Here is a 530,773-nt window from a genome sequence, read left to right as displayed (position 1 = left end):
GAAACAGTAGTCGCTAGTAAAAAAAATATACTCTATGCTTAGAAAGAATAGTAGTGGACCACGAGTTAATAAAAAAAAAAAAAAAAAAAAATGTACTGTCTCAAATTAGCAGCAAGAGCAAGCACCATTCTTTTAAAACCTATTAACCGACCAAATAAAGAAGTCTCTATTATAATTATGAATAAATTCATATACCTACCTACAAATTATTTATTTTTTGCTAGAATTTTATTTTTATCAATTTTCGCACAATAATAGATTTGTTAAACATTTGAATATGTTGGCTGTCTGTGACATCGGGGTAAAACAACAGGAGAAAATTAGACAAATAATTTTAGGAAAACTGTATAAAGTGATTTATTGAGAAATATTAATTGTTAACATTGGTAACAATAAAGATTTTTTGAGTTTTAATTTATTCAAACATTTTTAAATGAAGTACTAGGTATTACATACAGGGATATTAACTGTTTAAATCTATTCTGATGTGAAACATCAGTGTTTAGACAACTGAGAATATAAGGTAGGTATACTTAAGTATAATAAAAAAGGAATATGTATATAAGTACATCTGTAATATCATTCCAATTATAAGCCAGTGCTTTAGCAAACTAGATACGCTAGATGACTACACGTACTAGATCGCCTAAGAAAATAGGAAACCTAGACTCGGCAATCTCTACATACATTTTGACAAGAGTGTCGCTGCAGGGAATATTAACATGCATGATACAAACAATACTTATATTATTCAAGTAACAAACCTACTCAATTGTTTCTATCCAAATCATTAAAAAAAACATTAGTTCTTAACTAATGAATTAAGGGTAGGTTGGTATATACTTATTTATGAGTTCTTAGGTACATTCTCTAACCCTCTACTTTTAACGAAATACTGAAAATTTAGCTATGCGAAATTAAGGATCAAAGAGTGGTATATGGAAGTAGACACAAAATAACTGATACCACTGTGGTTTAAAATTTATAAGCGACAAAGCACATACATTGTTTATAAGTTTATAATATTTGTTGGCATTGTATACCCATAGTCCTATATTTTTATATATTTCTAAATATAATTAGTTAGTTTCATATTGTAGATAAAAGTAAGGTTGAATTAATTGTACACAGGTAGATTATGAATTTTAAGAACCGTTTTAAGCAGGTAGGTACATAGATACACGGAATCAACAGCAAATGCTATAGGTACACTTTTCCACCATATTGTATGCACAACTTTTTATATACTTAGGTACATAATTAACCTTAAACTGATGAACCATATCATATATCTCATAAAAGACCATACTTAGAAGAAACTAAGATCTCTCTAAAATACTTTTTGGAAATCATCGGTCCCCGGTAACACGTAAAATTTATACATAAGTAACTAAGTAAGTACTTAAAATATTAAGATTTATGGATGCTATAAAAAAGAGCATAAGTACTGCTTAAACTTATGGATACGTAAAAATTAAATAAAAAATTCATACATATTAAATAGGTATGTGTTTAAACGCCGCCGTGGAAAGTCAATCGATAAAATAATTGGGTGTAAGTATAGGTATTATTTATGTAATTTCGTATCGGATCAGATGATGTACTATATAGGTGGTAACTTCAACCATAACAAGTCCGATTTAAAAACAATTTCAGCATTATGTAGTAAAAGTTACTTTTAACACTAAATGATTAAGTACCTAATACATAATTTAAAAAATTCTTTACTTTCGTATACTCAGGTCAGAAATTTTTTTTTTTTATCCTGAGTCCTATCATTGGAAATACCTATGTTTCGATAAAAAATTAGGGTAATAAATATTGTTAGTTTTAAATGTCTAGTTACAATATAAATTTGTTCTTTTTTGGTGCCGTCTATAGGTAGGTTCTATAGCTTTTCTATCCTTATTTCTCCCACAAAATTCATTTTTTTTTCATCTTGATATAAAGGGTAAAAATCTAATATAGCAATAAAATTTAAATATATATAAGTATTTGACCAAACGGAAGCATTTAACTATTTTTATATATGTACATACTTAATAAAGCTGAATGAATGAGATCTGAAATGTAAAAACTGTAATAAATTCATTAAATATATATTTAATATTTGATTTTACTAAGCTTTTAATGAACTACGTATGTATAAGGTTTATGTAAAACATTGTTCATGAAAAGTGTCAGTTTGTATTTAAAATGTATATATATATAGGTATAATGTATAATAAATATCCGCCTACGTCATAATCATAATCCTATCTCACATGTATTGTGCGCTCCAAGTCTTCATCTTCTTACAAGTACAAGTACAAATATTAATTTCCATTACAATAAAAAAGTTATCCACAACTCCCAAAAGCAAGTCACGGTTGCAAAACCTACAAAAAGTAATAGTAAATAGATATCCTTCTACTTCATTAAATATTATTTTACAATTCGAAACGAGACTTCAAACAGGCCTTTTGCCATGAAAATTAAAACATCAAACTCGAATAGATCAACCAATGTGCTGGACGCGCCAGAAGCGACGCGATGCATCAAACAACTTTACAACACACAATTTTGTGCAACTTCCACCTCCACGCAAGTGCGGATACGTATAAAAGTACCTACAGTGCGACACAGATCATAATTAATGCCGCCATAGCATATGTTTCATTGATAACTCTGACCCAAAGACAATCATTTTAATTAAGAACTAATAGCTGGAACCCACACATGAGTGCAGCAATTTATGTACCATTTGGGTACCGACATTTAGTCAACTCTTAATCATACCATTCGTGCCCGTTTTCATAAATATCATACATAATATCAGAACGATCCAACGAGATTCCACTGTTCCAAATCAAACATTAGCTTTACCCAACCATTAATTATGATCACAAAACCTTATCGCAACTCGTCGGATTGAAAGCGGGCTGCATCAGCAGAGTCCGCGAAGGCATTGACGCCGTCGTGCCGGGTGGCTGTCGAGGGTCGCCGGGCCGAGTGGGGGCGCTGGTCGCGCGGGGGCGCACAGTTCAGGCGGGGGCGGCGCCGCACCGCTATGTCTCTGACCGTCAGGAATCCAGCAAGACGTGCCAGCGCTGCACCTGTGGAGGGGACGGAAGGAAGTTAATATGCTGTTGCCCTGAGAATACGTATCTATCTACAGTCGTCGAAATATAATAGGCCCGTTTGGTCTGGTATACAAATTTGCTATTTACTCTTGATTTATTTGATAAAATAAATAAAAAGACACATAATCTGGCTTATTCAACGGCCGAGTTAAAAAATAACTTTTAAAGCACCAAAAGTTACTTATTGCTTAGATTTTTTTATGAATTAGATTTGACACCAGCTGCCATCCCATATATTTTGCAGCTGTCCAAACGGGCCTCTTATTTATATTTCGACGACTGTAATGTCTGGTAAGTTCATGTTACCTGTTCGCCCTGCCGCTCGCACACGTCGGCCCAGTGCCGTTGCTCGTCGCGGCCCGACGAGTTGAGGCCCAGCGAGAACCAGCCCACCATCTCATTGCGCTTGACGCTGCGGCGCCACCAGACTGACACCATCAGTGTTACCTCGCTCAGTTGGAATAATGCTACCTGGAAGTTGTAATGGGTGGTGAGAAGGAAGAGAGAAAGAAGTGAAAATTTATGGTGAGATCTTTTAAATAAAAATAAAGCATGATAGAGAAAGCCATGTCAAAATTGCAGCGAATTGAATAACCGACCAAATTAAGAAGTCATCTACATTCTGACATTCAGTAGCAAAATGTCCAATTCGCAGTGTCTAATTTGCCAATTAGTAAAAGGTCCAAATCGCATAATATGTAATTAGCACCTTTAATTCTCATTAAGTCTAATTGCAAAATTTCTAGATGATTAGTAGGTATCTAATTAGAAATCGTATCAAGATATAGCAGAGATCCGTACCATCCATTTGCCGTACCGATAACTGCTGGCTACGCCCTTGAAGGTACTACAGTGTCATCACATCAAACATAGATAGATAATTCTTTACACAGGGAAATGTATTGCCGCCATTTGTACCGTCTATGTTGAACATAGACAGTAGGTACAAATGGCGGCCTTATTACTAAGAGTAATTTCTTCCAGACTACCTCGGAGGAGAGAAATAGCCTGACTCTTCTCCTCCTACTTACCTGAAATATGAAGAGCTCCTTGTAGAGCGGGTTGGACATGTTCCTCCTGGTGGTGGACTTGCAGCGGCCCATCTCCAGCCCCAGCGAGCTGACCAGCGACAGCTTCACGTACGTGTCCGGCGACTTGTTGCCCGATAACTTGCGGAATTGCACGCCTTTTATTATCTGGGAAGGAGGGTGGATTGTTTAGTGGAGCTTCGAGAGGTTCTGCTTCGAATCGGTCGGTGAAAAACACGAAAAGGCAAGTGGTAGACTAGCGTTTGTAACCGTGATGAAAGCTAGTCGGATTAGGGTCATTCGTTTACTGCCCATATACAGGATGCGCAATTTGTAGGTGTTATTATACCTGAGTGACTGACAGGGTGCAGCTCTGAGTGAAATATGGCGTTCGGCCGTAGGTAGGTACGGTGGCCTGCGCCTAAAAGTATACAGGCGGAGTTTTTAAAATAACGATCTTAAGCTCACATGGTGTTCAAGCACATCCACATAAACACCACTGCTACACACATCACACACAACACGTCCCCGGATTTATAACAGATGAAGCTGGTCCCTTCATCATCAGGGATCGATTTTAAAAACTCCGCCTGTATACTTTTAGGCGCAGGCCACCGTACTTATAAATTCATTTGTGCAACTGAGTGGACTACTGTAAAATATAGGTAAACTTACGCAAAACTTAAAAAAAACTTAAAACTTAAACCTCCTAAACAATAACGGCCTTGCAAAAACAATAATTTAAAACTGACAGTGGTCCGCTGAATAAAATCCTCACCTCAACACTCAAATGCCCGGTCGTAGGGCTGTAACTCAGCCCCAGCAGCAGCTCGGGGGCTGACCTGGCGCTGCAGCAGGACGAGGCTGACTCGGAGCGAGCCAGGGAGCACGCCTCGCCGCTGGTCGGTGACGTCACCGTGGCCACGGACACCGGGCTCGCGAGGACCCCCGTCATCTGACGGTCCGGCTCCAGTTTTGGTAGCTGAGAAGATATATTATAGTGAGTGGTGTTAGTTGGCTATCTAGCAGAAATATGAAAGTGTCTACTTAGGTATGCAATATATAAAATTGATCGACTAGTCCCAACGAACTTTGGTGTGGTAAATCTGCAGAAAGATACATTATATTACCTACTGAAGAGCAGTTATGCCAACTATCGATTATTTTTTGCAACCTTACATACAGAGTGAAATTTGCAATAACAGAGTGAAAATTTATACAAATAACTAGGTAATTACATCGATGTCGAAGTAAGAACCTAATTCTAGATAAAGTCTGCTGCAAAACACCATAACCACCACAAAAAATTACGAAATTTCACCTTTCGTTCGTCCACAACTTTAATAACAGACAAGTTAATCAATCATGGGCCTCAAAGGCAAACATCATAACTATATCACGCAGCTTGTAAGCATCCCTACTATATATCGTTATCCTCTCACCTGCATCGCCGGGCGCGGCTGGCTAGCATGATGGTGCTGCCGCGGCGCCAGCTGCAGCCACAGGCTGTTCTCCAGCTCCAGGTTCAGAGCCGCGAAGCTGACGGCCGCCTCGCCCAGCAGGCGGTGGCGCCGCATGCGCTCGCAGCCGTACACGCGCACGCGCAGGCCTAGGCCGTGCACGTCCTCTGAGGGGGGAGGGGGGTAAGTATTGTTGGTGGAAACAGTTGCTGTGTACACAGACCATTCTCAAGGAGGAGGAAACAGAGAGGAGGGAAAAGGGAGCAGAAGTGTGTCCCACTGCGTTTTCTCGTTAGTGGTCTGTACTTGGTCTTGTTTATTGTTTATCATAGGTATTTTATTAAGGGATCTTTTATTAAGGGAGAAGTCGTTGAATTGGATTTGCTTCTCCTTGGAGACGAAAGGAGCGTCCGCAACAGCACTTTATAGACATCCGGCGAATCCTTATAAGATAGAAAGGATCTAGATTATGTACCCAATAGCCTGAATAGTACCTTCATTTTTCAAATTGTGCTTTCATTTTCATTGTTTGAGCAGGCGCGCTAGCCTTAATTACTTTAACTATAAAAATGAACTGACCTGGATTAATCTTATGAAACACGAAGCTCTCCATGTACTGAGGGTTCTCGCCATAGCGAATCTTTGTCTTGAACTTTTGCTTCTTCAACGGAAGCAAAACGATGCGAACCTGAGGAATTAAAATATGATTTTTATGACGAGTAACAATATAGGTACATAGATATAATAGGTAGGTATTATATAAAAGTATCAAGGTATAAAGTTTGTCTACCCCACACCACTTGATGATAGCGCCTCTAAGTATTCAAAAGTTGGATCTGTCTAATCTGGCTATCGCAGCTGACCGACCCTGGCCACTAACCTGGCTCTGCAGAGCTACGCTGGTGTTTTTGGAAGGAAGAGTTCTCGCTTGAAGGACATGCACCGTCATACTCCTGACGGGAGCGTCGTAGAGCAGCGTTAGTTCTAGAGACCCCCGCTCCTGCCCGCCGGCGCCACCGTCGCTGCAGAGGAGTGATGTATCCTGAGGAAGAAATAAGATTAATTGAGTCAATGAAAGCCGTCAACACGAGTGATAAAGTATGCAAATATAAATAATTACAGCCATTGAAAACCATTTTTATTTTATGTGTTTTACACAGCGACCAAGTGAAAACCACAAGTTCACGAGTCTAGACTGTGACTAATAAATAACCCAATAAAATATTACACCAAATAAATACTGTAGCAGTGGGTTGGTACTTAAGTACCTACACAAATACCGAAATTACAATTAGCCTTGAAATAACTTAGGCTACATAGTTACTGTATAGGCTAGTCAGTTGTGTGAACTCCGTCCAGAATACAATGACCTTTGTACAAAACCATGGACAAATCCCTAGAGCTAACACCAACATTAACCGTGTACATACATTATGAGCGATGACGTCACTGTCGACGCTGCTCTGTGCTTCCAGCGTGTGGATGTATGCGGCGCGGGGCGCGATGACGTCATCGATCCTGGTCTCTCTCAGAGACACCTCCCGGAGCGCCGTCTCCACCAGCTCCACGTCCAGCGGCTTGCTGGAGACAGCCGCGTTCTCGTTCTTCTCCTCGTAGTGGCATTCCACGTCCTCATTCGTCTGCAAGCGTTTTAAAAAAAGTTGACGGTGGCGACAAAATGGCGGGCGTTTTGTCTATGGTACGATTGATACGCATGCTACGATGATTAAAATTTAAATGATTGAAAACTAAGGTTAGATAGTCAAACGGTATAAATGAGCTCTATGTTAAAACTAATTGTACTTAATAACAGGTATTTTCAGAAGTTTAATAATTGTAGCTACACCCAATTTTCCAGGGAAAATTTGATAACAATACGCAATAAACGTAAATTTCGTTGGAAATTCAAAGAGGTCAAGGAACAAAGGCAGTTTTCGGAATTCTGAGTATTCTGACTGCTCCCAAGGTAGCCATTTATTGCCGTAGTTATAAGCTAGCTATGTTAATACAGCTACAGACTACCTTCCGTTTGTACTATTAAGTATTCATACGGATGTGCTTTCAGGAAAGAATGAAAAAGGAAATCACGAATTTTCTCGAATGATTAGATTAGTTTAGGTAGAAAAAGTCTTGATACTTGAAAAAAACTAGTTAACTAGTAATAAGTAAGTACGTATTTGTGATAGATTTTTCAAAATATTTAAATTTAATTTCAGGTTGCGAAATCAGCGAAAATTGTTCAACATTACTTTTTCAACGGTACTCACCCTCTACAAATGACTACAAGTGAAAAGAGGAGAAAGACTAGTGAAGAGAAAACAAAAAGTAGTTCTACTTAGATCTGTAGTTTAGGTGTAGTTTAGGAACTCTATGGTCAACTCTCACCTGTTGTATGCGCAACCGCAGCTCTTCGTCGGAATCGGAAGTCTCGAATGCGAAAATTCTTTCGGGATAATGGATCGGTTTCGACAAAGCATCTAAAACAACACGGAGTACGGACAACGTCAATCGATATAGTGGCATGACCTACTAACACTACACTAATGGCTAGCTAATTTCTAGAAATTATTTAACTGACTAGGTATAGATAAGAATCAAGCCCTTGGACTGAACCTTGGCGACAACTGCCGCCCTTCGTTCTATTTGCGTGGACAAATTGCTTCACTATGAAACATTAAGTACCTACCTACGTAGGTAACTTTAAAAGAAACCATCTAACTAGGTATTCTAGCAAGAAAATCGTCGATTAACTATATTGATTAGATTCGTAGGAGCTAGATTCCTATTAAATTATTCCTTATATCAAGGCAGGTACATTATAATATAGATAGGTAGGTAGGTAATATCACTATGGGAAAATTTGCAAGCAATTTCAAATCACAAAGAAGTCGTTCGCTATTGCGCCGCGGACTCACCAATCTGTGCATGGTCGAGTATGGGGGGTGCCCTCACGCTGACGGCGAGCACATCGTCGCAGCACTTGCGGCCAAGGAGCGCCGAGTAGCACCAGCGGCGGCTCAGGAACAGCAGCACTATCAGCACCAGCGCCGCGAACCCCGCCACCGCGCTTATGTACGCGGTCGCCTCCACTGCACACCAAACAATTGTTTTAGGACACTACACAACAATTACACGATCTAGACAGTAAGAAAAGGCTAGGGTGAAACATGCGCTCATAAATTTACAAAGGTTTAGTAGCTATTTATAGTCGTGGCACACCATAACCTCTTTACACTGACCAGTGACTAAAAACAATGCACAAAGGATAAGGAAGGCTGTTTACCATTAGCAGGGATGATGACGCCGATGTTGGCCACCATGGTGACTCAGTCGGGCTCCAGGGCACTCATCGCTGCGCTGCCCTCAATCCCTCACTGCACACGCACTAATCTTGAATTGGAACATGCAGATCTTGTTGCGAATTGAAAATAGAACGCAGCTAACTGCGTTTTTAGAGTGGAAAATATTGGAGACGTGTTGGCTCAGTGGAGCTGTCAAAGTAGTGAGCATGCGCGCGAGGGCGGGGGCACGGCGGGGTGTGTGAGAGCGCTGCGACGCCATAGGACGAGCAGGACTCGGTACAGGACCAGCTATAGCTACACATACAGCTGGACGGAGCTCAAGGCCGCGGGGGGTGGCGCGTGCGGGCCGCGGGGGGCAGGGGTTGTTTATTAGATTGCGCACAATTTAATGCCCCTACATGAATAAACTATTACCTAAATCGATGGCTTTGCATTGAAATGTGCCTCGATTACTCTTAATTTGCGCTGTTGACTCTAATGGATTTAAATGAAGCTCCAGGCTCAGACTAATGGAAATATTCCTAATGCTAAAAGCTAATTTGCATCATTCGTCGCAAGTGGATATAACTAGTACCTATAATTCATATTGATCAATAATTTATTTTTAAATACGAGTAATTTATACGTTGCCAGGTACTTTTTACACAAAATGCAAGGCGCTCGTGGTAGGTAAATCTGTATTGATCCGTGATAGCTTCGGATTAGCCATCTAGGTATTTATTAATGTGGGTAGGTTGTATTAATCACCTATGTAACTAATAACACCTAGTAAGTAAGTACCTTAGTAGCTTTAAAAAATAAAGGTACCTATTAGGTATCTATGCTTGATTGGTCCTAAAAACTTGTAACACGACGGGTTCGCAACTCATAATGTAGTTACCGAGTTATGATATGAACTTATATGTAGGTATAATGATTCAATGTCAAGGGTTTCGTTGAGGGCGGATCGTTATCATCGGTCTACAACAAAGCGCGAGGCTGTTATTGATTATATCTAAGTATATCTATGCCATATCCATACCTACAATCATAACGTTTTAAACAAGGAAGTATGGTTTTAAATTTAAAATGCATTAAATGCATGCATTTAAAACTGTACAACTTTCTTCCTTTAGAAAAAACTGTCGGATGTTTATTTTGAAGTGTTTTATGAAAGTTAGATATAGTTAAGTAAGCTTAGTTAAGTATTTTCTTATTGGAATTTTTTTTTTGCAATTTATGGAGTTGCTTAGGAGGTCTAATCAGAAGTTTCAGAAGTAAGTAACATTATTTCGAAAACCTGTGGATATTACCGACAGTGTATTCGGATTGCTTTCACTTAGGTTCACCATACCCTTTAAGGGTAGATAGGAGCATAGCTGAGATTATAAAAATAAAATACCGATTGATAATCTACATAAGTAGGTAGGTATATTTTATAGATTTGTACTTAAGAAAAGGTAATATAATAAAACAAAGTATATACTACTACTTCTAGGTACATAAAACATATTTAAAAAAGTGGTCAGCTAACGTGAATCGAACTTATTGCTTTGCTCCAGCTGTCTACGAGTGTCTCTGGGATATCTTTGTAGAGATGGCAGCGTTTGAGATGATTTTAATGAAAATACAGTTATCTTGTACCTATTGATTTGGGTATTCAATAGATGTTTGGGTCCGAACGAGAGCTACCTAAGGACTGAATAATCTAAATACTTATGGCAGTGACGGAAAGTCAACCAACGCATTATCATTCACTTCAACTCTAATGCCTCCACCTCTACAATAGAATTTTAAAGAAACTTGATATCTCTATCAGAATAAAACGCACCATAATATTTTGAAAATGTTTTTTATTAATAACACTTACATTTTTACAGCGCTCCTAGCCAACAGAGTAATACTAATAAAATAGCTTATAAATAAAATTAATTGGTGTAAACAACTGTCGAACGCAAAACAACGTTAGTTCTACGGTGTATTGTAAATAAATAGTTGACGATGAACAAACCATATCCTTTGATCAACGACTATTGTCAGTGAGGTGAACATCGGGTTATCGAACAAGCATAGAAGGTCCTTCTAAAGAAACAAACGTCATTTAAATCTATAAACATTTCATATAATTTAGTTTTATTAGTTGCTATAATGTTATATTTTACTTTTGTAACCATTATTATAATGTAATATGTATTCGTTACTGGAAAAGATCGCAAATAAGTGATCCGCTTGGTCCTGCGAGCGACACGCGGCGAGTCGAGCCGGGGCGAGCCGGGCGGGCCAGGGCGAGCCGGGCGGGCCCGGGCGGGCGTGGGCGGGCGACTCGGCCGCGGCCGCGCGCGCGGACCAGGCCGACACTAAAACAACATGACTCTATCATAACTGTATAATTTTAAAAATTTCTAATTACGCATTACTACGTTTTGTTTATTATCTTTTAATTAAGAAATAAAATCTTACATAATTACCATGAGCAGCCTATTTTAATAAATTTGACAAAATCCGCTAAGAATCAGATTATTTAGAAAAGAAAAGCGTAGTGTTGTTTCACTTAGCTGGGAGCGGCGGCGGCGGCGGCGCCCGCCCTACTGTAGTCGCACGAACCAAATATGACTTCAAAATTTCAACTACCTACCTAACAGTAAGCAGTAGTTCTAAGACTCAGGCACACACCGACCTCTCATACACCATATACTCGTTCGAATCGTAACTAAACATTATTCACTCGAAAAATTCAACTTAATCTAATTTCACTTAAAATATAATAATAATGGCTTCTTAACTGTAGATTACACAACAAATGCGTTTCGTTGGGCGCGGGAGGCGGCGGCCGCCCCCGCCAACGACCTACTACTGCTACACGACAATTTATTACTTATTACATAAGTATGTGAAAAACAATTTCATTAGTATTATTTTATGCTATCTTAATAATGTCATTAGTGTAGTGAGGACAGTAACGAACTACAGTGACAAGCAGTGGGCGGGGCGCTGGGCTGCCCCGCGCCCCGCGTGCCCGCCCCGAGTCCTCCACAAACAAACATAATACCGGCCAGAGATTCAACTAATATCCAGAGATTCACCAGCGGGCGTGCGCTGCAGAAGCGCGCGCCGCGCAAAATTATCATTTCCAAACAATTTCAATATAAAAATAACGCGTTTCACATCTTAAAAATAATGTTGTTTAAATATTATTCTTTTTTCATCATCATCACAAATCCCAAACATCATTCTCAACTGTGCATAATATATACATACATAGTTCACGAAAAACCGGTCGATATAAATAAAATAATAATAAAAAATAATCGTAATGATAAAATATTGAGAGTTAGAATACAAAATAAGTTAGGTGGTTTCCGATAGAGCGATGCAGTAAGAAGCGGTGAGAAGCACAGCGATGCCCCGCGTCCGTCGGAGGAACACAAAGTAACGGTCTTGTATCGCGAATGATGCGTGAGACAGGCGCCTAGTAGTAGGTCTCCTGCTCCAGCCAGCCGCCGGGGTTGCGGCGCAGGTAGAAGCGCCGGATCTCGTCGTAGATGAAGATGGACAGCATGAACGGAATGGCCGGCAGCCACCACACGAACCTGGAACGAGACATCAAGATAGTTTAGCAGGAGATAATGTAGTATGACAGCAAGTGATCATGTTTGAAAATTTTATGTAAACCAAATCGGACACCCTTTTGTGATTCAGATTGACAATGGACTGAAATTTATTAAGTACCTCAAATATCACAGAAAATTTATTAGGATATCATCGAAGCATGGGTATCATTGCAATCTTAATTCAGTACTTTCAATGTTTATCGATAATGTAGTATGACAGCAAGTGATCATGTTTGAAAATTTTATGTAAACCAAATCGGACACCCTTTTGTGATTCAGATTGACAATGGACTGAAATTTATTAAGTACCTCAAATATCACAGAAAATTTATTAGGATATCATCGAAGCATGGGTATCATTGCAATCTTAATTCAGTACTTTCAATGTTTATCCCTTTACTATTGGATTTATTTCTGATGACCTAGCTTCCAAGTTGTCGAGATACTCACTTGAGTGGGTACATCCTGAGACCCTTGTCCATGCCAGGAGTGTAGGACAGGAAGGCGGCCAATGCGGTCTCGAAGATGATTCCGAAGTTGAGCGCCCAGTTGCGCATGCCCTGGTGCACGATGGAGTTACGACGGGTCTTGCAGATGATCAAGTCGGCCCATTGCACGACCACGATCGACACGAAGAAAGCGGTGTGGCAGGTGAACTCCAGGGCTTTGCGGTCGCGGTAAGTCTGTAAAATAGGGATAGGGTTAGTCAATTTAGGGAAAAGTTGAGATATGTTCAAGTAATATGTAGGTTAATTTAGCTCTTTAGGATATGGGAAATCCCAGCATTATCGATATCGAAGACCTTTATCAAAGAACTACTACTTACTATTTAGTTAGAGTCACAACTAGAATACACAATAACATTCAGCAAATAGTAACATACCCATTCTTGTCCGTAGGAGTCGGTCAAGTCGTTGATGGCCTTCGAGTCCCATTGCTTCCTGATACCGAACAGGTATGTCGGCAGGAATCCGTTCTCAGCCATAATGACGAAGTACACGAAGAAGCCGGCCGCGGCTTGGATCATACCGATCTGCCCGTAGGCCATCGAGATCAGCCTGCCAACACACGCACATGTCAGAACATAGTCGAACAAGACGGGGCCAAGCAAGCTCAAGAGAACGCAGTCTATGCTCTAGTTGAAAGTTTTTAACGTGCGTTTGAAATTGAAATTGGCTTGAGATATTCAAAAAGTCTGAAATAGCTGTGGACTTTTACTGTAACGGAGAAAATTTGAATTCAAAGAGTACTTTTTTGTCAATAAGCATTTTAAGTTGGGCGTTTAACCTAAGATTTGTGTTATTATCTAAGCTGAATGGCAAACTGCAGGTATGTACTTCAGTCATAATTTATTTAGCATAAATGAGCATTATTTTTGTGTTATATTTGAGAACTCTAATATTTTTATGGAGTATGATTGTGGTTATATTGAATGTATCTACAATTTGCCATAAGAAGCAGTTAAATTGATGTTGTTGGAAAAAAATATTGGGTGTGTAATTTATAGAAACTATTTTAAAAGGTTTAGATTTGAAATTGCAAATTATGGAGCAGAAAATTATAATTTGAAATAATAACCCTGAACCTGACAAAAGATTAAGTAATGGTGCTGTGTTGTTAAAACAAGGCCCGGCTAAGGGTTAATGTTCGGAATTCTTCTTCCAACAACAGAATCAATTTAGGTTAATTTATTTAGCTTAATATTTAACATAAAGATTTCCAAAACACCGATCATGCGTATTTTAGAATCGTTAGGGAGGCGGGAAGCACAGGCCAATCTGAGTTAGAGTTAGTACTAGAAATAAAATTAAAGCTGGAAAAGCCAGAAAAATACAAGGTTTTATACTTAAATAAGATAGAAAATTGGAAATCATAAATAATACAGACTAATATGTGACGTGTTTGTGTGTTGCGAATAAAATAGCTTCAGATGCTTAAGTATTTGCGTTATAGCAAGTGCTAACTAAATATATGTACATATATAAAATATATCTACGAATATACATAAATATATACAGGAAAGAGTAGTTCTAAGATATACTAATGTTCTAATGTCACGAAGTTCATTCCGGAAAACAAAAAGACTGTAACAAAAATGTTTTTTTTTTAAATAATTGCACTACGAATAAACACAGATTAACACACAACCACTATGTGTTCTAGAACGTGACGCAGACTAAACAAACCCACTAAGTTCTAGAGTCGTGCACGACACATCGCCCGCCGTCACTAGGTAACGCTACTTGTAATATGGAAGAGTGAAAGGCAAGAGGGAAACATTCTAAGACTTCTCTAGATTGGACTTCTAGAAGGAAGCGATCAGAAAATAAATCAAGAGAAACCTATGACAGAGAAAGTCGGTATACTATGTTTAAAGTTATTTTAAAAGTTACAGTATGTATCTATGAGGAGTACACAGTGGTATGACGCCGCTCGCACAGTCGGCGGGACGGGCGGGGTGGGGGCGGTACATTATCACTCTTCCACATCCATTTACAAAGGGTCATGTTGATTCACAAGCAGCCACACTATTCTTGCCAATTTTAAACTCGAATGAACCGCGACAGAGATGAGAATAGTGGGCTGGGCGTCGTGTGAACCCATGATGTATGTAATCTAGAAGCATCGGGTCGTGGTCTAGGCGCGAGTGGGAGGGCCAACCTTCTGTTCACGAGGTTGTCCCGATATGGGTCCCGCGGCTGCCGCTTCATGATATCTGACTCGGGCGCCTCATACGCCAATGAGATAGCTGGCACCTTCGGTAACACCATGCAATCAGCACCAACGCACAAAGTCATACAGTTATTCATTAGAAACAGTCAGAACCCTGCATCAGTAATGTAACAGTACACAGGTACATACTCCCCTCCTCTAACTTAAAACTACAGCTAGCGACATATCAGTTAATGTTCACTATTACACTATTTACTTAGAGCTGTAACAAATTAGCTATAATAGAGAATACTAGGAAATAGCTTAAAATGTATAAAAGTAGAAAAATATCGGCGTGTTTTATTTATTATTATCGCAAAAATGTGAAGACTTCATACCGGCGTTACGAAGTAAGGATCTGAAAAACTAGTCTAGTGATAAGATATGTGACAATTAGGCCTAGCGTTTGATTGGATACTGTTCATATAATATGTACACAGATATAGATATGTGATATGTAAAACAGACGTATGATAGAGTCCTAGCGATGACAGATATACTGTGTATGAGGTGTGGCGCCGGCCGGCGGCGGCGGCGGTGGCAGCGGATGACAGCGATACCGAGTGTGAACAAAACTGTGTGTAATGGTGTGCATGGCAATATGAAGGTAAGAAATCAGATCAAAAGATTAATTAAATACGACAGAATAAATGAAAATTAACCACATCGTAGCAACACGTAGATCATGCATGATAGAGATTGATAAAATTCGATAGTAGGTAGGTACATAAGACGATAGATAGACATGTAGGACAATGGACACTTACCTTACGACATGAACACTCACACCATAGATACAAGTACACAGATACAAAACGAAGAAAACCACAAAACAAAATGGAACAATGTGTTTACGTCGCGACACAGACGGGATCTCCAAACACATGGTTCCATGCCACATCAAGCTAAGACAAAGGGAGGTAGAGAGTTGTTAGAAGAAAAGATATGTCACGGGTTGAAGCCGAAATACAATATTCGCACTACGGGGCCTGTCTCCACCGAGGAATCCTAAAGGGATCTGTGGTTGGGCGGGATTATTTACTCTATGATCATGGTACGATTTTTAATTGTAAACCAAATGGGGTATAAATAAATGAGATTTGGAGTGAGGGACCAGTGTGATAACTTTGGCGGCGGACCCGCGAACTGTGGACATCTGCTTCACCCGTAACATGAGACAAGTTAGACAACGCAAAGCAAACACTTCAAGCGTGCGCCCCCGGCCGAGCGCCCCACGGCGCCCGGCTACAGTACACGGTGTGGCAAGCGGTAGCGGAAACATATCTCGGAGAAAGTCAACGTTACTCGTGATGTTTTACCTCTCGTTAACGAGTTTATCAGTGAAAGGATTACGCGGCCGTCGCTTCATAATGTCAGATTCGGCCTCCTCGTATGCCAGGGAAATGGCGGGCACCTACACAAAGACTAGCTATGTGAGGGCGGGGAGGGGTCCCCCCGCGCCTCACGGCTCGCCGCGGCGGGCGGCACAAGCGTGGTGCATCATTATCACATGTGAACAACATCGAACACATCACCAAGACCGGCGCAATCTCATGTCGCTTCCCACACGCGCGCTCAATCATTTACAATTCCCTTTATAAGGCTTGAATCCAATTTAAACTATGCGTTTGCAACACATGAGATTGCACCGACTTGAGCCATTCTTAACACTATAACAGGAGAAAATTTTAATAACACATAAAACAATATAGATCATGGGATGACGTCTGTTGTGGGTTAACATCTCCTCCAATGTGAAACTCAAACTTAAACTCGAATAATGTGGAGTGAATGAAATGTAATGATGGATATGGAACAAATGGGGTCTCGTGGGGACACGGGGACATGATGACTTCATGACGTGGTGGATGGATGACTGTGGTTATAGTGTGTCGTGTCTCCTAGTGTCGCACCGACTGCTCGGCAGATACACAATTACACAGCTGCTTTCCCTAACCTACTGTCTGCACATTCACTTGGAGATAACCTAAATAAATGCAGGTCCTATGCTGGCTTCCTCAGAAACACATTATTGATGCAACTCTTATTTTAGTAGCACACCTCACATGTAACACATTATTTTATTTATATTGTGGCCGTAGCGTCGGTAATCTTTCAACACCCCATGCCATGCAGGATCACCTCACACTTCAGTACTTGGGAAACCGCATTTCACGAGTTACATAACCGCATGCAGTAGACTCGGTCGATACTCGAGCTATTTGTATCCGTCGATCAATCAAGATTGACACAAAGGCTTTGTGCCCGAGTTGGCGAGCGATTTCCGACACTACGGCCGAGGGTACACATGTTATATGACAGCGATCCACACTCTCACGAGACGAGTACAACAGCGATGTTATGTGTTAGCTCAACTCCAGTCAGGGTTATGGCATACATAGTAGTTGTATAGAGACCTCTCATTCACTAGCTTGTCGCAAAACGGATTCCTAGGCGGCCGTTTCATAATGTCCGACTCAGCCGTCTCGTACGCGAGAGCAATGGCGGGCACCTATTGTCATACACTAATCAAATACACATAGGCACTGGGCTTCTTCCCCGCTGCTGCTATGTACCATCATCCAGACAAATAAACCAGGGAGTATGTTTCTTTTACAAGAGCTTAATTGGTAAAAGTATTATTAAAAGTGTAATTATAAAAAGAGAGTATAATCATTGAGTAGCCTAACAAAGCTCTCGGTATATTTTGAAATGAATTGAAATAAGAGAAAACATCGTGATAGAAACTGTAGCGTTCACATAGCGACCGAAAACTTTGTTGGGCGTTCAGTTACAGAGTATTGATTTCCTGTGATACAGCGACCTTCGCCTCACCTTGACCCTGTCACCTTCAGGAAATAGACTCGTCCATTATATAACACAGTATTCCGCGTCCGTTCTCGATACACCACGAATTACTGGCCGGCGAAGGTCGAAAGTTCACACAAAATCGACATTTGATGTTACAATGCAAGAAATAACTGTTCGAAATGTTACTTTTCTATTTTAGGTTTTAAATGGATAGCACAGAAAATACCATCTGTCTATTGACGTCAGTGTATAGCTCTATAAACTGTTTCCCTTGATAATCTCTTAATCCGAGTTTTTAAAACCTCAGATTTTTCATTGTACTTCTCCCTTCTTGCATTGTACCATCTAGGGGGGCATAAAGGGCGAAAGACAATCCAAATTAAAAGTCGAACTTACCATGTCGGTTCCCAGATCGATACACAGGATGGTAACGGTACCAAGGGGAAGGGGGATATCGCACAGGATGAAAGCGAGGAAGGGGGAGATCTCGGGGATGTTGGAGGTGAGCGTGTAAGCGATGGACTTCTTGAGGTTGTCGAAGATCAGTCGGCCCTCCTCCACGCCGGTCACGATCGACGCGAAGTTGTCGTCCAGCAGAATCATGTCGGCAGCCTGCGCGGAAACTTCGGCTTAGATACAAAAACAGACAGCCTGTTTTGACGTGAAAATGGTAGCCGTCTTTTGTTATTTCACTGAGGCTAGAAAGTAGGAACTGTGATAATAATAATAATATGTAACGCTTGATCCCATATTTCCCTTTTCTCTTCGGCACCGTTCACTTGATCCTTCTTTGCGTGACAGACACTGGAGCTAGACTTGAGTTTGTAGCCATGGTGAAAGGATTAACCAGTCAAATTAAATCTACTTTCATGCACCCGTAGATAAGAAAAATTGGGACCATTCCACCAGTTTTACTCAACAGTCCTCACCTGCTTAGACACATCAGATCCAGCGATACCCATGGCGACTCCGATGTCGGCCTTCTTGAGCGCGGGCGAGTCGTTGACTCCGTCACCGGTCACGGCCACGATGGCTCCGAGGCGCTGGCAACCCTCCACAATGATCAGCTTCTGCTGGGGCGACGTACGGGCGAACACAATTTCGGTGTGGTACCTGAGGGTTTGAGGTGGGGTTAGTGATTTGGTTTATGTGAATTGAATGCGTAGATTTTAAATTTGGAAAAGATAAGATTTAAATATCAATTCGTATTTAACGTTTTTGTTATTTGAAAAGTGCTTGAAATCAGTTCAGCGTTTCAAAAGTGATTTTCTTGACTTTTTGGTCTACTCTAACTTTGGTTACGCTATTATACAATGCGATTAGCTTTTTGCTTCTGATTATAGCCCTATACTTTTTATAGCCCTATACTTTTTAGGAGCTACTTATATTTTTTTTATAAGAGATCATGCAAAAATCAGGGTATAATAGTTTTGCCCGAGCATCACATTAAATTCTCCTACCAAAACCAGAAGCTCCAATGTCCATGGTCCAAACTCACTTGAGAATCTCGTCGAGTTGGTCCGAGCCGATGTCCCTCAACTCGGTGCCGTGTACGACGGCGGCCTTCGCCTCGCGCGGGTTGACCTCGGACACGGGGATGTTGAGCCGCGCCGCGATGTCCTCCACCGTCTCGTTGCCCTCCGAGATGATGCCCACCGACTTGGCGATGGCCTTGGCAGTGATTGGGTGGTCACCGGTGACCATGATTACCTGGGGAGAGAAGCGAATTTGTAAACATGTAATTGCGCAACAAAAGAGAAAGGACTGGAGTGGCCAGCGTAGAACAGCTGATGCGCTTGGGGAAGAATAGAGTGGAGTATTCAGAGCTGACTGCCAACCTCCAGTAGTGGAGAGGCACTAGAAGAAGAATTGCGGTAGGTTTATATTCGATGCCGTCGATAAAGTTGGCTTTTTTCCACTCGTTCGCACGTGATTATGTCTATTTAAGATCATAATTGAGTCGTCACACGTGTTATTAGCACGTCAAAGTCAATTTGTAGCTGCGCGCTACAAATCATCGGCAAACGCTAATATAATAGACGCTAATCAATGGCGCTAACACACTGTATTTATCTCTCCGACGCCTGTGTTTACTCAATATTACAACTCTGATTGTGATAGTCATTCTTCCTTATTTAAATGTCTTGCTTTTTACGTTCAGTAGTCATCCTAAGTAGCTGTAAAAGAGTAGGATTTTTTTTGACACTTTAAATCGAATGGCTAGGACTACAATTCGTATAACCCGTCCAACTTGGTACGATGTACCCTCGGGAAGCGTCATAGCGATCTTTATTCATACCAAAAAGTCTGTAAATTTTAGCGGGGGGAAATTTTACCATTTACCATGATTATGTCTCATTATGTCAACTAACCTTAATACCAGCAGACCGGCACTTAGCAACGGCATCAGGCACGGCGGCCCTGGGCGGGTCGATCATACTCATGAGGCCGACGAAGCGGAGGTTCTCTTGCGGGAAGTTGGGGTCGTCCGTGTTGAACTTGTAGCCGATGGGGTACTTGTCCGACGGCAGCTGTAAGTCGCAGAACCCGAGCACTCGCTCGCCGAGACCTCCCAGTTCTAAGTACGCGTTGTTGAACGCCTCCTTCATTTCCTCGTCCAATACCTGGTGACAAAGAGTCATTTGTTATTGGCTATCGGGTGGTGAGACGTTGATATCTTTGAGGGAAGAAACAATAAGTTAAACTGTGATCGGCATTAAAGAGATGGCCTTGTAATGAACCTTACGTTAAAATAGTAAGAATCTGTAGGATAATATTACCTTCTCCTTGCCACCAATGAAGATGGTGCTGCACCTCTCCAGAATCCTCTCAGGGGCTCCCTTCATCACAAGCAGGTGGCGCGGGTCGCTAGGGTCATCGCTCTCGTGGATGGAAACCTGGTACTTGTTGGTCGAGTTGAAGGGAATCTCGCACACTTTCTTGTTCCTCTTCCTGATGGACAGCACGTCTCCGAGCGCCAGTTCCATGCACTTGAGCAGGGCTGCCTCCGAGGCGTCTCCGGCCACTTCCTTCTTCAGGATGGGCACTCCGTCCTGGCCTCCCTTGAACTCGGCGCGGTTGCAGAGGGTCGCGATCATGGCTAGAGCCTTGAATCCGGGGCTAGTGCGGTCTGTGGAGTACAGAAGATGGTTACTGGATGAAGTTTGTTCTAGTGACGTAAAGGTTTGTTTTGCGATGAATTTAGTAGGCATCTGATGATGATGAGTAACTAAGACCAATGACAAGAGTGTCGTTGCGCTCCTTGGTAGTGACCTATGTCCAGCAGTCCACTATTGGACAAATATTAGGTGATGATGGTCCAGCAGACCAAGGTAACTCACCGTATTGTACTCCAGACTGGTCCTCAGTGGTGTCGGCCTCAATGATCTGGTTGTCGAACCACATGTGGGCGACGGTCATCCGGTTCTGCGTGAGGGTTCCGGTCTTGTCAGAGCAGATGGTCGAGGTGGAGCCGAGGGTCTCCACGGCTTCCAGGTTCTTGACCAGGCAGTTCTTGGACGCCATCCGCTTGGCAGTGAGGGTCAGACATACGGTCACGGTGGCCAGTAAACCTTCGGGTACGTTCGCTACGATGATACCTGAAATGTTGGTGTGCGTGAGTGTTTTTGTTCTGTTTTGGAGTAGGCTCTAGACAAAGGTGGTAAGTTTTGTGATGTTGTTCTAGTTGATACAAAGATTTGTGAAATCACTGTTGATATATTGGAGATTTTGAATATATCGGAAAACTTGTTACATGATGTTTAAATACATAGCTTTTTAACCTGCAACCACTTACCAATAAGGAAGATGACAGCGTCCAGCCAGTGGTAGCCGAGGATGAAAGCGATGAGGAAGAAAGTGACTCCGAGGAACACGGCGACGCCGGTGATGAGGTGGATGAAGTGGTGGATCTCCTTGGCGATGGGCGTCTCTCCGGTGTCCAGACCCGACGCCAGACCGGCGATACGGCCCATCACCTGAAGGGGTTGGTTGTGTTAATTGGTTGGGTTTGGTTCTTGTTGTCATGAAGATTTTTGTGGACCAACAGGTCATCAATAGTGATCCATTGGTACAGATTTTAACTGATATGTTTGTATTTGACAGTTAGCATCATCATCATGTCTCAAGGGTGAAGACAATTTATGGGTTTTCCACCTATAATAACAAACTGTTAATGGATGGCAATATCTGAAACTCACGGTGTTGTCTCCACAGCAGATCACGATTCCCTTAGCGGTGCCCTCAACAGCGTTGGTAGAGAAGAAAGCCAGGTTCTTGGTCTCGAGCGGGTTCTCGTTGGTGAAGTCGGCGCCTCGGGATTGCGGCTCGGATTCTCCGGTCAAACTCGAGTTGTCCACCTTGAAGCCGCGGGATTCCACGATACGGATGTCAGCAGGGATACGGTCGCCAAATTTCACCTGGTGATGGTTGCGTTTGGTCAGTGACACTGTTATTTGTTGTGCGTATGTGGCGTAAAGTGATTGTTCGGTGAATGTAAGTTCTCTAAATTGGACTGGTTTTAAAGATGCTACGCATCCGCTGATTTATTTTGATGTAAAATGAAACAGGATATCCCATGATCATTGGTAAGATGGCGATTAATTGCGCTTTTTCAGTTTGAAGCTAGAGGAATCAATATAATCATATCAAACATATATTTTTACACTCGTAGTTAGACTAAACAGTACCCCTGCAACCTGCCTAAAACCTCACCTCAACAATGTCTCCAAGCACCAAGTCCTCGGCCCTGAGCGTCAGTTTCTCCCCCTCGCGGATGACGGTCGCAAACTGGGGCACCATGTTCTTGAAGGACTCCATGATCTTGGACGACTTGCTCTCCTGGTAGTACGAGAATATTCCGGTCACGATCACCACCGCCGCCAACACGATTCCGAGGTACAAGTTGTCGTCTGCTGGTTCTTCAACGGTACTCGCCTGGGGAGAGAAGGCTTTTGAAATGCGGACGTTGTTTGAAATTTGAATTTTAACTAGCGGCTTATTAGTTCATATTTTGATGGGTTTGGAGTATATTTTATATTGTTAAAGCTGATAGAGATGACTGGGAAAATAACAGAGTATGAAAAAGTTACAACTGTTAACAAAGCGATACAGCTTTAGGTCTTAACGAGGTAAGTTGGGAGTTAAGGTAGCACATAGATGGTCATGGAGATATCTCACCTGAATACCGTAGGCAATAAAGCAAAGTATAGCACCAATCCAAAGTAATAACGCGAATCCTCCAAACAGATTTTTACAAAACTTCACCCACTCGGGCGTCTGTTTGGGCGGCGTGAGCGCGTTTGGACCATCTCTTTCAAGGTTTTCTTTCGCTTTTGCGTGACTAAGGCCCTGGAAACAAATGTCAAATTAGCCTCAAATCTCTGGAGAATCACTGAAAGATATCAATAGATTATAGAGTACGCTATATTTAGGGTGCACTTACATTTTCTGGGTGTGTTTGAAATCTTTGGTAGAGTTCTTCGGGAGTTACTTTGTGGAAGTCAATGTCCAACTCTTGCTTGAGGTCATCTAAATCTCCTGGTTTCCGTTTTTTCGCGGGAGGCTTGCGGCGAGTCTGGAAACATTGCGAGTGCACACATTCATAGGTGGAAACGTAAAATTTCATAAGTAGTTTCACAGTAATCCAGGTTTTCTTGAGTTGATTATATTAACGTACTGCTGACGTATCGGGCCTTTAATGTCTTAGACATTTCTCTATAAATCTTATTTAAGGTAATCGGAAACCAAAAACTGGATGGGAATCACAAACATTTCATGCAGATTTCAAAAACGGCATCACCTCGTAACATAAAAAGTACATGCAGTATATGACAGTAATGATTGGCGATCCGTGCAATGTTGAATCACGCATCTGCCGCGCCGCTGTAGGTACAAATGAAATGAATGATGTAAATAAAAACCTTAAAGACTCCGTCTGCTGTTCGATTATCGTCCTTAACTGGCCCGATGGTGGCGACGCGATATGAGTCCGATCTGCCATGCTGGAAACACAACTAGGGGCTAGACACAGTCTACAGGCGACCCTAGGGGTCATGCAAAGGATATGGTGGTGAGGACAAACATATAGCATGAGGAAATGGAACCAGGAAACTGGAATTAATTTACACGAGCGGAATACGTCATGAAAGTCATGAGTAAAATAAGAGTGAACGGTAAAGTTATCATGCTGTATGCTTGTTTGAAACACGTAAGAATGAAAACACAGTAGCTGGATTTTGGATCAGTGCATTAATATGCAATATCACAGGAAGTTGCATGGTGTTGTACCAATAAATTGAATTTTATTCAAAATCCAGCTACAGTAAAAAACACAGAGATTTAAGAATCACACAAAATGCTTGAAAAAAATAAAGATCATAAAATGAGGAGCATTGCATAACAGGGATTGTGAATTTGTGACCATGAGATATTGCTTTCAAGTAACTACTGGATTAAATAATGCCAATAGGCATTGTTTGGGGCTAGCTTAATTATGGCTTCTATGCTCTAAACTTCTACAGTGATCACGCTAAAAAATAACTGTACACAGATACTGGTAGTGATTGGAGAATCGCCCCCCTCGCCTGCATTGTGTTCGCAATCAAACAGCGGTATAGTTACCGAGTAACCTTGCCAAAGAGCAAACAGTCCAGGGAGGGATCATCGGCTCAATGACATCAATTGATCTGAACTAGCGTGTGCGAACCTCAGACTGAACTAGTCCAGCGATGCATGACACCCGCACACATGTAGGTACGTGCCTATTGATCGACAAACATGCTTTTGTGCTACTTCAGATAATATGCTGTTGAATGATTTACGTGAATTTGGAGGTATCGATTTTCGTGACATTCAAGCGAATGCAGCACCAAAATGCAGGAGCTATAAGCCTCGGTTAACCTAGTAACCGACTGGCAGTGACGTCAGTGAAATATGTCGTGCATGCGTCGTGCAGCGGCGGTGGGAGTCCACACGAGCGCGTAAACACGGCAACAGTCGATAATTGACGAGCGGTCAACAACGGGCCTCATTAAACTCTGCACAGCTACTAAAATAGGATAAGGAAGAAGGCCGACCAATACGCGCTCCATTTCGCAAGGTCCATATTGACTGAAGGCCGTGTAATGGGTCGGTTCCTGTTGAATAAACGATTGGAAGGCCCTGCAAAGTTTTAATTGGCATTGCAATTAATTAAGGCGCGGACGGGACCCGTGAGAGGTGAAATATTCATAATGCGATGAGCACAAAGAGTGCAGGCGGCGCGGGCGGGCGGCGTTACGTAACCACGCGCATGCGCCGCGCCGCCTACCCCCGACCACAGCCTTCGATATAAATAGCTAACAGACAAGGTTGCCCCCCGCGTCCCAGCGACCGCATTTATAATCTCTATAAAGGTTAAACCGGAATAACTGATGGGAATCCAAGTGGAGTGGAATATAACAAGTGTCACTCGTAGGCCCGTGTCGAGGCGGGTTGTAATTGATGCGGTCGCGGGGCCTGACAGACAGACTTGTCGGATAAAATAAAAATGGCATTAGGACCGGGGGAAGTGGCCAATTGTGCCGTTAATAAAGCATTTATGAAGACACTTATCCACGATGAGCTCACGTCTAGGATGCTCTACTGTTCTTACATCTTCACTTCAAGAGGGGGATATTGTTTAAGAAATATACTGCGATATCAGTGCAAGCTATTTGATAGCGGGTACTCAAATATTATTTAGAATGAATACAGGTGAAGTGATCACTTGGGAACGATGTGAATATGAGTATGGAGTAGATAGCGTGAATTTCTAATAATAAAAGTGGTTGCGGTGTACTAATAATAGCCGTCCAAGGCGATTTTGCTGCCAAGCAATGTTTAGATTCAACTAAATGTGCTACACACTCCATAAACTAAGAGAACCAAGAATACTTTTTTTTTATTGAGAATTACAAATAGTAGTAAGTACTTTGTTACTGAGAAACTGGCTTAGAGGAAATCATTGGTCCCTCTGATCATTGGTTTCTCTGTAACGCTCTCAAAGTTGTAACTATATTAGGTAACCTGTAAGTCCTGTAACCTCATTATCTTATTGTAGGTTTTTATAATTCACCGAATTTCACGAAAACCGGACAGTTTTAGTAGTTGGACGTGCAAGCTATTTCCAAGCCGTCATAGGTCGTATGATGGTGGTGTGCATAGATACTGTATTTGGTTATCAACCAATTTTTCATCAATCAATCAACTTCGGATAATAGGCATACCATAGAAAAAGAATATTTTGCAAGAAATATCCAATAAGTTCGGCGGAAATGTGATATAGAATTTTCTATTGCTATGCACCCTAAAAAATTATAATGAATGGTAACGCAATGGTTACTAAGTATCATTTTTTTTTCTCCCAACTTACAAGGAAAAGTTATAAGTATAAATAAGTTACGAATTTTATATTTATGACAAGCTTTTGTTAAACTTGTGAAAGTTTCATATTACGGTCTTGCTATGAAATTCTAAGACGAATTTCATAGCATAGAAAAAACTCTATTCTGGAGTGGCAGTATAGGAGAAGAATCTAGTTTGAGAAATTAAGAAAGCTATTATTGCAACATTTTCAAAAGTATTATTACTTTTGAAAATTGTGCGATAAACGATAAATATTAAGTAAGATAATAATGGTAATGTCCTCCTAGCCGAATTTCGACCACGGCGGCCAATCTCAACTGAGATCAGCCATCTACGCAAGAGTAGATTATAGTGCCCAAGTGTGTGCGCAGTACACAGGAGCACTCTCTGTTCCATCACTCTCATAGCCCAATGGGACGGATTGACCGACACGACTGGAGAGAGCTAGGCGCAGGACCGACTGCTTTACATGCCCATCCGACAGCATGGATCGTTTCACTGTTTCGGACATCAGGTGATCAGCCTTCTATGTCCTAACCAAACTCAGAACCACAATTTAGAAACACAAATTGATGGTCCCACCCGGGAATCGAACCCGGGACCTCTGGGTCATGAAGCGAAGCTTCTACCACTAGACCACAGAGGCAGTTAAGTAAGATAAAGAGCGTACTTGAGAAAGTCAAAATGTGGGTAAAATTTGGAATTTGTGATATATCAGGGGCAAGCTGCGGGGGTGATTAACGGTGGTGATGTTCTATATACATTTTATTCAGGAAAAATGATCCATCAAATGTAACTCGATTTTCTCAAAATCACTTGATACCAACACGTATTCTTAGTTCAAATTATTTGAATAGAGCTACAGAAAAATCTTCAAAGGTAATTTTAGAGAGAAAATAAGTGGAAAAAGATATGACGCACTGTCATTGTTTATATGATCAGCTGGTGGCGTTCCGAATCCGAATGTCGTCAGGGTATCGACCCGTCGGGACCAGGGATTCACTGTCACGGCCGTTTTAACCGCTTTATACCGAAATTTAGTGGTTACTATCGTAGTACAACACATGAGTATGAATGAGACAAACCTATTTATAACTCTAATGAGGATCCGCCACTGTCTCACATGCTATGTGGCGTGAGACCGCACGTGATGCCAAAATTATTTCACACAGTGCTGTTTCATTTGCAACTGTATTAATTAAGATTTAGCGTTGAAAGTTTTGTGACAAAAACCATGCGCTTATGTTATGCGGTTGTGAACACTTTATTTCTAAAATAAAATTTTGCATGATGTAAACGTGAGATAGAGTTCATTAGTCTACTTCACTAAACGGGATGCACTCTAAAAATGTTTGCATTAATTAAAATGAACATTGACAAAATATGCACTCACACGATAAGCGCAAGAGTTATGCAATGATAACCTTGCGGTTTAATTGCGTTATAATTATGTCAAAATTTGAGATAAATTATCCAGTTAGTGATTAACGGTGCTTTTAAATTCGACATATATTTGCGTTTTATGAATTACAATGAAAGTCACCATTAGTCTTCTCTATTTCTCCTGTTATATCAGATTTAATTTATTTTATATCCTCCGACGGCTTTGAAATTTGTAAAGAGATCTTTAAAAAACTTCGGAATAGTGGATGCAGCTGTACGAAGATGCTTACTCCGACCATTAACGTTCTACGTCTTATTCCATAATCACCCAGCCATATTTTTTTAAGTCCCCAAAAATGAGGACCAGTACTACTTCTTTGCCCCAAATCTTTAGGAAAATTCCTCAAGGAGCGCGCTCACTATCCTAATTGGTCCAAACCGGCGCGGAGGACAAAGGAAATACGAGGTAACAGCAATAAAGTGCCAACGCTGTATGCGATTTAAATGACATAATGACTAGGCAATTTTCTAATAAACCTTCGGGGCTCTTAGTGCAGAGTTGCCGCGGGGGGCGAGCGTGGCCACTTCCTCTAGGGCACTCGGAGGAATCCCGCCCGATCTAGGCTATTGAGATTTATGATGGATGGACTTGAAGGTCTGCCCGAGCTCGCTGCGCGCTCTAAGCTGTAGAGCTGACATGCCTGGAATATACTTGGCTGGGATGCTGGTGGCGATTTTCCAAAATGATGTCTTGGCAGTACTTCTGAGATTGCCTGATTTAGAATAAATTTGTCTTAGCTGATGGAATCGTCGAAGGAAATTATGTAATTTGGGAAAAGAAAGGGCCGGATTTTTTATGCTCACGTTTAACGCAATCTATGGTAAATTAGAGAAAGGGTTGATGAGGGATATGTGGGATGGAGTCAGCGGCTCGGCGGAGCGGCGGACCGGGCCGCGGCGACCGCGCGGACAGATCGATACGAGCCAAGTTACGCAACCCGCCGGCGCCGCGCCGCCACCGCGCTCCGACCGCTCCGCCGACTAGAACAACATCCATCCTGTGCATTTCCACTGCGTTATCCAACTAACTACACACTAGACTCTTCACTAGGTGCCAAACTACTAGATTTGCGCCAAGAATGAATATGACCGCATGAGAGTGCAAGCGACGAGCACCTACTGATTCTTTGGAATGTGCAATTGTACAGGCTGCTCGAGTTATTGCGATCTACAGCGGATGAGTGAGGACAAAGAGAAAGGACGGCACAGGCACTGACACAGCCGGCGTTCACACTCACTGCACGGCACCGCACTCGCTCCGCTACGCACCCTAAGGGCAAGCACTACTCAAACTGCACCGCACTCACCTCGCCCATTGTGGCTAGTCTTTATTCAAAAGGCGGATAAAAGGAACGAGCCGCCTCTGTGTCTCGCCTGGGTCCCTCTAGCGTGCTCGGGTCGTCGCTAGTTCTGCAACAACGACGGGAACCTTTACGGCTTCCTTCCAACGAAAAACTTAAAAGGTGTGCGCTTCTTCCTCGTCGAGTCTGGTGTCGGCACTGGGGCTATGTCATCGTGGTACGGAACTGAACCCGGTATGAGGTGGTGAGCGCGGGGCGGACGCGACGACGCTTGCTGGCCTGGTCCGGGCGGCGACTGACGGCGGGGCCGGCGCGTATCGAGCCGGCGGCGCACTGACGTCACACTGCGTCACGACGCCAGCGCCGCCGCCGCCGCCGCGCGCAGCCGCGCCCCGCCCGCGCCCCCCGGCCCGCCCGCACCCTGCTCCACCACGCAGCCTACCGTCATGTCCCTCCTATCCCATTTTCCGACTTTTCTACATCTTTAAATTTAATACCACTCAGTAGCCTTCAATAAATGTCTGTCGCCTCGAGGAGGCTCTAAATACATTTTTATGAGGCACTTGTTCGAAGGGCGGCGGTGACGGGGCGGGCGGAAAGCCACGTAGTGATTTATCCGTCGCGATCTATCCTCATTACGCTAAGGCTTTTAGGATATAAAGCATATGGTGCTTTATGAAGTTCATTGTTTGTTTTACGTACATAATCTTAGACTGAGACGAATGGTCATTTACGCGGCGAAACTGACGGTTTTATTGCATTTTTGAGGAGAAATAAAGCAGTTTACGACCGAAGTTACTTTAAACAATCTAGTCTACGGGCGGTGACTTCCTTACTGCTGCCAACCTGTTAAATACCCTCGTATTATCTATTAAGGTAAAGTGCAAATCAGCGTCTTTGTTATTTCTTTATGTTTAAAGCGGCGGCGGCGGAACGCGAATAATTTACCGAATTCAGGGTCAGGGTCCGCCCACGGCTGCCTGCCGTCGGGGCGATCGACACCAAAATAACGATTATTTCATAAACACATCAGCCTTCATGAGGTTACTGGAGCAAGCGGTTTCTAAGCAAATAACCGAAGGAATAAATCTCTAGATTGAGTTTATAAACACAAGGTTAGAAGAGTTTACGCTGCTGAAACGCCTAGTACATTTGAACAGTATAAAATGTTAAAATTCAGATATACTCGTAGTATGTACCTAGGTATAGATCGATATACAAATCCACCCGGCGCGGCGGTATTCTAATAGCATAGTTTATGGTGAGTGAGCGGTATTCCCGCAGTTGTATTCGCATAAAAATGATTTTACGTGTCCTATATACCTACAGGGTGATTGGTAAGATGATGTATTCCTTTAAATGGGTTTGCACAACACATAGGAAAATCCTTCAAATTTGTACTTGCTGGGACGCTGAAAATTATTATTACATGTTATTTATAATCATAACTAATTAAATTATACATTGCGTGGCTCGCCACATAAAACATAATATCCGAACCACAACTCTGTCACAGTAATTACCCCTAATTGTTTTTGTTATTTTTCAGCTATCGTGATAAAAAATAACGTGTGAAATTGTGTTATAAAACTTATGATTGTGTAATACACATGTATAATGTATAAAGCCCACTTGTTGAGGAAAACATTTACTTGTCAAAGTAGTGGTAACGTATCGCGCTAACGTTACAGTTTTCTTGTTAGTTAACAAAACTAAAGTTGATTTCATTCCGTACACATGATCCATCACTCGCTACGCTATTCCATCCGAGAGTTTCTTGGATAAATAGAAGTAGGTAAACCTATCCCTTTTCGAAGGGTTACTGTTCCAACGATTAATCTTAACGTGTAAAATGGAATTAATCATAGTTTTCTTAGGACTGTTAGACATAAGACGACGAGTATTGTTTATTTGTAATTTGTGCACGACTCACAATAAGTTTTTTTCCCTACACATAGGATAAACTATGTCTATACTTCTATACATGATTTTAAAATAGAAGTGCGACAGCCATATTTGTTCGGTATTGATTTAGCAAACGCCATTCGACGAATAGTACAACACTCCTCGTAAAGTATGTAAACTCTTGAATCGCTCTCAAATTAGAATCGATTCCAATTTCGTAACGAATACGAGTACTACTCGGTAAACAACAATAATTACTATTTGAACGCTTGATTGACGAGCGAATGGGATTCTCGTTAATATTAGGGATCGGTTTATATTGGAACTAGAGTAGGAGTTTGTAATCCTGTACGTTGATGTACACGGAACCATTTGATTAAATAAACTCATCAATGTCAGTCACATACAAATCTGGTGTACAAGAGTATAGGTACATAGAGTTCTCCCAGAAAAAAATATGTAAGTAATATTAAACATGGGGATTTTATATATTTATGGATACGATTTTTAGAGACACCAGCCCGTCTAGTACAGGTTTGATAGTATATCGAAAACTATAAAAGTTTACGTTTTCTCGCATACAAAGTGGCTCCTCTAGTGGAAACTATCATCAACTGCTTGTGACAGATAATGTATACAGATGACAAAAGCAAACCTAAACTTTTTTCGTTTTAAAAAATTGCAAAACCCGTACTAGACGTTCGGATAATTTTAACCATCGGTAAATAAAATAGAACCATGTCTTTATTTCTAAGATTCTGAGTGATGTTGCTATTAAATAACAGAGATATACGAATGGGGCGTTAAACTTTTTTCACCCGTTGCAGAGGTTAAAATAAGTTGCTATTTAGGTTGCGGGAAAATAGGGCTAAATGGCTAAACTGTTGGAGAATTAAGTTTCGAGCGACAAATTCGCTCATGCATGTTTAACAAGAACACAGCGCCAAGACGATTAACCTTAAAATTTTCCATGAATAATCCAGGAGGCTAAATTTCTGTACTTTGTAGTCATTAAAAGTTCCTGCCTCTTTATTGTTGCATTTTGTAAACTCTCTGCCCCTAAAGGTTTCTTGCTAAAATCTGGAGGTAATTCAAAAGTACCGTCAAAGAAAAAAGCTGAATTATTTATTTGGGATATTTTTTTATCATGACCAAATATTTCAGTTGTATTTTATCTTAATACTTTAGATTTAGGGCTGATTTTTCAATAGTCAGATAAAAGTTATCTGTGGAATAATTCTGATGCTGTCACATCTGAATGTTTGTATTAGACAGTGACAGCAACAGTTTTATTCTTCAAATAACATTTATCTGACCATTGAAAAATCAGCCCTTATTCATATACATAGTTATTCTGGGGTGGGTATTTTCCAAATCGATTCGGCGGAGCCCTTCCAAACCTTTTTTGCTTGACTATTATAAGGTCAAAGGTCAGAGGCGATCCAGAGGGAGTAATCCAGCGATTATCAGCGAACGATCCTACTCAATCACTTCTTCTACAGGATGTTGCAAAAAGGGTATACTAAGCCGAAACCTACATGTGCAGCATGGTATATCTAAGCCCGAAACTGAAATCAGAATTTCAAAATTCGCGAAAAAAAATATCCTTAGATATACCATGCTGCACATGTAGGTTTCGGCTTAGTATACCTACCCTTTTTGCAACACCCTGTATAGTAATGGTAAGGATATAGTTTTACGTCAAGCATTCCTACATTTATATAGCAGAAATCAACAAAGAAAAACCATTCTTAAGATTCTATTCGCCTGAAGTTTCATAAACATTCGTAGGCACAGTTGAGAACAACTCCCCGTAGTTACATAACCGTTGTGTGTAATAGCAGGGTGAGGCCAACCGTTAGCTTTGCTACGTTTATGCAAAGTAAATGCATAATTACGAACATATACAAATACATTTAGATAAAGCCTTAAGGGACTGTCTGACTGACGTGTGTTACACATTTCACTCTTATTACAAAGAATGTAGGGTGCAATGTTAACAGTCAGGTGCCCGGTAATTTCCGGTACTTGACGTTGCCAACCCTCCTCGACACATCGTGATACCCACGTTTAGATATATCGAAGTGTTTCATTATTGCTTCTTTCGACGGTTCCAGGGAATTCGTCGAAGAGTGCCCTTCTAGTTTCATGCTCGAGCCTGCCCTCAAAAGCCTCGGTTAATAGTTTATGTAGCAGAAATTCGAATAGATATTTTCGAAACTAAATTCAAGAGCTTTTACAAACTCACGCTGACCTTTCAAGCGGGGCAATTTGAAGCGGACTGTAACTCAAACATTACAACTGCAATATTCGCTGAATTTTTACAGTCACTTCAAAGTTAGTCTGTTGAATTTGAAGCGGTTGAGCGTAGTGGTTGGTGGGCGATTCTGCAGTTCACCGGCCTGTTCCGCAGCCGCCCGGGGGTCTATTCAACCCCGTCCTATGTCCGAATAGTGGAATAAAAACTTGCTGACTTTTCAATTCCCACGTCTGTCGTGCCTCGATGACTCGCTCGCCTCAGTCCGTATATTTCAGAGTTCCCGTCAGCCCGGGCTAGGCAGAAACGTTAAACAAAAGATTTTTCTCTACATTGTTTGCTCCCCGCTCATTGTTTACGATTCTACATTTTCGTTCCGGCGTTGAAATTGCTGTTATTCGTCGCTTTTCCAGTTGGCTGAAAACGGAGGCAACTAAAAAATATTTTACTTTGCATTTACGGTTTTCATCATCACCCCTCTACAGCATAACGCCAGGAGTTAAACTGCAAGTAACGAACCGTGTACTCGCAGTTTGCGATATATGGGCTCCATGAGCAGAGGAGAGGAATCCTCTAGAGATTTTGAAAAAGAAAATGGAGTTTTCTATCTCTAGCAGTTTAAATACGACATGCAGCCTAGCATCGGGTAGTCAGCGACTGACGCTAATCCTGCCCTGATGGTTGTCAGAAATTAATAAGATGTACTAAGCACAGACAACGTGCTTTACTCACACGAACCACCCTCTGGTCCCAGCACATAAAGTACTTAAAGTAACAGCACAATCAATCTCTACGTGCCCATATCAGGCAGCCGCTATCAGCAAACGAGGTGCTCAATTAGAAAAAGATTTTAGTGAAATGAGGGCAATTAGAGGGATTGGCCAGAGCGTGACGGATGCGCGGGACGAGCGCGGGATTACGTAAAAAGCGATCCTCGCATCAACCAGCGGTCGATACGCCGCGTGTCACGTGTCGCGGGCTGCGGCCAGGACGCCCGGCATAGGTTAGTTACACAGATACCGCCACATCTATAACCAGCTGAGCGATCGCCCGCCACCCCTCCTTCCCGTTTTCGCTTTATAGCTCTCCCCCAAATTACTGAAAGCTGCTATAAATTAAAAGAATATAAAACTATATGGTGCAATACGAGGCTGGCTACTTTTTCCCCCGGCCCGTAAAACTTTGATGGCTCAATACCAACATTAACAGCGGTACGCAATTACGCACCTATTTCAGGCTTGTGTAAATTCACTAATGACATTTACAGCGAAGAAAAGTATTCCAAACAGTAGCCAGACAAAGAGATTTAAAGACGTGATAATTCAGCAGTTAGGGCCGGCCACAATGTATTATGTAAGGCATTAGTATCTAGAGTGGGGCCAGCGGGCCATTCCTTCGGTGGAGGAGCGCCTGATATGAAAATTGGCGGCGGGGTGGCGCGGGGGGCGGGCGGGGTGCACGAAGGCTCTATTTGGGTCACCCGGGGCGTCATCCGATCAATAGCCGGCGGCGCGCGCCGCTCCCCGTCCCGCTCGCTCGGTTACCTAACGTCTCACACTCTGCCGGCATTCATTATTACCATAATCATATCATACATGAGCTTTTTAACACTGCTAACAACCCTCTCATTGTTTGCGTACCCTTATCCCTTTCGGATTTGTTTAAACAAAGACGTATGCATAGAACTGCTGATTTCGGGTATCGAAATTTGCCGTCTCGCTGTTTTTCGTTACGTAACATTCAAGCAAAAGACATAACAGTAACTCGTGCAGAGCGCGGCGCCGTCGTTCACGACATAATATAAAGTCGATAGTTTCTATGCAATAGTCTCTACTACGGAATACTTATATCTGTGGTTCGTCGTAATACAAGCGCTCCCGTATATACGCTTAGCCTGTTCGTAGTCCGCTTACGCTCGCGCTCGACGACTCGGAGTGATGTATGAGGGTAATAAATTGCTAGTCAGCGCTATCCGAGAGGCTCGTATTTAAAAAGCGCTGAAAGATCATAATGAGGCTTCCCAGAGGAGCTCGAGTGGCGTACGTATATTACATGAGGCGCGTGTCGATGGGACGCCGACGGTGAATGCTAACAAGGTAGAATGTGGTAAGAGTGCCGTGCATGCAAGCGCCGCCGACTGAAGACTCCGAGACGTCACGTTTCAAGGCCACCACGTCACTAATATCCCCTGGGACCTTGTCTAATACGGCGCGTGCGGTTCAATTTTCCATTCATATACATAATACTGAAGTGCATAATTTAATGAAAGGAACGGCGACATGCCGCAACATTAGCATAGTCCTGGAAACTGGCCGAGTTACCAATCCCGGACATTTGCATCTTAACTGAATCGAGTTGGGCAAAGTTTTTACATTACGCTATGTGCTCACGTCTGCCGGCAAAAAAGTTTGCGTGCGAAAAGATATTCACGCATAATTTTATTCCTTGATGGTATTGTGAATAAAGGAATTTATTTATTACAAAATTCTGTGGACGAGAAATTGTGAAATTCTAACTAGACGCTGCCAGTTCTTGCTTGCGGATCTACAATTAAAATATCATAATTAAAGGGATCATTTTATCCGAGAGAAATAAAGGAGACTACCGAGAATTTGCATTTATAAAGCCATCTCTTTGAAAGACAAACTATAAAGTGGCGACGGCGAAGTTATGAAATATTCCCCTCGACAATGCAATCCGTCTTTGAAAGCTTCGGGCGGCGAGAGGGAACTCTTGCAAAACTGTTGTTGTAGCGGAGTGAGCTCCAGGTCCGTAAGAAACGCTGTGTGTGCTATAAATCATCTATTGTTAGATGAAGGCACCTAGACCGCAATCCACGCGTTAGAAATAACCGGAAAGTATATACCGCGTCGGAATAGAAGGTAACTGCCCACTGTGCCAAAACTTGTCCATAAAACTGCTCAACTTATTATTGTAAACAGCAACACTTTACAAACAATTTCCCGGGAAACTCTGCCAGTTATTCTGGCGTTCCGCGGACATTATTAAGTCGTAGTCATGCTTTTACTGTATCTCAATTGTACGTCCTACATTAATTAAATTGGAGCCGTGTAAGGAGACCTAACCTGTGCGCCATGCCAAGTTACCGAATTAATAGTTAGAAGAGGGTTTTAATACTAATTGCTTCAGTGGGGGCGAAGTTTTTTACTTCTCTTTCAGTGGTGTACTCTCAATAATGAGGAAGCGACGAAGTGGAATCTCGAGCACGTCTCGCGAGCTCGGACACAATGCAATAGCTTGCCTTGCGAAGTGCCCAATAAAAAGACTCGACAAACTACACTCAACTAGGGTGACACTGGGGTTTGCTACGAAATTGAAATTCCGCATCAGAATTACGCAGCATTCAATTTGTATCTGCATAATCGTCCCAATTACCTCCGACTGATCGCAGAGCATTTCGATTTTGTCTTTCAAACGAGGCGTACGGTTCGCAGCCGCGCGACAAATTTCCATATTTAAAGTCCCATTATTATTTCCTTGTCCTTTATTCACCCGCATCACCTGCGAGAGCGGACAGAGGTCACAAAGGGAGAGAATAAATGAGCTCCCCTAGAATACTAATATCTGACCTTATTAGTAAAACATTCTTTGTATAGACGTGCAGGTAGAACGAGAATAGATTCCAAATGTCAAAGGTGAAACCGCGTCCTTCGGAGTTTTCCTTTCGAGGAAGCGCGCAGGGATATTTTCATCACAAATGGAGTACTTTTAATAAAGACCTGAGCATCTTCTATAGAAATCCATTAGGTTCGTACATAATAGGGATTATTGTGTATAAGAAACATTTCCTTCATGTGCGAGGTCGGGCTCGCTGCTAGGAGGATCTGCGGCTTGCAATCGATATGTTACCAGTGAAGCTGCTATATCGGTGTCTCGGCGCCCGTGCCTCACATCCATGGCTTGCCCTAGGTATATGTGTAATAATCAATACTGGAATTTCTTACAAGTCAATGCAAGGCATGGATAAAATTGTGAGTTCTTATTTAAACCCGAGACTCTACATGTTAAAACCAGTAAAGTTTATATGCTTATAAGGTGTCAATTTTATGTCGCGAATTTCCTAAATTTGTATAACAAAGTAGTTCAGCATTCAAAATTACCCCTGTGAGTCACTCCCTTTCGTCTTACCATACCGATTTATGAGCACCTGTATATGTATATATTATTCGCGAGTGCCTATCGACTCCTGGCACGCTTATTGCTCCTGATTCGGGCACTAATACCTCTGCTCACCTCGGCGCCGCGAGGTCAGAGCAAATAAGCCGAGTCGACTCAATTTCCGATATTAGATTTGCCTGCAAGCGAAGTGGGACGACGGTATTCCGCCAGACCGTTTTATCTTCAGGAAGTTCAGTTAAAGCGGCATATTCCTAACCAATTCTTTCATTTAATTCAAATCACTTGAGCTACCGTCGCCGTGTGTAGGTTTATACAACCGCTCTATAAGGATATCAAGTGTTACAGATTCATGAAATCTTCAGGTTTTAGCGGTGAAATCCCGTAAGCAACATGGAGGAAAATAAAATAAGGTTTGAAGAGGATTACACATCCAGGGACATCTCCAGATTGTCCGCTGCGAAATTAGAGCAAATATAAGGAGGTTATACGACAAAAGGGACAATAGAGTTAGCCGGGATTTTCCTCGCACAGTTCGTTAGACCAGCGGCGTCCAACCAGGTAACATATTCGTAACTATATTATTACCGTTTCAGTATATGAAGTAGGCATATTTGAAGTAAACAGGTCGAGAGTGTATACATGTATACGTCATCTCTGTTCCTACCTGCCCTCGGTTGAATCACTACGCTTTTCGTAGACTCGAAGGTTATTAAAATATGTACTAGAAATAAGATTTATAGTTCGCCGAAAAACGAATGTGCGGACTACATTTACATGAGTAAAAGATTCAAACGAAACGGAAGAGCCATGGCTTCAGAAATAATGTAAATATAATAAAAAATACAAATATGCTTCTTACAAACATACCGTCTATCATCTACGATACATAATAAAAGTATTGGAAAACTTCATATGAAGCGTAATATACATTGCGAGAAAAGTAATTTCAGTAGCTGCCGCTTTTGCCGTCTTTTGCGTATTATCAAATAAGAACCTTTATTATATTATTCGGAATCAAACGAATTCAAAGAAGAGAAAGTCTGAAAGGGATGCGCAGCAAATCCAACATCCGGGTTCTTTGAGAAATACGTTTAATATAACGTATCGAGAAATAATATTTGGAAAACAGTTTTTTGTATTATTCTGCATAAACTAGCCAAGCCGTACAAGTGCAACGAAATAAACAGAAAGCCACGACGGGCCCCGGGCGCGGCGGCGCGACCGCCGACTATGACATTTGAGAACCGCCGCGGTCGCAATGTTACATTTAAAGCGGATTACGGAGGGGGACTCTCCAACAAAACACAAAGCTTTTAAGCACCCCAATGCCCAGCAAAAATAGTTGTTTGTTCATAAACAACAACATTAAATCCTTTGAGAGTCCTTACAAAAACGAAACATAATAAGCCGGTGACCTAAATCTTGCAACAGCGCAGTGGCTAAAAGAGACAAAACGACATCTAATACAAACGACCGGCAAAAAGGCGACCTGCCTAATCCAGCAGTAACTCAGCAAATCACATGAGCAAGTATACGACTTGGGAGAATTGTGTGTCGTGGGTAATCCCTGCTAAGTCTTGTAAGTATAGTTGGTGTATAAATCTACCCCCGAGACATCGGCGACCGAGGCCGAGCATCTCGCGCTAAACGGGCTCCAGGGCTCCGGGGGTGTTACGTAAATCCCGCAGAGAGCGCTAAATGGGCGCGAGAATTACCGACTCTCGCATAATTCAATTATGAGCCCCGCGCGATGGTCTCAACATGATCCCTCAAACATTAGTGACAAATGTTATGTAATGGATTCGAATAATTTAAAGGCCATGGAGGTACTTGGATTAACAAACCATTTCTCTATATATTCCAACTACCCAATCTATCCTTGTTGCGAGAAAAGAACCAGTGGACGGCAACATTGGCACTAGCAGCCCTAGCAGGCAATCAGAGCGTGAAATTGAACCGGCGGATTATGTGGTCTGTAGCGGGCGGCAGTTTCCAGCTAGAAGCGGTACGCACCGGCGACGACCGCCAGGTCTTCCGCTCCTGACACACAACACATACGACAGGACCACTAACTTACAAGCTAATTCACCACATTTAAGATGTGACGTGTAGCATTGTAGGCTTTAATCAGGATGTCGAAAAAGAAAATGTATAACAGCGGTTAACGTTATGGTTGATACGATTTGAGCTGACCAGCAACTGTTCGAAGCGAGGAGATTACAAGTAAAAACGTTGCGTTTGTAAAACTTTAGGATTATTACGATTAGTCGTACTACTATGACGAATCCTTACGAGAGGGTTACACTGAAATTGCCGCAAGAATCCGTATAAGCGCACCGGAACTGGTCAAAGTCGTGTACTCTTTCCTGATTATTCTGTAATCCGAGAGCGACAGACAATTGGACGTGGGTGTGCCGTATGAATGAAATTCGCGCACGGGCATGTTCATGGCCACTGGATGCTACTATTGAAGACATAATATCATTGTAGAGATGAATGAGAATGGGCTAGATAAAATTAAACGGCAGGTTACGTACCTAGAACCAGTACCTAAGTCTACCTAAGTTTGTAGATATGTGCATATTATTATGTCATGTTACAGCCAGGACTGTAGCACCTCTTTTCATCGTCAGGATCCATAATGAAGAGGGCATAATTATATTTCTTCGCTGTGTAGTTTTAAGTATGTCGCGGAGTGCCAAGAGCGTTGGGAAATGAGATTTGCGGCCACAGTCGCCGACAGGAATTATTTTTTCTACAAGCCTTGCCGAGCTCTCGGGGGCTTTAAAAGAAAAATAGTCACAATTCTGCTGAAAGCTCTTCATTATAATCTCACGAGACTGATGAAAGGTTTCATATTCATTACGTAGCTTAAACTGGACAAATTTTTAATGAATTTTAGCTAGAAAAAGCGTATTTAACTTGGCTCTAGAATATTCCGGAACGTTTTACATCCGTTTCATTATGCAAGCGTACATTAGATATGTAGTAAAAACGTAGTGATTTACAGGTTTGGCGCTGTACCTTGGTTAACTGAACTTGTTAGTAAAAGATCAACGATGTTGAACATGGCACATGTCACTGTTTAATAAAAAGATTTAAAAAAAAATAACACCGGTTTGCTCGGGTCTTGGGTGTTATACGTATGCATGTTGTGGGATATCTAACCTGCCCATGGAGATTATGGCAATAACCCTGCTGTATCGAAGCAGGCAGGCCATTTCCTGCAGTGGGCTATTACTGGCTCTGCGTTTCCGTTTTAATACCTACATATGATATCTATAATTATATCCTAACTAACTATCTTGTCATATCAACCAAATGGTTGGAAATTTTGAAATTGTGGGTAATCTAGTTTTGGGTAGAAGGTACTTGTATCTGTATGACTCACGAAGGAAAAGACCTGTTAAGATTCGTTGTGAAGCCAGGTCAAATTGCGCCTATTAATTTATGCAACGACAAACACTATTAAACATTATGGAGCGGGTTACTTCCAGGCTCGAAACACGAGACTAGATCTCATCCTATCACATAAAAAAAACTGCATGGAAAAGTACTACATATATGAAGATCTGGACATACCAAGGCTGTTCTAATATGATGACACAACCACAATAGGTACTAGTAATGTTATGTGAAATGAAAATTCAGATCATGAAAAAGAATATAGGCACTATCTTCAGGACAAGAAAATTGCTTCTTAAGCATTTACAGTGCCACAAACTCATCTGTTATTTTATCTTGTGTTCTAATAACTTAGCAAAAAATCAAATGTCATTTTACTTTTAACATTTCCAAGACTAAAGCCCTGTTTCACATTGTCTGGTTAGTGGCTACCTTTGAGATAAAATATATGCTGTCACTCTCTGTTATTATTTTTTTGATAGTGACAGCATGTATTTTTAACCGACTTCAAATAAAGGAGCCTCCTCCTTCTCAATTCGTCGGGATCTTAAGAAATAAAAGGGAAAATTATTAATTATTTCTTACTTTTTAGTAATTTTTGAAGTCTGTTTTTATTTTTTTTAAATTATATTCCACAAGTAGCCACTAACCAGACATTGTGAAACAGGGCTTTAGGGTGACTTGCATAACAAAGTTAAATAAAATTCAATAGTTTGTCTCTTGCTCTGACAGTATAATGTCAGAGCAAGAGGTCATAGATTTAATTTTGATTAACTTTGTTATGCAAGACGCCCTTAGTCTTGGAAATGTTAAAAGTAAAATGAAGTAGCAAAAGTCACACAAAAACCGTGTATAATTTGCGTTGCACACAGCGCTTTGTGCGGCCGAAGGAAGCAATAAGGCGCTGAATGGCCGCACTCAAAGGAGTCCGCATTGAATCTAAAGTGCAGTGTGCGGTGCACTTCCATCTAGATTCTAGACTGAACTAATCCTTTGAATGCTAGAGTTCACACAATTTTACTGGGAACTATATAAATTTAGGATAACTTGAAGATGAAGGTTCATATTGTTTGTGTGTGCGGTATAAGAACTGATAAGAAAAGTCTTTATTCGGTGTCCAGCACCACTCACCAAAAGCGCACAATTATTATAGGTAACTAATAAATCCTAACTAATATTATAAATGCGAAAGTAACTGTGTCTGTCTGTCTGTCTGTCTGTCTGTCTGTCTGTCTGTTACTCTTTCACGCCAAAACTACTGAACGGATTTGAATGAAATTTGGTATACATACGGTCTAGACCCTGGGAAAGAACATAGGCTACTTTTTATCCCGGAATTCCCACGGGAAAACTTTTTAAGGCGAAGCGAAGCGCGCGGGAACAGCTAGTTACTTATAAAATTAATTACTGTGTAGTGAGACGTGGCTCTTGCTACTTGCTTAAAGGTTCTTGTACCGTCCTTTTATAAAAGATAAGTCAAACTTTCTTGTCAAGAACCAACTGTATTTCAGGCGCCACCACCTTTCTCTTTCATCGACATGGAAAATTACAAGACTAAGGGTCTGTTCCACAATGTCTGGTTAGTGGCTACCTGACGGATAAAATACATGCTGTCACTTTCTGTTATTATTTTTTAGACAGTGACAGCATGTATTTTATCCGACAGGTAGCGACTAACCAGACATTGTGGAACAGGGGCTAAATGTTACAATCTACAAATAAAACTTTTTTAGTTTTGTAAAGATATAAGCTACACGCTTACGTAAGTAGCCTATCACAAAGAAAAAAAAACATAAATACACCATTAAAAGATTCCTATAAATATATACAACATATACTTTGTAGTCTTGAAGATGCTTTCATAATAATTTTCTTCCACAAGATGGGTTATAAAATTGCCCGTAGTGTAGTCACAAAGTTTATTGCGTAGTCTGCAGTCGTATCTAGGGCATACGACGACGTCAATTGGTACCAAATCGATACAACTCGATCTATACATTGTTAAACTCCAGACGTAGTTTACTAGCGCGCAAAGTTCACCTCGATCGTCATAAAAAGGTTTATTTTCGCATAGTTTTTATTAGAAACCTGACTCCATTTTGAATGATCATAAGAGAAACTCTTTATTCCAGCAGGTCGGCGTTAGGGCGGTTTCAGACTAGCGTATTTTTCGGCGGATATGCGGTCGTTTCAGCATGTATACGAGCTTTAACGCGCGTCAACGATACATGGGCTTTCAAATACGAGCGTATAACACCACTGTTAGGTGAGCTTTTGCTGTGGGTAGAAGCGATACTTTAACGTTATTAAATAGCCTAAACTTTAAACCAGCAGAATTATCAGTATTAAAGAGATAGCCGAGTAGAGGCAAGCATCATTTTAGCCCCATTGTCTCGGAGTGCTCGCTGACCCTCGTCACTCGACTCTATTAGCGTCCCGAAGCGTCCAGAAACTTCGATCCGCCTTCAGACAATGTTAAGATGATACTGATAACTAAGTTTGTTGGTGGAGAGAAATTAAATGATTATGTCACTGGGCTCCGCTGATTTCAGTCAGGGTTTAAGAAGCTGTTTTTTTATATACGTACGTGGTACGATATTTATATAATTACTGATTTCTATGCACTTAAAAAAAGGCGGTATTGTATTATGCAAAATAAATCGTGAAACTGAATTCAAATAGTAACACGCAAACTCGATATTCAAGAACTTTTGATTAAAATTGCGCCCTCCCGGTCTTTTTTAATTAAGGCAACTGTATTTAACAAAAACTTTGTAAAATACTTGAGAGACGTAACCGGGCGAGCTGTGTTTCTCAAGTTCCAATTACAGAAGCCAGAGATAAACTCGGTTAGGAGTTGCAACTACGGCACTAGTTAAATTGTTAAAACCTTAATTTGTTACTCTGTTACACAGTTGCGGCACTAAGTTGCGCGGATGTTTCTTTTAGAACCCTCTCGGGACGTTCAACTTAAACGATAGCTTTTTTAATTGCTGCTTAATTTGTATAAATTGTAATTAGGTTACAGACAATGGAAGCATTTTATAGTACAAACTGTCTCCAATTTGCGTAAAGGGCAACGACTACAAATCTAAATGATGCTTGTTTTAATTGTTGTAGATAATAAGTAATTAGAATTATTCTATAATTATAAGAATAATAGATATACAGTCATAAAACAAAAAATCATATTTAGAGTAGGTGAGTGGCATAAAATTAAATAGGTTAAAGTTTCATGTTTTACGGGTACCTTTGTTCCAATGAGTCTATTGTAACAATTCAAATACATCGTGAATATTATCAGAAATTATTGAAACGAAACATTTTCAGCGCATTAACAATAGTCAGATGCACCCTACCAGTTCAAGTAAAATGTTAGATAATTTTATATTCAGTTTATTTTGTTAAACATGATTTTTATGTGACATTGCAGGCGACGAGCATTTCAAGCAAGCTTTACATGGCCTTAAAAGATTTTCCTGTGGAAATGCGTTTCTTAAGGTATGAACCTTTTTTTTCAATTAAGAATTTTAATCAGTAAAATAACATAACTTGCTCTTACGGAGAAGGAAAACATCGTACTTCCAGATTCTAGAAGTTTACTCTTAAATTCGGGCCTCGGAAAAACGAAATTCGAAAAAACCTAAAAGCACAAAATTCATAATAGTCCATCGCCATGGCTACAAACTTCATACCGATAATTACATATTATCTTTTGCTGCCAAGTAAGCTGAACCCATCATCCTCACAAAATTTGCCTGAAATCTTTACTTGCTTGGGTTCGCAAATAATCGTCCCCTGTTGACTGACATCAAACACATCCGTAGAAGCATACGGGGTGAGTTTGAGCTTGCCCCTATGTAATATCGGGGAATCAGCCGTAGCCTAGCTTAGAGCTTAGAGTTGCTTAAAGCTACACTGGGCGGTTGTGGATATTGTTTAGAAATACCGACAGAATGGATGTCTCCGATAGTACGCGTAGCTACTACGTCGTTGTACGGTTACTAACATTGTAAGAGGATTTACCGTTCACGGCACGCCAAGCATACGCCACACAGCCATCTCTACCACGACCTCAACATAATATAATTAATTACGCTTCCTTGTGTGTGTAACGAGAAATTTGCATCTCTTGCTAACTACCTCTATACTCTATACAGTATAGACTATACTACTAATGGAATAGAAACGGTGATCTAAGCACATAGTTCACACGGCAGTAAATAGAACAGACTAACGGCAGGAATGTATCTATTAAAAGATACGTGAACAGATATTTTCAGAACATACCAATAAAAAGGAAGATATGAAATGCTGATCTATCGTCTATTAGACTAGCTTTTTCCTGCGGGCCGCGTTTGCTACTGCGCTGATGATTTGCTATGGCTACGCGATTTATAGATTTGCATACATTTTGCTACTTCCGACTGACGACGAAGTAAGCGCTGACCGTTTTAGCTGTCAGTAATTCTGGACATGAATTTTAAATGAAAAGACACATAGATAGCCCTATCTAAACCCTATTCACCCTATGTGTAACATTTTAATTAACCGTGCTAAAGCCTTAATATGGGGCATATTGAAGGGGCTGTCGGATGTCAAAGCCGGTTGCTAACATCCGGCCTGTAATAAGACGGCAAAGCCCCGATATTCGATTAACGGCGGCACACTGCGATCCGATCATGGATGTGAAGTTAGCTGCGGAATCCGGGAACTGGGGAATACGATGGAGGAATTCTTTTGACGACTAGATGATAAATTGCGAATTTATATTGGTTGACGTCACGATATCCCTACAAAAACATAAACTCTCACATCTAGTATTAATGTACTCCTTTTTGAGGGAGCTTCGCCTTCCCTTTTGGCAGTCGTGGCCGATCTTGGCGTAGCCTATTACATTACGGATGAATAAATCTCACGGGTTTCCTTGTCGAGCAAAGTGTAAAATAAATCTAGACCAGGATCAGGCGGCAGTAGGCGGGATCGTTCCTGTACACGTGTCGGGCTGGCCCGCAGGGGTCACCTTCAGGCTTACACGAATCAGGTCGCCTACTGTACCTACCATTTTATTTCGCACCGACCTAAATGAGGAGGAGTATGGAGAAGGGTGTATCTGTGGGTCTGGCGAGGTACGAAGCTAATATGTTTCGGGTTATACTTTGAACGTGATAATCATAGGGAAAAAAGTAGTTCTGACTGGTAATCATCTAAATCTTTTGAAAACAGTCAATTACAATATATTTAGTAAGCAACCACTCTAGATCTCAAAGTTTTCAGAAAATACAAGGTACATAATAAGCTGAAAGCATTCTTTTCTATCACGCAGACATTTCTATAGTTTCGGTAAAACCTTTTCGTATGCACCATTGAACTTTCAAACAATTATGTCCAACTGTTGTTTCAGCTATTTCCCCGGGCGAGAGAGCGGAATTCACTGAAAACCTATACTATTCGATTGTGATGCGATGAAAAACACAGAATAGGAATGGCCTGGATTTTTAGTGCCAATTCAATCCTGGAAATATATTTAAATTTAGCGCTGCCATTTCTAAAACTGTTGGTATATATGGGCGGTGCGGTAAACAGAGCCGTGTAACCGCAATAAGCTCCAGGAATCTAGGAAAGATCTTTACTGAGCTGGAATACTTTTCAATACAGTTTTCCTATTTCTAAACCTATTTTTATGTTGTACAATCTGCCTTTTATCACTTTGATTACAGATTACACAAATATCGTTAAGCATCCTGAATTTCATAGCCTTTCAACGACTGTACCGATTTCAACTAAATTAAGCTGAGTAAAATCTCTACCATGTTACCTTTCAATTCAACCATTACAGATACAAAGTCGTTGCGTAATAAAAATGAAGCTTGTCATCTAATCGATATGAGAACATTTCGGGAATCAGCAAGCGCCGCCGTACTCCGAATTCACAAATGTGCCATTTCCTATTCAGACTACCCGTACAAATACACCTACCGCCTTGTATTAGAGCTTGAGATGGCATAGCAGAGCTGAAACTTCATCTAGTGAGCTGGAAGTAGGTGCCCAGGCCAATGAACGGATAAAAGGCTCGATTGTTGGCGCATGCCTTGGCACCAACCCCCTGTGCTCCGTCCAAGCCTCGCTCCTCACCACTATGTAACTTTACGACGACTATGTACATGAAAATGACATATTAGACCGACGGGGGACGCTTTCATTGGCAGGAAAATTGAGATGCACTGAATAAATGACTATCCAAACAGGAGAACGCGCTTATTTGAAACTTACTCCGCAGGGGAGGAAGGAGAAAACAACTATATAAAAAAGCTTCTAAGCCTCATCTCATTTGGACAAATAAAGAAAAACAATCTTGGAAAGCACTTGTGTAGCGGCGCCGTGTGGATCCTCTGAATTATGTAACAAAACGCTTTTAAAGATCAATACTGGCCGCGAGTCTGAGCTAAATTTTAACGAAAACAACATGAAGTACCGATACGACTATAAATGAAAATGGCGACGCACCATTCTGCCGTTGAACAAAGAACAATTTAGGGCGGCTTCTCGAGCGCGCCTATGATAATAGAATAGATAAGAGGTCGCCTCTTGTGTCAATAAAAAGCTAATGTTCACAGAGGGGTGCTCAAAGTTTTCCGCTATTCAAGGGCAGGGTATAACCCGGCCAGGTGAAGTTGGTACGCCCTGCATCACGCAACTCCAGCCCTGGAGGTTTACTCTACACTGATGAAAAACGAACGATCGAGAGCTGTCGTGCAATCGGCACGTATATCACAACGAGATAGAGCTGTGGCTCGCGCAGCAGCGCTCCGAAACTTCATATTTCGTCTTATAGAGTGACCCCCCTGTGACCTTCGTAAAGTATTGACGGGCACGGCGGGGCGTGTCCTGAAGGAAATAAACACTAACATAATATCCTAATTGATTGGAGAGCTGTGCAGTACTTCACTATTTAGGTTATAATATTATGATTTATGACATTATCGGCCTAAAACAAGTAGAAGAATGAGAGTAGGTTATATCCGCGTAGGGAACGTGTAAACATTATTTGGACCAATCAACAGAGGTAGGCCAAAGTAATAGATTTTCACCATTATATCTTCCTTCTTTAACATCGATCTACCTAGGTACCGCACATAAATATGTTAACTTTTTTCTTGGTGCATGAAAATATAATAAATGTATCACTCAAGTCTCACTTGTTAGAAAAACGTTATTAGCATAATCACATAGCATAAAACAGTCACATCGGGACATGTGCACCTCCCAAAAGGGAAGATAACCGTTTATTTTGAATAATACCTACTGAATAATTCAACGCCTGTGCCTTCGTAGGGACATACAATCATACATACCCTGTCGTAACTTAAGATGGGCGTTTAAACGATAAGCACATAATAAAAACACGTATTTTTAAAATAATCGAACTTATACGCTTCTCACTACAAAAATAAACAATCATATTTTAAAATGTGATGATATTCAATTGATCGAAGGAAAATTTTGCGAGTTGGTATTATTTCATTTTTGTGTGTCGGCAAGCACTGAATACACATTTTGACTTACATACTTACTTGGAAATTCAAACCAGGGGTAGGTACTAGATCTAGCCCCACTCATCCATCACTATCACATTTTATCTGTCACGTCAATCCGTTACCTAACCAACAGTTTTAGCTGAAAACGAACGCTTTAGTCTTCACCGAAGAAATAAATGCGATCTCAAAAAGTGATCTGCACAACCCTGGACAGCAACGCGAAAATTATCTGTAAGTACAACCCTGGACAGCAACACGAGTTAATCTACAAAGTGAAGACTCGTGGCCGAGCCTAATTACTTCCATCGTCATTAGCACTCGATGATAACGATGTAGTGTCCTCGAGGTCAGAAAAAGAAAAGTTGGGCTTAAGAAAATAGTTTTGTTGGTAAGTTTCTCTTTGCACAACATTCAGGGCTATTCATTAAGTAATGTTTGGGAATACGAGTAATCACCGTTAGGGGACTATTCGAAGTATTCTAACTTGTACTTTAATGGAACAGGCGAATGGCAACAGAAAAACTCATGACTGGTATTCATGAACCCCCTTACTGGCTAGGCAAGAGTGCATTGCTGCACCCACTTTCACCATGGATATGGTAACCGCAATCTAATAGGGAGTGTCTCTGGTTCGAATTTACAGGTACATCTAAGAACCTTAAGACCCTATATGTATGCCTCCCTGTTTTTGTTCCCTGGCGGTACCGGCGAATCCTTGATTGGATATGAAATGAAATTATACGTATAGAAAGATGTTTTTTTTTTTTGTTTTCACTGATGTTTTATCCTTTTCCCATTAGTTAAAACCAAATTTAAATGGGCCAACCCCAGAGCCGTGTTGCTGAAAGCATAAATATGTAAAACTATTTTTTGGTGCGCTTCACGTAACATATTCATGAATCTGGGATTTAATACTGAGTCTGCAACACGTCCGCTGAATTAAAATGAATTAAGGTGCCAATTGGCAGCCGACGTCATGACGTTGCAGCAGACGACGTGTCGTTCTTAGGCCCGGGTCTCCTATTACGCGCCGTAGATCGCGTCCAGCGTTTCGCCGTAGGCCGCGTCACGATGCTCACTACATCTACGCGCCAACGTCGGCGTGTGAGGGAGACCGCATAAGTACATTTCTATAGTGAGCAAGAGCATCGTGACGCGGCCTACGGCGTGACGCTGGACGCGAACTACGGCGTAAATAGGAGACCCGGGCCTTATGCAATATTATGTATGCCTATGGACGTGGCGTCGGGCGTCGCGTCGTCTCGCTAGCCGCCAAATAACAACGTCTGCTGCAAATTCATGTCGTCAACCGCCAATTGTCAACCTTAATTGCTTTGTTGTCACTACCGTTGCATTGTGTTTGCATTGAATATTATAAAATAAATTACTTTACGAAAACATGACTGTGACAAATCGAATCTTTTGGCTTGTATAATCGAATATTGCATGTCAGAGCCTTTCAGGTATATATTTAACAAAACAAAAGCAGCATTCTTTGTAAGATAGATGGTTACAATAACCATCGAATACTCTAACCTGAGATTGAGCTAAATCTTAATGTAAGCCTTAATATATCAATATATTTTTGGACGAATAGGTATATTCAAAACAAAGAAATCCTAGGCCTTTTCGAACAAAACTCTTGAGCAATATCCAATAAGTTTGCTTTGAACACTTAAGCGACTTTTACAAAGCGGACAAAGTTTGGAGAATCGGTCCAGAGGGAGAAGTGTGCCGCTCTCAACTACAGAAATGATTTATATAAGTTCCGGACGGGCCGAGACAAGTTCCCACAATGGCGTCATAGACAATTTGCCTGAAAAAAGATTTAAGTACAGAAAGTTCAATCGAAGATTCAATTCAATTCACGCGAGCGGTTTTATTTATAGAGCGGTAATATTCTGATGCGCTGTTCATGTATTTCGTTTAAATATTGCAGATAGCGTCATTAAACTAACCTTTTCCATAAAGGAGTTACTTAGTTCAAGGTCACTGGAGCTTTTTCATTGCTCGTGGATGTATTAATAAATATATCAACGGGTTAGTTCATGGGGGGTTACAGTAGCTTACGAAAATGGTAAGCGAAAAAGAGTTTCACGCAACGGGTACGCAAAACTGAGAGATAGTCGTGGTTAGCACCGCACTCCGAAGCTTATGAATATGGTTGAACAATCCGGATTTATGTATTTATAAAATCTGGAGGAGAGCTAGTCTTAGACATAGATAATGGTTATAATTTGAATTTACCAAACATACATTTTGTACTAACTGACAGGCGACTAAATACGTTTAGCGTTTGGTGAAATTCCACCTTGTAATGGATATGAACGGTCGGTTCTATTCCGAAAGGTTTTCAGAAATGGAAAACGCGAAACTACGATGAAACCGTTCAATCGGCTTAATTCAAAACCATTAGGAGATAAAATGAGATATCTCTCTCTCTCTTTAATCCACTATTTAGTAGCGACACGGGAGCGGTTCAGAGGGATTAAACTTTTAAATCCACTATTTAGTCTTAATTGGACTTCATTTCTACATAACTAACTAGGTTTAAGGTTTTATGAAGAGAAGAAATACAAAATCAGAGGAAGTTATTACATCTTATTTCTATATTCTGTAGAGGACCTCAGAAATCCATAAAGGGTAAGAGGTAACTCATGTTTGATGTGATGATTGAAATCTATTTATTTAGTTACCTAATTCAGTTGCCATCGCAAAAATTTAACACAAGACGCCTGTGTGAAATCGTATACATATAAAATATCGGTAGGTACAAATTCCACTTCAAATCGGTCAATCCTAAAGGGTCGTTTTATAATAATCTACCCGAAATAAGCTCATGAATATTGTAAGTTGCACATAGCAACATAGCTAAGATCATAATAATGTTCATTTTTAATCACAACCATCCACCGTTACTTTGCTACAGACGATACCTCAAAGATCCACTTTTACACTTTTCACACCCCTCATTCCCTCAAAAAGACAGTCGAACGCTGCAGAATCGGGCCGTCGCAGGTCGCCGGTGCACCTCTCACTTATGCAATGGCGATCGATGCCGACCCCCTTAGAGCGCATTGCACCCGCCCGCCCCGGGAAAACCATGGCGTCACGTTACGTAACGGAACATTGCACGGGCGGGGACGTACGCGTTTTCATAATGACACTTATTACACTTAGGGCTGATTGTTTTCGATAGGCAGTAGAATAAAGATTATATCGCTGACTGGGACGAAATTTGCGTTGATTCATACGTGGCAACACGAAAAGTGTGTTGAATAAGGTTTTATCTCTATTCTAAACCTAATATTATTCGCCAGATATCTTTTAACGGATTATCAATATCGACCCTTACTATAAAGATAGTGTGAGTAGCAGGGAAGAAAATATTTTTAGTTTCGGTTATTGAACATGAAATGTAAATTTTTTGGTGTATTTATTACATACAATGAGATTTTAAACAGTGTGAAAGAAAATTGTACGTCTACTGTTAGCTTTGAATAAGTTATTTCTGTCCATAGCATCGTTGCTTAGAATACATAATGATATCGATTGTATGTAAGGCTTTTGTTTAAAACTTCAATTTCTAGTATCGTTTGAAGAATCATTTTCATGAATACCTAGGTAGGTACATATAAATAGTTTTTAATTGTTTAATGGCATTTTTTTATACTCAGGTTTCAGGTTTTTATCTATAAAGATTGTAGCTCCCTCTATCTACTACTGTCTATAAATATACGTTTAGATGGCCCATTGTCAACATTATTCCCTTATAAGCTTTATCCTGAAAATATCGCATAAAATAAAATAAATTTGCGGCGGGGTGTGGCGTCATTGCAATTGGCCATGCTAACTTTCTGAACAAGAATGGAATGCTTTAAACCGTTTCGAGGAATATGCTTTCTGTACAATTTCTAGTTATCACATTTTAAATAAAGTCTCAATTTTTTAAATTATTCAATAAAAACTAATAACCTTCATTTGACCTTACCATCAGATTTTTTTTGGGATTTATGCACATAATGCATTTGCCAATTCAATTTCTGTGGCATTTGTCTACAAAAAACTGTTAACGTCAAAAGCAAACCTCAAAATCGTTTGTTTATTTATCTTTGCCATTTGTTACAGAGAGTTAGAAGTAGAAAAATTGATTTAATTTATAAATGGGCAGAAGTAGAAGGAAAGAGAAGGCCTGGAAGGAGGAAATTGACGTGGCTGTGCAATATAAAAGAGTGGAACGGTGTAAAAACCGTGGAAGAAATATTTAAACTAGTAAAGAATAGAGAGCGCTGCAAAGAGAGTTCCAATGGTGGAAAGGCACTACAAGAAGAAGATTTATCTTTTCTACCTTGTTTTGAAACTCTACTACGAATAAATAATAAACGAGTGGATACTACGATGGCAACAAGAGAGGCTCATTTCGAAAATGCTGCCTCTCGAAATTTGCCTCGAGCTTAACCCCTCGGCTGTCGACCAACCTTTATAAGGTGGGCACAATAAATAGTCCACATATTATGTCCCGCCATCTCTAAAGATGTTACTGGTTTGCCGTATTTAAGTGAGCGATATTGCCTATGTGAACAACATTTATCTTGCTTTAACCTCAACTAAGTGTAAAAAAAACGACAAGGATGGCACCTATCGGCTGTTAAATCGGCTCCTAACCGACCTTTATATCCTTATAAAACCTGGTTCGCCTCATTGAGGCGCGTTATTGAAAAAATATTAAATAATGAAAATGTTCAATGAAGCGTATAGTTTTAATTTATTGGTGTAATATAATTAATATTTTGTACTAGTTTTCCTGTACCTCCTGTAGGTTGGCTGGTAGAAAATGCTCTTAGCATTAAGCCCTCATTTTGTACATTTATTTCTTATATTTGTGCAATGTATGGAAAAATCGCCGCGAGTACTAAACACAACTCTGGAAACAGCGTTAAAAAAATGTTGTGATGATTGGATAATTCTGTATAATGGCGTATGTGTATATTGTGTATCGTTTCTGAAGGAGCATACTTTGAAGGTGATAAAATAAATTTGGATAAATAACAAACATTTTTTGTTTTATTGACCCAGTCCCGATACTTTTAACACAGAGTAGTACTTAATCTTGTTTCTCGTAATATTATCTAAATAAATAATATATTCAGTAGGTATGAAGTAAATATACAAATTGTGGTATTTATGAAATAACGATATTGAATGATGAAATATGCAAAATGGCCGCCGACAGGTGAGGGGTTAACAATGTTATGATTTTAGAGTTAGATGACAATGACATTCTACCTCACTGACGTTAAGTAACACTTTTGCTTTTTTTTGTAGCGCAGGCAAGGATAAATCCTATAATGCATTTATGTGAAGTCACATACATTCAGCCGGCCAAATTTTAAATAAATATTAAAAATAGTTGTAATTAATAAAATACAAAAATAACGAAATTAGTTTCTTAAAATGGTCTATATTTTCAAAATAAATTATAAAAAATACATATCATAGATTGGTAGCATGGCCAATTAGACTAATTACTAGTTAGTTCATTAAATAACTGTAGCGTACCAACAAAGCCTGACGTAATCACTATAGCGTAGTATTAATGGTATTAAACAGTAACGAGAGCTTCTATCTGTATAACTTATCACAGTCTAATACTGAACATAGTGCTCACCTTAGGCTCTTAAGGATAATAATTATGATCCCTAATGATGGTGATAGGGTAGGGTAGGAAGAAAATGCTTTTAGCATTAAAAGTTCACCTGATTGTATTTACTTAATTACTTTTGTATACTGTGCCATAAAAATAATAAATAATAATAAAATGAAGTCGGTTAATGACTGTCGTAGCAAGTGCTACGCCCGCCGTAGCAACAAATTGTAAGACTACGGATAGGGTTTATTTTAAAAACGCAAAACGGCCGTTTTTTACTGGAAATTAAATTATTTTTTAGATTTTAAGTACTAGGTATTAAGATGTAGGCTCTAAAAAAAATAACGAAAACAGTTTTTTTTTGTTACTAAAAGTATTATAAAATGACTAAGTCGTGTTAGCGACCGGTGTTGAATAGGTCGTAGCAACATTGAGTCAATAAGTGACTAGGGGTATTCAATATGGGCAAAACTAGAACAACTTCCATCTTGAAATGAATCTAGGTTAATTCAGAAGTCAATATACAAGTCTAGATTAGTTTCATAGCGTTCCCTGACTAAGGGAATGACAGATATTGGATTCAGCACAGGTGCATGTGATTTATTTCATATTAATTAGAAGCGCTCATTCAACCGCGGATCTAGGAGCTTTTATTGGAAAGTCTACATTAGTAAACGATTATTGACTGATAATGATTATGAAAGAAACGAAGTCATTAATCTAAAATATTAGAGGAGTAATGTATTTACATTGGCATTAGGACACGTATGCACAAGGTGTTCTAATTGAATTTCACACAAAAACTAAACTAACTTACACTACTTTTATTCCAGAATTCCCAAAATAAAACTCACGGTTTAACTAGAAGAACACTGGGAAAGTCTAGTAAATGATTATGCGCCTCAAACCAAGTTATCTAAGTAAATTTTTTTATTCTTCCATCATTCATAATCCTCATATTTTACAGCTCGAGAAGCAAAGAGGATCGCTTACCGTCTAATAGAGAATTGTATATCCCCGTCAGTCTGTTTACTATCGCTCATCTTTGAAAACGAGCTCTGGTTACCAGCTTAGTACGCTATTCGAGATGGCACGAAAAAATCTAGTGGTTTATATTTGAGTATTTATAATATCATGGAAGATGTGCTATATTAGTATTTGTAATGAATTGCTTATTAAACCCAATACTATGGTTTCTAAATAAACTGCGGAAGAGTTGAATATTTAAACGGGGTTTGGCCCAAAAAGCTAAATCAGTATCGTTTTGAAACGTCTTTTGAACATTGAATAGGCAGCGGCACTGAAATCTTGGAGCAAAGAAGTATCGTAAAAGAAACCTTTTAGCTGACGCAAATATTTTATACCTAGATTTATCGCTTCACGAACTTTTGTAATTTAATGCAAGTCTTGGCATTCAATGCTGAAAAATGCAATTTTAGCGTTGCATTAAACATTTTATTTTCAAACTACTGTAAAATATAAAATAATAGAATTTTTCTTCAATATTACATTTTGTCAACCTGTAAACACAAATAAACGGAAGTACCTATTCTCGAATAATTATTCTGTCCAATCCAATCTATTCGGATAAACGGGAGGTGACGTAATCGCAGCTACATTAGCCTGAATCTTTCAGGCGTACGGCTTGGCTAATGAATATCGGCTTTACGGACGGCAACACCTAACTAGCTTTATTATCCACAAATATAGGTGCAGTACTAAAACCTTGACAATATTGATCTAGGCTGCCTCGTAGATTATCCTCGGGGTGGAGAGAGGTGAGTGAAGTGTTCGCCTGCGATTCTGAATGCGATATTCCATTTCGCAAAGGAATACATTTCAGGAGATCATTTATTCGTGAATAAAACCGTGCATATAAAGTTACCGTATGGGAAATTTCTCTTAACGACTCCCAAATACTTAGATAGATTCGCAACTGAACGCAATGTACGTCTACTAATCGCTCGCACTAAACATTAAAGCCTTTATATTTTAATGAGACACAGTGTGAATTCTGAGGGTCCTACAAATTCAGATTAGCAAGTTAGTAGTTTGGGTAGCATTTTGGTGAACATGAAATTTCCGAGTCAATACATTTAACGGTCTTGTTATTCAACATGACAATCAATACTACCGTTTTCTTGGACCCGGCAGGGTTGGTCACTAAAATAGCCTCTATAGTTAGCACATAGAATATTTATAATCCGTCGATTGATTGATTGTTACATGATTTGATTTTAAATTCACCTTCCATGTTGTGGGCTATCCCGGTCGGACCCGTGGCGTATATAGATAACTCCGACGGATAATTGAAAATCAATAATTTCATTTAATGTTAACAGGCTGGTGTCGGAAATTCACTGATAAATAGCATTTTAATATTTTACAGTTAATTAGGCTGAAGCATTGATTATTTATGTTTAAACTTATGTGATGTACGCAGTGTACCTACCCCTTTAACAATTAATATCTTAAAACAAAAGCTGCCAAGTCTTACGTAACTGCAGACTACCGACAACTCTTTTCTACCTATCGACATTTTCTAGATCTGCTACCGACTGCAACTTATTTTCGAATGAAACGAGCGCTGAGCGAGAAGTGCTAGAGTCTGTTTTCCTTTGCATCAAGCGAGGTAACCTTTACAGAATATAATAAAGTACGTCCTTGGGGAGCTTATCTTAGTACGGTTGGAGCACGCAAACATATTGTGCCGGCACCCTCAACAAATTCCAGCCATCCGCGAAATTTACAGGTTTTAGTAAGCGACGGTGAGCCGCCGACTTATGTAACCATCCGCTAGTATCAACACTACTTTCTTTTAGACTAGCTATTAGGTATACACATTCAGGCTTTACATGCAAGCCAAGAGTTAAGTTTTTGGAACTCATAACTTTGTATTTATAGCACTTGTACGCACACTGCTCCTTCAAAGTTTCCCCGTTTAATAAAGTAGAGATGATGGATACTCTCAATTATGTTACCATCATTTATGCACCAGCATGAATAGAATATAATGTCTTTATAAAACTTAAACAAGTCATAAAACAACAACTCTTCAGTCGGCAAAGTTGTAAGGCAGCGGTTGTCGCGAGGCAAGAGCGTTTAGCCTCTATGTAATATCCTCATTGGAGCAGGTTAGGTGCGCAAGTAGCGTCTGCCGCCCACGGCCACGTCTGTGTCCACGCTCTTATTCCCGACATCCTGCGGGAAGTGGTGACGTCAGCCGAGGACCAGAGCCCGCAGACTCAGAGGGGTCACTCTCTAAGATGAAAAGCAAAGATTCAGACCGCTGCTGCGCGAGCCACGACTCTATCTCGTTGTATTGCACGGCAGCTCGCGTTCGTTAGTTTTTCGTCAGTATAGAGTAACTCTCCAGACCCGCTGTCAGACGATTGCGCGCAAGATATATGCCGCGTCTCAAATTGCTCGCACATGACGGATGGCTAAGGCCGCAGCCCCCCGAGGTAACTCGCTTTGCCGCACCTAGCAACTAAGTAGCATCTGCAACTTCAGTGCTCCCGTAAATTAGCTCAATCTCATCCAAGTCTCGAGGGAGGCAATTAAAACTAATGAGCGTAGTGTAATCCCTAAAGCTCGCTTTGATGCCTTTGACGCGGATTCGTTTTGCGAAGAATTAGTCTTACGAAACCGAGCATATTCAGTAGCTGCTAGCTTATTTATCCGCTACGTTATTGCGCTCAAAAATATTCTGTAACATTGAATGAAAAATAACTTAAATAACACACCTAGATATGAAATAATTCAGCAAGTCACACGCAGCTTTTAGCTTCGTTTATGTTTTGAATGTAATTCAGCTTTGGCAATTAATGAACGTGTGCAAAAAATGTTATGAATAGGCTTTCGGCTGCCGTTGTATGAGCAGACTGAGCGGCATTCATTCGGTCCCATAAAGACGGGGCATAATGCTAGGATGGGCCAGTAAGGTCGCCTCTATTCATACTATGTCCATGGTGACCTCTTTGCATTCAGACATTTAGATTATGTGATGTTCAACGTTTATTACTTTTCGCGTAACATACAGTCGTAGGAAGTACAAACGGTAACACCAGGTTGTACTTAATGAAGTAACAAAATATAACTGCAGTCGTGATCTCGGTAACCCTTATTATGCCGTTATTCCAGAAATGTCCCCGGTCGCCTAGTCGTTGTCTATGACATGACGTCTTGGCCGCGGCCGGGGCGTCCTCTGGCACAAATGCGGATGCTCCCAATTGCCGCAGAGGCCGGCGCCGCTAACCACCGGGCAAGGCTGCATCTTCAGCACGAGTTTACTAGAGTTTGGTTTTGGGATAGACTAAGATGTCCTGTATGTGTTTGAGCGTTCTATATAGAGATTGCGAAACCGGATTAGTTTCAATACAGACGTGCGAGGATACGTATTCATCAAAAGATTGCCTAATACAATGTTTCGTAGGTACCTATATATTGATTTAAAAAATATATATTAAAATTAATGTGGAGTATAGATCATTTTAACAGAGGTAAATTACCAAGCAATTAGGTACTATTAATGACCAATGAAGTAATTTTACTGGATTTAGACTGCTACTCACTCAATATTGATATTTAGGTTTAGGCAATTAATGGCAAAGTTTCAAGTTAGTGAGTTCTTAGGTGCCAATTTCTCCATTGTTGGTTAGATAGAGCATATTGAGGGAGTAGTGGTTGACTTTTGACACGTCTGTCATGAATTAAAGGTAGGTAAGTACAAAAATGGTTGTTCATAAGAAAATTTTATATAATAATTTGAATTTCGCAACATTATTCAGAGGTGCTCATGCATAATGGCACATCTTAGTGGCAAATGCGGAAAATCAGCTTGCCACAATACATAGATTATGCAGAGGTGCATAGGTATGTGCTGATCAATATTCATTAATATGTGCTGCTCAATATGCATAATGGACAATCACATAGTTTAAAATAGTATACTCTGGGAGGGAGTAAAGTTGCTGGCTCTCTGGAGCGAAACCTTTGTAAGGAAGCCTAGCTCCTTTATACAATTACTACCAACAGGGACCAGAGTGTCATGATGATATGATTCATCAAAACTGTTCATAGAAAAACTCCTTTAGATTGTGGAAAATCCATGGAAAAGAACCTTTGAAGGTGAAGTGAACCTGAACACAAAGGAAATCATATGCAGCCAAAGAAATACACCTAAATTACTCAATATAGTCGGCTAACCTCTTTTTACTTGTAAAAAGGTATAGGACCAATATTTGTCAGATATCTGTTCTTGGGTCTTGAATGTTCAATGTTTGGTTTGAACGATCTGCCCGCCAGTTCTGGTAGAAACCTAGAGTTGTTGAGGAAGTATATTATGTGCAGCAATGTGTATATATTTTGATTAATATATCAAGTAAGATGTTAAACAAATCCATGTTTTCTCATAAGAAGAAAAAGACACATTAGGGATTCCGTGACCCATCGGTAGATTGTAACACCTTCTTTCCTATATTTTTATGCATATATTGGGTTCACATGTATTGTATTAATAAATATCATATATAAGCTATGGTTATAATGTAAATTATGGTAGCAAATAGGGCTGTTTTTCTAACTAGTGGGATTTACAAGAGATTTTATGAATAAAAAATATTTTAAATATGAACAGGCTAGTATTATATGATGGCACAACTAATTAATCTCAATTATTAAATTAGTATTTATGCTTGTTTGGACCCTAATTAATAGATAAAAACTACAAAATATTGTTTAGTGCTTTTGCCCACTTTGTAAGTTAATCGTATTTTAATGTCTGAAAACGAAACTTTCAAGTTTTGTTTAGAATAGTGGTTATCTAATAAACTGTAGACTCCCTATAGCTAATGAGACCGCTTCTTCCAATAAATCGTTATAAATCCAGTAGGAAAGCGAGGGCGTGGTCTTTTACGCACGAATATCTCATAAAGTACGAAGCGCATTCACAAAACTATGAAACCAATTTAAGTAAATCTTACAGGAAAAACACTGAAATGCCTCAGACATCAAAAATTGTAAGTAGTAAACAAAATAAATAAAAATACTCACATCCAGAGACTCCTTAGACGCCATCTTTCACAAACTATTTGACAAATTTGACATTCAGCGCAATCAATACAAAACACAATGACTAGGGTTCGAACGATACTTTCGATACCGAGTAAGTATCGATACTTTCGTTCGCGATACCCGATACTGAGTACTCGATACTTTTGGGCCGATACTTTTTCGGTATCGATACCCTCGTCTCGATACACAAATCGCTGGTATCGAGTACTTTTTCGTCACATTATAATATGATAGGCCTTCATAAAAGATCTTAAACCAAAATCAATCCGTTAAAACCTCAGAGTCTTGCATTTTTTTTGTGTTTATTTGCTATTATTACCAAAACTTTTTTTTTTAATGCAATGGAAAAGTAGATTTTTATGCTGGTGAAGGTACAAAAATTAACTATTTCACAAGTACTCGATACTGAGTAGTATCGATACTTTTGGACCGATACTTTTTCGGTATCGATACCCTCGTCTCGATACCACATGAGTACTCGGTATCGATACCGGACGCCGATACTTCGAACCCTAACAATGACGGAACGTTATTGCGTTTTGTTATTTCATATATTTTTACTGTCCAAGCGCGAAGCTATTATTATTCTGAGTATTATGATTAAAATAAACTTTTCTATTTCTGTAACAAAGTCAGCTCGTTAGAGATGATCGTTATGTTCCTTGATCAAAATAAATACAAGGTAGAATCGTTGTGAGCGTTATCGCCGCGTGTAAAAGCTGTCCATATATTTTCTTCCATAAAGAAAATCGTTAATACTTAGATGATAACTTGTTAACTAAGCCCACTCTGGAAAAAATCAGTGCTGCTGGAAGGTCTTATAGAATAGAGGTTTGAATCTTGCAGCTAGGTATAAATTTAAATTAAAATAACTACCTACTTATAGGTAGAAGAAACCATGAAGTACAAGGAACATGAGTCAATCAATCAATCTTTGGTTGTGGCACTATGCCGTGTGTGACTGACACAGCAAATTCCGCCAAATTCAATTGTAATAAGGAACACACATGTATATTATAACTGTCTTTACGGTAATTTAGATATATTTACAGGGTTAATACCTGGAACAAACAGACAAACACAATATATATACAGGACATCACAAATAGGGGTTAGTATAGTTTTAGTATATATAATGACAATATACAAATTTACAGTTTAATATTATTAGTCTTGAGAAATCTGTACAGAATGTTAGCAACTGGAGTATGTACAAGTGTTAGTAGATAATTAATATTTACAGGTTTAGGAATGGACGGGGGGAGGAAATCGTGGAGGGAGGTTTGAAGATTGGGACACTCAAAGAAAAGATGATCAACAGATCCTTCGCTGGTACCGCAGTCACATACAGAACTATCACGCACCCGAATCCTAGCCAGGTGCACAGGGGTGCACGCATGACCCAGACGGAGCCTGCAAATAGTGGAGGTAGCAGGTTTATCAAGAAATCTTGCTTTAAAAAACCATGGCCTTTTGGGGATATGGGGTTGAATGTCGGAGTAAAACTTACCTTTGAGATTCCTGGAAGTGTCCCAGGACACTTTCCAGGATCTATCTAGCCTCGGACCTGCGAGCGAGGCAAGGTCATGAGCGAAGTTTTGGTAATGAGTATCCAGGCCCAAGCTAACGGCTTCCTTAGCGAAGGAATCTGCACACTCATTACCAATGATGCCACTGTGTCCGGGAATCCAGGCAATAGCTACCTCAATACCCTGAGTCACACAGCGATGAAGAGTTTCTCTAATTTTGAGAATTATTGGAAATTTTGATTTAGATTTAAATGGATAAGCGATGATAGCTTGTAAACAGCTGGCCGAATCTGATAAAATGATAGTTTTATTTAATTTGTGGGACTCAGTGTAGAGAAGAGCTTCTAAGATAGCTGTTGCCTCGCCCGTGAAGACCGAGGTTTCAGGAGGACACTTGAAACTCAACACAACCCTGTATCTGGGCAGCCATACAGCCAAACCCACGTTGCCATCTTCAGATAATTTAGAGGCATCGGTGTAGATGGGGAGCCAGTCCGGCCACTCAGTATTGAGTTTCTCATTTAGGGCTCTATCAGCCCCAGGGGAGTCCTTTCTGATGCCCAAATCCAGGGCTATGTTGGGTTGAAAAACTAGGGTGTCATAGGGGACTTCGAAAAGGGGGTTAGTTTTAAATTTCACAGTGGGATGAGGGAGGTTAGTGCAAAAAATGAATGTTTTAAGGAGGAAAGAAAGACCATGGTTTTCTTGGGAGTTACATAACCGCCTAAGGGTATCAAGCTTGGCCAATAAGGGGTGAGAGTCGGATTGCCAAATTTTGAAGAAGAAACGATCACACAAATACTGCCTCCGGAGTGAAAGAGGGGGATCAACGCACTCCACCTGCAGGGCATTGGTGGGAGAAGATCTCATCGCACCCGATATAATACGAAGACACTTGTACTGTATTTTGTCGAGTTTTTCCAATGCAGCCTTGTTACAGGGGTCCAGTACAAAGGAAGCATAATCGAAATGGCTTCGAACAATAGCATTGTACAAGAGTTTCTGTGAGTAGGGATGAGACCCCCACCATACGCCCGACAGAGATCTAAGGACGTTGACGCCCCTCTCGCACTTCTGAGCCACATAATTCATGTGATGGGTTCCCGATAATCGTGAATCTAAAATAACGCCTAAAAATTTCACTTTGTTGGCTACAGCAATTGTATCTTCTCCAACAACGAGATCGACATCAGGGATGTGGCGTTTTCTGGTGAATACAACTGCTGTGCATTTTGGGGGGGAGAGAGATAACCCATGACCATCCAGCCAATCCGTGAGGTACCTAAGCGCCAGGTTCATGCTGTACATTTGTCTCTTCTAACGAAGGAGATGCATAGTAGAGAGCCAGGTCATCGGCGTACTGTAGAATGTCGCAAAAGCAGTCAACGGATTTATCAAGATCATAAGTATAAAGACTGTAAAGAAGGGGGCTTAAGACCGATCCCTGGGGAAGGCCTTTCCATACAAATTTTGGGGAGTCCAAGGTCGAGGGGGATTTTATGTAGATAGATCTCTCCATGAATAGGCTGCAAACCAAACGGGTAAGCTTCACTGGAATGCTCAGCTGGCGCATTTTCTGCCTGAGCACAGGAAGAAGGACGTTATCGTAGGCAGACGCTATGTCAAGAAAGACACCCACAAGGTATTCTTTCCTCTTAAATGCGATGTGAATATCTGTAGTAAGAATTGCAAGACTGTCTAGGGTGCTCATACCTTTCCTAAAACCAAACTGGGTTTTGGCGAGGATTCCCCTGTTTTCAACTAACCATTCCAGCCTGCATTTAATCATGTGTTCCAAGATTTTCGACAAAGCAGAGGAGAGGGCGATTGGACGTCGGGAGTTAGGGTCACGGGGGTCTTTTCCGGCCTTCAATATGGGAACGACTATTTGCTTACTCCAAGAGCATGGAGTAACTCCATACTCAAGAAAGTAGTTTATCAGCTCCAAGTAGAAGCACTTGACCTTGAGGCTTGATTTTGAAAGGAAAGAGTATGGAATGCCATCAATACCTGGAGAAGAATCGGTTAAGCCAGATAAAGCAGATTGAAGTTCATCCATAGAGAATGGAGAATCCAACCTGTCTGAAGATGGTAAGGGAGCTGGTGGAGGACGGAGAGCACTAGAGTGTGGGACATAAGGTGGAGCCAGTTTATCGCTGAACCCTTCTAGCCATAGAGAGGGATCGTTGCATAAGATATCTTCGACATTAAGGGAACCGCGATATCGCCGAATGTATCTCCACACCAGAGAGGAGGGAGACCTAGGAGAAAGATTTTCACAAAATCTGATCCAACCCTGTTTCTTTTTCTTTTTAAGAAGCCGTTTGGTTCGTGCGGCTATTCTTTTGTAACTTATGAAATTTTCCATGCTCATATTAGCTAGATAAACATCCTCTGCGTTTTTTAGATCTTCAATAGCCGAAGTGCAGTCAGAATCCCACCAAGGTGGTGAGACTCTTAGGCCCTTACGAGATTTTTTATTTTTAGCAGAGGATGTGAGAGCTTTTTCGAATAGTTCATAGTTACCAAGAAAGTTGTCACTGGAACAGGGTTGGATCAGATTAAGTTTATCTTCAACAGAGGTGATGAATGTGGACCAGTCATTCCTACCTATCATGTATCTTGGGAAGGCACATGAATCAGCAGGAACGCTAGTTCTGTTAGGTATAGTAATAGAAATTGGAAAATGATCACTCCCAAAAGTATTTGGAAGGACCCTCCAGAATATTGATGTTGAAAGAAGAGGAGAAGAAAAAGTGAGATCAACAGCACTTTTTGGGTTCTGACGTGGAAGGACTCGACGGGTAGGAGAGCCGTCATTTAAAATACAAACATCTAAGGTATCAAGCATGTCTAAGAGGGCGATTGCAAAAGCGTCAGTGTGATAAGAACCCCATGAGGTATGATGGGCGTTAAAGTCCCCCATGATCAGGAGAGGTTGGGGGAGGGAAGAAATGATGTTATAAAAAGATGGAAGCAGAGAGGGATGAGGATTAGGGAAATACACGGACACGAAAGTAATGTCTAAAGCCCTAAGAGCCACAACATTAAATTCCTGTCCGTGAGGGGGGGTAGGGATAGAGGAGAAGATAAGGGAACGCTTCACAAGTAAAGCGCACCCAGCAAACCCGTCATCCCTGTCATCCCGCAGACACGAGTAGCCCGGAACTCGGAAACGAGAACCTGGCGCTAGCCACGACTCCGAGATGGCAACGACAACGGGCTTGATATCGTCAATGAGAGTGAGTAATTCATGTGATTTATTTTTAAGGCTCTGAGCATTCCACTGGAGGACCCGGATCGGGTTCAGAGCCATTCTGGGTGAAGGATGTAAGTTCCTTGAGTTTTAGGGCAACGTGGGGCGGTATTGTGTCGCTGAATTTAGCCAGCAGACTAACAACTAAGGAAAGAAGATTGTCTAATAAGTTGTCATTAGGGGTGATAGAAGTGATAGAGTTGAGGGCACTTCCATTAGGAAGTGAGGAAGATGGGGAAGAGATAAGTGCCTGATGGGCAAGTCTGTCGTAACCAGGACTGAGGGGAGACCTAGGCCTACGCTGTGTGTATACAGTCTTTTTGTATGATTTGTTTGCAGGTGGGCCAATAGGTTGTGAAGCAGTAACTCAGCGAATGATTTTCTGCTCTTAGGAAGTCGAGCATCGGCTTCAGCGAAAGAGATGCTGTCCTGCGACATAATGACTTTAATGGATTTCTGTCTGGCTTGCTCAGGACAATTTTTACTAGTGGAGGCATGACTTCCGGAACATTAGATGCAAGTGGGAGGGTCGGCATCGCAAGTCTCACCCAAGTGTGGCTGGGCACACTTGTAGCAGCGAGGCTTGGACCGGCAACTAGCCTTCATATGGCCAAACCTGCAGCAAGCATGGCACTGAATTGTCGGGTAAGTATACCTTTCAATTTCTACCGCTGCGCGGTAGGAGAAAATTTTCTCTGGGAGAAGTTGACCTCTAAAGGTGATGACAATGGTCTGAGTGGGGACGTAGGAAGTATTTCCATTGTTAACTACTTTTCGGCTAATTCTCCGGGCTTTTAGGACAATACCACAGCCAGCCGGGAGGTCCAAGGAACCTACAAACTCATCCATGGAGAGATCAACTGGTACTCGCCTAGCAACACCCATCCGGGTGATGTGGTAGGTTGGAATTACAGCCTTAAATTTGTTTGCAGTCAGGGCAGGATGCTTGATAAATTCATTGGCTGCCTTCGCAGACCTAAATTCTACAGTGACCCTGTTGCGGCCTGTCATTTTGACACCATCCCTTGTGATGTCGGAAATTTTATTTTTGTACAAAAATTGACCGAACTTGATAGCCCTAAGCGGGGATGAAGCAGCTGGAGCTGTACTTCCCGACGAGCTTTCCTGGGTGACATGTACGATGAATGGGCCGGGGTCAGAGTCGTCGTACACCTTGGTGGCGTCGAGACTAGGGTGCGTGAATATGGTTTGGATGCTTGCGGATGCTAAGTCGGGGTCGACAATAACACGCTTACCTTTTGGTGTTGAACTTTGTTCATCATCCCTAGGGCGCTTTCGCGTCTCCTGGGAAGAGTCCGTAAGTATATCAGGTGAGGAAGACATCTGTTGATCATCTGGGGGATCAGGGTCTGGGGGGCGATCCGAGTGGTGCTCCATTATATTGAAATGGAGCTAAAATACGAGTTTACGGACGAACACAACACTTACCACTAACCACCACCACACTTACAACAACAAACAAGTATTAACACTGTAAATTGGCACAGAAAAGGCTCGAAATCGCGCTGATAATTAGGACCACGTGGGTACCCTAGTTACGCTCGAAACGGAATCCCAAGGAACATGAGTCTTCTCTAAATGAAGCATGACGGGTATGTATGACCAATAGAAGTACCCAAATAAACTCTATCGTTTACTTTAGTTTACTAGTGCGCCAAATGTACACAAATGAGGCGTTTGTTAAAAAAAAAAAAAAGTTCCTTTTTGGAGAAATAGATGGCGTTGTCTGGGGTTGTACCAACTTTCAAACCCTCAGAACACACTCAGATCACAATATGTTATTCTGTGAGGCTAACGAAATGTGAAAGTGACGTAGGTAGGTAGAATTGTAGTATTATTTTCTCTATGATGTCGATGTCACTGTTGCTTCAGCGTTCAGTGCGATTGTGCGTACAGCCGTTCTTTTCAAGTTTTCTCAGTTTCCTTGTGTTTCTCCTGTATTCATTGAGTTGTAGTTGAGCTATCTGCTCCTCCTCCCTTGATACTTAGCACTATCCCAAGCCACATGCAGTCTGAACCTCGGAAGGATGGCTCGCGCTACCACCCGACATTTAATCACAACTAGTGAGTTCTTATTCTGAGTTTAGTACTCTTTGCTCTCTATGTAATTTTTGACAGTTGGTATTCTGCGTTTTCACGCCATCTATCGGCTTACCCAAAAGCTCAACTGACAGCTGTCAAGGAAAACGGCTCATTCAAATATTTTAGTGATGAACCAAAAACTAATGAAGCTTCTAGTCTTTATTCTGACCTACAAGTGGCACAGATTAATAAATTAAAATAGTCTGACTGACGTGTAGAAGAATGTGAAGTGTCAAATTCTTATTGACAAAAAAATATTTTTTTCAGAATTCGAAAATTCTGAAAATTATTGTATAATTGTTTACGATTACGTTACGCAAACGTTGTAGGATTATCTGAATAATTTCCCAGAATGTTGAATTAATATAAAAGTTTCTCTGTAAACTCCTATGTGTTACCAATATTATTATTATTCTCATTCGGTGTTTCCTGTTTTTAATGATTTCTTGTCTTGTTTTGCCGCACGATAAATAACAAAATACACGTAAGTATTACTTTTCAGACTTTAAGATAGTTGACGCTTGCTTATAAATCCAGACTACTTACCTTTTAAACTAATAACATCTAAAATCAGTTAATGCGAAAGCATTCTACAGCACTAGCACTACAATTCGTGTGGTATTTATTTCATAGTCTGTAGACGCTCGACAACCGCCAATCTGCCTGTGAAATGGTTCTAAGCTTCTCTAATTTTATACACATACAATCCCACTTTAGAACCTTCCCTCCTTATTCTGATGTGCAGCTCAAACAACAACAACAAAACACTTTTAATTTGTGCTTAATATTTTGTAAGTACTCTTTATTTTAACACAATATGTATATAATATTGTTGCAGGATGAGGATTCGGAAGTTAGGTGCGATGTTCTGCGTCATGTGCATCCTGGCAGGCTGCTTCATCCTCTATGTGGTAATGGACTTAGGCTTCTCACAGGAAAAAACCAAGCCGGCCCCAGACCTTGAATATGTAACTACTTATTTAAACCATGATTATGATATCATTTCTTGGTTCATACATGTTAGGGAAATTATGCCTGATCTTGTGTTTTAATTAGTAGAACTTTAATGTGAGTTGGTAGACTGGTTTTAAAGCATGAATTCTTAATATCAAGGCCATAAAGTATTTAACAAAAAAAAAGTTAAATACTTCAGATGTTTCTTCATGAGTATAACAGGTTTGGTGTGAGTGCACAAATTTGCATGAATTTACTATTAAAGTGTCTGCACCCAGAATGTGTCATTATAATTTGCAAATCACCATGCATTTTTTCAGTACTGATGCACACCACTTGCTAGTCTTGAAAACCTGCTAGCCCAAATTCATGAATAGCTAATAATCTTAATATTATTAGGTAAGTAACTTAAATAACTAAATTCCATAAATTTTGATTCTAATAACACTCTAAATTCCTCAGAGTAAATGGGAATTTTTAAGTGAAAAAGTCCACCGCATGGAGGCTGAGCTGGACAAGAGCCACAAGGTAGTTAAAAATATAAGAGAAATGATAAAACAAATGGATGCTCATGAGGAGAGGGAAGAAGACAAGGCAGTACTCTCACCCCCTAAAGAGGACTCCAAGGAACGGCGGGAAAGGGAGTCTAAAGTAGTTGTTGATGAGCCACCAAGACAGAAGATATTCTCCAAGTTTGATCAAGCCACTTGTCCAGTGCAGAAAACAAGTGTTCCCAAAACTGACATTCAGGTAAAAATATTAATGATACAGTCTTAATATGTTTAGATATTGATGTAGTATTTTGATAGATACATTTTACCTGAAAATAAAATGTTTATTAAACATACTTACCTTATGCAAAGCCTAAATATATGAGAGTAGCGTTTGTTTCCGTTTCCGTATCAATTTACGTTCATTTCGGCCCAGTATCATGACATCCGTCGTCGGTCTCAAATAATACTGTCAACTTCCGTCTGGTTTTTTAGCATTTCCGGTTACCGCCACCACCGAAGGCAGTTGAGTTTTGAGGCTCAATATTTTAATCATTAGGCTCTGATTTTTCACCAGGCAGGTTATAAAAATGTTAGGCTTTGCATAAGGTAAGTATGTTTAATAAACATTTTATTTTCAGGTAAAATGTATCTATTAAACAGTACGTTACCGTTATGCAAAGCCTAAATATATGAGAGACGTGTTTATTATCGCCTGGTGGTGGCGGACAGCATTATGAGACATAATCAGGAAAACACATAGGTCAGGCAATCTGACTATATTGTAAGGGAAAATAGAAAATATAGTGTATTTTGTAATCAAAACTATTTATTGTGATATTAGTATCTTCTTACAAAACATTTATGTATCAGGCATACAAATAATTGTGTAATTAAAAATTATAATAAATTTTAACAAAATCAATTTGTTATTCATTAATTGGCGTAAATAATGAAGAGATAGAACTCGTATTGTTAGAAGGCGCACTAATTTCGCGCCTGTAGAATTTCTGGAATGTCTTCGCTGACCTCCAATTACCTCTAGCCAGGATGTCATCCATTTGATAATTCTCTATCCAATTTTTGGATGCCACAGCTGACGGAAAGCTGCCAGGTGTAGCATCAATGTTAGCTTCCTCAAGAAGCTTTTTTAACCAGCCTCCAATGATTGTACGTGATGCTGGTTTCGGAACGCCGACAGTAGTTATAAATAAATTATCAGATTTGGCAAGTTCTCTTCTTGGTTGTGATACCTGGATTAGGTGTTTTATCCAGTGGACGGGACACAATTGTTTATTGTTCTTATTATGCAGTAACCTCCAACCGGATTGACGATAGTCAGAGGTGTCCGTTTTAGATCCAAAAGCTGGCCAAAGTGTAATATGGTCATCAGATATAATGCAGTGTTTAGAGTTTATTTTGAGTAAGGTAAGATCATGTACTCTTCGACTTGAACAAAGCAGTAAAATAGCTGCAGTGTGACGAGCAACTTCGAAAAGCTTTGATGAGTCAATTGCGCTTTTAGTCATGTGTTGTATCAAGACTTCGACATCCCATATGGGTGGTTTTAATGGTTTTGATTTAGCTAATGAAATAGCCTTTAGGATCTGTTTAACTAATAAGTGTGAGCTTAGTTTATCGCGGTCACTAGGGTTACAGAATGTTGCCACGGCAGATTTATGAACCATTATTGTGCTGAGCGCCAGGTTATCCTTTTGAAAAAGATCAGTTAAGTATCTGGCTAGGTCTGACCCGGTAGGTTCTTCAGCATTTACATGATTTTCTGAAGTCCATGATACCCACTTCTTCCATGCAGATTTATAGGTCTTAAGCGTTGACTCGCGCCAGCTTGCTGAAAGCAGAGTCTTTTGTTCAGGTGTCCAGTTGGTTAAGTGTTTGTTCCAGCCCCACATCTCCACACTTCCAGGATCATTTCTGTCACGTTGGGTGGTGGTAGACCGGTTGTTACGTCTACCAGAACTTGTGGTAGGTTCCTGATCGTGAAAGGTGCAGCTGTTGCTCGGCTCTTCAGGTCTGGTCGCCAGAACGCTCGCTCCCACCGAGGCGCCACTATTAGGTACAGTCCCCTTGCTTTGTTCAGGTGTGACAGAACTTTCGGTATTAGGTGCGGTGGAGGAAACACCCATGCCAGTGAATAATCCCAAGTTACTCCTAGTGCGTCGTAGCATGCAGCTCCCATGTCCTGTCTGTCGAGAGTGCAATAAGTGGGCACTACGTGAGCGCGATGAGATGCGAATAGATCGATTCGTGACTCTCCCCATTTCTTGAAAATTATGCGAGTTATTTGAGGTAACAGATGCCATTCTGGTCGCAGTTTTAGTCGAGAAAGGTGATCTGCATGGCAATTGTATATACCTGGTATGTGATAAATGCTCATGTGTATTTTGTGTTGGTCCAAAATGAGAAAGATCTTCATTGCCAATTCTGTGAGTTTGAATGATTTTGTCCCTCCTTCGTTGCGAAGATAAGAGACAACAGTTTTGTTGTCGGACTGGACTAGGACACTTTTGCACGCCAGGAGCTGAGCGTGGCCTCGCAGGACGTTGAATATCGCAATCATTTCCTTTTGATTGGAATGTAAATTTTGTTGTGAATTTGTCCACGTTCCAAGGATGCTCTGATCGTCTAGCTTGGCTCCCCATCCCACGTCGCTGGCATCTGTTGTCAAGTAGTGATTTGGTATTGGCTCGTGCAACTGGGAGTAGATTGTGCAGTTCTTGTGCCACCAGTTCAATTCTCTCATCGCCTTCACCGTTAGTGATACAGATTTCGTCGGTTCGGACCTCAGAAGAGAGTTTAGTTGACGTTGCAGGAAACGATAGTGGAGTCTGCCTCTTGGGACTGTGAAGCTTGCAAAATTCATGACGCCAATAATCCGTTGCAGCTCTTTTAGTGTGACTTTGCTGGATTTGAGCATGGCTGATGTTTGAGAGAGTACTTTCGATGTTATTCGCTCTGGTAGATACTTCCTGTTTTTCCAGGGATCCCATACTACGCCGAGAAATTCGAGGCATCGCTGTGGTGTTGATATCGACTTCTCTGTGTTTATTGTCCAGCCCAGGTATGTAAGTGTTTCTATTACTATATTTATCTGGTGTTTTAGCGTGGCTGGGTTTTGGTGAACCAAAAGGAAGTCGTCCAAATATATTAATATACGTATTCCTTGGTCTCTCAGTATTTGGGCCACCCAGTTGGTCAATGTGGCGAAAGTTTTTGGTGCAGAACTCAGCCCGAAGGGTAAGCAAGTCATTTGTAGCAACTGGCCTTTGTAAATGAGGCGAAGAAAGCGTCTGTGACTCACCGAAAAATTTAGATGAAAATATGCCTGGTGGATATCGATTTTGGCCATCCAGTCCTGAGATTGCAGGAAGTCTGGAACTCGTTGAATGTTCACCAATCTGAATTTTCCCACTTCGACAAATTTGTTTAGTGCCTTGAGGTTGAAGATTGGTCGCCACGTGCCGTCTGGTTTTGGACGGAGAAACATAGTGGAAATGAAGCTTGGCGAAAGTGTTGCTTTTTCGAGTATTTTCTGCTTCAGCATTTTGTTTATGATATGATCCATCTCTTCTGTGTGTGCGGTTTCCTGAGAATTGATGTTTGGTAAGAACAGGATTGGCCTTTTCTTGAACGGTATTCGATAACCGGTGATCATTTTTAGTATATGGGGTGGGGCCCCCAGGTTGACCCAGTGGTCGTAGAACCGACTGAGTTTCCCTGCACTGAAGTTGCTGGTCGAGTCAATATTTGCGCCGGGTTTGTCCTCTCCTGTCCCGGTGGGACGAGGGAGAGCGCCGGTCTGCCGTGTTCCGGTATGAAACTTCTCGTGTTGGTGGTCTTCTCTTGGTGCCTCTACCACGAAAATTCGAATTCACATTATTTTTAGGGCCAGATCGGAGATCTTTGTAGCCAGACTTACCCGTATTTTTATTTTGTATTTGTACTGGGTTTTTTTGATCGTTCTGCGGTGCAGGGTAGCGATCTTTTTCATTGCACCAGAATACTTTTTTGACTCCACCAGATTTTTCTAGAACAGCGCTGAATTTATCTGCATCAAAGAGATGGCTGCAAGATGGCGGTATTTTTCTTAAAGCGCTTTTGTGGTAAGGGTCTTTTACAGCTGCCAGAATAGCTTCTCTTCTATGTTGCACTAATTCAGATCTGTGACCACATACCAACTGTAATGCATCAGCAGTTGTTTTGCAATAATTTCCATCTGAAAAGATACCTGAAATCTTCGCATGCAAGTCTTTGTACTCTAAGGGTTGGTTTTGGTGAGCATAATTCAAAAGTTCCTGCATATCCTTCTGTAGCGCGTCGCGCTGTTTCAGTAAGGCAAATGTTATGGATGCGAAAGCCTTTTCCATATTAGCTGTATTTTTTGAAACATCTAATCGTCGCACTTCATCATTTGCTTCAAGATTTACGAAACCAGGCGATTGACTGTACAGTTTTTGAATGTCAGCGTAGCGGACATTAACCCACTCAGGATTATCAAATCTTTGTAAATCTTTCAAAAGTTGCAGCATTTCGGGTGATGTTGGTGGAACAGATGGTTCTTTAGTTTTAGTGCTCATTGTAAAATTTAATTCTGCGGGTTCGTTACAATGTTCTGATAGAGATTCGTTTTCGAACAACTCGCCACTAACGTCTAAATCAATATGATCTCGAGATCCAGTGGTATTCGTGCATGCCATTTGATTTTTTAGAAAGCTAACCTCCTTAATCAATTTGTTCAATAACTTACGGCTGCGCTTCTTGCTTCGTTTGCGTTTCTTACTACGCTTGCGATTATCACTGGATGACGAGCTTGACTCCGAGGATGAGCTCGACGTCGAATCCGAGCTGGAAGACTCCCTCCTTCTCTTCCTCCTTGTATCCTTGTCTGGTTCCTGACATTCCACTATGCTCGCTGTACTTGTAGATGGGCCGGGATTATCCATAACTCCTGAAATTGATATCTAACGGCAGTTGATTACCGTTAGAAAATATTTAAAATATTTGCTTCGATATAAACAAATAATAACTTACGAACGGTAACACCGTTAATCCATTAAACATTATTAATACTTATACCTGTCGTTTTTTCTGTTTTCTATTCTAGAAAAGCTTTAAATGTTATTTGTACTATGCGATTAACATAGGGCGATGATTTGAAAAGAAATAGGTAGTATTTTTGACTAATAAACGAAGTATACTTACAGTTTTTGTCGTGGAAAAATAATCACTTTTCGAAAAAACTTACTTTTACCCTCAGGTATAAAACTGAAAACGATAGGTATATTTACTTCTTGGTACTATTGAGACAGTGCTCGTGCATAGGCTGCAGCCACAACCGTCTCGGTTGAAATCCAAACGCCTAATGATTAAAATATTGAGCCTCAAAACTCAACTGCCTTCGGTGGTGGCGGTAACCGGAAATGCTAAAAAACCAGACGGAAGTTGACAGTATTATTTGAGACCGACGACGGATGTCATGATACTGGGCCGAAATGAACGTAAATTGATACGGAAACGGAAACAAACGCTACTCTCATATATTTAGGCTTTGCATAACGGTAACGTACTGTTTAATGAATATTACACTCAAATGAAAATTTTATTAACACTAGATAAATTTACTGTAATCTATGATAAAGAAATAATCAAACTTTATGACTGATAAATGGTAATTACAGAGAAATGGAAGAAGGAATACAATTAATAAATGCATTAACTCAGAAGATGTGTGCATACTGCATGTTAAATATTGTACTAGTACCTATGTATATTTATATAAACTGATGTTTTTTTTATAGATGCTGTCGATGTACGACAGGATAATGTTTGATGACCTGGATGGCGGTGTGTGGAAACAGGGATGGGACATCAGATACGAGTCCAACCAATGGAACCAGAAACATAAATTAAAAGTATTCATTGTACCACATTCACATAATGACCCAGGTAAGGAGATGAATCACCTACCATTTACAATTAAGAGGGAGTGCAGCCAATGGAAATCCCCCATATTTGCCACCCCCTGCGGCCCCTGCAAGGGTTTTTTATTGACTTCAATAAAATTGTTTAATGCACATTCGAACAATCACAGCATAGTAATACAGATACAGATATAGTGACATTTATAATGAACCCGTGTAGCGGCAGCAGTAACCCAGTTTGATCCTTAAATTGGCAGGTGATAAATACTCTTCATCAAAAGAGCTTGTGTTCTGCCAGTGGTAACCAATTTGGAGCCAATTTGACTTGTTCTCTGTGTGAAAAACTTCATGAAATATTAAAACAAAATACATTTGCTCAGTTTTGCTTTACCTTTCTGTCAAATCCGGAACAGATATTAGCCAAAACAACTTTTAAAATTGTGTACACTAATAACTCGTAACATAAGGACTATTCATAGTTTTGTGATGCAAATTTAGTTGTGGCATTTTACGAGTAGTGTGACCTTCCATACTTTACTATGAAATTTTCAGAGAATCTACATTTCCATTTTAAAATGTTTAATTTTGTTGCTTCTTTAGGTGGCAGACTTGAACAACCTTGTCTTGGGTTGCATTTCATTACTTTTGAAAGATATCACTAAAATCAATTAATGTTTTTTTATGTGTGGGGACATCTCACACACGGCCATCCGACCCCAAGCTAGGCAGAGCCTGTGTTATGGGTATCGGACAGCTGATATATCTACACAAATACATAGATAGATAAATATTAAATATAAATATAAATATAAATTCTTACTAGATCTATGTATGACCTATTAGCAAGCGTTTCGGTACTTTGTTTTAAATTCACCAAAAAAGTAATCCAAGTCGTAGATCAAAAGTTGTTCAGGAGACCACCTTTGGGCTGAGTATTCCAATTTTGCAACATCCTGTATATCTATATCGTCCATGCAGGATGGCTGAAGAAGTTCGAGGAGTACTACAAGACCTCGACGCGCGCCATCTTCCAGAACATGGTGGCGAAGCTGCCCGAGGGAAGCGGCAGGAGGTTCGTGTGGGCGGAGACCAGCTACCTGGCGCTGTGGTGGGAGACCGATGCTACTGCTGAGGAGAAGAAGGCTTTTGAGAAGTAAGTACTTTTATATTGTACACTGTTATGTTTTTGTGGTGAACCAACAGCACTTTCTAATGTTTAGATAGATAGATTGAACATTTATTTACTTTTATAACCCAACCATACACTAATAACAGTATGGTAAGCACTTTACAACAAAAAAAATAAGATTATAAACAGTTATGTATACATTTTATGCTGTGGCAGTGAAAGGGCTCTGACTCAGCATAAAGCTACAGTTAGACTGCAATAGTGTGTGTTACAATTACTAAAATAATTATTTAGGGTATGACTTTGTTACCCCATCACCAAAAGGTATACAATTTAAAAAGCCCTGAAATTCTGATTAATATAAATTGTTTTATCTTTTCCAGCCTCCTAAAAGCGGGTAACATAGAGGTGGTGACGGGCGGCTGGGTGATGAACGACGAAGCCAACTCCCACTGGATGTCCGTGGCCCAACAACTCACTCAGGGTCACCAGTGGCTGCTCAAGAACCTCAATTATCTGCCGAAGAACGCGTGGTCTATTGATCCGTTTGGTTATTCGAGCTCGCAACCCTACTTGCTGAAGTTAGCAGGGTTCGAGAATTCGGTTATACAGAGGGTGCACTACAGGGTTAAGAAAGAGCTGGCTCAGCATAAGCAGTTGGAGTTCAAGTGGAGACAGACTTGGGGTAAGACAGATTTTCTTTTTACACAAGCTTCTGACATGGATTTTTATTAGTGTGAAATGTGCTATAATGAGATTGAATTTTTTTTTTTAAATGCGGGAATATCACATTACAAAATTATTTTATTCATAATAAAACCTAATCTTATTTCTTTCGATCTTATTTCTTTTTCGGGCGCAAACAGAAATTTTATTTGGCTAATTTCACAACGCGTCACCTGTGCAAATACATTATGTATAACATTGCACACAACTTGCAGACGGCGTCGGCAAGACGGATATGTTTACTCACATGATGCCGTTCTACTCGTACGATGTGCCACACACATGCGGACCCGATCCGAAGGTAATTTAAAATTAATAATTAGAATAAACTACTCTTTCATATAAAAATCGATCATAGGGATGCTGAAGTACAAACCTAAATGTGTGAACCCTAGGTGGGATATCCACAAAAGTTTTTCCGGTTTCTTGTCTAAGGTGTGGTCCAGCGCCCCAGAGGCGTACCACGCTAAGCTTCGTCTCCACTCAAGAACTTGTTTGCCCCACCTGTCATCGGTTCATCAGCATTTATATGGCCGAAGAATGTAGAATAGTTTAAAATGTTTCAAATATTTATGACTCAGTACGGGCATTTTTTTGTTGCAGGTGTGCTGTCAGTTTGATTTCATGAGGTTCCCGGGCAGCGGTGTGCGGTGCCCGTGGGGCGTGGCTCCTCTGAAGATTATCGAGAAGAATGTACGAGAAAGGTGCGTTAAATTACAAATTGTTAATTTTTTATGTTGTTCGTTAATTTTCTAATGGCCAGTCACTAACACTTTTGAAGTTATTTTGTGTAAATTGCCGGTAATAACCACACTAACTTACTGCCAGTTTCTATAACTCCCTACCAGTGACTAGTACTTACATTTACATGAGCTTTTGATAGCTAAAAAGTAACAGTCTGTGACTGCCAGTCCCCACATTCCTGGGTGCGATTCCTAGCCAGGGCATATTTTTAGGTTGCTCATTTTGCATTACTCCTAGTATGTCAGTAGTTATTTCAAAATTGACCTCCTATACCATTAACAATATAACCACATTCCCAGGTCCAACTTAATCCTCGACCAATGGCGCAAGAAGGCGCAACTGTACCGCAGTAATGTCGTCCTTGTCCCACTCGGTGACGACTTCCGGTACGACACCAGGATAGAGTGGGACAACCAGTACTCCAACTACGAGAAGCTGATCGACTACATCAATAATGAGGACTCTTGGAATGCTGAGGTAAGGGCGGAAGAAGTCAATGGTATCTTGTCATAGAGATACCATTGACATTGATAGATGTAAGTTTTTACGCATGGATTCATAGCCCCCCATATAGAATACAATATAATAGAATAGTTATAGGAGACCAATCATTTATTTTATGATTTGGGGAGCACAATACGAGCTTCTGGAGTGATTTATAATCGGTAATTCGGTACCTCATCTATGTTCGGAGCCGTCTCGCTAATCTGACTAGCCAATTTTTTCACCTTGTTGACAAACCTAGGCAAGCTCTTGTGTTTATCACCGACACGATATGAAGACATTTCTCATTAGATTGATCAATCAATGTATTTTCCCTTCCCAAAGGTCCAATTCGGCACCCTACAAGACTACTTCAAGGCGGTGCACGAGGAGACAAAGATGGCGGACATGCCGTCTCTGTCCGGCGACTTCTTTACGTATGCTGATCGCAACCAGCACTACTGGAGCGGGTACTACACGTCGCGGCCGGCCCACAAGAACATGGATCGGGTGCTGCTGGGCTATGTGAGGTGAGTGTGGATAAGGTATTGAGGTTTGCAGCGATATATAATTGTGGGGAAATGTAGGTGTAACGGCTGTGAATATAAATATTTTTATATTGGTTTTATTTTCACGAGCGTTAGGTATACAATTTTGTTTTTCTAAAATGTCCAATTTATGGATATGCCAAAGTTTTTCACATACACTTCCGTAAATGTGAATTAATGGCAAAAAACATACCCATTTTCGTGTAACGTACTTATATAGTACTCGCTAATTCGTTTTTGATTACAAGTGAAGGGGACAAAATATGAATAAGAACAAGAACACACCACTGATTTTTAATGTGTTATTTCCACGCACATGCTCACATTATGGCAACTTTCGTCATAAAACGATTTCCCACCTACCAGGGCAGCAGAGATCATAACCTCCCAAGCGCTATTCTCCGGGGTGGTAGACCGCGTCATCAGCCTGCAACTCCGAGACAAGCTGGAGTCAGAACGACACCTAAACTCACCATTATAACTTGTACAAGAGATTCCACAGCACAGATTTTCAATATGTCCTTTCCATGTACCTGCATACAATAATAATAACAATTTACCTAGAGGTACAACACATGCATACCCATCTTCCTAACTTTATATTTCCCACCTACCAGGGCAGCAGAGATCATAACCTCCCAAGCGTTATTCTCCGGGGTAGTAGACCGCGTCATCAGCCTGCAACTCCGAGACAAGATGGAGTCGGCACGACACTTAAGCTCACCATTATAACTTGTACAAGAGTTTCCACACAACTTATTTAAAATTTATTCTTTTCAAGTTCCCATATCACACAGTTTTACGATATTAAAATTGATAATACGATTTCCTATCTACCAGGGCAGCAGAGATCATAACCTCCCAAGCGTTATTCTCCGGAGTAGTAGACCGCGTCATCAGCCTGCAGCTCAGAGACAAGCTGGAGACGGCGCGGCGCGCGCTGGCGCTGTTCCAGCATCACGACGGCATTACTGGCACTGCCAGGGACGCTGTGAAGGAGGACTATGCGGAGAAGTGAGTGTTTTGTTTAGCTAGGTGCAGTACGATTTAATAAATATGTGCCCATCATATAATGAAAGAAGAATGAAATGGCGCCCATCTGCGTGTGCGTTAACATAAGTGCGTCCGTTCATAAGAACGAATGATGTGAGAGGATTTGGACGAATAATAACACCCAGGTCTTTTTGCGTCACCAATGCGCGGTTATAAAACATTACACCTGCAACTCTACCCCTCACCTCAAAATGGACCAAAAAGGGTCTTTATAATAATAATAGTTAGATGCTTTCAACCTTTGATCATTACCTTAATTTATTTGCATAAATATAATGTGGAGTTGAAAAAATGTAGAGTAAGCTATATTTATTTCAACATCCAAAACATCTCTCCCACAGAATGCTAGCAGCAATAGAAGCATGCCAAGCGACCATCCAGCAATCCGCGTACAACCTGCTCGGCCAACCCCAGATAGTAGAACAGACCCAGAAGGACATTTACTTCGAAGTGGACGACATCTGGTGGCACAACAACATCCCGACGCGAATCACTCTGGCGATTGATTACCTGTCGCCGGCCAAACGAGTGGTGTTGTACAATCCGCTCACGTTCCGCAGGCAGCAGGTCGTGTCGGTGTTTGTCACTAATCCTAATGTTGAGGTGAGTTAATAAGCTTCTTGCTGTTAGGTATCCTAAGGCTAAGTGCCAATTTCTCCATAGTCGGTTATCTAACCGACAGTGATTGATTGATAAATTAAACGTCATCTCCATATAAAATTCATGACAGATGTGTCAAAAGCAACCGCTACTCCCTGGTTATGCTCTAACCGACTATGGAGAAATTGGCACTTAGTCCTTCTTATTATACCTATTCTATGACCTTACCAAATCATCAGTCAACCTTTGTTACCACGTTACATGCTTTACAAGTTATTCCTTCTACAGTGTGCTATAGTAAGCCGAAACGGGGTTTTTCAGAATGACCCCCTGTGTCACCCCATTCCGCTTACTATATACCACTTTACGATACTGTATGTATGTATAATTATGAATGTACCATTGATTCAAACTTGAATAGCCAAAACTTTCAAAACCATGTCCTAACCCCTCATGTCCCCAACCATCCAGGTATTCGACCCGGAAGGCCAGCCGATGACAGCGCAAGTCTCCCCCGCGGTCTCCACGCTGCTCAAGGTGTCGCTGACGACGGGCAAGTTCGAGCTGTCGTTCCTCGCCACTGTGGACCCGCTGTCCATGGCGGTTTATACTGTGAAGCTGCGGGAGGAGAATAAGATTAATAAGTGAGTGATAAATCATGTTAAATCATAAATTTAAATATTTATAACTGAGTAGACATGTTCTATTCTATTCTTTGTGGCGTTTTTGGTGCTTGTACGTATACGCGAATATAAACTTTCATTTCCCACTCCGTCCAAACAGCTAAAAGGTGTAAATAAATAAACCATATGAAAATGGCGTATGGTTCATGCTATTTCGCTGTTATCATATAGGAGTATCACCATATGCATATCATTTTATTGAGGACTGATTTTTCAATGGTCCTTTCAAAAATCCGCCCAAAGTATTGTTTTAAACGCTAGCTAGAAACGTTATTACAATGGCCAATTCTATCAAACCGTTTTCGCTAACCTTAATACCACTTCCAGATACACGTCATTCGCAAAAGTGCGCGTAATCAACGCAGACTACTGGTCGGTGGACCTGCCGGAGATGTTCGCCGTGGAGACCACGCCTCGTCTCAACGAGAACATCACTATCCAGGCGGGGAACAGCACTAGAGTGGTGACGGATGCCAATGGCTTGATTAGAGCCATCGTCACTAGGGATGGGAAAGTCACGCCGGTTCATATGGAGTTTGTTCAGTGAGCATTCTTTTTATACAGGCTGTTGTAAAAAGGGTATACGAAGCCGAAAGGGGGTGACTCAGAGGGTCATTCTGAACAACTTTTGTTCTATGTAGTAATAGGATATTTTTTTCCGGAATTTTCCAAACTCGCGTTGCTGTTTATTTATACTACATTGTTATTTTAATAATAGACAGTGCTACAATTGTCATAACCAAAAGACTTAGGAGGCGGTAAAAATAAGAACTAACGCCGCCATCTTGTAATACGAATTTACGTTTGCACACTCACGCCTTCATGTCAAAAAGAGCCTTACCACTGTAAATTTTAATCTCTACCTTGATTTACACACGTTATACTGTAGTGTGACCACTAGTGCTGTGCTCTCCCTTATGCATGCGGGGCGAGGCCGCCACAAGCGTGACAAAGACAGACATAGACACGTGACAGAGCGCAGTAGCCGATTTCTCTCTCTGTCTCGCCGTTCGCATACCTCAGAGAGTGCACAGCATTAATGGTCACACTATAATGCATGTGTAACTGACTGTACATTATGCAAAGTAAAGGTTTATGTGCCTTGATGTACCTACCTATTTAATTAAGCTTACCGTACCAAATCTGTCCACAGCTACGGCAGCCAAAAGGGGCAAGACAACAACAGCGGCGCGTACCTCTTCCTGCCGGACGGGCCGGCGCGCGCGGTGCGGGCGAGCCCGTACCCGGAGGCCGTGCTCATATCCGGTCCGGTTAAAGCCACGCTGTCCGTCGCGTATGTCGCTGAGCACGTTGCTACTATTACACCTGCGGTATGTTGTTGGCTTTTGTTTTTAGAATGAGCGTTGATTGAGTTTGAACGATGCCAGACTGTAGCCCTACTCTTGGCACGCAATGTATTGGTTTCATCTTGCCTTCTCGCCATTTGGCACTCCCGAAATCGACGGTGGCGCCATCTTGTCTTATCTATTGAGCGGTTTTCCGTCGAAAACCATCAAAATCGAGTCCAAATTGTGAATTGGCACTCTTGACAACCTTTTTGACAGATGTTATTGTATTCATTCTTGTGTTTAGGCAAGTCATTTAGGCAAGAACAAATAAACAACTTTTGAGTGGAGATTTGTGAATAAAGTAGTTAAATTATAGCTCGTTTGGCGCTACAATGTACAGGAAATTTAAGTACAATGTGTACCATCGCTCTTACGATGAAGGAAAACATCGTGAGGCAACCTGCATGTCTAGATTTCGCACATCTAGATAATATGTGAAACCCATATGTAATGGCTCGTTTGGCACAACAATTTACATAGGATTTAAGTGAAATGTACCTATATTATCCCTCTTACGATAAAGAAAAACTTCGTGAGACAAGATATCTAGGCAAGAACAAATACATTAACTAACAATTTGTGAGTGGAGATTAGTGAATAAAGTAGCTGAATTATGTCTTGTTTGGCGCTACAGTGTACATGAAGTTTAAGTAACAATGTATACCATTGCACTTACGATGAAGGATAACATCGTGAGGCAACCTACATATCTAGATTTCGCACATCTAGATAATATGTGAATCCATCAACCCGCAGTGGACCAGTATGGTGGGAATAGCTCGTTTGGCGCTACAATTTACATGGTTTCTAAGTTAAATGTATACCATGACCATCCCGTTTACGATGAAGGAAAACATTGTGGCAACCTGCATATCTAGAGTTTTCATATCTAGATTATAATGTGAACCCACCAACCTGCAGTGGACCAGCATGGTGGGAAATGGTCCATGCATAGGAAAGCAGTTTAGACATTAGGGATATGTACAATTGTTCCATTCGAGATAGCCAGGTGCAGGTACGTACACCCCCGCAGAGAATATATGATAGAGCAGCCCGTTAAGCCACAACACCCGGATTGGTGGAAGGATCCACCATTTAATATGGAGATGAACCTCAACTTCCAGCACATCTACATGCCTAAATACTATAGTATCTTGTAAATATTTCAGTACTTCATGAAAAAGATTTAAAAATAAAAACATTATGTAAGTTTCAGAATTCTTTATCTTTATAATAATCATACAGACATACTTTTGTAGAATAATAATTTCACCACCACTGTTGAAATACTTGCAAACTTAATAATATAAGGAACATATTAACATAGGAACACTTTTTATAATATTATTTAACATTTCTTAAAACGAATGTTCATATACTTCGACATAGGATAAGTATTAATATAAAATAATATTTTTAGTCACAGGAAAAATAATATAAAATCTACTTAAATCATCACATCATCTACTACTGCACAACAGCATCTATACCCATAACTAGTAACGCTGGTTATGGGACTAGATGGACTTAACTTTGTTATTTCTTGATAACTATTGCACAATTTGTATGAGGATATTGACTCCATCACGGACAGCTGCTGCAAGGTCCCCTTTAGGCTTTAGGGCATTAGCCCATGCTGTCAGCAGTTCGGCCTATCCCTGCTTTTCCTCTATGGCCATCACTCTGTCTACTTCTACATCAACTTGGTAGCGGCGGCTGGATCTATGCTGTGAGGTGCTGTGAGGATGAGCTGAGCGGCTTGATAGTTTAGTATGGGCTTAGGATGCTGCACCTCGACTTTAAGTATGTTATGATCCTGCCATTTACCACGGCGGTCCTCAGTCTGAAAAAAATAATTACACATTAAACATTAACTAACATTTAAAATAAAATGTTTTTCTTTCCAATACTTAATATTTAAAAAAAGTAATGAAGTATGATTAGTGGGTCATCTTGGGGGATTTTAGCTTACGGGGATTTTAATTTGGTAGTCATAACAAAATGAAAAGTAAACTTAAGATTTTAACTTACTTTACGTTAAGTCCATCTTTTCAAGACCCTTCGACCGCATTTAAGGTCGAGGCCATTGATGTTATTTTCTCATAATTTTAACTTCCCTAGGTCGGTCTTAAGAAGATCCCTGGCCATTCCTGGGTAACTTTCTAGATATTCTACTAGTAATTTCGTCTGGCGGTACGACGGCCGAGTTGCGGAACTCTGTGGGGAAAAACTAGGTTCATTATAATGATCATAGTGGATATACAGATGATTCTAACACGTTTGGTAACTGAACAACTTACCATAATATTGGTTTTTAAACTTTTTACGTTGTTACTTATTATGAAAATCCACCGACCGGCCATGACAACAAGAATTTTAATGACAATTTGTTTTTTTTTTCGTTTTCATTCATTCTTTCACAGAGTAACTGTCAAAATTGACTCACAATCCAACACAAGTTAGAACCAATTCGAATTAGAACACGATCGTGAGCCAATTCATGTCGGGAGTGCCAAATCTAACTTGAAATTGCCATAAACTTGTGTTCGATCTTAACACAATATGAATTTACGTCTTGCGTGCCAAGAGTAGGCCTACTGGTGGTATGTGCGCGACTCTGCGTCGACGGTGCGGTGACGTTGCTACGAAGCCAGTATGGTTTGGCATGTCGTTCAGATTTAGATAGATAGAGTAGGTATTATTTATTTGTACTACGACAGAAAATAAATGGCGGTCTTATAGAATAGAATAGAATAGAATACTACTTTATTGACTAAAAATAACACAAATAACAATTTATACAGTGGAGTTAAAGCAATAGGCGGCCTTATCGCTAAAAGCGATCTCTTCCAGGCAACCTTTGGGTGGAGGAATGACTTAAAGAATAAGGTGGGAAGGTGTACAAATATAGTAGTAAACATTCACAATTTTTATAATAAATACTTAAATACATACATACAAGATATACAAAAAGGCAGAGGAAATAGTTATCTAGATGTATATTATATATCACTTAAGGCGATGATTTTTTCAAGACAACCTTGACCCGAAGGATATATTTTTTAATTTACTTATATGAAAAAAAAAACTGTTAGAGATTTAGGACCTTACCACAAAAACTAAGACAGTATTTAACAGATATTTAGCGCTGTCAAACGCCTTCAAAATCTGACAAATTGTTTTAAACACTTGTTAAACAATGTTTAAAGTTTTTCGTGGTAGTACAGTTAAAGTTTCAACGTTACGCACTGTACATCTTGTTCTTCTGTTACTGTTTCTTATTTCTGTTTCAACCCCCAGATAACCGTCTACAATAACCCGAGCCTCCCTCACGCTGAAGTGGAGATCACCAACACGTTCCTGCTGGACCCCGCGGCGGACAACCTCGAGCTCGCCATGCGTTTCTCCACCGTCATAGCCAATGGGGACGAGTTCTTCACTGACTCTAATGCTATGCAGGTATACAACTACACATCTTATCTATCACTATCATGTAGTGCTAATAACGATACCTCATACATCAAAATCTATCAAGCCGTTTAAGCTACAGGAGGGAACAAAGAAACAGACAAACATACATACATACAATCGAAAAACCTCCTTCGGCAGTCGGGTAAAAAATACTAGCTGTATTGGGAGCGGTGGAGACGAGTCTTCACTGACTCTAATGCTATGCAGGTATGTTTTGTGTTATGTAGTTAACTAAGAGCTGATTTTTTATTTTCAATGGCTAGATAAAAGTTATCTGAGGAATAAAATCGTTGCTGTCACTGTTTTGTACAAACATTCTAACGCGACAGCATCAGAATTATTCCTTAGGTAACTTTTATCTGACCAATGAAAAATCAGCCCTAAAAAGTTTAATATGCAGAATAAATGCTAGGTTTAATTATAGGTGTTATAATAAATATGGATGAACAAAATGGCGGCCGTTGCAGCTTTGAAAAGTTGACAAGGGTGGAGAGGAGAGCGCGTCTTTGCCGCAATATACGAATAGCGACAAGTTATATATTATGGACTTTAGTGTATTTTTAAACCTACCTATATATAATAACCTACCAATTAGTAATGATATTGATAATAAATTAAATTAGCAATAAATGATATTGACACCCCATCAAATTCGTTCATACGAAAGTCACAATCAGTGAAACAATAACTTCAATACCGTTATCTCCTATTTTACAGATGATAAAGCGCAAGCGTTTCTCCAAACTCCCTCTGCAAGCGAACTTCTACCCTCTGCCGAGCGCCGCGTATATACAGGATGACGCCGCCAGACTCACGCTGCTCACGTCCACGCCGCTCGGCGTGGCTGCGCTGAAACCTGGACAGATTGAGGTGGGTGTTGATAGGAAATAATTATCATAACATATAGGTACCTTGTATTGTACCCATAGCCTATGGGTACAATACAAGGTATTTCAAGGCTTTATACGTCAACGTAATAGATGCATCTATTACGTGTGACGTATAAAGCTTTGGTCTGTTAATGAACATAGTCCGTATGTGCATCGAACTGCCCTGTTGTCAGTGCTGTGTTGAAGGCAGCATATTGAGAAATAAAAAATCGCCACATCTCCACTACAAATGCTTATGTGAAGGCACCGTTACTAAACTTACATAGTATAATCAGTTTTATTTGCAGTTTTTCTCTATGGTTGATAACATTTAATAAAATTTGCACAGATAATGCACGACCGTCGTCTCAGCAAGGACGACAACCGCGGGCTGAACCAGGGCATCACGGACAACGTGCAGACCCGACACACCTTCCGCCTGCTGCTGGAGCCCGCCGCGCCCTGCCAGGTGAGTTAAGTAGAACCTCTAGAATACAGGGTATCGTTGGTGAAGTCAGCCGAAAGGATCCTCCTCTTCTTAGCGCACTAGCGCGCCTAGGGGTGAAAGGTCTAGCCAGGCAGAATAGCGTTAGTCGCTGACTGCCCAGCAAACGAACGTAATGATAATAATATGTGGAGACATCTCACACACGGCCATCCGACCCTAAACTAGGCAGAGCCTAGAGCATATGGGCATCGGAAAGCTGATTCTTTCGTCCATATCTTTGATCCAGGGGGTGTGACACAGACGACAGCATTTTGTTCTACGCAACTTTTGAAATTTATTTGTGTGTCTAGCCGAGCAGTCAAAGTCACTAACCACTACACCATTCTATAGTCCAATAAATACAAAAAAAATACTTCTACCCCCCAGGCCAAGACACCCCCCGAGCACCCATCAGGCCAGCTGACCCTCGGCGCGCACGTCTCACAGCAATCCCTCCTCCAGCCCGTCATAGTGATGCACTACGCGGACGCGGCCGCCACCGCCGCGCCAAGTTATAAACCATATAGTGATGTGGCCATGCCGGGGGCTGATGTGGTACTGGCGGCGTACAATGGATTTGTTAATGCTAAGGTGAGATTGTAGGAAAAAAGGGGCACTGGGACTAAACTGGCAAAAAATCGATCAACGAGCATCAATTCGAGCTGAATGGAGGAACACACTGCGAGCACTATGCAGGTATTACGGATAGGATGATTGAGGATGTAGGTATACTTGTAACTACAGATTCTGATAAAAAAAAACAATACTTATGTAAGTGGCAGGTGGACTTTATCTATCAATACTCCATCCAGCTACGAAAGAGCCGCCATTTTTATATTGTTTCAAGAATGTTTGTGTTGGTTTATGTGCATGGTATGTAATGTAAGCACATAAAAAATTAAATCTTTGCCTTCTCCTTCAACTGACCTATACCACTCTTCCCCAGGACAAGTCCGGGGCGGTGTCTCGCGGCGCGGGGCTCACCTTCCAGCGCGTGTTTCTGGAGACCTGCTACGGGGACGGCGGCGTCGCTGTCTACTACCCGCCCGGCAGTGGACAGGTGACTAACTACTCTTTCTGTTTTACTATAAAAAAAACTTTAAAAATTGTTTAACAATGGTTTTAAACTAAATTTGACAGATTTATTAGGTCTTTGACAGCTCTCTAAACATCTATAAAATACTATCCAAGTTTCTGTGGTCTTTATATAGAGATAACCAAGGCTGACCAAGGAAGACTTTACATTTTTGTTAGATCTAACGTTTGTATGGGGAAACGAAAAGGGTTGTTTTTAGGATTATCCCTATTATTATATCCAGGTTTTTTTTTCATATTTATGGCATTCAATTAGGGTGTATTATTTTTTTTGCCAATAAATAACTAATTTTATTTATTTCAGGTGTATCTGCCGCACTTAACTCCAGTTCTAAATCCGGACCAGATGTTTGAGAGCACCTTGACATTCAACCAGATCAAGGAACCGATCCCCGACGGAATTTTGAACCTTTGTCCAATGGAAATAAGGTCCGTTTTCCTAAAGAAAAGTGCCGACACAACGTAGGGTAGCGATGTGTATTGATAGGTAAACTAATGTTAATGTATTTTTATTTATTACGTCCCAGAATTGTTGATAACACTTATATAAACAGACTAGTATATAGAGTTTGAGAGTTAAATAGATGAATAAAACTTAAAAAAGTGTGCTGTGACATTATAATAAGCCAAAAGACGTAAAATTTACAAAGCCGTATAAATTTGTTTTACATAATATTAAAAGCAAATTATTAATTATAGTATCGACTCAACGCAAAATTTCTGTCTTTTTGAGCTAGATCTTTCAGGCTTTCAATTTCCTGTTAGGTCGTTACTGTACCCAACAACTGATAATATTAGTAAATAAAAGACAGGGACTGGCAAACTTTTGCGTAGATATGCCACGCGTTTGGATAAGCTAAGCTTACGAGTATTAATTGGTTGTGTTGAGGTAAGCTCAAAATTCCCTTAACGCATTTTGATAATGAATATAAAAATCTGCAAAAAATCTTATGACTGTTTTATAAAAGGTAAAAAAGTTAGGCTCTTGTTTAGGCGTTTTGTATGAAACATAGGATTTTAGATGTATGATAGATAGTCTTGCACAAAACGTGTAGTGTAGGTACTTAGATAAGTGCTGTGCAAAATCTAAGACGAAATTTGTTGACTGAAAATAAATAAATTCTTAATTAAACTTCGTACCAGTTTAAAAAGTATAAACAATAATGCGTCTGGTATAGTATTATACAATACTTAAAAATATTATTAATGCATTTCAAAAAAATATTTATTGACATTTACATTACTAACGCGGCGGTCCATATATGAATGAACTTTCGTGTTTTTGTTACTTACTTATGTTTTTCACAAGAAGTGTGGAATTTACGAAAGGCAATGATAATGCGATGCATGGATTGGTTTTTTCTAGTATTTTAGTAATCATCGTTATCTAGAAACTGAACGGTGTGGCGATCTCAACCATAGCTCGTAATAATTTGTCGTGGTCAGTTGGACTTGGACACGATTGTCTATGCCAATTGTTTATCTGGAAGTACCTATTATATTATCTACTAATAAAGACACATTTGTATTGTGAAAATTGGAACTCGTTAAGCTTGACACTTTTTAACTTGTACCGACCTCAATTTGTGCGTCACATACTAAATTAGAACTAGTTTTCATGTGGCAAACTTACTGGGTAAATTAATACATGAGAGTTTTAGCATGTCTTCCATGATGTAGGAAATAAATGATGTAGTGTCAAAGTGCAAAGTGTTATGCTCAATGCGTTCCCAAAGTCTCAATGGGGTCTTTAATATTTATTACTATTATTGCATTTTATTTTATTTATTTATTGGAAGTGTTATGTAGAACTGTGTTATGTATATAATTATGTGTGACTTTAACGAAAACATTGTGATGTAGATATTTGAGTTTTGTAAATAAATGATTAAAGATATTATGTATAAATTGACCCGCAATCTTTTATTTCATCTAAACAACCTGTGCTTTTAAATTATTTATTCCATTTAAATTATATGGGACACAGAAATTACAACGATATTAAAATAAATTCAAATACATAACAGTCATTGAAAAGGATAAAATACCATATATGTTAATCTTGAGCGTCATTAATTCATATTTTATACCACACAAAACGGTCAATGTTCAAATATACTGAAATGTCATACAATATTAAAATTATAACATGCACAGATAAAGAAACAATATATGAACGGCAGCCATCCATACATGGGAGTAAAGGGATAGCAACCTTCATATTGCTGTTTTATTTGCGCTCGCATATCTAACACACGTACACTTGTCATATTAATACTGAACTGAAAAATACCACGCTGATAAAACAATACAGGTATGAGTGTGCTAAATGTAGTTTTGAAAATTCACGCAAACGGGAATATTTGATTCTATTGGCTAGTACTCACTAACGTCATTACTCGATAGTTTTACTCGAAGTCGAGTATAAATCTACTTGTGGACTGCAAAACTCACAGCTCGATAAATTAAAGTAATTATGCCATGGGTTTTACTCGACAGTTTAGCTCGATCGAGTAATACCGTATGTGAGTACAGGCCATATCAGACAGAATAAACTTATTCTGTTAAAAAAAGGTGTTCACAAAAGCACAGAGAAAAACATTATGCACGGAAGGCGCTGTATTTTATGTTACAATAGTTTTCGCTAATTATCAAAAGTAAATGTCGGCACATTCTGCGTATAAGCTGCGCCATTAAATGGTAGACTAAAAATAGAAGCTGATGTGATGACTCGTAAAGTTTAGTTTAGTCTAGGTAGATAAACTACAGCCTATGACTAGCATGCCCTTAGACTTGAGACTGTCTTTTTTGCAAACGGTCAAAAGCCTTAATTGACATTCATTACATAGAAAGAGCCGCCATTTTAGATCTAGTTTATTTATTGGCGCAGCTTTTAGTATCTATAAAACCCAAGTAGGCCTTACAGTTTCACGTATCTGTGAAGGAAAATTATTTAATATACTTAAACGGCAAATATCCAACACATTGCTAGATATATTTCTGACTAGATATAATAAAAATCACCCGGGCTTAAACATAAATAACAAAAAATACGATAGTAATAATTCACACAATTCATAATAATTTGACGGAAAATCCAATACCGTACGTAAACTAAGGTACTAAGGTTTGTACTAAATATTCTAATGTCATCACAATCATGTTATTAAAACAGCCACATCAATCGACCAATCAAAGACTTCTAATAATAAGTAAGTATAATTATGACTAAAATAGGAAACCATTTCTGAAAAAAAATTACCACTCTAAATATGTTTTAGGTGATAGGAATGAGCATCCTAGTCAGCAAATTAATCGCTTATTCAAATAGCTTTATTAAATTTGATTACAATATACCTTATCAGAAGGAAATCATCCTGGTTTCATTGTTATTTATTTTAAAAAAAACTAAGTGCAATTATACACCCCTTTTGGGGAAGCGAAGCGGTTATTAGTTTAGCTTATGTAAAACCCCTTAAATTCAATGTCAAAAACGATCTACAAACCGCCAACACTAGATCGACGCAGGTGTGCGAAACTTGTCTCCCCGCCTAAGCGAAACTATAAAAACAGCTTACGCACTCGCCTGCCGGCCATTCTGTTCTCAACAGTCGTACCGAAAGGGTCTCCCGAAATTGTAACCTAGCATTATGAGAACAAGAGAAATAAAGGAAATTCCAAGGCCAAACTTGTTTTGAATTTTTATACTCCCACTGAAGAGTCCAATAACTTCAGAAGCGGGATTATCCAGCAAAAATATATTGTTTTTGTTTCCACGCCTGCATACCATAAAAGTCGATTTTCATGAGAATAAAATGGAAGAATCGTCCCCAACGAGACGAAGTACACAAAGGGTGACTTCTCGTAGCCCGATACTATGCCAAGCTGCACAAAGAACAAGGGCACGGGAAAGACCAAGCAGATCCATGGAGCCTAACCCATCGACAACCCGACCCAGCCGTTCCAGGTCACCATCAAAATCCTCAAGGCGCAAGCGTCGTCGTTCTCCCAGTACCAGTAGCTCAAGTGAAAGAGAACAATCACGTTCCATGAAGAAAAAGAAGAAACAACCTGATGAAGACAGTGCATTTATCAATAAGTTCATGACCATGATATCGTCACTCCAAAAAATAGGTAATAATGATAAGTTGCCCTTAACTAATAATGTATTGCCAGAGTTTGACCCTATGTCTAAGGAACAGACGATCGACGCCTGGATAGGTAAAATTGAGGAATGTGCCCAAATTTATGGTTGGGATGATCGACATAAGATCCATTACGCGTTGCCTAAACTGTCAGGGGTGGCCAAAGTATGGTACCAGGGATTACCAAGCCTTTTGTTCACTTGGAGTGAATGGAAAGAAAAATTAAAAGAATCTTTCCCTAGTTACGAAAATTATGCCGATTTATTATCAGAAATGCTTAGTAAACGCGCTAAATACGGAGACCGGTTAGATCTATATTATTATAACAAAATAAATTTGTTAAACCGATGTGAAATCGAGGGCCGCCGTGCGGTAGATTGCATTATAGCTGGAATAGATGACAGGAATGTTAGACTTGGGGCTCAGGGCAACAAATTTAATAAACCCGAAGAACTATTAAATTATCTAAAAACAATTAAGCCTGGACAAGAACGACGTACTACAGACATAAACAAAAACAAAGAAAAAAATTATAACGCTGCTTCAATACCCTCAACATCCGCGAATAGAAATGCTTCACAACCAAATCGGTATAGTGACATAAAATGCCATAATTGTAAAGAGGTCGGACATACATTTTTCATGTGCACTAAACCAAAAATTCGCTGCAGTAATTGTCACTTGCTGGGCCACCTAGTTGCAGAGTGCCCAAAAACCAATAAAACTGCACAGGATAAAACCAAGTCCATTATGAAAATAGAAAGTATAGGAGATTCTAGTTTCAAATATAAAATGCCTGTAAAGGTGAATGGTAACGTTGTTCACTCATACGTAGATCTAGGGAGTGATGGTACTCTGATGCGTGTTAGTGACGCTAAAAAAAACGGCATTAAATGGCAAAACGTTGATGGACCATTACTGAAGGGACTCGGTAATATTCCTTACCGACCGATAGGGTTAGTACATGCAACTATCGAAGTACAAGGTGTAGTAGAGAATGAAGTAGAAGTTTTGATCGTAGATGACCATCTCATAAGCAGCCCTCTGCTAATAGGTCATACCTACACTGAAAGACCAACTGTGAAGATAATAAAAACTCCAACTAGCGTTATAGTTAAAAAGCTAAGCCAATCATCGCCTAACCACCGGAAAATTTCATTATTGTGTAATGCGGGCATAATTATAAAGTCAGGTGAATTCCAAGCGGTACCCGTGAAGGGTGATGATGATTTCTCCGGTTTTGTATACGTAGATGGATGCGTCAGAAATTGCCCAGACAAGGAGTATTATTTATTTCCAGGCGAATACGAAATGAAAAACGGACTAGGGCATATTTTCATACAAAACATACGTTCAAGTGACATATGTTTCATAGAAGGAGAGCTAATTCATCGTAGTGTTCCAGTAGAAAACGTATTGAAGGTGAATAATATTATCAAATCATGGGAAGATGAGGATGCGTCGCCCATTAAACACGGGGAATGCTTAACACCGGAACAAGTTATAAAACTAAAGGAACTCTTAAAAGACCATAAAGACTGCTTCTCAGATTCGTTAAAAAACTTGGGATTCACCACAGAGTCAGAAATGGTTATTCAACTGAAGGACTCCGAGCCAGTGGTGTATCGCCCGTACAGACTGTCCTACGCGGAACGTGCGCAGGTCCGTGAAATGGTGGAAGAAATGCTAGAAGCAGATATAGTACGTGAGTCTCAATCACCGTATGCGAGTCCCATTGTCTTAGTCCGGAAAAAGACTGGAGAGCGCAGATTGTGTGTTGACTATAGGGCTCTGAATCGTAAGACCGTTCGCGAACATTACCCATTGCCAAGGATTGAGGACCAACTAGACATGCTGTCAGGAAATAACGTTTTTATTTCACTCGATCTTGCTTCTGGATATTACCAAATTCCAATCGCCGAAGAATCTCGCAATAAAACGTCATTTGTGACGCCAGATGGGCAGTATGAATACAACAGGATGCCCTTCGGTCTAGTGAACGCTCCGTCAGTCTTTCAACGAACTATAAATAAGATATTACAAAAATCCAGAACAAAGTACGCACTCGTATATATGGATGACATTCTTATCCCTGCTAAATCGTTCGATGAAGGAATGACTCGATTAGAAGAAGTGCTTATGCTACTGCGCGATGGAGGGTTCACACTCAAAATGAGTAAGTGTCGTTTTTTCTTTGATTCCATCGAGTATCTAGGTTTTGAAATAGGAAAAGATGGCGTAAGACCTGGACTGTCGAAAACGAAAGCAGTAGCGGATTTTCCTACACCAAAAAATATTCACGAGGTACGTAGATTCCTAGGTTTGGCTGGATTCTTCCGTAGGTTCGTGAAGGGGTTTGCGTCCATAGCCAAACCACTAACCGGACTTTTAAGGAAGGATGCCTCCTGGAAGTGGACTGAAGAAGAAGGAAACGCTTTTCAGGAGCTGAAAAATATTCTTACTAAGAGGCCAGTTCTGATGCTCTACAACCCTACAGCTGAAACGCAACTTCACACTGACGCAAGTAAGCATGGATTAGCGGGCATACTTATGCAGAAGAATGAATCTGGAACCTTTATGGTTGTAGCATATTATAGCCGAAGAACAACGCCTGAAGAACAGAAAATGCATTCTTTTGAGCTAGAGACGTTGGCGGTTATATCTTCACTCGCCAAATTTCGCGTGTATTTACTAGGAATTACATTTAAAATTATAACTGACTGCAGTGCTCTACGCACAACTTTTACAAAGAGGGATCTGATTCCACGAATTTCTCGTTGGTGGATCCAATTCTTGGAATACGACTGCGAGGTAGAGTATCGGGCAGGAGATAGAATGGCGCACGTAGACGCATTAAGTCGGGCGCCTGTTGATGATGGAGATGCAGATGAGACGCACATTTTGGACATACTAAATGTTACAACAGAAGATTGGATTGTTACTGTACAACAAAGTGACACAGAAATAAAAAGGATTTGCGATGTCCTAAAGGACCCTAAGTCGGATGAATGTGCAGATTTAAAAAAGAATTATAAGATTGTGAACGGCAAATTGTTCCGAATATTAGACCACGCCACTACGAGATGGGTAGTGCCTAGAGGAGCAAGATGGCAAATCTTACAAAGCAACCATGATGAAGTTGGGCACCTGGGATTTGATAAAACTCTGAATAGAATACGCTCAATGTATTGGTTCCCGAAGATGAGGAGGTTTGTAAAAAAATATGTCGGGGCGTGTGTGAAATGTGCACATCATAAGCTCCCTAGTGGACCCAAACAAGGAAACTTACATTCGATCCCTAAAGTCGGTGAGCCGTTCGATACTTTGCATGCAGACCATTTAGGGCCGTTTATCAAATCTAAACGTGGGAATGCGTATATATTAGTCATAATTGACGCGTTTACCAAATTTATATTTATAAGAGGTGTTAGAGACACAAAATCCTCGTCAACCATCAGAGTATTTCGCGAATATTTGAGTCTCTTTGGTTCTCCAAAACGGTTAATCACCGACCAAGGAACAAGCTTTACCAGCAAGGCTTTCAAAGATTATATTAAAAGTGTAGGAGTCAAACACATTTTAAATGCAGTAGCTACTCCTAGGGCAAATGGTCAAGTCGAACGGTACAACAGAACCATCTTAGCTGCGTTGGGAACGATGAATCACGACAAACCAAACGGACACTGGGATGAACATCTACCAAACATTCAACTAGGTCTGAACACTATGGTTAACACCACCACAAAGAAAACTCCTTCAGAGCTTCTATTTGGACGTTTCATCACTAATCCTTCCGATACTATAATAAACGAAATATTCTACGATATAGATAACAACGATAACAATTCTTTGAAAAATCTGAGACAAAAGGCCAAAACTTGATAGATGCCCAACAAGAGAAGGATAAGGCTAGGTTTGGGGATAAAAGGAAACCTGCCCCAAAATATTCGGAGGGCGATCTCGTTAGAATAATAAGAGCAGCTACGGGTATAGAAGGGCAGTCGAAAAAGTTAGAACCCAAGTGTAGAGGGCCTTATAAAATTAAAAAGGTCCTACCAAACGATAGGTACATAGTGGTTGATACACCCCTTACACGAAAAGGCAAGGCGTACGAGGCCATAATAGCCGTAGACAAAATATTTCCATGGCTCAGTTTTGCCGATCCAGCGTCTGATACATCCAATTCCGATCTAGATGATAGCGAGAGTACAAACTCTCGATGAACAACAGGATAATCTCAAAGTTCCATGATAAATCTAATTAATTGTGTATAGTTTATGTAATTTCATGTTAGAGATGATTATGTAGATACCTATAAATTATTACTTTATATTGTGAATGTCAGAGTAAATGGAGTTGATAAATATATGGGTATGTTGTCAAAGTCACCGACAAAGTGCCCAAGTTTACTAACCAAGTACCTAATTTGTCAAAGTCACCGACAAAGTGCCCAAGTTTACTAACCAAGTACCTAATTTTGTCAAAGTCACCGACATGGAGTACAAGCTTTCTAACAAAGTCACTCGTCAAAGTCACCGACAGAGTGGCCAAGTTTACTAACAAAGTCGCTTGTCAAAGTCACCGACATAGCGCACAAGTTTACTAAACAAATCGCTTGTCGAAGTCACCGAACAAGCCCACATGTAATCCCTCTATAACAGAGAATGTAATTAAGTATTATGTGTTAAGTATAGCATAAGTGAAGTCAAAACAAAATCTTGTCTTTTATTCTATCATTTTATACTGTTCAATCATGGTAAGCAGATAAAAAAAAAGGATATTTAATTTTTATTGCAATATATCAATAATTATCTTCGTAATACTATTCCATGATTATTATTCAATAAGTTACACTTAAGATAGAAATAATTAAGCAAGTAATTTCTAGAATATAAGTGTTCCTAATTTTAAGAAGTGTTGGTATTCAACGAGAGGGCTCGTTGCGAGCAGGATGGCCGAGCTGTAAAACCCCTTAAATTCAATGTCAAAAACGATCTACAAACCGCCAACACTAGATCGACGCAGGTGTGCGAAACTTGTCTCCCCGCCTAAGCGAAACTATAAAAACAGCTTACGCACTCGCCTGCCGGCCATTCTGTTCTCAACAGTCGTACCGAAAGGGTCTCCCGAAATTGTAACCTAGCATTATGAGAACAAGAGAAATAAAGGAAATTCCAAGGCCAAACTTGTTTTGAATTTTTATACTCCCACTGAAGAGTCCAATACTTATATTTACTAGTTCATCATGTCTTTTCATTAACTAAATCATAATCTCACTACATTATACAAAACTTATTTTATTCGTTCGCATTTACATATTTAATTCGCGTTGCACTAAAGTTATTAATTTACTTGGCAGTGCACTAGGTTTCAACTTATTACATGGGTGTTACGTATTTTGTATTGGAACTATTTTAGCCAGGCCCATCTGCAAACACTTATCACATGTAAAATTTTTGTGTAAGCTTTCGTTTAAGCTAGACCATTTCCTTATTTAAATTTAATAGCGTATATTTTTTTTTGTTTGCGTCTATCTAATTATGTGTGCATTGCATGCGAATAGCGTCCAAAACTCTGAAATGGTGGCTAACATATCTCTGGTTAAATAAGTGATGTAGAATTTAAATCATGGAAGTTCACATAAAAAGTCTACGAATACCACTTATCATCAGGGTCCCTTCTCAATAAAGTCTTATAGTTTCATGCCTACAAGGTTCAAGCACAAATGCATTTAATTTTAATTTATGAAACACTTTGACATTGAAATGATTTTGTCGTTCATAAAACAGTCACGTAAACAGTGTGGCTGCGTTCCCAGTAAACAAATTGTTCACCTATTACTAGTCTAACGTAACTACGCTGTAAATTGCGTAGATTGACGCGCCACTTACTTAATCGGCGGCCAACAGTTTGCCTATTGGGGACGCAGCTAAAAGCCTTATGTTCCAAAAATGCGACTTTAAAAAGCAGTAATTATGCGTGTTGCAAGTAAAAAAATACATTTGGTATCACTACAATCGCGAGGTTAGCTTCCGTTGATCTAAGATCACAGAGTTGCTCTTGCCGAAGTCCACTTGGATGGCTGGCAACACTGACTTGACTAGACGGTGGCAATGCTCCATGGTGGCTGGAATCACTTGGTAGGTCACATTTTCATTCCTGTGAAATAAACATTATTAATAGTATATTGTAGAATACCGAGTCCGTCAAAGTTAATTAAGCAACGGGTATAAGGTGGTAGGTGTTTTTGTGTTTTCTTTAACTGGTATCCCTAAATTACCTAATAAAGAAAAAAACACGCCAACGTCATAAATAAAATACAAAAAACTTCTTCTGCTGTTGTCATTTGATTTGGTCTTTACCGCTCCTATACACTATATTATGCAATAATTTTAAAGAAAATTTATGAAATACTCACGTTTTACCCTTTTCTAAAGCTCCGGCTAACACGAGGCCCTGCAAGCAGTTCGCCGTCGCCTCTAAGCTCAGGCAGTAAGGGTGACATTGACTCGACTCCACTCTTTCCTGTATCAACTTCAGTGCTTGTTTGTGCTCACATTTGTTAAGCTGTAAATTAATAATTGAGTAAGTATTTTGAATGATGTACATTCAACTGGATGGTAGAGCGAGTTTTTAATCGGTTCGAGTATATCCCATTCCACGACAGTTTTTGTTTGTATCAGATGTCTTTCCCCGTGGAACGGGATATATTAGCGAGTAAAGGCGAATTTGTATGGCACGGTATACGTGGTGCACTAGCACGTCATAAAAAAATTAGTCGATTTTCACTGTTCGATCGGTTATGAAACATGGAACAGTTTATTTTTATTTAAAATGTGTATTGAAATGATAACTATACCAATAAACGAAACATTACACTGTAGTAGATATTGCTACTACGACATGGCATTGGGGGTCACACATCAAAGAGATATAGGCATAACACGCAACAATGAATTAAAAGTTCAACCTAACAATCAAAATAACACAGTTCAATATAAAATATATAAATAAATATGTGGGGACATCTCACACACGGCCATCCGACCCCAAGCTAGGCAGAACCTGTGTTATGGGTGTCGGACAGCTGATATATCTACACAAATACATAGATAGATAGATACTAAATATAAATATCAACACCCAAGACCCGAGTACAAATATCTGTCTTTAAACAAATATCTGCCCCAGCCGGGAATCGAACCCGGAACCTTCGGCATAGCAGTCAGGGCCACTAACCACTACGCCATTCGACCGTCTTACCTCTTATATAATAGAATAATCTTACCTCTAATAACGTTTCAGCACATTTCACGATGGTCAAAAGCGGCGCCCAGATGGACCACTTGAGGAAGTATTGCAGCTTCTCGTCCCGCCCCAGGACGAATGTGCCATTCGACTCGGTGATCACCCCGTTATCTAGGCAGTACTGCAACGTTTGTTTCAGTACCTGAAAAAATATATTTGTAAGTATATTAAATGTTCGAGTGAAAACAGGTTTCTATTTAGATGGATAAAAAAGTACAGGTCACTATGTATTCCACCACATACTATATGCAAAAATTCATTGCAAAGTTGTCACAATTGACAACATTTCAAATAAAATGCTCACCGATTTTATTTTATTTTCGACGATATATCACAAATTTAGATGACCCGTATTTTTTTATTTCTTAATATTTCTATGTTTTTATATATTTTTTTAATTTCAAAGTTCAAAATATTTATAGTATGAGTGACGTCACGTCGAGGCTTTGGTTAAAAATATTTTCGTTGCCTGCCTAACCTAAAAAAAAAAGTTGGATGACATTAACTTGACATGACAACAAGGACCAATCAACTTCAACTTCAACTTTATTTTGTGGCAAGGACCAATCACAAACTTCCGTCATTGACAAGGACACATAAAAGTGACAGACATTTGAGTGATGTTTGTCATTGTCATTGTCAAAGTGACATAACATGTTTTTTTTTGTTCATGTTTTAGAAGTAAAAGCGCGTTTAATTATTATGCCACATCGTGATGTCACGAATGATAATTTAGATTTTTATGTTTTTCTCTGAAATAAATCGATAGAAAAATCGGAAACATTTTTTTTTGTGAATATTAGAGCCATATCTCTAAATGGTTTTCGAATTTCAACTGTATAAAATTTTGAAATGTTGTCAATTATTAATGAATTATGTTATGTATGACATGCCGCTGAGAGCCGAGTAAGATGGGTGGTTGAGGGTTGGCTTCTTCATTCATTAACAACACGATTCATGTTGTCTACGAATAAAAGATAACACAGTTGCATCTTTGCCTTTCCCGCAAGGGACTATGTATAAACGAACATCAGTACAACATGTGCGTGTTTATTATTATGTAAATAAGCTTAATGTTGACCTTTCCTAATGTAAAGATCAAATGTCGCATTAGCATAATTAGTAATGTTAGTACAAATCGTGAGTGAAATCACGTTTGTATGAATATTCATGTTGTCACACGTTACATCTACATTATTCTATATGCAACTTGCCTCGTCCTCATGTTTCTCCAAGTGAAAGAGTTCATGTCGGAGCATCTTCCGAATGCAGTGGTAGTCTGCCGCTAAACTCTCTGAAAATATACAAAAACCATAATAGTATAATTCAAAGAAAGATAAAAGTAATTTATTTAATCAAATAGGAAATCAAAGTGGACCCAGAAATGTTCCTTGGGGAATGCCTAAGCAAGAAACTGTAGAAATCGGAAAGTAGTTGGCAGATGCACCTCTTCATACCCCAACTAACTTTACAATTTACATTTGAAAATAATTTCTAGTATGCAAGACGCTTTATAGTACTTTAAAAACAAATTTAAAACATAGGTAGGTAGATACCTACACAAATAAATATACCTATCATTTAAAGGAATAGTTGACAATGACCACAGATTGAGTACCCAAGGTATTGAGAACATTATCTTATCAAATAATACATATTTAAACGTGGGAAGCGCGGGTGCAATGTCAAAGCAAGTTATATTTATTATAAGAAGACGTGAGGGGTTAAGCCGAAATTAGGATTTTCCTTCTATAAAATAGAGTCCTTTTTACACACACAAAAAAACATTTCCTCTTTATAATATGAGTAAGTATGAAGTTTATATCAATGAAGAAAACAAGCTACATTATTTTCATATGAAAGCGATTCGTTAATACGTAACACGTGGTTAAATGAATAAGATAACGCAGCTGCTTCAATTTAATGAGTAATACATAGTTGTAAATCTTTGATACAAATTTAAATCGCGGTGTCATGCCATTGATAATATAATAGGAATAACATATATACCGCGTAGTCTCTACATAATCGGAAATATAGCGTTTAGATAATTCAATAGAAACAAATGGAACTACCAGCCATAAATAAAGTTTCGTAATTAGCATATTTTTATTAGTGTATTGTGTTGTAAAAGTGAATAAATGTTTAATATTTCTATCAGCCAAATTTTATAACAACTTATAATCTAGACGCTCTTCAAATTCAAATCAAACTAACTCTTTCACAAATGCAACACGAGTGCAATTTACGTTAATTTTCTTCAAGTGACCAGACTACTAACCGTGCGTGGCGTGTCCGCGGTTGACGACCAGCGTGACGACGGCGGCGGGCGCCAGGTACAGCAGCACGGGGTTCACGTACAGCTGCACCTGGATCACCGGCACGGCGTTGATCATCGTCTCCGCCGCCAGTATGTGACCTGGAATTAATGTAGAAGCAAGTGGAGGACGAGTGTAAAATATGCAATTATGATTAAACGATGCAGCGGTTAGTGTCACCAGCATTTATTCAGCATTCGTTACAAGGTTTGAATATGAAATTGTTAGCTAAGAGAGAGAGAGAGAGTACTTATATCTCTTTAGCTGACTGTACCTACATTTGACAAAAAATATTTTAAATTACTGCCAAAAAGAGGAAGTAAAATATCTTCAAGTCGAATCTGCGGTAGGCGTTAAAACGTCTTGGAGGCCAAAAAGGAGCGTGGGACGACCTCCAGCCTAAATCGTGAATAAAAACAAAAAAACAATTATCTCCTCACCTTTCATTTTCCGTTGGACCTCACTCGATATATCCATGGGCATGCTGGATATAAGCTTCAGCTTATTATCCTTATCCAGTTTCATCATCTTGCTGTGGACAATAAGAATCCTTTCCACACTCGATTTCACATCATTCTCAAACACTGACGCCCCAAGCTGCCTCAACACTTTGATCACCCACTCTACCTCTTCTAAAACCTCTTCGAAGGTCAATGCCGTGTTCTTTATAATACTCTGCATCAGTACCAACGCTACTAAGTAAGATATAGTGACTACGGTGCATTTTTGTTGTAAGTCCGCCACGTGGTTCGCGATGTCTTGGACGAATGAAAATTGCTCTGGGGTCAGTTGCTGCAAGTCTGTCGGCTTCAGAAGGTCTTTGGGGTGAGCCTCGCTGCTGTGAAGGAACTCCTTGACTGATAGTGGTTCGCCCAAGTTGATGTAGATGTTGCCGAAATGCTCGTTTAGGCTTTTCAGTGCTTTCAGTAGACCCTGGAAGGAATAATTTTGGTTTTTAAATCATGTAAAAAGTCTGTAAGTAAGTTGTATGTAAGTATAGTCATCCATTTCATCAGTGGTTCTTAAATATGAAATAATATGTATGTAAATTGTGGAAACCTTCGATGCCGCGCTAATCCTAGACGAAGCCTACTTGTGAGAACAGTAGTCATTCACATCTATTTTTAAGTATCATGTAACTTATTTTTTATTCTCACACAAGTTGGACTCGTACAAAAACTACTGAACGAATTTTGATTAAATTTGGTATGCAGGAAACTGATATTACATACTCTGGATTAACATAATATGCAAAAAATAATAGAAACACTTGTATGTACTTTAATCAGCACGTTTCAGACACTGTGGATTATTTGATAAAATTACAGATAATGATAAACATTACATCATTTTTACCGACTTTATTAGTTGTATCACCGAGACACAGAGTTCACTGAACTAGAAGCATATTGTGTTTTAAAGTAATTAATAATAAATGTGAGTTCACTTTTTGTATTAAATAACAAGTAGGTACTCATGGCATTGTATTTTTTAAATTGTGAAATCCTGACCTACGTCTTAAAATAATTTATACAGATTTGAGAATTAACTGACTGGAGTTATATGACAAATGTTCTCTTGGCAGATCGCAATAGGCGAATAGCCAGACGTGACCTGCTTTTTAAAGCCTTTTGCCTAGTATACCAAACTTTAAAGGAGAATGGCCATTTCTCTATGGCGCCATGACCCAGAGCGGCCATTGATGAAACATACACTAATGTGTAGTCCGTGACTACAGCATATACTGGTATTAATTTTATTATTATGAGACATGGGAGAACGAAGATATAGGTGCTGAAAGATCAAGTCTTTCTACTGTACTAGATGTTACCCTCGAGCTAAAAATTGATTTTAATAGTGTTTCCGTGGGAATTCCTGGCTAAAAAGTATTTTATGTTACTTCGGGATAACGGGAACTTGAGTAGAATGAAATAATTTTTGAAATTGGTCTCTTTATAAAAATAAGTTTCTGAGTGTGAAATGTGAAAAAATAATTATGATATTATTTGCATAAATAAAATCATGTAATACATTTTCTGATGCGCTATGAATTGGGAATCCCATGATTTAGATTATAAAACTTATTTGTGCGTGTACCATTCAGCAAAATCTTATTTAACGAAAAAAATATATTTAATTAATTTACTTTTGAACCCTAATATCTCAAGAACCCCATGGTTTAGATTTTTTTTAATATTTTTCCCTGATAATAGACATTTTTATCAATAACTTAAAATAGGTTTGGTGAGTGGCTGCTAACTTATGCAAAGCGGGTCAGGTTTCGCCATTCTTCTTTATTGATAAATTAATGTTCTTCACCTCATGAGCCTGTAGCAGTTTACTGCTGGACGTGGGCCTCTCCCAAAGCACGCCACTGGAGTCGATCTACATTTTAGCTTTCCGCAACCAATCATTATTTAATTACGTTATTTTACATTTCTACTATTGTGTCTATCGTAGGATTCGTGCCTTTCAAATAGGTCATATAAAAAGGTCCTTGTCAATAAGTACCTAATTCAGTTTTCTGTAAGTTACAAAATTAGCTCGGAAGAAAACGTGGCAGAGTAAAAACATCCTGAATTATCAAAAATCTGATCTGTATTTTATAATTTACTGACCTATGCAAACTCATTTTAATTCATTTAGCAGGTATAATAATACCTGTTGCAAAAAAACGGGGAACCAATCATGTTTGAAAATAAATATTACTAAGTAGGTATACTATTATTATTATAGGAAACCAATCCTAAACGTCCTTGTAAAAACCGCAGGAACTGCCTTAAACGAGGCATAAGTATAAACTTTTATGATAATAACATAATAAGTGGCAAAACTAGTTTAGTGACGAAAAGATTCTGCTCTCATATTATGCAAATCTATTTATACGAACAAAGAAATATACTGTTATTTCCGGTTAACTTACGGTTCAAGGTTAGCGGAATTACGTTTTTTTTTACGTTTTGTTTATGTTTTGATTTGTCTCGTAAATCGAGAAACTATAGTACCTACCTTTACCCTAATTAATAAGTAAATTAACTTCCGTTTTTTAGATTTTTTATAGGTTCAAACTACAACCTCGGCTAACTAAGGAAAACAAGGTAAAGTACATAGGTATTTAAATTTAAGGTTTTCAAAAAGGCTGACAACTATCACTTTTTATTTTTAGGCCACAAAACCCTCGCATATACCGTGATACAACTATAAGTTCCGTAGAAATAATTTCCCTTTCACTACAGATTCAAAGTCGCAACATTGAGTATGAAGTCATAATAAAATCCAGATCCAATCACCAATCGGGGAAGAAAATATTCACTTAAAACATAACATACATGCCCACAGACTAGTTACATAATTAAAATATGTTGTACATGTAAGTATGATGTGACTATACCTTGGAGAGGAACCTCCTTAATTTAGTACAGTAGAAAAAAAGTAGGTAGGTATTTCACTGGCAATATACGTTAGACTGCTGATAAATAATAATTCAGCAATATAGTCTGGCTTTATCGGTGACTGATACAACAGAAGATTAAAAAATATCAGAGCGAGGCCACACATTCGAAGAACCACGAACCTGCGTAGTTTCTACAGAACGCCGCCAAAGAGTCATCGGTCCCACCCGGGGTTTGAATCTGGGACGTGAATGAAGCCGTTGAAGCAGATAGCTTCTACCACAAGACACAGAGGCAATATTATTATTAGGCGTTGATATACGAGGGCTACACCGAAAAGATCGGGAATAGAATACTTAGGAATAAATTAGAGTGAAACCTTTTTGGTGTATCAAATGTAGTGTTTTTTCAAACATAATTCCATTTTCGAATTTAAAAAAAAGTAAAAAATAAAAGAGTATTGACCATTTGAATTTGACAAGTCGGTGTAAAAAATGGAGCTTACGCGGGAACATTTCCGTGCAATAATTTTTCACAACTTTCGTCGAGGTTTATCTCAAGAACAATGTCTCGCCGAGCTTGTTTCTATTTATAAACTTGAAGCACCAAGTAAAACGACTATATATCGTTGGTATTCTGAGTTTCGCCGTGGACGTTCCTCTCTTACCACAGTCCCTTCTACTGGTCGGCCAAAAACAGCGGTAACACAAGATAACATCGATGCTGTACGCCAGTTAATAAAAGAAGATAGACATGTGACATACGAGCAGATTCGGGCTTCTCTCAGCATTGGTATGACAGCCATTCAAACCATTTTGAATGACGAACTGGGTTTGGGTGGGTGAGTTTACATGAAGAACTGGGTGTCAAGAAGTTAGTTTCGCGCTGGGTGCCCCACCGTTTGACCGAGGAACAAAAGTCGGCTCGTGTTAATTGGTGTCGATCTGCTCTGCAACGGTTCAATGGAGGCAGTTCAAATGCTGTCTACAATATCGTCTCTAGTGATGAATCGTGGATTTATTCATATGAGCCCGAAAGAAAACATCAATCGGCAGTTTGGGTCTTCGAAGGTGAGGTCAAGCCAACAAAAGTTATTCGCTCACGCAGCGTGTCGAAAAAAATGGTCGCTTCGTTTGTATCGAAAACTGGCCATGTGGCTACGATTCCATTACAAGAACAAAGGACGGTTACTGCTGATTGGTACACAACAGTTTGTTTGCCGGAAGTCGTAAGAGAACTTCGTAAAACTAACCCGAATCGTCGTATAATCCTTCACCACGATAATGCAAGCTCTCATACCGCTCGCAAAACAAGAACGTTTTTAAATATGGAAAACGTGGAGTTGATGGACCATCCTCCGTATAGCTCTGATCTGAGCCCCAATGATTATTTTACATTCCCAAGAATTAAAGATATGCTACGTGGTCAACGGTTTAGCGGCCCAGAAGAGGCGGTCGAAGCTTACAAATCAGCTGTTTTGACAGTATCCACTTCAGACTGGAATTACTGTTTCAATGATTGGTTTAATCGAATGAAAAAGTACATTGAATGTCACGGAGACTACTTTGAAAAACAATAAAAGTAAATAATATTATGATATCTTTGTACTTTTTTCTATTCCCGATCATTTCGGTATCGCCCTCGTATTACGTGCGGGTGACCTAGTTTAATTGTAGAAATAATCCAAAATTATGTTATTGTGATAGTTGAATTTGTGTCAGAAACTACATTAAAATCACCTGTGTAAAAACTATTAGGTACTTAATTCAGTTGTAGTACTACTTTTCAAGTGCAATGTCCTGATCTGCCGTTCTGTCGGTACCGCTAATATTACAGAGCCTAGTAGTCTCGTTGGGTTAGACATAGAAAAGATCTTAAAACAACCTATACATACATAATTTATAAGAGGAGCAATGTAAGATGGACTGTGGGTAATGCATTTTTTAAATCACCGGCAGTCATCATTATAAACACAACTGATGGCCGAAATATAGGCGAGATTAAGATATTATCTTGAACAAATCGGCAAAAAGACAATGGCCGTAGTATCTGGGAGTAAACAACAACAATGAGTGTCAGATAGCAGACGCGATAGCACCACAGCCTTTATCATTGAGACTTTGATTTACTTAAATATATATTTTTATTGGATATATTTTCCGCAGTCAATATTAGAACAATAGTTTATTTTCACCCAGGACAGATATAGAGCATAAACGTCTTCAATTTATATTATTAATTATTTATTTAAAAATTTGAGAACAAAAAGTCAAATAAATTTTAAAATAAGCTACGGCATAGGCCTGCCGATACCGACAGCTTATCTAATAGTAGCTATACTTTAAAAAAACAAGTAACTTCATTCGTGTACATAAGGCTTATACAAACAAATGGACCACTCTTTTAGCATTACTTTACATGATGTAGTAAAGTATGTGCCCAAAATAGTGTGTTGACTTAAAAAGTTACTGTTGGCATGCGATGTCGTAATAATAATAATATTTGTTTTCAACATCCTGATGAAATACCACCATTAGTGAATTTGATAAACAATTCAGTTCTGCTAATTGTATTAGACTTATTTGTTAACGAGGGCAAAAAATAAGCAGGCGATAATATCTAAAGATAAATCCCTGAATTCATAAAAAGAACTTCAGTTCGTTCTATGAATTCGTAGAAAGAACTGTATATGAATTGGGGGGAAAGGCACATTCCGTTAATAATCATTCACTACTGGACATGTTAGTTTGTCTAAGACTGGAGGGTTATTGTCATAATCTCTTCGTATAGCAGGCGGGTTGGAGATACAGGAAAGAATCGCATTGAGATTTTTATGCAAATTGTATTTTTTATAAGTATCACGAAGTTCGAAGGTTGTTTTGTAAGAGCGACAATTTGAAACAATGAAGTAGTAAAAATTGAGATAACATTTTTCATAAAAAAGAGAGACAATTGTTAAGGATTTCATGTTTTAATCATAATCAGGCAAAAATCATGTCTTTTTACTTTATTCTTACGGTGTGATTAATATCACATAACGTTTTTTTTTTAAATTAACATTATGGTATTAATTAGGTACATTCAATTTAACATTTTACTTTTCAGGAAATATTCATCAAGGTTTTTTTATTAAGGAAGTACTTCAAGTACTGGAGTGCAATAACGTCCTTTTGCACGTACTGAAAAACTGATCAGCTGACGTTGTATCGGATCACATTTAAATAGCCCGTGTATCCCACTATTTCCATGGAAATACAAAATAGAATAAGTGGGACCACAATATTATGTACCTTTATTCATATTTGTCATATGGTTTTCCAGCATTTAGTTATGAGTACTTTATTCTTATGAGTAGTTTATTCTTACGACCAGACCTACTGCTGTAAAAACGTGCGCTATTCAAAAATATAGTAGGTAAGTAAATATTTACTATAGGTTTAGTTACTCACGCCTCATGCCAGTGGAGCGAGCATTGCTGGCTGCGACGGCCATAAGTCTATAACTGCTCGTAAATCATCTGCACAAACGTCCACTAATATTGACTGTCCAACGCAACACGTAGCCTTCACTCCTACTTTACGAGCAAATAAAGACGTACTGACTTGCAAGAAAGTTAGTTAGTAAGAAAGAACTTTAAGTACCTAGAATGAATAGCAAATAGAAATATTGCCTACTTGCTTCGACATTATACGCACTATATAGATAGAAAGAAGTGAAGCACACAGGTAGATTTAAGGTCCACCTTAGTTTAATTAAACATTACACGGAATTTCACACGTAGAGAGGGTGAATTTTAAAACGAATGGATTCTATCACAGACCTGTATTTGAGTAGACAACGCAAGTGCATGTACTTCGCGTGTAAAAAGGGAGCGAAATTATCTTCCTTTAGCGCTGTGTCATTAGGGACGTTCCTAAACTAAATCGTTCAAGTGACGTGACTGACGTGACAGTAGGTATAAAAATAATGGCACGCTTGGTTTCTATACAGTGCCACAAACTTATCTGTTCCGGTGACAGCTCACGTAAATGTGTAATATTTCTTCATTCTATAAGATTTTAAGTTTGCCAGTAGTGGTAATTCGCTCTTGTGGTTTTAATAAACCCATATAATCTATATCAATATATAATTCTTGAGTAAACAATGAGATATGGATCAATTTAGTTCGCTCTCACCGGAACAGATAAGTTTGTCGCACTGTACAAGGAATGAGACAAGCGTTGTCTATTCAAATACAGGTCTGTGGATTCTATTCTATTCTTTACAGTTAGACATGCCAACTACGAGCCTGCTACCGGAATACCGTGTTTTACATATATTCGTTTATTAACTGGCACAGCTTATGTACTGTATAGTATTCCTTTCAAGGCTGCGTTAATTACGACTCTTTAAAATGGTAGTGCTCCGGATATCACGTCCGTAAATCCGGAGTGAACCCCCTGTTGCGCGACCACCGCAAATATTGTTTTAGCTGTCAAGGGCTTAGATCTTGCGTTTGTCAACCATTTACACAATAATAGTAAAAAATACATTTCTTGGTAACTCTAAAAATATCTGTTTTCAGAAATAGCTTCAGTCTATAGGTACCCAAAGTAAGTAAGTATAGTTGAAAATTTGTTTATCACAAGTATTGTTGTTATATCACAAGGAATTACTTACGTAATGTACATAAGAGGAATAACGAGTGCAATAAATACATTTAACAAAAATTTTAAGTTAACACTTTCCGAAATCGACGATTTAAAAGATGAAGATCTGTTTCCTTATAAACAACAACTGTAACTTCGCATGTATAAAATATAAGTCAAATAAGCGCCTATAGGACACACCGAAATACCTACAGAATACCAACTTAGTTAACACATGGGCAAAGTGTAATGAATAAATACATTTTATTTACATTAACATTAACTTAACAAATATTGCTATTGACTCACCCAAGATTTACAATTACAATCAGCCAAACTAGTAAAGCAGTACTTGTTAATCATTTGTTTAATTTAAATGTGTTAACATTGATCGCTGTGATATAATAATACAGACAGACAGTAAATTTCCATATTTAAATATAGTCGTTCATAAATTAATGCTAAAATTTCTAAATAAGATTGTCTTCCCTAGGCGAAGCGAAGCTTGCGATAAAAGCTGTATGTACTGCATATGAGGCGGTTGTCACACTGTCCAGCATCACACTGCCTGTTGTGTGAATCGTATGTCGCATGAACGCACCGCACGTAGGTATACTTTGCTTATTGCATAAACCCTAGGACAGCTGTCAAGTTCACACATTATATTTGTCATTTGTACGTTTTCAAGGAAAAACTAAATTTATTTACCAGGCATAAGGATCTGGTCTGGATAGGACTGATGCTGTATTTTATAGATGTCTTTCTGTGTGTATGCTTGTTTTTTATACAAACGGATCTCCCTACATGCTTACAATCACCGTTCGGACACGCATTCACGCTACACGACAGTATAACAACCCCTATGGTCTGTTTTTTAGGGTTCCGTAGCCAAAATGGCAAAAACGGAACCCTTATAGTTTCGTCATGTCCGTCTGTCCGTCTGTCACAGCCGATTTACTCGGAAACTATAAGTACTACAGTGATGAAATTTGATGGGAATATGTGTTGTATGAACCGCTACAAAAATATGACACTAAATAGTAAAAAAAAGAATTGGGGGTGGGGCCCCCCATACATGTAACTGAGGGATGAATTTTTTTTTTTCGATGTACATACCCGTGTGGGGTATCAATGGAAAGGTCTTTTAAAATGATATAAAGTTTTCTAAAAAACATTTTTCTTAAAGTGAACGGTTTTTGAGATATCAGCTCTCAAAGTCGTAAAAAGTATGACCCCCCCCCTCTATTTTTATAACTACGAGGTATAAAATTCTAAAAAAAATAGAGGTGATGCATGCTAATTAACTCTTTCAACGATTTTTGGTTTGATCAAAGTATCTCTTATAGTTTTTGAGATAGGTTGATTTAACTGTAAATTATATTTGCTGCTACGGAACCCTTTGTGCGCGAGCCCGACTCGCACTTGGCCGGTTTTTTAATCTCAGATTTAGTGACGTATCGTTCTATTGGCGGGACAACCGACTGTTGATGAACCGTTCAGAATCTGTAAATTTAGTTCCCGAGATTAAAAAACAGTCTTTAAACAGTTCAACTCACCCCAGTAGACTCCTTCGGCTTGGGCACGCCCAGATGTTCGTATGCGAAGAGCGAGTGCTCGACTAGGCGGTCGTAGCTGATGTTGACGGGCACCACCGTCACGTCGGGCACCTCGCCCGCGAACAGCGGCATCAGACTCATGGAGAGCATGCCTGGGGGGTGACGGGGATGTTAGATGGAGTGGAGTGGTGTAACAGATAGGAGTAAACAAAAGACTGAGAGGTAAAATGGGCTGTGCTAAAGAAAGGATAGCGTCTACACTACACCATTATCTTCACCTACACAAATATTATAAATTCGAAACAATTGGTGGTTTGTTTATTATTAATAGGCTCCTAAACTACTACTGGATCGATTTCATAATCCCTGAGTGCTATAGACTAGTTTTATACCCAAATTCCCACCATGAGAAACCCTACTTCAAATAAAAAAAAATATGAAAGGAATACTTTTAGCTATATCGATAGCTCCAAATTAAAGGTTGTTTCAAAAAACCACTCACCATACTTCGGCGGCAGAGTCTTATTGCTCCTGCTCCGGGTGCCCTCCAGGAAAAACTCTATGGGCGCGCAGTGCTTGGCCACCAGAGTCCTGACGTACTGCTTCAGGGTAGCCGCGTAGAGCCCCTGCCCCACCAGCGAGCGCCGGATGTAGAACGCGCAGGTGTCCCGCATGCAGCGGCCCACCACCGCCATCGAGTAGAAATCTGGTGACCCCGACAGGATAGTAAGGATTTTGCAAGAGCTGGTTACATGAATAGTACAGTTGCAAATGAGATATGTATCGTCTACACCAGCGCAAATAAATTGATTCAAAGACTCGCGGGTGGAAAGTAGATGAATCAAATATTTTTTTTTATCGAAACATATAAACAATCTCTACAGGGTGTTGCAAAAAGGGTATATCAAGCCGAAACCAGCATGTGCAGCATGTTATATCTAAGCCCGGGAAAGAAGTCAGAATCTCAAAATACGTTACCGTTTTTGAGTAATTAACGTCCAAAGTTTTACTCGAAAACTGGGTACCAACAACCCTATCGTGACACAGTGACCTACATATCAACGAGTGTCAACGACCTTATAAAATCACGTACCTATGGAAACCGATCCGTTCATTTTTAAATATTTTATTCTTTAAGCCCGCGCTACACTCGCGCCGCGAAAGCGTAAAATGCGAGTTCACGCCGGTATTTATTTTTACTTGTCTCTAATATTACGTAAATAATAGACAGTGAAAAAAAAGACTTAGTAAAACTATTTCTGTTTATTTAATTGGGTTATGAAATCCGACGAAATAAAAATGCCGGAAACGGGAACGGGTCTTCGACTTACTGGTTACTGGCAACATCGTAGTTTATTAATTTTCTCTATTGGCAACAAGGCAACAATATGGCAACGGGTGGAAAAATTGCTTTCTGCTTTTTTATGTTTACTAAATAATATTACTAGTAACTAATTTGGAAGTTCATAGGAATAATTATAATCGAGATTCAGTGCGGATTTAAACTTTAGCATAATTAAACCGAAACACTTGGAACTTACACAAGTCTGACCGATTTAACCTTTTTCTCGTGGTTCAAGTGTTTTGTTGTTTTTCGTGTTAAGTATTACTTCAAAACAGTTAGTATTGTGAAAGTGAAATGTGATTAATGTGATTATTTGAGGCTGCGGTGGTTCATCAGATGTCTGTGAAGAGTTGAAGATGTTGTGTTGTGTTTGTTGTGGAAAAGGATTGTTGTGAAAATGGATTGAACTTTGGAATTAACTAGGTATGTTTTTCTTTGATTGTATCCCAAGAATGTTCTTGTTGCAATGTTTCAAAACTAGGGAGGTATAACGTACAAATTCCAAACATACTCTTGTGTTTCTAATCAGTAATATTTCTAATTTGCGGCCTCCGATTTATCATATGTTTTTGAGGTTATGTTTTTGTTTACAATAAACACGTCAGCTTTTGACGTAATGATATTAGAACGTAGGGTTGCCAAAAACGATACAGACTAAAATATGGATTAAATTTTGTATGGGACGATAAAAATGTCGTGCGCCCGATTCCAACATCGAAAACGTTATCTCCGGGATAAGTTGTGTGGACCCTTTTCGGCTTAATATACCAATTTTGCAACACCCTGTATATAGGCATATAGGTTAATTATTTGTCAGTTGATCGTAAAAAGGGGAGAGTCCTACATGTATTATTTGCTGACTGTAGTCTGCAAAGGCGCAGAGTTCCCAATGATATGCGTTTACCTAGTGTACGGGACACCGATAATATTTACTCATTTGTTAATTCTATACGATAATGCTATAATGCATTTACATACTATCATTTTATGTATTGTGATTATACTTTTTTCATATTTGTTTTTTTTTGTCGATAGCGCCTGAAACCTGTTACTAATTCACCAACAGTTGATGACTCCTTCCGCTTTGTTTAGTGCTTGTTATTACGGAAACCAACACAAACCGGATTATGCAAATAGTAACTCAGCCGTCATCTGTCTCATCTGGATACTTGAATATGTGTCTGGATAAGAGATGTACTAATCTAGGGCTCTAGTTTATGTGAGAGAGCGAGCTCGAGAACTAATATTAACAAGATAACATGAGTTCAGTTAATCATTTAACTTTTTACTAAAAATAAACTTCATTAAAATGTAACTGAATAACTTAGATTATTTCAACAATGAATACATTTCGAATAGTGAATTAATATATTATGAATTAAATAATAAATGAATAAAATATCATGCAACATCATATCCGTACATTCAGTCTGTCTTGTCGACATAATGCATGCTCTTGCCCTATGGTATGTGCTATTCATTGACGATAATTACAGAGTCCTCATCACAAATCATCTGAATGGCTAAGCTATTGTTTGTCATCGACTAGCTAAGAAGATGAATGATAACATATGTGTTTACAAACAAAAAAAAAATGTCGAGTCTTGATTTGAATGTAAAAAAATACGGAATCGTCTCTTAATTTAAGCAGAAAAATATCGTCACACAGTAGAATACCTAGGCTATTGTGCGAAGTTCTAAATTGCGGATATGATCAAAACTGGTTTCTAGGTACCACTTTGGTCATTTAAATTAGGTACTGGAAATCGTGATGTTACTATTATTAAAGTCAAACTGGATAGATTTTTTCCGAGATATTTCGCGTCGGGAGATCAACAACAGATACCAGATGCCTTTGCCACTGGGCATTTTTTATATTTCTGTAGCCATTTATGTCTATCTCAGTAGATATAAATGGCTACAGAAATATAAAAAATAAAAAAACGTCAAAATCACAGCATGTGAAGTAAGGATTAGCGGAAAGATATCACTTCATAACTTTAATTGAGATAGGCCGGTAGCGGTAGGTAAACATGATGTTCTGTTATTAATTCCTGATAACTGTTACCTGTTTATTTAATGTTCTCCATTGTCCATTTTTACTATAGGTGAATAAGCAAGATAACTTCTTGTTTAAGTTTTCCTTTAGCCTGAGCATTTCTTAACAATAGGAATATATTAGTCAATAAATAAACCATAGGTTCATAATTTATTTGTATATCATTTTATTATGTTAACAGTTCTTAGGCAAAGTAGGTATATTATACAATAAATATATGCATTCGTTTGGGTAAATATGTCCTGTGTGTAGTTAATTTGAATATGCTTACTTAAACGTTGGATGAATGTACCTATATACGAGTACACGGTGTTGCATAAAGGGTATACTAAGCCGAAACCTACATGTGCAGCATGGTATATCTAAGCCCGAAAATAAAATCTGAATTTCAAAATTCGCGAAAAAAATAAGTCAAATGCATAAAAACTATGTTGGTCACATGAATTTTTACTATGGAGAATGACTGTTTTTTCGAAATTTTGAAATTCTGATTTCATTTTAGGGCTTAGGATATACCGTGCTGCACATGTAGGTGTCGGTTTAGTATACCCTTTTTACAACACCCTGTATATTATATCATACATCCCACCTATTATAATGCATATCGTAATCTGATATGATATACCCTTTCTAATAATTGTTTACTGTCTAGTATCATATGCCAAATATAGTGGTCAGTACCTAAGTGAGGTTCCTGGATTTGATCCTTGGCCAGGTGGATAGTAGTTTCAACTTGCGGTCCTAACTATGACACTGGTAAAAGATGTGTATGGCAATGTACCCCTGCCTACCCGATAAGGGAATAAAGTAGTTAAAGGCTTGTATATCGAAAATACAGTGTACTAGGAGAGATATGTAATTAATAAAAAATCTGAACTTACCCATGCCAGCAGCTACAGCTGGGAAGTCCATGTCGTAATGATAACAGAAGTATGTAAGCAGACAAAAGTCGGCGTAGCTCCGGTGAGTTGGCAGCAGCAGTAGTGGATTGTTCCCCATCACACTTCGCATCTGCAACAATTATACTTCATTAGTGCTGATAGGTTATTGTAATTGAAAGAATTTTATATTGTTTATTCATAGCTTTAGCATAGAACCCATACCGCCTTTCTTTTAGCATAGGAATGCAGATATGGCATAGCCTTTATTGTATATTCACTAGTATCGTACTGTATCTGTATATTAATAAAAATAAACATATAATCAATATTAGCTAACAATCATGACAATAATTATTATCTAATTTATTGTAAAGTATTGCGTTTTATAAGTAATTTCATCAAAGTATATTTACAGTAAAGTTAAAATTCAATGTTTAAAATAATATGAAATAAATCCCAAATTACCTTAAGAGCAGCAGTTTCATTGACAAAAATTCCAATCTTCATCATTGAAGCCACTTTCAGGAAGCAGGTTCCCATCCAGCGGATCACACATTGTTTCTTCTCCATGCCCATTTCATCTAAATATTTCAGTATTTCCTTTTTCAGTTTTTTCTTACAAACTCCTGTGTTGGCACTTTCCTATGGTTGAAAAATTAAGTTTAGATTTTCTTACTTTACTACCTACATGCCAAGTGATATGGTCCAATGTCCCTATGGCTGTTGCAACTAAAAGAGAACTGAACCAGTCAGTAAGAATAAAGTACCTATATAATTATAAAAGAAGTAGATGAGGTATTCGCTCCATTTTGCAAAAAGTTGCTGCACTTCACATCTGTGGTTCTTGGCCGCAGTGAATGAGAAAAAATAAGGCATTTGAAATTGATAACCGAATCAAAACTTACGGCTTCCAATATTGCGTCGATGTAGACAGAATTTGCCGCAGCCGCCTTTATTTTCGTCGGCGAGTAATGTTGATCCAAATTGAACGTTTTTTGAGGATTCCATGGCCTTGTCATGTACTGAAATACTGAAGCTTCCTTTCGTCTAGGAACTAATATATCTAAGAACTTTTCGTTTGCACTCATTTTGAAAATAGATTCAATATTAAATAATGTATCCCACGAAGAATTCCTTTGAGGTTAGGGTTGCTCCTAATACATGTTAATACTTGAACGGTAACCAAATGTAACTTATTTTAATCCGTAAATAAAGTTTATGTAATAAAATTTACGAATTAATATTTTTAAACTTGAGACTATTCATTCAACGCACAAAATACAACCATTCTGCGCTTTGATAACACAAATACTGAAATTGAAATGTGAAATTTAAAAATAGCTGTCAATGTCAAATAAATTGACATCTACATGATTCTGTGTTCGAAATATTAAAGGCGCCGACACACTAGCGGAAACGGTTTACGGACGCGGCTATCAGCCGCGACTTATACTGCGTAGAGAACGGCCCAACGAACGCCCAACGAAGAATATTTATCGTTTGATAGCGTTGGCTTCCGCATGCTCATTGGAGTTCGCTAATACGTCCAAATACAATTAGTACTCGAAAGAACGTTCGTTGGCACTTGATTATGGTTATTTTCTCTTTCATTCGAAATTTAATCATGGACGACGACAACATCATCATAATTGAAAACATATCGTCGTTACTCCATTCTTTGTTTTTCTGCATGATCTAAATGGCGGGAAATATTCAAGTAATTATCAAATTGGACGTCCACACGCTACGCTCTCTTGCTTCAACTGAGCATTCGTTCGTTGGCCTTAGGCGATCGTCCAAACAGAGTTTGTTCAAATAGCTCGATTGCTTTGATGTTGCCGCTACGCTTCGGATCGCCGGCACACGCCAACGAGCGATCGTTGGCAATTTGGCATTCGCTAAGCCATCCAGATTGCAGCAACGAAGGCCAACGAAATCAGTTCGTTGGCGTTCGATGGGCCGGTCTGTACGCAGCTTAAATAATGCGTTTTATCCATCTCGCTAGAGTAAATGTGTTCTGTGGTTTTATCGGTTAATCGGTTATTATATATGCCGTTATGTTGGCAGCAATGGTTTAGTTAGTGTTGCCAGAAAATAGAAAATAAGCTTCCCCAAAAATGTTGTTATTTTTGTAAAGAAATAATATACCTATTTCTTTACTCAAGACTTTTTACCCACTGTCTCAGTGGTCTCAATAGTATGATATTTGATATATATATATTCCTTTAAATAATAAATTGTAGCTCTCTGACATTGAAAAGTCCTGAGGTGCGAGCACAGGATTCGATACTATTTTTGAAACTACACTAAGGGTACTTAACTAAAATCAAATTTTAAATACATTTTGTACTGACAGACGTATGACAGGCTACTAAATACGTTAAGCGTTTGGTGAAATTCCACCTAACATGGAAAAAACACATGCCACTTTTGGAACTAACAAATTTGCCTTACATTTTGACAGTGACATTTGACGATACGCAACGTTAACGGAGGTTTAGAATTCTGTGCTCCCGGCTCTGACCACAAAGGTATTTGCTTTGTGGTCCTGACAACCTTTAGCCCCAGTTTCACCATACTCTGTTGTAATAACAAGGGTGTAGTTGACTTTTGACACATCTACAGTGCGACAAACTTATCTGTTCCGGTGAGAGCGAACCAAATTGATCCATATCTCATTACTTACTAATGAATTGTGTATTGTAAAAGATTAGATGGGTTTATTAACACTGCAAGAGCTAATTAACAATACGAGCAAACTGAAAATCTTATAGAATTAAGAAATATTAAGCATTTATGTGAGCTGTCACCGGAACAGATAAGTTTGTGGCACTATACCTAATATGGGGATGACGTATAATTTATGTCATTACAATGTAAAAGGGGTGTTAATGATCTAACAGACTATGGTGAAACTAGGCATTATTTAAGCACAAATCCGTTAAAATAAAAAGAAACGGTTAGTACTGTATTTTTAAGTCTTTCAAAATCGCACTCTTAATTTTCATGACTTTATAGTTGGACTGTAAGTTAAGGTTTTTGTTCAAATGTGTTCACTTTGAACAAAAACCGCCACAGAAACGTCAAACTACTTTACATACTATATAAATTTCAAAGTGTCAAAATGTTTTTCATGGGCTGCATCATGCACCATGCATGCATGCTGTCGCATGACTGTAATACTGTATGCGACTTTTCTGGGTTTTAACTTTAACACAGGTTTAACTGGCAACACAGATTTCAGACTTGTTTTTTAATATGTCAACTCTATTTCTAGGAATCCCCGTAATTTGTGTGTCTGCCAGCTTTGTGTTTTTCGAAACAAAAAAAAACATACAAAGAAGTTTATTATTCACTGATAAAAATGGCTTCATAACGAGTTCATAATCTTCAGTTTCACCAGTTACGATTGTACGTTGTTGAGAAGTAGTTTGCTCCTTGGCTCCTATCTAACGAAACTTAATTAAATTTAATATTTGTTTTGTTTAAAAGTTCGTACTTGTTTTAACGGACTACAAGTCATGGCGTGCAAATTCTGCAATCTGAAAATTACATCGCTTGATCACGATGTATCGCCGGAACATATCAAGAACAAAGTTTTCTATGAGTATACTCAAAACCGGTAAGTTGGCCTACCTAAGTACTTAGATAATTTTTTCTTACTGTTTTCTTACTGTGTTCTACTGACCTTGAACTAAAATACAATATGATTTGATGTATTTCCTGTAATGCTACTGTAAATTTTACTACTTATTGTAGGTTTGGCTATTGGTATGCCTGTATCTACCCACCTAGATGTTTATTAAGATTTCAAGGCTCCTATCCCCAGGAGCTGCGGTCCTGGGCTTCCCAACCCTCAATCACCACTACTCGGTTTCTTAAAAAAACCAGTACATATTGTCTATATAGAAATTAAAGTTTAGTGCTCAATCTGAATAGCTTTTAATTGCTCTGCAACACTGTATAAACAATGTTAAATTTCAGGTTCATCTCATGGTACCCCACCATATTTTATTTTGTATGTCTGTCAGTACTGTCCCAAACTAACACTTATTTATTTTTAGGAAAAAATATTCAGGTAACAGGCATGGAATGGTAGTGTCATGTGACATCACTGCTTCAAAGTGTGTGGATAGCACCAACAATGTTCGGCCCAAAATTGATGCCTCGGTAAGTACCTTTATCCTGATAATTAGTAGTAGACCATTACAAAAATGTATTCCTGAATGTCGTTTCTGTAATTACCTAATTACTAAATTATACTTGAGGAAAAAATATTTACATTGGGACATACTTCACATTACATTTTGTGAAAGTTACACCATACACCAAAAAAAATCAATAGTCACCGGCAAAATATTTCAGACGAAACCCAACGAGCAGGTGAAATTCAGCTTCAAAGTGTTGAATGAGACAAACAGCGAGGACTTCCTGGTGGTCGGGGTGCAGCTGGTGCACCCGCACCTGCACTTCACCATGAACGACCATGGCCTGGTGCTTGGAGAAGACCCCTACATACTGCACCCAAGTAATACTCCCTTGCTCCTATTCTATACTTGTTTCTATTGCATGCTACTATCTATGGTAGTGTAAGCGCGTTGACCTGGCTCTGTCAGGTAACTTTGTAGAGATAAATGGCCTTAAGGTTTAGGTAGTTTACCTACAGAGCTACTGCAATTTTTCTGTAAACTTTGCTTTGCCTTAAAAGGTTTCTTGCAAGGAATCTAAGATAAATTAATGTGTTTCAAAGATTTGTGTATTGATAAGACTGATTGTTAGTTATATTCCCTCCTAACTGAACCATAGGGATGTTATAAGTTTGACTCCGTGAGTTTTAGATTAGCTCTAAAACATATAGAGATTTGAAATCAATAGGGTTTGGTTTTTAATTGAGACATGTTCAACTAATTTGTTTTGTGAATCTGTGGTGGGCAGTACCCATGAAAATATAAATAAATAATTTTCCCTAATATTTTCTACATAATGACTTTATTACAATGGTATTTATTTGATTACAGAAAATGCTGTTCCAAGAGACATACATATAACATTCAGGTCGGAAAACATTGGTTTATACAACATGCACATTTTGTTTTTCTTCCAAAAAGTTAAAACTAACGAAAGTCTAATTATTATAAGAGAAATGGTAAGAATTTTTTCATATCCACCTTTTTTATCATATATGCTCAAATTCATTCATTAATTTATACCAGCTTTCACTATTACTTATTGGTGCTTATGCCATCATCCTTTCAAGGTAAAATGTGCTTATCAACTCCGATGTCTGGATATGTTTTCAATACCCTTTTGTGATTTCAGACTGTGGAGGTAAGTTTATTCACAAAAGGGGGTTCATACATTGAGTATGAATGGTCTGGAGACGAAATAGGCAGACATTCCCCTCTGCCGGGGTAGTGGGCCAGAAAGGCCCACCGATTCATAAAAAACTAGTTGCAATCTAAATTTTCACTAGACTCAATCTAGTAGGCAAAGCGTTCGTTTCGTGTAAAATGATTAGTTTACATACTAAATGACAGCTTCATTGCATAGAATATTCGGATTTCCGGATTTGTTCACCGATTTGATCGCCTTCGGTCATGGTTTATTGTTATTAGCCGTTGCCTAGCAACCAATGCCATAAAAATGCCAGTTATAGTGCCACAAACTTATCTGTTCCGGTGACAGCTCAAATAAATCTCTAATATTTCTTAATTCTATAAGATTTTAAGTTTGCTCGTATTGTTATTTTGCTCTTGCGGGTGTTAATAAACCCATCTAATCTTTTAAAATATACAATTCATTAGTAAGTAATGAGATATGGATCAATTTAGTTCGCTGTCACCGGAACAGATAAGTTTGTGGCACTATAGTCGTATAGCAAAAAATTGTTTAGTTTGACAGGTAAGTAAATCATATGGATAACTTTTTGGAAGCATTTTATCTACACTCTATATTTTAAGAAAAAACTTAAAAGATAAGTTATATAAATAAATGCTTCATATGTTAATCATTCATAATTTAATTTATTTTAAATTTATATTTCACACACATGATCTCGAATTCATCGATAACGCTTATCGATAATTGTTCCATCCATGGCAAGAAAGAATGACGACACTGTGTTCATAATTAAATGTCTCTTGACATAAGCCTTATTGCTAGGAATTAAAACTCATAATGACATGTCCTATGAGACATAATCAAGGTAAACGGTAAAATTTCCCCCCGCAAAAATTGGCAGACTTTTTTGTATCAAGAAAGATCGCTATGACGCTTCCCGAGGGTACACCCGAGTCCGCGTTGTTCTATGGGGTTTATATGTCTAACTGTCCTGCCAACTCATAATCATCACCTTGTATAGTGCCACAAACTTATCTGTTCCGGTGAGAGCGAACTAAATTGGTCCATACCTCATTACTTACTAAATGAAATTCATATTGACATAGATTATATGGACCAATTTAGTTCGCTCTCACCGGAACAGATAAGTTTGTGGCACTATACCATAATGTAATATGACATTCTACATAAAGCTCATATTACTATACTATGCACCAACATGCGTCAATCAGCGATTTAAGTTACACTTGCCTGTTCATGGTCTCCACTTCAGAATTCCTCTAAGTACGCTAGGGTGTTATGGGTTCATAATATGTTTATGTCAACTAAAAACAATAAATCAAAAATATTTATTTGGGTAAACACCTTAAGGTTCACACAAGTACAAAAAAAAGGGTGTGACTTGTGAGTTCATTACAAATAAATGAATTATGGTGGCTTCCTAGTGCGGAATGCTGTGTCTGAATAATATTAATTACACTGGCATCCATGGCACAACGTGTGTCATGGATGCCAGTGTAATTAATATTATTTGTAACCTGGTTACAAACAATATTAACTTGAAGGTAGGTAGTACTTAAGCTTTAAGCTTAAACAACAAAATAAAAATAAAAGTATAATTGAATACTCTTTTACTATTAATAGATATTTACCTATTACTCTGACGGGCATTATGTCTTTCTAAATATCTCTTTGTTTTAGTAGTAGTAATAGTAGCCATTTTTCCTCAGTGGTAGTAGTAGTATATTCTCCCACAGACGTTGATAACTTATAACCGCGCCTACATAACATAGTTTTTGTGTTTATTATTTCAGAATGTATACGTGGAAACGAGTCCAGCTGAGCACAACAAGATCATAAGTCCGTACGCGCAAAAGGAAGTGAAGGCTGACACGTTGCTGCGTTGCACTGTGGCTGTGTATGTATATTTCACATTCTACATTGTTGTACAGTTTCGGCTAAACTGATATGTATAGTCTGGAGCAAAGAAATCTGGCCGTCTCTGGAGATCTGGAGCATTGTTACTCTACGATGAGCCATGTTGTTTGCCTCGCGTCTGTTAAGAACCTACATAAATGTTTAGCCCTGTGACTTTTTTTTTCATAATGAATATGCCAACATGGATCAGTGTAATAATATAACCCTAAGAAGTTCGTTTGTGTATGATTGGCTCGAAATCGATTGTTAAACCAACCAACATAATTTAGAAAACCTTTTATAACGGCGATACATGCGACAAGCATCAAGAAAGTTAGATTTAATCAAATCTATATTTAGTTTATTCAGCTTTATAACCATCCATATTGTTATTCTTGGGGTAATCACCTCGTTCTAAAAGAAACACTTTTTCTGTATCGTAATCGTATCAGAAATAGTTAATTGATAAAGTTTCTGTTAATCTCTTTATAATGACCGGATGCCAAGTGCACTTTTTGTCCTTGAGTAAATTATCTTTCACACTATCTAAAGTAATAGAAAGTATAATGGCGTTGATAGTGTCCCACTACACGTGAAAAAAATGCAGACCTGTTTTCGATTATGACGATTGGTGATTATGACGGAGTAAATACCTACTGTTTTTTTATATTTACAGTACAATTTGTGAGATATAATGAAAATGGTGGCTGTCTCCATTGCCTTCTTAAATGTATAAATTATACATAAGTATACACTTTTATAAACATATTTTGATATATACTTAACTAGCTGTGCCCGCGAGCTTCCGGGATAAAAAGTAGCCTATGTTCTTTCTCAGGGTCTAGACCATATGAATACCAAATTTCATTCAAATCCGTTCAGTAGTTTTGGCGTGAAAGAGTAACAGACAGACAGACAGACCGACAGACAGACAGACACAGTTACTTTCGCATTTATAATATTAGTTAGGATTAGGATGAAGAGATCTTGTTCGTTACGCCACCACGGCTCTTAGGTTGCATTCCCAGTACGCCAACTGGACGCCCGTTATAAGACGCGCGTACCACCGCAAATTGCGTACAGAGTCCGCGCAAAACTATGTAGCTGTTACACACGCCATAATAAACATTTTACCTACTGGTAACTGGTGCTTTAGGTAATTATACTGATCATGCTTGTTTGTTTGTCCAGTCGCCGATCGACCACGTTCACAATACCGAAGCAGTATAAGACCATATTCGCGAGGGCTCTGCAGCTGCCTGAAGACGCCTCGGACCAAGACCGCGCCGTCGCCGAAACCATCATGTGAGGAAACAAAAACGTCACGTACAGTCTAGGGCAAATACATCTGACCCTCCTCAGAGTGGCAATTGCTACCCGAGAGAGTTCAGGTTTGTTTGGCCCAGACTGTATTAGTTTAGTTCTAGTTTGCTATTAAATAAAACAGAATATGTAAAATCTTTTGTGTAGCGCGCGAAGTAGCGCTTTCGATAATTGAGAAAGAGGCTCTAACTCAATGATATATTTTGCAGAGAATCCTTCAACATCGGCGTGAAGGAAGATAATTATGTTGAATTCTTCCACAATCTGCTGTGGTATGAAGAAACCATTGTTAGAATGAACCTGAAGGTAAGCATTCAAAATCTTAGTACAGTAAATAAATTAATGAAATAGACTGAAATTATTCCAGGCCTGCTGCTTAATATTAAGAAATTATGAACACAAAAATAGCTTTCCGAATACTTATTAAATCTTAGGCTGGGTCCACATTTTTACAATTTCTCCGTATATCACATCTCGTCCTGATGGACGCAGGTATCCAGTTAAATATTACGTCAAACTAAACTAGCAAACACATGATATGCTACGAAGCCCGACAAAAATGCAGACTTTATATGTTTTTTTGACGAATGCCGTGCAATAACTAACTCTCTGTTGCAGAAATACAACATGCTGAAGGTGCCTCTGTGCAGACAGGGCGAGGTGTACCTGCTGAACGTGCCCGGCCTGGCCGAGAAACGACCCTCGCTCATGCTCGGTAAGCAACATCAAACATTCTACCTCTTACAGTAAACTTCTTCAATAAACACAGATAACATTATATCTCTCGAGAAAGTTATTGGTAACGACAGCATCAAAGGTTAACTGGTACAGAATGCTACTACCATTAAGTTCGCCTTTGTACAATTTTTATTTTATGTGCAATTAATAACACAGTATCCGTAGACATCTGCGCTATAGATAATTACCGCTATTGAATGAAGTACTTTTACGTTGTTCTATTTAGTAATCGGTGGTACCGGTGACACTAGATTTGAAAAGAATTTTGGATTTTTGTCCACTTAGGGGTGCTACTTACCACATGTAACAACTCTAAAACTATTCCCTTATCTAAATGTGACTATCCTTCATAACTAAATGTGTTATACGTTTAGGCGACACGGTGTTCGTGAAGCCGCACGGCAACGACGAGGTGATGTTCGAAGGCGCCATAGTGAAGATCGAGAGCAACGTGGCGCACCTCGGCGGACTCAACCACGCGTGAGTACTCAATAACTTTCTATTCTATTCTCTGTGGGGGTGTCAGTACCTGCACCTGGCTCTGTCGAATGGAACCTTTGTGCATATCCCCAAGGTCTAAACTGCCTTCCTAAGCTTATACCATTTCCCACCACGCTGGTCCACTGCGGGTTGGTGAGGGTGATTAATTCCTCTAACTCCACGAGGAGCATAGGGCCTCCACAGTTCTTCTCCACTGCGGGTTGGTGGGTTTACATATCTATCGATCTATCGATGTGCTAAATCTAGATATGCAGGTTTCCTCATGGTGTTTTCTTTCACCGAAAGAGCGATGGTATAAATTGTACTTCAATTCAAAGAACTCATTGGTACATGTCAGCGCCGGTATTCGAACCCGCATCTCTGGCGTGAGAAGCGGGTGCTTACCCGACTGAGCTACCACCGCTCTCACTACTCTCTCGCCAGCAATAACAGAAAAAAAACGAATGTTGACCTTTGCATCTACAACCAATCACATCTCTGCCGAGGTTTTTTATTTTTTATTTTATATTATTTATAATTTTTTGCACAATTTACAATCGTAATGTACAATTAGGTCGACTTAATGCTAAAAGCATTTTCTTCCAGGTGTGCGAGCGTGAGGGCACTATTATGTAGTCTGAGCCTATCTGAAACCTAGTTAAACATTGTGAGATATGGCGTTTCGACTTTCTCCGTGTTCGGCATCATAAGGGTCACAGTGACAGTTAAATAAAGTCCATTTTTCTCTCCACCTTTAGTTTGCAAGGTGCGGGTGCCTATATAAATAGAGTGAGTCGCCCGCGCGCCTCAGTTGGTTTTTGATTTTTGAAGTGAACACTTCGGCATAATGGCTCAATGTAGCCACGGTTCTCGTCGGCTTCGCTCCGACGGGGAAAAATATAATATTGAATTTGCGGAGTCCTCGCTACCGGGAGCTGTAGCGTGATGCGGACCAGGCGGCGTGAGGCCTGCCGGCTGCTGCGCACGCAGCCATTGCTGAGGATTTCGCAACGAAGGTTTGAGTTGATAAGCCGTGAGTAAAATGCTATTATTTACTGCTTTTAAAAGCTCAGCCACTGGTCATAATGCTCCGGCGCTTGGGGTTTTTATCCCACGCAGTAGGGTCCGATTCAATAGTCGTGGTGATGATTGATCACATATTCCGGTCCTACTAGTGGCGCTTGAGAGATACTTACATTAATGACCGCTTTTAGTAAAGCATATGTTAATATTATACAGGAAAAAATTATAAAATATATTTTTCTACCCTCAATTTCTAATATTTTTAGAAAACAGTTGATAAAAACTTTGCTATTACAATAATGCACTTGATTATAGCTTATGTAAGGTTTACAAACAGGAGCTTTCCAGGACCATCATAGGATTTTTTTTACAGGAAGCACGTGGCTCCGAGTTTCAGTATGTTGGGACATTGTGGCATGTGCGGCGAGTAATGTGATCCGCCGGTACCTACCCGCTGAGGGTAGGCAGGCCGATTCGGTGAAATTGAAGTTTCGTGTAACCTGCACCCGGCCCTGTGCTCCCGCGCTGGCCACCGTCTCGTGGCACCTGCATCGCAGCGTACACCCGGCCCTGCGCTCCTGCCCTGGCCACCGGTTCGTGCCACCTGCATCGCAGCATACACCCGGCCCTGTGCTCCTGCGCTGGCCGCCGTCTCGTGCCACCTGCATCGCAGCGTACACCCGGTCCTGGCCCTGGCCACCGGTTTGTGGTACCTGCATCGCTGCATAGACCCAGCCATGCACTCCTGCCCTGGCGGCTGTACACCCGGTCCTGGCCCTGGCCACCGTTTTGTGCCACCTGCATCGCAGTGTACACCCGGTCCTGGCCCTGGCCACCGGTTTGTGCTACCTGCATCGCTGCATAGACCCAGCCATGCACTCCTGCCCTGGCGGCTGTGTTGTTCCACCTGCATCGCTGCGCACACCTGGCACTCCTGTTCTGGTTGCCAGATCCAAACGCCCCCTGTCTGGGAAGAGATTTTATGCTCAGCGGAAACGCCTGCACTATTGCTAGCACGGTCATCATCGTCATCAGCCATCATTATGCGTGACTTATCTAGAAGGTATCGAGTAACGTGCGCTATTCATCAGTGATTTTGGCATATGCAGACGAACGTTTACTGCCAAGGTTGGTCATGTTAGCCATACAAGGGCACACCAACGAAGCCTGAGTAACCACCTGCAGTCGCCGTAGCCACATCAGCATGGAGGACGACAAATCGGGTAACGTGCACCGCTTCTAAAAGTGTTATAGCACTTCAATTTGATGCCTCCGCTGAGGTATCCTGTTAAACACAAGTCAGGAATAATAAGGAAGTACTTAAGTCTTATGTATACTTATACCTTTCTTTTTAGTATATCTACTACCTAGAAATCTATGCATTATAAATTTATAGATTCAAATATTTATCTACTGATATACTCATCAGTAGCTTATGGGTCACAGTTGGTTTTCTCTCCACCATGCGATAATAAACACATCTCACAATGTTTAACTAGGTTTCAGATAGGCTCAGACTACATAATAGACGCATTTTTCCTGAAATAAAAATGACATATTATGTATCTAGCCTATCTGAAACCTAGTCATTTCTGCATGGTGATATTACAACTGAGGCGCGCGGGCGACTCACTCTATTCAATATTATATTTTTCCCCGTCGGAGCGAAGCCGACGAGAACCGTGGCTACATTGAGCCATTATGCCGAAGTGTTCACTTCAAAAATCAAAAAACCAACTGAGGCGCGCGGGCGACTCACTCTATTTATATAGGCACCCGCACCTTGCAAACTAAAGGTGGACAGAAAAATTGACTTTATTTAACTGTCACTGTGACCCTTATGATGCCGAACACGGAGAAAGTCGAAACGCCATATCTCACAATGTTTAACTAGGTTTCAGATAGGCTAGATACATAATATGTCATTTTTATTTCAGGAAAAATGCGTCTATTACTGCGCGCGTGCGACAGAGACAAATATACATAAGTAGGGCAATGGCAATTTTCGCTATGCTTAGCGACCGTGCGTAATTTGCTAATTTTTTTTTGCAATACGATAGAGTATGGGACTTCACACTGAATACCAATATCCTTAACCTTTGGACCTCATTGATTAGCAAATCTAGATATTTTAGTCTGATTCATGTCGCAAAACGCAACTGTAATCGCAGCGACTAGCTTTAAGAGATATGTAGTATTATCATAATTGACGTAACCATTAACGTAACTTTCATATCATTACAAATACAAATCAAATACAAATCATTTATTGTCAAAAGAAGTTTTACAAAGGATCGAGATGCAACGATCCTCACACTAGGCAAGCCTGTGTCGTAAGGATAAATATGTACACGTGTTACCAAATACAATATTATCAAGATTGCACACCTTAGTTTAACATTTAGAATTAACCTAAAGTGGGAATCTGGGGCCATGACGGAAAAATATTCATTAAAAGCCTAGGCCGTCGCATGAGGGACTGCGGGCTAGACATCCGCTCTGGAGCGTTTCTGATGCAGAGGATCTCTCTGGTTGTACAGCGAGGCAACGCTGCCACCGCCTGAGGGACCTTTGCGTCGGATGCGTTCCGGAGCGAAGCCACATAGTATTTTTTTGGTTATAGTTACCTAGAGTCATAAGTTTTTCTTAAGTTAAGAATAAGTTATTTAGATTGTATCATGTAGATATTGCTAAGCTGAAGCCACGTCATGCGAATGCACTCAGACCGGTGGGCAAAAATTATAACCGAGTGGGTGCCGAGCGACGGACGCAGGCGCCCAGGTAGACCAAGACGGAGATGGCGGGATGACCTGGACAGATTTTTGCCGGATTGGCGTCAGGTGGTCGACAGCAGAGACGTGTGGAGTAAACATGGGGAGGCCTTTGCCCAGCAGTGGGACACTGAATCGGCTACATAAAAAAAAATTGTAGATAGGTATTTACAGTTTCATCAAATGGTTGTAACTAAAGTCAGTTTGTACTTTACAGTTGGACGACTGGCAGAAAAATAAACGAATTATTTTCTCCACCCCCCAGATTCCTGCAACACTACCGCCCCGACGCGCGTTTCGACGTCCGCTTCTTCATGTCGCGCGTGCCGCTGGAGCGCATGCACGCGGCCGTCACGGCGCTGGCGCAGGCGCGGCAGCTGCCCCGCGTGTTCCCCGCCGAGAACCCAAGAGTGCCGCCCGTTACAAGCATTGTCGAGTGAGTGGAGATGTATAGCGGCGGGTATTGCACTTGTCTAGTGAGAGATAGTGGAAATTATTGACAGATATTGCACTTGTTTAGCACACACACACACAGGAAAAAAGGAAAGAATGTCGAAATTCATGAACGCAGATATTGTATTTATTTATTTATTTATTTATGCTTTTATTGCACAATATACAGAAGTAAATATGTACAATGAGGTGGACTTAATGCTAGAAGCATTTTCTACCAGTCAACCTGCAGGAGGACTTGCCTAACATACACGCACAATCACAAAAGAAAGTGGAAATTCATGGACGCAGATATTGTACTTGTTTAGCACACATATATTGTATACACACACACACACACACAAACACACACGAGTATGTGGAAATTTATGACACCTAACATTACAATTGTTTAACACACGCTCACACACTACAGAATGTGGGATTTATGACCGCAGATATTGCATTACTTTAGGAACTTTTACAATATTTAAAATATCCTAACCGATGTTCTCGCAATCACAAAAACCTTATAGTCCTAATCAATTCCTCTCAACCAGGTTCTTCAACCCGCTGATCGCGACCAACGTGGAGCAGCGGCAGGCCGTGGAGCACATCGTGGCGGGCACCTCGGGCACCGCGCCGTACCTGCTCCACGGGCCGCCTGGGACCGGCAAGACCATCACCATCGTGGAAGCTATACTGCAGGTTAGAAGAAGTTGTTATTGCAAACAGCACATTCATGCATGACTGACTTAAGATGCCCTACCTGCTGCACGGGCTGCCCGGCACCGGCAAGACCATCACCATCGTTGAGGCTATACTACAGGTTAGAGGTTGTAATTACAAACAGCACACTCAATAAGAAATAAATAAAGAAGACTAGCTTTAGATAATTTGGAGTAGTTTGGCTTCTTGTATTGCGTCGTATCTGCTGCACGGGCCGCCCGGCACGGGTAAGACTATCACCATCGTGGAAGCTATACTGCAGGTTAGAAGAAGTTGTTATTGCAAACAGCACACTCATGACTTGCATTTAATAGTTTGGCTTCGTGTACTGCGACGTTTCTGCTGCACGGGCCGCCCGGCACCGGCAAGACCATCACCATCGTGGAAGCTATACTGCAGGTTAGAAGTTATTATTAGTATTACAGTTATAGTTACAAACAGCACACTCATGACTGGGTTTAAATAATGTGGAGTAGTTTGGCTTCGTGTATTGCGTCGTATCTGCTGCACGGGCTGCTGGCACCGGCAAGACCATCACCATCGTGGAAGCTATACTACAGGTTAGGAGAAGTTGTTATTGCAAACAGCACACTCAGTAAGAAAGAAATAAAGAAGACTAGCTTTAGATAATTTGGAGTAGTTTGGCTTCTTGTACTGCGTCGTATTGCACGGGCCGCCCGGCACCGGCAAGACCAACACCATCGTGGAAGCTATACTACAGGTTGTAATTTCAAACAGCACAATCATTAAATAATGTGCAAAAAGATAGGCCACTTTGGCGCTCATCGCCTCATGTGGAGTAGTTTGGCTTCGTGTACTGCGTCGTATCTGCTACATGAACCACCGGGCACGGTATAACTATCACTTTAATGAAGGTTTATTGTATAAATGTATACTCTCAAACAACACACTCATGATTTGCTTCGGCGAAACTATCTCAATTTACACTTACAAATAGCATAAGTCAACAAGCTTACAATGTCATAAGACTATATTACAATAAAAAAAAAATGGCTTTGGTAGGTATAGGGGAGTCAGGCATCAATGTATTTTTAATCTATCTATGACACTTTTACTATCCCTACCTACATTCTAACTCCCATCACGTCTATTCCCTTCCAGCTAGTAAAGAAGAGTCCTGACAACCGCATATTAGTCTGCACGGATTCCAACATGGCGGCGGATCACGTGGCGAGCGTGCTGGTTCAGTACCGGGACAGGTTCCCGGGGACAAAGAACTTCCTGCTCCGGGCCAACTCGAAGTTCCGTGTGTGGTGAGTACAGTGATGACGAACATACTCTTATGGTGAAAACCATAGACTAGAATGGTGAAAACCCTGGCGACGCTAGTTAGAAAGACTAACATCGCCGCTAATTGAAAAAAAGAACATAATTACATTGCTAGAGCGTTATTCCAAAGTCACAGGAGAATTGGTACTTAATGCTTTGTTTATGTATTTGAGGTCTTAGAATCCAGCAGTTAATTTAGTTTGCGCTTAAAACGCGTGCTTTACCATAATTTACATTTTTTTCAAGGTGCGGCCGTAGTTAGCACTAAATAAACTTCTGAGAAGATAATGCATACAGCATACATTTAATCAGGAAAAAAACCAAGTGAAACTTTGGCAGCACAATCGAGTGTCCAATTACATTATTGGGGGAAAAAAATGGCGACACAACCAACCAATTAAAACTGGGGAATCGGGCACAGTCGCCTCAGGCGCCATCTGTAATTAGCTTTAACTTTTTCTCTCCATTCCAGGGAGTGCATGCCGGAAGCGCTGGAGCCGTACTCGAATGGGCTGAGCTTCGTGAGCTACCGCAACGTGACGCCGGGCATGCTGGCGGGCTACAGCATCGTCGTCGCCACGCTGTCGCACACCGCCAAGTTCGCCACGTGAGTGCCTGCTTAATCGTTTGTTGCATTAATAAGTTTTACCGGTGTTCAATACATTAAGGGCGATTGGACCAACATCTTAAATCTAGGTTTAATGTCTAATCTCAATTTAAGAAAATAGTGTCAATGCCATACTAATTTATGGCTTAAATCGAGATTTAACACTAAATCTAAAAAAAATGGAGCAAGTCGCCCTAAATTAGGAACTTTAGTACTGAGTAGCTAGTTAGTGTGTCGGTGACACTCGGCACAAGTAGCGACCGTCGCTTATTGAAAAGCGGCTTCATTCTGGCAGTATTAACATTCACACTTAACTATTTTAGTGCCAATTACTCCATTCTCGGTTAGAGCATAACCAGGGAGTTGTGGTTAACTTTTGACACTTTAGTCATGAATTTTATATGGAGATGACGTTTAATGTATAAATCAATTCCTGTCGGTTAGATAACCGACAATGGAGAAATTGGCAATTAATCTTTCAATTATCTTTAGAAAAAAAATACTTACACATTTCTATAAAAAATATAACTCAAAATACACTATGAGTAATATTTAACACTAAATATAAATCAGTAAAATATTGTTAATTATTATTATTAATATTGTGAAAGAGGAAAAGATATAAGTATGTATAAAATTAGACCGGCAGGGAGCGTGTATATGTTATAGGGCTATAACTTATAGCCCGTAATTGCAAGTCCACACTTTATCATCATAAATCAATTTCTTCCAGCCTGCCTATAATTAGAGGAGAAAAAATATTGTAAGTTACTATGTACATAGTAATTTGGCACGCTTTATTTAATCCGTATTTTACTACTTCACACAGCTTGTAAAGTTTATTTTGCTCACTTTACTTTTTTTACTCTTCAGGGGCATGTACGGTGGCCTGCGCCTAAAAGTATACAGGCGGAGTTTTTAAAATAGCGATCTCAAGCTCACATGCTGCTCAAGCATATCCACATAAACACTACTGCTATACACATCACACACAACACGTCCCCGGATTTATAACAGATGTAGCTGGTCCCTTCATCATCAGGGATCGCTATTTTAAAAACTCCGCCTGTATACTTTTAGGCGCAGGCCACCGTATGTCTCCTACGATAGTCAAACACATTATACTCATTTGGTATTTAACACAGTAATTTTTATTTCAATCTAAATGGTCTGTTTTTGTAAGGTATTTGATTATAAAGTTTTGTAAGATGTTGATTCTGAAGGCAAAAAAATAATTATAGAGCTGTCAAAACCTCTCCCTCAAATTCATAGACCGTATTGTAAATTAACAACCAGGTTAAAATTATAATACAACGTCCATTTTAAACTTATTTTAAAGTGTCAAAAAGCTCTACGAATTTGCGGGTTTATTTCTTTAATTAAAATTCGACTCTATGAGTGTTTTCGTAAATGTCATGTCTTGCTAGCAAAATTTATAGTATGACAGCGTTAAATTTAGAATTTCTGCCTTCAGAATAGCACTATTTCATATACTAACCCCCGAATTCATAGAGGTTTTTGACACTTTACAATAGGGTTAAAATTGACGTTGTTTTATACGAATTTCAACATTTGACAGACGTAAAGAGTAGAAACTCGTGTGTTTCTAGGTCAATTTTAACCTTGTTGTAAATTTATACGTTCTATGAATTTGAGGGTTAGTCTATGACTATTTCATTAGAAATTGTTAAAAAATATCAAAAACTTTTTTGACAATAAATACCACTCACCACCTCACAGCAAGGACACGCGCCCCATCACGCACCTATTCATCGACGAGGCGGCGCAGGCGTCGGAGCCGGCGTGCCTGGTCCCGGTGGCGGGGCTGCTGCAGGCGCGCGGGCAGCTCGTGCTGGCCGGCGACCCGCTGCAGCTCGGGCCCGTCGTCATCTCGCACGACGCCGCCAGGAAGGGGCTGGGTGAGGAAATTATTGCTTACGCAATAAGAGATGGTGTTAAAAAAGTGAAAGATGATGGCGAAAAAATAAAGTCTGCTATTATTATTAAATTCTTTATTGCACAATAATAAATGTGTATATAGGTGAACTTAATGCCATGGTTTGTAATGCAGCGTGTATTGATTGATTAACAAAATTATGCTACGAGCTTAGCCTAGTCCTAACCTTTTAAACATTTTCCTATGTAGGTATATTTTTTCTATCCATTAAATTTTTCGGCAGCTTCAATCAATATTACGTCTTATTATATCTGTTCAAAAAAAAATCTCCCTTCGACGCTTTTTCCATAATCCCCAATGGAATTTCAAAATCTAGCCCTTCATTTCTCTCACCCAGGCATATCGCTAATGGAGCGTCTCCGCGACCAGAACCCCCTGTACCTGGCGCGGCGCGGCGACCCCGCCTACACGGTCATGCTGAGGAACAACTTCCGCAGCCACCGCGACATACTGGACCTGCCCAACCGACTGTTCTACGAGGGGAACCTGCTGGTGAGGAGCTTTATCTGTTTTTATTTACTTAGCGGTTTACCGCGAGCTTCGCTTCGCCTTAAAAAGTTTTCCCGTGGGAATTCCGCGATAAAAAATAGCCTATGTGTTAATCCAGGGTTACAGCTAACTCCATATACAAAATTTCATTAAAATCTGTTCAGCCGTTCTGTCGTGAAAAAGTAACAAACGTATACACATACTCACAAACTTTCGCCTTTATAATATTAGTAGGACTAGATTTGCCAACGAAGATTACTTACTTACTCCGTTGACTCGGCGACCCAAAGTGAGTCTTGGCCTCCGATATAAGAGGCAACAAAGTTAAGTACATTTAATTTATGCAACTGTCATTATTGAATAAACTATCATTATCACCTGCAGGCGTACGCGGCGGAAGACCCGCTGAGCAGCATCGACATCCTGACGGGCGCGCCGGGCTCGCGCGCCATCGTGTTCCACGGCTGCTGCTCCAAGGAACAGAGGATCGGGAAGTCGCCCAGGTATGTACCTAGTAGACCAGTGGCGACGGATTCATTTATTTGGTAAGGAAGCCGGTATTTTTTTTAAAACATGAAATCATCAATAGGTGCATATTAAATATTGAGTCAGTCATTTCAAAAGGGATATGGTCTACTTGTAGTTAGTACAATGGTATGGTACTGAAGATTTTTCATTATTTGTTTGTATGTGAATGTGATTTATGCACTATGTCTTCATACTCATACAGGGTACTGAAAGCTGAAAAGGGTGACAGCGGTGGTTATTCTGAACAACTTTAGTTCTGAGATTGGTCTCATACATACATACATATGCACTCACGACTGTAATCCCCGAAGGGGTAGTCAGAGGTGGCTCACAAGAACCACCCACTTTTCGCAGCACATTTATACTCACGTGATAGGTTGCGAACCATATGGTCATTGGTCTCACATTAACGTTTTATTTTTACGAGACTTTTTAGTGTTATTCATCAAGAAAAACTCTATTTAGATCCTCTAATGTATTGGTTGTACATACTTCCTCCATCGTTCGTAGTTACTTCAACGAGATGGAGCTGGGGCTGGTGAAGCAGTACATCACGGCGCTGACCGAGCGCCGCGGCGTGCGCCCCGAGGACATCGGCGTCGTCACGCCCTATCTGAGACAGGTATGCTGCCCCTGCTGCAGATTCAATTGAAATAAGTGTGGATTTATAGTCAAAAGTTTCATAATAGTTTCCCTAGACGCCACTTTGTATCCGAGAAAATTAAATATTCGGAGAAATCTCATATAACAAATGACAAAATATTTTATAAGTTTAATTTTCATTTCTAAACTTTCCTTGTCTACCTGATTTGTATAAAAAAACATGTGATACATACTTACTTAATCCGCTGACTGAGCGATCCAAAATGAGGCTTGATCTCCGATAGAAGAGAAAGCCATTTCTGACGGTATTTAACAACGGCGGCCATTCTTCCCAGGTGCACAAAGTGAAGGAGTGGCTCACCGCGGCGGGGTACGCGAACCGGGTCGAGGTGGGCACCGTGGAGTCGTTCCAGGGCAAGGAGAAGCGCGTGATGGTGGCCAGCACCGTGCGCGCGCGCGCCGCGCTGCTGGACCACGACGCCAAGTTCAAGATCGGCTTCTTGTCCGATGATAAGGTAAGCCGATTGCCCACTATTCTATTCTATTCTATACTCTGTGGGGGTAACAGTACCTGCACCTGGCTCTCTCGAATGGAACCTTTGTGCATATCCCCAAGGTCTAAACTGCCTTCCTAAGCTTGGACCATTTTCCCACCACGCTGGTCCACTGCGGGTTGGTGGGTTTCCTCACGATGCTTTCCTTCACCGTTAGAGCGATGGTATACATTGTACTTAAATTCAGAAAAGAACTCATTGGTGGCGCCGGGATTCGAACCCTCATCTCTCGGGCGCTTACCCGACTGAGCTACCACCGCTCGATGGGCCACTTTAGGGTCATGTTTGGGGTGCTCGAGTGTCGTCACCTGTTCCTTACATACGTCCAGCGCACGCTAAACTGTCTGGTCAATATTTTCCTAACAGTGACAAACCCTAGTGTAGTGCCTAGCTGTAGCTAGTGTTTTTTACCGACGTCTAGCTCACTTAGCTAGTGTTTGTTACCGACACGTTGATCAGTACGGAATATCATGATTGGCCAGAATATCGCTGAACCATCGCTTAGTTAGCCTATGCATAACAGGAACAGTACCCGTATCACGAAAATTCGAGCTAACGAATAGAATCGAATTCGAGTGCGACTATTGTCAACTTGACAGCACTTTCGAACACTTTTTACCTTTCGAATGAGTTTCGAAAAGAATGACCACAGAGTACATAATATTATTCTGACAATGACCTATGGAATGATAGCTGTCAAACTTTCGCAAATCTATACACCGCCATTTTGTTGTTGACAGGTTGACAGTACTTTCGAATAGACCCCTGGTACTCAACTTTTTTTTTTTTAACCTTTCCTATGCCGAACTTCCTTTTTGACAGTAAAGAGCGCCCGCGCGGGAATCACATTTATATGAATATTTGGGTATTATTGTTTGGTACTCAATAATGTATCGATTGTAATTTATTGTTAGATAGCTAATCAACGTGTTACAATGAATTTTATTGGTATTTATTTATTTATCGTATGGCTCTACTGGTTAGGTACATAAAATAATATTAAAATAAGAATTTATAGACGTCACTAAAAACTACAATTATTTAAATATGCAGTAGCGCTGCTGGTGAGGTTGGTGAAGTCATCGGCAGGTCCAGCATATTTTGTGATAGGACACTCGAAGACGATGTGGTCTATGGTCTGCTGTGGGTGTCCGCATTCGCAAGCTGCTGACTCGCTCCACCCCCACTTATGCCAGAGGTATGCACAGTTGCCTACTCCTGTTCGCAGGCGGTTAAGTCGGCACCAGACACTCCGCGGTTCACAGAAGCCAGCTGGGCGTTGGGTTGTGCTTGGTACAAATAGTTTGCGAGATGGTGGGTTTTCGCTCCATTCACTTCTCCACGCATCGCCAGCTTTCCACGAAGGGTTGTATGTGTGGAAGCTCTTGGCAGGAGGGTCACGTGACTTAAGCCGTGTCTTTTTTAAGGGCTCAAGATCCTCGTTGATTGGCAGGGTAGGGTTTCCCAGGATCTTAACCATCTCACGGTTGAGGCAGGCTTCACGGCGAATATGGGGTGGGGCAATGTGGCTCAGGGCCGGGAGCCAATATGCAGGGGTGGGCATTAGACAGCCTGATATAAGCCTCATTGAGTGGTTCAGCTGGACATCCACCATCGAGACGTGCGTGCTGTTCTTCCACACAGGCGCACAGTATTCAGCCGTTGAGTACACCAGAGCCATGGTGGAGGTTTTAAGGCATGCAGCGTTTGCTCCCCATGTCGTGCCTGTTAGTTTTTGGATGACGTTATTCCTGCTCTTTAGTTTCCCTGCCAACTTCTCTAGGTGATGTTTGTAGGTGAGACTTCTATCCAGGGTTACCCCCAGGTACTTAGGGTAGAAATTGTGTCGCAAGATGGTTTCTTGGAAACTCACCTTAAGCTCTCTATCGGCTTGCTTATTGCAGAGATGGAAACAGCAGACTTCTGTTTTTGTTGCACTAGGACAGAGACGCCAGTTTCGGTAGTATGTTGCCATTTCCTTTAAATCTCGCTCCAGTATTACCTCAGTAGCTTCAAAGCTTTTATGCTGGGTCGCAAGTGCAAGGTCGTCTGCATAGCCAAATTTCCGCGAGGTGGTACTTGGAAGGTCGTGTATGTATAGGTTGAAAAGTAGTGGTGCCAGCACTGAACCCTGTGGTAGTCCATTATTTAAGACTCTTCTGTTGCTAGAGCTGTCCCCCAGAAAGACTTGAAATGGCCGGTTCGTGAGAGCGTCTTCCAGCAATCTGTATAGCCTCATGCATGGGATGGTTTTCAGGAATTTGTAGAGCAGTCCCTGTCGCCAAACAGTATCATATGCGGCAGTAAGATCCACAAATGCAACTGATGTCTTCACTCCGCTCTGGAAGCCACTTTCTATATGGGTCGTTAAGGCAAGAACTTGATCGCAGCAGTTACGCTTTGGTCGAAATCCTGCCTGTTCCTGTGGAATCTTCTCGTTGATTTCATCGGAGATTCTGTTATATATTAGGCGTTCGAGAAGCTTGTAGACAATGCTTAGCAGTGCAATGGGTCGGTAACTGTCAGGTCTGTCTTCCGGCTTTTCAGGCTTTAGTATGGCGATTATCTTGGATCGCTTCAGTTCTGCGGGTATTTTTCCAGATCTTATGATGTTTGTGAAGAAAGCCGCAAGCCACGACTGTGTGCGAGGGCCGCAGTGTTTCAGAAACTCGGGAAAAATGCCATCATCTCCACAGGCCTTATCCATTTTAATGTGGTTAATCGCAATTTTGATTTCGGCGATGCTAATGGGGCCGCTGTAGTCATCGTTATTATTTGCCTGGGACTTTTCTGTCTTTAGCTTCTGGAGGATTTGGCGTGTGTGAGGTTTGTAGTTTGGTGCTTTTGAAAGGTGGACCATCCGGCTCGCTATGTCATTTGGGTTAACTTGGGGTTGACATTTTTTGGGTGTTTGTCCTGTTGTTAGCCTTCGTAGAGTGTGCCATGCTTTTTTACTAGAGTGCGTAAAATTCATGCCATCCACCATTTTTTCCCACTTTTCCTGACGCGCGATTTTATTTGTTATAATTGTTTTATTTGATTTCTATAGGTCATTGATTACAGATTTTTACTTGAAACTGCACCCATCACAGAAAAATACCTCTATTTCAATATAATTTTAGTTTCAATCCAGGTTTTTTTATATTTATTACTTGAAGAGATTATATAGCTATCAACTGATATCAATAAAATATAAACTCTAGAGTAAAAAGATTCATAATTTACATTTTGAAAACTGATTATAATTTGCTTTATTTCAAAAGACTCCATTTTCTGTACATGTGCATGTGTGCGTGACAAGAGCTTGCTCCAGTGCGCCGTGTGACAGATCTGTCTCAAATCAAGGGTGTTCACTTTTGATGAAATAAAATATGAATGATAATATTTTTATAATGTTTCGTATTTTAGCATACTAAATTATAAAAACTTAAAAGTAAGTTACATACTGAATCATATTTAGTTATTTGTTAACCTACTTTCCACAAATATGATACTATAAATATATACATATATAAATACATATATTTATTTATATAAATAGGTCAGGTGATCACCCTCTCAGACTCATCTACACACCGATATCATTCTAAAGAGCCTAAACTTCACGTTCACTAGAGCGAAGATCCTAAAAAATAAAACACGCTGTATAACAACCCAACGCACTTCGTGTACACACACGAGCGGCGGCCATTTTGTTTGCGTATGTGTGTGTGTGAATTTTGGATGCACCTTGATAAATATAGATATTCTCTAATATTTTGGCTATTTATTGAATAAACCGATATAAATATGTATTATCAATAAAATTATCTTTATAAATGAAATAAATAATTTATTGATGTTTTTACATAAAAGACTAGAAAACAGTTTAGAAAGTTACGCACCCTTCAGGCAATAATCCGGTACAATTTTAGATCGATAAAAACTAAATTTTTTGTAATTTTTTATTTTATAGATTTATCACTATACCTTCGAAATTGAATAAATAACAAGAAAACATAGTATTTACCTACCTTTTGACGTTTTTTCCATACGAAATCACTATTTTATTACCAACAGTCGCGAGTACAAAGACTGTTCAAGATACCAAAATTAGAATTTCGCGCTACAAGTAAACAAGTGAAGATTTTGCCTCAATGAATGATGTCGATGGTTGTTTCATTCATATAGAATAAATTACAGGTGATTTCATACTCTATTTCGTGCTAATTAATAACTAAAATCACAAAAATCGCGATGAAGTGCTCTTGGGACAGATCTGTCACTAGGCAGACAAGGGGGGTTGGGACAGATCTGGCACACGGCATTCTAGAGGTTAAGGGCCACAAAAACCTTTAAGTGATGGTTTTGCTGGATAAAAGTAAAAAAATATATGTTTTTTTTAAGTATTATAAAACGATGTAAACTATCGAATAAAATATATAAAAAAAACATGCATATTCCCTATTATCTCTCATGGCACGCGGGCCACTGGTAAAGGCCCGGCAGGCCGCATGCGGCCCGCGGGCCGCAGGATGAGTATAGCTGGTCAATAGACTATCGAATAGAATGTGCTGCGTTTTTTCCGGATCGCTCTACAGGCCTTGCATCCTGCCTACTAAACCAACCTATCAATCTTTCCAGAGATTCAACGTGGCGCTAACCAGAGCTAAAGCCAAGGCGATTATTATCGGCAACCCGTTATGCCTGGAAAAAGACGAGAAATGGCGTGAGTACATCAACATGTGCCGCTCGTTTGGCACCCATCTCGGGTTCGACACCCGGCTGGAGCGGAGTGACCAAGTCGTCGAGCAGCTCAAGCAAAATGTGCGCGCCTTCAACGAACTCATGATCACCAACTAGAAGGAGAAAGCCGCCAAGAAGCATCAGTTCGAGACTGAAGTATACAGGGAGGGCTTGGCCTGCGGTGTTGATGGCTAAAATTGTTCTAGATTTATGTTTTATTTTTTATATTCAATGTAGGTACTTTAATTGAGATTTTTTAAATGTTTATGTCTATAATTTGGTGAAGATTCAAACATCTTCATTGAATTGCTGTAATGGGTGTGTCGTCAAATGCTTCTTTCAATACCCAGAGAGTAAATATTAAATAGTTACTTACTTTGCAGCATGCATGTTATGTGGTAAGTAAACATACGTTTCAGATTTCTTCATTCCTGTTACATTCGGTGGAATGTAATACCTATTCGTGCAATTATGTACCATTCAAGATATATACGTAATGGAGAGTAAGAGTGCCAAATGGATCCTTTCTGTGATCCCTAAACTTTATTCCTTGTCATATATATTATACCTAGTATAAAAAAATAAGAAACATATTATTTTTTATGTCTTCGACATATTTACATAACCTGCTATATATCTAACATACGCCCAGCCAGAAAGGTATGGGTCAAGATTTGTGATTACCAAGGTTTTCAGCCTTACTTATAGCATAGTTTATATTTTTCATTCCATCTAAATATTACAGGAATTTTTATATTAAAATTAGGAGGTACTTTTACAGAATGTTCCAAATACTATTACTAATATTTTATGGTAGGCGTTGCAGAGGAGCATTCAAAATTGATGAACGTAACTATTTGTATAAATGCCCTATTTTGGCTTGTTCCAAAACTACAGTTCCATAGACGGCCGAAGGGACAATTTCTAATATCTTGCAACATCCTGGTTGTTTGTTGAACCCTTAGTATTTACCTACATATGCACAGTTTAATATTTTTATAAAGAAGGTATTTTCTCATCCGTCTGTGATGTTGTGTAAGCTTTACAATTACTATTTGGAAACAAAATTTTAAAATTATCAACAGTTATTTTAAGTACATATAAAAACAATAGCTGTGACTTTTTGAGTCACTATTTTCTATTATATTTTTATAAATACATTTGTTTTCGTTATTGGTACATATCGTAGTCATCATAAATTTAATGGTACATTATTATTAAGAGTTCATTCAAGTCATCATATGAAGCCATAAAGACGTCCCAAAGTTATGTTAAGTTTACTGCCATTTTTATTTTTGACAATGTTTATTTAGTAAGTTAAGTACGTTCAACGATTTTATATCGAGATTTTATATAAGTAAGGATTAGATCCATAAGAAATATGGTTATATTGCTGTTGTCAAGAAAACAGTTTGCAGAAGTCTAGTCTCTTCTGTGTATTACGAGTTTATGTGACATTTATAATTGTGTGTGGTGATCGTTGAATAAGTAGGTAAAAACAATACACATTGTTAGAACCGTTGCTTAATTTGTGCACACAAAAAGAATGTTTTAGAGATTGTTGAAATATGTGTCAATATCCAATGGCTACATATTATTCAGTATAAGGTTTATAGGTTTCAGATTCCATAATCTGAAGCCAGTTTTTTTGTCTAGTTAAAGTTCTCAATGTTATAGGTGCTGTTATGTTTAATAAAGCATATACCTACCAAATCTTGTATTTTTTTCCTTTTGGAATATTGAGAACCTCCGTAACTAAAGTATGATTGAAATTTATATTATCAGATATTGAATAAAACAAAATATGTATAGATTTTGTAAAATACTGTTTACTTTGGCTTTTTATTCCGATTCACAGTATTTTAGTTAAATTTGCACAAATCAAATTTATAACACATTTATTTATACATATTCCATATGAAGGTCTTACGTTCCACAATGTCTGTAAAGTTTATCTGTAGGATAAAAATCACGCTGAAACTATCGAGATTATGACATATTTAGACAGTGACAGTGTGATTTATATCACACCGATATATTCAGACATTGTAAAACCGACACTTAGTAACATTATAATGTTTTATAATACAAGAGCTCAAACTTTTTTATTTAATATTACAAGCAATAAATTTAATTATGTAATAGCAAATACAATTAAAGAAACAGTCTCACTAGATCATACACAAATCTAAATACAAAATATCACCTTAAAATTAATAAAAGATTATTACAGCATAGTTTATATCAATCAATAAGCTCTAAAATAAGGTCCAAATAAGAAATACATCCATCGTTTAAACTTACAGTCACCTGATCATGATAGCACCACAATAGTTTATTAAGCTCTCCATAATCAATCACAGTGACTGCTTCATTCGAAATCAAAATGAACGAATCGTCAATCAATAACACAATTACGTAAATCATGCACAAATTGATGTTGAAGAAACTAAGCGCGTGAGCCAAAAAGCTCGACTTAAGCTGGGTCCACATTTGTATACTGCCCCGTTGAGTAGGTATAGCTCGACAACTTCGTGCGCGACCCTCCTTGCGGGGTCACTCAACCCGCCCCACTTCTTTCACCCCGCAAGGAGGGTAGTGCACGAAGTTGTAGCTATAGCTGCGACGCATGTCATGATTTCTAAACTCTGTCCATTATATTATTGGATTTTGACATTCGAAATCCCATACATATTTGACGACTGCAAAGGAAAACCAATTTTACTTACGAGACATAAGGAAACGTCTAAAATACAATAACATAGTGGAAGCTCTATAGTTCGCAATTGAAAATATTCTTATAAAATATTACGTCAAACTCAAACTAACGATGATGATAGGCCAAGGCTACGCAACGCGGGTGTGATACGGGTAAATGATACAAATGTTGACCGAGCTTAATAATTAGTCGTAAAATTTTACGTATGGTTTTAAGCTTTTGGTTGTTCTACTGGAGTTCTGATGCCTTCTCAGCATAAGCCATACTCTAAAATATTGTAGATTTTGAAAATGTCTGCTGGATGCGACTTCTCGCTATGTTTTTGGCGGGATGTCACGTCCGGGAGACATTTATCATATTTTTACGACATTTCTATATTCGGTTATGTGGACACATCCTAGATACATCCCAATGTAGCAATTCAAGATATCTTTAGTAATTTGTATTTTTATAGTGGGAAAAAGACTATGACAACATTTAGACGACATTCATGAAAATTTTCAACATTGACAACACCCTATATTCTTGTTAAATAATGAATAATACAAAAATGACTTTACACTTTATAACATTGAAGTACTGGCCTAATCATAGAGATGTGACTGAGGGGAAATATTCTGGACGGGCGACAACACTATATTAATTTACAAAGTACATAATATATTACTTAATTATGAATTCCCTACGGTCCAATAAATTGTGTTTTTATCTATCAAAACGATTTTACATCACGTTCGGTAAAAAAAAGTATGTTTTAAACAAGTCATTTAATTCTGGCAGTATTGATAAGTGTTGAGCATTATAAAACGCCATCTCAAAATTACGCTTGAGTATACAAAGTAAGTGCAGAAAATTGTTAACCTGATTTAGAAAACTAAACATACGTATGTAGCCATAAAGAATTTGGATCACACGTTATTAACGAAGCCTTAAGAGATTCTATAAACATCTACACTATTAAACATTCAGTCAAAATTTTATAGATATACCGCCTTATTCACAAAATAGGTAAAGCCCTCTTTAAAACTGTTTTATCAGCATTCTCCAATAATCTCCGTATCTGTAGAAAACGGTTGAAACAGTTTACTAATTGAGGAGGGTTATATCTTTCTTATAAATAAGATGACAATAATGTATTATGAAACTACGAATATCCACACTTAAAGCTACGTGATAGGTATAAAATATAAAACAAAATATAAAGTGACATGTGACAGTCTTAACTTTAAAGAACATAGTTTTTACGGACTAAAATGGATACAATTTACATACAAATGGGAATTTAGTCTTACATTTAGTTATTCACGAGTCGAATATGGCTTTATACCTCAATCGCTCGAATGGAGTCTAGCGTAGCTCCCGAACGATAATTGACATACCACATGTCAATTATTCATTATTTCAGCTAGGAAGGGTTCCTTTTCAGTTTGTCTTTTTTCATGCCAAAAGTCAGCATCTTATTACCAACAACGTTTGAAATAGAGATAAAACGCTTCACGCTTGTCTTCGCGCATTTGAACCTATCGTGGGTGACAGAAAGTATAATACAAATGACTCTACCAGAACATTATTTAGGGAGCCATGTGATCGTTAACTCAATCTGTTGCTTATTGTTACCTACCGTTATTGATTCAATTCAATTTAGACATTGAGTCATTGACCCAGATAGTTTCACATATGCTTGTGAAGTTTCTTAAATTTTGCCTCAGGTATATCATAGGTAATCATATAGATTTAAACAGTTAAGTACTACAATGAAAGCAAGATTGGGCATAGCAATTATAGTGTTTCACTAGATACCCTCATTACATTGGCCCTCAAAGGACATGTCTGTTTTTTTCGTTGTTTAGAAATATTTTATTTTATCATCGCTATTTAGTTACAAGGCAACAAATGGAATGTATGTAAAAAGCCATTAAAATTTATCATAAGTCACTTACCTAAATAGTCAAGGAAACAGACATGCTATTTTGTTAAAAAAACAACAATGACATACAACAATAAAACAGACTATTCTGTTATAAAATCATCGCTAACGTTATTAATAAGAGCAGCTGATAAACTTGCTTGTCTTATATTTGTGTGCATAAACGTAGTGTAAGGTTTATTGTTCGAAACAAAACTTTATATTTTATCACAGTTTTCAAGTGTGTAAACAAATGATTTTCACAGGCGATCAGCGACTGCGGAAACGAAAATCAACCGCTATTGCCATAATTAAGGTGCAGATTTCACGTCCATCAACTACTGAACCATATTACAAAAGCAAATTTTGCCGGGCCTCCGTATTCTAGCAAAAAAAATTACTGAAACCAGACAAATCCTGCGTCTAATGCCTTTGCAGTCTCGCCATCCCTGGATGGCACTGTCAACTTCATCACAAATACACCATCACTTTCCAAATCCACTCCACACACATTGCACTTCACTAACCGAGTCCAAGTCTCGAGTGTCAATGCGTTTGTTGTCACGAGGCGAGTAGGTAGAGAAACATGAGTTGCAGCAGTCCCTATCCATCGGCTAGCGCGTGTTGCGCGGCGGCGGCGAGGGCGGCGGCGGCGGCGCGCAGCTCGGCCAGGTAGGCGGCGCCGCGGGGGGGCGCGGGGGGCTCTTCGGCCGGGGACTCGTCGGCCAGGTCGTCCGGCTCCTCGGGCTCGCTGCCGTCCGGCGTGGTGCAACGGACCGGCTCGGCCGCGGCTTCGGGTAGCGCTTCTGGTTCGGAGGTCTCCTCGTCTGTGATAGGTTGGTTAGTCAGTGCTGAGATTTAATGGGACCTTACTCTTAAGGATCCAGTACACAATGGCCTGTGATGGTCACGCTCACGCTTTGCAATGCACAACTGTAGGGCACGATCACTTGATGTTCACTACAGTGGCGCATGCCTCATTGCTGCCTGGCAAACCACTTACGACGGACGTGCAAAAAAGTGCACTATTCCGGTAATGGGGACACATTGTGTACTGGAGCCTTTAGGTTGTCGCAAAATAGAACCTAAAACTAAGGTTCACGTAGTTCATACCACAATTTCACAACGATGACAAATAATTCTAGTTCTCGTATACCTACTATTTTGTTTATGAAAAGTATCTCAAAGAAACTCACCGGCAGCAGCCACCAGCCGCCTCTGCAGCGCGCGCGCCGCCCTCAGCGCCGCGCCCGCCGCCGCCGCGCCCGCCCCCGCGCCGCCCAGCAGCAGCGTCAGCGCGCGCACGTCTCCGAGCAGCGTGGACAGCGGCGCGGTGCCGCCGTGCGCTGCGAGCTCCTCGGCGAGAGCTGCGGCGGAGGATGCTGCGGTGCCGCTGCCGAGCTGGGGAGGTTATTGATATGAGTTATTAAAAGTTTATTATTATAATTTACCAATGTTTACTTGCTGTAAAAAAATATGCTGGGGCGATATGTCTAAACAAAACGCGTTTAGCATCATACGAATTTAAAATTTGCATAGGTATTTATTTTTAATAAACAATCTTGATTCTATCGATAGATTGTAGGAAGAATTCATTTGTTGTTACCATCCGACAGTGGGTATTTATAAGAGTCAACTAACTCTCATCTCGACCTCAGAAACTGCCCCGGCCTCTGTCCAACTCAGTCTTTGTGGTCACAGTTCGCAATCACGCGTACATCGCGCTATGTGCAAAGGATGACCGCGTCTTCTATGGCCTTCTGGCGGTTTCGGTCTTTAGCCAAACCCAACCTACCTGCGGGTAATAGTGCTGGAGGAAGGCGTGCACGGCGGGGTCGTGCAGGGCGGCGCGCTCGTCCAGCAGCACGGCGTCCACGTACTCGGCCGCCGCGCCGCACTCCGCCAGCATCTCCGCCAGCTTCGCGTCCGACTGTTGAATGCAATGTTTGGCGTTATAAATTTGCTTTTTAGTTTATTTTTTCACAAAATAATTAAGTATATAATTTATTATATTTACGTTTTTAACAAATGGACCCTTGCCCTTGCCCTTGACATCTATACATTATTGAGTTTAAACAGTAAAATAGGCAAATAATTTAATTTGAACCAAGGCAATGGCGATAATAACTCTCGTCAAACTAATAAGTGGGGAAACTCCCGATTGCATTTAATGAAACCTAAATTCATCATCAACAATAATCTACCACAACACTATATCCCATTCCACGGGTAAAGAAATCTGACAGAACCCTTATTACATTCGAATAAGGGTAGTTTTTGTTTGTATCAGATGTCTTTGTGAAATGGTGGTAGATGACTATCGACAAATAATTGTAAAATTTTACGTCGATTAAACCATTTGAATTTGAAAAATTTGAATTCTTTCCCTGTGAAATGGTATATAGGAACTAGGAAGCATAAGTGGTACTGCTGATTGGATTTAATGAAACCTAAATTCATCATCAACCATATCAATCTACCACAGCCATTAGCAACCAACACTCACCGGCGTGGCAGCGACCTCGTTCCAGAAGGTGGCGAAGTAGTTGAACCGCAGCGGCACGGCCTCCAGCGCGCACAGTGCTGACAGCAGCACCAGCTGCTCCGACATGCAGCGCTGGGCGCGCGCCACTCGGCAGCATGTGTCTGGAAGGAAAATGATGTGTTATAATAAACTAGATGTTCCCGCGCGCTTCGCTTCGCCTTAAAATGTTTTCCCGTGGGAATTCCGGGATAAAAAGTAGCCTATGTTCTTTCCCCGGGTCTAGACCGTATGTATTCCAAATTTCATTCAAATCCATTCAGTAGTTTTGGCGTCAAAGATTAACAGACAGACAGATAGACAGACAGACAGACAGACACAGTTACTTTCGCATTTATAATATTAGTTAGGAAGTTAGGATAATAATAATAAATATATGGCGAGATCTCACACACGGCCATCCAACCCCAAGCTAGACAGAACCTGTGTTATAGGTGTCGGACAGCTGATATAAATCTACACAGATACATATTTAATAGATAATCGACAACCAGACACAAGGCAAACACAAGTGCTCATCACACAAATGTTTGCCCCGGGCGGGATTCGAACCAGCGGCCCCAAGCTTCGGAAGCAGCTTCACTACCGCCTAAGCTACGGTGCCGTCTATGTTGCACTTTTCACGTTCGTCATGTGTCATGTTACAGGGTTGTGTAATGGGATTTAATTTAGTTCAAGTTTACTTCATGATGATGGCTAACTTGATAAATCCCGTCAGACACAGTTTACTAGTAAACCTATCTCCTATCCTCCATAATCAGTTATTTGCACCAGCTGCTCCGACATGCAGCGCTGGGCGCGCGCCACGCGGCAGCACGTGTCTGGGGGATGAAGATGTAGTGTTGCACTTTTCACGTTCGTCATGTGTCATATGCATATGGGACTCAGATTTTTACTTCATGATGATGGCTAACTTGATAAATGCCACCAGACACATGTTTACCGATATGCAAATGACATTTGCAGTTATTGTTTAATCGATCTGCTGTGTCATGTTTACTAGTAAGTCTCCTATCCTCCTTCACTAGCTGCGCGCACCACGCGGCAGCATGTGTCTGGAAGGAAATGTAGTGTTGCACTTTTCACGTTCGTCTTGTGGCATGTGTAATGCAAATGCGATTTTACTTATTTTGAGGTTACTTTATGATGATTTCTTACTTGATATATTATGTGCAGTTTGATATTTTAGAACGACACATTTAACACTCACCTATAAACCTATGATACGGCCTATAAACATGCAGCAACGCCCCCGCCTCAGCTCTCCGCACCGGCGGTACAGTCATGTGCAGATGCGGCCTCGGGGCTCGCGGCTTGTGGCGTTATGAAGCTACATTTACAAGTAAACCTATCGTCACTACAGACTAAAATTGACCATGGTTTTCACCAACTTATGCGACACATTTCACACTCACCAATAAACCTGTGATACGGCCTGTATACATGCAGCTCAGCTCTCCGTACCGGCGGTACAGTCATGTGCAGATGTGGACTAGGGGCTCGCGACTTGTTGCAGCGTCTCACTTGGTATATCTAGCCACGTTTTCAAATAAACCTATGGTTCCTAGCCTCCCTACACACCATATTTGTCAACTGTTATAACGACAAATTTCACACTCACCTATAAACCTGTGATACGGGCGGTAAACATGCAGCAACGCGGCCGCCTCGGCCCTTCGCACCGGCGGTACAGTCATGTGCAGATGCGGCCTCGACGCTCGCAGCTTGTGACGTCATGTGTAGCGTCTCACTTGGTATATCTAGCCACGTTTTCAAATAAACCTATAGATCCTAGCCTCCCTACACACCATATTTGTCAACTGTTATATGGACACATTTCACACTCACCTATAAACCTATGATACGGCCTATAAACATGCAGCAAGGCCGCCGCCTCAGCCCTTCGCACCGGCGGTACAGTCATGTGCAGATGCGGCCTCGGGGCCCGCGGCTTGTGCGGAGGCGGCGCGGCGCGGGCGGCGGCATGGGCGTGGGCTAGCAGAGGCACTAGGGCGCCTAGGGCTGCCCCGCCGCCTATTAGGACTAGCTCTTTGAGGACTCCTGTGGATTGGGGATGCTAGTGTGAGATTATTGATTGAAAATATTATGATTGTAGTCTATAGGAACGTTTCGAAGACATGATATAAATTAATACTGTAATTTTGGGAGACAACAAAGAGTCACACATTGTTTACCATTTATGAAAAGCCTATAAAAACCATTGTACCCACTAGGATTCCTGTGCGATGGAGGATAGTAATATAAAGAGTAATATTAATATTGATAAGTATATTGCTATTTGTAGCTTCTTGAAAAAGATGGAAAGTGTGAACTTCTCATAGTATGTGTGCAATTTCTGCATCTAAAAATAATCCACAAACCTAGCGCAGCATCCCTCAGGTGCGTCGGCCTTGTATGCACATTCAACAAGGTCAACAATCTCCTAGCTCCCTCCGGCCAGTCCTTACACGCCAGTAGCACGGCCCTTGCGTCGCTCGGCTCGCGGCGCGTGCGCACTGAGCGGCAGAGCGCACGCGCCCAGCGGAGCGCTGCGCATAGTTCTGCGCGCACGCCCGCTTCGCCGTGCGCGCCTTCGTGGTACAGCGCGTGGAGGCTGTGTAACGCCTGAAGACAAGAAATATAAATAGTAATTTAGTCATCATTTAATTCATGTATGGTAGGAAATGAGATGGTTAAAAATCTATTGCGTCCTGACTCGATCCGCGCAGCGTTGTTCTTAAGCAAGGTAGAACAGCGTATGCTCGTAAAATATATTTTTTATTTATTTAGTGACAAACAGTCATGCATAATTTATTTGTAAACATAGTTAGTATATTTTAGACCTATAGTCCCATAAATAAAGATACAATAATAAGCTTGTAATCGCTTTTTATGCAGCAATACTGCTTGTTGTCGTTATTATGGAACGAAAATTGATATTCTACTACCACGTCTATACCTTTTTTCACGGGGAAAGACATCTGATACAAACAAAAACTACCCTTATTCGAATGTAATAAGGGTTCTGTCAGATGTATTTCCCCGTGAAACAAGGTATAATGAATAGCCCAATGATACTGACCTCAAAGATCATCTGCAGCCCTCCGTTGTACACGACGTACAGGCGGTCGTCCTCGTTCTCCACGAGCGTGCAGAACGCCGCTATGAGCGTCGTCCAACATGTCCGGCCATTCAAACCTGCAACCGATTACCGTATTAACATTGTGCTTTTCCTTTATCAAAACAAGGAAACTCACTTTTGTGCCAAAAGAGGCAAGATAACATTCTAGTGGTCCTAGAGTTACTTAAGTAAGTTTCTCTCGCATTTTATGCCGTAGAACCTGAGTTGTTTTGAATGACTTTTGATATTTTTTCTGATGCCTATCCTAGATTTCTGACATCCTTCATTTTCCTAACACTCTTTAAAATTTTAGATACTAAATTGACAAAAGTCGAGTGTCACGGCAACAGTCACTTAATCGCGGGATTATCGACTGTTGATGAACCGTTCAGAATCTGTCAATTTAGTATATGAGATTAAAAAACAGACTATAATCGTCACTGCTGCTGCTGTTACGCGCTCACCCTGTAGATACGCGGACAGCGTGCTCCGTCGGAAGGCGGCGGCGTCGCGGGCGTCGGGCGCGGGCGCGGGGCCGCCCTCCGCGCCGCTGCTGCTGCCGCCGCTGCTGTTGCCGCCGCCGCCGCCGCCGCCGCTGCGGGACGCCAGGATGCGGGCCAGCCTGTGGGCAGTGGAAGGGTTAGAAGAAGGCTACTATTCAAGAGAAGAAGGCTGAAGGCGTTGGTCGTATAGGCTTACTCCGGAAGCAAAACAATGGGTTTATACTCTGGCTCTTTATTTAAAACCGAGAAAAAAAAGTAATCATATTATTACGATGACTCAAAGTCAGGCTAAGCAAGAGTGCATTTTGTGATAAGATAGGTGGAAAGTTGGTCAAAACAGTCGAGTAAGCGTACTGGAGATTGAATGAACAGAAACGGAGTTAAACGATTACGTTCTAATCATGACAGTAAGCATTACGCTTTTTTATTATTTCCGGAACGCCCAGTGTATGTTCTGGTGCTGCGCGAGCGCGCGCGCGAACGACGCCGAGCGACGCGCGAACAAGCGCAGTAGAGCGAAGTACGGGGGCAGCATAGTTTAGATAACCTCCTCGTATGGCTCCAACAAAACAAATCACCGTATTCAGCGCAAACGTATATAACTACACAAAAGATGCCATGAAGCGACAGGACAACCTGCAGGAGCTTCCAGGGGGGGAGGGGGGGGAGGAAAGTAAGAAAACCGGCAGTAAATCAATAACATGTGATTTTTTGCGTTGTGCTCATTCTTGACGCCGAGCGATGTTACGCCACGTATTAGGTATGCTTATGAGGATCTATACCTGAGAAGCTCATCAGCAGCAGCCGGATACAGATGCGCATGCGGAGCTATATTCCGGAACGCCCAGTGTATGTTCTGGTGCTGCGCGAGCGCGCGCGCGAACGACGCCGAGCGACGCGCGAACAGACGCAGTATCTACTACGCATCCTTTATCTACTTAGATTACCTCCTCATATGGATTCCACCACTCAAATTGCCGTATTTAGCGCAATCGTATATCTAGGTATACAAAAAGTGCCCTTCAGCGATGATTATCGGAATTTACTAAAAGCGTTTTCTAACGGACAACGCGCAAGAGCTTCCGGGGACGGAGTTTTTTTTTGGCTCGCGCTCGTTTTTAACGCCGCGCGATTTTGCGCCTCGTGCTAGGTATGATGATGATGGGCATCATTACCTGAGCAGCTCATCAGCAGCAGCCGGATACAGATGCGCATGCGGAGCTATATTCCGGAACGCCCAGTGTATGTTCTGGTGCTGCGCGAGCGCGCGCGCGAACGACGCCGAGCGACGCGCGAACAGACGCAGTATCTACTACGCATCCTTTATCTACTTAGATTACCTCCTCATATGGATTCCACCACTCAAATTGCCGTATTTAGCGCAATCGTATATCTAGGTATACAAAAAGTGCCCTTCAGCGATGATTATCGGAATTTACTAAAAGCGTTTTCTAACGGACAACGCGCAAGAGCTTCCGGGGACGGAGTTTTTTTTTGGCTCGCGCTCGTTTTTAACGCCGCGCGATTTTGCGCCTCGTGCTAGGTATGATGATGATGGGCATCATTACCTGAGCAGCTCATCAGCAGCAGCCGGATACAGGTGCGCATGCGGAGCTATGTTCCGGAACGCCCAGTGTATGTTCTGGTGCTGCGCGAGCGCGCGCGCGAACGACGCCGAGCGACGCGCGAACAGACGCAGTAGAGCGTAGTACGGGGGCAGCATACTTTATGTAGGCAGGTACTTAGATAAACTTCTCTTATGCAGGCCCCATCAATAAAATCACCGTATTCAGCGCTAAAGTATATCTACATAGACAAAAGATGCCATGCAGCGACGTTTGACGGAATTTGCTAAATGCGTTTTCTACCAGACAACCTGCAGCAGCTTTCGGGAGGGGAGGAAAGTAAGAAAACCGGTAGTAAATCAATTACATGTGATTTTTTTGCGTTGTGCTCGTTCTTGACGCCGAGCGATCTTACGCCTCGTATTAGATATGCTGATGATGATAATCCTTACCTGAGCAGCTCATCAGCAGCAGCAGGGTACAGATGGGCATGTGGAGCTATGTTCCGGAACGCCCAGTGTATGTTCTGGTGCTGCGCGAGCGCGCGCGCGAACGACGCCGAGCGACGCGCGAACAGGCGCAGTAGAGCGTAGTACGGGGGCAGCATTGTTCGGTTGTAGGAGACCACTTCACCGTCTTCGTGGTCCGCTCTGGAAGGAAATGGAGTGGTTTTAAACAAAGGAAAAATATAAATATAATTATAGAAATCTTCTTTCCAAGTCACGAATTTTCTATCACCTTATCTAAAGAAGCTTTGGTCATTCAATATTCTTGGCCAGCCTTCGTGGATTTCGCCAAATATACGAGGTAGTTTTTTTAAATGACTGCTGTGACTATAATATGTAGAAGCGACATCATACACACAGTATTTATTCGAGTATGTCAGAATTTCGAGTACGTCAGAATAAAAGCTGCTTTCCATCAAGTTCATCGTAAAAGCAACTCTTTCCCCCTCACTCATCACGACTTATCACGTCCCCACTGCTGGGGCACGGGTTTCCTTCCAAAGAAGGAAGGGTTTTTTGCGTAGTCCAGTATAAGTTATAAGCTATGTCCCCACACTCACAGTATATAGTTGAAGGCGATGTGCTTGAGCAGCGGCGCGTGCGAGACGGCCAGCTGCAGGTTCTCGGCGCAGTCGGCGCTGGCTGCGTGCCAGAAGGTCAGTAACGCCTGCTTGTTGGGGTGCACGCCCACCGACGGCTCCGAGATGCCCGGGTGGTACAGGTCCCATAGGTCCGTGAAGTATTGGCCGAACTGTGGACGGTTGGAAGGGGTTAAAAACGGTATTCGTTGGTATTTGTTCGGTATTTGTTGTAGAATAGAATTAGAATTTTATTTTATTGAACACGCACCGTTAGACTTAGGTACAAATTCTTACAATCGTAAGCCGCGCGCGGCCTACGACTGTCGTCGGCCTTTATGTAAAATGGGCAACCGTATATCTAAGAGGGATCAGGCAACATTTCTTTAGAAAAATATGTAACAGCTAGTTTTGACGGCGGGTCTACGTGCTGTGTCTACGTCATTTTAACGTCGTATATTGATGTCGCGAATAAATCCTTTCTTGTACTATCATAAAATTCAAATTCAAATTCAAATTCAAATGGTTTAATCGACGTAAAATTTTACAATTATTTGTCGATAGTCATCTACCACCATTTCACAAAGGCCCCGTCATTGAGAAGGAAAGAAATGGCGAAAGAAACTCCTCGAGCATCTTTTCAACTTTTTCCTTATAATCTATTACAATTTTTACTTATATCTAGTACCTACAATTTTACTTAAGTACCTAACTATATCCATTTCATTTTTTCAATAGCCTTAGCTGAGGTGGACAAGACCACGCGTTTTTGTCGTTTAAATAATCATAATAATACTTGAAACTCACCATAAGCTTCTCAACCCTGGACACCACACAATACGCCATGACGCCGAAGTAGGCCGTCAACTTCATGGTGCCGTGCACCGCGATGTCCGTGTACTTGCGCGCCGCCTTCAACTTGCCCAGCAGCATCGTGTACACCTGTCGGGGATAGTGGGGATTGTTGTAGATTCATGATTGCAAACAAGACAGTGATGTCAGCTTTTGGAAGACGTGGATGGGATTTATAAGGTTCGTAACGGAGTTGTGCAACTTCAGCTTTATGATTTCAGCTTGCCCAGCAGCATCGTGTACACCTAACTGCAGGGAGTAGGGGTGTAAGTTGAGTAGAGTTGTTGTAGATTTATGATTGCAAATGATACAGTGATCTGGGGCTATGGAAGAGACCAACAATTTTACCGCAGTTTCGATTCATGAGACAATGTTGACATAATTGCTGTTTAGTTTATAGCGGTCTGTAAAAGCTTTCATGGAGATCTGAGAACTGCGCTCTAAAATTTACTTTCTCAACACACAAACTTATTTCACAAAATCACAACTACACATATTACACTCACACCCAATCTCTCCCTCAATTTGGCTGGCGCATCAATGTAGATCCTTGCGTCCTCCTTCCTTGCTTTCCTCAAGTGCTGGGAGGGTACTTAAGTTAATAGCAGTAAGGACACAGCCACCCTATAGACAACCGCTTAGAGTTGGGTCACTTTACCAAACTATACACTTTTCAAATCCACAACTGCACATATCACACTCACTTGATGCAGCGTATGGTGCGCCGTATCGGGCAGCTTGGCCGACAGCGGCTGCGGCTGTGGCCGGGTCCTCGCGAACCCCTGCCGGAAGTGCTGTGACGGCACCAGCGCCACTAGGAGTAGGGCCGCGGCGGCTCTGACCCGCGCTGAGCCGGCCGCTAGAAGTTGGGTCTCCACCCAGCGGTCGGCTGTGCGTAGAGCCCACGCGTGAGCTGCTTTGTTGCGTGGCACCTGAGAAGAAATATAGATTGGTTAGTTTGAGCATGAGACGTCACACGATACGTATTTCAACGGTTAAAGGTTCTTCGGCATACATGTTATGCGTTTATTATCAGCGTCTTGCGGATCGCAGCGAACTAACCGTCATGCTAGGTTCCACAGGGTGTTGCATAAGTGGAATAGTAAGCCGAAAGATGGTGACTCAAGGGGTGATTCTAAACACCTTTTGTTCTACTGTTGGTAGCCGATTTTCAACAGCAGGTTTAAGTCAAAACCCGGCTCACAACTGCAGTTTTGTCCGGATTTGATGTTCTAGATTCTATACCCCTATTCTATTATATTCTGAGAGGGGGCGAAGCCGTACGTGGCTCTCTCGAGTCCTTTCCTTTGTACATGTACGAAACGCACATAATTGCACCCAACGGCAAAGATACCTTTAATTTCAGCTCTGCCAGCCTAGCTCCTGAGTAAACTGGAGCAGCAAGCCTGGGTGTTCCAATAGCTGAGATAGGCGCCCACTATGCCCCTGTTGACAAAGCCTCCACTGACCTGCAGAGCGAGCCACTCGAGCGCGGCGTGCGGGCACACGTCGCCCACGTTCCAGAGCCGCGCCAGCGCCAGCTGCGTGAAGCACGGCAGCCCGCCCCCCGCGCCCGCGCCGCCGCCGCTGCCCTCCACCAGCAGCGTCAGCAGCTTGAAGAACGGGCTGCTGCGACTCAAGGGGTGATTCTGAACAGCTTTTGTTCTACTGGGCTGTTGGTAACCTTCCAACGACCGTTACCGAGCCGTTGCACACAGCTACAATATTCAAGTGATCACCAAGAACGCCGCAGGGTGGGGCACCGCACAGACCACTCCTATCCTATCCTATACTATCATATACCGTAAACCAACACGGCAGCGTTATCGCTGCAACAAGAAGAACACGAATAATTTCATATCGTTGCTTTTCTGATACTTGGATCATGACGCCTTAAAAACTGTGGCGGCACTGTCGGTAACCATTCTCCAAGCTAACATTTGCTGTTCAATTCTAGCTCCTATGCCCCTATTGACAAAGTCCCTACTGACCTGCAGAGCGAGCCACTCGAGCGCGGCGTGCGGGCACACGTCGCCCACGTCCCAGAGCCGCGCCAGCGCCAGCTGCGTGAAGCACGGCAGCCCGCCCCCCGCGCCCGCGCCGCCGCCGCTGCCCTCCACCAGCAGCGTCAGCAGCTTGAAGAACGGGCCGCTGCGACTCATGCGTGATTCATGGGCGATTCTAAATAGCTTTTGTTCTACTGTTGGTAGCTTCAACAGTTTGTTTAAGCCAAAATCCAGCTCACAACTGCTGTTTTGTCCGGATTTAATGTTCTAGATCAGTGTTTATCAACCTTTTTCATGACGTGACCCTTTGGTTTTTTTTTGCAATGTATGTAAGTGTAAAAACCGGCTGAGAATTGCTGTTTTGTCCGGATTTGACGTTCTAGAGTCTATTCCCCTGTTGACAAAGACTACACTCTAAAAAACCGTCTCACAGCTGATGTTTTGTCCGGATTTGACGTTCTAGAGTCTATTCCTCTATTAAAAAAGCCTCCACTGACCTGCAGAGCGAGCCACTCGAGCGCGGCGTGCGGGCACACGTCGCCCACGTCCCAGAGCCGCGCCAGCGCCAGCTGCGTGAAGCACGGCAGCCCGCCCCCCGCGCCCGCGCCGCCGCCGCTGCCCTCCACCAGCAGCGTCAGCAGCTTGAAGAACGGGCCGCTGCTCTGTAGGGTGAAAGTTTGGGTGAGTTTTGGTAAATATAAACTGTGTTTCGGTTTCGGTATGCTATATATTTCGTAGTGCACAAAGGCAGCCTATTATCACGTGTAATAAATATGTATACGTCTGTTGCACTTTAGGCAGTCAGCGCAGTGACTAATACTATTCTGGCCAATCATCTGACTACCGTGAGCAAACCAGCCGCCGCTACATGGGTCGAACGGCACTGAGATTGGTCGATTAGGTTGATAAAGCAAGTTTTGTGCGAACTTGGGTCCGCGTGTGTTTGGAGGCTGGATCGTTGCGGGAATTGCTATTTACTGAATTAAACCACAATTCTGTATTGATACACGTTCGCACGTTTATTGAGAAGAAGAACGGAAACCTAAACGTTTACAGTACTACCAATATTAGTACTTAAAATTAGTTAGTCTATGGACTTTTGTGTTGCTACATTTAATAATTGCAACATGCTGCCACCACACCAGAACGAATTAATACCTACTTGTTAACAAAAGTCTATGTAAAGTAATAAATCATACTGTATATGAAAATCTATGTTATATTAATAAATCATACTGTTTATACAAACCTAGTTTTACTTTCGATAGTGGACTGTATTTTTAATATTTAAGTTAGTTATAAACATTTAATTAATATTTTCAGATGGTAGGTAGCAGTTTTATACTTATAATTAAATCTCGAAGTAACATTCTTAGCCCTACGATATTATGTTCTTGGGATGGTATATAACCCTAAGAATTACAAAATTAATTAGTACTTTATAAAAAGTTAAATACATACACAGTTGGAGTTACTGATAAATTCTTAGTCCTACGAAATATTTTCTTGGAATGGTACATAACCCTAAGAATTACAAAGTTAATTAGTACTTTATAAAAAGTTAAATACATACACAGTTGGAGTTACTGATAAATTCTTAGTCCTACGAAATATTTTCTTGGAATGGTACATAACCCTAAGAATAACCAATTTACATTGTTACATAACACTATGTTAAATACAACAGTCGTGTTTTTAATGAATTCTTAGCACTACGAACTAAACTAAAACTATATTAAACTAAATATTTTGGTTCGCGTGCCCAAATAAGCTGCTAGTGTCAGCCCTAAAACAGTATTTATACATCTCTAACTAGAGAGTGTAGTGCCAGCGACAAGCAACAACAAATACGTGAGTATTTACTTATTTTACATTAGTTATTATCTTCAATAGGCAGAATACAGATTTTGTGTATAGATCGATGATGGGTCTTATGGTTAGGCGTTCTAACCTCAACTGCTCTTACTTTACCGTCATGCCCTGGAAATAACTTAACAATTCTAGCCATGGGCCAACACATATTAGGTATATTGTCTTCTTTTAAAATCACAAGACTGCCTAATTTTACGTTATGTTGCTCTTGTCGCCATTTCGGTCTGTTCTGTAAAATGTTTAAATAATATTTATGCCATGTATTCCAGAATTTTTGTTTTAAACTTGTACATAACTGCCAAAACTTAAGTCTATTTTGCGGTATATCACTTACATTCTTTTCTGGGTACATAGTCAAAGCACTACCAGTGATAAAATGACCAGGGGTTAAGTAACAAAAATCATCAGGTTCTGTTGACAATGGTAACAATGGACGACTGTTTAAAATACATTCTATCTCTGTAAGAACCGTATTCATCTGTTCATAAGTAAGTACGTTTTTCTGTAATACCCTTTTTAAATGATGCTTTGTACTCTTCACTGCACTTTCCCAAATGCCTCCGAACGTCGCTGAGTAACTTGGTATGAAGTGGAAATCTATGCCTCTTTGTGAAGCAAATTCATATACTTGTGCTCGGTGCCTTTGTGAAGACTGCAGTGAGTAAAGTTCAACTAATTGTGAATTTGCACATTTAAATGTACTTGCATTATCGCAGTGGACTTCGGTGGGCAAGCCTCGTCTCGAAATCAGTCGTCTAAAACATGCTAGGAAGGTCTCAGTTGTCAAATCGGAAGCCAGTTCTAAATGAATTGCCTTTGTTGCGAAACATACGCAAACTAAAATATATCCTTTACCTATTACGGATCGTCTGATACGTGATAATTTTATTTCTAGCGGTCCACAGAAGTCCACGCCGATAATTTCGAATGGGCGGCTAGTTTTATTAACTCTCCCAGCGGGAAGACTGCCCATTAACTGTTTAGCTACAGTTGCCTTATGTCTGAAACAAGTTACACATTTATGAACTATTTTCTTAACTTCTAACAAACCATTTACAATCCAAAACTTTTGATTCAAATTAGCAAGAACTAGCCTGCTTCCTGCATGCATCAAGCGTTGATGCTCACTCCTGATAAGCAAAGTGGTGATCAGCGAACCTTTAGGTAATATGACTGGGTGTTTATGAGAATAAGCAATTTTTGCATGGTGTAACCTACCCGAAAGACGCAATAGTCCCATCTCATCGAGAAATGGATGGAGGTTAGTCAGATTGCCAGTTAGTTTTTTACCCTTACTTAAAGATTCTATTTCAGCTGAAAAATATTGACTTTGTTCATATTTGATTATTTGCAGAAGCGAGTTGTGCAATTCGGAGCTTGTTAAGTAGCTAGTGTTCAATTTATTGTTCAATTTGTTAGTGTTATTCAAAAACCTTAATATGTATGCATACAGCCTAACAATTTTGTTAATATCAGAGCATTCGTATAAGCGTTTAAAAACGTACTCTAGCGGATTTGGCTTTATACACACGGGAGCGCTAGCAAGCACAGCGCAGCTCCTTACCTCTGGTACCTCTTGAGGTATTTTCGGCTCATTACAAGAAAGGTCCCACTTACTGTTTTGTAGAAATTCTGGGCCTCTCCACCACAGATTATTGTCGTTCAGCTCTCCTGGTTGGACTCCCCTACTGATCAGGTCTGCCGGGTTGTCATGGGTATTAACATACAGCCAGCGCCATCTAGATGTGTTTTGGTGAATCACATTTACTCGATTCGCCACATATGCTTGCAGTTTTGTAATCTCCGTTTTAAGCCATGCAAGTACAACCTGCGAGTCGCTGAATAAATATACATTCTTAATCTCAATCTTAAGTTGCAACGTCGCGTAGGTTTTGACTACTAATTTAGAAAGCAAAAGTGCAGCATTGAGCTCGAGTCTTGGAACAGTCATATTTTTCTTTTGCACGGGATTTATTCTGGACTTTGAACTGAGTAAATGTGTTGTTACCTTTGTCCCTGAAGCATCTATGAGTCGCAGATACAAACAGCATCCGTAGCCCGTCGTACTCGAGGCGTCAGCAAAACCAATCAGCTGTGCTGTGTGAGAGTCTGAAAAGTCTATGTTTCTAGCTAAAGTTATCGGTTGCATTTTAGCTAATCGCTCAGTATACTGAAGCCATTCTTTCTGGACATCCTGAGGAGGTGAATCATTCCAACTACAGCTTGATGACCACAGTTTTTGCATAATAGCCTTTGCTGTGACTACAATTGGGCCTACATAACCCATAGGGTCATAAATTCTACCTATGTAGCTGAGTATGGTTCTCTTTGTAATTTTTTCTGGATTAAAAGGTTCCGGAGACGAGATTATAAACTTGTCGTCATTTATATTAAGTTGTAGACCTAAAGCTTTCATGTTATAATCGTCTTTTTGAAGGTTTAAGCTTTCAAATTGTCTCTCAGTAGAGGGAACACCTGCTAATATCCTTTCATCGTTTGTAGACCATTTGTGTGTGTGAAAACTACCTAGCTTTAATAAATTGCACAATTGGTCTTTTGCTGAGAGAATTGTATTTAAATCGTTATGCGAATATATGATATCATCCACATAAGTGTTTTCTTTGATGATGGATGAAGCTAGGGGGTAATCATTTCTGTACCTAGTTGCCAGCTCATATAAACAACGTGTTGCAAGATAACTCGATGACTTCAAACCATAAGTTACTGAATCGAGTCTTATAACTTTTAGTGTCTCAGTGGGGCTTTCCCTCCAGAGAATATTCTGAAGTGATGTGTATGCGGGATCGACATTAATATTACGAAACATGCGCCTTATATCCGTTGTGAATGTGTATTTCCCTAATCGAAATAGGATAATGATATCGTACAGATCTCTTTGGACTGTAGGTCCATTAAGTTGTAAATCATTTAAAGAAATTTTCTTGTTTGTTAGCATTGATGCATCAAAAACAGTACGCACTGGCGTAGTTTTGCTGTTCTCGTTGATGACTGCTCTGTGCGGAAGAAAATATACCGCATCCTTGTTTAAATCGTACATCTCAATGTCTATATAATGACCGTGATTGAGCTGTAAATATTCGTTTATGAATTCTTTGTATTGGTTGAACAAAGTTGGGTTTGCATGTAGTTTTTTCTCTAAGTTCAAAAACCGTTTGTGTGCAAAGTGAAACGAGTCGCCAAGTGCGTCGTTTACCTCGGAAAGTGGTAACTTCAGAGGCAAAGCAACTTGGAATTTGTTATCTTCTAACATAACAGTACTCTGAAATACCTCTTCGCAAAGTTCCTGTTCTGAAGATTTCTCGCTAAAAATTTCAGGCACTTTTTCTGTGTTCCAAAATTGAGCAATCGTATCATTGAGAGGGGCTAATGTACATTTTAAGACTACCTTGTGTGACGCTGCCTGTGCTAAATGACATGGTATGTTACCTCCTACTATGTGTCCGAACTCAGTGTTAATAATACTCAAGTATCGTCGCGGTGCTGGCGCCGTGCTGTCGCTGGTTGACTCAGACTGTGGCCCCGACGCGGTGCTCGGCGGCTGGGCTGGGCTCGGAGGCTGCTCGGGAAGCTCGATCTTTATCGGCTCCGTCTGGAGCAACAGCGTCTGAAACACGACATCAGAACTGATGAGCATATTGATCTCACCTGGTTCGTAAAACTTTTCATCGGCCAAAACAACATTTTTGGGTATCTGAATGCCTGTAAGGTTAATTTTGTTTTGAGGTAGATTGCATGTAACACTTTCTACTATCTGGCAGGTAATTGTGGTCTTGTATGGCGATCTCAATGACTGAATTTCGATTGGAATGCATGCTTTGATGGTGCTCTGTTTATTTGTGATCCCAATAATATTTAAATCACTTGACTTGGGCTTTCCCCCAAGTAATTTGACTAGCTTTGAGGAAACAAATGATACCTGGGAACAGCTGTCCAGGAGTGCTCGTACATGATACTCTGTACCATCTCTGCCTATTATCTTTACTCTCGCTGTAGGGAGAAGAACATTATTTTCTGCATATCCTGACAAAGTCACTGGTGCTGGTTGATGTGCACTCGCAGGCTCTGGGAACTTATCACAGTGCAAGATAGTGTTGTGTTTATCCTTGCACAGAGAACACCTGAAGTGAAACCTACACTTGCCTTTGTGTGATCCTAAACAAATCATGCACAGCTTGTTTCTATGTATGAACTCTACCCTATCAGGTGCAGTCAATGTTAGAAACTTTTTACAGGTATATAATTTATGGTCAGTTAACTTACAGTGAGAGCATTGTGTTCCTGTCACGATGTGTGTTGCAGCCATGGGTCTGGACTTAGTTGTGGATGCCCGGTTGTCCATGCTTGTATGCTGAGCATTTTGACTGGGCTCAGTGCTTTCCAACGCAAGGGCTCTCCGCTCCAGATACTTGAGAAATTCTTCCACGGCAGGATCTGCATCTTGATTTCTTTCGAGCTGGTAAGCTCGAGCTGTGTAGCCATCTAATTTACGAGACAAAACACATAATAATATTGCATCCCAATACTTTACATTAGATTCCTGATTTTTTAATGCCGCTAACTCCTGCCTTACAGTGGCTATAAATTCCCTAAGGTTGCAGGCAGTAGATTTGGTTAACGGCTTTAGATCTAAAAGACGACCTATGTGCTCATTTATGATCCTCTGTTTGTTGTTGTATCGGTTGTTCAGTAGTTCCAATGCAACATTGTAGCTATCCCCAGTTATAGGTAGGTTTTTAATCAAGTTTAGAGGTTCCTCCTGAAGGAAGGAACGCAAATAATAAAACTTCTGTACTGTGTCTAAGGACTTATCATTATCAATCATAGATGTAAACAATGTTATGAAAGGTGTGTAGTCACCAAACTTACCATTGAAGCTACCAATGTTTATAGCAGGTAATTTCGTTCTTTGGCTGCATTGGGCTGTTGTGTTGTAAGCTGTTGGCTCTTGTAGGTTTCCAGAATTTAATGTCGTTAATGTCTGATTGAAACATGTCAAGGTTTGATAGTATGTTTCCTCCACTAGCACTATATTTTCATCGTCATTTGGATTTAAATACAACAAATCCTGATTGAGCTCTTCGTATTCACTAAAGGCCTCGGTTAACCTTTGCTTTTTGACGAGCAATTCGTCTTTGGAGCATGACGACAAGTTTTGCTTTGAAAATGTAGCCAATCTTGTTAGCGTGGCTTTAATGTAACCTCTTTTAATGTTTTTCTGTTTGACAATATCACTTGTTTCAGACATATCGACAACTGTAACTTGCACTTAAACAAAATATCTTATACTATTACAAATAACCAGGGTTAAACAGTTAAACTACTACAACAAACAACTATTTGAGCACGCGAACCAAAATTGTGTCTTTCAATAAAAAGACAAACACAATAAAAATGGCTGCTGAATGAATGAAAGGAATCTTTGAAAAAACATACAGTATTGTCTCTGGATATTTGCTGGTACGGTTGGCACACCTGACTGAGTTCCGCAGCGAATGACACGATGTGTAGCTCGCGCGCCGCTCGCTGTCTCTGTCGCACCTTCTTCAACCTTGCGTACCGCTGTCTCTTTCTGCACCGTTGCAGAAATGAACGTAGCTCTGGCGCCTCACTGCACCTTGCCGCCGAAATTAATGGCGGGAAATATGATGTTCGCTGACGATGAGGGCGTCCTTGTAGAATACTTGCGTGGCCCGCCTTGTTTTTGATGATTGCTTGAACCCGTCGTTTGCTCCGCTTACGATTGACGAGAGACTCCGAGGTGTTTTGCGTCGTCCCACGTACGAAGCAAATGGTTCAAGATGGCTGGCCTTGGCTTGTACCCAGCTTCTCCTCTGTAGATCGCAGAATGATCGTGTGGCTTTCTTCGCAACTCCACGCAAATATCAGTTGTTGCTCGTATAGGACCATGTGCGGACTTGGTTCCGCGTGTGTTTGGAGGCTGGATCGTTGCGGGAATTGCTATTTACTGAATTAAACCACAATTCTGTATTGATACACGTTCGCACGTTTATTGAGAAGAAGACCGGAAACCTAAACGTTTACAGTACTACCAATATTAGTACTTAAAATTAGTTAGTCTATGGACTTTTGTGTTGCTACATTTAATAATTGCAACAAGTTTATCGACGACGATATCGAATCCGTGTAGTCGCCGCAGATACGCAGAATGATAACCAGTTCGACAATGTACAAAAAAGCTACTACTATTTATATCCAACCGATAATTTGATAACAATAACTAAGCATTAAAAAAACAACATACCTCAGCATGCTTAGCGATAGCCTGGAAGATCATATTAACAATCTTCTGCGCCAGCGGCTCGTTCCAGCGGCACAGCGCGAAGATGAGCGACCGCGTCTGCTGCAGGTTCAGGCAGTCGCGCGTCTGCTGGTAAATGAACGGGAAACCCTGGAGAGGAAAAATAGTGATAAGACTGTATACATACATTACTAAGTCCTATTTTTGTAGGGGTGTTTAGTATACAGTATAAATGCATTCTCTTAAACATAGACGAGACTACCATGACCTTAACTGTCTGCATAAATTGCTGAGTGGTACTATGTCTGAGCCCAACTTATTGATGGAAATTAATTTCACAGTGCCCAAACATAATCACCGAAAGTGTAGGGAAACAAAAACATTTACTCCTTCTTTCTCTCGAACCCAGCTTGGTAAATTTTCCCCGATAAACCGGTTTGAAAGGTGCTACAATGAGTTAGAATCGAAATATAACTTAGATATTTATAATGACTCCCCTATTGTTTGGAAGAAGAAACTGCTGCAACCATAATTATCACCATTAATTTTCAAATAATAACTAATGTAACATAATTTTTCAAATTTGATTTAATTTTAATTTAGACATTTTTAATAATTATTATAAATCGATTTTATTTGTATATATTCTTAATTTATTTTTAATTCATTTCATTCATTTTAGCAATTTAGGTTTGTAAATATATGTATATTATAATTCTTTTGTACATGGCTTTAATATTGTATATTTTAGTTTAGATTTTGCATGTTAACAATAATTTTATTTAAATTTTAAATTACTGTTTACGTTAGTCCTATTGAATGCTGTTGCACGCCTGTAATTGGTGCATAGATAGAATAATAATACTTACCTTTAATTATGTCTTGATAATGTATGATCATATGTGCTGTTGGTGTGTCTATTTTTGTAAAATAAAAATAAAAATAAAATATACAATAAAGTGTTTATAAATAAATAAATAAGACTAAAATAAAAGGATAAAGAAGAATAAAGATTGTATATCCGCTGTTAAAAAAGGTCAATAAAACAGCGAGATCCAGCGAGATAAATTATCTCGGTAAGAAGCAGGATTTAGAGCGTAGGTGAGATAACCCCCATAAGACATAGATAGAGAGATAGAGACGAAATACGAATAATCAGCCATCAACCGTCCAATGTTGAGCAGATGTCTTTCAAGCACCTATATAAGATTGTCGATCAAGCGAGTTGCTTTTCATATAAATAAATAACCCCTATTTACCTACTCTCTTATCATCACTTTACCTTTGCGACATCTTACCTTAGCATGCAGCAGCGCTTTAGCGTCAGTCTCGTGCAAGGTCAGCTGTCCGCTGGGGTCGCGCGACCGCTCGACCAGCCCGCCCACTAGCGCCACCATCTTGTCCAGCGCTCCGGGACGCAGCTTGTCGCCCGACGTCTCTGTGGTGCCGCTGCAGCCCGCCTCTTCGGTTGGGGACTCCGCCTGGAATAGGTAGTGGTTTGAGGGATGGCCGGTAGATGGTGGTGTTTGTGGGTTGTGGTGTTGTGGTTAAATTGAAATGTTTATTGATAAGTAATCTGAGTGCAATTGAAAATTTACTAGATTCCAGATCATCCTTCAATATTCATAGTAAATGAATATTGAAGGATGATCTGGAGAAGAGGTTTCAATGTATTTATGACGTATGTAAATTACTTAAGCGCTGGAACTTTAGTCAATGTGATAAGCAAATAGCCTCATTGAACCGTAGCCGTCCTTATAATGATGACTACTGCTTGTGGTAGACAACGGCAGCCAGGCGCGAAATAAATTCGCCGCAATCTATCATTTAGGTATGCTATCAAGTAATCAATTTATTTTCTCTCAACTAATCGTAATAAATCCACAAGCACTTACCGAAGGCGTAGTCTGCCCCAAATAGAAGTTGACCATACTGGAGATGGCGTTGATCTTGAGCATGAACTTGCCCTCCTCCTCGCCCATCTTGCTGAACTCGAACAGCAGACTGAAGTACTCCGTCAGGTGGCGCAGGTGTTGCCGGGCGCCGTTCTCCATCTGGTGAGAAAAATGAGATTTGTAACTGCTACTGTCTCGCTTGCACTCGCAGGTGTTGAATGGGAAGAGAGAGAGGCGTTGTAGAGCTTGTTGCGAGATCTAATCGCACTGATTCGCAGTCTATGTGCTTACAATGTCTTATATCCTCCATCTTTTGATATCAACTGACCGTTTCACTATTTATCACTATGTGGGAATATATAATATAATACTACGATTATTGTTATGTATGTGCATTTATGTGGCATTCGAAAATGCGAGAATGAATAAGTAGTGGTTAGAATAGGGCCAAATGGTTGTCCCATTTTTTTTTCTATTGCACTAATTAAAGGTTTATGAGTTTCAGTGAAGGAATTATGATATTAGATAAATAACAGCACTCACCAATGACAGTAACATTCTTATAAACCTAGTAACACAGCTTCCTTCCGCCATCTTGCTATTATCATCATCCTCTTCCATCCCCTGTAGGTATAAGGCACAATGACTAGATCTGAAACAAAACAATTTACCACCATAAAGCCAGGGTTATAACAATTAAATCAGTTTGATTAGGGAGTTGTTTAGTGTCTTACCTCAGCCTCTGAATGACGTGCATACACAACCGTTGAAACATTTGTCTGACCATTTGGTTTGGACATTTTATTAATACCTGAAAATAACAAAAAATATTATGGTCACAGAATATACACGTCAAATAGGTAATATCCATTTAAAACGTTAGAAAATAACGAATAAAGGTACTTTTAATACAAAGAATTGCTTTCTTTTTCTAGTAACCGCATACTAGTGGTTAACATGTCCTCTGAACACGCCAATCACTACATATCAAGCCAACCTGTGGCACCATCTACAATTTTATCTTCTCCCTATTCTTTTCCACACCTTCCACTTCACATTAGTTCCTTCTACTAATCAAAGTTTTGTCTCTTTCTCCCCCCATCCTCTATCTCTCTCGCACTCACTTGCATGGGCCACCAGGTGTCGTCGGCCATGTGTCCTAGGAACCACTCGGACGCCGCCGCCGATGCGTTGAACTGTTTTGTTACTAACTCCACCCATGACACCATGGTGGGCTGGAAAGAACGGGAGACATGTTTTAAATTTCAGTGAAAAATTCGCTTGCGTTCGATGCCAATTCTTCATACAATAATTTTTTTGAACGCCGATTTAAACCAGCTCCTCAAAACGGACTCTGAAAATTTTAAATACTGTCTCATCCATTAAAAAAATGACACTGTCACTGTTCAACTTACTATCAGATGATCATCATCTCTAGTGAGGCAACTTATCCCTAAAACCCAACAAAAACTGTATCTAAACATTCAGCTTACCTTCTCTTTGGCATGTATGAATGTCTCTATGAAGAACGACGTGGAGAGGCGCGCCGCCACCTCGGTAATCTCTGGTCGTAGCGTCAGCAGCGACTGCGGCACTGAGCTGCACATCTGACCCATGAAACTGGAACAAAATGTTCACATTATTAGCTACGGTTACAGTTCTACCACTAGTGTTGTCCCAATATACAGTCAAACTATGACTGCGTCGTTTCGCCTCGCACTTATTTATATTGATAGCGCTACGCACTAGCTTTTACGTGTCTGCAGCTGTCAGCTGTCCGTAACAAAACACCATACTAGATTTAACAACCGCACTCTATTTGCTAATGCACGGTAAAAGTGTCCACAAACACATACATGCAAACGGTAGATATGTAAACCGACGCTACATTTGACTCACGTGAAATACGCATGCTGGAATATGTTCTTGTCGTGCAGGAACTGCATGTTGTCGTCCCAGATCCACTTGAGTAGGTCCGGCGGTAGTTTGACAGAGGGCGCCACGTCCGACGGACGACGTTCTACAGAGGAGCAGGGGCTCGAGTCACCCGCTGTTGAGGACTGTGGAGGGGATAAGTGTACATACTCAGAAGTAAATAAAATATGTAATCTAGGGCCCGACAGGCACATCTTACGTTTGAAAGGTTTAGAATAAACTGAACTAAACTACATATTAATACTTATTTTAAATTTTAAATTAATCTGAATAATTGATTAGAGCAATAGAAAATCATTATAAAAACGACTTATAAGAAGAATAAATATTCTCCACTTATTCTCATCGACAGTTCCGCGACGAGCATCAAAGCTTCATAGATGTCAGCTTGACACTGATAGTTCATTAATGCATTCGAGTCACCTGCGCCTCCTCGGACTGTCCGCAGTCGGATCCGCGCTGGCGAGGCGGGCTGGGAAATCTATCCTAACTCTGTGTTATACCTTTAGCTAGGCCTTATTTGGGCTTGCATCGTCGTGTGTTTGGTGTATGTATTATAGGTAATTATTGGTGTTACCTGCGCCTCCTCGGACTGTCCGCAGTCGGAGCCGCGCTGCCCGCGCGGGGGGCTGAGCTCGTAGAACAGCATGTACGCGCTGTTCGTCTTCTCGAACGAGAAGTCCATGAACTTGTCCGTCACCGAGTCGTACGTTTTACTCTGCGGAAGAAAATTTTGGGTAATAAAAAATGGTAAAATAAACAATACAAAAAGCATGGCTTTTTGGAACCTCAAAAAGCCAACAGCAGCTACAACATAAAATTCACAACTTACCGTCATCACCCCACCGAAGCATCCTGCTGCTAAGTGCGCCATCTCTTGAACCAAATGTCGTTAAATTCGCCCTGTCGAATGGCTACTGCATAATTAAACTCTACAATATAGAGTCCACAACTCACCGTCCTCTCTCCTCCAAAGCATCGTTGAATAAAAGCCAGCGGTCGTGCACCTTACTACCCACATCACAGAGTCCGCAAATACCTCGTGTTCGTGACTAAGGTCACCAAAGCAGGGCCAGCTGAAAACCAGGGCTGTGGCCTTATTGTCCACAGCACATGCTGAGCTGGTGCCTTTTTGACGCTCTAGATAGCAATCTTACTTTGTTTTATTTTATATGTATTTTGTTATTGTTTTGTATTTTTAGTTTTTTCTCTGTTTTTGTTGTCTGTGTGTCAAATATTTTTTCTTTTTTTCAACTCACCGTCATCTCTCCACCAAAGCATTCTGCAGCTATATGCGCTGGGTCAAACGGCTTGACCTCAGCGTCGTTGAACAGCAGCCAGCGGTCGTGCGGCTCGTGTTCTCGGTCCCGTATGAACGAGTAGTAGTGGCCGCCGTCTGCCGTGCCCGTGTGGACTGTCACGCCGATTAGCTCGTATCTGGAGGGGAGAAGGCCGGTTTTAGAACTGACACATGTTAGGGACATGTAAAAGGCCTTTTACTGCTCATTCTATTGTTAATCCATAAAATTGTGCTGTACGTTTTCCTAAAGTAAATAAATTAATAAATGGCTGACTTAAAATAAGCCTCATCGATTGACTAAGATTGATCTTATCAGACTACCGCGAACATTAAAAAAAAATCTTCTTGGCGATTCAGTAAGGAACAGAACAGTTTTTTGCGTTGAAAGGACCTTGAAATGAATCTACACTAGGAATCGGAAACTTGACTTACTCATAGTGTTCGTCAAACTCTGGGTTGTCTTCGACCTCGGCGGGCGGACTGCTCTCATCTTCCTTCTTTAATTCAGATTTCCTTTTCTCTTCTGCACGAAAACATTTGTTATACATCAGTAATGATATTTAGTAATTTAAAACATATAAAATGGTACGGATTCAACATGTAAGGGAGTTCAAACGTAGCGCGGCATCTATGGCAAATATGGATATCACCATAACTCAGACAGTGCTGAGCGCAAGTCGCCTTAGAAATTAGTCAAATATTATACGTCGTTATTTAAACTTGTTTATACACTACGGTTATATAATGACACATTCATAATAACTCACCCTGGTACTGCGCCGGCATGAGGTGCTTCTCGACGTAACCGGACATGTCGAGGCGCATCGGGAACGAGAAGTGCGTGTTCACCTTCTCCTTCAGCATGGTCAGCATGTTGAACGTGTAGCGCATCGTGTTGAAGCACAGGATGCGGGGGAGCTTCTTGAAGCACGCCCTGTGAAGAAAACGTCGTAAGTGTCGTCGGGGATTGCTCTGTTTGTTGAGTATAAATGCGCTGGCGATCGACATTTTGAGTATTCTTGCACTAAACAGTGGCGGTCTCCACTGCGATGAGGAGTTGTTTTATATAAAAAACAAAAGAAACCGACTCTACGACAGGCATCCCCGCCACCACGGGTCGGCTGTTGGGGTCGATTGTAACTGATATTCCAGTGGTTGAATATTTTTTATGAAGCTATTTGAAATTGTCGAACGCCGATTAACATATAAAATGCTCATCCGATTAAAATTCGGGCTTAACAGTCGACTTCGATGTGGGAACAGAAGGTAATGCAGCGAGGGCGCTAAAAGACCTCTCACTGACCGTTTCTCGGCGCGCACTTTGTTGGAGCACTGCGAGCAGGTGTAGCAGTTGTCGCCCTCCAGCGTGTCCTTGACCGTGACCTCGTCCAGGCTCTGGTGCAGGTTCCTCATGTCCGCCACCTGGCACCGCACCGTGCACTACTAGAGACCTGGTCGCTAAGGACCACGACGACACTATCTATGGAGCCTTCTCTATATAGTGTAAGTTTCACCCCCGTACTTGACCAAGATGAGGACCTATGTGTGTTATGCCACTCGGTTTTTAGTATTGAGGAAATGTAGGATAGCCGTTGCGAAGACGCTAGTATTAAAAAACAAAAGAAAACAGCCCTGCGATGCGCATTCTCTACGGCTATCCGCAGCGACGGCGCCAAAAAGACCTCTTACTGACCGTTTCTCTAGACCTTTTTCTAGTAAACTATCTATAGAGCCTTATCCTAAAGGGCTGATTACTGTTCTACTCACGTAACTTGACCAAAGCGAGCACACATTTTTAAATTACTGCCCTGAGAATGACAGCTTCAGGCTGTTAATTTGGCCGGAATTCTAATTAGTTCACGAGTATAATAGCGCTGACGATCGTCATTTCAACACAGCGAGGGCGCTAATAGACCTCTCACTGACCGTTTCTCGGCGCGCACTTTGTTGGAGCACTGCGAGCAGGTGTAGCAGTTGTCGCCCTCCAGCGTGTCCTTGACCGTGACCTCGTCCAGGCTCTGGTGCAGGTTCCTCATGTCCGCCACCTGGCACCGCACCGTGTAGAACTCTTCTAGGGTGCGAGATACGTGCGGGCAGTCCTAAGGGAGAAAGGGCAGCTGTTATTATAGAGTGTTATAAATATTTGAGTCTGTAGTGAAATGGGTAAATATTGTAACGTGTTGTCGTAAATATTGCATTGACCTGTCTTGGAAATGTTCAGTGGAAAATGTCAGCCTCTATATGGGGGTGAAGCGCGCATTTAGACACCAAAAACAGTATCAAAACTATGGGTTTCCAAAGTTAATTTTATTACCAACAATTTCTTCCGGCTTTTCGCTGGCAATGTGGGCGCACCTATCGGAAACTATCATAAAACTTTACAGATCACAGAAAAACATAATAATATACAATTCTCATATAACTTACCAGCGACACGACATTATTACTCAGCACTCCACAGAACAGCTGTTTGATCAGCTTCTTGAGCTCCGGAGTCATCTCCTCGAGCTTGGAGACCAGATCTATGAAGAACTCGGCCATGTCCTTCTGCTCCCCCGTGTTCAGCGGCTGGTGGTCCATCTGGTAGACCTTGCAGAAGCTGCGAGGGTTGTAGGCCTTACGCTCGCTTTCCTGGTGGAGTGATAGTGTGTGGTTATTGAGATTGTTTAAGTTGTTACTAGATGGCGCTGGTGTCAAAGAAATCACATAGGGACGGTAGTGAAGGTAGTTATATCGAAAAACTTATGGCTAGTGGTGTAAACTGGTTCTCGAAGAGAAGCCTTTTACGCGCTGGACCAAAGACCTACACTAGTAATGACTGGATGAGGAAGGCCGATGACAAGAGTATTCTAGCGCTCCTTGAGAAAATCCTTTATACAGCTGTGGACGGGCTGTAGAGCGGTGTAAAAATGGTGATGACGATGCTGAAGTCCACTAAACATGCCCTACTGACCATAAGGTACGCGAACATGTTCTGCATCTGGTCGAGCGTGGCGGCGTGCTTGCTATGAGCGGGGTCGGCGCGCAGGACGGCGGCGCGTGCGCTGGGCATCATGAACAGATGCTGCATACACGCCGCCATGTAGCAGGTGGCTCCGAGGTTGGTGAGCCCCACGTAGCCGCAGGGGGAGCGAGACTCCTCGGCAGGCCAGTAGTCCCAGGGGTATGGGGACTGTGGACCTGTGGGAGAATTATGTGACATTTAGTTAGCGAAGATATCAATTCGATACAGGATTGACCCTGCTTATTATGGTCCATACGCTGATCATACATTATTGATTTTATAAAAATCACAATAAACTAGTAATAGCACTAGTTCCACCAGTAAATGAAAGGCCACCTGTCTGATATAATAAATTAACTAACATCTGCAAGTATCAGGGGCGCAGTAACCTGCTACTACAGTGTAGTAGTTACGGCTACGGATTGAAGTGGTCCATGAGCTTGTTATACGTGTTTATGTTTTCTGTCTGCCAAAACTCACTAAGATCTGCAAAGTACCAGGAGCCCAAAAACTTGCAGGATATAAACTAACCCGGCTTGTGATGATTCATGATTAGTGGTGGGAAAAACGGCTACATTTTGATAACACGCTACAGACGCTATGTTACACATTTATAGCAGGTTATTTAATCCGCTACGTTATAACGATATTGAAGCACAAAAAAAATTATTAAAAAAACAATGAACTTTCCTTCATACTTTACAGGCTTAGGACTGTCTATAATGGCACATCACTGTTACCATAATGGCACATCACTGTTTCTCTTCATTTTTATGAATTATTGTCAAACGTTCTATAATTGCAATAACGATTTACACAAAACACTTTAAAACCACAAAGTAATATCCTTTCAAAGTTTCATCCACTTACGAAAACACACGTAAAGTAAAGATAGGTAAATTGTCCAGTCAAAGTTCAATCACACACAATCACAAAACATTTAAAATACGAAATTGTCCTCAGAACCAAATTGTCCGTTAGAAAATACCTATTTACACTTACACAAACACTATTTATTTACAATTTTACACTAAACCTAAATAAACACTATACCTATTTTAATACGTTACTATTTAAACTATTTATTATTATGTATATTTACAGCACGCAAATGCAACAAAACAAACAACGCGATCGTAATTCGTAACATTGCGCGAGGGACAATTAGCATAGCGGCCACCCGTGGCCGTTGCCAAATCGCTACTGCGGAGCTAATTTCAGCAGATAGCGGAGCGCTATTGCGTAGTGAAGCTTGCAGCTTCGCAGCGTCTCGCTCTCTCACACGCGAGTCGCGCGACGTTGCACCGTTGAGAGAGCGAGACGCTACAAAGCAGTGTGAATATCGCCTGCGCGGTTATCGCGCGCCACGTCTCGCGGCCTCGCGGCTCCGCAAAATAGCAAGCTTTTTCTAGCAGTAGCGTCGTGGCAACGGCCGCGGGCAGACGCTGTCCAATTTTGCGAGCTAAGATCGCGAGGGCGCGTCGCGTTATAACTATAGCAGCATTTGCGCGTTTATAAAGCGAATGCTATTCGTTGCGAGCAAATCACTTGCTATGTTTTTAGCTATATGTTATATTAACCTCCACTATTCATGATGAGCTTGTGATGCAGCACCATGTAGTTATCGACCGCTCCCCTCTCTAACTTCACCAGTAGATCATATCCAACCTGTCTGATATACTTCACTAAGAACTCCAGTACCAGGATTGCAGAAACCTGCACCTAGTTACTACTACAACTCACCCGGCTTGTGATGGTCCATGAGCTTGTGATGCAACACCATGTAGTTGTCCGGGGCTCCTCTTACTAACTCCACTAGCAGATCATATGCCGCCTGTCTGATATACTTCACTAAGATCTGCAGTACCAGGATCGCAAAAACCTGCAGCTAGTAACTACTACAACTGACCCAGCTTATGATGGTCCATGAGCTTGTTATACGTTTAGGTTTCCTGTCTGCCATCATTCACTAAGATCTGCAAAGTACGTAGTAGGAGTAAGTAGTAGGTGCCTAGAAATTTGTAGGCGGCAGTTAACTTACCCGGCTTGTGATGGTCCATGAGCTTGTGATGCAGCACCATGTAGTTATCAGGCGCTCCTCTCACTAGCTCTACTAGTAGATCGTAGGCCGCCGCGCGAGACTTCTGGGACTTGCACTTGGGCAGGTTACGCTTGTCAGGGTTCGGCACGTCGAACAGGAAACCGAATACCTGATGATAGGAACACAATTATTGAAGTGGGAACAAGCAATTGAAAAATTCTGGTTAAAATAAGACAGATTTTTTAGATTCCCTTTTTTCAGACTCTCATAATTATTTATTTATTTATTTGATACTTTATTGCACAATTATAGTGATTATCAGAGAACTAGTCTCCACTTGACAAAGATCTCTTCCAAATAACAAAGGTGGCCAACTAGATTAGACTCAAGATCGACTGTTGACGATGTAAAAATTATCTACAAAGTTTGTTCAGCTTGTAAACACACAGGAAACAATGAAATTGTTAAAATAATTGTTTGCTACAACCGACTGAACTAAGGACCGGTTACCAACTGCCCTGGCACAACAACATGGTGAACATCAATTAATCTCACCATATGTATAGTCTGCACCCCCAGATGGCTGGTCTTGAACCTGAGCGGATGCTTCAGCAGGTGCGTGAGTAGACTCAGTTGCCCGTAGAGCCCGTCGTCCGGCGCGCTGCCCTCCGCTCGCTTCTCTATGATCTCTCGCTTCTCTAGGGAGCAGCGGATCTGCTCGCATAGCTCGTTGAGGTCGGGGGCGCCACTGTCTTCGGATGTTGCGCCTTCTGTTGGAGTGGAATAGAAAAACAAGATTTGGTTAATTTTAAAAATAGAAGTCAGAGAAATTATGGACACACCCACTGCTGCGTAAAGGCCTAAAATTTCTATACAAAACCATGTCCTCTACTTTTATTGTTATCTTCACACCTATATACACTTTTAAGGACATAGCAGAGCTTAACGCTACTATCATTTTAGTGGCCACTATAGACGGCCGGGCGGTCTAATTGCTTAAAACAATCTACAATAACCGTAAGCCACTACAATAAATTCGATTAGTGGCCACTTTGGACGGCCAGGCGGCCTTATTGCTTAATTCAATCTACAATAAACCTAAGCCACTACAATAAATCATATATAAAGTTGTCAAAACACTAACTCGTAAAGAAGTAACTTAGCTTTAGACACAACATACCTTTAAAGAAGTCTTCAGGCAGGCCGTCAATAAGCCGGCAGACGAGCCAGAAGTAGTCGCGGCACGCCGGCCCGTACGGCTCCTTGCCCTCTTCCGTGTGGTGATGGACCACCTGAAGTAAACGATATGGGAGTTACAAATCTATGTTAGCATATTTTACACTGCCTAGTCACAGCTACAACCAACGACGGTGAGACACATAACTCTAAATAGATCTTATTATAATCAAATATAGGACCACAGCTCTGCTGTTGTGGTGAACCAAAAAATAAGCCAAGGTAATCCCATTAAATCACTTTAAATGATACATAGCAAATAGACACTTGTAATTTATTATATCCCCTCGCTGCTACACACCCAAATCCATAACGCCACATATTACACTAACACCTCATGGTACTCATCCCTCGCAGCCACACACGCAAATCCACAACATCACACACTACACACTCACCTCGTGGTGCGGCCTCATGTCGGCGGCGCGCGGCAGGTGCTCCAGTAGCAGCTACACACGCAAATCCATAACCTCATACACTACACTCACCCCTTCACACTCATCCACAAATCCACATTATCACATATTACACTCTCACCTCACGGTACTCATCCCTCACATAAACACACTCAAATCCACAACGTCACACACTACACTCACCTCGTGGTGCGGCCTCATGTCGGCGGCGCGCGGCAGGTGCTCCAGTAGCAGCTACACACGCAAATCCATAACCTCATACACTACACTCACCCCTTCACACTCAGATCCACAAATCCACATTATCACATATTACACTCTCACCTCACGGTACTCATCCCTCACATCCACACACTCAAATCCACAACGTCACACACTACACTCACCTCGTGGTGCGGCCTCATGTCGGCGGCGCGCGGCAGGTGCTCCAGCAGCAGCTGCAGCAGCGGCGCCAGCACGGCCACCTGCCGCCCCGCGCACAGCCGGTAGAGGGCGCTGCCGGCCTCGCGACGCACCTGCGTATGAGATTGAACGTTAATACATGTAGGGCATTGTAGGGTAATACACTATTACTTAGTAACATTAATTTGAGACTGCATAGTCTACAAGTCGCTCAGCGTGCTATGGAGAGAGCTTGGGGTTTCTCTGATGGATCGTATCAGAAATGAGGTTATCCGTCAGATGTCTAAGGTTACCGTAATATCGGTCAAAATAATTATGACGATGAAGAGGCTACATACATAAATAACCATGTGGATAAGCGAACCTTGAAGGCATTGCCATTGCATTGCGAAGTACTCCATTATGCCTTATGTATTTCTTGATTTTTCTACCAACATAGCGCGTGTTGAAAACCACCAGAGCTGGACTAGCTCTTGTCACTAGTTTTCAGTCGCTGACTACCGGACGTATACACGGTATACTTGATACATCACTAGGGGAGGCACCTCTCATTCACTCGTGCTTCTTTGCTGCGAGATAATGTAATACAAAAGAGCACTCACAGCAGGATCAGCGTCGTCCAGCAGCAGCCGGGGGGCGGCGCAGCGCAGACTCCACGCCAGCGCCGCCGCGTCGCCGCCGCCGCACGCCCACCACACGCACATGCGCATCGCGTGTTGCACCACAGTGCGGGTACTAACACCATCACAGTACGCATATCACAGGATTCGATACTACACAAACATATGGAACTAACAAATTTGCCTTAAGCTGCGTACAGACAGGCCAAACGAACGTGTTTCGTTGACCATCGTTGCTGCAATCTGACCGGTATTATGTATGATAAATATCCATCGTTGGGCGTTCGTTGGGCGTTTGTTGGGTTGGTCTGTACGCAGCTTTACATTTTGACAGTGACAGTTGATGGTACTGTTCTTTTGTTATGTAGTATCGAATCCTATGATAATAGAATACAATAGATCACTCACAGCAGGATCAGCGTCGTCCAACAGCAGCCGGGGGGCGGCGCGGCGCAGGCTCCACGCCAGCGCCGCCGCGTCGCCGCCGCCGCGCGCCCACCACACGCACATGCGCATCGCGTGTTGCACCACCTGAAGGGGGGGAAATTTGCTTTATTACATTGCGATTGAGATAAATTTTGTGTGGACGAACGCTACTACTAACTGACAGACGTATGACAGGCTACTAAATACGTTAAACGTTTGGTGAAATTCCGCCTAACATATGGAAATAACAAATGTCACTTTGGAACTAACTTTGCCTTACATTTTGTCAGTGACAGTTGACGATACGCAACGTTAACGGAGGTTCGAAACTTGTGCTCGCGACTCTGAATGGTAGGGAACACCAGTATAATATTTCTAAATACAGCACGCGATTTTGCGCATACATTATTTCCTGATTAAAGACATAAAAAATATACTGTAGGTATGTGTTATTTACCTGAGCACGTCCCCAAAAGCCGGTTTTGTAGGTGGTTGGATCTTTAGGCGTCGCGGCCTCACACAGTATCGATATCAGTCTTTCAGTTGTGTCCTCCACGCTCATCAACGATAGTAAGGACTGAAATAAAATCATTATATCAAATTTTGGTCAGAGCTAAATTAAAAATGAAGATATATTAAAAAATCATCATGAAACAACTAGCCCGTCAAGCGCCAGAAATATTGTTGTAATATTTATATTTTTAGCTCATAAATGATATTACATGCAACACCAACATCCTCTTCAACAACACTCTTATTAGTTTTTCCATATCCAGCCAGTTACTTAGCCAAATAAACAACAATAACCACTTTTTTAACTCTAAACCGTAACTAACCGGGTGTAGTTTGGGAGTCTGCGCGGGGTCTGAAGAGGGCAACGTGCCGATGCGACACAGCAACTGCAGTAATAACGCGAGGCAGTCCTGCCGCCACTCGCTGTCGTCACTGCGTTGTAACACTCCTATAAAAAAGTATAAAGTTAAAAAAAAATGTTTTTTTTACATTCAAATGAAAGTGTTTTTAAACGACTAGAGATTTTTTCTGATACATACCTAAGAATACTAAAAAGATACAACGAAGTTCAAAAATAAAACTATACAATATTGGATAAAATCAATACAAACAAAATACTACTCACCCGACATCATAATATCATAGAGCGTCCTCAATCCTCCCTTCTTTATAAACAGCTCATTCCAGTTCTCCACGGATTTCTCTTCTTCATTCTTCTCGACGCTTCCAGAAGCTTCCTTCGCCATGTTCGGGCTTGTCCCAGTGGAACTCAGTTTGTCAACAATGTGGAGTGAATACATAAGTTTCTGGGGACTCGTCGGGTCGAGTAGTTCAGGCAGTTTGCTTTCCGATGGGTTTTGGAACGCTTCTAGTAAGGTTGGGTTTAGCGGGACGGCTTGCAGGATGTCCCACACGCGGCGAGACAGCAGTTGCGCTTTCATGTGGGCCACGGATTCCTGTAAAAATGTTATACGTTAGTATCTTGTTATTAGTACCAGGACACTTAATGCTCATCAGCCAATAATCATTGCATGTAGGCCACAATAGAAGGCATTATTTATTTATACTTTTATTGCACAATTTACAAAAGTATACCTACAATCAAGGTGGACTTAATGCTTTCTCTACCAGTCAACCTGCAGGAGGTTCAGGAGCAGAAAGTAGTAGTAGTAGTATTATCTGCATCAACTCGGACCACGCGCCTACTGACACCCGTGTGTCTATAGCGAGTGTACTGCAGACAACATACCCCGTTCCCGGCGGGCTCCTTCATCTGGCCCAGCGCCTGCATGAGCGTGAACAGCTGGTGGAAGTAGCCGGGCTCCAGCAGCAGCAGCGTGGGCAGGCGGGCGCGGGCAGGTGCCGCGTCCCACTCGGACCACGCGCCGCCGCCGCGACCGCACACGCCGACGGAGACGAAGACTAGCTGTTGGGTGGAGAAGGTTTTAGGTTATGTTTGGTTTTATCACCCGATAGAGCTCACGTTATCACGTTCACGTGTTACACATTATGACATTTTTTTAGGAAATTCAATGACAATATTATTAAATTCATTCGATGATTTATAGTCAGTATGAGATAAGCTACAGATAAGTTTATAAAAACACTGAATTAGAGGCAAAAAATCTGCAAATATTTAGGTTGTAAGAATTTGCAATGTTTTACCTGATTGTCCTTGAAGCCCATGTCGTATAAAGTCCGTTCGTCATAATCGATGGTCAATTCTTGTCCCTGTGTGATCATCCGCAGTGGACCATCAGTTGATAACGTCGTCACTCCCTCTTCTCCTTGAATCTGTAACAAAATATCCTTCATAACAACATGATAAAGAGCGTGGGTGAATGAGATGTTGGGTATTAGTGGCCGAGCCCTTGAGATGTGCTAAATAATAATGTCTTGGAGGGCCCATTCATTGTGTGTGCGAGTTACCCCCTGCCTTTTTATCCATGTGTGAAACATATAGGTCAGGCAGGGGCTGTAGCCTCAAGCGACACTAACCACTAAACACGCGGATACAAGGTTAACAAATGTAAACCCTTACCTGTTTCTCCCACCACACATGCACGTGTGCTCTCAGATGCGCCACCAGATCGCTCTGGTGCAGAGCTATCACAGCACGGGGGCCGGCCCCAGCTGGCTGTAATGTCAGACGAATGGTGCCGGCCGCCCCGGGGACTCCGGCCCAGCCGCCGCTCTCGGCCAGCGCCCAGCGACGCAGGTGGTAGGCGTAGCTGCGGGGAGAAGGATTAGTGAACAAGCTATAGATGTGTAGATAACCTAGATAAACATTATTACGATTTAAATTTGAGAGGGCTTTTATAAAAAAAAACTGCTGCATTGACATTGTTAAATCTATCTTGCAACAAGATAAAAACCTGCAACATAAAACATCGTCGCTTTTTTAGGTCTGGGTCAATAAAAAAAACAGAAATGGCTGTTCCAATGGTCTTCAGAAAATATGGGATCTTCAATAGCAAATGTCTTCATTTCCTGACTTATTTTTTATCGATACGATTTTTTACTTACAAACTAACAATAAATCCATCAAACCGGTCAGCTAAAGATGAAACATACCGTCGTTTGAACGTGTCCAAATGCGTCTTGAGCAGCAGCAGCGCCCTCTGTATGCACTGCAGCGCCGCCTCCTCGGTCATGTGTTCGTAAATATTCTTCTTTTCCTCCTTCTTCTCCCCCGCCCCCTTGCCTTCCCCTTCTGGAAGTTTCTTCGAAGTGGACGCTTCGCCGTCGTCCTGGTTCTTTGAGATGAGTCTTTCTGCCGCCGATGACAGGTGGAACATGCATTTGGAGACGAAATCGTCTTCTTGTTGAAGCTGCTGGCCCATGTAGTAGCTGTTTAAATACTGGATGGCGCCCATTGAGACATCTGAAATGAAAAGTGAGCGTTAGAATTTTTTATACAAGGTACATAATTATATCTGTAAACGTGTGCTTTGGCACCTAGCAACCATCCTTTAAATGTTTAAGTGTAGCTAAGACAACTCTTGATAAACTCAAATATTAAAAAAGCATAATGCATTTAAATCGAGTCAACCCGCAGAAGATACGGATGAACTTCGATACTTTCGATCCTTTCAAGATACAGCATAATCATAATTACCTGTGCTATTAGCCCTTAGAGCGATCTTCCACAGGTGGTCCATGGCGGCGGCGTGTGGAGGCGCGGCGTCCCGCCCGTCGCCCGCGCCTAGCGCCATGCGAGCCAAGTTGCACAGCTGTTGGTATAGGCTGAGGCCCATTATGCTCATCGTCTGTGGGGGGAAAATATGTTTGGTATAGTAATAAAACACAGTACATTTCAATAAAAACGTGTAACACGATATAGTTGGTAGATAATATCACATTAAAATTTAGAAAACTTCGTGAATAAGTACCAAGTATCTATAAATTAATTTCATTAACGCAAAAAAGAGCTTCTAGATTCTAGATACTAGTCCTTTGATGCTATTTGTTCTATATTTAAATTGGAATCAGCACGTAAAACTTTTGTATTTTTTCTTTTTGAAAAGAATACATACAGATAACAGATCGCATTGAATTGTAAAGTAAAATTATTCTGTAATTATCACTCTTCCCCCTACGCCCTGGGGGTCTGGTTCAACAACCACATAAGACAGTCACCTCAGGCTCCCTAGTGGGCATCTTGTCCTGGTACAGGAAGCGGTGCGCGTCGGCGCCCAGCGCGTGCTGCTCGGCGCTCTTGCTGTGAGACAGCAGCCACGAGTAGAGGCAGTCCGCGCACTCCGGCCCGCTGCGGACTACGAGGCAGTCCCAGAGCGTCTCCACTTGCTCCACTGTAAGGCTGGAGGGAGAAAGATTGTAAAGTATGGGGAAAAGTCAGGTTGGAACAGGTGTATAAAGTATGTGGAGATGGAAGGACGATCGCATCAAAAACATGTACCAGAGGGTTTCCACATGCCCTACTGTGCTGGAAGGAAAAAGAGTGTAAAATAGATAGGTCTGATAGCAGTTGGATGAGGAAGGCCGGCGACCGAATGCTGTGCTTTTGGGAACTAGCACACATAAACACAATGCGACATCGCGTCGTTCCACTCTCTCGCTCTCTCTCATTGAACACTTGCGAGTAGAGAGGAGGTATTTCCACGACGAGACATCGTATCGTGTTTATGTGTTCGAGCAGTGAATGATCAAGGGCTGATATTATCCATTGACGGTGTCCAAGTTTTCCCTGACACAGCACTCGTGTCGTTATTGATACTATCTACTATTACCCATGAACTACAGAAATGAATTAGTATTACTAATTCAAGGAGTCTGTTCTTAAAGAAATCCTTACCGGAAGTTATGCGGCGACCCGACCGGCGAGAATATCGCCGTCAGGAAGTGAAGGCGCACAGTCAACTCCGTAATATGCGCGTAGTGCGCCGCGTCCCCGGGAGGCACCTTCTGCGCGGTGAAGTGGCGCAGGTCCTCGAAGAACAGACGCATCATGCCGCGCTCTCGCTCCGCCCACATCACCACCTGGGTGGGAGGGAGATGGGTATATAGATTACGGGTGTAAGTCGTAAAAGAGAATGTATAAGTTGACCAAAATAGTGGACGATGATTAGTAAGCGGTCTAGCGCACGCCTATGCGTATGCAGTTATGAAGTCGCACGGGCTTGGCACTTGAAAGTTACATAATGTTTGTATTCGAACACAGAACTGTCGAATGAAAATTTACGTTTGCTTACCTGATGCATATCCATGCCTCGTAATTGTTGAAACGACGAAAACAACTTCGGTAAAAGTCGAAGAGATACCGCCACAGACCTGGAAACAAAACATTATATGAAGCTTAGACTTAAATACCTATAACATGACTTTATGTGCAGTTTATTTTTGACCCTATTAAAAAATATGGTGTCAGGAGGCAAACGAAAGAGAATTGTGGAGCAAACATGAAGGCCCAGCTTATTTTCTCTAACGTGGTGGAACACGTAAAGGGCTCTAAAAAATAAAACCTGTGGCAAACAATTACTGACAACAACGAATGTAAAAAGTGTAAAACAGACCTGTGATTGGCGAGGTTATCCAGACAACCCTCGATGAACTTGATGCGTATAAACTTGTCCGTGCTGAAGCAGAGCAGCGCACACAGAGCCTTCTCCGCCTCTAGCGCGAGGCCTTCGGCTAGTTGCTCCTGGGGAGGGTAATGGGATTTTTAGAAAAGTAGTTTAGAGTCTCGTGCTTTATGTTTTATTCAATACCGTGTTAGCTCTTAAAATAGCCAACTTGAATTGGTTGTACCTGCTGAAGAACTGATAACTGGCTAGCTGCTGGTGGAGCCTGCTTTTCGAGAGGAGATCATGAACAAGCAAACATAGCAACAACAAGGCGTTCCACGCCTTTCAGCCTTCAGACTGACAACCTTAGAAAGCCATTAGAAGACCGAGTGTTAGGGTTCTTCAGCGGTGTGTCCACTTGACTGAAGATAACATAAGATTTATCTATCTAACAGCACTCACAGCAGTATGATCCTGCAGCAGGTCCCACAGCAGCGTGTGTCCCGGGCGGCACACGTCGTCCACGTTGAAGGGGGCCGCCTGCGGGGAGGGGGGGCGGCCGCGCGCGCCGCCCGCGTACTCTGTGAGGCATTGCGCCTGGAATAGGGAGGGTGGGTTTAGAGACGAAAAGGGGATTGTAGTATCTTAGGTACTGTAAGATGCGATATACCTAAGTATGTTACAGTTTGAAAATGTTACGAAAGTTTACCGAATGTTTGTTTAAGAATTAGTTTAATCTTTTGTGTAACAAGAAAAGTAAAACAGATGAATTTTACACTGCTTCAATTTTTAGGAGTAGCAGACATAGGCAAGTCAGGGATTGAATTGGTCAGCCAAGCTCGCAAACTCGTCCTCATAAAACGACAGTAAAAGTATGTGAGTAAAGAAAAAAGTAGCTACCGGAGTTCCATACGTAACTATATTTAATCCTATCATAACCAGACTTCTTCTACGTCATACCTGTGCAGCCAATCTGGCCAGTTCCTCTTCGCAAGCGGAGTCGTCCTCATCTAACGACGGCAGGTGTCGATGCGAGTGAGGGGACAGGGCTGACGATGCACTGCCTTCTTCCTCTTCACGACGCTTGTACGACTCCATTAGACGAAGTTCCATTAGCCTTCTGGTGGGAGGGGAATCAGGGTAAGTTATTTGTTTACTTACATGTACGTTTGTTCCAGATATCCTATGGCTTAAAATAAAAATACAAAAAATGTGAAAAAGCTCAGAGAAAGAACACAAAGACGGACTTATTTTCAAAAATAAATTTTAGGCAGCTGACCTTGGATTGGTGGTGAAAAATATGTAGGCGTAACATTACGAACGGGACATCAAAGGTATCCCCAGTTTTGACATTCCACATGTGCCTCCTAAATTGTGGTCAAGTCACGTGGATCGTAGTGTACCTGGCATCCACATTGTCGCAGAGAAGCTGGCAGTGCGCCGTGTCGCTTCCTGAAGACTCCTCCTCCACTTCTGAGACTGATTCCGCCAGCTCGGCCGTCTTCAGTTGTGCTGCTGCTGGATCAAAAATTGTTGTATTATTAATTTTTATTTTTATGAATATAAAATTGTATTTTCAAGTTTCGCCAATTTACATGGAAACAGTTTGGCAGAAAGCTGGAATCTAATGCTTGGGAATTAGCTATCTGAAGTCATCTGTGTCGCTTATCACACGACTAAACTTCTCGTGTCGTGCTAAGCCGACTATAATTCGAATCTGACTCTAAAATATTATATAGATCAAAATCACAATAAAACATATTATGGCTTCCTCAATCCGGACCATAGCATTTTAGGCAATGAAACAAAAAGTATGCCTCTTTAATCCAGACCCTAGCATTTGAGGTAATCCGGACGAAAAGGTAACAGGTTTACAGTTTAGTTTTCTATATATCATTACAAAAATAGTAAGTAAGTAGTAAGTCTCAATGGTACATAGACTCACGGAAGTGGCGCGTCTTGCCGGGCTTGTGGCGCTTCTTGTAGAGCTTCTTCTTGCGCGGGCGCAGCAGCTCCTCCGCGCCGCTGCTCGCGCTGCCGCTGCTGCCGGCGCGCGGCTTGCTGCGTCTGTAAAGGGTGAGGTTTTATCAATGAACTTCTTGAAGGGCTAGCACGGAGCGCATTTAAGACGTGACAAAAGTTATCCGTCGCGCTCGCTCTTGAGGCTGCGCGATGTGAGTGAGCGCGATGCAAAACTTATGTCACGTCTTAAATGCGCCCCGTGCTACTAGCCCTGGAGACAGGTCTATACCTATATACCCGAAATCGACATACTGAAAAAGTGCCATGAGTGGGATGTTACGTATTATGTACTTACTTTTGGCAAGACTTAAGTGTTGCACATTCTTTCTTAGCGAGTTCTTCGCCTTCACGAAGCCATTCTTGTTCAGCTGCAAAAAAAATGCAAATTAATCTCTTTGTCAAGATGAGTATCATGTTGGAACTTCTGAGGTATCACTACCACCACCAACCATCGCTGTTACATTGCTCATGTTGTAGGTACGATAGATATAATACTTACGGTGTTTGGCTTGCTTGCGCGGTGTCGGGCCCGCCTCCTCGCCCGATGTACTCAACTCCTCACACTAATAAACAAAACATAAATATTAACATAACATCAACACATGTTTAATCCTGACCAGTGGGAGGACTAGAGAGGGATGAACTGACTTTACCGTGTTTCAGAACTTTATTTGTAGGTTATTTATTTTTTGTTACATTAATAAATATCCACCAGTGTCCAGTGGTCAATAATTTTCCATTTTACTAGCTATACTTGCTCATGAAAATAAAGCCTCTCTACAACTGTATGATAGATAACTCTGACTTAACATTATTTATTTAATTCTTTATTGCACAAATATGAGATATAAGTGTACAAAAGGTGGACTTAATGCTAATTACTAGGAAACCTTAGACTCACCGGATCATCATCACTATTAGTCTGGTCCATGCTGACACTGGCCTCTGACGACGAGTTGTGGTGCGGCTTGCAGGAGGCCGGGGGGCGGAGCGCCTCCTCCCCTAGAGGGGGCGTGGCCAGCTCCGCCGCCGCCGCGCCGCGCGACCACATCGCGCGCATGAGTGCTGAGGCCAGGTAGAGGCTCTGTGGGTAGGGAGGTGATTGTACACTGTTAGTAATAAAAGATACTAAACTGACTGACCAACCTAACCTCATCGAAAATATGCTTCTAAGGAGAAACGTATTTTACAGTTAGGAATATATAGGCAACAATAGGATCTAATTATGATAGGTAGCTCTGTGTAAAGATTATACGAGAATAGCCGAAAGCACATATTGGGGTTCATTGGACGAAGTCATGCAGATGACTATTATTGGCTGATATACAACAACCAAAATCTTTTGTGTGCATTATAATACATTTTTAAAATAAGTATTGATCTGTGTAAATAAGGGAAGCCATCGAAACTAACCTGCTCAGTATGCTCCTTAGGTGGCAGCGCACACAGTAAGCTATACAGATGTGTGCACGGCTTCGGTGCCAATGCCCTGATGAACCCGGGCAGCAGGTCGTACACCTGCCGCCCGCAGTGCTTCAGCTGCGCTGCCGCCCAGATCAGCTCTATGTGCTCCGGTGAGATGCGGCCCTCCACCGCCAGGAACTTCAGGATCATGTGCGACTGCTTTATTACCTGCGGGGAAGGGGGAGGTTTGAGAACTGTTGAAGATGTGATGGTTATTCCTCTAGCTACAAAAGACGCAAGGAGCATCAGGGTCTTTACAGTTCTACTGCAGAAATGGTGGGAGGAAGATGAAGATGTGGTGTTTCCATTAACATCTTAAATATTAAATTGCAGTTCCTAGGATGTGATAGGAATTAATTAACCAACAGATAAAACAATAAACAGTAATTCATACTTACTTCAACATGCAAGTTGGGTCCAAACAGATGTTCAATGATGTTGTTATTAGTAAGCCACTGGGCCAGCTGTTGCCCAGCAAGCTCTGCGTCTGCGGCAGGCTCTCCAGCACACAGCTCGTTGTGGGCTGCGATGTGGGCATTGATCTGAGCGATGCCAGCCAGACGCATGGTCAGAGTGCTGCTGTTGAAGTACTTGAAGGCCAGCCCCAAGCCATCACCGTCAAAGGCTAGAGGTGCATCTAGAGGCTCCTTCGCTGCTCCCCACATGAAGTCTGTTGGTAAATAAGAAGTTGTATATTACTCTGTTTTATGTATGTGTGTAAAAGTGTGTTTTAAATAAATTTGGATTGAATAAATAGTAAATTACTTATATCTTACCTGCCATAGATTTCACTGCTGGTACTCTCAGGTCTTTATCTTCCAAATTGCACATGTACTTCAAGATCTTTGTTCTCAATGGCATGAACAGCTGCGCCACCGCCCTGAAGTTCAACCACAGCTTGAGGTTCCCCACAGCGGCCACAATGGCATGTGCCATAGACAACGGCAGAGACGCTGGGGTGGCATGCTCAAACACAGAGGTCATGGCGCAGACTCCACCCAGCTTGCAAAATAAACTGACATTTCTAAGTAAATATGCAGGAATTTCAGTGTCATGGAGATCACAATAAGAACTTAAGTTGGATATTTCTTGAGCTGTGAGGTCATCAAGTCTACTGAGGGCGGAGTGTTTGCAGGCTAAGTACAGCGGGAAGTTAAGTAAAAATATCTTTGAAACAATATGCAGGAGCTTTTCCTTCTGTTGCATTGGCCACACTTCTCCCTCTTCAGCTGTTGATGAAGAGGGTTTGTTGGTATCCCTCTGTTCTTCATCTTTCTTTTCTGGCTTTTCCTCCTGTAATGTTTTTGTGTCTGGTTCTTTAGGTGTAGGTACTTCATCTTTGCCTACACTAGTATTTTCTTCTAGTTTAGGAGCTGTTTTTTCATCTGGAGGTTTCGTCTCCTCTTTGCTAGCATTGTCATCAGGGGCTGGGGCCTTGGCTGCTTCAATCAAGTCATCTTTCAGTTGTTTCAATTGACACACTGACAGGCAGAGTATACTCTGCACAACCAGGTAGAATCTTTCAAAGTTCTTCACATCTCTGTAGCAGCACATGCATTGCCTGAATACAAGAATTACTTTATTACAATGTAACAGCAGTGTGAAAATGCTCACTAAAATACCTATCAAAAAGGAGAACTAGATGGAGGAAGATGTAACTAGCGTCTAATGGTTTGTTTTTGTTTATTTTTAGACAACACAATGCTGAAATTGTTAGTGCTCTACAGACTGAGGAAGTGTGCAAATTTCGTAAAACACAAGAAGAATATTTTGCTTGAATGTTTTGAAATAAGTACCGTACCTTTGTGGCCATGAAAGAATGTAGTTCAATACAGTTTCCAATTCAGATTGACTAATAGTCGGATATTGGGAGACATCGTCAGTTAATCTTGCTTCACCTGAAAATAACATTGAATTTACGATAGATATAGAAATAAAGATATCGCTGGTTTAATGTAGATTTAGCAAACCCATCATACAATTCATCTAATAGCGTTAATTCACAAAAATAATATAGAATTTCAAAATCGAAAGACAAAGTAACTTACAATTTAGTAAAAGCTGGGAAAACTCAGAGCAGACATCACACATTCTTATTATTTTGAGTTTAACGCGAGTGGAATACTATAGCAAATATTTCCCCTCTAATAATAGGAATGAGAAATGTATCATTATTGATATTTTTCATCACAGAAAACGAAGAACACGGCCTAAAATGTCATGGATTCCGTTCCATTCCACCTTTCCTCCACCATTGTTGTCAAAATGTCAAAATTGTCAAATCAAATGCAAACCATCACTGCGTTTAGTTTCAAATGGTTTCAAACATGATTTACATTTGAAAATGTTTTGATAATATATTATTTGTGCATTGTGATTGTGCAGAAAAATTAAAGTAACATTTTTTTTTTGATAACTTATGTATGTATAAAATAATAATGCAAGTTACTAATATTTTATAAATGAATCATAAAATATTCCTAAGAACCAAACATCGACACACTCAAGTTCTCAGAATAATAATGACAGTCTCAAATTCTTTGTTCAAGCACGAGTTTGTACATTACATTCGAATACAGATTAGGTATCTAGTCAATCTGATATATATTTCTCTGTGAGTATTTTGACAAATGACATAGACATATGTTTTTGACATTTTTGGTTTTGATTTTGATGTTTTTCCAATAGGATGGGTTGAATTTTTATCTAATATTATTGTGTCGTCTATAGTTAACATGGGTCAGCTATTATACTTTATTGCGTCTTTACATGTAGTTATATGTCCATTCACAAAAGTGGAAGAAAGTTTCAATATACAAGCCATTCACGACATTTTATATCATCGACTTAACCTATCACAGGTATAAAACAAAAATCTAATTTGGGATTCATAAATTGGCATTCGGCGGCCTATTTATTTGTGTATCATTTGTTGTAGTATGATCATAACGAGTTTCCTGGTGTGGTGCCTCGTACTTTCGTCGGGCCTTTATTAATATCTGGTGCAGCATCGCCGGCAGCCGCGATATTTCATTTGACTGGAGTAAATAAGTTTTGGATGCAATATGTTGGTATGTATTTCTGTTTATTCTATTCTACCTTACATACAAGATATTAATAACTGTAAGATTACTGCTAAATATTGGTGTAATGCTTAAAGACAGCCTTTAATAAGTTTTTTTTCTTTATATTTCAGTGCGTCTTACCTTAGCATTGTTCATAGTAGCAGCATGGAAGAGATTGCGGGACACCCTGCAGAAGCAGTACGGCCACAGTTTTGCGTGGTGGTACACTGCCATCACCATCACACAGTACCATTTCATGTTCTACATGAGCAGGCCACTCCCAAACATCATGGCTATGCCATTAGGTAACTTAATGTAATTCTTACTTTAATTATTCATTTTACCTTTGTCTGGGAGGTTTGGATGGAATCCTGAAACAACCTCTAATACTGATTAGAGTAAAAATACAGAGGAGAAAAATACACAGAAATACCTATAATTAATCTAGTATGCAATGAGCTTGCTTCTATTTTCATCAGCATAAGGCTTGAATATGGTAAGATTAAGATCATGTTAGTTACTTACAAAAACAATGTACTTACAAAACCCATTCTATTTCTTTACAGTGCTATTAGCATTTGAAGGATGGTTATCTGGGAAGTACAAACAATTTATAATATTGGCTGGAGCATCCATAATAATATTCCGATCAGAACTGGCTATGTTATTTGGATTGTTTGTGCTGATAGACCTGCAAGCGGGAAAACTGAATATACAGACGTAAGCAAAAAATATTTTTTTCCACACCTTACTAGTTTTCCTGTACCTTCTTTGTTGGATGGTAGAAAATGCTTTTAGCATTAAGCACACATTCTGTACATTTATTTCTTATACTTGTACAATAAAGAGATAAAAAATAAATAAAAATAATTATGCTAGAAACACTGAGACTACTTTTTTTTTATATTTAATTTAGAATTTTTGTTTCATCTTTTCTAATCTCTACCTTGAACTCACTGTTACAGATTATTAAAGGTGGCAATACCGGCTGGCGCAGGGTTGGTGGCACTCACAGTGTGTGTGGAGTCCATATTCTGGGGACGGCTGCTGTGGCCCGAGGCAGAGGTGTTCTGGTACAACACTGTGCTCAACAAGAGCTCAGACTGGGGTGTATCCTTTTTATAAATTTTACGGATAGATAAACAATCTTACCACGATTGCGAAACATGTTAAGGGTTGTCATTATCAAGTACCGATAAAAGTCTGGTCTGGTAAAAACATTGTCTCTTTTTTAAGGTAAAAAAAATAGCTTACCTACCTCAATCCACCTTACTGAGGCATTTAGTTAGTAATCAAAGTTTATTACATCATCCCTCAACCCCAAATTTACCTCAACTCTACCCCAGACATCCCCATTCCTCTGGTACTTCTACTCAGCCCTCCCCCGGGGCCTCGGGCCGAGCCTGGCCCTGATCCCCGTGGGTCTGTACCTGGACAAGCGCTTCGTACAGGTGGCGGCACCGGCGATCACCTACATACTGCTGTACTCCTTCCTGCCACATAAGGAGCTGAGGTTCATCATTTATGTGTTCCCGCTGCTTAACATGGCGTCTGCTGCTGCGTGCTCTTATATGTAAGTAACTGGATCTGATTATCAAATAGAGTTATTAACATTGTATTAATACTGCACCTCATACTATTGTAGGTAGAGCCTCACGTTTCGTTCATGTTATTTTATGCTGGCTAAATAACTAGCGGAATTCACTTTTAAATACTTTATAAAAAAGTGGTTTTAACTATAATACCATATCGACATTTACCAACCATATATCATTGTACTTGTAGTCTTTATGCTGTCACGTTTCCAATCTTCCTTCTTTTCCTCTCCAGCTACATCAGAAGATCGAAGGCTCCGATCTTCGAGCTGATGTTCTGGGGCGCCGTGGTGCTGATTGTGGGCAACCTGGTGCTGTCCACCGCGCTGGTCTCTGTGGCCGTCAAGAACTACCCCGGTGGAGCTGCTATACTCAAGTGAGATTTGTTTATGGTGTTTTGTAGACTACTTTTAAGTTGGCCAGATGTCTTTATGAAAATCTATGGTTACAGTCATTGCACGGTTCATGAGCCTCCCCTATCAAGTGTTCTTTATAAAATATTCGGCACGCCCTCATCAGCCAGTTATCAATATCACTATCCTTTACAATATCATAAAGTGTAATCTGTTGTCCAGGTTCCACAAGAACGTCCGCGACGAGCCGTACGCTCACGTGCACATCTGCAACCTGGCGGCGCAGACCGGCGTGACGCGCTTCACGCAGCTGCACGAGCCCGCCTGGCGCTACAGCAAGAACGAGTCTCTAACCACCGACCAGCTGATGCCCTACACGCACCTCCTCGTCGAGGCCAAGAGCAAGTACTCCTCGCAACTCAAGGACTTCTCCAAAACACACGTGATACTAGACAGCGCTGAAACATTCTCGCACATCACTATAAATACCAAGTTACTGCCGCCAGTCAAAATCAAAACCAGACCGGCTATATTCCTGCTTGAGCGGAAAGACTTCAGGGAGTATCCTAGAGGTCATGTCATTGAAAGCGATGAGGCGATGCCAGATCATGCGGAAGTAAATCAAGCGTCGGCAGAGGAGGTAGTTACTGAAGCGCCGCAAGTAGAGCCAGAGCCTGAATTGGTGAAAGAAAGCGAAGAAGTATTAGAGGGAGTAGAAGAAACTTACGACGAACCAGAACAAACTGTGCAGGAAGATTATCAAGAAGTAGCTGAAGAAATTAAACAGGACGAAGTGGAAGTGGTAGAACAAGAATTGGAAGAGGAAAAGTTCGTAAACGAAAATGAAATCGAAGACGATATAACAGTCGAGGAAAATGTAGATATTTCATCAGAGAAAATTAAGAAAGGCAAAAAGTATCTCAATGAATTGAAGGCGTCAAGACAAGAAAAGAAAAAGAAAGCAATTACTAAAATAAAATCTGAAACTCGTAAGGAAGTTGTGGCGTCAGCCAAAGAAAAGCTGAGAGAGTTGATGCGGCGTCGTAAACAAATGGCCGAGAAAGAAGTTGAAAATGACTTTGCAGAACCCACTTTAGACAAAGTTGAAATTGATGGCAGAGGTGATATACCAGAAGAACAGGTAACAGAACCACCAATAGATGTAAATGCGGCCGACGAAATCGTTGAACAAATAAATATAGAAGAAGCTCAAACACCCGAAGATATTGCTCAAACTAACCAAAACATAGATTCAATAGTAGAAGAGGTTATCGCTAGGCTTTTAGATAGGAGAATATATGATGATAAGACCAAGCCTGAAGACATAAGCCTAGAGGACAGGCATGTCATACAACAAATTGTTGAAGAAGTTATAGTTGAAAGAATGAATAAATCTGAAGTTTCATAAAACATATCATAGATTGTTACTAGGTATATACTAAAGTGTTTGTAATACGTATTGTGATCTCTCGATAACTGCTGAATCTTTGGCTTCACAGCAAACGGCTTGCCCAGTCAAAGAATTGCACTTTCAAAGTGGTTTTCGACAAAGCCAATCCGTTTAAAGCGCCATTTAGACTGCCGGTTTGTCATGTCCTTTGAAAGTAACTTGTGACTGTTTTCTTCCCCAATGCTATAAGCTCCCGAGTGCAAACAAAACAACCTAACCAATGTTAAAGACCCCCGATATACCAACACAAAAAATCGCATAACTTTTGAACGGCTAAGCCGATTTTTATAAACTATGGCAAAGAACACTCGGGTAGAATTATGATCCGAACAAAAACAAAACAGAAATCGATTCGGCCGTTTGTGAACTACGCTGCCACAGACACGTTAAACTTATAACACTCTTTTTTTCTCGGGGGTTAATTATTGTGTCTGATAGATAATTTGTACAATAATACTAATTATACTTGTTTTGTTGTATTCTAGCTCTAGCATATTTTGTAAACTTGCTTTTAAAGGTGTTGCATTTTTTTACAGTTTAATCATTTTAAGGTTTCATATTTAAATGTTATTTGTATTGTTGTAATTAAAATTTGTATTAGACCAGGGTACCTAGGTTGTCTAGTCAAAATTATTACTGTTTTCATGTGTTATGGTAATAAATTAAATCACCTACGACGGGTTATGTGTGTATTGAATGTTAATTACCTATGAATCACTAACTGAGACTTAACATATACTTAAGATAACATTTTAAATTCATTAATCATTATTGTTATGTAAACATATGTATAATATGAAAAAAAGAACTTTTTTGAAATCAAACGAAGTTTCTTTACCATAATCATTTAAACCATTTTATTTATCATGAAAATCAATACAATACTAAATACAATTAAAATAGTGATATATTTAAGACAATGTAAATAAAATTTAGTAAGTATTAAACAGAGAAATATTTAAATGAAACATAACACAAAAAAGGTTACAAAGCGGAGTTTTTAATATAAATATCGATCGACGGTGTTAATTGAGGAGTCTGCTGACACAACTTTGTATGTTACATCTATCTAACGACAGATAACCGTATTCTACTATATACTTCTATATAGCCGTATTGTTTTAAATAGACTTATATTTATGTATAAAATTGCTTAAATAGTAATAGTAGTGTTTATCCATTGTTAGATGTAATTTACACCGTTTTTAAGCACATTTTCTTAGACATTAAATTCCGTCCAACTAAGTAATTCATTATATTTTGGTTTATGAGCAAATACTAAAAATCTAGTCAGTCTACAAAGGCATACAGTTTACCAGGTACATATAGCAAATAAATATAGAGGTAGCTTTATGTAAGACAGAAAGACAATAATTATTGAATTAATGTTGGGACTATTAGAAATATATTCAACAGGTTATGAAAATTTACCTCAATATTCCTAGTAGTTCCAAAATGTTTGTAAATCGGCGCTATACACAAATTTCGACTCTGTATCAGTAAAAAATCGATATGTCTATTCACAAACTCTTTGCAAGGTCTATGAATACCGGGTCTACATAAACTATATTATATTTCGGACCATACTGGTTACTACGAAATATAAACCATAATAAAATACCAATCTAACTAAGTGGTCTCAATAGCAATAATCATTCATCCTATAAAATACATAGTACATTGTAATCCAAGAGGTAATTGAATTAATATATAACAACGACTATTAACTGTTACTATTGCACTACGAAAATTATTCAAATGAAGACAATAATAATTTGTAATGGTTGCAATAATTATGAAAATAGGAGAAATATTTATGATCATAATTCGTCATCTATTATGTAAACGGCACCACTGACTAGAACGGAATACTTGATTGAAATCTAAACAAATTAATTATTAGTCGGTTAAAATAGAAGTCAGGAACATCACAGAGTATAGAACACTTGTCTTTATATCGTCGAAAAATTACGTTATCAATTAACTTATAATAGGTACGGGTACGATAGGTACTGAATCTAATTATAGTAGAAGATTATAATTATATTTTAGGAATATTCTACTCATTTTTAAGTATTTTCTGCGTGTCACGCTTACGCTAGGAACTAGACTATCCTTAATCACTAGTTTTCCATGCTTTCAGCATCACATCAGATCCATCCTTAATTCTTTATGAGTATTGTCAGTTCATGACACAGGGCCACTATAAAATGTGTCTTTCTTTTTCCACATTAGGGCAGGATAGATATAAGAGAAAAAGAAACACATAGGTACTCTGAGCAACACACCTTGCTAAAAGCATGGTAAATAAAATTAAGAAAATATTTAAGATACTTAATTAATTGCAGAATAATTAGAAAAACATTTCACATAAACATAACCCATATTAGGGTTCTCATTTTAACTATTATAAAAATATCATAAGAAGTAAGCAAGCACATTTTCTCTTATTGATTGAAATACATATTATAAGTAAGTTAATTACAAATAAAGTTATGGAATATGAGCAAGGTCTGTTTTACAATGTTCGGATATAATTATTTTTAGTGATCAATACAAAACATGGATGAGCAATGCTGTGGATTTTATGTATATGTCAGTATTTAATCGAAGTCATGATTATCCTGCAGATACGACAACCAACCAATAGCCTATGCAGGACTTATACTTAAATGTGAAACAGAAAGATAATGATAAAATCAAACCAGTATCTTGCCATACTAGGTAAATATTGTACTGTCATTCCTGTAACCATAATCACTATTTAGCTTCTAGCCACAAATGCCATAGGCAAACATATCATGCATTAGCATACACCATACTCAATCATATTATCAGACTTATAAAGACAACAAGACCTCTGATTGGCAGAGCGTAAGCTGATTTTTGGACCGTCAAATCTGCGTATAAACTATAGTCTTTAACAAGGCGTCGGGTACGAGCGTAGCGATCTATCAATACGAATAGCGTGGCGGAGCCCCTATATTTAGTCATTGAAATGTCAACACATAGAACTGAGGCACAGTTTAAAACATCCGACCCAAAACTGGGGGTCTTATTAACAGCCCCTGTCACTTCGCCGCTAAAAAAAGAATCGGCTCTTCATACCCATAACCTAATCCTACATCCAATGTACATCCTAGGACCAACAGCAATAGCTTTACCACTACAACGTGTCTGATCCGAGTCTGGCGGGTTCACTGTCGGTCGGTGATCACAAGTCGAGGAGCACCTTCCAGTCGAAGCGGCCCGAGCTGGTGTTCATGGTGGGCGGGCACGGCGGCGACACCACCTGGCGGGAGTTATGGGAACATTAGAAAATGCCAATAAATACTCAGTTTACTTTAGAAAAAAGTTGTGATAAACGTAAATTTTAATCTGCGCAGAATGCACTAGTGGGTGCAGTGCTTATATTGGGCTCTAGACAGAAGGACCGCATTTCATAATTAACATCTGCAATCCAACGGCAAATTGCATTTCAGGTACAGTTTGCCCCCACCACAGCCAAACGCACAGCCGTCTGCAACTGAACTGCGAGAATCAGAAGTCGTAGAATTCCATGTATCAACCCGAAGGCTCGCTGGCGTCCACCTTTAGCAATATAATTATCATAAATTACAACTATACATAACTAACCTGCCACGGGTGGTCGCGCATGGCTCCGAGCGCGCAGTACGGCACTCGCCCCAGATGCTTCGACAGCTGGTAGGGCAGCGGGTCCTGCTCCTCATCGATGTTCTTCAACGCCACCACCATCATGTCCAGTGTGGCCGCGTGTCCGACGAATAGGGTGTTACCACCTATAAGGTGAATTGTGCTTATATTCGTTGTATAAATGGTAATAAATTACCTATGTGGAGTATGGGGATGAAGAAAAGATCTATGTTCTCCTGAATTGACGACGATAATCTTCAGGTAGATATCCCACCACTTAAACAGATTATATACACCTGCGTATTAGTTGCATGTAGTGCGCAAATGTTTTCCATCTACATAAGAGCATTTTCTGTTCCATCAGAGGATGGATGGAGGCCGAAGAAGCTTGTTGTGGCGCCCCTTGATAGGGCCTGGATACCAGCAGTGGACGATTGCTGGCTGATGATGATACATTGGAACATAAAGTAAAGAAGCTGCGATCTGCTTTAGTTAGAATTATGAACAACAGACATAATTCTACTACTCTTCAAAAGGCACGGACATAAAGTCTGTGGAGTGATAATAATTTATTAAAAAAAAAAAAAAAAAACAAAACAACAGACATACCTTCCGCCTCAGTATCCCTCACGGCGCCCTGCATGGCCGTCTTGCCGCGGATGTAGTAGTCGTCCAGCGTCTCCGGACTCTCTAGGTCGATCTCTACGTACGGCTTGTAACTAGAAAAGCGGATAGTGAAATTATAATGTTATAAGAACAGGTTGTCTGGACGGAATAGCTTTTAGGCTATATGTTCCCAAGCAGGTTAACCCTTGATAAAGGCTACGGTTATGCAACTTATTGTTGACCAGTAAAGATGAGCAAACAGATATATATGTACGTCATTGGCCTAAGGTTCTTATTACGGCCAATCAGACCAAGTATTCTATGCACATCGTAGTATTGATACTCATGTTTATTTAAATCATAATCAGGCTAGGCACATCGGGAGGTGTTGCCTCCGTGGCGGCCAGCGAACGACTGCGCTGACGGCCTCTGCCCTATTTTATTTTATTTTCTTTATTGGAGAACAAACAGAAGCAAACACATAGTAAGATTTCTATAAATTAAATAAAATTATCTAGGTGAATTTACCTCCTGGGACATTCTCACTAAGAAATCTATTACAAACATGAACTCTATAACATTTTAAAAATAATACAAAAACTTTTTAAAGAAAGAAAAACGATTTTAAACTAACATGCATAAAATATCCCTAGTTATTTACAAGGACTTAGGCTATGATACATAACAAAATTATAAGCCTCGCAAACACTGTATACAAAAACAAAAATAAATGTATATAATACAAATTTAATATACTATTCATAATAATATATAGACAACAATCTTATTATACCACCACGGCAATATTAATACTTATAGGTTTTTAAAAAAATAATAATAATAAAAAAATAAAAATGTGTGCAATTCATAAAAATTTTACAATCAATAAAAAATTACTCAGATGACGACAGAACATTAAGGACATTTGTTTTGAACTGGTTGCGCGAATTACAGAATAAATCAACCGAGAGCAGGCGTTTGTTATAAGTGTCACAGATGCGTCGCAGAGGCGCGCGAATACCGGCGTTAGATGCTGGAGGGACTGAGAACAACGACTGAGAACGAGTTCGGATAGAGGGGACCCTGAATTTAATCGAGCTCAGTAGATCAGGACAGTTGTATTTTCCCCTGCAAATACAGTACAAAGAAATAGCGTCAGAGAGAATACGACGGTTCTCTAATGTGGGCATATTGTAGAGTTCTAGTAAACTCACATAGGACATCCTGCAGCCTGCCATTCTGTAGTGTAGAGCGCGGAGAAATTTCTTTTGAATCATTTCGATTTGTTTAATATAAACCGCGTATAGAGGATTCCATATAACATTCCATATGGGCTTTTATAGGGAAAAGTCAGGTTACCCTTACGTGCACACTGACCGTTACTGATGATAGATGGTTAGATGATAGTAACTTGAACATGCAATTTGAGCATGAGACTCATGACACTCTGGCCAACCAGAATGTCATAAAAGTTTTTTACATGGATTTTTTTCCAGCATTCATGAGCCTGACAACCAAGAAGAAGATAAACAATAAACATGCTCACTTGAGGTCAACGTTGAACCCGGCCTTGTGTAGCTCTAGCGGCGTCATGAAGGGAGGCATCGGCCCCTTGCTGAGATGCCACATCTTGTACTCGAACAGGCCCGGCTCCACGCGGATCTTCACTGACGGGTCCGCTTGCATGCCTGGAGCAATTAAGAAAGACTAGTGATTGTAGTTATGTGGGTAGGATGGTAGGGGCGGATGTCCATCGCAAATATGGTTTCTATTGATTTTTATAAACAAAATCAGCTTTGTGACCGATTAGGTACCCAGTACCCATTAAAATGCAACAGTTATTGTTGAATAGTTTTGCTGCTATAAAAACACTTTTTTTAACAACATAGTATAAGAGTAAATGGACAGCGAAAACCGCTTGCGAGTCACCTGTGACTACCCCTTTGGGGATTAGTCGTCAGCATATGGAAGTGTTTCTGTTGCCATTCGAGCGGTGAAAATTAAACGTGAATTTGTATGGTAGTTTATCGCAATTACCACTAGGTGGCGACTCTTCCGCACCATACAAACAAAGCCACGCTCACTGTCCACTCCCCAACGGCGTTCCACCAACACTCCTCATACCGTACCTTCTAGGAACCCCTGCGCGGTCTCCACGGCGCGGTAGGCGCAGGACGCGTACACGTGGCGCACGGAGACCCCCGCCAGCCGCATGCCCTCGCCCACCAGATAGGCTTGCAGCTTGCCCACCCGGGTGAGGGGGGAGTCGCGAGCGTACGCCTCTTTGCCGCCCGCCCTGGGGGATATAGAATAGAATATATCTTTATTGGTTACCACAAATATTAAAATATACAAAAATACTTATAAACGATATAGTCAGTGTTAGATAAAGTTTTTTTTTTATTAGTGGCGTCAAAGATGGAATTTATATGGTGAACCATTAGGTAGGTAAGGTTTAAATATAATGGCTGCCAAGAAACAATATAAAAGTGGCGGCCACCAGATTCATGCGTCCTGCATGTATATCTGTCAACACTAGGGATACGTACTACTATTTATGTAACGCCGCCATTTTAATATTGTTTCTTTATCTGCGCGCGTAATACTTTTAAACTAACGTTTCTGTGCAAGCTACGCATCGCGTTTGAATTCCGGGATAGTATATAGTGATAGATAAGTATGACCGATACGTTACCCCGGGCGGAAAAGCAGACATAATATACTGTGTCGGTAGAAATTAAAATTTAAATATTCTTTATCTGACGTAAAATATTACATCTATTTGGCTATTTTTTTTTCATATCAGTCTACTACCATTTCATAAGTCAGTCAACAAACGTACCTTTCGCCAAGCGTAAGCGGCATATTCAGATCCTTCCGCACGTAGGTGTCATTCTCGAAGCAGAACGGCACCCACGCGCCGTACGTGAGGTCCACGCGCTCGCCGTGCCTCATCACGAGGTGCCAGCGCCGCCCCGACCCGGCGTCGGCGTCGCCCGTCTCCTGGGGGTGAGTTGTGGTTGAATGATATGTGGGGTCATTTTACACACGGTCATCTGACCCTGTACTAGACAGAGCGTGTAATAATAATAATAATAATAAATTTATTTATTCCAGGTCATAACCCATATTTTTGATTAAATAACATTAACATTAATAATTATTTATAAAGCAAGATTACTAATAAATTATATAAAATTAATTTACATTTTACCTATAAATACAGTCATAATTCATTTCATATTAAACATTATTTTACATGCAGTTATCACACAATAATTGAAAAGTCAGTTTGAGCCAGTTGTCAGTCATGGTGAGTGTGTTTGTAGTCGCCTCCAGACTTCATGGACGGGGCTCGCCTGCCAGCTTCCGGCCGCGCGCACCACGGTGTTGCAGGACCGGCGCAGGCGCTCCGCCGCGCCCGCCGTGGTGTGGCGCATCAGCGCCGCCCAGCCGTGCACGCGCCCGGCCGCGAACATCTCCGACGCGCTGCACCAGGGGGGCAGGCGGTGCAGTATCCGCCATGCATTGTTGTACTGCACGCGGACTCGATTGTATGCTGCCTTCGTATAGTGGCACCAGAGCTCAGCCGTGTACAGGTTGTAGCAGAACGTGGTGAACAGCAGGCGCTTCACCTCCACGCTGCAGCGCTGGAAGCGGCGCGCCAGCATGTTGGCTTTGACGCTGATAGCCCTGCGCTGTCTCTCGATGTCGGCTTCGTCGCGAAGCTTGTCGTCAATTAGGTGTCCGAGATATTTAACTTGGCTGACCTTTGCCAGAGCTGCCCCATTGAGATGTAGGGGGGGATTTTCGGCAGGAGTGTTAGAGGACTCGAACACCATGTACACAGATTTGCTTGCGTTGTACAGCATGTTATGTGATTCTGCATAGTCTTCGCAGATTTTTAGCATAAGCCTCATGGCGGATACCGAGGGCGCCAAGAGCACCATGTCGTCTGCGTAGCTTGCATGGTTCACACATAGTCCATCCATGTAGCAGCCAACACCGGACTCCGCCAGCCTGCTGCTCAGCTCATCCATGTACACGTTGAACATCACTGGAGAGCTGGATCCTCCCTGTCTCACCCCACAGTACAGCTTTTCAGGTTTGGAGTACTCGCCGTTCCATCTCACGGAGTTCGTCTGCTGTTGGTGCCATTTCACTAGAACTCTCACAAGGATCTCCGGCATTCCTCTTTCGCGAAGTTTATCCCAGAGCAGAGTGTGAGAGACACGGTCGAAAGCCTTGCTAAGGTCCAGGTAGCAGGCTATAACAGATGTGTTTCTGTGCTTGTAGTAATGAGCTATTTGCTTGACTACGTATATAGCTGTTGTTGTCGACGAGTTACTCTTGAACCCCATCTGATGATCACTGCTATAGAGGTATTTCTCAGATAGAGAGTGAATCACTTTTTCTAGCAGTCGTGCTATAATAGGTGCGAGGGCAATCGGACGGTAGTTGTTGGAGTTGGATATGTCCTTCTGTTTGTCTTTGCATATGGGCACTACGACTGTCCGAGTAAGTTAAATTGGTAGGTGTTCCAGTTTTATTATCGCTCTAAACAGGTTACACAGGATGACACACAAGGGGCGCCCAAGAGTTTTCAGATCAGTAATATGGGCATCGGGAAGCTGATATATCTACACACCACTATTAACACCCAAGACGCGAGTGCAAAAATAAATATTTGTCTTTAAAAAAATATCTGCCCGGCCGGGAATCGAACCCGGGAAATTTGTTAAGCAGCCAGAGTCACTAACCACTACACCATTCGGTAGCGGAAAGGTTTGATAGTTACTAGCACCAAAAAATTGGCGCCACCACCACCGACCACCACTATGTAATCGACATTAAAACCCAATTATTCCAATAAAACTTTAATAATTAAGTATAAGAACAGAACTCACTGTAGGTGTCTTGGCGACTATGGTAGCGTCCCCGTTGCCAGTGCCGTTGTGCTCCTCCGACTTCCAGTTGATGCTAGTACCTAAGGAAGAAGCAAGTCATCAGCATAAGCATAAAATGTATCAATCATCAAAGTTAATAAATAAAATATCAAACCTTGTGTAATGTCGAGAAGGCCGCCAGTTTTCTTCTGCTCGATGACCGCGTTCCAGTACTTCTTCCAGTCCCCGTAGGCCTCCTCTGACTTCTCGAAGCCCAGCTTGTCGGCGTCCTCGTGGGGGAAGCTTGTTGCCATCTCGCCGTCAGTCGTCGAGTCCGACTCAGACTTCGAGTCAGAACCTGGCAACACAGACCAGCAAATTAAAAACAAAACAAAATTCAAATTTCGAACCATTTGGACGAAGGACGCAGCTGGATGCAACGGACGACCGACAATGCAGGGAGGCTATCGATTCGATTTAATTTATACGACACTTTGTTCAAATATGGACCAACCATTTCTTCTTCTGACCGTCGAATTAAGTCAATATTTTGAGTCTGCGAGCGATTAAACGAGAAAAGTACACAAAGTCTTCTTGCTCTTGAATGATAAGCAGCTATCCAGCCTCTTACCTATATCTATTATTATTAGAAGATCCACAAACACGTTTAACCCGTGCGATAGCGGCCGTCACATAACTGATAACTATTGTAATACATGCGCGGGAGCAAAGTTCAGGTAACTTTACAATTCGCGTTAGAATAAAACACATAGTCCATGTTGAAAAGACATAGTACATGTCGAGTAAGATTCAAATCTGTATTTTCAAATAGGTATAATTAAACCCTTTACTAAATATACCTACAAAACACCAAAAGTGATTCTGGTTATGAAGATACAATTTTGATTCTGTGGTAACAACATATAAAAACTTAAGTCATAATTAACTCTTACCTTTAGGTAACAAAGAAAGTTATACTTCCTTTAGCTTTGAATTTTAGTTACTATAGAAAGTCGGCCCTATTGTCCCTGCGCCCTAGATCAACACGGAACGCTGGCACAGTTTTGATAAAAATATTTATTTTAGAAAATAGATCCACGTGTAATGTCGCTGATAAAAGTCGTGAGACTCCTGAGCGTCCTAACACTTGACTCAGACAACCTTGTAAAACATGTATGCAAATATACTAATCCAAATAGACACGCGATAATCGTTACCGCTGCCGAAAATACGATGCTTTGCATGATAATCAATAATACTTATTGTTGATTTATGGTTTAAGTCGCCGATAGGTTTAGTTCTTAAATCCTGCAAGTTGAAGTGGTATCATACATCTAACGACGAGCCAATGACCGTTGGGATGATGAAACGTACAACAAGATCTGGAGTGATGACCACGAATAGGCAAACATAACGTGGGAGACCCTTCAGCCCAGACTTACGACTTTAGATACGTACCTGGTAGCTGGATGAAAGTCGAAGGCAGTGTTGCGGCTCTTCTTAAGATAGGCCTAATTTCCAGCCGTGAACGACTATCAAAACGGCACTTTTTCGTCTGTTTTGTGGTCTAGCAGGCATAAGTGCCACTTCGAAAGTATTACAGTAAAGAAACTTGTTAAGATGCTTACAGTTGTTATGTCCGAGTGAGATGGCGCGGTGCAGCGTCCACGCGTCCGCCTCTGCCGTCCTCTGGGTGTACACCGCAGGAAGGTAGCCCGTCACACCTGCAACAAGGTGCAAAGGTAGGTAAATAGGTAAAAGTTTAAGTAACGGTGTCCTTAGACCAACTTTGGAATACATAGTGAGGGGGGTCAGGTTTATCTGCCCCTTACTGTACATCATCATCATCATCATCACGACCCATCAGGTCCCCACTGCTGGGGCGCGGGTCTCCTTCCAATGAAGGAAGGGCCTTTTAGCCCTAGTACAAATGAGAGAAAGAGGTAAAATGAAAAATATACAGTAAGTTAATGGACATATTTGTTCCTGTTCTGTAGGTACTAAATACACAGCTACTGTATCTGCTACTATTTAAACAAGTGTGTTTGCCTCAGTAATCTTGATCAACACACAGTTTTACCTAACATAAGACGTATTCAAAAGTAAGGGATGTATTATGTAGGTACTTATATAGTTTTTGTGTATTTTATACAATTTGAGTTAGGTAAGTATATCACGATATTCACGATAGACTAATGACTAATGGATACTTTTTTACCTTTTTCCAAAAAAAACACCAGAGTGACCCCTTTTGGGCTTACTTTATAACACCAAATAATTTTAATATACCTATATATGTACTTATATCACAAAACTAAAGAGTATGGTAAACTACAGATGCCTACAGTAAATATACCTACTTGAACAAATGTAAACAAAGAACTAACCTAAAAACTCTTTGGCGAAAACAAACTGGCGACACTTTATAATATTAGTTAACAACACAGCCATTTCAGGACACACTTTCTCAAACACTTTACAGCAAAAACACAGTAAAATTTCAGGTTTCAGATTTTATAAAACCTAAAACTTTCGCGCGCGCTAAGAAAATCCAACAATAGGTATAAGTAACGTTGCCAATAACCGGCTTTGCATTGCCGTTATCAGAAACTAAACACTGCAGTGGCCTAATACTGGCGATTATGAACCGTTATCTCAGCATTCAGAACAACACTGTTATCAGCTGATAACAGCTGAGATTGTAGACACGCAACCTTGACCCTTGAGGTGTGAATAGACTTGTTGCTAGCAACTCCGCTACGTCACAACTGCTTATAGATTTACCGCCTATGACGTCTTTCGCAGTCTCCGTGCCAGACAAATGACAATCATGAATTTACGCATACCTATGTTCAGTGTAGCACACATAAAAATGTATTTCTTGAATAAATTATAAATTGAATAGCCAGATGGTTAGGCTACGTTGTTCGTTAAGGTAGCGGGGAGGCAGTAGTTTAGTTAAGTACCTACCGTACTTATGGGCACAATATTTTTCTTAGCGTGTCGGTGATAAACATTAGAGCTGAACTAGAGTTCTGCTGATAATGATTAGAGCTGAAGAACCGTGGCGAGAGGAGAGGACAGTCAGATCAGTTGTCACCGTCGTTTACTGACTAGGGTCCTCTAGGGTGCACCAGACTAGGTACAATTGTTACGTCACTCTGGTAGGCACCGTGAAGACGATTGCCTACACCTATAGGCAAGTGTTACGTCGACGAAATTGCTCACCTATCAGCCACTACTAACTAAGGTGTGACAAAAACAGCACTGCAATGAGGTGTGTGTAAAAGATACAGCATACCTGTTAGCCAAGAAGTCCCCTGAACCCAGCCGTCGGGAGAGCTCTCTATCTCTTTCTCGTCTACGTAGATGTAGTCACCGATCACCAGTTCCAACTCATCACTTTCCTTCGGGGCGTAGTCTTGTGTCACTTTATGTACCTGCCAATGAGAGATAACGTGTGATTGTGAATAGTTTTAAATCTAGGCGAGAGATAAAGCACATGAAAAAATATCTTTACATAATTTGATAAAGTAATTTTGTTACTCAGCATATTTTTTCACACTACTAGGAAGAGTTTTTTTTTACTGCATCTGGCCCATATTTTATCTGGAAACTGATGGGGCCTAGGGTCCTGACTATGATGATGATAGGATAAGCCCTAAGCTAATAAATGAGTGGACTGTATTTTATGGTATGGAATAATTTAATGTCTGGTTTACAATGGTTGTATGTATGTATGAAAAGATCGTGCGTCCGAAAGGTAAGAGGGTAAGAGGGTCCGGACAACCGAAGATGACGCATTTATACGTGGTGTCGCTGCTCCCCGCGCTCCTCCTCTTGCACCGATGTTGCCAGCTTCAGTAGCCGCAACAGAAACCAATGATCGAATTAAATTGACTGATTAAGATCAGAGTATCATTGGTCAGCAGTCCAATTAAGTTTCATTTCTAATCTTCCTCACATATAAATATAAGTCATATAATAAGAAGCATGTAGAGATGGCATTTAATTAGGTCCCCTGAGGGGTGATGCGTTGGGAGGTTGGTTATGTCTCAAAATCACGTGACGCCATTGGCGCGCGCTATACCGTTCCGCCGCTATTGGTCTATCTATTACACCAATAAGACGCCTAAAATCCCCTCTCATCATTCATTAATCAATACAACATGCACCTTTATTTTGGTCAATTTGTGTACCTCATGATTAGCAAATCTGGGATCCCTGGAGTAGAGGCGCAGCTCCCAGGCGGAGTGGTCGAGTGGGGGTAGCGCTTCCACCAGTGACTTCAGTGTGTCGAAGGCAGCCACACTGAAGTGGTATGCCAGGGTTATGTGCAGAGACTTGACATGAGGTTCCAGGCTTATTGCTGTGGATATTTGATGGTGTAAGTTTACTTTGTCGTGTATTTATGCAGGCTTTTAAGGCAGTGATACGAACGAAATTTAGAAAATTTAAAACATTTTAGAAATAAAATAAATGTAGTTATGTCTGGCAATTCATAAAGATAGGATGTCAGAATGGTTCAGTATTGCTGAAAATGCCTACTGATGCAACATAAATGCATAAAATATACCTATTTTACAAAAAAAGTTTTATAGCATACATTTCTACCAAGATATTCTTCCCTAATAAATTCATTGTTATTATGAGTAAGTACACAAATATAATATAAATTCATATTTACCTTATCACTAATTACATAAGATATCGAGCTCTTCAATAATATTAGCACAATCTACTAAGCATGCTGAAAACAAACGCATAATCAAGTCAAATTATAAATAAAGGAAAATTATAAGTAATTAAATAAAGCGCCAGAGAATGTTGTTAGTAATTCTTACATTTGATGGGTTTTTCCTGTGCCATAGTACACCAAGGAAAGCAAGTGCCCAATGCGTCCAAATGCTCATAGGTGTCCATAGATACCCCTACTGGCAAAACAAACATAGGTATTTGTTAGTGGGATGATATACTTAATACTTATGCATAAATAATACCAGAATTTAATTTTAAGGTACCATCACCATATAAATACAGGTATAAATAAGTATGTATATCATAAAAATATTGTGTAGGTGTATTGTTGTATACTTATTAAATACCATAATTGAATATACTGATAAATTGTGATCTAAAATGTATGAAACATTAAAATATTGAAGTGATGATCTAGAGTTCTAGAGAATAGCAATGCTCATATTCAGACAGCAGGAACTAATCTTAATGCTCAGCTGTATAACCACAGAGACCATGAAAATTTTCTGAATGCAATATTCATGAGAATATTTTCATTTCTTTTAAGATTTTATTGTTTTTGTATATAAAATTTTTGGCTGTCTTCAACAAATTCTCAAGCTTATACTTACAAGCAGAAGATACATCTTTAACAAAATGGAGAGCAATTTTCTTCAAATAATCAGCATGTTCTTCGTTCACAAACAGTCCCATGAAGTTGTGTGACAAGTACGGCTCCAGCTTCAGTGGACTAGTGGGTGCGTCGCCGACTGACTCCACTACATGCTTCACAGCCTTGCCCAGCTGCAATGATGCCTCATCGGGAGCCTAAACAATAAAAAACATTTATATTCATCAGGAGCCTAGAAAGTAATCATCTTTTTTATTTGATAATTTTGTCAAAGGGCATAATGGGGATTTTCTATACGCTGTATGTTATACAAGAATGAAAGCTCTAATTTAATTCACACATCAGCATATTAGTGTCCATAACATGGGTGTTTGTTTATTTATAAATTCATAACTCAATAAACTGTAATCCAATTACAAGACAGTACCAAGAACACATAAGATAACTTCTAAATACATGAAATCTTGTTTACTGTATATTCATAAAAATAAAAATCTCACCTTAAAAAATGACACCAGAGTAATATGTGGTGGGAAGTTATGGGCACCGTTCCAGCCACCAATACTCTTAGACTTCTCCCAGAAGTCGTGTAGCTGGCTGAGCAGCGGGCCGGTGGGGCAGGCGTACAGGATGTACTCCCGGGGCACGTCCGTGTCGATGAAAGCGTCGTTCACATGAGTCAGCAGCCAGTCTGAAGCCAGTTGCACGCTACGGTTTCCCGTCGCCGCTAATGCCTTCAATCTGAATGTAACCAAAATAAAATATCTCAGCATACAGCAACCTAATAAGGTTTAAAGATTTAAGAGGTTTTGCATCGACTACTTACGCTCGATGCCGTGGAAAGCCCATCTGAAGTAGTATTTGAAGTGGAGAAGCATCTTGTTTAGATCCTTTACTCGAAGTGGAAATCTTTCGCGGCGGAAGATTGGACATCTTCACGCAAATGTAATTGTTATGTGAAAGAGCACGTCGCATAAACTCCTTTTCAAACACAGTCACATAAAATTAAAATTATTTCGGCGAAAACATTGAAAACACCGCGACAAACAAAGCCGAAAAACGGAAAATACAAAAAAAACATTCGGTACTTTTTTTTATAAAATAAAGTTTGTCTATCCACAGATGTTTTACTCAACGTTGGTATAAACAGCAATGATTTGATATAATTTGGAACGATTGAGTTTTCAACGTTGCATTCTTTTAACCTTTTGTAATCTGTGTGAATTTCAAATTTTATAATCTGTGTCTAAAAGAAAACTGTCAAAATAGTGTTTCTCGTTCTTTGCTCGTGTGTTTTTCCACGTTTTGTTAAAAACATAACACAAAATTGAGAAATAGGAACTCCTAAATAAACACATTAAAATGTATCTCAGATATTTCTTAAACGAGAAGGGTGAGAGGCAGTACACCCTTGCAGTAAGTATTTACTCTAAGTTTGAGGTTATAATTTCTTCACCCAATGATATTGTATTATGCAAAAAAGCTTACACTGCCCTTCTTCCAATCCTTGTATACGTTCCTTTATAACGTGCATTAATTCTATCAAACACTTGAATTATTCTGTTCGCGAGTTCAGTCTTAAAAGCAGGTGTAAGACCATGATGTCCCTATACTATACTAACACCATGAGTCGAGATTTCAGTTTCACTGCTGAAGTCCACCTGTTTTGACCTTACCTCAAATTTTTTACAACCATAACATTCTTAAATTGTCTTTCTTTTTTTCAGACTATTGATCCCTCGGGGAAGCCCACCTTGTCGGCCCACCCAGCCCGCTTCTCCCCTGAAGACAAATACTCCAGACAGAGAATCACCATCAAGAAACGATTTGGACTGCTAATTACTCAGCAGCCAGAGCCTATCCATTAGTTATATACTAAATTTAAGTTAACTAGAATAAGTTTTATTAATAAAAGCCCAAATAAGTATTACTTTCTTTGTAATTTTATACAATACCTACCAAGGACTAACGAATACGTAGTAGTACCAACCACGAATGCACTGGAATGTAAGAATAACTTGGTACCAATCCAGTCCAGTGACTGGAGAGACCCTCTGAGCAGGTAATATTTGATTCCCACGCCAGATAGAGTAGACTTGGCATCCAGTGCTGGTAATAAAAATATGGCCCAGTTTACATTATTCCATAGCAGTGGTAAATGTTAGTGGGTAAGCTAAGGACATAGGTACATATTTTAAAAATGATCTTTGGCGCTAAAATTCCACTGGAATAATCGGCTCATGGCTGGTTCACGTTAGTCTAGTCTAGGGGTACTTTACTGCGGTTCAAGGCTTCGTCTCAAAAAACAATGTAGTGAAGATTTAGAATAATAACTGAAACGAAAGTCACATTTTCCACAGAAAAGATTTAGTTCCAGTTTTGTTTTGTTTGACAGTTGACAGCACTAGTACCAACTCGAAAATTCATTGACAAAAGAATAAAGAGAGGATATGCCATATCAACGAAAAAAATGAGCTTACCTTTACCTAAACTTTGGTGTCAATTAAAATGGCGGCTTTTTTCTTGAAAAATGTAAACAAACAAATTGTTTGACAGCTGAAGTACCTTGTGTTTGGATGTCAATCTTGGTCAATCAACATGGCGACCGATCGCAATGTTGTAATTTTAGGCAAAGACAAAACTACTGTTGTCCTTTTTTACGTACGATAACACCAATAAGTTAAAAAGAGACGACGATATATTTTTAAGTACCGATTTTTATGCCAAGTCCTCTTTATTCTTTTGTCAATGCGAAAATTAGGTATTGTTTGTTTTGTTCTTGTGCGAGGGTTATGAAATAAAATAACAAAGTAGAAAATGTCGTATTCCCAATGCGATATTAACAATTGCTGGAATAAGATCACCTATGCATTCCCCATTCTTACTGATACACTGTTTACCGACTGCACCAACGAGGAATATGACGAGATCCACAGGGTCATCGTTGGATTAGGAGTTCAAATCAAAATAAGAGACCTTATACTTATTCACATAGAGAAATACCTTCGCCAGCATGTAGCACCTTCATTTTGGGCCAAGTTTCAAAATGTTGAGGAAGAGTTAAAGGGATTCCAATTATTTAAATCAGCTGTGAATGATCTGTACGAGTCAGCTGCAAACTTCGCCGGCATGTTGAAGAGACTGACCACTTTGAACAACAGCTGTTGTGACAACAAACCTATATTTCTGGAAAAAGATGTAACCTTAGGATTTAAGCAACTTCTTCGCTCAACACTGCTGTCCCAACTCCCTCTGAATTTTCAGGTGATCATCAACCATTTTTACAAAATTTCATTTAATGTTTTTGACAATGAGAATGAGACCTCAGACATGGCTGAGGATGTGATGTGCTCTGGGTGCTGGAATGAGTACACGGACTGCAGCTGCAGCTACATTGTGAAGGTGTTCTACGACACAAGCCGCAAGCTTGTGGAGCTGCAGCTGCTGGAGCGCCTCACCGGACAGGTGCTCACCAACTTCATACAAATGCGCATCGAATCTCACATACAGAAGCTGTGCACTGGCACATTTGATGTGTCACACATTTCATTCCTTGAAAACTGGCTGGAAACCACTGTCATGTCTTGGCTGACTAGAATATACTGTGCTGGATCTTCCAAGCCTCCACCTGATGACAAGAACATACAAAATGCCATTGCTAAGTTCAAACAGAAGCTCAGCTACTATTTGTACTTCACTTACACTAAACTGCGGATTGATCAGCTTTTTAATATCATCATTGAGTATCCAGATTCACAACCAGCTGTGGATGATATTAAACTGTGCTTGGAAAAGACTGATCTCAGGTCAACTTTGTGTAAAAAGCTTAAAACTGAAATAGAGACAAGGCTTCTTCACCCAGGTGTGAACACTCCAGATATACTGACTGCATACATTTCTACTATCAGAGCCCTGAGGCACCTAGATCCTTCAGGAGTTATCCTGGAGACAGTTACAGACCCAGTGAGGAACTATTTGAGGAACAGAGAGGACACTGTCCGCAGTGTGGTGAGCAGCCTCACGGCCGAGGGAGCAGGCAGTGAACTGGCTGAAGAACTTGCTAAGTTTGCCACTGATGATGAGAATGAACAAGAGGAAGCCTGGGATGAATGGGTCCCAGATCCTGTAGATGCTGACCCTAAAGTGAACTCCAGTGATAGAAAAGCAAGTGACATCATCTCCATGCTAGTCAATGTTTATGGAAGTAAGGAGTTATTTGTGAATGAATACAGGACCTTGCTTGCAGATAGACTTCTAGCCCAAAGTGTTATTAACACTGAAAAGGAAATCAGATACCTTGAGCTGCTGAAGCTGCGCTTTGGAGAGTCCCAGCTTCACTTCTGTGAGGTCATGCTGAAGGATGTTTCAGACTCAAAGAGAATAAATGCTCTTATTCATCAAGATAAAAACTTTATGGCTCTCAATGAAAAGTTTACATCTAATGCAATGATACTATCAGCTCAGTTTTGGCCACCATTTAAGGATGAAAGCTTAGCATTGCCTGATGAAATCAAGCAACATTTGGAAGCCTACACTAAATCCTTTGAAGCTTTAAAAGGTAATAGAACATTGAATTGGAAGCCACATCTTGGAATTGTTAACATCAGTATTGAAATAGGAGAGAAAACCTTAGACTTGACAGTGTCACCATTCAATGCAACTCTGATCATGCATTTCCAGGACAAACCAGAGTGGTCCCTGGATGAGCTGCACCAAGTCATGAAAGTGCCTGTTACTATTTTGAGAAGGAAGATAACATACTGGCAATCCATGGGACTTATCTCAGAGAAGAGCCCTGATTACTTTGTGCTGGTAGAGAGTTCTGACGGCAACCGGTCCCATGTAGCCACCGGCCAGGTGCAAGAGATGATCTGTGAGGATGACGAGGCCGAGAGTGCGATGGCATCCGCCCACGACCAGAGGGAAGGGGAGCTGCAGGTGTTTTGGTCCTACATTGTCGGTATGTTGACCAACCTGGACTCCTTGCCATTGGACCGGATACATCAAATGCTGAAGATGTTCGCATCGCAAGCCCCCGGCACTGAGTGCAGTCTGCAAGAACTCCGACAGTTCCTTGATACTAAAGTGAGAAGTCATCAACTAGTGCTACAAGGCAGCCTTTACAAGTTGCCTAAACCTTAATGCTAATAAGGATACTATGTATTTTTAAGAATAATAAAAAAACTATAGAAAGTTTAACAGAACTTTATTTTCAATGATTTAAATATAAAATTTTGGTTACATTAAATAATGCGGATTAATGTTCTGTTCGCTTAAACTAAGTAAGTGACAAATTAATATGAACCCATGAATCATTGCGATCAGGCATTCTGTAACAGAAGTGATAGGTACCCTTTAAAGCCACCACACAATATTAAAATGATGTAAAATTAGTTAATTAATACTCAGTGATCATACTCAATACATAATCTGTGTCAGTCTTAACGTCTATAAAAATACTGTTACAAGTGGAAAACAAAAGCATTAACCAATTAAATAAATAATTATACTAATTTAAATATACTGGGAGACAATACAGATTCATTAATAAATTTGTGAATGGAATGCAAAAAAGCAATGAAATAACTAATCAATTAGGCATAGACATAAATCTCAATAATAATATTTTTTCCATAATACAGCATAACAGCTCTCTTGGACAGATCATTTAAATAAATCAAGCTTCTCAAATGATATCCGAAATAACACCTATATGATGTTGGAATGTATGCTTCGAGGTTTTGAGTTGTGCCATGCAATTAACATTGATGATGAGTTAGTCGATGATAAAATAACTAACACTGACAATAAATAATTTAAACATAAAAGTTAAAATTGAACAGAGATGTGCAAACAGAATGCATTTTAAGTATAAATTCAAAAGTACAACAGTTAAAGCTTTTAAAATTAGATTACATATGTACAGAATATAATTATCATCAATGCAATATTAAAGTACTGCAGGTTTACAACTATAATTTAACGGGCGATAGATATGTGGACTAGGACCTAAGGGCTAAGATACAAAATAAGCTAAATTATATTATTAACTTGTAGTTTAGAATTTACGGCGACAAGGAGTTTATATGAAAATCCAATGTATGATTATTTTATTTGAAGCAGGAACAATCAAACGTCACATGAATTGAGTTATTTATGTTTTCTCATTTATTAACGTATCTTAGCCGCTACCTAGGATTTGGATATTTACCTAATTTTGTATATTTTGTGCATTCGTATTCCGGATCATATTTAATGGGTCTGTAATGCAAACTTTAACAGAGCATTGTAAATGCAAGACACTAATATAAAAGCTCACTTAAGTTTAATTAAGTACATAGATACATTTTTGATAACTTATACCAATCTCTCAATGGACGAATAAACTCATTTCCCTGACTAATCGGATTTTCCAATTTCAATCTATTAGCTCAAAATATATTCCATAATATTTTTTCGGCAAATAAATAACTTTCTGTGATACAGACAGGGCATAATAATAATCCATTCTATTGAAGTGCAAGAAACTATAGTTAATCAGTTGAGTACTCTGTTCAACGGTTATGTGTGGGGAAGTTTGCAGATTATAATTTCGCACTGTTATATTAATTTGATAATTTATTCCATAATTTTAATTCATAGTAATAGAGATTACTCTTGAGTTTTCATCAAGAGTAATCTCTATTACTATGAATTAAAATTATGGAATAAATTATTAAATTAATATAACAGTGCGAAATTATAATCTGCAAACTTCCCCACACATAACCGTTGAACAGAGTACTCAACTGATTAACCCTAACAATTTCAATTAAAACATTATAGAACCGAAATATAAATCTATTATTCAATATCAGCACCTCTCAACTATTAGCCGAGCATTCGTTTGTGCCGGGACCGTTAGTATAACAAATTACGAACCGTCATCAGCGTTTTCAATTTGGAACATTTATGTTTCCTTTTCGTTAATATTTTCGGCGTGTGTTAGTTCACCGGTTGCGTCTGGGGGGCGCGGTGGCGGGGGCGGGGGGCGAGGCTAGTTGCGGCCGCTTGAAGGGTCCGATGCGTTTGACCGGTCGCGGAGATATCGTGTGAGACTCGGAGTTGCCGCCCCACGTGCTGGCGCCGTGGTCCAGCAACGCCGCCGCCAGCCGACCGCTGTTCTGATCTGTTAGTAAAAGAGTAGAATTAATCCTATTTGTAAACAGACCACAGGATGATTGCTACAACTCCAACAATGTCTCTTAGTTGCCTTAGGAGGATTACTCACACCCTGTCTAGTGCACTTACCCATATTGCGGGGTATGCATGATAGATTCAAAACTTGGTACATCCAACAAAATCTACACTCCCAACTCACCAGTCCTCGTATTCACATTCTCCCGCTGCGGCACGGGATCCCTCAGCCGCTGCACGAAGTGTTCAAACGTGGTCGGTTCCGTGTGCTGCTGGACCGTGCTGACGAGGCTGCGGCTTCGCTCGGCGTACGCGTGCTGGTATAACGGCAGCATGGCTCGGACGGCCCGCCCGCCGCTGACAGCCGCCGCGCGGACGAGAGTGGCAGCGCAGGACACGCTGATGAGGCTCTCCTCCCAGAGCGGGCCGAATACTGACACCTGGAATTGATGGAGTGTGTGAATGGGTGCATGTTTTGATTAGGTTTATAGCTTGGCTGCTATTTATAGAAATACGTAATAATGGTCATTTTTTTATGAAGATGATAATGTTTTAATTTAAATTGTATCTGAGTTTCCATTGAAGAGGTTAGCAAGTTACAGAAGCTACTAGGTAATTAAGATCCTGTCCCTCAATAGATGGTTCTGCAGCGCCCTCTATGCTGTTCTCTTCGGATACAATTTTTCCTGAAGCTCATTATTGATTGCGGGCAGCGTGTGTCGCGTGTGTGTCGTGTGGGGGACTCACGTCAGGCTTGCGCTGCACGGTGGCGCGCAGCAGGCCGAAACCGGGAAAAAAATTGCATTCCCGGGAATTCCCGGGTTTGATTTTTTATCGATTCTATGCTATATTTTCATCTTTATTTATGTGTTTCTCCTACCTTAAACCAAAAAAAAATATAGGCAGGCTTGTTATCTACGATCAGAAACTCGGTTTTGTTGTAAATTATTGGAAAATCATACGTGTTATTGTTTTCGCGCAGCTGCATTCCAAAGATATCTCATCTACATTACCTTGTTTCACCTCTTCCTGATTCAATATTTTCATCTTTATTTATCTGTTGGTCCTACCGCCTACCTAAAACCAAACAATTGATCGGCTTTTACATAATATGTAACCAAAGAGTGTGTAAAAGCTAACGCTAGTGTGACGCCTGTCATATTTTTTTTATTTCCCCTGTTTGTGTCCGCGTTTATTTTTTATAAAATTACTAACGCTTAGAAAAAAACCAAAATAAGAAGTAGATTGAGCGATAAATCGTTGAATGAATTATTTTTTCTAAAACATTATCAAGTGTTATTAATTTTCTATTTTAATTATATTTCATAATAATATTATTTTCAAACTGTTAATAGGGAATATGCATTTTTTTTAAATATTCTTGTAACGAGCCGTTACAAACCAACCGTCCAACACACGTACCCTCACACCGCAGCCACAAGAGCGCCCGGCGTGTGCGAGACGAGGCGGGGCACCACACCCGGCGGACCGCCGCTAGAGCACCATTCGCCACCTCCTGTTCCGACGAGTGATCATTCCGTTCCCGAGATCCCTCCCCGCACCCATATCTATTCAAGTAATCTATTCACGCACACTAATCTCACATCACCGGTCTCCCCGCGAGGTAGGTTGCTCAACGGACCGAGGCCTCTCGGTTATACGGATGCCTGGGTTGCCTAGTTGAAAGCATCCGTATACCCGACTAGACCCGACACAGTGGGCTGCCTAATTAGCGGAGCGAGGTCCCCCGGATACGTACATGGATGCCTGGGTTGCCTAGTTGAAAGCATCTGTGTAAGTACCGAACTATACAATCACCGGACACACACCAGCCTTCAGCCACACTCTTGTCGACACAAATACACTCCACAAATCCTGGAACAAGTCCACACGCACCACCGGTATTCGCCCGACCTCCTGTACCCTATATCCTTCCCCTTATTAAGATAGTAACGTCCGCGTAGGCCCCTTCAGGGCCCGACCAATATGAATATCAGTAATCGCGATAAGTATTTGTGCATTTGTGTAGTGTGTTAATATTAAGTACGTAAGCTGTAAGTACCTTAGACATATAAGTTAACTTGATTGTAAATAAAGCGGGTCCAGTGCCGCCTCAATTGTGTTACACTAATTAATCGGCATTATTAATTCTCACCCCGTACACCTACCGAGGTTATTTCCCTCCAGGGGCCTCAGGACCAAGATCAGAGTAGTTAGGACCGCTTCACGGTCAGTGTAGATCCCCCAGGCGACCGGGCGCTCCTTCAGAGGCCGGCGTCAAGCTGAGCTAGCCTAAGACCGCTTCCCGGTACATATTAATTGAGAGTTATTAGGTAGGTACCAGCCCTAAGCACTAGGGACGTTAGTCATAAGGGTAAGTACCACATTACAATATAGCACCCAACCCCTACTCTCGGGGAAGGCCAGGCAGGTCGATTCGCCCAGGGGTCGCTCCCCGGTGATCCAGACCAGCTCCTGCCGAGCTGCTACATTACATTTGGCGCCCAACGAAAAATCCACATATTCTCATTAATATCTAATACTATTTAGCCCCCCGTAATAACACGTAATTCACTAGAAATAACCAACCGACTGACTAACCGTTCAACTTAAATATCTACCCGTAATCATTCTAAAAATAGACCGACAACCGACCGACCGACCCTGTTTCACAAAAATTACAATTCAAAAGTAAAGAGCAAATAAAATTTTGTTGGTCATTTTTATTTAAGTTGTAGTAACCGATTGCAAACTGGCCCCGTTTTATATTAGGTAAATATACAGCATCAAATGCCAACTTCTTGGATTTATAACCTTAGTAAAGAGGAATTAATAAGGGAAAGTAGGGAAAGGAAGCTACCGACCGTAAATTTAACCGTTGACAAGCTGAGGAAGCAGCTGTCCGACTACATCAGAGAAGAAGAGGAGGAGACCTTCGAGATGACATCCGAAGACCAGACCAGAACCGCGAGCCAGCTGAACCTGTCATCCATCGTGAGGGAATGGAATATATCGTTCGACACCGCATGCGACCCGGTTGAGTTCATCGAGCGTTTGGATGAACTGACGTCATCAGGTGACGTCCCGCAGGACCGATTACTCCAGGTACTACCTAAGGTACTAAGAGGTAAACCGCTATTATGGTACAGAAACAACTCAGACAACTGGGAAAAGTGGGAAGACTTCCTAAATGAATTCAAACTATTCTACTGCCCGGCGGGATACGAAAAGAACCTGCTCGAGATGATCATCGCACGAAAACAACACTACCGTGAATCTTTCGTCGATTACCTGACCGACATACAGACCCTGATGAGAAGGTACGGAAAAATGACCAAAACAGAAAAAGAAGAAAGAATATACGAGAACATGACCGCGAGTTACAAGTACTACATCAAGAAGCAAGACTTCACCAGCCTCGGGGAATTAATAAAACAGGCAGCCGAGTACGAGCAGATCACAGAAGAATCCTCACCTCAACAGTGGAATCACCGACCAGACCGACACCGTCAAACACCGAAAGTTTATCCAGAAGCATCACCAGAACCGCGTAAAATACATGAAAAATACGACAAGACCACATGCTGTTGGAACTGCGGCAAAGCAGGCCACTCACACAAGGAATGCCGGGGCAGACAAGTACTGTTCTGTAGCCAATGCGGAGTCCTCGGGAGACTTACGCGCAACTGCTGCAGAAGAGAAACCAAGTTCGGAGACACGAACATAACCGCCGAAGAAAACCGACCGGAACAACGAATGTTTGAAGATGTAAAAATAGGGAAATTGACATACCGAGCATTAGTTGACACGGGCTCCACCAGATCGTACATCAGTAGAAACATTTACGAAGAGAATTCGACAAACGCCGACACAGAAAAAGTCACAGGGATGCGAGTAACCGTCGCAGATGGCAGAGTCATGGACGTGAAGCTCAGAATAGACCCAGAAATCGAGATACGGCAGAGAAAAATAACACACGAACTCTTCGTGCTACCAGCTTATTCACCGCCAAACCTAGTTATCATAGGGATAGACCTACTAAGAAAAGCAGGAGCCACAATAGTCTGGAACAACAATACCGAAAATACACCGAAAGTCACCGAAGTCGTCACAAATGATTCAACACCACCGAATAATAATATAATCAACGGCCCAATAAAGACAAAATCCCGCAAGCATAAGAAAAAACCTAAGCAACAACATCCACCAAGATATCCCGACACAGCTTCAATCCAGGAAAGAAAAGAATGGTTCGAGAGGAAAATGACCGAAACCCAAAAATCACCTGAAAATGACCCAACATTCACAATAAAAAACGGCTCACTCCATAATAAGTAAAACCAACCATGCATTTTATCCTTGCTCATGTCTTGTAAAAAAAAACAAGATATTCACATCTTTTATGTAGAAAAGAATCCCGAATATAATATACCGTTTCCGTCCGAACTTACCGGCACCAAGCAGGGATGAAATGCTCATGGACAATACCGTATAATTTTTTTTTTACCAAAGCTAATAATATTATACTGTGTAAAATTAACCTGATATAAATATCTAAGTAAATAAAATATATCCTGAATCCAGATGATAAAGTAGGAACCCCTTTGTAAACAAATGCACCAGTACATGCACCATTCTCTTAATTTTTCCTTGTATGTATCTACATGACCTGTGAATTTTTACCAGGTAAAAATTCTTCTGCTGAGGGGGGAGAATGTAACGAGCCGTTACAAACCAACCGTCCAACACACGTACCCTCACACCGCAGCCACAAGAGCGCCCGGCGTGTGCGAGACGAGGCGGGGCACCACACCCGGCGGACCGCCGCTAGAGCACCATTCGCCACCTCCTGTTCCGACGAGTGATCATTCCGTTCCCGAGATCCCTCCCCGCACCCATATCTATTCAAGTAATCTATTCACGCACACTAATCTCACATCACCGGTCTCCCCGCGAGGTAGGTTGCTCAACGGACCGAGGCCTCTCGGTTATACGGATGCCTGGGTTGCCTAGTTGAAAGCATCCGTATACCCGACTAGACCCGACACAGTGGGCTGCCTAATTAGCGGAGCGAGGTCCCCCGGATACGTACATGGATGCCTGGGTTGCCTAGTTGAAAGCATCTGTGTAAGTACCGAACTATACAATCACCGGACACACACCAGCCTTCAGCCACACTCTTGTCGACACAAATACACTCCACAAATCCTGGAACAAGTCCACACGCACCACCGGTATTCGCCCGACCTCCTGTACCCTATATCCTTCCCCTTATTAAGATAGTAACGTCCGCGTAGGCCCCTTCAGGGCCCGACCAATATGAATATCAGTAATCGCGATAAGTATTTGTGCATTTGTGTAGTGTGTTAATATTAAGTACGTAAGCTGTAAGTACCTTAGACATATAAGTTAACTTGATTGTAAATAAAGCGGGTCCAGTGCCGCCTCAATTGTGTTACACTAATTAATCGGCATTATTAATTCTCACCCCGTACACCTACCGAGGTTATTTCCCTCCAGGGGCCTCAGGACCAAGATCAGAGTAGTTAGGACCGCTTCACGGTCAGTGTAGATCCCCCAGGCGACCGGGCACTCCTTCAGAGGCCGGCGTCAAGCTGAGCTAGCCTAAGACCGCTTCCCGGTACATATTAATTGAGAGTTATTAGGTAGGTACCAGCCCTAAGCACTAGGGACGTTAGTCATAAGGGTAAGTACCACATTACAATATAGCACCCAACCCCTACTCTCGGGGAAGGCCAGGCAGGTCGATTCGCCCAGGGGTCGCTCCCCGGTGATCCAGACCAGCTCCTGCCGAGCTGCTACATTACATTCTTATTCGATAGATTTACATTGCTTTATTATAGTATAAACAAATTCAATGCCAAAAATAGTAAGTAATTTAAGGTAGTTTAAAGAAAGTTAAAAATTTATAACCGACATGACCACATAAAACACACAAAACTTGTGTGACGTCATCACCTCGTTATTCAGCTCAGCGTAATTTATTTTAATATTTATTTATATACTCGCGGACGCTCAGTATGGGCATAGATTATTCTCAGATTGACATATCAACATTGTTTACGTTACATTAGCTCTATGAAAATGCATACTTACTTACTCCGCTGGCTCAGCGACCCGAAGTGGATCTTGGCCTCCGACATTAAAGTGCGCCAATCTTCTCTATTCTGTGCCAATTCTGACCAGTCGGACACTTCCAGCTCTTTCAGGTCTTTGGCGACTTCGTCCTTCCAGCGGTATCTCGGCCGCCCCACCGCGCGACGCCCAGAAGGTTGACCAAGATATGCTTTTCTTACGGCTCGATCCTCTCCCATCCTCTCCACATGTCCTACTAACTAACACCTTGTGAAGGGCTGCGGTACATCTTAGGGCGTTAACTATACGGATGTCGATTTCATCCTCCCTCCGGTTTGTGTCTGTAATGGACAACATTTCAAAAAACTAAAGCTGCTATAAATCGAAAACCATTTCGAGATTTAGCTCTAAAGGACACAAAAAAAATGTTTTTGTATTTTTTGGATGTATCATTTTCGAGAAAATCATAAAATAGTAAAAAAGTGCTGATGACGTCATGCATCAGGTGCGATGCATTTTGATGATCAAAGCCCATAGATTTAAAAACAAAGTAACTGTCACTTTCATTTTTGATTGAATTTGACGTTTTATCGTAACGTTGTTGTTTATTTGGGTCATTTTCATTAATTCTGTTCTGACACTTTCTGAGTATTTTTTTATTTATTATTAACAGATGACCTCTATATAATATGTCCCAAAGCATGCCACCGCCTACACAGCTGAAAAAATGCTTCTGCTTATTTTTTTACATGATAAGTACCTACTTTCCATCATCAGAAATATCAATGTCATTTGAAAATGACCCATTTGTTGGTTGGCATGTAAACAAAGTTTAAATGTCACTTGTCAGTGTCATTTATGTTTTTTTTCGAGACTCAGGCAATAGACAAAAATAAAAATTGAGCCTAATATGTGACTTCACTTCCGGTTTTAAAATAATTAACTTTAAAGTTAAAAATAACATGCAAAAATTAATGTATATATAAAATAAAAAAATACGGGTCCACTAATTTTCTATAATCTTTCCGAATAGCTAAAAAAAATATAGGGTAAAGAAAATGAAATGTTGTCCATTGTGCACCCGAGATATTTGAACTTGTCGACACCCTTGTAAGTTATACCATTCACGTGAAGGTCTTTTCGCTTTGTTGAGCGGTCTTTGTATCGTTTCATGTGAAGGTATTCGGTTTTCTCGTGGCTGATTCTGAGACCCACACCTTTCCCCTCTTCCTCCAGTTTCTCCGTCATTTTGACCACTTCTCGTTCGCTTTGCCCAAGGATCGCAAGGTCATCGGCATACCCTACAATTTTGTGCTTTCCGTTCAACTCTACTCCCCCATCAATCAGTAGCACTTTTCGGATGATGTGTTCGAGAGCTAGATTGAACAGAACAGGCGAAAGGGCGTCACCCTGCTTGAGTCCGGTCACGACTTCAAACTCGTCCGTTAGCCCCCCTCCAGCTCTAACCCGAATTCTACTTGTTCCCGTACCCTATGAAAATGCAGCATGTTTCAAAGATTTGAATTTACGAAAGTTTTTTTGTACTTTTCAATAATTATTTACTCGGTCAAAAATAAATGGTAATCAAAAATATTGATATAGGCATAATTTTGAAATAACCAAATTTATTAAAAATAAAATTTGTTATTAATTTGAATCGCTTGCATATTCCCTATTATAATACCTTGGCATTAATTTATTATAATATTTGGCATGTAAAACAAATCATTATAATTTTGGTTTATTTATCTGACTGTTGCTTTTTTCTACCTATACGAGTGATAAAAGTATATTATTTGATTTAATTGCAAGTGTTTTAATAGACTTTTAAAACCCGAAAATAGCAAAACTAAGCATTTAAAATAAATTCCCGTTTCCCGGGAATTCCCGGGAAATCTTGAAAAAAATTCCCGTTTCCCGGGAACAGAAAAAGGTCGGGAAAAACGAAACCCTAGCACAGTGGCACGTCGCAGAACTGCGTGGGCAGCTTGTGTCGCGTGTGTGTCGTGTGGGGGACTCACGTCAGGCTTGCGCTGCACGGTGGCGCGCAGCAGGCCGCCCGGCAGCGGGTACAGGCACAGCAGCACGTCGCAGAACTGCGTGGGCAGCGTGTGTCGCGTGTGTGTCGTGTGGGGGACTCACGTCAGGCTTGCGCTGCACGGTGGCGCGCAGCAGGCCGCCCGGCAGCGGGTACAGGCACAGCAGCACGTCGCAGAACTGCGTGGGCAGCGTGTGTCGCGTGTGTGTCGTGTGGGGGACTCACGTCAGGCTTGCGCTGCACGGTGGCGCGCAGCAGGCCGCCCGGCAGCGGGTACAGGCACAGCAGCACGTCGCAGAACTGCGTGGGCAGCGTGTGTCGCGTGTGTGTCGTGTGGGGGACTCACATCAGGCTTGCGCTGCACGGTGGCGCGCAGCAGGCCGCCCGGCAGCGGGTACAGGCACAGCAGCACGTCGCAGAACTGCGTGGGCAGCGTGTGTCGCGTGTGTGTCGTGTGGGGGACTCACGTCAGGCTTGCGCTGCACGGTGGCGCGCAGCAGGCCGCCTGGCAGCGGGTACAGGCACAGCAGCACGTCGCAGAACTGCGTGGGCAGCGTGTGTCGCGTGTGTGTCGTGTGGGGGACTCACGTCAGGCTTGCGCTGCACGGTGGCGCGCAGCAGGCCGCCCGGCAGCGGGTACAGGCACAGCAGCACGTCGCAGAACTGCGTGGGCAGCGTGTGTCGCGTGTGTGTCGTGTGGGGGACTCACATCAGGCTTGCGCTGCACGGTGGCGCGCAGCAGGCCGCCCGGCAGCGGGTACAGGCACAGCAGCACGTCGCAGAACTGCGTGGGCAGCGTGTGTCGCGTGTGTGTCGTGTGGGGGACTCACGTCAGGCTTGCGCTGCACGGTGGCGCGCAGCAGGCCGCCTGGCAGCGGGTACAGGCACAGCAGCACGTCGCAGAACTGCGTGGGCAGCGTGTGTCGCGTGTGTGTCGTGTGGGGGACTCACGTCAGGCTTGCGCTGCACGGTGGCGCGCAGCAGGCCGCCTGGCAGCGGGTACAGGCACAGCAGCACGTCGCAGAACTGCGTGGGCAGCGTGTCGCGGCGGTACGCGCGCGCGTGCTCGCTCCACACCACGTGCACCTCGTCGTTGCCGAGGTGCCGCGTCTGGAATCAGAATGTACAAGAACGTAAGAGCAAGACTTAATTGATAAATCCCTTCACCACACTGCCACATGCCGATGGCATTAAAAGTGAATCAAACTGCGCTATGCGCGAAAGCTCATCAACACGCCGAATGAGAAGAATGTTTGTAATCAAAGCGCACTGCCAATGCCACAGAAATATTTGTACGATTGCACATCTACTTTTGAAAATTGTGCAATAAAAGCATAAATAAATAAATGAGTGCCTCAGTGGACGATTATTGACTTATGGTAATGATTATAAATGTTTCATCAACTATGATGAGTATTTAGTAAAAATCTCAGACTATACCTTATTCAAGATGGCGTCAGGCGAGTCTGCCGGCATCCGGGTGGCGACGTGGAACAGCACCTCGAGCGTGAGCGTGGCGATGTAGGGCGCGCTGACGCCGCCGCCGCCGCCGCCGCGCAGCCCGCCCGCGAACCCGACGTGGCTCTCTAGCTCCACCTGGCGGGGGGATTGGCGACTCGTTTAGTGTGTGATTGATTTGTCTTTTGACGTGTAGCGTCTACGTTTAGTTGGAAGGTAGGTCTAGGTATACATCTGCTAGGATAGGATTTAACGATAGGAACGCCTAACAGTGATAAGGACCACTAAAATTCATATAAAATACTAGTATTTGCTTTACGAGTAATTCGAGTAAATACACTACGCTACAGAATCTATAGTACAATAACATTAAAACAAGAGTAAAATGACTCGTGAAGCAAATTCTGCATGCAATGTTAAATATGAAGTAAACAAAACACCACAGACAGTCACTATAATCTAGGTATGCATGAATTATCTACATACCTCCCAAGCCAGGGCAGCTAAGAAAGCTTCGTAGGCGGGGCTCCCAGCTCTGTTAGACAGGATGTCGTTACGATTCTCCTGTCCTTTTCCAACATAGATGACCGCCACCTTGTGAGTCTCACGGCATCTGCGAATGATAAGATTGTATTGTTAGGAATTGGAATTTTCATGAGGTAAAGGCATCTATTTCAGCTTCAAAATTCGTATAAGTAGTCGTTACTAATAATTACTAAAAACACTCTGTTCCACCACTCTCATTACGTCATCATCACAACCGATTAAAATTTTATTAACTAGATATAAGTAAAATTGTATTAGTTTTAAGCAAAAAGTTGAAAAGATGCTCGAGGAGTTTCTTTCGCCATTTCTTTCCTCCTTAATGACGGGGCCTTTGTGAAATGGTGGTAGATTATGACTTTCGACAAGTAATTCTAACATTCTACGTCGAAAAATAAACGATTTCATTTCATTTCATTTATTTCATTTCATTTCATTCATTTCATTTCATCATTTCGAGCCACTTATATGTAGCGTCACGTGACGCAGTAATCGCTCCAATGCAGCGATTACAGGATTTTCGAACCTCCGTTTACGTTTTTTATCGTCAACTTCTGTCACTGTCAAAATGTAAGTCAAATTTGTTAGTTCCAAAAGTGACAACGTTGGCGCTGTTGTTTTTCCATATAATGTTCGTGTAGTATCGAAAATAGTATCGAATTGCCACGTTAGCCCGTGATAGGTCCGCTGCTGTGGACGCACCTCATGGCGTCGAGGTGGCGCAGGTCGCGCAGCACGCGATACTGCGAGAATAACGTGAACATCTCTTGGCACGACTCCACGGCTCCTGGTTCTTATATCTATCATCACGTGACGCAGTAAAGGGTATACTAACCCGAAACCTACATGTGCAGCATGGTCTATCTAATAACGAAATGAAATCAAAATTCCAAAATTCGCATTCGAAACTATGATGTTCACGTGACTTTTTACTATGGAGAACAAACATTTTTCTCGAATTTTGAAATTTTGTTTTTTCAACACCATTCCCTTTTTGCAACACCCTGTATAAGAACCACCTGTATAAGAACCCACCTCATGGCGTCGAGGTGGCGCAGGTCGCGCAGCAGGCGCTCGGAGCGCGCCAGCAGCTGCGCCGGCCCGCGCCGCGCCGCGCCCAGCACGCCCCACTGCGCGCAGAATACGGCGCACTGGGAGAATGAGGTGGAGGGCTCTTGGCAGGTTTCGACGGGTTCGGGTTCTTCTTCCCTGTGGAAAAGAATAGTAATTGAATGTGATTTTATAGAGGTGGTGGTAATTTGGGAGTGGAATGAAAGGTTTCTGCAGCTTTAAATGAATATACCCCGCAAGGGAGTACAAGGCGTGAGTGTGTGTGTGTGTATGTATGTGTGTTAAATGAATATCACCATCACCATACGTTTTAAGTGGTGTAAGGGCTCTTTCAGAGCCAGCTTGCAGCAAACGCCGACTACTGCAATTATAAGCGTCTTCATTAGAGTCTAATGAAGACGCTTATAATTGCCGCCCTTTTTATTCGCGCTTGGTCTAATGATTAGACCAAGCGCGAATAAAAAGGGCGTGAAAGGAGCTCGGAAAAAGATGCCGTATTCATAGTCGCGATATCTCTATGTATCTATAGTCAGTACCTGCTGGCGTGCTCGAGGAAGCAGCTCGTGCTGTATCTATAGTCAGTACCTGCTGGCGTGCTGTATCTATAGTCAGTACCTGCTGGCGTGCTGTATCTATAGTCAGTACCTGCTGGCGTGCTGTATCTATAGTCAGTACCTGCTGGCGTGCTGTATCTATAGTCAGTACCTGCTGGCGTGCTGTATCTATAGTCAGTACCTGCTGGCGTGCTGTATCTATAGTCAGTACCTGCTGGCGTGCTGTATCTATAGTCAGTACCTGCTGGCGTGCTGTATCTATAGTCAGTACCTGCTGGCGTGCTGTATCTATAGTCAGTACCTGCTGGCGTGCTGTATCTATAGTCAGTACCTGCTGGCGTGCTGTATCTATAGTCAGTACCTGCTGGCGTGCTGTATCTATAGTCAGTACCTGCTGGCGTGCTGTATCTATAGTCAGTACCTGCTGGCGTGCTGTATCTATAGTCAGTACCTGCTGGCGTGCTGTATCTATAGTCAGTACCTGCTGGCGTGCTGTATCTATAGTCAGTACCTGCTGGCGTGCTGTATCTATAGTCAGTACCTGCTGGCGTGCTGTATCTATAGTCAGTACCTGCTGGCGTGCTGTATCTATAGTCAGTACCTGCTGGCGTGCTGTATCTATAGTCAGTACCTGCTGGCGTGCTGTATCTATAGTCAGTACCTGCTGGCGTGCTGTATCTATAGTCAGTACCTGCTGGCGTGCTGTATCTATAGTCAGTACCTGCTGGCGTGCTGTATCTATAGTCAGTACCTGCTGGCGTGCTGTATCTATAGTCAGTACCTGCTGGCGTGCTGTATCTATAGTCAGTACCTGCTGGCGTGCTGTATCTATAGTCAGTACCTGCTGGCGTGCTGTATCTATAGTCAGTACCTGCTGGCGTGCTGTATCTATAGTCAGTACCTGCTGGCGTGCTGTATCTATAGTCAGTACCTGCTGGCGTGCTGTATCTATAGTCAGTACCTGCTGGCGTGCTGTATCTATAGTCAGTACCTGCTGGCGTGCTGTATCTATAGTCAGTACCTGCTGGCGTGCTGTATCTATAGTCAGTACCTGCTGGCGTGCTGTATCTATAGTCAGTACCTGCTGGCGTGCTGTATCTATAGTCAGTACCTGCTGGCGTGCTGTATCTATAGTCAGTACCTGCTGGCGTGCTGTATCTATAGTCAGTACCTGCTGGCGTGCTGTATCTATAGTCAGTACCTGCTGGCGTGCTCGAGGAAGGCGCGCTCCGCGTTGCGGTGCTGCACGATGGCCGCCAGCAGCTCGTGCTCGGCGGCGGGGGGGAGGGGGGACGCGCCGACAGAGTGCAGTTGCCGCCCACCACACACTTCTGGGGATGTGTGGCCTATGTAGGCTAGCACCTGGGGAAAGGTTGCAGGTATTAGTTTGTGGCATCATAAGATGATCGAATGCAGTAGGTAATTATTAATTTTGACTGTTGAACAGAGGGTTCCGGGTTGGATGGGCGGCGGTGGCATATACTTGTTTGTTAGTTAACAGAGATATTTGCCCTTGGGCCTTGTTGTACGCTATATTTTTACCCCTCTGGCCACGCGGGGAGATTTCATATTCCCAAGTTACAGGCTCTGCCTAGTTTAGGGGCTACTACCCGATATATTTCTACTGCAGAATCTCTGCCATTGTACCTTTACATACTGTTTGTTCTGATTGTAAATTAATTGTAACTGTGTTCTTTTTGGCAAATAAACTTATTATTTATATTATTATTAGTTAAATCCACCAGTCTAGGATAAATCACACGTCCACGTACATTACTGTGTGTTTCTTTGAGCGGAGTGTAATTAATAAACTCACGTGGTCCAACTGATGTTTGTCCGGCGGGCAGTTCTTGTAATCCGGTATGAGGTCGGGCGGCAGCGGCGGCGGCAGCGACGACAGCGTCGTGTCGCGCGGACACTCCGTACTGGAACAAAGTAGCAGATAACATAAATACTGGGTAGGATGAGTTGCTTCGCCAGTGTTATTTTGCGCTATAGAAATATTACAGCAAAGAGAGCAAGGTGTGATACAGAGAATTGGAAAAAGTCGTCACAGGAACAGTAGAGCGATCCGGAAAAAACGCAGCACATTCTATTCGATAGTCTATTAGAAAGTGCTGTCAACCTGTCAACAACAAAATGGCGGTGTATAGATTTGCGAAAGTTTGACAGCTATCATTCCATAGGTCATCGTCAGAATAATATTATGTACTCTGTGGTCATTCTTTTCGAAACTCATTCGAAAGGTAAAAAGTGTTCGAAAGTGCTATCAAGTTGTCAATAGTCGCACTCGCATTCGATTCTATTCGTTAGCTCGAATTTTCGTGATACGAGTACAGAGCCTTTAAAAAGGTACTTATCCATGATCGTTAAATTACATTATTATTATTTTTTACTTAGACTTTGATCCTCTTGAATAACTCTGTTTGGACGGCCAAACCCCAATAATGTTGGCTGTATATTAATACTAAGTCTTTTATCATTCCAGAGGCACTATCACGGTCTAACGTGGCGTATTCGATACTATTTTCGGTACTACACAAACATATGGAACAAGAACAGTGCCAACGTAGTCACTTTTGGAACCAACAAATTTGCCTTTAATTTTGACAGTGACAGTTGACGATACGCCATGTAAACGGAGGTTCGAAAATTTTGTAATTGCTGCACTGTATGTCAGCAAGCAATAACAAATTACTCTCCACATACTCTGCGGGCAGCGGCAGCGGGTCGAGGCGCGCGGCGGGCGCGGGGTCGTAGTGCAGCGCGGACGCGTCCCAGCACCACTTGCCCGCCAGGTCGCGCAGGATCACGCGCACTTGTCGGTCTGAGGTTGATAGGCCTGCGGGGTGAAGAGGGTGAGGTTAGTTGTGGATATGACTTTCAAATTTTAACGAACGCACACGTAATTTGGAGCCGCGCGGCCAGCCGTTTTGCATCGCATAATTGCTCATATTCAACTTTAATAATAGATAACTTATTATAAATATAATAATAATAATAATAAATCATTTATTTCAGACCATAGATCAATATGTGGTTAGTAACAATGGTACTTACAAACTAAGTTAGTAGATACTATTTCTATGTACAATTATTTTACACCAGTGTTTAAAAAGTGGCGCGTCATACCTATCTGAGTATACCTATGTATATACCAAGCTAGAGTTTGAGTGGATCATGAAAAGTAGCTTAGGAAGCCTGACTGAGACTGAACTGAAAACATTGGACAGGTAGCTGAAATGGTTGTTTGAGACCGAAAAGAATAGAATGTTGTGGGGTCATCTGCCATATGCTTCTGCCTAACATTGCCTGATAATTATGATGATGATGACCACCTATGTTATCAAAGATTTTCTTAGTATGCCCACATTGCAGTATATTATTATGCAGCAGAGCCGCCACCTTCGTCTCACTAAGCTGTATTCTATCCATCAATCACCTGGCGTAGAGCTAGCCCTGGGCGCGTCCCGCTCCGGCAGCTGAGCGACCGACGCCAGCGTGCCCTCACTGAGCCGCATCAGCTGCAGGTGCGGCGCCGCCAGCACGGCCGGGCCCAGCTCCGCGCCCAGCGGCGGCGAGCTGTCGTGCTGCTCGGAGACTGAGGACGACAGCTGGCAAGCTCTACAGGGTGTTGCAACAAGGATGTTTTTTTTTATAGTCCTGTTACTCCCCTGTGGAGCTTAGGGCTACAGACATTCTTCGCCACGCTTCCCTATCTTGAGCCGCCTCCTTCACTTGGGCCCACGATAGACCTGCCCTCTTCATTTCCGCCTCCACGGACCTTCTCCAGCTCTGTACGGGTCTACCTGGTCTCCTTCTTCCACCAGGCTGCCACTCGAAAGCAACTTGAGCATGGTTACAGTCGTGTCTTCTCATTGTATGGCCGATCCATCTCCAGCGCCTCATTGCGATTTCTTTCCTCAATGTGGTTTGGTTGCATTTTTTCCATAGGTCCACATTAGAGATCGTGTCCGGCCAGTATATGCGGAGAATCGAACGGAGGCACCTGTTGACGGTAACTTGGAGCTTGTGATGTAGCAGCTTTGTAGTCCTCCAAGTTTCACAGCCATATAGAAGGACCGACTTTACATTGCTTTCGAATATAGACAGCTTTAGACGAAGGGGCATTATGTGCGACTTCCAGACTGGGGCAAGCTGGGCGAAAGCCGCTTTTGCTTTCTGCAACAAGGATACTAAGCCGAAACTTACATGTGCAGCATGTTATATCTAAGCCCGAAAACGAAATCAGAATGTCAAAATTCGCGAAAAAATATATTCATTCTCCATAGTAAAAAGCCACGTGACCAGCAAAGTTTCTATACTTTTTTTTTTAATTCGGCTTTAGATATAACACACATGCTGCAGACGTCGGGTTCGGCTTACTATACCCTGCATAAGCTGTGTAATCATCACTCACCTGGCGTAGAGCTAGCCCGCGGCGCGTCCCGCTCCGGCAGCTGAGCGACCGACGCCAGCGTGCTGTCACTGAGCCGCATCAGCTGCAGGTGCGGCGCCGCCAGCACGGCCGGGCCCAGCTCTATAAGTCTCTACAGGGTGTTGCAAAAAGGGTATACTAAGCCGAAACCTACATGTGCAGCATGTTATATTTAAGCCCGAAAAGGAAATCAGAATTTCAAAATTCACAAAAAATAATAATCATTGACTGTAGTAAAAATCCTTTTTGCAACATCCAGTATAAGTCTCTATATCCATCACTCACCTAGAAGTGGCTTGTCGGTGATACGGTGTAGTGGGTAGAAAGCTTATAAATCTCTATATCACCTACTAACCTGGCGTAGAGCTAGCCCGCGGCGCGTCCCGCTCCGGCAGCTGAGCGACCGACGCCAGCGTGCTGTCACTGAGCCGCATCAGCTGCAGGTGCGGCGCCGCCAGCACGGCCGGGCCCAGCTCCGCGCCCAGCGGCGGCGAGCTGTCGTGCTGCTCGGAGACCGAGGAGGAGAGCTGGCAAGTCGACCAGAGCGGCCAGTGGCCGAGGAAGAGGACTAGTTGCGTGCATATCTGTGGGGGAGAAGGTGGGTTAGTTGTTTTTTGAAATGGGAGATTGATTTATAGAGGGATTTTAAATTGGCAGTGGCAGTGCAGATAATTAATTTAAATTTAACTTATGCATATTTCCGTTTTAGATCGAGTTTTTCAATAATCTGGGGTCTAACTGTAATCAAATCAAATCAAATCAAATCATTTATTTTGCTGAATATAGGTACATTGGTTTGGTGTATGATAAGTAAAGGAAAGTCGCTTAACTATACTCCACCCAAGAGGGTTTGCAAAGTTTTAAAATTAAAAATAAATTAGATTAAAATTAAAACATAAATAAAAAATTAAATTAAAATTAAGAAACAGTGATAAATTCAATGAATGCATGCATGTCAAAGATATACCTAATTAAATATTTATACATATAAACTTTTGACACAGCTACAAGGAACGTGACTATTACACATGGTCTTGAAGAAATTCTTCTAGGCTGTAATAGGCTTTTCTAATAAGAAATTTTGCTAAGCATTTTTTGAACAAATTGAGTACATTGATTTCTCTTATACAACTCGGCAAATGATTGTAGATTATAGGGGCCATACCAAAAACACTCTTTTTAAAAAGAGCTGTTGAGCAGCTGGCAGCGCTGATTTTATTTCCACACCTTTTACTTTTGAATTTTCCAAAACGATCGCTATTTCCTTTCACAAATAGTGCTATTTCTAAAATATATAATGAAGGCAACGTTAATACTTTCAGTTGTATGAAGTGCGTTTTGCATGTGTCTGTTGGTTTTAATTTACAGATTGATCTAATGCATCTTTTTTGTGCCTTAAAGGCGATATGTTTATCTGTAGAATTACCCCAGAAGATAAGACCATATCTCAGAGTAGAGACCACATACGCATAATATGCAGCTAATACTGCTTTTTGATTGACCACTTTTGCAAGCATATGTAAAGCGTAGGCGAATGATTTAACTTTAGAGCAAACCCTTTCTACGTGGTTCTTCCATGTCAAATGTGAGTCTATGTACAAACCTAGAAATTTTGTGGATTCAACTAAATTTATATTTTTATTATTGTATTTTATGTCAAGATTATCTAATTCTGATTTAGGGTTGTAATTATTTTTAAATGTCATTATATTTGATTTGTCAATATTTATTAGTAGATTATTTGAGGTGAGCCATTCAATCACATCTGATAGTGTATTTGTAATGTCAGATTCTAAAGCATTTATATTATTGTTTTTAAATAGTATTGTACTGTCGTCGGCAAATAATACCATAGTGTTTTTTGTTTTTCTAGGTAGGTCATTTATGTAAATTAAAAATAGTAGAGGGCCTAAAACACTCCCCTGTGGTACACCGTATTGAACAGACCTATCCATAGAAACATATTTTTTTATAATTCTATTTTCTGCACTGAGCCTTGTTACTGCAGTTCGTTGTTTCCTGTCACTAAGGTATGATTTGATGAGGTTTAACACATTGCCTCTAACTCCGTAGTCTTGCAATTTCTGTATTAAGACTGAATGTTTAAGTCACAAGTGCACATCGTCTGTCAAAGCATCGGTTAAGCGAAAAATTGGTTGCACCATTCAACTATGGTTAAAATGACGTCATAACTTTAACGATAACCATAACCACCCCATGTTGGCCGGTTACTGTTAAAGTTAAAGTCAGGTAGCTGTCAAACCCGTTGTATAACCTCAAAGTAACAGTATTACGTACAAATATTAATATTCAATAATTCTTATCATGTCGCTTCTACGTGAAATAGTGCTTGAAACAAGTTCCTCAGAAATTGAGATTGAGGTGGAGTAAGTACGGAACTTACGAAATATGAAGAGAAAGGTGTACTTTCGGAGAACTGATGGATTCGCAGGTTCCAGGTCTCAAAAATGTGGCTCGTGTGTTGGCTTTGAAACTAGAACTGACCGACAACTGACCGACGATGAAACCGCCAGATTAGTTTACTTTAGTTATTTCCACAGCTTATTGTCTTATGGCATTTTGCTTTGGGGTAGAGCCGCTGATATTGAGACTATATTTGTATTACAGAAAAGAGCCATCCGCTCTATATACAAACTTGGTTCCAGGGATTCATTGAGAGAACTATTTAAAGAAATTAACATCCTTACAGTTCCATGTCAGTTTATTTTTTCCAATTTAATGTATGTACGAAAGAATATTTCAACTTTTGATACAATTGGCAGTAATCATGACATTAATACTAGGAACAAGCATAAGCTGGCTTTTCCAGCGATGCGTCTGGCGAAAGTTAATAAATCGTTTTTAGGGTACTGTATTAGATTTTATAATAAGCTTCCAGCAGAAGTTGCTCAAATGCCAGAGAATAAGTTTAAGTGTTACATTAAAGAGAAACTCAGTAAAAAAGCTTATTATAAAATTGATGATTACTTAGAGGACGTTAATGCATGGCTGTGATACGTAATTAGCTCTGCTCATATTATTATAATAATTATTATTAAGCTTATATGTATTGTATACCAACTAGTTTTAAGTCTTTTTTTGAAAAGATGGCTCAGGAGTTTCTTGCCTCCGTTCTTCTCCTTAGACAGAAAGAGCCCCCCCTTATCCGAACGGAGAGTAATTTGTAAAAATTGACGTTCATCAGAAAATTTTATATTTGTACGATGAATAAAAATTTTTGACTTTGACTTTGACTTTGACTTTGAACCTTTCTTACTGCCTCCAACGACGAAGTAAGTGCACCTATTATTATGTTGTAGGTGTAATGATCATCTTCACCACCAAATAAGCGTCCACTTCTAGCCATGGGCTCTTCCAAGGAGCGAAACAACACTGTGCCCTCGGCCTTCCTTATCCAGCCACTACCGGCTACCTGCCGGTTGCCGGTCCAGCGCAGCAATCTAATATCAAAGTAACCTACGTAACTCTTTAATTGAATAACCTTGTTTTTAGAAATTTTGCAATCACTCAAATACAGAAATATATCAATGAAAAAAGGACAGAACTAAGAAGAGTGCAGCCCATTATTGTGGCTACGGCATAGCTGCATATTTTATTATGTAAACAAAATAGAGACCCTGTGCTGTACCACCAGCTAGGTTTTTTATGATGATTCATCATCTGATGAAGAGGAACCTGTCTATGCATTTAACAGGAATGATGAGCATAATCGAAGGATGTCAATAAATAATTATTTTAATAGATTACATCGTTAGTTTTTATTTCAACTTGTTAAGAATTAATTAATAAGATAATTAATAATAAAGGCTTCTATTCTATTCTATTCTCTGGGGGTGTAAGTACCTGCACCTGGCTCTCTCGAATGGAACCTTTGTGCATATCCCCAAGGTCTAAACTGCCTTCCAAAGCTTGGACCATTTCTCCACCACGCTGGTACACTGCGGGTTGGTGGGTTCACATATCTAGATGTGCTAAATCTAGATATGCAGGTTTCCTCACGATGTTTTCCTCACCGTAAGAGCGATGGTATACATTGTACTTATGTTAAAAGAACTCATTGGTACATGTCAGCGCCGGGATCGGACCCGCATCTCTGGCGTGAGAAGCGGGCGCTTACCCGACTGAGCTATCACCGCTCTTAATAAAGGCTTATTAGAGTCTACTTTGTCGCGGGTTTTATTGATGATAATCTTTTGGTCAATATTTGGAGGAACAACAGACTTAGTTCCTATGACATGTTGACTTTGAGTAAGCACTCAAAGCTGACAGAGAATGACGGCTACAATGTACTCTGTGACGGCTTCAGTCCGACAGCTAGATTTGGTATTGCCTTACATAAAAACGTTTCCCACAATAACTTTGGGGATAATTATGTCTCAAACGAATAGCAACCCTAATAACATTAACAATGACCGACGATTTGATGGTGCAACACGTTACAGTAAAATATTAACTGTAACGACTCTGTCATTGCTAAGTTTAACCTTAACTATTACGATAACCGAGATGTTGATGCAACCCACCCTAACATGATCAAAGGCCTTCGTCATATCCATATATAGAGCTACTGTTAATATTTTTTTGTCCAATGAAGTTACTACGTCAGACAAAAAATCAAACAAAGCTAGATTTATATTTTTGTTCTTTCGAAATCCCTTTTGTTCCGCTGCGAATATATTATATTTTTCAAAATAACAGTAGAGGCAATTATAGATTACTGTAAAAAATCTATTATTGCTATTCCTTTTAATTTGACAGTTTTCAGGTTATAGAGCATCTCTAAAATTTAACCCGATTTTGCTGCAAAATGCCCTGGGTTATATGCCGGTAATACACTCACGAGATACCGGCTATTGCCGTTACCGCCATTTGATCTTTTCGATACAAGTGTATTTGCGGGACTATTTATCTCTCACCATCTGCGCCCACAGTTTAACATCAATAGTGGAGACGGGCGCGGTCTTGGGCGAGAGGTTGTCGAGCTGCACGTTGGGGTCGAAGTCCTCGTCGATGGGCAGAGCTAGACCCTCGATGTCAGACCCGCTGGTGCCGTTCATCACTGCGTGTAATACCTGGGGGAATGCGAAGACGTTAGATTGTGGGTACCGTTCAGGAAATGGATTCTGGATTCAGAAATGAAACGAATTTCATCGGCTCCTTACCCTGTACCTATAGGGCGGTTAATAAAGTGCCATTGGTAGAATATAATAGAATTCGGTATCATTAATGCTAATTCTAAAACTGTTTCGAGATATTGTCTTCATTATAACGGAATCATTCTTAAAAAAATATATTCAAGGATTCCGATTATTTTATCGAAAATGAAAATATAATTTGTCCTGCAAGACGCTCTACAAGATTAAAGTGTCAACCAAAGAGAACAAAAATGTACGATTTTGATGACGTCAACAGCTGCAGGAAGCCAATGAAAAATGATTAAAAGCAGAAGTCGAATGAGGAAGTTTTGTGGAGCCTTTTAGCAGATCTATATGCCTAGCAAGAGTGAAATCCATCAAAACTCACCCTAAATATGATCAGCAACAGAGACTGTCCACCCTCCTTCTCCTGCGTCAGGTAGGTGGGCCCGCAACGGGACGCGAATTCTCCCAGGCACAGCAACAAAGACCCGGCTAGAGGCTTCACGGCGTCCCGGGAACTCTGGTGCGAGATCTGCGCCAGGCACGCGCATATCCACTTTATTATTTTACCTGGAATTAGTCAAGGTATTTTAATAACTGCACTGGATTGAGGAGCGTGGAAAGTAAAGGAGGTCGTTGAGAAACAGTGGGTCGCCAAGAACAAAATTACCGATTTCATGACATCATGTACCTATGATTTATAACAGAAAAATCCAAGACAGTTGGGCCCTTTCAAACATTATTAGAACAAAACAAATGGTTAAAGGACCATGTAATAATGTGTATGCTCACCGGCTAATCCTGGATAAAGCTCGATGATAACGTCGGTGTAGTCTGCCAACACAAATAGCGTGTCGCTCACTACTTTAGCGATGCTCTTGTTTTTCATCTGAAACAACAAATGGAATGATTGCATTGTATTGTGTTTACCTCATATCACTATAACGTCTCGCAGAAGTTTATTAGAAGAGCGTGACGTCACAGGTGTTGCGAGCGTACAACTCGCCTATTCCATGTTTTTAGTACGGCCCTATCTGGTAAGCTGGTTTGCGTGTGACATTGATAGATACCCACCCTGCATTCTTTCTGTATACACCGTTTAACTATGTCACTTAACACGTCACATCCTAGTCTAGAAGCCTAGGTATATAGAGAGTAAGCTGGTTCGCGTGTGACATTGATAGATACCCACCCTGCGTTCTTTCTATATACACCGTTTAACTATATCACGTCACATCCTAGCCTCAAGGTGTGTATATAGAGAAAGCTGGTTCCCGTGTGACACTGACAGATGTGTACCCTGCGTTATTTCTGTCTATATCCTAAACCGTCTCCCTTCTTCTTGCAAGTTTTCTATAGTACCTATAGTAGTACGCGTATGACACTGATATACGTATAGGTAGGCTGCGTCCTCTCTGTATATACCCTTGAACGTCTCCCTCCCTATTGCAGGTGTATTATAATTAAGAGCGCGGGTTGCTATAATCAATTTAGCAACCATCTCACATAACTCACCATGAGCATATGCAGCAGACAAGTGACGTAGGCGGGCAGGCGCTCGGCGCGCGCCCTGGCGGCCAGCAGGTGCGCCGCGTGCGCCGCCAGCCCACACGCGCCGGCGCAGCGCGCGCCCGCCGAGCCCTCGCGCCCCCACACGCGCACCACTATGTCATGACACATGCTAGTCTAAAGGCGTATATAGGGAGAAAGCTGGTTCGCTTGTGAGACTGATATATAGGTACCCTGCGTTCTTAATATATACTCTTCAACGTCTTCCTACCTCTTGCAGGTTTTCTATAGTAGCGAGCGGGACAATACGCAGTTGCGAGCGATTTACTTGTGCGTACGCAGAGAGAAAGCTGGTTCCTATATGACACTGATAGATGGGTACTCTGCGTTCTTTGTATACCCTTAAACGTATCCATCCCTCTTGCTAGTTTTCTATAGTAGCGAGCGGGTAGCGCGTCGATTTGCAGCTTTGCTTAAGAACCTGATATCCGGCTTTACAACCACCTCATATAACTCACCATGAGCATATGCAGCAGACAAGTGACGTAGGCGGGCAGGCGCTCGGCGCGCGCCCTGGCGGCCAGCAGGTGCGCCGCGTGCGCCGCCAGCCCGCACGCGCCGGCGCAGCGCGCGCCCGCCGAGCCCTCGCGCCGGCACACGCGAACTACGATGTTTAGCACGTGCTCCTGGAAGGAAGGGTGATTAACTTTAGGCGCTGTAAATTTAAGGTGATTTTTTTTTTCCTTGTGTGTGTGTGTGTTCTGTTAGTGGAGCTCCTTAGATGAGACCTATACGTATACTGGTTGTTGATAACGAACTGATAACGATATACCAAGGTAAAACGAGAAGAAAGACTTATTACGGCTTGTCTCACTGCCCGCTGATAATGTCCTCATAATCCTTTAAACCAATCATAAACTTCATGCGGGTCATACAGTCTTGGACCGGATAGCCATATCGCTCGCTAACATCGAGGTATATCCAAGGCGAGCTAGACATAGATATAGGGCTCCTCTGCATCTAACTCACTTTGAGATCGGGACAGGAGACGGTGTTGTACTGGTGCGGGTAGGGCTGCAGCATGGGCGCCTGCATCAGCGCGTCGGGCAGCGCCAGCAGCGAGCTCAGGAAGGACACTGCGGGGAGCGCTGTGCTACACCCCCTGTCTATCATCTAACTCACTTTGAGATCGGGACAGGAGACGGTGTTGTACTGGTGCGGGTAGGGCTGCAGCATGGGCGCCTGCATCAGCGCGTCGGGCAGCGCCAGCAGCGAGCTCAGGAAGGACACTGCGGGGAGCGCTGTGCTACACCCCCTGTCTATCATCTAACTCACTTTGAGATCGGGACAGGAGACGGTGTTGTACTGGTGCGGGTAGGGCTGCAGCATGGGCGCCTGCATCAGCGCGTCGGGCAGCGCCAGCAGCGAGCTCAGGAAGGACACTGCGGGGAGCGCTGTGCTACACCCCCTGTCTATCATCTAACTCACTTTGAGATCGGGACAGGAGACGGTGTTGTACTGGTGCGGGTAGGGCTGCAGCATGGGCGCCTGCATCAGCGCGTCGGGCAGCGCCAGCAGCGAGCTCAGGAAGGACACTGCGGGGAGCGCTGTGCTACACCCCCTGTCTATCATCTAACTCACTTTGAGATCGGGACAGGAGACGGTGTTGTACTGGTGCGGGTAGGGCTGCAGCATGGGCGCCTGCATCAGCGCGTCGGGCAGCGCCAGCAAAGAGCTCAGGAAGGACACTGCGGGGAGCGCTGTGCTACACCCCCTGTCTATCATCTAACTCACTTTGAGATCGGGACAGGAGACGGTGTTGTACTGGTGCGGGTAGGGCTGCAGCATGGGCGCCTGCATCAGCGCGTCGGGCAGCGCCAGCAAAGAGCTCAGGAAGGACACTGCGGGGAGCGCTGTGCTACACCCCCTGTCTATCATCTAACTCACTTTGAGATCGGGACAGGAGACGGTGTTGTACTGGTGCGGGTAGGGCTGCAGCATGGGCGCCTGCATCAGCGCGTCGGGCAGCGCCAGCAGCGAGCTCGGGAAGGACACTGCGGGGAGTGCTGTGCTACACCCCCTGTCTATCATCTAACTCACTTTGAGATCGGGACAGGAGACGGTGTTGTACTGGTGCGGGAAGGGCTGCAGCATGGGCGCCTGCATCAGCGCGTCGGGCAGCGCCAGCAGCGAGCTCGGGAAGGACACTGCGGGGAGCGCTGTGTTACACCCCCTGTCTATCATCTAACTCACTTTGAGATCGGGACAGGAGACGGTGTTGTACTGGTGCGGGTAGGGCTGCAGCATGGGCGCCTGCATCAGCGCGTCGGGCAGCGCCAGCAGCGAGCTCAGGAAGGACACTGCGGGGAGCGCTGTGCTACACCCCCTGTCTATCATCTAACTCACTTTGAGATCGGGACAGGAGACGGTGTTGTACTGGTGCGGGTAGGGCTGCAGCATGGGCGCCTGCATCAGCGCGTCGGGCAGCGCCAGCAGCGAGCTCGGGAAGGACACTGCGGGGAGCGCTGTGCTACACCCCCTGTCTATCATCTAACTCACTTTGAGATCGGGACAGGAGACGGTGTTGTACTGGTGCGGGTAGGGCTGCAGCATGGGCGCCTGCATCAGCGCGTCGGGCAGCGCCAGCAGCGAGCTCAGGAAGGACACTGCGGGGAGCGCTGTGCTACACCCCCTGTCTATCATCTAACTCACTTTGAGATCGGGACAGGAGACGGTGTTGTACTGGTGCGGGTAGGGCTGCAGCATGGGCGCCTGCATCAGCGCGTCGGGCAGCGCCAGCAGCGAGCTCAGGAAGGACACTGCGGGGAGCGCTGTGCTACACCCCCTGTCTATCATCTAACTCACTTTGAGATCGGGACAGGAGACGGTGTTGTACTGGTGCGGGTAGGGCTGCAGCATGGGCGCCTGCATCAGCGCGTCGGGCAGCGCCAGCAGCGAGCTCAGGAAGGTCACCGCGGCCGTGCGCGGACACTGCGGGCGAGAGGGGATTATTAGTAGGGTAACGTAACGTACCTTGGGACGCTTGTACCTCGGGACATTGATTGTATTTTAAAAACCGGCTAAATAAACACATTAAAATTCTACCCTAGGCATAGTATTTTACTCGCTTGGCAAAACTAGTGAGTCTCGTGATCATACCAGCATCGAGTGTGTGGTGAAGACAATATGAAGTTTTTTGGAGTCAAAAGTAGCTTTTGTATAGTTTTTTGTGTTGCTTTATCTCATTGAGGCATGCTCAAAATAAAGACATGGATGTCACGTATAACTTTTCAGTTATTTAATTTTATGACATGGCAATTATCTGAAAGATTCCTATTAATTAAAAATAAAGATATTTAAATTTTGGTTAAATATTGCTTTTTTGTACCTTGGGACACGATTAAATTTGTACCTTGGGACACTGTTTTCTATGGCTTTGTACTATGGAAAATGCAAACGTCTAAATAACGCCTTATATCTCTGTTCTTATTAGTGCCAGAGTGAAACTAGACAGAAGAGAGATGCAGTAAATCAATAAGAACAGAGATATAATGCGTTATTTAGAAGTTTGCATTTTCCATAGTACAAAGCTATAGGAAACAGTGTCCCAAGGTACAAACGTGTAACGTACCTTGGGTCAAAACAAGCATTTTTACTTATATCTTAATTTAATAAAATCTGGCCACACTAAAGCTTTAGCACAAATACTAGTGATAATAGATTATATATCCTACCGAATAAAGAAAATTTCACATTCATATCATAGTTGTACGCTGCGATAGCTTCATTCAAAGTTGGGGTAGTCGAAAATGTCCCTAGGTACGTTACGTTACCCTATTTATTTAGGTACAGTCAGCTGCATAAGTAGCTGTACACTTTTGTACCTTGTCAATCTGAAACCGCCTATCCATTCATTGAAACATTGACAGTTCGTCAGTTTGACAAGGTAAGGAAGTGTGATGCTTATGCAGCTGACCGTCAATCATTATATTCTGAAAAGACCCGTTTTACCAATACAAAATTTATGTTGCCATCCTAAAGCTCCAAATAACACGGTCAGAAATGTATTTTAAGTAGTAAAAGATATTAAGCCGTTAAACATGGTGAATCCAACAACGAATTAACTAGATTTTTATAATACAAATTCACGATTCGTATATGCATTAAGAGTTACAGTTACATAAATCATAAAAATCGACAGGTATCATTTGTTTTGCTTCACAATACATTGTACGATGAAATTATATTCATTTACCTACACAAGGTCATTGTTATCCGGCACGCTTTACAGAAAACGTTTATTCTGAACAACTATGCACAACACTACCATCACATCTCAAAAGATTTAAAACCCTATTCCAACTCACCGAAGGTCCCATATCAGACGAGTTGAGCACCACAGTGGACGCGTGGACAAAGTCCAACAGAAGCAGAGAGTAGCCATCGAGGGCCAGTGAGAGGTATCTCGGAGCTGCATATTCCACCAGCACGTCTACCACTGATCTGTCTTCACCGGTTAGTCCTGAAGAATGAAATTAATAGAACATAAACAATGAGAATGGTATCAAGCGATGATGGAATGCATGTGTCGCCATTATAAATGATTATATGGTTAATCAGATATTCATATATCCCAGGGCCATATCTACCATGAAACACCACTTCAGTCTTTGTAAACCGTATTTGCTGAAGGACCGATAAACGTTGGCGTAAACGAGCTTTCAAGAGGCCACCATTGCCACACAACTTAGTTTGTCTGTTCATTGTTTGTTAGGTGTAAATGGTGTAATCGACCCAGCATGAAACGTCGTCCAGCCCGCTGAACCAACGACTATACATAGATACTCAGTATAAATGGACCAAAGTTGTGACGCTCTTTGGAAGATGCTTACATATAGCGGTAGCCCATTATAGGCTGATAATTACGGTGATAAGGAAAAGTAATAAATAACATCAACAAAGATTTGATTAGGCACTAGTTTATACTCACCATGATGCAAAGCTCGCTGGTACAGGTTGAGATGAGACAGGTGCAGACGGTTGTTTGTGGACGAGTAGGCGCCCGGCCCCGCCGCGTGCGTCGACTCGCACAGGAGTCGCAGCGCGAGCAGCTTGCCCGCCCTGGACATAATACACGGTATTTTTAGCAGATATGGAGTAGAGGTAGTAGATATAAATCACCCTCCGGCCTGTCTAATATCGCCTGTTGGACCGAAGACATCAGACATATAGCTAGAAGTGGCTGGATGAGGAAGAAGGCAGAGTTCTGGCGGCCCGTGAGTACGGCATATTTATTTCCAGCAGTGGACGATTACGGGCTGATGATGATATAAATTGCTTGATTCGTCGTAAATTGCGAAGACCAGAATAAACCTAGAGACGCGACTCCTCCAGGCGACTCCAAAAACACACGACACTCTCAGATCCGTTGAACTGTTGTGTTGGAGGCTCGATCAGCTTTATTTCTTATCTACTTGACGATTTGTGATTTTACCAAGGTATAAAAGTACTAATAACTACTGAAGCTGACTGTACTTATACAGAACTGCTAGTCTAACCTGTGAGTGGGCGGCAGCGCCTCGGCCTCCAGGCACCAGCCCGCCACCAGGTTGAAGGGCACGTGCACCTCCGTGTTGCCGTTCAGCGACTGGTTCGTGCTTATCTGTAACCAAACATTGGAAATAAATAATAGATCATTCACAAGACGATTCGCCACTAAAAAAAGGTCAAATGTAACACTTGTTGAGGTCATTGCGAACTATAAACTTATTTTTATCCAGGAATTCCCAGGGGAAACCCCTTGAAAGGCGGTGCGAAGTTCAGAAAATCTAGAAATTCATAAATACAAACCTACTTGCTTTTTTAGCTTTGTTTAAAAAATACACGGAGGTAAATAATTACTGTTGAAATTTAATGGCAAACGAATAGGAATCGCTACTGTATCCCGAAGTTCTATAAGAACAAAACACTTTCTAAGCTGCATTTATGTAACAATTTTCACGTCCTAAAATAGTAACAAATAAATTACACACATTCGTTATTGTTTGGAGTGTTGGAGTATGAAATTGATTTAGCGTGTGGCTATCAGAGTTTTAATTTTATAGTCGTGAATTAATTTGTTTTTAGTTAGTTATAAATTCTTGTTTTTTTATGCACTGTAGTTAAATAATTGTTCATATACGAACCAGATTTAATAGCATATAAAAAAAGAAAGTAATTTAATAGTGCTGTAATTGCAATATCTTAGTAAACAAACAGATTAATACGTTTGAATACAAAACAATACCTGTAAGTTTTCCAGCATATCATAATGAGTTCTGGTTTTTAACTTAAAAAACGTATCTACAGTTTGGCCCGCCATTCGAATTTTAACAAATTCACTACTATTAACTAACTAAAAATTCAACACTATTTAAAAATAAACTAATTCACAATAAATAAACACGTAATTAGGTTAAAATTTATATTTCGAACTACCCACCGCATATAGCTCAATGTCAAAATAAGAGAAAACAAAACGCTAAATGCGATAAACGTTTAGAAATCGCATTACTTTGCATAGTAAACAAGGATAACAAAATAAACCTGTCCAGATCTTCTCAGGAGCCTCCGAAGGAGCCTTCTTTTTCCTGCTCTTCCCTCGCATTGGCACTCCTTGCACACTCGCGTGGGAGACAACAGGGTGCACAGTTTTATAAACACCATACACAAAGAGAATACAACCACTACTTTTAATTTATGTGCACACACTGACCACTTAACACTGGCTAGAACACCTACTGGCCACTAACACATTTTTCTATTTTTAATTCAAATAAAAAATATAACAATGTATTTTTGTAGATAGAACGCCACAACAATCCGACGCGTATTGAGAAATATCGGTAAATGTAATAGATATCGCTTGATAAAGTCACTCAGATGGGCGGCTGTGTGCGATAAAAATTAGCAGATGCCATACGTATCGTTTGACACACATTCAAGTGCTACAGTTCAAACAGAATTTTAAGATTTTTAAGTAACTGAGGATTCAAATAATACACATAAGTATCTGCACTAAATAAAATGATGTGTTTATGTTTCTAGGTTTAAGTGTATAATGCCGTAACGAAGAACAATTAGATACTTAAAGTTTGATCATGTTTAAATATTCTAATATGAAAATGACTCATACAACAAACAAAACACGAAGCATAAAAAGATATGATCTTCGATCTTTGAAGTACTGAATATGTTTTCTTTGTGGTTAAAAGATTTTTCTTGACGAGGCCGCGGTATGGATAGTTCCATGACTCATATAGGAACTTATCATCAATCCATCACTAAATAATATAATGCTTTACCTACAGTTTCTTATTATTTAAAATTACTAAAACGTGATCATGAAACCACAACATAACACAAAGTCAAAAACATATTTGTATGAATTATAGATACATAATAATACCTATATACATATTAAGAACATGCGAGCGCATAATAACATGTACGTACAATCTACTTCTGAAAATATTTTAAACTGTGGTTTACATTTGGTCCGATAAGTCTACCATTCAATTAATAGTAAACACACGGTTTATAAGAGACTAGCTTTACCGAATGAGCTTCACATTGCCTCTAAAAAGTTTCTTGTGGCGACACTGCATACCTTCATCTATTGAAATCAGGGAAAACATATTATATACAGGATATTCCAAAAAGAGTAAAAAGGGGCTTTCGGCTTACTATACCGGTACCCTTTTTGGATCTCAAACCTTGGACCCTCTCAGGGGATCATTCTTAACAACTTTATTACTAGAATGTATTTTTTCCTTTGTCTAATCACCCTGTATAAACCTAAAAATCTACTAACAAACTAAAACACCCACTAACCTTGATCAGCGTAGAATTCAAATGTATGAGGTAGTTGTAGAGCTTATGATGCGTGTTGGGGTCCTTCAGCTGGTTGGGGTCTCCCAGCGCGGCGAGCATGCGGCGCCACAACACCGCCGCCACGTCGGGCAGCCAGCCGCGTGCTGAGCCGCCCATCACCACGCCCGTGCCCTGCCCCCGCCCTTCCAGCCCCTCCGCCTCGCCCTCCGACCACTCTGGAAGCGGACATGACGGGTACACTTTTGTTTTCTTCATAGCCGCTGGTGGTTTTACGCGCGGAATTTTAAATGAGCGTGTAATTTAAGGTATTATTTTATTGCACACAAAAACACGGACACAGTTATAGGACTTTTTTAATACACATATTTACAAATGGCGGTCTTATCGCTTATAGCGATTTTTTGCAGACATCCTATGTAATTTAGTTTTTGCTTTGGCAAACATTGCAAATAGTGTCTATGATCCAATTTGTTACAAGACGTCAGTTTAGCTCAGTAATGTAAGCGTAATGCGGCAGGTAGAATGACAAACATAGCGCAGATCTGTTGATGGTCTTGTCCAACATATTGTATGCAACAAGAAGCGTCGACACGCGACGCTAATCTGATTAGATTTGGAGCCGCATGCAATTAGATGCGCCTGATTACAGATGCGGCTATTTGCATTAGAAAACCGTTAATAAGGTGTTGTGTTATAATAGTAAAGTTTTTCTCTATAGCTGGAGATTGCACATAAATAATGTCTCAGTCACGTTCTTGTTGGTATTGATATTTTTTATGCGCATTCTTCTGTAATAGAGCGATCAGCGTAACGTAACTTCTCTGTTGTTGTTGTTCGCCGGAATTAATATTCCATATAGGGACCGATAGTTGGCGTACTATTTATAACAGAATTACCATAAAGAAAGTTACTTCATTTTATATAAAATCTCAAATTAATTACCTGGATTTGACAAGAAAAAACGGCAATTAAAAATGGTGCTGCGCGAATATGAATGCTGAAAGACTATAAAATGGTGCCCTGCCAGAACCAAGTCAACAAAGTTATGGTTATACTTCCAAACCGGAGTCACAAGTGTAACAACAACTTGTTAGCAGTAGCCTGAAAATTGTTTAGCGCATTGTGCATGTCCACGCTTTAATGTTTGTGCAATATAAGTAGATTTTTTATATTTTATCGAATTAACCGCTTTCCTGTTAATTTTTCAATAAATGAAGACACATAAACGGTATATACGTCTACTGACTACATGGCACTTACCAACATTTCCTCCGTCGGATGCCAGATCGATCTGCAGCGGGGAGTCCTTGATGGAGCTGCTCTCCACGCCGCTAGATGGCGCTGGCGACGGCGAGCGCGAACCTACACAACGAACACATACATGTATAGATTATTTACCCATTTATTTTAACTATCTATAACGCATTTTTTTCATACAGCATCCTATGGTATCCTGCTGGCGCATTTAAGACGTGACAAAAGTATTCCGTCGCGCTCGCTCTTGACGGTGCGCGATGAAAAACTTTTGTCACGTCTTATTTGCACCCCGTGCTAGTACATCAGCAACTGTCCTGGGGTTTGTCCACTTCAGCTCTCTTAGCTAACTTGTTATATTATTAGTTACAGCATAAATAGTGAGTACGTACCGCTCGCCGAGTCTCGGTCCTCCTGTTGTCTCGATTGTCTCAGCGAGTCCAATGAGTACCATCGTCGTTTCATACTGCTAAGTTCTTTGGTATCGTCTGAAACAAAATGTTATATTTAGATCCGTTCCTCTTCGCATTCAAAGACAGGGTCTATTGCCCTAAGCGATATCTTAGACGCCAGATTCCGATGTAGGGTGAACATAACAACACTTTGAAGAACAGTTGGCTGATCGTTAGGTCATCAAACGCCGCGCCACTGTGGCCAATCATAAAGTAGCGTTTTTTACCTAGAAAAAGCCAATCTGAAGTAGGTAATTTTAATTAAACAACTTGTATTATTTTGTCGCCCGGTTTTAGAATATCCTGGTTTTCTTATTTATTTATTTATTTAAACTGGAATTTCTTATGGAGATCTAACAATTTTGCGGTGACCTGGACACCCTGTATATTCTCTGTGTGTACCTGTAACCACCACATCCTTGTGCAGGTGCGGGTCGCTGCGGCAGCGCGCCAGGCTGCGCCGCGACTCCTTGCGCGAGTGCGCCTCCGACACGCTCTTCGGGGATTTACCTGCGGGGGGAAAGATTAGGTTAGATGGCAGAAGCAAGTAATAAAAGGTTGACTGCACGGTTAGGATTCTGCCAAAATCCTGTATGTTGGCAGAATCCGAGATATCCATAATCGGGTTTTTCTTGAGTCATTACGTATCGCAGCCACACCAATAAAGAAAAGTATAGAGATATTTAGAATAGATACTGGTACTTGATTGATAACCTAACTAAGTTCAAATTCAAGATGACTGACCTTAAATACAAAAATCATTAGTCTCACTCACCAGGCGTCCTGCCATCGACATTGCAATGCCTATCACTGCCCCTGTCCCCCGACGCCAGCGCGCTAGCCGGGGGCGCGGGGGGCGGCGCCGCGGGGGCGCGTCGGCCCCGCCCCCGCGTCAGCCCGCACGCGCCCCCACTGCCGCCCCCGTTGGTGGTGGATAGGTCGAGGTTGTAGACGTGGCGAGCAAGCACTCGGGTGAGCGTCTCCATGGTTTTCTGTAGCAATGAAGAATTATTTAGTGGCCTGATATCAGGGGCGTATTTAAAGATTTTGCGCCCTGGGCTCCTGTAGTTTTCCGCCCCATCAAGGAATGAAAGAAAACAAAAAGAGCAGTTAGTGTAGAGTACCTACCGACCTACATAAATGTATAAGAACATTGTGGTGATAGATTTGCATAGATAATGATATCTTTTCGAACAAAAAAAATAGATTTTTCTGGTTAGACGAGTAAGTACATTTTAGAACTTTTAGAAATAAACTTGTGCAGGGCGACTGAGTAAGGATACTTTTTTTTCTTTAGATTTCCTTAAAAAAATACAGAGGCGGAAAAAATAGACTATTCTACCGGTAGAGAAAAGAATAAATGCCGGCTTTCATACTCGAAAAATCCAGCACTGCTCGTCACTAAAATACCTCGGAGTGACCCTCACGTACAAAACCCACTGCCAAAATACCAAGAAGAAAGTCAGCTCCCAAAACAACCTTCTGCGATGGCTTACGTCTACCAGTTGAGGCGCCTCTCCGCAAGTTCTACGAACAAGTAGCCTAGCACTCTGTTGCTCAGCCGAATATGGGTAAGATTCCCATTCCTCATAGCCTGAAGACAAATGTCTTCAACCAGTGCGTCCTGCCAGTGTTGACGTATGGTGCAGAGACGTGGACTGGGGACTGGTTCACCGATTAAAATTAACTCACCGTGCTATGGAGAGATCTATGCTTGAGGTTTCTCTGATGGGTCATACCTATCAGAAATGAGGTTATCTTTCAGAGTACTAAGGTTACCGACATAGCTGTCAAAATATGCAAGCTGAAGTGGCAGTGGGCTGGTCATATCTGGCGAAGAACCGATAACCGTTGGGGTAGACGAGTTCTCAAGTGAACGGGCAAACGCAGCGTGGGACGCCGTCCTGCCCGCTGGACTGACGACCTTAGGCGGGTAGAGCCGGTAGTGGTTGGATGAGGAAGGCCGAGGACTGAGTGTTGTGGCGCTCCTTGGGAGAGGCCTATGTCCAGCAGTGGATGATTATTGGCTGATGATGATGATGATGATATGGGCAAGGTCCGCGCATGCTAGAGAAGTAGATTTTGCTCTGAACGACACAGTTAGTATAGTAACGGGATTAAGGGATGCCTCAAACCGACACCGCTCTACAAAGTCTACTCTCTGGCTGGGATAGCACCCCTTAGCATACGGCGAAAAGTGGCATGTTATGTTGAGAAAGCCAAACAAGAATGCGACTCCAGACATCCACTTTACTCACATATTGCCGCACCTTCCCGTCTTAAGAGCCGCAAAGCGTTTCTAAATAATGAGGTGTTCTTAACGGATGAAAACCCACAAAATGCAAGGCTAAAGTTCTGGGAGGAAAAGCAGCCCCAGGATCCTTTCAGTCCTACCTCTTGAGGAAAAACTTGCTCCCGGTAACAGTCTTCCCTGCCACATTTGGAAGACTCTAAATTGGTTGCGACCAGAGGTAGGCTGCTGCAAAGACAATCTTTGCAAGTGGGGCTATACTGTTGGTACCTACCAGTACCAACCTATGCGACTTTGGTACCGCCCCCCTGACTATGGAGCATTTGCTCTCCTGTCCCCTGTGGCCTTCCACCTGCACTCGGGAAGACTTACTCCAGGCCAACCAGAATGCTATCTGCTTCTTTTTGGTCTAGACAAATTTAAAAATTCGCATGTTCACTGACACGAAAGAAGAAGAAGTGTAGAGGACCTACCGACCTATTCTATTCTATTCTCTGTGGGGGTGTAAGCACGTGGCTCTCTCGAGTGGAACCTTTGTGCATATCCCCAAGGTCTAAACGGCCTTCCTAAGCTTGGACCATTTCCCACCACGCTGGTCCACTGCGGGTTGGTGGGTTCACATATCTAGATGTGCTAAATCTAGATATGCAGGTTTCCTCACGATGTTTTCCTTCACCGTAAGAGCGATGGTATACATTGTACTTAAGTTAAAAGAACTCATTGGTACATGTCAGCGCCGGGATTCGAACCCTTGCGTGAGAAGCGGGCGCTTACCCGACTGAGCTACTACCGACCTACATATGTATAAGAACATTGTGGTGATATAGATTTGCATAGATAATGATAGCTTCCGAACAAAAAAAAAGTTTTTTTTATGTTCAGACGAGTAAGTACATTTTATTACGTTTAGAAATAAACTTGTGCAGGGCGACTGAGTGAGGCAATTTTTTTTTCTTCATTTTCCTTAAAAAAAATACCGGGGCGGAAAAAAATAAACTATTCTGAGAAGAACAAAGGCCGGCTTTCATACTTTAAATCATATTTTTTATTAAGACATGAAATCAACATGTGGAAAGATGGCTCAGGGCCGTTCTAGGCTTGCATCCTAAAATATTGTTCTGTACTTTTTTAATCCTCCAACCTAAAGGCTAAGGGCGGCCTGCCGGCCGCCCCTGGGCCGCCCTTCGCCGCCTGCCGCCCCGGGCTGTAGCCCTTTTAGCCCTAGGGTAAATACGCCCCTGCCTGATATAGGTAACTTATTGGTTAATAGTCAGTCAGAAGTCACGATTTAGCTCCCCCAGGAGGTGTAGGATGAGGTGTGTGTACAATGCGTAAAAATTCCTTTGATATGCCACTTGTTCGCTATTCGTTTATTTCATTAAGGACTCGTTTCGAATCGTCACTTATTATTCGTAAAATAGGACGGGCTTCATTTTGTTTTTTTTGATACGCTGTATTCTGTTCTAGCCAAATCAACAGTGGGTGACAAAGTTATAGCATGTTATATTGTCGAACTGTCAACAGATTCACATTCACGGCTAACTGGACTAAACTATCCCGAAAGTTGCCTCAATTTTAATTATATTTTATTTTATTATGGCTCAACTTACCGCCCACTCATTGATGAGCTCCTCCCAGTGCGTGAGCCGCGACAGCAGCTCCATGAAGTTTTGCCACAGCTCGGGCCGCACCCAAACGTTCAAATTAGCCTTTATCCACGTCACAATGAGGGTCTGGAAGAACGCCGGCGCTAGGAAACCACCTGAGAAGAAATAACCCATATTATAGGCACGCCAGAATTAGATTTCCCTGCTTGGATGTAGAATTGAGGTAGATTGAAGCTTGTAAATAAAATAGTGCCGTGGCAAACTCTACAGATCTCTGACACTTTGTATTTCCAGAGCAGTATTAAATCCCTAGGACTGGAAGGATTTTCCATAATATCATTTTGTTATTTAAGGATGTTATAGCATTGGAATCGAATTTAAAAATGTAGTTCACTTACCAAGGGATTCTTGCTTCTTCTTAGGTGGAACTTTTGTCAGCACCAATGACGTTATTTGTAGTAATACTAAAAGCAGTTGTTCCCTGAAACAAATAAGCCATAATCAACATTTTCCGCTAGCTCCGTATGGTAAAAGGTTGGTCGGTGCCTATGCCGTACCTTTTTCTATTTATTTCTATTCATACTATTACCTAGGTGGCATTAATAAGCCACCCACCTAAGGTCAACGCCATCTACTGTCGAACACACTGAACTACGCACTCACCACGAGCTAGCGTCCATAGCGACATGCATGACCATGTAGCGGTATATGTTGAGCACTCGCTTGCACGTGTCCGTCTGCTCCTCTAACAGCTGGTGCTGGCCGAGCCCGCCGGGCGGCGCCACAGGCGAGGAAGATGCCAGGAACACGTTCGCCGCTTGCGTCATGAACACTTGAAGGACGTTCTGTGGAGGAGGGTGGGGTTTTAGGTGTGAAGATTATGTAGAAATGTGAAAAAGTTGGTATATGGCATTGTCAGTAAAAAAGAGACAGACATACTATCGGAAAGTCCATGCGCATCGCGTCCTATGAGCGTGTGAGTTTGTAGTGGACAAGCAGGTCTAAAATATTAGGTTGGTCACCGATCGATTATCCGATAGATCAGCCCTTCCAGAGCGATATCCCGATTGCTTTGGGATTCATGAGAATGGAATACACATACGGTCTTATTCATAAAAAGTTACGGGAGACCTATAGGCCTGCTATAAGCAAATGTCAAAAAAACTTTATTCATAAACGATCAATAGCGCTAAAGAACTCTCCAACTGATTCGTAAAACCTTGATATGCTAAAGTTGGCTGGACCCTACTATACACCTTCCGTAAACCTCCTATTGTACAAAAACATGGCGGCCGGTCAACAGCTGTTCTGCTTTATTGACGATGTGACATTTGTTGTGAGTTAATATTTGCTGAAAATATTTTTTTTTTTTTGTGGGTTTTGGCTTGGCCACTGCGCCTTTAAGCTTTTATAGTTATTGAAGGTTTACGGAACGATTATGAATAGAGATTTTTATGAAACCTCAAATAGGCTTAAAGTGTTCCGTAGCTATTGAGCTCAGTAAACCTACTTTAAGGTTTTTTTATGAAACACACCTGCAACCCAGCCCTTAGCATCGCGTGGTCGCGACTCACGGCGCCCAGGTACGAGTCGTTGCGCAGGCGGCGCGGCGGCGCGGCCGGCTCGCCCGCGCCCGCGTTGAGCGACGCAAACGTGTTCTCTAGCAGGAATGGCGGGATTTCTGATACCTGGGGAAGAAGGGGGTAGATCTGTGATGAGCACTAGGATTACACCAACCTTAGGCGGGTAGCCGGTAGTGGTTGGATTAGGAAGGTTGAGGACTGTGTTGTGCCTTCTTGGGAGAGGCCTATGTCCAGCAATGGATGATTATTGGCTGATGATGATGATTACACTGCCAAGACAATGATACCCGATTAGGCGTTGACGTTTGGGGATAAATTACAGGTTTATTTGGTCTACAGGTATGTTGGCTAAAAGTGCAATATATTAGCCAGAAAAGAATGTTTATGATTACCATGAAATACAATGAGATAACTAGATATAGAAGCAAGGTAAAACAGAGCAATGTGGCGGTTAACTGGTCATGCCCGACGAAAAACTCATATCCGATAACCAGTAGTGGTTGGTTAGCAACTCACTTCGGTACAAATTTAGGACTCATTTCCCTTAGGCGACCCTTGTGGACCGAATTAATGCACTACAATATCCATAAAACACTCACATTCATCTGTATCCAGTCCTTATACAGCGCGATGACCCGCCGCACCGCCACGCCGTGAGAGAATGGCAGTAGGAACGCCTGTCGCAGCACCTCTATGGTGAAGTCGACGTTCTCTCGAGTGGAGCAACAGAGTACGTCGCGGACCACTAGCTCGGAGTTTAGCTCTTCTATGCTGCCGGGGGCTGTGGAGGAGAATAATGATTTAAATGAGGAATTGAATCTGAATTATTGTTTATGGTTTTATTTTCGTTGCGAAGGCGTCATAGCCCGTGCGGATGAATTATTCGCTTTTATAGTAGCTCTGTCTATGTTAGTTCTTATGTACACCTAGCGCCAATCATCGAGTTAGCTCTGAAGTAGCAGCGTCGCACGATAAAAAAACAGATATCAGCAGAAAGGCATTCCGGGAGGGGAGGGGTCGGCAGAGCACACCCCCTCTCTCTCCGACCTCGCACCGCGGTCGCCTAGATTTATGTGCGTGTGTGTGTTCTCACTGTTCATACGCCACGCACACATTCGCACCTACAGCAAAAGTACAGTCGCGCATCGCATTATTATAGTCGTTTTGTTTTGTGATTGTCTAGCCTAGACGGAATGCCGTTTTACGCCGACAGGCTAGAAAAATTATATACAACGTGTTTTTTGACCTTTGTACATAGATATTTAGAAGTCCCACTGTACATCTGCGCAACGCGCGCCGCGTCAACTTCAGAACTTACTAGATGTGTGGCGGTCACTGTACCGCCACACATCTAGTAAGCTCTCTCTAAGACATAGGCTGACATATCTCTGGACATAGGCAAATTTCGAATCTGAAATCTTACAGCTAACTCACCAGAATCTAAACTAGGATGCGGCGTAATCGACGTTGAATCATGCGACGACGCGCGGCTGGAATCAGCCGAGGGGTGTCCCACGGTGAAGGACGTCTCCTCCTCATGATGCATGGACACCGCGGGGGTGGGCGAGCTGAAGTGCGGGGGGTGCGAGCCCGTGCTCACGATCGACGACGGCTGCCCCGAGTCGCTGCCCGGCTTCTTCACGAAGTGCGCGTAGTTCGCCACCCATTTGATGAGGGTGACTCGGCAGAGTACGTAGTTGTCTTCTAGGATGTTGTGTTGGACTGGCAGTTCTGGAGGGAATGAAGGATGGATTAGACAACCACTCTGGCAAAGGTACAGCGTACATTCATAGGTGTGCTTATAAACTATACGCATATTGATACTCAGCACTGTCAAAAAATTTAAAATTCTTCAGCTAAGAAATGGTTCTAAGCTTTGATAATTATTTTCTAAAAGCTATGATAACCGACGGCAAGGATAAGAAAGGTATGTATGTCGCTAAGTAGAAATTGATTGACTTACCTAAATTAGGCTTGTAAAGTGAATTCTTTGGATTAAATTGTGGACATATAACGGGCAGGTAGTACAGCTTGAATCTGTCCAGGAGGAAGGCAAAACTCCTCATGGACTTGGCGTGCGAGCGATCCTTCCACTGTATCTTTGTGATGGAGGACGCCATGCCATCTAGAAGAATCTCCAGAAAATACTTTGTTTCATTTTCAACTGGCTTCTCGCTCGAACTGGCAGGCAGTAGAGGCTGGATCTCTACACTTTGGACGGGATTAAGCGCGTTTGTATCGTGGAAAATGGACGCAGACACATTGGCAATTTTCCCCATGATGCCTGTGGCTGTTTGTTCAACGACCACCTTTTTCGCGTTATCTGTGGTGGTGCTAAAGTTGGGGTGCTGCATAATTTCCTCCATGCTGAAGTCTTTGGCGTCAGTGGAGATGTTGGCCATGAAGTCGAGGCTGTGGTTGAGCGGGGAGCCGCTGGGCCGGATGCACGGCTCGGGCAGCCCCGGCACCAGGCTCGCGAACATCTTGTGCACTTCGTATGGAGCGTTGTCGCCTAACGCTTGATACCATAGCAGGAAATACCTGTAAATTTAAAGTTGTATTTATACAAAACACAATACACCTGCAATATAATTTTTAAATAAATAAATTTTGAATTTGAATAGTGTTGGATATACAGGAAAATAAAAGCTTACTTATGCTGTCTGCTAAACAAGCCCAGTTATTATAATCGGCAAGAGACTGATTTTAAATAGGTATGTATATGTCTTAGTTGAATGAGTAAAAGTGATACATGTACCTTACATCAAGTTACATCATCATACCCCACATGCCCGTGCACAGCAGGAGCTCATGCGGCGGCTAAATATCGATGGTTTTAAACCTCAAAAGTTACAGTTTTGGTCCTCATAAAAGTCTAAGCCTAGATCACTCACCTAATAGACTCAGCCCTAAGCTTCTGCGAGTTGCCGCTATGCAGCAGCTTGCAGAAGATGCTCGTCAACGAGTGCAGCTGCCAGCGCCGGCCGAGCAGCTCGGGCAGCAGGCACAGCACGCGCTCCAGCAGCCCCAGCGCGCCCTCCAGCTCCTCTCGACCCGCCTTGTGCACTAGAATGTCCAAGGAATCGTTTTGGCATGGATACTTCTAAAGGCGTCGGCAAAAAAACCTGACCCCTCTCAAAGTAACAATGCTATCTGATGGGGGGCCAAGTTTCATTGAACAGCAAATAAACCTGGCCCCGCTCATGCCGAGTAGAAGAAAGGATTGTAAAGCTAATGAAGCATTAAATCTGTCTGTGTCTTTCTGTCAATGTACGGTCAAAGCAAAGCATATACATTTAAGGTCGACATTACCTTGAAGTGCCTTTCTGCAACTCAGCGTAAAAGTAACATTGCTATTTGATGGGGGGTCAAGTTTCTTTGCCACAGACTGTACCAGTTAATGTAAGGCAGGTGTGGCAATGGCGGATCGTGTGGCAGCCATATACCATGATCTTTAGAAATCTGCTTCTCAAGGCTATAATTGAGATTGTTTCATCATAAACTTATGTAGCTAGTGAAAATTTATGTTGAGCTAGTTTGGCTAAAATATGTTCTTTATTAGATCAAGTACAACATCAGCCATTGCCATATCCAGCTTTAGTTGGTTAGCCATGCCAATGTATGCGAGTTATACAGATAAATAGAGATATACATACAGGGTGTTCGGCACATGGACAAACAAACTTTTTTGGTCAATGAACTCAGCAAAAATGTATGAACATACACAACAAATGCTCAACAGCCTGTATATTATAAATTATAGCCTAATTGCATATTATAGCCTAAGTAGTCACTTGTTTTATTTTTGTTACAACTCTATAAATATGAATGAATCACCTGTCATGTAATACAGGAGTAATAGTTAGTTATGTAAGTAAAGGTTAATAGCAGGCAAGTGTGAGTAAGTCAATGTACATATATGAAGTCTCATATAATCCAGTTATGTTGGTGTTACATTACATCCTATGGCTTATGTGGAATATTAGTCATACTATACAAGCACTATGTATGGTACCTTGTTTTTAATGTCAAGATAATGTTTCAGCATGTGTATACAAGAATTAAGGAATTTACAACTAAGCTTTATGACCTGGTTCCAAATAATTAATTATGTACTGATAAACCTGTCCTTATGTTGGAACAGTTATTTCTTGAGTTATTTTCTTTTTTCACAACACCCAGCAATAAGTGAAAATGCAGAATAGCTATTCCAACTTTATATGAGGTTCTTTCTAAAAGCCCATAAACAAATAACTACCAAGATAAATTAAACCAATTTTTAAGATCAACACAAGCAAAATATAATGAAATGTTTTAGCCAATCTGAGATAGGTAATTAAATTAGTACCACTACCCACTACTATGAGTCACATTCATTTGTCATCATGATAATAAGATGAAGACTTATACCAATCATCACAACTTACCAATATGAAACGGAAGTTCTGTATGGCAAAAGAGAACAGTTTTAAATACAGATTAGGTACATAGATAATTAATATAAACATAATTATGCAGATTGTACAAACTACAGGCAAAATTTCATTATATATTATTGAAACTAAAAGAAAATAATGAGAAACTCAGGCTGAGTTTATAATATGGACATCACCCCAATACTTTATTATGGAAAGATTTAGAAAAGAATTTAGTAAGAACTACATAAATGTGCACACAAAAATAATAGTAAAAAATACTGTGTTTTTTGAGGATGTTATTTCTATTTAATAAATGAACTAGAAGAAGCATACCAAAATTTCATACAGACTATTTACATTAAAACATATTGGATTGGCATATAAAGTCTAACACCTTTTATGCCTCTATTATGGGTCTTCTTATTGTAATACGAAACATAATATTATGATGTCTTTAATAGTTTAATATAATGATGTATATGTGTGTTCAGTCTGCAATCAAGTCTTGTCAATCTTATTTTTCTGATAAGACTTTGCATTCATACTTTGTATTCATATGTTATACATTTTATAGTATTTCCTTGAAAATATAGAACAGACACCACACACTTATGCCTCTGTCACAGTTGGAATACACACACACATACACACAATACTAACCTCTTTGCCGCAGGTTGTTCTCGGCCTGTATGAAGTTGTCATACAGTATAAAGTACACATGGCTGAAATTTGCCTCAAAGTAGGCTTTCGACTCTTCAGTATCAAAATGTTCTGCAAAAAATAAAAAAGATTATGTTAACATGCAGCTCTGATACATAGAACATTATTATTATTATTATTATTGCAGGTGCTGTGATTCCTACAAAATCCTTACAGCATGATTGTATAAGCATAGCTTTATTTACATGACAAAAGAGATATGTCATATTATTATACTCCACATTTGAGGTGACTAATAAATGAATAGGTTAGGTTATTTATATGTATAGATAGATAGATAGAGTACTCTCTATTTGTGCACCAAGAAATTATTAACAATTTTACATAGACACTTAACTAGGGTACAAAAGGTGGTCTTATCGCTTATAGCAATCTCTTATATAGCTTATATCACTTATTGTAGATTTTGATTTAAATATTAAAAGGAAATGATAATATTGCAAGTTAACCTTCAAGCATTTATTAAACATTATACTTCCTATGTATTTATTGTAAAACATGTGGCATTCTATATAAACTATTCAGATCTAAGCTTCCTTTATAGTAATTCATTTTTGTTTAAACATGAAAATTTGATCAGAAATATATCTGAATACTACAATGATGAATTCAACACCATTGGTATGACATGGAGTTATTGAAGCATAACAAAGTGTTTAGCCTTATTATAACATGCAAAAAATATTATTAGTGTTGAGTTGCATAATTCATCTTAGCGGAATAGTGTTCGTAATCAGAAATACACCAAGTTCAGCGTCATTAGTAGCACAGCCTTAGATGAGACGCAAAAATTACTGTTACTTACACCTAATTAGCATGAAGTACGGGACATTACGGGAAGTCATCACAGAAACTCAATAAGTTTCTTAGGAAGCTATCAATCGGTACAACTACGAATTAGGAACAGGAAAAGTGGAAAAAATACTTACCTAATACAATTTTTAAATGTTTTAATCGGGTTCCAGAATCCTTCTTCGAATCCTGGATTTTAACCGATGATTTCTTAACATCTTGATGAGATTTTTTAGTAAACATGTCGATCACAATATTATAAAGTCATCACGTAGTTTTTTTTCATTCTGAAACCGCAATTTATCAACAATTTCGCATTGTTTTCCTTTGGATTTTCACTCCCATTTTGTTTGATTTGACAATCAAAGTTGACGTAAACAGTATAGCGTATCGTTTTACGCATAGCTATACAAATGATAGAAAAAGTTAAAGTTGTATGCCGTAAGAAAAATAATACATTCTAAATCGGTTTTTATGTAGTGCACATGGTTTTATTATTACCGTTTGGCATAATCAAAGAAGTTTTCTTGCGTAATTTATGTTATTACACAAACTCAACAAAAGTTATAAAAATACAGTGTATTGTTTTTATGCGTGTAACGGAACGACTTGAGACAAAGACAATAAAAGGTTTTTTTTTCAAGCCATTCATGGACTTATTATTCCGAGGATTTCAAAGTCCCAATAACTTTATGCATCAAGTTAAAATAAGAGACGAGAAACTCAGGTCTCAGCTGCAACGAGAAGATATACAAGGATTTTGATATCCCCGTTCGTTACTGTGTACGAATCACGAATACTGACGACTGATCAGCGCCCCTGTCGGTAACGTTAGAAACTAATAAAAAAAACAAATAATCCAGTATAAGCCTTATAGCCGTATTATAAGCCTAACGAACTAAAATACTTATGAATACAAGTTAGCGACCACGAACAGGCAAACGTAGCGCGGTACGCCCACCAACCCACTGAACTGACGAGTTGACGACCTCAGTCATTTAGCTGGTAGTGGCAGTGGCTGAATGAGGAAGGTCAGGGATAGAATGCTGTGGTGATTTTGGCGCTTAGATCACGTTAGTCATTGTTCAGCAGTAGACGTAAACGATTACTGACTGATAAAGCTGAATGCGAAAATTCATGCCAAAACAATATCCCGTGTACCTACAGCTCCGCTCCGGCTCGTCGTGTGAGCTTGTATTGTTTATATTATACATACCTACTAAATAAACATTCGGTAAGGCTTCAAGAAATTCTTTAGGTAGGTAAGTAGATATGGCTTGGTGCATTTAAGGATACCTAACTTACATTAGGTATAAGTAGGAAAAGGCTCTCCTCCTTTTACTTTCAGTTGATGACCTACATTAATGTACTTAAGTACCTACTTACTTACTCCTAGAGTTCTACGTATAGGTGGGTGGTAAAGTTACTACCTAACTACTTATTTTTATTTTACCATAGCGGATCATTGACCGGAACAGTTAATCTATATTATACGTACCTACAACCAGGTTGGTAATTATATATACTACTCACCAATAAATAAAAAACCTATCAACACGGTCGAAATCGCAGAACTTGTTTTGGAATAAGAAATACCTACCAATAAAAACATCTGACAAGCGATGCCCCGATGACGTAGGATGGTCTAAAGATGGGTTTTTATCGCAGCATCGTTAGTAGTGGCACATCAGTTACACGATTCAATCGACTAACTTTAATACTTAGCTAGATAATTATTTAAATAATTAATTTAATACTAAAATAGTTTAATAATAAAGTTGTACATAGGTTTATTTTATTACTCGCGAACATAACTAATACTTAATTAGTGAGGTCTAGTCATTTTAATTAAAAGTTAGTTAAATACCTAGTTACCTCATCATTTACAATGAGTTTAAATGATAATATTTCGTTCTGTGTAAGTTTAATGTTATTGGCTGGTGCTGTGTTGACATTACCACAAAACATGCAGGACTTAGTTGGATTCCCTGAAACAGAAGAAGTGGAAAGTGATAAGAATAAAGAGGTTGGTATCAAAATCCGTTTTTGTATACTCAAGTACTTATATACCTACATCTTTAAACGAGACTATACCTACTTTATGTAAAATTTTTACTGTATGCATGAATGCGTATATGCCTACGAATCCATAGGGATGAGGATGTAAAGTAAGTACCTATATACCCACCATGTTAAAATAAGAGCACCCATCAGTTGCGACTGAATATAAGCCAAGGGAGATAGAGGTGAAACCTCAACTTGTACCTTTCTCAGCGACAGTAGTATCAGGCATTCATCAATTACCTTAGACAAATTACTTATATAAAGAACAAATACCTCTCTGCTATTTTCAGGGTCGCCAGCCAATCTACGCACCCGTGATTTGCGCTGAGAATGAGCTGTACTACCCGGGGGACCAGAAAGACGACTGGATCTGTGATTGCAGACCAGGTAATTGAAGCTTATCCAGGAGCGCGACACCCTCCACCATTGACCCACCGACAACGATCTTAAACTAACTATACACGCAACAAGCTGTAGTGGTTGGATGATGATTGATGAGGATGAGGATAGACCAGACAGACTGTTATATTGCGATTCTTAAAACTCCCAGCAATGGATAATTAATGGCGGTTCCTGAAATTTATTAACCCGCAGTAAGTTACATTGAGCTAGAAAACTATAAATAATTTTGGAGCTATTTAGTTAGTTAGGCAGGAACATTAGTTAAAGGGTTATCGCCTTATCAAATAAAGTTAGCGCGACCTTTCCACTGAAGGCTGTCTGGGAACAAATAAATATTCGTAACTTACCTACTAATAAATATAATTTCAACTAGTTACTTTACTTCAATTCCTACCACCTTCTTTACATAATATACATGTCTATCATAAAAAAACTTTACAAGAAAGTTCCGAATAAAAATTATGTTAGTATATGAATGTTACAGGTGAAACGTAACTATTATTAATATGTCGAACTCTGCGGTCACTCGATATTTGTAAATTCGAGACCAAACCATCCAAACCTACTTAGTTAGGTACTTATAAAGACTAATCCAACATTTTGTTCCAGCGTTCCTCTACCACCCAACCACCGACGCGTGCTGGCCGGCGTACCGCAAGGGCCCGTGCAGCCAGGGCGAGTACTTAGTACTGAAGAGCACCTCCGTCATCCCAGTGTGCGTGAGGAACCCCTGCTACGGAGACAACTTCGTCGTGTGGAACGCCAAGTGCGTGCAGCTGGGTACTACGGAACCCTGCGCCTTGTTTAGCAGAAGGCACCCATCGGCGAAGGCGCTAGGAGTGAACGCCACGACGCTGGCCGTCAGCTGTCTGGACCTGGCGCTGGAGAACCGCTTCGGGGAAGCCCCGGCCCCGACCACGGTGAAATGCTTGCCCGGGAGCAAAAGGAATGTTGATAATAAGTGCGGTTAGTTAATGTGATGTTAAGATAAGTAAATACTTGGTAATTTAGGTTAGTTTAAGTGAGTAAATAAATACTTTTAGACAATTATTTTCTGTGATGTATGATTTAATGGTACCTACGTATACCTACTTTGATTGAATAAGCATTTAGGTACGTACGCTACGTTGTGGAAGACTTGTTTAATTACCTCAACTATTTGACAGTACATACGAGTATATAGTTGCGGCACTGCATCTAGGCATAATATCCGTATCCGACTTACCCATACCAACTTCCGGTTCCGGCTTACAATTACGAATGTTACGGTTGTCCTGACGACTATATAGGAACTATATTTGGGTATTTATTATTATAATGAAGGTACGAGGAAGGGATTATTTGTATCCAAGTGGGTAGCTAAGCTAATGACGATCGATGGCCGAAGTTTTTGATGGTATCTTCTGCCACCCCCGATGACGCGTCGAGCCACCTTGCACGGCATGTCACCACTCTGTTCTCACCTACCTACCAAGTCAACAGCCCTAAACTTCCTGAAAATTTCATTAAACTTACGCATATTATAGCATACATTTTCTTGGTTTCATTGACCATGACTACGTTAAGGACGTTGAAGCCGGGAATGTAACTTTACAAACAAACAAATGAATTTAAACGTCGATTGGAAAATGTTATTGAAGGGCGCCCAGTTGCCATGGCAACGCCCGCCTATATGCCACAAAATATGCTGTCATCGGCGTTTATTTACCAATTTATATTTCAGTGACTAACTACGACGCTTAGCTGATAGACTGCAGCAGTTTTTTAGGATCCTACATTTATTGAAACCCTGAATTAACAGCTGTTAAAGCTTATTCTGACTCAAATAACTATCTATCTACCTTATAATTTACGGATTAATCACCAATCATGATTGTGTTAACAGTTGATGTTAAGTTAAATGTGTCTGTCAATGTTAATTTAAAGTTTGATGAGGTGATGTGAAAGTGCAACAAATGACGCCGAATTATGGATTATTGAAAAGCTCTATGTAAGTTTTACTGTCTAGTTACTTTAATACTTTGTACTTGTTTACTTACTTATTCTTTATTATTTAACACGTTCACGGACAATTGATGGTTGGAAAATATTTTGATGTGACACCTAAAAATCCCATACATTTTATCGTTCCGCATTGAAACGTATTGCCGTATCTCAACATATTTTATTTACGTAATGTGACAGTTACGGCCATAGACGGTATCGTCTATAAGCGGTCCGCCACATCATGCATATCCAACAATGCGTATAGTGACATCTACGGCTACAGGCGGCAGCCGCCAGTTTTTTTCAAGGACCGAATCATTTTCAAATAGGTTTGGACGTTTTTCAGATACAAAGTTCCACTTTCAGCATGCTATATACAATAAATAAAGCTGATATAGTAAGATTAAACAAAGGGGTTCATCGACAAAAGCTAAAATTTTCTAGTTCCTCATTACAGTTATATCTTCGCTTTTCTATGTTCCATTTAAGTAATTATAGTATTTGAATCGAATAGGTAGGTATCCTATATGCAAAACAGTATGATATTTATCGATTTATTATTAATTTACCTCGTAATTTGCCACAAAAATTACCAGACTACCACCCGTTCTACACAACATTTCCGCGACGCGCGCGCCGTGACACTAACTTCTGGAAGGTTATTTTTATTTGTAACGGTTACGGCGACAGGTGGTATGTCACTATAAAGTTCACTTATGTGTGTGCAAAAGAAACCCCGACAAGTTCTTTGTTATGACACCTAGAAACAAATGAATTAGCACAATACGACACTAAATCATGCATCTCCTATTAAGAATACGGAAATGATACGGCTGTTGACGGTTCGTCGGTTTCAATCAATAGAAGTTGGACGGCCACAGGCGCGTAGTCATATTACAAGGATACTTAATTACGGCCCTCGACGGATTGTCCGTGAACGTGTTAAGTATTATTTATCTAGCTAGATCATAATAAGTTAAATCATGTGAGCGTGTCGCGATGGACCTCTGTGCTGTTCATTTCCCAATCAAAGTTTACCTATTAGAACATATTTACCTAAAGAATTAGAATAACAAACGACGAGCGGTACAGTAGGTCTAAGTAGTTATACATAATTCCTATAGACCCAGAAAAAGAATTTGTCCTCAATGCATAATGTAATAAGTACTTATACAAAATAAAATCAGAAAATCCATCATAAACCAAAATTATTGGCTAATTACAAGTTCCGCTAAAACCTAAGTGCTGTTATGGAAGCTCGGGCAGTGTAATCAGGACGGGCAGTGGGTAGAGCCCACTGGTCTCGGGTTATTTCCATGTTATCACGCGCCACTCGCCAACTTATCGCGATTGATCGTGCTCAGCTGACCCACATTCGCTAACCCAACTAAAGCTAAGTTTTAACTGCTCAAGACACTCTATTCTACTAATTGTATTACAGGTGTGAGATTTAATAGTTACTGAAGCATTTTTTATTGTATGGTATCATTAAATGTACTTATAGGTAGGTACAAAGCTAACACTGGTAGGTATGCACCTAACTATAAGTGGATAGTAAATATCTACCTCGAGGGGATGAAATTGCCAGTTAGAGGGGAAAAAAAAGGGTAAGCAACTTAGCACGACATGGACGGAAGCTATACAATATAGCTTTACGAATCAAGCAATAATTTTCATGCCAATGCAATGATATGCCACTGTAAACTAGTACCTATATGTATAACTAGGTGCGAGCGGGAGTAGAGTTCATGGTCTAGGAAACATGAGAGAAACAATTAAATTTTCAACTTCCATTTTACTTACTAGAATTGGCCGTCTGCACGGTAGCAAATCATTTCAGGAGTGACCTTCGCCGTTTGGTTGCCTACCTGCGACTACTGACCATAACCTGATTGTATCTGAAAATCGATATCAGTACGATTTATAAGTGAGGGCTTTGCTTACAGTGACGTCATAGAGATCAATTTTAAATATGAGTCAATATGAGTGTTTTCAGTGGCCCTGCCCGTGACTTTTCAGCTGAAAGGCGACAAAATTAAGTAAGTAATTAAGTACCTATAGGGTCAGTCCATTTGTTTAGAGTGTAGGTAAGGTAGGTGCTTTTATGTTTTAGTTCTATTTCCAATAGCTGTGCTGGAAGGTACATAGGTAGGTATAGGTACAGTTATAGGGTATCCGACATGAAGATGAAGGTAAGTAAGTACTTGTTACCAATATGTTCTGTAGGTAAATATACCATAATTAGTAAGTTCTATCTTGAATAAAACTTATAAATTAAACCACATGAATATTATAAAGATTATACGACGACGGCTACGTCTAGTCGATTACTTACAGGTAATGAATGCGACTTCCGCACACGGGCGAAGGCAAATATCGTGAACTAGGTCGATGCATGCCCGGCCCGCTCTCAATAAAATAACTAAACTTAAGTATACTTAAAGTAGGTACTACTAGTAAAGTAACTGCTAGTAGACAAACATGACCCCCCTTCTGTATCACGTCAGTAATCGCTAGGTTTTATAATCGGCGATAAAAGTTAGCGTTTCTAACCTAGATCTTTCTTTATATGACTTACCTAAGTATTGTAAATTCAGTCCGTTAAGGTTTTGATAGGGTATAGAGTGTAGAGTCGGCATAAGTCTTGGACTTTTAGGAATTTCTCTCACTGCCTCGCATCACGCTGCATGTTGCGTGAATCATGCGTGTAAGTACCTCACCATACGCAACGTGTCTTTACGTGCGGAATTCACGCTGAAAGCCCGCGTAAAATACTGAGTCCGCGTTGTCATAATTATGGTAGTAGGTAATTTAACTTGTACTGGTACTTTTTAACTAGGTACTTAGGTACATTTCTAATTTTATCACTTGCACAATCAAGTTATTAAACCGCTAAAAAAGAAGGTTCTAAGTTTGACCTGTTATGTACTTAGGTAAGTGCGCGATTGTTTTCTTCTAATCACCCAAACAAAACACTTCACTAACAAAAGAAAGCTTTCCCATTTCCATAACAAGCAGAGCCATAATTATTCACAGACAGGAAACCCAATTATTTTACGTTTACGCCATACACGAGCCCTTCTGTTACACAATTTACTACCAACGGGGCCAGTGGGTCAGCTTCTTATGTATCGGGCGTAAATGATGGAAATCAAAGGGTTTTTCGGGACATTACAAGTTAATAATAAATAATAACAATTTAATTGAGTCACACTATTCAGACATGCATGCTCCAGTTACAGTATCGGTAATGTTTTTTCCCGCCGAAAGAAGTCTTTTCTTTAGGTACTTACTAACTTCCAGTTTCAGGTTCTTCAGTCATACCTATTGTGGGAAATTATTTTGCGGTAATCTAAATATAGGTACTTACTTAGGTATGACTAATTATATAGCTACTTAGGTACTTAATGAATAATATTGCCCGACCGGTAATGACCGAAACGGCACGCAAGGTGTAACTTTAGTCAAAAAACTGAAGGACTATAAAGTTCGAATGTCACCGAAACAACTTTGCAAAACCCTGACTGACGAAGTTCAAGGTAGGTACTTATATTTGAAATGATAAAACAATATCCAAGGTGTTGATAATGGGTACGATGCTATTAGATATATCGGTCCAATGATTGACGGTTGGCACGCGATCACAACAAGTATGAACTGCGACATAATCATAGAAATAGAAATGTAATGATAAAGAAACTCTTGAACACTCTTGACCTTACCACTTCACTATAACTTACTAGGAACTCCGGTATCCCTATTTATTTACAAACAATCACGTTGGTTAACATTTTTCTGGAGCAACTACAGCTCCGACCTTGCTCTAATTTATATTTGTTAGTAGTCCAGTTTAGTTATAAAAGAGTCGTATTATCAGATTCAAGCAAGTTACATTTTGGTAACGGCTACGGCTAACAACAGTGACCTGATTTTTTGAGCAATAACTTAATAGATTAGTGTTGTGTTGGGCGGGCGGGCGGCGGCGGCGGCGGCGGCGTTGCGTGGCGCCCACCGCGGGGCGGCTGTCCGAGCGGTCGGCCAGTCGGAGGCGCGCGCCCTCCGCGCTCGCTCGCCGCCGCCCGCCCCGGCTCCCGCCCGCGTCACTAACACGCTCTGTTATGGACAAGCGCGCGACCAGCGGCCGCGGAGAGCCGATACCCAGCATCCTCAAGAAGCCGCGCAGCCGGCGCAAGGGCGACCTGCTCGACAAGAGCACTAAGATCAAGGGCGAGAAGGTGGAAGGCGGCGCGAGGCGCAGCGCGGGCCCGGGGGCGCCGCCGCAGGGCTGCTCCGCGCTCATGTACGCCTGCCAGCAGGCCGACTACAAGGCCGTCGTCGATATCCTCAACAAGGATGTGAGTGCCAACATGCAAGTCATGCCACGTAGCCGCTCACGTCAATTGTCTGTACTCCATCGCATGCTTGCATGTTGCTGTTAATTTGTGCCATCGAAAATAGACTCGTAAAAATTAGGGAACATTATCTTTCGTGTTTTAGTTTGGTAAGCTCGCGGTGGCGGGCGCTTATGAAAGGTGTGAATATGAAATGAGAAAAGCGTCAGTAGCGAGCCGCGGGGCACGCGATGTGCCGCGGCCGCCCTCAGTGTAAACATTCTCCTACATTTCCGTCAATAATACTCGTAGCACCTCATGTTACACGGTAAGAAGTTGCTACGATGTGAGTTAACTAAATTTTATTCTATTTTTAAACCATTTCTTAAAAACCAACCTCCTACTTGTTAACGAAATACTTCGAGGTTGGTACAAAGCTTTAATTGTTTCTAGTAAACGGTGATTCATGATTTCCATGATTCATGAAGAAGAACTACCTAAGTATGTAAAATAAAGAAACTGAGCCTAATTCAATGTTTAGTGTCCACCACATTCATTGCCAATAGGGCTCACCAATCTAATCACCTAGAAACGACCGAATCGCCGCCTTGGTTTCCTTCATACCCAACACCACATCTTCTCCACCTACATGTGTCCACCTTGCAGCCGGCGGGCGTGCGCGCGCGTGACCGCGGGCTGCGCTGCGCGCTGCACTACTGCGCGTCCAGCGGCGCCGGCGTGAGCCAGCAGGCGCGCGCCAACTGCGCCGACCGCGTGCTGATGGCCGCCCCGGCGCTGGCCGACGCGCGGGACGCCGACGGCCTCACGCCGCTGCACCTCGCCGTGGTCCACGGCAATGTACCCCTGGTACAGACCCTGCTGGCTGCAGGAGCCGATGTCAACGCGAGGGATGATGAACACCACACTGTCGTGCACTGGGCCACTGGTGAGTTTTGAATGCTCGTTTTCCGGTTTACTTGGTTTGGCAGTCGTCCAGTTGTTAGTGCAATGCTCTCTTGCCTGTGAGGTGTTTGGAGCAAGTCGTATTGTTTTTATTCTCAAATCAGCCTTTATGTCCCAAAAGATGGATGTGTTATAAGTTGGAAGTTTATTAGTCTGCATCTGGTTGTTACCACGAACCTAGGTACGGAATAGCTGGAATGATTTTACTTAGTATTAAGATAGATAGAATATTCTTTATTTGTACACAAAAATAGATTATACAAAGCATACATTATTTAGTCATAGTCTAGAATATTATAACTGGAGATATTTAGTAAGAAAGGTGTGGTCAAGATAGATCGGGCTAAATTACGGAGTAGGTCATCAAAGTAATGAAAGTTTCACCATATTCAGTAAGGTTATTCTTGAAATCTAATCTAATAGTTCTAGATACAACTTGTTGAACCTAATTATGGCAACGAACTATGCATCTCTGATCACATCCTATACTCGTAATCACGGAACTACTTTTTATTCCACTAACAGGATAAACCCAATCATTTACCTACAACCGCTTGGAAAAACCCACACCAACGAACAATGTACGCTTTGCCCCCGGAAAGTTGGTATAGTAAGTTGTTATCTGGCGTGGACTGGGGGGTGTCATTCGCTTGGAGCTGTCTGGATTATCGCAACGTTGCATCGACGCGGCTGACGGCAGGCCCGCATGCAAGCGCGCTGCCAATTAGTTGTCTACAGATCGACTAACTGCCTTTTTAATATCATATCTGTGGACTTCCTTTCTAGTTGAACATCATCAGCGAAATTCATTCATATCTGGAAAGTTTGTGACCAAAACTATCTCCGGCTACCCAACTAAGGTCGTAGATCCACTGGGATAGAAGCTAGTAAGATGGGTCGCTTGCTACTACGCTATCACTACGCAGCGCAGGGAAACAGCAGTGAGCAAACTCCGTAAATGTTTGTGGTTTCCTCTTCATCTGCAGAGTCGAGGTGTACTTACTTATTGTAGGTATATTCAAGAACATAATTTTACATTTTACGGTACCTTGCTGTGGTGGCTATAAAACAACAACCCTTTTCTTAATCACTAAGTACAGCGCCACACCCCTGCTGTGGAATGTTTCACCAAGTTGTAGCACGCTTCGTGTGATTCACACTTTACGCTGTTCATAGACCATTACAACATTACACTTTGATGATACCTAATAGTTTCTTTGAACATCTGTTTCTATGGAAACTGTACAACAGCTTCTAATTGATTCACGCTCGAACTTCGATGAAGTTGCTAAGCAGATTTAAGGATTCAAGGCACCTAATGCCCATAGATAGGTCCAATAGAATAACGTTTCTCTTTGGTTGATGAGATCCAGTTTTTGGCTCCGATCTGCTACTTTAATATTACAATAAGTTGGTACTGTGTAGTGTGTGTAGGTTGGTAGGTACTGAACGACTTAGGTATAGGCCAGAGCAGCACACACCATCTAATATCTTGGATTGTATCTATGCGGTTTTCCAAGGGTTTACAATTTATGTATGTATACTCAAGCCTTGTTATGCTAAAAAGTCCTGTGCCTATATAATTTATACCTAAGCCATGCCATAAACAGACAAAATACACACAATATGCTAACACAGCAAATGCACTTGACATGACTCAAGTCGCGCCCCTTACACAAGTATCACCCTAACCACCTTGTAATGTATTTCAATTCCTGCACCCCGCGACCTTCACAGTTAGTTTAAAATACCATCATGCAAATATGTTGGCATATTATGCTTGCGACACGTGATGGAGTGGCCGGGGGGTTCCGGTCTCAGTCAGGACAGTCTACTTGACTTCCGCCGGACGTCCGCTCGTAGTGCTGACCTTCGCTCTCCTTCCTTCCTCTGAGACCTCACTTTATTTCACTTTATTTATATATAAAGCAGCGTGCCTTTCTTTAGATTTTTACATTAGCATTTGAACCTGACCTTTGTGGAATCACTAAGGAGGCTCGGTACTGCAGGTTTATTGGAATATTTGAAGGGGTGGTCAAGGGGGGCGATATTGAGCGGCGGGCAAGGTCGGCTCGCCTTGAAACGCCATCGGACGTCCGTTACACGAGCGGCTAGACCTAGGACTTGCGTTATTCAAGAAGCTAATCAGAAAGGTTGAACTCCACTGATTTATTATTGCCTAAATGTCGGTGGTTGGCGAGGGCCAGGTCGAAGGCGTCAATCAAGTGCTGCCCGATTAATTATTTACTCACAGGGTAGAGTGACAATAGCACTAGAGTCTATAATAGCATTGTTGATTGATTTTGACCGAATTAGAACGAATTCTGGTAGGGAAAGACGTTTTCTATACTTACCTAAGTTTTCTATAGGTTTTGTGTCTCTTGAGTCACGTCTAATGTTAAATCATACGAATTTGAATGCATGCAAGTGCAAGCAAGTCATATTGATTAGTTTTTTTGTTTTATTATGAAAATCCGCTAAGACGTTTTAATGGGTTATTTTGTTTAGATAGAATTACTTAAGTAGTTATTCTCATCTTATGATTCTTAGGTAGGTAACTAGACTATCTAGGTCCTTAATTTTAAAATAGTAATTCTATAATAGTGGGGATTTCCAAGCAGCAGAAATATTATCTCAAAATGCGTACAATAAATACTTCACGATACATAACATGGTGATACATAACGTGGCCCCGATACATAATATTACCAGCGGCACAGATAGCAAATAGGAAAATCCACAAGATAGGTGCATCTGAGAGTGAGAGTTGCTTTCTTGTATATACATGAGGGTGTCGGTATCTACAAAATGGGAGTAAGTACTCTTAATTTAAACGGGTTGGATTGACACTAGTCTGTCTAAGGTTGTGTTCCAATGGGACAATAGGGACGCCTTCTGTCCCGTGGGATCCCACTTACTCGAGTATGCCCATTGCTACGTCCCGACTATGTATGTAAGCAACGCTCAGCCAAGCGTATATTCGAGCAGGCTGACGGTGGTATTCTACCGTTCTATCTGTCAAAATGATTACAGGTTACAGACATAAGTCGTCAGGCACAACTCAACTTACTTATAGGGTTGTCACTTTCACTAAAATCTGTGTACCCCCTCAGTATGCGGTGAAGTGGGAGCCCTGCGCGCGGTGCTGGCGGCGGGGGCCGACGCCGCCACGCCGGACCAGCACGGCGGGTACCCGCTGCACTACGCCGCGCAGATGTGCGGCGCGCCCGCTGCCACTGATCATCAGGTACTGGTGGAACTTCAGGGAGGGGTTTGTTGTAATGAGGAAACTATGACGGCTCGTCAGCTTCTCTATCAATCAGGACTATAGCGTTTGGGAAACATGATCAAAAGTTATCGGAATAATCGGAAATCTCATACAGTTTGCGAGAAAGCGTTCATTTCGAATTTATGAATGCAAATATCTTGTCACAAACATAAATTATTATTACTTATAAATTCTTTATTGCACATAAAAAAAAATGTACAAAGGCGAACTTAATGCTAGTAGCATTCTCTAACAGTTAACCTTTGGTGATGTCGAGAAATCAACGTCAAGGTTCAGGTTACAGTTCCTCGTATTTCATTTCTCTCTGATTATCATGTCACTGTCGGTGACTTATCCACTTAAATATACTATTCTCTTCACCCTCAGAGTCGCGGCGCCGCCCTAGAAGTGCTCCGCGCGGTGGTGAAGGAGGGCGGCGCGCGCGTGGAGGTGCGCGACGCGGACGGCCGCACGCCGCTGCTGTGGGCCGCCTCGGCCGGGTCCGCCGCCGCCGTGCTCGCGCTGCACCACGCGGGGGCACGGCCTGATGACGCTGATAGGTATGTTGTGGGTAGATGCCAGTGATCGGTGCCTGCCGCCTGCCTTAAGAAAACTTAATCCTATTTAGCCAAAGAGTCACGCGGAGCCGCCGTGTATTGTATAAGTAGTACATGCTGCAAGACGCGCACCAGAAAGCGATTTAAAAGTCATGGGGCCGCATGATATAAAGGAACAAGGAGTTAGTTTAAAAATAAATCCCTACGATACTCTGTCCTTAGCCATCTTCATTCAACCACCACCATCTAGTGTTATCATTCATTTAATAATGTATTCTACTAACTTCAAAGCTAAGCCCAAAATATCCTCAACAGGGACGGCCTAACAGCCCTACACTGCGCAGCGGCGCGCGGGCACACTGAAGCTCTAGAAACCTTGGTGGGTCTATGCGGCGCGCGGGTAGACGTGGCCGACTCCCACGGATGTACGCCCCTACACTACTCCGCGGCGTTGGGCCACGCCGACGCGACGGCGGCTTTACTGCAGCACGGGGCCGACTCGCAGCGGCAGGACCGCCGGGGGCGCAGCCCGGCGCACACTGCCGCCGCTAAGGGACAGCTCGAAACTGTCAGGATGCTGGGTGAGATATATCCACTAACAAATTAATAATATCACTAATTGCTTGATGTTTCCAGAATATTGAAATGTGAAAACACCTTTTAAAATGTAGGTATATATTTATATTTCAGGTGCCAGAGGAGCTAATTTATGGCTGCGCAATTCCAAAGGCGATTTGCCTCTCCACGAAGCGGTAGCGTCGGGCAGGAGGGAATTAGTAAAGTGGCTGCTTGACGGCCGACCGTCCCAAGTCAACGCTACCAACCACGAGGGCCGAACACCACTGCACGTCGCTGCAGCCACTGACAACGCTGACCTGTGTAGACTACTGCTTGATAGAGGAGCTGAGGTCAACCCAGTCGCGAGATCCTCTAAGAATGAACCGGTTACTCCTCTGGACTGTGCTACATCCAGAGGACACAGATCCACTGCTAAGTACATTCAAATGCACGGTGGCGTGCCGGCCACGAAACTGACCAATACTCAAATAGTTATAGATGGGGCCAACATTACGGCATTGCCTACCCGTCGAGTTACTAGCACTAAGATTGATGTACGTGACAGAATTCGTATCGAAAAACGAGAAGTCGTAGAACTATCGAGTCCTTTGCAAGAGAGAAGAGTTTTCAAAGATAGAAATGTTAGTGACACCAACGGCTCATCCTCTGATGAAAGGAAAGTATCTAAAAGACGGTCAGACCACAAGTACTCTGATCGACACCAAGGAAGACGAAAAAGACCAGTTGAGGCTCAAAAAAGCTTTAGTGATGGATACGATACAGATTTGGAAGCTCGTGCTGAAAAAGAGTACCTTGATCCATACGATAAGAAACACAAAAAAGGTTCTAAGAAAAGCAGATCTAAAAGTGAACCTTCTAAACGAGGCAGCCGAAGCGCGAAGCACCATCACCGGTGTCCATCAGACTCTGAAAGTTCATCAGAAACCGAGAGCTACTCTAATAAAAAGAAAAGTAAACGACATCGTAAACGCAGTAAGCGAAAGAGCACCACTTCTGAAAGTAGTAGCTCAGAGTCAAGCGAAAGACGAAGTACTAAGCGAAAAGGTAAAAAAACATCAATACATATTGAAAACGATGAAGAAAAACAAAGTGTTAATATTGTCAAATACAAAAGAAGCGCAAGTGCAGCGAGTCAAAAACGTACTAGTGAAAATAATGCATCTCCAGAAGTTAGCGGTGGAGCTGTTGAAGATGCTAATTTATTACAAGACAAAGAGGATCAGGTCGCTAAGAGCAAACCACAAAGTGACACTGAAACGGACACGCTTTCTGTTAAAACAAACATGATTGTGACTGAAGCGCAAATACACATGGAACGACAATCGAGCCAGCAGGGTAATTCAGAGTTAACAGTTACTGTTGATTCATCTAATAACGTGTCGATTGAGACATCAAATTTATCAGTGACTCATAAAGATTTAACTGAAGGAACGAAATCGGATACGGAAAAAGTTAATATTGATGATACCAAAGTAGACACACAAGAAATTAAAGATAAAAGTGAAAATATCGACACAGTACCAGTAAAATCTGTGGATGCGGATGAAAACAAGGGAGAAGGGACTGCGGAAGCTCAAAAAGCTGCAGATCTTCAATCTTCAAAGGAAACACACGCAGAAGATGTTACTGGTGATAAGAAAGATTCGGGAGAATTGGAAACAGCTGAGACTGTAACCGAAACAACAATCTCTCCAAAAGAAGAAACATCAACGGTAAGTCCCGATGGTAAAAAAGAAAGTTCTACTGAAGAAAACAAAGAAACTGCAACTACCACAGAAGCAGCTAGCGAAGATAAGCCTCAAGACCAGTCTCCCACACCACCAGTGGACATAAAGAGAAGGAAATCATTTCAAGTTTTAGCAGGACCTGAAGATCTTTTGAAAGAAAGTGAACATGTGGATGAAAGCGATAATCAGGCTTCGCAGGAAAGAAATAGTTCGCAAGCAGTGTCTTTTGCTAATAAAGATGAAATATTCGAACGAAAAGAATCAGACAAATCACCGGATAATTTAATGGGAGAGGAAGTAGACCATTCAGAAATGGAAAAGTCTGCCACTGACGGTGAAACAAAAAGTGCACAAAAAGAAAGTACTGATTCAAAAAGTTCAGAGGAAAAGAGACTGGATTATGCTTCTACCACTGCCAGTAGTAACGAATTAAATCATAGTGTTGATAAGGGAGTCGTAACTATTATAGACAGCAATGTTTCGAGTACAGATCGCGCAGTACAACAGATTATTCTGGAGAATGTTGCTGAAGACAGCGCAATAGTTTTAGCTCAAAGCACTCCAATACGGATACGAAAGACATCTAAAGACAGCCATGGCAGTAGTAGAAAGAGCAGCATATATGAAACTGAGAGCTACAAGGTTTTATCAGATATAGCCAGTGCTGCTGAAACTGGAACCTCTGGTATCCTTAAAAAAACGCCGAAAGTGGATGAATCCCTAGAAAATGAAAACGAAGGAACGATTGCTATCAAACTTGTGAAAAACAGTTCGTTCGGCAGAGTTCCTAGTGTTAGTGACAATGAGCTTTACAGCCTCACAGAAAGCAATGGTCGAAGAAAACGATTACGAAAGAAAGGAAGGGCTAAAAGTCGGCTTAACATTAGATCTAAAAGCGAGAATTCTGAAAGAGGTTACGAATCTAGTGGTCTAATGGATTCAGGGTTCGAGCCCAGCCCAAGAGTGGTTCAACGCCGAATAATGAGCCCTAGATTAGCAGCCTATTATCAACAAAGAAATGCCACCGGAAGATTATCTGGTAAAATATCTGACAGCAGAATTCCAGTACGGAAACCTGGTGACAAAAACGCTGTTGATATGAAATCTGTTACTCAGAGGATTCAGACTAATATGAGACGGTAGGTTGTCATATTATTATATAATATTCGTAAGTAGTTATATAGTTAAAGCTATGTAATAACAATAGCACTACAATAACTACCATTTCTTTACAGATATTACTGCGAAAGAAAGATATTCCAGCATTTGCTTGAGCTGAAAAGGCTACAAATAAGAACGAGCAAAACAAACGAAGCTGTTTTAGTCAAACGCGCTATAGAGGAGTACAACAAGTCCAGCCTAGCGCAAGTCGGCTTGGGACCGTACAACAGCCCCGACTTTACTTTCAGCAGCTTCGAGAAGTTTCTCTATGAAAGTTTGCGGAAGCTGCAGAAGAGTGGGAAGCGCCACCTGGACAATCTGCCAGAGGCTCCGATAGACTTCGACTACGGCGAGAATGAGTTGTACAAGATGTCGGCGATCCCCGACAACCCGTGCCTCTGCACGAGCAAGACGCATCGATGCTTCCACGCGGTTCATGCTTACACCGGCATACCGTGTTCTGCGTACAGTAAGTTCATAATAATATTAGTAAACTAGTAATTAATCCTATAGAACTATAGGTAGTGTTTGTATGACTGCCATTCATGTCCATGTCCAGTGTCCACAAAAATTAAATGTTTTAGAGATTTGCCTTTAGTGTAACCATGTTTTTCAAATTTTCAGTACCATACAAATGGAACCACCACACAATGCCGAAGCCGAGCACTGCCGGTGGAGCCAAGAAAACTAAAGGGTTTCTTCCCAAGATAAACACCAAGTCACCAGCAGGGAAACCTCATGTGACCCTGGAAGTGTCACATGGCTCTGAGAAACAGCTGATCGCACTGCCAGCTGAAAAGCTGGATAGGAACAAGAGGTACTACGTCACGTTTACCGTGAAAGGTTCGGAACCTCCCTCAGATAATGATAACGTATCGCCGAAAAGCGTCAGAAGTGGCTGAGCTGGTATTGGAAGTGTTTAGGTAATTGGTTCATTTTGCGTGTTCTCTGATGCTATGTCACTGCCACATCTTGAAAGGTAAAAACAATACTGCTATATTTTCATTATAATTGACTAGCACTACTATTTGTAACTTATGTATGTATCTAATGAAACCTATTGGATATCATGAAGATCCCAAATCATTATTTACTTCTGTATCAAATCACAAAATCTAAATTATTTTTCTAAAAATTTAAGAAGAGGATATCGATATACTATAGTAGATTATATGCGAATCATAAAATTATGTATTGTATTGATATTATTAGTAATTTAGTATGTTTTCTACATGAAAGTTGAAACACTACGTTCGTAGTCTTCCCATTAATACTTATTGTTATTGCACTAGTGGAGGTACAGTGAAACAATAATCATCAAAATATTGCGATTAAAGTACATAGAAACGTTGAAAACAGGATCGGAATAGATAAATACTTACCTAAACTTCAAGCGCTATGTGAGGATAGGAGATATCCGGATGACTGTATCACCATTATAACCATCATTGGGTGGAAAGCAAATACTGTGATGTGTGTTGTAGATACACCTGACCTGATGCTCACTGTACGAATACCGTCCAAAGTTGATAGCACTGAAATACTCTTTATAGTAGATACTAATTTGTAATAAAAATATCGAAAAAAACGAAATCTTTCATTAAAACCGCTTTAGAACAATGTATTCAGTCATTTATTATATTCAACCTAAATAAACTAAGTAACATAATCAGGTACTAAGCAGAGATCAGCTGCCTAGTTCTAAATACTAAATAATCTACTAAGGCACTAACCAACATTGAAGTATTAATTGCTAATGGTGCTTAACTTAAACTCCAAGCAGTAGCGCCACTCCTGCGAGACACCAACGCGTCGGCTTGTCTTTCGTCTTCAAGTTGAACGTCCACACGAATGTAGGTCCACGCAAACTGGGAAAGGAAAGTATTTATTGAGAAGGGTGGAGGTGATGTTATGTAGCAAAGTTATATTTGTCGGACTCTATCGGCTCAATCAATATGCATAGATGAACAATTTATTTTTTAAGGCTCTAGTACACAATGGCCCATGCTGGCCCACTACAGGCCATCGCCATTGTGTACAGGGGATAATGATATCTGATGGCGGACAACTGTTAGTCGTGGCGGGGAGTTGTCGGTTTTTTGGGTACACTTCAAAGGATTCGTGGCATTGTACACAATTCCTTAATACTTGTAAGTACTCGTAGTAAATACATAAATAGACTCACCGGGTCTTGTAGACGGGACACTCGTACACATTCCGGGTGTCCTGCTTGTCCTGCGTGACCGCCTTCACGTAGACGACGGGCAGCAGCGGGAACAGCTCCATCATGCGCGCCTCCACCACGCCGCCGCCGCCCGCGTCCCAGCGCGCGCCCTCCATGTACAGTCCGTGGATGTAAGCGCCCTCTCGTGGTGCGGACCTGTAGTAATGACCTTATTATAGTCACCTCAAAGAGGTGATAAGAGTGATTTCAGCATACCTACTGTCAGTTTATTTGGCATGCGGTAAAAACAATGCGCGATCAGCACAGCTAAATATTTAATATGAATTTTCTAAAGCCATCAGCTGCGTAAGAGCACCATATCTCTCAGTCCTCGCCCTCCGAAACCAGTCACTACCAGCTGTCTAATTTCGTAAAGCGTGATAGACATAGGAGGGGCTATGCAGAGTTTGCCTGTTTGTGGTCACCACTTTAGAAACTGCTGTCTACCTACAAGCACGTAAGTATATGCAAAGCGGTTATTGGTACACACGTGAACTCATGCTTCGTCTTCTTGGTGACGTCACAGTTGAGGCACATCTTGTCGAGCGGCCACTCGTTCTTGCGCGCCGTCTGCTGCATGATGGCTGTCAGGAATGATTGTGGGTTGAAGAAGCCAGCCAGCCATACCGCTGGCGGTAGCTGTGGACAAAACATTAACTTTATTGAAGCTATAATTAAAGCTACTGAATAATACTTATCTATCTACCTATATCTACATTTAAACATCACGCCACAACACTATTCGAAGATGATGCCGATAATGAGAAAGGTATTTGTTTTCGTACTATCGGTACATCGTATTCGGAATACGGTTCTCAAATAGTTATATGACTATGATGACGATTCTCCTCTGCACCCACTGAACTAATATTACGCTGGTAATACCTATTAGTTCAATGTCTGCACCGCACGGCAGGTTGACGCTTTCATAAATAATATTCAATTCAAAATATGGGAAGACATAACTGAATACCCACCACAAAATCCCCAGACCAGTTCTCCAGCTCAGTCAACCTCAGACAGAGGTCGGCGAACCACGCGGCCAGCCCCAGCAGGCTCGGGTAGGCCAGCTTGCTCCACGACTCCGGCACCTTGTCCATGAACAGAGACTCCATGAGCCTCTCCATGTCGCTGCTTATTGTCAGCTCGCCCTGCGGGGGAAGGGAAATTTAGGTGGCTTTATCGGTTTTTCAGGAGTTGGTTGGCTTGCGAGTATATCGATTGAGCGATGAGACAGTTCCTATTGTAACGATAAAACGTTTCACGCAAGAACTTTTAGGCCAATTTACCATTGATCAATTCAACAAATCTTTGACCAAGACCAAAAGATGGCTATAAAACAATTTACATCAAACATAGACCTAGAGCTGTTGCACTGAAGAATATTCTTTTCAAGTTGGAAATAACCTGGTTATCACTGTAACACGGTATTATTCTTACATGTCCAGTATGTGCACCTATTCAGCATATACCTACAATATACATAAGGATGCCAGGAAGAGATCGTTTTAGCGATAAGGCCGCCTATTGTGCTTACACTTTCTTTGTAACGTATTTATGTTGTGTGTTTTTCAATAAAGTTATATTGTATTGTATTGTAAGTTAATAACGTAATATGTAAAACCTTAAGCCCCAGCTCCAGCTCCTTCAGCGAGCGCTTGATCTCGCCCATGAGCCGGTTCATGCGCTCGCACTCCTGCAGCGCCACGATGGTGAAGGGCGTCAGCTCCTCGATCTTAGCACTCAGCTCCAGCAGGTTGAACGGCTCCGGCACACGGTCTACTATGTCGTCTAGGATTATACGCACCTGACAGAGATAGATAGATTAGTATAGATAGAATACGCATTTTTAATACGCTACTTTACCCAGGTTAGATAAGTTTTTAATTTACTTGAGATATGGGTTCATATTTATTCATATTTTTACGTAATGCAAAATTATACAGTTAACAACATAAAAAGAAGCGTCCGTAGTCGAGCGGGCCTCAGTGATCAGTTACGATCACTGAGGCATGCCAGTTGATAAGCAACAACTGGCATGGTCAGAAATTGGATGGGTGACCAATTTCAAGTGATGCTTTTCTGGACGCTTCCGTGCTTCGGACGGCACGTTAAGCCGTGAGTCCCGGTTGCTGCTTCGGCAGTAGTCGTTAAGCCTAGTCAGAGGCTTTCGGGCGGCTTGAAAAACATCTGACAGTCGGGTTGCCCACTTACCCGACAACTCTCTCAGCACAAGCTTGCTTGTGTTGGGGTCCACCAACCCGCACTAGGCCAGCGTGGTGGACTAGGCCTAAAACCCTTTCTTCATTGGAAGGAGACCCGTGCCCCAGCAGTGGGGACGTGATGGGTCGTGATGATGAACATAAAAATTACCATATCATCCTTAGAAGAGCCTCCCCCGGCCTGAGCGCCGGCGTCTCGAGGTTGCATCTCGAATACAACCTGAAATTCACAAATTACCTGATTGATTGATTGATGAATTTATGTTGGCACAGACCACCTGCTAGATGATCAGATTACTTAGGTACATGAGCAAGGCAGCGGGGAAATAGTGGTCAAAAGTGGCACAGGGCCAAAAAATACTTACATGGTAGCCAACAATGGACGATAGGGGGATGATGATGATGATAATAATTATTTAATAGGTAGGTAACTAATATGATTTTTTTATAAATTCCAATAGGTTATATTGTCGGGTAAAGCGCCTGTCCCTCGATTAATAGCGCTTAAAGTGAAGTAGACTATGATGGTAGGTAAGATTTAAGTGCTTTGAATGGTTCGTGAAATTTGGGAGTGCGAAATAGGATAAGAGTGAGAATGATACTTGCATGTGTTTCCGCAACGGCCTTTGTTAGCAATGAAGAACAAAGGTTTATTACAGATAAAAAGGTTAAATAATGTTAACATCTCAGCATTTCTAAGAAAGTAATGATAACGACTAATATGTACTTATGTAGGTATACTACATAGGTACATATTAGTGTGGGAGTGGAACAGAACGCAAGGTGAAGTATCCATGACGACGAATAACAGAGGAGCATAGAGTGAAAGCAGAGTGTGAAAAGACGTAAAGACGTAAAGACGATTAAGTTTGGTATAAATTAAACGACGTGATACATCATTAAAATACTATTTTTTATTTATCCCCACAAATTGGGGGCTCGCCCGGGATAAATAAAATTAAAAAAATCTCGGAGATTACGGCGGATGAAGACGGATTTTTATAAAACGAACAAGACTGACAGTTGCAAATTTTACAAGAAAATTTTTCTTCGCATCACAACGCCTTCAGGTCTGAACATATACCATTTTAAGACGTAACGACGACGACAAGAAGATGCCACGGACGGCGACGGGAGATGACGGGGAGGCAGCCGGAACATCAGGACCGCTCACGTACACGGAGGAGCTGGTAGCTAAGTTCAGTGGGTGCGACCAGACCGATTCCGCAGCACGGTGGGCGCAGGAGGTCGATGACAACGCCGAGATCTTCGGGTGGACGGAGCTGCAGCGGCTGATCGTGGGGCGCAGGTCACTGACCGGCACGGCGGCACTCTGGCTGCGTTCAGAGAAACCCTTCAAGACGTGGGAGGCTCTGAAGACGGCGGTCACCAAGGAGTTCCCAGACACCGTAGATTCCAAGACGATCCATGAGTTAATGAGCAGCCGGAAGAAGAAAGCAAATGAGACGTGCCTAGACTACATGCTGTTAATGAAAGAGCTCGGCAAGCGAGGCAAGATGCCCGACTACGTCGCTATTAAATACATCGTGGACGGAATACTAGACGACGAGTTACATAAGGTGATGCTGTACGGCGTGACGACCTATGGGGATCTGAAAGAAAAGTTGAAAGTGTACGAGACCATCAGGCAGAAGTCGAGCGGAAGACGGGCACCGGTCTTCAATCGTCTACCTACTGCAACTACACCCGCAGGCCCCGCAGCAGCTGCACTCGCGCCAGGCAACAGGACGACGGCCGTGCGACTGTGCTACAACTGTGGAGAGAGTCAACACATGTCAGCAGATTGCCCGTACAGACAGAGAGGTATTAAATGTTTCCGCTGCAACGACTTTGGACATATTGCTACGCAGTGTCAACAGAGGCGTTCAATGTTCACCATGCCTACGGAGTCAAACAACGAAAATTCGGCAGCGAGTCGGAGCAACCAACGACGTGAGAACGTGACAGCCAGTGACAGTTCAAACTGTATGGACGTCAACGTCAAGATGACAGATGCGAATGCAAATGTAAACAAACAGACGGAAAGACGAAAGCCGATGAAGACTATTGAAATTTCAGACTGCAAAATGACTGCTTTAATAGATACGGGCAGTGAAGTTAACTTGTTAACCGACGAATACTACAAACTGATAGGTTCTCCTAAGTTTGACGAGGGACGTGTGAGTGCTTTGGTGGGTCTCGGACAATTGGAAGTGAAACCCCTAGGGAAAGTCACTTTAAGTGTGAAGATAGATAAAGAACATTATAATAACGTATTGTTTCATGTTGTGAATAGAAGTTGTTTGCCTTACGATGTGATAATTGGTCAAGATTTTTTGAGAAGAGTGGTATTGATTATGGAAGACGGACGCGTGAGTTTACGTATGAAAGATGACGAATGGATGAAACAAGTAGGGTGTTATACGTGTGATTCTGTGGTTGTAGATTACATTGGTGATATCCAGTACAAGGAGCAGCTGACGGAGATGGTAGAGAACTACCAGTCCCTACAGGTCAAGGAGGCTCCCATACAGATGAAGATCGTGCTGAAGGATGATATCCCGGTGGCTCAGCGGCCGAGACGTATTTCACTAGCAGAGCAAAAGGTAGTAGAAAACCAAGTAAGAGAGTGGCTGGACGACAACATTATTCAGGTGAGTTATTCAGAGTATGCTAGCCCTTTAGTTTTAGTTAAGAAGAAAGACGGGGACACCAGAGTCTGTGTAGATTATAGATTGTTAAATAGGAAAATGGTGAAAGATAGAGGTAGGAAGGAGAGTCACAAGTACAAGGAGGGAGACTTGGTGGCAATTAAGAGGACTCAATTTGGTGTGTGTCTTAAATTGAAACCTAAGTACCTAGGTCCCTACGTAGTGAAGAAGGTGAAGCGGAATGACAGGTATGATGTAGAGAAATTAGATCCCAGCAGCGAAGGTCCAGGTCGTACTTCTAGCTCTGCAGACCACATGAAACCGTGGCCAGACCATAAAGAGTAAGTAAGTTCTTATTTTGTTTTGTTATTGCATAATATTCTATTGGTGTCGGTATGATAGTGATGATGAATGAAGAAGTCAGTGATGGTAATAAATAAGTTATGTGTGAGCAGTAAATAAAGTCAATCTAGATAGGTTTTGTAATGATTGTAAGGTTAAGTCTTGAAGGCTTAAGGCTCATATTCTTTACAAAAGGTGTGTTTAAACAAAACAGGTATTATAGGTATTTTGAATAGGTATTTCAAGATGTTGTTTGCATAGAATAGTTGTTTATGTTTTTCTGTCTAGACCCTAAGTTGAAATCTAACTAATCTAAATTGTTGTTAACTTGAGTTGCTAAGTTTTTAGTTTTTTTGTTTTAATAAGAAGATTATCTTTAACGTTTGATAATGCTATGTTTTATATTGTGTGTAACCTTGTACTTTACAGTTATTGTAATGAATAAGGCTGAGGGCAGCCTTAATGTCAGGATGGCCGAGTGTGGGAGTGGAACAGAACGCAAGGTGAAGTATCCATGACGACGAATAACAGAGGAGCATAGAGTGAAAGCAGAGTGTGAAAGACGTATAAAGACGTAAAGACGATTTCATATTTCTTTATTTTATTTTGACCCTTATATAATACAAGTGATAAATACAACATCTGATTTAATTCCTACATTAGTCGTAATCATACTTCATGTAAGCATAAAAAGGTTTTTGATAAACTGTGAAGTACTTTTTGTCTAACTACGAGTACGAGTAGCAGTGCCAAATTGTTTACTACTGATGACTTACTTGTTTTAGGTTTCAATTTGTCTAATACTTGAACTCTTGAATCACAAATATTATTAACCTACTGCTTATGTATAAGTAACTAAATAAAATTATAAGCTACGGTATACGGTTTACTAATAGGGTGGAACTAATCATTGATCGAGCCGAAACATCGATATTAGCGAGCGATATTAGAGCGAGCCTTCAGGACAATCACTCAACCTGTATTAATTTTGTAATAATTTCTCCAGGCATACCCTAAACAGCCTCTCCGAGACATTAGTCAGGTATCCGATCTCAGCATTAGGATGCAGTCCGTAGAGATACGGCGTCTCATCCGGCAGGAAGTCGTCCACGTACTGATGGTAGCCGGCGTAGTCTGAGTTGGGGGGCGATATGAAGTTGGGAGCGAATTGGAGCTCGCCGTCCACCTGGTGGAATGGTAGAATTATTAGACATTTATGTAAATTGCATAACTACAACCGATTTTTAGGTGGAATAGTGCTGACATACTTTATTCAACACGAATTTTCCATTTGCTAAAAATACGGTTACTTATCAGTTACGTGTACATACATACTGCTTATGTAAGCTTAGGATTACTTTCAGGGCTCTGCTGGATACAGGCAGAGCCACTCTACAAAATACTTATTAAGTTTTGGAGAGCTGTCATGCAATCAGTTTGTTGCAACGAGAAAGAGTCGTGGGAAGGCGCCGCAGCTCCCACGCAAGAGTAGCCTTCATATATAAACTGCCTAAGACAGAAAGCGACGGCACTACACCAACCAGCTCAGGCTGCATGTACTCGAGCAGGAAGGTGCGGCACAGGCGGCGGTCCCAGTCGTCGGTGATGTGGCCCCCGTACATGATCTCCCCGAACAGGTAGCGCAGGTCCTCCCACGGCACGCGCGCCAAGCCCATTGTTATTCCGTTATAGGATGCATTTAATGTATTTATCCATGGATTTCGCCCGGTTGCCTTAGTTTAATGTGCGAGTAAGTGAACCGAAGTAGACAAATAAATGCGTAACAAGAAACTTTAAATATGGCTTATTTAAGCATACGCTGCTTTTCAAGCGTAAAGGAGCATATCGCAGTCGCAGAATATAATGCATCGGGCTCTGTTGCATACATACTGTTTCCCGAAAGGATACTATAGGTTTCGGAGAGCTGCCATGCAATCTTAGCGGTGCTGGAGCGATACCTATAAACCACCACAAGATAGAAAGACTATCACCAACCAGTTCAGGCTGCATGTACTCGAGCAGGAAGGTGCGGCACAGGCGGCGGTCCCAGTCGTCGGTGATGTGGCCCCCGTACATGATCTCCCCGAACAGGTAGCGCAGGACCTCCCACGGCACGCGCGCCAAGCCCATTATTATGCCATTATAGGATGCGTGTAATGTATTTACCCTTGAATTTAGCCCAGTCGCCTTAGTTTAATGTATAGTGCGAGTAAGTGAACCGATGTAGACAAATAATATGCCATTATAGGATACATTTAATGTATTTATCCTTGGATTTAGCCCGGTTGCCTTAGTTTACTATATAGTGAGAGTAACTTACTTTCATACGATTTTGACAGATTGTAACTTTTCATTATGTCAAATTCGTATGAAAGTAACTACTAGTTATGGATAGATAGAGTTATAGAAATCGGCAGTAAGTGAACCGACTATGTAGACAAATAAATGCGGAACAAGAAAATTTCAATATGGCTTCTGTAAGCATACACTGGGGCATAAAGTAAACATCGCAAAATGCACCGGGCTCTGTTGCATACATACTGTTGCTGGAAAGGATACTAGGGTCCGGAGAGCTGCCATGCAGTCTTAGCGGTGGCTGAAGCGATACCTATAAACAGCCTCAAGATAGATAGACAAACCACTCCTATAAAACTCACCAGTTCAGGCTGCATGTACTCGAGCAGGAAGGTGCGGCACAGGCGGCGGTCCCAGTCGTCGGTGATGTGGCCCCCGTACATGATCTCCCCGAACAGGTAGCGCAGGTCCTCCCTCGGCACGCGCGCCAAGCCCATTATAATGCCATTATAGGATGCATTTAATGTGTTTATTAGCCTTGAATTTAGCCCGGTTGCCTTAGTTTAATGTATAGCGCGAGTAAGTGAACCGTTGTAGATAAATAAATGCTATAAATAAATAGATAAAAAATTAAATATGCCTGCTGTAAACATAATTCTGCTTTCGCAGGGCTCTTTTGCATACATTCTGTTGCTGGAAAGGATACTAGGTTTCGGAAAATGGAGTCGTCGTTGCAGCTGCTAGAGTGATACCTATAAACCGCCTCAAGATAGCAAAACTAACACTAACCAGTTCAGGCTGCATTATAAAAATTCCAATTTTCTGCAAGCATACGCTGCTTTTTAGGCGTTCAGGAGCATAAAGTTAATATCGCAGAATGCGCCGTGCTCTGCTGGAAAGGATACTAGGTTTCGGAGAGCTGCCATGCAATCTTAGCGGTCGCTAGAGCGATATCTATAAACAGCGTCAAGATAGACAGATAAACCACTCCTATAAAATTCACCAGCTCAGGCTGCATGTACTCGAGCAGGAAGGTGCGGCACAGGCGGCGGTCCCAGTCGTCGGTGATGTGGCCCCCGTACATGATCTCCCCGAACAGGTAGCGCAGGTCCTCCCACGGCACGCGCGCCAAGCCCATTGTTATTCCGTTATAGGATGCATTTAGTGTATTTATCCGTGAATTTAGCCCGGTTGCCTTAGTTTAATGTATAGTGCGAGTCAGTGAGCCGATGTAGACAAATAAATGTGGAACAATAAACTTTCAATATGGATTCTGTAAGGATACGCTGCCTTTCCGGCGTTCAGGAGCATAAAGTTAATATCGCAGAATGCACCGGGCTCTGTTGCATACATACAGTTGCTGAAAAGGATACTAGGTTTCGCAGAACTGCCATGCAATCTTAGCGGTTTGCTGGAGCGATACCTATAAACAGCGTCAAGATAGACAGACAAACCACTTCTATAAAACTCACCAGCTCAGGCTGCATGTACGGTGGCCTGCGCCTAAAAGTAATCAGGCGAATTGGAAACAGTAATGCCATCTAGTAACCAGCTTGTAAATATAAGTTACGGGGCGGTGGCGGTAATAATAAGTGATAGCATATTTCGAGAACGCTATCATGGTCGGTGATAGTCTGATTGGTTAAGCATTCATGAATTGATGCGGCGGCATGAGGTCCCTGTGTTCAAGTCCTCCACTAAATAGTAAAACTATTGGTTTTTATTTTTAAATGCCTTTTAACATTCTTGATATCAGTAGTAAGCACCGATAAGTAATATTTAGAAGCCAAAGCGATTTATAAAACGTTGAGTGGAACGCAAGTGTTGTATTGTCTCAAAGAACTTTGGGAGTCATGATCACATATACTTCATATATTATATAGTTCTACCCTCAATCTTATGAGAACAACTCAATAAATGAAAAGAAGCAAGTTTTAGTTAGTCGTCCGCTACATTGCACCTGACTACTACTAACTATTGTTGATTATTGATCCCATCAAGTGTGTTATTGATTAACAATCAATTTTAATTTAGTTTTTTAAATACTAACAAACCCTTAATCGAATTAAAAAATTAAAAAAAGAAAGTAAAGGAAACTTCTATCATATGATCTTTAAGTCACAAAAAACAATAACAATATGCGAAGTAAGTATCAACCAATTCGTAATAACTCATGCGGCACCGCCGCGTCACGCCTTAACAACTACGCCACAGTCACTATGACGAAATTGTAAGAAATTAACTACCTAATATACACAGTAGTAAAAACAGCGAATAAAAACAATATCGTACTGCTCAAACACTCTTACTTATAGAACAACAACATGCACTTATCAAAACACACGTCCAATACGTTGTAGTTACAAGGTTTTTACTAGATGGCATCACTGTGCGGACCGTGCCTGCATACTTTTAGGCGCAGGCCACTGTACTCGAGCAGGAAGGTGCGGCACAGGCGGCGGTCCCAGTCGTCGGTGATGTGGCCCCCGTACATGATCTCCCCGAACAGGTAGCGCAGGTCCTCCCACGGCACGCGCGCCAAGCCCATTGTTATTCCGTTATAGGATGCATTTAGTGTATTTATCCGTGAATTTAGCCCGGTTGCCTTAGTTTAATGTATAGTGCGAGTCAGTGAGCCGATGTAGACAAATAAATGTGGAACAATAAACTTTCAATATGGATTCTGTAAGGATACGCTGCCTTTCCGGCGTTCAGGAGCATAAAGTTAATATCGCAGAATGCACCGGGCTCTGTTGCATACATACAGTTGCTGAAAAGGATACTAGGTTTCGCAGAACTGCCATGCAATCTTAGCGGTTTGCTGGAGCGATACCTATAAACAGCGTCAAGATAGACAGACAAACCACTTCTATAAAACTCACCAGCTCAGGCTGCATGTACTCGAGCAGGAAGGTGCGGCACAGGCGGCGGTCCCAGTCGTCGGTGATGTGGCCCCCGTACATGATCTCCCCGAACAGGTAGCGCAGGTCCTCCCACGGCACGCGCGCGTTGCCCTCCAAGTAGTTGTATAGCACGTACACGCAGATGGTCAGGTCGCCGAAGTTGAAGGGGTATACTCTGGGAAAAAAATATAATTTTGTTTTTTAATAGAACATTCATGACACCACATCACGTCCCCACTGCTGGGGCACGGGTCACCTTTCAATGCAGGAAGGGGTTGAATAGAACATAATGTCATTTGATTCTTAGAAACCGTTGACTGGTGTATGCTTGGGAGCCGGACAGTAGCGATGTGTAGTGTGTACTACGTGCGCAGATAAAGAAACAATATGAAAATGGCGTACAGGCTCATGCTATCTCGCCTCTCTCTTTCCTACTCGCATTTATAGAACGGCCGCCATTGTCATTTTCTTTATCTGCTTGCTTTATAGTAACTTCAACATGAAAACTATTTACAAGAGACGCGGAAATTCCAACGTCAAGATGAGTGTTATGTGCCTCTAATGCCGAACTATAATCTCCTCAGTGAACAGGCATTGATCGTTGAGAGGAGCCGACCGATTCCTTACCAATGCAGAATAAGCTAGGTAAACCACTAGTTATTATAAAATCAGTATCCATCTAACCTGTTCCACCCCTGCGGTCCGAACTTGCGTCTTTCTGCCACGACGGCGTGGAAGTAGCACAGCGAGAACAGCACCGCCTTGAACTCGGCTTCCTTGCTGCACAGCTCCAGCGTCTCCTGGCTGAAGTTGTCCAGCGACTGTTGGTAAATTAACTCTTCATAATAAAATAAAACGTTGGTATAAGGTACGTCGATTAACCGATTCATAAAAGGTAAAACAAATAAAAGCGTCACTTAATTAACCTTACAAAGTAGTAGTAGTAGTAGTAGTATTAGTAGTAGGTTCATATGTTAGCCATACAGTTATTATTCTGTGGCCATACCAGCATGGCATAGCATACTATAAAAATAACAGCAATATGCCATCGGCAAAGTAACCAATTTAAATAACTTTACTATACTGTTAGGTACTAAACTGCCTATATTAAATTTCTGTCCTGCATGTGTCGAATGCTGAGGGTGAATTTAGATTTTGAAAGATACAAAAGTTTATTTATAAACTGGACTACAAAAACACGGCGTCTGTAACTGTGTAAAAGGTTCAAACCTTGTGTAGATTAGCCCACATGCCGCTGGGCGGTTCGTTGGTGATCTTGATGGCGGACTCGAGGATGCCCTGCGGGATGATGTGGTACACCGCGTCCGGCGCCGGCTCCGCACTCAGGAATAACCTGTGAGGGATAATTTCATGTTAGATACAGGGTGTTACAATAGTTTGTTTTTGTTTTAAAAGGATTTTATTTTCATAAACTTACACAATTATTTAACAACCCAGTATACATTAATCATAGGCTAAACAACCATAAGATAATGACGTTTACAAGACTTACAATCTTTTGAAACATATGAATAAATGTGGGATTAATTAAGTAACATCAGCTACAATAGTGGATAGTATCCCAAAAGGGTCAAAGATGGCAGCGAACTCAGTGCGTGTTATCTTATTAGCGAGTGCCACATAATCTTTAGTCATAGTCAGTACAGTTTACCACCTCCTACCTCTGCTAGAGCGTCACCAAGTGCAAGACTCGACTATCTATGAGGGTGTGCCACAAGATTACACTATATATGAAACATACATACATAACTTCTTGTTTATATTATATTAGCATATAAGGAAATGGTGTCCACGCCATATTATATTATATATAATGTAGGAATTTATGTATTTATGTAGGTATATATTTTATAGTTACTATCTATAAGTAAGTATGTATATCTCTGTCTTGATTTTTATAATAAGTATTTATAAACTTCTCTCCTCTCAGCCTATCGCACTACCAATCGCTTTCTCGACATCACCAAAGATTAACTGGTAGAGAATGCTACCGAACTTAATTCTAGCATTAAGTTCGCTTTTGTACGATATTTTATATGTGCAATAAATAATTTATATAATAATAATAATTTATGGTATGTGAAGCATTTAAGGAAGCTCCTATGTGTGACCTGTAGGTCGGCAGCGGGTGCTCCATGACCTCCTCCATCTTCTTCTCGAGCGCGGGCAGCCAGCGCGCCACGAGGTGCACGTTCTGCAGGAACAGCCAGTGGCCGGCGCGCGACGCCTCGCCCAGCGCCTCCTCCGCCACCACCTCCTGCCCCTGTCCTAGTGACACCATGTGCAGGTTCTTCTTGTCGGATGTGTAGCCCAGCTTGCGGCCTAGTTTTTCTAGGTCCTAAGGGTCAGAGAATGGTGTTTGGTTAGATAGATAGATAAAAACTTTATTTGACATAGACAGCAATACTGATAAAATCAACCACACAAATCACATTTATACATAAATTTTTTGCTGTCATCGTAAAAAAGGTTATTGTTCGAATGTCTTCCTGTGACGTCTAGGAAAGATAGTTTATATAATATACTAGCTGTTCCCGCGCGCTTCGCTTCGCCTTAAAAAGTTTTCCCGTGGGAATTCCGGGATAAAAAGTACCCTATGTTCTTTCCCAGGGTCTATACCATATGTATACCAAATTTCATTCAAATCCGTTCAGTAGTTTTGGCGTGAAAGAGTAATAACAGACAGACAGACAGACAGACAGACAGACACAGTTACTTTCGCATTTATAATATTAGTTAGGATAGGTCCCCAGAAACGATAGTAGTTTAAGCGCAGGCGGAATTATCAAAATAGAGCGACGCCATTGATCGTTGTTCGTCTATTGCAGAAACCTGCTCCGTATCATCAAATCATCACACACAAACAGCACATAACTGAGTGACGTTGCCAAATATTACACAACACAAATTTTCTTATCACTCGCTCATAAGTGTATGAACAATCTGCCGCCATTTTAGTTAACTCTCGTAAATCACAGTACGGTCAGGTGCAGAGAAACCTGACCCCCCTCTCATAGCAACACTGCTTCTGAGGGGGGTCAGGTTTCCCTGCCCCTTACTGTACCTTGAGGGGGTCAACTCCGGGCGACAGTATGAAGAAGATGGGCGTGGTGGCGGTGCTCTCCTCGAACGACTTCTCAAGCGACGGCGTGCGCGCCTCCACGAACTTCGTGCCGAGGTTCTCTTCGCAGAATGCGCTGAAATTCGATGCTAATGTTATAAATACAGGAAGCGCGCGGCTTGAACTATGTGCGGAAGGCTTTAGACTTTTTGGATCCCCTTGGAGGTAGTCCATACTTCGCAACATCATCAATTGGTCTTTAGTGGCAAGGATGAGCTCCAATTTGTTCATAAATGTAACATGCGTCGGTACTGCCAATGCAGCAATGTAGCCAAAAAAATCCGGAGCTTAGGTCCACTTGCGCAGACCTGGGTTAGCGATTTAACTCGGAGATATTTGACATAAGGAGGGTTAGATTATTAATTTGTCTTGCATCGCTGAAATATGAGCGCTAACCTTGGGATAAACTCTTAAATATTTAACCCCCCAATATGGGAGGGTTAAGACGCTATCCCGGCTTACGTCAAAAGAAAATGTTTTTATCAATATTCTTGTTTTCGTTGGAAATGTTTGATTATGATGATTAACTCATCATTCTTATATTTTTCCACTATCTAGCAAAGTAGCAAATGGTCCCACTTGTGAAATTAAGAGCACGATGGTGTGGTTACATACATATATATGCTCACGACTATGACTGTAATGTAGTTATTCAGAGGTGACTCACCCACTTTTCGCTGTACATTTTTGTACTCACGTGATAGGTCGCGAGCCGTATCGCCGTTTTTGAAAGAGTACAATGCACTTTAGGGTACCTAGTACCTACACATCTAGATCACGATGTTTTTTTCACCGTAAGAGCTATGGTATACATTTTTGGAGATATTGCGTAGAGTAGGTAGAAAATAATACTCAGAGTGGACAGAATAATAATAATTTATTTACAGAAAATAAGCCTACTTATACGCGCGGTGCTAACTTAAATAGTGGCGTTGGGAATGCACGGGGACTCGTTCCTTTTCTGCGCTGTCGGAGGCTCTCCTCTCCGAGCTGCCGCGGTGACGGTGGTGGTCGCTGCTGCTGCTTGCTTGAGCTTGCTGAACAGTTATTTTCGGAACTCCCTCTTTGTTTCCAGAAACAGCTCTTTTCAGGGCTATCTTTGCTGTTATCTAAAGCACAACTTGCAACCGCGATGTGTTCAATAAAATCAATAAGTACTTGATGTTGTTATTGGTTGAGTATTGCCTGCTGGTACGGTTAGATTGAAGAGAGCTGCTTATGATAAGGTTCTTGAACGTTTTGTGGTAAGTAGAATGTGTAGTAAGTTGCCACACATTGTACTTAAATTCCAAAGAACTCATTGGTTTGTCTGCGCTAGGATCCAAACACGCATCTTTTGTGTGAGAAGCGAGCGCTTACCCGACTGAGCTACCGCCGCTTCTTTTCAATTTTTTATAATTTTCGTAATGTATACAAGGAAATCACAAATATGACACTTTGTATTGACAAAATACCAACAAAATACAAATTACTGACAGATTGCGAAAATGGAAATAGAGAGGGATAGTTTTATCCAAAGACGTGAGATAGAAGACAATGTTTTTTTACGGCAATAGAAACTTGGTCCCTTTCAGCCTGGAACGGGACATAGATTCACAGAGTGCAAAAAGAAACGTCAGGTTAGCTAACTCAGGTGGTAACGCCGCTAAGCCGGAGTCCCTTCGATAGAAAAAAAAAATAAAAGAAACTACAGCAAGGTGTCTCACCGAGGGAAAGGGTTGATGAAGTGTCGTGCACCTACCTGGTCGCTGGAGGCAGTTCAGGAGACCAGGAAAAGGCGGCCGGCTTCCAGACCCTCGCCTGGCGCCACGTGCTCGATCGATCAGAGATCAGAGCAATCCAAAGCACTGCAGCACTCAACACACACACTGATATTCTTCGGTTAGCGGTTCACCACGAATAAAGAAGAAGCGGAAGACTTTAGCAACTAGCCAATCGTCTATTTTGAAAATAAATTCAATCGCGAATAACTTAGCGCGACGGCGGCCATGAATTCGTTTTCGGAACTGATTGTCTGTGGGTGGCGCAGACAGTGTTGCCACACGTAGCGTTGCGGTGCACGACATAAGCGGAAATAGGGAAAAGGATTTTAGGATCGAAACCTTGCGAAAATTATGAAAGTAAATATATTAAAAGATAGGTGGCGACACCATTTCCTCCCCCCTTAAAGGGTCACCTTTAAAAACATTCATAAGTGAAACGAGACAAAATTATAGCCTAGCTAATGCGGTAACTAAAACTAATTATAAACTACAGCGGTAGATACTGATGTATTGTTTATTGTGACGGGAGCGGACATAAACGTACAACCGGGCGAGCGTATGTGCCCCTAGCAGTCCTTACAGTAACTACCCGCGTTACTCCATCCCTTGAAGGATGAACTTTGTCGACAATCGCCAATGGCCACGAAAGCGGAGGCGCGTTATCATCTATGATAACTACAACTGTTCCAGGTATAATAGCAGAGGATGGAACATTCCATTTCTGTCGAGTCTGCAAGCCATGTAAGTATTCCACTCTCCATCTCCTCCAAAAGGATTGTACGAGTTTATCGAGCAACGAGTGCCTATGAAGTAGGCTAAGGTTGTCGTCATGCACTTCAGCCGCGGGCAACGAAAGTAAAGGCGCGGTGTGAAGAAAATGGCTGGGCGTCAGCGCGGCGGGTTCAGCGGGGTCCGCACTGAGCACAGTAAGAGGCCGCGAATTGAGTACACTCTCGATTTGAGCGAGTACAGTAACCAGCTCTTCATATGAAAGCAGCTGTTGACCAATCACTTTAAATAGGTGATTCTTTACCACCTTCACCATGCTCTCCCAGCACCCCCCGAAATGTGGACTGGCTGGGCAGTTAAATTTCCATTCAATTCGGTTTTCTGTGAGCTCCTGCTTGAGACTGCAACTGAATTCGTCGCTGTTTAGAAATTTGTAAAGGTCGCGTAAGTAAGAATTAGCGCCGACAAAATTAGTTCCCCTATCAGAATGCATGACCTTTACCGGGCCTCGGCGGGACAAGAAACGCTTTAAAGCGGCCAAAAAACTGGCGCTGCTCAGGTCAGTCGCTACCTCAATATGTAGTGCGCGAGTGGTAAGACATGTGAAGACGCAAATATAGGCCTTCATAGCCTTAGCTCCACGGCGACGAACAGGAGTGTAAGCGATAGGCCCTGCGTAGTCACAACCTGTGTGGGTGAATGGCTTCGTAACTTGCTTCGTGCGACAGTCGGGCAAGTCAGCCATCAGCGGATAAGTCGGACGCGGGCGCGCACGAAAGCAAACATTGCATTGGTGCACTATCCTCCGCACTACGCGCCGAGCAGATAGAATCCAGTACTTCTGGCGAAGTAATGACAGGAGCAACTCTGGCCCTGCGTGCAAATATTTTTTGTGATAATATTGTATTATCAGGTTAACCGCGTGATCATCACGAGGCAGAAGTATCGGGTGTTGATTATCGAAATCTAAATCGGAATTGGAGAGTCGGCCGCCAACTCGGATTAGGTCGTTGTGTAAAAACGGTCTTAATTTATTAAGCACCGGGGAAACAGGCAAGTCATTTTTAATATTTGTTATCTACTAGGGGATAAAATTAAAAACGTACTCACTTGTATACACTGTATATTATCACTTCACACTTATCTATTACACAGGGTACAATAATAAAAACAAACCCTTAGCAACAATGGGTGGACTGACTTTCTGAGACGTCTTTACGGTTTGAAGCTCATCATCAGACTGCCGAGTCACTTCACAAACTCCCCGATTCGCCCGCCATTTTACCGGTCAGTCCACCCGTTGTTGAAATCAATTCAAATACATTATAATTATAATATTATGTTTTTAAATACATTAACAACAATAAAAATAATATTCTTTATTATTATGTAAATATTCTATTAATAATTATCTGTTGATGACAGTCGGCCATCCAAAATTTATCATGCGACCTCGTATGACATATTTACATAAATTAATTAATCAATCAATTCATTTTACAATTACAATTGCTACTAAATCATATATAGGTATTTATTTATATAGTTATTTTATTATTTAATATAATGGTTATTACATGATGTGGTACAACAATATAATTACTAACAAAATAATCAGGGATGTTCTGAATAATTATGGACCAGGGTTGTCCTTCCTAACAATGGACCAGGGTTGTCCTTACTAACAATGGACCAGGGTTGTCCTTCTTAACAATGGACCAGGGTTGTCCTTCTTAATAATGGACCAGGGTTGTCCTTCCTAAAAATGGACCAGGGTTGTCCTTCCTAAGAGTGGACCAGGGTTGTCCTTACTAACAATGGACCAGGGTTGTCCTTCCTAACATTGGACCAGGGTTGTCCTTACTAACAATGGACCAGGGTTGTCCTTACTAACAATGGACCAGGGTTGTCCTTCGAAATAGTGGACCAGGGTTGTCCTTCTTAATAATAGCAATAACAATAATGGATCAATAATTAATCAATATGAAAGATTCATAGCACATCAATAATTAATCAATATGAAAGACTCATAACACATCAATAATTAATCAATATGAAGGATTCATAACACATCAATAACCTTGTAAATTCTAAAAGTACTTAATAAAATAATAAATAGGTTTAACATAAGTCAAGATGCTTTATATGGAAGTACTCAATAATAAGGTAGCATCTATATTTATGCCTCCCCATCAGAGGAGTCACTGGGAGTCATTTCGAGATCATGAGGTCTACTAAAGTTAAGCCAAGGCTTAATTTTGTCTATGGCCACTACAGTAGAGAATTTCCTGTTTCCCTTCCGAGTCAGTGGCGTGTCCTCAACCTGGTAGCGATCATGGTCTAGAATTGTTACAATCTTATAAGGGCCTTGAAACTTCGGTATAAGTTTCTTGCTTTGGCCTGTAGCTGGTACCTGACGCTCTATTCTTACCAAGTCCCCTACTTGAAATTTTGGAGGTTCGCAACGTTTTTTGTCAAATGTCTCTTTCTGTTTTTGCTGGCACAATTCAACATGACTGTTGATTTCCTGCCGTATGCTCTCCCTATCGGGAGGAGGCACATCATTCGGTTCAGAAGCATCAGCGATTTCGGATAAGATCTTACTGTCACTTGTTCCTGCTGGCCTAATACCGAAGAGTGCTTCAGACGGGGTTCGATTAATACCTTTGTTAAAGGTGTTATTGATGCCCCACTGGACGTCAGGTAAGTGATCGTCCCACCTATTATCGGGCGTTCCAATAGATTTGGCCGTCAGAGCATCAACGATGACTTTGTTGTAGCGCTCCACTTGGCCATTTGCTCTTGGAGATGCTACCGCATTAAGCACGTGCTTAATACCTTTATCGTCAATGAATTTTTTGAAGCTGCCACTCGTAAACGATGTGCCTCTATCCGAAATCAACCTACGAGGAACACCAAAAATGCCGAAATACTCTTTAAGAGCCCTAATGCTATTCAGTGATTTAGTGTTTCGGACTGGTTTGGCATATATATACTTTGTGTACGCGTCTATGATTACTAGTATATGCGTATTTCCTCGACTACTGCGCACAAAGGGACCAACATGGTCGACATGTACAGTGTCGAAAGGAGTATCAACCTTTTCGATAGGGTGCAAGAAGCCTGGTTTCTTACCTCCCGAGCTTTTGGCGTAAGCGCACTCCAAACAGGACGACACATATTTTTTGACGAAGTTCCTCATTCTTGGGAACCAGTATGACGACTTCACTTTTTCCAGAGTTTTATCAATGGAGAAGTGACCAATGTCGTCATGATTCTGCTTCACCACTTGCCAACGTACTCCCTTGGGTACCACCCATCTATCCCCATCAGGAGTTATCCTAAACAATTTGTCTCCCTTCAATTTGAAATAGGGTCCTTCAAGGTCTGAACGATTCTCTGAATCTCTGAATCAGAGTTCTGTACTGTGACGAGCCAATTTTCTTCACCTACACCCCTAACTTCCATGACATCTTGAGAGTCTGATGCAACGGGATTGCGGCTAAGCGCGTCAACATGTGCCATAGAAGTACCGGCCCTATACTCAATATCAAAATGATATTCTTGTATCTGTTCCCACCACCTAGCCACCCGCGGCAGCATGTCTTTCTTCTGAAAAGTCGCACGCAATGAATTACAATCAGTAACGATTTTGAATTTCAAGCCAACAAGGTATACGCGAAACTTTTGAAGAGAAGCTACTACCGCGAGCGTTTCCAGGTCGTAGGAAGAGTAGTTTTGTTCTTCTGGGGTTGTTTGGCGGCTGAAATAAGCAACCGGCCTTGGCACACCACAGTCATCGCGCTGCAACAGGATGCCTGCCACTCCAATCTTACAAGCATCTGTATGCAGTTCAGTCACTGCCTGAGGATTATAGAGAGCTAACGTTGGTTTCTCCGTCAGCTTCTCTTGTAGCTCCCTGAAAGCCTTCTCTTGATCAGGACCCCAGGACCAAGCAGCATCCTTTTTCAGAAGTTGCGTTAGAGGTTTGGCGATAATAGAGAATCCAGGCACAAATCGGCGGAAAAAACTGGCCAAACCCAGAAACTGACGAATATTGTGTTGGTTTTGTGGAGTTGGGAACTTAGCAACTGCCTCTATCTTTCTAGATCCAGGCTGAATACCTTCTCTCGACACCTCAAAGCCTAAATAGTCCACGGTATGTCCAAAGAACAAACATTTAGACATCTTAAGCGTCAAGCCTGCATCGGAAAACAACTGGAGCACATTTTCTAACCGTTTCAAACCTTCACCGAAATCTTTGGCTGGTATGATGATATCATCTAAGTAAGCCAAAGCTTCCTTGTGTCTGGCAGAACCTAGCACCTGGTTCATGATCCGCTGAAACGTTGCAGGAGCATTCGCAAGGCCGAAGGGCATTCGTGTGAATTCGAAATGCCCGTCGGGTGTCACAAACGCTGTTTTTGGTTTATCTTCTTCGCGTATCGGTATCTGGTAGTAACCAGATGCTAGATCCAACGTTGTATAAAATTGGTGTCCAGCCAAAGCATCCAGTTGGTCGTCGATGAGGGGCATGGGATAGTTCTCCCTAACCGTTTTTTTGTTTAAGGCGCGGTAATCAATACAAAGGCGGTATTCGCCAGTCTTTTTACGCACGAGGACAATTGGACTCGCGTATGATGACGTAGACGGTTGAACTATCCCGTGCTCCTGTAATTCCGAAACCATATCCCTGACCACCTCTCTTTCCTTTATGGACAGGCGATAAGGTCTATAAACCACTGGAACATCGTCGTTAAGAGTGATCGACATCTCTCCAACATTGGTGCTACCCAGCTCTGACAAATCAGCCGCAAAACAGTGTCTATATTTATTTAGTAGCGAAACCAATTGAACCTTCTGAGCGGGTTGCACGCCATCGCCTACTCTGATATCAGCATCAGATAAAGGAGTATAACCATTGTTATCAATATCTACCCGTTGAACGGGCACCGCTGGTGTCGTATCTTCTTTGGCTTCGTGACCACGAGCTAAAACATATCCCCTTTTTAGGACCACACTCTTGTCACTAGGCACATCGACTACAATCTTGCCTACACCGTCTTTATCAATACTAAACAAGCCCGATGGCACAGAAATAGTATCATCAGAAATTAGGCGCAGGCCACCTTCAACATAAAAATCACCCGAGACGTGAGGATCGGTAAACACTTCAATAATAGAAGGCCCAGAGAGGGTCGTCTCGTTTCTTGCGCAAAATTTGACCTTAGAATACCTAATATCGTCAAAACTAGACTGCAGCATCTGTAGTTTTCCACAGGTCTTATAAATAACCACGTGAGGCTGCTCCGTGAATGACTGACCAATCATGACTGACACATGCATAGCCGTATCTGGTACAATAAATAAATCGACATCGGCTTCGACCTCGTCAATGACAACGCTAACTCGACATTTTCCTAACACTTGCACCATCGAGTTGCCAAACCCACGGAGTATAGGGAGATTTGTGGTATCCATATGACTGTCGATTTTATGAAATTCGGATAACTTTATCATGCAACACTCACTTCCCAAGTCTATGAATGCATCGAAAGGGATACGATTTATTGTAATAGTTTTATAAAATTTATCCCCAGGATTATCGTTGTTAGAGACGAGCATTACCCTTTTGTCTGTTGATTGGGGCTGTTTAGAGAAACAATTCTCGGCGTCATGTCCAAGCCTATTGCAGTTGTTGCACTTTTTTATAGGCTGTGTACATTGGGCCACGGAGTGGCCTTCCTGTTTGCAATTAAAACAACGCGGCGGTTTTGGCCCTTGTCTGGATTGCAAATCTTGTAACTTGCCCGTAGCCTGTACTTTTACTGGCTTCCGGTCACTTTGAGGTCGGACATTTCTAGCGTTCCTCAAGTAAGCAAGAAGTTTATCAGGGTCATCATACTGAACTGCCTCTGCACCCAATCGAACAGAACGATCGTCTATGCCGTGCAAGATGCATTCCACCGCCCGTCTCCCTTCTATGCCGCACCTATTTATTAAAGCGATCTTATCATAGTAATAGGATTCCAGTGAATCTCCGAACCTGGCACGTTTCGCTAGCATATCGCTTAGCATCTGCCCGTAATTTTCATCTGAAGGAAACGCGGTACGCAACTTAGTTTGCCATTCATCCCACGAGAATAGAACCGACGATAACTCCTCGTACCATCTCTGGGCTACCCCACGTAATTTTGGCAAGGCAAAGTGTACTAGCTGTTTCTCGCTCCACCCATAGATGGAAGCGCACTCGTTAACTTTGTGCAGCCACATAGATATCGTCTGTTCTTTCCTCGCGGGGTCAAATTCCGGTACAGTGTTCTGCATATTACCTAATTTGTCTAACGAGTCAGAACGGTTAACAGACTTCAGTGCGTCCAAGAGTTTAATAATATTAGCTGGCGTGAACGACTCATCTTTTGCCTCCCTCACCTCACCTTTTGGAGTGGCGCGACTGGCCCGGCCGCGCGAGTGGCTACGCGGGCGGCCGGCACGGCTGTCGCGGCTGCGGGGGCGGCTGCCACGGCTGGCGCGGCTGCGCGGGCGGCTAGCACGGCCGGCGCGGCTGCGTGGCCGGCTGGCACGGCTGGCGCGGCTGCGCGGCCGGCTGGCACGGCTGGCGCGGCTGCGCGGCCGGCTGGCACGGCTGGCGCGGCTGCGCGGGCGGCTGGCACGGCTGGCGCGGCTGCGCGGGCGGCTGGCACGGCTGGCGCGGCTGCGCGGGCGGCTGGCACGGCTGGCGCGGCTGCGCGGCCGGCTGGCACGGCTGGCGCGGCTGCGCGGCCGGCTGGCACGGCTGGCGCGGCTGCGCGGGCGGCTGCCACGGCCGGCGCGGCTGCGTGGCCGACTGGCACGGCTGCGCGGGCGGCTGCCACGGCCGGCGCGGCTGCGCGGGCGGCTGGCACGGCTGGTGCAGCGGACGCGACTGCGCGAGCGGTGGCTGGCCCGGCTGCCCGAACGGTGATTGGCCCGTGCTTCTCTATCGGGAGAGCTACGTTCCATCTCCGTCGGACAGGAAGGAGAATAGATCTCCTTGCTATGCTTGGACAAGTTCACTGAAATAACAGAAAATAAATAAACCGCACAGTAAACTGAATAATGAGTTTTGTTTTCACTACCTACTAATGATAATTGTAAGCATCATGTTAGCATGGGTTTCTAAGAAATGCACTGACAGCAATTCAAATGTAAATAAGATAGATACGAAGCCATGAATTACCTCTATAATTAATTAGATGAGGGTAGCTTTATTTATACTCTTATGTATTGTTTTATTCTTTGCATGCAATAAAGCGTTGACAATGTTAATCAAATAAGCTATACGAGTGATATCAATTCTAAATTCTACATTATAATTGATATTTATTGACTTCCACTTCCGTTGTGGGAGAACATTATTGATTTATTTTGTATCCAACCTCGACGGTACTATTAAACTATTATGTGATATCAATCGTATACTGCATTGAAAAATAAAGGCAAAAGAAAAAAAATAGCATAAATCACTATGTGGGTGTGTTTAAATCATCCCACTTCTGAGATGTTATCTACTAGGGGATAAAATTAAAAACGTACTCACTTGTATACACTGTATATTATCACTTCACACTTATCTATTACACAGGGTACAATAATAAAAACAAACCCTTAGCAACAATGGGTGGACTGACTTTCTGAGACGTCTTTACGGTTTGAAGCTCATCATCAGACTGCCGAGTCACTTCACAAACTCCCCGATTCGCCCGCCATTTTACCGGTCAGTCCACCCGTTGTTGAAATCAATTCAAATACATTATAATTATAATATTATGTTTTTAAATACATTAACAACAATAAAAATAATATTCTTTATTATTATGTAAATATTCTATTAATAATTATCTGTTGATGACATATTTAATAACTCATCTTTAAAATGTTTGTTTTGGAGTATTTGCAGCAATTTTGTTTCTGCGTACTCCAAGTCAGTAGCGGTAATACACGTAGGTTCGCGGCGTGGTAATAGTTTTAAAACCCTACATATATATACGATTATTCGCAGGACTTTGGTCCATGACGAGGAACGAGAAGCAGCGGGGTAAATACTACACTCGTCAGCAGGTGTCAAAACAGCGTGAACTAGGTTCCTTTGCTCGGGAACGACGTCTAAAGTGGAATCGTTAACTTCATCAAAGGAAGGCCACTGTGAAGCATTCGATGCTAGCCAGGACGGCCCGTTAAACCACAGCGGATGGGCTTTCAGTTTAGAGGGGTCGACGCCGCGCGACAGGCAGTCGGCCGGGTTGTCTGTCCCCGCGACGTGATGAAAGTTTTCAGCGGATACATTTTAATTTATTTTAATAACACGGTTGGCAACAAATGTTTGCCAACGGTGAGGCGAATTTTTTATCCAATAAAGCGCAACCTTGGAATCTGTGTAGGCGCGGACCCTAATTGGAATGCGGGAATTATACGTTTCAAGTACTGAGCGTAATAATTTCGACAGTAAAAGAACTGCGCAAAGCTCCATACGAGCAATCGTATGGGGCGGGGTGGGTGCTATCTTGGACTTCGCGCAGAGAAGGCGGACCACATTACCCGACGGAGTAGCGACGTGCACGTACACAACGCCGCCTTGCGCCTGCTCACTAGCATCTGCGAACCCTACCAAGGTCACCTCGCAACCAGTCGCGACGCTGAGACAACGAGGGATTTTTATCTCATTAAGCGCCGGCAGTTCGCGACAAAATTGTCGCCAAAGCCTTACTACCTGGTCGGGCGGGACTTCGTCCCAATCCACCTTCAGCTGCCATAGTTTCTTAATTAATAACTTAGCTACCAATACAGTTGGCGCGACGAAACCCATTCTGTCCCAAAGTCGGGCGATCGTTGACATTATGGTGCGTTTGGTACACACTGAGTCCAAATCAGGAGGGTCGATTTTAAAATAAAAGTCGTCATTATCAGTAGACCAACCGAGTCCTAATATTTTATGCTCTGTAGCCTTGTCAAATTCAACCTCAGTAGGTATCTTGTGCGAAGCGGGCAACTCATTGAGTGCGTATTGTGAATTACTGTTCCATTTAACAAGATCCCACTGGGCACCCTTGAACATTTGAATCAGCTGTTTTGCTGCGTCCACCGCCTCCTGTTCTGTATCAACAGAAAAGGCGATATCGTCCATATACAGGCAGGACGGGACGATCTCCGCCGCGCGGGGATACTCGGCGCCGTCATCGTCGACGAGCTGCTGCACAGTGCGGAGCGCGTGGAAGGGACTTTACTTTAAACCGAAACATACTCTATTAAATTGATATAGAACCAGAGGATCGTTTGGATTAAAACGATATAAAATTCTCTGATAGCGTCTATCAGATTCGCGAAGCATAATCTGCAGAAACATCTGTTTGCAATCAGCGGTCATCGCTACAGCGTGTAGGCGAAAATTTAAAATAATTTTAAACAAGTCCCCTTGTAAATTTGGCCCACTGTGCAGCACCTCGTTTAGCGAGACACCGGATGAAGTCTTGCAACTTGCATCTAACACGGGGCGCAGCTTCGTGGTGGACTTGTCCTCGCGGAGGACACCATGGTGCGGGATTATATAGCTCGGGGACAAATCGTCCGATGACGCCTGCGGGGGAACGGTCAGTGGCTCCACATAACCTTTGGAAATATAGTCCTTAATGACGTCATCGTAAGCGGCACGAAGCTCGGGAGAAGCCTCGAGCTTCTTCTCCAAACACAAAAAACGTTTGCGAGCAATGTTATAGGAGTCCCCAAGTAAAAACACGTCTTTATCAAACGGGAGAGCTACAGTGTAACGGCCGGTCACGGGGTCACGTTCCGTAGTCGAGCGGTAAAAATGTTCACATTCAACATTCGTGGGGTGCTGAACGGGCGAGCCGGGGACTTCTTCCAGTTCCCAGAAGCGGGTAATTAAATGATCCATAGGCTGCTGTGGCACTATGGCGCAGCATGACGTCACGCATGCTGGGCGGGCGGCGAGCGCAGGCACGACTCCCATGAGTACGTAGCCTAGCACTGTATGAATAGCGGGCGGCCCCGATGGTCCACTGGAGACCACGTCGTCGGGAAGAATCAAATGCGGAAACAGCGAAGCACCAATCAAAACATCGATTTTGTTGGGCGTAGCGAAATGGTCGTCTGCCAATGCTATTTTATTAAGATATGGCAGGGCGGTGGAGTCGACATAAGCGGTAGGTAAATTGTCAGTAATCTTATCAACAACTAAAGAATTGATTTTGTATTTTATGTTATTATTAAAGCGCGAGAAAAACTGTAAGTCTACTGTCCCGTGGGATGCCCTCTCCGTTCCCCCGAAGCCCCTCACAGTAGTACGTTGAATGGTATTCTGCCGTAACCCCAAACGATCACAACATTCGCTGGTAATGAAGTGACTTTGCGATGCAGAATCCAGCAAAACCCTTACAAATTGTTTATTACCCTTACTATCGTACGTAGCTACCATAGCGGTAGCGAGCAAAACAGTAGTAGGCGTATTACATTGCGGCGTACTACTTTGAGCGGCAGCGGCATTAAGCACGCAAGGACGCGGAGCAGCAATGAACGTCGAACACAACGCGACGTCCGCTTGCGCGGGAACGGATGATTTCGCATCAGCTGGCTGTGACGTAAGCGATGCACCGCCGCCGCCGCCGCCACCAACCGAGTCAATGACCGCGGCGCGCGGTGGCACAGTGGTTAAGTTCTGTAAAGCGGGTGACGGATTCGACTCTCGATTAAAATGTAATAGCGAGTGGTGTTTTTGTTTACACACTCGGCATCCCGAAGCGGACTGACAGGAAGCAATCTTATGCTTCGTACTTAGGCAATTTATACAGCCATTTAAATTCTTCGCGGCTTGAAAACGCTCGTGAGGAGACATTTTATGGAATTCGGGACATTTGAACAAATGATGATGTACAATGTTTGTACATAAGCACTTGTGAGCGGGATTAGAGTCGACGGTACTAACGTACGCATTGTAGTGAGGCGGCGGGTTTCACCACCGGCGGCCGCAGTGGTCGGTGCGCGCTGTAATATTAGGGTTCCGTAGCCAAAATGGCAAAAACGGAACCCTTATAGTTTCGTCATGTCCGTCTGTCCGTCACCCGCCACCAGGACCCGAGGTGTGCGGGGTTGCGCAGCCGGAATTACGAGTCCGGCTGTTTGGACCAGGGTACTACGGGCGTCCGGATCTCGAGCCCTCCACTAGCTTGCTAGTGGATCCGGACTTGGGTATGGATTCGTAGTGGCAGTTGGTTAGCTACAGGGGGGGACAATGTTCGTCTGCCCGGTATGCTTGTCACCGGGCGTCTCCCCCGTGCGCAGCTAGTGGCTCAAGTAGCGGTTTAGGACGAGGGCCGTTGATGCGAAAGAGTCACGGGGCACGTGAGTTTCCCTTATAGTTGGTCCTAGGACTGACATCTCCGGTGCTTGACTGGACATCAAGTAGTGCGTGAGGATAGCATGCGCCGGCCGACCCAGCTGAGTAGGCTCCATGGGTAGACATGTAGGTCTGCATGTCGGGAGGTGAGCGCGCATTACAGCTCCGGTACCAGAGTGGAGATCTGGCAAATGGCTTCTCCATTGTCCCTAGTGTGGATCCCAAACACGAGTGCTCCGGATGGAGTACGGGAAGTGAGCGTGCCATCAACAGCTCCGGCACCTGTCTGGACATCAGGGAGGGGGGGTCTCACCACCCCGAGGCGACTCTCCTTGTGAGTACTGTGGCTATACGCTGCAGCGGCTAGATCCACTGCTCCATGGATCCCTGATGTCAGACTGCCGTCTGACTGAAGGTATAGTGCCTGTTGTTTATGACCAAGTCGTCGGGAATGACAGGCACTATAAAATAATACGTAGTTTAGAAAACGGGTATCGTGTCCGTCTGTCCGTCTGTTACAGCCGATTTACTCGGAAACTATAAGTACTACAGTGATGAAATTTGATGGGAATATGTGTTGTATGAACCGCTACAAAAATATGACACTAAATAGTAAAAAAAAGAATTGGGGGTGGGGCCCCCCATACATGTAACTGAGGGATGAAATTTTTTTTTTCGATGTACATACCCGTGTGGGGTATCAATGGAAAGGTCTTTTAAAATGATATCAAGTTTTCTAAAAAACATTTTTCTTAAAGTGAACGGTTTTTGAGATATCAGCTCTCAAAGTCGTAAAAAGTATGTCCCCCCCCCTCTATTTTTATAACTACGGGGTATAAAATTCTAAAAAAAATAGAGGTGATGCATGCTAATTAACTCTTTCAACGATTTTTGGTTTGATCAAAGTATCTCTTATAGTTTTTGAGATAGGTTGATTTAACTGTAATTTTGGTTAAGTTATTGTTATATTTGCTGCTACGGAACCCTTTGTGCGCGAGCCCGACTCGCACTTGGCCGGTTTTTTTTAGTTTGATTATCCAAGAACTCAACGAGCTTATCAAAGGTTGGAATTTCAGACTGATTATTATTACTATTCTCAAAAGTACGCACGGTATCAGGATCTAATTTAGTTAAGGCAGTTTGCAAAAATATGAAGTCTTGTAAGTCTGTTAACTTTAGATTCTTTAGGGCGCGTACTGCGTTAACAAATCGGTCATTAAAGAAATCCAAATTACTCGCAGAAATCGACGACAGCGGTTTGAATTCCATTAATTGTTGTAAATAGGTAGCTGCTAGCGTGCGCTTATCTTCATACCTATTTACTAGGGTATCAAATAACGTTTTATAATTTTCAGCGGAGGGCGTAATGCCCGCACAAGCGGCCTGGGCCTTGCCTGTTAATTTACCTAGCAAATAATGAAGTTTCTCATGATCTGAGAGGGACTTATTGTCGTGAATAGTAGATTTAAAATTGGCATAAAATAGTGGCCATTGGCGAATGTCACCATTAAAGCTCATCAACTCGATAGGCGGTAAATTAATTTTACTCTTTTGTGGAAAACAATCATTATTTTGGGTAGTTTTCGTGACTACGGTACATGACGCAACCAAGCGTTTTACGCGACAATACAGCTGTTCGAAAGAAACTAGCGATTTATAATCTGGCTTGGCAGTAGGGTCATTGGACATTAAACAGCTGTTGTACTGATCTAACACTTTTTGGAAATCTGAACGAATTGTATCTACATTAATACTCGCATCGAGAAAAGCTTCTCTCTCCTCGTTCCCTTTATTTATTTCGGTAGATAAATCAAACGCGTATTGTAAACACTCGAACAAAGCATTACGTTTTGCTTGCAGTGTCGCGAGTTCATAATTATGTTGCACCGAATCTTTTTCATTATGCGGTTTTGATGCTTTCGACATCGTGAAGTCGGAAAATAAAATGAAACAAACAAATTAAACAATCACAGGAATGTGGGTGTACAATTGGAATGATAACTTGATAACGCGATTGAATATGGCGCCGCGCCGGCGCGGCGGCGAGTGAATGTGAGTCTACCTTCTTATGCCTATTATTGCAGCAAGCGTAAAAATGCGTGACCTATTTAAGTACAGTAGCCCTAACTACTAATAGCGGGATAATACTTTATGTGTATTTAAAGCGAGATGATTATATGATTATTACGTTTTTGGAAAGCGTACAATGTATGTCGATAAAAAGCGGTTAGGTAAATAACCTATGCAGTGCGCCGCGTGCGCACTAGCTTAAGTTCACTTTTTGGCTTTGAAATAAGCTAAAAAGGGCGGTTTTCTCCTAATAGGTGACCTAATAGGGGCGGGGAAATAGTAATCGCGGGTCGAAGGACCACATGGTAACGCCGCTAAGCCGGAGTCCCTTCGATAGAAAAAAAAATAAAAGAAACTACAGCAAGGTGTCTCACCGAGGGAAAGGGTTGATGAAGTGTCGTGCACCTACCTGGTCGCTGGAGGCAGTTCAGGAGACCAGGAAAAGGCGGCCGGCTTCCAGACCCTCGCCTGGCGCCACGTGCTCGATCGATCAGAGATCAGAGCAATCCAAAGCACTGCAGCACTCAACACACACACTGATATTCTTCGGTTAGCGGTTCACCACGAATAAAGAAGAAGCGGAAGACTTTAGCAACTAGCCAATCGTCTATTTTGAAAATAAATTCAATCGCGAATAACTTAGCGCGACGGCGGCCATGAATTCGTTTTCGGAACTGATTGTCTGTGGGTGGCGCAGACAGTGTTGCCACACGTAGCGTTGCGGTGCACGACATAAGCGGAAATAGGGAAAAGGATTTTAGGATCGAAACCTTGCGAAAATTATGAAAGTAAATATATTAAAAGATAGGTGGCGACACCATCAGGGTTATTTTCCATTAGCGCAATCAAAAGTCCGGGTTAAAATTTTACAAAGTTAACCCTGAGTTAGTTACCTCTGAGTTTATATTTTTAACCCTGTGATCCACGCAAGTGGGCCTTAGAGTTTTAGCAAATATCTGCTGAAAGGGTCAAACAAGTCCAAAGTAAAGACAAACTTGTGTATATTATAAAAATATCACGTCTTATTTAAACTATATAGACATAAGTACCTGGAAGCATAAGTCATGCGATCAGGCCGTAATGCCCTCATGATGCAGAGCCGCTGCAGCGCCGTCTTGTTCTTCCACTCGCCCGGGAGCTTGTCTCGCTCTGGCGCCTCGCCCTCCGTGTACTTTTGCCACCTGGAAGAAAAGTTACAATTAGCCATAATTTTTTTTTACAAAATTCCAATGCGGAGGCTTCTTTTGGGCAGATATATGCTATCGCATCGTGTTAAATGTTTGAGTTTTAACCAACCATGATGGTAGATTGTTACGGGCGTTGCGATATATGTAAGTTGCAGTTTGAAAAATACGTACCTTTTAGTGGCGCCCTCTATATCCTTGTCCAGGCCATCGAAGGCCTCCAGCCTGGAGAGCGCGGTGACGCCGCCCCAGCCCGCGGCCGTCAGCCACGGCAGCGGCGATGTGACAGGGGCCACTGCGTACTTGAGCAGGAAGTCTAGCTCGAGCTGGTCTATCTTGCCTTCGTCTTGGAGGATCTGCGGAAGTAGTGTGTAATTGATAACTAATGAGGACTCGTGTCACCTTTAAAAAAACAGACCATGGTGATGATGACAAATAAGAGCGTAACTGATTAAGAACACACTTGGGCAAGAGCACTTTCGAACAAGCGGCGGTCTCTCAAAGACACCCATTACAAATCTACATACATTACCATACAGCCATTATAGACTTCGTTCTACGATTAAATACAAAAGCCAGACTAACCTGCAAAGTAATCAAGAACAGGAACACTAGTTTATCCTTCTCAAACAATCCTCGCGACGTATACACAAACACGGCGAAGGTGATATTGTCCAGTAGATTCCTGACTCTGGTCTCCAAGTCTTCAGCCGGCTCGGCCTTGGCTAAGGCGTCCGTGAACACTACACTGTAGGCTTTGAGGGAGAACTGGTACATCGGGTTTATCTTGTAGAGGTCGTTTAGGATGAAGTAGAGCAGGGATGCGCGGGTGGCCGCTCGTCTGTGAAAAATTTGTAGGTTAGATTGTTGTAATGGGGACTACCGTTTTTTTGCTCACCAGTTGGCGCCACTGTCAACTGAGGTCAAGAGGTATAGCTGTCAAACTTATCAAAGGCGATTTTATCTATTACTTATACTTTTTATATTATAAAATCTTGAATCCCATAAGCTTAGAAGCGTCCGTAGTCGAGATGGCTTCAGTGATCGTAACTGATCACTGAGGTTAAGCAACAACTGGCACGGTCAGCCGTTGGATGGGTGACCGAATCAAGTGGTTATTTTCTGGACGCTTCCCTGCTTCGGACTGCACGTTAAGCCGTGGGTCCCGGTTGCTGCTTCGGCAGCAGTCGTTAAGCCTAGTCAGAGGCCTTTATCATCATCATCATCAGCCAATAATCATCCACTGCTGGTCATAGGCCTCTCCCAATAAGGAGCGCCACAACACTCGGTCCTCGGCCTTCCTCATCCAACCACTACCGGCTACCCGCCTAAGGTCGTCAGTCCAGCGGGCAGGAGGGCGTCCCACGCTGCGTTTGCCTGTTCGTGGTCTCCACTCGAGAACCCGTGTACCCCAACGGTTATCAGTTCTTCGGCAGATATGACAAGCCCACTGCCACTTCAGCTTGAATATTTTGATAGCTATGTAACCTTAGTCCTCTGACGGATAAGCTCATTTCTAACACGATCCATCAGAGAAACCCCAAGCATAGCTCTCTCCATAGCACGCTGAGCGACTTGAAATCCGTGGACCTATCCTACCGTCAGTCAGTGTCCACGTCTCTGCACCATACATCATCACTGGCAGGACGCAGTGGTTGAAGACTTTGTCTTCAGGATCTGAGGCCTTCGGGCAGCTTGAAAAAATCTGACAGTCGGGTTGCCCACTTACCCGAACAACTTCAGTGCATTGTACTCATTCAGAAACGGCGATACGGCTCGTGACCTATCACGTGAGTACAAATGTACAGCGAAAAGCGGGTGACTCGCTTGCGAGTCGCCTCTAACTACCCCTTTGGGGATTACAGCCGTGAGCATATGTATGTATGTAAGTATGTCATAAGTTTATTAATTATAAATAACTATCATCATATCGAGTTACCATGCCGCAATGTTGTGCAGTTCCGCTATGTTCGGAAAGAAAAGGAGGACACATATTTTCGGACCTCTTTTCCTTAATTCAGCTTTACCATTAATCAATATTTGCGATAATTTCGCGAAATGAGATCACTTTTCAACAGGGAAATGAACGAAAATGTAATTTGTTACGAAGCCCGCCAAATTATACCAGTGAAAAGTAAATGTCACTTGACCTCAGTCGACACCAGCGCCCCTAGCGGCAAATTCACACGCGTTACCTCCCATTGAGAGGGATGATTTTTACTGTATTCAAAATAGACTGTGGATTGGTAAGGACGCCACCGAGCTATAAAAAACAATAAAATCATTCAGCATACAAAATAGCTTACCTATATCGCTCCCTAGCCTCATCAATCTTCACAGCAGTCGACTTGGACTCCTCAACCTTCACTTCCACATCAGCCGCCGTCTTCTTCGTGGTCTCCAAATTAATCACCAACGCTGAATCACTGAGTATATCCGGCCCTGCTGAAGCCAAGCGTTTCAACAAGTCATCTTCAAGTGTTTTGAGGGTAATCTTGAAGTCATTTTGCATCTTCGTGAGGCCGGAGCGAAGAGCTTCTAGGTCCGGTCGCTCACATTTCACAACTGCGCCTAGGAGTTGCTCTTCGAGACTGGAATCAGAAGGTGATGTGGTGTAATGCCGTTTGAAAATTTGATTAACTGTATTCTTGATGTTAGTTTTGATTAAAATTATAGTATGGAGACTTCGAACCTGGAAACTTACCGTAAAACATTTTTGAAACAATATAACCGTCGACCTGAGTCAGGTAGCCGGTATAGTAACTGTATGAGGAATGCCGAGGACAGAGTGTTGTGGCGCTCCTTGGAACAGGCCATTTTCAAATGGTGTTTGGTGTTGATGATAAAGGATCAGACTTGTGATGATGATTACCCGTCCCTGGTGACGGTGAAGTTGATGAGCGTGCACTGCGCCTGCATCTCGGGCTGGTAGTGCGGGTTGGCGAGCTTCGTCTGCAGGATCAGCCGGAACGACGGGTGGAAGTCGATCTCGCGGTCGCCGATCTGGGGGTTTCGATATAGATTTATAACATATTCTATAGGCGATACTTTATTTCCGACTTTATTTGAACAGTGGCTGTAGTAGCCGTCGGGTAATGATGTACTTAAATGAAAAAAACACATTGAAATAGATTACTAGAGTTCGGTAAGCTGGCTGTCTTGGCAATGGAGTTCCTCAAGGTAAAATTTTGGGACCATAAATATACGTATGTATAATAAATATTATGTTAAAACTTTTTACTATGTACTAACCACCTAATCCATATACTTATCGTCTCACCTTGAGCACCTTCCCCTTCCTAATCAGCACTCGTCCAAGCAGGGGGTCCAGCACGGCGTCCACGGACTCGCCGATGTTCTCCAGCAGCACTATCTCTCCATGAGACACGGCGCGCTCTATGCGCTCCAAGTAGTTGCGCTGGGTCAGTCGCACGACTATGAGAGACTCTCCGTAGCGATTTTTGATCCATTTTATGCCTTGTCTGGAAATTGTTATGGATGCTTCAATAATGCTTCACTCTACATGTAGCACTGACAGACATTTTAATATGATACCTAAATCATTTGTAGGTATGTACGGACATATAATTACAAAGAAAGCACGCAACTAGCCCTAAACGCACTTGTAGATAACACTTACGGTGAATGAAAAGCGTTAAATGTTCTATCTTCTGGTTCTGATTCATATGGCCACAAAAAATTGTAACGTCAATAACTCAAAAACTACTTGATAAAAAAGAGTGCCTTTTCCAATTATGTTATTTTCTGTATCCATTTTCATATAAACATAACTATGTCATAGAGCTAAAAATGAAATTAAAAAACGGCCATATAAATCAGACGAAGAATCGAATTTCGAAGAATCACCCTAAAAGAGGACTGTTTCAAAACCGCTCCTCACCATTGGTAGCCGCTAGGTCACTTCCAATGCCGTTACTCATTTAGAACGAGCTCCGAATCCTCTGTTATCATTCGCTGATGAATGCAAGATGGCCGCCATATTGGTTAAGTTACGTACCTAATACTAAACAAAACCACAGCAAACAAAAGCAATCCTAATCCTAATCCTAACTAATCCTAATCCTAACTAATATTATAAATGCGAAAGTAACTGTGTCTGTCTGTCTGTCTGTCTGTCTGTCTGTCTGTCTGTTACTCTTTCACGCCAAAACTACTGAACGGATTTGAATGAAATTTGGTAGACATACGGTCTGGACCCTGGGAAAGAACATAGGCTACTTTTTATCCCGGAATTCCCACGGGAAAACTTTTTAAGGCGAAGCGAAGCGCGCGGAAACAGCTAGTCCTAACTAATATTATAAATGCGAAAGTAACTGTGTCTGTCTGTCTGTCTGTCTGTTACTCTTTCACGCCAAAACTACTGAACGGATTTGAATGAAATTTGGTATACATACGGTCTAGACCCTGGGAAAGAACATAGGCTACTTTTTATCCCGGAATTCCCACGGGAAAACTTTTTAAGGCGAAGCGAAGCGCGCGGGAACTAGGTGTTCCCGCGCGCTTCGCGTCTTTTAATATAACACTCACAACTGCGGGTCGATCATGAGCGGCCAGCGCGTGGAGTTGGTCAGTATAGTCGCGTTCTCCGTGCTCATGGTGTCCGTGGGCAGCCCCTCGTTGTTCCAGCCCGATTGGTAGGCGCAAGGCGACTGCCATTATTCATTTCGGACGAGCTCCGAATCCTCCGTTATGATTCATTTTTGAATGCAAGACAGCCGCCATATTGGTTAAGTTATATGCAAAACTACAGCAACAACATCTTTTTTCAACAAACTATACAAAACTACAGCAACAACATCTTTTTCAACAAAACTCACAACTGCGGGTCGATCATGAGCGGCCAGCGCGCGGAATTAGTCAATATGGTGGCATTCTCCGTGCTCATGGTGTCCGTGGGCAGCCCCTCGTTGTTCCAGCCCGCCACCTGCGCGTCGTCCGTCAGCATGGATAGAGGGTCTAGGTCCTCGGTTGTCTCGATTTTTGGCTGGAATGTGGAATAGATTAAAAAAGTGCTCTGTACTTTTTGTATGGATGATCAAGGTTATGTTTCTGTAAACAAACAAGAATATGGCTGCTGAGGAGGGATTATTGGCCACCGAGCGTGGATAATATGGCAAAAATATTCAATGAGGGGATTAATTGCCACAAACAGTGCCGTGGCCTTGTCATGTCAAAAAGGGTCATTGACAAAGATGAAGTGCATAACTATGTTGTAATCGTCTTATGTATTTCAGCAAATACACGGATAAAGTCGTTGTTCTATTGAAAAATCATATTCTGCCACCATTTTTCACGATAGCCATCATCAGTGAACCGTACTGTACTCACGTTGCTCTTGGCCAGCGTGGGCAGCCAGTCCTCCTTGAGCAGCTGCACGCGGTAGCGCCGCATGAAGCAGCCCACGTACGAGATGAACGCGCAGATCACGAGCACGTCGCCCGGGAGCGTCACTCCGGATTCCTTGAGGTTCACCACCGTTTGGGACCACCTGTGAGGCCATACAATCCATCCAGAGGTTAAATTTGAAGTGTTATATGTTTGTCTCCTAAGTTTAACGGATTTGTATAAGGTAAAGATAGAATATATGACTCCCTGTACCTCCTGCAGGTTGACTGGTAGAAAATGCTTTTAAGTCCAACTGATTGTACATATTTACTTTTCGTATATTGTGCAATAAAGAATAAATCATAATGACCTAAGTACATGTTTCAAATGCAATTTTTTGTCGTGGTTCAATGGTTTACCTGATCTTCTCGGAGCCCAGTCCATTGACGAGTCGATTGGCAAGATCGATAGTGTTGGTGGTAGCGTCGGCCTCCGCTTGGCACTTCATCTTCTCATTCACCGCCTCTTGGAATGCATTCAACAGCACTTCCAGCTTCTCTTCTAGTTCCTGAGGAAACGGAACAAATATATCAATAATACACACATGCCACTACATAGGCATTGAAAACGATGAAGCAAAAGATATCACGAAATCATGTAAGTACCTATTTCACCAACTGTTGCAATAGCTTGCAGATGGCATAAAGCTGATGAAGGCAGAGACTAGAAATTGATATACATACTTTGACGATATTTTTTCTTCCATTTATAACTACATCCTCGTATGACGTCAAAGACTACCTCAACGCACCTTAATCCTCTCAGTAAGGAAGGCGAGCTTATCCCTGGCAGCCTTCAGTTCGGCATTGGCCGCGTTCAGAGCGCGTCTCTTCGGCTCGACCACCACATACACGTCGTAGAACTTGCAGATGTTGATGACCCACGCGCACAGGCCGGCGGCCGCGGAGGACTTGGACATTATGAACGAAGGCTTGAAATCGGGGTCCTTGATATAGGGTTGTATCGCCTGAAAAGATTTCAATGTGATAGTAACGTTTTCATCAGCTCATCAGCCAACAATAGCCCATAGTTCAACAAAGGCTTTTTTTAGGGCGGGCCACAACACTCTTCGGCCTTCCTCAACCAACTAGTACCGGCTACTTGACAAAGGTCATCGTTCTTTCGTTTGTCGTCTATCCCGAAGGCGAATGACGTAAAGAGGAAGTATTTACCTTGATGACATCAGGGTGAATGTTCTCCTTGTCAAAATAAACCAGGTCATTCAAGAATTGATCAACTTTGCCCATCAGCATCTGTAAGATATACCGATCATCAGTAACAATCACATGATTATGATTTTGCCGTTATCAGTATTATAACATTATTGAAGTTGTAGAATTCTTTTGAGGTATTCTTTTGTATTTACCTTACAAGCTTTCCAAGAGCGATCTTTAGGTACTTTTCCTTTTTTAGAGAATAGCACCAAAACCGCTGCCGTAACGTTCACTACAGCTTCGGGCGGGGACCCGAAAGACTTTAACTCTGTCAAGTTATTCTTATTCAGAGTGTTGAGAGCCTCTTGGGCCGCTATCAACGCTGGTTCGGCCTTTGCTAAGTCATCGGCGCAAATCTTTGCTTTGATTGTCACGTCTTCTTCTATCACTTTCACTTTCTTTTCTTCCTCCGCGGCTGAAATAAACATAATTAACTTTAATGACGTCCTAGATAAATTTGGCAAGTTATACTAGCGATTGAAAGTATTTTCGAAATGTTACCGAAAGCTTTCTCCTTGGACACTTTGTCACTCTCGGCTCCAACTACTTCTATCAGGTCTTCGGCAGACTTATTCTTCACTTTCAGTATTTGCTCTTGTTCAGCTAGTGTCACCTATAAATAATAAATAAGTAAGGTATGGCTACGCTTTAGACAGTTACATCTGGACATAATTACCTATAGCCTGACAGAGGCCGTAAATACTGAACAAAAACCCACCTTCAAAACTTCGACATCAGCAGCACACGAGGCTAGCTTCAGCAACCCATTTTCGAGCCTAAATATCGTGGTCTTCAAGTTCTTAGTTTTCTCATTGAGGAGTTTCCCATACAACGCGATCTGTTCGAGGAAAGTCTTGGGCGTGGTGTAGTTGTACCGCTTCTCGTTCTGGTAGTATACGGCAGACATTTTGTTGACGCTCTGGTGGACGTGTGACACGAACACGGAGACGGGGTCCACTAGTTCCGGCTGTTGGGAAAAAGATTATAAAGCATCCATTTATTTTTATAGCTAAATCCTGAAGTATTCATTTAGGGTTCGATTACTTTAACCACAGAAATCATTATTTAGATTTATGTGTTTTTAAATTCTGCAAGATCCTTGCATTTCATTGGCATCTAATGGTCGCCAATAATCTCGCGATGTCCCAACTACTCCTCCAAAATAAGCTTTCGAGAAGGTGTCTAGTACTTTGTGTGTGTGACCGTGTGAGTAGAGTACCTACAACAAAAGCGGATGTAGAAATACCCACCGGCAGCGACTCAACCTCCCTAATGAACCGCTTGGAGACAGACCGCAGCGCCTCCAGCGGCCACTCGTGGAACCAGTCGATGGCCGTGCAGTTCACGAGCGACGGGAACTTGCGCGCGCGCACGCGCAGCTTGTCGCCCACCGGCGAGAAGCACAGCACCACCTGGGGTGTTCATGCAATGAAGTACAAAATAAGATACAAATAATAATAACCTTGTAGTAATGTGCCTAATCCCTTGCTAGGTATAGGTTCTTGCTGCATGCATTTTCAATGAGAGCTAAGAGAGTTTATGGCTGTATAAGTAATTTATGACAGCCAATATACATAGATATACAACGTTGTGTTGTTGAATAAAAATATGGAAAAACTAAAGATATAGCGGGCAAAGTACCTTCAGCATTGTCCGCACACGGTTGATAAAGAATCTCCAGCAATTTTCCCTCGTATCCTGAACACCAGTTGCTTTCGTCTGAAAAATAACGATAAAAACTATAATATTTTCAAATTTGCTAGCCCACTGTCTCGCACGCGTAGTTAGGTACTTCACGCGGCTTTGAGAACAACGTGACAAAAACTTTTCGGCTTTTCGCATACTAATCTACTTAAGAACCCTTCATCATTACTCACTTCGCCCCTGACCCCATTGATAACATTTTCCAGCTCATCATCAGCCAGCAAATCTGGGATCTCTCCTGAGGCCAGCAGATCGTTGATGAGCACCAGGAACCGCTCCTCCGCGACCTGAGCATCCGTCATGAGGAACACACTGCCGATGCTCTTGAGGCCTGCCTTTATGTAGAGGCCGGCTGGAATAAGGAAGAAATATATTTATTGGTGCCACAGTATCTTTGGTGATTCACATGGCAAAGAATAATATTGGCCATAAAAATCGCGAATGGATATGGACGCCCAAGCCGATCTATCCATTCACCACCCATAGCACTATCTAACCCATTTTGTATAGTTTATCAAATAGCCAGAGCTACGCTAATGTCAATTTTACCCCCCATATCGGCTATGGAACACCTCCAAAGTGGATATAAAGGCAGACGCAATTTGACCCTTATTTACCACTTTATAAATTCTACTCATCTACCAGACAAATTTAAACCTTACCCAGATCAGCTCGAAGGTCGTTAATACTGTAGCCCCTCCTTAGTTGCACTTGGAATACTTCCAGTGAAGATATAAAGGCTGATAAACGCGATAGCGACTGCTTGCCGGAGCCACCTACTCCGACCAATAGTGCGTTGCCGCGCGGCGCCTCGAGGATGCGGTTGATTCTATGAAATAAATTATTAAAAATAAGTATAAAACATAAGGTTTAACTTTACTGAGAGTAATGCGGTTTTATAATACAAATCGGCTGTAGCCTCATAAAAGCAAATAGCATCACATGATATGACGGAAGACTAAATAATAGCATAACACCATCCGCTAGAGCATCGTTTAGTCTAGTCTTTACCAGTCGGATAGCAGGAAAAGGCTGAATGAGGAAATTCAATGATAGATTTAGCAGTGCACATAATTAATGTTAGCTTCTTTCAATATGTAATTACCTGCAAATATGGTACATGGCGTCTTCAAACAGCACCAGGTTCATGGTAGCGACAAGATCGTTGTAGCTGGAGAGAGATTCGTCGAGCAACTTCTTGAGTTGAGGCCATTCGTGAATAGGGAAGTACTTGGGATCTCCCACACCCTCAGCAAAGTGGCAGTATATTAGTGGCTTTTCGAATACTATCTTTTCATCGTAGTCCTGGAAAAAGGCAAATGGATTATAGGTACCTATTGCAAATTAATCTTAGACAGGAATATGGCGTTATTGGCTTTCCACATTTGAGAACCAGAAAATATAGAATCACACAGTTTTAATAGAGGATGGATGAAGCTATATTTTATTTATCTTGTACTTTTGGTGGACATGGTTAGCCTTTGCTAACTCGTCGCTCCTCCATCCGTATTCAACAGGCGGTTTAATTTATTTATTTATAAAAGCTAAGCCACTATGTTTACCTCACAAGTCTTCTTGATAGCTTCCGCGACGAGTTTCCCGAAGGTGTCATTATCCTCGGCGCAGACCAGCTTGTCGGAGTACACCCGCGTCGCCTCATGGGTCCAGAGGCGGATCAGATCTGAGGGAACCTTGATGGCGTCGCCCGTCGTGAATAGCATTCCCTGGGTGTTATAATTTTATATGAATTATAATATCAGGCAAGCGCAATTTTGGACAGGGCCAGAGGACCACGGGCCAGACAGGCCCGCTGGACCAACGACCTTAGACAGAAAGGAGGAAGACCGTGCAAAGCGTTGTGGCGCCTCTTGGAAGAGGTCCATGTCAAGCAGTGGACGATTGTTGACTACTAAGATAACGATGATGAACTATTTACCATATAACTTATTTAAAAATACAATTAATTTCTCAATCAATTAATATATTAATCTAAATTTTTAATTCAATTTTAATTCAATTCAATTTAATTCAATTTAATCAATTATAATTTTATTTTTATAATTAGTATAAGTAGTTAAATTTATTTTAAGTAGCCACTAAATTTGACGATATTTTTTGCATGCAGTGTTTACCTATAATGGACAACATTTCAAAAAACTAAAGCTGCTATAAATCGAAAACCATTTCGAGATTTAGCTCTAAAGGCCACAAAAAAAATGTTTTTGTATTTTTTAGATGTATCATTTTTGAGAAAATCATAAAATAGTAAAAAGTGCTGATGACGTCATGCATCAGGTGCGATGCATTTTGATGATCAAAGCCTATAGATTTAAAAACAAAGTAACTGTCACTTTCATTTTTGATTGACGTTGACGTTTTATCGTGCCGTTGTTGTTTATTTGGGTCATTTTCATTAATTCTGTTCTGACACTTTCTGACTATTTTTTTTATTTATTATTAAGAGATGACTTCTATATAATATGTCCCAGAGCATGCCACCGCCTACACAGCTGAAAAAATGCTTCTGATTATTTTTTTACATGATAAGTACCTACTTTCCATCATTAGAAATATCAAGGTCATTTGAAAATGACCCATTTGTTGGTTGGCATGTAAACAAAGTTTAAATGTCACTTGTCAGTGTCATTTATGTATTTTTTCGAGACTCAGGCAATAGACAAAAATAAAAATTGAGCCTAATATGTGACGTCACTTCCGGTTTTAAAATAATTAACTTAAAAGTTAAAAATAACATGCAAAAATTTATGTATATACAAAATAAAAAAATACGGGTCCACTAATTTTCTATAAAATTTCCGAATAACTAATAAAAATATAGGGTAAAGAAAATGAAATGTTGTCCATTGTTTGTGCATCTAGTTTGTATTTAGTTATAGAATTGTAATAAAGTCAAAGTTAAAGTCAAAAGTCAAAGTCAAAATTTTTTATTCATCGTACAAATATAAAATTTTCTGATGAACGTCAATTTTTACAAATTACTCTCCGTTCGGATAAGGGGGGGCTCTTTCTGTCTAAGGAGAAGAACGGAGGCAAGAAACTCCTGAGCCATCTTTTCAAAAAAAGACTTAAAACTAGTTGGTATACAATACATATAAGCTTAATTATTATTATTATAATAATATGAGCAGAGCTAAGTACTTATCACAGCCATGCATTAACGTCCTCTAAGTAATCATCAATTCTATAATAAGCTTTTTTACTGAGTTTCTCTTTAATGTAACACTTAAACTTATTCTAGATATCTAGATAGATATTCTAGATTCTTATTTCTATAATAGTTTTGATGTAACAAATGTTGGTGAACCATAATAAATAAAATAAATAAATAACTACCACACATGCAATACATTTGAATTTGCTTAGCCCTACCATCTTACCTGGAAGATATTAGACAAGTCCCTCAAATTAAAGATATAATGGAACTTGATGGCTGTAGGCAGGAACGTCGTGGACAGTTTAGTGTGCAGAGCGAGCGCACACGTCACTATGTTCTCTACGTAGCGTTGCACCACCACTGGGAACCTGTTGAGGGAGTTCCCGAGGTGCTGCGTCAGGATCTGCTTGTAGATGTGGAAGCATGCGTCCATTCCGGGGAAACTGTAGAAGAAAAGATTTTTATAGACTTTTAAACTTAAAAAATGTATCCGAAAATTAGTATAACTATAAAGATGTAGTTATATCAGACGACCCAAACTGGATGTAAGTAGATGGCGCCACTAGGACCTGATCTATGCCTATAGCAGTAAAATAAAATGTGTACCTGATAGCAAAAGTGCAGAACTGCCTCTGCAGCCGCGGGTCTATAGAGAAGGAGCCGGCCGTGGGGTTCATGCAGGAGACGAACATGCAGTTAGCAACCTCCTTCAATGTCAGCTTCTGTCTGTCATACCTGGAACAAAGGATATAAATGTAAGATGTTGAAATATTCCTGTACAATATAGGTTACAACACAATAAGCCCGTTGAAGGCCACTATTGGATTACCCCCGCCTATACAAGAGCCCATAGATACGAGAAGTTGTGATCTTTAGAAATACCTAACCACATTGAAGAATGGCGGCCACCCATTTTCTGCCCATCTGTCAGTATTCGTGTCAAACGATACCATACCCACGTAAGGATTGATGCTATTCTACTCCGCCTTTCATCACACATCATCCTCCATGACATCAAACTCTTACCAATGACCATAGTTCAAGAACTGCCGCACGAGCGTATGCGCCTGCACCGTGCCGTACGCATCTACTTCAGGCATGTTCATGTCGTCCACGAAGTAGATCATGGTCTTGCTGCCGGGCGGGCCGTAGTTGCGACCCGACTTCTTCTCAAGCGGCTTCTCGAGGATCTTCTGCATCATTTCTGTATAAAATATAGATACAGGCTGAAATTTTATCAGTAAAATTATCTAAGGTAGATTTAAGTTGAAGTGACTTTTATAATGGCATTTGACTTTTATATTTACTAAAATGGCATAAATTTTAAGAATTTTATATATTTTTTCTGAGATACCTACCTAATAGATAACGGTACAACGCCTGCGGATAAAGAATTGATTTTTCTATGAAAATGGGGAACGGGATTAATGCAATCTTAACTCTGTCTATACTCCATTTTACGCTATGTAAAAGCCGCCATTTTCACATCGCTTCTTTATCCACATGCCGTATAAGCAGACCATCTTGTTTGTAGGAGAAAAAAAACTCATGGACTATACCCACTCACCAGAAGTAGTATAGAAGTTGAGCGGCACATTAGTGACGGCGTACGAGTCGCTCAGCGAGTTGAGCTTGGCGGCGACGCTGACGGACTTGCCGCTGCCGGCCGCGCCCACCAGCATCACGGGCCGCCCTTGCGCCACCAGCAGGTCCATGAAGAACCGCGTGCGCGTCGTCTCCGCCGTGGAGACTAGGCACGACTGTGAGGAAACGATGTTTATCAAGCGCGGTATCATACTTTTACTTGAGTAGAGCGGAGGTTCCGTCTAAGAATGGAAGGTTTCTGCTATAATATCTACGCATGCCACTCGGGTGGGAGATATCACACAATCCAAGAAACAACAATAAATATCTGTCGTAGCCGGGGATCGAACCCAGGACCCTCGGCACAGCAGTCAGACACTAGTTGAGCTTGTGGCTGACGCTCTTGCCGCTGCCGGCCGCGCCCACCAGCATCACGGGCCGCCCTTGCGCCACCAGCAGGTCCATGAAGAACCGCGTGCGGGTCGTCTCCGCCGTGGAGACCAGACACGACTGTGAGGAAGCGATTGTTAAATAAACCAATGTAATGCGACTTAGGTAGAAAGATCTCGAAAGATCAAGGACATAGCCTGATATCTTGTCTTTTCAAATCAGTAGTCTTGGAAGTTGTGCAACGTCGTCCCATGACATTTTCGCGGATTTTCGCCATGGTCGTCTGATGTCTTCGGCGGCGACACGAGCCGCTTGGCTTTTTTTATATTGGACTTCCCTTACACGCATTACTTATGTATAATCTACTTTGTACCGCTGCCTGTTGGTTATCTATAAATAAATTTAAAAAACAACTAGCTAAAACCGTCCCGCCACCACTTCGATAGTGATAAATTAGCGCATAACTTTAAACATAAAAATAACGGCTAAGAACTCACCTGCAACGGTAGATCGGGGTCCATATCAAACGGCTCAATCTTCTCCGACCACGGTAGAAACTTCTTCGTCTCCGGATCGATGTAGAAGTTGAACACGGTGCCTGTGGACGGGAACTTGATGGACTTGAACTCGTTGGTGAACCACTTGCTGAACTCGCTGCGCCAGTCGACCAACTGGTCCTGAAACAGGGCGGAGCCGAAGCCCCAGCACGCCGCGAACACGAAGTAGGTTTCGTACCTGAAAATAAATGAGTTATTTTAACATTGCTTTAGCTAGCCTCCATTCATTATTTATCTGATTCATGAAACACTTCCGAATAACATGAGGTCTCATCTTAGGGACACCGCTGCGCTGAGTAGACACACAGCATTATTATGTACTAGCTGTTCCCGCGCGCTTCGCTTCGCCTTAAAAAGTTTTCCCGTGGGAATTCCGGGATAAAAAGTAGCCTATGTTCTTTCCCAGGGTCTAGACCGTATGTATAGCAAATTTCATTCATATAAATTTTTTTCGTAAATTCGTTTTGGCGTGAAACAGTAACAGACAGACAGACAGACACAGTTACTTTCACATTTATAATATTAGTTAGGATTAGTAGTATAAAAACACGAGACTCATAACATCAGCAAACCGAGCAGCAATACATTTATTTCTGTCCACTTCTCACAATCAATTCTTAACTACATATTTATAACAGAATGTCTCACCATTCCTTAGGACAATCGCTCGGCAGCAGATTCTTATTCATGAAGCACTCGAGCAGGTAGCACGTGAGCTGGATCTGCTGCAGCTCCGTCAGCGGCGTGATTCGCTTGTACTTCTTGCACGACTCGAGTAATGGCGGAATGTACTTGTCGAAGAACACTGTCAGCATCGCCTTCTCGGACTCGTCGTCGCGGGTTGTCTCTATCCAGGACGCTACAAAGCTGGAAGGGAAGGGTAGTTTGTTTAAAATGTGCTTAGAGACGTAAACGGAGCACATAAAGAGCATTTACTGGTCCTTACATAAGTCCAGTGCATCTTGAGCAACTGACGCTAAGCTGCTGCCAATCCTTCCACCACAGCTACATAGTGCTAGCCTAGCTCGTGTCTTTGTCACTGACACTCTTACCAGATGAAGCAGCACTAAAATAACATACTTAATTTTTTTAGCACAGCAGGTAGAGGTTGGAAGGCCGAGGACAGTTGTGGCGATCCATGTTAGAGTACTCTATGTTAAGCAGTAATTTCTTATCCGTCTTCTTCAAAGCTTTACACTACATGTGTAATTTTAAACATTACAGTCGCAGCAGTAACTCACGGGTTCCACCCCAAGTCCTGCGGGTTGATGTACAGGATCCCGGCGCGCGACACCGTGGCCGGTGTGGCCGTGCGCAGCGTGGCGATCTCGAACAGCAGCCGCATCGACTTGGTCAGGGCTATACGCTCGTTGCTGGCCAGGGTTAGCACCTGTAGAGTGAATAGGTGTAAGCCAGACCAATAAGCCGAACGTCCACTGCCAGCAAAACTAAGTTAGTTCGCATAGCTGAGCCTGTTTTTCATATATTATGCTTTGCGGTGGAGGCACATGTATGAAAATCAGGCTCAGACGTTCGGCTATAGCCACAAGAAAATCCACTATTACAGAGGCAGTTTCTAGTGGCAGTTATTCAAACATTCGAAAAGTGAGATATAAACATATGATTGTATCACGCGGGGGTCACCACCTTGCTGTTTACACGCTGTTATAGTTTTCACTCTTCATTCAGACGGTGAGGTTTATGTATGTTATGTATACTTACCTCACACTGCCTATGTTATAAACGCACCTTATTATCATCCATAAGTGTATTCAAGCTCTCGATCCACATAGGATCAATATCCCCATCCAGCACGATCCACTTGGGCCCGTCGCCCGCCATGTTGGCCATGTCGCGCATGATCACCGAGAACAGGCCGTCTTTCCACTCGCGCGTCGCCGGGTTGATCACGCCGAATAGCTCGTCGTTTGTCACGGCTTTTGGGTCTAGGTCGTTGTAGTACGGCTTTTGTTTTAATTGCTGTGGGAGGTGTAAATAATGTAAACTATAAAGGAAATACAGTTCTACCGCCCCATATATAAATGAATAATCAGCAGTTACGTCATTGGCAATAGGAAGTAAGTAGGATTGCCAGATATGCCAAGGGGATATAGATAGCATGCGAGTTCGTTCGCCATTTTCATATTGTTTCTTTATTGGCGGGCGTTATAAATATATTGACAACAGAACGCGGTATTTTATGAGATAGTCATTTCATTTCTTACCTGATAAGTTCTGTTCAGACACTGCCAGACCATAGACTTGCCAGTGCCCGCAAAACCGACGATGAATACTGAATGCCGCACTGCGAACAACTCTACTAGTTGCACCATCTGAAATAAGATACATTGAATAAACCTAGTTTTAGGTACGTTATGATGTAAATGAGACAAAAGGAATATATCAATAACGAGAGGGGATGGGTGAAAGAACCTTATATATAACTAATGTGCCTTATACTTCCGGTGCATCCTGGGAACTCAGCCCCTTCGCCTAATACCCAACCCTACCTACTGACACGCTATTAAAACCACTTATTTTCTACTGACCTTCAATATAAACCCTGGTTCCGGCTGCAACTTCATCGACAAGGCCGCGTCTATGAGATTCTTCTCAAAGTCCAGGTCTCGCTTCCTGGGCACGTCCAGCGCGGGGAACAGGTCTCCTATGAGACCCATGAAGATCGGCGTGTCGTCCGTCACTATCTTCGGAATGTTGAAGTCTCGGAGCGCTCGCATTAGCACTTGGTCTTCGGGCCTTTGGCGGTCGCCGCGCTGCAGAGATAAAAGGTTATTAGGAAGAATTAGGAGCTGGAGTTTTTGAGTTGTAGAAGCAACTTACATATACTGAGGTAAAGCCTTTTTGCTACAGTGTTGAAGCTGATGGCCAACAAAGTTTGTGTATCATACTTACTGTGCGTCTATTTTGGTAATATTTATCAAGATGAGGAAGGGGACTTCCTTGTCATTATCAACATTATACGATACGTACCTTTAACGATCCAGCCACCACAAGTACAGACTTGATTGCACGCAGTCCCCAATCGTAGTGGTCTTGCTTAGAGAGTAATTCTCTGAAAATATTCAAATACTTGGAATAAAGATAATCTCTATATCGCTAATCTACTTTACAATGGTAATAAAAATCTGTAATATTTAATTCACATGTCTAAAATGAACCATAAACTCACCGGCATAGAGTGTACAATGTGATGAACTTGCGTGCCAAGAGCCTGGCGTCCTGGAAGCCCTCGGCCACCAGCATGATCTCGCAGATCAACTCGAAGTCCGGTACCACCATGGCACACGGTCTATTTGAGTGGTGAAATGGTGAGTATGAAAAGTCGGATAGGTACAATTTAAATGGGTTATTGGGTGCTAAAGATTGATATATTATGAAGGAGTCTTAGCCTAGTCGTGACACAAGCATTCCCTGTGTTGCATATGGTTATCAAATAGCCATCAACTGCGAGGCATTGGCCGCACATAAGGCCTTCCTCATCGAACCATTACGTCTAAACTGGTTAAACCTTGGGCTTGAGGGCACACGAGAGAAGTCGCCTACCTCAAAAGTTATGATCACCTGTCCAAGGCCACTTGACCTTTTAATAGACTGCAAAAAAATCTTCCCTTAACTCTGACATTACAATTACAAACACACCGCGTCACTCACCTAAACAAAGCTTTCAGATTCTCAGGCAGCTCCGTTCTCCCCGCATACCCTGGGTTCATCGTAATGAACATGCCAACAGTCCCCACCAGCGGGATGGTCTCTCCCATGAAGTCAAACTTCTTCTTCTTGGCTTTCAGCGCGTCAAGCACACTCTTCACTTGCACCGACACCACTGAGAGCACCTCTATGGCGATCCGGTTGAACTCGTCGAAGCAGCCCCATGCCCCGGTTTGGCATAGACCTGGTGAATTAAGGATACGTTTTAATGCTGATGCTGATGTATGTAACAAGTGTATCATTTGTTGGTCTTCTAATAAATAAATAAATATTTTTTTTGGATCGACCGCTGAAAAGAATTTAGTGTATTGGAGCCCTGTCCGGAGAGGATAGACAGACATGATCGGTAAAATACGTATATTGATCTATCTATGGATTAGCCTATCATATCCTTTCAATGTGCGCTCTATGTAAGTTAATTTTAGCCATTTAATTGTCACGACAAAAACGAAGTGTGGTCAAAGTAAAGCCAAACCTTTGAAGATAGTCCCGCAAGACTTATAGTCCATCTGTTCGGAGCAGTTGAACACGTACACCATGATGCCGAGCGCTCGCCCCAGGTCTTTGGTCGTTTCTGTCTTTCCAGTCCCGGCCGGGCCGGCGGGCGCGCCGCCCATCACCAGATGAAGACTCTGAAATGAAGGCTCTATTGGTCTCTCTTTTAAAGGCCAGTTTATCGACTAATCATCAATGGGACTTATATGCCACTTCATGGTCACGTTACGGAAGAAGCCCTTCGAGTGACGCATCCTGGGCAGTCAGTTATTACTGACGCTGATCCGATTGGCCAATCTTTTCACCAAACTAATGAACTTTAGTCTAGCTCAAAGAGGAATATGACGAACTGATCCCATGACATACCTGCGTGAGCGTGATGTAGCAGCGGTCGGTGAGCGGCGTGATGACGAGGCGCGGCGTGTTGCCGAGGTACTCGTAGTCGTACAGGAACTGCGCGTCGCAGATGTTCGCGTAGCAGTGGTTCTGCGCCGAGTCCCAGCGGTGTCTGTGGGAAATGTGGAACGTTATGCTTGAAATCGCTGAAACTACGATTACAACGCATTGATTTAAAATTATGTTTGACACTGTCAATCTGTCAATCTCGAATACGAAATATTGAGGCACACATGCCAACGCCTAAAGTTTTATGGATCCTTAATATCCTTATAGGTAGTAAAGGTACCTATGATAGCGGGAAGACACCCGCAATAGTAGCGCAACACAACTCTTATAACTTTATCTTTGTTATAAGAGTGCAGAAATTACAATATCATTCTGCTTACCGACATCTCAGATAGGTGAAATAATCTTCAGCAAACGCTAATCGGAACTTTAACATTGACCCCACTCACCTCAACTGGCTCTGCCACTGGAATGCGTTGGAGTTCTCGACCTTAGCAACTATAAGCTTGGCGACGACGTCTCGCGAGTGCACGTCTATAGTACAGATGGTCATGATCTTCTGTCGGTCGCCCGGAGTGAGGTCGCCCAGTAGAAGCACGATTAGGGCGTTCAGTTGCGCTATCTGCTTCTTTTGGTAGTCTTTTAGTGCGTTTTCGTAGCCTGCGAGAATAACGGACGGAATACATTATTGTAGAGTTACTGCCAGTTTCATCTTTATCTATCCATAACCGGTAGTTATTTTCATACGATTTTGAGAGATTGTAACTTTTCATTATGTCAAAATCGTATGAAAGTAACTACCAGTTATGGATAGATAGAGTTATAGAAACTGGCAGTTAATATATCCATATTATCCATGTAGAAATAGTTTCCACCCTGTAGCTTTACCATCTTCACAATACAATAAAAGGGCATTGCGTAGCACTGGCAAAGTAAGAAATACTGTCCATATTTGCTATTAGGTCACCAAGTCCATTTTCTACTAACTACACCCAAAGCTTACCTTCCTCCAGCTTCCCAAACGCCTGGTTAGTCTCGGTGGTCCACCAGATCTGGGTGCCGACGAGCGCGGGCTGCGCGGGCCAGTCGAACACCCACTCGTCGCGAGACTTCTCCTCGTACGACTTCACGCAGTGCTCGAAGATGTCGCGCAGAGTGTAGCGCATGCAGTCTGTCACGCGGTTCAGCCAGGTTTCCACCTGGGGATTGAAGCTTTATAGTTTAGAATGCTTTTCCACCGGATAGGTATGTGCTGATATATGCAATGCCTTTGATATCCCCAATCATATTAATTGGTCAACATAGAATTGCACTGACGCGAATCGATCGTCGCAGTATAGCTGCATTTCAAATCTCGGGTGGAAAGTCAGGGTGCCTTTGGGTTTATTTATACAGGGTGTTGCAAAAAACGTATACTAAGCCGAAAAAAAATTTTTTTGGTTCGCGAATTTTGAAATTTCGATTTCAGTTTCGAGCTTAGATATACCATGCTGCACATGTAGGTTTCGGCTTAGTATACCCTTTTTGCAACACCCTGTATAGTCTTCGGCTACTTTGAAAAGTTTTCTTGTTGGAATATCATCCGGCGTCAGGCAAATAAGGCTCCATGACTATTCTTACACCATAATGTCGTAAATTTACAAAATATACTTTGCAAGTTTCTTATCAATCACTACATACATACATCTTCGTTTGATTCATTATATCATACCTTGCCAGAACAATCGCAGCACGGCGCCTTAAACGGCACGTGTTCCTCGTTCTCCTTGGAGATCATCTCGAAGGCGAGCTTGCTGCTTGCGCTCGGGAACACCAATTTGGCCAGGCTGTCGTAGAGCTTGGGCAGGTGGCGGCACACCGCCGGCGGGTTGTTGCCGTTCGAGAGGATGTCTGTTGGGAATGCAAGGGATTTAAGAGAGTCGTAGAAATGTTCGTAAAAGCTCCAAATTGGAATACTTTTTATGTTGGAAAATATTCTACAGCTGATCTTTAATCTTTTTTTCGAGTTTAATAATGTATTAAGAATAAAGGTGGATCATGTAATAGATATAAAGGGGGCAGATAAAGAAAATGGCGGCTGTTGCATACTTCTATAAGAATTATTGCCAGACCTTCGAATAGTTAGGCTGTAATAGCATGATTCCGTAAACCACTTTCATATCATTTCTTTATCCACCATATGTTTATTTTATTATAACTTACCGAGCAAATCCGCTGACGACACGAAGTAGAACCTCGGGTAGGCGAGCCGCTTGGTCTCCAGGTAGTTATTGAGCGCCTTCTCGCACATGTTGAGGCTCTTCATGAGGTCATCCAGTTTGTCCAGCAGACCCGGCTTGTTGGTCGCTTGGATCACGTTGGGAGTCGTGCCTATGTCTCGGAGTAGCTCCTGCGTTGTGAGGAGTAAGGGATGTTTTCAACATTTTAGGTCGTCTTATAAACATCATTATTGATAGTTTTTTTTTTATTCAGTGGTTGCGAACAGACGCAAGCCTCTACTATAGTAGGTACCTGATGTCCTCCTCATCGTGAACCGATGACGGCGACCTCAGGGGTTAGGCCCGGGTCTCCTATTTACGCCTTAGGTCGCGTCCAGCGTCAAGTCGTAGGCTGCGTCACGATGCTCACTACATCTACGCGCCAACGTCGGCGTGTGAGGGAGACCGCATCAGTACATTTCTATAGTGAGCATCGTGACGCGGCCTACGGCGTGACGCTGGTCGCGACCTACGGCGTAAATAGGAGACCCGGGCCTTAGTAGGACTTCTGCGGCGGTGGGCGCGGATGTGACTCTCAAAACCCAGCTTCGTGGCAAAGGTCCGGTTACAAGGATTGCAGAATAGTTCGCCGGCAAACTATAGTAGGTACTAACCTACATACATAGTTATTGACTTTGTGAGTACCTTAAAATCTTTATCAATGCCGTCAAATCTCTTGGAATCTTCTGGGAGTTGTGCTCGAATGTCGTCGGACCCTACGAAGATACTCTCCAAGTACTGCCATTTGCGTTGTACCTGTACGTTGTATTAAATAACAATTTATTTATTTGTTAATGCAGTGTTAGGAAAAGCATGAATATTATATAAAATACATATTAAAAACCCCACAGCAATATAACGCCCATTAGGGCTTAATATAAACAAACAGAACCAAAGAAGGGCTGAAGTATACACACGTACCTACATTATACATTGGGGTGAGATAATGGTCTTATACCATGGGTGAGATGTTTTGAACTTGTGGGTTTGCATGTCTGTTATTTAGTGTAACTAGTGACTAGGAAACATTATACTCACAAGCTACATACGTCAGCGTGCAACAAGGTGAAATCAGTTCAATTATAGTAAATTTAAGAGCATAGCTTAAAAGTCTGGTAAACTCCGGGTGGTATGAAAGGTTACTCAGAATTAGTAGGTTCAGTAGCCATTTTATAGTAGCATAAACTGGACTAGCCTAGCATCTAGCATTCTCTTAGCCGGTTAGCTTTCGTGCCCTTACCATGAGAATAAGGAGGGCGACCGCGATACACAACATAAAATTTTAAAAAAACCTAATTCTATATACTTACCAAAAAAGTGTAATTTACCTCAAACCACTGCTGTATGACGGCATCGGCGGTGCCGAGTTTCTTTTGCCAAGCGCTCACTTCCTTCTCATAGAAGCCGATGAATTTAGACGACATCATATTCTGAACTTGGTTCTATTGAAAAATGAAAGAATCATTATAACAATAATTTATCATATTATTATTATTAGTAGAATGTGTGACATCCACTATTGACACGAGAGCAGTCGAATCTGGTTACCAATGGCGTGGCATTCCAGACCTAGGGTTCCTATAAATCCTTTCTCCGCGGTCCGCGGTTTAACGTCATCACCGTTAGCTCGTTATCGTCGCCTGCTCAACATAGGGCCTCTTCCTAGGAGCACCATAACCGTATGTACTCGGCCTTCCTTATCCAGCCACTACCGGCTACCTGTCTACGATCGTCGGTCCAGCGGGCTCGGGGGGAAGCCCCCGGTCAGAGGTCAGAGTGTTATGTTGCTCCTAGGGAGAGGCCCTATGTTGAGCAGGCGACGATAACGAGCTAACGGTGATGACGATAAACTGGAGAAAGGATTTATAGGAACCCTAGCTCTGGAATGCCACGCCCTACGCTCTTCATGTTCAACTAAGGTTGTCTGTACCTGGTTCTCCTCCAAGATCTCGATGAGCTCCTCGCTGGCGCGCGGCAGCTTGACGCCCGTGCGCTCGTGCGGCACGTAGTCGAACTGCATCGCCGCCCACGTCGCCTCCAGTTCCCTGAGTTAGAGGAAGATAAAACTGTATATACCTCACTATTGATACATCTGTGATATCATGTTTAATGTTTTAATACCTACGAGTGGCGGTAATTACGTATATCCAAAATGATTAGTTTCTATAGGAGTTACCTCGTTATTTACACAATATTAGTTACTGTCGACGCGACTTTGTTCACGCACGCAAGTTGGTACATTTGTTACTTAACCGCACATTTTTTTAAACCCTTCTGGGATTTTGTTCTTGCACAGTCATTTTATTAGGACCATCCCCATAGTTCATAATTTTATTTCTGGTTCATGGACTATTGGCAAATAATACCAACTATAACTAGTAATGGTCTGAAGTACAAATGACTCACTTGAGTGTTTTCTCCATAGAGGCTTCTTTGATAGACTTGTCGACGATCGTCTTCACTTCCTCTTCATATTTGTGCAAATTGAGGGACATCAGGTCCGCCAGGGTTGTGTCGTCGTCGATGCTGAACTTCACCTTTAATGCCAATTAAATGAGGTTAAAATTTTATTAAAAGTAATGGAATAACGTTCAGAAGAGTTCAAACACTATCTAATACAAAAAGCTAAAGATACTAAGCTTAGAACTTTATCCGTAAGAAAGAAAATCACTTACTTGATTTATCTAATTCGTCTTGGTCAGTTTCATAAACATATTTACAACTATTTACATGGCATCTATAGCTATAGGATGTAGATATATGTACGACTATAGTATGAATTCTGACAATAGAAAACTACTGTTTACATTTTTCTGCGTCGAATCCTTTCTTTGCAAGGACTTCAGTTGGAATCCTTGCTTCTTGAATTCCCTCATGGAATACGAACGGTTCATCTTCCTGAATCTGTTCGAGCAGTTTCTTGGCTCATTTGGCTTTGGTCTCCTGAAATCTTGCAACTGTAGATACGCCTCATCTTTCATGCCAGTATTCATCACTTCAGGATCATTTTCAGTCTCTTTATGCCCATTAGTAAAGGTGACGTTGCTAGCTAAGCCCTCCAGGGATTTGAAGTCATCTAAAATTTCCTCAAATGAGATGCGGCTTTTGATTTTACTTTGATTGATGATTGATGGCATGGTGGTGTGATCAAGTGAGGTGAATGAAGGTTTTGGTGTCTAGATGAACAAACAATGATATATGATTAAGATATGACATAACTATAATAACAATGCATGGTTGAAGCATGTCTCTGAGCTGTTTTAAAAATTATATGTATACGGTAAATTCAATAGGTATCTAAATAGAAGCAGCAAATTCTAGAAGATGATAGCTAATAAGCGCATATTTTTTAGACAGATAAACCAATTTTCATGATACATTGCTAAGAAACTGTCAATCAAGTCTTCTCTTATAGGTCCAGCTATTTCAAAGTTACGAGGCCTCAGAGACACAAACCTAAATTTACACGCCAAACATATTTATAACATACCCCTTTTTCCTGCAAGAAATTATTTTCGTAAGATTACCTGGTAAGAGTAAATTACCTTGGTAGCCATCATGAGCTCGACCCAATGTCTGTCCTTCATGGCTGGGTTCTGTAGGTCGGTGACGGCTCTCAGAGAGGTCATCAGGTTCTTTATCGTGGATTCTATTGATGCGTACGGCTCCCTGGAATCAATAATGCAGTGCAGTGATGAAAGGTCGTTATATAACTGCAGAGGTAACTTATCCGCGCTTATCTCCAGAAACAGATACAGTGCCGTTCAAATCAGAAACTATAGTCCGATGTAGAGCTCGCTGTTATCGCCACAAAGAGATAGAAAACTGTGGTGTTCGCCTTTGCTCCTCCGGGGAGTGAGTACACCAAAAAGCAAAAGAAGAAGGCATGCTCATCAACAGAGGGTCCACAACACTCTGTCCTCGGCCTTCCAACCACTATCAGCCGTGCTATCAAATTCATATTCCATCCATCACGACCCATCACCCATCACGTCCGCACTGCTGGAGCATGGGTCTCCTTCCAAAAATGATGGGTTTTAGACCTAGGCCACCACGGATTGGTGGATTGGTGGACCGAACTATCAATTATATTCCATTAATATGAAGTAAGTGTACCCACCAAGACCGCATATCCTTGTCGAGCTGTCGCAGGTCCTTGGTGAAGCGCTTGCACTCCTGGTCCATGCCGTCCGCGTCGATCTTCTTCCACGGAGACTTCTTCCAGAACTCGATGGTGCCGTTCACTAGCTGGTAGTAGTCCCATAGTTGCTGCAAGAGTTGGGTTGGGGTTACTATGTATCATCGTAAATCGCTCATTTAGGTACGGTCAGGTGCAGAGAAAGCTGACCCCCCTCTCATAGTAATAATGCTTCTGAGGGGGGTCAGGTTTATGTGCCCCTTACTACCTAAGGTTGTGGGCTATCTAATTTCTGATTGTTATCATCAGTCTTGTTTACTAATAGTCATAAGCGAGCCACACGGCACTGTAAGCCGCAATTTTCAACCAAACACTTCCCGCTACCTGGTGAAGGTCTAGCAGGCTGGGTGACTTCACACTACTTTGGCCTGCGTACCTATGCGTATGTATACCTACTGTAGGTATTTTATGATTGTAACGGATGAAGCATCACGGCCAAAGATGGTGCGCCTATATCCCATTCCACGGGAAAATACAAAATCTATACATACAGGGTGGCCCAAAGAGTGACGTCCAAAGGAAAATGCTTGATTCCTTAGGTCAAGGGGTAGCCAAATCACCCCCATGTATGTTCAGCAATTTTTAGTAGTTTAGGAGTTATTATTTTTTTTCCAAATTTTCTACGAAAATCGACCTCAGTGGATTAATTATGTTTTATTATTTTTTGGATAACTTTTTTAAAGCATTTTTTATTTTTGTGTCATCCTCTTAAGTTGTTCTTTTAACCATAAAAGTTTCAGCTTCCTAGCTGTAATGTAAGTTACTTATTTTTTTATCGAAAGTTCGAATTATATCATCGAGCTAGACTGCTCTGAATTTTCTACTTGAAACTTACTTTTGAAGGCTTTTTTCTGCAAATAATACCCTATTAAGCAATAGTTTATTTTTATTTTTATGTAATTTTGGAACCTTGCGGAGTTTTTAAAATTAATAAGGCACCATGAGAATATCTTTTTCAATTTTTAATTTCAAGTAGAAAATTCAGAGCAGTCTAGCTCGATGATATAATTCGAACTTTTGATAAAAAAATAACTAACTTACTTTACAGCTAGGAAGCTGAAACTTTTATGGTTAAAAGAACAACTTAAGAGGATGACACAAAAATAAAAAATGCTTTAAAAAAGTTATCCAAAAAATAATAAAACATAATTAATCCACTGAGGTCGATTTTCGTAGAAAATTTGGAAAAAAAATAATAACTCCTAAACTACTAAAAATTGCTGAACATACATGGGGGTGATTTGGCTACCCCTTGACCTAAGGAATCAAACATTTTCCTTTGGACGTCACTCTTTGGGCCACCCTGTATAATTTATATTTTAAAAAAAAACTAACTCATATCTCATATAGTTCTCATGCCTATGTGACAATTGCTCACACACATTACTTTTAATGTATTCAAAATATTTTGTGATCTGTATACTTATTTAGTTACTTATTTTATATTTAAGTTATTTTTAGTTAGGTAACGCCCTTTAATGTTACACATGCTGTGGCTACATTTTTATTTAGAAGTGCATATGTCCTGTATTTCACTCAAATGTTATCAAATGTGTTAATGTAACTATCTTTTATGTGGTCCTTAAATTAAAAAATAAAAATAAAAAAAAAGACATCTGACAGACAGAACCCTAATTACATTCGAAGGGTAATTTTGGTTTGTATCGCATATCTTTCCCCGTGGAATAGTAGTATATTTTTTTATCTAAACTAACCTTAATAAGCTTCAGATCTCGCCTGCAAGCCTTCAGATGCTTGGTGTCGGGCGGCTGTATGTCGAACAGGCCGGCCGAGTGGCCCAGCACCTCCGCTTGCTTCTCGAACGCCAGCAGCTCCTGGTTCACCATGTCTATCTTCCTGTACGGTTCTTTGCATGACTCGAGGAATATCTGGGGAGAGAAGAAATGCAGGAAGAAAGGTAGTGATTGTCATGTCAACGTACACAGGTTCGTTAACGACGCCGATAAACTCGTTGCATGCGCGTTTCACCAATCACACCGCCGTATTTATGGCAAAACGCGATACAGTGACGTTTATCTGCGTCGATAATGATCCCGTTTAGCGTCAGTTGATATCTTAAATAATATCAGCACGAATAATGACAGGCCAGAGCAGTCTCCTCCTTTAGGTAGATAATAGGATTCGGAGCTCCACCTTACGCAATAGGCCAATAGCCGCGCCTCACTCCACATCTCCACAAGAACCTTAAAAGTGTCTTCTGCTCATTGGTCCACATATAAAATAACGTGGTCCCTAAGGTAATCTCACCTCCTTGTTCTTAAACTGGTCACGGTACATGGACTGGCGCAGGTTGCTCAGCGCCACCCGCTTGGCGATGAGCGCGGCGTGCGCGGCCTGCATCGGCGCTATGGTGTTCTTCACCACGGTGGCTAGCCGCACCAGGTTGCGCCACTTCTCTGGTAGCACGTCCAACTGGGTAGGGATGAAGGAGTTCAGATATAGAGGTAAGTAAACTTATTTCAAGTAATCTATCTATAGTCATTCCAAAATGGCGATATGGCTCGCATACGTTCAAGACGCCTCTGACCACGTTTTCGGGAGTCATGGTCGTGAGTAGAGAAGTCATTAAAACATTGAAATGCTATGAAAATTTAGCTGTAAAAAACGAATTCTTACCAAAGTATCAACTGTCCACTGATGCCCCTCTTCCGACTATTCCAATGAAGCGTGTCAATAAAGAAAATTCATTTGAAAGATGTCAAGAAACACCCGTATTTATAACCCGTAATGAAACATCTACTTGGCTTATTTCAATGGAAACCAAATATCTCTCACCTGCTCATAAGTCTCTTCAGGGAACTCCACTCCATATTCCTTCAGGACATCCATGATATCCCTGAGCGGCTCGAACATGAGGTCCGTCCCCGCGTCGACCTTGAGTTTAACCTCGTTGAGCACGCCCATGACCTTGAGCAGGCCGTCGTAGTCGTCTTCCTGCAGGTCCACTGATAGTTCTTTCACTGCGTACTCGATGAACTGTTCTAGGTCGTCGAGGCTGGTGGAGGGGCATAGGGTTAGGGAAATGTAAACGGCGCAAAATCTACGGATACTTAGGTACTTGAATACTTTTCGGAGGCTAGTTAATTCCTTTTATAGTTTTTAGTGGTGGTTTTGTATCCTTGGACCTAGATGATCGATTCTTCGCGTGTTGGATGTTGCATCACGAATCATCGCATCTGTTATTCACCTATTTACCCATGAAAACCGGCTAGAAACATTACAATGTTCTTATTTACGACCATTTCTGCTTACCTCTTATGCACATGCTCTTTGAGGTTTTCCTTGAACAGGTTGCTCCACTTGCCAATGACGTTCAGGATGGCTTGGTTCAGCCGCCTCAGGTTCAGTTGTAGCCAACCACCAGATAAATAGTCCACTGGGAGCGCAGATACTTCATCATAGAGGGCGTTGTATTTATCAATCTGTGTGGGAAGTTGAAAAGTAATGGTTAGTTATGTGTGTGTTGTTTGATGAAATAAATATAGAAAAGGCGAAAAAAAAATCATTTTCCATAGAAACTTTGTCGGTCACGTGACTTTTTACTATGTGTAATGTTTTATTTTTGTTTCGCGAATTTTGAATTTCTGATTTCTGTTTCGGGCTTAGATATACCATGCGGCACATGTAGGTTTCGGCTTAGTATACCCTTTTTGCAACACCCTGTATAAATAAATATAGAAAGTAACGTTATCCTGCGCAACTTAAAACGTCAATTAATTCATTCTTTATATTAAAAAAAAAATGTTTAGACTGCGGCCAAGCATTTTTATAGTTTAGGATTTTTGAGTGCCAAACTCACCTCTTTTTTATACTCTTCAAGCTTGGGCTTGACTTCGGGCGGATCCTCGCCCATCTCGAACCGGTACTTGTCGAACTCCTCGGCGGTGATGACGCGCCCGTACTTGAGGAAGCCCTGCAGAGCCTCTTGCCGGTCCTCCAGCCATAAGTGTGAGTAGGTCTCGTATTTCTGTGCAACAAATTTAATAAATAACTAGCAGTTCTCGCGAGCTTCGCTTCACCTTAAAAAAAATCCATGCGAATTGCGGGATAAAAAGTAGTTTAGTTAGTTATGTTCTTTTTCAGGGTCATATGTATACACAATTTCATTCAAATCTGTTCAGTAGTTTCGGCGTGAAAGAGTAACTGTCACATTCGCATTTATAATATTAGTTATGATTTCCTTAGAAATTATTAACCGTGCAAATTAACATTGATGAAGCTTTAAGAAAAGGTTTCCCAGTCCTTTCGGATAAGATACAAACGCCAATATAGTTACATAAAATTAATACACTCCTATTTTCGGGGGGTTATGGAAGACCATTCTTTGAGACCATCCGTTTCATGTACTAAGTTTCAATGATTAGGAGATTGCTTCTTACCGTGGTATACTGGATGATATCATTGACGGCGTTCTCAACCCTCTTCAGGACATCGTGATATTTGTCGATCAAGTCGTTTTGGTCAGCAATGTCATCTGAAATCAAAGGATAATTTTAGCAAGTACTTTGATTTATTACGTCATGAGATATTACACCTATTCACTTACTTGGTGACCGGTCCAGTAATTCCATGTCCACTAAATAAGCAGCGTAAATAAGAAAACATCCAATTATACTCGTACAATTTATCACCCTGTAAGGACTCCAATCGAAACCTAATCTTCGGATAGCAGTATTGCTACAATTTAGGGTCATTAGGTATGCGAAATTTATATATCAAAAGCTTGTAATAAGAAAAGTGTTACCAAAAGCCCTAGGTTACATCTGCTGTATTTACCTTCATATGTAGCGATGGGCACGACGGGGTCGATCCGGTGGAACAGCGTGGCCTGCAGGAACGTGTCCTTCATCATCTCCTGCAGCGTGTTGTAGAGACCGCCAACTTCGTCGTCGTCTAGCGATGGACTGAAGAATATGTCTGCAATGGTGTTCTTTTTATTAATTGTTACTAAATACACAATCACGTGCGAAAAGTGGCTGGTAATTATAGATAAATATATAAAATACACTTTATTTGTATACACTTAAACATAGGTACAAAAGGCGGTCTTATCACTAAAAGCGATATCTTCCAGACAACCTTTGGATGGACGGAATAACAGATTAAGATTGTATTGTAATTATTGAATGCGGAAAGCATCGCGTCCTGTGGCGAGCTTTGGCGGAGGTCTACATCCAGCAGTGGGCTGCTATAGGCTCATGATAATGATGATGAAATACACTCGATGATGAGATACATTAGGTAATTTTCACTAACTTAAGTTAATCAACTCATCTGCCAAGAACCAAAACGCTGTCCTTACCTTTCTTCACTCAACATTATAAGACCTATTTATATTACGGGCTGTAAAGTAAACGGCCCTGGACAGCTGCAGACCAGGTATCATTGGCAAAGATTATGCAAATGTCCAAAAGTCGGTATCATTGGTAAATATTATCTAAATGTCTGTGCTTACCCGGGTCTTTGAGCTCCGCCACAACCTCCATGAACGGTGCGTTGGGGCCCTTGGTCAGGCTGGTCTGCACCTCGAACAAGCTCAGGCTGGTGTCGATGGCTTTCATCACTTGTTCTGACACCTAGATAATATAATTCCATTTTAATATTATTGTAACGTCAATATACCGTTACTAACATAGACAATAATGTTCTGTGTTTATCTCTATTATTTATTTTTAATATTCTCGTCATCTTTGTCAGAAAAAAAGGTGCAACGCATTCTCCTAATTCCACGATCATGAACTCCTTTTTACATGTCGTCCACCTCATAATTATGCCTCTTCAGGCATACCATATGTGTTGTTAGTAGTCAGGACCGTATCACATGACCGTGTAACTCACCAGTGAGTCGACATACTTGACGTAGGCGGGCCAACGTTCCGCCCGGAATGCCTCCTCCTCATTCTCTTGCGCCTCCTCCGCTATCTCAGCCAGTTCCTCTGGACTGTAGTCTTCTACTTCCTCAGCCGGAGAGTCCACTTCTTCACCTAAATTCAAATATGTGGTTATAACTTTTTATGTAGCTACGTTTATTGTTGCCCGCAATAGTTACTTAGATAAAGTACGTGATGAATACTTTTTTTTCAGTTACATCTGACCTACACGAATGGCTAAGGTTGGATGATTTCCCATCATACATTCAATAATAAGAACACCAAGAAGCCACCAACTCAACAAGACATCTGAATACACATAAAAGCCACCAGACATAATATTATAATCCTGGATTACCTAAATAACTAAGTTACCTGCATCTCTCCGCTCCTGCCTCTCTTGCTTGGCGGCCAGCTTCTCCTCTCTCTTCACCCTCCTCGCCTCTCGTCTCTCCATCTTGGCTGCCAGTATCTCCTGCTTCTGCCGTTGTCTCTCTTCCCTGGCAAGGCGTCTCTCCTCCTTAAGAGCGTCTATCTCTGCTTGTTTAGCGGCGCGAGCGGCCCGGTCCTCGTCACTGAGGGTCTCTTCGTCTACCTCCTCTAGTTCTGGGATTTCGTCTTCCTCCTGAGATGCAGTTGGATATAAACAGGGATTTGATAAACCATAGAAAATATACAGTCCAAAATCGTTTGATCCATCAACTGTTAGCCCAAAGATTGCCTCGTAAACTACGTACAGTGGGCGAAACGTTCTTAGGTTATTTGAAAGTGGATATAAATTATATATAAACCGTGTAATATTAATATTATACTAACGTAATGATTAACTTACCTCTTCATCGTCCTTGATATTGAAAAACAGCTTATAATTTTCTCTTAGTATATCTTGGAACTCTTTGTGACTGTCCCGAATCACATCTCGTCTGAAAATAAATACAAACATGCTACGCAAAATAATGGACACACAAAGGTTATACTTATAATTTTTACTTTATCATATCAATTACTTCCTTCCTTATTTAATGCTGGGGGTATAAAAGGTAGTAAAGACAAAGACTGGTGCTGTAATGACGCGCCGGGCCATAACATACTGCGAACAAAATTATCTGTTTGTGGCTAATTAGCATCAAATTGCCATTTATTCGCATCATAAATATAAAGCACTGACCTCCTACAGAACCGATAGTGCCTCTCATGCACGGCCAACAGTTCTAGTTTCTGCGGGTTCTCCTTGCGATTGTGCAGCGGGATGTCGGCCCACTTGCCGATGTTGAACACGCCTCGCTTCATGTTCTCTTGAGCTTTTAGTACACGCTCTTGGAGATCGTTGATGGCTTGGTACACTTCCGCCATCCAGTCGGTAACTTGGGAAAGGGGAATTGGTTTAAAGTTAGTACTAGCCTAGTTTAGGTATTTATCGGTAAATAATTCGGTATATAGAACTGTGACAAAACACGATGGTAAATAGGGACATTCGTATCTCTCTAGCACGTAAGGCATAAAATACGTCGGCTGTGTCTTATTCTGTTACCCCGCTTAAATTGGTCACTGGCAACGGCAGCAATGTTCGTCTGCCGTTCTATGTTGGACGCGGGTATAACAAACTTTATGGGACTAACGTATTTACAGTGATTTATATGTAATTACCTTCGATGGGTTGACTGGTAGAAAATGAAGTCCACCCTTTGTACACTTATTTTTATATTTGTGTAATAAAGGATTAAGAAAATTAATTAATAATTACACAACTCACAGTCATCGTTCCAGCGACACCTCCGTCGCGTGGCTGCCCTCGCGGATCGCGTTGTACCACGCTATGGCGCGCTACAGACGGTACAGTTAGATACACAACTCACAGTCATCGTTCCAGGTGAGCTCCTCGACGCCGCGGCCCAGCAGCTGGTCGATGAGCTCGATCTCCCGCTCGATGAGCGCCACCTCCGTCGCGTGGCTGCCCTCGCGGATCGCGTTGTACCACGCTATGGCGCGCTTTAGGCGGTTCAGGTCGTACTGTTAACAATCGTAGCGTTAATCGGTGCCTTGACTTGTAGAGGACAAGCTCCAATGACATTAGAGACACGAGTATCACGACATTTGTCCGCTATTCGATCGACTTTGTCGGCTGGCACAGCTTTTAAACGTAATTACGAATCGCACGGTAAATATGGAGAGTAATTAGCACTAGGCATTGCGTTACTAAATACGAGTAAAAACTAACCTGCAACTTTTCATTGCGTGCGTACAGCTCGAGACCTTCAGCCGGTATTCCTTCTTTATCCAAATACTTCATGTATTTTATCTCATTCAGCAGCATCACCAGCTGTTGAACAGTTCAAATTAGACATTATATTATAAGAAATGTTTTACTCTTTATGACAAAGCGAATCGAGATTATACAGTTATTGCATGATATAAAAACCATAGTTACCTCAGGTGCAAAGTTGAGCCTGACAAACGGCGGGTCCCGATAAATGAGATTCTTGGCGAGATGCGTCTTGCATATGCCCGGTACAGTCGCGCACCACGCCTTGAACGTCTTGTCCTCCAGCGCGTTCAGGTAGCCCAGCATCTCCGCGTGCTTCTGTTTCAGGTACGTCGCGTATTCTGTTTCGATTATGCTGTGTAGGTGCAAATAAAGCATTTTGTAATTATTGTGTTCTATTTACTTTAGTCAGATTAAATATCATAATGAGTAAATTTACTGACCTTGGTTCTTAAAACGCTAAGAAAGTATTGTTCAACTAATGCTACATATCTAATATAAGCAAACATATTTAGTTGTTCCAGTTGGCGCCCAACATGGGACTCAATTGGCGCCCAACATGGGACTCAATTGGCGCCCAAAATGGGACTCAATTGGCGCCCACCAAGGGACACATATGGCGCCCAACACGGGACAAATTACAAAATTAAATAACTTGGTAAACACTCACGGGTCCTCAAATAGTAGAAAGTCGTCCATGGGCAGTTGTATGCGCGTGCGCAGCTTGTGCAGCCACCACAGCACGCCGGCCACGGGCGGCAGGTACGGGTCCACCATCGGACGCTCCGGACCCTTCGTCAGCTTCTGCACCGTTCACATACAGGGTGTTAGGAAAAGGGTAATGTAGGTAGAAATTAAGTGACTTGGGTGGTCACTGTCTACAATTTTTGCTATATGACTTTGGACAGATAGAATTAAAAATCGCGTATGTTATATTTTGTAATGGCCTCTCTCCTTCCAACTCTCACTTATGGAAAGGCCCCCATTTTCATATTGTTTTTTGGCAGCGCACGTAATAATAATTATTAATGGCACTCACGGCCATTTCCTCATCGAATATCTCCTTGACAGCATCCAGATTTGCGTGCATGAGGTCCAGAAGCCGCGGCAGCTTCGGCGTCAGCTCGTCCCTGATGATGGGCCGCTTGAACAGGTCGCCGATTATTTGGAAGAACTGGAATTAAATAATAAAATACTCCATTCATATGATAACGGATATTATCATTTATATTGCTGGAAATATACCTATTTTGTATCAGCAGCCCTCCCACATTAAAAATTATTTTGAAGGACATCCTTTTTTTAAAATTTAGCTGACACCCTGGATTGATATGTACAGTTATACACACATTGGCTTAAGTTTTTATCACGGAGTACCAACGATCGTCACAAGAAAGTAAGTCATTACATAACATTTCACAGCAAACCTTAAAGAAATGCTCCAAGTTGTGGCACTGGTCCAGCCCCTGCGCGAACAGCGAGGCCAGCTTCCGGTCCACATCCCCCAACACCCGCATGTGTTTCCGGTAGTCCTCGTCAAAGCTGGCGTCTTCCGGGTCCGCCGGGTCGTACGTGATGTTGCCGAGCTGCGTGTAGTCCAGCTGGTAGTCGTCTAGGATCTGGAGGAGTGGAGCTGCGTTTCAGTGTGCCACCAATGTTTCTTTTGTTTGTGGTTTGGTGGACATAATTATTAACTTATTCTAATACATATAATTCCTTCCAGACAACCTTTGTTAGTTAAGTGACAAATAAAGTTCCTATCTCAACTGGACTGATTTCTTGCGTACAAAATGGCGCTTCTAACGAAACTATCATAAAGAATCAGAGATAAAATGTGGGGAGATGCAAAAATTAATATAGAAACCTGTATCCTAACTAATATTATAAATGCGAAAGTAACTGTGTCTGTCTGTCTGTCTGTCTGTTACTCTTTCACGCTAAAACTACTGAAAGGATTTGAATGAAATTTGGTATACATACGGTCTAGACCCTGGGAAAGAACATAGGCTACCCCGGAATTCCCACGGGAAAACTTTTTAAGGCGAAGCGAAGCTCGCGGGAACAACTAGTTTTAAATAGAAGAAGCTGTACATACGTACAAATAAACCTATTTAAAAATGAGATCAGAAATTTTGTCTTCACAAATCCAGAAGTAGGTACCTGCTAGCTAGGCTGACTAACACTACCTCGCTCTCCTAGCTTGAAAAACTATAGCTTCGTATAGCCCGGGCATTACCTTGATACACTCAGCACTGAGCGTCTTGCCCCTCAAGCCGCAGAACTCCACCTTCTCCAGCTTGAGTATCTCGACAGTGGCCTCGAGGATGTTCTCGATCATTCTCAGCCGCTTCAGGTACGTGTTGAAGCGCATGAACACGCGGTCGAAGTCGAACGCCCAGCGCACCGGTAGAGCGCCCGCCGGGAAAAACGTGTGGACCTTGTCGCGGTTCAGCTCGTATGTTGCGCTGGAAGAGAGTTATACATTGTATTTTGTTGAAGGTTTTGATTACGGCAGATAAGCTCGTAAGTATACGGCAGTATCGTAATACAGATGTTACAAGCTAGGCTAATAAGATAAATACTTTGCTCTATAATCAGAAATATGGCCAATCGCCAGGCTTCAATGTACCTACGTGTGACGTATATGGCGTGAGAATACTTGCGATGTTTTTTTGTTGATAACGGGAGCGCTTTATTGGGTGCCAATTAGGAAAATATGGTTTACACTGTTAAGTTAACTGTTGTACTCACACAAAGTGCTCCAATATAGACATGGCCTTCCTGAGCTTGAGCAGTTGCTCGTCGGGCTCGCCCTGGAACAGCGAGGGCGGGTCCACGGCGGCCGAGCACTGCTGGATCACCAGGTTGCACACCTCGCGCAGCAACGCTGTGGAATGGGTTTGTGGTTTTACCAATGTAAGAAACGCTTGGACTTCCGTAGGTTTTTACATAACATTGTTAATTATTTACTGTTGACTACAGAGCCTCCTCCATGACTGGAGGTAGGTAGTTATTATTATCTGTGCTGGAGATTACCAAAAAGTAGCCTATGACACTCTATAAACCATTTGATTTGCGTTTTTTCTTTCTTTTGTGAGATGATTTCTTGGGGTGAACTTTCGTAGCCATATTTGTAGCCATAAAATTGTCTCGCCTATAATCTAAGAAAACTAACATCATAAACCACGTGCACTCACGTATAAGCTTCTCCACGCTGCAGTAGTACCTCGAGTTCCCCCACAGCAGTCCAATGCAATGGAACAGTGGTCGGATGAGCGGGCGCGCCTCCAGGAAGTCCGTGGCCTCGAGGGCTTCCAGGTGCGGCACCAGCGGCCGCTGGTAGATGTAGATGTCGCGGGACTCTACTATCGCTGCAATTTATGACTGGATTTCAGAATGACTATAATGGTAATCTCGTACTGATGTAAGTATATAGCATATAACATTGCGGACTTCTAATGAATATTAGGAGTTGGAGGGTCGTATCGTATACGTATTAAAAGTAAAGGAAACTAGAACGTTTCCAGTCTGAAATTGTGCCGTTAAATGTGAGTACCTAATAAATATAAATAAATAATAAATATGTGGGGACATCTCACACACGGCCATCCGACCCCAAGCTAGGCAGAACCTGTGTTATGGGTGTCGGACAGCTGATATATCTACACAAATACATAGATAGATAGATACTAAATATAAATATCAACACCCAAGACCCGAGTACAAATATCTGTCTTTAAACAAATATCTGCCCCAGCCGGGAATCGAACCCGGGACCTTCGGCATAGCAGTCAGGGCCACTAACCACTACGCCATTCGACCTAATTGTGCATTTCAGCCTAGGGTTCCGAACAACAGCAGGTCTAGTACAGGTTTGATAGTTTGTCGAAAACTATAAAAGTTTACGTTTTCTCGCATACTAAGTGGCGCCCCTAATGGAAACTATCATGAAACTTTTGACAGATAATGTATGCAGATGACAGGTGAAAACGTAAACTTTTTTCCTTTTCATAAATAGCAAAACCCGTACTAGAGGGTCAGTTACCTAAACCATTCACAATCTGCCGATAAAATGAATGAGCCCTAAACCACATACCAGCAACAACATTAGTGAGCATGGTCTTGAAGCAGTCCAGATACACGCTCCGGGTGTCCTCGAGGTAGTGCGCCATGCGCTTGACGCGCGGGTCCCGCAGCTGCCCGTAGATCCCCTCCAGATTCTTCAGCCGGTTGGCGTAGAACTGCAGGTCAGCCTCGGGCAGAGGGAACTTGGTCCTTTTGAATGCTGGAATAGGAGTCGTGGTTAGAAATAGAGCTTTTGTATTTGTAACCGAAACTAAACTACGGCAAGGAGCGAATCGAAGCGAGGACTTATGACTACTTATGCCGATGAACAGATTTTGAACATGGCTGCACTCTTGTTAAATTATCAATGATCTCTAAAACGGCGGGTACATATAAATGCGGTTTAAAAAGTTTTCGTACTTAACTGGTACCTAATGAGTTTACTGACCTATGTAAGAGTCCTCTTGCAGCAGATCGTGCACTTGTTGGGCCCACTTTATTACGGCTCCTTCAATATTAGTTTTTAGATTCAGGTCCACATCTTCACCATCGCTGAAATTATAATTATAAAAGGTCGTGTTAACTATTATCTCAATTTTATATTGACACACCGACTACCGAATGGCGTAGTGGTTAGTTATCCTGACTACTGAGCCGATCGTCCCGGGTTCGATTCCCGGCTGGGGCAGATATTTGTTTAACCACAGATATTTGTTCTCGGGTCTTGGATGTGCCCGTAAAATTGCAATAGGCCCGCCCCCTATTACATTGGGACTAACATAACGCTCTGGCGAAAATTGGGTGCAGCAATGCACCTCTGCCTACCCCGCAAGGGAGTACCTACATTAGTACAAGGCTTGAGTGTGTGTGTGTGTACATTGACACATATACGTACTTATGGCTGCTTTTAATATATGAAAGATAGTGATAATTATTAGAACCGCCATCAGTAGGTACTTACGTCTCTTTCAGTCGGACGTCTGCCTGAAATATGTCCTCCACTCCTGCAGGAATGGGCAGCATCACCTGACTCGTCATTTCACCTTTCAGCTGAAATAAAAAGCTATAAGTAGGTAGTTACACTTGCAGCAATAACAATAAACTGGTAAAGTTCGAATCACACTTACAACGTATGATGTAGGTAGTTAGACTGTATTCAGAAAATGCCACACATTAATGGCACACAGGGCAGTAGAATAAATAAATAATCATAACAAAACAGACCTGGTGCATCAGATTCCTCAGTTCATTGACATGCCTGGTCATGTCGAGCTTCACGACGCGGGGCCAGCCGCGCTGGTTGTCGGGGTTGCACAGCATCGGCCCCACCACCTCGTCAGCCAGAACCGCCAGGTCTTGCAGCACATTGCCTGATAGCTCACCGATTGTTAGGATCTGGAAGTGTAGGGAGGGCTTAAGAAGATGGAAGTGAATAGTTTTGTTTGTGACATAAGTTACGTAATGCCGTTAGAAAATTTTGTTCTTGGGAAAATTGCGATGACTATGACTTTTTTTTAAAATTCTTCTTACAAATTATATAGGTTGTGTATTATTATACCAAGAACAAAAGTTGCTAAGAATTACAATTCGTATCACCAGAGGAGTTAAGTTTATGGGACACCCTCACCCTGTATGTTCTTAGGTACTATCAGTTAAATATACTTATTATATTTGAGTAGATACTACTGATATATGTTAGCCTTCCTTCATGCCTAATGTGGTAAATTGGCGCCGTCATCTCATTCTAGGTGACGGCGGTGGTGGACAGACTAGTTATTTAGCCCACTAGTTTGGGTCAATGTTGCATTCCATATTCCATCAGTAAGTAATCTTAAATCAATCTATCTTAAATTAATCCAAAGCTGGTATTTACTTACATATTATGAAGAGAACTCACCTCACGAAAATTATTATTCTTTATTATATCAGGTTCTCTTCTTAGAAAGTAAATCATTTTGCCTCTGCTCATAGCTGGAAAACCTAAGGATGCAGTCAGGAGACCCGCAGTGTTCATACGGAACACTATGATGTCATGCTTTGGCGTCTCAAAAAACCTAAATAATAAATGCTGAAATGAGAAATTATTGACTTTATCAAAGTGAGAAAAAAATTTAGAGATAAGGATTTGAATACTTTATTTTCATTTAGTTCGTCTGAGTTTCAAATTATAAAGTCTATGTTACCCTCTCTTCGCCTGTTATAAACTTTGACCATTTATCTATTTTCTGCTTAAGTGATCTAAGGATGTATTCTGATAAAAATTCTAAACGTAGATCTATGTCTTCTTTCTGAAAATTTAAAACAATTATGTAGTAATTATGTTTAACAAACATTTACTTACTTATGCAGGAAATATTACAGTATGCTATTCTTCTATGGCGCATTTAACTTGTGAAGGGTCTGTTTCTAGTGGAGTTAGCGGTCATTTTCAGAAATTAGGCCGGTCTATGAACTCTTGAGAATTTCAACATTGTATGTTACCTTTAAATACGCTATAAATGGGTACTGTTGCGACCACCATATAATATTGCTCTTAAGTGGGCACAGCAATGCACGTGAACAAATAAATTGAGAAAGTATTCAGAAGAAAATAACTTAGAAAACTTGCCTCTGCTGCTGCCATGATGTGATTATGGTACTAGTACTTATCCCAGCACCCTGCTCATCCAAACAGCATTAGTTTTAATTTTTTTTCAGATAAGTACTGATAACTTAAGAAATAATAGCAAAATTTTCTAAAGTAAACAATTTCATTTCATAAACACCAAGTTTACGTTTCCATGACAACAGGCGAGCGCGGTATTTTTGAACTAAGAAATATTCTGAAAGTAATCACAGAATAGATGACACTTGTCGCTACTCACCGCTAGATGGCAATAATGTGTTTAGATATTAACCCCTGCATTACCGACGCAAACATTTGTAGTAAAAAGCTTAGAATAATAACGACTCGCGCATTTCCGCAAAAGTTAAGTTTTCTACGAACGAAGGTTTGATTTCAGTTTCAAACCCACACTCTATTCATCAGTTTTCACTGTATCCAATATTTCGTCCAAAGAAGCGTGAAGCTGTTATTATTCCGAATCTAAAACCAACTATGGTCTATGGTCAGACCACCTTAGTCTATGGTCATTATTGTGTAACAGTTGTTGCTACTCACCGCTAGATGGCAATATTGTGCGGCCTGTTTTAAACTTCCATTTCCGGTATGTATTTCGTATCCGTATTTGACCCTGCATTACCGACACAAAGATTTCTAGCAAACAGCTCAGAATAATATAATAATAATAATAAAACACAAATAGGTGGGTTTGGCAATAAAACACTTTTCCACAAATAGGTGGGTTTCAAACCCACATGACATGTAACTGTTTTTTGACTTTCCATAGTGTGACGACGTGACGACTGACTGGATTTAATCCAAATCAAAAGTCTAAAGAAGCGCGATACCGTTATTATTCTGAACCAACCAATACCCATAGAGCGGTGGTAGCTCAGTCGGTTAAGCGCCCGCTTCTCAATCAAGAGATGCGGGTTCGAATCCCGGCGCTGACATGTACCAATGAGTTCTTTTAACTTAAGTACAATGTATACCATCGCTCTTACGGTGAAGGAAAACATCGTGAGGAAACCTGCATATCTAGATTTAGCACATCTAGATATGTGAACCCACCAACCCGCAGTGGACCAGCGTGGTGGGTAATGGTCCAAGCTTAGGAAGGCAGTATAGACCTTGGGGATATGCACAAAGGTTCCACTCGAGAGAGCCAGGTGCAGTAGGCCTAGACAAAAGCCATTCTACAAACGTTAACGACTATCGCTAAAAAAAATTTGTTTGGATTTGACATTTGGTTACGACAGCTAGCGAAAACGAAAAAAGAATGATAGCCAAAAGCCGGAATTCTTATCGTTAAACGAAACGTCCAACTTTCTACAGCGTCATACGACTATTTTCAATAGAAAGGGTAGCCAACATCCAAATTTGACATTCGATATCGCTGCGTGGCGTTAGAATTTGAACGATAACCGAGCGTATGTCATTACCTTGTAGAAAGGGTTGATATAAGTGTCAAAGTACTCAAAGTTTCTTTTGCAGTGCAAATTATTGTATTCTCGTGCAAATACCTAATAAGTAGATCTTGCAGTTTTGTGATACGCCGCCGGTTGTTTGTTTTAATTATGCTGGCACTCCGTATGTTGTGGGCTGCTCATAATGAGGAAGTCTGGCGAAGACGCCAACTAAGACAAAGAAATCGCAGGCGTCTCGAAAACATTGATGAGATGCCGGATGTTTCCTTTCAAGAAAGGTTTCGCCTGGACAAACCAACGTTCAGAGAACTTTGTGGAGACCTAAGGGCTCGTACAAATCTGCGTGGTACAAATGCCATTCCCATTGAAGTTAAGGTAGGTACATAACCTAACCTATTATTATTTTGTATCGTAGATGTAAATAAATAAGTACTTTATTAATCGATAGACCATTTAACTATCATATTTTGTTTTCCAGATATTATGTGCCCTAAGTTTTCTGGCTACAGGGTCCTACCAGAGAATTGTTGGTGTCACCCAGCATCTGCCACAGCGCACAGCCAGTAGATGCATCCGGCAAGTTGTTGAGGCACTGAACCACCCCAGTATCACAAACAAGTGGATAGTGTTCCCGCTAACACGACAAGAAAGAGTGAAAATAAAACAAGAGTAAGTACCTAGTTGTAAATTAAATAAGAGATAACCTCCAAAAATACCAATACATAGTACAAATATATGTATTAATAATATTATTACCTTTATTAAAAAATATGAAATGAATGTCATATTTTTTGCCAGATTCCAAATGAAGTTTCGTTTGCCTGGAGTCATTGGCTGTATTGACTGCACTCATGTGGCCATTGTAAAGCCAAGTCATGAGGAACACCTTTTTTTTAACAGAAAAGGGTATCATTCTTTAAATGTACAAATGGTAAGCGGAGTTGATTTTAAACAAGGTTTATATCATCTTAATTCTATTTGTGCGTTGGCGTTTGTGCATTCTTCATAATTCCATAAAGTCTAAGATCCCCATGATTTAAATGTACAGTTGAACAAGCTGATTCATGATCCTTAGAACCTTAATTAATAAATATTTTTTTATTGCAGATCTGTGACAGCAATTTAAAAATAATGAATGTAAATTCAAAGTTTGGTGGAGCAACACATGACTCGCACATATGGGCTGCAGGTCAAGCAGAACCATACATGCGTGAATTGCATAGAAATGGAGAACAAGTTTGGCTATTAGGTAATTTGTTATTAAACTTTAATAAATTTAACTGTAGTAACTAGGTAACCACTAACATGAATTTTTGTTTAATCCTTTACTTCAGCACCACAACAAAGAGGAAATTAACAGACTATGATATAGTTAATTACCTAAGATTGCCTTTGTCTTTATTTTAGGTGACTCCGGATATGCCCAGAGAGCCTGGCTCATGACGCCTATACTCAATGCTGCAGAAGGTTCGCGAGAAGCGGAATACACAAGGCGGCACATCCAAGCGAGAAATTGCATAGAAAGATGCTTTGGTGTCCTTAAATCACGGTGGAGATGTTTACTACGTGATAGAACGCTCCATTATCACCCTTATGTCGCCAGCAGAATCACAACTGCATGTGCTGTACTGCACAATATTGCATTACATGCCCGCATGCCCGAACCTGACGAGCTTCCACCAGCCAACGATGATGATTTTGTGCAAATAAATAATATTCAAAATCATAATGATTTAATCCAGGGCAGAGCCATGCTAAATATTTTAGTTAATAGATTGTAGTTTGTTAAACATTATGACAGTTTGGTTTTTATGTAATTAGTTAGGTTAATTGGTAATAATATAATTAGGTTAGATAAGTAAAAACTAGGATAATATCTGGATATTCTGTTTAATCATATTTTTGAAATACTAAATAAACACTGATCCATCATACAATAAAGTCTTTCAAATAATCAACCTTAATAAAATAAATGTTATTTTGATGAAATACTGATAAATACTAGGGTTTTCACATAACCATGCAAAAAAACAAGTCATATTCAGTGTTCTAATCAACATTATCCACAGAAAATCTAACGATAGTCTTTATGTTTATTATTAAAACTTCTATCACACATATTAATTAAAACATAAAATAAATCAAACAAAACATTAATTATTATTAAAACTTCTATCACACATATTAATTAAAACATAAAATAAATCAAACAAAACATTAATTATTATTAAAACTTCTATCACACATATTAATTAAAACATAAAATAAATCAAACAAAACATTAATTATTATTAAAACTTCTATCATACATATTAATTAAAACATAAAATGAATCAAACAAAACATTAAACAAAAAAATCAGTCTTTAGTTTTATCAAAACTTCTAAAAGACATACTTACTAGTAACATGCTTCTAACTACTATAGTATATTTGAATTAAAATCTTAACAAATAATCAACCAACTTATACTATAAGATTCTCTAAGATAGAACGAAGGCGTCTGTAGCTGCAGATGGAGAAAGAAAGGGAGAAAATGCACCATAATATTATACGCCTAAAACGTTTAAAATATTTTGATTGACTTGTAGCAAACTGTTTAGAAGTTCATTTGTTCTTACTGCCACTTGAATTCTTTCCATTTCCCTTTCGTGGTGCATTTTCTCCCTTTCTTGTTCCATCTGCAGACGCCTTCGTTCTATCTTGGTGAACTCCATACACGCCCTTTCAAACGGCGTTTCTCTTCTCCTGCGTGTTCTTCGTTGCGGAGTAGTGGGTGAGGACGAATGGGGCGACTCCAGCTCCCTGTGTCGCTGTCGCCGAGGCGCAGCATGGCGTTCTCGAGGCTGTTGGGGGAGCTCAGCAGGCTGTTGGGGGAGCTCAGCAGGCTGTTCGGGGAGCTCAGCAGGATGTTGGGGGAGCTCAGCAGACTGTTCGGGGAGCTCAGGCTGTTGTGGGTCATTGACTTCTGTAATAAATCAATCTTCTTCTTCTTATCGTGTCGACGACAAACCAACAAAGTCGCTAAATAATACAGAACTGGGCCACTGATACTGCACCGCTGGTAGCGGTCATGAGCTCTTCCCGCGTACAGGTGTAAATCAATCAATATATATTATACAAGATTAGTCTTGATATAATTATATACCTATACATTGAATATACTTAAAAAATTGTTAAAATATACATATAAGGCAAAGCTTACCAGCTTGAATGATGATAGACGAAGCATCTTCTCTATGCACTAGATTTGCATGACTTGGATTCACTGGACGTCTCTAAAAATTAATTTTAGTTATTAGGTGCTATCATATTGTAGGTAATATGTATAATAATATAAATCAAATATTTATTCTAAGTATGAGAAATAACTTACATTGAATCCCAACTCTGAGATGTTAGGCTGACCCTCCACAGCATTAACTCCCATTATGGCAATCAGCCTTTCTTCCGGCGCTGTGAGGGTCAGCCCATTACTTGGGCCTCCCCCCGTTCCAGACGTGTGCCGCTTAATCAAGATGGCTTTTTTTTTAGTTTTAGTTTTCCAGTCCGCCCATACCTTAAAAGAATTAGTAATTTAATAAATAACTTGTAAGATGATAAGAATTAATATTATAATATATAGAGCCAGTATTCTAAGACAGTAATCTAGACATACTTTTTTCCATTTTTCGGTGGATTTTAGTACCCCCCCACCCATGGAGTTCAGAAGTTCCGTTAAGTCGGTCCATAATTGGTTTGACAACAACCGCCCTTGTGGACCAGGCTGCGGTTTTGCCAAGTCACCATGGCTAAAACAAAGAAAAAACAATTAAAGTTATAACCACCACCCATGTGACACTTGCAATCAAATTTAAATTACAATTTACATCTAAGAATGATACAAAGTATGTAGTCTTAAAGAAAAACCAATAATAGTATAAATTTATATCCTTGTAAAGGTAATACATACTTTTCCATAAATTCTAACAGCGCCATTTGTTGTTCCTGGCTCGCTCTCCCTTGCCTTGGCTCCATTTCTGAAAATATGGATATAAAACCATTTATTTGCATTTGTAGATACATATGAAAACATAACACACAAATATGGATGTTCAAATGTATGGGTATTAGAAATGATCTCATTGCTAATGGTTATCCCCCTGTATTTTCTTTATAAATGTATGAATTTGAGACAGTATTATTATGGTCTTAAACAATGCCGTATGATTAAATTTTACTTCGAAAATCTGCTTCATTTGCCCTTAGTACATTGACGTATATTTTGCCTTAGTAACATTAGTATGTAAAGTCGGCGATTATTTATAAAAAAATAGTAGGTAAGTACTTACTGATACGTATCAATGATAATTTTAAATCACTTTCAGTTAAAAGCCAAAGTTTTTGTTTTGATGAGTTTTGAATGCTCAAACTGAGAATGACATTTAATGACAATTTGTTTGACAGTTCGAAAGACGAAAACCATAGACAATTTAAACTTTTATCGTACGACGCTGTAGAAACAACGTTCGCTAAGCGCATTGGCGTTTGGCTAGCAAATTATAAGCGTAAACGCCTAAGCGTCAACGACTGTAGAAATAGATTCGCTCCGGAGCGTATGGCTTTTGTCTAGGCCTACAGCTTAGTCTATGATCATTAATATGTGATTGTCAGATTTGTCAGTGTCACTGTCATTATTTCGCGCGAAAACGAAGCAAAGCAAACGAAGCAAAGCCTCTAAGCTTGTTTTTGTTAAATTTGTTATTTCTGTCTACAAATACATTACAATTTTTGTGTGATACAAGATATTATCAACTTATAATGGAAGGATTTGATGACCCCGGTGTTTTCTTTTCCGATAATTTTGGTGTCGAAGAAAATGAATCCCAAGATCAGATTAACCTACAAGCTGTGAAGAAAAAGTTTAAAGAATTTATTCGACAGTTCCATACGGGAAACTTTAACTACAAATACAGGTAGAGGACAAATATTATCCGAATACCATGCATCGTTACTTCGGTTATCCTATACTAAATAACATCCACTTTTTAACTGAAACATAACCTCATCATTTCTTTTCCTATCACAATGTAGCTAATCAAATAATAGAAGTTTATTTCGTTTTACTATCTAGGTAGTAAATAGTTGAACTAGGAAATAGGCCTGCCTGCACAGGGCACATTTTAATGAACCTATAAAGTGTAAACTGACCCAACACAGCTCAGCCTTATGGAAAATTGTCTGAATTTTGGAATATGTTATGTTATTCTTTAAGTTTTTATTTGCACAAGTGAGCCAGGTTCAGAAACTAATACCCATAAAAAGAAATAGAGATGCATAAATATTCTTATTTAGACCTATCATAATAAAGTCTGGTGGCACTACGCAATTTATAAAGTCAAATTGTTTCTTTCACAGAGATGCACTGAAACGGAATTATAATTTAGGACAATATTGGCTGGAGCTAAATATTGAAGATTTGTCAAGCTTTGATGAGGTCTTAGCTGAGAAACTTTACAAGAAACTCACTGAACATTTGCCTATACTAGAAGAAGCGGCTAAAGAGGTGTGTAACAGTTTTTACTATCTTTATTTCATCAAACAAGTGAATCTGTGAATGGTGCTAAATTTCCAATGGCTTGTTATTTTCTTTAAATCTGATTATATTATGTATATTGAATCAGGGTTGAATCATACTGTTGAAATTAGATAATTTTGAATTAAAAAATATTTTACAGTTAGCTGATGAATTAACTGCACCAAGACCAGAAGGAGAGGAGAAAGTTGAAGACATACAAGTTCTACTGTCTTCTGATGCTCATCCATCTAATCTTAGAGAGCTGAAAGTAAGTTTTTTTGTATTATTTCTAAAAACCTAAGTCAGGTACATACACCGAGGCATTTAATGTAAAAATATTATAGCACACAAGGCGTACGACAGAGATGTGCTGGTGAAAATACACCTTTGGCCAGCAGTAGATGAACATAAGCTGATGATGATAATTATGCATTCTGCAAATCCAAAAACTATTTGATACATAATACTAAAACAGTGAATTTCTCCAATACTTTAATCTTGTAATTAACATTTCAGTCAGAGACAGTATCCCGGCTAGTAAAGATACCTGGTATAGTCATATCGGCTTCAGGCATCAAGGCGAAGGCTACGAAGATCTCTATCCAGTGCCGATCATGCCGCAACATCATCCCCAACCTGCCCGTCAAGCCCGGCCTCGAGGGCTACGTCATGCCACGGAAATGCAACACGTAAGCATCACAAACATTTATTTACCCCCACATATATTAATTGATGTATAAATTCACTTTACAACTTAAAAAAAATATATTGTCTAGATTAATTAGTGCTGCTTCATTACAGGGAACAAGCTGGTCGCCCCAAGTGTCCTCTGGACCCCTACTTCATCATACCGGACAAGTGCAAATGCATAGATTATCAGGTAATTAAGTAACAAATATCTTTTAACTTAGTTTTAGCTTGATCATTTGAAGTGTTCACCACAACTGTGGCATCCAGTTTAGGAGGTACTTTATATACTACATTACAAGATGAAGAAATTTAGGAAAACCATACATAGTTGCTAAAATCATTTTCTACAAATCATCACAACAACACGTACAGAAATGCAATAGTATTAAACTTAATTACTATTTAACCAAAAAAAACTAAACTTCATCAACCATCTCTTAGTGATAAGACCGCCTTTTTTGTACCTATGTGCTTATATTTAAGCTTTTTATAATCAATTCTTGTGTACAAATAAAGAATATTCTATCTATCTATCATCTCCCAGGTTTTGAAGCTGCAAGAGGCGCCGGAGAGCATCCCACAGGGCGAGATGCCGCGGCACCTCACGGTGTACTGCGAGCGCGTGCTGTGCGAGCGCGCCGCCCCCGGCGCCAGGGTGCTCGTGCTCGGCATCTACAGCATCAAGAAGATCGCCAAGATTGGGGTACGTTTTTTACATAACTAGATAGATAGACCTTTAGTTTGGTGACTGCTATAAAAACTAGCTTTTACTTTTGGGTTTGGTAATTAAGATGTTGATAAGAGTTATGGTATGATGATGAGTAATTCATGTAAAATGCAAGTAAGTTACTAGATAGACTATTGAGTAAATTTATTATTTACTAAAAATGACCCTCAGTATTGAATGCACTTCAAAATATAATTCTTTTAACAGGCCTTGCAAACTGGATGTAGGTAACTACCCTGTTAAAGAGTCTCTATCTAAACATTTATCACTCCTATTAACCCCTAAAACAAACTAACAATCCATTCCCCCCCAGCGCGAGGGACGCGACAAGGGCTCCGTGGGCGTGCGCTCGTCGTACCTGCGCGCGGTGGGGCTGACGGCCGAGGAGGGCATGACGGGCGGCTCCAAGCCCTTCACCAGCGAGGAGGAGGAGCAGTTCCGGAGGCTCGCGGCGGCTCCTGACGTGTATGAGAGGATCGCCAAGTCGATAGCGCCTAGTGTGTATGGAGCCGAAGATATGAAGAAGGCTATAGCTGCGCTGTTGTTTGGAGGTTAGTGTCGACGTTATGGAAGAACAATTAAATGACATATACTCGCGAAAAATCGAAACATAATCTACTGATCTGACTTTCCTCAAGTTGTTCAGGGGATTCAATGAGTTATAGTAATATTTAAATACTCAATAGGTAGACCTAAGTGTTAAAAACTACCATATAAGCAGCAATACAGCGGTATTTTCTCTACGTAGACAGGTAACAAATGTGTAAGTATTTATTTGGGATAACCACTATGTTCCGTATATTATGTTAAGTGGAACAATCATAATTTTCTCTATCTATCTATTCCCAGGTTCCCGCAAGCGCCTGCCGGATGGTCTCACCCGTCGCGGCGACATCAATATCCTCCTGCTCGGTGACCCTGGAACGGCCAAGTCTCAACTGCTTAAGTTTGTGGAGAAGGTGTCTCCCATAGGAGTGTACACCTCGGGCAAAGGATCGAGCGCCGCAGGTCTCACCGCTTCCGTCATCAGGGACCCTGCCAGTGTAAGTATTAATTAAGATCTACAAATAGTATAGAATCTGCCTATAAAATTAAGTCCAAATTGTCACAAAAGTGGACTAATGTAAGCCGGCAAGAAACTTTCTCTAAGAAGTGTCAAAACACTCCCACATCATCATCACTCCTATAACACTCTTCTGGGAGAACTGACTCTTGTTCTACACTATCTGATGATAGATATGATGTCAATCATGTTTGTAAAGGCTACGCTAATCATAGGTACATCAACATATTTCCACAGCAGGGTTTTTGCCCCTCCATGTAACCTCAACAACGCCTTTCTAATGATTATTATATCCCCTTCAGCGCAACTTCGTGATGGAGGGCGGCGCGATGGTGCTGGCGGACGGCGGCGTGGTGTGCATCGACGAGTTCGACAAGATGCGCGAGGACGACCGCGTGGCCATCCACGAGGCCATGGAGCAGCAGACCATCTCCATCGCCAAGGTAATACATCTTCATCATCACCCAATAATCATTTACTGATGGTGAAATGTAAGAGCCAAGGAGCGCTACAACACGTGGTTCCCAACCAAGTACTGTTATTAAAATTACTGGAGCGTATTATAAATACCAGGCTTATCAACTATTTAGAAAGCAACAACTTGTTATCAAATTGTCAATTTGGTTTTAGAACCGGTAAATCTACTGATGATGCTGTGCACAAATTAACTGATTACATAGCTAGGAACCTTGATAAAGGACAAAAAACCTGTGGGATCTTTTTGGACCTTGCTAAGGCTTTTGACACGGTCTCTGTACCAATCCTATTAAATAAACTTCATAACATTGGCATCAGGGGCACTCAGCTCAAACTGTTTGAGGATTATTTAAGTGAAAGAAGTCAACGTGTGCAAATAAACGAATATATAAGTTGCGACCTCACTGTTAGGTATGGCGTGCCACAGGGAAGTATTCTGGGACCCATCCTGTTTCTTGTTTATATTAACGATCTCCTTAGTCTCAGTCTCCCCCATGGTAAAATCTTCTCCTATGCCGATGACACCGTTCTCTTATTTTCTACAAATACGTGGGAGGAGACTTTTGAAAGGGCTCAATATGGCTTTAACCAGGTATCCCAGTGGCTTCGACTACATTTGCTCACACTCAACGAGAGTAAAACAAAATATATCACTTTTTCTATACGCAACTCCAATCAACCACCTTCAAATTTTAAAATAATCTCTCACACCTGCGATACACACAATACGTGTTCCTGTAACGCCCTGTCTAGAACTTCTAAAATAAAATATCTTGGCGTTATGCTAGACCAAAACCTATGCTTTAAAGATCACATTGATCTCACTACTACCAGAGTCAGAAAACTTATTTTCATTTTTAAAAAACTAAGGCACATCCTTGATCCTATCTTACTAAAGCGAATATATATAGCTCTTGTCCAATCGGTACTAACCTACTGTATTACTTCTTGGGGTGGAGCCCCAAAGACCTCACTGTTAAGCCTAGAAAGAGCCCAAAGAGCTATTCTAAAAGTGTCCAATTTCCGTCAAATCTTATATCCTACGGAGAAGTTGTATCAAGACTGCCAAGTCCTGACAGTCCGTCAACTCTTTTTATATCAAATAACGTTGAAACAGCATGCACTAATATTTAATTCACTTGATCCTAACAAAACACTAAGACGGTTAGATAAAGTATGTAAGACATTTACATTTAAACACTCATTTATGCGACACTATTTCTGTTACGTTGGACCTGACATATACAATAAGTTAAATAAGTTAAACAAACTTCACCTGCTAAATAAACATGAATGTAAAGCTGTTATATTTAAATTCCTACAAAAGTTAAATTACGTAGAAACTGAAAATTTGTTAAAAAATTCTTATTAAACCGTTTTTTATTTATCTTTATGTCTAAATTAAAAATAATTCAACTAATTAGTTAAAACACTTGATCTTAATCAAGTACTTAATTGATTAATTGTAACTGTAATTGTAATTAATTTAACATAGTTTTTATTTAAAAATACTTGAAATCCACTAGTATATTACTATAGTCTGTTAATTATGTTGCACATAATCTTTGTAAAATTTATATTTTGTATCCGCTTCCTAAGTATGTATGTTTTCTTATGTAAATTAACTCTAAAGTTCTCAATATAAGTATTATAATGTTTTAAAGCGTGATACTTCTGCAATGTATAGCTTTCCTTTTATGAACTCTCTGATAAAAGAGCGCTGATGCCTGAAATACAGGTCTTTGGCCTAGTTCAGGCACAGAGGCATAATGTAATTAGTTATAAGCTTCTTTTATGAATAAACATAAACATATATATGTTATTTGCATGTTATGGAACCACGTTTTCAAAACCAAAAACTTTGCAATCAAAAACTTAACATCTTCTGCTCTACCTATTGACCCTCCCGCCTCTAAGGACCTCTGCAAGACACAAGACTCTGTTGTTTGCGAGCACGACCTATTCAACCTTTCTAAAACCCCACCAATCCCCAAACAGATATCTCACAACACTGTCCTACCTACACCTAGCGAACCTTTGTAAACCACCCATTTACCCCCAGGCCGGCATAACCACGACGCTGAACTCGCGCTGCTCGGTGCTGGCGGCCGCCAACTCGGTGTTCGGGCGCTGGGACGACACCAAGGCCGACGACAACATCGACTTCATGCCCACCATCCTGTCCCGGTTCGACATGATCTTCATTGTGAAGGATGAACATGACCAGAATAGGGATATTGTGAGTTTGTTTACTTTTCTTTATGAACCCTTATTTTAGCTAAGTATAGCTTTGTATAGTTGAAAATACCCGTTACTAAGTACCTATTTATAGAACCTTGGACTCCATTATTTCTGTTATCTGCGAAATCATCATCATCACGACCCATTACGTCCCCATTGCTGGGGCACGGGTCTCCTTCCAATGAAGGAAGGGTTTAGGCCTAGTCCATATACAAACAGTCCTACATCATTAACCTACCAACACCCACCCCCAGACGCTAGCCAAGCACATAATCTCCGTGCACATGGGCGGCGACAGCACGGAGCGCGAGGCGGCGGCGGGCGAGATCCCGCTGGCGACGCTCCGGCGCTACGTGGCCTACTGCCGCGCGCGCTGCGGCCCGCGCCTGTCGGACACGGCCGGGGAGCGCCTGCGCGCGCGGTACGTGCTCATGCGCACCGGCGCCTCGCAGCACGAGCGACAGGCGGATAAGAGGCTGTCTATTCCTATTACTGTGAGGTGAGGATTGCGGTTACTGTGGTATTACAATATTTTACGAGTACTTGCTATTCACCATTGACCTGTTCGTTGATATCAGTTTCCACACACACACGCACTCACGCCTTGTACTAATGTACTCCCTTGCGGGGTAGGCAGAGGTGCATTGCTGCACCCACTTTTCGCCAGAGTGTTATGTTAGGCCCAATAATAGGGGGCGGGCCTATTGCCATTTTACGGGCACATCCAAGACCTGAGAATAAATATCTGTGTTTAAACAAATATCTGCCCCAGCCGGGAATCGAACCCGGGACCATCGGCTCAGTAGTCAGGGTCACTAACCACTACGCCATTCGGTCGTCAGTTTCCCGCTTGGAAAATAATAAATTATTCGTATGAAACGAAATCATCTAAGGGGAGATGGAAATTCATCGAATAGTTAACATATGTATGTAAAGTAGGTATGCGCCCAAACGATAGCAAACGCGCGTATTACCTACAGCGGGACTAAACATAAGACTGTCGAAAATAGGTTGCAGCTGTACGCCTACCCCAAAAGTCGTTACAAATTGCGAGTGTTTAATTTTATTTTCCTTTTGCAGACAACTGGAAGCGATCGTGCGCATCTCGGAGTCGCTGGCCAAGATGCAGCTGCAGCCGTTCGCGACGGAGAGCCACGTGACGGAGGCGCTGCGCCTGTTCCAGGTGTCCACGCTGGACGCCGCCATGACCGGCAGTCTCGCCGGTATGTCACAGAACGCTTGTTTTATTTAGGAGTTTAAAAAAATATGTAAGACGGTAATTTTGACTCATGAAGTAGCAGTAAAGTGTGTACAGCTTTGACGATCACCCGAGTCCGCGTTGTTCTATGATACACACCACCAAAAAAATAACACCTCGGTCGGAAAAGATAATTCCTTACAATAACACCTGTTGATACATGATCAATGTGAAATAAACATACTAAAAGAGCCGTTTTCTTATGCGAATTACTTTATTTAAAATACGGTCATTTTACAAGGCCGCTATGGTTGAAATTTATGTAAGAAATCGGTAAAATAAAAGCTCTCTACAATTGTATAACTCTATCCTTACAGGAGCGGAAGGGTTCACCAGCGAGGAGGACCACGAGATGCTGACGCGCATAGAGAAGCAGCTGAAGCGACGCTTCGCGGTGGGCTCGCAGGTGTCCGAGCAGACCATCATCCAGGACTTCCTCAAGCAGAAGTACCCCGAGCGCGCCATACAGAAGGTCATTCACACCATGATCCGCAGGGGGGAACTGCAACATCGCTTGCAAAGGAAGATGTTGTACAGGATGGCCTAGTAGAGTTGTTTAACCGAAGTATTAAACCACGGCAAGATGACTATGATGAAGAAAAGTGTCAAGCTCGGATGTTTTGAATGTTAGCACTGTCTACTTTGTGGGCACTGCAGGGTTGGCTGAACTCTTGAGTTAATATTAACACCAGTAGGGCGAGCATAGGATTCGATACTATTTTCGAATCTACACGAAGGTTCGCTTTCACCAAACGCTAAACGTATTTAAATCAAATTTTAAATACATTTTGTACTAACTGACAGACGTATGACAGGCTACTAAATACGTTTAGCGTTTGGTGAAATTCCACCTAACATGGAAAAAACAAATGCCACTTTTGGAACTAACAAATTTGCCTTACATTTTGACAGTGACATTTGACGATACGCAACGTAAACGGAGGTTTCGAATCCTGTGCTCGGGCAACGGATCAAGTACAAACGGAATAGTTGGTGTAAGACCAAACCTCGCCTAGTGAGTGAATCTGTTTTTGTTTTAATCATGTAAGTACCTTCGTTTATAGCTTTAAGTTTTTAATACACTTTGATTATACCTCTTATTTTAATGATTGAATCTTGTGAAATAAAACCTTTTCAAAATATTAACATTCACTTTAATTTATATAAATCACAAAAGCAACACTATAAATATCTATAATCTCAATGCTCTCAGCCCACTCTAATCGAAATTTAACGTCAGTTTAACTGACTTTATTAAGCTAATTTTATTGCTCATTCCATGCGCAAATAAACTCATATTTCTATAATCTTGACAATTTAAACTGGTCTTTCAATGAAGGAGGTAGAACATGACTAGAATGTTAAAGGGATGACGACTATGGCAGCACTGTCGCGTGATTATAGCCATCAAAACATGATTTCATACTGACCAATCACAAGACAGAGTCGGAACTGCCTTCAAATGTTAGCATTTCCCTCTCTATTACCACACAACAACTCTACGCCTTGGCATGTTGATTTGAAATTTGGCCCTTGAATGGATATTCTGGGTGGTTTTCAACTCCCTTCCAAAATAAGAAGTTAAATATACGCCCCCCTTCTCCTTTGTCCAACTTCTTCAAACAATCAACTTCGGATGAAGTTAATTCAACGTCATACACATCTATGTTTTCCTGTAAAGAAGAAATATGATTTTACTGGTAGGTAACTTGTGGGTTTGATTAATTTTACTATATGTTTACAGATGATAAATGTGTAAAGTAGTACTTCACATTTTTTGGAAATAATTTTACGAACCTTCAGTCGATTTTCGCTAGTACTCTTGGGTATAACAACTATTCCTTCCCGCACTAGGAAATGTATGAGGATCTGCGCCGGCGATTTCTTATGTTTATCGGCGATCTCCTTCACCTCCGGAAGGCCTAGTAAGTCAGGGAATGTTTCGGGACTGAAAATGACGGTTTTTATTAGATAACTTCTTTAACTCATTCCAACTGTAAACGATATGCCAATGTCGATCTTAAATATATTGCTGCTTTGCTTTTACAGTATACGGACAGTAAGAGACAGACATAAATTAAATATCAATGTTCCTTTCTGCAACTCCACAATAGGCTGCTCTATTTTCCTAACAATTACCTGTAGTTATATTTGTTCACGAAGTGATCCTTTGCTCCAGGGCTTCCTAGCGGTGCGTAAGCAGTCACTATTATATCGTGAGCCGCGCAGTACGCTCTCAGTTCCATCTGTTGAAAGTAGGCGTGGAGTTCCACTTGAAGAACTTGAGGTTTTATTGTTGAATTCTTTATGATCCTTTCAATTTGTTCTTCATTAAAGTTAGATAAACCCAAGTTGCGAATCAGTCCATTTTTCTGGCATTCTTCCATAGCCTGCAAAAAAGATTTTAGTTGATTTCTTTTTTACAAAAGTACCTGGGACATATAAAGTTAAAGTAATTTTCTATAGTATTACCTTCCACGTCTCTACATGATTGGTTGTCATATCCAAATCGTAATCTCCATTCTCTTTGACCACAGGAGTCAATGTTTCTTGGTTGCAATGAAAGCCGAAGGGTACATGGATGAGGTACAGATCCACATAATCTAATTTCAAGCGGCTCAGCTGGAGATCCAGGAACTTTCTCACATCGCCGGCGCGGTTACCAACATGAGGCAGCTAGAAATACAATACATTCATCATAAAATATCGAAAAATAAATTTTGCTGATTTGTTTATATGTTTTAAGAGGCACTTTAACTTACCTTGGTCGTAATGAATAAATCTTTCCTTTCTCCCTTGCCATCATTAATCCACTGGCTTATTGCCTTTCCAATGGCTTCCTCGTTATTATAATTGAATGCAGTGTCGATGTGTCTATAACCGATGTCCAAGGCTTTGTAAACAGTTGATTCTATAACGTCTGAAGGGGCCTGAAAACATCAAGGTCGAGTGGAATGTAACCAAAAAAAGCATGGTAAGAAAGATTTGTTATTTTCTACAATGTTTATGACATACCTGCCAGGTACCCAAGCCCAGAGTAGGCATTAAATCTCCAGTTTGTGATAATTTTAGGTGTTTCATGTTAATAATGTACAGTGAGAAAGTGCACCGAACGTAAACGCTGAAAACTAGAGCGTTGTAACTCGCATAGAATAACGTGATCCTGTCAATCAGTGCTGGCAAAGTGCCCAAATAGATAGTAAGTCTTCGTAGAGAAAAGAAACTATATTGTTAGTGTTATATTCAATATTTTACGAACTTTACTTAAAATTTTCCGGCAAGTTATTGATTTTTAGTAACCTTGTGATGACATTTCAAAAAAGTTTTTTCGAATTTGCCGGGTGCCGGTTACCGGAAGTTCATTTTTATTTTAATAGCAAATCTCTTAAATAATAACTTCGCGCTGCTCCGAAAAAAAGGTGTTTTTTTAACGTAGGTTTTGATTTCAAAGAGTTCTAGGCCCATGATTTGAAACTCTTCGTCTTTCAAAGAAGCTATTATTCTGAATCTAAAACCAACCATACTCTGTTGTTGTAGCTACTCACCGCTAGATGGCAATAATAAATATTACCGTATCCGGTTTAGTTTAGCTATTCACCACTAGATGGCAGGGTAACCAGACCTGCATTACTGACACAAACATTTATCAACAAGCTCAGAATAATAACGACTTTACGCTTCATTCACAGATCAGATATTTTCATTTTGTTATTAAATTTTGACAGTTGTATTTATGAATGCGATTCACAGCGATACCCGCGGAATTTTTACATGTTTGTTTTTGTTTGTGTAATTTAATTTGTATTACGTTTTGAATTGCATATCCTGACCGATATAAACAGAAAGGATTTCAAGATCAATTTAATAAAATATCAAACTCAACATGGGGGTAAGTAAACACACATTCTCTGATACTTACATACATATTTTTTTGGAAATATAACCTCTTGTGATATTTATTTGTAGCTGATTGATATTCTATTTCAGAATCACACGATTTGTAATAAATATTTTATTTTTCATTTATAACCACATATTGATCACAAGTTTCTATAGTACTTAATTCCTCTACCGATTTCAGAAGAAACCGGTGCCTGCCAACAGTAACACAGCAAACAAACATAAAGAGAAGCGTTTGGCAAGAAAGCTGGAGCAGCGGCGCATCGCTGACGGCATGACCCACGTCACCTCCGCCAACAGGCTGCAGGATATAGCCTCCCTGTGTAAAGAGCTGCTAGTCTACAAGAATGATGATCTTGAAGTAGAAATGTACATACAAAGAGTCTCTGATCTAGAAAAGAGTGTGCTAGAATGGGCTATTGATCTGACTGAAAGGAATATGAAGACTTTGTAAGGGTTTTGTATTGTTATATTTATAATACATCACTTGTTACATTATTATCAGTCAACAATCATCCACTGGAGATGGCCATCTGACAAAAAACACCACAATGTGCCGCTACCACACCACCAGCCACTATGGGCTAGCTGTTTTTGGTCAATAGTTCCGCAGCTTTAAATGTGTTTACACTATGTTGGCTTGTTTGTTTTTGTCCCCACCACATATAACATTTTAAAGGACCATAAGTTACAAAACCATTTATGAAGGAAATTGTTTTATGGTTTCAGATATGAAACATGTGCATGGGGCTGGAATAAGACCCGCAAGGTGGATGAGATGACGGACGACGCTGCATGGTACCTCATTGCTAAACACAAGGACGGCTCTCTACTGGCGTTCTCCCACTTCAGATTTGACATGGACTTCGGAGAGCCTGTTCTTTATTGGTAAGATTTCTATAAATTATGTACCAACATAGTTCCTAGAAAAATTATCAATTCAATTTATATTTTAATGTCAATTGTACTGTGTGAATAGCACAGAATGGATAGACCATACTCTCAGATTCGATTGGTATATAAAAATAACTATGGTAAAGGAATATAGTTTGAATCCTAATTTGCTATTTAAAATGGAGGATTGAATATATACCTACTTTCTATTCAACAAATTCAACGTCCTGGCCCCTAACATCAAAATTGTCAAAAGAGACGGTCTGCGCCTCCTAGATGCCCCCACCTTGGACAAATCCATCCCCGGCTACGTCCAGGACCAAATTAATAAATTCGAGGAATCATACACCCGCATGTGTGACATCAACCCACACATGGCGATGCACATTACGAAGTATTGTTTGTTTGTGCCAAAATTAACATATGTGTTACTTTCTATTATTTATGTTGAAAATACCTACATATTTAGTTTTGAACAATTTTACATAATCATATTAATAAAAATACAATCGAATGTACCACATAATATTTATTAAAGCTGAACATAATATTAATGCTCAGCTGTTACCACTCATACCACTCCTTACAATAAATATTGGCAGAAAAATATATCATTTTAATGTTATAAATACTTAAGTCTTACTTACACTAATTAATTATTTACAATATCTAACTTAAATGCATTGATTGATCACTGGTTAATTAGTTTTAATTTTAAACTTTAAAAGGAACAGAAGGAAACTATTCCTTCTCAACAGACTCTTTTCGAAAATGAGCTTCTCTTTCGGCCACCACGTTAAACATCGGGTGCTAAGATACCTAAATAACTTGTGAAGAATGAACAGTATTAATAAAGTGATAGCTAAGGCTATTGCCACTACATCTAATAGAAGGTATTGATAGAGTGGTAGGTCTAGAGCCGGCGATCGCAGGTGAGGCGCGCCCTTATGTCTGAGCACATACTCTATCCAGTAAACACCCATTTCTAGGGGTGGTATCGGCCGGTCCAGAAATATGTCTCGTACTTTCAACGCGTTTTCCTTGTAACTGAAAAAGATAAATTATAAATTAATGACAGACATCACAAACACTTTAGTACCTATCTCAAATTTAATATATCTAGTTTTTAACACAAAATTCTCCAGGAAAAATGTAGGGCGGTGCTCAGGGCGAAAGCTAGTAGCTATAATAACAGATATCATTCCGCCAGTAACTGGCGAGGTGTAGTTGACTGACTCCTATATCTATATACATGTGCGGTCGCAATGATACCCTCAGAGGTCGGACGAAACAAATGCGAATCAACTTTTAAATACGTGACGTCAATAAAACAGTGCAGCAGATTACATAATACACAAAGACGGGACACCTATTAGATAACGGCCCAACATGTGTTTCATCCGCGAGGACATGTAGTCAAATAGTGAGAGTAATCGATTAGGTACCACTGGATCCGGCAGCTACTATCATCGTGCGATGGTACACACTATCCTGTTTTAACCAGATTTATGTAGATTGTTGCTATCTCCCGCCGTCATTAATCGACAAGACTATTCGCCACCTATCATCGGCGGTATCGTGTGTTATAGCGATAATATTTTTGAATGCTAAAATTTATCTTATTTTATCCAACAACAAAAAAACTCTAGTAATTTGAAATTTGTAAATTATTCATTAAAAATACTTACGCCGGATTATTCAATATATCGGTCAGGCTCTCCCTCCAAGTCCTGGTGTTGATCTGCTTGATGGTGAGCGCGCGCGCGCAGCCGCGGTCGCTCATTGCGCGCGCGTTGAGCGCCTGGTCCGCGTACAGAGGCACCGTCATCATGGGCACTCCGCACGCCACCGCCTCCTGCGTGCCTAGTAGGCCGCCGTGCGATATGAACAGACGGACGTTCGGGTGACCTGGAACAAAATCAAGGTTTCTTTCAATCGGATTTGTGGGTTCCTGTGATTGTTTTTGTTGTCTGCTGGTGGATAAATTTCATAAATCGTTGATTATGATACAATCGTACTAGTCTTATCTAAATCCATTCTTTCATCGTTTACACTTCAAGACATATTCCATAAATAACTTACATAAAGTCTTGTACTGCGGTATCCAGTCCTTGGTATAAACATTGCTTGGTACTTTGATGTCCTTCGGCAGTAAGGCTGTGTTCATCTTGACGAGCACCTTTTGCGGCAGCTCTGCCAGCACGTGGAACATCTGCGAGAGCTTGTCCGCCGGGAGCGTCTCGATGCGGGACATGGAGCCGAAACTCCAGTATATCACGCCCTCTTTTGAATCGTCCAGAAACGTCTTGAGGTCCTAAAATCAAATTTAAACATGTATTTTGCGTATCACTATAGTTACATGTTAACTGAAATCTTCTTACCGGCTACAGAGCAGTCAAGGCTTTCTAATATCAATAAAATGATAGAATTCCTAACTAAAAACTAAAACTAAAATCTAATGACTGTACCTAAGATACAATAATAAAGCTTATTATTCCATCATTATCAAAACGATGATTATTATGATGACAACAATCGGGTGGTCAGTACACAAGTCATCAATTAACGCAAATGGAGACAAGATGTCTCGCAGAAGTAGGTCAAACTTGTTTATCCGAGTCGGCTGTCAGGAACAACGGGCTATTTGGCAAGGGTTTCAACAACCGACGCGTTATCTATCCATCATGGGTCTTAGGTCCTAGGCCGCGCCGATAAACAAATCCTAATCGTTTTCTGGAAACCAACTTGTTTAAACTTTAAAGTACAAATAACTTTAAAATTATTTGATTTCATATAAGGACACGTTTAATTTGTTGCAATTTAATTATCGCATCAATTAAAAAGGCTCGTTACTCATGTTTGTTTGCCTGCTGATTAATAATTATTTGTATTTTTTATCATTAATTTTAATTTGCAATAACAAAGCAGTTATGCACGGTGGCAAACTCATCATAACACTTGAAGGCTTTATCAGTGAGTATCAAAAGCTCCGCCGCCCCGGGCCGCACAGACGGTGTAATATCTCTAAAAGTGGGCGACGCGAGCAATGTCACTATTTTGAAAAGATAAAGCGAAGAAAACAATTCGATGGCGAGCACGCTCCAATCGTGTGACCCACTGACTCGCGGTCAGACTATCATAAATCATACAATGCATTACGCCTGGTGATTATGAATGGCGGTACATACTTATCAGCTGAGCTTAACTATATACAAATGTACATGCAGTATTGTCTGCATCAAAATGGGCAATTCTTAAACAAAGTACCTAATAGATGATCCAATAAACTAGTGCTACATGCACTGTCTAGTCGATAAAACCGTAATGTACAGATATTTTGTAAGAAAGCATTCTTACCTTAGTGAGTGTTTGTGAGTCGTCTAGATGCAGCCCGCCGACCTCGATCATGGCGGGCACCAGCGGGCGCACCTCGTTGATGCTGAAGTGGCTGTTGGACAGCACCAGGCTGTAGTTCTGCGCTAGCGTCTCGAGGCTCGGCCCGGGCCCAAACAGACGGTCTGCTACTGCCTGGAAATAATAATATTGAGTAAAACAAGTCACTCAATAAATCTACCTCAAATCACCTACTAGGCTGACTTCTAATTCATTTAAAAAATCTACCAAATTGACACTAACCTGCGACGGAATCTGCGATTTATATTTGTAGAGAATCTTCGCCCAAATAACAGCGGCAGTGTTGGAGAACCTCTCCCAGAGGCTCATGCGCTGTCCGTAGCCCATCATGTAGCTGGGCACGTAGGCGGGCGCGTCGGGCATGCCCAGCTGCTCGTTGACCCACGGCAGCGGCACGCTGGACAGCAGCCCCACCACCGGCGCCTGGAACCGCCGCGCCACCGGCAGGAAGCACTCCGTCCCGAACACCTCCACTATCACCAGGTCGAATGCCATCGTCGAGTTCAGCAGCGCCTTGATCGACGGCATCTGCGAGACCGTCTCGCAAGACATCACGCACTCGTTGATGATCTGCTCCAGGTTGTGGACGAACTCCGGCTTCACCGAGTTGTACTGCCGGGTCAGGTTGTTCACGATCTCCGGTATCGTCCCGGCGAGGCTGATTTCCTCCACATTTGATGGTGGGTTTTTCTGCAATAAACACAAGCATACTGTAAACATTTGTTGTTGACAAACGCCTAGGACCCCGCAATCTTTAACGCATATGTTGTAACTTGCCACTGCCAATGCCTGATAATAAATATTTATCTATTCATGATTAGAGAAACATGTATACAATATGGGAGCATTGGGCATTGCCCTATTTTAATTCACACATTGCAAACTAAGTTACGCAGATTCATTTGCAGAACCAGAAATCGTATATTTTAACAAGGAACTGTTTTATTGAACATGCCTGGAATCAGCTGTGATGCCTGTGATCGTAATACAGCAAATAAATGCTAGTAGACAGCATAATGGAAAAGCGAACGTGTAGAGCCCAGCCGGCGATAAGACGTCGGCAAGGCGCAGACGAGTCGAGAGGTGAGGGGGCAGGCCACGGGGTGCGCAGCTACTCACTCGTATCGCGATACAATACCACCCGCGTCGTACTACGCTCATGTCATTCAGACAGATTATCTGAATGTTAATCATGCTAGCCGTGAGATCTTCCGAACTTCAGGATTCTTGCACCAGTAAATAGCATGTCAACGCCAGCATGTCCATTCTCTAGCCTCCGCAATACTTCATATGTGTCACAGAAGCTCTTGTACTGAAGCTCGATTGTCGCAAGATCATTTCCCTCGCAAAACGATAGGTTCAGTCACAAATGATAAGTACGGGTATATACCTATAGTATATAGTAGACCGCTATTCAAATCAGCATCAGCGACATCGCAACATGTAAAAGTACGGCGCGGCGGTCGATCACGACATTTTCTCCGATAAGCCTCGCAAGACGCGTTGATCTTCATTTGACTCGTGCGCCGGATATCGACTTGATTCGTGACGAGTTCTTTCACCCGATTAATTCAATCTTGCCTTTGACGTAACCCCATTTTTATCATAATATTAGACAAAACAAAACACGATAGTATAATGACCGCTCAACCTTGATATTATCTAAATTTTTTAAGATGGAGTTCGTTGACCAATTTGTTTAAGTACATTAACAGTTAAACTTATAACACGCAGGGCAAGCGTGAATAATATTATTGATTATATGTAATATAACGGAAACTGCGTACACAGGCAGAATATCCCAGAGATCTATGGGGCAAACCATGGTAGACATCCAACAGGAGACTACCTTGATTTAATTGGATATGGACGAAGTAGAAGAGGTGTCAAGGGGTGGTAGAAGACCGGTTGAAAGACCACCTCCAGGTGGCTAATGACATTAAAAGGAGGAGGAAAGGGACGGGAAGGCAATGTCTGTAGGCAGATGACTATACATGTGGAGTACTCACAATATAACTCCTTTAACCTCCTGTAACCAGAATTAGATAATGTTGGAGAAAGGAGCTAATGACGACAATAATAGTCGTCATCGTATATTAAAATATAAGAAACATATAGCCGGACACTCTAAAGAGCTAAGCTGATGACATTGCAACGGTCACACACCGTTGATAATATTAATTTGTTTTGATATTTTAACTTATGAACATACAAAGGTGGGCGTCTACGAGTCTGGAGAGTCTGGACTTTGAGGCAATGCCATTTAAAACTCACTATAGTGCTATAGCTATATTTATTAAATCCGATTTAATCAATTATTTCTACTGACGCGATAGTATGCAAAAATTCTAGGATCAGCCATATTTTATATTTTGTATGTTAAAAGTTTAGACTCTGCTGTCTACGATACCTTCATTCCATATTCGTATGTAACAAAAAGTGATTGCTCCTAAAATCTATAAATATTTAAAATTTTCTTGTGGACAGTCGATGCAAGTCCGTTCAAAACTTATTTTACTTAATGTAAATTAAGCTTTGGTTATGTAATGAATTAGTACGTAATTAGGTCCGGTACGTCCGGTACCAACTAGTCTACGTAAATATTTGGGGGTGATTATCAGCGTCATGTTGGTCGTTTAAAACTCATTAGGTAAATATTCTAGGCATTTGCATTGTATGCATTGAAAATTATGTTCAATGATAACCTTTCGCTACACTCGTGCAGTGGGTGACATCATCGTGAGAGAGCCCTATCCGGAACTGAAGCAAATCCTTGCGTGGATGCCAGGGTTAGATGTTTGTTTTTTTACCCAGGGATAGCTGCTATATTTTGGTGGTGCAAGACAAATTAATAGTTTAATCCTCCTGATCTCACACACGCCAGGTTAAATATCCTACAATAACTCAGATACATGTTAAGTCAGCCATATTGTTGCTATGCTGCTTTTCTTTACGACGTTAGGTTTTTTTAGATTGTTTATTAAAGGTTTGGCGTAGCGTTTTTCACTACTCGAGGTTTTCTACGCACGTCTTCATCACTTTGCTCCGTTTTTTGTAACAGATAATTCAGTTTCCTCTTATTCCTCTAGAATTTTAGAATTTGAACCACAACCAAAGTATCGTAGAGATAAAACAGTACCTATTTGTTTAAATGATACAAAAACTTTCTTTTTTCGAACAAAGTTATTATTATTATAATATACTAATAAGAATATTGTTTTATTTATGTAGTTCCTTTTTCTTTTTCATCCTAACTAATATTATAAATACGAAATTTACTGTGTCTGTCTGTTACTCTTTCACGCCAAAACTACTGAACGGATTTGAATGAAATTTGGTATACATATGGTCTAGCTAGACCCTGAGAAAGAACATAGGCTACTTTTTATCCCGGAATTCCCACGGGAAAACTTTTTAAGGCGAAGTGAAGCTCGCGGGAACAGCTACTGGTATTTACACAAGGTATTTTAAAATTTGTTGTAATTGAAATTGCTTATTGTTGGAAATTAAAGTACATAACGATAATGTTTTCAAACCAAGCAGATGGTTACAAGAAAGCTGCGATAATGTCAAAAAAATAATATTTAGAAATTATTAAAATATTTACGATAATAAAATATAATATTGCAGACGGCATCATTAAGTTATTCTTCCCCGTTTAGGAGAAATTTGGTGCTGTTGTCACTGGAACTTTTTCAGTACTCGCGAGTGTATTAAATTAACATAAACCGTTTAAATTAATGCCTGGGAGGGAGCTTTAAGCATAATTTAGTAATTCAGTTATAATCTAAATAAATAAAAATTAATTGCTGTTCGTTAGTCTGCTTAAAACTCGAGAACGGCTTAACCGATTTGGCTAATTTTGGTCTTAAATATTAATGAAAGTTGAAATGCCATAGGAAAGTGTGTTGCTTCTTTTCGATTAATTGCCCTATTTATGCCGATTGAAATGTTTGAACCGTTATTTGGCACGAGTCCTAAATTAAGAAACCATACCTTTCCGGGCGAACGAACCAAATCTCACAACCACCTCATCACCGAAAGCAAAAAGGACTTACCATAGGAAAGTGTGTGATGACAGTGATATTGTGTTGCCGGTCGGCCAGGGCGGCGATGAGGCGGCCGTACATGGCGTGGTGGCTGCGCGTGTTGGTGGGCAGCACCACCAGCAGGCGCGCCGCGTCCGCCGCCGCGACCAGCACCAGCAGACTCCACACCCGCATCGCTCCGCCGCCGCGCTAGCTGTGCCCGACCGCCGCGCGCGCCGCCGCCGCCCTGCCCGCTCGCGATAACCCCGGCACCTGCCGCTCCGCCCAACCTTGAACGCACACTCTCCTTCTCCTCAGTCGCGGGACACCCTATACCCAGGTGCAATGTTCTCGCCGCCTCTTACACACCCGGATTAAATGAATGTGCGTGAAACTGATTGATGATGTTTATAGTGCTGTGGACGCGGACGATGTTTGTGCGAATGCTAGTGCCGGCTGTTTTTAAGGACTTCGGGACCATCTGATAGAAATATTTCGCTGTAAATGTATTAGTAATTAGTGCTAATTACGTAATGTTGTTGCTGATAAAACGTGTGTTAAACTTGCATCAGTGAAGTGAATGCTTCATTTGCTAATATAAATCGACGAGGTTTCAAATCTTAAAGCTCTCATAACTACTACACACGGTGATGAAAATGGGATAAACTTTTACATAAATAAACAGAATAATTGCCGAATTTGGTTAGGATTCCTCCTGACGTAAATAATTTTCAAAAAGTATTGAGGGATATAAGTATACTATTACGTACTATTTTATCACCTAATCATCATAACGCTATCATATCACCCAAACATACGAGTGTTGGTATCTATTTTTCTACCGGGTCGTTAGGCAAATTTTAGTAAAAAGATTGGTTAGATAGATCGATTATATTTATATTTATTTTCGCACTTTAATGACAAGATAGGTTAGATTAGATTAAGGTTTAAATAGTATTTTACATCATTATTAAAATTAAAACTTCCCTGTATAATCTTCAACAAATCAATTTAAATACTTTGGTATTGGTAGGTACTCTTGATGTATTGATTTTATTTGAGTACATAGAATTCTGAACTCTATGTTGCATTCAGAGATAGCGGAAAACAGCTGATACGAAAGTTCATCAAGGAAATGAATGACTAATTTAATAGATAGGAGAAATAACTAGAATGATCCAATTTATTGCTTATTAGAGTCATTATCCAATAAAGCTAAAGACTAGGTTCGCCAAACTTTAGAAATCCTATGCTGTATACCTGCCACGGAAAGATCCATCTATTTAAGTACTTTTATTTTTACCAGCGATCGTGGTGTATCGCTCGATCCTATGTTTAATTTTTGTGTGCAGCGTAATATTCTGTCTTTGGCATTAAAGCTCGTACCTATATACCTATCTTTTCGAATACAATTGTTTTTAGGGAGTGCAATCTCGTCTCGCCGAGATCTCGATTCGTGTCGGCGAGACGTGTTTTTCATTCAAAATATGTGTTTTTTGACAAGCCATTTTCAGACAAACTAACTTGCCTTTCCGTACCTGACTTGTAACTACTACTACGCTACTGATAACTTCATCTTCTAATTTAAACTTATTGTATTTGATTAATACGATCTCACAACATTTATTTCAAACTTGTGAAGTTAATTTTTTGTTTTTATTTATAAACATTAATGTTGTATTACTCTTAATTATTGAAACTAAAGCAATACTTATTATAGATCATTATTTTGTTACCAATATTGTATGAATTTGAACTTATTAGCCACAGTAGGGACTTATAATAATTAGGTATAGACATAAACAAATGTTATTAGAGTTAGAGACAAAATAATAAGTACTCTGCTGTTGATTTTTAAAAGAAACTTACATTATTTTAATAACTAACAACGAAGTTTCTATTTAATTACAAATCATTACTCATTACAGTTACTAGTTCCTAATACAAGCATTTGCATGTTTTTATTGACATTCTCCCAATCTCGCGAGATCTCGTAATTTGCGAGATCTCGCGAGACTGCGTTTTGAGTCTCGCGAGATCTCGCTAGGTGGAAATCTCGTACGAGATTGCATTCCCTAATTGTTTTTGTTTGAGAGTTTGAAAGTTGATGATTAGCCTTAGCCAAGTTTCGTGAAAATTGTAAATATTTTATACTTATGGGCTGTTTATTCAATGTTATGGTTTTTTCCCTTTTAATTTTAACTATAAAATATAAAGTAGAGTCATAGACTAATATGATAGAGTGTTAACGACCTACTACGTTTGATTAGATAATTTAACTGCTGAAATGAACACGATTAGATACTGAGAAATTGTATAATATTTAATAAATGGCAGAGATACTTACTACATTCATCATTTACATAACACATTGAGTAGGTACCTACTCCGTTACTATGGGTAACGTAGTAATCGATAATTCGTTAGTTATTATTTTATTTACTGACCAGAGTTCATTATTAATTAGATAGTTTACTAGAGTAGATACGTGAAGCCAATTATTTTTGTATCTCATTATTTTTTCTGTTATCGTATCTGTCTTTAGGGGTAACATTGTATCGACCGCTCCCCAGGTCAAAATGGCCGATATATTATTATGGTCATATCTCACCTTTTCAGGCTCTGCCTGGATAACATGTTTACGAGACAAACTGCTACTACAGGCTGGCCCATAAGTTAACGTAATCAATAATAATATTTATAAAAATTATGGGAAACTCTGTATACATAAGGCATAAATGATCGAATCTCATAGGATAATCAAAACCCGTAGGTTAACTGATGTGTGTTTGTGTAGGGTGACCATGTTTCTACTTAAGGTAAAACTTTCCACTTTACTTTAGAATTTAAACATAAAATTTCGACATTCTGATTCTTTTTTCTTAGAAACGTTAGACTAGTACTAACCCCCATTTCCCGCTCAAACGCAATTAAGTTAACACCCTGTATTCTAGTTTGACATACATTACGGATGACATAATCTACCTCTTCTTACTCTCTTTACTGCTTCTGTATCTGTAAAAGGGTATTGTGTAGCGCTGAATGGATAGTCTATAGTCTTTCTGTACCATGTCACAAATTTGTAATCTTTCATTAAGGAAAGCTTGGACGATTCTCAAATTCTTTTAACTCTAAGTTTTCACGAAAACCTGTAAAAGCGAAAACGAAGCAAAGCCCGCGAGAAAAAGCTAAGTTCTGGCACTGTTAATCAATATACTGCGGTGCGGACATTGGCATCAAGAGTTGCTATGGAGTTGATAAAAAATCATCATATTTATGAATGCATCCAGTTTCATTCTTTGATAATCGAGTCATCTACCTGACCTGCGCAGTGCAACTCTGATTGCTGTAACGTAGTCAGAGTAAACAGTCGCCAGTAGTCGCCACCCACGTTGGTATGTAGGTAGGTTGGTGCATTTATTCATGATCACCATACCATACCATACCATATCCGTCAGCAATTTACTGCTGGACATAGAAAGAGAAAAAAAATGGACTCTTCCACGGATCGCTCACTGCCCGGAGTTTTCCGGGCTCACTAATCTAACTGATCAAGCAATCTAAACCAAAGCCAACAATTGTTGTTTGTTCGTGGTTGAGATCGTACACATAGTAAAATTGTCATTACTATTTTATTTGCCTCTTTATTGCACACAATTACAAAAAGTGGACTTAATGTTAAAACCATTTTCCAACAGTCCATCGCATTGTGTACAGTTTAATTTTGTAGCTAAGGAAGGTTTACATACAGAGCCTGTATCTAGTGTATCTGCTCCATAACTCTGCTATACAGAGGATCCGATAGTTCGAGCCCCGGCCTATTTAAAAAGTTTCTCAGGTCTCGGATGTTCAATGTTTGTGTGATTATGAATACTTCAGTGTCCTTACACTCATAATATACCTTCTTCCTTGTCATTCTAATTGGCCTATCATCCGCAGCTACGAAGTGCAGATGGAACCTATGTGCCGGCGGCGCGGGCTGGGGCAGCGCGTGCTGGCCGTGCTGGAGCGCCTCGCGCGCGCCACGCGCATGCACCGCGTGCGCCTCACCGCGCTCACGCACAACGCAGGCGCGGCCAAGTTCTTCAAGGCTTGCGGGTAAGAGTTACAGTTATTGTCCAGGTACCGTACCACTACCGACACATAAACTACCAACGTTGCTTTTTAGTAGTGGTGGTAAACCACAGATACGACCAAAGGCGAGAATTACTGGAAAAACACCATTTATCTTGTAGGGCAAGTTTAAAAAAAAAACATTTTCATTTCACCGTTAAAAAGAATCAGTCTGCAACTGCACAGGCTGTTGCATAAAGGGTACATATTACTTATGGTAATTCGAAAGGCGGTGACGCTGGGGGTGAACTGATTATCGTTGAGTTTCGAAAAAGCATAATTAATAAAAATTACAATACTTACTTCGTTGAGATCACAGCCTAAATAAAGAGTGACATCAACTCTTATCACGTTCAATACGTAACCAGATTCGAACACTCATCAATTGCGCCGAATTGGACTAATTACTTAGTCGGTTGACCTGCTAAACTGCTAAACAACAGATAAGCTAACCATTCTTATTTTTTACATCTTTATTATTATCTTCAGAATAAAGTCAGGTTGTTTACTCCTCGTATTCAAACACTCTCCATTTTCACAATAAGGTAGAACGACTCCTTAGACTCCAAATGCAGTTCCAACTTTTCAAACTACATCTGTAATTTATGCGAATAAATCAATCCAACATCATACCTACATTACCCGTTTCGTATGTTACAGTTACATCCCAGACGATACAAGTCCAGCGATGGAGGAGGCGGCGCACTACGAGATCCTCAGCAAGGAGACAGGCGGCGACGAGGAGCAGGCCACGCTGAGCGAGGGGCTGCAGGCCTGCACGGTGACTGCGGCGCAGTGACGTCACCAGCCATAGACAATACGCAGTACCATAGACTAATACACGTGCCTAAGGACAATACGTGAATTTTGATCTGTCGATATGTACTATAGTTTCTGTAAAAATCGAACTTGTGAAAAGTAATACTCTTTACTGATACGGAATTTAGGCTCTAAAACATAAAATTCCACAGAAAAAATATGGATATAACAAATATACCGCATAGATAGGTATATATTTCTACTAAATTACAAATATACCTAAATATGGGCACATAACTTGCAGCTGCTAAACGAAGGGCGATATGGTACCTAAATTAAAATTTAAGCATGAGCCTCATCTGGCCTGCCGCATAAAAGCTCACTCTGCATTTCACAGGCTTTGGTATGGATCAAATTAATTTGTACACCCAGCGGCAGTCATGAAAAATTGTCTTCATGTAAAATGATTGCCATACGTAAAGCAGCTAAGTGCTTGACTTAAAATCCCCTTGTTATTTTTCTCGATTTAGCTACGTCGACACGGCAACGATGTAATTGCCATCGAAATATGCATATCTTTTCGAGATAACACCTCATTATAATTCATAAGGTGACACGTGAATATTGTTGAAAAAACATTATAGAGAGATATCACAAAACGTGAGTTCATTAAGACATCTGGAATCCAAAAATCCAATTTTTCAAAGTCGTGTGTAGCGGGCATATGTCCTTAAAAATCCGCATATGTCTTGAAATCATTTGTAATAGCATAAAAACATTAATTTTGTTTTAAAAATTAATAATATCTTTTATAACCTTTATACTTACTTACCTAATAAAAGTTGATACTGACTTGCACTAAGCATTCAAAAAGTTTTATTTGTTACCGTAAGTTACCTACCCTATGTAATTATTCTAAAACTATGATATCCATTTCCTTCGTACGTTTAAGATATATCTGCCTATCATAATCCACAACTACCTAACAATGGAATGGAATAATCCACAACTAATGCTAATTAAGATAATTGCATCTTTATTATTAATGTAAGCACATATTTATCAGTTAATAGTTAATTGAATTGCAACAGCCACGAACAATATATTGTGAACATTGCTAACATCAACAAAGTTAATCTTTCCACAATCGCATAATCCTATTGCATTGTATTGTAAGAAGTATCGAATTAGTTTTGTCTGAGCCGCTATTGAGTGCGTCCACGCAAACATCCCCAATTTAACCGCAGTTTAATATTGAATGGCGCTGATAGTATCTTTCGGGAAAAAAAAGGGGCGGAGCTTCAAAATGGGGGCAGGCTAGCCACGCCCCCTGCAAGTGATTTATGGTGCATAGGTTTCATAGTGGTTCCATCAATGTTTGTATGTGTATGTCCCAATTTAAATCATGTAAGGTTATAATATAAATGGGATACGATTTGCAAACAAATCATAATATATTGGCCTTATTATCATGTTGCCAAAGTCATATCGAAAAATGATATTTGTTTCTACCTACTAGGTTTACTTACTCCTTCCAAAGATCCGGGTCCGATACGCTATTTTACCCCCTATTGAAAATTGTACCTAATTAATTACACATAATTGATATAGGTATTGTAGTATAGTATGTAGATTGTAGGTAAAATAACATAATATACTTACATATAATGTAGAGTAGGTACTTGGTTTGTTTTGTTTATAAAAAGTGTAACTGGTTTGAAGCAGATTAAAACGCGAATAATATTATTATCATTAAATACTTTATTCATCACAGTAATATTTTGTACCTAGATATGAACCGCCAATAGCTATATACATATATTCACTCTCCTAAGTAGTTTCACATTTTTATGCCTAGTGCTTTATTTTATATTTACTTAATAATTTCTAGTTTATTAAATCTATTAAAATTCATGTGTCCACCGTTTCTATATCTAGTGGAGTCTCTGGCCTTCCATCGTCGTTTTCGCTTGAAATCGTAGATAGTCCATCTAGACTTTGACTGGAAACTTCACCACTATTCGACTCTGCCATGTTCACGCCCTCTGATGATAAGCTTCTGTACATTGTGCTAAGACCCTCTGGATCCATATATCTGGCAGGGTTGTATTGATTTGACCTGAAAAGGAAAAGTCACAATTACGGTATCAACATAATTTTTTATTTGCACGGACGCAAAACGATAAAGAACATCATAAGTTAAGTTATAAGTACGTAGTTTTGTAACTTTGGAACCGCTGCACTAGACATCATAGCTCGCGTTGTGTGTGCAGTTTTATTCACATTAGTGGCTTCAGGTGAAAGGACTTACAGCCAGCAGTGGCTGGATGAGGAAGACCGAGGGCAGAGTGTTGTGGCGCTGCTTGAAAGAGTGGACGACCACCCTGCCAGTGGACGTATACGGACGTACGAATCTCATGATGAAGGCAGTACTTACATTAGGTTAGTAGGAGACCTAGTGTAGAGTCCGCCAGTGTGCCAGGCGGGGGCGGCCGCGGGGTGCGGGTGGCAGCTGGCTCGCAACACGCTGTTCACATGGGGCGGCGCTATGCTGGTGCATTTCTCACGTCTCTCCCGCGCTCGCCGATTTTGGAACCATATTTTTATCTGTTGACCAAAAGTATAAATGAATACTTAATTTACCTAATCCTTCCGGAAATTCAGTAAATTCCGACTATAAACTTATCTTGATACCTATTTATAGCTATGAGGTGAGGTAAGTCATAATACCATTATGATCTGAGGATGATACCGTTAAAGATTAGGTAGGTACAATATTAGATAGTGCGTGACTGATAAAATATTATATAAGCCTCTTAAGTGTATGGTGCGAAGCTCCTGATTGCATCTCATTTGTGTAATCCGCTGTATGTTTATGTGAAAGCAGCTCACGTCCTTGACGGGCACATACAATATACTTATGCAGCACAGGACTCTGATGATGGACGTACTGACCCGTACATCACACTTCTGCTTGGCCTCCCAACCCACACACTAAGAAGCATGTACTGACCCGATCATCCCTCAGTTGCAGCGCGGAGGCGAGCGCGCGCAGTGCCGGCGGCGCGAGGTAGGGCTCCCGCGCGTAGGCCGCCTCCAGCGCCGCCGCCTGCGCCGCGGTGAACGGCACCCGCGCGTGCCGCCCCGATCGCCGCGGGCAGCAGCTTGTTGATGACCCTGCGTGGAGGACCAATGAGATGAAAGGATGCCGATCGACTGATAATGTGAGTACTATACAAACTATTGTCGTTCGCTTGCGGTTGGGTCATCTCTAACTTCCAACTATCCCTTAATATATTATATGAAGACTAAGTAGTCTTGGGAAAACCGTCTGGAGCGCTGGACCATTTTACGGGATAGGGTGGGGGAGACTTGAATATGCACAAAAGGAGTCTCTCCGTTTTTCTTATCATAAAATGTGCCTTATCTACCTATAATCTAGAGGCAGTCGGCGACGGACAACTAATCGGACAATCCTGTCACCACAATCCCTAGCCCAGCTGTAATTTTTGCCACCGGCACGCTATGAGGAAAATGGCGTACTAACGTGGCAACTTGGGCGGGTGGTATCTGGTGCAGTATAGCCAGCTGGGCGGCTCCGCCTGGCGCGCTGCCCGCGGCTCCGAGCTCAGTATTCGCTCGATACTGAAGTCCGAACTAGATCCCTTCGCGCCTGAGTGGACAGGGGACACCTCCATATTGATTGCACTCTAACTGCACGTAAAATCCCGCGTTTTAGGAATGACCACTTCATAGAGGGTATGCTTCCCCTGACAAACAGCAACTGGCTGTAAATGGCTAGAAGGCACCCTTAAAAGATGCTTGCACAATAGGCAGGGGTGGGGCTTACATTCATCCCGCCTGAATGGAACCCAAGGGATGTTGCCCCACAAAGATCCTTATCAGTCGCCGCAAAACGAATGAGATAAAGCAACAACACGCACCGGTAACCACGCGAGTGTTGTGACGTAACTATTCATTCATACACTCGAAAATTGAAAAAGAAAACGATACTGTTTGCACACAAAAGGATGTTATTAGTATAAGGGTATGTGGGAACATTAATTTGTAACTTATCCGCGCGCCGTCTGTTGGGTTTAGATTAAATTAGTATTTAATATGATGTTATTTGATATTCTTTTCATTGAGTTAATTAAATTTATATCAGTAGGTTACTTATACTTAGTGAATGTATGATCATCATATAATATTAAATTGGTAGGGAGATCTAATCATACCTAACTGATACTTATCTACTTATATACTTATTTCGTAAAAGAAGTTCGTTTACTCCGTTTAGATAAAATCGCTTAGGTATCTTCAAACCATTGTAAGTATTATTAAATAACTTTTTGTGTGTAGTAGAACACGATTAGTAACACATTCACACTACACGAGATTAGAACTTTGTTTACAAGTCATCGGCCGCTCTTTTGATATAGCTGAAGCATGTTCAATTTTTTTGCTACTTTTGTATCGGTAATAGGGCATGCAATACCGCAATACCGGTATTGAAAGTTAATACCGGTATTGAAGTAATACCGGAATCGGACTTTTTAGGCTATAATAAAGCGATTAAGATATAGTATTCCTATGTACTGTGAAAGCGCACTTGTTTCCAACCGTTTGATGCAGTTTTCGGCCGTTTGATATCTACTGTAAACTACTGTTGTCCATGCGTAAACGGACACTGGATGTAAAAATAATAATTTATTGTAAAATTTAAACTCTAATAGGTACTCAATTCTCGTAAAAATCTATTACAAAAAACGGAATTTCATTGCTTTTTCTCGTTTTATTTTGACCTATACGACCTTTAATCACAATATATGCCATTTATCACAAGGAAATCTAATACCGGTATTAATACCGGGATCCCGGTATTGAGTTGCAATACTGGAACTCAATACCGGTATTGAAAATAGTTCCGGTATTGCATGCCCTAGGTAACGTATGAGGATAATTGTTTCGGGTGTTTTGTCATCTTCCTATTTCATGCTCATCGAGTGCCGAGTGGGCTCGCAGATCGCCCGCCCTGATAGCGGCTACTCAACCGCAGATGGCTCTCCCAATAGCCTTGTTTAGATGTCTTGTTACCCGACAGTATTAGAGTACCTAGAGCCCAAGTAGAGATAAATGACCCATTCCTTTAGCTTGATTCAGGTTAATTGAGTGAAGATTAATTGAGAAGCGTCCGTAGTCGAGCGGGCCTCAGGGATCGTAACTGATCGCTGAGGTTAAGCAACAACTGACACGGTCAGCCATTGGATGGGTGACCAATTTCAAGTGGTGCTTTTCTGGACGCTTCCGTGCTTCGGACGGCACGTTAAGCCGTGGGCCCCGGTTGCTGCTTCGGCAGCAGTCGTTAAGCCTAGTCAGAGGCCTTCGGGCGGCTTGAAAACATCTGACAGTCGGGTTGCCCACTTACCCGACAACTCTCTCAGCACAAGCTTGCTTGTGTTGGGGTCCACCAACCCGCACTTGGCCAGCGTGGTGGACTAGGCCTAAACCCTTCCTTCATTGGAAGGAGACCCGTGCCCCAGCAGTGGGGACGTAATGGGTCGTGATGATGATGATGAGTAAAGATTTCTGTGCTATAAATCCAACTAATCTATAAAAACCTACAAGGAATAGGTAAGTATTTGTACAAGGTAGAGAAGGTCGACAATGACTTACTCGATTCAAACTCAAGCTAGCGATGCATGTCGTTGTCGTGCCACGGCGAGTGCCACCATGACATCGTTATTACCGTAACGATTGCATCATTACATAGTTATAGGTCCGAGTTTTGTATTAAAAATTACAACAATAGGTGTAGGCTTGATGTAGGTACCTAAAGTGTCATGTACGATTAACTCCTATTAGTAGGTCCCATATTAAATCGCCATTAGGGAAATACATACTTTTAAGGAAAAACGCATCATTAGTTCTAATTACAATTATCATATTTTTAAGCACAGTAACAGTCCAGCATCAGTACCGCGTAACAATCACAACCAATATCATCCAACTAAACGAAGCCTTAGCTCCGTATCCATAAGGGCTGCCTAATAACAGTTACATGCCGGTAACCGGTCCACGTCCCTCCATCGCATTGGCCAGGTGAACGGCCGCTGACTGCGCACGGCTCATTGTGCCTGCGACGCTCCTGCACTACGATTCTGTGTTACTGTTCCTCTTCTGTAAACATGAAGCTGCCAGAATACTTTGAGCTGGATGGAGGCGACCGCATGCCGAGAATCGGCTTCGGGACTTGGCAGGTACCAACATTTGTCGCAGTTTGTGGTTGGTTTTATTAAGTGTAGAGAATGCATTTGAAATTTTGTTGTTGGCGGTGTGACTGTGAGCTTAATTAACGTGTTTGATTGTGTATGAATGTAAACATATGTGATTATTTGTTAATGAGAATGTAGTAATAAACAACATGCCGAGAAGATAGTGCTCTTTAGGTACGTACGATGTATGAAAGTAAGGTGATGTCAGTATACTTAAGGCTTGCATGATAAATAGTTAGGTATTAATTAATCTTGTTTACCTTGTTGTTGTGCTTGTGAGTTGCGACGTGACGTTATGCCGGCTAGAGGAATTTGCACCTCTTGTTAGGTCACGTTAGGTTCTTGTGTACTTAGGTATCTATTTATTGTGTACAAAAATATTCCATTAAGTTTCATTAGGTATACTCATAGCACCTACATTACTTATAAAATTTTAGATAGTATCCACTGTGGTCCTCAATTTATTAAAATCAATAATCTTTCCCTACTAGGTATAACATATTATTTATTTAACGAAGACTGCCACGAACTCTTGGCTCGTGAGAACACGAAATGTGGTCAACGTAATTAATAAAATAATCTCACCATTGTTAAAAATAAGGTTATGTGTTCCTATGTTAACTTTCTCGCTACAAAATAAACGAAAATTTTACCATAATTTACACATTTAATACAATGAGCTTTGAATAAATCTAAACAATACCAACGTTTTAAACTTTACTGAAAGATTTAACAATGACTTCATTTTTCTCAACTAGACCGGAGGCGGGCGGCTCTTCATCTTTCATTTCCACACCACTTTTATCTTTATCCTTCTTGTCCTTTTTGTTGCATCCCTTGAGGCATTTGCCGCGGATCCGGAACAGGTTCTTGAAGGACTGCCATTTGGTCTTGTGCAGCCGTGTAGCGGAGTCCACGATGAGGCAGGGTCTATTGTCGTAGGCCTGGCGCAGGCAGGAGCATCGGCTGCTGCAGCGCCCCCCGTCGTAGTCCCCGCTCGAGTGAGACAACCCTCGCGAGGTGGACGCGCGGCACTCGCTCAGAATGTCCACAAACTTCCTCTCGATGTCTGACAACCTGGTAACGTCGCATTTTGTGTCTGAAGGCGACTGAGTCATAATTTAGAAACATTTTACGGACTATCCATTTTATGTTGTGGCATTTGGTAAATATGGGTCGGTGTTTTTATGTCACTGTCGCTTAACGTAGTGTTTTTTCTCTGTGATAGCAGGACAGAGATTTTCGTGGCGATCTTCTATTTGCGGATCTCAGAACAAGGCTCAGATCATGGAGCACCTGTGGTCTGGTCACACGTGGATAGTGGACGCAAACCTAACTTTAACCATTATTTTCCCAGGCATCAGACGAGGAGCTAGAGTCAGCGGTGGCCGATGCCCTGGCGGCTGGCTACCGGCACTTCGACTCGGCGCGCGCCTACGAGAACGAGGCGGCGCTGGGCCGCGCGCTCAACAAGTGGATCGGAGGGGACAAGGCCAAGCGACGGGAACTGTTCGTCGTCACCAAGCTGCCGCCTGGAGGTGTGTATTGTGGAGAAAACTTATATTATTAATTTAAGACCGTTGAAAATCATGAAATACCTGCTCTAGATGATGCAAATGAGAGACAGCTTAGAAACGAATCCACTTTTACTGTAGGTTCTCAGTAAAAACTGTATAATGCCATCCATTAAAGCACCCAGCTCAGCCTTTCTGCTGTAACTTTGCTGTCGCACCTACTTGTTAGGTACAAAACTGGATACCAAGGCTCCTTATACATCTCTTATCCCCAGGTAACCGTCCAGACCTAGTCCAGGAGTACTTCGACAAATCCTACTCGGACCTGGGTCTGGAGTACATCGACCTGTACCTGATGCACACGCCGTTCGCCTTCGAGCACGTGCCCGGGGACCTGCACCCCAAGAACCCCGACGGCTCCATGAGGGTGGACCTGACTACTGACCTCATCGCGGTGTGGAAGGTTAGTATACAATAGCAATCATGCTGTTGTTTAAGAAAGTGGCGGACTTATTGCATTTTTGAACGAAGCTAAGAGAGGATTTGGAGCGCGTCCGTGCTGTAATAGGAGAATAATAGCGACCGAGGGCATATAGTATTCTTGCAGTCGTCGCGTTGTTTTGACACATTCCACCCTAGTGGACCTAAAAAGTGTTTTTCCTCTTCTTGGTCAGGAAGATTTTACCTGAAGTAGCAGTTAAGAGCTAGCGATTAAAATAAAGAGACCAGTTAGTTTAGGCGCAGCTGTTTTTAGCCAGCAGGTGTAGGGTAAACACACCAGTTAGCTTAAGCGGATGCTGTTGTGGTTGCGTGGTGGACTGACCTATTTCCCCAAAGTCTATGCCCTGAATAGCCTAAAAAACTACAGTTCAGTCTCTTTGACACTTATCTTTGACAGGATCAAAACAACATCAAAATGTTTGTATTTTTTGGTACCTAAAGCAAAAGTCTATAAATTTTATACAACAACATTCGCAAGTAGGTCATGGCTGTGGTGTATAACAACTCAAGCGTAAAGCCGTACGACGACACGCGGCAACTTACACAAAATACAGATGCAAATTGTGAGATAAAGATGAACAGTGAATATCGCAGCGATGCTGTTTACAAGGAGTGTAGCTTCACGCAGCCGGGGCGGCGGGCCAAGTCACTGATGCAGAGTTACATATTAGAAGTGTCCCGGCAGAAGTTGAGGCGTATTTGCAAGCCTTACGGTCGGAGAAAGTTTGTGCCGAATAGAGAGAAGGTGGTCCAGTCTAGACTGTACAATATGCTGAAGACTCTGGATAAAGTCCAGCAGGAAGTTCCGCCGCCCATGGACCAGTTCGAGCTGCCGGAGATGGTGGACGCGCTGGCGGCCGCCACCGCGCCCTGGACCGACGCCGCCACCCTCAAGTCAAAAGACGTCCTGCGGGAACCTCTGTGGAACAAACTGCCCAGTCTGTTCTGCAGCTGCCCGTGCTTCGGCAGGGCCCGAGCGGACGAGGTGCCGTGGGATGCGCCGCCCGCCGCCGCAGACTCCTACGAGACCATAGAGCTGAAAGAAGACGCGTCCGACAAATCAGAGAAGAAAAAATCTGGATCCGTAAAAGACGCTCTGAAGAAAACTTTTTCAATAACATCGAAAAGTATATCAAAAATACCAAATTAAACATAACTTTTTCAGCTGTGTTCGTTCAATCCTGTTATAAAATTTTAGTTTAACAGCCTACCCAAGCACAAACTGTACTTACATCCTACGCCTATTGTAAGTTTCAGTTTTTGATATCACCAGGTCCAAATACAAAGCATAGCTTAACCCAGGATATGTTGCGTTCCCACCTACATGAGCATCGCAACAATGCTCTGCGCCACAGGAACCTGCCTGCCACGCCGCTGCGCCCGCCGGGCCGGGACCTCTGCGAGCAATGCCTCGCGCCGCCCGGGCCTCTACACAGACCTCGTACCATCAAGGAGAAACGCAACAAACTATTCAGCTTCTTCAGAACTAAGCAGACCAAACGCGGCACCAAGCTCATAAGGAACCTTTACAAGAGATATTCTAAGAACAGTATTGAGGTCCACTCTGAAACGTTATCGAGATCGCTGTCTCATTTGACGTCCAACCCGAGTGTGCCGAACATCACGGCTCTATGGCGGGAGCCGCGGGAGCGCCGGAGCACGCTGCAGGTGGTGGCGGCGTGGCTGCCGCGGCGGCGGCGGCGCGCGCGGCATGACGTCGTCGTGCTACACCCATACTGCCCCGAGCGGTATAAGAACGCGGGCACGGATGTGTCGCATGCTGTGTTTTCGCGCCGGACAGAAAGACCTAAGCTATGTGGGCCCGGCGAGGTGCTTATTAGGATCCATGACTCCTGATTCTTCACTGGAAGAATAAACCTGCTCGATCTGATCGTATACAGGTACACAACATAGCCATAACATATTTTGTTAAGAAAGCAGTGAATAGAATAAAGGGCGTTAAATCTTTATTGCGTATTGTGATGAACATTCACACCGTTTTAATCTTTGTTTGCAATGTGATAAAACTAACGGTTTGCCGTGCTAACACAGACGCTTCACACACTTATAAATTTAATGTACTAATCTCCCATTACTTACCAAATTATATTCCTACTCCACAGGCGCTTCAAAAGCTGAAAGAGTCCGGGCGCGTGCGTCACGTGGGCGTGTCGAACGTGAACGCGCAGCAGCTGCAGCGCTTGACGGCGGCTGGACGGCCCGCGTGCCTGCAGATAGAGATGCACGCGCTGTGCCAGCAGGAGGAGATGATCGCAGCCGCTGCAGCGCTGAATATACCTGTGGTCGCGTACTCGCCGCTCGGGTCGAAAGCTCTCGCTGACGCACTGGCTGCTAAGACTGGGTATGTTTGTTTTGTTTAGTTTAAATTGCGAACGAAATGTATATCCAAGTCTGGCGCTGTAGCGCTTGACAGCGGCGGGACGGCTCGCCTGCCTGCAGATAGAGATGCATACGCTGTGCCAGCAAGAAAAGATGCTCGCTGCCGCTTCAGCGCTGAATGTGCCGGTGGTCGCGTACTCGCCGCTCGGGTCTAAAGCCCTCGCTGACGCACTGGCAGCTAAGTCTGGGTACTTACCCATGTTTGTTTTGTTTAGTTTAAACTTTGACCTATAGGTATATCCAATACAGGTAGGACCAATACATTTGAATGTCTGTTTTTTTGTGAAGACTTGATGATACTTTGCATTATTAATTGGTAAATTGGTTCAGATATATTTGTATTTATTTGTATATACGCTTCACAACCAAGGAAATCATTCCTCTTTACAATATCTCGATTTCTACTAACATAACCTCCCACAGTCGCGAGTACCCGGACCTGCTGACCCTCCCCGCAGTGCGGGCGGCGGCGGCGGCGCACGGACGCACGCCCGCGCAGGCGCTGCTGCGGTACGCGCTGCAGCGAGGCGTCGCGGTCATACCGAAGAGCACTAACCCGCAGCGGATATTACAGGTATGTTACTGGCATGTCGGTAGGTACCACAGACGCTTGTACGGTTAGGTGCAGAGAAACCTGGGTCAGGCAAGCCCTCTCATAGTAACAATGCTTCTAATGTAGGCCTACCATCGTGGCTTAGTATGTGTATTGGCAATAAGCGCCCGTCGTTGCTGACTAGCTCTAACTTATATGGCGTCAAGGACGTTTTCTTCGCGAAAACACGCGTTTTACCGCAGCTATCTAGTGTTTTTTGCAAACCCCCTGGTTTTATTGCGGTGGCAAATTATATTCGTAATAAAATAACTTGATTGTATATGTCGCAGGCATCTGGTTTAATCTCCTGTTTGATTGAACCGCTAGCCCGTTCATTGGATGACGCTACTCAGTTGAATGACTAAAGAACAACTCGTCAAGTGGCTGACTGTAACGTCCAACGTCTTGACTGAACGTTATTCAGCGAAGTCGTTAAATGGGATATAGTATAGCAACTTTATAATGTCTGGTTAGGATGAACATGACCAGACAAGAGTCAACAAAAAGACTATGTTACAAAACTCTCATCTCACAAATTAACTAAACAATAACAATAAACGTACCTTGATATTGTTGTTCATAATTATCCAGTTTCAGCACATTTTTTTCTTTGAAACTATCCGCCGGCGGTGTAATAATAGGTAAATCCATGTTGTCACACTATTTTTACATAAATAACGCACTTTAAAGCTAATTTATTTGCCAAAAATAACAATACAAGTGCTTTTTGTGTCAGCTGTTCGCTGTTAGACGCCATATTTGTTTTATTCACCACCTGACTGATTTTAAGTCCGCTAACTAGTTGGACGTTTTGTGACGCTTGTACAATCAACGTTCGGCCTAGTCATATAACTAAATAGCGTCATCCAATGAACGGGCTAGCGGTTCAATCAAACAAGAGATTAAACCAGATGCCTGCGACATATACACCATCTACACTCAAGACTTGCGTACGTAGTCCTTAGTCTTGTCACGGCTACAGAAGTCGCTTACCTAGCTCGAATTTATTGACCTTTGAATGAGTGCGAAATTGACATACTTACTTCCGTTCTATAAGTAGTTAACAGTCTCATAGTTGGGAATCTGATTGTTGTGCCGAATGCCGAGGGCCCCGGATTCGTATCCCCTCAGATATTTGAGTTCGTCCCTGAATAGGTTCTCTACACTCTATCTCATTACCTACCGTTGAACGCAGCGTTCAGGTCGCTAACCACTGGCCGCGCTTTTGCCGCCAAAAATCACAATAATCCTTATTTAATTTCAGAACATATCGCTATGGGACTTCAACCTGTCTGAGTCTGAGATGGCGTCGCTGCGCGCGCTGGACCGCGGCGCCGCCGGCCGCATCTGCGACTTCTCGTTCTTCCCCGGCGTTGAGAAGCACCCCGAGTTCCCCTTCAACAAGTAAACACCATTTACATACCACTTGAGGTCATATAAAATGAATTTATAAAGTGACGAAATAAGGAAATGTACCGAATGTGAGAGCCGTTGGATTTGGCAGTTACCTAAGCTAGATTTTATATTAATTATTTAAATTTATACAGCGTTATAATATTGTTATGATTTATGATATCAGTATTGAATATATTTATGAACTATTATGATGATGTTTAAATTAAGCTTATTTATTCCCACGTTTGTTCCCATTTCTACAAGAGAAGTATAAAATATAGGTTTTTTTTTATTTACGATATATTTTTTCTCTTGGCATAACTAGATAGGTACTAATATGGAAATCTATAAGTAGGTATCAATATTTAAATATTTATAAGGGCTAGTTAAAAGTACATTATTGACCAAAAGTATCGACATACAAATTGATAATACGACTTAAGTCAAAGGTCGGTTCTACATTACATGAATACAGCATTGTAGTTACAATTTATCACACAAATATAGTTAGCAATTCAAAAATCACCCTCTGACCCGTGAGTCTTCATTTAAATATCACCAACAGCAGGTGTGACCGCGACCTACCGGACTGGGTTCTGTCATATTGTATGTCTGTATTTCCACGGGAAATCCTTTTACCAGTAGTGGTTGAAATATAGCCACCATATTTTGAACTTTATGTCATTAACTTATGTGTCCAAAACAAATTAAATATTTTAACTTCTATTAGGTAAAGGGTTAAAATCGATGCTCAGGGTAAGAATCGTACCATGAGATAGGTATCTTTATATCTACAATGATTACGATGGTGTACCTACCTACCTAGATTCTTAGCTCATAATATTATAATATATCCCTGTTACACCTACCAAATACAGAGGCGACACAGTATCCTCGACCAATGTCGAAGGCACTGTCTCGGCCACTCTATTCGGTAGGTGTAATCAGGTGTGATAATAGTGCTATATGAAGCAGAACACGAGCTGGTTATAGTATTTTTGAATATAATGGATCAGCTTCTTACATTTCTTCGTCCCTGCGGCACACTGACCTATGCCACTGAACGGGAAGTTGAAGAAAAAACGGATAATTAGGCACGAATTAATGACGCACGTAAAATAATGAAAAACTTAACTCGCATGGGCTTCACGGAACCCTGAATTAAGGACAACTTATTGTACCGTTTCAGTCACTTCCTACAGAGTCGAGTCAACGGACTGGAGTACCGTTCCTGTATTCCGATATTACGTTAAAGTTTAATGAACTTGTAAAGTGAACCCTTTACTTCCTTACTTTATATCCTGCAGTGCGGTGCAGAGGAAAAAAGGATCAGTTGGTGAAATATCATCATGTCAGTGATTTTAAAAGGAGCAGTTAGGTTGTATTACTACCTAAATGAAGAAATTGCAGGTAAGCAAATATAATTTATAATTCAATTAATCATTCACACCAATTATATCATTATAATAATTCGAAAACTAATAATATGACCTTAGTTCGCACGATTTCTGCCTTAGTTCTGATTTAATTCTTTATTGCACATAAGTAATAATATATTAATAATAAATGCACAAAAGGTGGGTTTAATGCTGAGAGCATTTTCTACCAGCCAACCTACGGGAGGTACAGGAAAACTGGTACAAAGATGTAGGTGTCATGAGAAGAGGCTAATCTTCGTGTAGGTACTACAAAGTAGTAAAATAGCATCAACCTCAACCAAGGTAATTTGGTACAGTAAAGGGCAGAAAGACCAGACCCCTCTCAGAAACATTGTTACTATGAGAGGGGGGTCTTGTTTCTCTGCACCTGACCGTACTATCTGCAGACTATCTAGACCAATTTTTATGTGCTACAGTTTTCTATTGGTCCAAAGCTCTGTTTTCCTATTTTGCTAACTATAATACCTACTAACTTACTCTCAAACTCTGAAAACATAAAATTTTTGAAAATTTAAATTTTCATTGCTACTGATCCTTTCATGGCTACTGATTAACCGCTTAAATGCCGGAAAATCAGACACAATTTAATTTTTATTGTAACTCCAATAATAACCGTCTGACTGTGCCCAGACCCGCGCACACAGGACTGGTTCCTGATGCGCACGCCGTGGCCGGGGCTGGCCGTGCTGCTGCTGTACCTCGCCGTGGTGTTCAAGTGGCTGCCCGGCCACATGAGTCGCCGCCCCGCCTACGATCTCAAAACTCCGATAGCGGTCTACAATGCGATACAGATTATAGGATGCGGGTATCTGGTCTATCAGGTAGGTGAGGTTTGGTTAGCTGCTAACGTACTTGCACTCGATGTGAAGCACGGCAATCTGCTGCGATCTGTAACCTGTGGTCCAAGTTTAGCAAATTTACAATCTGCATAGTTTGCGTAGGTAATTATATCTGCCTTAAAACATTACTTATTCACTATTATTCTCATTACTAGACCCCTCCCTCAATAGAAGGTTATGGTTACTGGATCGCAAATAATGATACCTAAAAAGTATGCTCCGTCACAATCGTTTTAACCCATAAGCTTACATTAAACACCTCGCTCGATAATCTTTCCAGAGCATGGCACTGGGCTGGATGCGGCACTACAAGATGGTGTGCCAGCCGGTGGACGACGGCCCGTATGCCGTCGAGTTCGCGTGGAAAGTCTGCTACGGATACTTCGCTATTAAAATGGTCGATCTGTTGGACACTGTAAGTATCTACCTACCTAACGAGGTTTATTATTATATAAACGATCGATCGGTATGGGATTGACATAGGACCATTACCTGCACGTGTGCTTTGGGTAGTTAGCAAGGAAAATACCGAATACCTACTATATATTTGATCGGTAGTAGTAGCATTAATTATCTATCCACCCAATCATAATAAAAGTAACCTATCATCCTATTGTTACGCATGTTCTCACGTTATTAAATAATACCTACTACACAGTACACACATACCCGTTACACTGAACTCGACCTCAGTGCTGAATAATTAATACATACTTATAACAAACATGTATTTGTATACTTACCTAATGATTCCAATATCGGAATATGTAATCGTAGAGACAGATCTAAAGTAGGTTCCGCCAACCGACAACGGTCTCAGAAATGGACTGCTGATGGTCACGTCTGGCTGTCTATGGGAGAATTCAAATTTCGCGGCGCGAATTTGGTTTCAACACTGATAAAATTGCTCGCTGAATAACATATATTATTATATTGTACATCATTTATGCTCACAACTACTTATTGTAATCTTCATGGGCAAGGGCGTACCCAGGATTTCAGCTAGGGGGGGGCAGCTCATACCTGTTCCGAGATGATGGTCGGTCGGGTTATATTGAAACATTATAGATATAAGAATATTAAATCAAAATATCTGACTAAAAATAAAAGATATACCTGTAGGTACTTTGTTTCCAACACTTCATATTGCGCACAGTAAGTAACACGTTTTTAATTCCCACTTGGCAGGAAAATTTACGTTAATTTTATCTTCTAGGGGGGGGCAGCTGCCCCCCCCTGCTCCTACCTGGGTACGCCCTTGTTCATGGGCGTAGCCAGAGATTATTTGAAACCGAGTTACTTTTGCGATGCTTTTTCAGATGATAGATCGCGTGTCGTATCTTGAATAAGTTAGTAAAAAGCCATGAATTAGGATTCATCATGATGGCTCGGTTCCAGGTGTTCTTCGTGCTGCGCAAGAAGCAGAACCAGGTGACGTTCCTGCACGTGTACCACCACTTCGGCATGGTGGCGCTCGCCTGGGGCATCGTCAAATGGGTGCCAGGTACTTTAACTAAACATCATTCGTTCACACAACTCTTCATCCATATTTTGTTCCACGCGTTTTGCAAAGTCGCGAAAGATAGGAAACATTATCCATGACGCCCATGACTAAAAAGAAGTAATCAAACCATGACTAAAAAGACTTACTGAACCAAAATTATAAGTAGGTACATATTTAGTATCAATATATTTTTTGGTTTCCAAGTGTAGTTATAGTTCAGTAGTACCAAGTATTAATTTGTTTCTGAATAACAATTTGGATGCAGTCCAGGTGCAGTCTGATCTTCTCGTTAGAGAAGTACCTACTTACTTAATTTATGTTTCTTGAGTCTGATCCTCTTCCAGATGTGCACTTTATGATTCTGTACCATGTGCATAACATTTAATCATTTACGTGTTTCACAGGAGGCCACATGACGCTGCTGATCCCGGTGAATTCGCTGGTGCACATGGTGATGTACGGCTACTACCTGCTGAGCGTGTGGGACGACAGCTACAAGAGCTCCCTCTGGTGGAAGAAACACGTCACGCAGATACAGATTGTGAGTTGAGCTGTTGCTTTTATGTAGGTGTTGGTACCCGACTCGGGAGTACGGGTACTTTCTGGACCACTCTGGTTCGTTTATTCATGATCGAAAAATTTATGATATTTATATATTTTCATTCTGCATATATTATATAAGTTTTATATAGTGCGGTCAGCTTCTACTGCTACACTGCGCTAACAGTTGTTAAGAATGAGCTTATCAGATTTATTTATTTATATTCCGTATATGTACCGTACCGTTTACTCCTCCTTTCCGCGTGCTAATAACATCGTCGTCGTCTACAATCTCGCTGGTTCGAGTCCCATCCGCTACGCAGAATATGAACTAAAGATCATTTACCTTACATTTCAGACGCAATTCGTAGTGATGTTGGTCCACATGATGACGCTAGCGCTCGCCACCGACTGCGACTACCCGAAGCAGCCCGCCTACATCATCATACCACAAAACCTCTTCATAGTGGCGCTGTTCCTAGACTTCTATGTGCGCGCTTATGTATTGCAGCCCAAACAGGCGAAGGAGACGAATGGAGTTAGAAAAAAGGAATAAATATTTTAGAGATAGTTTTCTTCGAGTTTCATTATAGGAATGGTCACTTGAATATAAAATAGTAGTCAATCATAAAATAATACTTTTATTATGTCTTAAGTACTTAACATTACATACATTATCGTATCTAAACCACTATTTTATGGACGTGTGGATAGAAAACCGTCCGCATTGCAATATAATACTTATGTACCTATTTTCATATTATTAATCTATACTATTGCATTATTATTATTATTATTATTATTATCATAATTCGTTGAATACACATACTAACATCGAATACATCTACAAATGAAATTCAAAATATAAAATATTTACATTCGTAAAAGTTGAGATCTAATCAATATCACAAATATATGACACGGGGCGTTAACTTAGTTTGGCGAGGAGGTTTCGTTTCACCTGTTCGACGACATTTTCGTCGCTGTACGCATCAATGAGCGCCTTCGTCAGGCACAGACTGGCCGTGCTTCCGTCCACCTCATCATCCCCCAACACTCGCTCAACATTAGCGTACCGTTTGAGATTCTCTTGTATCAAACCTATTATCCCTTCACTAGTAATAGGCTGAGCCAACTCCATCTTGTTAGCTGTATTCTCCAATAAAGCCTTGAGGTCATATTCCTCGGTCGTGGCCGGCGCGGGGTCGGGCTCGCAGGTCCGCTGTCTCTTCGCTCGACGCGTTTTGCGTCGGTTGTCCAGATACAACTTGGCAACAGTTTCTAGTTGTAAGAACAGCACTGCCAAAGGTGTGTCCGAGATGTCATCCTGCAAGTAGTTACGATCCATTAGCAATATTATATTGACGAGGCTATTTAATGTTAGTTGTAATTGTAACATTTTATGGCACGAATGCTTGAACATGACGTTTTAAGTAGTAATTTATTCAGTTCTCCTTGCTTGTTCTCGTACCTAACGGCCTTTGAACACTGACACAATAGTAATGTGATGCACTAACATAACTTTATAAACGTGATTCATAAATAGTCATCTTCATTTATGTAGGTATAGGGCTAAATCTAAATGGAAATGCATGGCGGCATAACCATTATAGACAACGTTTATGATGATTGCAAAAGGACAAAGGCAGGGTTCTAAGGACGTTTTGTACCACTATGGAAATGACGGGTTCCGTAATGAAAGTACCATGATTAGAGAGACACTGTACAGGTACACAAGTCAATTAATTACTAGATTTTTAGAAGCTGGGAGAAAAGAGAAAAACGGAAAAAAAGAATCTTTAAAATGTAGTCGCAATGGAACGTAAACATTCATACAGGAAGAATGGAACGTCAAGTGAAGTAATGTTTATGCCAAGTACTCTGTGATTTACGTCATAAATGTCTAGGTTGGATCTCAGTATAATGATAAAAATTGACAAACCAGAGCAGAAAAATTGAAATGATAAAAAATGTGTCATGTCAACAACTAAACGTCAACACCATGTCAACACTTGAACAACACAAGACGAACAACGTGAATAATAATTTGATATTAATATTATTATGTTAGGTATATCAAGTTATATGTTTACGTTTAAATAAATACGGGACGTGCAAAGTACATAATAAATAAAATGATTTTATTAATATTATCGACTAGATCAGGCTACTACTTTCATCATGGAATAATGTTATACTTATCCAACTTCTGAAGTTTTAAATTGCCTTTCCGCAACAGGGATCTGCTATGCCATTTCGAAATGCTATATGTAAAGGTTCTACTATATGGGTATGCATTTGGCGAGTAATGTAATGAAATAAAATATACTGTTTAAAAGATCATTGTTTTATTTACATAACATAATTTGCCTGGAATCAACTTTAGGAATTTTATGTTCCTATTACCTACTCTATTCTATTTTCTGTTGGGGTGTAAGTACCTGCACCTGGCTCTCTAGATGTGCTAAATCTAGATAGGTATGCAGGTTTCCTTCACTGTAAGTGTGATGGTATACATTTTAATTAAATTCAAAGAACACATTGGTACATGTCAGCGCCGGGATTCGAACTGCAGCACGCAGTTGCTCTTCTCATATTTGACTTAGGTATTTATCATCCTATGGTTCATAGAAAATATTGTCAGGATTTTGCGTGTTCTTGTTGTGCTGCTTCTGCAGGTTCCTGATGAAGAAGTGGGACGGGAGCCTGCCGGGGAGGTGGAACAGGAACCGGGTCTGGTTCTCCCCTTTGTCACATTTGTTCTATATCTTCAGCAGTTTCAGCGGTATTCAAAATATTAAATAATTAGGTTAGGTAATGGAAAATGAAATAACAACTACTATGACAAGATTGACAAGCAAGATTCAGTGTTATTAGATTTAAATATTAAAAAAATATCGATTATAGTGAATCGAATAAAGAGAAAAAGAAAATGGTTTACTATGGATAAAAGTCTTCAAGACTTAAATATAATGATATTTTATAAACCAAATGTACTAGTTTTGGCACAAATAGTACCCGAACATGTAATTTATTGATAAATAAAATATCTTTTGTATTTAAGAATGTATCGATATTTCTATTCGATTACTTTTTTGCTCGGATTTGCTGGTAATATTCCGAGGTCTGGCACCACTGTTGTTACGTTCCGTTCTCTATATGTTTGTTTTTACGTTCCATTATCCTTAGATTTAAATATTCTTCATTTATAATTTTTTATTTTCCCCCGACTTCTAAAAATATTGTAATTACTGAAAATACCTTATCTACACTGCATTAATAAATGGTGAAAACATGGTTCTGAAACGCTCCAAAAAAAAGGCGGTACGCCCACTGCCGTTCTCCTTTTACAGGTACGGTCAGCTGCATAAGTTGTTATACACTTCTATACCTTGTCAAAGTGAGAAACCGTCAATGCTTCAATGTATGGATAGACGGTTTCTTAGATTGACAAGGTTCAAAAGTGTATAGCTACTTATGCAGCTGACTGTACGTTTATTATAAAATGTTATGTATGATACAGTGTTAATCTTTCCAAATCACAAAGCCCAAGATTGATGTTGAAGTACTCATTGGTGATATTATTATCCTTCCGTACTGAAAGAAATTCAGCTAATACCAGCACACACTTACCTCGTTTGGATTAATGAGGAGTGCTCGAGTCGACTGCGGCAGATCCTTACAGATCTGAGCAACCAGTATCTTGATGAGCGCCTCCGATACTCTAGTAGAAATGTCCTTTTCCTGTAAAAATAAATAATATTTCAGTTGCAGAGATAATACAAACACACTTGTTTCTTTTAACATAATACACAGGGTTTTGCAAAAATCGTAGGTTAGCCGATTCTGCTCCCCATCGCTTTTTACTATGGGAAGCAGTTTTTTCTCGAATTTCCATAAGTTGTACAGCATAAGTTTAGAATTAACCCATGAGTCACTCCCTTTCGGCTTCCTATACCAAATCAGGATAAGAAGGTTTTAAATTATCGGCTAGCGGTGGCGGAAACTACACCTACAAGAGCTCAGCTCTCTAAAGGCTGATTCACACATGTGCGAGTCTTTAGTGACTGTAAGTGCGAGAGTATGATGCTTGACATGTGTATCATCTCCTTTAAAAAGGCGATGCTACATACGTGCGGCAGCCAGCAGTTGACGGCGACGCTGGTGGGCGCGAGGTTCTGCACGTAGTGCCACCAGCCGCGCGGCAACACCAGCGCGTCGCCGGCGCACAGCTCCACCACGCGCCCGCCCGACAGCCCTGCAAGACACGGGGGATCATGCTTCTGCCGCCGTACTAAATGTATTATGAAACATGAACTTAGGTACCTATATTAATGTTAAGGGTTCCGCTCATCTCGCATAATCTTTATTGACCAAAACTCATTTCGCATAACTCGTATGGTCTAAACTTTTTTGGCCGAACCATCACTTTGCCAAGACTTATGTGGCATAAGGCTCGTTTCGTCTAAAACTCTTTAGGCACAATCTTTAAACACCTAAGTTTCGTTTGCTCAAATTTATGTTCGCCTATACCTATGTATAATCTTGTTTCTCGTAATGTTATCTTAATAAATAATATATTAAGTATGTAGTAAATGTACAAATTGTGGTATTTTTCTCGTACATCCCGAAATCACGATATTGTATGATCAAAAAATCGAAAGTTAACGACCAATATAATTATTACAAACCCCATGAGATCGAAACCTAAAAATAGGTGCGACGAAGAGCAAAGCGAGGAGGAGCGTGTTAGGTGCACATGTTCATCAAAACCAAAGCGGAGCGTTTTCCAAACAGCGGAAACAATACAAGGCACCAGTTTGCGCTATGTAGGGTGACGCTCCGTCAAAGTTAAAGCCAAACGAATATTATTACTTTGTATAAACCTAATGAACCTATGCCATAGCATTATTAGGCTATTCAAGATTTGGCCATACCATTATTAGGCTAAACAATGTTATGTGAAATAACTTTTTACTAAACGAGATTTATGCCATACGATTTTCGGCGTAACGAGACTTTGACCAAACGTTACTATGCAATACGAGATTAGGCAAATAAATCTTATGCCAAAAAAGGTAGAACCTAATGTTAACCCTGGGGGCTCTAGACAAAAAGTATATTTGCCTACCAACAAACAAAAGGGAACGTTTGGTACTATCAAATCTAGCTATCTGCTCACAGGAACATAAATAGTAAGATTATGTGTATTTTTGCGGTGTTGGGACATGTGGGATGAAAAACTAAACCTTGCACCAAAACTCATAGGTGTTTCTGATAAGAGAAATAAATGGGTAGATACCTCTGAAGTCCTCTAGACTGTTAGGACAATAGAAGTTTAGTTCACTGTAAATGCTGGACTCCTCGTATGGTACCCTGGTTGACTTCATTCCGCCAGCCTCAGGAGGAAATAGCAACCATCGCTTTCTGGAAATGGAAAAATTATGTAAATTTTTAGAACCTACCTCCTAATCTTGCCTGTCTGCCTGGAATCTAAAAGTTATTCTAAAATTCGCTAATGATGGCGGCATCTTCGGTAACTTCTACATTCTAGGTATTAGGAGGTAGGTTCAAAAAAAAATTATTAACAGGAGGAGGGTTTTGGGAAAAACTGATGTTATGTTTTATACAATTGTATAAAACATAATATCAGTTTTTTCCGGTGGTTTCACAGAAATATTATATTATAGCTGAGTGTGCGGTCACTGCGAAAATGTATAGAAAATATATAGTAATATGCCTAGCTATAAAAATATTAATATAATTATATTATAGCTAAGTCTGTGATGGGCTTAATGCATATGCAAGATTATTAATTTATGGACAGAGGGTCTAAAATAAATGAATCAAATACAAGCAAATATTATGTTATGTAGTTTCGCATACTAACTTGCCATACACCTGAGCGACAATATTGACTCCATAGGTGTCCTGGTGTGTTGGAGTGTGTGCGCCATCACTTCCGATCCAGAGAGTAGTGTCTGCCGCACCCTTGTCAGGGTAGCCAAACTGCTTCCAACTTATTTCCTACACAAGAAATATAGGAATCTGACATACATGACCTAGCTAGATCATACAAGCATTATCAGTGGGACTTTGGCTGCAAGATGTATATGATAATATGTGATAGGTACTATACAATACAGTGTGTTGTTTTTTGGACCCGGCAAACTTTAAGGGTAGATTCTACGAGTAATTTTATCAAGAAAATACCCCCTGTATATGTAAGTAATTAAGTATATAAAAATATATTATATTATTTACAAACATGGATTATGGGTACTATGTTAGTCAATTCAACTTAGCTACTTATGAGTCAATCTAATGAAGTAAAGGTCCAGGTCCACTGAAACACTATTTTCATGATAATGATAACTCAACCACACAGTAATAACTAGTAAAGAGTTACTAGTTATTTATTACTGTGTGGTTGAGTAGAGACTCAACCTTAGTGTAAAAAATATTACCTTACACAATTCTTCATCAGCATTAAACCACTGATGTAAATATTTATAATCAAAATACATCCAGTCCTCACTAGAATCAACTATGTTCAGGTAATCTTCAAATTTCATGGTCTTCACTTGGCATTTCCTTTCCCAACAAGGCTCATCAGAAATGTAGTCTTTCTTCATAGTACGAAAGGGAATATCTCTTTGGCCAAAAACAGATGCCCACTTTTTCATATCCCATTGGCAAATCGACCAGTTATTTACAAAGCCTCTCAGCACAAGGGGCATGTTAGTTTGTGATATTATACTATGTAGCAACTCCTCATTTATTACATTCATGCTGATGTTGGGAAACAAGTGTGAATTAAATTGAAGAGTAATAAAAATAATTGTCTCTAAAATATTTATTAATTTTATACAAACGATGATAATCTATAACTCAAAATCAGTTTACATGATATACCAGAAGCTGTAACCACACAACCGTATTTATTCAATTAAACTCAGGTCAGGGACCATGAAATGAAAAATTTTACATTCAAAAATCCAAAACAATCAACATAACATAGAAAGAGGAACATATAGCAGCACCAGCACTGCTGCTGAGTGACAGCTGACAGGAGAACTTAATTTTCTATTCTGTGGTAAAGATTTTTTTTAGTTTATTATTGCTCATAATAATAATTATTTTGAAGGCGCTCCGCCCACTGCTACAGTCGAGGCGGCGGCTTCGCGTTGCGGTGGAGATCAAGTTCTCTTTTCGCCTCGCCTGCACCTCCGCCTCGACTTCTTCAGTAAGCGTCTATCCAGAGAATATAGAGAAGGCGCGGCGCCTCCTTGACGCTGCCACCGCGACTCCCGTGCCAATAACCGGGACGCCTTTCATAAGTCGATGAATTATTACAATACTTAAACAATACTTAATCAACATCATTACATTACTTCTCCTTTCAAGTTTTTTCTTCAGTTTTAATGCTATTATTATAGTACTGGATCAGGTTGTATTTATTCAAATGTTCGATAGCTTTTTTATCCCAATCGTTATTGTTTACTGTCCTTGGACTGGGGTGCGGTAGATAATATATCTGTAATTAAAATATAAGTTTAACCTGAATGAAAAATAATAGATCAATACCTAGCGATAAAGAGGCAGGTAGGGGTAGATAGGTAGTAACCATAGGGCTGACGGCAGCCTTAAAAACCGGGTTCCGTTATAATTATGAACTTTGTGTGTAAAAAATACATACAGTGGGTCACAGTTTGTGGGGTAAGGGTAGACAGGTATTGAGATATAAAAATAATAGCTATGTAATTAATGATTACCTGAACAGAACTATTTGGTAGGTGTTTTTCAACAGCTTTTTTAGCCCTTGTTTCACAGAACTTTCCAATGGCTACAATGATTTGAACATCATATAACTTTAACACTTTAATAAATGTTGGGTCACACATATCATATAGTGGTTGCATTTGAGATGCCTGGAACAAAAAACTGTGTAAGTACTCATCAATTTATATTTTAAAATGTAATGTTACTTACTAATTTTACTATGTCTATCTAATTATATAATGTTAGGTTTTTGTGGTAAAAATATGTGTGGCAAACGTAAAAAACAAAAGCCTTACTTTAAAGTCACCTGGAGTAACATTGCAGCCATTACTTTTCAGCCACTGTTGTGGTAAATAATTGTAAACAAAACTTGTCTGGAAAAAGTTTTGCGGGACTCCACATATTGATTTAAAAAGATTCCAAAACCGCTTTCCACTGATCTGAAAAGCAATACACAAATGACAAAATGAACAATACAGTCTTGTGCATTAGAATACTCATTTTTACGTACAAGAATTAAAATATAAATAAAATCCAACTCCATAGTGTAAAGTACACTTTATGAATTTATAAGTAACTATAAGCACTTTGAAAAGCTACAGAAATGTAAAATGTTTCCTATAAACATGTTGCATTTTAAATAGGTAATGTATTTAAAAAATAGGTAATGATTTTAAAAATATTATGGTACTAGTCCATTCAAAGTACCTACACAAAATAATGAAGATTGTATTTTTTTATTTAAAATAATACAAACTGTATGTAAACAGCAATAAGCTGACCAAGTGATCATGGCCTACAGGTGCTGTATTGAAAAAATAAATGTATTTTAAGTAACTGTATAATATCAAGTTAACCTCAGATCTAGTACACCCAAAGCCATTGACAGGTCGAGCTTTCAGTTCTTTTTCAGGTTTTCCCACAGGACCATTGATTCCCAGCCAATCCCTTACCAAGTTTACTTCACCAAATGGCACCTGGAAAAATAAACACTCATGGCATGAAATAATAACAATGTACTCATGTGGGTAGGCAGACATGCAATTTGGCACCCATGTTTTTTGGATATTGTGTTAGATAATTCACAGTAAGAGAGAAGTTATTGTTGTTTAAGTTTATTTTTAGAGCTACTTATTTGAGAATAACTTACTCCAGTTTGTGACATTCCCCACGGACCCGGGTTCATTCCAAAATACATTATCTTTTTCTTTGAATTGCAAAAGTTTCGGATGTACATTTCAAAGGATTGTCTGGCATACAGGGTAGGATTGTAAACACATTCGACTGGCGATGGTATTTGAAATTCAGACAGTTTAAGGTTTAACTCATCAATTAAGTCTAGGAAATCTTCTGGGATTGTTTCATGTTTATCTGCCTCAACAGCATTTTCAACAAAGAAAGAAGAGACTATGTTGTCTTCCTCCATGGTTATTATTTAATAGCAAACTATTGAATTTTAATTAATTAAATTAGTTTTCTTTATATCGTAGAAGACTCAAACAATAGACATGCAATAAACAACAAAACGAGCAAAGACCAATGACAACAATAACACCGCAGCAGACTAATGAATAACACCATAAAGGCGCCGACACACTAGCGGATGCGGCTTACGGACTGATATGTATTGTGTGCACGGTCTTTTGGGACAGTAGTGCCAGATCGCTTTCGGACGCCTGAAAGCTGAAGGTCAGCCCAAGGTTACGTCCGCGACTTACGTCCAATAGTGTGAACAGTACGTAATGTACCTAGATATCTTTAAGTCGCGGCTGACAGCCGCGTCCGTAAGCCACATCCGCTAGTGTGTCGGCGCCTTAACACCACAGTGACCACAGAGTATAACGGTAAATATGGCTATATACTGCCCATTACTGCCAGTGTCATATATGATGGAATAGGCTATGTCTGAAAAAATTGAACAACGCTCATAATTTTTCTAATGATAGGAATAACCCTCCGTATCATCCTAAAAAAATCTCAGATTTTTCCTATGCGTCAGTAATTTTATAAAAATAAAAACATTTCAAGTTTCACAAAACGGGGATATGATGGCACTTCAGGACTTTTTCCATCGTCTCTATAAAAATATATGGGCAATAAAAAAGAAAAAATTTACAGGCGTCAGCCTTTACATACCCTTTGGTCACACGTCTATCCATAGACCTACAACGTCACATCAAAACCTGTCATATTTTTTTTTAATGCCTATAGTGACGATGGAAAAAGTCCTGAAGTGCCATCATATCCCCGTTTTGTGAAACCTTAAATGTTTTTATTTTTATAAAATTACTGATGCGTCAAGGATGAGTCGCAGCAGTCGCAGGCAGGCGTAGTAGGCGAGGTATTTTCTAATACGCCTTTAAAATCATACGTTCTCATCGACTTTGACGACTGACATAAAACCATCAAATCATACAAAGTCTGAATTTTGATCACAAAACTTTTGAGCATGTCAATCTGCTTATAAGGGTTTCCTATTTACAAGATTTTCTCACTATTCACATTATTAGAAAGTACGAAAAATCCATATTTTAGTTCTAATTTTTATTTATTAAAATATTATTTATAAAATAATATCATTTATATTATACAATAACTGATAAAATTATAATTATTAATCCCTTACTAAAACTAATTGTATGTTTGAAGTAAAAAAGTAAAAGATAATTATTTAGATTATACTATCAATGCGATGGTCTGTACCTACGTATATGTAATTATATTATTTAGGTAAATGAATTTGAAATTCTACAGACTTCAACATAGTTACGGTGCATATTTTTATGTTAATTTTGATGGTCGATTATAAGAAAACCTTCAAATGTCATAAAATTCCGAAATTACAATGTTTTCTGCTTCTTTGCTGTAAATTATGTTCTTAACACAAGATATTAGCGGAATTGACGACATTAGTGACCGTCAAGTGTCAAACTGTGTCAACCTGTCAAGTCTGTCAAGCAAAGGCAAAGAACAGCAAAGAAAGAGGAAGTTGAAGTTTTCGGTTTCTATTCTTTATTAAAAACAATGCAAAATAAAGTTAAAATACTCTCAATGATTAATTGCTAGTTTACTAGTTAATACTATGGAAGAATTCATGCATCGTGCTCTACAACTAGGTGGTGAAGCGTTACAAGCCCAAGAGGTACCGGTGGGGTGCGTTTTCGTGGTTGATAATAAAATAATTGCGGAATCAAGAAACCGTGTAAATGAAACTCGTAATCCTACACGACACGCAGAAATTAATTGCATTGACTTGGTTATAGAGTATTGTAAAAGTAAAAATCTTCGACATGATTATTTCCAAAACATTACTGTGTATGTGACTGTGGAACCCTGCATAATGTGTGCAGCAGCATTGAATAATGTTGGTGTGAAGGAAGTGATATATGGATGTGCTAACGACCGATTTGGCGGAAAGACAGTTTGTGATGTTAGTAAAATTTACAGTAATAATTACTCTTTATCTGGAAACTTGCTTGCAGATGAAGCTATGGCTTTACTCAAACTATTTTACAAAGGAACAAATCCACTTGCACCAGATCCTAAATGTAAAAAAATATTGAAAGAATAATTAAAACAACATTTACTAACTTTTAGTATGTATTCATAATTGTTTTAATTAAAATATAACAGAACTGAACAGTTGTTATCTTTTAACATCCTATAATAGTAAAATTATATAGCTTTTAAGCATTTTTACATTAATAGGCATGCTATGAAATATATTACAAGACAAGAGCTCTGCAAAATAAATAATACAATGTGGGCAAGGCTGAGTAAATTAAAATAAACATTTCAGTGACAGTGAAATTGTAGGTACATCATAATAAATGTGGTTATGTTGTAAGTTATATCTAATGGTTTTATCAATACCTATTAAGCAATGTCTTGTTGATCTACAGTTTGTACATACCTGCAGGTACCTATAATTATATTCTTACATGTAAATTTATTAGCTGTTGTAACATAAATTTATTTAATTTTGGTGCATATTTTATATACCATTATTATGTAAAAACTTAAGTAAGTAAGAATACATTGGTGTAGCGACTTTTTAGGCACAAATTTTAGGTAGACCTCAAAACTTAGATTTGGAATAAGTATAGAAAATCAGATGTACACAGTGAAGATAACAAATTGAAATTGCAACATTTCTACTTGGTACATTCAGAATCACTACCAATATAGGTATGTAAGTATAACAAAAGGCTCTTGACTATATTGTTGAGATATGGGAGGTGGACTACTAAGTATCACTGCAACCAAGCGGTGAATTGCTTCCCTATATTTATATTGGGAATGTAATATTGATTGTTCAACAGGGGCATCTGTAAGCTACAAATCAATCATCTTAATATGTACATACAAATAGATCTTATTTCATTACAATATTAAGAACCACCAGTAGCTTACAACTGTCACAAGCTTTGCTTTTCCCTTGAAGTTGTCCCTTGATATTCCAGGAAAAAAATACTCCTATGTATTAATCCAGGGTATATATACCAAAGTTCATGAAAATCTGTTCAGTAGTTTTTATGTGAAAGAGTAATAAACATCCATGCTCACAAACTTTTGTGTCTAATATTAGAAGGATTTTGTAGAGAGATTTCCATCCTGATCATCACTTTGGCTTAAAACAAAACAAGTTTAAGTGTAACTATAACTCCCTGTAAATACTTAAAATTAATTTAATAAATCACATGCATTCATTGTCCTCATGAGATTGGCCATTGAGACCATGACCATTTACAAGTGGGTAGTCTGAATCTGGATCCTCAGTGGACCCATTTAGACCATTTTCAACTATTCCATTCTGGTTCTCAACATTTAATAGAGAATTGTCTGTCAAACCAACATCAGGAATGTTCATGGGAGTGTCATCAGAACTGCTACTCGAGCTGCCACTCATGGATGTAGATGAGCTATCACTTTCAGAGTCTTCACTTGATGTGCAATTTACTTTTTGTCTTAAATGATCATTTTCATGTTGAAGTTGTTCATTTTTCAATTTTAATTCTTCTATTTCATCTTCTTGTTCTTTCAAACGTTGCAAATATTCCACAACAGTTGGTTCTGCAGATGTTTCAGCTGACGATGTGGAACTGTCTTTATCTGTACACATTATTTCAGCTGATAATGCTGTCTTGTTAGTGCCAGAATCCTTGTCCTCATCAATTTGTTTGAATTTTGAGCGCTCATTTCTCTTAACAAGATTTTCATACTTAGCTTCTAATAAAATATACTCTTGAATAAGATCATTTTTAGTCATATTGGACAATCTTTCGCTCTGAGCATCCTCATAAACACTTGAAAACTCTTTTGTTAAAAAATCTTCTTCATCTTCCGGTAATGAATAAAAGTAGTTTTCTTCTGAGTCCACACTAAAACTTGAATCTCGGGTTCGCGTAGAAGGTGTTTGGCACATTTGAAGCTCATTATCGGGTTCCGGCTTATGTATTTCCATTAAGAACTGATTATTATTGAAAGGTGCAGGTGCAGTAGTCTTTGTCAAAACTATTTTTCGAAAACGATTTCTTTTAATTTTATCATTTCGTTTCCTATCGGGCCAAGGAATTTTCAAAAATGGTTTTATTACTTTTCTTTTAGATTTGCCGCGTCTTCTCTTCTTTTTGACAGCCCCATCAAGGCCTTCGATAGATTTTTGTTTTTGTAAATTTCCGGGAGAGGGCACTGTCATTAATAAAGATCGCGTCCCGTCGCCATCTTTTAATTCTTCAACACTATTTACGTCCATTATTATTCACTTTTAATCACGATTTCCCTTTAATAATACGTGTTTAATATGAAATGAGATTCTCCTTATGCAATGACAACAATTTCAAGTGTCCTGCACTCCTGCTAATGTCAAGACAACACATAAACAGCAGACACAATCACTAGCAATGAGCAACGTCGCCATTTTTTATTTCAGGATAGGATATAAACAAAATTTACAGTGTTGCCAGATGTCGATCCCGTTTTCCCACTTCAATGTCCCTTGACTGTACCAGTAGCGAGCACAGGATTCGATACTATTTTCGAATCTACACGAAGGGTCACTTTTACCAAACGCTAAACGTATTTAAATCAAATTTTAAATGCATTTTGCATAACGTATTTAGTCACATTTCAAGTTTCTGTCAGTAAGTACAAAATAAACTTAAAATTTGATTTAAATATGTTTAGCTTTTGGTAAAAGTGGCCCTTATTAGACCTTAATAAGTAGAACGAGAGACCGTTATTATTCTGAGGACTCGATTCCTTATTCCATAGACTACTCTATTTATTTAGCCTATACCCAAGGACTTTGTAGCGCGATTTTCAAAAAAGGTTAACTATTATTATATACCTACCTACATGGTATGTACCTATGGCGAAACTGCTGTGATATTTTTGTTTTGGTTGTACGTGTACGTCAATAAAATTACATTGACGAGGGCAATAAGCTATTGAATCAACAACTCATTGAGTCGTTCTTTAAAATGCTACTTAATAGAGGAATATCAACTTTTAAATTCCTTTCGGTGGTAAGTAATTATATTTTCCGGAATAAATGTGTAATAATTAGTAATAATCCAAGTCACTCTTCCCAATACGGTTAGCTTCGACACCATATTCACTTCGATGGCCGAGAACCTTAGACAGGTGGCCGCAAGTGGATGGATGAGAAAGGCCGAGGACAGAGTGTTATGGCGCTGCTTCGGAGAGGCCTGCGTCCAGCGGTGTATGACTTGACTACGGGCTGATGATGATGAATCTCTCCCCAATCCCAAATATCTAAGTGTATAAGTAGGTAAAAGGCAATCAACCCATACTCATTGCCATACCATCCAACATAATTGAAAAGCGAAACGATGGTTAATAATTTTCTTAACACCAATTAGCGCACATGTTTCCTCTTGATGTTTTCCTTCACCGTAAGAGAGCATGTGGTACTACTTAAATTATTCGGATAATTAATTATTGCCTCTCGATGGAGAGGACGAGGCGTTACCCTTTTCGCCAAAGTTTTATACAAAGTAAATTTTAACAAATTCTTTTTGGCAGATTGTGAGAAGACCTAATATTTTAGCACTATCCACTACTTCTACACTGAAGCAAGCTAGCCCTAGTACTCTAGCTAAATTTAAAAAAAAACAATCCGATTTTCAGGTGTGTACCAATACTACTGATTGCCGAATTGCATTTCATGTTTTACCTTCCTATTTGTAAATATCATTACCACACTGAAGGTCCTGTGTGTTTCCTTTGCTCAGCCACGCGGTTATAAGATTATGAAAAGTGCCATCGACCAAGAACTGTCCACACATTAATCGTAAACTAAAGCTCACTTTTTAACGGTGTGGCTAAGACTTCTGCATAATATACTATATAGACCACAAACTTCAGTTTATGCCCTTGTAACTTGTCTGGTACAATGTCTTCGTTTTGAATAAATCTACTATTATGTTCTTTTTCATATTCTTCACCATGGTCGAGCAAAGGAAAGGCATACAAATATTTTCATAGCCACATCCACCCATTCCATTTTTATTAAAAACATATTTTAACTCTTAGGCTGAAGATGGAAAGCCTATATTCTTGAAAGGCGGATTTTGTGACCGAATTTTGTACAGTTTGACATGGATTTTATGTCTTGTTGGACTTGTCAATGTTGTGCTTGTCATCTATGATCACTCCAAACCACCCTCATGGAAATCAGTTTGTTAAAATTTGATGAAATAAGAAGCTAATATAAAAAACAACAAACTAATTATAAACGGAACACAATATAAAAAAGAGGAGGAATTCAACTGTAACAATAAAAATGCCACAAATTACCGTCAACAATACGCTGATGTGACTTCAGGAAACAGTAACACTGACGGACAAAGAAGGAGACAAACAGATATGCCTAATAAACCTGGAAACAATTTTTTCCACCAGCGACAGGCCAATCTCCATTATCAATAACTACAAAACTAACTAATCTGAATATACTTTTCCAGAATATCAGAAGCCTCAATAAAAAACGTCATCTATTGGAAGCAACGACTGAAATTGATAACTTAGTACAGATAATATGTATGACAGAAACATGGGTTACCGAATCTAAGAGTGAACTATTGTACGTCGATGGTTATAAATTAGCAACATCCTTTAAACGCTCTGAACATACAGGTGGAGGAGTGTGTATATTTGTCAAAGAAAACATAGATTATAGAGAGCTAGATTCTATTAATAGAAAGTCAATTGAATTTATATTCGAAACATGTGCCATTGAAATACTAAAGCTAGATTTAATAATTATTGTAATTTATTGGCCAGACGATACTAGAATGCCAGATCTGTTTTATGAGTCATTAGAAAAACTCTTAAAATTTACACAAGTAAAATATACAAAGAAACGCATCATGATAGGAGGAGACTTTAACGTGGACATGCTAGTCCAAAATCCACCTAGCTTAAAACTATTAGAACTCTTCAAATCATATAATTTTTTTCAACACGTAAAAGAGCCAACGAGGGTTACAAATTCAAGCTCAACTTGTCTTGACTTACTTTTCTCCAACTTCCCTCTTGATCATTGCGTCAAAGAATATGGATTTTCTGATCATAAGGGTGTTATAGGTACTGTACCTAACATAATAAATAATAAAAAAATCATATGGTATACTTATAAAAGAAACTATCATCATAACAATGTAATAAATTTTAAAACTGAAATAAAGAAAATAGATTGGAATAAAATAATAGTAAACAATAGAAATATTAACGAAAACTATACCACATTTATAGAGACAATCCAAACTGCATTGGATAAATGCATTCCAAAAATTAAATCAAAATTAAAAATATATAATAATAAAACATGGTTAACGAAAGGAATAAAAACATCGTCCAAACATAAAAGATTACTTAAAAGTTTAATATCACAAACTGATAATAAAACACTTCATGATAACTATAAACAATATGAAAAAATACTTAAAAAAGCAGTCCTACAGTCAAAAAAACTGGTATATATAAATTCAATGAAACATTCAAAAAACAAAACTAAAACTATGTGGAGAATTGTTAAAGAACGTACAAATAAAATGACTAGAAAAGAAAAACAAAATACCAAATTAAAAATTAATAACCATCTTACTGAAGATCCAAAAATAGTGGCTAATACCTTTAATAACTTCTTCTTATCAATAGGACAAAATGATCAACTGTCATCGACACCGTCCTCATCCTCGCTGCCGCCCGAGCCGCCTGCCGCTCCACCACACATTTCACCGATGCTTCACTCTTTTTTTCTTAAGCCAGTAAACGAACACGAAATATATCAAATTATAAAAAAATTAAAAAATAAACGTAGCTTCGGTTACGATGAAATTCCCCCAACACTCGTTAAAGAATGCGCGGACATACTCACTTCACCAATCACTAGGTTAATCAACCAATCATTTACTGAAGCATGCGTACCTGACCAATTAAAAATATCAGCAATAAAACCTCATCACAAAAAAGGCAGTACCCAAGATCACGATAACTATCGACCCGTAGCAAATCTCCCATCATTTTCAAAAATACTCGAAACTGCAATGTACATACGTCTTAGTTCATACTGTGAAAAAAACCGAATCTTTACTGAAAAACAAAACGGCTTTCGGAAGAATCACACAACTACCCTTGCTGTATTCGACTTCATAAAGGAAATTTTGAAAATAATAAATGGGAAACAATATGCAGTAGGGATTCTATTAGATTTAAGCAAGGCCTATGACAGAGTATTACATAACATATTATTAAATAAACTATATCGAATAGGTGTAAGGGGCATCGCGTATGAATGGTTTAAATCTTTTCTTAACAACCGATCACAATATGTTGAAATAGAATACCACGATCAAAATACAGGATTAATTAAGAGAATCAAATCTACTCAGTCCTATACAACCAGGTCTATACCTCAGGGAAGCATTCTGGGATGTATACTATTTTTAATCTACATCAATGATCTACCAAACACTATAGAAAACTATTGTACTCTCTTTGCAGATGACACATCAGTAGTCATTCCATGTCAAAATGAATCGTCAATGTATCAACAACTCGATAATTGCTTAACTTTAATAGTAAACTGGCTAAACGCACATAACCTCCAAATAAATTTTAATAAAACAAAAATAATGCAATTCCGACCATATCAAAAATCCCCTTTAAACATAAAATACTCATTTAATAATATAGAAATAGAAAATGTTGATACATACTCACTACTAGGCATTAATATTGACACAAACCTTAACTGGAAAAGCCACATTAATAAAATAGCCTCTAAATTATCTAGATTCACTTATGCACTTTACGAACTAAAAAAAACAACAGATATAAATACAGCAAAAAGTATGTATTACGCGTATGCGCACTCATGGCTTCAATATGGAGTGATCCTCTGGGGTAGTAGTACAGATGCACCTAAACTATTCACATTGCAAAAGAAATGTATAAGAATAATTGCCAACATTAATTCAATGGACAGCTGTAGACCTTACTTTATTGAACACAATATCCTTACTCTAACATCATTATATATCTATCAAGTCTGCTTATTTGTACAAAAAAATATTACCCAATTTCCTATCTATTCAAGACCACAAAACCTACGACCGCGAATTAAATTAGCTATACCTTTCTCTAGCCTTAAAATAGTCCACTCTAGTCCCTTTGCCATGTGTATAAAAATTTACAATAATTTACCGGATGATTTAAAAAAAACTACCAACTTTAATCACTTTCAACAAAATTTAAAAGACTTTCTCACAAAAAAATGTTTTTATACGTTACAAGAGTTTTTAGAATTAGATCAGGTAGTATAGTCATAACCTAAAGAAATTGTAAAAGATATTATAATGTGATGTTCGTCTTGATATATTTATTTAGTTTAATTTAATTTAAGTAATTTGCTGTGCCCTTGCAGGGTTCATGTTTGATACTACTACTTTTATTGTAACATCCTATACTGTACAATATGAATGCAAATAAATATTTTGAATTTGAATTTGAATTTGAAGGCTTTTCACATTACAAAACTTGATTGTGATAATGATAATAAAAACTATTTGAAACCAAATGTGAGATTTAATTTTGATAGTATGTTATAATTTAACTGGATATAAATATTTTAACTTTTAGGTTCTTTGAACATGAATATGAAATTTACATGATGGCATTGCTTGCACCTCTGCTGTCACCACACTGTTGAGACTCAGGTTTGCTAGGCCACCTCTTATCAGGCCACAAGTGTAGGCAACATACTGTAAAAACACAATAATTATGATTAAAACAGTGCTGGGTATGATTACTTTTTCTGAATAATGAATTTAACTTCTTCTATGTGATGAATAATAATCATTCATGAGAACATCACAGGTAAGGTCATTTATATTGCTAAGTGCATAAGGGTAATTAAATCATAATAGGAATTAAGTAATACCCGTGGTGCATATTCCAAGTATTGTTGTCCATTGGAGAAACTTGTAAGGAACCTGAAGGAATTATCTTGCAGCACATAAACTCCCTGGTGATTAGTACGCAAGTTATCTATCTGTTTTTTATAAATACATGTCCAAAAATCAGTACAAATAAACTTCATAGTATCTAGTTCGTCTTTGAAACGCGGCCACTCACGCGTCAACCTTTCCATCACTTTATAACCAGCAGCGAATCCAATATATTCAACATTAGAAAGATCCACTTCCTGAAAATAAAGTATTGATCAATAATTCTGTGCAAATAAAATGCCTGCATCTTTTATTTGATTAACATACCTTTTTTGCAGCATCGTCATTAGATTTGGATTGGTCTAAAGCATAGTTAATTATTTCGGAATGTAGCAATTCAAACAGAATATCGTCTGCCATAATTCAATTTATTTAATCGTATTTTATAGTATTTAATCAGAATCAGAAAAAAAACAAAATATTCGCGGACTCCAAGCAATCCAAGACATGCAACACAGATAACTAATACCATAGATAGATTAATTTATCTGACAACTCCACCCAGACAACTTCGAAACTCTCAGCCTCAAAATAATAACGACCTCGCGCTTGCTCTCATCAGCCTGCACTGAGTGCCGTTTACATACTGGCTGTGGCTTGTTCATCGTGAATATCGTGCTAGAATATTATACGCAACTACGGAGCATAGTAAAAGTAGTAGAAAAAAGAATTTGGAAATTTTGAAAGACTATTAATTTGCTAAGCTATTTTGGCTGTACAGTGAAACTATAAAGTCCTGAAATTAAATGAGGGCACTGCTATCTTTCATGTAGCAACCCTATATAGAGAAACATAACTGACTTGGTGGTTAGTGACCCTGACTACTGAGCCGAAGGTCCCGGGTTCGATTCCCGGCTGGGGCAGATATTTGTTTAAACACAGATATTTGTTCTCGGGTCTTGGGTGTTGTTATTTATATTTAGTATCTATCTATCTATGTATTTGTGTAGATATATCAGCTGTCCGATACCCATAACACAGGTTCTGCCTAGCTTGGGGTCGGATGGCCGTGTGTGAGATGTCCCCACATATTATTATTATTATTATACTTGAAATTTTGCCTGTGAACTTCCTACTTATTTATGTATTTTAAAAACAACTAACCATCCACAAAAAAGCTCTTATACAAGCTAGAAGGTGTTAATATGAAGGCTAATAGTGAAACCAATAAATATTTATTTAGATAACGTTATTACAACTGTATAAAAAACTAGATCTGTTGAAGAAGGGCATACATAGTACAGACAGCAATTTCTCTTTTTGGACGGCCAGTTCTGTTTCTTCCAGGAGTTAGAAATATTCCATATTTTGCCCTCTTTGGCACGCTGGTCCGATACAACTATAAACAAAAATAAAAAAATCTTTTTGAGTTACACAATGCCCCCCAAATTCACACAATGTGAATTTAGTAAGTAAACAAAAAATATATCTTCAAGTATCAAAATGTTAAGGTTTGACTCAACTGAAACCAGATGAAACCTACAATCAGTGGTATGTAAACAATGTTCAATTTGGGCTCTAAACCTAGGTTTATCGATAAATGAAGCGTAGGTACTAATAAAAAATGAGTTATTACAATTTGTACAATGCTACATACCCGTCATAGACGCTGTACGAGCGTAAACATCATCCAAATTCGACAAAATGTGTCCAGCTTGATGTTCCGCTAAACATTGTATAAAAACTCGATAAATAACTTCCTTAGCTTGACTACGAATATTTTTCTTCATCTTCCTAATTGCAACCAAGCGTAAATTGTGGCCTTTATCTAGATTATCCTTATAATTAATAAGAAAATTCAAATAAACAGCCAACCGCCTATTGACATAAACAATTGTTATGACTTTTATTTTTCTTTTCTAATGGTGCCAGGCTCCTGAAAATTTTAGTTCCTCAAACATTAATGTCATGAATTAATAGTTTCACTGTATGTTCCTTCATTTCGTTGTACTACTAGAGCATTATTATTCTGTGGATTGATGCATTTGGGCCGCCGGCATAAAGACGCCGACACACTAGCGGATGCGTTTTACGGATGCGGCTGTCAGCCGCGACTTAAAGGTATCTAGGTAAGAAAGGTACATTACGCTGTTGAAACTATCACCTTTTAGACGACCGAGAGCGATCTGGCACGAACTGTCCCAAAAGACCGTGCACATTATATTACATTTGACGGCACTCGGCACTGTAGCTAAGGCGGTAGTAAAGCTGCTTCCGAAGCTGGAGGCCGCGGGTTAGAATCCCGCCCTAGGCAAACATTTGTGTTTGCCTAGTGTCTGGTTGTCGTTTATATATTAAATATGTATCTATCTATGTATTTGTGTAGATATATCAGCTGTCCGACACCCATAATACAGGTTCTGCATAGCTTGGGGTCGGATGGCCGTGTGTGAAATGTCCCCACATATTTATTTATTATCAGTCGCGGCTGACAGCCGCTTCCGTAAGCCGCGTCCGCTAGTGTGTCGGCAACTTGAAGATAACACAGACAATAAAGTTTAATTCTCTTTTGAAATGTCGGAAACAGGAAGTGTGAAATCAGATTTGTACTTATATATCAGAAAATATTAAATAGCGAGAAACTAATGTTAAAATTCATCAATTAATGTTTTTGTTTTTTATTTAATAATTTTATAGGAATGATGTGTATGTAATAACCATTCTATCAAGTTTATTTGGATTCGATTGTTGGCCCGCCATTTTGAAACGGAACTTCATGTCTTGCTTGCCGCTTCTCGTTGTGTCGTTGTCGGTCTTTCTTTCAATTTGTAGAAAATGGCTACCGAAGAGTTGGTGACTGAGCAATTTCAGTTTTTGGGCATCGACGTTGACAACGATGTATTAACAAAGTGTAAGTATGTTATGTTTACTTCGCTGTATAACACCTGTTGATATTGTGGTTATAAAAGTAATTTATGGCGGTTGCTAGGTGCCTCTTGCTGTAATAACTTCAAGGTTGTAAGCTATTACTTAAGTATTACTTTGAACTTTTTATAGGTGTCCTGTTATGTGAGGAATATGGTGTTGATGCTGAGACTTTTGTTGAGCAATGGATGGCATTTAGTCTGTCTCACCTAAATGGCGCAGCGCCTACATTGAAGAACTTGGATTTGCTAGAGAGAAAGGAATTTTCCAAGCGCGGGGTAGATCAAGTCAATGCGGCTATCAAAGAAACATCGCATCAAAATGCCGGTAAATCATTGACAATCTACAGTGTACCGGTGGATGACCAGTATCCTTTTTTACTGTGAATCACATTATTTTGTTATAGCTAATGGTGTTACTACTATCTTAGCTATATTCGTAAAGTCATTGCTTTTGTTCAAGTTAAATTATTTTAATGTTCCTAAACATAAAGGCCAGAAACTGATGTCCTGTCTAATTACATGACAACAACAACACCTAAGGTTAGTTTGAATTCAGGTATAGTTTTGTCTCTATTATCTCATTATCTTTCAGCCTTCTAGGATTCAAACACAATTTGGATGATTCCACTGAAGATAGCCACTGAGAGGAGCAGTAAAGAATAAAAAAGAAGATATCAGTACCTATATACATGCAGCGAGTGGGTGTAAGTCTAGTGCACAGTTTTTTAATTTTGTGACTAGATCTACACTCATTGATTGCATTATGATTTGATCAGCAACATAAACATTATTCAAGACATGAAGAAATGTGCTATTGTTTTAAACAGGACAGCTGTAGAATTTTATGACTTGATGATATTTGTGGGCGAGTTTGCTTCTGGTTCATGTATTATTGATACTCATGACTAGATCCATACTCGTCTGCAGCCATCAACTCTATCTACATGTTATATTTATTTTATTTGGTAGTAAAATTACATCAATATTTGTTTTATGTAATTGATGAATAATAATAATAATTTAAAAAGATAAACTTATTAAAATAATTTAATATTTATGCATATCATATATTCTCTAGCTTTTTACTGTGCATCATAAGCTTAGTGTACAAGTTATTCTGACTTAATTAGAAGTTTTTAATATTTTTATTCAATTAATTGAGGTAATATTGATTAATCTACAGTCAAAACAACTTGATTGTTCCTGAAGTTGGCTGTGATTATAATTTTGTGCTTTGTTGAGATAACCAACTATCAATGTTTGTTTGAATGATTTGTTAGTTTTACAAGTTAGGTACATAAGTGCTTTCGCTACCAGCTTCAGAACTACCAAGTTGTTTAGATGAAGCTTATTCTCACATGTTGGATTAGGTATGGATATTTTTTTTATCAGATAACCATCATCCACTGTTAACATTGTCATAAGGAACTTCAACTTCTTATCCAGCTGCCACTGGCTACCTACCTTAGGACATTGGTAAAGAATGCTGGAGGGTGTCCCACAGTCAAAATGTGGTAGACTCATAATCTTGACAACTAGTCAGTGGTAGACTCATATTCCTTGAGCTAAAAGCGCATTTATTTAATCAAATGTAGTGGCTTTGCAAAGTTTGCAGGTACCAGTCACACAAGAACCCTAGTAAACTAACTACACTGTATTTAGCTATATTTTATTATTGCAGAGGGTCAAAGTTGAAAAAGATACCAGTAATCACAGTGAGCTACGACCAGCTACATATTCTCCAACTGTGTAAGTTAACTTACAATACAATATATCTTAGAGTTTCTTGGTATATCCGTTACATTGACTTGAAAATGTGTAGTGCTCTGATCACACGGTATAGTAGGTTCTTTTTTGCATTGCAGTGGTCACTCAGCTAAGTATGCTTCAAGGACCAATGCCGGTACTGTCGTCTTTTCTTACGGCGATGAGGATGTGAAGCCTGTTGACATAAATAATGTACTGAATCTGAATGTAACACAAGTACCGAACGATGATAATGATACGTATAGTAAGGCTATGTAAGTACAAATTTCGCATGCATTTCATTTATGTAGAATTCTGCAAACACCAAGCAGGGGCTTATACCTACCGGATGCGTTTTATTTTCTTAGGTTTGGCTTCGAGCTGCTATATGAAAAGGCTACTGTTTACGACAACCACATACGCTACATATCTCAGACTATCCTGAAGAAACTGGGCATTACAGAGACATGCTCTGTTCGTCACAAATCACAGGTATTATTTTATTAAATAATTTATAGGTATTCAACTTTTTTCCTAGTTGGGGTATAAAATCGACGTTTTAAAGAGGTAGAGAATACCTACCTACTACTATTAACGAACAAACTGTTAATTTGTGGGTAGAATCCATTTACGCGCGAAGCAACGCACAACGAATTTATAACTTTACTACTCATAGATTCGCTGCGGTATCACGTTTACTACTCCTAAGACTTTATTTTATGACTTGAATGAATATCAAAGATTACGATATTGCAGACTGAAGTGACGGTGGCTGGGCGGATAGAATGTGACGCGGACGCTCGGCTCAACCCCAAGTCAGTGGTGCTACAAGGAACGTGGGACGAATCTCTGAGCCAAGCTGTACCTGTCGACCTTGATAAGTAAGCAAAATAAATAGATAGGCGAAGATTAATATTCGGACACAACACACCCCATTGAATAACTTCGGTAATTCACTGAAGAAATTCGATCCCATTTATATCAAATAATATGGTTTCATGAATAGTAGAATGTTGTGGCCATACTTAGTGACTTCACTGTTGTAAAAGTTTCCCCTTTTTACGGTTTTGTACCTCAAAAGGTTAAAAGGAACCCTTATAGGATCACTTAGTTGTTCGTCCGTCCTTCCCATACACAGTGTCACGTAAACAACCAATTTTTGTATGGGGAAGCATCTTTTTTTTGTCATATCCCAAGGTCATTGTAACAAAAGTTGTTCAGTATGAAGAGTTCTGTAACATACTTTCGGATATCCACCTATGAAAGACTCACCCTGTATAGAAGTGGTTGTAGGTACAACTCTTTATCTAAAGATGATGGTACAGAACCATCGCGAGTCCGTCCATATAACCTTTGTTTAAAAATCTTATTTATGTAAATGTGGTTGTAAGTACAAGGTATCCCCTCCCTTGCAGTGTGCAGCAGTACGCGCTGTTCCCCGGGCAGGTGGCGGTGCTGCGCGGCGTGAACCCGCGCGGGGACCGGTTCCAGGCGCGCGAGGTGCTCTGCGACGCCGCGCTGCCGCTCGCCGACCACCGCAAGGACTTGACTAACACCTTCATAGGTATTATCTTAAAGCAAAGCTATTACATATACACAACGGATTGTGCTGCGAGTTTTTTTTTTAATATATCTAATTATGGTTATGAGAGGCAAGTTTATAATTATGTATAATAATTATTTCTTCAATAATAACATAGTAAATCAATTTGCGAAGCCTTGGGCAATAGCTAGTTTAATATAAACAGACATTCTTCAACATGCAAACAAATTCTACCTATAATACATGAGGTACTTGCTGCACCCGCTACGCCGGTTTTTATGTTAGCCTAATGTGTAATGAATAGGTTCCTATTTTTTTATCTGGCATAATCGAGACTCAAAAATGTACGAATAAACAATAAATAGATTTTTTATGTTCCAGGATCAATGTCAATGATTGTAGTGGCTGGACCTTACACAACATCAGACAACCTGTCCTACGAGCCGCTGAAAGACTTGGTCACATACATCGGCATGCACAAGCCGCACATCGTGATCATGACGGGACCATTCATGGACAGTGAACATGTTAAAGTTAAGGACAACACTCTGGCAGAAACTTACAAATCGTTCTTCGAAAAACTACTCGACAGTTTAGGTGAAATTAGCAATACAAGGTAGTTATCATTTTTATTTTAATGATAATGGAGATTTATATTTCGCAATACCTCTTGACTGTCCCTAGGGTCTAATAACTTATGTATTTATGTATAAACCGTATGTAATTTTCAGCCCACAAACAAAGATCTGCATAGTTTCAAATCAGAGTGATGCATTCCACGTGAACATTTACCCCACTCCGCCTTATACGACGCGGAAAAAGCATCCAAATATACAGTTCCTGCCAGACCCGTGCACACTCAACATCAATGGCATCTACGTTGGGGTCACCAGCACTGACGTCTTGATGCAGATCAGTAAAGAAGAGATTTCCCTGTAAGTTAAAAAGTTATTTACCTCCACCTACGTCTTAAAGTTTTCGGTCCAAATAAGTAAAGTCCTGAAGTTGGCAATGATTACACTTTTGTACCAATCTTTGAAAGAATAAATAGGTCGTTTGTAAGTTTGACAGTGTGAGACTTTGACCAAACGTTACTATGCAATACGAGATTAGGCAAATAAATCTTAGGCCAAAAAAGGTAGAACCCCCAAATTTACAACTAATTTATATGATGATGGATATGTACCTATTTTTCTGCGCCTCTTCTAAAATAACCTCAATAACTTCACAGCGGCACGGGCGGCGACAAACTGGCGCGCTTGGCCGGGCACGTGATTGGCCAGCAGAGCTTCAGCCCGCTGTGGCCGCCGCCCGGCGCGCCCGTGGACGCCGCGCTGTGGGCCGCGCACGCGCAACTGCCGCGCACCCCGCACGTGCTTATACTGCCGTCCAACTTCAGATATTTTGTTAAGGTGGGTGTTTACTTTGAGTTTCGTTAATGGATGGAGTATGTAGACTGCAATGTGTAAACAAATGATCGAGTCGCTCTCCGATAGCGACAGTCAATCAGCAGAATCTCATCACCTTTATTTTCATATACGAATGGGCCTAGAAGCAATAGTGATGATCATGTTTTACATTTTGCCGAAACAGAAGGCGCCGAAGATTGCCCTTGCCCACTTGAGCCATCTCTTATTTATAACGTCAGGCACACAAATATGTATTTATCGCGATACATGTTTCAGGAGGTGTCTGGCTGCGTGGTGGTGAACCCGGAGCGGCTCGCGAAGGGCGCGGTGGGCGGCACCTTCGCGCGCCTCACACTCAACCTCACCGACAAGACAGAACACGTCTGTAAGAGCATTTCCGCACAAATCATACGTATTTAGCTTTAAAATTAATTGATTTAAGAAACCACTATTATCATGATACGGACAATAAAACTCAGTATTTTTTATTTGAGATTTTTATTTCATTTCGTTTGATTAGTAGAAGTACTTTATTTAACATGCATTAATTGTTATTGACGATTATAGTGATTGTGGCTGGAGCATGTAAGGTTCTACCTTTTTTGGCATAAGATTTTTTTGCCTAATCTCGTATTGCATAGTAACGTTTGGTCAAAGTCTCGTTACGCCGAAAATCGTATGGCATAAATCTCGTTTAGTAAAAAGTTATTTCGCATAACATTGTTTAGCCTAATAATGGTATGGCCAAATCTTGAATAGCCTAATAATGCTATGGCATAGGTTTATACAAAGTAATAATATTCGTTTGGCTTTAACTTTGACGGAGCGTCTCCCTACATAGCGCAAACTGGTGCCTTGTATTGTTTCCGCTGTTTGGAAAACGCTCCGCTCCGCTTCGCTGCGCTCCGCTTTGGTTTTGATGAACATGTGCACCTAACACGCTCCTCCTCGCTTTGCTCGTCGTCGCACCTATTTTTAGGTTTCGATCTCATGGGGTTTGTAATAATTATATTGGTCGTTAACTTTCGATTTTTTGATCATACAATATCGTGATTTTCGGGAATTTTCGGAGAAAAATACCACAATTTGTACATTTACTACATACTTAATAAATTATTTATTAAGATAACATTAGGAGAAACAAGATTATACATAGGTATAGACGAACATAAATTTGAGCAAACGAAACTTAGGTGTTTAAAGATTGTGCCTAAAGAGTTTTAGACGAAACGAGCCTTATGCCACATAAGTCTTGGCAAAGTGATGGTTCGGCCAAAAAAGTTTAGACCATACGAGTTATGCGAAATGAGTTTTGCTCAATAAAGATTATGCCAGATGAGCGGAACCCAGCATGTAATAACAGAGCTATATGCTAGGTGTGTAGAAATATAATCTAGATCTAGGCTACGAATACGTCGTCGTTGAGCGAGACGTGGCCTCCTGGTTGGGATCGCAGCGTCATCTGCAAACCCATTTTCGGCGATGTTCCGGAAAAGTGACGCTCCTCCGGGTTTTCAACCAATCTGTAACTGCGGGATAAAATACGAAATAAGTACCTACATAAGTAGGTAAATAGCTAAGATTTTCTTTAATTTTAAAGTTTGCTACCTTTAAAATGTCCCTATAAAGCAGCGTACAGACCGGCCCAACGAACGGGTTTCGTTGACCTTCGTTGCTGCAATCTGCCCTGTATTATGTATGATAAATAACCGTTGGCGTTCGTAGGCCCGGTCTGTACGCAGCTTAATAAAAATGTAGTTTTTTACCTTCGGAGTGTTTTCAACGGTTCAGCATCTGGGTGGCGCACTCCTGTCTCTGGATCCATTGTAGTCATCACGCACCTGGAATAGCGATTAATTCTATAAAGCTGTGTTCGACATGTCTCAATGAACACGCACAAGATTGTGATATAGGATTGGCGTTTCAGAAAAAAAATAGTTTTGTAGGTATATTACCGAGTGCAAGGCTGTTTGATTTCAAAGATGTGTTGACCGATCTTGACAAACTTCCATTTGTCCTCTTCGTATGGTTTAGCCCCCTTGAGCACGAAGTTGGGGCGGAAGTTGTCGTAGGTTATGGGCTTCTCCAGTCGCTGATTCAGATCCTGGACCGAGGCGTCGTTTATCAGGCTGTAGGAAGTATCGTCCGGAAATGCACCCTGTAACAAGGCGTGGAGTAAGGGGTAGGTCGGGGGAAACTAGAGATCAGAGCAACTACCACTTTGATGGACTTCTTTACTCGTATGAATGTCATGGAATATACAGAGAAACTCAACATGGACAATGAAAATACACCACTTGATGTAGGTGAAAACATAACTATAAGGACAACTTACACAATCGTTTTTAGTGTATTTGTAGTATTTTCTGAACTTTTCAGTGCCCACTGATCGACAGTTCTCGGATGCATAGTACATCAGTTTGAATTCATGGGTCTTTTGAGCTAAAAGCCTGAAATAGAAATAAACAGAATTATATATAGATAGAATAGATAAGTATGTACCTGCTCTATTATAATGAAAAATATAGGCATCTTTATGTGTTATGGCGGTAGGACTGGTCCACCGATTTAAAATCGCTCAGCGTGCTATGGAGAGAGCTATGCTTGGGGTTTCTCTAATGGATCGTATCAGAAATGAGGTTATCCGTCAGAGGACTAAGGTTACCGACATAGCTGTCAAAATATGCAAGCTGAAGTGGCAGTGGGCTGGTCATATCTGCCGAAGAACCGATAAACGTTGGGGTAGACGAGTTCTCGAGTGGAGACTACGAACAGGCAAACGCAGCGTGGGACGCCCTCCTGCCCGCTGGACTGACGACCTTAGGCGGGTGGCGGGTAGTGGTTAGATGAGGAAGGCCGAGGACCGAGTGTTGTGGCGCTCCTTGGGAGAGGCCTATGTCCAGCAGTGGATGATTATTGGCTGATGATGATGTGTTATGGATACCTGGAAAAGGTTCCTGTATTTAATACTTACCTAGAAAACCATTCGCTGACTTCCCATCCGCAATCTCTTACTGGAACAGTTATTCCCCATACCGTTGCTTTCTCAGGCTTCTTTAACGATACCACCTGAAAAAAATTAAGACCAACCTATTTTTTTTATATTTAATTTTATCTTTATCCAGCCACCCTGTTATTTTTTCAAATAATGGACGCCCCCGAGACGTATTTTATATGGATTGTCATAGTGTGCGCGATTGTGTCGCATACAGTTGTACATAGTGAGCAAATTATAGTTGCAAATGCAGATATAGCTTCTCTTCAGTCAATCTTATGCAACTGATGCAATATTATTCATGTAGGTAAGTGGCTTGAAAGTCAAATTAATAGAACGCGGTCGTAACAATTTACAGTTATTGAAAATGTATGACAGTCAGTGGCCCTCATATTCTCAACACGATTGGTACCTCTTCACGTTTCATACAATAGTTGCAACAAAGAAAAAAACCGGCCAAGTGCGAGTCGGGCTCGCGCACAAAGGGTTCCGTAGCAGCAAATATAATTTACAGTTAAATCAACCTATCTCAAAAACTATAAGAGATACTTTGATCAAATCAAAAATCGTTGAAAGAGTTAATTAGCATGCATCACCTCTATTTTTTTTAGAATTTTATACCCCGTAGTTATAAAAATAGAGGGGGGGGGACATACTTTTTACGACTTTGAGAGCTGATATCTCAAAAACCGTTCACTTTAAGAAAAATGTTTTTTAGAAAACTTTATATCATTTTAAAAGACCTTTCCATTGATACCCCACACGGGTATGTACATCGAAAAAAAAAATTTCATCCCTCAGTTACATGTATGGGGGGCCCCACCCCCAATTCTTTTTTTTACTATTTATTACAACACATATTCCCATCAAATTTCATCACTGTAGTACTTATAGTTTCCGAGTAAATCGGCTGTGACAGACGGACAGACGGACATGACGAAACTATAAGGGTTCCGTTTTTGCCATTTTGGCTACGGAACCCTAAAAATACATACCTCAGCTAAATTAACTCTGATGTGTTCCATATCTTTGTGTTTCAATGTCAGGACGGATCCATGAACAATCGGCTGCACCATATACAACTCTGAATAAATCCTGGCTGTTACAAAGTTGTTATCCTTATCGACGACCATTAGGGTCCTGTAATAGGAATAAATAAAATATTGTCTTATAAAGTATACAGAAAAGACTGGCTTCCTGTAGCCTCGATCTCTTTTCCTATGGACATTTCAAGAGCGCAGGTACCCAGCTTCTTAAAATTCTTTATACCTACGTTGTTTACCGTGAAACTTCGTAGGAATAAAGGAAGCGTGTAGGAGCCAACGTAACAGATACATAGGGATCTAATCGCACAAACCTGTCCTGCAGCCAGGCGTCTTTCAAGCCCAAGATGGTGCATTCAGCTGTCTCCAGCCGTATGGGACCGCACGACTTTATAGGGTAGACAATAATGTCGCTCAGCGTCCCCACACGGGTCCACGTGTCAGGAAGCTTCCTTCGCTGCCTCTGGTACAAGTAGTACGTGACGTAGGCTGTGCCAAGCAAACCAGCTGCTGAGGCCACCGATATTGTTGTAAGTGAAGCTGAAAATTTATTGAGATGGATCTTAGATAACTGTTCAATGTAAAACGTCGCGTGGTAGGTATTGGCTGGTTTATAATCTTGAGTAGGCCGAATGTATCCATATTTCGACTAGATAGGTACATCGCAGTAGCAGTTGCAAGTAGTTTGACGCAGTTACTATTTTTTAATTTTTTGACAAATTACAACAGTCACAAAAAAAACACAAAACCAGTCACTCGTATGGTCAGTGTGCGTCGCTCGAGGTAAGTATGTACGGTGGCCTGCGCCTAAAAGTATACAGGCGGAGTTTTTAAAATAGCGATCCCTGATGATGAAGGGACCAGCTACATCTGTTATAAATCCGGGGACGTGTTGTGTGTGACGTGTGTAGCAGTGGTGTTTATGTGGATGTGCTTGAGCAGCATGTAAGTTTGTTATCTCTATTTTAAAAACCCCGCCGGTATACTTTAAGGCGCAGGCCACCGTACTTACGGTTTGGAGTCATTTTTGATGATTTTAACTCCTGCGATATTTACTAAGTAAAAAGGTATAAAAATTATTGAACACAGGCACCAAATATCACAAATAGTACTAGTGAGGTATGAAGAACTACAGACTACTATGTACACTGTGTTATCAATGCAATGAGAGGGTAAGTAATTATAAAATCTATTTGTATATTTCGCTGATATCCGTTTACAAGCTAATACAAACCGTATGATAAGGGTATAAGTGTCAGTTTGCCATGGTAGGTAGGAGTAAACGAATCGCGTTTATAAATAAAGTTACTTATAAAACTAAATACTATGCCCTCATATCGTCGTAGGGAATTTTCAAAAGTTTTTCGATATTTCTTAGGATTTTAGAGGAAAACAAGGAAATAATAATGATTACTTTATTCCAAAAATATACAAGTACTCAACGCTATAATTAAATGACAACCATAGGTATTTTTAACACTTACACCAACATAAACTTTATTACGTCTTCTAATCTTCAACATCTACGATCTACAGCGTTATCATGAGTATCATGACTGATCATGACCGATAATAATATTTTCACGCTACATAAATGCTATCGTTCAGTTTGACACTTGCGCCGGGCGGCGTGCGCAGCGCCATCTGCAGGCCCATGCGCGGGGACTCGCCGGCCGAGCGCCGCAGCGCCGGGTCCTCGATCTGACGGTAGCTGGGGAAGTAATGGTACACTTGCTGTTGTCGTATCACTAGTTTTGTCACTTGTTGATAAGTCATTCGATAGGCGGTTCAACGGGTTTCTCGATAAGCGCCCCAGTTGGTTACGTTAGAATCCCAGTCAACCGCCTATCGAAACGTGACAACATTATTCGTGATACGGCCACTGTTAACTGTATTTATGCCTTTTCTACTTTCGTAGAATTTTTGGTATTGATGCATTTCTCATAGGGAACACAAGTAACTGTGTGAAGTGTGTTATAAAGATCTCTTACAGCTTAGAGTAAAAAAGAAATAAAAGTAGTTTGGTACCTTTTTAAAGTCTCAAGGGGCTCACTGTTCGCATTACGTACACCCGTCTCGGGATCAATAGTAGTCAATATGCACCTGAAATTAATATAAAGTTGAATAAGTTCATTAGCAAGAAATACAACTGTGACATAGTTTTGTCATTATCATCAGTTTGTTACCTTGTGCAAGGCTTGATTATCTCAAAAACATTTTCGCCGATTTTAATGAATTTCCAGTTATCTTCCTCGAAAGCTTTGCATCCTGTTAATACAAAGTTGGGCCGGAAGTTGCGGTGGCTGACCTTGACATTACCCAAACGAGAGTTTAACTCATCTACAGAGGCTTCGTTAATTAAATTAAACGGTACTTCATCTGGTAGAGCTCCCTGTAAAAAAAAAATATTAACCAGATTTATTTATACAGTATAGTATACAATATACTTACCTAGGCTACACATACTGTATCATTTTTGGTGAATTTGTAGGCTTTGTTGGTGGTGCTCCTGAGCTTTCTGGGATTAGGAGTGGCATAGTACACCAGCTTGAATGTGTGCTCACTTGGCTGCAGCAACCTGAAATAGAATCATTTATCTATGGCTATTTGATTGCTAATACATTAAAATATAATTTGCACTGAGAATCTCAGTCTGTAATGTACCAAACTCAATATCACATTTCACAACATACAAATATGTTATTTGTTTGTACAGGCTGCAACTGAAGGTTATCTTAAGAGTGCTGATAAAATAGTATAAGTACTGTTAAGTAATAAACAAACATTTATAAGAATAAATAGTCTGTACAGCTGTACAGTCTGTCTGTATATCTATGTTAATTTCACACTACAAATATAAAAAAAAAACTTCTACCTACTTGGTGAACCATTCACTGACATGCGAGCCGCAGTCAAGCACTTGCACGGGCACACCCCACACTGTGGCCGTCTCAGCTTTCTTTGTAGCTACTACCTGGAAACACAAGAAATGATGCACTTTCATCAAATTGAATATCTACTAAGGGTAAATTGACTAAATTATGTACCAAACTAGCAATATGTAGCAAAACTGTAACTCCCAGGATACTGTAATAGAATAGGAATGGTAATGGTAGCCTACTTATATATATAAATAAACATTCATATTTATATGTCTTGACCTCCTGGAGGTCACACCACACTGTTTGATTGAAAATTTTATTCATCATCACAATAATTTAAATAAGTTGTTAGTACCTACCTCAGCTAAATCAACCTGAATAGTTCCCAGGTCCTCATGCTTCAGGGACAGCACGGGTCCCTGCATAGACGGTTGCACCATGACCAGCTCCGGGTATGCCCGGGCTGTTATGAAGTTCATCTTCTCATCAACTACCATTAGGCATCTAAAATCATTTAGAAAAAAATAGTGAGTATTTCCTTAGGTTTAGAAAACATCTAGAAACCTGATCCAAAAAGCCTTATAATTTTAATTAAAGGTTTTTTGGAGCTTTCATTAGTATAACTCAGAACAGACCTGTCCCTCAGCCATGAGTTTTTCAAGCCTAGAATAGAGCATTCCGAGCTCTCCAACTTAATTCCACCACAAGATTTTACTGGGTATGTGTAAATATCATGCAAAGTGCCAACATAATTCCAAGTCTGTGGAAGTCTCTTTTTGTTATTCTGGTACATGTAGTAGGCGCAGTAAGCCGAACCCAGGACTCCGGCTGCCACTGCCGCCGTTACATAGGGAGCTGTAAATTAACAGGTAGTTAGTTGAAGGTAAATTATACAAAACAAAATTGTTGGGAAGACTATGTGATTGTTAAAAAACATGTAAGTACTTATTAAGTGAAAATAAATTTTATTTTATTTTAAAGAGAAAATTCATACATTTGAAATAACGTTACCATTAGATGACATGTTGGTTTCAGGTGTACTTTAATTTAAAGTTAAATTGAAGATACTTTCAAGGTGAAAGAAAATTGTAAAATAAGTTGAGAACTAGATTTGAAATTTTTTTAAGTTTCCCAATTTTCTTTTTTTCTTTCTATTGACAGCTGTCAGCTGTCAAGATGACAGGATGTAGCAGTGTTACCACCCTCTAATTAATATTTTCCCTTTTATTTATCTGAGTACCGAGACGCGACACTCCACGAATCACGGGTATGGGTCCCTTTCGTGACTTCGTGAGAAGATAGATTCTTCTGTGTGTACATACGTTACCCTCCTAGTAATCCATACCTAGTTATGTATACCTAGTTATGTACCATGTCCCGGCACCCGCAAGTGTTGGAAACCGAAGCAGCTAAGTTTGAAACCGTGCGTACCACAGATTATAGAATAAATTTATCCTTTTTCTAATAAATGAACGGATCCCTGCGAAGTCATATCATATCATCATACTGTTGTCACTGTCAAAAAAAACGTCAACGTGGAAGTGGAAGGCTCAGTGATTGATAATCCAAAAAATATAAATTTTTACTTATCTCAGAAATGATACGAAAAGTTTAAATACGGAAATATTAGAACACATTGTGGGCCATACTGTAAAAATACACTGACAAATAAAAATGGTCCTTTTACGAAATGAGGAGGTATGTAAATGAGTTAGCAATGGTATGCATTTAAGATTTATCAAATTATTGTAACTAAACCTTATTTTTAGTTCCTGGTGGAGCTCTCCAAGCTGTTCCAGAAAGCCCGTGCAGCAGGATCGGTCACCATGACTATGAAACGATGTAAGTTTCGTATTTTTTTACAAATTCCATATTCCACACGTTCTATGGTTAATATATTAAGAATTAATTTTGCTATTTCAGATGATGGTCGGACAAAACCCCAGCCTAGAGACGGAACACCAGCAGTGAAAAATCCTCAGTACAAATGTTTAGTCAGAGCTCAGTCGGGAAGCAAAAAAATATCAACAGTCATAGAGCAGACTGAAGTGGAAGTGTTCAGCACAGCTTATTCTAATTTACTAAAGACCAGTGTAAATGGGTTAAAACGGTTGAAGAAACCCAAAAAGAAAGCTCTAGCTACACAGTAATATTGTGATAGTTAACTACATTGAAGTGTACATCAAAGTGAACAATGTGAACTTAAAAGACTAATTATTTTACCACCGCCGTCCTAGCTCGTAGCTCGAGGTCCATTGAATGTGCTCTTCTCTTGCTGCCAGTGAGATGGAAGAGTTGGAAGCTCGCTACCCTGCTAGAGATGTCACACACAGCTACTTGTGTCCTATTATGTTTTTAATAAACTATTTGTAAACATATTTAATAATGGAATTTAATTTCTTTATGCTAATTGCTGACATAAATCTGCCTAGATAACATATTGTTGAAGCATAATTGTTGTTACATATTTTATATTGTAGTATTGTGTTGTGTGTAGAAGGAAACAGAAATGAAATGTTGCAAATTATATATTTAGTATAAAATGAGTATGTATGTAACAATGATTATAATTTCATAAATCACAATATGAGACCACAAAGTTCAATATAATAGAAATAGAAATTTTATAGATACCTTTCCATATCACATACTTTACATTTTACATGTTAAACAAAAACTACACTTATTATAATTTTTCAGTCATACAAAAATACATTTATTTTACATTACATAAATGTAATTTTAAGGCGTTCTAGCTGACCCTTGTCTTGCTGGTGGATGGTATAATGTACATCCATAGAGGATAGCTATCCGTATAAAAATAAGTTAATACTGAATATGGGTACATACCTAATCAATAAAATATTTCGATTTAATTACCAAACAGATCACTTATATAAATAAGCTGATAACATATTGAATGTTTATTCATCAGAGGCGCGAGCATAGGATTCGATACTATTTTCGAATCTACACGAAGGGTCGCTTTTACCAAACGCTAAACGTATTTAAATCAAATTTTAAATACATTTTGCACCAAACTGACAGACGTATGACAGGCTACTAAATACGTTTAGTGTTTGGTGAAATTCCACCTAACATGGAAAAAACAAATGCCACTTTTGGAACTAACAAATTTGCCTTACATTTTGACAGTGACATTTGACGATACGCAACGAAAACGGAGGTTTCGAATCCTGTGCTCGGGCAACAGAACACCACATTAATTTAACTTGACTAGTTTAGCGCCAAAGATCTTAGTCAAACTATATTGATACTCTTAATACCTACATTTATTAATATCACAAAGGGTACCTATAGGATATAGATTTAAAAGCATTAGCTACCTACCACATTCCCAGTAGGCAAATTGTTAGCCAGTTACGCGTACCGCGTACAATAGTTTTCATTCTGGTAACGCAGCGTCTTATCTCTTTAGATAGATCCAAAAATATACATGGCGTAAAAACAGCTAGTTTTGTCATGAGAGTGACAATCGTAACCGTGTAGAGCTTATGAATTATGTATGTACCGATGGACATGACGTTAGCAGCTTTTACTTTGTCGACTGTAGCCCAACGCTCAAATTCATAGACCGTATTTTAAATTGACAACAAGGTTAAAATTGACTTGGAAACACATGAATTTCGACTCTTCACGTAAGTCAAAAAGTTGAAATTCGTAGGTATATCAGAACCAAATCAGAACATCCATTTTAAACCTATTGTAAAGTGTCAAAAAGCTCTCTGAATTTCGGGGCAATTCTACAGGTTGACATTCTTGGTGGTGAGTCGCTTGAGGCAGGCGCTGCGGATCTGGTCGTGGCCGAGGCGCTCTGCCTCGTGCAACACGCGGCGCAGGTCGTTGCCGCGGTCGTGCCGCGCCGCCAGGATGTACGCCGTGGTCAGGATGCGGCACACCAGGTAACATGAGATCTGCGGAGGTAGAAACAGTTTCATGAGTTGGAGAAAAGTGAAAATGTTTATTATACGTAATGAGTGGGATAATAAAGCAGGGCTAAACTCCACCGTCTAAATGGTAATTCGGCTAAGTGAAAATGAAGCCTTTCGTTGTAGCTTTATAAAGCGCATATACTAGCCTCAATACAAAAAAAGTTTCATATAAACACCAAAAGTGACAGAACGGCTTTTAGGCTTATTTTCAGAAGAGATTCTGAAGAACCTGTGTACAAGTCGTAATAAAAGTACCTACGGCGCTCTCAAATCAGGGCCGTGCGATACATGCGTACTGAACCGGACGGCCAAATTATAGAACGACCGTTTAACCCAAACCCGGCTAAGTTAAAACGAACCTTATTTAAACTTATCTCATGTGAACCATGTTATTCATACAATCCTTATTGAAACTACATGTCATTAATTACCTTGATGCTGATGCTGTGCACGTCCTCGATGAGTATCTCGGCCTGCTCGTCGTGCAGCTGCCCGCGCGCGTCGCAGCGCGCCACCACGGCCGACACGCCCGTCTCCAGCACCTGGTCGCTCATAAGGCTGTGGGCGAATAGTACAAGTTTGTTTCAACTTGGCAATCGTCATATTTGGAAGAAGGGCAAGCGTGGCGTGAGGCGGCTGAACCGATGATGTTAACGTTCGTATTATTGTTTATCAATTAGTACCGTAGTGGTTGGACAAAAGGCTTATGTTTCAGTTCTGGAGATAGGACTTTGTCCAGCAGTGGAATATTGTTGTCTGGTGATGATATAGGTGGCGTCTTCACGCTTAGGCTGCATCCTTAGTAGGCGTTGCTTGCCAGTTTAGTATGTAGCGTCTGCAATTTGGTAGCTTGTGAGCAGTTTGCCTGCTGCGAACGCAGCCTTACTCTTGGATTATTGGTTTGTAGGACGACTCTTACTTATAATTGTACCTAATAGGTACCCTAACATGTTGTACCCTTTTTCAACAAACTAAAACATACTTAGCAGCAGTCTCCTTGGAAGCTCTAATGCACCGCGCGAGCTGCTTCACGTCGGTGAACCGGTCCGCGTGCACGAGGTAGCGTGCCACGTGCGTGTACACGCTCATCGAGTCCAGCTTGTTCTCCGTTATTATTCTGAGGGTAGAGACTATGGTTAGCAACAGAAATAGCAAGTGATGGCAATGAGGTAGGTTACAGTGGAATTGACCGTTATTGTTTTACTCATTCATGATGTAATCACATGAGAGCATTAGGAAGGCATCGCATCTGAGTGGCGCAATAAAAGGCATCGCTCGGTCTTGGCGCATTCCGCAATCGCTGCAAGTGGTCTGCAGTGCAGTAGATAAGTGGTCGCCTAATTGCATTCAATTGAAATAAAAAGGGTAGAGTCGGTACCAAAAAAAGTCTTACCTAAAAGCTAAACCGAATCCTTCTTCAACGGACTGCCCAGCCACCAGCACGATCGCCACTAGCCGTATCCTATCCGTATTCGACCCGAACAGCGTCAGAGGCCGTATGTCTTTACTCTTTGGTTCCTCCATCGGTAGCGGTATCACTTCGTTGACTAATTTCTCAGGCACTCGGTTGTTGGCTTCGCAAGCCGCGAGAAACTTGGCCAGCTCTATTTGTCGAGATATCGTCGTCATGTGCTTGTCTATGGTGGCTTTGTCCAGGAACAGGTGGAAGGATTTGGATTCATTTGATTCTGGAAAGACGAATAATAAAATTGAGTTTATTTGTAAACATTTAAGCATATATTTTTTGCGTAATGATGATGATGGATTCCGACCAATTTCGGACTAACAACCTCAAACATAGCGGGCACGTCAGCGCGCTGCTGACATTTTAATATTGGTTGTAAAGAGTGCTTACATACATAACACCACTCACATATAGCTAAAGTCTGAAAGGTGTTCCAATATAACGAACTGTTGATGAACCGTTCTGAATCTGGCAATTTAGTATCTGAGATAAAAAAACAGACTGTAGTACTTTCTATTTAAAAACCAATAACTTACTGTTAGTAGTAGGCACACAATGCGACAAATGATGCAGCGCGGAGGCCAGGCGGTGATACCTCGCCTGTAGCGCCTGGAACGGCGCCCCCCGCGGCACGGGGCGCGCGTAGGCCCGAGCACACGGGGCGGCCGCGCGCGTACTTAGACCGTCATTTGTGCAATTTAATAATTTTGTTCATTCTACATTATACCTAAACAGTAGTTGTTGCAAAAGTGGTATACTAAGCCGAAGGGGGGTTTAGAATTATCGCCTGAGTCACCCCCTTGCGGCTTTCTATACCACTTTTGCAACCCTCAGTATAGTTATCAAACTACTATCACTTTCAATAACTTACTGTTAGTAGTAGGCACGCAATGCGACAGATGATGCAGCGCTGACGCCAACCTATGGTTTCTCGCCAGCAGCGCCTGGAACGGCGCCCCCCGCGGCACGGGGCGCGCGTAGGCCCGAGCGCAGGTCGCGGCGGCGCGCGCGTGTTGGTGGGAGGCGCATTGTACGCCGTATAGCGCGTCGAGACGCCCGCTTGTTTCGAGTGTGCGGCATATGTGGGTTATGTACTCCTGGGGATATAAAACAACAGATAGTTTTGGTGGTTATGGCGAATAAAGTAATTCATAGTTGTTGGTGGGTACATCAAAGATGGTTGATTTTTGAGTGAGATATAGATATTTTTAAGTGGATGGTGCAGGTGAATCAATAACAATGTAAAGTGACTACTTCGATATTGGCACGATTGGTATCTAGTGTAAACTTTCCGATATTTTTTACTGTTAGCTATTTAAGATGAATATTATTAGTAGTCAAAATGTTGTTTTTACTTAAGAATTATGATAAATGGTGATAAACGAAAATAAGTAAAAACACTCACGCCCCAAGTCTCCAAACTGGCGTCCATATCGCTCATGACTTTCATGAGCTCGTTCACTTTGTCCTTCTTCAAGCACTCCATGTACACGGAGTCAGTGAAGGTCTCTCTGTCCACCAGATTATCATAACAGTACTTGAGCACCTCCGCCAAACTGCTGTGTTTCATGTAGAACGCTATATTCGCCACATGCGACCCATAGTTGCTGAGGTAATACACGCATTCTTTGTAGAAGAACGGGTCCAGTTTCTTATTCTGATGGTCAACTTTTGGTTCGGGGTGGTTGTTGTTCCTACGCAACAGGCCCTGTGCTAGGCTCTTCTTGGGCTGCACGGTGGCTGTCTGGAAGTCGCTGTAGTCTCCCTGCTTGATCTTTTTGACACTGGCCAGGGTGTGCATAATGTTCAGGGCGGGCTCTGTGAGAGTTATTTTCTTTTTTCCCGTGTTCATTGTCGTCAGCTTTTCGTTGGTCGACTGTAAGGAGAAATTAATTTCACAACATGTGGGTATTTTAGGTAGGAATATATTTCTTACACTACAACTAATTATGAAATGATAAGGCAAAGCAAATTGATTCAGAACTTGCAAATGACCTATTGTTTACTATTGGAAGCCACCAAAACTCCAGATAATATCGTGTGACCTAAGACCTTGATGTTGCCAGCTTTAGACAGAGCAGCTACTGATTGAAGGGGTACTTCAAATAGATTTGGAGCTCAGTGTCTAAAATGAACTATACCACCGAAGCAGTTTGCCTAAAGGCTCTAACAAGCCAAATACCTCGTAAAATCATATCTATAAAAAGTTTAAAACAAAATCATGCAGACGTCAACCAACCTTGATAGTGTCAGCCCTAGCCAGCAGGTGTTGGTTGACGGGGTAGTTCATGTCCTCGAGCAGCGCCACGATCTCGCTCAGCAGCGGCGGGGAGGCGCGCTGCCGGCCGTCCGACTGCTGGCTCGAGCCCGACGTCGAGCGCTCCGAGTAGCGCAGGCTGTGCAGTCTGGAGCAGGGGTTATGTTTTATTTTAATATATAGGTTGAACTATTACATATGTCTTTCCAGGACAAATCTCCTCGGGCCTTCCAATATTATACCTGTCATGGCCCTTTTTTCCACAAAATTATAATGATAATACTTAAATATTTATTGCGCTATACAGTTTCAAATAAAGGTTAGTTAAAAAAGAAATATCTTACGTCTGATTTTCGCATACGCATAATTCAGAAAGACAAATTAGGCACTGTCTTCAGGCGGCGCGGACTCTTTTCGGTGAGAACCTTAGAACTTTCATTTTCGGCTAGTTCCATGCCCTGTAGTCAGTCTACGTGTGTAAGTGAAAGAGCATTAGTTATATTTTACACAGGAAAATGATCTGTTCACCTTCTATTAACAAACGGCGAGGTGACTTCCGAAGCTTCCCGCCCGTACTCGCACTCCTCCGTCACCTCGGTGCACAGGTTCAACTGCGGCGTATTCTGTAATTTGAATACATGTGTTAGCAGAAAGCATAATATGAATGACCTTATATGTAAATTATTGTGCCACATATTGTGGTAAAAAAAATGTTGTCCATTCCTTACTCTGAACTCTCTTATCGTTCGTTTATAAATGCTGCACAGCCATTATAGTCAAGATACATGGCGTCTAAGTTACCAAGCCGTCAGTCCACCTCCGCGCCCTAGCCCCGCCTTAGTCGCGATTGATAGTAGAGACTAGAGCTCTAGAGCGAGTCTTTGCCCCAATAGACGAATAGCAACCTAGCGGCATAACGCGCGTTGATGACGTCACGCGATATTGACACATTCTAAGAGTACCTCCGAGAGGATCTTCAGAACTTTTCATCTGCAGACCAGCTACCGTGTCACCGCCGGTACACATTAGCAATCAACAATCCATGATCAGCATTGCTTATCGGTGTAAACTGTCATAATTTGTATTGATTTGACTGGATTGTTATTGCTAATGTGTCGGTGCTAAGCATGGAAGTACTTCGTACAACATATTACTTCCATGGTGCTAAGTCAGAAGTTACCTTGAAGCAGAGTGCGAACTTGTCCCGCGCAAGCCTGTAGCAGCCGGCGCGCAGGGCGGCCTTGCCCCACGCCGCCAGCACGCCGCCCCGCCCCAGCCCCGCCTTCGTCGCGATCTCCAGGGCCAACTCCCACTTCTCCGCCTCGAGAAGAGAGCGGACTATGTGGCCTGGAGGGAGGAATGGTTTAAGTATTTTGAAAAACACATACTTTTTGACCTTTTTGTGTCAGTGACGTCAATGATCAACAACAAAAATTGGCTAGTTAAAAGGCACTTTGATAGCGTGCTGGTTAGCCTGGAGTAGGTAAGTCTTCCTGAGTGCAGGTAGAAGGGCACAGGGCATAGGACATCAAATGCTTCAAATATACAGGGTGCTTGTTTATTAGTGGCTATCCCGTTGATAGTTGAATGTCATACTGTATAACTTTCATTACAGTAACCTGCCAACGGGGTATCCACTAATAAACAAGCACCCTGTATACTGACTCTAACTCCCTCTATGGCTATGTCCACAGGGAACCTTTTGGTGGAAAGATGACAGGAATGTGAACTAGCCACAGTTATAGTTTCTTAACTATACAACACACAATTTATATTGCAATAAAATCGCTAACAACTCACTAGGATGTATCCCCTGCTGAGGCAACAGTTGCTGCGCGGCGTGAGTGACGAGCGTGGCCATCGCGTCGGCGTGAGCGAGACAGCGCGACGCGTGCAGCGCGCCCGCCTCCGCCACCCGCGCCGCCGCCGCGCCCTCCGCGCTGGTGGGAAAGAGATAGATATAGGTTTGTTTGTTACTGCATTTTAGATGGGTATGTGGCTGCGTTTAAAAGACAGCGCGGTGCGACAGAAAATATGATGGTAGCAATTACTTTGGTATATTGTGCAATAAAATAATAAATAAATCTGAAGAACTTCTACTATAGAATTTCTAGCACAGTGAAAACGTAAAAATCTTTGTTTCAAATTCTACTTTATGATTCGTTGCGTAAATTAAAATAAGTAAAATCAGCAAAACCAGATTTTGGTGTTCCTTGACTCCTATGGCCAGTATTGACGTAACTTATAATTGATTTAACACTCCTTGACGTGACCGTAGCCGGTAGTGTCTGGGTGAGAAAATCCGAGAACCGACTGTTGTGGCGCTGTTTGGGAGAGGCCTATGTGCAGCAGACAGCAGTGGATGATTATTGGGTAATGATGATGATGAAATAACCGCGATAAGCAATATAGTATGACCATTGAGAGAATGCTTTTTTGACATATATGTATATAATTGATTACTGCAAAGGAAAACCAATATTACTTACCAGACATAACCGAACGTCAAATACCCATTAGTAAGATGGACAAAGTATACCTATAGTAGGTATATGTTGCGTGTCCTATTCCACTCACCCCTTCTCATGCGGCGTCCTCGAGTACAGCTCGGCCGCCGCCAGCAGCAGCGACCGCCGCGCCCGCACCAGCATGCGCGCGTCGCCGCCCGCCGGCACCTCGCGCGCCACCTCGTCGCTGCGGTCTAGTAGGAATCTGGAAGAAGAGACTACAGGTTATTGATGAGGGAATAGGTAGTTAGGTAGTAGGTACACCGCCTTAAAATTTTATTTACTTTTTATTTCTTTATGTTTAAAGTCCGAAGCGTCCGTATTCGAGCGGGCCTCAGTGATCGTAACTGATCACTGAGGTTAAGCAACAACTTTCATGGTCAGCCATTGGATGGGTGACCAATTTCAAGTGGTGCTTTTCTGGACGCTTCCGTGCTTCGGACGGCACGTTAAGCCGTGGGTCCCGGTTGCTGCTTCGGCAGCAGTCGTTAAGCCTAGTCAGAGGCCTTCGGGCAGCTTGAAAACATCTGACAGTCGGGTTGCCCACTTACCCGACAACTCTCTCAGCACAAGATTGCTTGTGTTGGGGTCCACCAACCCGCACTAGGCCAGCGTGGTGGACTAGGCCTAAAACCATTCATTCATTGGAAGGAGACCCGTGCCCCAGCAGTGGGGACGTGATGGGTCATGATGATGTTTAAGGTTGCCTGTAAGAGATCGCTCTTAGCGATAAGGCCGTCTATTGTTCATTGTTCCTAGTTTATAAGTAATCTTTTTATGTTTTCATATTTGTGATGACCAATAAAGATAATATTATATTCTATAGTAACAGCTTGGCAAATCGTGCATCGTTGGTCGTTGTGGTCCAGCAGAATCTTCCATGGGAAATTAGCTGTCACTGCGGAGGTAAAGCAATATACGGGTATTGCCAAAGTGGTATGGATCTTCCGAGTGGGTGTCTCTGTCCTTTCGATTAGTATACCCATTTTGCCGTAACGTGCCAGGTGAATGTTGCTCGTCCAAAATCCAGCAGTGCACGATAAATGCCCGATTATCCTAAACAAGTGAAAAACACAAACCTCGGGTAATCCAAATTGATCGAGTGCATCTTCATAACGGACAGGCAAAGCGTCACGTTGGGCGTGAATTCGTAGCTGAACTCATTTCGCACCGCCTCATTTCTTTTAGCGTTCGTCGACAAGCACCAGTCCATACAAGTGACTCCGCTGCCCAGAGACTCCGAGTTACTGCTGATCATTATGTTGTCTGCGTCGGAGGACGGACGCTTGTTCAATGTTTGTGTGAAACAGTCGTCGCACACACGGAACTTGACGCCGCTCGGGTATGTTGGCACCTGAGAAAGGTTAAGGTGTTTTTATTTCATAGAAGAATGATGAATGGGTGTTGCAGAATTATGAATTTGGGTAGTTTTCTTTCAGGATTATCGACTCTGGCGTTTCCTAGTGTGCAGTTATTTAGTAAAATAATAAATTTAGTATGGGTCATTTTATTGAAAATGATACATAAGAGAAGCATCCAATTTATGATGAGTGTGAAATGTGTCTTTTTAAATAGTCGCATAAAATTCATGTTATCAAGTGTGAAATGTGACGCTTTCGAAACGGTCTCACACTACATAAAAGTTTAAATGGAAATGGCACATACCTGCATCCGATGTCTAGAGCACGCGTGGCAAATGAGCCGCCCGCAGCGCCGGCAGTGGTGCCTCCTGATGATCATAGAGAAGATAGACGTGTGGCACAACATGCACTTGTCTGCAGAATAGTCTCCCACCCACTGCTCCTTGCTGGGAACTTGCTCCGGCATTATAAACGGCTTAGCCGAAGCCTCTATGTTTATCGAGTCTATGGACTGTAGAAGCGACTCGTCTGACGGCCTCGGCGGCGGAGTATAATTGTTCCGAGGATTCTTCATGTCTAACGCTTTTTCGGCATAGAACCTCAGCAGAGCGTCCACGGCGTTCCGCGATATTATTACGCTTTCTATCGATTTGATGTTGTAGTAAAGATTATCGCCGGACGGGTCTTTCTTTAGATGTGGAACTATCTTGTTGATGATGGTCGTGAGCGCCTCCAGCTTAGCGTTCATGAGGAACTGCTCGAGCATCAGCAGCGGCTTCTCAATCAGCTCCCAGAACAGCGGCCTCAGATTCGGATCTATTTCGAGCATAATCAGGAGGCCAATTTTGATGTTTTCGAACGCTTTGTAGTCAGAGGAGTTTTCGGATATGAAGTCAACGCAGACTTGTAGGATCTCGACGTTTCTGACTTTGTTCATTTCGTCGTGCACGAAGTCTACAGCCTGAGACACTGGGAGGCGGGTAAGAAGCGTGCGCACGAGAAGGGGCGTGGCCTGCGCCGGGTACTCGAACAGCTGACGGAGGAGGCTCACGATGATCAGGCACTTCATGTTGTCGGACACCTCGTGCACGTCCGCCCACTCCAGGCACAGCTTGAACTGTGGAAGATTATGTGAGTATGTATTAGTTTGTGTTTTATGGTTTAGATATTGCAGTTGGTTGGTAATTGAAGATGTTTTTATGAATAAAATAAGACATAATGAAGTTTATGGGTGATGAAGCTAAGGTAACTTAGGTGCCTACCTGTTGGCTATCCATTAAGGCTTCGATTATCTCCTCTGGACACTCCATAGACTTTTCATAGATTTTGTACCAGTGATTTACACCCATTATTGGTGCAATCTGAAAAAGAAAACATCATACATTACAATAAATACAAAATATTAAATAATTTTATAAACTTGAACATGGATAGCCAAAATTTACTACAGTTATACCTGGTCATAAAGCGGGATCTTGGCCATCCAGCCCGTGCACTTGTCGAACAGTCCGTCATCCAACACGACATCATCCAGCAGAAAGCGCAAATAATCGAGCACCTCCATGGCGCCCTCTGGCGGCCAACAGCACAGGTTGTTCAGTATCAAGTCCACTTTCAACTCGGGACACTTCAGATGCTCGCAGTACTTCCAGTTGTTCTCAATTCTCGGGTTAATAGCCAGCTTTAACAAAATCAAGTCTCTCAAGTTTTTCAGGTTTGCGCTTGAATTCAGCTGTTGCTCCGACAAAGCATCTATAATATTCAGACATTTCAGTAATTTCCCGGACTCGATCAACTTGGGCATGTACTGGAACAGCTCATCCAAGTCGATGGTCGTGTGTAGCGACGCCAGATACTTGTTATTGTCGAACAAGACTTTCAGATAGTTGAATCTTTCCAGCTCCATATAATTATTGATGTATTTAGTCCGTGCGTCGGTGCTTTGCGTCAGGGCGTCGCCAGGCGGCGAGTGGATCTTCTTGATTATATGAGCAAGGACCCAGTTGTGCATCACGATGTAGGTGAGGCACTGAGCGTCGGGCGCGCGCGGCGGCGGCGCCAGGCTCGCTACCGGCTCCACGAACAAATTCTCCTCTGTGTTCTTAAACTCATACACCGCTTGCAGCAAGTTGTTGAAGTTCGCTTCCGAAGCTTCTTTATGGGCGTTCCCGAGAGGAATAGGAGGACAGAAGTTCAGGATGAGTTTCGGTATCAAGTTGACGTTGAGTTTCCTGCAGATAGGCTCCAGCGCCGTCACCGGCATCTCCTTGTTATTGATCATGTTGCCGAATATGTCGTGCAGATGCTTCTCCAAGATGGCGAAGTATGGGGTGTCGTTGTTGGAGTCACTCGATTTGTTATCGCTCATTTCTAACTGAGCTACAGTCTTGCAGTACATGTAGCACATTCTCAGGTAATGTGTTCTCGTCTTCTTGTTTCCCTGATTGCAGACCTCGCCCACATTGCAGAGGTCTTTGTCTGACGCGGCCACTACGTTCATGTATATCTGATGATACTTCTGAAGTAGATTAGCGTCTATTTCAGTTGTTTCTTTGGCGTTCACTATATCGGAGAGGTCGTCACAGCATTTTCTCATCTCTTTAGAGAGTTGATTCAATTTACAGAACTCCTTGTGTTTGATGGGGATCCGGCAATCTGTGATCAACCCGCAAATGTTGTTGACGAAGTCGAACGCTTTTTCGGTGTTGCCGAATATTTCGAACGTAACACTGGCGATGTCTTCAACAAACCGGATGTAGTTTGTTTTCTTAACGACAGTGACATCTGTTGAGGTTCGTACTTCCGCTAGCTTTCTTTCGACGACATTGATGAGGCCGTAGGTGATTTCTCTGTTGAGGCCACTGCTCAGTAGGATGTCCACGGCATTCATGAAGGGCGCGTTCTGGTGGCTGTAGAGCTGCAGGTGCGGGTGCCTGGTGGCCAGCTCGTGAATATCGAACGAGTTTGGAGATCGGTTTGACGCGAGGAACCCTTCGACCAAGCCCATGACTTCAGTCGACACCACTGAAAGCTTGGAAAGCTCTTTGGCCGGGTACCGAGTGTCGTCTTTGTAGTAAATTATGTTCTTTATTTTCGCTACTAGATGGCGTAGTTGTTCTGTGAATGTAACTTCTGTAGCGATTTCCGCATCCGCTAGGTCGAACATCTGGAATTGGAAAGAGGTTGAATATAAAAAAAGTTTATCTCATAGAATATACCAATATGACCTACCTATGACATTGACGGCTTGACGCGGTAAAAGTAAACAAGAGGTTATGGAGTTGTTTTGATTCTCGTGTTGCATAAAGTTAAGAATTATGTTACAAAAGATATCATGTGTCCTACTTATACCGGACTTAAATGTTACTTCTTGTCGCCATAGGACTCATAAGTAAACTGATTCGAGTTGAAACCTTATTTTTACCACAGCCATTTTCAATTTCATTTGAAGATAATGCAGAGTTTAAAATCGATGTCCCAATAAATGAAGATGATTACGAGATGATAGATCTGAGACATGTAGCTAAAGTGGATATCAGTGATAAGCTCCAAGAATTAAAAAAGTAATAATTTATAGACCACTTCTTCTATCTGAATTGTCTGCTGCCGCTGGTCTAAAGTTTCTCGTAAATAACCTAAACCTATTCTTCTACTGTTTCCTACCCAACTACCTAGGTATCAATTTTATCATATTTAACGTTGTTTTGATAGAATAGCCAGTATGGAATACGCGAGGACTCAGGGAGGTGGCAGAACCATCAGGGAGTGGCTCGCAGGGACGGAACCAACAGTGCCTTCCGAGTTGACTATTGAGGTTCCCGAACCCGAAATTCAGCTATTGACTACCTATGTACCCCCAGTGAGTATATTTACTGCACCTATACAGAGTACAGACGTTTACCTACACACTACAGTTTGTTAGTTTGGAAATGAAATTATACTTTTTATATATATCTAATTGCGATTCGATTGTCTCCCCAATTTAAAACTGAATTTAAGATCTAACAGTAAAATTACTCATGAATAAACCAAATCTGCTTTCATCAATGAAATAAAAATTCAGTAATTATTGACATGAAGCTATTTGCACAGAGCTGAGTAAAAATATTCAACACATGTTTAAACGGTCATTAGTAAAGTCAACGACATTATCATGAGCACACACGGCAGCTGGCAACAACAATCGTATTTCATAGCGATTAATGTGCGACTACAGACACCCATCTGGGTACATAGTTACATACACATAACAATAGTGTGTACCTATATCCCCTAACTACCGACTGTTCATAGTTTCATATGGGCAGGCATCTGAGTCATATCAACCTAATTGTTATTATCTGTATGTTGAAGTAAAATTATTATACAATACCTAAACCTATGAGTATAAACGATAGTACTTACATTACATCAATGTTAGGAGCAAAACAATGTGTTTAAAACCTTAATTAATATGTAATCAGACTAAACCCGCATAAGTATTAAGTAAGTAAATATCTTATTTATCTCCACGTTACAGCTAACGCATAAGAATCCGCTAAACAAAAGAGAACTGGACAGTAGGACCGAGGAAGAAGTGTACAACTACATACAGCTGCTAGAGGATTACTATGAAGACGCCGTGCAGGAGGCCGCGGCGAATGGCAGCTACCACCCCGGCAGCCAGGGTGGGGGAAGTTAAAATAGTTTAGCCTAATCGTCCTAGTCTTACAGATATACCAACATCTGTTTCCACATCGCTTGGAAACAATATGATAAGTTGCATTCAGGGATACCTAACATATAACCTACTTATAATTACCACCAACCACTAGGTGATTTATAGCCCATTGATAGAATGCAATTTCTAGCAAAATAGGTATCGCCAAAATATGTAGACTGATTATCCCAAAGGACGTAAGTGGAAATCTTATCTATTGACCGATAACAACATAACAACAACTGCCATGCACTATTTCAGATAAATCGGAAAGCAACTTGATGCACGTGTTGAAGCAACTCATCAACTTCGACACCGACACCCGCAACTGCACTGAAGAGGAGATCAAGAACATCGGGATCAAGGCTTTGAACTGCATTTACCAAGAGTCGGTGAACCAGACTGAAGACCCAACGCTGTTGGCCGAGAGATTCGGCAGGATCGTCAAGATATGGTTCTTTGTTTACGTCGCAGTCGCGGTGCCTTTGTGGTGCACGAAGGGTATGTGTGATTAGACCAGTGTAGATAATATGCGATATCTAGACAGTTTATAAGTCGTTAATCATTTAGCTCTTTCGGTCACAAAAAGGTTCGCACGTTCTGCTAATGGACATGATAGTGATATGATAAACGAAATCGATAGTAGGTTCTATTAATAGAAATCATCATCAGCCAACAGTGGTCCAAAACTTGGCGCATGTTTGTCCCAAAAAGAGACACTCGGTCCTTGTAATTGCCTTCCGCAACAATCTATTAGGTAACTACCCTCTACCCTATTAATCAGTAGAAGTTTTTCCAGCAGACCACGAATAGGCTAGATGTAAGTAGCTTCGCATACGCTCACGGACTATGTATGTCTAGCCTATCCGTCTGCTCTGAGCTTCCTCTACTGCCCTGCTTCATCTGCATCCCAGCATACGCCTACCCGTATCCTCCAATCTAACAACAACTGATTACAGGTTGGTGCTGCTGCTGCCTATTCTGCGAGCTATGCCGCCCGCGCGCCCGCATCGCGCGCTGCCGGCGGTACCTCGCCGCGCACCCCCCCGGCGCCCTGCGCACCCCCCGCGGACACCTTGCCTACCAGCCAACCGCCGCCGAGCTGGATGCGCACGCCGAGTTCGAGCATGCGGTTAGGATGGTCTAGTTTAAGACGTGATAAATAAAATTTGGATGTTCCCTGATCGTCTTTTGATTGTGTGCGAGTGGATGTTTCGAAGGCGATGATTATGTGATAGATAGATTTTGTTTGCGTAAACATTCATAATTACGATCGTGATATTAATTAATTGCAATTGCAACTATGTAAGGGGTGGGTGTGTGTTGATACGCGAATCGTATTGTAGATACATAGACATAGGTAGGCAGGTAGATATGAGATAAACGGAATGCGAGCTAATTATTATTTGTTTTGCATGAAATACATATGCCTATAAGGGATACATAATCATAAAACGTCTAGACGAGATTAGTATAGCTCTCAAACAGCTAAAAAACAACAAAGCTCCGGGAGATGATGGAATAACGACAGAACTTCTGAAAGCCGGCGGTAGACCGATTTTAATAGCACTTCGGAGGCTGTTTAATTCCGTCATACTCGAAGGCACAAGCCCGGAGGCATGGAGCAGAAGTGTAGTGACTTTGTTCTTCAAGAAAGGCAACAAAGCCCTATTGAAGAATTATAGACCCATTGCACTTCTGAGCCATGTGTACAAGCTGTTTTCGAGAGTTATTACGAATCGTCTCGAGCAAAGACTCGACGACTTCCAGCCACCCGAACAAGCCGGGTTCCGAAAAGGCTATAGTACCATAGATCACATACACACGCTTCGGCAGGTTATACAGAAGACCGAGGAGTATAATCTACCTTTATGTCTAGCGTTTGTGGACTATGAGAAAGCCTTTGATTCTATTGAGCTCTGGGCGATGCTTCAATCCCTTCAGCGGTGCCATATAGACTATCGCTATATCGAGGTGTTGAGATGTATGTACAATGCTGCCACAATGTCAGTTCGATTACACGAACATAGCACAAAACCGATCCAGTTGCAAAGGGGCGTGAGACAGGGAGATGTTATTTCTCCGAAACTGTTCACCTGTGCACTGGAAGATGTTTTTAAGCTTGTAGAGTGGAAAAGACTGGGCATTAACGTCAATGGCGAATATATCTCTCATCTACGATTTGCTGATGACATAGTTATTATGGCGGAAACGCTGGAGGAGTTAGGCGAAATGCTCACAGACCTCAATGATGCCTCTAAACAAGTTGGGCTGAAAATGAACATGGACAAGACAAAGGTCATGTCGAACGAACATGTTTCATCATCGCCCGTAACTGTAGGAGGTGTCACCATCGAAGTTGTTGATCAGTATCCCTACCTAGGACAAGTGATCCGATTAGGTAAATCCAACTTCGATAAAGAGGTAGCTCGTAGAATCCAACTCGGATGGGCAGCGTTCGGGAAATTACGACACATCTTCACTGAAAACATACCTCAGTGTCTGAAAACAAAAGTTTTCAATCAGTGCGTGTTGCCAGTGATGACTTACGGAGCCGAGACGTGGTGCTTCACCAAAGGGCTTATCCACAAGCTCAGAGTTGCTCAGCGTGCTATGGAAAGGGCTATGTTAGGCGTGTCCCTGCGAGATAGGATTCGTAATGAAGAAATCCGCAGGAGAACTAAAGTTACCGACATAGCCAAAAGGATTAGCACGCTGAAGTGGCAATGGGCTGGCCACGTAGCCCGCAGAGCCGACGACCGCTGGAGTAGAAAGGTTCTGGAGTGGAGACCCCGTGTCGGCAAACGGCGTGTCGGTCGCCCCCCAACCCGTTGGTCTGATGATCTGCGGAAGGTAGCGGGAAGCCGCTGGATGCAGATGGCGGGTGACCGTATGGGGTGGCGATCGTTAGGAGAGGCCTATGTCCAACAGTGGACTACGGAAGGCTGAGAGAGAGAGAGAATCATAAAACTTATAACCTCTGGTAAGTATATTAACATACCTCAATAATCTGGTTGGCCTTCGAGAAGTCGTTGTGGTAAAGCGCCAGCGCGACCAGGCAGTTCGGCTTCGCCAGCATCAGAGATATGAAGTCTATGGTGGTCCCCTGAGTGGTCACGTAACCTGAAACCATAGTTTATCATTTACATTAACAGAAAATAACAGATAAGTACTTCCGATTATTGTTATAAAAGTAAATATTTCCTAGTGCTCCTGATAGAAGTAAAGGTATTTTATAACTTTTATCACAACAATGCAGTGTAAACAATAAACAATAGTAAAAATATCTCACCATCCCCGTTAGCCGAGATAGTGGAGGTCAACATCACTTGGTCGCCGGTGGAGCTAGATTTCGGGTTCGCGCCTTTTCTCTTCGACCTGGTTTTCTTCCGGAAAGTCTTGACTTCCGTTTCCTGTTCGTCGTCCCCGCTGCTGTCGACCGCGTCCACGTAGTCGAGGCATAGCTTGAGCGGCAGCTGGCTGGTGTCCGGTGAGAGCGTGGACACCAGCTGCAGCTTCCACAGCGCGTGGCTCACCACCTTCACCAGGTGCTTGAACTTCGTCATCACCGCCGCGTCCACCGTCTCGTCACTCAACTTCTCCTCTATCGACTCCAAGCACAGCTTCAGTGTGTTCAGGATGACTTGCGTTATCAACGAGTTGCACATGAAACCGGCGCTCGAACTCTTTGCTCTTTTCAGATTTTTACTCTGCTTCTTTGAGTAGAAGTAGGAACAGTCCGAGTGAGTGCCACAAGGGAGGTCCTGGCTGTGCTCCTCACATGAGAAGTACTCGTACCTCAAGAAGAGACACGCGAAGAGGTTTTCTATGACCTCTATGCTGTACTGCACAGGCTGGATGGATAGCACCAACCTCTTTATTTCATCTAAAGCTGGAGATACATTTTGCCGATCACTATTTGCCTCAGATGATGTCATTATAGTGTCAATTATTTTCGTTATTGCACAGTAACTGTTGTATGTCAAGATGTCCCAGTTAATTCTGTGCTTGTGGTTCAGTTTTGTGTTACCTTTTTTCACCAGACTGACCAGTTCATTGAGTGTGTCATTGTTTGAATTCAACAGTCTTGATACTTTATACCGGTCTACTTTTGATAACCTACACAGCTGTGATATTACAGCCAAAGCACTCTGGGTTAATATCTGGCTAAATACAGATGTTGTCATAATTTTACAGTTGTTTTCCAAACAAAATTTTATTATGGCCAGCTCTCTCCTGACCTCTGTCATATAATATTGCAGTTGTTCATCATTTGTTGAGTATGTTTCAAGTATTGAAAATATATTTGTCAACTGATGTATCAAGGAAGGCAAGTCATATGTTTCTGGGCTATTGGTTAGTTCTATCAGAACCATGATAAGGATCTGTTTAGTGAAGTTGTTTATTTTGAATGTGACATTCTTCATGTCGAGCAGCTGCAGCTTGTAGACCTGTGCGGCCTCCAGAAGCCAGTGTGTACGCTCCTGGTAGCATAGTTCAAGCATATACTCAGGGGTCAACTTGAATGGTTTCTGAGACTCACATATGTGGAGCAACTCTGTAGCAACTTTCAGCAGTTCCGGTCTCTCTTGTGGCATCAGACTCATAAGGATTTGCTTCCAGTGTTGTCTAAATGGTTCCCCAAAAACATGTTTCAGAACCATTTCTTTGAATTGCGGCACAGAATCATCATCTAATTTCATCAATGTGATAAGGCTAACTAATTTGTCAACGCTGTTAGTGTTTGTTAATTCATTATCTAATGATTCCAAGTATAGGTCCAGAATTTTTGTTTTATCAGAATTATTTTTTAAGTTATTCTTGAAATATGTCAGAATGTTAGAGGTGGTTACTGGATTGTTTTTAAGATTTTGTCTCAAGAAATTGAGTACCTCTTCAGATAGACCTTCACAACTTTTCCCTTCTTCAATATCATAATATGCCTGAAGAAATTCCTATTAAAAATAAAAATAAAATATTAATAAAAAGAGAAGAAGCAAAAAGTGCCTATGTATGTGTATTTATAAGAAACAAGGATTGTGTCTAGGTTACCTCTAATATTTCTTCAGTGAGGCCATCTAGAAGGTGCAGGAGATATTTTATTTCATCTTCCTTCATAGTGACATCAGAATGTTTTGCTGCAACAATGTATTAAACACAAATAAATCAAATCATATCAATTAAGTAACTTGTTTATCGACTGGTTACCTACTTTAACAAATGTTTATAATTATAGAAACAGGTCACGTAAGTATTAAGTTTCCTGATAGGTAAATAGGTCTTAGCGGAGAGATGAAATACCTATCTACGTACAAAACTAATGATTTATGAAAGTTACAAAACTGTGATTCTTAGTCAGTCTACTAATGAAAAGAATTCATGTATAATTTACTAACTCTTGTATAAAAGAACAAAGGGTCAATGATAAAAATATTTGCGACAAGACAGATTCCACTTACCTGATTGATCCATTATAGGAATATAGCTAATTAAATCAGTCAATAATTCATAACTTCTGTAAAACAAAAAGTGTGTTCAGGTACGATTTAATTGAATTTACAAATGATTTACAAGTTCACTTGAGCAAGCAAGCGAAACAGAAACGATAACCAGCGGAACGAGAACAAACAACACAATCAAAACAACTGTCAGGTGTCACTGTCAAATGTCAAGCATGATTCTGTGAATTCCTGTCAATAACAGCTGAGCCATATACTTGACTTGAGATCACTTGAATATGAAAACAAAAATTTGAATGCTGGCCGAGCTTGGGAACTGTTTAACGCTTGTTTAACGTTAGTTGTGTGTAGTTTAATGTGCATATTTATTTATTCTATGGCTGGCTGGGCCACCTCAGGAAATCAACTGTAGTTTTTAATATTTTGTTGGCTACACAGGGGTATAATCGTGACAGTTCTGACATTGCGAAAAAGAGACGCTTAGCTACATTAAGCGTAATCTGAAAGAAACGTTAAGCTGTAAATGTTTTTTGTCCTTTTTGCTGTGGCGCCTGTTTACGTCAGTTCTCTGTGCCAAACAATGAAACAAATGAAAAATCTGTGCCAAACAAAGGCTGACAGTTACAACAAAATTTTCTAAATGCTATTTATTTTTGATTTGCTAGTGATTTGTGGGTGTTTATTAAGTTTATTAGACTATTATCATCACTTAACGAGTGTGTGACATGGGTGGATGGATTTTGTTCGGTTGTACAGAGCATATTGAACGAAAACACGATGGAATGATGGATGAGATATATTTTCACATGTAAGTAGATACTATCAAGTTTAACAAGCTTACATTCATCATAGTACTATCTATTGGCTCGATTTTAATATAAAACGATACTAATTTTAATACTGTAAGGTCTTTTAGTATCAGTTTTAAGTAAAAATTACGAGGTACCATATCATAACAAATCACATGGTGTTGCAAGTTATTGAAAATTTATTTTACCCACAAATATTATAGTATGCAAAGAAAATACTAGAAATTGTAACGGACTCGGGTTGGGTTTACAAATGGGGCGCACGAATTCGGTTTTTGTGAAGATTGTATTTTGTAGAAGTCATTCTCCTCTTTCAAATGAGGTGCCTCTCATTGTGAGGAAACGTTCGTTTCTTTTTTTTTCTTCCATGTGTGATTTCTTCTGTATAATATAAAGTTTATTGTATTGATACGAAATACGTGTTTCCTTTAAAAAAAACCCCATCACATATTTGGCCCACGATTATAATGCTCATGCTCATCCATTTATCTCTTTCATAGGTTTCCGACAGAAAAAAAATATCAAGAAAATGGATAGACATTACCGGTCGCACAAATTGGGAACCAAGGAAACATACAAAAATTGTGTTCGGCACATTTTGAAGAGGATTGTTTCGATTGGACGAAGACAATGAATTATACAATCCACTCAGTTTGTGTATATTAAATAATTATATTGAAATCAAATAAGTATGAGTAAAGTTTTTTTTCTTATATCGTCGGTTGACAGGAAAAACTCACTAAGGCTGATTTTTCAATATTCAGATAAATGTTATCTGGGTAATACAAACATTGAGAAACATTGAGACGCAAGAGCATCAAAATTATTTCCCAGCAAAACTTTTGTCTGGCTATTGAAAAATTAGCCTTTAGTGTCTTTTTCCTATCAACCGACGATATACTCAAGTTTTGTTTTTGTTATTATGATAAGTTAAATTTCCCCATATTTAGGTTTTATTTTTTTGTCGGCAACATCTATGGTTTGAGTGAGAAAGAGAATAGTGCACACGGCGATTGCGAATCTATTTGTAGTTGATCTGAGGTTGGCTACGTTGGCCACAGATTAGTTCGATCGATGATTTCATCAATGTCAAAATTGACAAACAAAACATATGATTTTCGTCGTTTTTGGGTCTAGCATTTTCGTTTATTTACCGAAAAATGTAATTAATTAAATGAGTATCAATATTGCTATGGATCTAACCATAATTAAACTGTCTAAGTGCAAATTTATCGCTAAGTACCTCGTATAAATGGTATGTTATGATTTAAGATAATTTTGTACAAATGCATAGCAGTATAACCTATGTCTTCGTTCTTTCTTATCGGTTTTATTAAGTTTTCTTACTTAACCTCACAATAATCTCGTATTTTCCAACTTACCATACATGAGATGCCCTTTTCGCCGGCTTCCATATCTTATTGCCTTTCATACAAACGAAATAGGATTTTTCTATTTCCTAGTCATAGTTAACATAAGCGGGTGGGCCAGGTGGTGGCTTAGCCACCTAGCAGTAGTAGTAACCTAGCAATTATTAGAATCTGTTACCTGTGTTGGATATAGCCAAGCCTTCATTTATATTGGCAATTGAAATTTATTGGACAAAGCATGCCAAATTTCTTATCATACAATTTAAATAGACATAATGGATACCTAGTGTCTAAATAATTTATTTTATTTCAGAGTAACAGGTTGTTGGTCATCTTGGTAATAAAGTTTCATAAATAGAAAATGAGACTTATATCCTCAGTTAAGTTGCTGAAGCAACTTACAACTTTGCATTGCTATAAGGCAAACCATGATAGCTTAAACATTAAAAGATATTTCTCAATTCTGAGCTCAAAAAATATTATTTACCATAACACCATTAAGCTATCTAATATCTGTCTGTACTCTGATGATCATAAAAAGCAATTTGTTAAAAAGACAGAAGTTTTGAAAGATGCATTTGAACATCGAAAAGAACAATTGAAAGATACAGAACATAGAATAAGGCAGAAAGGTGAGAAAATCATAAAAGATATAAAGCATCAGAGGGAAGTCACTGGACAAATCATAAGGGATAGAAAAGATCACATTGTGAAGGACATTTTAGAGACTAAAGCAAAAGTTAAAGAACGTTTTGAAGAAGTTGTTGAGGTTTGTATTTATTACAGCTATTTTCTTAAAAATCTTTACACTGTGTTTTCTCAAATCACTGTATAATAATGTGTTATATGTTACACTAAGTTTAGAATGTTTATAATTTTATTTTCTTTAGATAAACTATCTATACTAATTTAAAAGCTAATTAAAATAACTAATATTTTTGTTGTCACATTTCAGAAAGAAAATATTTATACAATCCCAAATGTGCTCTGTGTAACAAGAATAGTGATGTCGCCATACTTGGGCTATGTCATACTACAAGATAATTATAACTTGGCTTTAGGACTTCTTGTCTTTGCTGGAGTTACAGATATGGTAAACCATTTCCTTCGATTTTATTGATATACTAGATCACAATAGCTATAAAAGTATACTGTACTAATCATAAATAAAATAAGTAAATATTTTTTGAGTCAGAATATGATAAATTTTTAATATGTTTTGCACATTTTACAGTTAGATGGTTGGATAGCAAGAACTTGGAAGGGACAGTCCACCAAGATGGGTTCTTTCCTCGATCCCATGGCTGACAAGGTGCTGATTGCAACTCTTTTCATATCACTAACTTGGCAGAACCTCATCCCCCTTCCACTCACAATGCTCATAGTTGCCAGGGATGTGGCACTGGTCATAGCCGGATTTGTGATCAGATACATGAGTTTACCACCACCTGTAAGTTGTTAAGATATCAAAACAATTATTTCCTTACATAAGGTTTCGTAAAATAATATAATTATGTTTTTATTATTATTTCAGAGGACACTCAGCAGGTACTTTGATGTGACTCATGCCACTGCTCAACTAGAGCCAACCCTCATTAGCAAAGTGAACACCTTTATACAACTTGTATTGGTAAGTTATATGTATCACAACTTAAATTCTCAAATATGTAACAATCTCTAATTGTACAAATGCTTAGTTACCATAATATCCCGGTTGCCTTTATATAACCATACGAATAAGTATCAGTCCTCCAAATTGTTATAGCAGATAATCTAATACAGATAAATTGAATGTGTTGTTTAGGTTGGCACAGCCCTGGCGTCCCCAGTGTTTGGCTTCGTGGACCACCCGGCCATGACGGCGCTGTGCGGGGTCACCGCCGCCTCCACCGTGGCCTCCGCGGCCAGCTATATCATCTCCAAGAACACATACAAATTCCTCAAAAAGAAATCCTGAGACAAACACATCTGTGACACACAGATACTGCTAAAAGGAGTCTTCCCCCAAAATGTACATACATATAACGTTTGTAATACAGAATTATGAGATTTGTTTGGTTCTTATCTGTACAGTGAATTGTTTTATAAGGGGTTTCAATTATAGACAGATTTATACAAATACTGAATGCTTTATTTTTCATTCTATGCACAATTTTGAAATAATTGTATTTATTCGGATACACAACTAATAATTGGCGATTATTATAAAAATACGTCGTTCGAAAGACCTTCACTAGACTCGGAAGAAAGAAATGGCTATTCAGCTTGCATTACCATAACTTATGAATGCAAAAATTCTCTCAATTCGTGACCACACAAAAACATTGATATTCATTTCAGTTTAATGTTTACAAAAATAGACTATGGAATGTTGTTGAAATCTCGATTTTTAATACTGAACTTTTGATTCAATGTTAGTAACAAAAAGTTAATTTAACCAAAATACAATTTTTCCTCGCGTGTGCGGGATACATATGAATGCAAGTGTGGTAAAGGCACATGTAACGTTTATGAAACTGCAAGTTTATGCATTCGATCTTAACTAATATTTGGTAAGTTAAGCGATAAGTGTTAGTGCAGTACATTCCACTGAGTCTGTTATTAGTTTATTACAGCAGTAGATATTCTTAAAATTATAAATCGGTTATACTTTTAAGTAAATTTTCAACATTATATAGCATTAAAAGATAAAGCTTGAAAAATGCTTTTGGTTTACAGATAATTCAACATTACATACATTACACGCGGATGTTCTCTCATCTAACAATAACATTCTGTGTTTTGTTGAACTTCAACATCTTCAAAATTCTCGTTTCAAATATGGCATCTAGCAAATATGAAAATTAACCATATATTTAATAACACTTATTAATTATATCTACTTAAGAAATAATAGATTTTTCATAAATACAAATTATAAGATACTACACTAGTAAGGGGCCAACAATCAATTTAGTCTAAACTAAACATTCACTTTCTTCACAATGGAAGATAAATGCTTAATTGTTTTAATTTGTTTTATATAATACTAGCTGTCCCCGCGCGCTTCGCTTCGCCTTAAAAAGTTTTCCCGTGGGAATTCCGGGATAAAAAATAGCCTATGTTCTTTCCCAGGGTCTAGACCGTATGTATACCAAATTTCATTCAAATCCGTTCAGTAGTTTTGGCGTGAAAGAGTAACAGACAGACAGACAGACAGACAGACAGACACAGTTACTTTCGCATTTATAATATTAGTTAGGATAATAAATTATGTATTAATGTATTTTATCAAAGTGTGAAATATGTAATAACTTATTTAAAAAACATCTGAAGGGTTATTTTAATGGCCCCTTGTCATTGTAACAAACATAATATTCGATGATAAGGAATGAGCTCAAATAACCGGTTTACAGAATCTACCATGTGTCAGTAACTAAGCACCAATTGGAAAATAAGTGAATTTCAATTAACTGAGGCAACTCCTTGACTTTACACCTTTACACGGAATTAAATTATGACATTACATAATACATGTCACACAAGTATAAAAACTTATAGGCTAAATTATAAAAAACATATAAAAATAAAACTGACACTAAATACACATATTTACAAAGTAATCTTACAAACACATAAATACATAGTAGTCCAGTCAAGGAATGAGGTGTAGAGTGCGTGAGCAGGTAACTAAGCGATTCCTTCAGAAACTTGTTCAGGGGGCTTAGGTTGTTAACATACCAAAAGTCCTGACTCCTAGGTGATGAGCGGGGGGAAGGAGGGGGGGATAAAGGTACGAATTTTTGGTTTTTATCTTATATCTCGAAAACGGTGCATCGGAGAGAAATATTTTCAACTAATGAAATGGAGCTCTTAAAATTATTTAAAACTTTTATATCATATGTTTTTTTCAAATTCCTAACCGTTTTCGAGCTATTACCCTCGGAAAAAGTTGCAATTTACAAGAAAAATTGATTCATGTCAAAACATTCATAAACATTGCATCATATTGTCTAAACCTATTCATAAACGAATAAAATGAAGAGGAAAGAAGTTGTAGATTTTTAAATTTCCTTTTAGAATATATATAGATATGCTGGTCAATGTCCAACCCGCCTAAAGTTACAGCTATTTTAGACTTGAATTTTGCTAAATTCACTGACATAACTCACCGAGTTAGTAAGCTTAAGTGTAAGTAAAATAGCTGTAACTTTAGGTGGGTTGGACATTAACCAGCATATCTATATATATTCTAAAAGGAAATTAAAAAATCTACAACTTCTTTCCTTTTCATTTTATTCGTTTATGAATAGGTTTAGACAATATGATGCAATGTTTATGAATGTTTTGACATGAATCAATTTTTCTTGTAAATTTCAACTTTTTCCGAGGGTAATAGCTCGAAAACGGTTAGGAATTTGAAAAAAACATATGATATAAAAGTTTTAGATAATTTTAAGAGCTCCATTTCATTAGTTGAAAATATTTCTCTCCGATGCACCGTTTTCGAGATATAAGATAAAAACCAAAAATTCGTACCTTTATCCCCCCCTCCTTCCCCCCGCTCATCACCTAGGAGTCAGGACTTTTGGTATGTTAACAACCTAAGCCCCCTGAACAAGTTTCTGAAGGAATCGCTTAGTTACCTGCTCACGCACTCTACACCTAATTTTGAGTCATTCATTGACTGGACTAATAGTTATTGCAGGACAAATGGTAACATTACATACATACTGATGAATGAGTACAGTAAAATCAGATTATTATAAATACAACATAAAGGCATTTTTTCATTTTTCTAAATCAAATTGTTTACCAAATATGATATTAATACAATATTCAAATTCACTGTGTACAAAATACAATGTACAATTGAACATTTGGCTGTAGAGTTCTTGATTTTCAGCATAATAATTACTTAATAATCATGGACTGCACTTACAATATAAATTACACAGTATTTAGGCTGATAGTGTAGACTGTAGAAATCTACTGTTTGGTTTAACCAACCTTGTTGATAAGCTCATCGCAGATGGCTGTAAGTTCCTCATTATCTTTGATCTTCTGTGCCAAAGACTCCTGCAAGGAGGACGCATGGACCTCACTCTTCTTCAACATAGCATTCAGTTTAAGTATTTCTGTATGATGAGTTTTTTTAACAGCATCCAACTCTGTATTAGCCTTATTAAGTTGTTGCATGGCATGCTGCCTCAGTGTTTCATATCTTGCCTCAAGTTTCTGAATTGCATCATTGTTCTCCTCTACAGTCCTTTTCAGAGTCTCCTCATTACTCTTATATCCTTGGATTATGGCCTTGCATCTCTCATATTTGGTGTGCACATCATTGAATGCATGCTCCATAGACCCGAGGTGGGCTGCAGCCTCATCTCTCTCTCTCACAAGTGTGGATCTCTCTTCGGCCCATCTTTTAGACTCTGCTTCTCTTTCTCCAATCAATGATGAAATTGTTCTTTCATATTCCTCCATAACCACACTCATTTGTTTGTTGTTCCTCACCTTTTCTGCAACACGCTGGGATAAGGATTTCTCTTTTTCAGCATATTCCTCATTTTGCTCAGCCAACTTCTTTATTTTATTTTCACACTCTTCTAGTCTTTCTCGTAAGTCATGGTTAATCTCTCTGAGGCTTTGAGCTTCTTCTTCTTGCGTTGTGAGTAGCTCCTTGACTGCACGCAGCTGTTCCACAGTGTGGGGATCCATTTCTGAGGTCCTTGTGATGACAGGCGGAGGTGGTGGGAGGTTACCACCAAGAGTCAACAGGCGGTCAATGGTAGCAATAGCAGGAGATACTGTGGTGGCCTTCACAGGAGCGACTTTTGCTGTAGATTGCTTCACAGCTGGGGTCACCACCTGGGTAGGTTTCTCCGTGTGCCCACTGTGTGTTGGTTGAACAGACAATTGTTGCAAAGAGTTCAACAAGTTCTGCTCTGTACCTGACATGGTACTGCAAATTTTCTTCTGGTTAGGGAAAGCTATACTTCCTAGTTAATTGATTGTAAACATGGCCTCACCTGCAGATAAAAGAAAACAATAATAAAGTACAGCAGGAATGTCTTTGTGTTTTAAAAACGATTCATACAGATTTTCTTTTACATGTTATATGAAAAATGTATTAATGAATGTTTTTTCATGTAAGTTATTAAAGTTAAGGTCAACATCCCACGCAGAGTGAGTAATTCAAGACAAAAAAGGAGCATTGCGTAAAAAATACATACTGAAGGTTCTTGAGCACAGAGGGATATAACAATCAAATCATTGAATACTTTATATACAACACTGAATTCAAAACACCTTGTAAGTGTAAGCAAGTTTAATTTCTCGAGTTTCAATTGTTTTAATTAAATAAACGAAAATGATGACATCAGTTCAATCGCCCATTATATAGACATAGACTAAAGTTCATTTGACATTTCAACTTTTTTATACCCATAGACAAAATATAAAGACAAGCAAGAGTTTCTGTACGGGAGGAATAAAGAATTCTTCATCCGATTTTTTAATAAATAAATGAAAAATCAAATAAAAAGGAAGAATAAAGAGTTTGTCACACTCGTAAGAGTTAACCGTTTCAACGAAACCCATCTTCTAACTTCTCGATCCCACCTCTGCGATCCCACCATATGGCTATCGACCTTATTCTGAGCTATTTCAGATATCCAGAGTACAATAATAATATAATATACAGTGCAACTAAAAAGTCCTGACAATAATGAGTGCGATTTTGCTAAGACTTTTTATAATTTTCAGTTATTAATTTACATTTACATAAATTTTAAAAATAAAATACCGATTGATAATGGCTTTTTAACGGATTTGTCCTTAAATAAATATAATGGATCGATTAAATACGGTCTTAAACAATTACTTATATTCCACTTCCGTTTTCAGGACTTTATAGTTGTACTGTATCTGTATTATTATTATTTTGTATTCAAAATAATAACAATAAGAAATATTTTTCTTATTGTTTCTGTATGTTCAGTAAGGGGCAGATAAACCTGACCTCAGAAGCATTGTTAGTATGAGAGGCGGGTCAGGTTTCTCTGCACCTGACCGTACCTACCTTGATTTCCGTTTCCATTATTTTTAGATTGTTTTGGTTCTTGTAAATATGCCGAAACCTACTTGTGTAATGTGCAGCATGTTTTAACTAAGCCCGGAAATGAAATCATATATTTTTTTCGCGAATTTTGATATTCCTTTTTCATTTCCGGGCTTAGATATAAACAATATAAATATAACTGCACACGTAGGTTTCGGCTTCGTATACCCTTTTTGCAACACCTACTGGGTATTATAATGGTATCCTATAGATTATCAATAATTATTTTATTTCTGTAAAGACTTTGGAAAATTTACCTCTTTATTTTCATGACCTGAATGGACTGTACATAAGCAAATAAGGCTTCAATGCCATATACATCATACATAAACTAGTCTTGTTTTTATATAATATATATTTTTCTAATAGATAAGTACTTTAAAAAGTAGATATGGCAAACACTTTCTGTGTTTTTAATAATTTACAATGCATATAACTGTGTTTTTTCACTAAACACCCACAATGTACTTGTCAGTTTTGTACATCTCGTAGGCGAATTCTTCATCATGGCTGGGGTCCAACTCTAAACCTGAAAAATTCAAATATTATGTTAGGTTTGTCACCATAGTTAGTAGATTAGCCAGTTTGAAAAGAATGGTGCCAACCCTTAGACGCGTTCTAGTGAACATGTTTAATTTTCTGTATTTTTTAACATAGAGTACTTGCTCAAAGACAAAAGCCATTTTCCGAATGGAGACCAGTTTTTAAGATGTTTAGGTTCATAAAAAATAATTGAACCTGGCAAAATGGTTGGCAGCAATGTGAACAATTAATAGTACACTACACTATGCGGCTGATGTTATCAAAAGACATCCTTACCAACATATTCTATTTCCAAATTGAAAGGCCCAGGGATTTTATCCCCGCACGAGATTCCGAAGTGTGTAACTTTGTCCAGCCGTATCCTCGTCTGTTTGTCCTGCACTCGACCCTTCGAGCCTAAGATGAACTTAGAAAATGGTATCTGAAACAATATGCATACAAAATATATTATATGGGTGTAAGTATTGAGTTTGATAAAGGTGTGGCGTTCGCATCTGTGTGTGTGGATAGTTGCAGTCAATTCCATTTTCATTGTGAAACTCTACCCTGGACAAGATGGTTATAAGTACCTATTATAACTCTAATTTTCCAAAAAAACTATCAAACGAGAGGTGTTATACAACGAGGTAAACTAGGTAAAGTAATGGACGGCGCAGCAGCGGCAGCGCAAGCTAGATTCACCCGAATATTTATTGACTGATCATCGAATTACTTATTCCTTTACATGAAAAATAAACGGGTAATTAAATTTGTAAGATAACGCTTTTAGCATTAAGTTCGCCTATGTACAAATTATTATTATTGCAATAAAGGATTTAATAATAATAATAATATTTGTGAGTGTCGCCATCTAGCGGTACAAGCGCTGCACTACTGAAAAAATCCCACTCACTCACATTCCACGGGGAAAGATAACTGATACAAAAAAAAGTATTCAAATATAATAAGGGTTCTGTCAGATGTCTTTCCCCGAATCCCCGTGGAATGGGTTATAGTTCCTTAATTAGAACTGTACCTTAGCGACCTGCCAGTAGGGCCCGCCGCGTGTGAACAGCACATAGTGGTAGATGTCGTTCCACGTGATGTCGTAGTAGCCCTCCGTGGACAGGTTCAGCAGGTAGGAGCGCCCGTCGCCGCGCACCTTCAGCACCAGCGTGTTGTACAGGTTCCAGTCGAAGGTCGACTCGCGCTTGAAGGATTTCTGTGGAGGGTTAAGGCGGGAAATTGTTAGGGAACGATGTGGGAGTTTTACCGTTTTACCTACTCTATGTAATGTGTGTGGTTCTACTTTTTTTGGCCTAAGATTTATTTGCCTAATCTCGTATTGCATAGTAACGTTTGGTCAAAGTCTCGTTTCGCCGAAAATCGTATGGCATAAATCTCTTTTAGTAAAAAGTTATTTCGCATAATCTAAGTTGGATATTAGGACACCTATTTATTATAACACCATAGATTTACATAAAGACTTCTCATTAGATTTCACCCTTAACTCAATGGGATAGCGTTCAAAATTATATGACTACTACTTTAAACCGAAACTTACCCGAACCCGCTTGGAGCGAATAGCGCAATAGCCGGCCTTCTTGATGCGTCCGTCCTTTGGCACTCTCAGGTCTAGGTGGCCGTGGAACAGCGCGCGCCCCGCCGGGCTCGGCTCCAGCCTGCAATGAGAATGTCAACTTTATTGTGCATAAAACAAGGTCATGTATGCTTTAATGGTGTATAATGGGGTTTGGGGCAAGTAGGAGATAGGTAGTGGAACAATGACTGGAAGTAGGTAGGTACCTACGTAAGGTTCTGTGGACGATAAAAGTGAATACCTAACTCATTTAAAACAGTATAGTTTAATAACTGGAGGCTGAATGTTGTGGCGCTCCTTGGTAGAAGCCTGTATCCGGCAGTCGATGATTACGGGCTAATGAAATAGGTACTATTGGGTTATGTACATACTATCAGTATGGAACCAGCCAGTGGCCATGAAGATATTGGACGGTGCGTACTTGCATGAGCTGAACCCCTCGTTGTGGTCGCTGTCGCTGGTCGCCACGAACTTGTCCAAGACGCTCGCGTCGTTGAAACACCACACCAGGTCGGTCTCACCTGGAATGTGATGGTTTATTGGTTAGCTAAACAAGGAAGATACTACCAATATGCTGTATTACTTTATACCGTTTCACCTACCCTATGTAATGTTGTAGGCTTGTTGTTATTTTAATAGTCCTATCTATTGTATAGATAGAGATAGAAGATTAGATTGTATTTACTGCTGTCCAAATAGATGATTTGATTATTTACATGATTTGTAATATAGCAGTTAGTTAATGATATAAAAGGGTACTTATGTTTTTATTATTGGCAAATGTTTTGTATCCATTTACTTTCCACTGTTTGCTTATTTAATTAGATAATTCGTTAACAAATGTTAAATGAAATGCATAAGTTAATGTCTATATTATTTATTTTTAAAATTCAGTCGTAACTTAGAAGCATACATACATTAAGACGAGGACTCACAATTTTTCTTTCTAACAACACAACAACAACATAGAATTATGAACAACATTTTCCAAATATGTTATTTGACCTACCTAATTTTAATTTGTCTTTAGCAGTCCAGTTGGATGCATAAACATAAAACCTTATTTTAACTTACATAATTTCCCCAACCTAATACCTTGTTACATAATATTAGTATAGTAAGCAATGAGTTGTAAAACAGAACAATATTGAAGTCATACTAAAACTCCTAAAAAAACCAATAAATATGTCATGTAGAAATACTGAGATTCGAAGAAACAATAAAGAAGATAATATCACAAAAGTTTGCTACAAATTTACACATATTCAGTTGAAAATACTAGAAAGCACCAGTACCATAATATTATTAAAATGTAGTAGATTAATTAAACAAGTATAAGATATGTTTCAACGGACAGATGCAATCAGCTGATCACATATTTTCGTTAACTCGGCATTCTCCCTTGTCTTCTGTTGCAGGGATTCTTGTAATGAAGACATATTTAATTCATTCTTTTTGATAGTTGCATTGAGTTTAGCCATTTCATAGCAATGTGTTTTCTTAATGTTGTCCAGTGTCTCATTGGCTTTAGCCAAGCTTTCTGAAGTCACCTCTTTCAGTTTTGAGTACAAGTCATCATATTTCTTCATGCCTTCCTCATACTCTGTAATTTTTCTCAACAGGCTCGTCTCTCTATCTTTAGTTTCAAGTATGACACTCTTGCATTTCTCATACTTTGACAAGAGATCATTGAAGGATGCCTCCATGTTGGTAAGATGTCTCAGTGCATCATCTCTCTCTGCCTGAAGCTGTTCCTGAGCTTCTTTTGCCTGCAAGTTCTCTTTCTGTTGCTCTCCTATTAATGATGATATAGTTTTCTCATACTCTTCCATCACAATACTCATTTGTTTGTTGCAGACATTCTTTTCATTAATTTGTTGTTCTAACCGTATCTCTCTCTCCAGCAACTTTTCTTTCTCTTCAGTCATCTTTTTTATTTTATCTTGCATGTCTTCTTCTGTCCTGTGCAGTTTGTGTTCAGTGTCCTGCAGGGAGGTCCGGAGCTCTCTGTTCTCCTGTCGGAGCTGCATCACCTCCTGGTCCTGCTTCTGCAGGATGTTCCTCAAGGACTGCAGGTGGTCCAGCTGGTGCGTGTTGAACTGCTCGCTGTGTGCGTGCTGCATGTTTATAGGAGGAGTGTTTCCTGTGATACTGATAAGTCTGTCTATTGCTACTCGAGACGGAGTCAGGATAGCTGACACACTTCTGACTAGTGCTGGTGTTGAGTGTGTGATGTTGACTCCACCTTCAGGAACCTCTTTCTTGATAGCTGGACGTACCCTTTGTGTTGGCTTATTGTCCTTAGAAAAGCTAAACATCATGGAATCAGTAGACATGGACCGCTTCGGTGTGCCAATCATGTTGTCAGTGTACACTGATGCTGCACTTCCAGTTTCATATCCAACATCACACTCATTGGCGTGTGACATTGACAGAGATTGCAGATGCTGAGAGGCCTGTTTCTGTCTCGAGTACAATGGGTCAAACTTAACGTAGAGGCTTTCCTTGCCGCGGTCGATCATGGTGAGGTTGCGGTTGGACTCGGCGCAGCGCACGAGGTAGTCGAGGCTGGTGGCGTCGATAAACATGTCGTCGGCGGCGGCGTCGTGCATGGTGACGTCACACAGCTCGGGCTCGCCGGTGAGCAGGTCCGCGCCGGCGCCGGGAGACAGCGCCAGCAGGTCGCCCGTCGACGACACCGGCGTCACGAACGTCTCCTCCACCAACTGCGACTCCATACTGCTGATGCTACTCGCCACACTGCTACCAGGAGCACCCCAAATGTTGTGTATCGACTGGTAAATACTTTTTATTGCACTCTGTTGTGATGTTCCAGGCGAAGGGCTTCCACCGGCAACGATGTTTAAAAACATTCGTTGCAGTTTCAATTTTAAGTGTCAATGTTCAGCGGTGCAACAAACACGGATGTAATCTTTCACTGAAGCTATTTTTAATTTCTCGGTGAAATAAATAAAAAACCATGCAGAGTCAAGAAACTTTCCGGTAACGAACAAAATATTTGAAAATGACATGACACCACACCATGACAGATGAGATGACAATGACAGTAGCCTCAGCTGTCGTACCATAAAGTATGAAATAAAATCGATTATGAGATCGATTCTTTCGAATACCTAAATGTAAGATGTAATATTATAAAGGCTGTTTTCAGTTATCTGCGATTAAGCTTTTATTTAAATATAAAGAGTTTTATACAAAAAATAGTGGCAATCATACAACAATAAATTGTTAGCGGGACCAAAAACACTTAATGAAAAATAAAACTTAGGATAAATTAACAGTGATAGTGAGGGATTTAGAGTATTTTAGAGAGCAAGAGGTTGAGGAGCTTACAACTAATTACAAGAGCCACCTTCTATCATGTTAATTTTTTAGTTCATTGATGAAGAAATACGTGCAATATTCAGTCTTTGTATAAGCTAGAACTTAGATTATAAGTAGGCTATGACTTGATGAGGGATTATCATCATCAGCTCATAATTGTCCACTGCTGGATACAGGGCTCTCGCAAGGAGCACCGCAATATACTGTCCTTGGCCTTCCTCAAGGTGGTCGGTCCAGAGGGCCAGAGGGTGTCCCACACTATGCTTGCCTGTTTCCCTGTGGGCTTCACTTGAGAAATTGTTTAGAACATGGTAGTCATCAATGAGAGATGATTAGGTCAAAGTTAAATGAAATGTTATGCATTGTAAGTATGTACATTGTGTGCACATAAGTACACATAAAGAAATAAGTACAGTTTTTAACCCTAAAAGTAAGAAGAAGAAGTACTTATACAAGTAAATTAAAGTAAAAGTAAATTACTCACCAGGTCTAGCAACAAGTAACGGATCCATTTCCACAAGTTCTTTAACTTCCTTAGTAAATAGAATAGTTTCAGATTTTAATTCTTTAAACCCATTTTTTATTTGGTCTAATATTGGTGTTTTTATCGTGGTATTGTAACCTCCTTTTCTTTCCTTTTCCCAAAATAAGCATCGGTCAGGTATAAATTGGCATTGTTTAGAACGGTTTAAAAGAGTTCTGCTAGAATATACTGAACATAAAACTGAATATTTACGGATACTATGGTTGAGTATGTTTATAACTAAATTAGATTGAAGTAAAGCCATATTCACACTTAATAACACATGGAGTGGTACAGGCTACAGTTTATTCAATAATAGTATGTTATATTCACACTTTACTGATTGTTTTCTGAATTATTTTCATGAAATCAAAACCAAAACATAAATAACCTCAATATCTTCTGCATTAAAATTACTACAGATACAAAACGTCAAAATCAGCTGTGAATCGTGTGATTATTAATCGATTCACAAACAAAACTCGTGCTAAACGAACAAACCATGTTCATGTAGCACCATATTATTGAAATGCGCGTAGAAAGAAATCGTTATTATTCTGAGATTTTTACAAATTTCCTGCTGTCAGACAGACAAGAGACAAGCAAAGCACTAAAGTAAAGTTTATTAATAATATACTCTATGGTTTATTATTCGACGACTGAGAAGTGAAGTGAAGGTTATTTTATTTTCTTCAAAGTACCTACAACTTACTTTCACTGTGCGTAGCTATATTATTTGCCACGTATTTCTCCGTTGAATATTACCTTAGTACCGGGCAATTTCTTTATGTATTATTATTAACGGAATGAATTAATTATTAGTTGTTCATTCGCAATGGGGATCGAAAAATTTACGGTATGTTTATTTATTTACTTACATAAAATCATACATTATGCAGACTGATACAGGCTATCAAACAGATTTAAATTTATGATAGTATGAAATTATTAAGAATTAAATAGGTAGGTACTAATAATTTGTGATAAGATAATATTTTTTATGGTTATGTGTACTTGTAGGTAATTTTGCATACGTAAATTACCAATTGATATGCCTACTATGTGCTTATTTAAATTTTAACAATGTATATTTTCTGTTGCAAAAGGATCAGCCAAGTAATTTATTGTAAACTTTATTTTATTATGACTTGAAAGTATTGTGCTATACCAACTTTACCATTGCATTGTTTTCAGGATGTCAAGCCATCTGAGTATCTGTACAACCCTGAGATACTCACGAGGCTCGACTTCAGCCGGAGCCCAGCCACATTTAGCCCCAAGATAAGTGCGGCTCAACCCGGTGAGGAATGGCTCAAAGTGCGTCCACTACAGCGCTCAGACTATGATAAAGGATTTCTTCAACTTCTTGGACAGTTGACCAGTGTCGGAAATGTCTCTAAAAAGCAGTTTGATGGTGAGAAAACATTTAAATTTTAAATTACTATATATAATAGTTATCTTAAAATATGTACATTTTTTAGACCCCTTTTTTGTATTTTACAAAAAAGAACTCAATTTATATAATGTTTGTGTTCAATATAATTATTAAATGATATTTCATAGAACATAATTTATTGCGTATAGATTGGTACTTATGTCCAAAGATCCAACAGACCAGACATGGCCTGAAATATAAATTTCATTTTTGAGAGTTACTTAATATTAATTTTAATTCATATTTTTCTAAATATAGGTGGCAATGTTTTACATAGATATATACCTACTTGCTATCAGATCATCAAACAATCACAGGAAGTCAGATCTAGGATAGGATAAAATAAATTTATCTTGATTTGTCATCAAGATCATAATATTTTTTTATGTACATTATCTTTGATAAGAAGAACATACTATTGATAGTAAATTCTCGTATCAAAATATGGTTGAAATTGAATGATTATAATTTTTATTAATGTGTGATATAAATAAGCTCTACTATAAGGCATAGTGGCTGACCTTGGCATATCCAAGAACCAGACGAGTGACCTTTCCAATGTCCACTTCTGGTTGAACCTGCTTTTGTTCACTCCACTATCAAGTTCTTGAGTAATGTTTGATTGAATTTTTATTACAAGTCAAACAGCTCATTACTTTATTACCTATACAGAATAATTAACTATTATGAAACTTCGCCATTAATAGGTATTAGGCACATATTAGGTGATTGTTTTGCAAATTCAATTAACCTAGTTTCTTCAACTAACAACTATGATAAGGAAAAGCAGTTCATAAAATTATGTAAATTTAATTAATTATATAACTTATTAATTACTTTATTACGCTCTATTTAAAATGTGTGCCTACAATGAAAAGTGAAAAAAATAAACATTCTCATAAATTAGGATCATGGTACAACACACACATTAGTAAGACTTGCTTGAAAAAAAACCACCTCATTTTTATGTACAGTGCGACAAACTTATCTGTTCCGGTGAGAGCGAACTAAATTGATCCATATCTCATTACTTACTAATTGTATGTAAAAGATTAGATGGGTTTATTAACTCCCAAAGAGCGAATTAACAATACAAGCAAACTTAAAATCTTATAGAATTAAGAAATATTAGACATTTATGTGAGCTGTCACCGAAACAGTGAACAGAACAGTTTGTGGCACTGTACTATATTTGACTTAGACTTTGTTCTAATGTGAAACATGCAGAAATAGATTCCTTTTTGTTCTGTCATGACTCTTTTGTGTATGAGTAACGAATGATGGTATTGTTTCCAGAGCGCTTCACGCAGATGAAGCAATCGGGCGGGTACTACGTGACGGTGATTGAAGATACGCGCGTGGGCCGGCTCATCGGCGCCGCCACGCTCACCGTGGAACAGAAGTTCATTCACAACTGCTCCTTGGTAGGTCCATTACACGTATTTGAGAAAGAAATATCGGAACTTGTTTGACTACCATGCAAGGATTGCAAGGGTATAAAGTTTCATGGCGTGATAGTGGTTACATGTAATAAGTACGTGTATGCGATAAAGATAGTTCTATGTCTAGCAATGGAATTTTTCTGATGAGTGCAATATTAGTAGATATAAATTTCAAATAGGCTAATTTATCAAGCAGTGTAATATAAACAGATTTTCTCGTGTGTTTTTCTGATGCCCATCAATTATGGTATTAGAATCAAAGAATCTAAAATATTCGTTGAACTAATGTTCAGAATGACGAGCTGAATCAGCCCTTTTCGGCTTACGAATATTGCACATTCTCTAATTTACACACCAGAGCCTCACACGGGTGGCTGTCTCGACAAGTTCGTTGATCCACTGGTAGTTTCTCCCTATTCCATAATGTTACTTTGGGAGTTCACAATATATTATTATTTATTTGCAGCGCGGTCGTCTCGAAGATGTCGTGGTGAATGACACTTACAGAGGAAAGCAGCTAGGAAAATTGTAAGTACATGTTTTTTTTTACTTCACCATCCTGAAAGTGAAATCAGCAAATAACATCAGTAGCCATTCTAGATTTCTATCTAAACACACTCTAAGGTCTAAGCCATAGAGCAACTTTATCTCTAAACTTTCATAATTATCATGAGAATTGAATGCATTGCATAAAAATCGAACCCTTTTTATTTGGTCTGTTTTACAATTTGTATGGTATCTTTTGAGACATTTTAAATCTTTCAAGTCATTATATACTTTTCTGCGGATTTCTCTGTCTGTAATCCCCGAAGTCGTAGTCAGAGGTGGACTCACACGTGAACCACCAGCTTTTCGCTGTACATTTTGTACTCACGTGATAGGTTGCTAGCCGTATCGCGAAATATCCTACATATTACTTACTACTATAACTGCTGCTTCCAGGATCGTAGTGACGGTGTCGCTGCTGGCTCAGGAGGTGGGGTGCTACAAGATGTCGCTGGACTGCAAGGACAAGCTCATCAAGTTCTATGAGACGCTCGGCTACAAGATGGAGGCCGGCAACTCTAACGCTATGAATATGAGGTAAAATGTTTGTTGTTGATTTAGGTAATTTAGGATGTTAGGATGATGTTAGGTAACTTATAGGATGGATGTGGCTTCGAAACTGATGTGGCTTATGTGATGGTTTTATGGAACGTCTATGACTTCATTTATGTAGCTGTATATTTAGCATTATGTTTAACTAAATCTGTTATAAAAAGATTTACACAACTTATCGAAGTAACAGCCAAAACTTCTTACCTAACAAACAAAAAATCCTCGGTAAACTTCTCATCTTTGTGATATTAAAATAAGTGTAAATGTATTTTATTTGTATTGTAATACATATTTATTTTATTTACAGATTCGAAGAGCCCTCTTGACAATTAGCCGCTGGGGCATCCGACCTGCGTTCTAAACTGTAAGTAAATACATTCTCGACCAAGCAGCAGTCATCCCATACTATCTCATACTACAAAGTGAGACAGCTAAACATTACGATATACAATATACATCAGATATTCATTTCATTAGAAACTAAACTTGATTTAGCTTGACATCACAGTTATTTTGCGGCTTTCTGCTTGGTTGTCAATGTGGTTACAGTTTGCAGGATCAATTGTTGTATCCATCAGGTTTTGTAGCTAAATTATAATCGTTACAAATTGATTTAGTTTCAATACCTGATGGGGTGAACAATTGATTGTGGGTGTTCTAGCACATAAGGATACTACTTATCCGATAATTATGCGCTTCGTACTTAACGTTCATTGTATTTTTATGTTGCTCATTGTTTTTAGTTTACGTAGATTTTAATAGCGTTATCTTATCATATATTTTTATACTTAAAGAAAAATGTAACTAACATTCCACTTTCGCCATTAAAGTAGTTTCATGCTTGAGTTTTTGTTTCATTTTTCACCTGCTCCTTTTATAAACATGCGAGTTGACTATTTACAAGGAAAGTCACAAATATTTATATTTAAAACTTTTATTTACAGAAGTGTAAATGTTAGTAGCAGATAGAAGGGGGATATTTCCGACAAGCAAGATTCTTCCTAAACCATACCAGTAACATTATCATACATAAAATTATAAACAGCAGTACTATATTAATTAAGACATATTATTGTATTGTTTTTTTTTACTTCTTAAGTAAAATAAACGGTGAATTATTAAAAAAAACTAAACATTCCATTTGTATCTTTATGCTCAAATTGCCCAAACAGCCTGCAATCATAATTACATATTTTAATATTGTAAAAACGAGACATGCGAGAGATGAAGTTTTTGATAAATATAAGGCTGTATATACGTTGAAAACTGTCTATCGCCAATGTGTCAGTTCTCTTTGTGCATAGACCATAATCTGACAGATTTCTCCGTACATACCAAGTATAAACGCACCCTATAACAATATATAAACGGTATAGTTTACTGCTCCGATGACTCCCGTTATTATATGAGTAATGGTACTGGACCCACAAACACCAATGTAACAAAACGACCACCGAACACACGACATCAACGTTGACAAAATTCATAAGCAAAGTGTCAGTACATTTAGAGTAGAAACAATTGACACCCTCATATACCTTCCTATATCATTGCACTCCTCCCCTCAGTTAAAGAAGCTTAATATTTACACAGTAACAATAAATACATAAATATTACAATACAAACGTTAAATAAGACAACGTATTTTTAAGTGACTTGTTTGAATATCTTTCAAATCACAGTGGTGCATATAATGGCCCGTTGCCCTGACTATATTCTTCACATCTGGGAAACAGTGAAAGCCTTGAGCGACTAATAGTTGTTTTTTTTATGATACAGTAAAAAAAACTATTAGGTATGTACTAAACTTGACATTTTACAAATCGGAAATTTCATATTTGAACCACTTCTTTTTTACTGTACTCATTACAAGCATTAATAAAACACGCTAACTAGGTATATACAAATAATAAAAATTCATTATAAAATGATGTAGTACCTAATATGGATTTCCACCATCCCTATGACAAGTCTTCATCAGTATGTTAAGTATGTACAGTATAAGGCAGAGAAATCTTACCCCTCAGAAGCATTGTTACTATGAGAAGGGGGTCAGGTTTCTCTACATATGACCGTACCTACCCTACCCTGCCTCAGCTGTACTAGTGGCATTCAAACCAGCGCTGCGAGCTAGGTACTATAGGTATAAGATAATATTCTAGGCCACACCATCCGCGCTTTACAAATCCTTTCATGCAAAACTGGTGCAAAACTATGAATGATCGAAGAATGGTACACAAGTACAATAATAAATTGACTCTTTAATTTTTCATTATGTCCAATGGATTTTCATCACGAACCATTACGTCCTTACTGCTGGGGCAAGGGTCTCCTTCTAATGAAGGAAGGGTGTAGGCCTAGTCCACCACGCTGGCCAAGTGCGGGTTGGTGAAGAGAGCAGTCCAATGGAATACTGGATTATTATTAATACCATACCTTTCGTCTCTTGTGATGCATTGATTTTATCTCTTTATAAAATATTTTTTTTTTAATTAACTTGACTTTTTATTTTTAAATTTTACATTCTCACTTGAGCTTACATTTTTGGTGTCTTTGTTACAGTACTTGATCCCGAACAGCAGAAGTCTTTATAGTTCATATCGAAATAACTATGGCTTTCTTATTTATATCCATATAAAATAAATAAGGTAACTCATTAATTAGCTAACTATCTCGACGCAGTGACTACAATCAAGGAATTTTACACATTAAATATAATTACATGATATAACCTTGATAATCTAAAAATGCTATGTGATTATAAACTAATAATATATAAAATTTAAAAATATTAATAATATTATGTTATTACATAATAATTTTTTCCGAATGTGTTTTTATCAGCATTGTTGCACGACTGTAAATCTTAAATTCATATCAGGATATATCTTTTTCAACTACATAATATCGTCACTTGGCCACTTGTATGTAACAAACATATACCTACATTCGTTCCTATGCTCTATTTAAAGTAAAATACTAATAAAATACATTTTAAATTTCATAAAACTAATAGACCTCGGTTCTGTTATGAAAAATAAACACGCATTTTATAGAGCCCATATAGTTCGCCAAATAGCATGAGCAAGATAAAGTTTAGTAAAAAGTTTGAATTTAGAACATAGCACAAAAAGACAATTATGCTATTATTTAGGAAAGTGTATATGCGAATTATGTACGAATAAAGAGGAGTCAAGGTATGTAAAAGTAATAATTACTGTTTTAGAATAGTTGTGCATTTATAAAGTTACTGTGGTTTAAAACTTTACATCGAATAAAATGTTATTCAATCTTAATTTAGTAAGTAAAAGATTGTCTCATTAAAAGTTCTTGGATGGATAAAGTTTTAATCAATTAAATTCGTAGGTTTTATTTTAAGTCAGCTCAGCGTTAAACAAACAGTATAATATTTTATAAATTATACAAGTATGCTTAATCTAATCGGAAGGGAATGGTTAATGTTTCAATTGATTACCTAATAGATAAAGCTAAAACTGTAGTAAAATGTTAAAACAGTTTTTATCATCTCATCCGCGATCAGACGCTCAATATTGGGTTTATCTAATTCGGCACTTTTTACACCCAACATAAAAGAAAAGTACCGAATGCACAGTGAACCTTCTTAATACAGAACAATGACGCTGTGAATGATAACTTCGTCCACAGTCCCTTCGCTTTAACAGCAATACACCATCAACTTACATAAATCCGGAGAGCGTTTCAAATAAGATTTTCAAATATAACGGTTTTCTAAAATGGCGGCGGCGCGGCGGCGATCTTGGTGCCGAGCTTCATGGGCCCCTGCCCGCGCGCGTTGCGCCGCGCCTCCATCTCTCTCTGGCGTTGCAGCTTTCTCTCTTCACGCTTCTTTCTCATCTCTTCCATCTTTGATGCGTTGTTGCCTGCGTGTTAGAATATTGAGGTAAATATGTGTTGTGGAAGAAGTATCATGGTTTAGCAAAACTGAACGTGAATCGCAGTATGTCTACTCTTATTTGTATGAATGTATATCATGGCTGCCATTTTAATATTGTTTCTTTATCTGTTCGAAATTATAATTTAGCATCTGATTGTGATGAAATGATAAAATAGGTAGAAGAATCATTGTTACTGTGAGAGGGGAGTTTCTCTGCACCTGACCGTACTGTCAAAAATGACACGGGAAGATTGGTCCGGTACGTGGGTCAAAATAAGGGTGCTATAGGAAGGTAAAGAGGGCTAAGATAGCAAGCAGAGTCCGCTCGCTCTTTCCCGCTCTGTAACGCTATCCCTACCAGCTTCAGATTGGACTATAGTATAGACCTTTGCCTTTGATCAATAATCGCACGTAAACTCACCATCAACAACCTCTTCAATCGGCTGGAACTCAGTGTCCTCCCAGCCGCCGAGCGAGTCGTTGCTGTTCTGGTGCGACGGCCGGTGCTCCAGCGAGTTGCGCACGAACGTCGCCGCCGCGTTGTGAGTGACGGATGTTAGTACCGGGTCCGCCCATTGGGAGTTGTTCCAGGTTTCTGATGGGCTGGCTAGCTCGGCTTCTGCCGTCTGGGGGTGTTGGAAATTATAAGGTTATAATTATATCTATACATATAGTAACACATGGTACGGTAAAGTCGTAAATGTGTTTTATATTATTATGTGAAATTATGACTGTATACTCGAGTTGATATCTATTAGCCTGCTGGATAAATTTGACTCAGATGTTTACATACTTCACACTTCACACTACACAAATATTGATCAATAGAATTTTAGTACCGCTGTCAATCATTCGTTCTCGTTCGGCAGCTGTGTGGGTCAACTTCCAAAAATTTAAGGCGATTCACACACGCACCGCCTCACCGCGCGGATTGAGGATTTTATATATTAAATTTTCACGCGGTGAGGCGGCGGCAGTGTGAAAGGGAAAGCGTTTTTCCTTATAAACTGTCATTTTTGCATACAATGATAATCCGCAAGTCTGTGAATCGCCTAAGGCGTGAGTGATGATGCCTCACCGGCTCCTCCTGCAGCGTGCCCCACTCCTCGTTGTCCCACTCGTCCTCGCACAGCGCGGCCAGCCCGCCCGCCGCCGCCGCGCTGCCGCTGCTCGCCGGCGACTTGGCGCTCGCGCCCGTTCCTGGGAGCAAGGTGAAGTAGTTAGCATAGCACAACTGCCGCACTATAGCATGGCACTAGAATATTATCTGGTATTATACATATTGAAGTAGTTGATAGACCATCCGCTAGATGTCACTATCGCAGATTCAATGCTGAGAGAGGAAAGTACTCTCGTATAGCGGCCGTAAGGGCGAGGCCCCATTGTTGCTAAATGAACTGCTATGATAAAACATGTATAGCAGCGACGACACAACGTACCAATACAGCGGTGCTCTTGAGCGGTTTATTATGTTAGTAAAACCAATCTGTGAGCAAGATTCTTGACCGAGCTTCGCTTCGCCGTAAAAAGTTTTCCCGCGGGTATTCCGGGATAAAAAGTAGCCTATGTGTTAATCCAGCACGGCTAGTATGGCCATAATAAGACAACATGTGAAGTGACTGTTTAAATTGAGTCACTTTTTGATATCAGTCTTAAATGTTAGCATAGGGTGTACATGGGACTCGTTTTAGTTGTGTGATTGGATATAAGCCACAGTGACACTGAAACTTTTCTGCTCTGTGGAAATATGTATTTCATTCGTTCTTTTTTTTGAAAATCCCTCATTTGTGGCTCTTGTTTGTATTGTCTATGGTTTTTTGACAATTTAAATGTCACCGAACGTCAAATTTGAAGAAAATTTTCGCTGTTTGGTTCGTTCGAGTGAAATATTTTGGTAATATTACCATTGCATTTTTGCATTGCGCTACCCCATGGACTCATATTGGCTCATTAACTACTTTCTTGAGTTTCTTGGACATCGTCACATGAAATAATATACGACCGAGCTTGCTCCCGACCAAGCACGATCAGATTCCTTGGGAGTTCTTCGGCAGACGATTTCTATGCACCGGCTCCATGAGACGAAGAACAAAACAGCATACCACCTGACTGATGACCCACCCACCGTTTACCCGGCCCCAGGAGCTAGAAGGCCTTGAGACAAAAGGTCGGGCAGGATCATGACGGGCGCAACAGAATATCATCTACGATGCTTGTCCCACGGCCTGACTGAATAATATTTATATAATCAATGGAAGGAAAAAACAGTAGGTAAGTGCCAGTACCAGTCACATGTTATTATAATTAAGCACATGCACACAAAACAACTCAAAAAACTTTTTTCACTTGGCAGTACTTGGTCAACTAGGCCATTCATTGGAAGGAAACCCGTACCCCAGCAGTGAGGACGTGATGGGCTATGATGATGAAGATGACAATAGGAGTCATAATCTTAGTTCATAAGTATAACTAAAATCTAATGAAACATTTTTGTTTGTTACAGAACATTGAAATTGGCTCGTAGGCAAGACGGAAGATGGTCAAAACCGGTCAGAAAATGATGGCCTAGACACGGTTGGAGAGCTCTTGTTGGCAGAAACCACCTGAAGATGGTCAGATGACATCAGCAACCTTGTGGTGATACAATGAACCGGAGCGGCACCGAACTGAAAAAGTTGAAAAACTTGGCATACATACTATGAAACCTATTTGATGACTGATATAAGCCAAGTTCAGACTGATTATTGTGATAGTTGATAACTAAGAATACCTAATATGCTTTTATGGTGTGTGAAATAGTATACTTTTTATAATTTATTAATTAAAAGTTTAATAAATGTTTTACTTACCTAAAGAAAATATTATATTTTTATAACCATTTAATTTAGTTGTACATGCTAGCATATCCACTTATTTTTTTATAGTTAGTGTGTTGTTGATAAATAATAAAGCCTGACTAGGGTTTGTCGCTGTGGAGAAAGGATTAGCATCAGTCGCTGACTGCCCGGTGTGCCGGACCTATTCAATGTATATGATTTACATTTCGTGAACTCCACATTTAGCATTCAAACTAGTCAATTAGCCACTTCATTACCTACATACTTTGACGTGAATAGGCAAACTTAAAGTATATGGGAGACAACTGAAAATCAGTGGTTTGTTCCTAAGGGCAAACATGCACTGAGTTGCTTCCAAACAAAAAATGTCTAGCTATCTAACTTCTTAGCACATGTGAGCGACAGGATTTGAATCCACATTTCTTCCGTGAGGGGCGGGCGCTTACCCGTCTGAGCTAACACCGCTACATATAAGTAATATACTTTAGTGTATAATTTTAGTCAAATAAAAAAGAGGATGTGTGTTTTGACAAATGTTGTTTTTAAAGCATTTTCAACGGGTTATTAGAGTCCCGGATCATCTTCCCTATAAGTATTATAGTAATTTTCCTTTCCTGCATCTCTTCTTGTAGAGCAATGATGAAATTAACAAAAATTAAACAAATAATTATTTGTGTCACATGTTATCACCACCTTCGAACTTGAGTGATATAATGCTACCTAAACAAATGTCAAACTGAGACATGTGTGGATAAATTGGTACACCCATGTTAGGAAATAAGACAAATCTTCCAATCTCGCTGTCAAAATTGTAACTCACATCTTGTAGTGATTATTTCGTGTTGGCCATGTTAGCGTTTGTGAGGACAACTGGTATCACACAATTTGTTGCAACTAGCTGTCATTTATATCTTGTCACCGCCATACTGTGCTACGAGGGCAGGGTGTCAGTTAACTCCATACCGAATTTCGTTTAAATCGGTACAGCCGTTTTGACGTGAAGAAGTAACAAACATACACATATACTCACAAACTTTCGCATTTAAGTACTAGTAGGATTAAATAATGTAAATAATATGAAATTAAGTTAAATAACTCACCAGCGCTGGAGTCGATCTCGCCCCACGCGGCCATGTCCCAGTGCTCGGGGTCGTAGTCGGAGGCGCTCTCGCTGTGCTCCAGCGACGTCATCGACGTGACTGACGACGTCGTTGTCGACATGCTGCTGGAGGACGGTTGCTCTGTGAAGATGAGGGGAGGTTGGTTATGAGCATTTCTATGGAATTATTATGTATATTTTATTTAGGGCTGATTTTTCAATGCTTAGATAAGTGTTATCTGAAGAATAAAATTGTTGCTGTCATTGTCTAATACAAACATTCAGATGTGACAGCAACAATTTTATTCCTCAGATAACACTTATCTGACTATTGAAAAATCAGCCCTTAAGGGTCAATTCAGACGTACTACAACCACACCACAGCCACAACCACGCGATGTGGTCGGGCGTATATTTTGTATTGACAATGAATAATCCAATTCACACGTGCCACATTTTGCCGTTGTTATCGACCACCTGTGTAATACGACCACATCGCAACCACATCGCAACCACAACGCAACCACATCGCAACGGCAACGCCGCCACGCGGCGGCGGCACCGCGGCAACCTGTTTTCCGTATTAACTGCATACGACTACGTGGTTACCACATCGCAATGACAGCGACAACGCAACCACATCGACATTTTGTCGCTGCCACAACGCAACTGCAAAAAGCCGCTGTCACACAATTCACACGTAACCACAGCTTGACCACATTTTGTCGCTGCGACGTGGTGTGGTTGTGGTACGTGTGAATTGACGCTAAGGAAACCCAAGGAAGCGTGACGATTGTAAATATTTATTAAAATTTGGAGACCTGTTGGTTGCTTGATGGTCAAGTCACGTAAGTAATGGTAAGTAGATAAGAGCGGCACAGGACCGAAACAATCTACACAGAGGACCCAGTAGTAAGTGATGCTTCCATCACGATAATTGATGATGATGATATCGTAAGTGACCCCTTACCCAGCGATCCCGGTTTGGACAGCGCACACTTGGGGTTGACTCTGGCGGTGTCGGAGTGCGAGCGGTAGAACTTGGCGGTGACGGCGGTGACGGCCCAGCCCGCCCACGTCGCCGCCGCGTTGCTTAGAGATGGCGTCGCTGTGTGCACGTCCGCCTCTGCAAGGATGGATGGAACTTTATTATGTAAAATCTCGGAATCCTTTCACCACGATGGCAACAACAAATACAACAAATTCAGCGAACCAAAATACCCCGAAACGGCACTTTTCAGAGCCAGCCTTGACGATAATTTCAATGAACATTGAAGGCTTCTCAAAGGAGAAGTCTGACTTACTGTCGGAATTGTGCCACAGGGTAAAATGCGACCTCCTTTGCATTCAGGAGAGTCACCGTGACACTGGCCAAATAAGGCCAAATATATCTGGAATGACACTTATCGCGGAGATCCCCCACGCAAAATACGGCAGTGCAGTCTTCGCTCGACCTGACATCTTTATTCACTCTGTATCAAGCACCCACGAACATAACACCGAAGTAATCACAGTTGATCTTGGCAACTGCAGTGTAACAGCTGTTTACAAACCCCCACGTCAGCCCTTTCAGTTTGCCAAACCAGGAAACTTCAAAGATCACTCCAACCACATCATCGTTGGTGACTTCAACAGCCACAGCATCAACTGGGGGTACGGTGAAACGGACGATAACGGGAAGTCAGTCGAAGAATGGGCGGATGCTCTCAATTTACAGCTTATCCATGACGCCAAATTACCAGCTTCATTCAACAGCTGTAGGTGGAAGCGCGGCTACAATCCAGACTTGATATTCGCTAGCGCCCAACTCAGTCCACAGTGTGTCAAGTCCGTCTCCAATGCCATTCCACGCTCTCAACACAGGCCAATAATGTGTCAGGTCCAGGCAGTTGTCAAGCCAATCAACGTGACATTCAAACGGCGCTTCAATTTCAATAGAGCAAACTGGTGTGAATACGCGGCAAAATTGGATAACATGATGCTGAAGGTAACGTCCCTCCCACAAAATTACGATCTATTCGTGGAAGCTGTTCACACGGTATCACGTCAGTGCATCCCAAGGGGCTGCCGTACTTCATACATCCCAGGGCTTACACCAGATTCCGCGAAAGTACTCGCAAGATATGAGACCTTGTATAATGAGGATCCGTTTTCAGAGGAAACCATACAATCCCCAATAATGATGACCAATAATGATAACAAAGATGTCCCCAATAACTTAAGTCATAATCAAGTAATAGATTACTTATATGAACAGAATATAGCTGACCATTTCCCAAACTCAGAACGAGAGTCTATAGTAAGCAATATTAAACTAAGTCATCTCTCAGGAAAGAAAGGAGGCCTATATTCTAACTATATTTTGGAAGTCCCAGCTGACGTAAGGAAACTACTGATATCACAGCGTCGAGTATATCTTCACTGGTCATCATGTCCCGTTAGAGACTACACATATGTCTCGAGGTGTTTCAAGTGTCAGCAATATGGCCACTCAGCCAAATTTTGCCGAGAGCCCGAGTCGACATGTGGTCACTGCGGACAAGTCGGCCATACCATCAAAGAGTGCCCCCAGACAACTGAGCCCCCAGTATGTGCGACGTGCCTCCGCTTCAAAAAACCTAGTGACCATAAAACCGGCGAGGAAGCCTGTCCAGCAAGGAAATTTGCCGAATTGAAGATGATCAACTCAACTGATTATGAGGTCCCTACGAGCGGTCTAATTTAAAATAGCCTAGTACGTGGTAATTTACCTACGTAATTATTATGTATGACACCGTTTAATTAATTTTAATGCTGACAACTCTTTTCACATGCTGACATAAAAACCTTGCTGACAAGTCTAAAATAGTCTTGTAATAATTTTGTTTTGTTTACCTCATTATGCCAATTCACGTAATAACCTAGTTTTTATATCTATGTATGTCCCTAATTAAATTTAAACTTTTACAACGTTAGTTTTATATAGATCGGATTAACTAAATTTTACTGTATTATTTTTGGATTTTTTTATTTAAATTATGTGCTCTTTAAGCATACCTGAGATACAAAGTACATAGCGTACCTTAGTTCAGGTTTGATTATATTAATTTAAGTTCTATAAATAACATATTTAGAATAGTTATAATTTGTATGATTTTTCTGAAATTTTAATAAATTTATCTTACCTTATCTAATCCGGGGAGGAACTTATATCTCTACTAAGCGAGGCGCGTAGAACCAAGTGGATCCAAAGTTTGGCTAATATTGACATGACACACAACAGCAAGAAGGCGTGGGCATCCATACGAAAACTAACGACAGATCCCCCACCAGCCAGTCAACAAGGTACCATTAACGCCAACCAGGTAGCTCACCAACTGCTGCTGATTGGGAAACCTCCGCGTCGAATACGTAGAACCCGCAAAAAGCCAAATCAAGAGCAAGCTGCCCCTGAATCTCCTGGTGACCCACTGAGCAAGCCTATCACCCTAAACGAATTGATGAGAGGTATCAAGGGGTTAAAGGTGGGAAAGGCAGCGGGTGTTGACGATATAACGGTCGAACAACTGAAAAATCTGGGCCCTGCGACAATATCGTGGTTACTTAAGCTTTTTAACAACTGTCTCAGTAGCGCCAAAATCCCGAAGCTATGGAGAAAATCTAAAATCGTCGCCCTCCTCAAGCCTGGAAAACTGCCCGTGGAAGCAAAAAACTTTCGTCCGATCTCGCTCCTGTGCCACACCTACAAAATCCTGGAAAGGCTTCTCCTCAACCGCCTGTCCAGCCGCATAGATCCGATGCTTATACCCGAGCAGGCTGGATTCAGGCCAGGGAAGTCATGCACCAACCAAACCCTAAAGCTCGCTCAGTACATCGAAGACGGATTCGAGCAAGGATTGGTTACTGGTGTGGTCTTTGTCGATCTATCAGCCGCATACGACACAGTAAACATCGGAAGCCTGCTGGGAAAGGTACAAAGCTTAACGAAGGACAATGACTTTGTTCGCTTTCTGGGTGAGATGCTGCAAAATAGAAGATTCCAGGTGTCCCTGTATGTGAAGAAAAGCAGATGGCGCACACAGAAAAACGGCCTCCCCCAAGGCAGTGTCCTGGCGCCAATCCTCTTCAACATATACACGAATGATCAGCCCCAGGACCTGTCAAGCTTTCTATACGCCGACGACCTAGCCTTAGCTACTCAAACAAAATCGTTCGAGGAAGCAGAAGACAACCTTGGAGCTGCTCTGGAAGGCTTGGGGAAATTCTACGAGGACAATGCGCTGAAGCCAAACCCCTCCAAAACGGAGTCCTGCGTGTTCCACCTCCGTAACCGCCAAGCACAACGCACACTCAACATCACATGGCGTGGGACAAAAATTGAGCACAATGACCACCCCAAATACTTAGGCATCACACTGGACCGTGCCCTCACCTTTAAATGGAATTGCGTAAGCCTCAAACGGAAAGTGAGCTCACGCAACAACCTACTCAGGAAGCTTACGTCAACCAAGTGGGGAGCATCACCGGATGTACTGAGGACCACAGCACTGGCACTATGCTACTCTGCAGGTGAATTCGCCTGCCCCGTGTGGGCGAGATCTGCGCATTGCAGGGAAGTGGATGTGGCCTTAAACGACACCTGTCGGACAATCACGGGATGCCTTAAGCCGACACCAGTTTGGATGCTGTACTCACTGTGCGGTATCGCCCCCCCCGATGTGCGTAGAGAGGCTGCCTGCTCTCGAGAAAAACACAGACAGGAGACCGACCCGAGGCACCCGCTCTACAACCAAGAACCAGCTCCTTACCGACTTAAAAGCCGGAAGAGCTTCCTTAGGTCTACAGTTGCCTCGCACAAGGACCCATCGAAGGAAAGGATAGACCTATGGCAGGCAAAATACCCGATGGCGAACTCCTTCATCCCCCCCAATGAGTCCCTGCCTCCCGGACACGAACTACCCTGGGCGACATGGAAGTCACTCAACCGACTCAGGACAAACATGGGCCGATGCGGAGAAAACATGTGCAGGTGGGGTTACCGCGGCCCTGCCTCCAACATCTGCGCATGTGGTGCGTCCCCACAGACCATGGAGCACCTGATGGTGTGCCCTGGATGTCCCAACACCTGCACCCGGGAAGATCTCCTCAAGGCCAACCAGAGGGGTATCGACGTGGCGGCCCACTGGGCCGCGGAAGTGTGACAGTTGCCATCGACACGACAAGAAGAAGAAGAAGATGTAAAATCTCGGAGCTAATAGGTAACATAAATGCTAATGTTGAAAGAAAGAAACGGTTCGTCTGTGGCTATAACAGGCGTGTCATGTCTGATGACCGTTGAACTTTCTGGTGGAGACCACGACCAGGTTCCATTAAGTAGCGGGTAGTGGTTGGATGAGAAAGGTCCTTATCACACTGGAGATTAGCGAACCATTTAACTGGAAAGTAGCCTGATGAGGAAGGGCACGCAGAGCTCATATAAATTAAATCTTTCTCCAATTGCCAGTGTGATACGGCCTGAAGGCCGAAGACAAAGTATTGTGGCGCTTTATTTCATATATAGGGTGGTGTAGTGTTGCCCAAATGCAAGAACAAGACGAGACTTAGCCAGTCTTGGTCTTGGTCTTGCGCCAATACACCTGGTCTTGGTCTTGGTCTTGGTCTTGCGCTCCCAGTCTTGGTCTTGGTCTTGGTCTTGCAGCAAGAGTCTTGCAAGTCTTGCAATTACCTATTAGTCTATTACTATTTATTAAAGTTTACTTTTTGATTTTAATAGATATTTTTTTATTCGCTATGTTTATGGTATTAGTCGTAATGCGCATAGGTCCAGTTTTTCATTTTCTTTGATACAGTTTTTTGCATCTCATAGAATTCCTAAGCGTACTTACCTATACACCGAACTGTTACACCTAACTACTCAGTGAAATAGCGCTCTGCAAGACGCAAGAGTCTTGCAGGCTATGTCTTGTTCTTGCTCAAGTCTTGCACGGTCAGTCTTGGTCTTGGTCTTGCTAAAAATATGCGGTCTTGTTCTTGGTCTTGGTCTTGCAAAAACGCAAGAACAAGACCAAGACTGCAAGACCAAGACTGAATTTGGGCAACACTAGGGTGGTGTGTTTGCTGCTATATCCTGAGGAAGAATCGTGAACTCACCCATGCCCTCCTTCAGGCTGGGGTCTTCAGAGACCTTCTCCAGCTTGCCGAGGAACCCGCGGATAGTCCTGAACGCCGCGTCGCGCACCTGAAAGGTCATTTAACGTATTGTTAGTGGATTTAACATAAAATTGGACTAGACAGCGCGAAGGTCTTCTTACGTAATAGTTAAACTAAACAGTTGCTACTAAATATTCTTATTTATCAACTAAAAAGTACCTAAATGTTACTGTTTAAATTGCCCCGTCCATCAATATGCATCATGATAATAAATAATGAAGTAGGCGTCGCACTGTAAAGGCCAAATTAATAGAATGGTTCAATTTAAGCGAGTAACGAGGAGATGGTATTGAACTCATAAATTAATTTGTGGAGAGATAAATAGGTGAGGCTGATGACTTCTCGAATCTCTTGAGTCTTGGACAGAGATTTCATTAGCATGGTTCGAACTCTGTAGTAACCATTACTACAGAGTTCACTCTCCACCCTCTCACACTCCTCTCACCTCCTACACAAAACCCTGCCACCAGAAAGAGACAGCAACACTCACCTGTTTCTCCGGGTCATTAGTCAGTGGACACAGCGCCGGCAGCACCCTATTGGCTACTTCAGCCAGTAAGAAGTACTGTTGCGTGGCCGCGAGCACCATCTGTCTGATCTGAGGGTGCTCTCACTCCCTCCTACACAAAACGCTTACACCAGAAAGAGACAGCATCACTCACCTGTTTCTCCGGATCATTGGTCAGCGGACACAGCGCCGGCAGCACCCTATTGGCCACCTCAGCCAGTAGGAAGTACTGTTGTGTGGCCGCCAGTGCCAAGACCCCGGCTTGTCTCGCCGGCGGGAACGCGTCGCGAGTGGCGCGGACGAAGGCCGAGACTAGCACCTTCTGTCTGATCTGGGGATGCAGGTGCGCGGCTACCTTGCCGAGGCAGACTGTTGTGTTCGTCCTGGGGATAAGGTAAGGTTGAGTTTAGCAGGAGGTGGTTTGGAAGGGTGGATAGTGAAATGCATGCAGTTTTTACCGATGTAAGCCCCTCTCCCCCACTTTAATTAATTTATTTATTTTTATTCATTTATTTTATTTCTTGAAATGTATTTATTACTGTGTTAATTTATGTATACATATAAGAATAGTGCTGGGTAAGTCACAGCCACTAATCACAGCGTCATCCAGTCATCTTAAATGTATACCTTCACCCTTTTTAGGCCGAGAGTTAAAAATACAAAATATGGGATTTCTTTAATCAGTTCCTATAAATAAATAGCAACTATCCCTTTTTAAGCAGAGCCCGTAGATAAATACCTACAAATAACCTCAAAAACCTCACCTAATCCCGCCCTGGTCATCCTTGCTCTGTAACCTCGCGAAGTGCCTCAACACCTCCACGTTGAGGTTGTTGTAGCTGAGCTTGGGCGCGAGGTGCACCACGGACTTGACCGTCTGCTCGCGGATCGTGGGGTTCCTTCTTTTTTTGTGTTTTTTTTGTAACTTCAATCGTCAATAACTCGAAAACGGTACATTATTTTGAAATTCAGGTTACTTTCCCGGTCTTAGATATAACATGCTACACACGTAGGTTTCGGCTTAGTATACCCTTTTTGCAACACCCTGTATAAAGCCAAAATATCTATCTACTAAACACATTTTCAATATTGTCGTTTCGTTAGGTTGAAAGCCTCATTATTTGTGATGTCTTTTTATCTCGCAAAGACCGCACAGGAAACCCTTAAACTTCTATCGTCAATAACTCAAAAGCGGTACATTATTTTGAAATTCTGATTACTTTCCCGGTCTTAGATATAACATGCTGCACACGTAGGTTTCGGCCTTTTTGCAACACCCTGTATAAATACAAAATATCTATCTACTAAACAATTTTTCAATATTGTCTTTTCTTTACGTACAACGCCTTATTATTTGTGATGTCTTTTTATTTTGCAAAAACCGCACAGAAAACCCTTACAATGTAGCGCCTATAGCACCCTTACAATGACTGTAAAACCAGCCTAAATGAACTCACCTGATCCCGCCCTGGTCATCCTTGCTCTGTAGCCTCGCGAAGTGCCTCAACACCTCCACGTTGAGGTTGTTGTAGCTGAGCTTGGGCGCGAGGTGCACCACGGACTTGACCGTCTGCTCGCGGATCGTGGGGTTCGTGTCCAGGAACCCGTGCACCACTTGCGGGAAGATCTGCTCGTTCACCTGCATGAAAGGGAAGTGGTTATCGCTTGCACAAGTGCACACAAAACACAACACACAAGAATGTTACAATAACTTTGCTACATCAGACATCTTGGTAAATGAAATAATATACATATATGTCTCAGGCTGGTTGAGGAAACCGTGAACAACATAATTATGCTGTATGTCTGAGGAGATGGTAAATATTAATTTGGAATGTTAATTGTTCGGATGTACCTTTGATCCTTATTACTTCGGTAGTGTCTACTAGTTGCATATTTCACTATACCTTTTTTCACGCGGAAAGACATCTGATACAAACCGAAACCACTCTTATTCAAATGCAATAAGGGTCCTGTCAGATGTCTTTCCCCGTGAAACAAGTTCTAGTCGAGCTACTATGAACTTATTTCTCTACGCTTACAGTAGCGTTCTGCAGATGCATGATGAACTGGTCGAGCTGCTGCAGCAGGCGCGAGCGCGTGGTGCGGTCGTTGGACTATAGTCCTTATCTCTCTACACTTACGGTCGCGTTCTGCAGATGCATGATGAACTGGTCGAGCTGCTGCAGCAGGCGCGAGCGCGTGGTGCGGTCGTTGGACAATAGTCCTTATCTCTCTACACTTACGGTCGCGTTCTGCAGATGCATGATGAACTGGTCGAGCTGCTGCAGCAGGCGCGAGCGCGTGGTGCGGTCGTTGGACGCGAACAGCTTCACCACGCACGGCACGATCTGCTTCTGGTAGTCTGCTTCGTCTAGGAGCTTGCCCAACTGAAGAGGATAGGAAAAGTTATTGATTGAGCTATTATTAGGTATGGTGTCACACTGTTTGTAATAAAATACATAAATTCTATTTTTTTTTAAATACAAATAGCATGAGAACCCTAAGTGTTATAGTATAGTGCTCCTTGGGAGATGCCTGATGGACCATTACAGGCTGACGATGATGTAGTCAGTGACAAATACTGTCTCAGAATATTGAATTTCATTAAATCATTGTATAGAGAAATCTTCTCTCAAAGCCCTTTGGGACTGCTGAGGACACAACAGCATTCACTTAAGTCATCATCATCAGCCTAGAGCAATCCCCTGCTGGACGTAGGCATTTACTTAAGTAGGTACTCATTATTATTTACATAAAAAAACTTAAATTCTAATGTTAATTTTGTGACACGAAACCTAGAAGGTTTATTTGTATTTACGATTCCATTTTTATCACCTTAAACATAGGATTTAAAACGGCAGATCCGGCGTCCCCGTAGTGGAACGCAGTGAGCAGCTGCGGCAGTATCTTGTGCACGCACACGGCCTCCGGGAAGCTGTCCAGGTGGCTGCTGAGCGTGGAGAAGAACTTGCCCTTCTCCACCTTGTCCTTGATCTGGATCTCTTCTAGGAAAAGCATAGTGTCTATGAGGTCGTTCTTGAAGTAGCCGCCCATTTTGCGACACCTGAAATAGTAATGATTTATGTGATAAGTGCATAATTGTTTAAAGTGTTTCAAACATTTGATAAGTAGGTATAAAAAACCATGACTGTAAAATGTGTGTTATAGATATTGCATTTACAGATAAAGTAGAGAAGCTACTTGTAATATATCTGTCTATGAAGATTACATTTGAAATAAACTAAATTTTAATATCTTGTTTATGATGATGTATGTAAATTTTGTATAAGAATAATTATTTGTAAGACAAATAATTGTAAAATCATACCTAGTGATAATATCGGCGGGATTAGGCCTGGAGGCGGGGTTGGCACTGACTAGCTCGCAGTACAGCGAGCACAGCTGCTTGGGGATGTTCTCCAGCACCTTCAGTGAGGGCTGGTTCTTCAGCGGGGAGTTGAACGCCTCCCAGATCAGGCAGCCGAGGCCCCACATGTCTGATGAACTGGAGGGGAGGAATAGAATCAGGCTTTAGTAAGTCATGGATATTCATTATAATTATGCATGGTCTGATGCACTAGAAAGAAAGTTAAAATATATGTATATCCTAGCCTTGTAATTTTTTAAATACATATTTTTTTTTGCCTTTAACTTTGCAAGGCTACTTTTACATGGTTATTGTATTCAATGTTTCAAGAGCCACCAATGACTCATACTACTATGACTCAGAAAGTGATGATAAAATTGTTTAAATCAGATTTAACTAGGTCTTTCAACAGAGGCATAATGTCCTTTAATTTTATATAAATGCCAAAAACTCACCATTTAGTAACAGACTTTAATTTAGTAGGATCCTTCTTTTCTGGAGGGTCATATATTTCTAAAGCTGGCAATATTTTGATAGGTATGCCACTGGGTGAGTCCTGGCCGTGTGTGGTGAGGAACTCAAAGCCTCCCAGTTTCCATTCTCCAGCCATTGTGACAAATATTGAGTAGAGACACACATTATTGTGCCTCATATTGCCATCATTATTTAAAAATGATAATGCTCTCTGTAAAATAAACATGATCATGTTAGCAAAGCTAGCATAGTAGGAAGAATATAAATCAACCTTATATTAAGCACAAAATTATGAACAAGATAAAGTTTGATAAACTTACAGTAATTTGAAAGATGCCCCACGCCAGGAACAAGTCTCTCTGTTGGCCCTCTAGTTTCATATCAACAACATGTGTTGCTAAAGGCTCTACACATTCTGTAGCTACATACAAAAATTTCTCAGTTTCACAGCTATCTAAGTAATGTAAAAGGCTAGGGTGCCGCATAGTCTTTAGTCTCTTTAGTGATGCCTTTGCTATATCAAACAGAGTTTCAGAACTCTTCTGAACATCAAACAAAAATATAGACACTTCATCTTGAGTCCCTCTTTTCTTCCCCTTATGCAATGTCCAGACAGTCTTATCTTCTAAGCCACGTACAGGATCCCCTACTTCGTAAGGGAAATCCTTTGTAGGATCACGAGAGAAAAACGACCACATATTGTAATGTTTTTTAGGACTAACTACTATTGGTGGACTTGCAAAACATATTTAAACACTTATTATTATATATTAGTTAGCACTTTGTAAACATAGAGATAGTTCCGTTAATTTTCAGCTAAATTAGGTAAAAATAAACAAAATGTAGAATATCTTTACTGAAACCACAATAAAAACGTAGGAAGGATTTTCAAGTGACATGACAACTGAAACTTTTGATGTTGCCAGAACAAAATATATGATTAGGTCATTTTAAATCTACGCGACTAAATATTTTAACACGCAAAGATCTAGCACGAGTTTCCACAATCGGAATATTTGACTCAAGTATCGAATAACTAATATATATATTGCTCTGTGTTAGAAAAAAAAACAAATGTCAATATCAGAGTTTTAGCTTTTTAGGTTATATTTACAATATTAGATCGAAAATATCGAAATTTTCTAACACCAATATAAGGAAATCATGTCTAAATCAGTAGCACGATTAAAGTCCATGAAGAAAGTAGCCGACAAGATAGACCATTCATCCAAGTTAAGGACTAATATTCCAGCTGGAATGGCTGCTGCTGGTCCACCTTTGGGACCTATGTTGGGACAGGTAACTTAACTATTTTACCTTACAGTTTGGCTATAATTTCACATTAAGAGATTCAAGTTTAAAAACCCGTTCCTATTTTCAGCGTAACATAAACATAGCAGCTTTCTGCAAAGATTTTAATGAAAAAACTGCAAACATCAAACAAGGGATTCCTCTGCCTACCAGAGTTAAAGTAAATCCCGATAGATCATACCACTTGGAGATTCATCAGCCTCCTGCATCGTACTTCCTCAAACAAGCGGCAGGAGTGAGTCGTGGAGCAATGACACCTGGTAAATAATAATTTGTCATTATAATTAGCTCTAACTAAAAGCTTTTAAAGTAGAAAAAGATTGCTAGGTAGAAGTATCTTGTGACAGCATCAATATTCCAATCATGTAGGTAGTTTTACACCTTCATTTATCTATGCTTTATGTAGCCTACATTACCATTAGGTACTTATATTCAGATTTCAAAGAAAAACATGTTTTTTATTTCAGTCAAAGAAGTAGCTGGAAAAATTACATTGAAACATCTGTATGAAATAGCTGTAATAAAGTCCCAAGATCCAACAATGGACTGGAAACCCCTAAAAGAAATTTGCGTGATGCTGCTCGGCACTGCTAGAACTTGCGGCATAGAAGTGGTCCGTGATTTAGATGCAAAGGTAATTAAAATAAGAGGCATTATAAAATTAAATATTTTAAGAAGCCACACTGAGGTTGGAATTAAAAGACTTTGGGCAAACATAGTGTGATCTCATGGATTTCTCTCAACTCTTCATGCTTTTTGTATCAGGCTTATTATTAAATATTGTGTAGTTTCTTATTCAATAAATAATTAAATCAATCACCTTAATCAGATAGTGGATTCATGAGGAAGGAAGGTCAAGACATTGAAGTGGTGGTCCTCTGAAGAGGCCCACAGGCCATAGAGGTATATAAGTGAATGTTGCTTAATATCTTTCTAATTTGTTTTTCAGGAGTATGGTGAATTCCTAGAAGAACGGAAGAAGATTGTAGAAGAACAGAAGAAACAGCTGCAAGAGAAGAGAGAGGCTAAGATGTTGAGAACCGCTTAGTTCTAGTGTAAATAGTATACTTTGTAGATAGATTAGGTTATTACTGTGAATATTATAGTGTTGATTTAAACAATGTTGCCTTTACTGTGTCTTATACCTTTGCGAGGGGTAGGTAAGGTAGGCTAATAGGCTACGGGTCTATGACATAAATTTTTAGTAAGTACATATACTATGGAGAGTTAGTTTAGAAATAAAAACCAACATAAGAAAATAACATTTATTATGCCAAAATAACATTTTTACACAATTTCTGCTTTGTCATCAACATTCGAAACAATAAGCCTCCTAGACGACCGAATAAAGCTGTGACAAAAATACTGCAAGAATGGACATACTTACCTATACATTTACAAAATACAAGTTTATCAAGAACATGTTTGGCTCTGTGGCACGCAACTTGACAAATACACAGTATTTAGGGTTATCATTATAGATACTCTAAAATAGTTTTCCTCTCACCTGCACTTGTATCGAAAATAAATGTCTCAGTACTACTAGTGTCTAAACAAGAACAACCACAATTTAAGCAAAGTTCAAGTCTTCACCTACATTCAATTTTGGCTTAGCCCCAGACTAACGAATTACCCTACATTTAAATCTTGACGCCCTATTTATCCCTACTCACTAACTTTCTACAACCTACTGAGAAATATAAAATGGCTACAAAACTTAATACACAGTCACATGTTCCAATAAATAAAGCCCTTAAACTAAATAAAAAAAATACACATTCAACTTTTGTGTCTGTCCGTTTGTACACACGTAGATAGATATACATATAATATACTTTTCGTTTCAGATAGGAACAGTTAATAAAATATATAATTTTACATTTAGAGCTATCTACTTACGTCAATATCACAAAAAGGACAGTCGGTTTCTTTAAAGATTATGCTTTATATAAAATGTATTTACATATTTATATTTAAGGACCACATAGTACCTATGTGTCGGAAAGTAAAATGAAATGTATGTTACTTTTGATATAAAAATATCTCGTTCCTTTAGAATTATATTTCAGATCTTCAAAGTCTTCGTCATAATCATATGAAGGAATAACACGATCCATATCTTATAAAACTAAATATATATCTCTGTACACATGGTAACTTTGTGCATAGTAGGGGAACCGGAAATTAAAATTGTGTCAAAAATAAATTAACTTTTGTACTGTAACTTACCTAAGCTATTGTACTTCAAATACTGTTAAACGCAGATCAAGGATGATTAATTGAATAGAAGTAACAGAGTCTCATTTGTATAATGAGGCTGTTTCCGCATTAGTCGAGCGAAACTGCTCTCAACGTCACTTAAGTACACCTAAGGAACCAGTTATCCCCATTTATAAACCCTAATTAATTAATTAACAGCAGCATAATTGTGCTAAGAGCTAAGGGTAAAAGTTGTCTTCATCAGGAAATAGAATAAGCTTCCTTTGATGATTACAAAACCAAACCGACAGTAGTTCGCCAGGCGGGAACTTCTCTTGCAATACGTGTGTTCATTTTACACAGCCTTCAAAATAATTATGCATTTTAGACAGTGAATAAATCGTCTGTAATAGACAGACATCGGTGATGATGACAAAATCATCATTAATCCATTCGCTACAAACTACAGATTCAGGCAGCATCGAAACAGAAAGTAATTTTCTGTAAGATTAATAATTAACAAATTTCTTTGCGTGTGCAGATCGTCTGAAGCTGGGAGAGTTCGGTAGCACTTCCGGTAATTCCGTGACGCAGTCTATGGTCACATCCGGCAAGTCCGACACTTCCGTTTCCTTGTACAGCGGGATCCAGACGGTGCCGCCCAGCTCGGCTTCTTTGCCCCCCTGGAAGATACAAAATGGTCAGTTAAAACTTTTCTCTAGGAAGTAAAGAGTTTTTTGGTAATTTCAAGAGATGATAGGCCGTAGCCAGATTAAAAAATATATGTTTTTTTTATCTAGGAAAGCTCGAAATAATTGCAGACGGCATAGAGGCTATTTATTTTACTATTTCAGGATAAATAACAAATAGAATTTTTATATGTCGCTGCGGCAGTGCAGCGTGTGTGCCGCTAGATGGCGACTCTCACTCTCGAAAAGTGTAGATTCTACACTGTAGAGCCTCTGCTCTGAGGGTGATGGCAGTAAGTAGCTATCAGATTGAACGAGTATCATGCATCATCATCATCCATTCACCCATGTCCAGCTCACTCACCTTGATATCCGTCTCGAGCTTGTCGCCCACCATGATGCAGTTGCGCGGCGGCACGCCCAGCAGCTTGCACGCCTCCAGGAAGATGTTCTGGTCGGGCTTCTCCCACGGCAGGTCCCCGGACACCAGCAGCACGTCGAAGTACTTGCGCAGCCCGAGCAGCTCGATCTTCTGCCACTGCGCTCGCGACGTCCCGTTCGTGATCAGCCCAAGTAGGTAATCCTCCCTGTACCACATTCGAGTGCGCGGCCGCACGTTACTTCGGGCTCGACAAACAATGCTGAAACTCAGCACATGAGATGGCGTTCTAAATGATCTTGCACGTCTCTGTCATCGCTCTAATGAGCCCTCACATGCCAAATGCAAGACCATTTATTTTGTTAAAGCTGAAATGATAGATGCTCGTTAAACCTTCGCATACAAGTCATAGGTGGTTACAAGTTGTACACGAAAGCGCTTACAGCTAGCGGCCCCGCGTTGTGTCGGTTGAAGTTGAGGTTCAGCAACGCGGGGCCTATCACCCTTCTAAGCAAACATTGGAGATATTTTGTAACTAACGCTTATCAAATACAAGCTGTGATTTGTGCAGGTGTTGACATTATACGGATTGGATACAATATAATTTATTGAATGAATAATTGCCTACAATGTGACAAAGTATCAGGCGCTACTCAAAACATTGACTTAACAAAAATATCTCCATTGTTATGCAAAAACTCTTGAGGTAATGGTGTTACCTTCCACTTGATGTACTCCCACATATTTTACAAATACAATTCAAAAGTTTGCGCACGCGGCGCCCCGAGTTTAGTCACTCGATGTGAAACAACTGCACTGTTGAAAAACAAGTCATTTATTAGCAACATGCGGCCAAAGCTGGCACCGGCTTGTTACCAAGGCATTTCCGTCACTGACTGACTTTCCAAATTGTTATTTTGTTATTTAAACTTTTCATTTGATTAGTTAATCGAAGTCATGCCTTGGCGACACTGGTGCAAACTTTTTCACTTTGTAAATAATAACCATTTTGCAGTGAGATCCATAGTACTATGTGGCACCATGCATTAGCCAATGTTGATTTTATAATGAGTCGTGGACACAATATGATGTGTGCGGTAACGATGTTGTCGAAACAAAATGAAATAAATTTTAGTTTTCACCACATAACACCATGCATGGCAAACGTTTGCCCACTGGAGTGCAGAAATAGATCTCAGATCATATCATAGCGCTGATATTTAATATTTTTTCTATTTTCATACAAAGTTTTGTTCAAAAGCAGCGTCCATGAAATCTGACATCATCTCTGTCAGGAAAATTTCATGTCCAGAAATAATTTGTTTATGCAAAGAAACTCTAAGTCGATGAATGTATACAACATAATAACATAACATTAACTATAAATATCATGGAGAAATATGTATTTTTGGGATGACACCGTGAAGGGAAAGATCTGATGACGAAGTGGCATCTTTGTGTGTCCTCGTATAAATATTTCTGCATAATGGTGGCCTGCCTAGTGCGGAGTGGATGCAACATACCGTAGGGTTTCCAGCAGGTGCACCACATCTGGAGTTAATGCTAAACATTGAAATCTTAATTTTAGCCACTCAGTGGATATGCTTTCTGTAACAAAGAGAGAATATGGCACTGAGATTACGTAGTTAGATAAGTAGGTATACTCAGAGATATGGTGTAAAATGAGCTTTAAATCTGTATTGCAAAATATAATGTCTAAATTTTGGGGAGCTGTGGGTTTCGGCAGTTCATGTATATCATAAACATATACAACATACATTATAGGTCAGTGAAAACTCTACAAAATGGTTCCAACGAAAAGTCTATTTTTACAGTATGATTAATGCTGAAAATGTGGAAATTAACTGCGTCTTTCGTATTAAATGATGTCCGGTTCTTTTAATAAAAAAATAGCCCTACCACTTTTGCCAACTTTTCCAAGGAGCTGTAACGAAAGGCGTGTAGTCCATCGATCACTACCATCCTACGTTTCTGTAAATATACTATGTTACAATACAATCTTCAATGGAACTACCAAGAAAAGTGGTTGTTTCTCCGCTCGACAAGTTCTTCGAACGCTATACGAACCCAACATTACTTCGTAATTATAAGTTTTACAAACAGTAAAAGGACATGGACAAGAAAACAATTAACAACTGGGGCTGGGGGCCGCTTTTCCCAGAACCATGACTACAGCGACACTGCTTTGTGCTCCTACACAAAATGTTTTAAATTTTCGCGTTAATTAAAATCTAACAATAGCGAGGAGGAAGTCAGCTTGCCTGAGCTCGGGTGTCGTAAACTTTTGCCGATTTTATGAGAACCTTGCATGTTGCTACGCCATTTTATACCAAGGGACACGGCCGGCACGACAAAAATCTTGCCTTGCTGATATTTGTCTCGCTTTTTCACATATTCGGAATTTAGAGAGAGAATCTTATATCACGGCATTTCGTGTGCGCCATGCTACATACAGCTACCATATCACTACGCATCCAGTTCATAAATTATGTACACAAGAAGTCAAGAATCACAATGGCCGCAATAAACTCAGCGGGAATTTTTTGGCACACTTTCTGTAAGACAAACGGGTGATAAGCCAAACGACCTCCTCTTTAGGATAAAAATTATGGCTACAAACATGTAAACAAAACTCGTGCGACTAAAATTGGAACACGTGGGACGTTCTTGTGCGTACATAGGTAGGTACCTAGCTGGTAGCTACTGAATCATGTCATCATGACTAAGTTGATATGCTGTGATGTATGCCAATCACGGCTATTTTGGCTAAACCTAAGAGTGATTAAGGGTGTGGAATTTTTATTACCCAATGGTATTGCATAACACACCTAAACACAAGCCCTAATGTTTGTAAACACCTGAGTTTGGCAGAGGTGCACCTAATGGGAGAAAACTGTACCTCTTATCAGTTATCAGAGTTAGAAATATCATAGCTAGGAGTCAAAAACTTCTTATATGCGAGATGAAAGCGTGTATGAAAGGAACGTGCCTGAGTGTAGTCCCTGAACTGTAGCTATATATGCATACATGTATAGGTTCTGCGCACCATAGGCGAACCAGCCAAAGTCGCTTGACTAATACGACTGGCTAATGCCTAGTCCAGCTGCTCTAGCGAAAGTCACCGAAACTCTAAGAAGAAGAAAGAAATCAGTACTCACTGGCGATATGCCTATAGTTCTTCGGCAGGCAGTTCCTCCAGAGGTGCTCGGGCCACTTCTCGAGCGTGTATTCATCGTCGTCGGGGCGCGCGCGGAACGCCCGCAGGAAGCTGGTGCTGCTCGCCACCGCCTCCTCGCCGCTCATGCCGTACTGCTGCGTCAGGATTTCCACTAGCTGCAACCAATCACAGGCAACTTGGTGTAGGGTGTGATAGGAAAGCTTTGGTGTTGCAACCTATAACCTATCACAGTCGGCTTAGTATAGGGTGTGATAGCATGGGCTTTGGTAGTGCAACCAATCACAGGCGACTTGGTTAGGGTGTGGGTGTGATGCGCTTTGGTGGTGTTAGGTGGCTTGGGGATCAGGTATCACCAGATTTGATAAATATAGGTACTTTTTACATTACCTATAGGCTACTTACTATGAAAAATAAAGAGATCGCATCCATTGGCGTGCTTTGGGAGAGGCCTACATCCAGCAGTGAACTGCGCTGTAGGCTGATGATGATAGGGTACTTTGGATGAAATCATTAGGAAGCTTGAGTATTCCGATATCTTCGGACCACTTTTGGACTATAGGGCTACCCCTTATAGAGACAACACTCTGCCAACAACTCTCATTTGCAAATAGATATGGTATTCATGGCAATTATGGTTGAATCGGAGTGTGTAGAGTGCAGTGTCGATGTCGGTATGATTATTGGCAGTAATTACTGTATCCTCCCTAATGTAGATAGAAAGTTGTTATTAGATAGTCACCATTAGACAATAAAATTATTGTGATAGCTTATTAGCTAAGTAGAGGTACTTAGGCTTAACTGTGTATCTGTTTAATGATGTTCAAATATCTTTGTTCCAGAATATAATCTCCATTTCCGGGTTCTTCTATGACTAGTTTAGGTAAATAACTGATAGTTAATTATGATTTAACTAACAAAGACCACAGGTAGACTTTGCACGCTTGGCACTATATCAGTAGGTGCAGTACCTAAGTTCAAATAGGGAAAGACGTCGCAAGATAGTATTTATTTACTCTGACCTTTATCGCACTAATTGGTTATTTAATGTTGATGTTAATTCATAACAAGTTGTCACGTTGTTGATCATCACGTGTTCAGTCGCGAGCATCTTACATCTGGGAATATCTTGAACAAATATTTTCCTCAGCGTAATTAAGTCTTTCTGATCAGGCTATAATGGATTGGATTCAGTACTTCTAGTCTGCTTTCAGAAATCTTACCAATTGGCAGGTGCCTATCTTCTAGTCTAGTTAAACCTAAACTAATGTTTTATTTTGTATTCAGTTAGGTAGGTATGATGGCAAAGCGGCTGAACAGATTAGATACAGGTGTTTCCTGCTGCTCTAGCGAGATACAGGAATAGACACAACGAGGTTCAACGCCCTGGCTTCCTATTTGTTTCATTTTCATTTCAGCACAGTCGGCTGCCTGACGAGATAATGTAACCTGGTACGAAAACCGCCGCTAAACTATTGTCAGGAAGGGCTAAAATAAATGGTACCTAACTACCCACATCAACGTATAGCCAAGAGTGCCTGCTGCGTTCAGTCACCTAGTCTTGGCACAGCTCCGGAAAAGAGTAAAATTGTAGTTAGTGTCAACTGCAAACAGACCTATTACAAAAGCTTTATAAATGGTCTAGGAAGGCAAGTGGGTACCCATTCTGTATAATAGTTAAAAAATCTATGTGTTAGAGGGAAAAAGTAACATTGTTTGTAAAATTCAGAGAGAATACTTCAACATACTATTCAATTCATATACTTATTGAATATATTATGTCTCGAGTCTAGGTCATCATATTCGTGGCTAAGATACCAAATTACGTAAATGAAGTTAATGAACCAGTCCTTATCAGTATTTACATTTTGGGTAGGTAGCTATAATGATGAAATAATAACAACTTACTATATCCATTCAACATTTATTCATCATGTTACATTTATTATGAAACATCTTGTTTAAGTTGTTACGTACAAAAAGTTACACATCTGAAAATTAGTTTGAATTCTGAAAACAAAAGAAAATACTTATGCATAGTTTCATAGTACTGGGAAGCATATTTATGTTATTTACACAATATTTAAGTAGGTACTTACTTCCTAGGTGCCTATCTAAGAAAAAGATAAGAGGTGCACCTAACCTACTACAAGTAGGTATACATGAATGGAGTGACTGACACCCTGGTAAAGTACAAAAAGTATAAATGGAAATAAGTTTTTAAAATTGCAATTTTACAAGAGGCATTCACATTGAAAGCATCAAACGTAAAAAAAGTATTTCTAATCTCCAAACAGTTTCTTTCCCAAGTCCATGAAGCGGTGGTTCCTGCACATCTTCAGTGCGCCTGCCTTCTTCAGGACAGCAATAACATTTTCATTGGAATCCACCAGCCTGCAGAGGAAGTCTTCAAAGGCTGATTTAACATTAGGGGGAAGGGTGCCCACTTTTACTTTAACTAGCATTTCTACTATGCCTTCAGCCCAGCCACTCTCTAAGGCAAATTCGGAAATCCAAGGCACTATGGCTAAAACTCCACTCATGGTTTGCATGCCTAGGAACCACAGGTCTGCAATTTCACTCCAGTATTCCTTGTAAGACATAGAAACAACTAAGGCATTAGGGTCATTGGACTCATCCACATTGTAAGCATCCCACAAAAATCTTATAGTAGCTTGAATGTATCTGCATATTGAGAAGTCATTCTTCTTTACTTTGCTTGCTAGTTGCTTGAGCAACAACAAACCTAAAACTCCAAGATGTCCATGAAGCACAAGATTTTCAGGGATATTCTTTAGTTCTGGCAGATTGTTGAAAATGAATTTTAGCAATGTGTTGAATAAGAGGCTGTTGTCTACAACCTTGGGAGCCAGTACTGTTAGATTCATGAAGATGTTGCACAGGCTCACCATGGCAGCCCGGGAATCTTTCATATCTTCAAGAACATCAGGATCAAGTTCAGGCTCGGGTTGAGTTCTGGGTTTCAATCTTTCTGATTTTGGTACTGGGGGTTTCTTATAGTGCACTATTGACCAATGGAAGTTCATTGCCTCATATAAAATATCTTCCTGCTTCAAATTCAGAACAATATCCCTGGCTTTATCTTCAACAACCAGATGACAGAGAGCAGGAAGCATTAAACGCAATAGGTCTATTTGACCCATTAAACAAACTTCTGCTTCCATTGGTTCACCATCAGTTTTGTTCTTTTCAGAAAGTTTCCTTGAACGGTATGCATGGAAGGAGTCATTGGCAAGAGTGAAAATAAATGGTAATAAAGCATAGATTTGTTCCCTCATTGCTGTGGTTTCCTGTGCAATCCAAGCCACCAAAACTCTTACCATGGCACACACAAACACTTTCTCTGCATCTGGTAACTTTTCACGGTTCTTGTCATTTGATACCTTAGTTAAAATTGATACAATGGCATTAAAAGCTCCTTTAAGACTAGTGTATACAGACTGTTTTTCTTTTTGTTCCAAATCAAGTTGGTCAGTAGCCATAAAATTAATAGATAACTCCAGTACTATAAAACAAGAGGTCACCAACTCAGCATTAGCAAAAGCTTGTTTGAAACTGCGGTCATCCAGTTGCATTCTCACTTCAATAGCACAAAGTTGCAGAAGCAGTAGGAAGAATTTCTTGGGATTTTCTTCATCACTGAGGGTCCACTCTATTCCAAGAAGGTCAACAATATTAGCCGCAAGCTTGAGAGCAGGATCTCTTTGGTTTTTGCCTATTTTGCTGGTGAGTATATCATGGAGTGCCTTGTAAATACTCAGAGGCCATGTTTCTTCAGAGGCTGTGGGTACCACTGTTGCTTTGTTGCAGCTGTACAGAAGGGCACTCAATATTGTAGCGAGTTCAAATTTTCTCTCCGACTGATCCGTGGCAAAGTCCAGGGCTATTTTGCTCACCAATGCATGGAAAGGCTTTGGGTCATTACCCCAACTAATAGGGCCATAGCGGCTTACTAGCTTCACAAGAATATTCAAAGCTTCATCAGTCTGGAAGCTTTGTTGCGAGTAAATTTCAGACATTTTTGTGATGGCGCCAACTTCAATCAAGGCTCTCTGTCCAGCAGTTTGTTCAGCAATACACTGGAGGCATGTGTATGCTTCACTGATGATGATTAGGTTATCATCATAGTCGTCATTGTCTGAAGTCTGCACAATGTCGAGGAACACTGGTATGTTGGCGAGCATCTCCGGGTGTGTGGCCAGCTCGGGGTCCTTGCAGAAGCATGTGAGGATGGACAGGGCCACTGACTTGTAAACAGCGGGAGGGCAGTCTTCTTGCACATTGTTGTTGGTGAGCAGCTTCTTCAGGAACTTGAACCCGATGGCTTCAAATAGTGCCTTCTTGGCCTGTGAGTTACAGTCCTTTCCCTTCACTAGCTTTGTGACCATGAAGAGCGCGGCGAACTTTTCCGTGTCGCTCTTCGCAGATTTCAGTATGAGAATGCATTTCTTGATCGGCTCCGATAAGTCCCCCATTGTAACGAAACACCAACTAAACACAAAGGGCAGCAGTTCGCGCTCCACTGAGAGCCGCACTCGAATCGCGCTGAGACGGAGTGGATCTACATCACGGTTATAATTAGCACCATTGCTCTTCCAAAATATCTAAATCGGGACGACGAGCTCGCGTTCTCCAACTATGAAAGTTCTATTTATATTCTGCCACACTGGAACGCGAGCATTTTCTTCCACGCGTGATGCAACGACGGAGAAACACACTGACAGCGCGCGCACACTTTGTCCGGGATCCGGAAAGCTGGGTGACCGTGACAGTGTCAAAAATTAGGTAACGTAAAAAAAAATAAAGGTAAATCAACCAACCTTATTGCAGGCCTTTGCATCTCCTTTACGTGTTTGTATGAGAGTATTGTCCAAGTCAAACAATATAGCCGAAACATCACAATTTACGTCGCATAAAACACCAGCCATTATTTATTAAAGTTGCACACAGTTCACAGCACAAATGTTCGTAAAATAAAAGTGAAAAATTGATTTGACTCTGTCTGTTTTATTGAATCGATATCTGTCATCTCTTTCTAATTTATGAAACGTCATCTGTGTTATTTTGCAGCTGATGAAGCAAGTAACGCCATCTAGGATTTTTCATAAACATTACGAAACTACTAGGGGACTACCCGAACTATAATTTCAACTGGCAACACAAGGAAGTCTTTATCTTAGTACATAAATAAGTTAATAGATGGGGTTAATACGAAAAATCCATAAAGGATGTCAATCATGCGTGTTGAGAATAAAATAAATAAATAAATATGTGGGGACATCTCACACACGGCCATCCAACCCCAAGCTAGGCAGAGCCTGTGTTATGGGTATCGGACAGCTGATCGACACTACATAAATACATAGATAGATACATATTAAATATAAATATCAACACCCAAGACCTGAGTACAAATATCTGTCTTTAAACAAATGTCTGCCCCAGCTGGGAATCGAACCCGGGACCTTCGGCATAGCAATCAGGGCCACTAACCACTACGCCATTCAACCGTCTAAAACACAAACAGTGACAGACAAATGGAATCGTCCTCCTGACTCTCCTGACTAGTCCATAGTCCGCAGATTTTAGCAAGATCACAAGTACATAGTGTAGTAAGGTAGTTGGATGAGGAATGCCGAGGTTGAAGTTGAGGAAGACAGAGGGAGTGTTGTGGAGATAAACGTCAAACTTATAACACCTCATTTAATTTTTTTTAGATATTGGTATAATTATGTATTGTATCAGTTGTATTGAATAGCAGTTTCAAGAGGATATACCTACGTTCAGTAGGTTCGGCTGTGCGTTGATTCTAGGTTACTCGTTCAGAACGAAGGATTTATAATTTTAGATAACTAGCTGTTCCATAAAAAGATGTACTATGACCGCCGACCGTAGATATAGTAATGACTTATGACACCTACCTACTACAAATCCTCATCCTAACTAGATGGTTGGTAAGTACCGACTACCTACAATAAAGTTCCACCGATAAAACCACAGATAAAATTCCACCCCGTGTTAAAATAATACCTAATACGAGTTTAATATTGAAACTGTACCTGAAAGAAAATTCATGCTCCCGAAAAAAGAAACCTCACGAAGTATTTTCATATCATTCAAAAATCCGGACCAGATCTTGGAATAAAAATATAGTTAAGTATTTTCCAATCCCATGATAGCATCGAACATACATAACAGCAAAAGGACAAAAAAAGGGAAATCGAGGCACCCTGACATAATTCACTTGAAACCAGATAGATATTTATTCGATACTTGTAAAGAATTAGAAAGAAGGGTCAGCCGGTGACCATGCAGGGCTGATTCTGTAGGCAATGGATGTAAGTTTGAATCGTGAAGGTTATTAGATTTCCCGTCACACGCACCGACCCGCCGCAGACCTTATTTGCCAAACATTGCCAAAGGCAATTTCTTACGTAAACATTTTTGGAGACATTACCCTTGCTTTTGATGTCCGTTTTTATGGGTAACCGGACAATTTTTGTTTATTAGGTGGCCAGGTCGGGATCGGGTCTCGAAGCCATCGGGTTAATAGGGCGAGCAGCAGGCTCCACTCTTTCATTAGCCGCTCCTTAACGATGCCATTGTGTCGCTATCAGCATTCAGCGCCCTCGGAATTCAGAGCGCCCCTTCGAATAGTGCGAGCTCGCGGCAATGCGGCAATTAAGTTGCCATGCTCATTAGCAGCTCGTTTTCATTCGGTCGCCGTCGTAATCCGCCCGTTTGAAGGCAACTTTCTTTGGAGGAAACACCTCGATTTACTTTATCACGTCTCAGTTAATGTGCTGACGACCGAGCGGGACACGTGGCGGCGGCCTAATGGTGATCGCGGTCCATTCTTGATACGAACATACTCCACGTTCCCGTCGTTACTTAACTGTTACAGCTGTTGGGCCAAATAGACTCGTAAAAAGTTACGAGTTACCCATTGAACAGCGGAATATGTTAGTTCGTGAAGACGTATGCGGTTTCTCACTCCGATGCGATGGCAGGCGGTTACATTGTCACGAGTTTTACTACTGTTGTAGGGAGAACAACACTGATAATAAGGACACTAAAATGCATTTCTTAGGGTTTGACCACAGTTTAGTGCTTCGATAACAACTGTCGTTTATAATTTGGTATCTACATAACAATAGTTACTTATACTTAGCTACTAATAAATGTAAATGTAGGAATCGCTAATTGATATGAAAATTCATAAATGTTCATGACATCAGAGCACATAAGTAATTCATTACACGTTGCGACCTAATGAGCAAATGAAAGCGGGTAATCAGAATTAGTGGCGGGTGTCCCAGCGGAGAGGCCTGCTCCGGGGCTCGGGCTGCGATGGCAACCCCAACTCCCCAGGACGCACCTAAATATGAAATACGGCTCACCTCAAGTTTCCAACCGGACGTTTCATTCCGGCTAGCTAATTAAACTCGCTTGAATTAACGTGTAGTTTTGGTCCCGAACCCCCCCCTGATTACAAAAGTATTACTTGTTCGCAAAACATTAATGTTTCGTACGGCAAATTACTGGAATCTCTGCGGACATTATCAAACTGTCACATAAATCAGTTTTTAACTGAGACAATAAATCCGTTTAATAAAAAGTGGTCCCTTTTATGATGTAGCTGCGGCCTTAGATTCAATGAAGAGGCATTAATTTCTTAGTCGCGAAACTTTTTAACGGGGCGAAGTTTTGACAAAATACCGAATAGACACGAGTAGGTGCCTCGGGTAGGTACATTTGGTATATAGGAGGGGTAGGAGGAACTTATCTTATACCTACCAATCTACATATTATTTTTAAAGTAATTAATTTATATACATCCTTACGTGGTGCGAACTTTGCCTTCTCACTTGCAACTTTTAAGGGCCCGTACAGGGTGACGTGCCGCGCCAATTTTGGGTTTTCAATGCTCTTCACACAGCACACGCAGTGACACGCACACATGTAAGTTTGCACAGTGGGTCGATAAACTTTTACTCGCCAACTTTATTGACAATTATGTTCAAGTACATTTTGGGTGATTTTAGGGTAAGTAAGTATAATTCTTACTTACACTGGTAGGCACCAGGAAAGAGTAGAAATTAATAGGGGTGCCACTTTACTCTATACTCGGAACCCGATTAGCTTTCTCAAACAAATGTGGTATTTACTTGTAGAAAGGTAACTACAAGTATTAAAGTGTAGATAATAAGTTTCGGGCATTCTCCAGCCAACTGAACCCCGACGACAAAGCAAAGTAAATACATAGTGTCGCAAAAGGGCTATACTAAGCCAAAAGAGGATGACTCAAGGGGTCATTCTGAACAACTTTTGTTCTACGAGATTTGCAAATTCGCGAAAAAAAATATTCGTTTTCCATGGTAAAAAGTCACATGTCCAACAAAGTTAATTTCCAAAACTCGCAGAGCAAAAGTTCAGAATGACCCCCTGTCTTACTCCTTTTTACCGGACTGCCGAAAGAGGAGGGTAATGTTTTTTGATTGTATGTATTTATGTTTGTCTGTTTCTTTGTTCCCTCCTGTAGCCTAAACGGCTTGATAGATTTTGATGTATGAGGTATTGTTAGAAGCGTATTGATGGCGCAATGGTTATAGGCTATGTGACGTTCCATTAAAATGAACATAGTGCCCTCTAGAGGACATAACGTGATGATCGAAAAAATAATAATTCAACTTTGCCGTGTAAGGTATCAAATGAAAGGGCTTGATTTTCACATTATAAAAATAAGCATATTGAAGGTATTTAAATAACAACACCAAAATTATTGAAATAAAAAATGATCATGAACTACAGACGTAAAATTTCATAAAATAAAAACAACTAAAAAGTTACAAATAAAAAAATACAATTATAAACAAACGAAAAACCCGACTGTACGCTAAAAACATGAAAACAAGTCCCAATGTTAATGGAAAGTATCGCAGGCGGGGACCAACTTGACCGCCACTCAAGGCCGTTTTCTAAGTAACATTCAGCTAAATGGTGAACCCTCTGCTGGTCCCCGCCTACGATACTTTCCATTACATTGGGACTTGTTTTCATATTTTTAGCGTGCAGTCGGGTTTTTTGTTTGTTTATAATTTGTTTACTACTATATACCGTTTTTTCAAAACCTGTAAGTACATTTTTTGGTAGCAGCATAATATTTTTACTTAATTTTAGGGTTTCGAACGTCAAAAGAAAAAAAGCAACCGTTATAGGATATAGGTAGGATCTCTTTGTTGTCCGTCTGTCACCGCCCTTTTTCTCAGAAACGGGTAAAGATATCAAGCTGATATTTCGCATAGATGGGGAGTAACCCAAAAAAAATATTATGGTACTCCCTGTCCCACACAAGTAAATTGGGGCTTATATTTTTTCCAGTTATTTTGATGTGTATCCTTTTTTAGGGTTCCGTAGCCAAAATGGCAAAAACGGAACCCTTATAGTTTCGTCATGTCCGTCTGTCCGTCTGTCCGTCTGTCACAGCCGATTTACTCGGAAACTATAAGTACTACAGTGATGAAATTTGATGGTAATATGTGTTGTATGAACCGCTACAAAAATATGACACTAAATAGTAAAAAAAAGAATTGGGGGTGGGGCCCCCCATACATGTAACTGAGGGATGAAATTTTTTTTTTCGATGTACATACCCGTGTGGGGTATCAATGGAAAGGTCTTTTAAAATGATATAAAGTTTTCTAAAAAACATTTTTCTTAAAGTGAACGGTTTTTGAGATATCAGCTCTCAAAGTCGTAAAAAGTATGTCCCCCCCCCTCTATTTTTATAACTACGGGGTATAAAATTCTAAAAAAAATAGAGGTGATGCATGCTAATTAACTCTTTCAACGATTTTTGGTTTGATCAAAGTATCTCTTATAGTTTTTGAGATAGGTTGATTTAACTGTAATTTTGCTGCTACGGAACCCTTTGTGCGCGAGCCCGACTCGCACTTGGCCGGTTTTTTCTTTGATGTTTTGTATAAGTATGTGTTTGTTTTCTTTAAATCTGTATTTTTTTTGTTGTTGCTGTCTATGTGTCGAATAAATGTATCTTTATCTTCAAATCACGCCATCTATCGTTTTTTTTTTGTGGCTACTGTCTATAGAAGAAATTCCGTCATTGACAATTTTACGTTACGAATTTATTTTTATTTATTTTATTTTTATTTTTACATTTTCGTGGAGAACCAACAGCATTTTGTTAATAAATAATTATTACTTATGAACACATAACAACTTGATGCCATTAACAGAATGAACTTAGTAAACCCAGTAAACCTAACACATCCAGAGGAAAAATAAAATCTCTTTCTCTCTCTCTGAAAAACATACTTAATAGCCCAATCTCGATGCTTTTAGCTATTAACATCTTTGAAATAAAATTGAGCCACCACCGTGTTACTGCCCTCATCAGATCCTCACGAGACCATACCTCAACCAGCACCAAGAGACTGTATTTTTGATCCCTAACCTAATGTTCGTGCGTATTGTCATCACTTAGATCCATTCGCTATATTCCTGCTCCTCATCAGACCTTTACGAGACTGTAATGTCACGAGAATATTGCACACTATCTAATTTAATTTAATGTATTGAATATACTGGAAGAATTATGCTTCCTCAATTTCAAATCAAATTTATGTTGGTGTCATAAAAGTTGAAAAAGTGCAATGACAACCAATGTGCAGTGATTTTGTATCTGTACACGATAAGATCGCGAGCTGTCAGTGCTGCCTAAACCGACGTGACCCTTCTTTGGAGGCCAGCGGCCAACTGAGTCAAACGTCACTTGTGTTTATGATTTTATAACACAGAAAGCCGCCATAGATATTTGTATGAAGTTTTGAGGGAAAAAAATTGCTCAAGTTTGGGATTAATTTACACAAAATAAGTGTGTGTTTATTAAAAAACAAGGTATTTAGCGCCTAGTCCAAGCCTTTAACTTTATAATATGATAAAAATCATATGAAAATTCTCGATGATTACGACACAGTTGTTACAATACGGGAGTGTCATTTACTGGTTTTTCGTCATATTCTGAATGAGCCGTTTTCCTTGACAGCTGTCAGTTGAGCTTTTGGGTATGCCGATAGATGGCGTGAAAACGCAGTGTACCAACTGTCAAAAATTACATAGAGAGCAAAGAGTACTAAACTCAGAATAAGAACTCACTAGTTGTGATTTAATGTCGGGTGGTAGCGCGAGCCATCCTTCCGAGGCTCAGACTGCATGTGGCTTGGGATAGTATAAGTATTCTGTGAATAGTTCTACCCGCGCCGTTTGAACGGGTGCTGCGTGCGAGAACTGATTTTCTATTTTTATTTATTGTATGATCGTAAATAAGATCCCAAAGAAATACTTACAAGACAAGATGAGAATGTGTGCCGTCGCAACTTGTAAAAATAAAGGACATCATAAATTTCCAAATGATGAAAGCCAGGCGCAACAATGGATTAAGGCGACTCTGATAAATGTGCGAAAAATTGATTGGAAACTGCGAAAAGAATCATGGTTGTGTTCGGATCATTTCATACCAAGTGATTTTCATTCACGTAAGTAAGTTAAATCATTCGCGGTAATGTAAATTAACCATTGTTACATAACATGATATATTATCATCATAGAGAAAATAATACTACAATACTACCTACCTACGTCACTTTTACATTTCGTTAGCCTCACAGAATAACATGTGATCTGAGTGTGTTCTGAGGGTTTGACAGTTGGAACAACCCTAGACAATGCCATCTATTTCTCCAAAAAGGAACTTTTTTTTTTTTAACAAACGCCTCATTTAATTTACAGTTATCCATAAGCTTTTACTTAAATTCGAATGATTCAGCACCTAGCTAGACTCTTCGACTACCGGTGTGATTTTTTTCAAGGCTGTAGAGCATCATTTACTACATAATTCTATGACAATGCCAACCCTCGATTGCCTATTGCCGACCCTTAATAGAATTTCGACCGTCAATTATTGTTTCGGTTAGAAACATCCAACCTATAACCGAGTTAAGTATCCAAATGGGCCGCTATCCCAAAATCATGACGTCATCGTGCCCCAATGACGTCACTCGCATGGTACACCCGATCGCAGCTCTAACTAGCACATTTACCAGAAACAAGGTTTGGTCTCACGCGGACGGGTAGGTAATAGTAATTTCCTTCGATTTTGCTAATGGCCCCAGGGCTAGTGTTAGCCGTCGATACTGCTCTCTCTATCGCAAAAATATCGATAGTTCACGTTAGTTCAATACCTATCTTTCTATGTCATATAAGTAATATGTAAGTATATCATAGCGATAGACTATCTACCTAATAAATACGGATCAATAATATTTCAGTTTATCAATTGTATTGCCATGTAATATTATATAATATTTGCACGCTCCCAAAGGGCAGAATTTAGCTGTAAATTTTGTAATAACTTGCCATTTACCTACATTCATGCAAATAAATATATAATAAGTATTATATTCTATCTATCATAATATCATAATGCATACGCAAGCACGCACAACGCATAGTGATACTACCTAGTTCTTTAAAGAAACCTATAGTCCTACCTCGTTACTATATATTTCCAGTTCAACTATCGATAGTGAGAATGCCATTTGGACAGCACTAGCGGGCGTCGTCGGAGCCGCGCGATGGCAAGCGAGCTCCATTTTCAGTGGTAAATAGCCAGAATTAGCGTCTCTGCCTTCTGGTTAGATGTATAGTTCTCGGGAACCATGCTGTAATTACCTAGGTACGAGGATTTTGATGCCATATAATATTTTGCAGGTCAATTTTGTAACGACAGAGGAAAAACGATGTCCGAACAAAAAAAGTGTTTTTTTTCAGTATGATGAGCTGAGATATATAATAGATATAGAATATTTATGCAATACTTACTACTACTAATTACAAAAACTTTTGTCTAAAATCAAAATGTCAAAGGAAACAGTTTCAAGAAGTTTATAAACACAGTGCACATCTTGTATAATATAACCCATTCTCCATTTTCTACTAAGTGCCCTTGTTATAGAGTAGTGTGATTGTGCCATGTAAAATAGTTGCTCTATCTAGTGTAGTCCCAAATAATGAATATTCATAATGTTTTACACAGCCAAACTCCTCGCCATCATGTCTCGCTGATACTGTATACAACACACATAATAGGTATAAGTAGTAGATTGTATGCCTAGAAATCTAGATATCGTTAAACTGGATGTCATTGAAGTCATTGTGCCTATTACTGCCTGGAATTTCTACGATCTATCGGCACTGGGCTTCAAAAATACGTATGCGTAAAAATACGAAAACAGCTGTCTTATCAATTCCCTCTTTCCCCCTATGTTTATTCTAAATGAGGTGTTTTGCTCTATGAAACTTTGAAATTCGTTATTCGCAAAAGGTGGTTTATCCTTTACGAGATACTCCAACAAACATTATGGTGTGTCTGCAAAGTGTCTCAAATTGTATTTTGAAGGAAATGGTTTATTACAATTTATTGAAAATGTTATCGCCTCTACGACGTAAAATATTGAACACTATCAGATGGTTCCAGAACGCCAGAGCGACGAGTTATGTACGATCTGTATCCATGGAACATCTCATATTTTCTCAAACAAATAATACTTCAACACTATATATTAACTGTCTTATTCATAAAAAGTTACGGGAGACCTATAGGCCTGCTATAAGCAAATGTCAAAAAAACTTTATTCATAAACGATCAATAGCGCTAAAGAACTCTCCAACTGATTCGTAAAACCTTGATATGCTAAAGTTGGCTGGACCCTACTATACACCTTCCGTAAGCCTCCTCTTGTACAAAAACATGGCGGCCGGTCAACAGCTGTTCTGCTTTATTGACGATTTGACATTTGTTGTGAGTTAATATTTGCTGAAAATAAGTTGCCATGGTAACGTAAAAATTTAATTATTTTTTTTGTGGGTTTTGGCTTGGCCAACTGCGCCTTTAAGCCAACGTAAACTTTTTTAAGTGCCGCGCCGTGGCTAACATAGATAATAGAGATTGATAAATGAATGAAAGTTTTCGCTATTTTTGTTTATGGTTTCGTCGGACCGGCAACTTAATAGGGTAAATGTCAAAATGTTTGGTCTGTGAAATCTATTAGCATCACTATAGTTACTGAAGGTTTACGGAACTATTATGAATAGAGATTTTTACGAAACCTCAAATAGGCTTAATGTGTTCCGTAACTATTGAGCTCAGTAACCCTACTTTAAGGTTTTTTTATGAATAAGACCGTAAGTTTTTCAATCTAAAAATGAATGCGTAGATTTGGTGCTATAGGAAATTTTAACAGTGTTACGGTATGATGTCCTCCTCATCGTGATCCGATGACGGCGACATCTTAGGTAGCGAAATACATATAGATTTGGAAACAGCATTATTTGTTACAGAATGTAATAGTTTCCTCGGTTTACGTGATACAGCTGCGGTACACTTTGTTTATTTGCCGACGTACAAATAACTAAAGTTAAAGTTTCAATAAATCTCGAAGGTTTTACGGGTCTATAAAGGCTGAGCCTCGGCAACTTTCGCATCCAGTTTAAAGCTTCTTACGGCTCATTTTTGTTTATTTCTCTCTCTCCAAGTTTTTCAGACAGGAATGTTATGCCAGAATTAAACTTAATTTTTCTTACTATTAAGTCGCATAAAATCGACTGGCATGGCAGTCAGAAAAGCCGAATGTAATATGCCGACTTGAAGAGCACTTTTATAACTTCCTGCAGCCTCTTTCCTCCGTTTTAAATATTGCATTTTGAGACTGTATGCGTTAAAATATTGAATGCTGTAGTCAAATGCGATGTGCAATAGACTTGAGTAAGTAATTAATTATTGCCTGCTCAAGATTTAATTAATTAAGCTAGCCTTTTCCGTTTAGGAGTAATTTGGTGTTATTTTCACTGGACACCTCGAAGCATCTAGTGTTAGATTTTGAGTTACCTAAACGAACGGAAAAACGGAACTATGTAGGTTTACTTTTGGGACACCCTGTATCACGATTCAATATGATGTACTTACACATGATGCTATGAAAGCGATTGTGTTATGTGTAGCGTCGAGTCCGAGTAAATTTTAGGTGATATTAGTTTCCAGTAATTCCAGCCCACTGTGCGAGGCTCGGTAGGTACCTACATGGTGTGGGGTATTATTGAATATCAGTGGACCGTTCTGCGGTCACAGTTCTGCTACTGAACCTGCATTTCCATTGATTTCACAGTCATTATTGGATGACTCGTTTTCCATCGAATAGGGTTTAATACACCGCTGCTGTAGTAAGTATTGTATGGAATATCAGGGTGGACCTATTAAAATTCATAGTAGATGGGTATTGTTGTTCAGTAAATTATACTTAAATTATTATTTTACAGATACTTCCAGGGTTATAATGATATTTTTTTAGCACGGTAACACATCCCAGTTTAGTTCTTGTGTTGGTAACTGGTAACCAACACATATCAGAAACAAAAAAAATAGAAAGCGGTGTTATTAAAAAAAACAAATGAGATAAAAAACTAGTATTTTACTCGAAAGAACATTTCTAAGAAAATAATAGAAATTTTGTAAGACAGTACGCGAGTCCGCCTCGTAGCTAGCAGCAGACTAATATATTTTAACATCGACATAAAAACAAAGGCCCCATACGAAAGTTTATTTTCCGTGAAGAGCATTCTTAGAAAGCCGTTTTAAATTTATTACTTCTAACCACTTGGGCAAATAGAGCGGCATAATGGGACCAGAGGATAATGTCTGAATTATGCGCATCAATTCATATAGGATTGAATTGCTTATCCCGAAATAATGCCTATATTTTGGCGAACTGACTCTATAAAGCTTCTTACACAGATTTTGAAACCAACCCTACACCCTTACACTTAGAGTACAAGTTTAAAACGAATGGTAACGTATCAACGTATCCGAGACATGTGCTCGATTGTAGGCATAAGTTTTGTATAAGCGGAAGATATAAAACTGAAATTGGCGCTATTGAATAAATCTGAATATCTAGCAGGCGATAAATTTAAGTGAAGGGAGTTGTTGAGAACTTGTAAATGCATTTATGTATTGCACCCATGGTGAACATTATCATAGATTTACAGTACCGATGTACTATGGAAAATTTAATATAAGAGTAATTATAAATATTCTTAATGTTTGATTGTGAATTTACTATTTTTATTCACGGAATAAGTACAAAAGAGAGGAGGACGTCAGTGTACAAAAAGTTAGAGAGCATGAGGAGAGTACAAAGTATATGGCTATTTAAAATGGAAAATATATAGTATAATTACTAAGGTAATTGAGTAATTCAGTAAACAAACTAACAAAAATCACTATCTGTTCACTTCTGACTTCTGAACCCTGCTATTCATTCATCGTATGGACGTTCAATGGTTAATGTAAGTATTTCATCGGAAATTGGAAGCTTCAAAGGAGCATCTATCACGGCTAAATGCTGACACGAGAGCCCGTATTCTCTTTTAACAGGCTTAACCTGCATTTTGGAGCGCGAAAATCCTCTACCAGACCCCAGTTAGTGAATACGATGTTTGCGGGCCGTCATTAAAAGGGGAAATAGTTTGCAACGGTCGCGGAAAGAATGCCAAGGCCTATTCAGACAACCCAGCGATCCTACAGAGAAGCAGTTTGCGCTAGAAATCACAGAACCTCTGAGCGTTTCATAGCTACATTCGGTTAGGAGTAATTTTCATATTCTAGTATAAAATGGTCAATCCAGATATCCATCTTCTGTCCATCTATCCTCTACAAGCTGTTAGGAGAAACGTTATCGTGGTCGCTACACTCGCGACGTAGTTCCGAATAGGGTCACTGGGTATAAAATGTGCGGTGTGATGCCGAAAGCGCGAGCATTTGGCGCGCTCCCACGCTTCGCTTTGCATTCTTAATTCCGCCGGTAGGGAGCGCTGTCTGCGCAACTTTCCTCAACGGCCTATATTTAATTAATTAGTTCCCAGTTTAGTGCATTATCTGAATCTGCTCGAGGTTTCGGGAGTGCGTTTAGTTGGTGATGGATCGTTCGCTCATTTTGAAACTTCACCTTGGATGCTTTGGTTGTTTTCTGCATAAGGAACTTTAATTGATAAAAGCTTTTTCACACAGTATTATAGAAGTTAATGTCCCTTCCCTTAAAAGATTTATTTAATGCAATAATGTCAAAGCTTGGCTTGCAGTTTGTAGATCGCACCATATTGGAAGTTTGTTGTAGAAGCTACACTTTTTCAGACAAAGCTACATAAACACTTCATGATATCAAAGTCAATACACTTACAGCAGGAAGCATAAAATGCATTACAATAGGCACTAGATATTTGGCGTATTTGCACTCGAATACTTTTTGGAATGAAACATGAGTTCGAAGTTTGCATTTCATTACGCGAAAGCGAGATTCCTAAAGACATAAAAAGAAAGCTGCAAAAAGTCTAGTCATAAACGTAGAAAGCCTGATAAGCTGCATAAAGCTGCAGTAATTCGCATTTGAAAATTCAGACATCTTTTTATGAAGACTGGCGCACGGGTTCCTTGCACTTTTAGTGAAATTTAATTAATCAAAAAGAGCATAATACATTCCTAAAAATGAGGGTCTCAATGGATTTTTATACGCTTTATCATTTGTAGCTGTTTTGAGAGAAAAATAAAGTTACAAATAAAAATAGTTCACGAGAAAAATGGTAGCGCAATGAACGTTAATAAGGTTAGAGAAAAAATGTACAGCTTCCTTTGTGGCCCCGCGCCCTGTCATAACTCTTGGCTGTTTAGTCGCATTTATGAGACTCCGGAAGCAGAGACCGTTATTTACCAGCCAAAGGAAAGGTTTCATCAACAACAACAGATTTATAACAATATCAGACAGTTACACAGGAATTTCACTATAATTAGTTACAATTTCAGTGCAAACGCAACGGGATTATCCTCAATATAGGCATAGCGTGTTGCACCCTGGCAAATTATAAAAACGTTGTTAAACCATCGAGTTATACTTAATACGTGTTAAACTTTCAAACTCTTAAAGGTTTTATCAGCATATTTGATAAACAGAAAAGCGTTTTATGCAATTAACGTCGAATACTCATAAACAATAGCAATGATTAAATTATTAACATGAAAGCTAAAAAGTCATAAAATTAAATAATATTGATGGTTGACTCCCTGTATGGTAAGAACGATCAACAAGATTGATTTTAAATAATTATATTTTATTTGGTGATGATGATATTAAATTATATTTTATTATATTTTTAACCGACTTCATGTATTATTAGTAGGTATTCGATATATTATATAATGTAGGAATATATTTATATATACAGGCATATAATTTGTATAGTTATTATGTGAAAAGAAAGCATATCTCTGTGTCTCGATTTAAGTAGATAAACTTCTCTTCTCTCAGCCTGTCGCACTATACCAACAACTTTCTCGACATCACCAAAGGTTAACTGGTAGAGAATGCTACTAGCATAAAGTTCGCCTTTGTACAATGATTTTTTTATGTGAAATAAAATAATAATAATAATAATGGTTGTTCTGGCAGAGACCGATGCGCTGACTGAGATATCCCTAGTTACATGAATCGGTGACACAATATTCTAGGAACACACTAACCCATCCTACATTAACAATATTAACATATCACTTGATCTGTCCCATATACGCAAATATCCCTACATGTGTATGTAAATGAAATCCGACCATTACAGATTCAACATTGTTATTATCGCGTAACAGTGGATGTACATTATGCACTCCTAGTACAAATGATAATTATGTAATCGATAGTGGCATTTGGCATATTAGATAATTAACTTTAACACCTGACACGTTTATTTTAATTGATTTTAGGAAAAAAAAGTATTTCAAAGCCTTTGGTGCGAGGGGGAAATAAAATATCAACATATTAAAGTTAGGTACAACAACGACAAACTTATCTGTTCCGGTAAGAGCGAACTAAATTGATCCATATCTCATAACCAACCAATGAATTATATATTCATATAGATTAGATGGGTTTATTAAAACCGCAAGGGTGAATTACCACAACAGGCTAACTTAAAATCTTATAAAATCAAGAAATATTAGACATTTACGTGAGCTCTCACTGGAACAGATAAGTTTGTTGTATTTTTTTTATTTTTTTTTATTTATTTATTTAAGGATCACAAAACAGATAAGTTACACTTTTATAAATAATTTAAGACTAGACTAAAGTTATTGTAATGTGTACTTTCTAAATACATGCGACCACAACACGAGTAGGTAAGTAAAGAAAACTTAAATGTAAAATAAACAGACTTATTTAACTAATTAAATTGACACGTACCTTAAGTTACATTAATTAATTAATTAGTGCTACTTAACTATAAGATTTTTGCAGATGATGATGCAGTAAACAAAAATAAGTGCCGTATTTAGGTAAATTACTATTAATACTTATGTACTAGTTTTTGTAGCTATAAACTTACTATAAACTTATAATTTAGAAACTTACTTATAGATAACTATGCGAAATTAATTGTAGTTAATATAGAATTTTAGGGTTTTTTATAAGAATATGAATCCCATATCCATAGAACAACGCGGACTCGTCAATGCGCATACCAATCAATGAATGAATGACGCAAGAAAGTATCTTTTTCATACGGCCATGGAGGCTAGTGCGAAGGTCACCGATTCCCATTCTCAAAGCGACTACGACAGCTACGACGCGGCGTAGCAAGCACGTAGCAAATTCGTAGCTGGTCTAAGGTAACTTTTACCTGTACTTGTTATTCTATGCTTTTACTAATGCTATAATGTAGCGCCCAGTGCGATGTGTGTCATAATTATGACTGGATGGGTAAATAATACGAGGCAAAAAAACGATTTCATATGTAAGACATATCTATGTAAGTATATTTATAAATGAAAGAAAGCATAAATGATGAAAAGACATTGTAGCGTGCAAATTTGAATATACTTATCTTAAAACAAATACAATACATAGGAATTGCTTGAATAAAGGATAATTTGAGTTTACCCATTGATCTGCAGTCTGCACGTACCTATATAGGTAGGTACATAATGTCAGTGGCTTTACCGGAAGGAATTATGCCGTCTTGTGTAAACCAAGTGTATTTTCTTACTCCGGCATTCGGGTCTTGAAGAGAATGTAGAGCGCCCACCTGAGGATACTTACAACCAAAACCTCTGCATTTAAAAAATAGGACATGTTCATCTGTTGCCCTTCCTGCTAGTACGTACCTATATACATATAAAAAAACGGGTAACATAATGTGACCGACAGCTAGATACTTACAAGATCTAGGTTACGTTAAGTAATTTTATTAGATTTTTATTATTTTGTATAAGTTTATTTTCATTACCCTATTGATAAGTTGGAATTAAATTACTTATTATTATAATAAAAATAAATAAAAAATATGTAAAGAAAATAAATAGTCATGATCACACCTGTTGCATTAAAATTCTAGACTATATCATGTAGGTATAAAGCATACGTGCGTTGCTTTACATTTCATAATTAGTAATTACTTTGATATACCGTCATTATGATTCCACTACAAACCCTATCATCAAAACCTACCTGAATAGAATAATAACACTGAAGCGTGGGACTACTAATCGCGGATTTCTAACGAACTCTATTATCAGAGCCTCGCATAAGCTCCGAAAATATACACCCCTGAAACTTTGTAAAAACATTATACTAAAATAACACGAAGAAATGTGTAGGGCGGCAATGAATTACATGCAAATGGCAGGCCCTAATGAAAACCGCGTGCCTCGGCCGCCGCGATCAAATCATGGGCCAGATTAATTTTCATCTGTTTAAACTTTAACGATATTGTCAGCCAAGTATTCCCTAGTTTTCTCTCCTATAATGACGCAACGAGGGGTCTTTCTTGATCCAATTTCTGAAGTTTCAGAGCGTCTAGTACGGGCTTGCAATATATGTCAACGTTGATAGAAATCGTAAGCACGCCAAACTATTAGTTTCCAAGTTAATTGGTAGTATGAGTTACATTTTTTTATTATAGTTCATGCGATATCGTTTATGCTACAACTCGATTGTGCGAACTTCACTCTTGATACTTTACCTCTTTCTAGCGCTTGTAAAAAGAAAGGGCAAACACACATGTCATTTTGGCGTCTTGATTTTCGTATATTATATGTCAATGACTCTAACCAAAATATATATGTTAATCAATGTCAATGACTCTAACAAAAACAAACTGAAATTTGGTTTACAAGCTTTTATTTATAAAAATTATAAAATTAAGAATGATCCTCACAAGTGCATCGCAATTCGAAGTACCTAATTGTAGATTTTATGGAAAGGTAAGTACCTACCTACCTATATACTTATTATGTTTACGATAACTTAAGGTAAAATTGTAGGAATACATAATATTTTACTAGACCTAATCTATTCGTACTATTTACAGGAATGGGGACCTAAACAAGCCTGCCGATGGACCCCACGGCAGGTTAACTGCCATAAATAAATGTCCGTACATGGTGTAGAATCTCCTACGACCTATTCTGCACATGTGGGGAGCCCAAGACGCTCTGTCGTTGGACGAAGCCTAAGATGCCCTGTCGTCGGAAGAAGCCCAATACTTGTTGCCCCACTGAGACCAAGGCAGAGTCCTAGGACAACCCGTCGACGCGTGATTCGTCCGAGGCAGTCAACGCCGCGACGCTATCGTCCTCTCGTGGGGATTTAGGCCATTTATGTAATGGATAACTATATAAGTAATAAATGATTATTTTTAAACATTTATTTTTCATTTCTAAGGGTGCTTACGTAAAGAATCGGGTTCCCTGTATCTACCCGTACCGGTAACTTGATTAGGTATCGCTCACTGAGAAATTTAAAACCGTGAAATGCTCTAGCGCACTCGCTGAAAGATAAACAGCAGGTTACCGGTACGGGTAGATACAGGTAACCAGTATCTCTATGTAAGCACCCTAATGGTGATATACATTGGTTCAGTGCCTGGACGCAGTAAGGCAGATTTCACGACACAGTCGCATTGGACTTGGTTGAAAATAGCGTCCAAGCGGGATCAGTACCAACATAGTACTCTACTGGGTCCAGTCACTGAACCAATATAAACTATCTCTAATAACAAGCACTATTCCTGCCATCATTACTCCGCATTCTTAAGTTTGTGTTAGTTCCTAGTGGTTAATAGGGTTTCCTCTGCCTCTGCAGCCATTCGCCACGCAAAATATGATCGCTGATAGTCACAAATTAAATTCTAACTAGATCCTAACCAACAACAAAAACGCTTCTCACCTACAAATTTTCAGTGAGAGCAACAACTATGAAAGTTTTCGAATTCGTTGAAGCTGACTAGCTAAGATCTGTCAAACATGTAACTCGTACTACCAAAAAGCTATAATTTACACGTAAACTTATTTCGTTTTTTAAAACTACGATTTGAAATAACTCATACTACCAATTTTAGTTTATGATAGTTTCCGCTAGAGGCGCTGCTTGTAAATGTATGGAAGAAAACTGAAACTATAAACGTTGTGTCAACTATCAACAACCTATACTAGACGTACAGAGCGTCTAGTACGGGCTTGCAATATATGTCAACGTTGATAGAAATCGTAAGCACGCCAAACTATTAGTTTCCAAGTTAATTGGTAGTATGAGTTACATTTTTTTATTATAGTTCATGCGATATCGTTTATGCTACAACTCGATTGTGCGAACTTCACTCTAGATACTTTACCTCTTTCTAGCGCTTGTAAAAAGAAAGGGCAAACACACATGTCATTTTGGCGTCTTGATTTTCGTATATTATATGTCAATGACTCTAACCAAAATATATATGTCAATCAATGTCAATGACTCTAACAAAAACAAACTGAAATTTGGTTTACAAGCTTTTATTTATAAAAATTATAGAATTAAGAATGATCCTCACAAGTGCATCGCAATTCGAAGTACCTAATTGTAGATTTTATGGAAAGGTAAGTACCTGCCTACCTATATACTTATTATGTTTACGATAACTTAAGGTAAAATTGTAGGAATAAATAATATTTTACTAGACCTAATCTATTCGTACTATTTACAGGAATGGGGACCTAAACAAGCCTGCCTATGGACCCCACGGCAGGTTAACTGCCATAAATAAATGTCCGTACATGGTGTAGAATCTCCTACGACCTATTCTGCACATGTGGGGAGCCCAAGACGCTCTGTCGTTGGACGAAGCCCAAGATGCCCTGTCGTCGGAAGAAGCCCAATACTTGTTGCCCCACTGAGACCAAGGCAGAGTCCTAGGACAACCCGTCGACGCGTGATTCGTCCGAGGCAGTCAACGCCGCGACGCTATCGTCCTCTCGTGGGGATTTAGGCCATTTATGTAATGGATAACTATATAAGTAATAAATGATTATTTTTAAACATTTATTTTTCATTTCTAAGGGTGCTTACGTAAAGAATCGGGTTCCCTGTATCTACCCGTACCGGTAACTTGATTAGGTATCGCTCACTGAGAAATTTAAAACCGTGAAATGCTCTAGCGCACTCGCTGAAAGATAAACAGCAGGTTACCGGTACGGGTAGATACAGGTAACCAGTATCTCTATGTAAGCACCCTAATGGTGATATACATTGGTTCAGTGCCTGGACGCAGTAAGGCAGATTTCACGACACAGTCGCATTGGACTTGGTTGAAAATAGCGTCCAAGCGGGATCAGTACCAACATAGTACTCTACTGGGTCCAGTCACTGAACCAATATAAACTATCTCTAATAACAAGCACTATTCCTGCCATCATTACTCCGCATTCTTAAGTTTGTGTTAGTTCCTAGTGGTTAATAGGGTTTCCTCTGCCTCTGCAGCCATTCGCCACGCAAAATATGATCGCTGATAGTCACAAATTAAATTCTAACTAGATCCTAACCAACAACAAAAACGCTTCTCACCTACAAATTTTCAGTGAGAGCAACAACTATGAAAGTTTTCGAATTCGTTGAAGCTGACTACCTAAGATCTGTCAAACATGTAACTCGTACTACCAAAAAGCTATAATTTACACGTAAACTTATTTCGTTTTTTAAAACTACGATTTGAAATAACTCATACTACCAATTTTAGTTTATGATAGTTTCCGCTAGAGGCGCTGCTTGTAAATGTATGGAAGAAAACTGAAACTATAAACGTTGTGTCAACTATCAACAACCTATACTAGACGTACAGAGCGTAAATGAAAGACTTCTTTAAAGTAACGTACTGTCTCGCTTATCTCTTAGGTTTATGTATAGTAATTTAGCGAAGTTAGTCGCAGTGTTGACGCTCGGTCGGGTGGGCTTTCATTAGTTGTAACAAAGGCTCCTGCACACCGGGGTCACCGGGTGCCGGCGCCGGCGCCTCGGTCAACTCGCTCGCTGTGACGCGCCGTAAACAAAAGCCTCTCCTGCCACATTCACAATTTACTCACTTCCTCTCATCCTTTTAAATTTTGTTTTTATAAAATTTTCCTTTTTTGGAATGCGCGCTGTTATCTCGGACGCGACGCCTGCCTTCCATTTTGTGCTTCATTCTGCTGTGTGTTTTCGTGCGCCCGCGGGCGATGGAGCCGATTGTGTATTTTCGACAGTTAGAAAAACACTCCATTTTAAGTATAGGACGGGAACACTGAATAGGTGAAAGTGTTATCGTGGAACGTAATGTGTTTTTTATGCAAACCTTGGAAAGTTCGTGAAGGAACCACGAAAAATACGCCTGTTGATTTCACACACAATGGACTGTGTTATCGCACTCACAGCGAGAAAATATATCTTTTCAGGTTTCCTTCAAGTACGTTTATAGGGCGTTTAAGGGCCAACGTGTAATTAATCTATCTATTATTGGACGATAATTCAAATAGTGGGTAATTTTTAGTTGAAGTAGAAATTTTAATGGGCAATTCAAAGCTTGCAGCTGTCGCCAGCGAAACTTTTCCTAAACGCGGAACTCCGGCGGGACTTTGGCCGCTCCACGTTATTACAAAATGAATTGTCTACCTATGCGCCACCTCGTGTCGACTAAAGTATTGCAAAATTAAATATAATTGTGCTAAAGTACCTGTTTTACCTGTGCTTACTTGATTGAAAATTTAAACGACGGTTTCTAGCATTTGAATTCACATAATACACGTGTAATTAGAGTGAAAGAGGGAGCTTTTTTGCTATGCAAAATTTTAATAGTAAAAAATCACGCGAATGCTCCTAAATAGGCTAATTAAATGTCAAAGACTGCATAAAGGTGACTCTTCAAAACGGAACAAAGGTAGGCAATCAGCGTTCATTTGATTATCCCGACAGGCCCCGCTCTGCGGTGTTGACTTCAGCTCAGTCTCACTTCAGACTCTCGACGGCAACATTTCGGAGCCCACGTGTTCTTACTGTTAAATATGAACTGACTTGCCAACTGAATCAAAGGACTAGAACACACGTACACATCTATATTCTAACCACTTGCCAGACACATGAAGTAAACGTACCTAATATTTCATACAAGTTCTCGTACTTCATCACACTGAATTTAGTTATTTATTTATTTTGTATTTCTGCAGCATTTATTAATCGCCAGCCCGTGACCCTTTTTGATGTCAATTTAAACCAATTGTGGTGATGATTATCTTGATTAAATCCGGACTAATTTAGGCGCGATTAGTGCCGCCATGTTGAAGTTCTGATTGCGTGATAAACACGAGTTAAAATGACAAATTAGAGTCATTACGGTCATGAGACGTCGCCTAATAGTGGCACCTGCGTCTGAAGTAGCTAAATCAATTTGTGCCGAGCATTATTTCAGTATTACACCTAATTAATGGATATCGTGCGTCAATTACGGGTTTGAGGCGGCGGCGGGCTGAAAATTACGCACACGTCATATTATTCGTAGAAACGGGCATAAGTTGAGTCGTGGGAGGGATATTGAACCTATTTATTAACTTGAGTAAGTTTTTTCAACAGTAAAATGTTATATTCTTTAACAAAACTGAAATGGGCTTCCATTTTAACATATCCCTACAGCTACCTACCTGGCAACAACAGTGTCCCATCGAAATACAATTCTAAAACGATTCCCCGCAAATGGCCATCAAACACTCATAGAGCTTAAGCCCACCGACAGTAGGAACAAAGTAATTGCTAAAGAGAAAAATTGCCGTGGAGAGCGGCGCGTTTTAAAAACAGTGCAAAAAGTGGATTGCTTGCTTTCTATCTGAGAACAAAGCGGGTTCATCTGTTCTAAGGGGTACTTTTGTAATCGTTTTTCACCTACTTACAATATACCTACCTATTATTACTTTTATAGATTACGCTATGTTATGACGTGTGGAGCTAGTTAGGACACTGTAGAGCAATTTATTATCGTCATGGAATATCCACGGTAAACCTTTCAAGGCGATGCAAATCTATTAACTTTTACATATAAATAAACATAAAGTTCGTAGAAAATACACTCTAATTTAGTTCCTATTTATTTAATAAACATTGCGTGTAATACATTCAGTATAATACACTCCCACAAAACCAATTGGGGATGGATGGTTTGGATGCGGCCGCTCCGCTTGACTAGTATTGTTGAAATGATTGTGGTATTGTAAGTCTATACGTGACGACGAGTAGCGACGCATGGCGCTTGCCCACAGGTCTGCTGCATCACCTCATTGCTACCAATTTGCTGCCTAACATCCTCAACAATTCTATATAGAATAGAATAGAATAGAATCCTCAACAAATCGGCTTGGCAGGTTGCAGAGTACCCCTCGCCGTGCAGTGTGCAATAGGCACTGACTGCGGGATGTGCGCTACTGATTGCTTCGGCTATTGTGTGCGACTGTCGGATAATCGAATGTTTCTTTATCCACTACCGTTTCTAACTTTACGCTTGTTTCTATTACTCTATATGGTAATGCCTATGGGAATGTATTTTTCATCACTCAGGCTCTGAAAGTAGCTAAAAATTGCCTGAAAGTAGGGATGGAAATAGCTTGCTAAGCTCAGGCTCAAACTCTGCCGCAGGGTCTAAATAAGGGGGTTTCCGCCATAGGGTAACAATATGTACTAATAGCAATTACTTAGGTAATGATACTAAACGATGTATGGCAAAGTAGTTACAGTTGATTAATTATAGCTGTGTAGTGTTAGTGTTAATGTATACAGACAGAAGACCTATGTTGACAAAATATAATTTAGATTTACTTCTTAAAAAAGCACAGGGACCACATGGAAGAAAGGAAGAATCTACTTGGGTGTACTTAGGTATATACTCGTAACAAATAAAAAATACCCATTAGTTACACTTTATAGAAGGAGTAAAGAAATAAGAGCTAACCCTAAAAAGCCCGATGGATCACGAAATCTTCAGGCTCTATGCCTTTAGAAATACGGGCTGGTGTGCGTGTGACTAATTAATAACCCAAACTTGAATAGCGATCTGTGAACAAAAGCCAATTGTTGGCAACCCCTGAATCAATGTCGGGTCTACAGTCCGGATAATGTCTCCCTTTGTGTGGGTTTTATGAAGAAATTAAGTTTTTTATCCGATCTTCGGCTTCAAAATTCTTCCTGTTGAATAAAATTTTCTTGTGGGTGTATACATTTTTCATTTTGCAACATTATAATCAGTACAGGTCTAGTTAACATTTTTCATACAATAGCTATTCTCATTCTTCTTCTCATGTTATCTATTAAATTTCCGTTTATCGTCAAAAACATAATGAACCTGCTTAAACATAGAACAAGAACACACTAAACTCGACGATTAAACAGAAAAAGGGTGTATCTGTGTACGGGTGATATCTCAAAGACACCCGTAGTAATTACGGGCACAATGAGAGCTCATATTGGGCGGTGGATGCGGGGACCATTGTGCAGCCTTATCTCTGAACCAGTCTTTTTAACCGCAGTTACACAACTCACGCCAAACGGGTGAAACCTAATTTTGCGATAGTCGTTTGCGGTACTGCCTTTTTGTTTTAATGCCATTTATGCAGATGGAAAGATCGAGACTCTTGAATTTATTTTAATGTATTTTTGTTTTAGATCACAAATATGAGCGTACGTTTTATTTTGCTAACAAATATATTCTGTAGGTAAAGCAATTTGAACTCGGAAATTATCGTTATGCCGCAGTAAAGCCAATAGTTATGTTATGAGCCTTTTTATACCAGCATCATCCGTAAAAACAGTTTCAGAACGAACAGCTTTGTTCAATATGAACCATAAACAACGTGTAAACACAGTTTTCAGTGCGGCTTTGTTGCTACGGCTTATTCTGCGGGCGTTAACGTAAAGAAACGTTATTGTTTCATTCAATACGATATGAAACCTGAGTGAAAAATGAACGTAATATGCACGGTCAAATATTTGTTTTCAGTGCCCCGCGCAAATATTATGATCCCGCGTACTAAAAAAAAGGTTTTGCGATAACAATAATTTTAAATTAGATCAATTTAGAACGATAACAGCCCCAGTTATTATTTCCATGGCGGCGATAAAGCTTGTAAATGGTTTTCCAAACGTCCCGGTCGGCGCAGTGAGCCCTTTTATTGGGGAATTTGTCAAGATATTCCCGCTGGAGGGTCGCACTGTAATCGCCAATTTTACGTTTGGTTTCCATACGCCCAGCGCTTTGTTCGATTGGACAATTTATATAGAAAATGATGATCGTCTTATCCGGTTTTACGTATCTGTCTTCCGCTGGCTGTCTTCGGATATACGTTTTGTTTGATGGCTGGCGATTGTTATTACTATTTTATTGGGTTTCCTAGTTATTTTGGCTTCCGTTTTCAGACATATTTTTTATATAATTATACAGTCTAGATATTTATACAGTCACCAAATATTTACCTTGTTTTTTTCTGCCCCATGATATTTAATACAAGACATAATATTATAATACAACAGTTCCTCTGAAATCTTGATAATTCAACATGAAATTCAACCAACATTCGATGAGTTGGTTCGGCCAATTTGTCATATACGTATCGGCGTGGGGAACGTGACCCAGCACCGAAATTTCCATGTTTAATGAAATCATTGTTCACGATCAACGCTAATTTTACCACTTAATTGGTGTCGGCTAACGCTCTAACAGATAACTGGTGACTAAATGCATATAAACTGTGTAATCACTCAAGGATATCGGGTGAACCACTAGTGCGAGTGGTGTAGAGTGTGCGTATGCGTGGAGTTCGGACGGAACTCTGAATATCGGATACTCACCGCAAATCCACCACAGTAAAATGAGGATGCGTTTAATACAGTTTTAATGTCGAAAATCACGGTCTTCACATCAGTTACAAGCAGACTTGATTTGGGAGCGCTGGATGTGGGCCGCCTCCGATCGGACAAGGTGGATATCATTGGGGCCTATGTTTAGCAGTGGACGTCCTATGGCTGAGATGATGATGATCATAATGATGGTGCTTTGGGATTCGTTTTCACCAGAGTTGTGTCGAATGTGTGTCATAAAATCATAATAAGTACAACATAATATTGGCCAATAGGGACATGTTATTTTAGGAGACTATAAAAAGTGTATCCATTGGTCAATAACACGAATGAATAGCATGCACGAATAGAACAACGCGGACTCGGGTGTACCTTGCCCCATCCCCATGCACTCAACACCATGTCATGTTCAAGAGACGTATTCGATCTCGCTCCAAATTTTCAATTTATAGCAATAAACTTAACAGGTTAGAAATTAATAATTAAAGTCACGTTTTGTAGGTTGGGAAGGTGGATCAAGGTTCGGGCAGATTAGCCGTGCCAATATCCGGATGGAACTATCCGGCGGCGCCCAGCGACCGGCGCCCGGGTGATCGGCGACCGGTGACCGGCACCCGGGCGGAGATTGTGACCCGGGTATCGCCGCCGACCTCGCCGGAGAAACGTCCTACCAACACAGAATATACTCGTACGTACTATCGGGAAGCCGTGCTGGCGCGAATTCTAAACAATATGTCGTGCGCAACTCGTCGTGCGGGCGTCTGTGTTTGTGGTGAAAAAGACAGACTGTACCACCACAGCCGATTCCGTAACGTAAAAAAGTACACTATCAAAAATATAAAATACATTTATATCTAAATAGCCAAAATATGTGCTTTCATCATACACATTATGGAAGACACATTAGAGGGATAGAGTGGAAGACTAATACAAAGTTATGTACCTAGACCAAATGACGCGCAAGGTAAAGGTGGTCTTGTACCAACACATAAAAGAACTAGCTATATGATGTTATGTCGATCTTTCTCAAAAAGCAATTACAATTAAAATGAAGGGCCCATTAAAATATTAGTAATTATTTTAAAAGGATCCACTTAAAAGTATCTATCATTAAGACTGTTTAAGTACGTCATTAAGAAGACGTAACATTACTTCTTTACGATCATCATTACTGCCCATCATTATTGTTACATAAAATATATATTTTAGGCCACTCGCACAATATATTTCCCAATTTTATATTTTATGGGGCTTGGTCTGTGTATCAGATTTAGGAAGGAGGAATAAAATTATAGCCCCAAACGGAGCTACATCATTTCACTCGCGGTAAAAATTATAGGTCGGTTTAGTAACCGGCAGTCGTTCGAATATGTAATCAAGTTGGTCATATATAAACCATGAATATATTAGTGATATAGCATCCGCTCAAAGGTAATAATGCTGAATTATGGGCATGTAGTGTAAATAACATGTTCCGTATATTATTATTTCCTATGTTGAGGGAGCGGCCAAAAACAAACGTATGCTTACATTACGTTATAATATTTTACGTTATAACTGCTAGAGGAGAATTACATTGTAATTAGTAAAATGTACTTACCTACATAATAATAACTACTTTCGAAAAAGTTTCAACAAATGGAATCCAAAAAGTTCCTTGGCAATCATCGATGCTGATTTCCGTCTTAGAGGCCGCCGCCGCAGTGGCTCACTGCTCAGCTGGAGCCACTGGCGCAGATTCCCAATGCTGAACATTTATATTTCAATAGCTTCAGCTGCTTCAGCGTGTGTCTATGGTCACAGCCACATCTCAGGGCGTCGAGCGGTGCCTGAACATTTATACGTGAGCCGTAGCCCGCCCAGATAGCGGACACTGTTATGAGAATATAACTAGCCCAGAATGAGGGGCTCAGTTTAGCACCAGTAAATCGTGTCCAGTTTATAGCCTGTATGTAAATAAATGTGATCGAATGATTTGCTATTATGAAAGGTAAAATTTTACTATTCATAGATAACCTGAAATAGATATACTTCATAATATGTAGATAACCCGAAATAGATATACTTAATTACTTAAAAGTTACTTGAAATGTTTGTTGGATCCGCCCGATTGTCCGATGTCCAACAGTGAACTATAAACATAAATTAACAAACAAAAAAAAAACTAGCGACGATTAAGAGTTTTTTTTCTACCCAGTTTATTTATCAAGTTATACACGTTACAATACAATACTTACGATCATGCGCAAAATACATACCTAGGTACACAAAATATTAATTTTGGTAGAATAAAACGGGGTGATATCAATAAACAATTTCCGTCGTGTTGAACACTCAATAGAGCACAATTGCCCGCCAGAGAATTCGCGCCGAAAAATTTCCCAGCGATGCATCAAAAAGCAATAACATATTTTTTTTTCAATTACAGTGCAATTTTCATGAATCATCTGTACGGCGCTCGCCGACTCGCCCGGATCTCCGATTCGATGACCCAGATACGGGGTGTTTGCGCAAACCTGCCAATATGATTTTCAAATATCAATATTTTGCTTACGCTCTCCCTAATTAATCCGATATACTGCGACTGGAATACGCTGAAGGATCAATTTTCACGTAGATTTTTGACGGTGCCTGTGACTTAGTTTTGGGCTTTGGAAATACGAAAATATCCTTGCCGTAATAACTGCACCAAAAAGTCAAATATAAGTTTCAAAAACAATTCAATTTCTATTATATTAATATGTAAGACCAATGCCTACCTAACCATGCATCTTTAACTTAATTTAATTTAGACTGTTACAAAAATGTAACCTCTAAATCAGGCAAAATTAGCTACTAAGTAAAACAAAAACATAATTTGTTAGCCAACAACATTGCCATTGTTCTTTCTAAGTTATAAGCGAGTGCAAATAGAATCATAAATATATAATTTGCATAATAAAATGTCCGCTCGTGACGAGGTACTGGTAGTAGGGACGGCGGCGACACTGCGATGAGCAAAATAAGTATAACTCGGAACTTGGGCGGAAAGTTGTTTCATTAAATTTAAATTTAGCGCCTGCTTATTAATTCAGCAAAACGCTCAGACGATGTTTTACCGGGAGGAAACTTGAAAAAAGATAGCAAGTGTATTATAGTGCGCTAATCTACTATACCGTCATTCACTGCACTATTTTGGCTAAAGTATGATTGTTATGTTGGTTTCCTTTTGTAAAGTTGTAGGTAGGTAGTTTTGTTCAGCAAAAGAGATAAGTATCCAGCCCAGCGCAAGCATTTTCATATTACGGTCGTCGACCCAACTGTGGAGGCTTCCTAATGCTTTATTTGTCTGTTTGTGCCTCCTCACCATCAAAGCAATCGGTCATACAGAATGGCGAAATAAATAATGATAACCGGAAACTCCATCATCATCATTATTATCATCGTCTTAGCTTTTTCCTTATTGAGGGTTGCCTTTGTCTCTGCATTATTATTTATTTATTTATTTATTTATTTATTTATTTATTTATTTATTTATTTATTTATTTATTTATTTATTTATTTATTTATTTATTTATTTATTTATTTATTTATTTATTTATTTATTTATTTATTTATTTATTTATTTATTTATTTATTTATTT

The 530,773-nt window shown here is 40.7% G+C and overlaps 45 protein-coding genes and 5 long non-coding RNA genes across 68 annotated transcripts; 23 read left to right on the top strand and 27 right to left on the bottom strand.

The window, feature by feature from the left end:
• Window positions 1–2,715: 2,715 nt before the first annotated feature.
• LOC119691051 (synaptotagmin-16) lies at window positions 2,716–9,465 on the bottom strand. The gene is made up of 11 exons (XM_048630271.1): window positions 8,894–9,465; window positions 8,526–8,699; window positions 7,996–8,087; window positions 7,041–7,250; window positions 6,491–6,652; window positions 6,190–6,298; window positions 5,593–5,777; window positions 4,929–5,132; window positions 4,154–4,318; window positions 3,429–3,593; window positions 2,716–3,095 (listed from the first exon to the last, which is right to left on the bottom strand). Exons 1-11 carry the CDS (start codon window positions 8,928–8,930, stop codon window positions 3,063–3,065), a joined length of 1,536 nt encoding a protein of 511 aa, XP_048486228.1. The 5' UTR covers window positions 8,931–9,465; the 3' UTR covers window positions 2,716–3,062.
• A 1,262-nt stretch (window positions 9,466–10,727) lies between these two features.
• On the bottom strand, window positions 10,728–60,173 carry LOC105380390 (sodium/potassium-transporting ATPase subunit alpha). Of its 12 annotated transcripts, XM_048630259.1 has the most exons (18): window positions 60,101–60,173; window positions 29,161–29,263; window positions 23,947–24,027; window positions 23,469–23,600; window positions 23,204–23,374; window positions 22,739–22,960; window positions 22,225–22,443; window positions 21,822–22,002; window positions 21,367–21,624; window positions 20,806–21,155; window positions 20,398–20,649; window positions 19,524–19,735; window positions 18,955–19,138; window positions 18,422–18,637; window positions 15,164–15,258; window positions 13,386–13,560; window positions 12,953–13,185; window positions 10,728–12,481 (listed from the first exon to the last, which is right to left on the bottom strand). In XM_048630259.1, the coding sequence occupies exons 2-18, from the start codon at window positions 29,167–29,169 to the stop codon at window positions 12,361–12,363; spliced, it is 3,111 nt and encodes a 1,036-aa protein (XP_048486216.1). In that variant the 5' UTR covers window positions 29,170–29,263; window positions 60,101–60,173; the 3' UTR covers window positions 10,728–12,360. The 12 variants fall into 12 exon arrangements, 11 of the variants coding, with proteins under 11 accessions (XP_048486216.1, XP_048486220.1, XP_011548233.3 ...); XM_048630263.1 differs by lacking the exon at window positions 23,947–24,027 and having other exon boundaries at window positions 60,101–60,172; XM_011549931.3 differs by lacking the exons at window positions 15,164–15,258; window positions 29,161–29,263 and adding an exon at window positions 17,632–17,726 and having other exon boundaries at window positions 60,101–60,164.
• An 864-nt stretch (window positions 60,174–61,037) lies between these two features.
• Window positions 61,038–66,479, bottom strand: LOC125490577. 3 transcript variants are annotated; one of them, XR_007267770.1, is made up of 2 exons: window positions 66,356–66,479; window positions 61,038–61,182 (listed from the first exon to the last, which is right to left on the bottom strand). XR_007267770.1 is itself a non-coding variant. In XM_048630269.1 (2 exons), exons 1-2 carry the CDS (start codon window positions 62,956–62,958, stop codon window positions 61,148–61,150), a joined length of 1,362 nt encoding a protein of 453 aa, XP_048486226.1. In that variant the 5' UTR covers window positions 62,959–62,964; the 3' UTR covers window positions 61,038–61,147. The 3 variants fall into 3 exon arrangements, 1 of the variants encoding a protein (XP_048486226.1); XR_007267771.1 differs by having other exon boundaries at window positions 66,378–66,479; XM_048630269.1 differs by lacking the exon at window positions 66,356–66,479 and adding an exon at window positions 61,632–62,964.
• Window positions 66,480–67,231: 752 nt separating this feature from the next.
• LOC105380392 (alpha-mannosidase 2) lies at window positions 67,232–89,545 on the top strand. The gene is made up of 21 exons (XM_038107437.2): window positions 67,232–67,493; window positions 67,848–67,977; window positions 68,426–68,713; window positions 74,274–74,421; window positions 75,375–75,549; window positions 75,909–76,210; window positions 76,467–76,552; window positions 76,855–76,955; window positions 77,295–77,472; window positions 77,824–78,008; window positions 78,867–79,040; window positions 79,421–79,682; window positions 80,151–80,323; window positions 80,690–80,905; window positions 81,516–81,693; window positions 85,012–85,170; window positions 85,900–86,052; window positions 86,401–86,520; window positions 86,926–87,129; window positions 87,485–87,598; window positions 87,938–89,545. The coding sequence occupies exons 2-21, from the start codon at window positions 67,849–67,851 to the stop codon at window positions 88,097–88,099; spliced, it is 3,507 nt and encodes a 1,168-aa protein (XP_037963365.2). The 5' UTR covers window positions 67,232–67,493; window position 67,848; the 3' UTR covers window positions 88,100–89,545.
• On the bottom strand, window positions 83,250–84,309 carry LOC105387593. Its single transcript, XR_007267772.1, has 2 exons — window positions 83,743–84,309; window positions 83,250–83,554 (listed from the first exon to the last, which is right to left on the bottom strand). It is a non-coding gene; the product is annotated as an uncharacterized LOC105387593 (long non-coding RNA).
• A 7,464-nt stretch (window positions 89,546–97,009) lies between the features above and the next one.
• LOC105380393 (dihydroxyacetone phosphate acyltransferase) lies at window positions 97,010–116,592 on the bottom strand. Its single transcript, XM_038107436.2, has 11 exons — window positions 116,171–116,592; window positions 115,731–115,907; window positions 115,266–115,395; window positions 111,483–111,686; window positions 110,981–111,132; window positions 101,845–102,337; window positions 101,368–101,505; window positions 100,301–100,380; window positions 99,067–99,228; window positions 98,197–98,345; window positions 97,010–97,937 (listed from the first exon to the last, which is right to left on the bottom strand). The coding sequence occupies exons 1-11, from the start codon at window positions 116,351–116,353 to the stop codon at window positions 97,790–97,792; spliced, it is 2,016 nt and encodes a 671-aa protein (XP_037963364.2). The 5' UTR covers window positions 116,354–116,592; the 3' UTR covers window positions 97,010–97,789.
• Window positions 116,593–118,566: 1,974 nt separating this feature from the next.
• LOC105380394 (RNA helicase Mov10l1) lies at window positions 118,567–142,479 on the top strand. Of its 2 annotated transcripts, XM_048630264.1 has the most exons (20): window positions 118,567–118,887; window positions 119,330–119,435; window positions 119,631–119,793; window positions 120,284–120,411; window positions 120,585–120,593; window positions 122,420–122,523; window positions 123,714–123,827; window positions 124,055–124,151; window positions 124,464–124,560; window positions 124,958–125,063; window positions 129,123–129,293; window positions 129,850–129,997; window positions 131,141–131,292; window positions 131,781–131,915; window positions 133,656–133,834; window positions 134,210–134,364; window positions 134,746–134,864; window positions 135,400–135,511; window positions 135,828–136,007; window positions 140,670–142,479. In XM_048630264.1, exons 1-20 carry the CDS (start codon window positions 118,787–118,789, stop codon window positions 140,886–140,888), a joined length of 2,595 nt encoding a protein of 864 aa, XP_048486221.1. In that variant the 5' UTR covers window positions 118,567–118,786; the 3' UTR covers window positions 140,889–142,479. The 2 variants fall into 2 exon arrangements, with proteins under 2 accessions (XP_048486221.1, XP_048486222.1); XM_048630265.1 differs by lacking the exon at window positions 120,585–120,593 and having other exon boundaries at window positions 118,568–118,887.
• A 3,520-nt stretch (window positions 142,480–145,999) lies between these two features.
• LOC105380450 (ubiquitin carboxyl-terminal hydrolase puf) lies at window positions 146,000–189,834 on the bottom strand. The gene is made up of 57 exons (XM_048630404.1): window positions 189,568–189,834; window positions 189,321–189,417; window positions 188,296–189,080; window positions 187,918–188,189; window positions 187,469–187,687; window positions 186,957–187,139; window positions 186,555–186,618; window positions 186,351–186,423; window positions 185,979–186,100; window positions 185,437–185,551; window positions 184,994–185,153; window positions 184,496–184,630; window positions 184,043–184,170; window positions 183,722–183,800; window positions 183,325–183,509; window positions 182,649–182,829; window positions 182,128–182,278; window positions 181,584–181,893; window positions 181,051–181,240; window positions 180,675–180,803; window positions 180,259–180,435; window positions 179,635–179,965; window positions 179,333–179,457; window positions 178,954–179,073; window positions 178,479–178,601; window positions 177,435–177,563; window positions 176,577–176,688; window positions 175,952–176,166; window positions 175,397–175,565; window positions 173,305–173,531; window positions 172,779–172,982; window positions 172,278–172,450; window positions 171,119–171,285; window positions 170,784–170,874; window positions 170,311–170,488; window positions 169,629–169,769; window positions 169,016–169,176; window positions 168,610–168,736; window positions 168,241–168,351; window positions 167,851–167,927; window positions 167,660–167,768; window positions 167,117–167,275; window positions 166,520–166,702; window positions 165,225–165,371; window positions 157,567–157,731; window positions 155,768–155,995; window positions 155,019–155,153; window positions 154,194–154,384; window positions 153,580–153,777; window positions 151,524–151,681; window positions 151,021–151,136; window positions 150,320–150,563; window positions 149,787–149,999; window positions 147,903–148,042; window positions 147,192–147,326; window positions 146,593–146,797; window positions 146,000–146,223 (listed from the first exon to the last, which is right to left on the bottom strand). Exons 1-57 carry the CDS (start codon window positions 189,608–189,610, stop codon window positions 146,000–146,002), a joined length of 9,729 nt encoding a protein of 3,242 aa, XP_048486361.1. The 5' UTR covers window positions 189,611–189,834.
• Window positions 189,835–190,168: 334 nt separating this feature from the next.
• Window positions 190,169–194,666, top strand: LOC105392967 (dol-P-Man:Man(7)GlcNAc(2)-PP-Dol alpha-1,6-mannosyltransferase). Its single transcript, XM_011564660.3, has 8 exons — window positions 190,169–190,380; window positions 190,458–190,590; window positions 190,716–190,889; window positions 191,151–191,304; window positions 191,550–191,694; window positions 191,931–192,157; window positions 192,415–192,555; window positions 192,755–194,666. Exons 1-8 carry the CDS (start codon window positions 190,255–190,257, stop codon window positions 193,938–193,940), a joined length of 2,286 nt encoding a protein of 761 aa, XP_011562962.3. The 5' UTR covers window positions 190,169–190,254; the 3' UTR covers window positions 193,941–194,666.
• A 535-nt stretch (window positions 194,667–195,201) lies between these two features.
• Window positions 195,202–209,284, bottom strand: LOC105392975 (protein UBASH3A homolog). 2 transcript variants are annotated; one of them, XM_048630266.1, is made up of 14 exons: window positions 208,997–209,284; window positions 208,498–208,693; window positions 207,973–208,062; window positions 207,328–207,497; window positions 206,430–206,568; window positions 204,757–204,852; window positions 203,304–203,486; window positions 203,150–203,229; window positions 201,085–201,245; window positions 200,372–200,538; window positions 199,789–199,930; window positions 198,246–198,355; window positions 197,619–197,782; window positions 195,202–197,274 (listed from the first exon to the last, which is right to left on the bottom strand). In XM_048630266.1, exons 1-14 carry the CDS (start codon window positions 209,267–209,269, stop codon window positions 197,197–197,199), a joined length of 2,049 nt encoding a protein of 682 aa, XP_048486223.1. In that variant the 5' UTR covers window positions 209,270–209,284; the 3' UTR covers window positions 195,202–197,196. The 2 variants fall into 2 exon arrangements, with proteins under 2 accessions (XP_048486223.1, XP_048486224.1); XM_048630267.1 differs by lacking the exon at window positions 207,973–208,062.
• Window positions 209,285–209,735: 451 nt separating this feature from the next.
• LOC105392968 (H/ACA ribonucleoprotein complex subunit 3) lies at window positions 209,736–210,426 on the top strand. The gene is made up of 2 exons (XM_011564661.3): window positions 209,736–209,912; window positions 210,224–210,426. The coding sequence occupies exons 1-2, from the start codon at window positions 209,859–209,861 to the stop codon at window positions 210,362–210,364; spliced, it is 195 nt and encodes a 64-aa protein (XP_011562963.1). The 5' UTR covers window positions 209,736–209,858; the 3' UTR covers window positions 210,365–210,426.
• Window positions 210,427–211,253: 827 nt separating this feature from the next.
• LOC105392969 (anaphase-promoting complex subunit 2) lies at window positions 211,254–215,029 on the top strand. Its single transcript, XM_011564662.3, has one exon. The coding sequence runs from the start codon at window positions 211,314–211,316 to the stop codon at window positions 213,636–213,638; it is 2,325 nt and encodes a 774-aa protein (XP_011562964.3). The 5' UTR covers window positions 211,254–211,313; the 3' UTR covers window positions 213,639–215,029.
• A 140-nt stretch (window positions 215,030–215,169) lies between these two features.
• LOC105392976 (probable Rho GTPase-activating protein CG5521) lies at window positions 215,170–259,863 on the bottom strand. Its single transcript, XM_048630270.1, has 34 exons — window positions 259,625–259,863; window positions 258,636–258,746; window positions 257,985–258,002; window positions 256,452–256,623; window positions 255,521–256,098; window positions 254,992–255,288; window positions 254,157–254,338; window positions 253,510–253,662; window positions 252,638–252,819; window positions 252,373–252,455; window positions 251,978–252,129; window positions 248,892–249,108; window positions 248,519–248,626; window positions 248,057–248,152; window positions 247,671–247,772; window positions 246,411–246,625; window positions 244,097–244,200; window positions 243,529–243,659; window positions 242,906–243,060; window positions 241,404–241,529; window positions 239,057–239,224; window positions 237,822–237,918; window positions 237,415–237,599; window positions 236,808–236,963; window positions 232,226–232,454; window positions 230,142–230,274; window positions 229,249–229,357; window positions 228,634–228,794; window positions 226,843–227,016; window positions 225,751–225,877; window positions 225,247–225,402; window positions 224,758–224,916; window positions 215,857–216,112; window positions 215,170–215,664 (listed from the first exon to the last, which is right to left on the bottom strand). The coding sequence occupies exons 1-34, from the start codon at window positions 259,728–259,730 to the stop codon at window positions 215,486–215,488; spliced, it is 5,577 nt and encodes a 1,858-aa protein (XP_048486227.1). The 5' UTR covers window positions 259,731–259,863; the 3' UTR covers window positions 215,170–215,485.
• Window positions 259,864–261,270: 1,407 nt separating this feature from the next.
• LOC105392971 lies at window positions 261,271–263,005 on the top strand. The gene is made up of 3 exons (XM_011564663.3): window positions 261,271–261,513; window positions 261,842–261,938; window positions 262,563–263,005. Exons 1-3 carry the CDS (start codon window positions 261,376–261,378, stop codon window positions 262,922–262,924), a joined length of 597 nt encoding a protein of 198 aa, XP_011562965.3. The 5' UTR covers window positions 261,271–261,375; the 3' UTR covers window positions 262,925–263,005.
• A 4,890-nt stretch (window positions 263,006–267,895) lies between these two features.
• On the top strand, window positions 267,896–278,149 carry LOC105395175 (protein phosphatase 1 regulatory subunit 12A). Its single transcript, XM_048630362.1, has 8 exons — window positions 267,896–268,294; window positions 268,937–269,216; window positions 272,347–272,480; window positions 272,889–273,061; window positions 273,374–273,639; window positions 273,749–276,503; window positions 276,600–276,994; window positions 277,150–278,149. The coding sequence occupies exons 1-8, from the start codon at window positions 268,058–268,060 to the stop codon at window positions 277,425–277,427; spliced, it is 4,518 nt and encodes a 1,505-aa protein (XP_048486319.1). The 5' UTR covers window positions 267,896–268,057; the 3' UTR covers window positions 277,428–278,149.
• Window positions 278,150–278,293: 144 nt separating this feature from the next.
• On the bottom strand, window positions 278,294–349,581 carry LOC105387603 (dynein beta chain, ciliary). The gene is made up of 85 exons (XM_048630361.1): window positions 349,382–349,581; window positions 348,957–349,061; window positions 348,671–348,841; window positions 347,998–348,168; window positions 347,735–347,823; window positions 347,222–347,325; window positions 346,805–346,993; window positions 345,906–346,079; window positions 345,460–345,595; window positions 344,945–345,173; window positions 344,136–344,327; window positions 343,748–343,882; window positions 343,379–343,512; window positions 342,874–343,063; window positions 342,664–342,765; window positions 342,302–342,455; window positions 341,614–341,809; window positions 341,278–341,368; window positions 340,821–341,070; window positions 340,414–340,559; window positions 340,031–340,151; window positions 339,352–339,492; window positions 338,955–339,049; window positions 338,375–338,542; window positions 337,828–337,997; window positions 337,351–337,570; window positions 336,823–336,987; window positions 336,270–336,443; window positions 334,477–334,625; window positions 333,902–334,025; window positions 332,763–332,893; window positions 332,287–332,401; window positions 331,685–331,798; window positions 331,002–331,112; window positions 330,301–330,487; window positions 329,810–329,988; window positions 329,102–329,297; window positions 328,548–328,758; window positions 328,060–328,201; window positions 327,674–327,830; window positions 327,142–327,382; window positions 326,660–326,779; window positions 326,461–326,542; window positions 326,019–326,243; window positions 325,695–325,802; window positions 325,219–325,449; window positions 324,711–324,859; window positions 324,118–324,336; window positions 323,410–323,647; window positions 322,506–322,698; window positions 321,965–322,142; window positions 321,545–321,673; window positions 321,162–321,381; window positions 319,326–319,487; window positions 318,869–319,068; window positions 318,426–318,592; window positions 317,937–318,115; window positions 317,701–317,778; window positions 317,310–317,471; window positions 316,778–317,026; window positions 316,561–316,672; window positions 316,212–316,474; window positions 316,018–316,098; window positions 315,597–315,812; window positions 315,205–315,353; window positions 314,789–314,948; window positions 314,278–314,444; window positions 312,720–312,921; window positions 312,312–312,442; window positions 311,746–312,030; window positions 310,025–310,280; window positions 309,614–309,795; window positions 309,305–309,436; window positions 292,248–292,380; window positions 291,295–291,521; window positions 290,393–290,516; window positions 289,847–289,983; window positions 289,142–289,337; window positions 284,977–285,150; window positions 281,123–281,191; window positions 280,374–280,556; window positions 279,727–279,900; window positions 279,240–279,388; window positions 278,711–278,905; window positions 278,294–278,393 (listed from the first exon to the last, which is right to left on the bottom strand). The coding sequence occupies exons 1-85, from the start codon at window positions 349,394–349,396 to the stop codon at window positions 278,294–278,296; spliced, it is 13,770 nt and encodes a 4,589-aa protein (XP_048486318.1). The 5' UTR covers window positions 349,397–349,581.
• Window positions 293,724–309,201, top strand: LOC125490594. The gene is made up of 2 exons (XR_007267787.1): window positions 293,724–293,937; window positions 309,080–309,201. It is a non-coding gene; the product is annotated as an uncharacterized LOC125490594 (long non-coding RNA).
• On the bottom strand, window positions 293,945–302,816 carry LOC125490593. The gene is made up of 2 exons (XM_048630360.1): window positions 302,693–302,816; window positions 293,945–295,867 (listed from the first exon to the last, which is right to left on the bottom strand). The coding sequence occupies exon 2, from the start codon at window positions 295,539–295,541 to the stop codon at window positions 294,582–294,584; it is 960 nt and encodes a 319-aa protein (XP_048486317.1). The 5' UTR covers window positions 295,542–295,867; window positions 302,693–302,816; the 3' UTR covers window positions 293,945–294,581.
• Window positions 349,582–350,553: 972 nt separating the features above from the next.
• LOC119694432 (putative nuclease HARBI1) lies at window positions 350,554–353,002 on the top strand. Its single transcript, XM_011565626.3, has 5 exons — window positions 350,554–351,177; window positions 351,281–351,471; window positions 351,601–351,733; window positions 351,910–352,051; window positions 352,210–353,002. The coding sequence occupies exons 1-5, from the start codon at window positions 350,953–350,955 to the stop codon at window positions 352,581–352,583; spliced, it is 1,065 nt and encodes a 354-aa protein (XP_011563928.2). The 5' UTR covers window positions 350,554–350,952; the 3' UTR covers window positions 352,584–353,002.
• Window positions 353,003–353,116: 114 nt separating this feature from the next.
• Window positions 353,117–355,413, bottom strand: LOC119694130. The gene is made up of 6 exons (XM_048630358.1): window positions 355,132–355,413; window positions 354,753–354,819; window positions 354,459–354,591; window positions 354,177–354,359; window positions 354,006–354,078; window positions 353,117–353,768 (listed from the first exon to the last, which is right to left on the bottom strand). The coding sequence occupies exons 1-6, from the start codon at window positions 355,319–355,321 to the stop codon at window positions 353,350–353,352; spliced, it is 1,065 nt and encodes a 354-aa protein (XP_048486315.1). The 5' UTR covers window positions 355,322–355,413; the 3' UTR covers window positions 353,117–353,349.
• A 60-nt stretch (window positions 355,414–355,473) lies between these two features.
• On the top strand, window positions 355,474–363,600 carry LOC105398439 (DNA replication licensing factor Mcm5). The gene is made up of 13 exons (XM_048630314.1): window positions 355,474–355,755; window positions 356,198–356,345; window positions 356,518–356,625; window positions 356,874–357,046; window positions 357,159–357,237; window positions 357,592–357,750; window positions 358,088–358,325; window positions 358,624–358,817; window positions 359,140–359,280; window positions 361,377–361,553; window positions 361,810–362,054; window positions 362,636–362,778; window positions 363,131–363,600. Exons 1-13 carry the CDS (start codon window positions 355,601–355,603, stop codon window positions 363,358–363,360), a joined length of 2,190 nt encoding a protein of 729 aa, XP_048486271.1. The 5' UTR covers window positions 355,474–355,600; the 3' UTR covers window positions 363,361–363,600.
• A 350-nt stretch (window positions 363,601–363,950) lies between these two features.
• Window positions 363,951–366,154, bottom strand: LOC105398440 (1,5-anhydro-D-fructose reductase). The gene is made up of 6 exons (XM_038107230.2): window positions 365,829–366,154; window positions 365,576–365,743; window positions 365,286–365,489; window positions 364,953–365,203; window positions 364,611–364,761; window positions 363,951–364,486 (listed from the first exon to the last, which is right to left on the bottom strand). Exons 1-6 carry the CDS (start codon window positions 365,892–365,894, stop codon window positions 364,313–364,315), a joined length of 1,014 nt encoding a protein of 337 aa, XP_037963158.2. The 5' UTR covers window positions 365,895–366,154; the 3' UTR covers window positions 363,951–364,312.
• Window positions 366,155–366,562: 408 nt separating this feature from the next.
• Window positions 366,563–380,607, top strand: LOC105392246 (N-alpha-acetyltransferase 40). The gene is made up of 5 exons (XM_038107231.2): window positions 366,563–366,702; window positions 366,895–367,163; window positions 367,443–367,601; window positions 378,989–379,147; window positions 379,823–380,607. Exons 1-5 carry the CDS (start codon window positions 366,697–366,699, stop codon window positions 379,959–379,961), a joined length of 732 nt encoding a protein of 243 aa, XP_037963159.2. The 5' UTR covers window positions 366,563–366,696; the 3' UTR covers window positions 379,962–380,607.
• LOC105398442 (UDP-glycosyltransferase UGT5) lies at window positions 368,120–375,532 on the bottom strand. The gene is made up of 6 exons (XM_038107229.2): window positions 375,080–375,532; window positions 371,244–371,711; window positions 370,965–371,135; window positions 369,690–369,921; window positions 369,296–369,515; window positions 368,120–368,654 (listed from the first exon to the last, which is right to left on the bottom strand). The coding sequence occupies exons 1-6, from the start codon at window positions 375,242–375,244 to the stop codon at window positions 368,306–368,308; spliced, it is 1,605 nt and encodes a 534-aa protein (XP_037963157.2). The 5' UTR covers window positions 375,245–375,532; the 3' UTR covers window positions 368,120–368,305.
• Window positions 380,608–381,714: 1,107 nt separating the features above from the next.
• On the bottom strand, window positions 381,715–383,619 carry LOC125490606 (homeobox protein MSX-1-like). The gene is made up of 4 exons (XM_048630403.1): window positions 383,469–383,619; window positions 382,935–383,137; window positions 382,359–382,528; window positions 381,715–382,040 (listed from the first exon to the last, which is right to left on the bottom strand). The coding sequence occupies exons 1-4, from the start codon at window positions 383,617–383,619 to the stop codon at window positions 381,833–381,835; spliced, it is 732 nt and encodes a 243-aa protein (XP_048486360.1). The 3' UTR covers window positions 381,715–381,832.
• Window positions 383,620–385,911: 2,292 nt separating this feature from the next.
• LOC105398444 (aldo-keto reductase family 1 member A1) lies at window positions 385,912–392,807 on the top strand. Its single transcript, XM_011570554.3, has 6 exons — window positions 385,912–386,181; window positions 387,554–387,734; window positions 387,986–388,173; window positions 390,335–390,573; window positions 391,035–391,185; window positions 392,468–392,807. Exons 1-6 carry the CDS (start codon window positions 386,110–386,112, stop codon window positions 392,609–392,611), a joined length of 975 nt encoding a protein of 324 aa, XP_011568856.3. The 5' UTR covers window positions 385,912–386,109; the 3' UTR covers window positions 392,612–392,807.
• LOC125490586 lies at window positions 386,844–387,366 on the bottom strand. Its single transcript, XM_048630313.1, has one exon. It carries the CDS (start codon window positions 387,312–387,314, stop codon window positions 386,907–386,909), a length of 408 nt encoding a protein of 135 aa, XP_048486270.1. The 5' UTR covers window positions 387,315–387,366; the 3' UTR covers window positions 386,844–386,906.
• A 958-nt stretch (window positions 392,808–393,765) lies between the features above and the next one.
• On the top strand, window positions 393,766–397,493 carry LOC105398445 (elongation of very long chain fatty acids protein). Its single transcript, XM_038107541.2, has 6 exons — window positions 393,766–394,008; window positions 394,668–394,858; window positions 395,157–395,291; window positions 396,275–396,380; window positions 396,785–396,921; window positions 397,279–397,493. Exons 1-6 carry the CDS (start codon window positions 393,948–393,950, stop codon window positions 397,474–397,476), a joined length of 828 nt encoding a protein of 275 aa, XP_037963469.2. The 5' UTR covers window positions 393,766–393,947; the 3' UTR covers window positions 397,477–397,493.
• A 232-nt stretch (window positions 397,494–397,725) lies between these two features.
• Window positions 397,726–403,954, bottom strand: LOC105398446 (HSPB1-associated protein 1). The gene is made up of 6 exons (XM_038107540.2): window positions 403,388–403,954; window positions 402,811–402,947; window positions 402,223–402,347; window positions 401,054–401,178; window positions 400,554–400,664; window positions 397,726–398,247 (listed from the first exon to the last, which is right to left on the bottom strand). Exons 1-6 carry the CDS (start codon window positions 403,709–403,711, stop codon window positions 397,849–397,851), a joined length of 1,221 nt encoding a protein of 406 aa, XP_037963468.2. The 5' UTR covers window positions 403,712–403,954; the 3' UTR covers window positions 397,726–397,848.
• A 304-nt stretch (window positions 403,955–404,258) lies between these two features.
• On the bottom strand, window positions 404,259–406,246 carry LOC105398448 (single-strand selective monofunctional uracil DNA glycosylase). Its single transcript, XM_011570557.3, has 5 exons — window positions 405,853–406,246; window positions 405,560–405,679; window positions 404,999–405,142; window positions 404,696–404,851; window positions 404,259–404,457 (listed from the first exon to the last, which is right to left on the bottom strand). Exons 1-5 carry the CDS (start codon window positions 406,126–406,128, stop codon window positions 404,323–404,325), a joined length of 831 nt encoding a protein of 276 aa, XP_011568859.3. The 5' UTR covers window positions 406,129–406,246; the 3' UTR covers window positions 404,259–404,322.
• Window positions 406,247–407,672: 1,426 nt separating this feature from the next.
• LOC105398449 (tRNA-specific adenosine deaminase 2) lies at window positions 407,673–408,342 on the top strand. The gene has a single exon (XM_011570558.3). It carries the CDS (start codon window positions 407,785–407,787, stop codon window positions 408,271–408,273), a length of 489 nt encoding a protein of 162 aa, XP_011568860.1. The 5' UTR covers window positions 407,673–407,784; the 3' UTR covers window positions 408,274–408,342.
• Window positions 408,285–410,652, bottom strand: LOC105398450 (protein HEXIM1). Its single transcript, XM_011570559.3, has one exon. The coding sequence runs from the start codon at window positions 410,455–410,457 to the stop codon at window positions 409,399–409,401; it is 1,059 nt and encodes a 352-aa protein (XP_011568861.1). The 5' UTR covers window positions 410,458–410,652; the 3' UTR covers window positions 408,285–409,398.
• Window positions 410,653–415,794: 5,142 nt separating this feature from the next.
• Window positions 415,795–416,683, bottom strand: LOC105398451 (trafficking protein particle complex subunit 6b). Its single transcript, XM_011570561.3, has 3 exons — window positions 416,504–416,683; window positions 416,170–416,433; window positions 415,795–415,990 (listed from the first exon to the last, which is right to left on the bottom strand). Exons 1-3 carry the CDS (start codon window positions 416,594–416,596, stop codon window positions 415,865–415,867), a joined length of 483 nt encoding a protein of 160 aa, XP_011568863.1. The 5' UTR covers window positions 416,597–416,683; the 3' UTR covers window positions 415,795–415,864.
• Window positions 416,684–418,795: 2,112 nt separating this feature from the next.
• Window positions 418,796–424,287, top strand: LOC105398453 (DNA polymerase alpha subunit B). Its single transcript, XM_048630235.1, has 12 exons — window positions 418,796–419,087; window positions 419,234–419,468; window positions 419,595–419,643; window positions 420,785–420,852; window positions 420,969–421,124; window positions 421,218–421,341; window positions 421,606–421,730; window positions 422,265–422,413; window positions 422,774–423,008; window positions 423,124–423,327; window positions 423,624–423,804; window positions 424,078–424,287. The coding sequence occupies exons 1-12, from the start codon at window positions 419,012–419,014 to the stop codon at window positions 424,219–424,221; spliced, it is 1,746 nt and encodes a 581-aa protein (XP_048486192.1). The 5' UTR covers window positions 418,796–419,011; the 3' UTR covers window positions 424,222–424,287.
• Window positions 424,285–431,896, bottom strand: LOC105398525. The gene is made up of 17 exons (XM_048630402.1): window positions 431,733–431,896; window positions 431,357–431,576; window positions 431,081–431,225; window positions 430,719–430,813; window positions 430,306–430,417; window positions 430,026–430,231; window positions 429,868–429,942; window positions 429,427–429,550; window positions 428,852–428,882; window positions 428,154–428,379; window positions 427,792–427,936; window positions 426,776–426,870; window positions 426,137–426,251; window positions 425,757–425,959; window positions 425,568–425,642; window positions 425,155–425,330; window positions 424,285–424,386 (listed from the first exon to the last, which is right to left on the bottom strand). The coding sequence occupies exons 1-16, from the start codon at window positions 431,743–431,745 to the stop codon at window positions 425,201–425,203; spliced, it is 2,010 nt and encodes a 669-aa protein (XP_048486359.1). The 5' UTR covers window positions 431,746–431,896; the 3' UTR covers window positions 424,285–424,386; window positions 425,155–425,200.
• Window positions 431,897–432,233: 337 nt separating this feature from the next.
• Window positions 432,234–433,099, top strand: LOC105398454 (signal recognition particle 14 kDa protein). The gene is made up of 3 exons (XM_011570564.3): window positions 432,234–432,419; window positions 432,491–432,563; window positions 432,645–433,099. Exons 1-3 carry the CDS (start codon window positions 432,396–432,398, stop codon window positions 432,869–432,871), a joined length of 324 nt encoding a protein of 107 aa, XP_011568866.3. The 5' UTR covers window positions 432,234–432,395; the 3' UTR covers window positions 432,872–433,099.
• An 839-nt stretch (window positions 433,100–433,938) lies between these two features.
• On the bottom strand, window positions 433,939–452,611 carry LOC105398526 (zinc finger FYVE domain-containing protein 26 homolog). The gene is made up of 19 exons (XM_048630155.1): window positions 452,423–452,611; window positions 452,016–452,101; window positions 450,256–451,918; window positions 449,965–450,086; window positions 443,721–445,430; window positions 443,527–443,625; window positions 442,569–443,381; window positions 441,983–442,257; window positions 440,974–441,108; window positions 440,197–440,336; window positions 439,577–439,743; window positions 438,925–439,019; window positions 438,379–438,544; window positions 437,545–438,015; window positions 437,011–437,236; window positions 436,068–436,362; window positions 435,657–435,791; window positions 435,106–435,232; window positions 433,939–434,656 (listed from the first exon to the last, which is right to left on the bottom strand). The coding sequence occupies exons 1-19, from the start codon at window positions 452,433–452,435 to the stop codon at window positions 434,486–434,488; spliced, it is 6,909 nt and encodes a 2,302-aa protein (XP_048486112.1). The 5' UTR covers window positions 452,436–452,611; the 3' UTR covers window positions 433,939–434,485.
• On the top strand, window positions 445,511–448,147 carry LOC125490561. Its single transcript, XM_048630154.1, has 5 exons — window positions 445,511–445,827; window positions 445,976–446,123; window positions 446,784–446,931; window positions 447,225–447,464; window positions 447,923–448,147. The coding sequence occupies exons 1-5, from the start codon at window positions 445,625–445,627 to the stop codon at window positions 448,108–448,110; spliced, it is 927 nt and encodes a 308-aa protein (XP_048486111.1). The 5' UTR covers window positions 445,511–445,624; the 3' UTR covers window positions 448,111–448,147.
• A 1,717-nt stretch (window positions 452,612–454,328) lies between the features above and the next one.
• Window positions 454,329–456,722, top strand: LOC105398455 (probable cardiolipin synthase (CMP-forming)). The gene is made up of 6 exons (XM_011570565.3): window positions 454,329–454,486; window positions 454,915–455,370; window positions 455,557–455,694; window positions 455,836–456,051; window positions 456,136–456,231; window positions 456,406–456,722. Exons 2-6 carry the CDS (start codon window positions 454,963–454,965, stop codon window positions 456,556–456,558), a joined length of 1,011 nt encoding a protein of 336 aa, XP_011568867.3. The 5' UTR covers window positions 454,329–454,486; window positions 454,915–454,962; the 3' UTR covers window positions 456,559–456,722.
• Window positions 456,723–459,280: 2,558 nt separating this feature from the next.
• LOC105395188 (transforming acidic coiled-coil-containing protein 3) lies at window positions 459,281–460,999 on the bottom strand. Its single transcript, XM_011567127.3, has 2 exons — window positions 460,817–460,999; window positions 459,281–460,612 (listed from the first exon to the last, which is right to left on the bottom strand). Exon 2 carries the CDS (start codon window positions 460,539–460,541, stop codon window positions 459,582–459,584), a length of 960 nt encoding a protein of 319 aa, XP_011565429.1. The 5' UTR covers window positions 460,542–460,612; window positions 460,817–460,999; the 3' UTR covers window positions 459,281–459,581.
• Window positions 461,000–462,040: 1,041 nt separating this feature from the next.
• LOC105398459 (complex I intermediate-associated protein 30, mitochondrial) lies at window positions 462,041–468,125 on the bottom strand. The gene is made up of 6 exons (XM_038107243.2): window positions 467,655–468,125; window positions 464,247–464,346; window positions 463,790–463,907; window positions 463,262–463,447; window positions 462,523–462,667; window positions 462,041–462,232 (listed from the first exon to the last, which is right to left on the bottom strand). Exons 1-6 carry the CDS (start codon window positions 467,956–467,958, stop codon window positions 462,153–462,155), a joined length of 933 nt encoding a protein of 310 aa, XP_037963171.2. The 5' UTR covers window positions 467,959–468,125; the 3' UTR covers window positions 462,041–462,152.
• Window positions 464,687–466,886, bottom strand: LOC125490571. Its single transcript, XM_048630233.1, has one exon. It carries the CDS (start codon window positions 466,696–466,698, stop codon window positions 465,172–465,174), a length of 1,527 nt encoding a protein of 508 aa, XP_048486190.1. The 5' UTR covers window positions 466,699–466,886; the 3' UTR covers window positions 464,687–465,171.
• A 529-nt stretch (window positions 468,126–468,654) lies between the features above and the next one.
• Window positions 468,655–474,365, top strand: LOC105398461 (probable glucosamine 6-phosphate N-acetyltransferase). 3 transcript variants are annotated; one of them, XM_038107256.2, is made up of 7 exons: window positions 468,655–468,809; window positions 468,888–469,107; window positions 470,425–470,552; window positions 471,037–471,098; window positions 471,513–471,653; window positions 471,976–472,032; window positions 474,231–474,365. In XM_038107256.2, exons 1-6 carry the CDS (start codon window positions 468,777–468,779, stop codon window positions 471,992–471,994), a joined length of 603 nt encoding a protein of 200 aa, XP_037963184.2. In that variant the 5' UTR covers window positions 468,655–468,776; the 3' UTR covers window positions 471,995–472,032; window positions 474,231–474,365. The 3 variants fall into 3 exon arrangements, with proteins under 3 accessions (XP_037963184.2, XP_037963183.2, XP_037963187.1); XM_038107255.2 differs by lacking the exon at window positions 474,231–474,365 and adding an exon at window positions 472,613–472,787; XM_038107259.2 differs by lacking the exons at window positions 471,976–472,032; window positions 474,231–474,365 and having other exon boundaries at window positions 471,513–471,657.
• On the bottom strand, window positions 472,585–490,972 carry LOC105398460 (N-terminal kinase-like protein). 2 transcript variants are annotated; one of them, XM_048630232.1, is made up of 14 exons: window positions 490,382–490,972; window positions 490,043–490,272; window positions 489,549–489,725; window positions 489,056–489,284; window positions 488,491–488,607; window positions 488,362–488,388; window positions 487,675–487,856; window positions 486,372–486,600; window positions 485,650–485,737; window positions 480,491–480,646; window positions 479,522–479,662; window positions 476,663–476,784; window positions 476,006–476,210; window positions 472,585–475,570 (listed from the first exon to the last, which is right to left on the bottom strand). In XM_048630232.1, the coding sequence occupies exons 1-14, from the start codon at window positions 490,757–490,759 to the stop codon at window positions 475,419–475,421; spliced, it is 2,433 nt and encodes an 810-aa protein (XP_048486189.1). In that variant the 5' UTR covers window positions 490,760–490,972; the 3' UTR covers window positions 472,585–475,418. The 2 variants fall into 2 exon arrangements, with proteins under 2 accessions (XP_048486189.1, XP_048486188.1); XM_048630231.1 differs by lacking the exon at window positions 488,362–488,388 and having other exon boundaries at window positions 488,464–488,607.
• Window positions 477,753–478,443, top strand: LOC125490572. Its single transcript, XR_007267766.1, has 2 exons — window positions 477,753–477,855; window positions 478,088–478,443. It is a non-coding gene; the product is annotated as an uncharacterized LOC125490572 (long non-coding RNA).
• A 156-nt stretch (window positions 490,973–491,128) lies between the features above and the next one.
• LOC105398464 (39S ribosomal protein L11, mitochondrial) lies at window positions 491,129–492,493 on the top strand. Its single transcript, XM_011570576.3, has 4 exons — window positions 491,129–491,360; window positions 491,443–491,632; window positions 491,840–492,006; window positions 492,322–492,493. Exons 1-4 carry the CDS (start codon window positions 491,226–491,228, stop codon window positions 492,418–492,420), a joined length of 591 nt encoding a protein of 196 aa, XP_011568878.1. The 5' UTR covers window positions 491,129–491,225; the 3' UTR covers window positions 492,421–492,493.
• Window positions 492,494–492,623: 130 nt separating this feature from the next.
• Window positions 492,624–502,874, bottom strand: LOC105398463 (N-acylneuraminate-9-phosphatase). The gene is made up of 5 exons (XM_011570575.3): window positions 502,677–502,874; window positions 497,819–497,993; window positions 496,163–496,247; window positions 494,625–494,847; window positions 492,624–494,254 (listed from the first exon to the last, which is right to left on the bottom strand). Exons 1-5 carry the CDS (start codon window positions 502,782–502,784, stop codon window positions 494,081–494,083), a joined length of 765 nt encoding a protein of 254 aa, XP_011568877.1. The 5' UTR covers window positions 502,785–502,874; the 3' UTR covers window positions 492,624–494,080.
• LOC105398462 (neurochondrin homolog) lies at window positions 499,744–502,627 on the bottom strand. The gene has a single exon (XM_011570574.3). The coding sequence runs from the start codon at window positions 502,329–502,331 to the stop codon at window positions 500,118–500,120; it is 2,214 nt and encodes a 737-aa protein (XP_011568876.1). The 5' UTR covers window positions 502,332–502,627; the 3' UTR covers window positions 499,744–500,117.
• A 15,944-nt stretch (window positions 502,875–518,818) lies between the features above and the next one.
• Window positions 518,819–519,674, top strand: LOC105391349. Its single transcript, XR_007267784.1, has 2 exons — window positions 518,819–519,235; window positions 519,343–519,674. It is a non-coding gene; the product is annotated as an uncharacterized LOC105391349 (long non-coding RNA).
• Window positions 519,675–520,266: 592 nt separating this feature from the next.
• LOC125490590 lies at window positions 520,267–521,324 on the top strand. Its single transcript, XR_007267785.1, has 2 exons — window positions 520,267–520,885; window positions 520,993–521,324. It is a non-coding gene; the product is annotated as an uncharacterized LOC125490590 (long non-coding RNA).
• The last annotated feature ends 9,449 nt before the right edge of the window (window positions 521,325–530,773 follow it).

This window comes from Plutella xylostella, chromosome 25 (genome assembly GCF_932276165.1).
Source record: "Plutella xylostella chromosome 25, ilPluXylo3.1, whole genome shotgun sequence".
Lineage (NCBI taxonomy): Eukaryota > Metazoa > Arthropoda > Insecta > Lepidoptera > Plutellidae > Plutella > Plutella xylostella.
Note: the sequence above shows the minus strand (reverse complement) of the source record. Positions and strands in the feature narration are given on the sequence as shown.

Bases quoted from the DNA above. Each gene is read 5' to 3' on its own strand.
- LOC105398446 (XM_038107540.2), bottom strand. From the start codon at position 403,711: ATGAATGTAATAAATGAGGAGTTGCTACATAGTATAATATCACAAACT. The intron at 402,348-402,810 runs GTTAGTATGCGA...TTCCATTTCCAG, and splicing joins GTCGCTCAGGTGTATGGCAA to AAAGCGATGGTTGCTATTTC. The intron at 401,179-402,222 runs GTATCTACCCAT...CGTGTCTTGCAG, and splicing joins CAGTCTAGAGGACTTCAGAG to GGCTGTCGGGCGGGCGCGTG.
- LOC105398463 (XM_011570575.3), bottom strand. From the start codon at position 502,784: ATGGCTGGTGTTTTATGCGACGTAAATTGTGATGTTTCGGCTATATTG. The intron at 497,994-502,676 runs GTTGGTTGATTT...GATTGGTTGCAG, and splicing joins ATGCAAAGGCCTGCAATAAG to CTAGTGGAAATCCTGACGCA. The intron at 496,248-497,818 runs GTGAGTACTGAT...TCTTTGTTACAG, and splicing joins GAACTATAGGCATATCGCCA to AAAGCATATCCACTGAGTGG.
- LOC105398445 (XM_038107541.2), top strand. From the start codon at position 393,948: ATGTCAGTGATTTTAAAAGGAGCAGTTAGGTTGTATTACTACCTAAAT. The intron at 394,859-395,156 runs GTAGGTGAGGTT...TAATCTTTCCAG, and splicing joins GCGGGTATCTGGTCTATCAG to AGCATGGCACTGGGCTGGAT. The intron at 396,922-397,278 runs GTGAGTTGAGCT...CTTACATTTCAG, and splicing joins ACGTCACGCAGATACAGATT to ACGCAATTCGTAGTGATGTT.
- LOC105392975 (XM_048630266.1), bottom strand. From the start codon at position 209,269: ATGCTGAGATATTTTATTTTGGTTACATTCAGATTGAAGGCATTAGCG. The intron at 203,487-204,756 runs GTAAGCATCTTA...CTGTGTTGCCAG, and splicing joins CTCACTCGGACATAACAACT to GTTCTGACTCGAAGTCTGAG. The intron at 203,230-203,303 runs GTTTGATATTTT...CTTCTTCCTTAG, and splicing joins CCTTCTCGACATTACACAAG to GTACTAGCATCAACTGGAAG.
- LOC105398442 (XM_038107229.2), bottom strand. From the start codon at position 375,244: ATGCGGGTGTGGAGTCTGCTGGTGCTGGTCGCGGCGGCGGACGCGGCG. The intron at 371,712-375,079 runs GTAAGTCCTTTT...TGTTTATTGCAG, and splicing joins TCATCACACACTTTCCTATG to AAAAACCCACCATCAAATGT. The intron at 369,516-369,689 runs GTAAGTTATTTA...ATTTTGTTCCAG, and splicing joins ACCGCAGTACAAGACTTTAT to GTCACCCGAACGTCCGTCTG.
- LOC125490586 (XM_048630313.1), bottom strand. From the start codon at position 387,314: ATGACTCAGTCGCCTTCAGACACAAAATGCGACGTTACCAGGTTGTCA.
- LOC105398455 (XM_011570565.3), top strand. From the start codon at position 454,963: ATGAGACTTATATCCTCAGTTAAGTTGCTGAAGCAACTTACAACTTTG. The intron at 456,052-456,135 runs GTAAGTTGTTAA...TTATTATTTCAG, and splicing joins ACATGAGTTTACCACCACCT to AGGACACTCAGCAGGTACTT. The intron at 456,232-456,405 runs GTAAGTTATATG...TGTGTTGTTTAG, and splicing joins CCTTTATACAACTTGTATTG to GTTGGCACAGCCCTGGCGTC.
- LOC105380450 (XM_048630404.1), bottom strand. From the start codon at position 189,610: ATGTGTGATGTCTGCTCTGAGTTTTCCCAGCTTTTACTAAATT. The intron at 188,190-188,295 runs GTAAGATATAAG...ATTTACCAACAG, and splicing joins AGCAGTGAAATCTATGGCAG to ACTTCATGTGGGGAGCAGCG. The intron at 167,276-167,659 runs GTGAGTGCTGTT...TTTTCTCACCAG, and splicing joins TAAGAATGTTACTGTCATTG to ATGGAGAACGGCGCCCGGCA.
- LOC105398451 (XM_011570561.3), bottom strand. From the start codon at position 416,596: ATGGCAGACGATATTCTGTTTGAATTGCTACATTCCGAAATAATTAAC. The intron at 416,434-416,503 runs GTATGTTAATCA...CTTTATTTTCAG, and splicing joins ATGACGATGCTGCAAAAAAG to GAAGTGGATCTTTCTAATGT. The intron at 415,991-416,169 runs GTATTACTTAAT...GTGTTTTTACAG, and splicing joins ACTTGGAATATGCACCACGG to TATGTTGCCTACACTTGTGG.
- LOC105398526 (XM_048630155.1), bottom strand. The intron at 438,545-438,924 runs GTGAACAGATCA...CCCCTGCTCCAG, and splicing joins TCGCCGTTTGTTAATAGAAG to ACTGCACAGCCTGCGCTACT. The intron at 435,792-436,067 runs GTAAGACTTTTT...CTCTACCCTCAG, and splicing joins GGATTCGGTTTAGCTTTTAG to AATAATAACGGAGAACAAGC.
- LOC105398459 (XM_038107243.2), bottom strand. From the start codon at position 467,958: ATGGCTTTACTTCAATCTAATTTAGTTATAAACATACTCAACCATAGT. The intron at 463,908-464,246 runs GTACGCACCGTC...TTCTCATTGCAG, and splicing joins GAGGGGTTCAGCTCATGCAA to GCTGGAGCCGAGCCCGGCGG. The intron at 462,233-462,522 runs GTAAGGATGTCT...TGAATTTTTCAG, and splicing joins TTTGGAAATAGAATATGTTG to GTTTAGAGTTGGACCCCAGC.
- LOC105392976 (XM_048630270.1), bottom strand. From the start codon at position 259,730: ATGTTTACTAAAAAATCTCATCAAGATGTTAAGAAATCATCGGTTAAA. The intron at 252,456-252,637 runs GTGAGTGCGTAG...TATTTGTTTCAG, and splicing joins GCTATGGACGCTAGCTCGTG to GGAACAACTGCTTTTAGTAT. The intron at 243,061-243,528 runs GTGAGTATAAAC...TTCATTCTTCAG, and splicing joins CCAGCGAGCTTTGCATCATG to GACTAACCGGTGAAGACAGA.
- LOC105398461 (XM_038107256.2), top strand. From the start codon at position 468,777: ATGTATATTTTCTGTTGCAAAAGGATCAGCCAA. The intron at 470,553-471,036 runs GTAGGTCCATTA...ATTTATTTGCAG, and splicing joins TCATTCACAACTGCTCCTTG to CGCGGTCGTCTCGAAGATGT. The intron at 471,099-471,512 runs GTAAGTACATGT...TGCTGCTTCCAG, and splicing joins GGAAAGCAGCTAGGAAAATT to GATCGTAGTGACGGTGTCGC.
- LOC105398448 (XM_011570557.3), bottom strand. From the start codon at position 406,128: ATGGAGGAAGACAACATAGTCTCTTCTTTCTTTGTTGAAAATGCTGTT. The intron at 404,852-404,998 runs GTAAGGCTTTTG...TTTTTGTTCCAG, and splicing joins TTACTCCAGGTGACTTTAAA to GCATCTCAAATGCAACCACT. The intron at 404,458-404,695 runs GTAATCATTAAT...TTTTAATTACAG, and splicing joins TACCAAATAGTTCTGTTCAG to ATATATTATCTACCGCACCC.
- LOC105380392 (XM_038107437.2), top strand. From the start codon at position 67,849: ATGAGGATTCGGAAGTTAGGTGCGATGTTCTGCGTCATGTGCATCCTG. The intron at 75,550-75,908 runs GTAAGTACTTTT...TATCTTTTCCAG, and splicing joins GAGAAGAAGGCTTTTGAGAA to CCTCCTAAAAGCGGGTAACA. The intron at 78,009-78,866 runs GTGAGTGTGGAT...CCTATCTACCAG, and splicing joins GTGCTGCTGGGCTATGTGAG to GGCAGCAGAGATCATAACCT.
- LOC105398454 (XM_011570564.3), top strand. From the start codon at position 432,396: ATGGTCCTTTTACGAAATGAGGAG. The intron at 432,420-432,490 runs GTATGTAAATGA...CCTTATTTTTAG, and splicing joins TCCTTTTACGAAATGAGGAG to TTCCTGGTGGAGCTCTCCAA. The intron at 432,564-432,644 runs GTAAGTTTCGTA...TTGCTATTTCAG, and splicing joins CACCATGACTATGAAACGAT to ATGATGGTCGGACAAAACCC.
- LOC105387603 (XM_048630361.1), bottom strand. The intron at 342,456-342,663 runs GTTAGTTTTTAC...GATTGTTAACAG, and splicing joins CACGCAATGAAAAGTTGCAG to TACGACCTGAACCGCCTAAA. The intron at 285,151-289,141 runs GTGAGTTTTATA...CCATTCCACCAG, and splicing joins AGTACATGCAGCCTGAGCTG to GTGGACGGCGAGCTCCAATT.
- LOC105398460 (XM_048630231.1), bottom strand. From the start codon at position 490,759: ATGTGGTCGTTTTTCTCTCGTGATCCTACAAAGGATTTCCCTTACGAA. The intron at 489,285-489,548 runs GTATGATTTTAC...TTACTATTTCAG, and splicing joins CCCGCCGATATTATCACTAG to GTGTCGCAAAATGGGCGGCT. The intron at 476,211-476,662 runs GTGAGGCATCAT...CAACACCCCCAG, and splicing joins GCACGCTGCAGGAGGAGCCG to ACGGCAGAAGCCGAGCTAGC.
- LOC119694130 (XM_048630358.1), bottom strand. From the start codon at position 355,321: ATGCGCTTAGCGAACGTTGTTTCTACAGCGTCGTACGATAAAAGTTTA. The intron at 354,592-354,752 runs GTATGTATTACC...TCTTTGTTTTAG, and splicing joins CTGTTAGAATTTATGGAAAA to CCATGGTGACTTGGCAAAAC. The intron at 354,079-354,176 runs GTAAGTTATTTC...ATTAATTTTTAG, and splicing joins TCTCAGAGTTGGGATTCAAT to AGACGTCCAGTGAATCCAAG.
- LOC105398449 (XM_011570558.3), top strand. From the start codon at position 407,785: ATGGAAGAATTCATGCATCGTGCTCTACAACTAGGTGGTGAAGCGTTA.
- LOC105392967 (XM_011564660.3), top strand. From the start codon at position 190,255: ATGGGTCAGCTATTATACTTTATTGCGTCTTTACATGTAGTTATATGT. The intron at 190,591-190,715 runs GTATGTATTTCT...TTTATATTTCAG, and splicing joins GTTTTGGATGCAATATGTTG to TGCGTCTTACCTTAGCATTG. The intron at 192,158-192,414 runs GTAAGTAACTGG...TTTCCTCTCCAG, and splicing joins GCTGCTGCGTGCTCTTATAT to CTACATCAGAAGATCGAAGG.
- LOC105398444 (XM_011570554.3), top strand. From the start codon at position 386,110: ATGAAGCTGCCAGAATACTTTGAGCTGGATGGAGGCGACCGCATGCCG. The intron at 387,735-387,985 runs GTGTGTATTGTG...TCTTATCCCCAG, and splicing joins CACCAAGCTGCCGCCTGGAG to GTAACCGTCCAGACCTAGTC. The intron at 391,186-392,467 runs GTATGTTACTGG...ATTTAATTTCAG, and splicing joins ACCCGCAGCGGATATTACAG to AACATATCGCTATGGGACTT.
- LOC105392971 (XM_011564663.3), top strand. From the start codon at position 261,376: ATGAGTTTAAATGATAATATTTCGTTCTGTGTAAGTTTAATGTTATTG. The intron at 261,514-261,841 runs GTTGGTATCAAA...TGCTATTTTCAG, and splicing joins AAAGTGATAAGAATAAAGAG to GGTCGCCAGCCAATCTACGC. The intron at 261,939-262,562 runs GTAATTGAAGCT...ATTTTGTTCCAG, and splicing joins GATCTGTGATTGCAGACCAG to CGTTCCTCTACCACCCAACC.
- LOC119694432 (XM_011565626.3), top strand. From the start codon at position 350,953: ATGCTGGCACTCCGTATGTTGTGGGCTGCTCATAATGAGGAAGTCTGG. The intron at 351,178-351,280 runs GTAGGTACATAA...TTTGTTTTCCAG, and splicing joins CCATTCCCATTGAAGTTAAG to ATATTATGTGCCCTAAGTTT. The intron at 352,052-352,209 runs GTAATTTGTTAT...TCTTTATTTTAG, and splicing joins AGAACAAGTTTGGCTATTAG to GTGACTCCGGATATGCCCAG.
- LOC125490577 (XM_048630269.1), bottom strand. From the start codon at position 62,958: ATGTACAGCATGAACCTGGCGCTTAGGTACCTCACGGATTGGCTGGAT. The intron at 61,183-61,631 runs GTAAGTTTTACT...TGTTTGTTCCAG, and splicing joins CACTTCCAGGAATCTCAAAG to GTATTAACCCTGTAAATATA.
- LOC105380393 (XM_038107436.2), bottom strand. From the start codon at position 116,353: ATGAGTGCAAACGAAAAGTTCTTAGATATATTAGTTCCTAGACGAAAG. The intron at 115,396-115,730 runs GTAATTTGGGAT...TAATTGTTGCAG, and splicing joins ATGAAACTGCTGCTCTTAAG to ATGCGAAGTGTGATGGGGAA. The intron at 102,338-110,980 runs GTGAGTTGAACT...TATTCCTTCCAG, and splicing joins AGCCGAAGGAGTCTACTGGG to GGTCTACTGAAAGCACTGAA.
- LOC105398440 (XM_038107230.2), bottom strand. From the start codon at position 365,894: ATGAAACACCTAAAATTATCACAAACTGGAGATTTAATGCCTACTCTG. The intron at 365,744-365,828 runs GTATGTCATAAA...TGATGTTTTCAG, and splicing joins TGGGCTTGGGTACCTGGCAG to GCCCCTTCAGACGTTATAGA. The intron at 364,487-364,610 runs GTTCGTAAAATT...TCTTCTTTACAG, and splicing joins CTAGCGAAAATCGACTGAAG to GAAAACATAGATGTGTATGA.
- LOC105398453 (XM_048630235.1), top strand. From the start codon at position 419,012: ATGGCTACCGAAGAGTTGGTGACTGAGCAATTTCAGTTTTTGGGCATC. The intron at 419,469-419,594 runs GTATCCTTTTTT...CTAAACATAAAG, and splicing joins AGTGTACCGGTGGATGACCA to GCCAGAAACTGATGTCCTGT. The intron at 421,731-422,264 runs GTAAGCAAAATA...CCTCCCTTGCAG, and splicing joins GTACCTGTCGACCTTGATAA to TGTGCAGCAGTACGCGCTGT.
- LOC125490561 (XM_048630154.1), top strand. From the start codon at position 445,625: ATGTTACTTCTTGTCGCCATAGGACTCATAAGTAAACTGATTCGAGTT. The intron at 446,124-446,783 runs GTGAGTATATTT...TCCACGTTACAG, and splicing joins TGACTACCTATGTACCCCCA to CTAACGCATAAGAATCCGCT. The intron at 446,932-447,224 runs GTGGGGGAAGTT...GCACTATTTCAG, and splicing joins CTACCACCCCGGCAGCCAGG to ATAAATCGGAAAGCAACTTG.
- LOC105398462 (XM_011570574.3), bottom strand. From the start codon at position 502,331: ATGGGGGACTTATCGGAGCCGATCAAGAAATGCATTCTCATACTGAAA.
- LOC125490606 (XM_048630403.1), bottom strand. From the start codon at position 383,619: ATGGAGGTGTCCCCTGTCCACTCAGGCGCGAAGGGATCTAGTTCGGAC. The intron at 383,138-383,468 runs GTTAGTACGCCA...TCACATTATCAG, and splicing joins CCACCCGCCCAAGTTGCCAC to TCGATCGGCATCCTTTCATC. The intron at 382,041-382,358 runs GTAAGTACTGCC...TTTCCTTTTCAG, and splicing joins AGGTCTCCTACTAACCTAAT to GTCAAATCAATACAACCCTG.
- LOC105395175 (XM_048630362.1), top strand. From the start codon at position 268,058: ATGGACAAGCGCGCGACCAGCGGCCGCGGAGAGCCGATACCCAGCATC. The intron at 273,640-273,748 runs GTGAGATATATC...TTTATATTTCAG, and splicing joins CGAAACTGTCAGGATGCTGG to GTGCCAGAGGAGCTAATTTA. The intron at 276,504-276,599 runs GTAGGTTGTCAT...ATTTCTTTACAG, and splicing joins ATTCAGACTAATATGAGACG to ATATTACTGCGAAAGAAAGA.
- LOC125490571 (XM_048630233.1), bottom strand. From the start codon at position 466,698: ATGTTTTTAAACATCGTTGCCGGTGGAAGCCCTTCGCCTGGAACATCA.
- LOC105392969 (XM_011564662.3), top strand. From the start codon at position 211,314: ATGTCGTATTCCCAATGCGATATTAACAATTGCTGGAATAAGATCACC.
- LOC105398464 (XM_011570576.3), top strand. From the start codon at position 491,226: ATGTCTAAATCAGTAGCACGATTAAAGTCCATGAAGAAAGTAGCCGAC. The intron at 491,361-491,442 runs GTAACTTAACTA...TCCTATTTTCAG, and splicing joins TGGGACCTATGTTGGGACAG to CGTAACATAAACATAGCAGC. The intron at 492,007-492,321 runs GTAATTAAAATA...TTTGTTTTTCAG, and splicing joins TCCGTGATTTAGATGCAAAG to GAGTATGGTGAATTCCTAGA.
- LOC105395188 (XM_011567127.3), bottom strand. From the start codon at position 460,541: ATGTCAGGTACAGAGCAGAACTTGTTGAACTCTTTGCAACAATTGTCT.
- LOC105398439 (XM_048630314.1), top strand. From the start codon at position 355,601: ATGGAAGGATTTGATGACCCCGGTGTTTTCTTTTCCGATAATTTTGGT. The intron at 355,756-356,197 runs GTAGAGGACAAA...TTTCTTTCACAG, and splicing joins AACTTTAACTACAAATACAG to AGATGCACTGAAACGGAATT. The intron at 362,055-362,635 runs GTGAGGATTGCG...TTCCTTTTGCAG, and splicing joins TCTATTCCTATTACTGTGAG to ACAACTGGAAGCGATCGTGC.
- LOC105392246 (XM_038107231.2), top strand. The intron at 367,164-367,442 runs GTAAGGGTTTTG...TTATGGTTTCAG, and splicing joins GAAAGGAATATGAAGACTTT to ATATGAAACATGTGCATGGG. The intron at 367,602-378,988 runs GTAAGATTTCTA...TATCATCCGCAG, and splicing joins GGAGAGCCTGTTCTTTATTG to CTACGAAGTGCAGATGGAAC.
- LOC105398450 (XM_011570559.3), bottom strand. From the start codon at position 410,457: ATGGACGTAAATAGTGTTGAAGAATTAAAAGATGGCGACGGGACGCGA.
- LOC105380390 (XM_011549931.3), bottom strand. From the start codon at position 60,124: ATGGCGTCTAAGGAGTCTCTGGAT. The intron at 23,601-23,946 runs GTTTTTATTTAC...CAATGTTTCCAG, and splicing joins CAGCAGACGGAGTCTTTAAG to ACTCGCCGCAAGCCTCCCGC. The intron at 19,139-19,523 runs GTGAGTTTGGAC...TCAAACCCTCAG, and splicing joins CAACTCGACGAGATTCTCAA to GTACCACACCGAAATTGTGT.
- LOC119691051 (XM_048630271.1), bottom strand. From the start codon at position 8,930: ATGGTGGCCAACATCGGCGTCATCATCCCTGCTAATG. The intron at 5,778-6,189 runs GTCAGTTCATTT...CTCCCCCCTCAG, and splicing joins GTTTCATAAGATTAATCCAG to AGGACGTGCACGGCCTAGGC. The intron at 3,594-4,153 runs GTAAGTAGGAGG...TACAACTTCCAG, and splicing joins AGGAGCTCTTCATATTTCAG to GTAGCATTATTCCAACTGAG.
- LOC105398525 (XM_048630402.1), bottom strand. The intron at 429,943-430,025 runs GTAACAAACTGA...TATTAATTTCAG, and splicing joins ATAATCAAGCCTTGCACAAG to GTGCATATTGACTACTATTG. The intron at 428,380-428,851 runs GTAAGTACGGTG...ATAAATTTTCAG, and splicing joins ATCAAAAATGACTCCAAACC to CTTCACTTACAACAATATCG.
- LOC125490593 (XM_048630360.1), bottom strand. From the start codon at position 295,541: ATGGCTGACTTGCCCGACTGTCGCACGAAGCAAGTTACGAAGCCATTC.
- LOC105380394 (XM_048630264.1), top strand. From the start codon at position 118,787: ATGGCGTGCAAATTCTGCAATCTGAAAATTACATCGCTTGATCACGAT. The intron at 122,524-123,713 runs GTATGTATATTT...TTGTTTGTCCAG, and splicing joins CTGCGTTGCACTGTGGCTGT to TCGCCGATCGACCACGTTCA. The intron at 131,916-133,655 runs GTGAGTGCCTGC...ACCACCTCACAG, and splicing joins CACACCGCCAAGTTCGCCAC to CAAGGACACGCGCCCCATCA.
- LOC105392968 (XM_011564661.3), top strand. From the start codon at position 209,859: ATGTATCTCAGATATTTCTTAAACGAGAAGGGTGAGAGGCAGTACACC. The intron at 209,913-210,223 runs GTAAGTATTTAC...TCTTTTTTTCAG, and splicing joins AGAGGCAGTACACCCTTGCA to ACTATTGATCCCTCGGGGAA.